General features: G+C 40.2%; 21 protein-coding genes and 1 pseudogene across 46 annotated transcripts; 15 read left to right on the forward strand and 7 right to left on the reverse strand.

Annotated features, from left to right (window-relative positions):
* Positions 1-23787: 23787 nt before the first annotated feature.
* On the reverse strand, positions 23788-284298 carry robo2 (roundabout, axon guidance receptor, homolog 2 (Drosophila)). 14 transcript variants are annotated; one of them, XM_051397361.1, is made up of 31 exons: positions 283859-284298; positions 168714-169040; positions 83769-83926; positions 83408-83528; positions 82850-82988; positions 73397-73533; positions 72239-72250; positions 68120-68244; positions 66310-66481; positions 63445-63650; positions 62348-62429; positions 62052-62217; positions 61749-61915; positions 60296-60417; positions 58248-58479; positions 55161-55285; positions 54895-55066; positions 53670-53858; positions 52700-52726; positions 49659-49701; positions 45440-45567; positions 44249-44521; positions 43166-43291; positions 38299-38458; positions 36017-36280; positions 34692-34906; positions 30486-30668; positions 29822-29980; positions 29362-29628; positions 27388-27527; positions 23788-26874 (listed from the first exon to the last, which is right to left on the reverse strand). In XM_051397361.1, exons 1-31 carry the CDS (start codon positions 283980-283982, stop codon positions 26854-26856), a joined length of 4782 nt encoding a protein of 1593 aa, XP_051253321.1. In that variant the 5' UTR covers positions 283983-284298; the 3' UTR covers positions 23788-26853. The 14 variants fall into 14 exon arrangements, with proteins under 14 accessions (XP_051253321.1, XP_051253318.1, XP_051253323.1 ...); XM_051397358.1 differs by having other exon boundaries at positions 27388-27582; positions 283859-284297; XM_051397363.1 differs by lacking the exon at positions 283859-284298 and adding an exon at positions 181684-182357 and having other exon boundaries at positions 27388-27582.
* A 53362-nt stretch (positions 284299-337660) lies between these two features.
* Positions 337661-345851, reverse strand: LOC127362864 (protein sel-1 homolog 3). The gene is made up of 23 exons (XM_051399110.1): positions 345686-345851; positions 345122-345596; positions 344245-344371; positions 344021-344142; positions 343803-343918; positions 343655-343716; positions 343435-343567; positions 343218-343353; positions 342960-343097; positions 342333-342538; positions 342061-342240; positions 341289-341408; positions 340963-341103; positions 340774-340836; positions 340478-340651; positions 340262-340389; positions 340089-340172; positions 339908-339998; positions 339738-339825; positions 339537-339646; positions 339311-339438; positions 339131-339233; positions 337661-338000 (listed from the first exon to the last, which is right to left on the reverse strand). Exons 1-23 carry the CDS (start codon positions 345767-345769, stop codon positions 337911-337913), a joined length of 3099 nt encoding a protein of 1032 aa, XP_051255070.1. The 5' UTR covers positions 345770-345851; the 3' UTR covers positions 337661-337910.
* Positions 345852-346113: 262 nt separating this feature from the next.
* stim1a (stromal interaction molecule 1a) lies at positions 346114-372781 on the reverse strand. 8 transcript variants are annotated; one of them, XM_051397110.1, is made up of 14 exons: positions 371835-371959; positions 371590-371722; positions 367977-368107; positions 364290-364404; positions 362745-362856; positions 362310-362425; positions 358656-358833; positions 353308-353485; positions 352526-352693; positions 352072-352172; positions 351456-351685; positions 350539-350619; positions 349477-349900; positions 346114-349072 (listed from the first exon to the last, which is right to left on the reverse strand). In XM_051397110.1, the coding sequence occupies exons 1-14, from the start codon at positions 371883-371885 to the stop codon at positions 348559-348561; spliced, it is 2532 nt and encodes an 843-aa protein (XP_051253070.1). In that variant the 5' UTR covers positions 371886-371959; the 3' UTR covers positions 346114-348558. The 8 variants fall into 8 exon arrangements, with proteins under 8 accessions (XP_051253070.1, XP_051253067.1, XP_051253064.1 ...); XM_051397107.1 differs by lacking the exons at positions 350539-350619; positions 371835-371959 and adding an exon at positions 372610-372781; XM_051397104.1 differs by lacking the exons at positions 350539-350619; positions 371835-371959 and adding an exon at positions 372537-372781.
* Positions 372782-374685: 1904 nt separating this feature from the next.
* LOC127362567 (post-GPI attachment to proteins factor 2-like) lies at positions 374686-376766 on the reverse strand. Its single transcript, XM_051398397.1, has 6 exons — positions 376619-376766; positions 376154-376327; positions 375828-376077; positions 375459-375565; positions 375260-375368; positions 374686-375177 (listed from the first exon to the last, which is right to left on the reverse strand). Exons 2-6 carry the CDS (start codon positions 376319-376321, stop codon positions 375047-375049), a joined length of 765 nt encoding a protein of 254 aa, XP_051254357.1. The 5' UTR covers positions 376322-376327; positions 376619-376766; the 3' UTR covers positions 374686-375046.
* On the forward strand, positions 376747-382183 carry chrna10a (cholinergic receptor, nicotinic, alpha 10a). The gene is made up of 6 exons (XM_051398392.1): positions 376747-376837; positions 377336-377464; positions 378431-378576; positions 378730-378884; positions 379432-379964; positions 380814-382183. The coding sequence occupies exons 2-6, from the start codon at positions 377404-377406 to the stop codon at positions 381491-381493; spliced, it is 1575 nt and encodes a 524-aa protein (XP_051254352.1). The 5' UTR covers positions 376747-376837; positions 377336-377403; the 3' UTR covers positions 381494-382183.
* Positions 382184-382569: 386 nt separating this feature from the next.
* Positions 382570-385893, reverse strand: LOC127362566 (olfactory receptor 5B12-like). 3 transcript variants are annotated; one of them, XM_051398395.1, is made up of 3 exons: positions 385797-385893; positions 385526-385589; positions 382570-385307 (listed from the first exon to the last, which is right to left on the reverse strand). In XM_051398395.1, the coding sequence occupies exons 2-3, from the start codon at positions 385570-385572 to the stop codon at positions 384350-384352; spliced, it is 1005 nt and encodes a 334-aa protein (XP_051254355.1). In that variant the 5' UTR covers positions 385573-385589; positions 385797-385893; the 3' UTR covers positions 382570-384349. The 3 variants fall into 3 exon arrangements, with proteins under 3 accessions (XP_051254355.1, XP_051254356.1, XP_051254353.1); XM_051398396.1 differs by lacking the exon at positions 385797-385893 and adding an exon at positions 385681-385790; XM_051398393.1 differs by lacking the exon at positions 385797-385893 and having other exon boundaries at positions 385526-385671.
* Positions 385894-389199: 3306 nt separating this feature from the next.
* On the forward strand, positions 389200-391103 carry LOC127362117 (olfactory receptor 52B2-like). Its single transcript, XM_051397480.1, has one exon. The coding sequence runs from the start codon at positions 389318-389320 to the stop codon at positions 390257-390259; it is 942 nt and encodes a 313-aa protein (XP_051253440.1). The 5' UTR covers positions 389200-389317; the 3' UTR covers positions 390260-391103.
* Positions 391104-392706: 1603 nt separating this feature from the next.
* LOC127362751 (putative gustatory receptor clone PTE03) lies at positions 392707-394400 on the forward strand. The gene is made up of 2 exons (XM_051398852.1): positions 392707-392781; positions 392880-394400. Exon 2 carries the CDS (start codon positions 392931-392933, stop codon positions 393861-393863), a length of 933 nt encoding a protein of 310 aa, XP_051254812.1. The 5' UTR covers positions 392707-392781; positions 392880-392930; the 3' UTR covers positions 393864-394400.
* LOC127362750 (putative gustatory receptor clone PTE03) lies at positions 394361-396066 on the forward strand. Its single transcript, XM_051398851.1, has 2 exons — positions 394361-394450; positions 394548-396066. Exon 2 carries the CDS (start codon positions 394597-394599, stop codon positions 395527-395529), a length of 933 nt encoding a protein of 310 aa, XP_051254811.1. The 5' UTR covers positions 394361-394450; positions 394548-394596; the 3' UTR covers positions 395530-396066.
* LOC127362752 (putative gustatory receptor clone PTE03) lies at positions 396027-399035 on the forward strand. The gene is made up of 2 exons (XM_051398853.1): positions 396027-396116; positions 396215-399035. Exon 2 carries the CDS (start codon positions 396264-396266, stop codon positions 397176-397178), a length of 915 nt encoding a protein of 304 aa, XP_051254813.1. The 5' UTR covers positions 396027-396116; positions 396215-396263; the 3' UTR covers positions 397179-399035.
* Positions 399036-400242: 1207 nt separating this feature from the next.
* LOC127362136 (putative gustatory receptor clone PTE03) lies at positions 400243-402391 on the forward strand. Its single transcript, XM_051397508.1, has 2 exons — positions 400243-400283; positions 400375-402391. Exon 2 carries the CDS (start codon positions 400417-400419, stop codon positions 401347-401349), a length of 933 nt encoding a protein of 310 aa, XP_051253468.1. The 5' UTR covers positions 400243-400283; positions 400375-400416; the 3' UTR covers positions 401350-402391.
* Positions 402392-403200: 809 nt separating this feature from the next.
* Positions 403201-405391, forward strand: LOC127362888 (olfactory receptor 52B2-like). The gene is made up of 2 exons (XM_051399146.1): positions 403201-403421; positions 403599-405391. Exon 2 carries the CDS (start codon positions 403617-403619, stop codon positions 404556-404558), a length of 942 nt encoding a protein of 313 aa, XP_051255106.1. The 5' UTR covers positions 403201-403421; positions 403599-403616; the 3' UTR covers positions 404559-405391.
* A 7874-nt stretch (positions 405392-413265) lies between these two features.
* LOC127362438 (olfactory receptor 4D11-like) lies at positions 413266-440699 on the reverse strand. 3 transcript variants are annotated; one of them, XM_051398129.1, is made up of 2 exons: positions 440489-440699; positions 413266-415264 (listed from the first exon to the last, which is right to left on the reverse strand). In XM_051398129.1, exons 1-2 carry the CDS (start codon positions 440583-440585, stop codon positions 414372-414374), a joined length of 990 nt encoding a protein of 329 aa, XP_051254089.1. In that variant the 5' UTR covers positions 440586-440699; the 3' UTR covers positions 413266-414371. The 3 variants fall into 3 exon arrangements, with proteins under 3 accessions (XP_051254089.1, XP_051254092.1, XP_051254091.1); XM_051398132.1 differs by lacking the exon at positions 440489-440699 and adding an exon at positions 440314-440470 and having other exon boundaries at positions 413266-415089; XM_051398131.1 differs by lacking the exon at positions 440489-440699 and adding an exon at positions 428140-428686 and having other exon boundaries at positions 413266-415089.
* Positions 421866-423469, forward strand: LOC127362442 (olfactory receptor 2AT4-like). The gene is made up of 2 exons (XM_051398136.1): positions 421866-421884; positions 422026-423469. The coding sequence occupies exon 2, from the start codon at positions 422051-422053 to the stop codon at positions 423023-423025; it is 975 nt and encodes a 324-aa protein (XP_051254096.1). The 5' UTR covers positions 421866-421884; positions 422026-422050; the 3' UTR covers positions 423026-423469.
* LOC127362440 (olfactory receptor 2AT4-like) lies at positions 434322-435451 on the forward strand. The gene has a single exon (XM_051398134.1). The coding sequence runs from the start codon at positions 434347-434349 to the stop codon at positions 435319-435321; it is 975 nt and encodes a 324-aa protein (XP_051254094.1). The 5' UTR covers positions 434322-434346; the 3' UTR covers positions 435322-435451.
* A 3145-nt stretch (positions 440700-443844) lies between the features above and the next one.
* On the forward strand, positions 443845-445873 carry LOC127362441 (olfactory receptor 2AT4-like). Its single transcript, XM_051398135.1, has one exon. It carries the CDS (start codon positions 443870-443872, stop codon positions 444842-444844), a length of 975 nt encoding a protein of 324 aa, XP_051254095.1. The 5' UTR covers positions 443845-443869; the 3' UTR covers positions 444845-445873.
* A 146-nt stretch (positions 445874-446019) lies between these two features.
* On the forward strand, positions 446020-447628 carry LOC127362443 (olfactory receptor 52E8-like). The gene has a single exon (XM_051398137.1). It carries the CDS (start codon positions 446262-446264, stop codon positions 447225-447227), a length of 966 nt encoding a protein of 321 aa, XP_051254097.1. The 5' UTR covers positions 446020-446261; the 3' UTR covers positions 447228-447628.
* An 11873-nt stretch (positions 447629-459501) lies between these two features.
* On the reverse strand, positions 459502-461024 carry LOC127362439 (olfactory receptor 4D11-like). The gene has a single exon (XM_051398133.1). It carries the CDS (start codon positions 460939-460941, stop codon positions 459952-459954), a length of 990 nt encoding a protein of 329 aa, XP_051254093.1. The 5' UTR covers positions 460942-461024; the 3' UTR covers positions 459502-459951.
* A 5522-nt stretch (positions 461025-466546) lies between these two features.
* On the forward strand, positions 466547-467501 carry LOC127362040 (olfactory receptor 2AT4-like; annotated as a pseudogene).
* A 2991-nt stretch (positions 467502-470492) lies between these two features.
* On the forward strand, positions 470493-473342 carry LOC127362886 (olfactory receptor 52E8-like). Its single transcript, XM_051399144.1, has 2 exons — positions 470493-471206; positions 471361-473342. The coding sequence occupies exon 2, from the start codon at positions 471413-471415 to the stop codon at positions 472376-472378; it is 966 nt and encodes a 321-aa protein (XP_051255104.1). The 5' UTR covers positions 470493-471206; positions 471361-471412; the 3' UTR covers positions 472379-473342.
* A 3496-nt stretch (positions 473343-476838) lies between these two features.
* On the forward strand, positions 476839-481021 carry LOC127362862 (olfactory receptor 52E8-like). Its single transcript, XM_051399109.1, has 2 exons — positions 476839-476891; positions 477040-481021. The coding sequence occupies exon 2, from the start codon at positions 477065-477067 to the stop codon at positions 478022-478024; it is 960 nt and encodes a 319-aa protein (XP_051255069.1). The 5' UTR covers positions 476839-476891; positions 477040-477064; the 3' UTR covers positions 478025-481021.
* On the forward strand, positions 481008-482702 carry LOC127362861 (olfactory receptor 52E8-like). 2 transcript variants are annotated; one of them, XM_051399107.1, is made up of 2 exons: positions 481008-481096; positions 481298-482702. In XM_051399107.1, exon 2 carries the CDS (start codon positions 481323-481325, stop codon positions 482283-482285), a length of 963 nt encoding a protein of 320 aa, XP_051255067.1. In that variant the 5' UTR covers positions 481008-481096; positions 481298-481322; the 3' UTR covers positions 482286-482702. The 2 variants fall into 2 exon arrangements, with proteins under 2 accessions (XP_051255067.1, XP_051255068.1); XM_051399108.1 differs by having other exon boundaries at positions 481035-481082.
* The last annotated feature ends 1002 nt before the right edge of the window (positions 482703-483704 follow it).

A 483704-nucleotide genomic window follows, 5' to 3' on the forward strand; every position in this document is an offset into this window, starting at 1 on the left:
AACACAGAAGTAGACTGACTGCAGCACGTCAGAGACGGGTCACATCTTTTCAATCAGTAGACAGCATAGTTATGTTATGTATTGGTTTATGGAGATAATGCGCAAAAATGTATAATCAAATATGTCAATACTATGTGATTTTTTTTTTTAGAAATGGCCAATTTTGACAGCATGAAATCATACTTATAAAAGCTGTTTATATGCATATTTCTGTGACTGGGTGCAGTCATACCATGAATGGATGTAGATACATCCTTAAATCACCTGCATATAAATTCATATGCCTGCTCTGGATTGCTTCAGACCTGTCAATGAAAACAACGACCAAAGAAGTACAAGTGCAATTTTACTGATTGTGTTGCATCGCTGAGGCGGCTGTCATTATGTGCAACCATTACACACACGCTACTATTTATAGGGCACATAATTAATTCCTCACGTGTACCTCTACCAGTGATATCACCACCGTTGATCATCTATAAAATAATTAATAATCTAGTTTATGTTGTTCAAATCGAAAGCGATTTATCAAAAAGATAAATGCCAATTTATATATGGGAAGCAGCTTATGCATGGTTCTTGTGCATGTGTATCATTTATACATCTGGCCCAATGACACCGAATAGGGTTTTGACTCAAAATAAACTACATGGGCACTGTTTTAATTTTAATGGTAATGAAGGAACATGTGTAACTGATGGAGAAATGAAGGGGTATATTTTATATCAGGCTTTGGCTACACAGGCAATATAGGATCAGTGCATCATTGATTTTAGTCTTTTCATGGGGATTATTAGTAAAAATATAGCAGCCTGACATGGAAAATGAAAATAACTAGCTTATGGTTATTAAGTGTGAAAGTACACAACACTAACATTTGTGGAAATATAAAAAAACTACTCATAAAAGTAATAAATGCGTTTTATTGACACATTTATTATAGCTATAATTGAAAAGCATCATAATAAAGCTCAATGTCACTGCATCCATTGCATTCTAATTTGAAATCATCTGAGCCGGCCTCACCCAAAAGGACACAATGTACTTCAACAACACAGTCAAGGAGGGAACCATCAATATCCTTGGCTCAGAGGCTAAACAGCTATTTCTGTTCTGTACAGTAGCTATTCAAATGTATTACCTAATGCCAATTCCATTAGTGGTCTCCATTACTCACAATATCAGCATCCCATGTCATTCAGTAAAGGCATTTGAAGCCATAGAGGGAAGCTAAAACCAATGGTGAAGGGATTATATTCAATTTGACAGGCCTAGATTGCTGCCAATTAGGCGTAAGGAGGCTTCAATGGGGTTACATAAGAGAGCAAATACAGTACTCATCTTATTTCTCATCACTCACGAACCAGTAGCTGCTGACGCGGCAAAACAAAATATCCATAAAATCAGAAGATGACACTGTCGCCACAGCGCGGCTCTAGACAGCGACTTATCCTAATTGGAGACCGAAATACATTTGTTCCAGTTTATTACATCTAACCTGCCTACTGCTTGTTCTCACACAGGCAATAACCTGGCCTATGGGAGTCTTTAATGTCAACTGCTGTCTGTCTGGCTTATTCAAACATCAGTGATGAAGAAAGAGAGATGGTTCCTCCCCTTTATACTCCCTCCTGAGCCTCAAAGACTTGGAATGGAAGTCCTGTTTTTACAAGCTAATGACTAGTGCTGCCCACCTCAACATCCTGGAGCCTCAAGAGACTGAGCAGTCCAAGTCCTCTGCTGAAAGCCATCAGAGCGATGAGAGATAGTCTCATTTACTGCAATGGTGGCCATATGAAGACATTTAATTTGTGTTTTGAGCACAGTTTTTAAATGTAAAAATACAGGACTGAACAGAAGTAATCTAAATAAATAGCATTTTTACGTTAAATATACATTATTGTTTTCTTAATAAATAAAATCTAATTTAGGTGAACATTGGATGCTTACAGAGACAAATCAACTATTAGAAATATATCAGTATTATTCTTTAATGTTTTTATAATGGTTTGCTATGACAACTGTGGGGTCTGAATTCCCACTCCCCTCCTCCTCCTCTGCCCCTCTCTCAGCTCTCTCAGCTTTTGTAGCTCCCTCCCCCCCTTCATTCCCCCAGGTGTTCTCTAATAAGCACCTTTCTAAACAAGTACAAATTTGGAACAGGGGAGAGCATCCCCTTATGCCTCCATCCATCATTTTAATGAGTGGAGGTGTGTCCAGGCCCCACAATGCGATGCAGGTGATTAAGGATATTAAGCGGATACAGGCTGCCAGGGTTATTCACCCCATAATGGCATGAATATGCACGATGAGGCAGGATGGTCTTTGGTCTGGTTTTTACAGTTACTCTACCTGTGTGCTTGGGGGGAAAGCTCAGAGGTGTAGTGGCAGCTACAACATTAAAACTGGGGGAAGGGGAATAATAATACGTGTGTGCATTTAATATTATATTCCCCGCCTCATTTAGAAGGTTTTCTCATATAATGAAAAAATACCTGCACTACTGTACCTACATATACACTTACAATGTCAACTGTAATGCTCAGCAAAGTATTGGTTGTATAAACAATTAGTTGATCAGTCAATTCACAGACCTGACCCGAGTAAATGAGAAATGCCAAACAATCTCTATTTCCAGCTTCCAAACTGTGAGGATTTGGTGCTTTTTATGTGATTGTACACAAGAATGTCTTTTATTTGGGTTTTGGACTATTGGTCCATCGTCGGCTCTGAGAAACAGTGACAGACATTTTTTAACTAATCTTTGACATTTTATAAACCAAACCATTAATTGATTAATTAAGAAGATAATCTGCAGATTAGTCAACCATGACAATAATTGTTATTTGCAGTCTCACTGGCTGCAAAAAACATGCAGTAGTACAGTTTGTGAAACACTTCACACAGATGCATAAATATTCTATATTATATAATCTTTGATGATAAATTAAGTCAAGCGGAAATAGATGACATAAAAAATGGAAGTTAAAACTGAAATTATGACTAATTATTATTATGACTAATTATTGTTGGGTCAGCAGGCTTTTGTTTTCAGGATAACGGGCTGTCGGACAAACAGGCTTTCGGTCATTTTCTGGACTACTGGCGTTTTTAAATAATGGGCTAAACAGTGTGCAGTCCCCCCCCCCACTGATTGCACTTAAGAGTCTAAAAAAAAAACATTTCTCCCTCAAATAATTATAGAAGGACCAAAAAGTATCACCTGCACAAATCAGTTACACTGTGTTCCCAGCCTTCAAATATGCACAAATATAAAATGCAAGTTTAGAATGAATGAATGAGTCTAATTTCTCAGAAGGAAGTACATTTATTGACAAAAGACACTCATCCGATTGAATACGCCAATGTCAGTATGGGGCATAATTACTCTGTATAGGAATATGCTAAACATGTACAAATCTGTAATGCACACTAAGCTCTCCTCCTCTTCCAGCTTCCTCTTTCTTTATGCTGTTGCTTTCAACTCTGTCCCAGCAGCCAGAAACTAATTTCTTTTGTGCACATTCAGGCTGTCTCCCATTTCTGATCGCCAAACTGCTTCATTAACCTCCTTCCCAAACTAGGAGGTAATTAAGTGAACAGCTGTGCACTGTCTGACAACTCATCCTACCCTCCGCGAGAACGCCAGCGAGGAAACCCGTCATCACAGGTGCACAGTGTTTAGACAGCTTACCAGCACCTCTCCACATCCATTTACACTACAGCTGCAGGTCAAATGCCACCTCTTCAGACAATCAATCAAAACTCATTTAGGTTTAATGATTTCAGCAACCAACTCATCACAATTTCATATCATTACAAAAAGTTGTTTTTAATCAATGTTAAACACTTAGGCTTGTTTCAACTTGTGAAAACTGTACTGAGATGAGTTATTGTAAAAGATAGCCGTCAGTGGTGAGAGTGCCAGACGTAATGAGAGAGGGAGTGTGAATGCCAGCCAAATCCAAGTTTTTTTTAATAACTGGGAAGTAATCTGGGTGATTTGTACATCCATTTGTCACTTAGCCAGTCATTCTAACCATCCTTATTTAGTGCCGATGGGGTCCGCACAATTAACCCAGAAGAATATAGCCTCCTCGTGCCTTCCCCTGGAATCTTCCCTCCCTCAGCTTTTCTCTGCTGTCCTCTTTGCATCTGTAAGCTGATCTCACCATCTAACATTTAATATCACCTATGAGTAATGGTCTTTATCAAAGTGCTTATGATAATTATGAATACTGTTATAAGTTCTTTGATTAGAAGATTCATTCACCAGATTCACAGCACTAATTATGTACATGGTGTAGAGGAAAAAACCTGATATGAAAGTTCAAATAATATATTGGACACCGAACAGAAATCAAAAGAGGCCACATCAGCTGTGGCTACACTGCAGCTGCATCAGTCAGAAAATAATGCAAAGGAAACAGTTTCACTTATCAACATACACATATATTCCGAACACAGTTACAGTCACATCAACAAAGTGGTTGAAAACTGAAACTAATAAGCATCTGATGATACTGTATAGTACAGCACATACTGCAGCAGGACAGAGTACAGCGATCACACACCAGAGTTATTTTGCAGTTCATCAATGAAAACAAGCATTTGGCTGCAGTTTGAAGTTGATATTGTATTAATTAGCTTTGCAAGATGAAGGTGAAGTATTATGTGACTACCACTTCACAAAACACATTTAACCGTGATGTTGGTCAGTAAATTACACTTTCATTTCATTATTCTCACACAGACAGCTTTAACATGATTCCAAAATGAAGGTCCAGTGTGTAACATTAAGGAGGGTCTAGTGGCAGAAATGGAATATAATATTCATAACTATGTTCTAATTTGTGTATAATCACCTAAATACAGTAATCATTATGTTTTTATTACCTTAGAATGAGCCGTTTTTATCTACATAATCCACCGGTCGTCTTCCGCGGAGCCTAGTTGAACCGCCATGTTTTTACAGAAGCCCAGAACAGACAATCCAAGCACTAGCTCTAGATAGGGGCCTTCACGATTGTTGCACCTTTTGTGGCCAACGTAGTTTCTCCTTCACACTCAATCTGCAACCACACTGCAAGATGCCACTAAATCCTATACCCTAGACCTTTAAATTGTGGACCCGAGGAAGAATAGCGGCCGCTTCAGCTGAAGCTAATGGGGATCCTAATAAATGAAATTAAATGTAATAAAAAGGCTGCACACTGTGACACACATTTATTCGTATTTCCTTATTCAGTCAGACCATCATCAACACCAGTTAGCTTAACTGCCAGTTATGTTTCATGTGGTATTTCAGTGGATTAAGGACAGCAGAGAAAGATTTGGCACACAGTGGACTGGGGTGACAGCCTGTAACTAGTGCCTCCTCGTCTATAAATTTAAATCCAAAATTGGTTTGAAAAAATATTCTGAATTGACATGGAGAATCCCAAACCTGCCACCTATGAAGAGGTGTTTGCAATGGTTACTTAGAGTTTAAATCTGTAATCAAGGTAATGTATTTTTATATTTCAATAATGATATATACAAACCTTTATCTCATAACATCTTGATTTGACTAGTTAATTAAATGTTTATAAAATGTAAAATACATTCATGTTTTCAAAACAGTGTTTTTCTCCAACCAACACTCAAGTTATAATTTCTTATCAAAATTGATGGTTATTAATTGTGTGATAAACTAATCAAATAGTCGATTAATCATCACTACCCTCGGGATTATCTACACTTTCTAGAAACTGAATTGAGAAACCATAGGAAAAAATAGATGGGAATGTCTGTGAAGGGGACTAATGCTAATCAAAGTACTTCATCACATTGATGTAAAAATTCGGTAAATACTTTTTTGCCATGAAACAGTCCAGCTCATTGATTTTCAACAATATTCAGCAATGGCCTAATAACCAGCGATGTTAAAGTGATAGACTGGTGGAGATTGTACTGCAATATCTACATCTATTACCTTACAGTAATGTATAGCCCTACATCAGAGTACTTTTAATTAAGTGTTTGTTATTTTGACTACTCCCTGTGGATTCGTAATCAGGCTCCTGTTCAATACAATATTTCTCACATTACAAATATGATTGATTTCTGCTAAATCACAAAACAGAAGACTAATTAAAAGCCCCTCCTCACACAGAGGGGAATATGGAGGTAGGTGTGTGAATCTGCCACCCACTCATTTCCATGTGAATTCAAGGAAACCCATTAGAAGGCTCTTGTATTAGTCAAACTGTTTCAGCATATCTATTATGACAGCATTGAAATAACCCTTGAACCCAGGTGACTGCTCCCCAAGGTTAGGAATGCCCAATGCAAACATACAATCACACCATTCACAAGAGACATGTTTTCATAACAGCTCAACAAAACACTGACACGACCAATCACAGAGGCTAAATGTAAATGATGAGAGACAAAAGACCCGGCGGTGCTTGATGTTCAGCGAGGGCACATAATGGGGATAAATTAGGGTGTTTTCTTAGTCAAATGACCTGGGGAGCGCTGGTGATTTGAATGGCTGGTGTCCTTCAGGCATTGATAGATGGAAGGTGAGGACATGGATGAGCGGGCTGTGGAGGCGTAAAAGGGAAGGGAGGATTGTGGTGGTGGGGTTTAAAGGGTGTGGGCACCTTCGGATTCATCCTCCACCCTCTTTTTCTTTCCATCTTTCCATTGCTGACAGGCTGCTGACTGACTGAGTGGGGAGATGAGACATGGGTTCATCACGCTTTGTGTGGCCTTGGGGCTTTTCACATAAGATGGCTGATGTGCTTGTGTTGCCATCTTAAGCTGTTGTTTTACAGCCTGGCCATTTTTCTCTTTTATGACCGTGACCTACTTGAGAGCAACAGCTACACCCTTTCACCTCCATTTATCTTTTCATTTGATATGTTTGTATTATAACCAGTGAATTTAAAGTAGATAAAGGGAGTGATTGCTAAAGACAGGGCGGCAGCATATGACTGGCTTAAGGTTGTATGTTATTTGACTGCAGCATAGTTCTAGATCATGTCCGGAGCTTGTTCTATCGATTATTATTTTTCTCCCCCTCAAAAAAGACTAATGAGCCCAGTGAATTCCACAAGAAAGGTTAATACAATATTGAAATGTCAGGAGATTAATGATATTGTTCTTTCTTCCTATGGTCCTGTAGGAGAGGGTGACAAATGTCTTGCCCTTTTCACTCCGTTCCTCCCTATTTGTGATCTTTTTCTTTCTCCTTCTCCTTCTCATTCTTTGTCCCTGTTTCTCTTTTATCCTCCATCTTCAGGTTTTTTTTCCCTCCATCCTTTTGTCTCTTTCTCGTTCTCCTCTGCTGACCATGCTCTCCAGATGCCAAGGACTTATCCCCACCACTGTGCGTAAATGCTATAGCTATATGCAGCGACACAACACAGGAGATGGGCTGTGCTGTACACTGTGTGCGGTTGTCAGTAAATGAATAGCATTGATCCATCTTCATTAGGGGGCGGTGAGATTTCAACGCGAGGAGTTCGCCTTCTGTCAAGAGCAGAAACTCTTCCTCATGCACCAGACCATCACGCTGTATATTGTTACTTTTCAGCTTCCTTGTAGAGAGTGAAACACTTCTGTCTTGCAAGACGCACAGAAACTCGTCATTATGGTGCAGATGTGGTCTTATGTGTTCAGTGCTTCTATGGTGCGCATCTTGACTCCCCCCTTGCTCCTGCAGCACCCTGGCATGGGGTCCAAGTTTTAATCAACTCTGCATAATTGGAGTGATTCCCTGTCTTGCTGTGTATTTCAATCCATCTGTATAATTACGGTGAATTAAAGTCTTTGTCAGAAGGAATGGGGAGGGAGAAGTCTCCCACAGACCCCCACCCCCCTCACTGTAGCTCACACAATTACACACCATCTTGAGAGAAAGAGGAAATTACCTCTTTTGTCATCTCATTTTTCACTGGTGGGGGCTAAGCGTGTATGAGCGTCAACAATAATTAATGCATCTCGACAACCTGTGCACAGAAGATCCCCTATATCTATTGCAGTATTACAGATTAACCAATTAGCTACACACTTTGACACAAAGTCGCTGTTGTTCTTAGAGGTATTTTCTGCTTTCGGACTGGCGGTAAGAGGAACAGTGGGGGATAGTGATCTTCCTCCTTGCTATGGGGGTTTTCGGCCAGCCATGCCTCAGTGCAGTAACTGCATCGATGAGAAGAAAAGCAGTGGCTTGCAGGCAAGCATGGGTCATCATTACTCTGCGTGAAGCTATCAGCCCTCAGGTAGGCCATTACTGCAGTGTGTCAATAGCTGATGCTGTTCTATGATAGAGGCCAAACGGTAGACCTCCCAGGGTAAAGTGACCACTTCCTACCTCCAGGTTAAAGGTTCAGGCAATTACAGGGATGCCAATTTATCTTCGACTAGGTGAATTGGTCAAATTAGATCTTGTGCTGCCAGCAAATGGAACAGAAATGGAGATGCGACCATTGCGTCTTTCCTCTACTCAACATTCTTGGCGTTGCTCCTTTGATACCGTCATTGGCATCCAAGTCTATGTCCCTCTCATTTCCTCAGCTCATTCATCCTGCAGCAGACAGCTACTATCTTTTCCTCTATATGGCAGAGTATGGCCAAATCACTTTAGTATCCCGCAGGGGGAAACAGTCCTCCAATAACTTCCACCACCATCCAGGAAGTCCTGCATTAACCATGAAGCTAGTTTGCCAAGTCATAAGGTTTCATTCATTTTATCAGACCTGCCAGATCCTTTGAATAATTACTATTCTACACTGTGGCTCTTTCCTTTATTGTTCTGAATTCATGCCAGTCATTGTTCAGCACTGAGGTTGCTGCAGTGTTTATGATGTGGTTCAAAGGAGATATGCTGTACAAGTGAAGCATATAAGGCACTAAAAACAATAACACGCTCATTATGAAAATGATAATGATCGCAGTTGTAGCTTTGTTGTTGACTGTACAGTAGATCTATTCCATAATAGAAATCTAATAACCATGCAATGAGTGACTTTCTCTTTCCGTAATTGAATCTAAGCCAGTTTTACCTTCATTTATTGTCCTGTCTCTGAAGGTCTATTGTTCTGAAACAGTCGGTTCCCAATCCTCAGCCCTTTATGAGACATTTAACGCTGACCTTGGCCTTCTCCCAATTTTCACCTCACTACCTCTTCCCTTTTGAACCTCGCCCCATCTTCCCCTCCCCTTCATCTCTCCATCATTGTCACTCCGCCTCCAACTTCCCAGCAATTGCAGCTTTTCCTCGCACAATGTTTCCGACAGCCAATTTATACAGTGGCAGGACACATCTATCTCCTGAAAGTCTGAGGAGTGATGCACTGTCTCTCCCTGACTCGCTCGCAGTCGTACGAGCAGCCTTGGGCTCTCTGTGACTCCATCTGAACGTTTTTGCCTCATGAGAGTTTGCTTTGAATCTGGCAGGTGTGAACTGAGTTGCGTAGAATGAAGCATGTCACAAACTAATTTCTAAAGAATATGTGACATGCTTCATACTGTTGATTCTAAATTACTGAAGCTAACATTTTGCCTACATAGTGTAATCTATGTAGGCGTGTGTTTAATCTTCTAAGGTTTATCTTGTTAAATATTATGAATAATATTGACTGTTTATTATCTAAGATAAGATAAAATAAAGTGGAATTACTTTAATTAAAAGCGAGATTCATTTAAAGTGAGATTGGGAAAATCTGTTTTTAATTCAGAAATGGCTGGCTAAATAATTGATTAATCCATTAAATTAATTAACACACCAATTTATTTATCATTTAAGTCACTTGCCAAACTTAATACCAAACTTTCTCTGGTTCCTTCCAAAATGTGAGGACTTACTACTTTTCTTTTTGGGTTTTGGACTTTTGGGCAGACAAAACAAGCAAGACAAAGATTTCTCCGTGGCTCTGGAAACTGCCATAAACCAAACACATTGGCAGCTAGAACCACCTGAGAACTTTTAATGTGCTCATCATAATACTTATATATATTATCTGTATATAAACCTCACATCAAGTCCCCTCTATCACACACTCAGCCTCTGTAGGTTGGACCTACCCCTCAGCTAGACTCAGCATTAAAAACAAAGCCATCATTGGATGTGACTCCAAGTTCACATGCATTAATGTTGTACTCGATGCTTCTGGTTCTCTCTTCAGTTACACCACGATCGGCCCTGACTTCCTCGCTCCGTGTCCTTTGTGAGTCCAGGCATGAGATTTGTGCAGCCAGCAGAAACAGAGAAACTGCAGTGAGCTTGTGCAGCAGCAATAAACAGCAAAACAAGCAGTAAGTGGAGTGCAGTTGTCAGTTTACGCTGGGTTATGGTGCCTTGAAAGTGCCTTAAAAGTCCTTTCAAACTAGTTCCAGGTCTTTGTAGATTTGCACAGCTCTTCAAAGCACTTCACTATATTTGATAACCTAATATTCTGTCTTTATCTTTGTATATCCTTTTAATCAGTCATGTAATGAACTACACTGCTACTACTGTTTAGATTAATTATACATCAAACCAATTAGACACAGTACATCATGCTACAGCGTTATCTGATTACAAGACCAATAGAAAGATCAAAAACTCTTCACATTTTACATAAGTAGGCCTTCCGTTTCTCAGAGCCGAGTTATCTCCTTGAGGACACAGAGTCGAAGTAAATTAGTGCAAATATTTTTCTTGGAAAGAGGACAAATCGCATGCTGTATTTTTTGTCACAAGTTGCGTTTTTCCAATTTGTGTTTGTAATTAGGGTGTGCAGCACCCAGACATCCAGCGGATAATCTGGCCTTTCTGTATTAGACGAGAAGTGGACCGTGAAAGTAATTGGTGAGTGTAGCACAAATTGGATCTAAGCGTGATGCGATTCTTATTCCTCTGAGGCAATATTTGCAAAGCGATTAGAACAATGCTGCTACTGCACATTTTCAAAAGCTTTATTACATATGTGTAACGTTTATGATCGAATGTTAACAGGTCTAGTAATCAATCCCAAGGTGGGAAGTAGTGCGTGAAGCTTACAGTCAAGTGGGAGGAAGGAAAAAAAACCTGTACTTTACAACCGTGGCTTTGGCTGCTTTAAATAGGGAATAAATAAATAATGAAAATAAAATCCAAATGGTTTTCATCACTCAACTGTTTCAAAAGCGTTCCAATTAGGTTTCCTATTAGATGCTTCAGAAATAAACTGCCAAATCAACCACAAAAAATATGGATTGCAGAGTTGTTTTCTGAGAAAAAAAAAATCCCAAAGAGAGACGTTTTATTTTTGTTCCTGTTGGGAGAACTGTAGCATGTTTTACTCTAAGTTGTGTGAGGCACTTAGAAATAACATGATTAGAGACAAATTCATTAGCAAGTAACACCACTTGGTAATGAGATCTTGAGCTTGAGCGGGTAACCACTAGGGGTTCAGTAAGCCAGCCAGAACCATACTGGTGTGACCCTGGCATCAAAAGCATATAGATTGGATATATCTGCAGTCTGCGGATGCTTCCAGCTGATAAACAGGGTTTTATCACGTTGGAAGAAAAACTGGCCAGTGTGCCTGGTTGAATGCTGAGCAGGACAACTGAGTGGCTGGGAGTTTTACTCTTGAGGACAAGGAGGGGAGAACGGATGTCATTAAAAGGCATATAGGTTTTGTGCCAACATAAACATGGATATGAGCTTCTTTGTAGATGTATAGACACATAGATCTTCAGGAATATACTGCAGGTCCTGGATCAACAAGTTGCAGGTAACAGGGGACTTGAAGTGAGCAATTATGAACAATTATCTTCATTATGTGTTTATTCTAACTAATTCATTTGATGACATATCAAATAAATATCACATTACATTTTCTTACAGCCCAAAGTGGCATCTTAAAACCGAGAACAGTCATAAATGTTAAGTTTACAATAGTATAAAACAGGAAAAAGCAGCAAACCTTCACACTTGAGAAGCGGGAACCAGGAAATGTTTCACATGCAATTTAAATTGCTGTGAATTAAGGACTAATTGTTATATTGAGTAATTTCAGCTCGACTTGAAATTAGAGCCTAGACGATACTGGAGGTCAATACAGACATCAATATTTGAGAAGAAAAAAGATAGTGACATATCAGCCAATTTTCCTATGAATTTGGTTATTAAAAAAGTGTTAAAAGCCATACTATATAATTACAACGTTGTTTTGTAAATGACCTGAGTTAAACAAATACTGCAACTTCAATTCAGTTGCCAGTTTATTAGGCACACCTCCCTGCAGTGTAATGCAACAGCTCTACAATACATTTCATAAAAGTGATACTGTTCAGTTCTTGTAAAATCTGCTTTAAAAGGAGGTACTAATTCAAGTTAATGGACAAGATGGAGAGTTTATTCTTGTGCCACGCTTGTGGCCAAGGGATTAGGCTGCCAGCCATCTACATTCCTGGTTCACATCTGGCTGAAACCTTTTGTTGCATTTCATTCACCATCTGTGTCTTTACTGAAAGGCCTAAAATGCCTAACTTTGTAAAGCAGCTGGACTTGTGATGTTAAAGAAATCACAAAATCAAGCCATAATCCCCCTTGCCAGGCTTCAACCTAGCCATTTGCAGCTAAACTATGTGGTACCAGACCAATCAGCTTCCTTTGAGGAAGTACTGGAGGCTACAGAGGAGGGTACATAGAGGTTAGCATATATCAGAATTATATCAGAACTGGAGATTATTTCTTCATTGAAAAAAGTGTAAAGAATGGCACTGAACGCTTTGGTACTGGTTTCAGTAAGAGTTTGACTGTGTTATATAGTTTGTTGATCTGACTGGTTGAAGTCTCTGATAGACAGATGGTTCTTCAAATCAGCAACAGAGAACTTTTTAAAAGTGCCCTTTTCCAAACAGTTTCAACAAAGTCCTTTTTATTAAGGTTAGGAATGAACTTTCAGCTCAATTCAAACATGGACAAGAACTCGTTAAAGTCAGAAAAATGGAAATTGCATGACAACTGGACGAACTCCATCTGCTGAGGAAGATCATGTGATATAATTGAAAGCTCCAAACCAGCTACTGAATTGGCGGCTATTGTTGTCTTTATGCTCATTTTGGTGGTTCTACATTTTGACACACAGTATTGCTTTATGCTGAGAGATGCTTCTAATATGATATGAATGGGGTGGACAACAAAGGATTATAAACTTCATGAAGGAAGGACTTATTGCAGGACTGTTGTATTAGACTGCATCAGTTTGAAACAGCAACTGAGCGTACAGCCTCTTCTACCAACCACTGATGTTTCCGTTGGGCTCTACTTGAAATATTTAAGTGTTTACATTATCAACACTTTGCTGAGATCACCTTTCTGTTTCCAACCTGCTAATCTAATTGGTAGGGTTAAAAACTGGTGCCGTTCCTCCCAGTTTGCACAGTGTGCCTGTGGCAGTAAACCCCCCCATCAATTATCTGCTACAGTCTGTTTCATGCTGAACACGAAGGAACGTGTCAACACCCCAAGATACTGCTCTGCACACACATGAAAGCCTGGCCATCTAAACAGAGGAAAACTCCTGACAGCATAAATTACTGGGCGGAAAAAGGTGAAGGCACTGTACATGTATCAAGCCTTGTTTGCTGTCAGAGGCGGGAGACAGGGAAACAAAGGAACGCACAGGAGCAGGAAGGAGGAAGCAGGATGGAAAATGAGCAGCAGAGAGAGGAGAAGACCAGAAAATTTAGATAAAGAGGGTGGATGGACAAGAAACTGGCCAGTCAACGGGCAGAAAAATCCTCCAGTAGTGTCTTCCAGGGGTCTGTCAGTTAACATATGAGCAACATGGTAAACAGGAAGCAAAAATAGCCTTCAGTTTTGTGTGGTGGCAACACAAACAACCGCCGGCACAATCCAGTGTGCTTATTGTGTAGTTTGTGGAAGAGGAGCCGTGGAACTATTTGATGAGGGATATGTCTGGGTGCCTCTGCTATTGTTCGGCACAGTTGAGAATCATTTATCACAATAGGAGCACCTGGTGTTCAGAAAAAGCTTCAACAGAGCAGAAGCTGGAACACCACAACCGGAGCGTCTCAGCTAACAAAGAGGGTGAAAATAGCAACATCTTTCTCCGCATCTATCGCTGTTCCCCTTCACATCTCTCCCTCTTCCCTCCATCTCAGCTTTTGCCTCCCTTTCTTTGCTGCTTTTTAACATGCCTCCATCTCCTCGTGTTAATTTGCTGCTTCAGTGACACGCATCATTGAGGGAGTCATTTCTAATAACCCCGCCAGCCCCTATACAAGTGCCTTTGAGTCATGCACAGAGATGTCATTCAAATTATTAAGCATAATGGTGACAATGATGCATTTCTAAAGCCTTGCTTGCTTCCTGACATGACTGCAGTTAGCTCAACACAGCCAACCAATCCTCCAACATTCTCCCTCACCCCTCCTCCTCCTCCTCCTCTTCACAAATGAACCCCATGTCCCCATCTCATCTTTTTGAGGAAGAGCACGTACTGAGCTGCTGGGGTGAATCATTTCATTTCCCTGAGCGTTTTGCCACAAGAAAAATCTTTTTATTTCTGAAGGATCTCGGCATGTCACAGTCTCCTCAGTGTCACTGTCTTATCACATGCCATGATGCAGGGCTTCCCATCTGAAAGGGTTTCAAGGTAAGAGGGTTAGAGGTTTCTATACCTTCTTTTTCCCTGACCTGAGTCAAAGTAGTGTAATTATTCATTCATGCGGGGCCGTCAGGGAAGATGCGCGGATGACATTTTCCCTCAGCTGCTTTGTTGCTGCAGATCCAAGGCAGAAAGGATTGTCAGAGCCTAACATCTGCTGTTGTCTCCCTCAGCCTCAGCTCAGTACAACACATCTCACCAGCTAAGAAAATAACTGAACAGAGCCACAGGGATTCTCCTTCTCTCATTTACAGACTGTCAGGTGTAAGCAACACATGTAAGGCAGGTGGCAAGATGAAAATATACCCACACAATAATATTTAATATTATTTTTCTGATGTTTTGTTTTGTATTGGAGCAATACAAACAGAGGTGTAAGCTGGTGGGCTGCTGTGGCTGGATCGTAACGAAGTCAACCATCTTCTGCTGAAGAAATACACAACTTACTGTAATTTACTGAGAGTTACAAGACTGTTGCTACTACAACCTGATAGTTTTTTCTGTTCATGTTTGTTTCACAAACTGCCTGCATGATGCCACAGTGTTCTGGATTTAAAAAAGCAGAAAGCAGATGCCTCGGTAATAAAGACAATTAAACCGGCAGCTGCACCATCTGCCATTGTCCGTGACCGAAGTAATGAGTGGAAAAAGGAGTCGAAGAGGAATTTTGAGAAGGTAGATGGTGTGCAGGTACATCTTTAGCTTTATCAACGACCTGCTGATCCACGAGAGCCAAGACTGGTCAAACTGTGCTCACATTATGCAACCTATGTAATATGCATGATACAGCCATTTCTTTTTTAGCAAACTTGACATTTAACTTGGAAAGACCCAAAACAGATTATAGATAATATAAAATATCTCTTTTACATAATCTCCTCCATTATCCGTTCATCCTCCTCCTCCTTCCCAGCTCCTTTCCTCCATCCTGTGTGGCCTTAGCTGAAGAAGATAAGTGGTTGGGCAGTGTGTGTCTACAGTGACCTTGTCCGTCTTGGGGTGATTAACTGATTATACCTCAAAGAGTGAGACATTCATGCATGGAGGCCAACAATTGTGCTCCTCACTGAACACATCACTTGATAGGAACATACAGCAGGTGAAGAAGAGAGAACATTATCAGGAAGAAAAGTCCAAGGCTTCCTCTTCACTGATGTGCAAATGTGGTAGGTTTTAAATGCTGCAGCAAGAAATCAATCTTGTAAAATGTTATAAAACAGCATACAGTGAATTAGCCCCAAGCCACTCCAACAACTCTGATTGGATTGAATCTGTTTTTTATTCTTAAATTTAAAGTTAATTTATTTTTAAAAATGAGTTTATTATGTGGCAGTGCCATTTAAAACGGCCACAGCCTTGTAACATTTAAAGGATGAGGGCAGATTTTTAGGGCAAGTCCTTGGCAAAGACTTCTCTCTACAAAGCTCTGCCCATCACACATGTTGAGTTTCACTGTGTGAAAAACACGAGCAAGCTTCCATAAAAGTTAGGCTTTAAAAATACATATCTGAGCCTCTACTTTATCCCTATGTGTGTGTGAGTGTGAGTGAAAGGCTGAAAAGGATAGTTTTGCATATTTCCGCCCCATTTCATACAAGAGAGAGACAAAAGCTGGCCTTGGCAAAGCTGCTTCTTTTTTCTTCGGTGTGGTTTTCAAGCAGAAGGCAGAGCGTGGGTTTAGAAATGCTTATTTTTCATGAACAAGACTTGAAGGACATGCAGAGGGACACGTGTAGTTTGGGCTCATAGTCAGAGAAGACATTTCTGAATTTATCTTTTTACTCTATGTACTCTCTGATTCCCTTAGACATATATAATCATATAGAAAAGAAAAGCTCTTGTTTCTGGTGATTTACAGAACATCCAAAACCCTCATCAAAAATCCACTGAAGGTAAGATTTGATACAACAGTCACACAGTTACAAGAAAAACATTAGTTAACTTGAAGATTTCTGTTTTTATTTCCATTACATTATACTGCATAATTATTGGAGCCAGCCTTTAATTAACAAGAGTCAGACAAGGTTTTGGGGTGTCTCCCACTGTGTTCGTTAACACACATCATTAATCAAGGAGGGGGTTCCATTATGCAGGTCACTCAGGATCATGCTAAACAATTAAGCTTTGATTAAGAGATTGTTCATCAAGCCATCCCACTAGCAGCCAATGGCAGGTTAAAAGCCCACAGGAACAGGATGCACCTAAAGCTCCATACTCGCAAACACTGCTACACTCAGTCAGTATATGACAAGTGTACTTAGCTTAAAACATCTAGTGGATATGTGTGCTGCTAACACGCAGACACACACATACTCACACAGAAATGTAAAAGCAAAGTACAATCATGCTCACAGTGGTTGCTTTTCAACAGCTTTTACCTTCACTGGATGCCATTACAATACACGACAATCAATTACTGTTTATTTCTGCCAGCAGAGTTTTCTTTTCTCTTGAATAAAATCTCTCAGCTTTCATGAACATCCGTGCTTTCAGCTTGTATGAATAGGCCCTTTTGAAAAGACTGCAAGGTGAAATGTAACTCCCCCTCCCACTCCACATCTATCTATCCATCTTTCTGGATAGTAAGTTTAATAATGTAAACTCAAGTAACTTGCAAACAAACTAAGGAAAGACAGAACTTACAACACAATTACAAAACGCTCCGACAAAGTTCCCATTAGGTTGACTGTCAATTTGCAGCATTAAAGAGGTCTAGTAATAAGCACTGTAATATTAAAGTTATAAAAGCAACATAAAACAATTAACAGGTCTCCAAAGAGGCCAAATCATCTTTACCTGAACTGCAGGTGCAGTTATTAAGTTATTTAATACGTCAAAAGCAACACTCTTAAAAAGATCATGATATGCTGATAAATAGATCCATCAGTCACAAGCTGATATTAAGCAGCAGGGATATGATATGAAAGACACACTCTTTAGTCCTCTGTCTGTGTCCACACAGGATGTGTTCAGGCACAGTATTGAGTTGTAGGACATCTGTGTTTTGGCAAAAAAAATAAAAAATACACTTTTTGATGCGTTTACTGTTCATAGTATAGTGCGAGTAAAGCTGATACGAACCCTGTGTAGGAAGTCAGATTGACTAAAATAGAAGTGCATTTCCTCCTTCAAACGTGTGTGAGATGGATGACAGAAAAACACGTCTGGAAGTGTAATGTAGTATAATGTTACGGAGCTTCAGATTTGCTTGGTGAAATGAAAATACAATGTTTTTTTCCAATATTTCCATGTGTACAAGGATGTTTTGAACTCTGACGTTGCATATAATAATGTATTTAGGTCAAGAAAAAAAGTTTCTAGTTTTTACTGTTATAAAGTTTTTACTGTCGTGTGTTGTGCAGGATGTAGAACGTACAGCATCTGTAAACAAACAGAATATTTAGGTAAGAGAAGCTTAGCACTAGAACAATTACGGAGCAGAAATGCAAAGCATTTGCTGTTTTGTATCATATCTTTGGGTTTGAAGACATCCTCTAGAACTCTGGGAAACCCCGATAGGCATCTGTCCCTATTTAAGACATTTAATAGTCAAAAGCATTAATCAATTAATAAAGGAAAATAACTGTCTGATTAATCATCAGATTGCCAACCTTGGCCTGGCAGACGTACTATTCTCAACATTAACCAGGAACATGGTCGATATAATTCCCCCACACTGTCATTAAGGACTCAGCAGCACAGGGATTGTAGTCTTATCAAAGAAGAGCTGCATGCAACCAGCAAGACTACTCTGTTCTGTGACGCAAAACTCAATATATGGAAAGTGTTGGTCAATAACGCCATGTTTTCATCTAAACAGGTGGAAAATTATGTGGGTTCTGCAGTCATTTATCAAATGTGAAGCTATGACGGAAATATATAGAGATATAAAGGCTGAGAGAGAGAGAGAGAGAGAGAGAGAGAGAGAGAGAGAGAGAGAGAGAGAGAGAGGAGAGGAGAGAGGAGAGGGAGGGAGGGGGAGAGGGATGAAATGCTAATTTTTGCCGCTTGTCCCCAGCAGCTGGTCTAGCTGTTTGACATGTGTGATGAATGGTGTTGCATTGGTACTGCTGCCCTCTCACCTCCACTCATTGTCACCAGTCCAGAAACAAAGGGGAGGAGAAGCAGGAGGAAAAAAAAATCCTGAAGCACGAGCAGTAGATGCTTCCTTTCATCAACACACACACACACACACACACACACACACACACACACACACACACACACACACACACACACACACACACACACACACACAGATATATGCAAGCACATACACAGCTCCTTCCTCTCAGTGCAAACACATTGCTAGACATCAAAGCACACACATATGCACACTCACTCACACCCTGATAACTTGTATCTTACTGCAGTATGTATTTGCTGAGCAAAGCTTATTTCCTTGTCTGGCTAACCAGCTTTTTTTTTTTCCTCTCTCCACAGACCATCTCCACCAACGTCTGATGCAACAATCACGCCGCCATATGAAAGCACGGTCGTTCTGAGAGTATGCAGACAAACGGAAATCACTGCAAAATGCATATTTGCTGCACATTCTGGTGGAGGTGAGAAATGAGGAAGAGGATGAGTGCACACCGGTAAACAGTTGGAAATAAAAGATGGGAGCAGAGAGGGAAAGTTGCTTTGTTGGCAAGGAGCGGAGCAGTCATTACTCGTCCTGCCCCCCAGGCACAGGCAGAGGAAGAGGTGTGAAATGGGAGCAGTTCCTGCCTAGTCTGCACTGATGGGTTTGTTTAAAGGGTCAGGATAGATCGCTGAACCTTTTCTATAAATACAAATGCAAAAACCTTCCAACCATTCCACAGAAATACCATGAAAATGAGTTATTCACACATCATTGTTTGACTAGTGGGGGCTGTTTTAAATTGTATACATTAATGGACCTATAATTAAAAAAAAATATCTAATTCCAAAGTTGTTCCCAATGGCTACGTTTACATGCACAAAATATTCAGTTTCTTTTCCTACAAAGCTGTTTACATGGCAACTGAAAATGAATGTTCCACTAATAGCCCTGTTTACTGTTAATGACGTACTGTACGTCCTACAGAGTTATTTTCCTCTCTCCTTTTCCCTCCTTTTCAAACTGCGGTCATGTTGCTCCCATGCTTAAAGTGGAACAGCTTGGATCATTTTGCCGCTTTGCATCAACCACTTTCTTGAAAAGGTTGGCGTTTGATCATATAAAAAAAAAAAAACCCAGTAAATATTTTATAATGTTTTAAAGCAGTTCTCCTTCTGACCATGTATCTTTACTCCATCCTTGCATACTGTTGGCTAGTTGGTTTGTTTACAACACACAGAGCTAACCGCGATAAAAGCCCCATATGAGACGCATCCAAATGTGTTTTTATTTCCAAAGAATGCTCCTAAAACGCCCAAAATATCACCATCTCCCACGTCTTAATTGGAAAACGCTACATTCAGAATAAAGCCTAGTTAGGAATTTCCAAACTTCCAAATATGCTCTTTACATGACCCTGATCAAAGGCAGAATATTGTCATATTCGGAATAATACTGGAATATTAGCGTGCATGTAAACGTAGTCTGCTGTAATCTGGTTTCCAAAACATCATGCATCAACATCATGAAAATCCTTTTTTAAATTGGAGTAAGGGATTAAGAGAGAGAGAGAGAGAGAGAGAGAGAGAGAGAGAGAGAGAGAGAGAGAGAGGGAACGCTTAACAGCTAGACAGCAAGACAAGAATGAGTTTTTGGCCATGTGAGTTATGATGGTTTCTCATGTGCACATGTGCATGACAAACACTTCAAACAGGGAGACTGTAGCTGTGACAGAGGTGCAAAGAAAGGTAAGAAACCAGTGCCATCGTGTATCTGATTTAAATTAAATCCAACTAAAATTAAATCTGACACCAACGTAAACAAGTAAAAATAAGCTGGTTTGCACAGATGAAAGGGAGGATATTTTTAAAATTCCGACATGAGCGCAGGAAGGGAAAACTCTACGACAACATGCTCTCCCCCTGCACCAGCAGTTCAAATGCTCTGATAGACAAACAAACAAACAAACAAACAAATGCATAAATATACTATTCTATGTCACCCAAATACACCCCAAAATGCCTCAAAAATAAAGACAGGAGTTAGGGAGAAATTGAATGGCTATGCTTTTTCAGATGGAGGAGGAGAGCCAAGAAGAGTACAGCTGCACGGAGAAAGTGAATCCACAAACAGAAAACTAAAATGAGTAATAGCTGACATTTATGACGCACTAATAAAACAGAAACTGTGCTTAATTGGTCAGCTTTACACATGTCATTATTCATTAAGGGCAACAGATTCTCCCGTTTAATAGATTCAAAACGACGGAGTAACCTTTAAAATCCTGATCACTCATCACAGAGAGAAATGACACCAAGTTAATGCCACCACAAAAGATATCACACATCAAGTTTCACAGGTCCTGAGGAGGACGTCGGCCATTTGTCAGTGTCCAAAACACAAATGAAGGTTATTAAAAAAAAAAAAAAAAAGCCCACGTTTATAAAATAATGAGAAGGAAATGAAAGGTTTATCCATGTGATATATGACCAAAGAGGTTAATATGTACCCATCATTTAACCCTATATGCTCCACATAAAGGACTGACCCCCCCATGGGACCTGGGGACAGTTGACACACCACCACCACCATCATCTCTCCACCCTACATATTCCATACTGTGGAATAACTGCAGGCAACAGAGCAGGTCCGTCTCCTCCTATGAAAGCACTACACAGTAAATGCATATTTAACTAGCTGCCACCATCACCAGAATGCTCATCTACTGAACACATAATAAAACTCATCTCCCATTTACAGACATAACAAGATATTCTGAGAATGCATTCAGGAATAACACAATATGCTGTAAAAAGATGGAATAACTTCTTTGTCTCTACATTTCATATGAAAAGACACATGTGATTCCAGCTAGTAGCATGGTAATAACCTTAACTACACCGATGAATAGCAGAGATTATATTATTATTATTATATTATATTATCCCGTTGCAGTTGAATGGACAGCACAGACAATAATCAACTCCAGCCCCCATCAGCCTCAGTATCAGCTGTGAAAATACTGAATCTGCCATGGAAAGTAACCATCATAAAAGTATCAAAAGATCTGTACCCGCTGTGTATACCAACATTTGACTCATAGTCTACCAATATGTGTATGTCTGTAATATCTAACAGGAGAAGACTGCAGCCTTGAGTCATTATGCATTTACATCAACCCCAGAACAATAAACAACAAACACATAAACCAGCCAATAACAAACATGTATGAGTGAACAGTCTTACCTTGTTCCAGGTGTTATCTCCTCCCCAGACTACGACACTTGATGTTAGGGAACATGTGTCATTTTCCACGCAGGACAAAAACTCAGAACCCTTCTTCAACGGTATACTGTTTTGAACTTGGGCAATACAGCGCTATAACAACGATTCACTTTTGTATTTTTTTGTACTTTTAGTATTTTTTGACTATTTGAGTGAGTCCCAGTTTATGCGCACAACCCCTCCCTCTGCTGCCAGGTAATCAGCGCAGGTGCTCCTGATTGACAGCGAGGCTTGATGGAATAGTCCATTAATCTGTTTGAGGGGGAGGGAGGAGAAGGCGATATAATTCATTCAGGGCAGTTTCTGTTAGTGTAGAATATGATGGACAAGATGTAATATAATATTGGTTATGGATAATAATATTTAAAAATGATTGTCTTTAACTATTAGAGAGCCTGTTAGTTAGGTGTCCCAGCAGATGCCTTGCCAAATGGCAAAGTCTAAAACTCTGGGGGCCTTCTGTGTCCTCCTGTTTTCTACCAAACATCATGGATGGGGCTGCAGCACAGATCTCTGATAAGAGGGCACTTTGCCATGAGGCCCATTAGGTAGCACCATGTGGAATGCAGACTACCCACTGGAGCTGGATTTCATCACTTCACATGAAGTGGCAGCACTCCTTATGCAATAAATTGACATCTTCTTCTGACTCTTTTTTTTTTGGCCTGTAAGCTTGTGAGACAGTCTTCCTCGCTATAACACTTCAAGGAGCTCAAGTAGCTCGTACTGCAGAGCTTCTAATACCAGGTCCAGATCCCAGAGTCAGCTTCATGGCTTCTGTACGGTAGAGTTAGAGGTCACAGCAACTCTATGCTATTCTCCTCATACAGACCATTTACAGTGTTCCTCAACGCCTTCAGCATTTCCTAAAGAAACTGGACAATTTCCTATGCTGTGCAGGAGAGAAGGTCCATCTACCCAGACCATAAAACACAAGGGGATTCAGGTACCAGCAGAGTCCAAACCACAGACTAACACAACCCCAGATCAGCATACAGTTCGTCTCTTTTCTTTCTATGTGGAGTGGAAAATGCTGATACCAACTCAGCACAGCAACGAGAGACACATGTCACTACTTGCTTGTAAATCAAGGAACCACAGCTGCCCATGAATGTGGTACATATGCAAAATGGGAAGACTGATTCCATAAGTAATATGGAAAATGTTTGATGACAGATAATGAAGATTAAGAGCAAGCTTCTTTCTAGTTAATGTATACTTGCACATAATGCTGATACAGAAGCTGCTCCCAGTTTTATATATCCAGTTTTGCATCATTTTTTTCACAAGTTATTTTACTGTGAGATCTGTGTAAGAGAGCTTGAAAGCCAGCAGCCTGTCTCAGTGATTTAGGAGATTTGGATTTGTGTTTGAAGCTGCTCCTCGAGAAGGATCAAGGTAGGGATTGGTTTGACATAAAAAGCACAGCTGAGTCAGGAGCTCTTTCACAAACACACACAGTAGGCTACACGTTTCTACTGCACGGCCACATGCACGCAGTACACAATACACAATACACACGTTGTTGCTGAGTCAAACACTATCAAGATATCAGAGGGTGCATGTTTTGGAGAAAGAGGGAAAAAATGCTATTTTTCACTTTGTATCTGCAGTATGAGGAAGTAGCCTACAAAAACTGAAATATTACATCTAAGAGACAATTGATGACTATGTATTCCTGCATTATTTCTTTTTTTACACCAAGTTTTGCACCAGTTAACTCCCCTGTACAGCAGTCTTTCTATGAAAGACAAACTTAAGGCGTTTTCATTTTTCAAAAATATTTTATTTGATAATGATCCAGGTACAAGGAAAAAAAAGAACATGGATTTATCTTACAGGACATGGGAATGAGACTGTAAAAGTTTATTTTCTTAATCCACTCTCTTCTTGGACAAGGACATGCAAGTGAATACAGAAGGTGGTTTACAGAAAAAAAAAAAAAAAAGCAGAATGTACTGTACTGTAGAAATGGCATTGGATCGGGGCATCACCTCACCCCATACTGTACAGAAAGACTTCACCCAACAACTTTCTCTTTTTGTCATTTTTAATCCTCTTTTTTTAGCAAAAAAAGGCAACACACAGATAGGCTACAAAGAGTCAACAATATTGAGAAAATGAACAAAAGAGAGGGAAAGCCAAAGTACTTTCATCCTTCCAAAAAGACGTTTTCTCTATTGTCTTGACAAGCAAATTGTGAGCATTTTTGCTCCTTGTGTTCAAAAAGGTTTTAAGTTTCTTTAGTTTTGACATGAGAGGAGCAGTGCGGTGAACATGCAGGACGAAGAGTGACTCAGACGACAACTGACCCGGCATTTCACCGTGCTGTGTGCACGGCGTGCCTATCATCTCCTTATGGCCTCGCTGCTCGGCTCTGACAGCAAACTTTACAAGGAACAAAAAACACGTTTTATATTCCACGAATCTTTATGCATATTTCACAATATACTTTTATTATCATTTTAATAAATACAAAACGACACTGTGATTTAAAAGAAAACAATGAGTATTAAAGAGACACTAAAACGCATTAGACATTAGAAATATCAATCTTAATTTGGTATGTTCTTTTACTGACATCTTGTCTTAAGGTGGTTGAACCAGCACATTATACTCAGAATCAAAATCCACAGAAGAAAAGAAAAGAGGGGACGACAGAATCGGACATGAGAGGGATATTTTTGTCAATGAAAATGGAATGGCATAATCAAGTGGAGATGCGTATGGATATATACACATATATACACATACATAAACACCACCAGAATGTAAAATAACCTGAGATACTCTTTGCACCTCATTTCCAGAACACTGGCCACTGGGTGGATGATATAAAATGACGATGGCATGACGACAACAGTACAACAGCATCTGACGGCCTTTAGTTTCCACCCCCCTTTTATCAACATTAGCAGTACAAAAAAAGACAAAACAAACAGTCATTGAACCACAAAAATCCTGAACATTAATATTGAAAACATTGTTGTAAGCAGCGTTTTGGAGTCCATAAAAGGCATACAAAGAAACAAGCTTTTTATTAAAAAAGGACAACCAATAAAAACATCGTCTGAAAAGACAAAATTGAGATTCAGAGGCTGAGAAGTCAAAAGCTGCAGATGATAAGTGTGTGTTTTGTGGCGGTCGGGCAGATAGAAAGTGTTCTGCTCCACACTGTGGCTGTAGACATGGAGGCAGTGGGACCTGCTTGTTAATATACAAGGCTTTTCTCCATTTATCACGGTTTGGGGATCAAACAGTGACTCAAAGCTACATTGTAAATCGTACACACCCATTTCTTCTCAAAATGATTGACACAAGTCTGTGCTGATCATCATGTATTGGTAACTGAGGCACCAACCTTAATAGACGAACTAATTTTAACAGCACTTCGCTGGACCGTACAGGTCAGTGTTTTCCTGGTTGATACTGTACCACTGATAATATAACAATAAAACAGTAAGTGCTCTAAAAAGCCAACAATAATAAAATGGTTGGAACTAAAGACATAAAATCTAAAACATAAAATATGTAAACAAATTATGTTGCTCCACGGGTATTTAAGGTAGGTTTGAGAGTATCATTGCTACTAATCACAAGAAATACTCCTTTGTCTGTGATGTCTGTTTACCTATTAAGGCAATAGAGGAATCATAAATCTGCCTCTGTAAGTGCTATGACTGAACTAAAGCATGTGGACAGATTTCACAGACTCCCCCTCCCCTTTTGACTGTTTTATGGTTAGCCATTATACTGAATGAGGAGTGTAAACTCAGTGTAGTAAAATTATTTAGGCAGTAAATCATAAAAACAAAACTTGAAATGCTTGGAGACGCTTGTATAAAAGTAAAAACAAAAACAAACTCCCTCGGTCTGTTTGTGAAAATGAGACAATGGACGGGAGTTGCCAAAAACATTGAGCACTAAATATTTCTGATATCAAACTATTGATTTAGGACAGTTAATTAGGAATTAAATAATCACCTCGGCCACTTACAGTAATACAGTATCCTCTGTGTACAATTCTTCCAGCCTCATATCTGCCCTTCAGACCCTCGGGAACCTTGTGTGTCTGCCACCCAATTAGTTTCACCTATGGAAACGGGTGCCTTATTTGTTGCTGTCTGTGAGCAAAGCCTTACTCTTTAATATCTCTCTGTACATTAGTATATAATTTTCTTCTCTTTACTTTACAGTACAGAAACTCCTCTTCACATATTCTTCCGGTTCTTCATGTCAGCAGGAGCTATGTTTTTGTGCTTATCACCAAAAATTGCAGTGCAAAAACAATAATTAATAATAATGATAATAATTAATGGTAACTATTAACAAACAATGGATTATAAAACAATTATTTTATGGCACAACAGCCACTCAATTCACATATAATACAAATAACCAGATAAAACCAACTGTTCCTGTATATGGAAATAAAAAGCTCAAACTGAATTAGGCTTGCATAGCAATGCAACAACAAGTTAAAGAATATATTTACAGGAAACAAAATCCCCCCCCCCCCTCCAGGACAGTTACCAGAAAATTTGTTATCTCATATAGATGTTTTCTTTTTTTTTTTACTTGCCTTTTTCTAACAAAAAGAAAATTACAGTAAGGTAGGAGGTGGAAAATATTTTCTTGAGGACGAAAACATAGTGAGATGTACAGTATGTCTGTGTCTATACATCACATTTACAGTTCTGTGACACTGCTTTTCTCTGTAGTGCCCTCTGCTGCACTCCTTCCCTCTGAGAACACACAGATAAGGACAAAGTTCGTTGCCCCAACTGGGAGGGCGTCATTCTTTTGAGGATAGACCGGGTTTAATCCAGTTCACATCCCAGGACGATCACTCTGTGGGAAACAAGGGAAAATAAAAGAAATTGAGAAATTTATTTAAAGAAGTATTGGTGATATATGTTTATTTGCTTTCTTTCCAATAATTAGATAAGAAGAGTGATATGAGTCATCTCTCTGCGTTACAGCGCTGGAGTTGATTTGCTTAGCTTAGCAGAAATCAGAATCAACTTTATTGGCCAACTGTGCTGACACAAGGAATTTAACTCCCGTTTACATTAGCTCTTATTATACTGAAAGACACATTTCGTGATAGACAGCTAAACAAAGATAATGTGTCAAGCTAAACAAACTATAGCTAAAGGCTAAAAGACAGTAAAACAGCTAGCCGGGCTCTCTCACTGGCTGTGAGGCCGCCAGCACTACACAGAACTACTGAATGGATGGATGGACTGTTGTTTGGGCAGAAGTAATTATGGTCAGAATTGTTGGACTGCAAAACTTTTTTTTACTATACATGCAGAGTCATATATAGTAAAACACTGCTGTAAAACATAGTGAATTACTCACATAACTCTCCCGAGTACTGCCCGTGTCCATTGGTCCCCAGGAATTCAGCGTGCTCTGTGGCGGTCCACTGTTGTGGTTGTCGTGGACCTTCAGTCTTCCGTGGCCCTGTCGAGCCCTTGGAGGAGGCTGTGCCAGATGAGCTATGGCCACCAGGGGAAGGGAAGGATGGTTTATTGTATGGCAGGCACCCCTCCTCTGAGAACACAAAGAGGAATCGAAAGGCGTACTTTGAGTTCGAAAAGTTGACTCAACGCGTGACTTTTATTGTTGCAGTGAAACACATGTAACATCTGATGCATGGAAACAAAGAGCACTTTGCAACCTCCCCCTCCTCCTGACATCTGCAGAGTGGTAGTGCCAACAGGCTATGCCAGGGCGTGCCACAGAGAGGACTCTCAGCCTCACACATGGCCTTGCAGCTACCAGCCTTATGAGGGGGTAAATACAATAACAGAGGGACCACTGGCTGCTGTGGCACCCCCTGCTGCAGGGCAGCATAACATTGACCCTCAGCAGTCTCCGTCGTTGCGTGAAATCTCATCAAACTGCTCCCCACTGTTCCACTAATGACTGTAATAGAGCTTGCCTCGACCTCAGTGGATTCTGCTGTGAATCAGTCAGCACTCTGACACATATGGGAATTCACCTATGGGGTTTTCTGTAAAGATGCTGATTGTGGCACCTGTCTTTGTCTCACAGTCTCAGATTAACTGTCTGAGAAAGTCCTGGCACAAAGAGGGCAGGGCGCACAGCATGGAGATCTCTAATGGTCACAAACACACTTATAGGCACGCGCATACACATGAACACAGACACACACAGATGGGGTGTCGAGTGGCTGCTGTTTGTGTGAGAAAAGAAAGCCGAAGCGATTAGAGTGCATTTCTGTTGCTCGGGCCTCCTGCCTTACTTGGAGAGATGCAGGCCCATATTGGCAACAGTTACAGGGGCATTGGGGAGGCTGAGGGAGGACTGAGGGGGGCATTCTGGAAACCAGAGCAAGTGGCAGACAGTGCAATCTGTTCATGGGAGCACAGTCTCAACGCGGCATGGAAGCTAACTTCAGCACAAGAACTTACAGAAAAATCCCCCAACTGCCAAGCCACAGCAGGAGCTATATAACGTTATAATGCAATGAATGGTGTCTTTATTAAAATAAACACTTGAACAGGAACATTTCCAATTGGTTAGACGTGAAGCATTGATGTAAGTAAAATAATTTTATAGATTTTGTTTGGTTGGGAAGTGGTGGACAACTGTATATATTATATATAAATACGGTAGGCCTTCATCTTTAGAAATAAATATGGTATGTGCTAATGTAAAGCCCGGAGAGCGCTACTCTAAAATATACATTACTGTAATCACATTATATTTGTCTGTAATGCAGTAATGTAACACATTACCGTTCCTAAATCAGGAATCACATTACAGTTACCTACTTGTGTTACACAATGATCTGCGTAATAAACATGCCCTTTAATAGATGTGCACAACAATCATCTGAGTGACCTGCTTGCTTTCGATGAGGAAGTTACAACTTCCTTCAACTCCGACACTGAAGTCATTGAATATTCATACCCAACACAGTGTTGGGCAGTGTTGTGCTGACTCTGAGGAGGAACATGTTGTCTGACAAACAATTTGAGAGACTCCTCGTCATGAGATGTAACAACTGCTTTAGTGATAAACACGTCCAATAAGCCGGACTAGTAGTCTACTATAAAGCCATAAAGCCATTGGTGAGCAAGCAACTCAAGTGAGTTTGTTTGAGGGTGTTTGGATCGTATCGCGAAAGTAATGGGCAACAATTACGTCCTACAGGGAATAATTAAGTGACGTAATGTGTAATACATTCATTTTAGTAACAACCACAACTCCATCCTTTAACTGTTGGATAGATTTCATGAATCTAACAATCATAATGCTGTAACTTTTTGCATTTGTGAGACTTCAGTCTTGTTTCAACTGTACCTGTTTTGTGTCCCCTGCGTCCATCATCAGCTCGGTCCATGGAGCCCAGCCTGTCTTGAGCCTGGCGATGATGTTCCAGAGAAGTGCGTGTCTGTCTGTCGATGGAGCTCTTCATGTCATCTGGCCCAGACAGGGCTACTGACATAGGCGGGCGCTCCAGAGATGAAGCCTTCCTCTCTGTAGGGGGTGCCATGCTGCTTACGCTTCGGGCCCCCTGAATACGACCCTGCCCCTGACAGGGAGGAGGCTCAGGGGGAGGAGGTAGGTCTGTGCCAAAGGGAAAACCCATAGAATTAATCAACTGAAGCCAAAAAAATTACTTTACTATGTTTGTTAAAAACTCCATCCAATATTATATGACATATTAACATACATTCTTCTTGTTTATAAAACAACAACAGATGTTTTAGGGAACTTTCTACATAAACAATTTAAAATGTTTGTTCAGTCGCTGCCTCACCGTCTGCACCAGCATCTCTCCGGTGGGGTGCTGTGCCCTGGCTTCGGGGTTTGCGTGTGGGCCTGGTGGCCCTCTGGTGGCCCAAGCTGTGTGTGCCGACTGTGCTGCCATCTGTTGAAAATGGACTGCTGGGCCGAGGCCTGTGGGACAAGCCTTTACCTGCAAGAGGGAAACAGGACCACAAGCCAGCTGGTTAATAAAGACATGAAGGAGCCAACACATAGGCAGTGGAGCTGAGGCTGTCATCAAGAAAGGTAGAGGTTATCAATCAAGATCCAAAAACCTATTAGAAAACAAAGGTTTTCATTAGAAGAGAAAGCACTCTTGTAGAAGCCCATAAAAGGTTGCAAGTATAACACATCACCCAGTTATTACTCAGTGAACCCAAGAAAGCCAAAGAGCAAAGCAAGATGAGTTATAGAGGAGCTGAGTTAAAGTTAAGGATAGGGAGCTATCCGCAGTCCAGCCATGTACAACAGGTGCCATGCACAACCTGGGCACAATGTCCACAAGCAGCAGAGAGGAAATCCTGAGCCAACATTGTGGAAGGGAAAACATCAGCCAATGGATGACAGGAGGAGTAATCAGAGCAGAAAGGAATAAATCATCTGCCACTGGTAGATGTTCCAGTCCAGCAGTGGGTAGCTGGTTTCCACACACCAACCTCTCTTGCTGAGGCTAGTGCCCTCCAGGCGGTAGCCAGCCTTGTCTGCAGCGGCCACCAGGGCCTGGGCAAAGCTGCAGTGGGTAAAGATGGAGCCATCAGAGGAACTGCCCAAACTGGACCTATGGCTCGAGAAATTACGGTCATCCTCCGAGGCTGAGCCCCACCCATTCACCATGGACCCTGTGGAACACCACAGCTTTCAGCAAATGCATATGTGAGTTTATTAGACTCTGCGCGTAAACACTCAAATTCAACCATATGAGGTTCATATTTTTCAGCTCAGTGGCCATATCCTTTCTGGATATATGATCTGACATTTTGAACATCTGTGCTGTGATTTTACATTTAGATTGATGTATGTATTGACTGATCTTATAAAAAAAGAGGTAATATTAAAGTCTTGCACTTAAATGATTTCAGATTTGCTGCAGGGCATTTCTGTCCTTGCAGGTGAGTGCGTTTATGTAGTCATTCTGTTCTGGCCTGTCCCCTTTCATCTAGTACAAACACATGCATAACATATATTGCACACACACACACACACACACACACACACACACACACACACACACACACACACACACACACAGGTGCACGCAAACACACACCAGAATGTACACAGTGGAACAGCAGGACCGGCATCAACTGCTTTTGCTTTTCTTTTGATAGAGAACAATGAGCACACCTGTGCGGAGCAGAGTTAGCTACAAAACTGCCTCAGGTGACACAGATGAAGCATCTCACAAAACAATGTATTGAATCAAACACCTGGTAGCATGCACACAGCTTTTTTTTTTACTCCTGCTTAAGAATTTACAGCTACTACTCTCTGAAAGGTGCTATAAGTTCAATAAAAGAAAAAAATATCTCACTGATGGTTAATGTACTACTCATGTATGTTATTTTAGATGAGATGCGTACACATATCGTAAGAGTTTGGACTTTTGGCTTATATATCTGTGTTACTGTAAGTATTTCTTCATGCTTGGATTGTTTTTTTTCTTCACATGAAAAGCTAGGCCAGCACTTAAAATATAAAATGTATCAGTCTGCCAATAAAAATATGCCACTTTGGCAAGCAAAAACACAGAGAACAGTCGGCTAATGTGACAGCTTTCAGTGGGACTGGTTTGGCAGACTTTGCTCAAGTGGCACAAACCCAAGTGCTCTGCTCACACACTCTATCCCTCCCTCACACAGAACACACGAGTGATGTGATCGAACAGACTGGTGTAACAGAGAACTAGGGAGGTGTGAGGGTAAAGGTTGTAGAGGGTGCAATGGGGACAAAAAGTTAGCAGCAGGATTTATTGAAAGGTCAGTATCATACAAAAGGTAATGTAATCCTGGCCAATATGTTTGGCAGAGTTCATAGATTAAAATGAATATAACTCACATATATATTAGCTGCAGTAATAAGATTGTTGTCTCTCACATGGTATTACTCTTTGCAATGCAATATGACATAAAACTTGATAATATGATTGTGGTTTATTCATCCAGATACACTGGGAAATCCCCTTCAAAGTGTTTTCCAACTTGCCCATCTGTGAGTCTCCTCATCTTTAACCATATGTCTCGAAGAGGTGGTTGCTCAGTCACTGGATGTGACTTCAGGGAATTGCACCTTCGACAGCTAAAGTTGCACCAGCTTTTCACTCCTATTGCAGTAAAATTCTCTCAGATTAATGAAAACTTCTATAAAATATAAGCTTGCATAAGGTAGAGAAGCCCTTACACAACCCATTTTTACAGCCCTAACTGAATTCCAAGGCAGTAACTACCTCGAGCCCTCCATCTTGCCGAGCTATTTTCTTTGAAATTCTTTTCTAAGAGTTTTTTCTCTAAGAAAGAAAGACAGCAATTCCGCTGGGTCCAATCCTCCCACAAAGAATAGAGCAGATATTGAAGTATAGGCAGTGCCAGCCAAAGCACTGAAGCTTCCAACTCCTCCGGCTCGGCGAAGGAACACTGCCTCAGCAAATCACATCACAGAATGACTTTTCAGTTGCACTAACTGCCACTTTCTACTGCTGAACCTCTGGAGCACTTCTATTCTCAAAAATAGCAGTCCAATCAAACTGTGATCATTGTAACATAATTTGATAAAAATTCAATCTAGTTTTCTTTTTACCCTAGAAATGTGGATTATTTTTTTTCCAAGTAACTCCATACCTAGGGTTGGCACTATGGCTCTGTCATTTTATCATGTCTTGAACCAGAGCAATGGGCCAAGCCGTGTACTCTAAAATCCACTGGCGGACACCTCCCGTACTCCACGCACTGATAGAGCAAGGCCAGTAAACGGAAGATGGTTGGGGGGCAGTAAAACCAAGCCCAGGTCCCTCCTGCCACTAAAACTGATTTATACAGACGGAAACCCTAATCTGCATGTCGTTAAGCAGGAAAATCATTCCCCCTGACGAGCAGGCGTCTCTACCTGCCGTCAGGAGACGTGACCCTGCTCCTCACAAACCTGGCAAGGTTTTATGGGAGAGTAATCGCCCAGAACATCCCAGCTTTTAGCTCATTGTAGGCGTAACAGCCTCACTGCTACCACATCTCAGCTTTACACGACCTACGCCGCCTACACACAAAGCCAGGTAATACCTATGTGTTTACTTCATCTCTCTGGCTCAAGAAAGACATGGCTCTCCAATACCCACCCCAACATCAGGATTTACATTTAGCTCCTAAAAAAATGTATTGTATTATCTCAGAGCACATAATAACACATTGGAAAGCCTGTGCAGACAATCTGCTGGTGAAAAGTGGTCCCTAAGCAGAGGGCTGGCGGTTTTTTGTGGGGTATCAGTGGAAATGTTTGATTTACTGGCCTTTGGTGTAACATTATGAAAACAGACCAATTTCCATATTATTAAACAATGACAAATCTATCAAGCGAGGCTCGACAGCAATCTTGCTCCCACCTTCCCCTATTTGTATAGCTTCAAAATGGTGGCCATAATAAATCCTAGCCGTTTCCTCCCTATCCTCCCTCTCTGCCTCCCGCTAACCCTGAAGCTGGGACCGTGTCTGTGTTGTCAAACGATGGGGTGTGAGGCAGACTTGCAGAGAGATAAGAAGAAATAGCGCTGTCTTCAGAGTAATACAGTGGAGGAGAGATGCAGTAGATTAGGGCCCAGTTGCTGCTTTATATTCCTCTAAATACATCAGCAGTAGCATGTGTCAGCGTTACCAAAACCACTGTTCCATCATCCCATGGAAAACTACTCTTTAGGGCTGCCACTGACAGGGTAGACCAACAAGCAGCGCTGTCAACCCTCTTATTCTCATGCTTCCTCTCTCAGCTGGCTTAGCTCCTCTACCTTCAGATACAGTATAGTTTCTGCTCTGCTCCCTGTTTCTTTCCACCCATAAATTCACAGATTTTATTGGAAGACTTGATGGATACACATTGTCACAGGGATACACTACACCAGAATTTTGGAACTTGTCCCTATAGTTCATGATAGCTAAATGCAGCATATCTTTGATAAATATTCCTCCAGTTTATGGATGGACAGTTTGGCCTGGTCAGTATGAGAGCAGCAGTCCAGAACCCAGCTCTACCGCTGCAATGTCATGCCCTTCATATGTCCCCCTGACAGACGGCTGTAAAAGTTTTCAGTGAGTTGTAAAAATGGAAATGGTGCCTCTAGTCTGGAATGGAATATGCTGCACGTGAAATTTATTTCAAATCTCCTCGGGAAGATATGGGTGGCGCTGGCTCCAGTGCTGTGTGTGAGTTAAATCACAGTCACTCTCCCCTGCTCGCCATGCCTCTCCCTCCTCTTAATTCTCCTCTCACTATCCTGTTTAAAATTCATGGACTTTCTTATCTCTTTTTGGAAACGATAATTATAATTCCCCGGAGTCTGCCAAAAGTGCTTAAAAAACTTGATTAAGGGACACTCAGTAAGCATGTTCACATAAAAATGTATGCACAGCAGACTGATTAAGAACATGTCATGAACAACAGTCAATTTACTGTAAGACAAGATGTAACAACAATAGGAAGTAAATGTTTTCAGAGTAATTAGAAAGTAGTCATTTTGATTTGAGCAAAAGTAAAAATTATATTGCAATTTATACATACATACTTTACAAAATAAATTAAAATAAATTACAATATGGTTAATAAATATGTACCTCAACAAAGAAGTGCCCCAGTAGCCACAATTCACCATCAAAGGGTCTTACCTGTTAAAGAGCTGTCCAGGTTGTCCATGCTAGACCCTGGTGTGTGCTCAATACCGCGGGGATGCCTGGCTCCATAGCCTTCATCCTCCTCTTCTTCCTCCTCCTCCTCGTCTTCATCAGGCAGGTCCGTCTCCAGGTCGGAAACCATTGTGCTCGACACGTAGCCCACTGGAGGAGCTGGAGCCTGGGGAGGAAGTGAGCCTACCTGCATGTGCCTGGGAAGAGAAAGAGATATTACTCTGCATATAGATCTTCTCTACTGGAATGAACTGGAATACAGCAGATATGAAGGAATGCAGAGGACTGATGAATACAGAGAGAATAAAGGGAATATTCAGGAGTTTCTATGCCACAGGATGGTGGAAAAAATATGGATGTATGTGGAAAGCTAATTTTAGAGAGCTTTCATACGTGAAGCTCTGAATAAATTTGGACAATTCCACTAATTCTACAGTGCTACTTGCATGCTAACACAATGACCCACTAATTGCTGCTGTAGATGGCACAAAGGCATGCTCTCCAGGTCTGTCGACACATGGCTGTCACCTCAGTGGCAGCCCGCAATGCTGACAGCCGCGTTTGTTTGAGGAGTGCAATGTCTTTGACGCATTTTGCAGTGGGAATTGGTTGTAATTACTGGCCCTCTGGTGTTGTCAGAGATGCTCTCTAACCAACATAGTCATTACTGGGTAACATGACATCTCCTTCCTGACAAGGCTTCCCTGTCTCCCCCCACTTCACTGTTATGAACGAATGCCAGTCTCTCATTCTCTCTGCGTTGCCGACAGAATGAAGCATGGCCTTCATCTGACTTGCATGAGAACAACAACAATGGAATGTGCCGTATGGGTGTGGGGGGAGTAAACAACCGTGGGTAAGAAATTGTGTCTCTTCAACTGAGCAAAATACAGTAGTTGCCTAAGTGGTAGCATGGGCCCATTAAAATGAAATGATTAATGGGTTTATCTCCACTGCACACACAGTTGACACGAAGAATACTGCAGGACCTAAATAAATCCTGTCAGCAATACACGCAGAACAGAATGTACAGTGAGCACTTTAAAATGACAACAATGCATACAATATCAACTATAACAATATATCATAGATAGCCATATAGATAGCCATATAGATAGATAGATAGATAGATAAATAGATAGATAGATAGATAGATAGATAGATACTGTATATACTGTAGATAGATAGATAGATAGATACATAGATTCTGTAGATAGACAGATAGATAGATAGATAGATAGATAGATAGATAGATAGATAGATAGATAGATAGATAGATAGATAGATAGATAGATAGAAATGTTTACCATGTCTGTTTTGCCATGTCCATTTGGTACGCTCTAGTCAGTTCATCCAAATGGGCCTGGAGCATGGGCTGCATCTCGTCCCGAGGAGAAGGGGTAAGGGTGGCTGTGGACTGCTGTCCAAAGGACACAGCGGCTGGGGAAGAGGCGACCCCTCGGATGGGCGGGGTTGGGACCCTCTCCTCCTCTTCCTCCAGCTCATCCTCCATGCCCTGGTGAAGATAGGTCTGCACAGGCATGGGTGGGCCCCAACCATCACTCTCATACCTGATGTAAGAAGAGATGGTTACAGTTTAAAAGGTCTCACAGTTGATGTGTGAGATTATGTATGACATTTTTAGTTGGATCTAGGGCTGCAATTAACAATTATTTTTCATTATTGATTAATCTACTAATTCTCAACCGTTTAATCAATCCTTTTGTCTAGAAAACCTCTGATGTCCAGTATAATTTTATAATGCCCAAGGCAGCGTTTTACCCGACAACAGTCCAAACCCAAAGACATTAAGTTGTACTTTCATTATATGACAACTGCTGAAGCTGACTGAATATTGGCTGATTCATTTTCTATCAATTGACTAATCAAATAATTGTTTCCATCCTAGTTTGACTGATATTTGTTACCATAGCATCAAAGATATCAAACACGTGTGTAAAAGCTATGCTTTATGAGAAAAGGAATTGGAAAATACATATGACAGAAACATAACTACAATATGGTGTGTGATATTATTAATGTCTACGTATAAATGTGAAAAGGCTACTGAAAAAGGAGGGAATAAAATGCTGCTTAAAAGTATAAATATTTAATGAGAAATTCTTATATTCTAAGATTAGAGCTTTGTGACCTTGTCCAACTTTCGTAAAAAAAAATTATACGACAGTCCTGAGTAGAATTATAGAGGTAGTCAGGCTTCACTTTCCTCAGAGCTGTGCTTATACATGCTGAAATAATACTAGCCATAAAGAAAATGTTCATTAAAGAAATTTGTCAGTGCACACTCCATAGGACATAACTGTTTTAATCTGCTGCCATTAACAGCAGCCTCAGATTTACAGTGCACAGGACTCTTCATTTGCCAGATAGCCCATTAAAGCAGATGACTCTCCCAGATTGGAAATGGGAGTAAGAGGACATAGCACCTATTGGACCAAAGAGAGATACACACACACACACCAACACTTAAATAAGCCTCTGGTACTTTGTACCTACAGTAGAGTATGTGTGCTACACAAAATGAAATGTTAAAAATGTGTCAGCTAATTTTAAAAAGTCATGTAATTAGTGTAACGATAAACTAAAGAAGTGATTGGTATTGTATCAAACATGCATAAGAACTCTGGCAGCTTTTTACATTTACTTCAGAAACAGAGGTGGATAACAATCTGCTGGTATAAATCCCCCACTCTGTCTGTCTTTCGCTCCTTATGAAACAATGCAATTATGATTTTTTTCCACTGTGGAATTCATCAAATAGATTAATCTGAAACCATCTGTGTGTCTACGAGCTAGTGGCAGCAGGAGACTGCTCGAACATTATTTTTCTTTTTTTTTTTCTTCATTTATTTTCCAGTCATGAAGTCATCCCATAGATTGAAGACGGGATCGGTAGATAGTTTGATCTGCAGCCATCTGTATATGAGTTTTGAGTGAGAACCTGTGTAAGTGACTGTGTGTGTGTATCAGGTTGCCTGTGGAGACTATACACACATTGATCCTTCACTTTTCTCCAGATTTACAGTAGTACAGTAATTAGCTGCAGAGAAAACAGAGCTAAACCCTGTTATTACACACAGAAATGTATGGTGTTGTTCACATTGGCAAGCATTGGCTTGTTCTTTCCAGCAAGAAAGACATTAGATTCTCTACTACTGAGGCAGTCAGAGGAGGAAACATATAAAAATACATACTCACAGGTTTATGTATAAGTTTAGCTGCCCACAAAATAATAACTGTTTTATAATATTTTAACCATTTATTCATAAAAGTTGTGTAACTGTTAATGACCTTGGTGGGAATAGGATTCTTTTGAGATGGTCCCTAACTTCAGCTTGCAGCTGCAGTGGTGCCTGGAAAAGTGGCTATACTCTTAATTTATGCTCCACTTTTTAAAGCAACTGGCAAAGGATAAACACCCCGTGTTATAAACAGTGGTGGGCTAGTGGTTTTTACACATTGTCACTTGTGACTTCAGGGAGTGGGGATCACTATGAAATTTAGAACACATTATCTGTTCATATCCAAATAGTTTATTATTTTTTATTTACATCCCTAGCAGACATACCCTCCTCCTTCATGATGCTCATTGGGATAATGGTCCATCTCAGTCCCAGGGAGAGGGTGAACAGGGGGAGGAGGAAGGGGAACATTGGCCCAGTTGGACCCATTGGCTTTACTGGGTTTGGAGCTAGCCTTGGTCTTCTTCTTCTTCCCTCCTTTTCCACCTACAAAAGAAATGGATGCATTTAAAAATCACAGTCATTGGAAATTAGATTGTGAAAGAAAATAAATTAAAACAAATATACAAGTAGGATAGCATTGCAAATTACAATAGTGGCTTTTGCCATGTGACAAATGTGTATTCTAAAGAAACTCAATTTAATCCAAACATGCTACTCAGGTTACAGATCCATTTGGGTACAGTTTCAGCATACCCTTTGAAAATTATACAAAATTTCAAACACAACATTTCAATGGGCTCCTGCCTGTCAGTGCTTGCATAGAAAAGCTCAAGGTTGCCTGATGAAAAGCACACTTCCATTGATTAATTGGCTGAAAAGCCTCAAATCTCCATAGAAACAGGAGAGAATGGCAGTAAACGAGGCTGAGGTAGACCTTTGTGCTCCACCCATCCCTCAGTGTCCCCTTTAACACCAGGCTTTGGGTTCCACAATGAAATATCTCACTTCACAGCATCATCATAATGAATGGCTTGTGTAGTGTCAGTGTGTCCCTAATGGAATTCACTGAGAGTCTATTACTACTTTCATTTCTTTTATTACACTGGAGAGCCGCTAACCCCATCCATTTCCACTCATATCCCTCCAACACCAGATTCTCCTCTGTCCCATCCATCTTTATAAATCTGCCAGCCAGGTCAATACTGGGTTTTATACGATTTGGTCACTGTGAAAGAAACCCTTTTTCTCTTTAAAACACATTTGACTTAAGTTGAGGTATATAAAGTAAGACATGCTGACGGAAAAGGAACTCTCACTAAGGTTAGATCATCATACAGTATAACTTTATTCAGGTGAAGCTTGTGAACAAAAACAAAAACTTAATTTACATTAACTACATTTCAGACCAGGTTTTTGTTCTTATCTACTGACAATTTATCAAATCTATCAAACTGTCTGCCTTGCTCAACTAATAGAAGATATTTAGTGTACTATTACAAAAGACAAAGTAAAGTAACATAACCTCATGAGTAAGAAGCTGGAACCAGGGGGTGTTCTGCATTTTTGTTTAAATTTTTTGTCCCAAACTTTTTTACTTTTATGTCAGCAGACTCATATAGATATAGACTTATAAGGAGTAAAAGCAAAAAAACAAATGGTAGATGCTGTAGTAGCTACATGAGGCACCATATTTTGAACATACTTACTGCTCTAGGTTCCTTCAGAATAACTGCTTTAGAAATGATGTCAATATCAGAACAGATAAGATTCATTAATATAGAAAGTAACACCTGTTTGACCAAACCACCCAACGTTTCTTTAACATTACTGAAAATGGTTAGTGGATCCATACATCAAGATAAGGCGGAGGTACAGTACATCAATTCAGTACAAATTAAATTAAAAATGTACACTTAGGTTCAGTTATTTGATTTATCACATCCCACACTGCCTCACAGTATCTATTAATTTTATCACACACCGCCTAGCATCTCCATGTTGTGAAATCCCATACTGTACCATTAATTTTTCAGCGTGGAGGTTCATTAATGTATAACTTTTTGCTCATGCTTCTTAGCCTGTCCATAGGGAAGGGATGCAGGGAGACATACTGTACAGTATTTGCATATAGAAATCAATTGGTGGCAGGCTGAAGTGCCTCTCTGCCAGTAAGCACCTTCAATCTCAATCCAGAAAATACCTCAGACTGACGTCACCATCCACACAGACTAGTAAAAGCCATCTTTGGGAAACTCTGTTGAACACATTTGTATCTGTCGTCTGTTGGTTAGCCTTCGCTGCCAAAGGCCTGTAATCACTTTGTGCCACAAAAAAGCTGCCAATACTGCATCTTGTGCAATGTAACATCATGCACTTTAATGTAATCTAATAATCTGACTTAACTCTGGCACAGTAAAAAGTAGATCACTGTCATCGAAAGAAATGTACAGAAGCAATGAGGTACATTTCTATTGATTTTCATGGAAGCCAGATGGCAGAGAAATAATGTCCAGAAATGTCAAATTATGTTACTATTACAAGTCCTTTACAAGCAAGAAAAAAAAGCACTTCAAAGATGAGCATAGTAAAATGCTTGGGCAGGGGAGGACATATCAGGCACGAGGAGATAGAAGAGGTGTCAGAATAAGATTAATAAAGAATGGAAGTAATAAAAGAAACAACTGTAAGCCCAAGGCAGGCGGCACCACAGTGTAAGTATAGTCTGAAAGTAATTGGGTTTCCTAATCGTACCTCTGGGCGACGCTTGACTTTTACCAATAAATGGTGAGCTGACGTGATTGTTCAATCATCCTTAGTCCCTCCACACAAGACCAACCATCAATATTGTAAATGAGCCTCTTCTAGGGAAGGATGGTCTGGCACTGGAACTGCAACAGCTCACCCCAAATATGAAAAATACAGAGAGAGGCTGTGGCTAGGAGCTATACAGGAATTACACAGCGAACCCATCTCCTCTGACAAAACTGGGCCTGTCTTCAAAGGGGAACTCATACTAAATATAGATTCAGCGTTGGGTATTTATACCCAAGGTTTGGGCGCTCCCAGCCTATAACTGTAGGGCTGCATAGCCTTGAGCTTGCTTTGTTTTCATTGGGTGCGTCAGTGCTGAGGGGGAAAGCCACAGAGCAGAGACTCTAGAAAGACTATGCAGCCAGATATAACTTATGAGTGGGAGAATCATTTCAGAAAGGGCATCAAAATAAAGTCATGTATCATCATTTGTTTTTGCTTAGTTTAGAAAAAAATACAACATGTTACATAATGAGGTTAGATGCAACATATATGGAGGGTGCAGGAGCACAGCAGGTCACACACAAGCATAGACTTCCCATAATCATATAGCTTCATAGAGTATGAAGGAAGTGTGGGAGTCTTTGGGGTTTCACACTGCTACAGAAAACACAGAAAACACCAGCTACCTCTTCTCCCCTACACTAAGAAAGGTTTTAATGAGCAGCTTCATGTCCCCAGCGGAGATCCATGCTGCCATGAAAGCTGCTCTATTTCTGTTCCTTTTCATCCTGCTCTCCTCCCTCAGACCTGACATTCATTATTCCTTCCGTCTCCTTAGAGGGAGCACAAGGCACTGTAACTTCAACTTTCCCCCCCTTCAAATGCTTTGGTTGAAGTCTGAATCAAATCTTTGCTTGTACTGATTGAAATTCCCATCACTGTTGTGAGATGCACAGCACAGGATAAAATATAAAGAAATTTATGTTAGTGCTTATCTCCTGTTCAATATAACAACAGGTCTAGTGAATATGACATCTTCTGTTAATTAATTGTCGTTTAAAGCATCATTAACACTTATTACGTTTCTCAGTCTTTTTTAGATATTTAACTTTTACCATTAAAGCTGTTCACCCAACTCCCTGAAATAAGTACTGGCCTACATTACAGTATACATCACTCTAATCGATGTGGGCTACTGTGGAAGGGTGGAAGGGTGTTGCCCAAGGTGAATTCTTGATTTGTATTTATTTTTATTGCCTTTAATCAATAGTGACAGCTGAAGAGTGACAGGAAATGGGGGGGGGCACTTGTCAGACTCAAACCCTGGACCGCTGCAGCAAGGACTCAGCCTTGGTACATAAGAATATCTATATTCTTTCCTTTTACTTAACACATTAAAGAAATAGTTTGAATTGTGTTACATTTGGACAGGGCCAGGATAGTTGTATCCAGTCTTTATGCTAACTGTGCTAATTATGCTGCTATCTGTAGCTCATTAAAGGTACAGAGGTGAGAGGTGAGTCTTTGCAAGAAAGCATATTTCCCAAAATGTGGAACTATTTAAAAAAATATCTGAGATATAATACCTTGCAGGAATCTTTTTGTCAATTATGTAGCTCTTCATCTCATGAAATCATAATACGGCATGTGCCAAGCCTAGTACAAGCCCTCAGTAACCTTCATGTCTATGGGAAGAATCTGCCTGTAAGGCATGGCCACTTCACATCCTTCTCTCTGGCCCACTGTGTGCCAGAGCATTGAATTAGAGACCAGTTAAGGCAGTGGCTTGTAACCAGATAAAAGAGGATAGTGGAGGGGAGGCAGGCAGAGGGCTGCCTTGGTGTCCTATAAATGACATTGTAATTCTCTGAACATGGGTTTTAGTGTAGTCAGCCACCATTAGGAGAAGAGGGAAAAAGGGAGGTATTTTTGCCACTTTATCCAGCCAAGCATCTCTAATGGCGTGTGTGTGTGTATATAGTCCACTCTGTCTGAAAGACTCCCTTTGCCCCTGTTCCCGTCTGCTCACTCACACAGTGAGAGACAAAGCCTTTACAAGGACCGGCTGTGATGGCAGAAACCCAGCATTAGCACTTGCAGCCATATTCTGTCAGTAGATCATAATACTATTGTTTCTCTCTGATTTAAATGTCCCGTTTCTTTATGCTCCAACAAGCTGTCAACTCCTATCCAATCTCACAACATGGCTAGATACAGTAGAAGCTATTGTACTCCCCATATGATAAAAAATAAATAAAAAAATACTTTACAGCATTCACATGTTATGAACTGTAAGCAGTGGGAGCTGAGTGAGCAAAGCGTGTCTGGTGAGGAGGAGGGAGCGTGTTCATAAAATCTGTCTTAGATGTCAGGTTAGTACATGCAAATAACAGATCAATAAAGCAATTAAGACATCAGTCAATCATATAGTCAAGCGGCAGAACTCCAGAGAGTGTCCCAGTCTGCTTTATACGATTCTCTGCTGCATAAACCAACCTGAGAGACTGCCGCTTCGCTCTGAGCTGTTGTGAGAGCTGGTGGTGCTGAAATCTTGTGATTGGTTGTGTGGTATTCTATTAGACAATCCTTCGGCCAATCGGTAGTCAGGAATGAAAAGGAGGGCTACAGTGGGGGTTAAAGGGCAAAAATCACAGTGGCATCAGGTGTTTGGCAGTTAGCACAAGCACATGCAAACATGCAGTTAGAGCATTAAGCAAGCAGGATATTCAGGATTCATACATTCAACAAGGAGCACCTGTTCAATCTTTCATTCACTCTTGATTTGTATGCAACAGCCAATATATTTGCTGGACACATTTGATTCGTTGTTGATTTGAAAAAAGTCTTTTCAATTAATGAAACTGAATAAATAAGTCAATATTGAAGATTTGAATTCAATATTTGTGCCCCTTCAGAGAGATAACTTAATAAAATGTGATCATACTTCAACTGATCATACACACTTAAAATAATGCCAGGGAGAATTAGAAACGTCGGTTTTCAAGATTCATGGCATTAAAGGGACTATGTAAAAACTATAATTAATCTGTTTTAGACTGAATACAGCCGTTGAGTACTTATTATACGTAAAGTATGAAACACCACTCGGCTTTAAAAAATCCTGCATCCAAAGTAATTAATTTGGATTATTTTCTTAAATATTAGTCAAGCTAAAATGGATTGGCAATTACTCCGAAACTGAAAGAGGAGTGGTACCATCATGAAAACCTACCAAGAAAATGGAGGGATGACTTAACCGCACGACTTATTCATGATATGTTTACCTAACCTTGGAGAGTAACCAAGATGATGTCTGCTGGGGAAAAATTACTCTGTTCAAGGCAAACTCCTCCCAACCACAGTGGGTTTGGAAAGGCTTCAAATACGTTTGGTGGGAAAGTTTAAATTCCAAATGGCCATCTTGTTGCAACTGTTAATTTGTAGCTGGTGATCTGGCTTAATTCACTTCACAGGATAAGAATAATCTCTTCGGGACACTATCATTTATACTCTAAAAACACTTGCTGAACCTCCCAGATGAGAGCAACAACATCCCCACTCATTTCTTGTGTAACTTACTGTTGTTGCAGGAGTTCTTGTCAGGCAGGGAGTAACCCAGGTTGGCCATCTCCTGCTTGGCCTGGAGCGAGGCCTTCCACTGGGCCTCGGGCAGGTCCACAGCCAGTTCGTGGATGCTGCTGGAGTGGAGAATCTGTGTGGTGGCATAGGGAGTTGCCTGGGATGTTTGGCCGGGGCTGTTGTAGTTGGCTTTGGTTGTGAAGTCTATGCTGCTGTAGATGGCTCCATCAGAGAGCATGGTGCCTGTCTTATCCCCTTGGCCAGTGGGGAGATCTGGAAAAGAGGAAGGGAGGGTGTTCACAAGATAGTTGTAACCTGTAACCCTGGAGAATTGAAATAAAGACTTTATCAGGTTTTTATGGCAGTTAAAGAGAAGAGGACTATCTTTAAACATCAGGCCTGGAATGACCTGAGATATGAGAGCATGATGTCCTGGAGTGGCATGAAATTACAGTCTCTATGCTTTCAGGTCAGCTAAAAATCTTAAGACACAAAACTTAACACGTTCAACTCCCATTCTAACACTCAGCCTTCCAGTCGAGGTGCCCCGTTTCCCCTCGACGTGTGGATATCTTACTTCCTTCCCTTAGCTGTTCATATATATGAGGGATAATGCTGCTGCTCTGCATGTGTGTGTGTGTGTGTGTGTGTGTGTGTGTGTGATGACAGACAAAGAGAGGGAGAGAGAAAGAGAGAGCTAGGGGAAGAGCAAGCAGACTCTCCCTGTAGTGCATGGTTTGCATGCCCAGTGAAGGGGAGATGATGTAGAGCCGTGGCGGAAGTGTCCGCATCTGCGCCAGTCAAGCTGCGCCTGTCCTTCACGACTGGCTGCTCAAGACCATCCTTTCAAACACCCATCCACCCCCTGCTCCTCTGCCTCCTCTGCCCATCTCTCCCCTCACATTCTCTTACTCTGAGGTATGGGCTATGACACCAAGCTGGACCATTTGCCATTACTCAGCCTGGTGACAGTGGAGGCCCTGCTGTTAATGCTCTAGCTGTCCTTTGATGTGATATATAAATATACACCCAAACACACATGAAATATGCATATATGCATATATCTTGCATGCATATATGTACATGATGAACAACTGGAGCTCCGGTAGAACAGAAAAGAAGACAGACCATCATCTTTCTTCTCTTACGGCCTTTTTCTTAAAGCACCAGGGACAGAACCAGGGCACTCACCTCCTCGGCCAAAGTTACTCAGGTCATTGGGTCCCCCGGAGCTGCTGTTGACGGGCAGGCTGGTGGCTGGCCAAGAGTCCGCTAACCAGGGGTAACCTGGGTCACTGGCATTAAGCAGGCCTGGCCGGCTAGGCAAAAAGAAAAAGATGAAACACAAGATTAACATAGGCTGTGAAATTACATTAATACCAGAGCTTCTTAAAAAAAAACATTATTATGCATGGTTTAATTCTGCATGTTACTGGATTCAGAAATAATGAATAAAAAACATGACAGCAATCAGCAGTGAGACAATGTGGAAACAGGAAAATCAAACATATGTTTAAATGTTAGTTTGTGCACAAGAATGTGTTTGTGTGAGATAAGCTTGCCATAAGCCACTGAAGCTAATGAAACACTTCTGAGATAGGGGGAATACTGTACGGATACATTTCTTCTCCCACAAAGTTAGAATTCCTTCAGGCAAACACAGCCCTTTATCTCTCTGTTTCTCCTGCTGTGTCTTTGTCACATTCCCCGAGTTATTAATGCAAATGCACACCGTGGAGACACTAATGCATGCGTTTGTTCTGTGCACACATGTGCAGCAGTGCACGCAGATACCCACATGTATACTGTTTCCTTATTCATTAATATCTTGTTCATTCTGCTGCGTTTTCCCATCAACCCCTTGTGGTGATGTCCAGACAGTCTAAATCTTATTTGATGAGACGTCAAACCTCGGCCCTAGACCCACCATGAGGCTCCGACCCACTTGTGGGATGCCTGCATATGGGAGAGGGCAGCTCCATTTAACAGGTGTTGTGTCCCTCCTGAGGGGGTGAGAACCATAAAAAGCAGCCATTAAGACTTTAACCTGTCATGGGTGACTGCTGGGAGGCCATTAGGGCCACTTTACTGTACAATCACGTCTAAGGCTCGTTACCACGGCTAACACAGATGGAGTTAAATGAGAATGAGAGATGGAGTTCAATGCCTTGTTTATGTGTCACTTCATTGATACCACACTTTTTTCAATGCATTAAAATCAATTAAAATGCAAGGAAAATTTAAGAATGAAATATAATCACGAGTTTACTTCAGTAAATGAAGGAAACAAAACAAACAAATTTTAAGCAGACAAAAGACCCTCAATAAAAATATTAGTGTACTATTATTTTGCTGAGGTTCTCCATTATCAATGTTTCCGTGGGAAATCGCAGCCTGCAGTGGTCAGACAAGCACCACATGTGATGAAGCTGATGGCACTGCCTTCTCAGAAACACAGCACACCCCGCTGTCAGTGCCCGGCAGTGCTGTATGTAGCAGACTACAGATACCATGTGGCTCTGAGAATCTGCGGAGCACAGTAGTTAGCAGCCAGGCAGCCTGATGGGTTTTTTTGTCTTAGATCCAGTGTGGTAATGTTTGGGCTCTGAGGGACTGGGAGTGAGTCAAGCCCCGAGGACAAGAGCAGGTAATGGGCGTGCTTCCGTCAGTCTCCCCCTCAGCCACAGGTTCTAATGAGAAGAACTGTTCCACAGAGGGGCGAGTCCAAATGAACTGCAGCCCTGGCAAGCTAAGAGCCCTTGCTGTGGTTTCTGAATGCCAAAACGGGCCCTCGGGGGAGACAAGTCATTCAAATTGATGGCTGTGCATCAGACAGATGCACTTTTATAGGGTAATACATCTTTCCGTGTCCTTCCTACCTCTGTTTCTAGCTGCCATTTTCCCCCACTGCCATCATTCTCTCTCACCATACCATCTTTCCCTAACCCTATTTTCCTTTATTTTCCCCTTATACACCTCCACCTCCTCTTTCTACCCTTCCTCCCTGCTGCTTGTGCGTTTAACATCTGTCAGACTAAAAATTCCAAGCAGCAAAAAAAGAAGAGGACATTGTTCTCTTTTGTTGACTCCAGCAAGATGGAACCACAAATGTATACCGTCTTAAGTAAAAGACCATGCCTTTGTCTCATTACTTGTCCTGTGTACTCAAGCGAGTCCTCCCCCAGCCCACTAGAGAAAGACCATTTGAAAGACAAGGAGCTGACAGTGGAAATGGCTGCATCGTCCTTGTATTTATCACACAGCAGTATTCCCGCTAAGGATAATTAGAATAAGACTGATTTGTACTGGGGATATTTATATATATATATATATATATATATATATGTGTGTGTGTGTTTGTTTGTGAGAGATGGTGGGGTAATGGGGATCTGGTGGGGGGTGGACACCGGGTTATACGTCTAATGAAAAGTCAACACCTAACTTTTAATCCCTGCCCAACCTAGGATGGATGGCAACCTTGGCAGATAAAATTTGATTTGGAGCGTTTCGTCTTCCTGTTAGACATTTCAGTTACTTGTGATGGGTAGGAAACCATAAATACTGCCTAAGATGCCTGACACTGAGCTTCCCATAAATAAGCCAAGTGAGAGATATTAATTCCAGAGCAACGTCATAAATCAGGTGTTTATGGTCCTACAGACTAGTGAATGGAACTTAGATTAAAAGTCTAGACATTAGCTAACACTTAGCGCAATGGGAAACACAGATTACTTTCTAGATTAACTCTCAGGGAACATGCTGTCATCTGGCATTCAGATCCTTGAATGTAAAATAATCTCCATAGCAACAGTATTAGAGAAACCTGTGCTCAGCCCATTCTTCCCGCCTATAGGAGTGAATCTGCTTTGCTAAAATATTGATCACTGCCGAGATAGGAAGTTATTACTACCTCCTAATTACCATCTCCCTATTGGCAGGGGGATAAGGAATGAGCTCTTATCGGCTTTTATCAATTTCAATTGAGCAACCAAAGTCAAATCGTCCAGGTCTACCAATCTGCAGCCTATTCATCTTCCATGAATCATTTATTTTGTGATCGATTAAGCGTAATTGTTCAGTCAGGGCAATCTGGCAGGAGCCAATGAGAAACTGGAAACAGACGTGCCTTCATTTGCTATTGTCTAATTAATGCAATAAACATCTCATGTAACAAATGAACACATTTTCCTCTGATACTCTGTTACACATTTTCACTCTAAGGGCAGATGGGCAAGTTGCAACATCTGGGATTTGATGGCACTAGAGTGACTAACGGATCAGAGGCTTGTGTTAGAATAAGAGTTCCAGACTGCATCCTATTCCAGTGTTGTGAAAACTGTGGCAGTTGCTGCTACTGACTAAAGATATGACAAATATAGAGCACCACAAATACAGACATTTCAAATCCCATTCGCTGGAGTGAGAATCAGAACCACTTATGTGGAAAATTGAAGGAAAAACACTACAGCAGAAAGTAGATGAGAAAAGGCATGGCAAGTGGCGTGGCTAATTCATAGAGAGCATGCTGGCAGCTCACAGAACAATATAAGCAAAATTGTCCATTGTGGCATCCAGTCATATGCACACAGCAAGGGGGGGGAAAGCATAAATATAAAAATGCTGCAACCAGATTGCAGAGCAGACACATTCCCAAAAGCCCAGAGACACACAGGGTCAGATTTAGGCAGCAATCTTTCTCTGAGTGTTTGAGATCTGGAGGCTTTACCTAGTCAGGTGTGATAAGCAGTAGATAGACAGAAGCCTGGGATTCTCAGGGGAGTCTTCTTGAATACCCACAAAGGCTCAGTAACTGGTGTCATTGAGATGTGCCCTATTCTCTGTAGCCACTGTCTCTTTCACCAATACGCACTGAAATGGAGCAGGCTGTATGGGGGTGCAAGCGGGGTACCTCCACACATCTCTCCCCTGGGTAATTATTTTTACATTATTACATGTGCTCAGATCCTAGCCGCCCACGCAAGGTGACAGGCAAATTTATCACTCCAGAGGGCTTCTGGGTTGCCTGTAGCCAGCAGCGGAAGATAAATGACAAAATAAAAGCACTCTCTGCTTAAATTGTTTCTGTTAATTCTGTTGAGGAGATTTATGAGTTCATCTATCGATGCATGAACAGAGATGTGGTAGAAATGTATATTTGCACGCCGGTTTGCATGGCAGGCACACAAACAGGTATTGGTTATCTATCAATCTATCAGTCATTTATCAGTGTTAGAATCAAAAGCAGCTTGCTGTAGACTTGATGCATGACTGTGGAGGAAAAGGTTGTGTTAAGACATGTAAAGCTTAGGACAGAGAGAATAAAAAACAAGTATAAGGAAGAAGGCGGGAATTTGCCTGTGCTATTGCACTTGAAAACATATTGTCGTTTTGTTTCTGGTGGGACACTCACCTTCCGTTGCTCATCAGACCACCATCAACTCTCTGAAATGTCACTAAAGTCAGAAAAGAAAGAAAGAGGAAAAAGATGGAAGGAGAAAAAAAGACAAAGCCAGATATTAAGTTTTTCTAGCAAAATACATAGTAAACAACCAGGATTTCTTCCCATAATTAAGAAAAGATACATTGTCTTTTTAGGACTGTCCAGTTTGCCCTTCAACAGCTATGTATTCATCTGTTCACTTTTCTTACACAGCTAGATAGTTGATGGATTCACTAAAGGATGCAGATGTCCCTCTGTGTCCAATGCCTTTCATGAAAATTAAAAAAAAAAAAAAAGTGCAATGATGAGGATTGCATATTGCTATGCTTTGCATAAGTGGAGACGTCATGTGTTCCTGAAGGACAAGATGCCTGATGAGAGGCAAAACTCATTTCATCTTTCTTATTTGGCTGCTGAGTTATTATCAGATTTGTGATTAAATCTCAGCCAAAAAATGATTAGAAAAGGCAGAGGGCTCATTAATCACGTTGAGTTTTCTATCTGCAAGCATGGAGGCTGAGTTACTGATCATTCAGCAAAGCAGGGCTCCCCAGAAGCCATACTTGTGGCCTGTTCCATAACAGTGATCTATAGATAACAAGGGCCGCTCTTTGTCAGTGGCTAGTAAAACTCCATGGTTCAAAGTGAGAGACGGCTGTGAAGGATCCATTTCATCTCTGTTCAACCACCATGATGACAAAGCAGCATCGAGTTCTAAGCATACAAGAACTTCAATGGATCACAGGAAACACAGAAAAGCAGCAAGAGTTTTGGAAATCACCACATACCGGTGAGGAGAAAAAAAAAAAAGAGGAGGGAAAAAAGAGAGCTGGTTTACTCAGGAGAGAGAAGGAGAGCTGTTAGTAATTTGGCTCATTTGTTGCACAGATGGAGATTAAAGAGAGAAGGAGGCTGAAAATTCCTCTTCTCTTTTCTGTTTCATTCAGGTTGATTCCACAACAAGCCTAGGCATGGGCGAGAGAGGGGGCTTTTCTGTGGGTGACGTAGTAACACAGATGACAGGGAGAGGAAACTCCCACAATAGATCACAAAGGCTGCTAACAGGACACTTTAATGCATCATCAACATTACCTAAACTTACTTAATCCAATTTCCTCTAATTGTAGGATTTTAAACAAGAGGAACACAGTTTAAAGTGTGTCTGGTATGCATGTCGGAACAGTTAATAGTTTATTTACTGCATTAAAGTTTAAGCAAGTAAATAGCAGCAAGCGGGAATTAAAATACTTACTGCTAACAAAAGTTTTACACAGATAAAACCTACATTCCAGGTCTGTCTGAATAAAATATAGCTTTGACAGCTCGAGACAGAGTTGGCATTCTTTATTCAGTCATAGCTAAAGCCATTTCTCTTTGTTCCACCACCAACAAACTTGCATTAGAGAATTTTCTGTCGTTTGAGAGAGGACTGACAGGAGAAGGAGGTGGAGGCGAGGGGAGTCTGTGCAGCGGAAAGGCCTCTGAAGTCCCTATCTGTGCTCAGGCACATTTCTGGGCTGCTGTGGAATACTTTTATGTTAGCCAGAGTGACACGGCGGCATAGCTGTGCTTCTCGCCTCCGTCTTCCAGATAAGCACTTTCTCCAATATGAATACAGATTAATCCCCTTTAATAAGCATTAAGGGGGGGTGGACATAATCAGCATATAAAAATTCCATCAAATCTCCTTCCTGCTGGCCGTGTGCCTCAACAGTGTAGTGATTTACCTCTCATGTACTGACAGCTTTAGGAGGCTGAGACAGGACACTCTCGATACATCAACTAATTGTCAATACAGAGAAGAGCAGCACTGTAAGACTCTTCAGCCACACTCTGGCTCATGTTCTAAATATCACCTCACTCTAACTCTATAATCTCTGCTATATTTGACCTTGTTTTGTGCTTCCCACTCAGAACTCTTTTAGTGAGATAACCTGCTTCCTCTCTGGCTTCTCTGAGGTGTGCTTCCAATTTAAAGCCAGACAAGTTTCACTAACATATTACTGTGTTCCATAATCTGTTGTTACAGCTTCTGTGAAAAGGCCAGAGTTAATTGGGTTTTTGACTGTAGCTCCACAGGGACCACATGGCTACAGGTATACTTGTCAGTAAATCCAGGAAATAGAGGGAAGGGCAGTGACCCTTGACTCATTGTACTACAGCTATCAGACACACTGATACTGTACAGTACAGAGGCATAAAGCCCTATTTTTCATACTAATCTGTGGTGTGTTTTTCAACTTTCTCTTTACATCCATCTACTTAGTGTCTTTGATAGGCCACCCTTCTCTCAGTCCACTCCATCCACAGACAGTTAAGATTAATCATTTGTAGAGTGTTGGGCTTAATTCAGCAGAGGACAGACGGTGACAGTATAACACTGTTCCACCCTCCAAAATGGCTTTGTTAAACAAATTTTGCCATGGCAACCAAATATGTATTGTCACAGTAGTGGAGGAAATTGTCACAAATAAAAAAACACCAAAACTAAATGGAAGGAAAAAGGGAAAAAGATACACATCAAATACACCAGCCAGCTGCCTAACTGACACCTATGGAGAACAGATATGTAAATTACAACACGATCCGGGTCTTGAAAAGAAAACAAAGATGAATAAGATTATTGGTGGAAGAGGGAAATGGACAGTCTTACCCTGCACCACAAGACTGCCACAAAAAATGATATACAAGATAGGATGAAACTTCATTCAAGACCAGGGAGCCACAACAGACATACACACAAATACAACACAATATGTAAATAAGGCTGTGGGTTTGGCAGTAATAAGGGCTTAAGTTTGCAGAGCTCTGGTCATGGCCAATAGCAAATCTAGATTTCTTTGACTTGTAAATTATCTTCTCTGGTTGGTATAATTGCCTTCGTGGTTATGAAGTTTGGATTTGTATTAGCCATGACCATCAGTCTGAAAATCTAAGCATATATACTATAAGCGGGCAGGAGATGAATCTGCGTTGAGGTGGGGTGAGGAGACGGGACAAATGAACAGTACCTGCAGGGGTGAAGGTGAAGGACTGAACTGCAAAACAAGAAGACAGAGAAGTTGTGTGTTAAAAGCCTGCAGAGATAAGCGGTGCTTTAGGGGTATCTGCACGCTGGGGACGCGGTCAAGCTGAGAGATGCTGAGGGTCAGAGAATGTAAGACCACACCGTCACCCAGTGTGCAGAGCGACAGCCAGGAAAGCAGCCAGCTCAGAGGCCACAGAGGTGCAGAGACGGTGGCACAAACCAAAGAAAACACACAAACACATAAATGTAACGAACAGAAATGACGAGCAAATTAACCAAACCAGCTCATAGTAGCTGCCACTGTGCATGCTCTTTTTGACTTGCTAAAAATAGTAAGAAAAAAACGGCTACATAAATGTGTTTCTGTTGAATTTCTACTTGTTAATAAGGAAAGAACTAATGTTAGAATACTGTGTTGCACTGACTGCAGAACTAATGTGTCAGTTCATTACCATTTCCTGCTCTCTAATTAAATCTTCGTACCCTTGGCAGTGTATGCAGACTTGGTGGTTGCTAGTATTGACTGGGGGTCATTCAGTAAGATGTCAGGGTCAGTGTGTGGGAGGAGAGCTGGACGAACTCCAGCTTCAGTGACCAGCAGAGAGTCCAGTCTGCCCACTCAGCTCGGCCACCCTGGGCTATTAACCAACACCGTGGGTGGATTTGTCAAAAACAATAGCCCTCTGGAAATGATTCACACTGACATCTGTCTCCCTGTTGAGCTTTAACACCGTAGCCAGCTCAACCTCACTGCTAGCAACTCCTACAATGTTTCATCAAAATTGTACTGATTAAGAGTGAAAGATTAAATTGTAGCTGTTAAACACCCTTGCTTTGACAGAGAAAAAAAATAATTATTTGTTAAATGGTAATAGAATTTTCTGTTGTTTGCAAAGACAGAGAAAGTCAATGTAAATTTGCATAGGTGACTATGAGACTATGACCAATCTAACCTGCGTAGTTGCTCAGGCCCTTTCTCTTCTTTCTCCGCCAGTAGAGCCAGATGCTGAAGCCCATGAGGATGACCCAGCAGGCCCCTCCAATACCGGCAATAAAAGCAGGCTGTTTTACCACATCAGTGATCTGTTCTGTGATGCTGTTGTTCCGGTTTCCATGTATAATCACGTCCCGGAACTCTTTGCCTGAGGGGATAAACAGGCAAAATGAATGTGATGCTGGATGGTTGGTTACTGGAGAGAAACAGGAAATAACAATGCTGTTGTGCATGATTTGCTGCTTCAAGGTGAAAGTTAACACAATGGCCCATGTGATACTGAAGGTCTTGAAAATGTTCCACTTTTTCACTGTGCAAAAAATAGCACCTATAGATACATCAAGGCAGGGTTAGGGCTAGATTAAGCTCAAAGAAAGTGGGTCTGGTGAATTATAGCTGGGATATTGACCAAGGGAGCAGGACATAGATCTAAAGGATGTGCAGTGAAATATAATGTACAGACTGAAAAAGACAAAGCCTAAAAGCTTATAACAAACCCCCAGGTGAGCAGGTTGTTTGCTTAGCTCAGCCCCTAATTCACTCCATTGTCGGTAAAACACACCATGTGAAATGAGAGGATCCTGGCTTGTATTGATCTCCAATTGCAAGTCGACCTGACTAGCCTGCTTGACACTATTTCTTGGAGCATGATAAGAGCAAAAACAAGTGTTCCCACACATTGACAGGAACAAATATGCACTCATAAAGATAAACACGCACATATTATACGTGCATGCATGCAAAGTGGCACAAATGTTGTTCATCTTTATATTACTCTGTAACCACATGAACACACACCCATTTGAACATCCACAGACACGCAAACACACAATATATTATAACTGCAAGCTTGGGGCTCTGCTCTCAGAGATGGATTATGTGAGTGACACTGGGGAAATAAGAACATGCTACAGGCCAAGCCATCAGTTATGGGTCAAATCAGGCACAATCTGCCTCAGCTCCACATAAATCAAATATGGTCAGGCCACATATCAAAATAGTGGTATTTTAACAATGTTATCAATTTGGCAATTCCTAGTATTTAATATAAACATTTACACCATTGGTTCTGACACTGAAATACTTTATCATTCTTACTTAACACAGATTTTAACATAGGGTAAAACAAAAAAAAGAATTTGAAACCTAAAAAGTTGTGAATGCTTTTTATCAATCCATCTTACCGATGATTATAGACTGAGGTTCACTCTTGACTCCAACCCCTGCACTTGTGCTGGCAGCCACTTCCACCCGGTACACCACTCCCACCTGCAGCCCACCCACCACCACTGAGCGTATGGCTGCATCCACCGTCTTATTTACATGGAAACGTGTCTCATTCCCTAGACACCAGATCTAAAGCAGAGAGGGAAACAAAATAAAGAGTCAGCTGACTCCAATTGGCTTCATATAAGTTAGTGAGAATCCATTATGACTCGCTGGGACTAACCTTGTATTCTTGGATGATGCCGTTCTGGTGGTCTGGTGGAGGGGGGTCCCAAGAGATGCTAATTGAAGTGCTGTTCTGGTTTCCCACAGTCAGGACTGTTACCTGCTGAGGAGGAGCACTGGGAGCTAAAAGAGGAAGCACAACCCCCCAAAAAACACAGGTCAACAATCAAATACTGTACACTATTCTGCAGTTCAGGCAGAAGTAGAATATTTCATCCTTAGAAGCAAGAATAATTGGATGCACAGCAGTATAGTACATCTGAATGTGTTTGAACAGGAGCTCATAAATATGTACGCAAAAAGTGCACATACACAAAAACAGACACTCATACACACACACACACACACACACACACATACTTTTCTTATGAATGTTATTCTTCTGGGATGGCACAGGTGGCTGAAGGCTGTCAAGATGTCTCATTAGAGGGGGATTTACATGAAGACCAGGGCAGGTCTGACATGCCTATAGCCTATCTTTAACATTTCACTATGATTTAATATCTCATCCTCTGCTCCAGCCTGGTGGATTTTCACAGAGAATATTGGTATTGATTTGTGGAATGACAGCCTGACACAGTCAGACAAGTACTTTCAGTCAAGCTAAAACTCCGACACTGACCGAACCAGGGTGGCATGCAGGTCAACGAGCTTACAGGATGAAGCGCAGATGAGAAGGAAATATGAAAAAAAAACTACATTTCAGGGTAAGGAAACAAGGTCTCAGTAAACATATTGATGGATTCTATCGATCAGCCAGATGAAACTAAAGCCAGTAGGTAAGGATCAGAGGGAAGCTCCAGAGCGAAGCACATCTAAATGAATCGGCTCTATCCACAGACAGGCAGAGAGTGGATAGAAACAAGACAAGTCCAAGCTTTCATAAACCTCACTCTGTTGTTATTCTGATGGCAACAATCTTCTGACCCCACAAGGGGTAACAGAGGAAAAATAAATAACAGTTGGCCCAACTGGAAATAACGTTTTAAAAATAATGTTTTCTCATTTCCGCAGTGGCTGGCAGGAGAGCGGCACCACAGCAGAATACTGACAGGTCAATTACTCCTGGGCTGCCTCTCCCTCACCTCGCCTCCATCCAAAATGGCACGTGTCACCCTGTAAATCTGTGCTCATCCCTCAGCGCGATTGGCCACACCGGCCCCCAGAGAGCCAGGAGGCCCTGGCATGGTGGAAGATGAATGGGTCCAATGATGAACCCAACACCTTGGCCAGATTAGAAACAATCTACCAAGGGAGCATCTGATCAACCATCATGCTCAGTGCTCTCCAACACTGCATTACATCCAGGTGACAAAGTGCTGGATTGGTGCGTGGCAGCCATCGGAGACAATGTCGTTCAAAGTTAATGTTATGAATGATTTAGCAGCTTATTATCATGCATATTTGCGCTAAACAATACACATTTTTCATTAGAGGCCTCTGAGGCTGTGCTAATAGAGCCATTAGCGGAGTGATGTATGGCAGGCAGGAATGTGACCCCTTGTCTCTCATGCATGCACAGTGCTGTGCTGCATGATGAAGGAATACAAACATAACATATCCATACAAAAAAAGAAGCCAATAGCTAATGTAAAGTAGAGGGCGGGGTAGGAGGAAACCCATGGACCTTCCCTAGAGATACCTATCAATGTAGATTAAGATTATAGTCCACTATGAATTAATATTCATACAAACATTACTGATTTCCCCTCCCTCTAAATAAGCATTTTTTTTGCATAAAAGATGGCCCTCCTTAGTACTTTCTTAGACAATCATTCAGTGGGAATCAGATGGCAACTGTGGATGAAGTTCATTTATCAGCCATGACATGACTGTCCAGATGGAGAGGGAGAGAATGTGTGAAAAAGGAGGAGGGAGACTACAAAGATGGACACAGCATTGGAGTGCTGAGCATACTGTAACCCTGCGTCCGTCTGGACCTGCTCTGGGGATTCTCTAATTGTGTTAGCTAATGGACACCCTAAGTTTTAATCACCCTCTGAACAAGACTTCTCTATCCATCTAGCTGGCCTTCTCAGTAGTCCCAGAGTCTCTGAGGAGCCTAGAGCCGTGTGTTTGATGGTGTATCAACTATGACCAGGCACAGCAGCGCGGTTGTGACAGAAATAGAAAGTGGTCAAGCTCTCTGAGGGACTGGGATGCAGATAGAGCAGAAGCAGGGAGAGTTATCAGCAGTGGTAATGGCTGGGACATGCAGGTTCTGGTGGCCTTAGGGAGAGGTGGTGTGCTGGCATGTATGTGCTTACTGTGTGTGTGAGAGAGTGTGTATTGGGGACAGCTGTAATGTGATGGCAGTTCCACTAGAGCAGTGCGTACACTGGCTGGCCACAAGAGATATGGTCCCTCTGAGAAAGGGAAAATAAATGGGCCTGTCAGACGGACAGGATGCGAACTGTCTCCTATACATGGAGGCCTAAATACGTTGTGGCAAGATGGGCTTTGTTTCCAGTATAAAGAGCTGTTTTTGTCTTTTTTGTGCTGTTGTACGCATATCTTTACTTCAGATCACATAATAATTTAATTTCAGTTATTAGACTCGAGGGTTGAAGCAAGGTTGGTGCAGTGCTGTTGGATGCATTTCTGTTTTGGCATAGGTCAAAACAGTAAATTCATCCAAACACAGACCTGTGTGTGTGTGTTTGTGTGTGATATTGTGCCACACTGCTCTGTAGCCTTGTCAGAGCCTGTATGAATCAAGCTTTGGGCGACAGATCATATTCGCAGGAGGAAGTGTGTGCTGTGTCCAATCACAGCTCAGGCCTGTGGCTGCTGGGTGATGGATTAGAAGAAGGTTGGCACTAACACCACCAATCATAAACAAAAAAGCACAGCAGGAAGGTCAGACAGACAGGCACAAACATGCAGACACACACACATGCATTCACACATATAGCCTCAGTTCTCAGTATCAAAGGGAGGGGCAGTGGCGCCTGTGATATTATGACAAAAACTAACATGAAAGCTGCCTACGGGGTCAAGTGTCACCCATCATCCCGCATTTGTGTGCATGGAATACAGTTTGACTCACTATGTTGTATTACACCTGACATGATCATCTTCATACCTTCCTCAGTCGTCCGTGCCGTTTTGGATTCGCTGTCCATGCCTTGAAACTCGTTGAAATAAGGACGGACCTTGATCTCATACACAATGCCCTTTTTAAGTGCAGAGAGGATGACACTGCGCTCAGAAGGAACCTTCACATCCTGGGTCTGCCATGGTCCTGGTGAAGGGAGACCTGATGTCTGCCTGTACAGAACTCTGTAACCCTGGATGAACTGGGACTGACGATCCACCTGAGAAAGTGAATGAAGACAAGATTACGGTTGTATTGCGGAGAGAAAAGAACTCTGCAGGGGAGATTGGTAGATGCTATCTCATGCCAGCCACTGGATAATATAAAAGGATGTTTTTCAGCAATGTATTTCGTCCTCACAGGATTGCATTCATGACACTTTAGAGGCTGTTACTTGTTTAATGGGCCTTTCATCACCAGCTATGACACACTTAGCTCAATTAACATGCTGACATTACCTCAGACACCCGACTCCCAGCCCCAAAATGTTCCCTCCTCTATTAAAAAGACTTTCCGTAATGCCACCTTAAAGGACATATGCATGTCTCACATGTATTACAAATACTAACTAGTGACACTGGAAAGCAGGTCCCATCACATCCAAGATGGGCTGTGAGCATGAGAATGTCATGCAGCAACAATTACAGACACCCTGGGGACATGAGGAGAATACACAGCAGAGGTGATAACAGCAGATCTGTCCCATAGAGAAGACAAAGAGACTGGAAGTGTGATAGCCCAATGCAACCCACAAAGGACCCCTCTCTTAAAACTTGGGCCCATTTAGCCAGACTGAAAAAGCTGAATTTATGCAGAGGAGAAGCGGGTGCATAACTCATTGTAATGGCTTGTTAACAGTAGAAGAAGTGAGCAGGGCTTTCAAGTGGGATATTAAGCAGCTGTTTTTTGCCAGTGTAGCCCAAGTAAATCAGCAAAATGGATGCGTGACTTTTATTAATGGAATGATTTGGGAATATAAAAGCTCTCCCAGAGTGGCCCCTCTGTTTACTGAAAGGGCCTCTGATTGATTAGGTAGCCATGTTTCGTGTTGATTGTACATTACAATCATAAAGCAATGCTTTAGCATTAAATTAGCTACCAAGTCTTGGGGTGAGACTTATTACAGGGGTCAATAAACATGTCACCAGGAAAACTGCTAATGTGGTTAATTTGAAAATGGAAACAGGCACACCATGCCACTAAGTGATGGGTTTATACTGTAAATACCTGCACCTGAGTGATATATAGCACCACAATCAAAATAAACTAGTACATATACTGTAGGAACATTTACCACCACCTTTGAATAACATAAATTGCCTTTTTATGCTCATTACTATACAATTAAATAAAAACCATTCAGCCAAGGCTGCAAAAATGTGCTATAGCTTTTGGAGAGGCAATCACTACAATATATGCATATGTATGGTGGAAGAGCAGGTGTGTATTAGTATAAGAATAAAACAAGATTAATGATCATCTCATGGCAGGAGGAACACAGGAAAACTTGTGTTCACAAAATACAGTTCAACCGCAACCATTAATTTGAATCTAGTTTTGTCACTGTGTTTTAAGAGGGAAGCAGCTGAATACATACAGAAGATTGATGAACAACCAGATGTCTCTGACATCTCTTTTGATGTTAAGTGTGGTTAAAAGAAACTATTTCTCAGCTATTTGATGTTCAGTTACTTTTAAGTCACCAATTACAATATTTCAAAGCTGCAGTCTTACGGAACAACCTGACAAAAATGTCCTGACATAAAACAAATGGTAGCCTCGAGGAGCACCTTTTTGGCTTCAAAGAGGGATCTTTCATATCAACTATCTAACTACCTATCTTGTCTTTGTGACTCAATTTTACAGAATCAAAGATGGAAAAAGAATGCACAGATATGAAAATACCACATACAAATCAAATAATTTTACTCATCTAAGCTCTTCCAGTGTACATACTTGAGCTGAACACTTGCTGAAACTGTAGCATTACTTAAATACAGTTTTATCTTGTATACCAAAAGACAAGCTGCACTTACCGTCCATGTGACCTGAATGGTTGTTGGACTCAGCACAACTGGGTTGTGTAGCCGAACTATGACCTCACCAAGCTCCTTCTGTACATGCCGGTGGTCGACACCCTGAGCTGGAGGACTTATATCTATGACAGATCAAGAAAGAAATATGAGGAAAAAAAAGAGCGAGAGGTGGCAAAATACAATGTTGCCCATTCTCCTCCACTTGGTTGTCACAGAGTTCACTCATTTCCTCACAATATAGCTTGCTATATCGCCGTCAGATGTGGAATAGGAAAAGAGTGACTGAATAGACCCATCGGTTTCAACAAAGAAGCGTACACTTGGTTATCAAGACTTCATTTGAAAAGGAGCAACTTCATCTGCATTAAAATGACTTCATTCCATTTTGTATAAGGGCACTTGTCTGGTTTGGAGAAAAGAAAGGAGAATTGGGCTGGCAAAGTTCTTTAGATGTGTGACTTGTCAGCACTTACTGGGGCCTGACTGAACAAGCACATCAACGAATGAACCCTGAATGCACAGCCCCCGACATATTGGATGGGAGATGAATGGACACTATGACACTATTTTCCAGCTCATTTTCCATTTGCACATGCATGTGTTTCAAGTTACAAGCAATAAAACAACTCCAGTGTATGAGATACTGAGTGTGGTTAAAGTGAGCCACATTTTGAGTTATTTAGTGAAAGGAAGCAAAAAAAAATTATATTTCAAAAAAGCATCATTCAGACAGCCCAACAGAGTCATGAATCACAGGCCACACTAATAGGGCAAGACGGGCCAAACACAGTTTAAAAGAAGTGAAAAATCAATTTGTCATCAATGCATGCCTTTGTCAATAAACACGCCTATATATCATCTCAAGACTGTCACCTCAGCATGAGAGAGATATGCTGCAATTCAAATGGACTTTTTTAAAAAAAACACACTCTTGGCTTTCATTTTACAGGGCTTAGCCAAAGCTTGCTGTTTTTATTTTTTTTGCTGGGGACTTATCGTATCAATGTAATCTGGAGACTGTGGTCTGTCCGGTACCGTAATCAAATCTTCTTTGGGTTTAGAGGCAGTCATTTTCTCCTGTTATGATCATTAACATAGCAGGGATAGCACTAACTCAGTTAGGCCATCCAAAAGTAGACATGCTTATTTTACATAATTGCTTAAGTGTAGCCTTAATGAGCTGGGCTGAGATGGAGAATTTGACCTCTGGAAAGTTCTGCAGTGCTTCAGTATAGCTATTCACTGCAGATTGCTGAGAGGGGTTGATAAGTATCACACTTTGAACGGGAGCACAGTGACCTTACTCTGTCAGTAGAAACAGAAATTATACTCAGCAAAAAAGAAAACCACAACAGTGAACCTGATTATGTCAGGTTCTGAAATAACTATGCACGTATTCAATAAACAGTGTCAATATAATGAATTCATTTCACATTCATTTTATGCAATGTACCTTGTGTTCTGACAGGATCAGACATGGGGCTTGGATCACTCAGGCCCTGGTTGTTGACTGCGCGGACCATAAACAGGTAGATGGTGTTGGGACGAAGACCTTTGACAGTAAACTGGGTGGTTTTGATATGATCTGCTACTGTTTGCCAGCTGTTGCTCACTGATTGACTGTAAGAGTAAGAGAAAAGAGGTGATTTTGTGTTACTCTTCAGTGTCTTTTCACATGGTACAATATAGCTGTAAACCATGGTGTACCAAGTCTACTAAATGGTGAGTGAGGGTTGATGTTACTGGTAAAACAAACCTGAATGCCTCAATAACAAAAGAGGAGACGGGTGATGCTCCAGCCATCCCAGGCTGCCAGGACAAAGACACACTGTTCTTGGTGACGTCAGTGACCTGAGGTTTGGATGGTGGGCCTGGAAGCTCATTCTCATCGTGGTTTTTAATGACAATCAGTCCACCTGATTCTGAATGGATGGAGAGAAGGAGACAGAAGAAAGGTCACTTTCTTCAATGAAAAATATAACTGACAAGTTGAAAAACATTTTTTTTTTTTTTAATAAATAAAATAAATTGAGTAATTACGCCATCTTTTACCTTTGACTTCCAAGAAAGCGCTCCATGATGTTTCACCACTGGAGCTGGTAGCCACACATGTGTAGACCCCAGAGTCTGAGAGCTGGTGTACCGTAGCATACACATGCATATATTAATAAAAACAAACACACAATAACAGCTTTGACACACAGAGCTGAATGAATCCACTAATAACACTTTTAGTTCAGGGTCCATTCTATTTAACACATCCTGAGAGAGACTGAATACATGTGATCTTCCCTATCGCTGAAATACTGAAAAGTGATGAGGCGACTTCAAGAGCTAGCCTTGTGCTGGCCAAATTGTGTGTCATTTGTGAGTGCCTCAAAGTGCTGACGCTAATTTCCTAATGAATTCCATTTTCTACTCACCACCCTTCCATCACTTTTCCACTCCCCCTCCTTATTTCCCCACTGTCCTGCCGACCACAACAAAGCCAGGCTAATTAATTTAGGGTGGGCTGCTGGAACCCCCTGGACCGTTGACAGCTGGCTTGTCTCTCCATCCCTCTTAGGAACTTTGGTTGTTTGTTGGTTTTTGTCCCTATGCCTTCCTTCCATTTATTAAATAACATGTCAGTGGTCGGCAGCTTTGTCAAGCGTAATAGATATTCCACTGAGGCCTCCGAGTGGGGAAAGGAAGATGTGAGCCTTTTAAATTTAATCTACTCTAAACGCGTGTATGTGTGTATACATGTGTGTATATGTTTGTAAGTGCATACGTGTTTCTATCTGCACAGCTGAGCCCAGTTGGAGCTGCCATGCCACTAAGTGATACTATCAAACAATTTAAAAAAAAATCAATGCTGCCTATTCATCTCTTTAAGGCATTACGGTACAATGCTCATCGAAGTTGTGCTTAAGCTATGTCCTACTCAATTCTACAAAAGCTTGTACCCTGCAGTGCTGCAGGCAGGACAGTACAAACACAACAATATAAACGTCTGACAACTTTGAGAAAATAGAGTGTGCAGCAATAAGGGGTGCTGACAACAGACAATCACAGTTATGGACAAAGCTATTGTGATATAGTACTGGCACAGCAGCACAAATTGTTTTTTTGCTCGTAACACCAATAAGAACAATGAAATCCTCTACCTTGATGTTTTTGATCTGCAGACTGCCCAGTTCCTGCAGGGACATGCGGGAGTCCTTTCCCAGCAGACTGAGCCCATCCTTCAGCCAGCTGATGGAGGGGATGGGGTCTCCTGATGCCTGGCACTTCAGCAGTGCCACGCTGTCCACCCCGAGTGTCTGATTGGAGGGGCCTTGGCGAATGATGGGTGGCGGCCTGTCTGTGAGCACTATGATACAAAGACAAAAATGTGAACATATTATATAATTCTGAAGTCCAGATGGATGATGATGTTCACATAAGGCGTCTGACTGTAAAAAAAAACTGAGCAACAGCATTGATCATAAAATGGACTGGGGGTGGATGTGGGTATCTATCATAAAGTAGACTATTTTCTCTGCAGGTCTTGTAATTGCACCACAGAACAATGACCATATCCTGTATTTCCAGGAAGCAGGGAAAGAACAGCTGAGTAGTGTTTTCTAGTTTCATTGATGTGGCAGAGGGATGCTAAGCAGTTTCCAGTTACTGCCTGGGTAGCCTTATTTTTATACACTACTCTAGACTTTGTGGTGCAGTTTAGCGGTGAGACTCTTGCCTATTGACTCAGTGTGGTTCAGATAAATACTTCATTATGTGCAGCGTGGGGCACAATAAAAGGTGAATTTAAAATACTAAATGTTACTAAAACCACCTCATGGTACTCATATGAGGCGTAAACAAAGTGAAGAATAGTATCTAAGTCTACTTATGAAATAATCAGAGACGACCCTTTTATATTTTGTTCTAGTTTCACTTTAGATTAATGCTAATGCTGTGATGAATTCCGTTTACTCGAGCAAATTCATTTGTTATAATGTGCTGAAAAAAAGCCTGTGGGTTCCTTCTATGAAATAGTGGGTATGTCAGAGGTGATCTCAGAGAGAGTTAGCACCCTAGCACACAGGCAGTTTATATATTTAGAGTTGAATAATGTGGAGTCCCCCTGGCATCACAGAACCCACATTAATTAGGAGGTATGGATTAATGATGTCAGACCTGGAGGGGCTAATTACCAAGTCTACCTCAGTAACCTTTCAACACATTATCACACCCTCGTTCCCACCCCTATTTTCTCTCTAGCAGCTACATCTGACAAAAGGAAGTGATTCCAAGTAATACACTTCTGCAACCCCACGCTTTGGGTCACCTAAGACAGAAAAGGAAAAAAAATGTGTAGAAACCCAATATATTAGTTACCACGAGCCAAATGTCGTAAATCAATTTCAATAATTATGTTTCACTTATTGTTTTAGTCTTTTGGAATGTTTATACTGGCCAAATGCAACTATATGAATCACAGGTGATAATGTAAATCAGAAACGTAGCCAAGAGACGATTCAAAGCACCTGCTACTAGCTAGAGACTCACTATGCTGTAGTTTATCTTATCTCATAAACACACCCGGGAAGTTTTCTGTCTGCCATTGCCTTCACCTAACGATTAACATCAACATTATAAGATAGAATAAAGCCTTTTGTTCCACAACCAAATAACCTGAATTGTGCTGTGCATCTATTATTGTTAATGGATGTTTTAAGGGAAGCTTATGACTCCAACACTTTCCTTATTAGGAGAGGACAGTAAGCTGTCACTAGTTTTGACCAAAGCAAGTGCATAAGAGCAAGTCATTGCTAGGTCCAGGGATTTGATGCACCTGATGTATGTGTTGATGGCATGTCGGAGTGACAGAGGGAGGAGGCAGGGCTCAACTTAGGCCTTGGGTCTCTGGATCAGGAATTTCTCATTACAGATCTCCTTGAACTCCACAGACTGTTGTTGGGCCTCAGGGGCAGTAAATCACATGAAGACCGCGGCAGGTGTGGCCATGACCTCACCCTGGCCCTCCTGTACTATTTCTTTTTCTCCCTCCTTTTCTTTTAGACCTGCTTAACACCCGTCCAGCAAACATGCCTTTTGTTGCACATTTAGGCAGAAAGAAACCTGAGACACAGCTAGATAACTGTTGATTATAACCTGAAAAATTTTATTATGTATTATTCCAGGAAATTGAAGGACATATTCATATATTTTATATGTGCAATAGAACCATTCCTTCTTCAAATGTTTAAAAAAGTGTTCCTGTACTGCTTTTAATCTTTCTGCTAGCAGGTACTTCAGCAGACATATGGATGGCCGTCTATCTTGCCATCACAACAGCTGAGCAGATTAGATGCTCCCACACCTCGCAGAACCACATAATTCATTCCACAGAAAACCACTGTCACTCACTCACTCAATCATGCACCCCCCCCTCCCTTTCTCTGTGTCTCTTTCTCTTGCTCCCTCCCTCACACATACTTGCACCTCACCCACTCACCCAAACACTGATCATTAAACTTGAAGGAACTCAAGGGCAATGCTTTATTTCCTTTTCAAAAGGAAAAGTAGAAAATTTTAATTAAATTGTGTCAGGAAAAAAATGAAACAAAGAGTATACTGCAAAAACACAGTAACTGAAGGTCGTGGACATACTGGCATTTCTCAAACTGAGCTGAATTTATTCCTGCGCAAGAAATAACAAACATGTAATAATTTGTGCTTGTGTACTTATACTTTAAAGGGTCTTAAAAATTATCATATAAACTCAGCAAGACAAGAAAGGCATTATAGTTAAACCAGTACAAAATAAAGTGAGATGTCATTGATGTCGGTACACATGTTCAGTTTGTTGTGGGGGTAAATGTCTAAATGCATGTGGGATAGAATCAAACATGCATACTGAAAATACATCTGTGTTTATATGCACATATGCACCGACTTCACCACATTTGCAGTGGAGCTAAGGCGTGTGCTAGTGTGCTGTAGTGTGCTGGCATGGAAGCAGTTACGCGTCAGTTTTCTCTCACCATCTGTGACCTCCAGTTGAGCCTTGGCGAGGATACTGCCTGCAACGGTCAGGGCCTGGCAGATATAGTAACCAGCATCTGCCCGCTGCACAGATGAGATGGTGAGGTCTCCGCTGGGTGACACCGAGAAGCGACTGTTGGGCTGCTGGGGTTGGTTGGGAAAGAGCAAGTTCTGCAGGAAGAGGAACAAACAGCCAATTAGTGAGAACATGGAACCAGTACAAACTGGAAAAATGACAAAACAGTCACACAGCACCAAACTCACATATATACTGTGCACACTCACATACACACAGATCAGACTGTTACAGCTACAGTATGAACAATTTCATCTATCACTTGGTTAACCAACCTCACAAACTGCCCAACATGTATACAGTCTGATGACTTGGTTTCATACTTATTCTTGGGCCAAGCCAGAGGCTCCACTGTGTTATGAAGGCAACTTTTGCTCGTTGGCTTTGTGACTACTTTCCTTTCTGCTTCAATTCCACAGCAGTTTTGAGCTGCTCTTCTACCCACAGAGACAACCCCGTATGAGTTGAACTTATACTGAATATAATACAAGCTATCTTTAGAATAGCTAAAGAAGAGAGGCTAATCACTGACATATGTCTGAGTAAATACACAGGATCAGACAGCTGATCAAGACAAACCATCATATCTACTTTTTTATTAGATATTCAGCCACTCTATCCAAGTTCTTTCTTTTTTGTATCCATTTTTTCTTGATCCCCAAAGGTAACCAGCAAATACATTAGCTGGATTTAATTACTCTTAATCATTCAATGTGACAAATTATGTTGTTTTTTTAAATTAGGCTCTACACATCTCCAGCACATGAGAGATGCACACTCCATTATCCTCAAGTGTGAGAAAAAAGGCCTTTCTGTCATTTAATTACTGTACTGAATTAGCTTTAATTTGTTCTCCCAACAAATACCTTCATACCTTTTATACGTCAGTGTGGGTGAGGTAGAGAAAGCATCGATAAACACAAGGACAGAGACAAGTACCGAGATGGCGAGGACGTGCAACTGCTTGTAAAAAAGTGTTTGTCGTGCATTCATTTCAAAAGGCTCATCTTTAATGACAATGTGAGACACACGCTGGATATAAATCAGCTCAAAGTTCACAAATTACTCAGTGTTACTGAGTCATATGCTTTAGGTCACACATTGGTAAGGGGTAAAGTGGGTGAGCATTACACCAAATGTTTGTGTGAAGCATGTGTCTCACTTCAGTTCGCTGTTTTAAGAGAACTTTACTGTAATTGTTGGCCCTGCAGGCTATGTATGTGTTTGTGTGTGTGAGTGAGTATGTGTTTGAACCTTAGCCAGAGCTGAATCATATCTCTGGCTCATCTACAAGCCCCAACAGGCTCCTAATTGGCACTGTTGTTGAGCGTTGTGAGGACACCCAGGTATTTGAATGGGTTATCTGCTTGAGTGAGGGATAGGATCGTTCTTATCAGTGCAGGGTCACAAGAAACCGATTAGCACTTTGCCAGGCACACTGTCGTTTGGTGGCTCCTGAGAACAAAGGTGTATCTGTGTCTGTAGTAAAGATACTGATGACAGATAGTGTAGTTTGAAACGCTCGGTGTATGTGTGAGTGTGTGTATGTGCAGGGCAGGTACTCAGCAATTGTGCATACAGCCAAGGGAACCCAAACAAAGTGCTGACTGACGCACAGTTGATGATACAAGCTGCCAACCAAGAGAGCAATATATTTTAACATGTAAGAAATAATGCAAAAAAGATAAAAATGTTATCTATACATTGGGTTGTGTGAGGTTGTCTGCTCTTACCTGACTCCCCTCCTTCTGCCAGAAGACAGCTGGCTGAGGGTTTCCTTTGGTTTCACATGGGAAGGTGGCAGTGCGGCCTTGGGCCACAATTTGGTCCCTTGGGCGGATGACAAACTGGGGTGCCGCTGAAGTCAAGGGGCAAAAAACACCAGTGTTAGTGGACCATTGGTACATAATGAGGCCAAACATCAGGGCTGGAGATTATCAGGGAATTTCAAGCAAAAACAAGCAATATACCACACGGTCAAATCAAAATGGGAGTGCCGTACAGAGCTTCCATGCAGCGTTATATCCGTCTTTCGCTCTCTAATGGCTTTGAACAGAGGAAGAACACCAATGACTATCATTTCCATGGCAACCAGGTTGGCCATTCATCCAGGTGAGGCTGAGGCTGAATGAATGACAGTCACATTGGCATTCACACAGGGAAGCGCCTTGGTCACAATGGCATTTAGATCTGAGACAACACAAAGGCACACCCATGCCCTGGAAACATCCAAAACTATGAACAGGTATAGACATATAAGGATTGACTTTCCATATGTGAGAGTTAGTCTGCATCTCATATCAAAGTCATGATCTGAAGTGGCTCAGTACTTCCGATCAATCAAAAGGGAGTGAGAAAAGACAGAAAAGACTATTTCTGTGTTTACCACACTTCAAGCTAACACCTCTTCATCAGAGAGAGAAGACACTTGAAACGCTATCAAACTTTGAAATTGTAGTGTGAGGATTTCTCAGTCAATATTCACGACTCCATCAGGAGCCAGACCAGTTGTCACACACTCGCAGCCGGAACTGAGTGAGATATTTCTGACTGACAACTTGACAGATGCAGTTCAATAATAAAGAGAGAGGAGTTTTTTAATTTGATGCAAGTTCTTTTGGTGTCCAGTGTTGCCTCTCTTCATTTCCTTCATCTCTTTACTCCTCATGGTGGGTTAGGGAGGCAGGATTTCACACCACCTTTTCCTCACATTCCCATCTTAAAGCATTTAACATTTATCATTGTTTTTCGCAAGACAGTTAACAAGCAAAGGATGATGAATCCGTGCTCATAGTTGAGCATTGGGATAGAATATAGTGTGTTTCCTTACTCGTGATGAACTCTATTACTTATTATTATTACACCAACAGAGATGTTTATATTTGAGAAATTATATTAACTACAGTGTCCTGCATATGGCTGACATTTTCATCCTTTATAGTCTATCTTTATAAAATACTGGACTCATACAGTTGCTATATGCTAATCATCAGTGCAACTGCAAAATATTACCACAAATATCTTAGCTGCAAAACCAGATCTCCAGAAATGTCGGAACCTTGACCTGAAGTAATTTACTGCATGACCCAAGACCTCCACTTGTTTATTCTTTGACTGTCATTGGGGGTCTTAGGCCCATGTTGACAAGTGCCATGTTTGCCAAGATAAGACCTAAATAACACGTTCCTTAGAGTAGGAAACACGGTTCTTGCAGAGATAATAGAAGTCAACAAAATTAAAAACTCAGGGTCCCTGCCATAACCTTGAGTAAGTGCAGACATTGGGTGGTAGAAACAATTTGCTTTAGAAAATAAAATGAACAAATAAAACATTTCGACAGATTGTTTTAAAAATTCTATAACAAAAAATCAGAATTGTTGCAATGCAACATCTTGCACCCTTTCTGTTTCTTTTGATTTCTTTGTAAGTCCTTTCACTGACAAGCCAGCTGGTTCCAGTAAGGCCAAACTCTTCCCATTTGGCTGATTTCTCCATGTAATCCCTTTTTGGGGGTGTGTATTTGTCAAAGATACACACAGTTGGGAATGGTACAGATGGCTACAGATTTACTGCCTTCCCGTTTGGCCTTCTGCAGCTTGGATATCTTGTGGCTCTCACAATGCTGGGCCTGATACAGAGCTCCTAAATCATGCTCTGGCAAAGAGTCAGTTCCCTCCCTTCACTTCCTCTGCTCTGCTCTATCCCACATACTGCATTACTAAAAATATGGTTTAACACCTTACAGACTTGTCCCCGTCACTGCACCGCTTGGCCTTGTCCTTTCTCAAACTCTCTTTATCAGTGCTTCCTTCTTTCTTGTTCTCATAGGCTTTTGTTGCAAACAAACTTATTTTAATTCCTATAAAATAGTTAACCCAACTTATTTATAATACTAAGTACTGTCAAACAGAATTAAGTTATGTCAATGTTTCATGGTTGTTTTTTTGCTTGTATGGATGATTGTTTGTACAAAAATTTGTTCAGCTAGATTTCATCAATGTGAATCACATTTATTGTAGTCAACAACTTGGAATCAGTGGAGGCTCAAATGTCTCCTATTGCACTTGACCGTTTGACCCTTTGGTAACAGGCCAAAACAAGCCTGTCCTGTTGGCCTAAGATTAATCGTAGGCTTATTCTATACCTGTGGCACAACTTTCAAAAAAGGAAAAGGAATAAAATATTCTTGAGAAATGTGAGGGGTAGGGACCTAAAAAAAGGAGAGGGAGGGCCACAGAGAAAAATAGATCAAAAACTGAGACAAATCAAGAGGAAGTCAGTGTGTGACAGTTTCACAGCTTGGCTCAGGGCTAATTCACACTGGCCCTGTTTTGATTCAGACACCCTTAATGACATGTGAGAGGCTCCTTCCTGTCCCCTCCTAAGGAAACACATGATCAGGTGTCCATATTTAATTCATGACAACTCACATCTGCCTGGTTTGGAGAGGGCTCAGCGTAAAACAGCAGTCAGGGTGAAATGAACAAATGGCCAGAGAGACAGACATCCATTCAGTAGACCCAGGCACACAAACTGAGAAGCATTTCTTCCTGCTTCAAAATCTCACGTTCAATCATATTTTATTCAAAAGTCGACAGCAATTACTGTCTCTTCCCACAGGCAGAGTGAATGTGTAATTTCCTCCATCTTCTTGAAAGCTGACAGTTTGACAATCGTAGAACAACCACTGCTGTTTTGGCAACCAAAGTCCTGCCACTGAGGCAGTGTCTGGGTTTTTCTGCCAGTCAAGCCTGTCTCGACACACACTTCTGCCATTATTTTCCTCTCCTTTCTTTGTCTTGTCGCATGTTTCTTCTTCCTGCTTTCCTCCTGATTCTCTTCTCAAAAAGCACACCTTTCTCTCCAGATATGATCCCATTTTCAGTCATATCCTCTACCAATTAAACATATTAAGTGTATCATATTTGGTTCTGCCATGACCTTTTCCCAATCTATAGGGAAATAAAATAAGATTCCCAGCTCTGTGTCATGGGGCTCAGAAGGAAAGGAGCTCATCCAAAACAAACAGATCTCAGCTTTGTGTTCCAAAAATCCACAGATGGCCTCAAGACTTGCAAGTTAAACACGTCCTGGACCATATGAGATGACAGTTTCTGAGACTATCAGACTGCCAGCTCACTCAGTCACTGTAAAGGACAGGGTTGGAATCTATAGAGGCTTCAGTTTAGGTAATGTAAACTTTGAATTACTGCTCTTGATACATCTCATTGAAACCTATACCAGTTCTATCAGCTGCTGGCTGAGATCCAGTATAAGTTATACAAATACAAACCTACACAATGGAATGAGCAGACAGTTATTTGGTATATTTTGTGGCTGCTGTTTACATTGTGAAATTTAAACATAGAAGGATGTACTAAGTGATGCTTAATTTACAGATGGAATACTGTCACAATAATGGCTTAAGTAAAGTAAATGTGAAGTAAATTGTACGTACTTTTTACATTAAGTTCAAAGCATATATAGTTATACTTGGAAGCCATATGAAAGAGCGTTGTCTCTAAGTTTCTCAAAAGTGTAGCTCGCTGCATTGATTAAGCTGGGTACGTACCATATTCTATTAACAGACAGACCTGATGTAATAGGCCTACACTAATAATTAGTGTTTTTCTTGTTAGTGATCCAGGTGAAGCTGTAAGAGCTGTATCTACACAGACTACATAACTATTTGCAAACAATAGTTCTGAGGGTACACAATGTGATGTAACACCTGTGTTAGTCAAATACAGTACTGTTAAAGCAATGGTAACTGATTGTCAAGCAGTCGAATGCAGTAGTGTGTATGGAGAGGGCATGCAGGATGGAATCAAATCAGAAGGATGGGTACTTACCGACAGGGCGAGCTGGAGACACAACAATGGAGGAGTGGATACACAAAAGGAACAAATTAAGACACACAAACATACAAAACAAGAGAAGAGGAACAAAAACATAATAAAATAAGACAAAAAGAAATCAAAGTCAGAATGAATGACATGTTGTGTTGGGGCCAACACATTTCTGGCACAGGGTGCAGGGCAGAGAGGATCCAGTAGTTTTTGTCCACTGGACAGCTGACAGTTGGCAGAATGATAAAGGCAGTCTGATATGATCGCCCCCTGGTGGTGAAAAATCTTTAATTGTATTCAAATACTTGCGGGGGCATCCAATTATATTCGTCAGAGACAAATATACTACTGGACCTTCCCTGTCTGCATTAATGAAATCTACAATTCTACGTGCTGATGGACAGAGCAGAAAAAAAGAGAGCAAGAGGAAAAGAGAGAGCATTTAAAAGACTAGATGAAGACAGAATGTAGGTTACAGGCAGAGACCAGAGCTTTTGAAACACTCCATCCAGAAGAGTTGCTGCAGGTAGTGGTTCCCCAGCGTTTCATCTGTGTTACTGTATGTGTCCTCACTGTCAGGTAAAACACTAAGATGCTACTTTCACAAATACAGCTTCCACAAAGGGTAAAAAAAAAAGTCAACCCAGACCTTGTTTTACCTCCCTCTGGCCCCCTGCGTCGCTTTAAAACGCTCCACAGAGACCTTAAACACTTGGGTTTAATGGGAAGAAGAGCGGTGAAAAGAGGGAAAATTATGGTTAGAATGTTTTTATTAACCTTGTAAACCCCAGGTGTGGGACTGGTGGTGTGCACCAGTAATCTGTGAAATGGCTTTGCTGACTGGGTGGTTACAGCCAGGAGGGTAGCGTGGCTAGCAGACCATCATGACGGGGGGGAAGTGTGTCGACCGTGCACTCGGAAATGTAAATAATTAAAGAGATTCATAGACTGTCTTGACTGCATCTCTCTTGGCTGTGGTAGTCAGCATTCTGGATTTCTATTTGTGTAAAGGGGAGCCTATGGAGTAAACTGCCAATCTAAACCTCATGTTGGTGTACGAGTACAATAACCTCAGTGGTCCATGACTGCGAAGTGTTGTTTTGTGCTAGCTAATGTGAAAAAAAGAAAAGAAGAACAAAAAACAAAAGTGTGTATTCGTACCTCTGACTGTGAGAGTGGCGGAGGCCTCCAGCTTGCCCACGCGGTTTTCTGCCACACAGGTGAACGTGCCCTCATCGTTAATGGAAGCCTTCTTCACCCTCAGCACATAGTCGTCCTTGTCATACTTGATCTCGTACCTGTCGACAAAGGTTAAAACAGCATTAAATTGAAGTTGCCTACTCAGCATTAAATGTAAAAAACGATAAATTCAGATAAAGCCTTACCCCCACGACAAATAAGACGTGTTTTAGTATGGAGTGGAAAGCGTATTTCCGCTTTAAGAGGTACAAAGAAGCACAACTGTTCATTCTGACAAATGGAGATTGCAAGGAGGATCAATTATTCAGCAATGACACACAGTACACAGAGAGGTGCACGTTCAGTCGGAACCTTCAAAACTCTTTCAATATTCATGAGATGTTTCTCTCTCTGTCTGTGTATATATGTTTAAACCATATTGAGAGCTTCAGAGCTTTGTGTGTGTGTAAATGTGCATAATTGTGCCATTGTGCATCTACTGAACGAGCATAAATGTACAGTTGCAATTAATCAATACAGAGCTACACATTCTTATCATAAAGCAGCTGACTGAATCAATATAGCAACTACCATAGGCAAAGTAAGCCCTAATTTCAATTCCTCTGCAGTAGTCAAATGTTTGTGTTTATGTGTGTTTGCAGATGGTTGTGTGTGTGCTTAGACCTGTATGAATTGTATGACAGTTGACAGGGGGATGATGCTGGTTTGTTTTGTTGCTCCAGTCTGTAATTGAAGAGGGCGCTGGCCTGGCAGTGTGTAAGTAGTGTGCTGGCGAGGGTGGTGGGGTTGTGTGATGGCGGTCTGTCAGCCTGACAACCTTCTGCTGTTCACAGTCTGTCACTCACAGACACTGAGAACAGAGTTGAGATGAACAGATAAAGGGCCACTCTATTTGAGCTCGACACTATGTTTGCCCCATTAAAGCCCCTGTTTATAACTTCTATATGATTATTAACATTGGAAAAATTGTCTGTGTGTTGCTTTCAGCCTTTACATATGTGCACTTTCTGTCAACCACAGTGTCTTTTTTGATACTACCACTTGGGAGTCCCTAAAGTCCGAATTTTTCAAATCCACATAGGAGCTTTAAAGGACAAGTCTGACGTTATATTATCCTTTTATTATAGCCTATTCCTCCGTTCCATAAAACTCCAAACTTGTACTCCAACGAGTATTAAAAACACATAAAAGAACCAAGAGCAGTGATGTCTGCCCAACATTGAGCTAACCCTTCAGAGACTGAAAATGCAGTCAGAGTTGTTTTAGAACAAACTACACTGGCCGAACTCATTGTAATGAAGAAATATGCCACCCAGTGCAACAGCATGACTCTTTTATGTGTCTTTAATAGCTTTTGGATGACAACAGACCTCTATGGCATGGAGGAAAAAGCTATACTAGGCTTTTCCTACACAGATGAGACTTGTTAGAGGGACAAATCCATTTGACTCTGGTCTCTTTATGGGGACTGTTAATAGTTAATACACAATTGTGTTCGGACTGGACAAAGCATCAGACAATTAGATATGGCTCATAGTGAAGGTTTCTGATGTGACTTTAGAGGGGGAAAAACCCCTCTGCTTGACCATCAGGTGTACTGATGGCTGCTTGCCACTGGCAGCTGCAAAACTAATCCGTCCTGTCTATCCATGTCTTATTTTTTTTTTTTCGTCTGCTGTTATGACATTTCCTGAGCAAGCATTCAAAGGCAGCTTTATGAAGCACATTCCTCAACTTTGACTGCCAGTTCCTCCTCTCCACACAGGTACTTAAGGAGCCATAATGATTATTTGACTGAGTCATGACTGAATGCTTTGTTCTAGTGAGAGGGGATGTACAGTTCAGGTAATGGTGGGGGACGTGAATAAAGCATTTATTGTTGAAACCGAGTGAGTTGCATCCAAAGGAATGAGAGAGCACCTTTTGGGACAAGCCTGTTGTCAGATGAAAAACAAACAAGCTAATGGAAACAGAATCCTCGCCTACTTTGCCCTGTGGCTATGATGAGTAGCTCAACATCAACTCCTGACTTCTTAGAGGAGGTGGAGGTGAGTAAAAAAGAGTGGCAGCGACAAGTTAGGGCTTAGGGAGAACATCATGACTCCCTAACAAACCATAATGAGAGCAAGTGAACAAAGAGGATATATTTTTCCCAGTACTCTCAATCAACATACCCTGACCAGCTCTTTGACAACACAGAGGGAAGGCAATGTTTCAACAAGTTGCTTACTTATTTCACCTTCAATCTAAGTGTACTGCTCAAAATATGCAGTGTAGTTTTCCTTGATTTTTCCCTCGAGTCTCAAGAGTTGCATTTTTCATGACATACGGAAGCGCCACACAGATTGTATACAGCAGCCTTTTCATTCAAATATTGTCAAAACCAGACCAAACATCTACAGACCTGCTAGTAGATGCTGTACTTAGGTACAGTGATTCTTTAAATGGTTTGCAAAGGTTTGCATGTTCACAGTTTACTAATTAGCGCTTGACACAAAGTATAGCTGAGGCTAATGGAAATAACTTCAACAATGATTTACTCATAGAAACAAAATATTGGGTAACCTTGAATTTCTTTGACCAGGTAGCAGTTAAAAAGTCTAGGATTTATCATTAGGATTCGTCCTCTCAAACCATGAATATCCATACAAAATTGTATGCTACTCAATAGCTGTGTATACATTTAATTCAAAATCAGATATGTCGACCTCATGGTGACAGTAGAGGAAAATCAAAAGAGCACCAAAGCAAACAAAATTAATCCTCTGGGGACCATGAATATGTAATTTTTTTTAATTTCATGGTAATCTGCCCAGTAGTTGTTGAGATATTTCAGTCAGGACCAAAGTGGTGGACTTTGCAATTCAAAGAAACGTGCTACTACCTTGGCTAAAAAGGATGTGTGAAATGACCAAGCTATTAAGCAAAATTTTCCTCCAACTGTGTCGAACATAGGTGATATTGTTATATAGCTAGATGCCAATGCAAAATAGCTAAAAGCAAACCTACGTAAACGTTAGCTGAATGGATATTCACAAAACATTACAACAGGGGAGGTTTTGAGTTTCTTTTCTACCTATGACAGCATGTATTTTGACGGTACAGTACAGCTTTCACCTTGATTTTGCTCTTTGCACTTTATGTTATGAACAGGCATGACAGCTACAGATAATGTAATCACTCATAGAAACACAAACAGTTCAACTGCTCATAAAGGTTTGTACGGCCTGACATCTGGATGACTGAGCCTTTGCCATGTGGATAACCCACGTATGCACCCACAGGACAAAATGCTTATTGTTCTTGCTCCCATCTCCATCAGTCTATCAAACAGAACCTCGGGCTGGCCCATGACTTATTAGTGGGAAACATGAGCCCAATCAATCTGTAATCAACTTCCTATTTCGAATCAGCCTAGATGACAAGATGAGTGGAAATACTCAGGGATAAGAGGTAGTTGTGGCCACACATACATGTAAGTACACACAGAGAGGGAACAGTAGCTCTTTATTGAGACTGGACTGGGGCAGAGCTCTGTTCTCTATTAGAGGAGGAATGTAATTGCACATGTAGAAGGGCTGTGGAAAGGATAGGAGAGCCAACCTCACCCTGCTGGACTCTCCCTCTTTTTCAACTAGAAAAGGCTCACTGTACACACACACACACACACACACACACACACACACACACACACACACACACACACACACACACACTCACACAAAGAACAAAGTATACAATCATCCAACACATATCCACACATGTGCAGAGTCATTCAGTCATGGAAGAGATGAGGAGTGATGGGAATGTAAGCAAACGGCAAGACAAAGCAGCATTTTTTCTGGGTTGTCAACTTGATGTGTTTGCTGCACGGAGTAGGCTGTGCAAAGATGAAAACTTTATTGGACGCACTTTAAAAGCATTTACATCTCAAAAACCCTCCAGATCATCTTAGGTGATTTGCCTTGAAACTGTCTGTCAGGAACACACTCACCCGTGTTCCACCGTCAGACTTGCCGTGCCAACTCACTCACATTAAGAGAACCGTGTGTCTTGCTTGTATGGACGACTGAATGTGTGAATGTACAGTTATCCACAAAATGACTCAACCTGAGGAGATCTTATCTGTCTCGCCTCGGTGTGTACATGTGAATCGGGCCAGTGGTAGGCAGAAGGGTTGTGTGCCAACTGTGAGCACATGAGTCAGACTTAAGATACAGCAGGGAACTAATTCCAGCCTGCTCTCTGGCCTGACTGCTCTGACACAAAGTCCCCTCTCTGCTCCATTTCATTCTGACACTGTGATCCAGTTTCACACCATCTGACTGCTACTTTACCTCATCCTGATCAAAGGAGCTGGAGTTTACCTGTCCAGGCCTTGTCACCCATGAGAGGGAATCAATTAACCGCTATCGCTTTTCATCCTTCTTCTGTAAGCCCCCTAGCCAAAGCTCCACTCCCTCTTGGCAACTCTCAAGCCTTAGCAGGGTCAGGACCTTCCCATCAGTTCCACTGACATCCATCACCTCATCCTACATTAATCAAAGATCAGTTTGCCAAGATTTGAACCCTCATGGTTAGGCTGGGGGTTTGTGGGAAGAAAATTGATCCTAAATTTGCAAAAGAGTTATTTCTTTTCAGTGCCACAGAAACAGTGGCAACAGCTCAGTCTTTACTTAGTGGAAGTGGTTTGTAGCAGACGCCATGGTTGTACTGTAAATGACCAATGCCTGGAAGTCATTCTTACTTGAGCGTGAGCATCTGTGTGTGGGTGTGTGTGTGTGTGTGAAGACCAAATGATGCACGAGAAGCATATGAATCAGACATATATCCTGACGTATTCATGTGTGTATTCTTAACAGTAGAAAAATATCTTTCTATCATTCATGAAGACAAATAAAAAGCACTGATACAAAATGAACTGTCAGCTGCACACCTTACCCTCATTAACGATATTAACTATATTTTCTGTATACTGAATTATAAAGAGTGAATTATTATTTTAGTCACCTTTTTTTTTGTTGTTGACACAATCAGTGTCAATAAACCTCAACGATAAAATATACTCGTGCTCATCCTACTGCCACTCCACTCCCCAACCCCCTCATAAATGCCAGACGTATCCACTTATATATCAGGGGAAGTAATGGAGACAGGAACCATAGCCTGCTGTATTTTCATTCTGCTGAGTTGCGAAGGTGAGAAATCACCGAAACTGGATGGTCAGCATAACACAGGCACTCCTGTCACACTGGCTTTAACAGCTCTCTCAAATAGAATGACCCACACACCTCTATCATACACAAACCCACACTCGCACACTCGCACACACACACACACACACACACACACACACACACGATGAAGGGATTGAGTCAGAAAGAAAGGCTTTTTCTGCTGAATGTTGCAGGGGCTGGTGCTGTTGAGGTCAACAGGGACAGGGGGCCTGAATACAGATAGACTTCAAGACCAAAGGGGCTCTGATAAGGCACAGGAGAGGGCACAGGGGCCCAGAGCAAATGAGGAGGCAGAGAGAAGTCAAAGGAGGGAAAGACGTAGGCCACACACTGAGCTGATAGGCAGTGGGAGATAACACACACTGACCAGATCTTTTCACTGGGATTCATAGACTATGGCAGAAACTCTTCCGTTTGGAGACACAAAGCTCTCTGATGTGAGAGCAGCTATTGTGTGCTTTCCCCACGATTCTGCAGAGATGCCTGACAGACGGATATTAAGCCGATGCTGATATTAATCCAAATGAAGACACTCTTACAAATAATAAATTGTCTTGCTTAAGCATAACCAAATGTGGAGGGTGTAAATGTATCCTCATTATACTAAGTCATTGCAGATACACTGTATATACACCTTAAATAAATTACAAATCTAGTTTTTCGTAGTATTTTCCGACAGATAAAATCCAGCTGCTTGACGACACATGCCAAAGTTCCCCTGGGAAGACACTACTCTACCATCTGAATCTAATCTTATGTATATTGGCAACATGAGTGAAACAGATTTATTTCACTAGGGGAGGTTGGATGATTTTAATATTTCATGTGCTGGTCAGTGATTTTAATTCCCGCCCGGAGCGTATATATGTGATTTTCTCCTCCTACCCTGGTAATAATTAAAGCCGCAACTAACTAATGTTTTTCAGCACACTTATTGGTCCTTCCATAATTTAATTCCTGTCCTGAGAGAGACCTTGTGTTTTAGAGTTTCATTAGCTCAGCACACAGTTTAGAGTTCTGTGTGACAATGGAAGAAGCAAAAACGTTTTTTTCTGACCTGATGGCAAAGTAAAAGTCTTATTTGGGAGCCCAGACAGTGAAGGAAAAAGAAAAGCCATTATAAGAATAAGAACCCCCAAGCTCAACAAATGGCCTGATCTAATTTCAGCTACAGGTAATTATTCTGTCTTGGCTAGTCTGCTTTCCTATAACTAATTTTATGTGTGGTGGACTAAATGTATTTAACACTATCACCTCACAGACTCCAGTCCTTTCCTTACTTTAAAAGTATAATAGAAATTCAGAAAGAAGTGCGATAATTTGAGATCTTTGTCTCTTAAAGAACCATTTAATGTAATTTGGATGAAATACAGTCCAGAAGGATGAGATTGCCACCTCCCTCTGGAACATTACTCATGTCCGAACAGGGTTTGAATTGTAGTGTACAGCGTATACCATAAATAAGGGTTTTAAGGTTAAGTAGTGAGTGATTAATTGGGCTGTGCTCCACAGTGTGCAAACAGAAAAGTACTAAATGACACAGGCCTTTAAGTAACTAATGTTAACCACTTGACCTTTTCCAAAGAAGAAAATATTTAGGTCAAGTGCCCATGCAAATGTTTTCGTAACACACAAAGAAAAATCTAAATTTCCAATCATAATTAATGCATCTGTAGTAATAATGCACCTGTTGGTCCCTGATATTTCAGAGTAAATCATTAGTTGAAGTTACTCATTTACTCTGACATGTAATTTGAATGGTTTCATAGAGATATGTATTTGGACTTATAACGTACTGCAAAATACTGAATTGACCTATTTTATTACATTGCAATACCAAGCCTTTTGGCCTGGAGTAGATAAGCTTGTTTGCTGATTTTAATTTAGTTTTTACTAACACAGTAAAACACCCCCACAGAGGTAAAAGAGCAGCACCATTGTCTTTGTCCTCTAATTGAAACCATTCTGGTGTTGTCTCTATCTCCTCTCCTATCCCACAGAGACTGAAGCCAGTGCCATCCTGGCGTGCTTTATGTCTATGTGCCAGTGTGTGCGTGTGTTTGCCTGGGAGGCTGCTGGAGTCACTGAGCATATTAAAGACCTGTTTACTCAGCTGAGGCTCCATTTCCCTTCTTCCTGGTATGAAAGTTGCACACATACAGAAAGACACAGGCATGCACAACGTGTGTAAAAGGACCAGCAAAGACAAGTTAAAGCTATTTGATGGTAAAGAAGGAGCGGTCTTACTAAGTCTCTCTCTTTATACAGCTTATCATAATAATAAGGACAGCGTAACCTTTTCGGATAAAGAGCAAACAAAGACCCCCTCCCCCAACTGAATATAAAAGTGTTTGATCTGAAGACGTTGTGTATTCCTATGGTGACGACCACTACTGATACAGCTTCAGACGGCAACAGTGTAATGGCATAATGGCTGTGCTACAGTAGCTGTTTTTATCTCTTCTTCAGAGCACTTGCCAGTTATCAAACTGGAAACTATTCTTTCGTGGGATTTTAAACAATTCTTCTGTCAGTCAGAGAGAAGCTGTGTTTGATGTTTATTAAGTGAGGATAAGCAGTGGAGAAAGCAGGAACACTTCGTCACTTAACAATATGAGGAGTCTGCTTGTTGGCACGCAACAAAGGCAGCAGAAAATGTCAGAATTAGAATATCGCAGTCTTCAAGCTTGCTTTCCGCTTCAAAGCTAAACTGGAGAATTAAATATAGCGAGGAAAACAAAAGCTCCCACATTGTAATTAGAAACACTGCAATATTTATTGCTGATTAATTTTGGCAGTGTTCTTTTCATGTTTTAGGTTCTTTTTACGATGTCCAAATAAGGCCAAACTTCAGTTAGTTACTGATACAGTTAGCAAGGACACTGGCACATGACACTCGTCCTGTTTCGTTATAAATCTGTTTATTAGTGTACAAAATGAACTCATTTCCAAAGCCAACTCCCTATCAAAGACATGAGTGAAATACTTTTATGTGTTTGTTTTGGCACAGCGCTCATGTCCCACTGCCCAGTGAACCAAATCCTTATCAGACACAAACAACCCGCCCACGCTCAGCTCGGCAGCTAGCCTTGAGAGATGTCAGGTCCACTGAGTGTATGTTTTATGAGGTGATCCAAGCAGTGTGTGACTGACTTGCTGGCTGCGGACAGCACGCTGGTCTCTTTGAAGTCCACTCCTGACCATGACACTGCTGTTGACTGTGAGCCCGGTGACTCACAGTGAAGCAACAGGCCAACGTGCAGGAACCAACAAGAACAGTATCACTATATCATCAGTGGCTTTTTACAGGAAGTGAGAGAGACTATAGCTGGCGGTGGGGCTCGCATTTCTCTGGAAATGACACACTTTTTTTCTTTCATCAGTATCTATTTATGCTTCTGTGAGTGAATGTATGTGTCAGTGAGGGTGCACAGTCTGAATGGGGTTAAATGTGTAAGGGAAGGACTGATTATCTTCCAGGTTTCCGAAGTGTCTGTGCCAAGATTTCACCTGAACAGCTGCACCTGTACACATACACTTGAGGGCCACGTCAGCTGATACTCTGTCTCTTCATATCTTCTGTCATTCTATCTGTCTCTCTCTCTCTCTCTACCTGTCTGCCAGATTTTTTTCTGCTTTTTCTAAATGTCTGCCATTCAGCCTACCTGCCCACTTACCTGTCACTCAGTTTTAATTGTCTATCTCAATATCTGTTTGTCTTCATGTGCTTCCTTGACATGAGACACCGTCTACCCCTGTTATGGCTATGTGAGCTGTCTTCTGGGGCACGCAAGGGTGGAGTCATTTTATCCTGAATGGGTAATGTGCATTGTGTACAGCCTGATAGAGCTATTTAATGCCCCATGGCAGCCAGGCCAGGTGAGAGCTGGCAGTGTGAGTTATCATTAGTCTGAAACAGTCACTCAGACTGACATCAGTGCCTCCACAGCTCCTATGCATTAAGTGCAGCCTGTCATACTACAGTACTACACATACACACACACACACACACACATACTTGTATGCAAAACACACACTCTCACAACTGTCTGCTCATATGCTGTAACAGAGAAAGGGTCAACTGTTTGCTCCTGTGAGCCATCATCTTGTCACTGTCTTATGGAACTTTTCTCCCTTAAAGTAAAACCTTTGCTGAGAATATTGTAGATTTACATACCTCCCACGAGGAACATCAACGTCATCTTTCCTCCAGCGTACATTTGGCTGGGGGTCTCCTTGTACCTGGCAGCGGAACTCCACCGTCTCCTCTTCCAGGACCACCTGGTTTATGGGTCTCCGAAGGAAGGTGGGTCGCTCTGCAGGACGGGCACGGAGGATAGAAACAGTCATTTTATAATGTAATGCAATGGGCTTATGTCAGTGTGTGAATATACAGTTCATATATTTTATCCACACAGTCGTATCTTCCTACAGAATAATCCCCTCTGTCCACTCTGTTTTTTCTCTTACAAATTCATCATGTGATCTCTTCCATGATCATTATATGGAAAAACAAATATTGTACTGACACTAAAAATGATTATCAGGAATTAAAATTCAACTGGGAAAACACTTCTCCTAAAAGTATTTACACTTCTGAGCCCTGGCGAACATTGGAGACACATCTCAGGTTAAGTTATACAGTGACAGAGGATATATAGTAACATGCATGGAAGTCACTCTGCTACAAAAGGGGAAACAAAAGTTTCAGGACAACTAGAGAAATAAAGCTTACCAAACACTGTGACTTGTGCTGTCTCGCTGTCCCTCTCTCCGACCATGTTGGTACCCACACAGATGTACATGCCAGCGTCGCTCTTTCTTGTGTTGGAGATCATCAGCTTCCCTCCTCGAATCTAAAGAAAAAAAAAACTGTTTTACCATGAATACACTGATAATACATTTAGAATTTTTTGTCTTCCCTATGCATTAATATTCTTCCTTCTCAAATAAGTGCAGCAACAAAGGACTGCGCCCTTACTAGCTTTGTTCCTATGTGCCCAACACAATAAAGTTAACAATATACATTAACAGTAGTTCTTCCTATTCAGTCCAGGTATTAAAACAGATGTTAAAACAGATGGTACAGCACTCACAGTGATCCTGTCATCCTTGTCGTCAATTCGCACTTTGTCTTTCTTCCAGTAGATGGTGGGTTCAGGATGGCCTCTGGGAGGAACACACTCAAGGATTGCTGGCTCTCCTGCTGCCACCACCACATCTGTAGGGTTTTGTCTAAAGTCATCTCGCAGCACTGAGGGGAAAAAGAAAGGACAGGTTTTAGGAAGAGTACAGTTGCATCCTGTGGAATTTAAATACCTAATAAATGTTTAAGTTCTCTATTTTTAAAATGTCTTCTTATGCATTAAGTTGTTGTGTGCACAACACAGCGTGAATGTGTGCAACTTTCATCGTGGCTATTTAAATGGGATGTGCAGCTTCATCTGACAAGGCAAGCACAAGTGAAAGCTAATTGGAGCTAATGGAGGTCCCTGTGGAGGTAGCAGAACAAACAGAGACAGAATGCCCTGAAGCCTGATGTCATTCACATGTGAGAGCTCACAGGGGTGCAACACTGCCTCACTTTTCTTAGCATGTAAACATACACACACTTACACACAACCAGATACGTGCTAACACATACACAAAAGAAAACACAGTGGGTGGTCTGATGAACAACTGTGGCCTTGTATCTAATCATCCTCAGGTAGGCCTTTCATCACAGAGATAGCCTCTCACCCTGCATAGTGTTTAGTAAAACACACAACATCAGTTCATTATCAAACCAGGAGAGCTGCTGTTGCACAAGAAACACACATATGAGCACTCAAATGAAAATGTAAAAGCACAAATGTACATAGACATACTGAACTGTAAGAAATTAAACCCTCAGTCAATTGTGTATTCAGAGCAGGATACATAATATACATAATACCTGATGTAGTAAAAGAAGGTTTAAACGTACAAACTGGAGGTCGCACTGGCTCGCTCATGCTTTGTGTACCCAAACAGATCTTTCTTCATTTGATCTACAATCAATCTAGTCCGTGGAGCAGCAGTTTAGGAATTTCAGCTTCAGCAGTGTCCATCCAGGGAGAGACACATGATTCCTCTGTAGGATAAAAGGACTGAGCTTGTTGGAGGATGTTTGAAGATGCTTGAGAAGGGCTAAATTAAGGGCAGCACCACAGGTCCTTATGTAAATTCCACATGGCACTGGGGACAATGGCAGGGAGGGCCAGGATTATAAGAGGGGATAACTGGTCCCTGCGCTCCAGGCTTCTCTCATCTCTTCATTCACTCTTCTTACCCTCTCTACAGAAAGCCACGCAGCCATTGTCTTCTTATTTATTTATTTAGACCAAGGGAAAGCGGAGCGAAGGAAGAGAGGAAGCTTTCAACCCAATTATCCTGGGGATGCACAAGGGTACAGAGTGGGACTTTTGTGTGACATGAATTCAAATGAAACCTTACACAGAGGTAATAGGAGAGGATATAGAAGAGGTAGAAGTAGAGGTTTTCTCTCTCTCATGCAGGGATGCCCTCTAATCTAAAGAGCTAAGGTAATTAGCCAGCTCCAGAGTGGTCGACCCCCTGGCCAGGGTGGGCATAACAGCCACCACCACTGGGCTCTCTGTATTTGCATTACAAACAGAAGTCCTGCTGTTTGAAATCATAGCCTAGGTTGGACCATACACTGCCTGTTGTTTTCAAGATCACGTTGGATTTAATTGCTCCTTTCCATTCATTGCTAGCACCCATGGGATTTTGTCAGAATCAATTTCCTTTGAAACAGAACAGTGACAAAAGAAACACACATTAGGTGCATCATTACGGTTCTTGTGCCACGCTGTGTAATCTAATCTAATACTGCACAGTGCGTCACAGTAAATGCATCCATACCCTGCAATCTAAATAAATACACAAAATGTAGAAGCAGAAAAATAAAAAACAGTGGCCACACACTCCAGCAAATAAAATACAATATACACACACTTGTTGAGGACAGGATAAATACAGGGTAACAAACAGCTACAAGCAAACAAACACATAACACATCACTGGTGAAAGGATTATGGCCTGTGTGTTGGTTCATGGCTTGTTAATAACAAGACAACACTCTGGACAGACACATTTACTAAATAAATGAAGGGAAGGGCCAATTCAAATATGCTTTAGTATGCTATCTAATCCTAACTGCAAGGCCACAGTCATCAAGGTCAGCCTTCTACAGCTAAAGCACACACACACAACTCAAATATTCATCCCCTCAGTGTAACGTTTACCTTGCTTTATTACAGTACGAGCATGTATCTCTCCTGTTGTTGCCTGCGGGCACCTCCATGGGCTGAACTACGCTACGTCGGGGATCATAAAGCAAGTGAATGCTTTTATATTAGAATCACAACATGACTGTTTTTCTCTGTTAATCTATGTGAGGTGCATCTGATATGTGTGTACCATTAAGTGGGTCTGTGTATTTACTGTCAGAAACTGAACTCCGGCTCAGAGTCTTGAGGCCCTGTAGGCATTCAGGCCCGAATCAGCCGACAGACGTAAGGTAATTGCCTTTCAATCCCCCTGAAACACTCAGCTCTTCTTCCACTGAAAACATCTCACCTCCCATGGAGTTACAGCAGGCCCCAAACTCTGCCTTCTTGCTTACTTGCTTATAAATATTTATATATTTTTACATTTACACCCCTCAGTTGGCAAGTGCTACATCTGTCAATCCAGCTTGAGGCTAAAAAAAACCCATATCTGAATAATATTAATCTGCCTTTGCCGCTCCTATTTTATTTATTTATTTATTTCCCAAATATCAGAGGAGTGGGCTGATTTGAATGAAAGAGCATCAGGCAGGGGGCAAAGCATGGCAAATTTGAAGCTCTTTCAGCTGGCACTGTTTCAACACCTCAAACTTAAAGGGGAGGGAGTCAGGTTACAACTCGCACTGTGAAACAGCCAAGGGGTTGAGAGTGGAGGTCTTTGCCAAAATAAAACACAAAGGAGACACCCACACAGTTACTTTGTAAACCGGATTGTCCTACATTGGTAGGGGAGGCCTGTGCCAGCAACCATTAGGGAGGTCCACCTGTGTGTGTGTGTGTGTGTGTGTGTGTGTGTGTGTGTGTATGTGTGGGTCCATAGCTAAGATAGACTCAGCACACAAGAAAATCATCCAGACACAGATACATGACAGCACAAACACCCGGCATCATAGCACAGAGGTGGCAGGGCAAGGACGGGATGAGGAGAGATATTTTGTACCGTGCACCCTCTTCTCCCACCCAAGATATTAGTCACTGGAGGGTGACACTGCTTGTCGGTAAGATTAGTAGGGAGCCTTGACTGAAGCGTCCAGCCTGCATACTGAGATAAGTGCTGACAAATGCATTCACCTACAGGAGCATACCTAGCTTCGGTTCACAAAGGTTGCGCTCACTGCCACAACACCACAGACTGATGTCTAAAACCCAATTTTTTCCCTCCGTTTTGACATTCACATCACTTTGATAGACATTCACCGCAAACACAAAAACCTATACACAAACCTGACAAACTGTGCAACATTTCTTAAAAGCTGCAGGGCTTGGTATCTTTTTGTAATAGTGCAAATGTGAATGTTTGTGTATGTTTGTGTGGTTGTTATTACTTTTCCCTCCCTATTTACTAGAGAAAAGACCCTCCATGCTTTCATAGATATTCTCCTGGGTCAGAGGCTAAGAAACACAGAGAGAGATTACAACAGCTAGAAGCCCGGGGGCCATACCCCGGCACCCAGACCCACCACCTTCTACCCACACTCTGATTAGAAAATAAACCATGCACACACACACACAAACTGGGAGAGCTGTAGAGAGGTAGCTCCAAGCTATAATATCATTTTGTTCGAGTGCTTTTTGCGCTTCATCCGGCAGAGTGCTATTACAATGCCGCCATTTTCAATTCCACCCTTAGAGAAGAGAGACAATATATATGTCACTTGACAAAACACACCGAACCCACTCTATGTGCTGTCATTGATGTTTTGTATTACTGTTGACGCTGAAGGCAGGAGAACGATAATGCCACACTATATAGTACAACACTGTGAAAGGAGATGTGCTCCATTTGTCTGGATGCAAGCTTTTTCTCAAGCTCTGACTCGCTTATTTGCCCTCCCACCGGCCAAAACTAACCTTTGCCCCCCATCCAGATGCAGAAATTAGCCCCTCAGCAGGCAGGCAAGCAGCAGGTTCGCACATATCCCCGATATTCCTCCACTGAGGGGTTGCAGGTCAGACCAGAGAAACAGCTGCAAAAATATGGCCGGCTGGCGGTGCCCAAGGCTGTACCTCCTCTGAGGACTGAGTAGAGACTCTCATCATTAGCACAACTCATCACCATCTCTCTCTGTCTGTCTTATTCTCTCCTATCACCATTGAGGGTCATTCTCTGTCTTTCTTTTTCTTCCGTCTTCTCAGTTCATCAATTTTTTCCAATCCCACAGCGTTGTCCCATGCGTTGCATCTTGCCCCCTCCACTCACTTCCACTGGCTTGTCAGGGCTTTCTCTGCACTGACTACAGATGAGGTTTTGCAGATGAAGCCATATACATGCACACCCGATCATTCTCCATAGAACAGACCACGGCCGAGCCCGATATGATCTCCACCACCATTCCCCCTATCTGCAAATCCCAAGCTAAGGGATTGTAAATAGCACTGTCACTTTCACAGATAAGATGCAGGAAATATGGAAAAGAGTGAAGGTAAAGAGAATCATATGGCCGGCAGTGATACCATAGGGGGAGGGGTGGGGGGGAAATCACAGGTGGTGATATCATATGAAATGTGCATCTTTAATACAGACAGAGACAGAGCACATATGTCTTAGTGAGAACACAGAGAAAAGAGGCTAGACATAACGCAACACAACAGGGGATGATGAGAGGATGCCTGAGCAAGGTCAAACTGAAGAGAGGAGTACAAAGGTGCTGAATAGATGGGGCTGACTGTAAACGAATGGAGCGCATTCCATCAAACTCATACCGCATACTGTGCCTCTACCTCTGATTCAGTAGATAAGCCTTTACAAATATTCTTATTTAAACAGCAGCCCTGCTCAAAGCTCATTTTTCAAACAGCACCCCTAATTTGGCCTAACAAGCCCCTGTGCAGCACAGTAATGACAGTAGGACCACAGTGGGCAATTCTGCTGGCCCATCCAGGAAAAATGTGTGGTGCTGCTCCCGAGAAACAATATAATTAACTCTTAATGAACCTCTTTCCTTTACAGCCTTTAACAATACCAACACACACACACACACTCTCTCTCTCTCTCTGTCTCTCTCTCTCTCTCTCTCTTACACACACACACACACACACACACACAATTCAATTTAGCCTAATCCATGCTTTATGGTAATGTATAGCTCATTAAAATGTTAGTTAAAAACTCATTAAAATTCACTTGAAGAAGTAATGGCTTCATTACAGTAATATGCTGAAAAGCAAAGAAAAAGACAAGTAAGGACAAGGAGAAGAAAGAGAGCAGAGAGCGACAGCTTTCTAATCACTTAATTGTGTCTAAAATGGAATACATTTGCATAATAAATAACGATGTGCTGTATCCTCCTTTCTATCTTTTTCTATTCTCATAGCACTCTGTAATTAACAGGCGCAACAATTAAAGATGCATTTTGCCCCAAAATGATTTTGGTGGCCACTCCAGTTTTCATTCTGTTGTCTTGTTTATGGTCATGAATGTGTTTGGGGTCTTGGCAGATGTAGACAGTGCGCTGAAACTGGAGCTGGCTGATACTGACGAACAATGTGCCCATGGGTCTTTGTGCCTGCTCTGATAAGGCATGATGTTGTGCTGATGCTTGTGCTCAGTCCAGAATGGACACTTACAGCCGGGAGGGGGAGTAAGATGTGAAGGAAGTAGAAGAAGGGGAGGGGAAGGGAGAAGGGGATGGGGTGGGGGGGGTTGTAGATGAGAGCGGGATTGATTTCCTGCCAATTCCAGCACAGAGACAGCACAGACAGAGGTAGTGAGGCATCATGATGGAGCAGGTGGGTCTGTTCCTGCATCGGGTATAGGAAGAGTGGAGAGAAAGTAAAGTGAGAAGAAGAGAAGGAGAGGAAGTAGTGCAGTCAGGCAGACAGGCAAGTGTCTCCTGTTAATGTCTTCTCTCTTAGGCTCCTATTGCATCAGTCCTATCCAAACATGATAGATAATACGGTGTGGTATAGTCGTAATAGTGTGGCTGAGAAGGCATATTGAGAGTTTAATAGTATGCCATATTTAGGAACATCTGAACATCCTGAAAGCAAACTTGCTCTCTATATCTTGTTGAGATTGGAGGTATTGATGCTTATCAAGAATAAAGTTATGTAAAACAAGTTAGCCATGTTTTCCTTTTTACTCAGGATGTAAATCTAACTCTAGAAGTCCCAGAGCTTCTTCCTCCTGGAGAGACTCAGGCAGATAAATCATTCTGAATCAGGATTGTGTAACACATTAGAAATAGGCTAAAAGCACTGGACACTTACTAACTCTGGCTTATGATTTACCAAATAATGCCCTCAGTATTAATTATGGCCTGGGGAACCCACAGGTCTTGGAATGGAAAATTGAAGCCATTCTTTTTTCAGACTTTTCCATCATTAGTAAAAACTTTATACAAACACCAACCTCTAATCTGCCATCTTGTCCTATATCACCTCAAACAATCTCTTAATATCTCATTATTTTTCATCCTCACCATCTCTCCCTCTCACCTGCAGTGTTATAGTTAATATGTACAACCTCCCACAGTTTTCTCATGTAGTTGTTCAAGTGTAACAGATGTCACACGTCCAGCTGTGACACACTGACGCACTACAGGAGTAATCTATTGAAAACACGAACAGTGAAAGAAATTTGCTGGATCTGACAAAAAATGTCTGAAATGCTGTTTTTGCTGTTAGTGTGTATGTATGTGTGTGTGTTCGTGTTTTCAGCATATTTGTGTGAGCTCTGGCCCTAATGACATTGAGGTAGTGACCTTCCACAGGGAAAGATAATCCCTGGGATGCTGTTGAACTGTGTCCAGGCTAAGCGAACAGGGCTGGATTTCCTCAGAGACCACACAAGCACACACACAAGTGCGCACACACGCAGACAGAAGCTGAGTCGCTTATCCGGTGTGGCATACTTACACAGGCATCTCTGGTGAAAATGAAACCCCTGCAGCCTCGTTCTGCAGTCCACTGTGCAAATCTTCATATAATCTTTAATAGCTTCCCCCTATTTTCCTTCATGCCAGCCTATTTGCTGTAGCTCCTTCCGTATCTATTTTATTGTTTTGGTCTATAATTGGATTGGCAGTAACGGGGAGCAGAGAACCGTTAGGAGCTTGTAAAAGGTGTCACTCTGTGATGGCAGCCCCGTTTTAATTAAGCTCTCGGCTGGAGTTGAGCAGCTTTTATCTAGGTTGGTCTGATGAGCCCCAAGTGCAAGTGTGCTCCACACTGTACCGCAGGACAGGCAGGAGGAGGAAAGGAGGTGTTTACAACAGCTGTAGATAGCCCAGTTTACTGTACTCAGCATCACTCCCTAGACGCCAATGTTCACGCCTGGACCAAGAAGATACTGGGAGATATCATAAACATTCAGTGTGCTGGTGTGTGTGTGTTTGTGCATGTGTGCCATGACAGTGTCTCCTTGTGCTCATTGTGACAGAGCCCCACCCATCAGTGGTGTGCAGTCATGTGTGTATTGGTGCAGATGCAGAGCCAGCCCCACAACATGGCGGCAGAAAATGGGCACAAACAAGAATCTAAACCAACACAACAGAAGACTGATCTTACGCTACTGCTGTAAATTCTAAACTAATCCTACTTCGCTCTCTGGCTGCTTGTGTGTGTGTGTGTGTGTGTAGGTGTGTGCTGATGCTGTAGGCAGTGCTGTACGTGGCATAATGATTAGAGAGGTGTTCATCACAGTCCTTCCTTGCCTGTTCCTCCCTCCCCAATCCTCCTAATGGCCTCCTCAGATCATCTTTCCTTCAATCAATACTGACTGAAAGGAAGAATCCCACACCTAAGGACACTTTGTTCTCTACTGTAGATCACAGGTGACACATTTCCCATATCAGGAATCATCCGGTGGTTCTGGATCAGAACCTTACAGAGGACTTTGAACCAGTTCTGATATCAATCAAATGTAAAGGTCTGGCCATTTTCTAGGTGGGTGGCTTGGGCGGAGGCTGATACAGTAAGATTTGTTAGCAGGGGAAGGTTGAGATCTGTCAGTGTGGCGAACAGAAAGCAGGCAGCAGATGTGGCGGGGTGTTAAATCACATGCAGCATAGATGCAGAGACATTTAAAGAGATTTATTGATCACTTTATAGATCTTAACTCATGAGGAAGAGCAAAAATTAAACTGGATACGGAGATGACCTTTACAACTGCCTCACCCATGGATAGGGATTTTTTTTTCACTGTCTCCATGTCCCAGTGTGTATATGTGAGCTGTTTATGATTGAGGGGGAAGTAGCGATCCACAATTTAGTCAAAATGTGCATCTGAAAATTCCCTTCTGTACAACCAGCACCACTATCATCCTGAAGATGTGCTATATACTTTATGTGCATCTGCTGAAGTGTGATTGAATGCTGCACATAACATCTAAATACTTGGAATAAATTGTAGAAGTGCTGCTGCCTGCTCAGCAAATCACTGCTACATTAGGCTCACCTAAGTACCACACACTCATACACACACAAATTACAATTTCAAGTGTCTGTGCTGCAGAGTCTGTCAGTTTGTATGGAACGCAGTTGCCCAGCACTTGGCAGAGAAATGCACCAGCAGCACTAATAACAAACTGATCACCCTATACTGCACTGAAGTAGCAGGAGTTACGCTCATATACAGTCCATTAGTCCCTGCTCAGATAAAGAAAAAAAATCCAAGAAGACAACAAACGCACCCAGGCAATTTACTGTATAGACGAGTCACATGTTTATGCATTTATATGCGATGCAAAGGACTTAAGCATGTGTGCTGAAATGCTCTGACATTAACTATCTAAGCAGAGCATTTAAATTATTTATTGAAGCCATAGCTACTCTGGCGTCATTCTGTGGAGGAGCACTACATCTTGAGAGAATCCGCATTACAGTCCGGTTGCTTATTTCACATTCCAATTCGTGTTAATTGCATTACAGAGTAGTAATTGTGTTAGTTCCATCTGTAATCAGCTTACTGCCTCAGTGCAGCTGGATATACCTGTACACCAGGCTTATGTAACCTGTGTGCTAATGGGGGGAATTTCATTCATTTCAGGGCATGGAGTAAAAACCCAGGATACTCACTCAGGTAATCTGGCCTGCTGGAACCGTCAGTCTGTATGTAATAACCCTGGTGTGTGTGTGCATGTGTCTGTGTGTGTGTGTGTGTGTGTGTTTGTGTGCGAGTCAATCCATGCTCATATTATCATGCAAATGGAAAACAATCTGAAACACACCACTGGCTGCCATGCTCAGGATCAGTGCAGAGCACTGTATCTAAACCATTCCTGTTCTGCCCCTCAGCCGTCCTTTTTTTTTTTTTTTTTTAAACCTCTCCATTTCTTTCCTCCTGGTTTTTCCAACCTCCCTTAAATTTTCTGAGACACCACATCAGAAATGCAGATCAAACAGTACTGTTTCATATTGCATTGGTACTACAAACTTGTCCAGTAGATCTCTGTTGGCTGGAGATGTGAGGTTAATCATTTAGGCGAAGGAACAAAGTTAATGAGGCAACTTCTAATCCGAAGCTATTCGGAGTTCTGTCAACAGTATTGACTGCACTGCAGATGGGATAAGATATCGTTGGAGGGCACTGATGACCTACATAGCAAGGACAAGACAGTGGCTCAACAGCAGCACAGCACAGTGATCCCGCAACTCTCCAGGGCACAGATTCTGCTGCAATAACACAACGCTAAAAAGACACTGGATGTGCGTAAGCTGTATGTGTGTGTGAGTGCATGGGCCAGCATTTCCACTGCCACCCACGCAATGTCCTTTATCCTTTCAGTCCCCAGCTTTCATATCACCCAGAAGCAGAATCCAGTTTGCAACCAGCTATATACTACTATTACCACTAGCTGCTGTGCAACACACAATCAATACTGATTTCACCTGGCAATTAGTTAATAATCCAATGAGTAAGAACTACTGAGCCAGAACTGCTAAAGATAGAGAGTGGGGAGGGGGTGGAGTGGGTATGGCTGTGGTCTGCCACATGTCTGCTGTGAATGATGTTCATGAGTGGTTGATAGTGAACCTTTGTGCATGTGTCTAGTAAGTAAAATCAAGTGATATTTTCTAGTGTTTCAACCAGAAAGAACACCCTCAGTGTTCAGTGTTAAGGGACATTAGTTCGCAATTGGAAACAAAGCTTTATTACACAACCATGATAGGGACGCAGACAAATTTCAGACATTAAGTTGTCATTGGGAATCTATAATTGAGGAAATATTGGTAAAACTGTAATTTACAGTAAGTAATTTGGGATTAATTGTAAACAAAATAGAGACAATTGATTCCAATTGTTTCCAATAATAAATGAATAATGAACTTATATTTACTTTGAAAGGTGTCTTTCTTTCAAGGAAATTGCTGTTTTACCTATACCATATTACATTATACCATACTATATTAACACAATACATATTTCTTCTCTCTCTATTTTATTTATCTTAAAAAACATACATACATAAAACATAAATGACGCCTACTATGCCAACCGATAATAACAGAAATCACAACCGCTTATGATTTGATGACACAAACCTTTTATAGTAAACGTAGCCTTTGCACCATCGGAAAATCAGTTCAATTCTGAAGACAACTCCATCTAATTCTTGGGTCAAAGGTGACTATTCTTGCCATTTAAGACACAAGGCACATTTTTTTTTTCTTTTGATTAATTTCAGGTCCTTGAAAGGTCACTGTGATACGATGACATTTGAAATCGTCATGTCTAACCCCAGAAAGCAGGACCTGGGGGAGCCATTAGGAGGGACTTCTGTAGTTGGGGTGGACATTTAGTGTGGCTGCAGACACCACTTGAGCTGTTTTTCTTGTCTTCACTGGAACTCCTGATTGCACACAGGCACTGCACTCTCTGATCAATGGGGGAGGTTGACACACACATCTATGATACAGGCAGACACATACAGACCCTAACTCACACACATACACACCCAAACCCACACACACTGATGCTGTAAACCCCCTGTATGTCTGAACACAGAAACAACCAGACGCACTGTCCCTTGGGTAATGAAAGAGCATTGTGAGCCTGTGGTTGCTGTAAAACCCAATTAGTGTGTGTGGTTTTATCAGTTCTTTCAGTTAGGGGTACACATACAGATAACAGCCTGCACAAGATTGGGTTTTGCATGTCTGGTGGTCTGCCCCCTGCTGGACACTCCCAACCAAGCAACTACATGTAGACTATTTAGGAGTATGGGTTATAAATTACTGTGATTATGCACGTTCTCCATAGGAGACTTAATCAAGAGTGTAAAATCAGTGTGTCTGTTTTGGCAAAGGCTAATTCATATTGATATACATGAAAACAGAGGCAAAGAGTTTCCACATAATCAACGACAAATAAAAACCACATATTGTATATGTATATATTTCAACATATTTTATCATGTGATTAGATCTGAATTGAAAATCGTCTCCCTCCGTATCACATGTAATTAAACAAAGATTATGGCTGTTTCCCGGTTTCTTCTCAGCATGTCTCAGAGCTGGATTTCTTGCTTTCAAATGACTGTAGCTGAAGAATGAAGCGGTGCCTGACAGCGTCACAACACCAGCCTTATCCCTGTCTTCAAACGCCTCCATCTCCCACAGCCACATAAAAGAGCAGAACAGAGTGGTGGCAATCGCAGCCGCCGTGCTGTGCAAGCCTCTGCTCCACCACAGCCGTAAAAAGAGCTACTTCTATATTCATGTGCCGCATCACTCTGGGCTCTTTGATGGCACAGATCACTGTCAAGATGCTGGGACTCTCACCAAACATACAGTATGACTGGAGAATAGTGTAAAAACATATAGGATTCTGCATTCTATGCGTCCATGTGGGGGTGTATTTGTGTGACACTGATTTAGACAATTTGATTAGTATAGATTAGCTAATCATTTTCAATTTGCATTAGCATTATTGAATATCAGACGTCATTTTAGTGACTTTTTTCCCAATACTATTGACTTCGCCTATACTGGAGATGCCCCTGCTCAATAGGAGTCAAGAACTAAGTAGCAATCCAGTCAAGAGACAGAGAAAGAGAGAGGCAAAAACAGAGTGAAGTGGTTTTTTTTTTTTACCATCTTTCATTATTCAGCCTCAAGCCATGAATAACTGAATAACTGAATCAATGATAGCAGGGATGGAGGCCTGTATTTTCATACAGCATGTATGAATGTGGGGGAAGCATAACAAGCCACAAGAAAGCATCCTCCTCCTCCAAAAGAGGTCTTTAAATGAAGAGCTAGGAGCTGCACTCATGCATGACTGCTTCCTCCATGTCCATTTCAGCATGGACCTCTGCACCCCCGCCCTTTTTACTGCATGCACTCAAAAAAATACATAATGATTCTTAAATTGTCTACTACTTCTAAGTCGTGTCTTACATTAATGAGCCATTGAAGATGGCTTGGTCAATGGGAGAACCATTGTTATTAAAGCTACTATTAAGACAGGGGCCCAAATGGTCAATCCCTGCTCTAGCCAAGCCTTACAGAGGTAGCCCACACACTGCTCCTGCTCCACGGACTGCTGAATTAAATATGAGAGCGGGAGGGGACAGGCGGAGAAATGGGAGGGGAAAAGAAGGAGGGAGATAAGAGGAGATGGGGCAAAGAGCTTCTGTTTAAATAGCAGAAAGGTGACATGTGAGCACTCTGCCGCAGAAAGGGACCCCTGACCTCACCGTGCCACAGTGACAACCAGCACTTAGCATTCTCCACAGGAGTCTGATCTCACCAGGTAATTGTTGCATGTTTTACATCAACATGACCCTGCAGCGTCGTGCTACTGACAAACATGCTGAAACAAATAACGCATGTGTATTTACTTTGTCATATTATAGTGCAGACTCCCATGCCCAGATAAAAACTGTCATTAACACAAATAATTCATGGGCACTCGTCCCTAGAGCACTCATATGATTGAAGTCGATCAACTCATTTGAGAAAAAAAAAATAGCAGTTTAAATTGCCTTTTCGAATTCATCTGCTGATTACCATAATCGCTTCATGGCTGACAATACAATGTAAATGTGTGTGCTATTAATGCCAACAATTATGGGGGCTAAATGCAAATGGCCTGCCAGTGAGGACGGCCCCGATCGATCTGAGAGGATAAAGCACAAACAAACCCAATCTTACGATTGCCACTGTATAGAGACCCTCCTGCTCACTTTAACATTATCCTCTATGAGTTTTGTCCAAGCAACTGAGGAGGGAAACTTTGCTCATGTTTCTACTCTACACGGCGAAAATGGGTCCTAGACCAATTTATAGAGGTAATTTTACTGTGAAAATGGATTCATTCTGAGTTCACAGTGAATGCCTTCTTGAAATGTAATGGCTGCTCTACTCTACACCACTCCAGCGTCTGCCTCTAGACTGTGCCTCAAGCTGTAGATCACTCTCCCGTGAGCCCTCACTTCACTGTCAGGCCAGCAAATTCCACCTTCATTAATAGCAGCCACTCATGTCTGACTTAAATTAACGTGCAGGCTATCAATTAGCTTGGGCAAGGCCAGGCATAGTGTACTCAAGGGGAAAGGAGAAAGGCTTCCTGGATAGATGCTGGACAGCGGAGACGGATGATATTGTATCCATTACTCTGCTGTTCTGCTTTATTTTCCCCTCATTATCTAAAACTGTTCACCTGTTCCAAAGTGGTTTGTTCCTTACTCTTAAGTAATTTATCTTAATTTTGACTGAAAGCAATCCTCTTTCTGTCAGGCCACCTTACTTACTAAATAATTCAAAACAATAGTGTTTAATGTTTACCATATACAGACGCAGTGGGAAGGAAAAAATATCCACACATACTGCATGGCTCTTCCCATTTGCATTTGCAGTGTTTGTTTTCCAACACCAGTATGTAACAGGTCAAGAGTAGGAGGTTCGTTTGTATGTCTGCTCAATCATGCATTCACACAAATGAAGAGCCTTCTCACCTCATGATACCTCACAAAATTATTTTATATACAACCCTAAAAAAATTTTCACTTGATTATTCATGTATCCATCCATCTTTCCACCCAGCCCCTTTTCTTGATGAGTTAATTTCTCTCCCATTGCCTGTTGTCTGAGTGACCCTGACGACCCAGGAGAATCTCCTAACAGGCTCCTCTTGCCCATCAGGATTGATCGCTCCACAGCACCCTGTCAGGCACGATCAATACATCATTCCTTCAGTAACGAGCCCTGCTCGCTTGCCGCCTCTTCCTTCCCTGCATCGCTGTACTTCCATTTTATTATTATTTCTCACAGCGGATCGATGCAGTGAAACAGGCCCACTGTAAACCACACCACAATTAGAGCAGTGTCTAATCTTCTTGTTGACTCCATCTCCTTCACAACAGCCAGCGAATAAAACACAAATGATAATGAAATCTAATGGGATTCTGTGGAATTAAATCACTTAAACAATGAAGATAACCCAACCACAGTTCTGAACCAATAAAGCTCCTGATAGAGGTATATACCAGTCAATATCTTATATGCACATAGGCCTAACGAGCCAGAAGAGCAGCTTCTCCTCACAAAGATGCATCATTTGGCCCAGGAGCTTTCAACAGGTAAAGGGTAAAACGATGCAAAAGTATCAAAAAGATCTAATTTAATAATACTAACTTTCACGAAAGTAAGCAGTTATATTGTATCTATTCACCTTTACATACCAACCCACATCTGAGAAAGTGATGACACACTTGAGAGAACGCAGTCGGAACTTTAGATACCATTAAGTGGATCTCTGCAGAATAAAATTACATTTCTAATATTGAGTGCAGAAAATGACATGCTTTGTGGTAAGATAATTTAATAATGAACTCTAGACTTAATTAGGTTAATTTTGTAAGGGGGAGCACTAATGACATACTTAATGTTGAGATGTCAGCATTTTTTTTTATCCAAGAACTATAATGACATCATATTTCTTTGTCTCTCTCTTTAACATGCAGGAGTTTCAAAAATTGAGGTTAAAACTGTCAGTGCGTCGGCAGACTGGATTTCTGCAATGTCATCACATTAGCAGCTGGTTTACGGAGAGACAAAAATAGACATAGAGCTAATTTGATCATTGAATTATAGATTTAACACGCCTGTGTAGTTTGGCTCGGGTCTGAGGATAAGCCTGTCTGAGACTAGCACTGGTGATGCGAGAAAAGCTGTCTGCTTGGTGCAGGCGGTGCACGGGGCAGCAGTGTGGAACTGCAGGAGTAATTAGCGAATTGGGCCCCCAGCTCCCTGTGAAGTCCAGCCTTTGAAGGAGGGAGCTCAGGCCGATCAGTGGCCCCTCTGATGTATGTTTGTGAATCTTTCAAGGGAGTGAGAGCTGCTAACGAGGCCTCATCTATTACCATTTGAGATGTAATTAGCGTTGTTGGAGGAATGGAGCAGGGCCAAGCAAGAGTGGCTCAATCTGGGCTCTGTGTGCCTCCGTGTCCCACAGGGCAGCAACAGCAGGAGGATGAAGTGAGCGAGTGGAAGGAGACTCCCTGGAGAGGAGTAAGGGCCTCAACAGCCCTGACACATAGGCCAACCAGACACATAGCCACCATACTGGAGCACAGTGGTGCATCAAGGCTGGCAGAACCAGACTCTTTGTTGGAGAAGAAAGGGGTCTCTAAAACAAACATATGCATATGTTTCTCAGTCCCAATTAATCTGTTGAAGTATCTGTTGCTGTGCTTACTGGGAAAACCAACAAAATCATCCCAGACAGTATAATAATAAAATATTATTTGATTGTTCACCTGTTTTGGGATTTTCTGTCTTTAAGTACAGTATATCAAGAGTTAGTATGGTACATCATATGTGAGACGGTGAAGTATTTCATCTTTGTCACAACACAGCCTGAACCTCCAGTTATACTTCACTCTATTCAAGGCAGCGATTCACTATAGTGTCCTCCAGTGTTCATGACCTTCTATTTAAGTGTGTGCTGGGCCAAAATGGGAGGGTCTTCAGTGACAGATTAGTGGTGGCCAATCTTTGCCTCTAAGGTTACAGTGGGGTCAGGTCAGGTGTGACTTTTGCTCTGTTAACTGCTTTAGTCGACCTTTACCCCTTAGGGTTCAGTTGCCTGAACCCCTCAGTGTCTGGAAGGGCTATAAGGGTCATGACTGTTTTCACTGAACATCAACTGTGATTTAGTGGAAGCTAATGCGCCATTAGTCTTCATCAGGTCTCACTCTACACACGTACCACCAACAAATTACAAACTGGTGGTATTAAATGCTGCATGGTGAAGACACCTGCTAAACACACCTCTTTGTTCTCGAGCCTTCTGTCTAAACACATAACTCTGAGATGACTAAGACTCACTGACAGCTGGTGAAAACTTAAGAGACCAAAACATGGACCATGCATAGTGCAGTCACCTCTCTGGAGAGTGGTGGTGTAACTGGAGTGGGAAGCGGCGAGGCTGCTCAGTAGAGACAGTAATCTGTGTCAGGCCAAGACATTTTTTGTCTCTCTCCCTCGCCCTCCCTCTTCCCACTAAGGTTGTTGAACTAGGGCATTAGGCATCAGTATGCAGCATGGAGACGGTGAATCAATGGAGCCTGGAAGACTTTCCACTCTCTTGCTGTCGCAGCCCCACTATTAATGAGCAGGAACCAGGGCCTGTCCACTCCCCTCGTGGCCACGAGCTAAATTACCAGCCGTGAATCAACACAGCATTTATGGCCAACCGCAAATTAAAGTGGCTAAATCTGCAAGGACAACCAGACCTTGTATAAACAAGAGGATCATAGTGTAGGCTGAGAATAGGACCTGAGGAATCCAATAACTGTATAAATTAACAGAGAAAAAAAGATATTGTATATAAGGGAAAAGTGGCTTCCTCCAGCTCTCAGTGGACATATTTGGTCTGGTGGTAGGATCAATGGTAGACTCGTATAAATGCCAGGCCAAGCACCTGGCTATGCACTCACTCACATCAGAGCACACAAACACAGTAAAAAAAAAACAAAAAAACAAGCTAGATATAAAACGAGTAAAAGGAGAGATAGAATAATATTACAACAGACAGTATAAATGAGAGGCATGGTAACATAATAAATAGGTAAACAAACAGTAAAGCTGAAGGGGAAAAGGCTTTTAAACATTTAAGCGCAGCGGCGGGAGATGCCGCAGGATGACCTGTAATGGGACAGAGGGGGAAGCGGAGGAGTGGTAAAAGCCTGATAAAATAAGAGACTGTAACCTCACTCCACTTAGCCGTCAGACAAAGAGATGCTTTAGGGAGTGCATGAGCAATATCACCATAAAGTCACAACATGCTGCACGTCTGCAGCTGTTTCTACGCCCCCCTGTCTGCTTTTCACTGAAATGAATGAGTAAAAAAAGAATAATAAATGTTTAATATGTTGGTTTGAGAGAGGAAAGGGAGTAAAAAAGTGAGTTGTATACTAGATGTCTAGAACATAAAAAGTGAATGGGGCAATGCCAACAGTGGGAGAAACAGTAAAGTATGAAGATTATCTCTACAGTAATTACCAAACCTTATTGAAAATGGAGAGGGCGGTCTTGAGATTAACCTTGACATTCATGTGCCAACACATGCACATACATGCATAACCCCCTTAATCACATCTCTGAAACCTAAGGATGTAGCACTATAAAGTCTTATTGGCTGATACAAATGTTTATCCAAAGCTTTTTCTAAAATTAATTCAAACCAAAATCAGAGAGTCTCTTTTTCCCTTACATAATGTACAATCCTTGAGGAGTGGATGGAGTCTGCCCCTGGCTCAAGGGTATGACACCTCACTCCAAAAATCATTGTATCTGAGTAACAAAAGGTATTGTCCCCACTGTGTCAGGCAATCAAATGAATTGGCTTACTGGAATTCGAGCAGCCAGTTTTTGAGTTGGTGCCAAATACAGGCGTTTAAATAAAATAGAGAGCCACTGCTTGCCTGATTTAATGGGTGTATGACTTTGAGTATATGGCCCTATGCTGTGGCTTTGCCATACCTTTTTGATCGAAAGTATGGCTGTTTGTAGGTCATACTGCTTTTGACAGTGTGTCAGTGTGTGTCAAACATTAAACGCTTCAAAATGGGCCTCCACTAAAAGTGCCTTGGGACCAGACCGCTCTCCCTCCTTCCATCTCAATAGTGACAGTCCACCACTAAGGGAGAGACAGTCTAATTTCGCTGCTGGCTGACATCCATTCAACTTGAGTGATGAGGGAGCAGGCCCTCATGCACACGTATGCTCACATGGTCAGAAATACACACCCTAGCACACGCACACACAGAAAATGACACTAAAACAGTAAACTCAAAGCAAGTTTGGCTGTGTTGACAGGCCCATTAGCTGGCCTCTGCCTGCCATTTCAGCCTTGTTTCACACCCTCCAATTCCAGGGAAATATACTGGCCTGCAAAGCCCTACTGTACGCTCCAGTGCACCGCGGACCCTCCAAAGTCATCGTTACCCAGTACGCTGTCCTCTGCTTGCACCCCATTCCCCCTCTTCATTATCATGCTGAAAACAAAACTGCTTCACCATAATGGGTTGCCATTGTACCTGCCATCAGGTGTTTCTCAAGGGATGGGGTGATGAGAATATGCATGGACCTCTCAGGGAAAGTTAGAGGCAGTGAGTGAGAAATGACCAGAGATGGGGGGCCCCTCTGGGGCTATGGAGGCCTCCACTGTGATAGACCCTGATGAAGACAAATGGACAGGACCAATATGGCCTCCATGTGGCGGGGTATCATCTAAAGAAAAAGGGGGGGGTCTAGAGTGGCTCGTTGGATGACGGACACACAGCCTAATTGGTGACCTGCAGGGTTAGAGGTGGGGTGGAGAGGCCTCTTCACTGACTGAGTGGCATGAGTGTCAATCTATCCTGAACAGGGGTCAGAGATCAAGTGATCTTCAGGGGGAGAGTTGAATCGTTGGGATGCGTGACTAAGACATAGTCTGTTTGCTACTCTCACAAACAGAGAAAGATAATCTTTCACCCTACAATCCAAAATTAGCACTAGAGCTCCCCCTTTGATGAACGAATCGTTGTGTAAAAGGAAAAACACTTCTGACAAGAGGCTTGTGTTTGGAGAGGGAAAACAAAGAGTATATAGTGATGATGACACAAGAGAAGATAATTCTTTGTGTGTGGTCTGTCTGGTTGGTTCAGCGGTGAATATTATACATTGTGCCCAGAGTAAAACAGAAAAAAAAAGATCTGTTGAACACTAATCCGAGTCAGGATTTGAACATTGCCCTCTGTGTTCAGTTCTTCTGCAGCAGCTGGAGGGAAATCGATCATACGCCTGAATTAATACTTAATCATAGCACCCCAGATGCTCTTAGCAGAGGCCTGTGTCCACTGCTGAGCAAACATGGGTGGCACAAAGGAGGAGGCTAGGGTATGGGCAAAAGGCTGAAGCAAAGTGCAAGTGACTATGTGCCTCTTTACTGCCAACCTGAACAAATACATAGACACGCATCCCCATGCATGAATGAACATATGCACGCATACTCAGATCACCATCACCAGCACTAGATACACATACAGTACATACATAGCTCAACAGAAACGGTCCAAACCAGTTACATTTGCCAGTGAGCTGACCAGACATTTCATCTCCTTGTCAGTAAAAGCCCATTTCCATCCAAGAGAATCATGTAGTGAGCCTCGGTGTATTATTATTTGCTGAGAATAATGTGCAGCTTAATGGACAGCACAAAGACTGACAATAATCCTGTGGAGAGGAATGTCAACATGTTTCCCCATACTACAATACTGAAGTGACACTACAAAAGAGGATGTGAATATGAATGGCTCCAGTGTCCAGGCTGCCACTGGAGAGCTTCCTCCCAAGTCTATTCAGACAGAAAACTGCAGCACCTTTGTGTATGAGCGGCTTTTGCCAGTGACTGACATGTCTAATCACACTGGTCTCTGATTGGAGAAGAATGAGACAGAGATGGCCATTAAGGGAATCCATGTGAGAAATCATTTTAAACCCTGTTATTTGCTACCAAGGCAACAGATGGAAACACATTTATTGTTGTGTCTCACTATAGACAAAAATAATGGTTGGCCAAGGACTGTCTCTGTCAATGAATCAAAAAAACCCAGTATGCAACACATGACAAAGCCGATGAATACTTTCCTTTTTGAAAACAACTGCTCTTAGACAGCTACTGCAAAATAGGGCCAGAATCAACAGTTAAATCCATTTATTTTTAACCTATTGACATATTTCTCTCTCTAAAATCCTCTCACTTAGTCTAAACCAAAAGTTAAGTACGGTTATTATTTTATTAATCTGAAACAGACAAAATGTTAGCTTTTATAACACTCAAAACAAAAAGTGTTATCTTTATTTGATAAATGACAAAAATAAAAAATAATACACATTCAAAATTACAACTAATTAATTCTCTACTGAGCATCTAATTGATTCATCATTTCCAGATCAGTTTTCACCAAAAAATATTCATGTTGAAATAACTTTGAATGGAAACTACAATTTTTTTTCATTTATTGCTATTGTAACTGACTGAGAGATGATGCATGCAGAAGTAACGAACAGGGCTTCACTCCGCTCCAGGAGGGGGGTATAAAATAGTACCACGTTTACTAGGAAGACAAAGAAACAAAAGAAAAATGAGACGGACAACAAACCCATGTGAATCAAAAAGGCTTTGGGGGCTTTATCTGGCAGTACCATGTGGGAATGATAATGACCATCTTGGATCCAAAAGGACAACCATTCATCTTAACCCTAGTCTGCCTGGCAAAACTCATAATCCCCCTAACACCCACGACCCACCACTAGACAGACAGCAGGAAAAAAATGGCACTTTGAAGGCACGGGATAAGACAAAACAATACCCATTTCTCCCCGTTCTCTTTAGACTCAGCATGATTATTTAACATTCCCTGGAATACGCTCCATCTGCCAGCCGGCATTAATTCCTTCTTTTACCAAATCTTCACCTTTACACCTCTGAGATTATGTCACTGCCTCTGCCCCCCCCCTCGTCCACCCCTCCCTCTCTTTTACTCTCTTTACTGGTCCTTCCATCAGACTAATACCTTTTCCCTAGTGATGAATCTTTTTATTCAGTCTTTCTTCTTTTATTCCCTGGCTCTGCAGCCATACTAGCATCAACTGCTCTTTTCTCTTTAAACATCCTCTATCCATCATAGCGGGAAGCCTGGCCCATGCTCCCACTGTCCTCCTCTCCTCTCCAATCCAGTTTCCTTCTCGTCCTCCTTCCTCCCTTGAACCAGCCATCAGGATGAAGGATGGTGAAGGTTAGATGGCTCCATTTTAACCCCCATCTTCTGACCCCCTCCCCGCTTGCCTCAGGTGACATCACTAAATACTGCTGTCTCAGGGGGAGTGAATGGTCTCTCCATTTATAAAAAAAAAAGACTTACTCCCCCTTGTTTTGCTGTTTTGGAGTGAAAGATCCCAATGTGTTTGAACATGTGTCAAGGTTTGTGTCTTTTTCTGCATTTGCAACACAAATTTAAACTGGATTTGTGTTGCAAAAGGGTTTTGTGGTATTTTATTTGGAAAGTATGTGTCATAAACCTGAAGCCTGTGAAATACATTCAAAACCACTCATTTCCTAAGGACACTGTAGTTCCTCTCATTTTAATCCCTAAAAAGTCATGCGATAACATTGGCAAAGTTGTATAAATATCTGTTACTATTTACAGTATGTGTGAACCCATGCCAGTCAGAAACAGGATTTTAGTTTCTGTGTTATTCTGAAAGGACTGACAGCCCCCAGGGTCACTGTTCGATGAGTCAACCTCTGGTCTTTCCAAAAAGGAATACAGAAGTTAGCTGAAAAAAGATCCTTAAGCATCTAATGGATCAAAGAGGACTGAATACATGACCCAAATTACACCACTCATAGTCAAAGAGTCACTAAGAGGAAAATGGTAAAAAACTTAAGACCATAACAAAGAAGAAACAAAAAAAGACGCTGAGAAAGATTGACAGTTCCAAATGAAAAAGCAGAACAAGCCTCAGAGAACAAAATAAAGACTGAAACAGTCCTAACTGCGTGGTAAATCTGATTAAGCGTCAGAGCGAGGATGACAAGCAAGGCTAAGTGACTGAGTAAGTGAATAAATAAAGGAGAAAAGATTGTGGTGGCCGCCTGCCACAGCACCACGTTATTTGAGCAGCCTCATGTGTACACAAGCCAGGTTGCTACGGGCTGAGTTTTCACACTCAGCGCAATTACTCTGGCTATGTTCTGTGCCGGTGAGCTAATTAGACCTTGGCGAGCTCGGGACTGGTAGACTAGAAGATGAGGTGAGTCACTGGGGGATGGAGATGGAGGCGATAGCCTCTGTTTTCCACCTGAAGCCCTCTCACTCCAAGGGGAAGTAACTCCCTGTTTACGCCACAGACTGTAAACGAGAAATGGCCCCGAAAGGAGAAAGAGTAAATGTGGCAGAGAAAATGGTTGAGCTGCGGCTGTTATTGCGGCTGTGCGTGCTGTCTATTTCTCTTTCTTTCTCTCTTCTTCTATGTTTCCCTCTTGGGGACACACATAAACGCATGCCTAGCCCCATCCTGTGCCACCAGAAACACCCAGCTGTCCGCTCTCTGCCCCCATGCTAATCCAGGCCCACCGAGTCTACTCCTACCCCCGCTGGAGTAACCCAATAACGCTGTGTGTACTTAAACAGCAGTGTTGGCAGGACTCCTCCAGTCCAAATCTCCTCTCATTGCCAACAAATACACAGAGCTCTCTTTCAACAGTCCTCTACCGAACTCAACTCCTTCTGAGAGTCGATGTTAAAACAAACACTCCCCACAATGCAGCTTACTGTGATGTTTCTTTAAAGGAAGAAGAAGAAAAAAAAAGAAAATAAGAACTGATGATTGCCCATCTCTCTCAAGGCATTATTAGGCAATATGTTATAATTAATGAAACTGTGGTCTTGTTGGTACATGAGGGTTCTTGGCTGCTGAGCTTTCTCATTAGCTAGGCAGATTCTGGCCCTAACCTAATGAACAATAATAATACTTGCTGGTTGAAATGTGTTACGGAGATGAAACCTGATGGCCTCTGCTGGTAATTGGGCTCCCTTCCACTCATTAAGGGAGGAAAGCAATAAAAAGCAATAACACTCTCAAAGTGCCATCGGAGGAGGAATGTGGCACTTTCTTTCTGACAATTCATCAAGAGTGAAGCCCTGCCTATTAGCTGAATGAGAGCCCAGGGCAGAATAAACATCTCCCACTCCGCACAGACTGTTTGATGGGTAAACAGTCTTTGATGTGTTCACTGCCAGATACTGACATTCTATGTGGACATGACCATCAGGGCAAAGAAGAGACCATGGGAGAACTACTAGTGTAGTTAACTATTACAGAAATAAGGCAATTGAAGGTCTGCAGTGTTTATTCAGAATACTTTGCTAATTCCACTTTGTGTGTTCTCCTAAGCCTGCAGGTTAGACTTTGTAAACAAAATGTGGAAGTGAGTCAGTAAGAAGATCAAGTTAAATCCTGGGGTCAGGGCATGATTGCATTTCCCTATAGGCAAGCGGGAGAAAAGCCTGTGTGCACAACTAAGTTCTACGAGCTGCAGGATTTTCTGCCAAGTTCTGCACATAGGGACTTTCAGCTCCATTTATCACCCAATTTCTCTCAACAGCGCTGCTCATCGTAATTTGTTTTCTGAGCAATTGACATGGGGAAGCTGTCTTGCACCGGAATATTCAAATAAACAATTACCGCTGACTGGCTCAGGCAACAATGTCAGGAATGTTACTCCCCGCATTGTGTGTTTCAGCTTGCCTCCTCACTAAGTCGTGGCTTTCAGGCAGCGAAGGGAGAGGATATAAGCCAAGAGTGACACACAAGTCATCCTCAGGTCTCATTCCACCAGAGTCCTCTGTCTGGTCCTGACAGGGTTAGCAAGCAGGCAGTTCAGAGTTCCACTGCAGCTTGGCTAGGGAGATAAAAGCTGTCTAAATCGTATAGCCTCTCCTGCCCTCTCCATCCGTTGAGTCAGAGAGGGATGCAGAATCAAAGCCAGAGGAAACATGCGATGTTCGGCTGGGAATTCAAAACTACTTTTGGAAAGTTTTTTGGTCTTATTCCAACAGTAAAAGTTGGCATGGACTGGCAGAAATGACAAACAAGTATAATGGCTGAGCTGCCGCATGTCACCTGAGAAGGAAACTTTTCAAGAATTAAGGAGTGGGGAGTGTAAGAAGGAGAAGCAATGAAAAAGAGGATGAGAAGGCCACTGCAGAGCCTGGTAATTAATTAATTTCCTCTGTGCTGCATACACATAATGTACGATAATAAATACACAGATGCACATATGCACATTAAGGTAAGACTGATGCATTTGTTTGCAAATATATATTCAATGCAGAGCTGGACAATATAGCACACACTGGAATGTAATGGAAAATTTGCAGATAAATTAACATATGTGTTATTATTAAATGACAACAGTAGTAGTATGGACAGTTTTGGTTGGTGGAGCATTCATTCCCTTTTCTTTAGCTCCTAATTCACTGTATCACAAACATGCAAATCAAGTCAGGGGCAATTTTCCAATTAGAATACCTGCAGTGTAATTTAAGTAGTGAGTGTGCATGTCTACTAGGCGAAACACGCTTTATGAAAAGCTGTTTAGTGAGTGATTTCACGCTGGAGCTGTTGTTTTAGCCAGTGTGGGTACAGCAGGACTCCTGATTGTCAATTGTTCAAAATGTATGCACGAATAAGTACACATGCAGTAAAAGTCTCTTGCCAATAATCCCAACTCTACAAATTAAATGCTACAATGCTACCCAAAGACACACATTCACAGTAACACACACACAGCAGAGTTTAATCTTTCAGATATTTAGGCTTGGAGAATCCCTCCTGGCAGACTTGGACAGCTTCTCTGAGATACAGGGTGTCAGCCTGTCCAGACAGGGTAAGAAAAAGAGGAGATGGCCATTAAAGATGTTCTACAGACAACCTCCTCTGCCTTCCCCAATAATCACAACAGAACAGATGAAACATGCCATGTTTATGCATGGTCATATCCTCTCTCTTTTTCTTACTCACTCTGGTTATGTCATCAAGTGCCTCCAGAGAGAACTCAGAGGGGCTATAGACAAACAGAATTGTTTGACTTTTATAGGTTTTATTTTACGCTGTTGTACCCTGCTGAGTAATTGCAGTTTTGGATGCTTTCCATGGTGTAGTCAATGTTTAGGGTCAACCAGCAGTCTTGAAACTGACAGTGATTCAGTGTCTTGTTCAAACACACCTGAGCTGGGCTGTCACTGTGGTTTGAACTTGAACTTTGCTAAAGAAGAAATTCCGAAGACATTTCCAAACTCATCAGCTCCACTAGCAGGCCCCTGCCTTCTTATCAGTAAACTGCCAGCATACAATCTGTGCTGGATTGAGATACTTATATCCTCCCCTGCAGACTTGAACCACCTGCTTTGGACTAATAATAATAAAGGTATGCAAAGTTAAATCAGTGAATCCGAGACAAGAGAGAACAGAGACAAAGAGCTCTCAATATGAAGGAGCATGCATTGATGTGTCTACAATTGTTCTAGTCCACAGAGATAAACACTATACAACACTACGCTACACTCTCATCATATTTTTTTGTCTGACGCTTTGTCTGCTCACCGTGTCTCTTCCTCTCTGATACAGAAGGTCATCCTAACAAAGGAGGCCCCTCACTAGCTGCTATCTGACTGTAGTCCAACAAGATGGAGTCTGTCTGGATCACCTCTCTTTCCCCCTGACAGTAACCTTGGGGAGATAACACCAAACTAGGAGGATGTTGTTTGCTGGTAAAAGAAAAAAATAAAATATTGAGACACAGAGGCAGCGAGGAGCGTGATATTCCACATGTGGACTAGACAGAGGAGACGTTTATTTCCCTCGCTACATAAAGTGGGAGTGAAATCACAATGTGAGTGAAATACAGGTGGAAGAAAGACAAACAAAGAGCAAGACATTAAGGTGAAACACAAAGAGTTTGCCCAAATAATTGCGTGGAGAGGGAGAATCTTCTAAAACTGTGTCCAGACTAATGGCAGAGGAGAAAATGGAGTGGAGGAACTTCTTCCTCTGTGGGAGTGTTGTATGTTTTATGGCTATAGAGGGGCTGTTGACCCTGCCCTTGGCCTCTTTGGGACCACGGATATGGGCTGAACCAGCTGTGAAGGGTGGGAGGACGACTGTAGATGAAAGTTTAACAGCCCTCCCAAGGCCTGTATACCTCCCCCCTGATGGAGCTACATGTACGAAAGGTGGGGCCTCTCCGCACAGGGCCTCACTGGGGCTCATCAAACTCCTCAGCTGCTCCTCACTCACGGAGCCCATCTGGTGCCAAGCAACCCGGAGGAAGGAACTGAGGCAACACTAGCAACTTGCTGCGGTGCCCTCCCACACATACACATACACAGTATTTGTACAAGTGCACCGTTCCAGATAACCTCACTCCACATCCGCTTCAATTTCTCCTGTGCTGTTTTAATTTAAGCCAATTAAGCTGATTTTCTAGATTTTATTTTCTCTTCAGCGTCCCGCTCTCGCTCCCTCTGCACTCACCAGGATCCCAGCTGGGCTTAAACACACACAGACGGGTCCTCAGAACAAATATTAACTGCTCAGCCTGGGAGGATTGGGTAGGATCCTTGTTTAAGTGTGTAATTTGGGGGGCATGAGAACTTATGCTGAAAATCCTGTTAAAGGCATTAGTTCTAAACCAAGTGATTGTGCTTCTTAGCCTCTTGCTAGCTGTCATGATCTCTGTATCTCTATCAACAGCTGTATCTTTTTTCTAGGTTCTGTCTGTGTTGCACAACAACAAAGTTTCTGCATGGGACTTTTATACTGTCAATAAATATGTTTATATATACTGTGTTTGAGTTTCACTTACCTATGGAAGGCATGGCCGTTGTTGAGAAGGATACATTAGAAGACAGATTGTCATGAACAGACATGGGGAAAAAAAGAAAACAAATGGTTAGACAGAAGCAAACAGAAAGCAACAGTAATCTTCAGTAAGAAAGAAAGCAATGTAAACCTTGCATTTCCTGAAGGTCTAAGAGGAACTACCAGTGACCTGGGGTTACTGTTAGAACCCAGTCTGAGACCACTATCATATTCCCTACCCTTCTTCTACATGCCCTCTACCTCTTCCCCCCTCCACCCCTGCATCACTCCATCCTCCCAGCTTTCCTTCTGACATCTGCTAATCCCTAGACCCCTGACCCCAGGAAATTTACTCTCTCAACCTTGACCGTTTTCTTTCTCTTTTCCTTCTTTATGCCTGCCGGATCACCATTATCCATTATCATTCCATTGTCTGAGGCCAAGAAAAACAATTTAAATTCCCGTGAACTGACATCTACTTGCAGGCTAAAGGCGGTGGGGGTATATAACTGAATGTGGGGCTAAAAGGTGTTGTGTCTGTGGTGTGATAGTCTGGCTGTGTGATTTATTTTTGTCAAACACAATAATAAGCTATGTATAGTGCCACTGGCCTACCAGAAAATTGTTATTTATTACATATTTTATGGCTGTCAAAGACATCTTCCACACTTCCAGTATACATTTGTGGCAATTACATTTTACTTACTACCTACAGACAGCAGAAATGTTCCAATGAATAATGCGCCCAGATAATGCTCATTCTGCATGTTAGCTTTGGCCAGACTGGGAGCAAGTAACCTGTGTAAAATCTGGTGAGACACCTGCTAAGAGCAAAATGTCTGGCTATTTCTGTCATTTTCCACTGACTGAAAGAACAACATGTATATTCTTTACCACATAATTCTCCACATTTAAGACTGAGGAATGTATCTATTTGTGGGTGTGCAGTTGAACACAGTATGAAAACCAAAAGGAGAGAGAAGGAAAGGGCAAGAGAGATTTGCGTTAAGCTTTTTCAATGTAAAAATGAGACAGCTGCCAATGGTCTAAAAATGTCAAGGGCAATCATAAAGGACACAAAAATAACAAATAACAAATAACAGCATTACACCTGCAGATAAAGCAATAATAACCTATTTTACTTTATTCTTCCCCTTAGCAATGAAATCTTGATCCATTAAATAACACTGATTGCTACATAAAAGGTTTGCCCTGTAAAATGGTAAGAACACAATCAAAGGTAGTCTTCTATGTCAAAAGACATGAATGCAAGGACGGGCAATAAATCAAACTTGCAAACACACTGGACTGTGTCAAGATAGCTTTAACAGTAAACTACACACCACAATGCAGTATGCTAACCAAAACATGATTTAAAACAGTAGCTTATGTCCATATTGGTTGCAAATGATTAGGATAAATTATGTTGTGATATTTCTACAATTTCTCATAATATATCAGATTTTCTCATAATTCACACTATACTATTCTGTATATCATGAGACTTTCAATTTTGCTTTTCTGGCTAAAAGGGCCATAGTCACAAGCAAGTACAAACTACATCGCAGAACATTTATACGCCCCAAAAATAAATATGATCGACAAAAGTACAATATCAGAACAAGATATTAATCAGATAATCAAAACAAGTAATATATTTCCCTTGTAATGACATGAAATTTTCAGTTACGTTAGTTTGAGCCTAAAAAGTCACCAATTTCACAAAAAAACAACTTATCATGGCAACTAGGATGAGATTTGCATCCCATCACTGCACTGAGCTTCACCCAACCCTCTACTCCCTCGAGCAGAAGACCCAGACACCTCCACGAAGGCCTAACCTGACCAGATCAGAGGAACATCAGGATGCTCCCGTTGTTGATCTGGGCTGTGTTGGCACCCTTCGAACTGTGTGGACTCTGACCCTGGGGCAGAGAGGCCCTCATACACCCCACTGTTCCTGCCCGCCCCAGGATCCTGGCACCACATGGCACACTCCCACATTTATTATTCTATTTCATTACCCACCACAGCTTTTTACCTTCACACTGTGACCCTGATGCTGTGACCCCGGAGGGGGGGCATAATGCTGCGTTTCAACAGGAAGGGGGTTAAGAAAGATGAAAAGGGAGCGGCACCACCCCAGTGTCATCTCCCTCATCTAATCTCTGTTTAAGCACAGAGAATTGACGTGAACGGGAGCCACGGACTGACGTCGAGTGCTGCAGAGAAGTGGATTTGTGTGGAAATTGCCAAGAGGACACTGGCCTCATCTATCTTAGGTCAGCATGCTAAACACTTCCAGAAACTCTGCCATCCCTAAGTAAGGATATCCAATCAATTCCTATAGCCCCCAGGGCAGTCACCATCCCAGGACCCCATGCAAGTGCTGTCTTTCTGTCTCCCAACGCCTGGAAGCAGACAGCTTATGTGTTGGGCTAAGCCCAGTTAATTGCTTGAGATATGACCCTGTGTGGTTTGTGGGAGAGTTTTTTAAGGGTTAGTTGTTGTGGTTGGAGAGAAATTCTCTGGCCCATAAACCAGAGATTAGCCTCACAATGGGAAGGTATACAGCACAACTTTCCTGTGGGACTAAGAAGATATGAGCCCTCCATTAGCACAGTAGGGGAAGCTGCGGATTTAGAGTCTGTTACTGATGTGCTATGTGTTTGTGTGTGTGTGTGTGTGTGTGTGTGTGTGTGTGTGTGTGTGTGTGTGTGTGTGTGTGTTCTGTGTGAGTGTTTACATGACACAATTTTCTGACTGGAGGTTAGGTAGAACTGGACTATGTGTTACTAACATATTTTTATAAAAAACATGTACATATATTTCTTCGCTGATATCTGAAATCCATTCAGTAAAGTCCTTAAATAGATCTATTCCATAATTCCCTTTTCTATATTCAACACTCCAACATCATATCAAGTATTTTAGGGACATACTGCCAACTCTCTTGGCTGAAAGAGTAGAATTATAACAAAATTAGAAAATTACAGACTTCAAAGGAAATATGATGCCAGTTTTTATAATTGCATTTATTTTTCTATCTTGATAATTTTTCCCCTTTTCTCATAAACCAACAAAGTGTGGTGTGCTTGTTTATTTTGGACACCATCATAATAATTCACTGTGAGCACTAACCCAGCCCCATAATGACTTCCCTTTTCTTTGCTGTTATTTCTGTGCCACTGGCCTGTGCCAGGACGCTACAAGGTTGGGATGACCACAGAGGAGTAACTCTGGCCTGGTTGTGGTTCTTGGACCAAGCCCTGGGTTCCAGGCTGGGAGTCCATTTCAAATACAGCCTTTTTTTCCCCTCCTTTCCACCCTTCATTTCATTGGGGCAACAAAAATTCCCCACGCCTTTGCACTGGGATTGTGGGGACTAGGCCACATTGTACTCCAACCTAATTTTCACAGTGAAGAAACCGGCCAACAAGCACACAGATGTATACATTCATGATTATTAGCACACACTTGAAATACATGTCCTAAAATAAGTAAGTCCATCTCTAAATGATCAAAGCCTCTCTGCTGTGGTTAAAACAAAGCAAACATCTAAGCAGAGCCCGCAGAAAGACACACAAAATGGGATGATCTCCCTTAAGCGAAAGACAGAGGGAGTGAGGCGGAGAGATGGAGAGCAAATAACTGCTTAGAATGAAAAAATAACTCTTGACTGTTAAAAAAACAAAACCAAAAAAAATTCCCACAGTGCCCATACATAGAGCCATAGAGATATCAAAGGTAATAATTTGAAGGCATTTATTACTGTTTGTACTCGCAAATAACTATTTTAGTTAATAAATCAGCCTCTTGAAGATTGCCTGATGGACTTAATACAATCTGGATGCCAATCTTCACCTTTTCTTACAATAGCAGAATGTATTTATCATAATAACACAGCCTAAATGCCTGCGGCTGTGTAAAGGTCATAGGTGAGGAAATGCATAAGGATGAGAGTAGGCCCCAAATAATTGCATAAATATACATTACTGCACAGCTAGTCAATATTTACACATTGTTAATAGATCGATGTACTCTAGGACTGCCATTGACTGGTGCAGAGGCAGCCAAATGAAGAGTGGGGGCATTAAAATGACCCATAGCTGCATATATCTCTCCTTGACAAATAAATTGATTACATCTTCTCACCTTCACATCTCTAACTATCCCACTATAACAATAATATAGCTTAACAGAGGGAATAGAGGGAAGATGTAATTTGATACACATTAGTGCTCATTTTACATTATACTGGCAATACAGCAAAAAATATTGTGTATAATTATACTCCCCAGGAAGCAGTGAGGTTTGGTTACTCAGGCGATCCTCAAACTCTATCCCAAAAAGATCTTATGTATTGCCCTCCTGTGGTGATAAACCTGAACTTGTTGTGTGCTACAATGGAAGTCCTTGCTAAAAACCCTTCAATTATCTCCCCAGCCCCCAGCGCCCCCAACAGGATATACGGCTTTCGAAGACCATCAAGTAGAGATGGGCCGATTAAAACCCTCAACGCGCAGTCACACTAGGTACAATTATAGACCACTACCCGCTTGTCTGCCCTCTCCGCCCCATGCACAAGTTACTACGAGCACAAGCAAGATTATCCATCTTGAAAAAGTGAGAAAAGAGAACACAACGCCCCTTTATTCACTGTGTTTGGGTTCTCTACAGCTGAACCCTTTTCCTTGGCTACAGAAAGAACCTCCAGCTGCGTCTTGTGCCACCATATGCATGAAAAGGGGCCATCAAAGAACATATTTCTTTCATTCCAGGCAATTTCCCTAATCCCTGATGAGCTGCAGGGGAGAGGAAAACATTATGGATGTGGGTTAGCAGGTGGTGGAGAAGGGATTTTGTGGGTAGTGCACGGGTGTGCATGTTTCACTGTTTGCATGTGTGAGTGTGAACATGAGTTTATCTGAATACATCTGCATTACTGCAAAGCCTTGTTTAGCGACTGAACCTTTGTATTTTGTATATCTGTTTATACTAGTTTGAGTTTGTGTGTGTGAGAATGTGCATATGTGTGGGTATTTGGATATTAGCCTGATACATAGGCCTCTGTCCCTCAGGAGAAGGGACTGAGGGGCCTTGAAGTAGCTCCCAAGGATTAGTTTATCCAATCTTCTGCTAATCGCAGATAAATTCTTTCCACTGGTGAGTCCTGCTCAAGATCCCATTCTCTCTTAAGGCTCCTCTCACTTCAGCTGGAGGAGGGAGGGCAGATGAAAAAAAGCTAAGACGCACGCTTCCTTTCTCAAACAAACTTTCAAATCCAAACACTGGCTACTGCTGCCTTTAGTTAAGGTGCAATTCCCATTGTTTCTCCGTGTACTACAGTAGGTGATGGTCCAATGACTAGTGGCCTTCCTCTCATATTTCAGGTCAGGGCACAGCAGGGGGGGAATGCCCTGTAGAAAGCAGTCAGTCCAATTTCCCCACGTCACCACCAGCTAGCTACTGACAGCTCTGAGATGTAGGCTGCAATAACGAGGAACAGCAGCAGCCCACAATGTCAGCAGTTTCTTCTTCGTGCTCTGACAAACCTCTGGGCTCTGGAAGGAGGCGGGGGCTGCGGGGGCAAAGATGGGGTGCCAAGGGCGGGCTTGTTACAATTTAATAAGTGTCATTGCGGGGCATTATGTCAACTGCACAAGCAGGCTGCAATTTCTGCACCATGCATCTTCTGTCCTTTCATGGTTAGTGTTTGGGAAGCAGGCTGGACATTTTTTTTTTTAATCCTTTACTTATGCAGGGATGGTCAATGGAGTATCATGTTTTTTCAGTACCTATTTGCTTTGCATTCAAACTGTCATGGAAAATACCCAGTCTTTTTGCCACCAAGAAGATGTACAGCTGGGAGTTAAAATCTCCATGGTGGTTGCTGAATATTTCTCTTTTACTCTCTCCACCCATATTTCCAGAAACACATGGGAATCAATCTAGGGACCTTGCTGACTTCCCTTCGGTACTCCTACTGGTTTTTGTCACAGATTTTTGACTACTTGTGTAGAAAAACATAGCAACCATATCTGGAATTCCACTGGGTCAATTCAAGGAGTTTTGGGATCACATGGGGAAGTGGACAGGTAAAGTGCAGCTCATACATTCAACACAAAATGGTCTTTTCAAAGGGTGTCAGACACACAGGAGAAATGTATTGACTCTATTGCAGCATACCATACGCACTGTACATGTAAGACAACAACAATCAAAAGTGGCCTTTCAACAAACCCGCTCTTCTACTCCACTATTGGAACGCTAGCTACAAGGGAGTTTCCATTACTTTCTGGCAAAAGATCTTGGCACTGACAATAAACGGGGGGAGGAGAAGCGGGAGTAAAAAAAAACTGTGAAATCTGACTGGCTGACTTCCAAGTCTCCTATTCTTCTTTTTATCTGAACCCTGCCCTCACACTCTGCCTGGCTGCTTGCCAGAGAGACTGTTTTATTATCCCTGCACTTTTTTCCACTTCTCTGCATACTCTCTTTCTCCTGTATTCTCTTTGATTCTTGTCTAATGCTCTTTGCTACTCTGTTCTCTGCAGCACTCTTCTATTCCCTTTAACACACCTCCCACAACAAGCGGTACTCCATTAGTCACTCAGTCTATGCATATGCACAGCATGCATCTTCCTACCTGCATGTGCTCGTATAACTATTAAACTAGTTAAAACAGAATGTGCCATTTCCCTATATGTAATAACAGAGACATTAAATATATGACAGGGGAAGGTTAAACAAATTGTACGCAGTTTGATGGATTGGTTCAATTTGCACTGCCTAAGTCGTCACTTCTGTATGAGGACGAGCCCAAGTCTAGGACAGCTGAGCAGCTGGGGGTGCTTAAAGAGTGCTTTTTCACTCCCTGCCAATTTCCCCTCTCACTGTACTACGGAGAAAGCCAATGATTTATGAAGCAAACAAATTTGAAAATGAGCACACACCACTTCAACATGCCACACCACAAACCTGCTGATCAGAGACAAAAAGAGCAGAACGTGCAGTGCATAGCCTGCTGGCTCAACTCACATACACTTCTGTCTCCGGGGGTCCAAAGCTTCTATGTACCATGTAATTCTCCATTAAGAAGATGAAGTTATTTCAAGCTTGAGACAAAGACTTCACCACCCCAGTCTGGCACAGGTGCCAAGACACAATGATCACTGAATGCAGGTGTTAAAATAAGAGATTATTTAAAGTGGTTCAGGTAATCAGACTTGCATATCACAGAAAGGATGATAGGAAGATGATTAACTGAAAGTGTAATGTCTGATGCATATATCATCCCAGTTCAGCAGGTTGAATTATCATGCATCTATTTATTTTTTTGTATTTCTTTGTATTTTGTCAAACACATCAAAAATCATGCTGGCATTCCAGCAGGAGGGGAATGAGTGAGGAGCAGAAGATTGACTGGTGGGTGGCGGTGATGGGTGGAGGGTGAGGGTGGAGTGGGGTGGCAAGAATATCAGTTCTGTTCTTCCCCTGAGGGGCCTAGATATGTGGAAGCGACGGGGAGGGGAGAGCAGGTGCATGGGAATTCAGAAATCATTGCATATGCATGCTACTCAGACTTATACAGCAAGCTATAGCTTGGGGAAAAATAATGCTCAAGAGGGATGGCAAGCAGTGGATACGAAGGATTTGAGCAGAGGCAAATTGTAGCCTTATTGACCCCAGCCGAGGCTTTGCAAATCCAGCCTGTCTCGCTCTCTTTAGAGTAACTAAGGTTTTCCTGAGACCAATATGACGGTACAGGCCACCCCAGTCCCCCTGAGTTGTCCCTAGTCAACACTGGAACTAATGTGCTTGAACAAGACATCTAATGGTTCCTGCGAGTATCAAAGGCCTGCCCCTGGAAAGGCCTGTTCCAACAGGGGCCCCCCCGGCAACAACATGAGGAGACAACAGGATTGGGGTGTGTTTAGATCATAGCACAATCACACAGGGAACACAATAGGCTCCTATCATGACAAGAGCCAAAATGAGACTACACAGACCCCACATTGAGATCAATGCAGGATATTGTAGAGTGCAGTTTTCCAGAGACTTCCAATAGAAAGACTTGTTTTAGACCGTAACAGCTAACACATTGATTTTTATGAGATGAGTGTAATATGTTTTGATTTTTTGGTATTTTCACTCACTGATCATTCCTCTCAGAAACTATATTGAACTATATACTCATCAAGCTCTAGACAGGATGGCTGGAGCGAGGAGAATATAGAGAGATTTATTATAAAAACCAAACAGCTGAAAAAAAGACAGAAAAAAAAATGAGAATGTCTTCTCTTCCCCACTAGGCAGTGTAATAACCTTTTAAATCATGTTTGACATTTTTAAGTTGGCACTGTGGAGATTCTGGCAATATCTGAGCAATACTGATATTAAAACCAGTTACTGGCGGTAATCTCATTGCTTTGTTTGATGATTTGCAATATGACACCCATCCCCCTCGTCCTCAGCCACCATATAGCCTCCTGCTTTCCCCCTGGAGACCATCCATTCCCGCCCAGATTTGCCCTTGCCCTGACACCGGTTGCTAATGGTGTCGCTGTCAAGGGAAGGCCAGTGGCAACAACGGAACGCAGAGAACCGTCTGTTGAGCTTCTTTTGGATATTCACATGCTTTATGGTCTGAATGGACAAGATGAGGCCTCTTTTTCTGTTTACATGACAGTACAGTGATTAAAGGGCTGTCCCTTTCGAACAGCTGCTAGACATGACTGTTGGAGTGACTGACTGTCCGTTTGAATGTCTAGTCAGAAACGTGCACTGTGCAATGATCGGTCACAGAGCTGTTTAATCAGCCACAGTTGGGATGAAAGCATACAGATGAAAATCTGATCAAAACAGTGTCTAACATCTGCGCAGCCATGTTTGACACACTTCCAGTCTGCACTGATTGAGTGTCACAGCATTTCTGATGTATTGTTGCTCTTGATGAAGGTGAAGTCAAATTAACTGTCAACACTTGGTTGGGGGAGTGTAGCCACAGTGTGAAGTCTACAATCTGGTAGCTGCTACAGTGCAAGGGCAAACGTCAGGCTATGGAGCAGGTGGAGACCACAGCCTGAACTTAAGCAGGGACATGAGAGAGAAGGAGCGAAGAGGTTGAGAGGCAACACAACAGGCTCGTTAATTAGTGTAGCACAAATGTCTTCATAATGAGGCCTAATCACCTGAGCATGGCAGCGACTATATGCCAACGGCCGTGCAGCCATACTGCCTGACGGGCCCACAGTGGAGAAGGTACCACACGGGAGAGAAAGAGGGGGAGAGAAACCGAGATGGAGGGCAGGTTGATAAGAATGCAAAATGGAGAGTTTCTGTGACTGAAATCTGTATGACAGCAGCCGGTCTGTGTTGTGCATGCGTCTAGTCTCTGGTGGCATAGTTAGGTGTTGTACCTTGGATTAGAGTCTGGTCTAATTGGCCCACTGGGCACCAGGGAAAGGGCTGAGAGGAGGGCTGCTGTGACAGCGTTTTGCTCAGCAAATAAATCATCTAGTCTCTTTCTTCAGCATACTGCTACATCTCAACACTTCTGTCATTAACGCCAAGCCTGCTCAGCTCAAGAGACATATTTACTGGCATTGATTTGATTATGGTTATTATAGATGGAACCACTCTGCAGCATCACCCCACATGGTACACAAATCTCCCAAGGTAGATGTTACTGCGTTCAGAGTGCTGTGTGGTTTGGCTGGTGTTTAATAATGAAAAGAGCAAAGAATAAATTAAGATCTATAAAGAATATATTTGCATTTATATCTGAGATTTTCAAAAATACACGGTACAGAGATATGTAGCTTGTCTCGCTTTCTGGTAAACACAATAACACAAGTCACATTGGCAGTTGCTATTACTCCCACAGGTGTGTGTGTGTGTTGCCATAGAGAGTCATTTGTGGTGAGCTAGTGAGAAGTGGGGACAGGAGGAGGCTTGTCCTCATCTGCCAGCATCCATTCTGTCTGTCCCTGAAAAGTGGCTATGGCAGAAGTAAGACCACAGGGATGTGCTGAGCTTCTCTCATCCCTAGACTGAACCCTCTCATCACTGCTAGGCAGATAGCTAAGCTTTAAAGAGAACATCCCCACTCCCTGCCACTTACTCATTTCCGGATTACGCAACTGTACAACCAGCAGCCCGATGCATGGAACACAAGAAGGAGGGTCAACACATCATGTCATCAGAGAAAAGCTGCCACGCACAGACGGAAACTGCAGTCCACAACCTACCACTTAGTGAAGAGGCACGCTGGGATTTAGATTGGATGGGTTCAAATTATACCCAAGAGCTGGCAGCTTAGTTAGAGGGAGGATTAACATCTACTTCATGTCAAGAGCTTTCTGGTTGTAACATCCACAAAAACATACAAACACACACATGCACACACACACACAGTTATCCTAAACACAATCAGTGCGGGACAAATGGCAAGCTGCCAACCATATTAAGACTAAAACCCATTTTGTAAACTCACTAAAAACATTTGGAATCCAGGCCACAACATCCCAGGACCCCTTAGGAGCCCAGTGGATGGTATGGAGAGCAGGTGAAGGTAGATGTACTGATTACCCTGTGACCTGAATTAAGAATCAATATTTGTCACAATAACAAACCAACAAGTTATATTATTTCAGATCAGGAATCAGTGAAGATGATGAAAGCTGAGCTAAAATAAGCTGGGTATACTCTGGTGGAGTCAAAATGAAAACCTAATCTCCTGATAGGGGTTAAAACAGTGTGCAGCAAAGCCTGGTAAACATCTTTGGCTTCTTCGCTAATCAGCCCTTACCCTACCCCACCTCCTCCCCTCTCTCTCTCTCAGAGGGGCTGCCACTGCCTGGGCCACCATATTGTCATTAAAGACCATGGCATAGCAAAGGGAGCACAGGAAACCCCAGAGCCACATCTCAGGAGGCCCAACTGCTCCGCTGAGGACGGCACTCAGTCCCAGCCACAGCACTGCTCACACAAAGGCACAAACAAACAAGCAGAAACACAGACTGTCAAGCAGACAGACATATGTGTGCACATTCATTATATGTATCTTCAAAAGTAAAGGGAAGAAAATCTTTTTTTAACGGTTTCTTTTTATCTCTTGAGACAGACCATGGAGTGGATCAGTATTCTATTTAGCTCTTCATAACACCTAAAACTGAATTCTCAGCTGTGCATTTTCTTGGAAAAAAAACAAAATGCCGGTTTCAACTAAAATCCCTCCTGCAGGCTTTTTACCAGGCAGGCTTGAGATTAATTGATTCCAAGCTGAATAGTCCGCTAAAAAGAGAAGGGTTTAAGCAGCAACAGAACAGAGCCCCTGTCTGCCTTGAACTATCAGTAGGATCTGTCTCCAGTGGATACTAAAAAAACTGGAGGCAGGGCCGTAAGACAGGGAGGACTATAATCATCTCCTGCATATGTGTGATGTGCAAGAGTGGGGAGATGGGGCGGCGGCAGTGTCTGGGTGGTCGAAAAGGAGGAGAGGGAAGATACTGGGAGGCTGAATCCAAACGAGGGGGCTTTTCTGTAGACTGAAAGCGCCTGTGTGTCTCTAGCAGATGGACTATTGTCTGCTGAGTCCTGGGGAGTGGGTGCTGAGAGTTTTTCCTTGTGCCCAGGGTGGCCCATTCTTTATCCCATACTTCACCTCTCTGTCTCCCCTCAGCCTTGGGCTTTGTTGCACTCTGTTTTGTTTGCTGTTGTTTTGTGCCTCACTATGTATCTCACTTTTGTTAACCTTTTCTCATACAAAACAGATAGATTATTTTCTTTTTTTTGGTGGGAGGGGGTCATTTTTCTCTGTTACTGGTTGTTTTGTGTTGTCTGAGGAACAAGTCGGAAGGCTGGTTGTGACAGGAGAAGAATGCTGAGTCGAGCTGTTCCAGCCTGTTCGGTGACTGTCCCTCCCCAAGGACTGAATGTAAAGACCACCACATAAATCACCAGCCACCCAAACAGGCAGGAAGGAAAACAGCCGTCAGACAATGCAGCTGATTACAGCATGAACCATCATCCATAGGCACTATCATCTCCCTTGCATATCTGACTATCTCAGCTACCTTGGAAAAATCTGCTACTGCGTGAGTAAACGTCTATAAAAAGGCAGGGAGAGACAGTGGGGGATTTTTTTAAACTACACAGAGACCAGACTATACTCCGGCAACATAAAATATAGCCTCCTCTTAACTGTTAACCTGAAAACTGCGTGTGTGTCGTTACTGTGTCCTATATTTTTTTTCATGGTGTTATAGAGAAATCTGTCTTTACTTCAGCCATATGGTAACATTTTCCTGGCCTTCTGTGGTTTTCTGTCTTGCTCTGTTAGAGTCATTAATTACATCACTATACTAAAGACAAGTATATCAGGATAATTCAGAGGGATCCCTTACCGCACTTAGAAACATTTCCAGGAACACCAAAGGCATATTAAGCCAACGTCTTTCAACCCCCCCAACCCCTGACTCAAACATCACAAAACTGGCAGGACTTGACAAGATGTTCTGACGTAATGTTGTGGGGTAACCCCACAAAATCCCCCATACCAGTCAGAAAAACTCAAAAACTCTTTGAGGTTGTCTGCATGAATGGGATGTTATGGGGTTGGATGAGGTGGGTGGCTTGAATAATAATCCCAGGTCTCCCCATGTTACCTCGAAACAAACCCAGAGCAGGCAGGGAAAGAGCAGAGCAGAGAAGTTAGCTTTATAAAAAGGGCCTGGCATTATTTATGACTCCCTATAAAAGCTGTAGTTAATTACAGTGTTTTGGACTTATAAATTACAGATTGTGGAGCTCCTGTTATAATTAGAGCGGTAGAGGCAGGGCCTGAGCTTGGTCTCTGGGTTAGGAGGTGGAGAGGATCTAGGAGGCAGGGCTACTGGATGAGGCCTCCTCTACTGATGTGGTGAAGCCAGGCCCAGAGCACATCCCCGAACAGGGCCCTGCCTGCTGCATGTGGCAACACTGGGCTGCTCTCTGCAAAAGGCTCTCTTGTGTTTATCCTCTCTGTCTTTTACCAAACGGGGACCACCACGGGGGCTGCTCTATAGCATACTGCAAATCCTACATGGCTGTGGCATTGCACAAATAGTTATTTTATTTGTAAGCAAAACACATGCTTTCTTTTACTCAAAGTGCCTCTTGTGGTGGATCAAATCAGTGGCTCTGTGTGACATATCTTGGACTATTGATTGCCTTTTTGCAGCAGCTCAGTGAGGCAGAGCCAGACAGGCAGATAGACAGTGGGATGCTAAAGAGGGTTAATCTTGGTCATCCCCTCACACTCATTAGCTGAATTATCAATGGCCTTTAGCAAAGCCATACTGCAACATGTGTGGACAGAGAGGGGCCTCAGTGTATCATGGGAGATCTCTCAACAGCCGGGGCATGCCCTGAGGATGTTTCTGATGTCAGAGGTCAAGTCAATGGCCTGCCGTAATGCACTACGTTTTCTAAACTATCATCATTTAAGGTATTGGGGAGATTTTGATGATCCTGCAGTGCTTACCACTGATAACAAAAAAAAGATTCACATCTGTTTAAGTTGTGTTTATTTTGCACTGTGTGTGTAGGAAAGTAGAGTGAGCATGTGTGGGTAGTGGACTCCAACTGAGTCCATCTGGGGCACAGGAGCCGGTGGGGAGGTCAGTCTTGCCATTTCTGGTTTGTACACATTAGGCTTGAGTGCCTGAGGTAGAGAAATAGGTGTGATGTTACACCAGTTCCTCACACTAATGCAGAGCTGAGAAGAAAGTCCCTCAGGTGGAGGTGAGTGTAGAGAAACTACTCAGGTCTACAGGGCATCTTTAGAGGCTTAGTATAAGACTCAACTAATCCCCGGGATTCTGCCTTGTTCGGAGCAAACATAAAAAAAATACCTTCACACAAACTGTTGATTGTCTGCATCTGTTTGAAATCAATAAACAACTACTGGTTAGAGCCAATGAATTATAAACATTAGAAGTCTCACCAGATCCTTGATTTTATTCATTTATACTTTTTCAATCTGAACACAGTTATCCAGCATGGGGTTGTTACAGCTGAATTCTGAATCAATAAGCAGCACAATTTAGCAGGGCTGAGACAGCGGGATGACATTGTGTGCCTGAGTGAAAAGGCTTCAATCCTCGAGTCTAACAGCCCTAATCAGTAGCCCTCTTCAACAGAGTAGAGGCGCCGCTTTCCTGTATCCACATCCTTCTGAACAGAGGAATTCAGGACGGGTGTTGTGAATTAGCCATGAGGGCAGTGTCACCAAAGACAGATGCCAGCCTCCGTCGCCTTGGACCCCCCCCCACTGCTTAGTGTGACCCCCAGCCCCCTTCCATATTCCTCTCCAATTCTTTACCCTGGCCCCGGGCTACAGGCCCTCTCTCATTAGGGGCGCTGACAGGGCCTGTCCTCACCCTGATCCCTCATCATTAGAGCATGTAAATCTCCCTGTCACACATACAGGTACACACACACACGTACACACATATGCTACAGACACACACATGTGCTGGGGGGGTGGGGGTTTCTAATCACATTCACCTGAGAAATAGGAGCCACTAACCCCAGGACCCAGCAGAAAGGTACGATTCATGCATATGATAAACATGAGTGAGAGAAGTATTAAGACAGGAAATACAATTATATGCAAGCTCAGCTGCGATCCTGTGCTGTTGATTGTAATGCAAACATGAGCACAGTTTCTTCTCAGAACAGACGTCCTTGTACTATAAATACTGTGGCCATTCTAAAATTATTAAATAGGGCCACACATAAAAACACACACAGACAATAGGAAAGACACAGATACAACAAGTGCATGTTAAGAGAGGCAAAGGAGACAAAAGCAGTGAATCTGGAGGGCAAGCATCTGGTGGGTCCCGACTGGATTGGTGCACTACTGCTGCTGCATGTATAATTTAGACTAGCCCGCTCCTCTCCTCTCCTCTCCTCTTCTCTCCTTTCTTTTCCTCCAGCCATGTAAACGAGCCCAGACATAACATATGGAGACAAGGATAGAGGGGAGGAGGAGAGAGAGAAAGAGGGAGCAAGGGAGACTTATGAGGGGGAAAATATGGGAACAAGGACAGGGAGGGGAAACGGGATGCTACAGGCAGGAGGAGTGATGGAAGAAGAGGAAAACGAGGAGGAGAGAACAGGTACCTGAGGTACATGAGCAAAGTTGGTAAAACAAGAAAGTGAAGTGGGTGTGGAGTGTGGGGGATGTTCTCCCCAAAAAGCTAGTCTCAATCCCATTTTGTTCATTTCACCGCCCGACAATTTCACAGCACAAAATGCAGGCTCCATGCTGAAAGTGTTCATTACTTTGCACTCTAAAGGGGCCTTCAAAGGAATATCACAGTTATTTCAGCCAGATCCCTTGGGACAATTCCAGTACCCATCAGCTTATTCAGAAAGCAGTTATGGGTGTAGGTGTGACTGAGGTGTGCATGTCTGCATGTTCACATACTGTATGTGTTTACATGTGTGTTACAATACATGTGCGGTGAAAGCTGAGGGACTGCATTTACACCTAGTTAGTATCATTCATAATGAACAGAGGAAAGAAAACCTTACTCAGCGGTGTCGCGTCATGTTATATAGAAATCACACGAGTCAGTTTTAAGTGTTTTTCTTTCTGGAATAGGGATGAATTGACTGAATAGGACTATAAAATGACTCACCTGAATGATGAGATTTGGGAAGGACGGCGTCATCAGGCAAGAGTGGCAGGAAGGAGAAAGAAGAGAAAAGAGGGAAACATTAGGCAGGAGTACTGGGGTTCATAAATATGAAACACAGTGTGTGAGTAAGCATTTTATGTTCACTCTAAAATATCTCTTCACCACTACAGTGGAAAAACTGGATTTACACATATTCTAAAATACTTAACAATGTTTCCTATTGGACTATACTGGCACAAAATGAAGGTGGGGAAAAATAAAGAAAATCCTAATCAGAACTTTCATCAGTGCATTTTGTTGCAACATAATAGCCTGTATAGCTATCTAAAGCAGTAATTGTTAGATTTACACATATAAAAGAGGCCATAGATTAGCAAAGATATAGAGTGCATGTGAAAAAAAAAAAGAGATACACAGAAAGGAGCAGAGGGACAAAGCGATAGAGGCTGAGAGAGGGAGAATGAGGAAGGCAGAGAAATCATTAATGCAAATGCACCCCAGAAGCCAGATAGACTGGAGTTATCGGAGGTTACTGCTGTTTTTGGAGGGTGTTAATTGTTATTCATGATGCTGTTGGCCTGAGCAGGGACTGGGGCTGGTTGTTTTTGAAGTCCTGGATCAGGCACAGATTTATTGACCATCGCTGCTGGGGGTACAGGCCCACAGAGGGATGTCAGTCAGGATGGAGGAGGACTTGAGGGGGGAAGGTGAAGCTGGTTAGGTCAAACCTCCAACCTCACACCTATTGTGTTTTCCTGTATGCCTGTAGCTGTGCAGAAAGACCACTAGTGTAAACCGCAGACAAAAAAAAGGGCATTTGTGTCTGCATCTGTTTTCGCCCCTCTTTTTTAGCCCTTGACTTGCATTCTTGTTATCACAAAGGACTCCAGAAGAAAGCAACAACAAAATAACAAAATCTTCAAAGGAATGGTGTTCGGTAAAAAAAAAAAAAAAAAAAAAAAGAAAATACTAATCTAAGGCACCTTAAAATAGTCGAGAAGTCTTTGTGTGACTAAAGAAGATTTACCAACATAAAATGTAAGCAAGGGAGCTATTGCCACAAATATTTATTATTGTTGATCATAAATGAGGGAAAACACAACTATTTTTGAAGGACAGCCTTGTGTGCCATCTCAACTCCAGGTTTGTGTGTCCGCTTCATGCGTGTGTGCCTTTGTGCACGCACACAAATGGTCTGCATGCCTGTACCGAGCACGCACTGGGGATATAAATACTTTTGTGTTTGTATGCTGCTAATTGCAGCCACGCGGCAATGTGTCCCATACATAAGGCCGGATGATGAGCGAGTGACAAAGCTGACCTGCGCCCCCCCTTTTCAAAACAGGCATACACATACACACATGTGGATAGAGTCTGTCGACAGACCTGTCAGAGCGGAGTAGCCCGGACAGCCACTCTTTCACCACCAGTGCCACTGCACAGCTCTAACAGCATTATCTGCATATTAGCATTGCTCTACACTACACTTTTTTTTACTACAGTCAAGAGATAGATAGCTAGATAGATATATAGAAAGATAAATAGATATATAGAAAGATATATATATAGATAGATAGATAGATAGATAGATAGATAGATAGATAGATAGATAGATAGATAGATAGATAGATAGATAGATGGATAGATAGATGAAGACAGTGCACAAGGGAGTCAGAGAGAATGACCTTTCCCCATCTATAAAATGACCTACTTCAAAGAAAACAGGGAGGGAGGACATGAGCTGAATCAGAAAAGATGGGTGGGTAAATAAATAAAGAGCCCTGCTGGATGATAACATGACAGTGGCCTTAGTGTCTTTTTAACCACTAAGCAAATATACATAAGGACAGGCAATGTGGGCCGGCAGGTAAGGCAGGGAAAAGTCCAGATAAGGAAGCTGAAGTAGATGGCATCAGGGAGCATGTTGCCTTGGCCTGTTACTAGCATTATGTCTGCTAATCTCAGTGATCCACTGGTCTTAACAGGGAATTTGGGCTTGTTCACTACATTGTGAACAAAGTCTTCACATTAAATCTTTTTTAAAATGTGTGTGTTTGACAGTTGAGGTATAAAGAGCATAATGCACTTGTGTTAAAAGGGGGTCTACTCTGTTTGCTTTTGAACAACAGGAGGCCAAACGTGCCAGCACAATGTCAACAGCTTGATCTGTGATGAAACCAGTGTATAGCGTAATGTTACTTTTTTTTTTTTTTTGTTTCCAGCCTATATCTGTCTCTTTGCTCTCTATCATTGTCTCTTACCCTCACTGTGCCCCTCTCTTAACATGACCTTGCCTAACCCACCATTGGCTTTTCCTCTGTCGGAAGGGCAGCCAGGCAGAATTTATCCGTCTGAGATCAAAAGGGGAAAGAAAATAAGCCAATGGGGGCTAGCTGGGGAAAGATTGCATATCCAGGCGTGAACCCCAGGACAGGCGCACAGGTCAACAGACTTCCAGCACTGACAGCTTTCATTCACGCACACCAACATCATAGACAGAGAGATCAGTCCTTTGCCCTTTTCATGGGCGGAAAAAAAAAAAAAAAAAAAAAAAAACAATATTGGGTAACAAGGAAAATCTACATATCATTTACTTCACATCCTCTGGTTTTTCTGTCACATGAATGCAAATACACACACCTACACACACACACACACACACACTCACACCTACACACACACACACACACACACACACACACTCACATACATACATACACACATATAGCACTCACTCCTATCTGTATGACACTGGTCTCGGGGGAATGCCAGTGAGGTGTGAAGAGTGTGATGGGATCATAGGGAGCCGTGGCCTCTCTTCACCAATTACTCAACAATCTGGCCTTGTCCTAATCTTCCTCTGAAAACACCCGGGTTGGAAATGATGCAGAAAACAGCAGGTTGCCCACCAGGCCACGCAAGCTAATCCGGGTGCACTGGAGTGTGTTCACTCTCTTGCTTTTATAAATACTAATACACTTCTGTGTCTCGTGGGTTCATGTACACATTCAGTGACACCTCTGGTCTTCTCAAAGGAGGCGTAGATTCTATCAGTAGCTTTGTCCGTAGCCGTGTAGTTGGTCCTAGACTGCTGGACTGATCTGTCCTCAGGCCACCTCTTTAATAGGTCAGACACAACATCTAACCTTTTAAAAGCACTTCATACACCATCTAGGACATTATGTATGAAGCCAAAAAGCTCTCACAAAGTGTTATGTATGAGGGAGATGCCATTACTAGAGATATGAGTCACTGAGCAACTACTGTGAAGCCCTTTTCACACCAGCACCGATCCCAGCAGCATTACTAAACACAAGGGCCTACAGTATGTAAAGTTTCCCTAGTCATAGAGCCTTTCTGAGTGTTAAAAAGTCAGCATATAGTGTATGTAAAAAAAAATCAATGAAAGATCCCATTGAACTTCAGTCAACGTCACCGTGCTTATGCATCAGTCATCGTCTACCCATCAGTAATCTAATGAGAATTAACACCTCAAAAATAGCTTGTGATTTCCATAAGTTAATCAGGATTGAAAATGACTGATGGCTTTAAAGGCAGCACTAAAAATACTGAGCAGCCCAGAGGCCTGCCTTTGATCCCAAAGCTCAAATTAAATTGATTCTAACTGTTTCAGACAGCTTCCTCTGTGTCCTTCAGATTCAAACAATGATTTCATCAGGCTCTCATCACACGGCGCTGCCTAAAGCTATCTGGATGGAACCCCTGTTTCTTGATCCTTCCTCTACCAGAAGGAGAGAAATGTCTCTGTCTCTCTGTATAAATAAGTGAAGAGTGAGGCTAGTCCATCTAAGAGCAGAGCAAATAAATGAATAATAACAGGAAAAGTGAATGTCAGTCAGAGTGAGTGTATTGTAACATTCAAGCTACTGTGTGATGGATTGTTTCAGATGGCTGCTGTGAACATGGTGTTGCTTGCTTGCTATTTGTGCTAGTCCAAATTCTAGTCTGGCCTGGTCCATCCCAGCCCAATCGGCCTCGCCATACCAGCCACAACAGGCGACCACCATGGCCACTGATCTTCACAGGCAAACATGTAGAGTATTTTTACCCAGGCCATACCATTCAGGCCAACCCCACAGCAGCTGTTCTTCATCCTGTGGCTGACACTCACATCTGGTGTCAAGGCTATGAACAGGCCAACAACAAAGGCCGTTCTCTTTGGAGCTGACAGTACACAGGGAGGGATAGGCAGCTTTCGGCATACAGTCATTTTAATATAGCCTAGGGGCCACAGTGACCTCCATCATTCTCTCAGCTGAGCACCTGTCCACAACGTAACGAAGGTGCACCCCCACAAGGTGAAATGGTATATGCTCTTTTTTATGATGAGGATTAAGAGCTCCTTCTCTCCCTGTCTTTTTCTCAACCACCACGCCTCCTGCACTAAATTACTCCACACAGCATCACCCTGGCTCCCATTAGCCTTTTCAATCTGCCTGCCTTCAGCATGACGAGCCCTGGAGCTATAGAGGATGGTAATGATCTGTGTACAATCCACATTGTACACCCCCCCCTCCCCCCATATCTCCATCACCTCTTTCTCAAACATCTACCCTCACGAGATATGTCCCACCTCAAAAGCCTTAGAGCTGTATTCAAGATTTGTCTCGGTATCTTTGGTAACCCGTTGCATGGACTAGATGTGCACCAAATTGAAGTGGGCTCCCTTTATCTGCTGCGGTGGTGGAGGGGGGTCGTCAAGAGGCAATCCTCCAGCCTATCTCAACGCCCCGCTCAGTCTCCGAACAGACACCCCCATCCATTAGTGACGGAGAGGGGTGGAGACCCTGTAAATTATAGACGAGTTCCACACAGTGAACAATGGTGCATCCACTCTGCATTCACCGCCACATCTGCATTCCTCTACAGACCAAGACACAACCACAACCTTTCAGACAGATTTTCCTATATATCAGAACCCAGCGGAGATATACATAAAAAATACATTACAATTTTGTCCTCTCTTTGCTCACAAAGGAGATCAATATTCGACATGACTATTGATTGACTGCAGGCGTAAGAACAAATCTATAAGTGTGTTATGCACTAAAAATAAAAACTGGATGTATTAACGTAAATTCTTATAAACAGCCATTTGTGGGCGACATTAACATGCAACAAGACAGATCTGCACTGTCGGCACACAAACACAGGTTATGAGAACAAGAAGTCTGAATCATCTTTGTTCCATTGGAACCATCGTCAGCTTTGTGCTCGGTGTAAAATGAATGGCGATAATTAACATTCCTCTCTCAGCACCCTTTCCATTAAACTTGCATTAATGAAAGCTCAAGATAAAGACTTGAAATATTCTCTGTCACCCTCATTCTCATTTCCAGAATGAGGCCATTCTAAAGCCACCATTAGCAATTATTCTTTGTGTCTCCAGCATAATATTTTATCTTGTATAATCCTCAAAATGATTTGAATCAGCTGAATGAGAGTGTTGGTATTTGGCACTGACTTTGAATGAGAGTGTGTCCAGTAGTACCTGTTTGGGATGGAGCTCATCCTCTGTGGCCTAAGCCATGCTGCTTTACTCCCAGACTGTGACCAATAGATTGTCTCCCAGAGAAAAGTGAATTTAGGATGAGGAAAAAGTGAGATTCAAAGGTAAACACAGCATGAAACCACTGCTACTGAGGGCTGAAACCTCCCTCCACCCTGACTTCTTCAGTTTCATACTTATGATTCAACACAGACACCTCATTTTAATCAACCCCCTTCTGTCTGAGCTTTTCACTGAAAAACACAATGTGTTTATTTCTATAGGCATCCCATTAGTCTTGATTATGCGTTGTGAACTCTTTGACCACCAGGTAAAAATGGTGGTGGTGACTTGATGTTGAAATGGGTAGAAATGAGATGCCTTTACTTTCCACAACCCCCCCTCTGCTTTCTTGGGTTATATTCCCCCTAGATGGGCTTTCGTCTAATCCTCAAACACTGTGTACGTGTGTATCCATTAGCAGTGTGGCCTGGAGGCCTTTCTACCGCCCCTAACCCACGATGTACCCCCATACTCTCCATGGACAGGATCAGGTTAATATTATATTGGTGAGGGAGACAACATTTCTTATTTATTGAAAGGCAGTCTAGCATGAAAGAGTGTTTGCAGGCAGGCCAGTGGATTACCTGACCCCACCCCCCCTTCTATCAGATCACATTGGACCCCAATAACTTCACATGCCATTGCTGTGTGAGGAGGACAAAGGATAGACAGCAGCTTTCTTAACCGCTCGTCCGCCTCATTGACCACTTTAAAACACTGCTGAATTTGTGACCAAGAAAATCAGGGCAGCTAACCTGACCATTTGAAGGTTTTATACATTTAAAAAGACTACTGACTACAAGACTAAGACGACAAAATGTTAAAGCTCTCCCTTGTTATCTTACTGTTGTCTTTCAAATGGATTCATATGTTTTATCAACCTCTGCAAAATACCTCTAAGGCAGCATTGTATTGGTTCAGTTGGCCACATCTTATCAGTTACAGCTTATTTACAGCATTTTTGCCACTTTAGTTATTTGCCACTAGTTCTCTTTTGACATTGTAAGAGAGGGCAGTGCCCTTGCTGTCCATGCTGCAGCTTTTAACATTTGAAAAAACATGTTTTTTCTTGCCAGTTTCAAGGGCCATTGTGGATGACGTACTGGAGATGCACAAAGACAAGAACTACTTAGTCTGACAATCCACTCATGATGGAGAAGAGTGAAATGATGAAGCGAATGAAGAGGGACAAAGGGGACATCAAGAAAGATAATGACAGGGCGGGCTGAGCTGGGGAAAAAAAGGAGAAAGAGGAGATGAAAAAGGTAATCTGGAAGTCTGTGACCTTGAAATGGGCAAAACTTCATTGGGCAAACCAGACTGAATGGGATAAGGTTGATGGTTGTGTGTGAATCAGGGTCACTGTCGAGTTGAATTTATGATGGGGTGTAAAACATGACATAAAGTCCTTGGAAAGTACAACATGGAAAAACCAAAGAAGCCTGTTCCCTGGGAAGAATAAACCACTCCAGAGAGCAGACACTTTATCTTATTAAAAGAACTAATCAGAGCCAGATTAACTTTAACAAACTCCAGGGACAAACAACTGAATCAGTCTATGTCGATGTACTGCTTCTTCAAATACTGTTGATGATACAGAGGAAAAAGGCCATATCTTCCTAACTATTCCAATGCAACCCTTCACAGCCCATGTGGATGGAAAAAGTCGAAGTGGCGCCAACACCAGGACTCTCTGAATGAGTGTTGGTGGTGCTCCTGGCACTATATATGACCCACAGTGGTTAAACCAGTACAAATGAGAGATTGCAATGAGATCTCAACTGTCAGTGGGCATTCAAAAAAGGGGGGGAGGAATCTGCTGGCTCTCATGTTACTATGTATTATGTAAAAGCACTTATTCTGTCTTTTCCACTTAATTCACAAGCACTGCTGGTTCCCCTCCCCTCCTCAAGTGTCCCCAGTTTCACAGCTAACCAGTAGACTTGACTTTGGTTTCTGCTCGACACGACTCTTTACCCGTACTGTAGGTCCTTGCTGATAGTCTCTTTGTTCAACAAAGCCAGTCAGTGGAGAACCAATGCTGAACACAGTGTCTGGAAAGACATGGCTCCGGGAACACTTTTTATATTAAACACCCCCTGCCAATTAGATACTGTTAAGAATTTGCATTTTGAATTTCAATGTGCAGAGCAGGACCGTAGGATACTAAGCTATCAAAGCAAAAGTCTGTAATGCTGACTACTGCAGTGCTACATGCCCTGGCTATATTTCAGCTGTTTGCAAGAATTCAATTTTGATGTTGATAGGAGCAAGGGCATTATCCACTTAGAGTTATTAATTTGGCTGTTCTCAGGAGGAGCTGGAGGGATGTTGATGCTTTCACACTGCAGATCCATAGATATTCATAGCCTCTAATTGATTTGGCCAGTGTGGCTTCTCAGCTGATAAGATATTGTGTTGCAGGCGAGGTACGCGTGGATAAGCAGCTGTGTGGTGTTTGTCCTAATGGCTGAGAGAGCAGAGACGGGGGTGGCCAAACACTTCTCACTCCTGACCCACATATTTACACCCCTTTTGACAGAGCCTCAGGCCGAATTCAATACCAGCCACTAGAATATTCAGATTGAAGATGGTGAAAGTGGAGCAATATTCTTAGTAAAATGATTTGTAAAATAGAAGGCATTGGTAAAAATAAGAAACAAAAAATGAATAAAATAAGATACACACTCCAAAACATGATGTCCTAAATAAACCTATTTTATTGCATTATTTCAATGCTGAATATTGTGCTGAATGCTGAAGATTTTTTAGGCTCTGTAGAAAAACAAAAGCTAAACCAAGCATATTCTGGGTAAAGATAAAACAAAGACCTAATGAACCGACTATGCCACTTCTCTCTGTGCCTCTGTACACAAGTAAGGAGGGGGCCCTCTCTCCAATTAAGCTTTTTTTTGTGCACTGTGGCGGGATGATTATCATGTATTTTTCATGTGCCCCCTCCGTCTTTACGCTTGGCCTGCAGGTCTAACATACAACAACACAACATCAGCATCCGCAGAGCCTCACTATGGCATGTGACACACACACACACACACACACACACACACACACACACACACACACACACACACACACAACCACTTGCACACAGTTTCACTCATTCACAGACGTCACATGCATGCAGGTATGCAAAAAACACACTTAGATACTGAGGGGTAAAACAATCATGGAGTCGCATCACATAATATCACTCGATTTTGATTCAGCTGTCTGAGGATTATTAACAATGAGTGTGTGGTGTACACACACATCCTAAAAACTAAATAAATAAATAAATTAGGCTGAGTGTGTTTTGACAGGGAGGGAGTAAGAGCACAGAAGCAAGAGGTACTCCTGAATATTTCAACAGAAAACAAAAAGGAGGAGTTGGAAACGTGCTGGCTAAGGCATGCCAGATGTCTGAGGATTTAATGGGGGGTAAATGGAAATCAATCCCTTTCACTGCTCAAGACGCCCAATCATAACACATTGTTTTAATGGTCCCACTGGATGGCATCCACATTATATGTGGAAGGAAGACAGCTCCACTGCTGACTATTATTATACCCAGTGGTTACAAGTATAGACGGACAAATAAATGAGGAGCACTATGGAACATACTTAGTGGATATCCATAAGACAGACTATGTGAAGGTTTAATGCAGGTCTCTTATTTTAAAAATAGGTCCGTTGTGTATAGTTCTCAGAGGAGACTGAATTATTTATTTCACAGATTTAGTGTTGTTCCTACTTTATCTTGTCTTTGTAATCCTGAAGTCAGACCAATTTACTCTGAGGGGAAAATAAAAAATACTGCAGTGCATGTTAAACAGTTGAGAGAAAATAAAAAATTTCACAAATGAGAAAATCCCACTGTGTAAATAAAGAGAATTCATTATCAAAACTCACTTCCATTATCTAATTTCACGTTGCCTCGGATCAGATGTGAATATGATCTGAAGTTGAGACTAGTATTGGAATACAGACTATGCAAAGTTGCTAATATACCAACATATGGAGTGTTGCGTGCCATATATGGCACAACATGCAAATATGCTCAAATTTCATTGTGCCTACCTGGGTTCTTTATTCCCTGTGTCTGAATAAAGGAGTCAGAACAGAGCATTTAATGGGAGCCGACACTATGGGGAACTTCATGTCACCAGAGACAACACAGCAAATTAGCTGATAATTAAATTTTTCTCCATTAGGGAAAGAGCAGAGTAATAACTCACACAGTAGGACTGCCAGCTCCATTATGTCTCTATTCTCCTCATGTGGGAGGATAAAGAAGCAAGACAGGGATGTCAACAGCTCAAAAGCACAGGGGAAGACGAGAGGAGATGGAGGAGGTCACATTCTCATACAACCTTAATGACTGTATGATCAGTGTGACAAAGAGGATCTTGTATGATCATTGTTTTGTTCATGGAGTGCACAGCATTGTAAAGAAAGAGCAAAGTAGTTGGCTGGCTGTGCCATTGATTATCACAGTACTGGCCACTTGTCTCTTCTCAGTACAGGTGAGGATAATTCTTGAGGACTGTGCTCATGCATGTGTGTGTGTGTGTGTGTGTGTGTGTGTGTGTGTGTGTGTGTGTGTGTGTGTGTGTGCGCTTTCGTGTGTATGTAATCACCCAGCTGTTGAAGGGGCTTTAGCCTCCAGCTGTTAGCCCGGTGATGACAGCGGTCCATGGCCCCACCTTCATGCTCACTGATCCGAGTAATTACCTCGTCCATCTGACCCCCTCCCCTTCAGACGCAACTGTGCTACCACCACACCACTCTGACCGAGCTGCCTGTCACAACACCAATGAGGACTGGTCTGAGAGAGAGCTATATGGATGATATGGTTACATGTAACACAGCTCTATTAAACCACCAACCTTGAGACCATCATCTTTGCATGTTTGTGTTGTAAAGGAAAAGCTAATGGCTAAAGGTAACGATTGGCAAACAATGCAATGCAAATTGCTCCTGATGCCGTGCATCGGTGTGTATGAATGAGTTAGTTTCTGTTTGATGGACTTTGCCATCGCTGCGTGAATGTGTGTGAAAGGGTAAATGGCACGTAGTGTAAAAGCGCTTTGAGTGGTCGGAAGACTAGAAAGGCAGTACAGGTCCATTTACCATCCATTTACCATTTACCATATTCATTTTGACTATCATTAAGCAATTTTCTGTGTAACAAAAGGACACAGACGTTTAAAGTGGAGTGACCCTCAGCGGGCCCCACTGTTAGTCTGGAGGTCAAGCTCACTGCCTCCATGTGGCCTTATGACAATCTCGGTGCCTGCCTTCATCAGAGGAGGATGACACACAATCAGCCTTGCCAAGATTGTCCTCAACAATTGATGACAGACAAGAGGAAGATGGCAGACAGGGAACACATGCTGAGTCCAATACCTTCCCATCCTATTCTCTGCTGCTCTCCAACAATCTCTATGGCTCTCTCTCTCTGTGAGCAGAAACAAGAAATACCCGGATGATCAGTAATTTCACAGCTGACAGACTTTCTTTTCCCTGATTTGATATCATTTGTAAAAAAGAAGGTAAATCTCCCTACTTTACGTCTCTCCCCAGTGGGATATAATGCATTCTGTTCGTCTCATTTTCTGGAATACTGAGAGTGTGCAACAGCAGGCCAATCTCAATTGGGCCAGCCAGGAGGGGTAAGGGAGAGCAAATCGAGGAAAAGTGGGGAATGAAATTAAGACAATAGCTGTGCATCAGCCCCCCTGGGCTCACTGGTGTGTGTATGTACAGTATGTGTGTTTATAATCTGTAATGGGGAGCAACTGTCTCTCAGCAGCCCATGTGAATGTAATTAAGGCTTTACTATCAGCAAACACCTGGACATCTGGCCCTCATTCTAAACATCCTATTCCTCACAGAATTTGGTTTCATCCAACACAGCATCTTGTGTTTATATGTGTCTGTGCGTATGGTTGTATTCAACTATATTTATATGTGTGTTTGTTTAAACATACAGTGTAGGGTGATTAGTATGCACAAGCAACGCTTCACATGTGTGTTTATCCTAGCTTTCCCACACTGTACTTGACTGGGTAGCCTGGCTATGTCCCAGTTCCCCCAGTGACCCCCCCGCATCCACCCTGGAGGGGCTGCGTCAGCTGGACTGGACTGGGGATCAATGCCTGGGAAACAGCCTCATAATGGCCTGGATTAATGATGAAAAATTTGGTGTCATCCAGTGAGCTCCTGGATATTTATCACTGGGAAAGGGTGGGTTGCCAATAGGAGCCTCTTAGCACCCTCCTGACCTGGGAGGCTGGTGGCAAGACAAGAGTGTAACTGTGGTTGCTACTGTCTCCAGCTGGAGCCCTAATGGAGGTGCTCTCTGGGGCATTTGCTCAGAGGAGGATGGATACTCTTAAATGGATACTAGAGCTGTTGCTGCTGTTTTTTTATAGGCCAGAGCTGCAGCCGCTGCTTCCATTGTTTCTATTTGAGAATGCAGCTCGCTTGAATGAACTGTCTGCAATCAATCTCATACACAGGAAATGCTTTGCATGCTTTAGGTTTTCGCTCCACCTTTTTTGTGTAATAATCCGTAGAGGACGGAAAAAAGAAATGAGACATTTGCAACAATTTGACGAAAACTAAATGCGTTCCAGTGCATTTATCAGGAAAGACAAATGCCCATTCAAGCCAACAGCCCCATCCTAGCTCTCCATTTTTATAAAGACAGATAATACACATAGACACAATCTCTTAAGGTCCAATCATGGTCTCCTGAGAGAGTTCTTTCACAAGGCCTTGAGAATGGATTGGGGCCAAGTCTACTGGTCTCCTGGTGACTGAGAGACAAGGCTATTACACGCCTGTCAAAGGAGGAGTGGGCCTGAGGAATCTACTACCACAGGACTTCAAATGGTTCTCCAATTACATCTCAACAACCCATAGTAATGTTGCTTTAGAAGGAAAGATCTAAAAAAAAAAGCCTACATGAAGTTCCTGCTTGTTGGTCTTGGGACACAACATATCTGTTGTAGTCTTATCTGTTGTCAAGCCAAAGACTGGACATCATGACTGTCTTCTGTCCTGGCTTTCACAACAGACAAAATAGGATACAAGGAGTCATGATGAAAGGAGGGAGGCTCAATCTGTTTCACAGTCCACACAGTTTCACAGTAGCAACATTTGCACTAGAACAAGGTGAGAGTTTTTAAACATAGCGTAATGGGACATATTCTGCAGCTGAGAACCTGGATCAAGCAAACAAAGATTTGGAAATCTAAAACTGTCTGGATCATTCCAAATCAGCTTAGCTGTGTGCAAACATAAAGCATGTGTTTGTATAAGCAAAGGGAAAGGCATGCATCAGAGTGAGCAAAGAGACCACTGCAACCCCTTGCGCATGTTTATGGCACGTGCATGAGGGCCCATTGTTCTATTTGCATCCACCTTGTTGTGACCCTCACTCTGGGACTGTCTGTCTGGCTCTGTGTGGACATCACTTCAATGCTCCTCCATGCCTTCTGTTTTTATTTGTTTTATGCTCTCTCTGCCTCATTGTTTTCCTCAGTGGTGTGCCAGCTTTGACCCTGAGCACTAGGGATCTGTCTGTCCTGAAAATCATAGGCAAATGTCACCATTTCAGCATATTCACCGCAAAGGAGAATAACACTGCCCCCTTCCTGGGTGCAAAAAAACAAGACCCTCCTCACCGGTTTACCAAGATGACAGCATCCCCTGCCCCACCAAATGTTGATTCCTAGCTTCCGTGGCAAAGCTATAAATCCCATGCAGCCATGGCACTAATGGACATAAGGCCTCTATCCAGGAATGTGAGGCATAAGCAGATATCAGGTCCTGAAGCAGGGGTGGGGGTGTGGAGGGGCAATTAAGTGTGTGGTGCAGGGAGGAGTGCAGGTGTGTGGACTGGTGATAAGGACAGTGGTGCTGCCATTACTCATCCCCCACCAACAACAGCAAATAGACTGCCAGCAGATGATGGGTCTGCTCTGGCAGCCTCCGAAAGCTTTTCCTCAGCCGGAGAGAAGAGTGTGTGGCGGAACAGAGTGGATAAGGGATAGATAGCAACGAAAAGCGCATTTCATCACGGCAGGAAAGACAGGGGGAAAAATGGTTGTATGCAATATTGTTGAGGTAAGAGTCGTTTAGAAAAACGAGGCCATTCTGCAGGCCAGCTTGTTTCAAAGCAATTAAGATTAATTAAGTGTTGCTTATGGCACTTCATATTTGAGATACTGGGTTTTATTATCACAAAAGTGCAGCATTAAAGAGCCATACAGAAACATATTGTGAAAAGAATTTATTTACAAAACTCTGTATCTAAATGTAAAAAAGACTGCACCATTAGCCTATAAATCAACCTTTTCAAGATAGTGCCTATGAAAAAGATACCCCATTTTCTCCCACAGTTAATGGATACCAGTCAAGGCTCTAACAGATTATTGTGGTTGTGATTATACGGAGGTAATAGTGGTATATTTTTTTCTGTGGAACTGAAAATGGAAAGCAACGTGATTGCCAACTAATAACAAAAATAAACCAATTCAGTTCTAATGAAAATTAAAAATAATAATTTTTATAATAGGGGTTCTTTTATTGCAAAGCTCTTTGCTCACACTTAACCCCAATAAATGCTTAATTAAGCAGGTACAGTTTGATATATCTTCAGTGGTTATGAATGAACTATTTGACTAACTATAATTAAAGCATACAGAATGTAGTTAGGATAGATGTAAGTGGCCTTTCATCAGGCTCAGCTTAAGAACTACCACAATCTTTACCCCCTCGGTGAACGTGCATTCCCATAAGACAGTAGATTGGCGAATTTCTAAATGAAGTCAGTTTGAATACACTGATGATATGCTGACAGAGCCTACGTTGTCAACTAGATGCAGTAGTTAATCCACAGACACAGCAGTGCATCAGTCTGCCCTGAGGATCTTGGTGGCCCCTTTCTCCCGGTCAGCAGATCCTGTGTTGTCTCACTGGCCTTGGGGCTAAGGACATCCTGTCTGCCTGTCTACTAGGACAGCCGCGGAGCACGACAAGCAGATGCACGCCATTTCATGTGTAGCAGCATGCATATGGATGTGCAGGTTTAACCACTTGACAAGGGATTGAGACCTGTGAAGAGAGCATCTCTGCTGAGGGACTGGGGAAAAGGGCATCTCTCAGCTGTGACATTTATCATTGTCTCCTTCATATCTGTGTGCCATCATTTCACTCCTCTGTTTAAGCAACATTGTGGGTGGCAAGGTGTCACGCCAAATAGATGCACGGGTAAAGATTTGTACCTCCTGCTAAAAATTCATAAGGAACACTGAACTCTGTGAGGGAGAAAACAGGGAAAAAAGATTGCAGCCAGTTCAATTTTTAAAGAAATAAATCTATAGGCAATTTTTTTTCACTGTGATCCTTTCCTTCTTACTAATATGGCGTTTGGATGCTGATGTCAGCAGTTCCTTATTCCCAGCCGCAGAGCCTTGAAATCCAGCACTCCTCCCTCTCGCTGGCCTCCGGCAGTCCAGTAGCGAGGGCGAAGCAAAATAAAAACTAGGTCTATTTAACCAAGAAGAAAACCAACTTGGCTCAGTAGACATATTTAAATATATATACTGAACTTCACTGTACAAACTCAAATTCATACAAGTTCAGTTATAATACGCAAATAAAGCATACTTAGACTATTTGTGCAAACTGTGGAAAATAGAGCACAGAGAACAAGAAAGAAGCCCTGGCTTCCAGACAGGGACCTATGCCACCTCACTGTTCCATCCCTCTGTCACCTGCTTGGCATCCTCTCTGTTTAATTAGCTGGTAGTAATCAAACGGTAGGAGATTAAGACCCCTAAAATACTGTAGGCAGATGATAAATCCTCAAGAGACAAGAAGGCCTTGCGGAGGAAAACAAAACACTGAAACTGTTTATTATGTTGAGTTAGAGGGAAGATTGAATGAGACAGAGGGCGAGGGAGGAGAGAAAGAGAGAGAGAGCAAGAGTGCTTATCTCAAATTTACCAAAAAAGCCGGTGGAGAAAAACAATGTGTAAATCACCTCACCAAGCAGAGGGCTCCAGTAATTAGACTAAACACACCCTGCACAAACACACAAAACAAAGCACAACAAATTCATTGCCTTTACTCTTTTTCCTTCAGACTACACAGAATTTATAGGAAATATTTTATTGTTATGTGGTACATTGTATGGCCATGACACCACCTGTGTAGTCAGAAAAGGGACTTGCTCAAAATGAATTTCTCACTCTGCAGATGTCAAGTTTTATTATGTCAAATCACGGTGGTTCAAAGTATGAGTAAAATGTATCTAAAGGGTTTCTACTGATCAAAACGGTGGCGGTTTTTGCTCCATGTTTTACAGAAGTGTGACTTCTGAGAGACACGCTTATCTAGAGGGGTGTAATAGCACTATGTCCACAGTTGTCAACCACATGTGTGCCTTGCAAATTCTTGTGGGTTGATCTGAACTGGGGCTGGTAGTCATTACCATGATAAGTTGCTAATGTGTGTGTCAATGACACCAAATGCGTAGCAGAAGCCTCCATTAATACAGTACATTTATGCCTTCAATAAAAGAATTTAAGTACTAACCGAATATCATTACAAAATTTGGGAAAAGAAGATGAATGAAATTCTGTGCATGTGTGAGTATGCATATTAATATGTGTGTGTGTGTGTGTGTGTGTGTGTGTGTGTGTGTGTGTGTGTGTGTGTGTGTGTGTGTGTGTGTGTGTGATTCTCTATTTCCGAGTCTTAGAACTGGATGGTGCTGTGGAACTGGGTCCCTGTCTCAGCAACCTATGTCGTCACCAGAGCTAGAACAGGTGTAGCTGTGTTCCTCTCTGTATGCTTACCACACACACCCCACGTGTACACAACTGAGTGCTCACACACAACCTTGACCTTTTCCCACAGAAATTGGAGGTGAAGCTTGGGGATCAAGGGGAGACGGGGGGCGGACAGCGATGGTAAGAGGAACGTGGGGTTGAATTTGAGAACAGTGTCAAAGAGGGACATCAGGAACCAGGTATCTTATAGAGAGCTAAAATGTGAACCTTAATAGAGGAAATGATGGTGATACTGAGGGGGCTGATGGAGGAAGGCTGTAAGGATAGAAAGACTTTCTGTATTCAAATTGGTTAAACTGAACTCTAGAATATTTATGCTCTTCTGCCACAAATTGTTACAGTCCTGACTTACAGTCGGCACTCTGGCTAAAGACAGAAAAAGACATAAAAAATGATATTGTGGTTTGTAGTGGTAACTGTGGTATGGTAATATGGAAAGAGAATTAAGTCGTGGTGTTTTTTGCTCTGCCTTTGTTTTAGCTAGGAGTCAGTGGGCGAGACAGGCCTTCCTGGCTTTGATGAGTGTAATTATGCTTTAAAGAGTGCCGCAGGAGTAAATTCATTACCCAGCCAGCTAGCTCTGGTTGCCCGCTCTCTCCGTCTCTGTCTCCCCCAGCTCTGTGCATACAGACAGGGCCTGCAGATACACACACACACACTAAGCTCCCCACAGACCAGCCACCGCTATAGGGCTACAGCTCTGCAGCTCTGCAGCCACAGCCCCCCCCCATCCTCATCAGGGCTCTGGAACTCTCCATGCAACCCCAATGATACTGGATGAATATGTGGAAACAAAATACAGCAGACACACACCAATAAAATAAAGCTATACACACGCGCTCTGAAACATCCACCCACATTGCTTTGGGCTGTAATCTCTGCTTCTTCCTGGAGGTTCGCTGTAAAAACAGTGGAATAACAATGACCCCAATTTCCTCCCACACACATCAACACACACAGAGCGTACGATGGTGATCCTCATGACCGTGGCAAAGGAAAAGCTCCATGACATACATAAACTACTGGCATGCAAATATCTAAATAAGCCCTTGCGTTTAAAATCTGAGCCTGTGTGCCCAAGTATTTACAGACTGTGCAGCTGGGGTCAATCCCAAAAATTGATGGGATTGATTCTCTGGACCAAACTGTCTATCACAATTGGAAAGGTAGATGTGAAATCGAGTGGAGGGTCTCAGCAGATTTGTCGGTGGCCAGTGGGAATTGACCATTACAGTCTTGGATTGCCGCGAGTGTGAAGAACCCTCAGCACTCTTACAATAAAGCAACGCTGGGCAGATATTTCTGAACTGCTTATTGCATTTGGGTGTGCGTGTGCATGTTTGTGTATGTTTAAGCTCTAAGCTATGTCTTATAACTGTGACCCCAGATTTATGGCTGAGATGGTGTTACCCCTCCTCTCCCTGTCACTTTTCTTCCACTCCAGGGAGCCTACCAATTTAAGACTTCACAGTGGGGGCATAGTGGGTATTAACAGTCCATCTATACAGGGCTATTTCAATATTCATTGTGTCTGTGTGTGAGTGAGAGTGTGTGTCAGAGAGGAAGAAAGCGAGGGAGACGTGTTTTTGAACAAATCTGTCATTAACTATGCTTCCTGCAGTCATGCAAATATTTCTCTTCACAATTATTCTGTTTCAATCTCTGATCCATTTATCAGTATGTCAGATTATGTGTCTCTATGAGATGCTGCAGCCATTTTATAAGACCTCGATTATGTCTGTCAGTCTGTCTGTCTTTGAGGAAAAATGTCTGCAGCCTCTCATCTCCTCCCCTTTCTCAGCATGTCGGCCTGTGTGTCTGTGAGGATTCATCATGCATCCTTAGGAGTCGATCAAGGGGAAAACGCCTCCCTCTTTCTCCCTGCTCTCCCTCCTCCAGCTCCTCTTGCCCTCATCTAACATTAATGGCTGTTGGTTTTTTAATGAGGAAGTGGGTGTCCCTGTGCAGCGTGTCCGTGGAGGGCTTGCAGAGGGGGGATCGCGCGGGAGGGGGGAGGGAGAGGAGATGTACTGGTGCAAAACACATCCCCCGGCTGTGAAGCTCAAACGCCAGCCTAGCAGGGTGGGACCGAGGGGGGTGGAGGGGGGGAGCACTCTCTCAGTAAATATTGCCATGCCCTCCTTCAGCCTTCAAAGAGCAAAACAAGCCAACTGCAGCATTCTGCCTCTCATGCCCTCCTCTCCACACTGGGAACAGGCAGTATGCATTATGATAATAGACATGCCTGTATAAAGCTGCTACCAAGTGTTGTGTGAATCAAAAAGGCCTTTGTAAGTAGTACATAATTACATACTCTCTTTTTTTTTGCTTCCCTTATTGTTGCAATGTGAGAGCTGTCTTGTCTAATTAGGATCAACACAAAAGACTGAGTAGAGACAACGTTTTAGAAATTAAAATAAATAACCTCAACGTTAGCTTTCAGCGCATCCATTTCTGTCAAAACAGTAAAAATGGTATGTCCATTTTTTTTTTTTTTTTTTTGATCAATATGCTGGATATGCAGTGAAAAAACCATAGCACAGAACATTTACAAAATAACAATTTGCCATTGTTCCATAACTGAAATCAGAGCATCAAAATTCAGATCAATATAGTAGGCCTATCTCCTACCGTGGGCGAATTAGCTTGTACTATCATGCCCACAGTGGGTTCTCAATCAGGCAAATCTGTTTGTACACATCATTAATGGGTAAAAATACCTTTAATCCTAACAATCCAGAATGTTGAATCAAAACACTGCATCAAAAAAATATCTGTGATTTCTGTTAGCTATATCACCATAAATATATTTTTATATGAGCATGTGGCTCTATTGGTTTGTCACCTGCATGTGGTAAACAAAAAAAAAAGTCTGTTACCAGCCAAGAAAAATCAACTATTTCCTGTGGTCTATAAACCAGTCTGAGTCAGTCTGTATTTCTGCATATAAATCTATTTGATCATGCCACAATTAACAAAAGTTACTTTAAAAGTGCAAATCAGCACATTAATTGTAAATATCTATTAAAAACAGGCACATGTTTAGAGTCATTCAAGTTAGCCCTTTGTGTTTATGTGAGAGTGGGTGTGCGTAGGCAGGGTCTTTACCCCTCAGTGACCCCTTCCACTGCCTATTTGTGGACTCAGCTAGGCGTTCACTGCAACATGTTTATCAAATACACTTACATATTTATAGCCTAATAGCGACCCACTCAACTGTAGACATAAAATGGACCTTCTCCCTTTTTGCTCACCTACCTTTTGATATTAATGGCTTTGAAAACAACTGCAGCCAAACGAAAGAAAAGATTGACAAGTGACAAGTAACAAGAAAAAGCAGCTGGAAGACTGCACAGACACATGAACATTTTTTTTTACCTTTATCAATATGGCATGCTCTAGTGTACACAGGTTTGATTCTTTCATTTGACACTGCAGACACTGGTTAATTCATGGTGCCACCCCACTACCAACCCAGCATCCGTTCCACTAGCCTCAGAACTATAACATATTTTCCTCAAAACAGTTTCTTTAATCTACTTGTTAGCACAATTTGAATATTTTACCATTTTAACAACTTTAAATAATTTTTCCGATGCAGCTTTATTAGTTAAAAATAGCTATTTGAGTAGCCGAATGCTCACCAAATGATTAATAAGGAAATCTACAATCGCAAATGAATTAAATAACTTGAGACAAACTGAATGCTGGTACATTTTGTGGAAATACTGCATGACAGAAATAGAGGTTTGTTTTCCCAATATTGTTCAGTCTATTAGGGATATACTATGAGCAGATACAAAAGACACTTGTTTGATGTGTCTCTAGAGCTCTCAGCCGTACCCTCATACTGCACTCTGCAAGCTAAAAGAGTGGAGCACACACATGCATATTGCCAGCGAGAGTCTGAAATCACATGCAACAAAGACACTGAGATACTGGCAGCCAATTAAATAAAGGAAATGGCCTTCATCATTGTATGATTAATGGAGCACACCATTAGTGAATAATGTTGCCCCCCCCTCCAAATCTCTACCTGTTTGAGTGTGTGGTACGTTCATACATGTGTGCATGTGTATGTGTGTAGAAGAGAAAGAGACAGGGAGGGGCGGGGGGTACCAGAGTCCCCAGGGTGTAGTAGCTGGAGGTATTCATCGCTCTCTCCTCCCTCTGAGTGATAATTCTGGTGTTATTCAGGCAGGAGTGGGATGGGCAGTGCTGGGCCCCGTGATGAAGCACCATGGCCTTTAGAAATTCATTTCCACCCAGCATTCATCTCATTCCCATTCAGCGCTGGTCTACACCCTGCACTCACACCCATGCACAGAGAGAGAGTCATTACAGAGCCATGATCCATACTCAGAAACCTGTCTCTATCCGCCAATTATACAAAATCTCCACCAAATATGAAAAACAGCTCCAAGCAAGCACCAGGGCTCTTCTCCTCTCGCTACAGGTGAAGTGTGGCTGTAGACAGATATATAGTGCACCAGGACGATGGAAAAGGAGTGATAGAGATGATGAAAGGAAGATATTTTCTAGACCTGATCTTGGCGTTTGTTTCCGCTATATCAGAGCATATATCCAGATCAAAAGCTGTCATGGATCTGACAGTTTTTCTGCCTTAATGAAAACTCCAATCTGTTATTGTTTTGCACCAGAGACCAGCATAGCACAGCAGACAGAAAGGCTAAGGGATGAAAGGAGTGCTATAATGCATTTCATCAATGCCTCATACTAATAGGCAGAAGTACAGTATATAAGGTGTTTGTTAAAAAAACAGAGCAAAGAATATGTCGAGTGTCTAGCCTCACCTTTAACATTTTTGCATGAGTAACCTCAGAAGAGCAGCAGGGTCAACAACACATGTCCTCTCTATAGTCCCCTGTCTGCCCTTCATTGACCATGTCACACCCCCTAGACAAACATACACCCCTAAAACATCTGCTCAGCAAGCAAATGTTCCATCCCCCATCTGTACAGAGTGCACCCTCAACCACTCTCACTTAGCAGCCACACCCCTACGCCATCCTCTCAACTTCCACTTAGTAGTCCATCCGCATCAACCCCCCCCCCAAGCAGACATTTGCACACACAGACAGACTGCGTGGGCCTGGCCCAGCTCGGCAACAAGCCCCGCCTGTCCGTCTGTGTGCTCACCCCCTGAGCCAGCGCATCAGGATAGCCTTCCCCGTGGGGGGAGGAGGGGCTGTTGTGTTGGCTCTGCCATAGTAACACAGAAGTTCCATAGTGCCTCCATTGGCAGGCAGACTGATGGGTCCCCAACCGCTGGCGCCTGCCAATTGGTGTGCCCCACTCCTACAATGACTAGACCCACAACCACAATTCAGCAAACTCTGGGAGATGTCATTAATATGTAAGTGTTAATAGGTGGAGCTACACACTAATTGCACACTGGAACTGGATCATGTTTAATATTAGAATCCATTACGCACCGGCTGTTGCAAGCGGAGGCAAATGAATTAAGACAACACATTATTTACTCGTGCACAGGGCAAATGGAGACTGACAGCACCGAGAAGGTTGACACTCAACATGGCAGCTGTTACTCACATCTGTTGGCTCCCGTATCTGCAGCGCTCAGCGGCCCTTTGATACGAGCTGCTCCCGTAATTAGTTGACTTTCCTCTGTTTCTCTGCTCAGCCAAATCTAGCTGCAGTGGGCAAGACAAAGACGCAACTCCACTGGAGAGTCCAAGGTTAATACCAGGCTCTTTTCAGTGGGAGAAGGAAGGCAGCTCTTAGCTGTGGCCTTTAAACGAGGTCAGCAATAAGGTAAACATGAAGGGAAGATCTGAAGAGTGGCAGTATGCAAACATGCATTTTACATACATACCGCATGTCCAAAATTAAGTGACCTATTGTGTATATATATATATATATATATATATATATATATATAAATATATATATATATATCAGGTCAGGTTCAGTTTTGGTAAATAATAAATGTTTTGTCTAAAATAAAACAGTTGCTGCTAATGAATGACATCTATATTCTCCAAAAGTATAGAAACAGAAAATAAATAAATAAATGACAAAATTAATAAAATATAGCAGTGACACATTTCTTTCTCCCCATTGCCTTCCTTTCACCAAGTCCCTAATGAGCATGTCGCTGGCAGAATTAATTTCTTATTGTTTAATTGATCCCCAAACAGCTCCCATCCATCATAGGGCCATTCAATATCTTACTCTTTTAATCTCTGTCTGCCCCTCATCATAATTCTATAGCACAGGCCATTACACATGGAGAGAGAGCTCACACTGGGCTGTGGGCATTTTTAACACTGCCCACACACAAATGCTGACACACCAACACACATACATACATATATATATATATATATATATATATATATATATATATTATATATAAGTATGTAGAATCAATTCTGTTTCTATTAAATATGCATCCAAACAAGCAGAGCAGTTGATGCTGCAGTGGTACAGACTACAGCGATGAGAGCTGGTGCACCAGGGAATGTGTCCAACATCTGTTTTACATTAATGATTCCTAGTGCAGCTCACAAGCTACTGTAATATTCACAAGGGCTGTGAGAAACCAGAGTAATTGGGATATGTTTAGGACGTCTTACTATGTAGTTCAATCTAAAAGCCAACAGCAGGGCTGCTTGCACTTTCTCATCTTAAGAATCCCCAAATATGTACTGTAGGCATTAAATCACCAAATACATGTTGAGAAAAAATTGCTTTTCTAGTTGAAAAATGAATTATCTCAAATGGCTTTAACAATATAGTGTAATGAATATTTAGTTGTGTAAAAGCAGTAAATAATATTTACTTAGCTGTGCAACTAAAATGAATAATGCTTACTTGGCTGGCTGTGTAACAACAAAGTAATGCTGATTTGGCCATGCAGAGTAATGCTTGCTTGGCTGTGCAACAGAGTAATGGCTGTGTCCTCTTTAGATGCAAGAGCGATTGTGAGAGCCTCGTCATGTATCAGCACCCAGTGACGTGCCCATCCCAGAGGCGACCACTGCACCATGTCCCGTCCCTGACACGCCAACATAATGAATGGCCTAGCTAATGAAGGCTTACTAATTGATTATGGAGAAAACAGAGTATTACTCACCCAATGATGGCAGCTCCAAGGGGTGCTGAGACACTTTGTCAATGCTCTGTTTTTCCACCCTGTCCAGCCCAGAGGGTCTTTATATCGACCTTCTGACCAGTGTGGACACCTGAAGTGTATTACTTTTATAATATTTCATTATCCCCTTACATGTTTTATAACACAGATCATTGCATATTTTTTTTGTTCATGCATCCATTAACATTAATTCAGCAAATTAATGTGTTGTACATCTTGCTGCAGGCATACACCAAACCCAACCAGGTGTGTCCGCCAGTGATGAGAGTGAACGGGGATTTCAAGGCTTTACACTCTGAGCTGTTGTTTAGTGAAGCATACAGAAGCTGCTAAGGTGGGAGGTGTATGTAGAAGGCCATTGTCTTTGATTAACTAATTAGCAGACATTATCAAGACTAAACAGAAGTCATTACCACTGGGCTTTAGTGAGGAGGCACTCATTTCCCCATGGACCTCCAACCGCGGTCTCATAAGCTCTGCCCAGTCCGCCACAGCCCAGGTCACTTATTAAATCTATAACAACTAATTTTGCTTTTTAAATGAAGCTCTAATTGACTTTCGTGTGAAGAAAGCAATGTGGATGATCCCGCTTGTATTATCTGAATCACTGATTGAATCACTGATTGAATGTGAATCAGTGATGTGGTATTGGGTTTCCAGACAATGGAAGCCAAGTTTCAGAGTTTGCTGACCCGACTGCTGATGCTCCTCTCTCTCACACATACACTCACCCATTATCATACACACAATAATTCATGCATCCGTAATATCGGCCAAGATTTCTTTCTTTGTTGGTCCTAATGTCCCCGTTTTCTCATCTTTCATCTACCTCTTTCATCTCACTCTTAGATAGATAGATACCTTTATAGGTACAAATCTGATGTTGAACCACAGATGAGGAGTTAAATATTTCTGCAAACACTGATCTGAATGAAAGAAAACTGTACCTGTACACTGCCATCATGTGTAACAACAACTACAGGGTACACTGAAGACAAACACAGCACAAGGTACAGCTTGTGTTTATGGCATCTTAAAAGGAAGTGTTTGACACTGCAGACCCAGTGGGTTGCACATGCTCCCCATTGCCATCTTCTGTTGAGCTCAGACAAGGAGTGTCCTGAGGCTCACAGGCAGGGGCCAAACCATAATCAAGAAATTATCATAATTCACTCTAATCATAGGTGAAGGAGGGCAAAATGACTGAAATTAAATTCTTACTACCTCCGACTGCAGGGGAGTTTCAGTAACTGCTATTTTCTGCCAGTGTTTTAAATATACGTTTACTGTACTTGTGCCACCAATTAAAACACTAACTCAAGGGGAGTGCCACAGGTTTACTAGGAAGCAACACACACGCATGCATACACACATTCTGGTGTGGATTTATGCTGTTGGTGTGCAATGAGAGGGGCAAAGGCTGAGTGATGTGATTGCTAAGAGTTCCGTATGGCCGGGCTCCCAGTCTGGGGCATTAGACAGCTCCACTGCAGTAGTAGGAGCATGCTGGGAGAAGGAAGGAAGCAAAATAAAGGCCTGGTCAGAAAGGGCCGTTCTGGTCTAATTGAGTCCTTTGGGTCGAGGCTCCACTGATCAGAGACTTGTTACAGGAATCCGGTTTCATGGTTTCCAAACAATGAGATTTCAAAGAAGGGATTTGTAGTCCTTTGGGATTCCACCCTAACCTTTCTGTGATTTTTGTGGTTCACTCTTGGTTGTCTGCTCCTGTGTTCCTCTGTTTTAAATCCGATTACTTTAACAATATGAAAACACTGAGGTTGAGCTCAGCAAGTGGTATTCACATATAAAACACTGCAGTGATCCTGCGCTGTGAATGTGAACACGCTGTGCGATGCCTACGGTGTGGATTCTTTGTTAGAACTGGTGTCTGTTTCTACATGAGTGGAGCATGTCTGGCTTCCATATGGATATTCAGCTCATGATGCTGACTCACTAGAGCAATCGCAGTTCCTCTGGCCATTGGAGAAGGCTGTAACACAGGTTGAAGGATCAAAGCTCAGAGTCTTTGTTCTGAGGTACTATAAATTCTAAGACCATTACTCGGACCTGCTGTCCAGATGATTAAATATTGATGGGGAATTTATAGGGCCGTACACACATATGGTGTTAGCAAAGTTTGATTTATAGCGCTAAGGAATGCTAAAAGGTGAGCAATTTAAAGATATTATATGCATCAATGCTAAATTTGTTCAGATTTTGTACCTAATGTTTTAAATTGTGAGAAACAAACAATGCACAGCTGTTGCTGAAGAGAAAAGTGAAGAGAAAACTCATCAGAGGCCCCTCAATGTAGACCAACAAAGGAAAGTACAGATTTCTGTACAATGGTCCAGATGAGAAACATTCACACCATCTACAATACGATTTCTTGCTTGCCTCACTCCCTTTCACTCTTTATCTCTCTTGCTGTCTTTTTCACTCTAAACAATCCCTGGGAGACAGAAAACAACAAAGACAAATGACTTTGGCCTTTTAAAAGAAGCGTCAAACCTCTCCCTCCAGTGTGCAGAGGATCCACAGAGGTGTCCATGTTTCTGCTCACCCCCTGCAGTGGCATTAACTAGTGGGGGCTCTAGATGAGCTTCCTGTGGAGCAGGAAAGGCCAGGACAAACACAGGCGCTGTGCTTGTTTTAATAGGCGCAAGGCCCACTCAAGTGTAGCAGTTCATAAATTAGAGAGGAGAGCAAAGAGAGTAAGATGGGAGACTGAGCAAATACAAGCAGCAAACACATGACAGAGAACTGCCTGCCCTCTGGATCATCACTCACTTCAGCATAATGTGACAGAAAATGAGAGGAAAGAAAGGCAAGATTGAACAAGGGAAGAGGATGGGGAATCTAATAAAATGACGGTTATTTGTCAAGGCTTCAGTGAAAATAGCTCAGGAGCCTACCAACCGCATTAGGCACAAATTCAAAGCTATCTAAGACTCAAGTATATGCTTTTCTTGTGGTCTAGAGAAGAGACGGATGGGGAGGAGGGAAATGGGGGACAGGCACAGCGCCTCGTCCACCTGATGCCACAATGCTGCCTCGCACGGCTTCCTTTTGTAGCCCAAAGTGCTGGGCAGAGGAGAAAAGCAGACACAAAGAACAGACAGGACTCTCTGCAGGACACGCTTTGTGCCATCCCCGCTCACAGGCGGCAGGACAAAGCCGTCAGCTGCCTGGACACCTCGTTAGCCCGCTCCCTGCAGCTCTCACATGGCACAGGGTTGACTGCGGCCCTCCTGCTGGGCCCAGCTCACCGCTACAGTGGAGCTTCAGCCATGAAGAAATACACACATGCACACACCCACACACAATGTGGGACTGCAGAGCATTAAAGACCAAAGGACAGATATAGTGCAATAAAACACACCTGTTCTACAGAAGGTTCAAGGCCCTCCCTTCACAACCCTTTTCATGGATATTTGCTTAGGTTGTTAAAGCTGATCTTTTCAGATGCAGTCCACCACAAAAGCGCCTCAAGCCAGGTGGAGGCTGGGGGGGAAAGGGATGAGGCTCTCTTTCCTTCTCATGCTCTTTTATCTTTTTACCCTTTGTCCATGTTGGATGAGATGTAGGGAGAATATAGATAAAGGGTTGGGTGTTCGGTTGACTATGTCAATGAGAGGTGCATGAAGACCTATGTGTATAGAGTCAACCTGACCAGAGCAGAGGAATGATCTGTCATATACATACAGTAGACTGTAGCACAAGGACTGTACACATTGTACATACACTGAAACACTCAGACCCAACAACTAATTTACAGTGAGACCACCCATTTATATCGAGCAATAAAACTGAATTCAGCAAACAAGCCGATGAATCCAGTTAATGGCCTCTACAATATTGTTGCAGTATCCATTATTGAGTGGATTATTTGCTCTAGGCATTTTAGCATGGCTTTCAGATATTAGCTTGCAACTAAATGACATAAAACAACAACAGCTGGAAGAGAAAATCCTAGCGCCTTAAATTGACGAATGCTTCCATGCTCATTTTTAAGGGAATAAATTATTTTGACATTCTGAGACAGATTTTTCCACTCACAAGCTTCCAAAGACTGTATGAGGCTGTTTTGCTATTAACAATAGGCTGTTCCTGTTAGTATGCCCTGGAATATTAAGTAGGGTTAGTGCTTAGCTTGCTTAGACCAAGCCAAATAAATATGCAGGAATTAGTTCCAGCTTCATACGCCGTCAAAATAGGATCCACCAGTCAATGCACCAAAACAACCCATTCACCACACTTCAACACATTCTGGCTACAAAGAAAAGCAAAGCAAATTTCATAGTGACAGAAATAAATAAATATATGCTGGGAGCGTTGTGTGCACAGTGACAGTGCTATACATGAATGCAAAGCAAAATAACAGGGATAAACATACAGTAGATGGCATCAACATACACAACCACATACTGTATTTATACCACAAATATTTATATCTACAGATCAATCATATCCATAACATTAATTTGATATTGCAGGATTTTATTTTCATAAATATATGCATTGATTATGATAAAATATATGTAAATATCAATCTACTTTATACATTTGTACATGTGTATATGGGGATTTTTTCTCCACATATACGTTCACCTGCACTTTTTACTGTGAAGGTCTTATTTATCTGCTTCACTGGTTAAGTACGAAAAAGGAACCATGGAATTCAACCAATCAGTCATTGAATTTAATAAGACAGATCCTAAGGCACCTCTCATACAATTATCAATTTCGTTATTAGACGACACCAAAGTTGCTCCCTTTTTTGGGAACTAACTTCTTCACTACTGTGCCAGAAGCAACATTACTTTCACTTTGTTAATCGTGTTGCTGCTGTACATAGTCATGGTGTAAATACTTAATATAACATGAAGCAGTATCTTTCATCAATTTTTATGCTGGTATTATGAAGTATATGATATGGCACACCCCAGATGTGTACCAAAACCAAACAATCAACCTTACCCACCACTCAATCATAGCATGCATAGTCTTTGCAAGGGATGATGTACCAGAAGGTAGCAATCAGTCAGCCTGGCTGTGGCCACCTCCCATGTATCAGTCTGTACATCCCTTCCTATTCAACAGCTGTGGACTCATATGTTACTGTCCCTATACCTGTCACTGTCCATCTACAACCACACCAACCACAGCACGCATCAATCAGCCCACCCCTGCTGCTTTTTAATCTGTTCCCACCCCCAAGGACCAAAAGTACGCTTCAAAATTACAGTGAAGAGAGGTCACCCCATCCAATTAGAACATCATCAGGGATGCACACAAGAGGGTCATTCCCTGAACCCTTGTAACACATCATAAATCGTACACAGCCCAAGAAGGAACACCCACTCTGGCAGGATTAAGAATGGCTACACTGGTAAATGATGTGCAAAGATACATCTTTCACTGTAATGGTGGAGACGACTGATATGAATTGTTGTTTGGACTGATATGGGGTGTAATGGCATGTGAAAGTCCCCCGATAGGTTTATTCCCTGAAGATGAACCGTGTTATCATCAGTCCATGTATTGACCCCGTCACGACCCTGGGGCCCAGATCAATCAGGTCTCCAATCAGGATTAGATCAAGATGCCCTCTGCATCCTTTCTCGTTTCTCTCATTCTAGTAGCCTGCTCCTTGCAAGATTTAACAGGACATACAAGTGGGCAGGGAAAGTGACAGGCCTGCTGGAACGAGAGAGAGATTTTGGATCAAACGGTCCAATGGAAAGAACCATGTGGAGGCTATTGTCTTAGCTTGGCAGAGGAACAAAAGCTAATGAGAGAGGGGTAGAGAGAGAGAGGCAGAGAAAGAGGGAGAGGGTGGGTCAGTGAGCTTGAGCCTCTCGTGGGCTGATCTAAGCCAATTAGAGACAAGTGACAGCTCAGCTACATGCTCATGACACAACTAGACCATGGCACCGCTCTCAGCCCCAGCACCCCACAGTACAAGCCTGACTTGGACCCCAACAAGCCCTTAACACTCCCCCCATGAAAGCCTAAATACCCCTCTGCCACAACGCTCATCACTCCAGACGCAAACCGAAGCCAAGGAAGAGGGAGAGAGTATGCTTAACAAAAATACTGTTCTCTCTTCCTCTGCCCTGCTTCCTCTGCTCTCCAGAAGGAAGTAGCCGGCCAAGCAGAGCTCTCTGCCTGCCTTCGTCATGGTCGGCCAACTCTCTCGACATCTGATGTTGTCAAGAGTTGCCGTGACGACCTGGCAAATCCACTGACCTTTGCCCCAGCGGTTCAAAACTTGTGAACCCGAGACGAGAGAAAGCCAAAAAGCTTGGTGGGGGATATGTGAAGTGAGGAGTTTCAATTGAAAAGGGGGGTTGGTTCAAATGACCACTGGCAGCTGTCATTGCTGTGTTGCCTTCTTCCTGTGAGCAGATAATGGTGCAGAGCTTTCCCAGTGTACATGAGGGGTGGTGGTAGGCCACCAGGTTGTGGGCTGTCAGGGCTCCAGCACAGGGCTTGTGATTAATGAGACAGGGCGTTGCACCACAGGGAGCTCGGCAGCACGTGCCACACTGGTGGTAACAACAAATACTCCTGACACTGTGTGGCAGTGGACTCTCCACACTTTTATAAAGAATCAGAGTCACAACAGTTCAATAGTTAGACAGTTATATAAATGTAGAAAATCCACCCACATCACCACACATACACATATAACACAAACAAAAATGTGCACATGAGCATCAACAATCATGTGGCACATTCATGACGGGGAAATTGGATATGCATCCTTTAAGGCATCCTCTCATTCACCCTTGACTGAGCATCAAGTGTATGATCTCTGTGGATGGCTGCTTGAGGGAGAAGAAGCAAGAAATGCAGAGATGGAGGATGACAGGAAGGAGTGATGGGGGTTGAGGGACACCCAGCAGGGGGTGGGACAGGACAGCCCTCCGCACGTCTAACGTCTGCCACTCAAGAAAGTTAATGATGCCACGTTCTTAGGCCAACCATCCCCCTGCTGCGTGTGAGAAAAGAGACAGACAGAGCGAGAGGACTGAAGGTGGTGTTGCTGGCACACAGACGCAGGCAGAAGAGGTGAGATGCTCTTGCGGGCTGAGCTGGGGGTGGGGCGTGTGGGTGAAAATTGAAGGTCCAAGAATATTTATGACAATCAACACCCCAGTTGGCACCGTTGAGGGATTTTGAGATGAACGATACAACCCCCTCTTTTTTCTTCCCAATCACATTGCTGTCTCCTGCCCTCATCAGCATCCTTTATCGAGTCAAGTTACTTATTAAGGTTTATGAGAAATTCTGCTAATTTTATTAGCAGTCAGTCACTAGGTTGCTATTTGGTTTTTCATAGCGAGAAGGGGGATGGGGATGGGCGTTTTGGCTGCTGGGCTGAAACTGTTATCATCCACAGCCAGTTAGGGAGCAGCAATTTAGGGGATAAGGGAGAAATGGAGGAGGGATGGGGATTGAAGGGTGGCAAGATTGTGAAGAGAGATAACAGTATCTGGTCTAGCAGTCAGCAAATGTAGAGGGACTGTGCAAGGTTTAGTTTCACAAAATGTCTTACAAAGCAGAAAAAGGCCTTTTGTACTGTAAAATGATAAAACATGGTAAATAAAGGGGGTAAAGGTCCATAAATGCCAGAATACCAATCTGGGCTCAATTTATCATAAAGTGGGTAATGAGTTGAATCCGGCAGTTTTGAGGTTACTGCAGTAACAACAGAACTTGAGTACTATAAGAATGAATAAGCTGACAGATGCTCATATCCCTTAGCCTGTAATTGCATTATCCGTGCTTTTCTTCCTCTGACACAGGAATAACCCTGCCTTCCCGGGCTATTTCTCCTTTCATACATCTCCCAATAACACTAGGGTAACTGTATTAGCAGCGTATGCTAGAGATGCTCTTCAGACTGCCAAATGGACCCGTACGCAGCTCTGTTTTCAAGCCATGGGGTCAGATGATGGTCAATCGATGGTCAGTCAGAGGTCACATCCAGAGGCGACTAAAGGTCAGCCTATCTGGACTCAAGAGGTATAACCGCTGTGAATGGAGCTAAATCATGTGGACAACTCCCTTCTGTTTGGAGTCTGAGACTCTGATGAGAAGATAAATTTACTTTATCCTCATATTTAACATTTTAAATAAGATCAGTCATCATGAAACAATTAACAATGTGTCCACAATATTTCTAAATTATAGTTCATTTTTAATGTTTAGGGTGTTTCTGAACGTGGTTGTGTGTGAGAGAGGATAAGTGAATTACCAAAAACAGGCAATTAAACTAACAACACATTAAGTGCATAAACCAGCAACTGACTAATTGCAGATTCCCACTCAACATGTTTTGAATAATATGCTTTTCCATAACCTCCTGCACAGCAACAGCGGCCAAATCGATATTCATGAAGTGTCAGAGTTGTAATTCATGTGTCTGTTCCACATGAACACCACAGGGACCTTTAAAAGAAAGATGGGATAAAAAGCTAACATGTAAATTTCACAGTTAATGCCTGGGCATGGCTTATGTTGGCCAATTAAGCTGTTCTTTTCAGCTCCATTACAACGCAGTGTCTTGGGGTTCATTTTTCCCTTACTGTGCCATTTAGGTTTCAAATGGGCAAATGTTCACTGTGCAAGTTGGACGACAAAGAGGGAGTTTGGAGTCTGTTACAAAGTGTGTGTGCGTCTGTGGGGGCACTGGCATGTGCATATGTGCTTATCTTGGGTTCCAAACATCTATGTGCTGCTGTGCCTGTGTGCCTTTGTGTGTGGAGGCCTAATTTGTGCATGAAACAGGAGAGCGTTAATGGCTTTTAAAGATCGGTGGAGTCAAATGAGCGTGCTCATCAGTTAGCCACACACCCCCTGGTGATCACTCAGTGTCGTTAGATTTCATTTCCTGTGGAATAAGAAGATCTCAGTGGATCCAAGACAAATCCCTGCAATTATAACCACACTTAAGATGATTCACTGCCTTCATTTCTGTCTCACTGGGTGGGTGGTGGGGGCTGTTGTGTATGGTGTTATTTAGTTTAGACTAATACATCAACAGTACACTAAGTATAAGATACATTTAGGTGGATATTACTTTCAAAATACTAACTAACTAACCCTTATGAATTCCTCATCAATGTAGCAAGAAAAGAGAAACATATAGACAATAGATATAGTGACAATACACCTATCTAAACACACACACACACACAATGAAACACACAGCAAACGGGGAGGCACCTGCATGTTCGTTAATAGCTTAGCCCAGGACAGTGTAGAGCATGAGGGCCAGCAGCAAGAGGCACTGAGATAAGATTCTGCTTAGCATTTGAATAGGATGTTCTGATTTCTATTCAGTTGGCCTTTGGCCATGGTAGTGCTTAAGTGGTCTGGGCGAGTCTGTCTGGTCTCTACTGTGCCAACCAATGTGCAGGCCCATATCTGGCAATGTGCAATGTCTGTCAGTGTCCCGGTCTGTCTGTCTGTCCGTTTGGCTGGATGAGTGTCTGGCTGGTTAATAATCAGCCTGGCTAGCTGCTAATCATCCTCCCAGCTGCAGAAGCAGGTGGCCACACATACCATAGCTCCCAGTCTCATTCACCATGTGATGTCATCTCACAGCACCTGGTCACACTGCATTACACACAACTGAGGTAGCCAGTTTCCCTCTATGAGATCACATGTCTTTGCGGGTCCTGAAGCTGAGAACCTGTGACGTTTGCTTCTCAATGGAGTGGATGCAACAGCTCCTGCAGTGAACTGGTGGCTGCTGAATGAACAACATCAAACCACTGTGTCCCAACCTTCACCTTGGCCAAGCCTGGGACTGATCCCAGAGCAGTCTAACAGGCAGAGGCAGCAGTTAGGACACACTCCACATTGAAATGGGAAGCCATTACCTCCGCAACACACAAGGTCACCTTCAACTAGACACAGCAGCCACCCAAACTTCCTCTGCTGATACGCCCAATGGATGTTGCAGCGCAGTCATGTAAAGGTCAGGCTGTAGAAAGGAATGGAACCACAGCTGTCTCACAAACCACTCTTAAACATTTGATCTGGTCTCCCTTCACTTTTAAAAGTGATCAAAACGCTTTGAGTATCACTTTCAAACAGCAGGAAAGGAAATGAGAGAGGGAGGGAGTGGAAAGGGGAAAAAGGAAAAGAGAGTGATAGAGAGCGAGAGACAGAGAGAGAGAGGGAGACAGCAGAAACTGGATGATCAAGTTTCAACTCTGGTCTGCAGCTGTTGAGGGCTCTGGTGGCTGATAGGTGTCCCTTACAGCAAATGTAATCCAAGCCAAACACAATATCTGTCTACGCCATCGAGAGATCACCAAGTCATAACACGTCCGGACCCACAATAACTCAGAGCCAAGCGAAGCCTAGTACCAGTTTAAGGACAGGAGTCAAAGCAAAAAAATATTATTATTAAATCAACACAAACCAGGTTATGTTGTCAGAAAGGAAGTCCTGATGATGTTTTTTCTCAAAGTCATAAGGCTGGCAAAAATGGTACACTATGAACTCTCAACTTCCTCGGCCCAGGCCTGGAAATTGCGCCCCATGTGTTCCCATCCTCCCTTCCCCCGGTTTCTTACTTCCTCTCCATCCACACAGTTCAGTTGAGAATCTAATGAAGCTGAAACATCTGTGTCTCTTATGTTCCCAAAGGGCTGCTTTAAGGAGTGAGTGTCCTAATGTTTGCACAACTAGAAAAACAGCCACAAAAGCCATTTACCTGAAGCATTTTTGTGTGTGCTTGTGCACCTATGTAAGTGTGTATGTGTACTTGTGTATAAGTGTGCACAACAGCTTCCAACAAGACATATCCATCAGAGTGCCAGTGTGTAGTGTGACAGTTGTAACCCAAAATAAACAGACTAAATCGTAGGTCTGGCTGAGTCCTGACCCTTCCACAAGATCAATCCCCAGCAGCATTGTGCACAAAGGCATGTATGCGTGTGAATGAATGTGTGTTTAAGGCTGTGTGTGAAAGTAACCAAGGAAATAATGGGCATTTGAACTAGGAACATCAGTGCAGAAATAACACACCATTCCACACACCAGAGGGTGAATCAATTTCAGCGACATTCGATTCAAGCCCATATCAGCTAGCGCCTGAACTTCAGCCCTCCACCCTGTCACCTCCTCCCAGCTCCGCATGATGGATTACCATCTCTGGCAGTCTCACAGGATCTCAGAGAGAGAGAGGAAGGTGGGTGGGGGAGGTCAGTCACTACAGGGACACATTCATCGGAGGGGAGCGCTGGGTTAAGGAATTATGGTTTGACAGAGATCTGGGGTAGATAGGAGAGGGCAGAGGGTTCTCCAGGGGTCAGAGGATCCAATCCTGGCTGGACTCAATGGCAAGCCACCCTCACAACGCAGTGGTCTACAGGGATTTCACTCAGGGTCACTTTTTTCGATTAATATTATTATCACTCACTTGTCCCTTCGCCCACTTGACAGCAAATAGAGTGGTATCAGACATATTCATCTAAATGCTGGCACATATCACACCTGTGCAACAGCATATAGTTAGAGTTAGGTGTAAGTGATCTACATGAAGAACAGGTTAATAGATTTATATATAGTATATTCTGGAAGATATTTTGACGATCATCAAAATAAATCTACTTACTAAAAACTGCAAGCTACACAGGGCTAGAATAAATTACAACCATAAGTCGATATTAAACCAGAAATCAAAGTGCAATCCACCCATGAAAGCAGGAGCTTCTGAGCCTCTCTGTGTTTTAAGGCTGATCAATAATCAGCCTGCAGACAGATTTCAATAATTTACAGCACAGTCAACATACAAAACTGAGAGTAAAAGAAGCGGCAAGGCAGGGTAAGTTTATTTTATTGAACGTGTTTGTCTGTAGGTGCTTACTTTTTACAGCAGTGCTGCCAAGCGTGTACAATTTAGGGACCCGATGTTAATGCAAAGATTTATTTTTCAGTCACTGCAGAGTGAGCACCCACAGTGTGAAACATGGGTGATGAGACACGTGGGGGGGGGAGCAAGGGGAACGAGTAGAGAGGAGGCAAAACACAGGCAGGCAGGAGAGACAAAGCTATAGCCCTGCATTGTCAGAGTGGAGAGGCCATCAATAACAGTGTCACTATAAAGAGAGAACGAGGGAGAGAGTGAAGGAGCGAGAGTAGGGTGTATAAAAGAAACACAACAAAACCCGGTGCGACGGGTGCTTCATCTTGCCGGGCACTAATGGGCGTGAGAAGCTCCCGGCTCAGCATTCTTTGCTTGACGGCTCACTCCTCTGCTGACGGGCCGTGGCATCCATGACGGAGCGCCACACACTTGTTTAATCCAGTTTATACACTCGAAGGTGACACAATGGTGAAAGTAGAGAGGTGGAGAGTGAGAAAAAGGGAGAGAAAGCAGAATGATAAAGGGCTGAGAAAGATGGTCAAAGGTCATCCCAAACTTGGATCTCATTAAGTGCTCCATCTCTTTGTCAGCTTCTTGCACCTTCTCACCACACTTTCCATCTTTGCCATCCATCTCTTGCTGCACTACTCCATTATTGCTGTCATTATTCAGTCATAGAGTGCCATGGTCGATGTGCGCTATATTTCCCATCTTCAGCACTACCCTCCTTAGGTAAGAAGGTAACACAGACAGTCTATTTCCCATGGTGGAGTTGGGGAGGTCAGAGCTGGGACACAAGGCCCGCTGAGGATTGTAAAAGTGCAGTCTCAGGACATATCATGTGCGTGTGAATGTGCTAGTTTGTGTGTGTGACAGTGAAAGGTCAGAGTGCTGGTAGTGACTGCGGTGTATTCCTATGATTTATCTCCCTGTGTGAGTTTTCCAAATTTCTGCTCCATTTCTGCAGGCCAGTCTCTTTTCCATGCATTGCACAAGAGTTGGGTTGTAGCGGTAACTCCTCATTTACTGTGGCCATCTGCAGCTGATAAATGAGAGAGCAATCTGCGTGCTGCTGTATGCGCCTGGTGATAACTGTGTGCGTGCATGTTTTTGTGTGTGTGTGGAAATTGGGCAAAGTAAATCCCAATAGATAACAACACCTTTTTACAGAGGTCAGCAAACTCCAGCAGCACGGACACAGAGCTGACACATTTAATCAGGGATTTTTCCTCCTCGCAGTTTATCAGGGGGAGATTTTTCTCACACCCTTGCACTCTCTCACCATCTCTCTTATCACAGGACAACACTCACCTTTTCTGCATCTATACTTTTTGCTTTTCCTCTGTCATATGACTACTTCTTTCTGCACTGAACTTGGCCACCTTCGGCCGAAAATATCAAGAGGGCTAGGTAATTAAACAACAGTCATTCGTTTGATTACTTTCTCTTGATATCAAAATCTAAAGAGGTGGTACTTTGTTAAGTATAGAGCAGAATTATAAGAGAAGTTTAACAATATAGCTCCATGATTTGTTCTCAGCTGTAACGAAAAAGCATTTTCATTCACTAACGCTTTGATTCATCCTCTGATTGCCCTCTTCTCCATGGCAACAGCGGTCAAGCCTCATGAGTATTGTAGTATTTAGACCCGTCTGTCATGCCAAACAAAGTTGATATAATTCAAACTGGTGGCTATAACATAACCATATGGGATAGTTGTTAAAACTGAGGATATAACCATTTCCATTAGAAAAATGGAAAATGCAAGCGGCCCCTCACACATAGCAACTTAATGAAAAGCGTCAAAACAAGTCGTAATTATTTCATACTGACCTTCATCTCTGTGCTCTGCACATCCCGCCACATAAAGACACAGACACACTGAGATGTACCACAAGAGTATAACATATCTAAAAACAAATTAAACCGTGCTCAGTTTTTTGAGCCTGTGTTTTATTTCCTAACTACAGCATACATCATTAATGTGGAGTAATGGTTGCATTGTTGCTGCTTCCTTCATTACCCTTCATTATTTCTCAAGGACTTCAGCGCAGATTATACCTCAGCCTACCAGGGTTTATATGAGCATAAGGGCAGGTGTTTGTGTACACTTTTCTGTGAGCGTCTGTCTGTTGGTTGTTTGTGTGCACTTGTCACTTCATTTTCTCATTTCTAAAATGGAATAATGAGTCCAGATGAGCTTGTGAAAGCCTCGGCAGTGCAGCTCAGCCTGACTCCCCACCTGGCCTGCTCCTCCTGGCCTGTCCCTTTATTAGCTTCCCTTCATGCTGGACACAACAGGAACAGCTTGGTACCCTCCTCCTCTCTTCGCCACTCACACCTCTCCCAACTCTATTTTCCTGCTAATTACCTTGTTGTACGAGCACCAAATGCTACCTAACGATTCACTTAATTGCAGAAGTGGTACATTAGATAATATCAAAGGACCTTTTTAAAAGTCATCCGATCCCATTCCAAGCGGCATTTAGAACCAACCCAAGACATCTGTTTCATTTCTGTGTCATTTGCATTTTTAAAGGTTACAAACTGAACAAAGCAGCAAAGGATACAGATCTACACCTCAAGATCCTGTGTCTTTATTCCTTTGCGATGCCTCTCCCCTGAGACGATAACACGCATTTAATACACACACAACCACATTCACGTCAGAGGGTCTGAGTAACATTCGACACTCAATTAAAAGTGCAACTGTTCACCTTACATGCTTGTATCTGGAACACTACGTGTGTGCTACACGTCCAGCTAAAAAGATGGGGCTAATTAACTTTTTCCTTGGGATCCTATCGCCCCAGGTGTGCCTTGTCACACTTACATATACACAGATATCCGCAGTGCTAGCAATTTATTCAGCAGTGGCTGCAGCTAGCATTTCTGACACAGGCTTCACAATGATTTATGAACCTGCTCATTGACCTAGTTTATTCTGAAAAGAGAAAAGGGGGCACATCGTATATGCCGCATATCCCATCCCATGGAGCTGGCCTGCAGTCAGTTTTGGAGAGCATGGGAGGAGGAATAAGATTACAAAGCAGACTGCTCACCCTCTAGGCAACATGTTAACAAGTTCTCTATCTTCTGAAGTACAGGACAGCTAGAACAACAGCTATAATGAAATCTCTTTCCAAATGTAGAAAAGTGATGTCTAAGCATTATCCTCACACTCTGCACATGCTTAGATAAAATTAGGCAGTTCATGCGCTTGTTCATCCATTTGTAAATAATGTGTGCTCAACATTCAACACTTAAAGGAGACATGTTTAAAAGACTGAGCCCAGTAACCGCACAAGTCCCCCCAATCTGGCCCACATTAATAATGCAGAGGCACCTCTGAGAGGCCTCTTCCCCATCTTCCTCTCCACTCCACCTTTCCTCCTCTAACAGAGAGTGGTGAGTGCTGCCCAGCTTGATGTCCAGCATGCAGCAGCGCTACTCTGCTCAGTGGACACTGAGTTCAATCTGTTTTAGAGCTGCAATTCAATTATCTCACCAGGGTCCTGCTCAACCACTCGTAAAGGGAAGGGGGGCAAAGGTGCGTTCAATATGAGGGAGGGAGAGAGGGAGGGAGGGGAGGTAGAAGACGGGGTGCAAGGCATATCATAAACACAAACCTAGTTCAACATGGATATAGATTTAAATGCTCCTTTTCCTTGTGCGATTAGCTTTGGCTTTACAATCACTAGACGGATGTCAGGACCTGATAAAGCTAATCACTGCAGTAAGCCAATGCAGCGGGATTAAGCACCCCACCCCCTTCTGCTCCCCAGAAGACCTCGCTGAAAGAGAAAGCCAAGACGGCCCAGGGCCCAAAACAAACTGGGCATGAACCCCACAAAACTCCCTCCTCTTTGGGATATTTTTTATTTAAGAATAAGAGAAATACACAGAGAAAATACGCTGCAAATGGGCATATTTTTATATGTCTCTGATGAAATTTTATATAATTGATCATTATTTTTGTGAACATGATTATTGTATTGTGTAACTTCATTTAAAACACAGACTAATACTAGTGTATATTTAAGAGAGATAGAGTAAGAGAGAGGGAAAATGAGGGTGTACTCAAAGGAAAAAAGCACCACAGCAAAACAACAATGGAATTACATTAGAAGAAAGCTGCACTGATTCTGTCCATTCTGGAGCCCTGGGCCAGACACTTGATTGGTTCAGACACCAATCCTGAATATTAGCTTTGGGACACTCCTACTCAATATTCCTTACTTGTCATTAAAGTTGCTCCAAGTCATTACTGTCTTAATATAATACTCTACCTGCATATTATTGCTTCCCCCTCCTCTCCATTGTCTCTGAAGTGCCTCAGAAGGCTTTGATCCGTTCATAATCAAATAATTTATATCAACAATATTCTACTTTAATAAAACTTCACTTGTGCTGTCACATCCTAATCAAGTAACTGCCCCTGTTGAACTGCACTTGACCAACCAGAACAACCATTTCCTACACCCACACTCCATCTCGGTCAGACCCACTCTGCTGTCATTGTCAAAGTATGACTGTCTTAGGTCGGGTCAGGTCAGGTCAGGTCAGGTCAGGCCAAAATTGTGTCAGGTAATGTAGTGCCATTGACGATTTACCTATAAATGGAATTGGAAGATCTGAAGACCCTTTTTACCATTAAATGTAGATGGGGAGTCATTTTAATTAATGGCAAGGGCACACTAGGCAACAACTTATTTCGTCTATTCCCAGATAGGGTCCTGGTTGGGCGTACTGCTGCGGAACACAGGTAGGAGATGAAAAATGAACCAGAAGGTTTATTAAATGCCAAGAGGCCACACGGTTGTTTATACCGACATCTTGCTGCATATAAACTGGCCATATACTTAGCCCAATGCAACAAGTTATGCACTACAATGTGTTTTTGTTTTTGTGTGTTGCCTGATGATGATGGTGTTTTGTCAAAATGGTTCTGTACTGTTAGACATAGTTCTGTATCCTTGTTTACCCAGACAGTAGCCCCAAGGCTTTGGCCTGAACCTCTCTCTCTCAAACCCAAACCCATCACTGGTAATACCCCTCATATGTGTGTTATTATTTCCTCACCTTCCTAGCTCTTCCTTATCCCTTCGTCTCCTGGCTTCCCGACCTCTCACCCCTCAACCTTTAAGCCATTCAAGCAGTCAGTGCCTCTATTCAACCCCCCCCCCCTCTGCTGCTCAACCCATATTACATGAGAGAAAGGGAGAAAAAAAATGAAAATAAAACAGTATGAGAAGGGAAAAATAAAATAATCTGGAGACTTCATCAATTTTTCATGAATTTTCATTTAGACTGGGAGAGCCCTCTTACAGCAATCAATAGATCAAGCTGCTGTCACGCAGTTAGCACCTGGGGGCTGCTGGAAGGCCCTCGGGAAAGCAGGGGACTGGATCAGAGGCGGAGACCAACCCCCTCCTCTCCACCACACAGGCCATTTCCCAAGGATCACAAACCAACTACTCTCCTATTACCACTGATCATTTTAATCACCTTAGAAATACGGTTACAGGTGCTTGTTATTACGTGGAAAATAGTATCGCTGCTATCTCTTCTTCAAAACATTTTCAAACAATTAATTTGCAAAAAGGTTTGCTTGATTTACATTCACTAAGGAGACTGAGAGCATAGCATTTTGCCAAATTGCTAGTTAATTACAGCTAACTCTGCAACGCCTTAAGTAAATGCTCTTCTGAAGTCTCCTCTCCATGCCAAATCACACAAATAAAATGAAGCAACCAAAAGAAATCTGTGAATACGACTGAAACACATAGTGGTGTCATGTCTCATCAACGTAGCACTATGTTCCTAAAATTACCACGAGTGAGAACAACATAAGGACGTGGAAACTTGACGTTCCACCCTATGGGTAGTTGACGTGCCTGGGGGACACTCCATAGGAAGCCCAGCATGAGCCTGCTGGAGGGGAGGCTCATCTTCAAAGGTAATTTCATCCACAGCTCAGGTTCTGCCTGTCAGTGTTCAACAGCACAGTCCAGGCAGCCTGTGTCAAATGTCCATCAGGACTTTGATCTGTGCCTGACGTTCAACCCCCACCCACCTGTGAGAGACCCATGTCTGCAATGCCATCATGTCCCTCTCATATAGTTTGACAGTAGCTTAACGTTCAACTTAAAGGACTGCAGACAACTTCAATAGAACCCCCTTGAAGTAAAAATATATGAAATTAATCTTAAATCCGTGGTTGAAAGACTCATTCTGTACAACTCATTATCCCACCAAACAATGACACACATAATGAGACCATATTGGAGCTTAAATGTCCCTTTTAGACCTACAGGAAATCATTACAGTGTTTGCAAACAGAGAACACCGAAAGCAAGATGAAATCAACTCTTAAAATAGTGTAATTACAGTTGCCTCAAATTAAACGCTGATTTGTTTACTGTTATTCCCTACAGTAAATACCATGCAATTTTCCATTATGTATAAATGGGAAAAACAAGATTGTATAGTTGTTGTTGACAGGAAATGTTCAAATATTATCTCTCATTTCTCGTGTTCTGAATGTAAATCCAGTCTTTCCTTCATCTGGAAGCAGCAGGAAAGATTTTTTTTCCATCCAGCCAAATGACTATGAGCAAAATCATTTGTGCAATGCAGCAAAAAGGAGAAATTAAGAAGAAAGAGGACACAGAGTCCTGACTCACATGCTACTTCCAAAGATGCGTTGCGGCTGACAGCTTCTCCCAGGTAGTTCCGGGCCACGCAGACATAGGCTCCCTCATCTGGTTTGCTCCGTCGTCCATGAACGATGCGAAGGAAGAAAAGTGAGCCGCTGGGCAGCAGCATGCGGTGCGAACGTGGGTCATCTTTGTCCGTTTCCACCCGCTCTCCATCCTTGTACCACTCCACTGTCGGGGTGGGCCGCCCCTCTGCTTTACAGTTGAGAGTGGCAGGCTCCCCTTTGGAGACAATCAGGTCAGAGGGGTGCTCCACAATCCGGGGTGGGGAGTCCTCCTGGCGCAGACGGGATCCTGAAGGAGAAAGAAGAGACGCAATTAATCACAGAAGACAGCATAAAGGCTTTTAGTATTGTTTCAGTTTGATATTTTTATATAACAAGCCTTCTCAAGTCAAATGCCTCGTATACGGCCATAATAGCCATGTACAATATTGGGAAAATATTAAATAAGTAGGGGTTTAATTAATAAAGACAACTAAAAGTAACAGATTAGATATTCAATCTAGCCTGAGAAGGCCTCGGGATACAACAGAAGGAGCTACAGGATGTGGCTCAGGTGCAGTTCTTTTTCTCTCCTTTTTTCCTACAACTACATAGCAATAAAATACAAAATAACTAAATACATAATAACATTTGTAAAGAAAAAACTAAAACACTATGAAGACTACGAGGTACTACTACCAGTAGTACTACCACAAGTTTTACTGATGCAACTACTAAGCAACATCTTGTACTTCATCTTGATGGACTAACATCATACTGTATAGTTACAATCCCAATAAAAATGAAACAATGCAAATGCAGGAACAAAACAGCTGATAGAAATCACAAAACTGCCAGCACTCTAAATTGTAAATAAAACTTTTATTAATTCAAAATCAGGTGCCAGAATCAACACTGCTAGGGAGAAAAACCCTTGAGCTATTTTCCTTAGCTTGCTGCCACCGCTACCCAGACCTGGATGAGCAGTGGAAAATGGATGGCTGACTCTAACTAATAGTTACCAAAGCTTGTCTTGGGTTAGACGCATCTAAAAAACATGTAGTGGACCCTTTAATCACCATTTCAGGCCAGTCAAATAGCAGCCATCTGCTCTTCTCAATCCTATATGCAAGGGCTTGTGGGTAATTGGACCCATGGGTGAAGAGTGAATGGAGGCATACAGTCAGCTTACATCTGAACTATACACACCCAAATTATATATTTTGCTTTCAGAGGGGTGCAAACAATTAAAATGGCTGATCCACTGTTGCAGAAGTATAAATGTGATGTGAATATGAATGCCGGGGTCCAGACTAATGTCAAAATGTAATCCTCTGTGGCTGAAAACCTTGGCCCACTCCTTTTTTATTAGGGATTGCAGTGGGTGAGCTCTGGGAGTCTGGCAGCTAAGATAATGCTCCCCAAGTCAGAGGGCTCTGTGTGTCTGTGACCAGGTCTTAACCACAGAGATAAGATGCTGTAGGCCACACACACACATTTACATCATAGAGGCCCTGGGAACCATGCAACAATCAAAGAGTTTGATCCAGCATCAAGCAATCAAAGACACAGTAAAGGGAATGGGGAATAAGGCAAAGTTTTCCAACAGCCCTTTCTTTATCCTCTTTCTTTTGAACCACATTCAATACCCCATCAATAACTCTGATTCAGCTGGCAGCCAAATGCTAACCAGTCAGTGTTGTATCAAGTAGAGTGCCGGGCTCTTTGTCTTAAAATTAGTCTTTGCAGGTGTGCATGTGATTGAGCTGAGTTGATGACTGTGCCCTTCCCCGGGGCAGTGCAGTGGGGTAATAGGACGATGCCTGCTGCACAGAAGAGCAGTGTACCACATACGGCATTGTGCTTATGTAAGGACTTATTTCAACATGGGATGGAGGCAAAACAGTGGTGGTTCCAGCTCTTTGTTTGCCTGGGTTTGCACATGTTCCACTACCCCTTATACTTGAATCTCCCTGGGGAAACCAGGACACGCTGTACCCTGGTCTTTCCTGTCCAGGAGCCTCCCGGCAAAAAGGACAGGCGCAGTTAGAAACCCACTGATCAGCACAAAAAACACTTCAAAGACTCTGACACTCTACACACACATATATGCAAATACACTGTAAATGTGTACTAGTCCACTATTTGTCTGAACAGGGATCAGGCATCAGATAGTGGCATATTGACCCCTGAACAGGAGGTAGTCTGTTCTCTCTTCTTCCTAATTTGGGCTAATTCCCTCCATTTCCCTGTCATTGATTAGTGATCAGGCCTAGTGTCTTGCTCTAAGTGGGGGCACAGACAGGGGTTTGTAGTAGAGGGTGGGGTGATATCCTGCTCCCAAAGAGCATGATCTAATCTCATTGGCATTATGTGGGAAACTGAAGATGTACTATTGGTGGTGGAACAAAATCCCACAGTATACTGCTGGCAGTTTTTTAACCCAACTTCTTTCCCCAGTGCTAGGTAATCTAGCAAGCAGTCAGTTTCCCTGTCAGAGCAGGGGCAGAGGGGCAAGTTTGTATTCTGGCAGTAAGTGACTAAATAAATGAAGCAGTAATTAACACTGTGACATTGATAAATGGAGGGCAAGATAAAGGACGGACATGGAGACCCCATCTCCCTCAGATGGAGTGTCAAACACACATTTATTCTTATCTCATTGGAGCATCTGCTTCCCACATAATCCACAGGCCCTGCGGTGGCTTTCCACTAAGGCCGATGCGCATGCACAGCACTAAACTGCGGTGACTCCATTCGATTTATATCAGTCTAATTTCTTTAAATCCAATTTGTATTCCAATCTACTGCCTTCTAATCACTTAAACCTTGAGTCTCCATCTGCTCTCCTCTTTCCGGTGGAAATGAACACAGCAGATGCCTCTACAATTGTCCTTTCACTGCCAGAAAAAGCTGAGCCGGGTGCACAGAAGGCCATACGTGACTGGTCAGTGTCCTTCCTGAGTGGAGGTAGTCAGGTGTAGCGGTAGAAAAGGTTAAAAGCACATCCATATGCCATGGAATATGTTTTAAAAGAGGTACATCAATCACAATAATGGATAACCTCAACATGTAAACGTCCGTGTTGCTGAGCAAGCTTCACTTTCAAAAAAACTAAAATGTTGTTACCTTCATATGTTTGTGTGTGATTTTTATTTTGCCTTGTGTCCTAGAGATGCTACCCAAGAAGATCAAACAAAAAAACCTCATGTATATCCCCTCTGCCCAACCATCAGACGAAGCTCCTAACAGAAGTGAAAGTCAATTTTCAGCTTCCTATTGGGCCCCCTTTCTCACTCTCTTTACGGTAAATGGGCTTTCTGTTGCCCTTTTAATGCGATCATTGGTGCTGTGCAATCAAGTGCTCTCCGAGCTGAGGCGAGTGCACTTCACTGGGTCTCAGGGCACACGCTCCAATCAAAATGCTGTGTTTCCCCCTGTCTGCAATAACACCACCATTACTTTTCACCACTGCTGTGCAGTCATCCACTCCTGGACGAAAGCAGGAACCAGAGAACAAACAAACAAGCACACAGACAGAGAATGAAATCAGAGAGGGATTACTGAACCAGAAGCTGATTCTTTTCTGCCTTTTCTTGCAGTCTACTTATGTCAGCTTCACTAAAATCACATGCAATTTTTGCAATGCTGCAATCGAAGAACACACTCCGTATTGTTTTTTTCTATCTTCCAAATAACATATTACACTTCAAATTTATCATTAACTAAAGGCATTTAAAGTTTAACAGATTAAACAAAGAAAAGTTAAACAAAAATATGCTGAGTTTGTTCCTGGGTAAAAACACCACTTTAACTAATAATAATAATAGCTTGTTCCCCCCTTATATTCCACTGACCACACACATAGAAGGAGTCTTTTCTATTATCTTTGTCACATATTTATTCATGTGTGCAACAGAAGGTCAGGCCTTTGATGATCTTTTTGTAATTATTTTTATTAGCTCCCAGGAGAAATTCTAGCCCACCAACCAAATCAATACCCACACCAGTCTCAGCCAGAGCATAAAAGGAAGGGTTCCCCAAAGAGATATTAGTTATTCTGCCAACAGACATGTGCGCTGATCACAGGTAACCAACGGCAACCTCAGACCAAGGCAAAAAGTTCCAGTCGCTGAGGCTCCATAAAACATCAAACATGAAAACCAAGGTCCAAGCCATGACGTGGTAACAGTGTAATGTGGATACTGACATGGAAGAGTCATTTCATACAACAAGTGCGGAAACTCGGCGAGCTGAGTAAAAATAAAATTGTACGAAAAAAAAACAATAAAACAACAACAAACAAAAAAACTTAAAAACCCCCTCAAAAAAACAAAAACCTCAAAGAAATTTCAGAAGGAATAAATTATGCATTAGTTCCATGTTGTCCATTCTGAAATATATTCTCCCCCTGCCTCCCACTTCTCCTCAACCTCCCACTCCATCTCCTTCCCTATATATATCTCTGCTTCTCCCTCCCCAATATCTTTCTGTCTCCTTCACTTGCTCCCTGTCCCGTTACATCCTACCCTCGCTGTGAGGGTGACAGAGTCATATCCGTCATGTCATCAAAAGGGAAATGTGAGAGAGCAGCAGGGGGAAACTAGGGGTGGCGATAGAATGATGTTACTGGCCGTCCTCGCCTCTGCACTGGCCTGCCGTGACAATTGCAAGCAGCCCGTTCTGCACCCAAGATTCATCTTCTTTACTGCGGGCTGTCAGTGGCGTCACAGCACATGAGCTCCACTACACCCCAATACCAGACATACGGCTGAGGTGTCACTAAAGACAACCTGCTGTATTGCCAGTCTACCCCCAACCCACTGCATACAGCCAGCCACTTGATACACCCTGGAATATACAGCCGAATCCTCAGAGTGAAGACAGAGAAAGTGAAATGAAGAGTGTTCGCAGGTGCAGAGCAGATTCTTTCCCTTCATCTTCTGTTGCAAGAGAGAGAGAGAGAGAGAGAGAGAGAGAGAGAGAGAGAGAGAGAGAGAGAGAGAGAGAGAGAGAGGGAGTTTGAGCTAGCTAGATAGCAAGCTCCCATGATGGGCTCTGTTCCACCTCAGTGCTCTGCTACTCTATTGCCCCCCTCCACCTCCCCCATCCCTCCTTTCTCCTGCTAAGATCTATACTCTGAAAGCAAACACAGGGGTAATTCTAGGAGCTGATCTCAACATCTCACTGCATCCATGCTTGCCTCCAACAAATATCAGATAGAATTCCACTCTGAGTGTATTTCGGGCAGTGGTGTGGTGGGGTCGTATTGACTCTGCATCTGTGTATTTGCCCTCTCTCCCCCATGCAGATGGAATATATAAATAGATTACTGTGGGAAACAGAATATCTGATTTTGCTGCAAAGGGCTGATTCACATAGCTTGAATTTCAAGCAGTTTCCACTTTGTTTTTTTTCTAAACTACTCCCATTCTCACTCTTCATTCTGCTATCAGTAGCCATGAACAGCAAGGGTGATGCTATCTTTTTTTTTTTCAGCAGATGGCCTGTCTCAGAAGAGAGACTTGAAACAAGAGACTAGAGGAGGGAAAGGAGGATGACATAAGGACAGTTTAGACCTCTTTATGGTGAAGTGCAACGTGATGATAAGTGTGCTGCTTGCTCTCTATGGGATGATTAGTGTAAAGAGTATAGCACCAGCTCTGTGGGACTGTCAGGCCACTGGTAGGGACACTAAACTGCATGATGCAGATTAAATGATTTCCGATGCCAGGGCCACTCAAGCATGTAGCTCGCTGCACCACCCCACCTTCTTCAGCCCTCTCTCTTTTCCTGCAGATCCTTCTGAGCAGCCTGTGCTCAGCCATTTTCTTGCCTGCCTCTGCTTTGCACTGTGGCCTTGATATTGAGGATGTGTGCTTGTGTGGGGAAAATCAGCGATTCAAAGCCAAGAACAAGTAGCAAAAATTAAAGAGGTGAATTGAATGATTAATAGTTTCCCCTTCTTCGTCGACAACTGTAGAGGAGCCCTTGACTTAAGTTAATGTCCACTTGCTCCAATCAAACAGTCTATGTGGTGTGGTGTGCATGTGAGCTGAGCGCACAATTTCGCATTACCAATTCTCTCCTTTCAGGCATTGGCTACTCTAAACAGTTCCTACTGAGGGAAGTGCAATGAAATGAATGGCATCAATTGATTCTCCCTCAAGCATTGTAATCTCTTTACCTGCATTGCTGAGCTGCCCCTGCAGATTGAATAGGGCAAAATAAATAAGTGCTTTATTGCTTTAGAAATGAAGGCGAAGGGGAGGGGAGGGTGGAGGAGAAGGCCTTCAGGTGTTCATGATACACTGTGTTGAGAGATGAGTGGATAATTGGAGGTGTGCCACGGGTGCTGACCTGTAGTGAACACATTGCGATGTCCCTGCATGTCAATGAGGGCAGTCACCACCTCCAGCAACTCCAGTGGTCTTGAGCCCCACGTGTGAGCCTGAGGAATAAGAGCTGTAACCACACACCCTCCAAGTGATGGACTCAAGAGAGCGGAGCGAGGTAATCAAATGGCCCTTATAGCTCACTGTTTGTGTTTTTTAAGGTACAGCATACCAAGTCGAGATGAGATTTATTAAATTTCTATTCCATAGGACACTTCATCTGGTCTGGCTTAGGTCGACAAGGTCAAGGGTGCTCGCAGTAAGTGGATGAAGGACTTATTCAATTTACTCAGCACCATAAATCCAAGCTAACACAAAAAAACAATGGGCTTTGATGGTTATTAATGGTGCTCACAAACACATTCACACACATTCACTCACTACATTTCATAATTCTACTACTGGCTGGGTGTTACCGGGCCTCTAAATGACAAATGCCTGCGAGCAGCTCCCCAGAAAAAACCATCACCATCCTCGAAGAGAAACTGGAGGGTTCAAACGTTCAAGGATGCGATTAAGGCTTTCTTCCTATCCGCCGCAATGGTTGTGACACTTGGCTCGTGCCACATTCCACACAGAGACTTCAACCACAAAGCCAGTCTCACCAGGAGCCATTATATACAGTAAATCAACTCACGCCTGGTCGTGGTGGCTCGATTTACAAAGCAGTGTGGTGCCGTGTTTTGGCAGCTGGGACAACAAGAGCAGATTCCCACATCACTGAAATACACTACAATTCTTATTATTTATCCAATTATTATGTATGTATAAATGTGATCAGCTTACGAATGTCGTATAATGAGAATGCTGTTAAATCAAGCTGTTTGGCCTACTGATCTGTTAACATAATTTAGCATATTACGGGATAAATTACCACATAGACACATTGATTACACAACAAGGATATTTAGAAATACATTGCCAGGGAACACTATGTCTTATAACCAAATAAGGGAAAATAATATAGCATTATACAGTATTAAACACCAACAATATTAACATATCAATTCTCACATGTTGGGCAGGGGAGCCTGCTATAAAGCTCTGTAAATGCTGAAATGCTCACACTGACATGCAGGGAGACTCTGTTCACAAGAGGTCAGGCCTCTCAGAAGACTTCCAGGTTTCTACAGTTTCCACACTGAAACACTTGTATGTGATGGTGTATAGTTTGGAGGCTGTGTACTTCTATAGGGTTAGATTCCCCAGTTAGTTATGGGAGAAAAGGTACCAAGCCGTCATGGCTGGGTGATCCATAGACCGAGCCCGGGATGGAGATGGTGGAACAAGACACTTATTCACTGGCTCCACCATTCTGAGCAGCATTACAGCTGCTCTGGACTACTGCTGTGTGTGACGGATGTGTGCTTGAGTGTCATGCTCTAGCTGTCCATCTTCACACGTCTCACACTGAGAGACAGCTCATGCATTTTTATCACCAGGCCTGACCTCATCTTCAAGGCACTGGTGAGACACTCAGCTCAGGTACAACTGTCACACAAATTCTTGACAATGAAGAACACAGAGGTATGTTACTGACTGGAAACACAAAAAAAAAAAAAAAAAGGAGGAGTGTGATGATGATTAGAAATATACCATAAACAGGTATAATCAATACACAGCGATGTGAATTAATACAGAATGTGTCATTCAATGCTCTTGCAAAATAAAGGCTTGGTGCAATCACAGTGCATGGCTGCCGGTATGCGTTTGTATGCTTCTCTGTGTGTTTACAGTGGGTATGTGGGCTTCAACCCATGAGTATATATAGTTATATAGTTGTATGTACTTCTATGAGTCATTCAACCTTGACATCTCTCCCTTCTATGTGCAGGTTGCTGTGAGACAGCCAACCAGAGGGAAGAGTCAGGGCAACAGGACAGAGTGTAATTAGACGCTTCCCCAAACACAACGTTTCAGTGTAGCATGCAACATAAAAACACTGATAAGGAAAACATGCTGTCTCTTCCAGAAAGTCTAAGGCATCACAGGCTTACGCCGCACCCTCTACTATCTGCATTTTGGCCTGCTCTTAAGATAATCAAGTTATGTGGAGATAAGAATGCTCATCACATCCACACTGCTACGGAGTAATCTGTCCTACACAGAGGCAGTTTGGATTGTAACCGCTAGCAGGGTATTTGCCATTGATCAATAAGGGTTCATTCACTATCATCTAATCATCAGGGATTATATAACAGTAATTACATCAACATTTTCTGTCAGTTGGACTGCTTAAAACCCTCAATCAGCTGTTGGCAAACAGAGGCAGTGGGAGAATAGAGCAGGGATTATATTTGTGTCTAGGGGCCCAGGAGGGTTAGCACAGGTGTGTATTCTATGAGTGCAGGTGTGGGAGACAGGTGAAGGCCCTGACCGCTTGCTTTACCTCATAGTCAGCATGCTCAATTTATCATATCACTCCTCCCCCCATCCCTACCTCCACACACACACCCACTATACTGCCATCGCAGGTGTACAACAACCCCCTCAATGTTTGAATTCCACCCTCATGGACAACGCCAACGAGTGATAGTTGTGTGTGTGTGTGTGTGTGTGTGTGTGTGTGTGTGTGTGTGTGTGTGTGTGTGTGTGTGTGTGTGAGTGAAACAGAGAGATAGCGGACGAGATGGGTCTGGGGAAATTTGGAAAGAAAAATCATATGAAGAAAGATTCTTATCCTTTACTGCCGCCTACCTGTTAGCGTTAAACCTCTATCCCTTCCAGTTGTAATCTCTCATCCTCTTTTTGTCTTTGTTTCTCTCGCCAAAAGCATCAAGGCTTTAGGCCTTCTTCTGCTCGGTAAATGTCAGGGGTATGCTTGGCTGGGACTTAATAAAGCGGAGGTAAAACCGGGAAAAGTGGTATTATGTCCGCTGCATTCTGCATGTCTTACAGCAAAATCAGCCATGTGCACTGTCTGACGCTGACATTTTCTCTCTCACTTTTACACAGTGAAAATGGAAAGGCATTAACCAGTATGTATCCAGAATTTAAAACAGCTGTGAATCCTTTTATTTTTGAGTGATCACAGATCAGCACTTTGGACTTAAAAGAAGTATGCAGAGTACAAAGTTGAATTTGTTCAATCCTGAACTTGTGGAGTTGATGGCTACTGAAACGCGACCCACAGAGTATCCAGACTTGGCTGTTAAAATATCATAAGAGTTGACAAGCCCGCGTCACTGGTCAAGTAACACTTATCACTCTCTCACACACACAAGGGCCTATAAGCCGATTTTTATTGGACAAGAGCTCACCTCATTCTTTGTTCTCTGTTCATTTATTTCCTCTTATGATCACCACCTCTGTCTTTTCTCTCCACTCATTTTTGATGTTAATCAGAGAATAAACAGTGGTGCTCTTTGATGCAGAGGAAGGCAGCTTCCTTGACAGTGATGAGACCGTGGGAGACAGTACAGAGGATCTTCCTGTAGATCTCAGATGAGGGTTCGTCATTACTGCAACCCCATTCGAGCAAATGAACTGCAATTACAATAACGCTGCCTAAATGCCGCCAACTCAAGCAGAACAATCACATTTGGGACGAGACATCGCAATGGCTCTTACACAATGACCTCAGCCTGCCTCATCATTCACCTAGACTACTTTAATCTGGGCTTACATTCCATTATAGGGCAGTACTTTAAACCTCTCTCATTCAATCATGGCCATCAACAGAGCTGTTAGTCTCCAGGGTGATTTGGTAATAAAGCCTCATCCTCGCTATTTCCCTTTAAAAGATTGTGTTGTTAAACAACTCTTGCCTCAATTTTTAGATTTGATTACTCTCATTTTGTGTATCGCTCCCCTCCTCCTTTCCCCGACACATTCACAACAACTCTCGGGGTTTAAGTTTCTCTTGACTCAGCAAAACTGAAACCACAACCCTGCTGGAGGATAGAGAGCTGTACACTGTCTAGGCCCTCAAAGACCCCATGTGGCCATCTCCATAGCCTCTTAGACAGATTTAAGTTGGACCATATTTCAGCACCTCTCATGTGTGTCACCTAGGATGGACGTGATGTCACCAGCTCCTACATCAGACACAAGCATGCAGGAGATCTCAGAATAGCACAAGGTCAGGAGTGCATGTCCACTATGCAAAGCATGTTCTAATCCAGCTTCAAAAGCAGCACGATGGAGTTTAAGAGATAACCAGGCAGCTGCTGACTGGTGTATTCCTGGAAATGTCTTCTACTGCAGTCCATCAGGTTCTTAAATAAGTGTGGCAACTATGTTTTCAGTTGCAGAATCTTCTCTCAGGTCTCAAAACAATCCCCTGTCTTCCAACCCTGGCAACAACACGCAACACACACTCTCCCCCGATTCTATCTCCATCTCACCTTTTCTGCCCTCTCCTACACACTAGCAGTATTAATCACAGCACACTAAACAGTGACTGACGCCATTCACAAGGCTTGGCTTTGTTGGCAATGCTGCCCAGTGAATACAACTCCAGACCTTTTTGTCTGCCTAAGTGGACTCTTAGAGGAAGCTCCACCCTCTCCAAGGACCCTCAGATTACCTCTGAAAAGGGCTGGGTGATGGGTGGGTTCTGCAGGGACGGAGGTGGGGAGCAAGGAAGGAAAGGGGGGAGGGGGAGGAGGGTGACAGGCAAATGATTGGGAAGATCCACTGCTTCCCGGGGAGTTGTGCACCCTCTCCCTCTGGACTGCTAGCAATGCCATCAGCCATTGCTTAGCAACCAGTGGGTTTGGCTGAGCAGAGTGAAAGACACCAAAAAAAGGTAAAAGAAAGAAAAAAGAAAAAATATTCAAATCCCAGCAGAAAGGGGAACTTGATTTGCTAACTACAGAAGGCATGAAGACTGCTTCAGAACCAAAACTCGCAGCTGTGAAGAACAAAAGCGGGAGCTGACAGGTGAAAGAAAAGAAAAATGGGGCCTTTCAGGCACTTGCATTCAGTGACAACAAAAACTCAGCTTTACATACTACTAAGTTGTGCAAACAATACAAAGCAAACACATGTGTGAATCATCGCTCACATCATAGTGCTGATATAATGTCCCAGTATGTGACTGGTCAGGAGCATTATTTCCTCATTCTATGATTATGAGCACCACACTGTGCAGGCGTGTGTGTGTGTGTGTGTGTGTGTGTGTGTGTGTGTGTGAGAAAGAGAGAGAGAGAGAGAGAGAGAGAGAGAGAGAGAGAGAGAGAGAGAGAGAACGAGAACTGTGAAAAGGTGTGCCCAATTCAAAAGTAGCACTAAAATTCAATCACACAAAGGTTTATGCCTTTTAAAAGTGATATGTCTTAATCCCACCCATCATTCCACCAGTCACAGGTTGGACCAATCCCAATCACGATTTCCGTCACCTAAGCCCTCCTATTTTGATGATTGATGTGAGTCATCACATTAACTCTGCAGTTGAGGCTGTTTTAATTCCTCCATTAAACCAGTTCTCTTGTAGGCCAGTGAATCCAAAGAAGCCTTGTAAAACTGTAATAAATAAATAAAAAGATGCTGACTTAGCACTCAGCAGCAGATTGGACGAAGAGGGCTGAAGCTTTTGGCTGTAGAAATTAAACAGTATCAATCTCATTTGCATCATTATTAAAGTTTAATCAAACAAATGGGAATAATAAAGTGGGCACTGTCCCAGCTTGGATTTAAGCCGGCTTACACTACAATCCACAATCGCAGCACTGAAATCCTAAAGCTATATGACCACAGCTCGTACCATCCACTACAGTGCAGAGGCAGGGCGTTCACTACATATTTGCCAAGCACCTGCAAGCCAGTCAACCCACCCACAGGTCTGGATTACTTTCTGTTTAGACCACATTTGTGCCATCTGAATACACACAAATATTCAGGATTTGTTTGCTATTATTCAAAAGTCATTTAAGGAAATTCTCACCACATCTGCACTACAAATATAACCTGTAGCCACTGTAAAATAACCTAGGGATCATTCATTTTCAGAGATCTTTGCTTTACACAGACTGAGTCTCGAAGAGAAAAACAAATATTGAAACACCATGTTCTACCTGGTCATTTCTGTCATTATCATTTAATATTATTTACTACTTAAACACACAGGCTGCATGCTGCTGCTTCTATCTGTTGCACTTGAAGAAATCAGCTCATCTCTGCCCTAATTTTAACCTTTTGAAAGGAGACCCTTAGCTGCACTGGACAGAAGAATAATCTGTTGAATTCAGTTGCTTGTTCGTGTATTACTTTAATGTGTGCTGTGTTTAATAATAAAAAATGTATACCTGTGTGGCGAAATACATTTAATTTCCAACAAGGTTAGCCTAGTTATCAACAGTATTACCTATTAACTGCTGCACAGTTGCCGACTTACCAGTTCCTTTAATAAACAAAATTCGTGAATTAATCAAATGTTTTCCCTGCAAACCAGAGTCCAACAACAAATGTGCAATATTGCTTACAAATCAAAGCTGGTTAAAAATGTAAAAAAGTGCGGTGCCATGGGCAGTGTCTGGCACAGTCCGTGCAATGCAGAACTGACTATTTTAATACATATGTGAAGTTTTACACAACACCACATGTCAGGCAACTTACCATCAACTTGAAAATACAGTAATCCACCAACAAGGATGAACGCTAGCGGACCCATACTAGCATATTAAACATCCACGGCGGGCGCGCAAATCCTCAAACTGACTGCAGAAAAATATGTCCAAAAAGACAGGCAAGTCTGCTCCGTGTTTCTGGGAGTTGTGGAGAGGTCCTAGTTACTGACAAAAGCCAGTTTCAGTGTCCAAAAACTGAGAGGATCCATTTCAGAGTAGGTCACCCGGAGCTGCTCGGGGTGTTCATATCCAGCAAACCTTGGAACCAAACTCTCGGGCTTTTGAGTGTTATCCCCGCTTGCGCTTGCCCCTTGAGTTCATCCGCAATTTGCTGCTTATTTCTCCAGGATGACCAACTGCACAAGCCGAAGCCCACACAGAATAAATGTTAAAAGTCCACGCTGGAAAACAAACGTATGCTGCGCACTTCTTCTCCGCAGGTCCTCGGTTCCTTCAGGACGCGCGTCTCTGGCACGTCTCTCAAAATCTTCAGCGATGTCTCCACAGTTCAACACATGGATCGGCTCTGACTGGAAACCAGCCTTCAACTCTCATGTATTCCCAAAAAGTTGTTTTATCGCAACGGGAACCAGCTCCCAAAAGACCCATGTGCTTTGCCTGGGCTAAAGCGCTGTAAATGTACAGTCATACTACAAGTCAGATCATCCTCCTTCTCTCTCTCTCTCTCTGCTTCTTCTTCTTTTTTTTTTTTTTTTTTTTTTTAGTGTCAACAGCCCTGCCGCTAGGAGCGCACGGTCTATGCGCACCCGGCACAGCCCGCAGACCACCACACTGAAAGCCTGACACACTTGCACGAAACACAGAGCGGTAGCAGCGAGAGGGGAAGAGAGTGGTAGACTGAGGGGAAGGAAAGGTGGAGGAGAGCTTGGGGATCTCAGTCCAAATCTGTCTGTAGTGAATGAAGAAATGAAGACTAGGCTAGTGACCCCCTCTTTCTACAGGTAAGATGATCTTAAACTGAGATGTACCGGAGTGGAGGATAAACCCACATACACTCTGTTTACACACATCTGGATGTTTACTCGAGTTCATGTATAGCTTTACATAAATGTTTAGTGGATAGATTCGTTGTTTGTACACAACACTGATGGGTATTGGAGAGCAAATCTCATCTAGAAATATTAGGATAGTTTAATCAACTCATTTCTAAAAAATAAAAACACTTTAAAAAAAAAAAAAAAAACCCAACAGGTTGCATATGTGATAACACAAGACTAGCTTTTTATAAGAAAGAAAAAATGGAAAAGGCGAATAATGCAGATTAAAAAGTCTAATTTTCAATTTCAGAATGTGGTCATATTACTAATCAATAGGCTACATAGCTATATGGGCAAGAAAGAAGATGCTGAATAGCACACGGATGTTAATGTATTGAGATATTGAAGTGGAATTGTAAATATGATCTCTGTCAGAAATCAATGACTGATTGACCGAGCCCCTGCACCAAGATGAGGAGAGAGGCGGCCTCTCTGCATACCAATTCTGTATACAATATACAGACATGCCTTTTTCAAGCCAAAAGTGTGCAGACAAAGACAGCACACAGGAAAATCAATCCGATTTTTAATTATGGACAAATTTGGGCACTATGATTGGACACAGGAGTCAGGACCCATGCTGAGGCTGAGAGATAGAGAGGGGGTCTTGTATGTGGTCTGCACTACACTGCCCAGCAACCTTCTTCACGTTGTCTCACCAGTCTCTTGTAGAGTGAGCTATGAGCTGTGAGCTCCCCCTACTGGTGTCATTTATAGCAACCATCCAAGTGGTGTGAAAAGAGGAGACAGCATTGGTATGTAGCCCCAGCAGAAATGTTTCCTATGGTGAAACATAAATGTGCCATGACATGCATTTTTGTCAGAGTGAAGCAGATTTGATAAACACAACATCAGAAGAGCTCCTTCAACACAAAGCAATTTAACTGGTGTATTTTGTAACTAGATCATGCTCAACAGCATCACTTCAAAGGGTAAAAGTAAAAAAAAAAAAAAGACTAGACTACTACTCTATATTTCTTTCCCATTTCCCCACAGAGCACTCCAAATGCAAACAGGTTTATTATTTTATCAATCAGCTGTATGCAACATTAAATGTAAGATTCAGTGTGCCACATTTAGGAGGCTCTGTTGGCAGAAATGGAATACAATATGCATAATTAAGTTTTCAGTAGTGTATAATCACCTGAATATTGGAATTATTATGTTTTTGTTACCATAGAATGAACCTTTTATATCAACAGATGCCACATGCCGCCTTCCAAGTTGTAAAGACATGTTTCTACAGTAGCCCCGAGGTGACAAACCAAACACTGGCTCTAGACTGAGGCGTTTGTGTTTTTCGCGCTTTGACAGGGAGGGTGAAGCGAGAGAGTTGAGATCTGAAACTACACCACTAGATGCCACTAAATATTACACAGTGGAACTTTAACATCTTTATAAATAAAAGAAAGCAAGTATGGCGACAGAAACATAGAGATATTTCAGATCAGTCTAACAAGTTGGCCCCTTTTGTTTGTACCCCAACAGACACAACACTAGCAGGAGCACAACCTAAAAGACTTGGATTTCCTATTTTATGACTTACATCAAAGTCAGCCAAAGAACAAAGCCATCAAACTCACAGTATGTGCCCTGGAGGTGTTTGTGAAAACCATACTCTCAATAAAAAATATAGAGACTAACACCATGACAGGATGGCATAGGAAACCACTTCCATTGCCTTTAATAATAGCTTTGACTGCTCAGGTTTTGTTTTTTCTGTTCTTCTTCCGTTTGTTTGTCAAGCTGCTTGTTCAAGCTTGCCCTATAAAGGCCGCGCTGGGAACATGTTGTAAGTTTGCTAGCTTGCTCCCATTGCAGGCAGCGCTGTCGGCTGGCCAGACACAGTGATTTGTCTTCATATTTTAATATGTTTGCGAGCTGCATGCAAATGCTGTCTTCTTAGTGCCCCCATAGTGTCCTAGATTCTACCACATGCGTGCATCCAACACACACACACACACACACACACACGCTCACACACAAGCAGCCAAACAGAAATTTATTGTGTCATCAGTGTTGCTGAAGGTTCAAGGCAAATAAAAGACAGAAAAAAAGGGAACTGGAGAAAGGTAATTTACTAAGAAGGAAAGCACACTTCAAACATAAACAATGGAGTGTATGGCTTCATTGATGGAAAAGTAAGTAGAGTGTAATTCTCCCTACAGCCCAGCCTTTTATTCGCCACTTTCAATCACTGTATCTGTAGTGGAGGCAATGATATTCTGCGCATTTCTAAATATCAGCTGAAACTGGATTTATTTTAATTAAACTGGAGGCTATGTTTACTCAGGGCAAGGCATGTTACATAAAAATGAGATGGTGGTACTAAGCCATGGACTGATAACTCATGGACGCTATAATATGAGCTTATGCTTCATTCCGCTGTTGGAATAACATCACAGATCTTTTATTAGGGTGACATTCATAATATTACTGGCAAACAGGGTTTGCTGGGTTGATTAATTCTTTCATTTCAAAAACTGAGAGCATGCAGATGAGGTGTAACCACACATAAATAAGTGTGACGTCACTGAGGGAAAAGCAAAGCAAAAGTGGTGGTTTAGAACGACTGCATCAATAACACAGATGAAACCAAAGATATTAAAACATGGAGAAAAACATAGTCTTGTGTGCAATTACAACCATCTTTTTTTTCCCCCATCCCCTGCAAAGACCATTTGAGTTCACCACCAGATGCTGAAATGGATCATTTGTTTTAACTTAAACTAATCATGCCACAATTACTGTCACATTTTTGTGCAATTATGTGTTTTTTTATTGAATATAAACTGATAATCAATTAGATAATTCCTCATTATTGTCCTCAGAACATCTGCTCATTGATGGATCCTGGGTGGAGCCATTCATTAGGGAGGTTGTTTGGCATGACCCACATCCGTCCTCGTCCACTCCTCAAGTGACATGAGTTTAATCGGTCAAGTTGGTCCCCAAAGTCCACTGACTTTTGAGGCAAAATTAAGTTAAATAAGTTCTTCTATTAATATACAACAGGAAAATAGCAGCTTACAAAAAAATAGAGAAACTTTAAACCGTTTATTATGCTTTGCTGCACCCTCTAATTTTTCCTGTAAATGATTAAAGATTTTTTATTCAGTGGCTCAGTTTCTTGTGAGGCAACATGAAAATAAAGTGCTGAAGTGTTGTTATTTTGTTGTAGATAAAAGCACAGTGGAGGATCAATAGGGGGTCCCCAAGTGGAGAGTGTGATATCTACGAGACAATCAGCAGTGTGTGTGCAACAGCGGCGCACACACTGGGGGTTTGGAGACACATTCCAACAGAAACATTTTCTGCATTTTAATTGCATGCAGCTAAGGTCCAATTCAAATGCAAACTATGACTCGAACGCAGACAGTGACAGAATGTGTCGTTTCAGCCGAGCTGCATCTGTCTGTATGTGTGTGTCTGGGGGAGAAAGGAGAGGAAAGTGTTTTTAATTGTGAGCCAGGTCAGAGGTTCAGGTAGCAGCATCACTCATGATCAGATCAGAGTGGTATTTGGGGAGCTCTTAGCTGGATATCTTTCATTGCTGAGTATCCCCTTACTGGGTATGGGTCTCTATGTGGGGATGATTAGGAGCTGGAGGTGGGGGGCGGTGGGGGGCGGTGGTGTGCGGAGTGGGGGGAGATGTGTGGAGGGGTGATTAATGTAGATGTCAGTAGCGGCCCTCCCTCCTGTGCTCCCTCCCCAGCATCCGTAATGACACCTGGGGAAGGCAGAATGGGCCTACCTGCAGCCCAGGCTCCCTCAGCAGGGCATGATTCTTCCCCATGATCCTCCTCTGTCAGCAGTCCTGTCACTGGGCTCGGATCAGGCCCTTATTAATGGGCCTCTATGTCAAACATAGATATTAAGCTGTGCTCTGCTCCGCACTATCCTCGGCAATAACACCCACATAGGCACACACACTGACACAATCATTTCGGTACAATACAGTGACAGACACAAACACACACACAGCAACGTACAGCACCCTCATAACTCATAAACACATCACGGCATGCGCGTTAACATTCACTGAAATATTACTTTCTTATTTAGCAACTTTTACAGATTCAGTTCCGGCATGACACAGGGTCCATAGATCTATTAGATATCTATGTTCCCTGCTCTCCTTCCACTCTTTAATAAACACCCAAATATCACATTATGCTGAAAACGTGACAAACCTCTCACTATGATGCATTGTCCAACAATGCAAATCACGCTGCTCTGCAGTGAATAAGATTCATGCAGCTACAAAATGCTATATGACTACTGAGTAAGGATTCAGTAAAGTCTCTGTCCAGAAATGTGGCAAGCTGAACGCGAATACATCCTGAATAATGGTGGAGCCTCAGCCACTCGGACTGCTTTTGCTATTTGGGCTTGTGGCTTTAATATGATATATAGAACAGGGAGACATTTACAAGAACCCAAGTTTTTTGGAGACTTAACACAGCAGATCTGGATCTATTCAGGGCAATAAAACATTTAATGGAAGTCAGTGCCACACATGTTAAATTCTGTACTCTCTGATACTCCCTCAGAGGGGTTTTAGGGAAGAGGGCGGACCGATGGAGGAAGTATGGAGGACACGACACCTGAGCTCGATGCGGAGAGAGCCTTCTATCAGCGGGACATAAACTCTGTATGTAATGCATCGCCCCATCTTGCTCTGCGTTCACTGAAAGGCACAGGAAGTGAGATAGGGGCAGACTATCAAATGTTGCATTACTGAGTATCACTGTATAGGAACTTCTGCTTTTCACATTGAGTTCAGCTCTGTCATTTCCTGTTCTTCTCTCTTACTTTCATGTCAAGCAAAGTACATAATAAACTAGCTATCAGAGTGCTATTTTGTTTGCAAATTCATGTGAACATGCAGCTACTACAAGGCATTTATACAGGACACAATAGACCACATTTATGTGTAGCCATGGTTACTAAGGAAACTTTGTAATAAGTTGAGAAAATAAATTTGATTTTTCATTTAGCCAGTCGTTTTTTTTTCCTCCAAACATTTTCATGTCAAGCACCCCCACAATACAGTAGATGTACATTATACCCTGGAACCTCCAATTTTAGAGAATTTTAGGTTTCAACATTATATGGTCTTCATAATAAATCAATGATCAAACTGGGATCACTATAATATACAATCAATAAAAACAGCCAACTCTATTTCTTCCCTTGTTGTTCCAACTTCCAAAAACTATTATAAAAGTTAAAATATTATATTGCTCCTGTTTCTGGGGATCCCCTATAACCCACTCAAGGACCCCTGTTGGTCCCTGGACACCAGATTGAAAACCACTGAATCATACATCTGAAAAAATTAAATATGATGCTGCAGCAAAGAAAATGCTGTGCTTATCAGTGCCGCACTAATGACTAATAAGAACAGTTATATTTAGTCCTGTACACAGGCCTACAAACTCACAAATGTCCAAAGAGAACCTATAAAATACGGTATGAGATAAGTTCAGTTGCAGAGAATCCAAAGTAAACTTTATAGGATGATCTGTCTCCTTCCTCCAATTTTTGTCTATTTTATGTCAACCCCTCTTTTCCTCCCACTCTTATTAGATATTCCAGCCCCACTTCTTCTACCACATTCCTGTCATTTATGGAATTTCCCTGTCTAGGTGAAAAACAGCCCACTCCCAGGGTCCTGAGAGCTGCAGCTAATTAGCTGGCCTACTTTTTCCTCAACATAGCCACTTTAATCTGCCTCTGTGGAAACTCATCTCAACTGTCATCCCCCACCTAGGGCAGAACTTGATAACAGGGTGTTAGTCATTGTCATGACAGGACAGGGTAAACAGTTTGCTCCAGTGAGCGATGGGCAGCAGCCGCTAATGAGTGAGAAGTGAATACTTGAGCTGTGACGAGTCAGAAGGGAGGGAATAAGAGGAAGGGAGGACAAGAGCTTCTCAAGTATCTCTCCAACCTCCTTATCAGTTAAGACATTGTCCTTCCTCTCCCCAGTCCTCCTCCTCAGACCCACAGCTACAGACATCATTAGCAAAGCTCTGAGCAGGCTGTGTTTCCTCTGGTTTGTAAATCCTTTGCACAACTGACCACACTATAAAGACCGATAGGACTGATTTCATATTTGGCGTGAGGAAACCCACTGTGTCAATCCTCTATACAATGGTCTCTTTTGGGTAGAAGCAAATAAGAAAATTGTAGCTATTTTTTATTACCCCTGCAGGAAATTTTGAAAGGGCCACAGTTGGTCTCGTAAACACCCAAGTAACCCAAACTAATGGATTTATTTAAGCTACCAACATCATTTATTCATGGTCATTGCCTTCCCTCTAATTAAAAACATTATTGCAAAGAATCACCAACTCTCCTCCCCAAGACTTGGCATTAACATCCCCAGTCAGGGCACAATAATTTACAACAAGTCTTGTTGGGGAGAATAAAACTTTACAAGACAGGAAGCACAACAAATTTAAATGTCTGAGATGCTGATTGTGTAATTATGAATACCATTGTTTTCTCACATGCTTTCATCCTTGTAACAGACAGTATATGCACTGTATAGTGTTTATTTTGTGTTGTTAATGAGAGGAGAATGAGATTATTTTGGAAAGTTTTTCAGATCAGTTGGTAGTGTTACTATGATTGGCAGAATTTTGCATCATGTCAGCATATGTGCTAGTATATCCACTGTGTACATTTTCTGTCCTATCTATAATTGGTTGTGCTGACACATTGAGTAAGTTGCATCTGCATTACTGCTCCCAAGCCTTGTTTGTTATTATAGCCTATACTGTACATATGAATTTGTCCATTACTAAAAAGGTTTTTTTACTTATTGAGCGCCATCAGCTATTCCTGTTTAATATCACTGAGAGATCTGCTTGTATTAGCTGCTGTAAATATTTCTCATTCTTTGTTATAGGAGGCTGAGTAGGTGCGAGGAGGAACTAAGAGTTTAATTAAACCTCCTTCTGTAGCGGTGGCATGTGATCAATAAACTATCTAAGGATTGCTAGAATATCCAGTGGTTGGAAGTCATGCAATTTATTTTCTGCTTTAACAGGTAGCAAAAGCACAGTGGAAATCACATTATACTGCAAGTTTCATAAAGGTAGTGTCTCTCTATCAAAGACAGTCTTTATTGTATTGAATTACATTATATATTGGATGGCATGGCATATTATAAAGGTGGTCATTTTTTCTGCCCGCCCTCTGCAAATTGGTATTGTAAAAATAACTTCTGGTTTGCAGAGACACTCAACCAGTCACGAAAAAAAAAAGACATGCTGATTGAAGTCTTCTGTACTTACTTTACAGGCAGCTGACAATCAGAGGTCTGTGATGGAGGACTGGGGTTCTAGTAAGATTTTGGGCTGCAATCTTACTCATATGGTTAAAAATAAGACATAAAAGTTTATCCTACAGTCACTCCATTTGTCAATGTCTCCTTCAGTCTATTTCCACTCTGATTTCTTACTACATTCAACAGCTTTGTCATCTGACTTTTTCAAAATGTGTCCATTTGCATGTATTAATGTACTATGTGTGTCTGTATTACTAATAACAAAAAATAAAGTATTATCTTTAATATAGTTTTAGCATTCAACCCAGTAGCTGGAGAGTAAATATTAATGCTGAACTTTATAATGTACTTTTTGCATCAAAAGCCCATTTTCAGGAAACACGAAATGTGTGTAAATGGTTCATAAAAATAAAACTCTTTAATCTGCTAAAAGGCAGTTTCTTTTCTGCACACAGTCAAGATTACACTCAAAATATGTACCCCATTACACTCTCAACTCTGCACTCACTTTTGGAACAGAGCCCAGAATTAAAACTGCTCCTCTCAACACTTCTCTCGTCCCTACTTAAACCTTTTCAATCGCCGAGTTCCCTCCGTACACTGTAAACTGGCTGTAATAGTGACTACAAAAACAATATTACCCCGTCTCGCCTGTCTGCTTTGCTCCTTACTTTCAGTCAGGTGTTAGGAGGGGGAAAACATTAATCTCAATATTAGGGTTTTGGTAACCCTGTGGCCTGGAACAATTTGAACATCTGTTGTCCCCTATTGCCAGAGACTTAAAAATGTTTTTCATGCTTTAGTCTGCAACGTTGTGTGTAGAGCATAGAGACGTGAAACTACCTAGGACGAGTTGCTGTGTTTGTGAAGAACAAATAATCACAGCAGTAGCAAACCCACTTGATTGCATAAATATAATGCATATCAGAATTTTAGACGTTTAGTCTCTCATGTATCGATACCTTTTGCACTGCCCGTGACCACTCACTGCATTGAATAAAAAACATCGACTCTAAAACTGAGGGGTATTCCACTTAAACAGACAGACCCGCCCCTGTATGTGTGTGAGTGCTATCGACAGAATCAATTGAAAGCAGTGGACATCAGAGGTTCAAACTTAATTGTCCCCCAAAATGGAAAGTGATTTAAAGCCTTAGGTCAGAGTCAATCCCAAATGACACATTAGGGCACCCTTTCCCCATGCTCAATCAGGGACACCATGACCCTTTTGGGGGCAGAAAAATATCCAGACACTGAAGGGAGGGGGGGGGAGCCCGGGCACCCCAACCGCCATAAATGCCTCAATGTCACCAATCTGGGCTGAGTTATAGTCCGACACAGATGATGCTGGACACGACTGTGCTAGCCTTTAATTATTTTTAGGCATGGACTCGCACACATACACACACAAACACAATAAATGCCTACAAGCAGCAGGTGGTGACATTTAAGAAGGAACTGGCTACTCTAGAGATAGAAGATAGATAGTCTTTTTTTGTAAATGACAGTTACATGACAAGAGGATGCTGCTCAGCTGTATCGCTCAGGCTAAGCCCTCCTCAAACCACTGATCTGGTAATAAAACAATGGAGGCATGTAAGTGGATTCCACAGGGTGTAAGTGGATTTCACAGCTAGCAAGTTTCCACAGCTACTACTAACCTGTGACCTCTTTCTGTGTTTGCTAACTGTCTCCCACAAATAATTCTAACCGCCCTCGGCAGAATGAATTACACAGACAGTATGGATCGTCATAGTCTCTTCAGGCCCTAATGAAACTGGGCTTGTGCCCCTGACATTTCCATCCACCCCCCAGGGCCAGGACTCACACGGCCGCAGCCTCGTACCCTGGCCTTGCCACTTCACACTCTAATTGCTGCCTCATAAGCAAGCACCACAGCAACAAATCCAGTTAACGACAGTGGCATATTGATCGGTGGCAGGCAGGCAGCACCCCTGTCCTTAGATATGGGAGGAGGGGCAGTGTGGTTTTTACAACCTGAGGGATGGCCTGCACCCAATAAAGAGCAGGTCCCTGTGACAAAATAAAAACCAAAAGAGGGTCAGAGTGATACAATTACCGCTCGGTGGCTCTGACCCTAACTGTAGGTGAACAATAGACTGCAGGATGATGGCGGGAGTGGGGGGCAGAGAAGAGGGGGCCCTCATTATAGAGGTAGGCCGAGAGACCTGTTCAATTTGCTCCATTAATGAGCGCTGAAGAAGCACTTTTACGCTGTCCCAACAGAGCCATTATAGGCATGGTCTGAGCACTGAAGAAGTCAGATTTCGTACCATGGCACAAATACTGCCGGCAGCACTGGGACATTAAGCCAAACAGACCTGAAAGCTATGAATACACAAAGGCTGTTCAAATAGCGTCCTATAAATCCATGATGTCATCAATCCAAAAATGCTGCATTGGTACTTAAAATGTTTTATGGTCACATGGCATGTTAATCATAATTTCATTTTATTTATGGTGTTTTATTGTAGTTTAAATATTGTAAACAACTCCTAGCATGTTATACAACGTATGCTGACTGGTATTGCAGAACTTTGTGTGTTTTATGCAGCATGCAGGACGCCTAATTGGAAAATGAAACAAAGCATATTAGTCAAACTACTCATTTACATACTAGAATGGCACGAAGAAAAGGCAATGCTGCGTTTTCCTCTAATTTATTTGTGCGGCAGGGCACAGAAGAAGGTGATAGAATGAGGCCAAACAATGAGAAGCTTAGTGAGACTGTGATTCTGCTTAAATCTAACATCCATCAAAGATGTTATTTTTTACTGATACTGTACATTGTACAATCACTGAAGCTGGTAAACATCAAAGTTGTAAGCAATCATCAAAGAGCATTTTTGCACATTCTATAATCTGTTTTAATGCAGCACTAAATTACTGTTCCCCGTTGCCTTTGTTGTCTAATCTGGCTTACTTTCAACCCACACTGTATCATACAGTTCCTTCCTCCAAGAATAGCTCTTTTTTTAGTTCTGAACAGTAACAAAAAGAGTAGATGTTGAATCCCTCTTTTATTCCAGGCACATTGCAAATTCCACTTCAAACATTTGTTTTACTTACTATAGTGACTGTGTATCCACCATTGTTAATGGACAGTTTTTGGATCCTTCTTCTCCAATTTGAAGTGTCCAACAAGTGTAGATTGAGTCTGTTCATAATGTAATGTTAAATATACATACATTACGATAATAAAATGGGTTAGTGGGTTTCATTTGAAATGGGTCAAGGGCTCACCTACTATAGATTGTGTGTGCAATGCAAAGTTAATTACTACTAGAGAAAGAGAGGAAAAGACATCTGGTTTTACCACAAAACTACAAGGAGGCCACATCTGGACGAATTAAATTAGATGCTGATTCCTCTGGATAACTCTCTGTTGTTACAACATAAACCAGACTCAGCACCATTTGGTTTTTGGCACCATCGCTGTGTAACAACTCCCGCCTCCCTTCACAGTGTTGATCCACACAGAGTCTCAACTGCTATGGTCCAAGCACTTCTGAACTGTCTGCTGATTTTTTGGCATGAAGAGATAATCATAAAAGTTTCAAATTTGATTTCAAATTAACTTTTGGCAGATGGTTGGTTACTGATTAGCAGCCACACTTTGGAAAAGCATGAAGTTGTCATCCTAATAAATTATTTCTACATAAATTATTTATTTGAAAATGTATTTACATATATTTAAGATGACTCAAAATAATTAAATACAGCATAAGGTTTTGTTGATGTTTACAATATCCTGTTCAGTGGTCTAATCAGTCGCATATACTACACTATGTGGGAATTTGGGAAAGGAACGGTTTGCTTCCGCTGCCTTTGCTTGCTATTGGACGACATTTCCCAGATTCCATCTCTGTAGCCTCTTTGTAGCATGTTGCATCTCCAGCCTGGTGGCTGATGGCTCTAGCCCTATGACAGATGCCCTGTAAGTACTTTAGTTCAAACAAAGATAAAGTCTAGTCTAAGTCTTGGATGTGCACTTTCAATTTGTATATACTTTATCAACACTGACTTGAAACATCAGACATAATCACCTTAATGTAAGGTTGGCATATGAGCGAGACAGACATTTTTAAATAAACAATTATACTGGGAAACCGGCTTTTGCTTCTCCTTCTTCTCAGTGTTATACCCTGCCCCCCACTGTTACAAGCCTTTCATTCTACTGTAAAGCCCCAAAAATACAGGATATAAACAGTGGCACACAAAAACTGTGGACAGTGTGTGTGGACAAAATCAATTTAGATGCTATATTAGGTGGGAAGCAGCAATTAAACATGATTTACTGAAGTTACACAAGAGTTATCAGCGCACTTTTAATTATGTAATACTGTTACGCCCTCGTTATGCTATAGGAAGATTGAATGCAGTCACACTGCCCATAATACGCAGATGCTGTATTTTGTTTATTCGCAGCGGCAACGTTTGCTGAAAGGTGAGTTTGCAGCTATGGTAATATGCCGTTCAGCCATAACATGATGACCATCTGGGCACCCTGGTGGTCATAATGGTATGCAGCCCCATTTTCTGACACCTTTCTATCAGAACCAGCATTAACCTTTTTCAGCAATTTGAGCTACAGCAGCTCGTCTGTTGGATTGGACCACACGGGCCAACCTTTGCTCCCCACGTGCATCAATGAGCTTTGTTCTCCCATGACCCTGTCTCTGGTTCACCACTTTCCTTCCTTTGACCACTTTTGATAGGTACTGACCACTGCAGACCGGGCACACCCCACAAGAGCTGCAGTTTTGGAGATGCTCTGACCCAGTCGTCAGTGCCCATTTTTCCTCCTTCTAACACATCGACTTTGAGGACAAAATGTTCACTTGCTGCCTAATATATATCCCACCCACCGACAGGTGCAATGATAACCAGATAATCAGTGTTTTTCACTTCACCTGTCAGTGATCATAATGTTACGGCTAATCAGTATATTTGTATTTATATCTGTTCATATATATATTTGTCATTGCATATATTTGCGTTTTGGTTTATTTGAATGTAATGTACTGTAAGGCACTGTAAGGCATCTCTTTCCTTGTTTTGATTTACAGTAAACACAAAACAAAACGGAAGAAAGAACATACAGTACACAGCTATAAATTATAAATGCATTCCCCGCAGGAGTGAATTATATTATTAACTGAGAATGGAAATAAAGCCAAACAAACAAAATCACAACGCAGTCAAATCGTAGTGAATACACTCTGCCTGACTCAAATAACCTACTTTCAAAAATGATAGAGAAATAAATTAGCTGCTTGAAAACTCGTGACTGGCCACGCTCACAGTGTTGCTACTGTTGGCGTGGTTGGTGTTGCGGCCTTCTCGGAGGTAAACAGAATGAGTGTGTGGGCATGTGGCCTTGGGTCAACAACGTTATTTGGATTTTACTACACTGTTGTGCATTGCTGCTGGCCTTGAGACTTTACTGTGTGCCATTACGGTCTGACACATAAAATCGAAAAGGTCATCTCTGCTCTAAAAGCGTGAGGTTGTTACCTTTACAACAGAAAGAGGGACAAAGATAGAAGAGCGAGAGAGAGAGACAGAGAGAGAGAGAGAGATAGAGAGGGAGAGAGAAGGTGATAGAAAACATCTATATTTGCTAACTTTAAAAACAAAAAGATGTAAGGTCAGGATCATCAAAGTAAACATTCGATCAAAATGAGTCTATTCATGTTGTTGTTTTTCTTCCTCTGGAAGTCTATTTTATTGATGTTGTTTGGAAAAGAGCCTATAGAATTTGTTTTGTGCACCTTAGAGTGTACTAGCTATAAACTGGAAATGTCTATACAGTCTCTGGTGTTACATCAGATTGTAATTGTACTCCCACTATCTTCAGGATCAAAAAACGGATATAAGAGAAAACAAGAGAGGATGTGTGGGTCAAAAGGGATTGCAACAATTTAAACGTGGTGAGCAGTTTGAGTTGAGCTTAATGATTTCTGTGAGACAGTGTCATCCAAACGCCTCATAGAAAAAGGACCTGTTTTAATAAGGCCCCTTGTTCTGAAACTACCTATTGATTTTCACTGTGGCGGGTTGTGGGGCAGTGACCTGCTCTGGTTCCTGGCTCCCACAAAAGCTAAATTGAGCCATTTAGAAGCTGGGTCTGTCTTTAGAGACTCCGGTTCAGCACTGACTCCCCCAGCCAATTTATTTCCATCAGGTGTAACTTTTTTTTTTTTTGGAGCTGCAGAATTTCACCACAATGGACCTGCTGCTGAAGATCTTGGCACACAATTTTCTACTTTCTTCCATCAGTCTCTACTGAGTTTGGGTCTCACCTCTTTGCTTTATTACAGTTCAACATTAGACTTATAGCTCGGACCCAACTGCACTGCTACAATGGGGCTGAGTTTTATTTTTTTTTCTTCTTCAAAATCACAATCAAGTATTGTGGCCAGCAAAAAGTTGGAGGAAAGTTGGTATTGCTGCCACCTCCACTCACAGAAGACTGTCAAATCTATCGGCCCTCTGCAGCTGAAATGCACTGACTGGCTGACTTGACAAACAATGCAGAGAGTGCAAAACAGCCAACGGCACGGAGGTAGCAATGTGACACGGACATGATGAAGGAATGCACATGCCACTCACACACAAGCCTGGTCACAAAGTATGCATGCACAAACACACGTCCCTTGCATGACACATATCAGTACTAATTAGGGATGGGTACTAATGACCAGTTTTTAATTGGTACAGCATCCTGATCGGTCAAAATGTTACAGTTGGTAGGCATTTTCAGTTTGCCCACCATTAAACTGATGTTTTCCCAACATGGAGCTATTCAGTAATGATGATGCATTCCTTGGCATTGCGATATTGTTGACAGTAGTTATAGGTGACAGGTTAAAATGATCTGCAGATTAGGCCCACTGAAAAGCAAACACAGCTAAGACTATGTATGTTTTTAGCAACTTTGTTGTGTAATGGGGGTAACACTGGAAACCTCCTTTGGATTTTCTGGGCGAACTTGCTGCTGCTCTGCTGCTCAACCGTCAAAGCAGCTGATCCACTTCCCTGCCTCAAGCCGAGCTCATGTCATGGCATCCCTCATCATCAGACAGAACAACATCAATTATTAACTTTTTGTAAAGTAACACGGTCAGTGTAGACAAAACGTTTAACCACTAATGTCAACTTTAGCTAGAACAGCTAGCTGTGGTCGTCTGACAATCTTCGGGCACACATGATCCTCAATCTGAAGCAGAAGGATGGTTTTCCCTGTACCAACCATGTGTAAGCTACAAAGTCAGTCATAGTCTAGATCTCATACACTAATTATTTCTTGCTCCTGCTGAACAACAATTAAAAGTGTGTTGTGATTACTTTGTTGAAAAAGAAAAATCAATGCAATGTCAATATAATCCTAATTATTGGCATTCCTTGAGATAACCACAGCTGTGGTCATTATATACCTCTGTAAAAAAGTAATCAGCCAGCTGTATCAGCAATCTTTTTTATTATCTACTAATAATGTTAAGAGGTGGATGAAGTGCAAGTAAAGCTTACACTACTATTTTAAAGAGCAACAATTTGTGTACAAGTAACCACACGTGTTATAGGAAGGTTACAACATTAGAAAGGGTTGTTCCATTATGAAAGGTTCATATTAGCTGTCTCTACATGCCAAATTCCATATCAACAAAGCGTAGGTTGTAGTGTGTGTGCTGTAAAAGAATTGCAGCAGCATACTATTGAAATCCTGGTCAGGGATCACATACAAGCACATAACGTACTTTCCATCTGAGTGAACTCTTGCTGAAGGAGCTAAAAAGATGAAAGGAAGCAGAGAAACCGTCACATAAATGATCTGAACCGGAGATCAAACAAGAACTGCTTTATGTCATTTCCTCGATCAAAGTTGGGAACAGATCCAAATATTTTTTCTCTTTTGAGAAGGCCTGAATAGAGAGTGTAATTCAGGTTAAGAGAATGTGAATACTGTGCCATAGGTCCCTCAAGTTACAGTGTACATGAGGATATCCGAAAAATCATGAAACAGTGCTTGAAGGCAGAATGAGAAAAGCTGATATGAAAGTAAGAGGGGGGGAACATTCAAGGTCACCCTCGTTCTTTTCCCCCACGGCTGAAAAACATTTCAGTGTACAGTGTTGCAGCACATTCATAGCTCAAACCAATTTTACCAGAGGAATCAATATGGCTGAAATATTGGGCTTTTATGAGTTGCTACATTCAGCTGGGGGCTGTGTGAGCGGAGTAATGTGTTCAGCTAGATTAGATTTAAACAGCCTAGACATTGAGAAGGGGTGAAACAAACTTACAAGGGAAGAACAAAGAGGAGCACAAAGGCTATGATTATTTTAATTATTGTTATTACTATTATTATTGATTGTGACATCTATACGGTCCTGGGGCTCATGAGCAGAACATTTAGTGGTGGCATAGTGTACACTGAGAAGGAACTTGTAGTTAAAACCTATTTGATGATACTGTGGGGGAATTGCTAATTATATGACTTTAAAGAGATGGATGCCTATTTTACAGTGGTGGTGCTTTAAGCCTATACGCAAAGCATAATTGATTGTTATTCATATTTTATGTTGTTTAATTAGATAAACACAGGGCCGATATTTCCTTCTGCTATTCATTATTTATTGAAGTCTTGTTTTGCATGTGTCAGCATATCGCTGCAAGGATTGCTGCTTAATGATTCGTGGAGTTTGCTATATTTCTTTACATGTACCTATTTGCCAACTTCTCTCTATTAGAAAGATATCAACAAGCCACACAACATAGCTGCATTTCGCATAAACTATAGTATTTGTATGCGTCTTTGGACAAATATATCTAATCAGCATTTACAACCTGCACTGTATCTCCAGCGTCTTTGGGCCATCATGTCTTTACAATGTGGTGCAGGTGGTTCTTGTGGTTTCTGACAGCAGCCTCTTTGAGACCATAAAGTCTCAGAGGTGTGGAAAAGAACATCTTGTCAGCCACGCTGCCACAGAGCCACTGCTCAGCCAGTGCCTGAAAAGAGCAGCTGAGGAACCCATTACATAGCCATAGTGCCAGGGAAAAGGGTGGGCCACTGGGGCCCCCTGGCAGTGTTACAGTCATTAATGCCCTCAATTTGCCTTAATGGCTTTCTCAATCCCAGCCCGCAATTCCATTCGTCCCCATGCCAGACTGTATTTCGTCTCCTCTCACTGCCTGTAATTAATCCATTCATCTCTAAAAGATCCGATCAATGCTGTCTGGAATGAGAGCTGCCATGCCATGGGAATAGTACAGGAGAAACATGCAGACCATGCTTCGGTCAAACAGTGTTTGCAACGCTATAACTGATTGAAAATCAAATTATTGACAAAACACATAGTAACTGCATATGGTACCACATTTACTATGCAACATTAATAAAATAAAACATGGAAATAAATGTTGTTCAAAGATGATATAAAAACCCTTCAACACTTGGATACATGTCCGAACTCCCACAGTGAGCTATTACAGAACTCAATAGGATCATACAGTGGGTATTCCTACTGGAGATGATTTTTCAATTCCAGTCTCATCATATTACTTTTCCGAGCTAAATGTCATGCACAGTATATATAAAAAAATCCATTTCCAATTTATGTATTTTAAGGAGACGAGATGCTGTGCCGCGGGAGTATACCATATGAAACCAGTTACCGTCATATCTATCATGATGTTTTTGTGAAAGGAAAGCTTGTTAGAAGTACATGTTTGGGTTGTAATTGATTCATTTTGTGTAAAAAATGAGAAGGCTCAACATGCGAATGAATGTGCATGTACTGGTGTGTATCTGTGTGAGTGTGTGTTTTTTATGATTCAGAAATGCTGGCTGGCAATCAGGCAACACAGGCCCTCCCACTGACCCCACTACTAAATCCCCCTCCTTGGTCTGGCCTGGGATCAATAAGTAATTTTTTGGAGCTGATTAGTTTGCAGCAGGAAGGTGGTCACTGTCTGATCTGTCCTAAGGATATAATCAAGCACTAAAAAATGGCATTATTGCCACTGCGATGTGAGCAGGGTTGGTGTAATGGTATGATGTGATTCATGTTTAATTTGAGCTGGCTATTATGGACCATGATGCAAAAAAAGAGCAGTTGAAGCTCTGTAGACCTGACTTGGAAAAAGAAGCATTACAGCCATTACAAGGATAAATAAATGCCTTTTGAAATTAAAAGAAGCCAGTAATAGCGAAGGATGCTTTTGATTGGATGTTGTTGCTTTGATTTGTAAACGGTATTATCAGTGGAACGCAAAGTGGAAAGCCTGTAAGACTACAGTAAGAGCTGCAGTAAATTCTGCTGTTTTTATCCCTGAGAGGCTGATCGTGATGAAAAGAAATGAGCATAGAAGGCATAAAAGAAATGTGGGGCTCAGATGAATTCCTCACTTCTCTTTGGATGGAGCGTGCCCATCATTTTTGTATAATAAGCCTCTTCCAGTAAAACTGCTTTATCACCGTTCAGAATTATGTGCTAACTAAGCTTATTCATCAAACAGGAGTTCCACAGTAGTAAGAGACTGGTGTTAAAATCTGCAGTATATGGAAGATCACAATATATTAACTAAAAGTAGGACACATGCTCCCATGCAGATAATTACATGCACACTTTTATGTTGTGGTCACCTAATTCAAACAAACATATTCAACAGTGCAGCCTTGAGACAAAAAATGTAAAAGAGTGAAAAGTGGGACATCCGTGTTCACGTTTGTATTTTTAACACACTTTGTGTGGTCTTCAAATGCTGCAATCAAATTAGTCGATCCAAATAAGACAATGAGGAAGTTCAGTCAGTGTTTACAGAACTGCCAAAAAAACAAGGTTGCAGAGAGGATTTACTTTAAGTTGGATATGAACAAAATATCTGATACAAAAAAGTTACTTTTCAAGATCTCACCAAATAAATAAAACTATTTTCCTCAGTTCAACTTTAAACAGGCCAGGCTCCGCCTAATTTTTTACAATATGATCCTGCCAAGACTCAGAATGCTTTTGGATATTCTTCATTTAGATACAAAATATACTTCAGACATGCTCCACATTACAAACTACTTCTCATTCAAGTTGGTATTTTTGGCAAAGAGTGTTTTTTTGTTGTTGAACTGTATCTGTTGCACTCTCTTCCTAACAGTAATGTATTCAAAAGCAGTGCTACATTTTATTACATAATCCTTGTTTTCCCCTGTTTTTATTGACTGTTCTCTTATGATCTGTGATCATGTACAATTTTTTTTCATTTAGGGGCTGTTATACTGAGATTGTTTTGTCCATGACAAATAGCAATACAGAAATTAGTGGGTAGAAAGTATAGTAGTTATATACAATTATTTACAAAAGTACTAATAAATGAAAACAATAAAACCATTTACAAAAGCAGAAAGATTCATAAGAAGATGAAGTTCTGAGCAGCATAAGCTGTGGTTTGGTATTTGCTTGAAATAGAGTGATGAATCAATCCATACATTCATGTTTCAAACCAAGCATATGGTACGGAAAGGTGTTTAATACATCTGTCCTTGCAAGCTGCTGCCATCTAGGAAGAGCTGCAACCCACACAAATATCCCTTTAAAAGGCCAGTGAATCTCCTCTAATGGGTGCCATGAACTCTGAGTACCATGATCTCCAAGTGACATTTCTCTTCTATGAAAAGCAACACAGTGATACTAAAAGAAACCAGACGCACAGCTTATTCAAGAGGCTTAAAACACATATATTCTGAGGATTTTAAAGTTCAGTACTCAAAACCAATCTCTGAGTTTCAAGTATTGAACCCCTAGGCCCTTGTGACTGGGATTGCTATACGTTTTCCCTCTTCTGTTGAGCTGCAATGCTGAGCTTTTTTCCCTAGAGTCTCATGATGGTGGTCATAAATTGAGGGTGTGTTTAACAGAGAGGTGGCCAAGGCTGTCGCTATGGTTCTCATATTTTAACTTAAATGCAGGTACACCCCAGATGAATTACAATCTAGCCATTAAAATTATGTTCAAGGAAAAGCTCTAAGTTTAAGAACATGGTGTTAGTCAACCAGTTAGGGAAACCTTTTAGTTTTCTTTCTGCTTTTTCTCACTTAACACACATGGCAAATGACTCATTATTTCAACTTAAATGATTTATTAGACCTAGCAGGGAAAAACTGAAAAACAAAAACAAAATAGTCTGAAAAATCAATCATTTCTGCAGCACGCGGAAATAAAAACAATGTTGGAAGGTTTAAAAATGCTTTTACTCAATGATGTCTGCTGTGTGAGTTCCATATCTTTTTTTATATTCAGTCACAGCAGAGAAGGAGAGGGAAGGAAGTGTGGTACATTTAAAAACAAAGTGATTTTAAAGACAAAAGCAACAAGCAAAATGTGCCCTCTACTGGATTCAGACAGTAATGTTTACAAAGGAGGCCAGAGAACACATTTTACTACTACAGACAGTAACAAATTATTATATTTTATTATCATTGTGTGAATACATAAATGATGCATTCAGGTTTAAGACATTCTGGATTTCTCTAACTGTACAAAATGTGTCCTGTGACAAAAAATGACCATACCTGAGACAAATGAATACAACTGTGGTAAAACAATAGAGACAGAAAGCGTCCAGGTTGCACCGCAATTGTTCCCTGAATGAAGACAAATGGCCAGCTATAATTTTTGACAAAACAATCCCAACCTAAAGAACAAAGAAAGGACTATTCAGGTAAGAGGAAAAGCTTAAATCTGTGTATACTGAGGCCAGGATTCAAAAGACTCCTGTTACATCACTTGTAAATCAATATATCAAATCAAATCAATAATCGAGTGAATGCATTTACAATTTATAGTGTTCATGTTGCTATATGCTACTTGGCTTCACATACATTAGAGGACACGAAACATCAATGTCCATCAATGAATGTATCATATGCACTTTACTTTCACTTTGTGTTTGCCCCCTTTAGGTTTGTGACAGACTCCTGCAGTTTATAAAAAGCATTTTCCAGATAAAAGAGACATATTGGTGCTCTGACTAATGGAGTATGTCATGTTGAAGAAAGAGTGTATTATCTTTCTCTAAACATGAGTCACTGCAGCTGCAGGAATATCAAAAAGCTTCATTTAGATAAAAAATATACTTCAGTCATGCTCCACATTAAAAACTACTTCCCATTCAAGTTGGTATTTTTGGCAAAGAGTGTTTTTTTGTTGTTGAACTGTATCTGTTGCACTCTCTTCCTAACAGTAGGTTATCTTTCATGTGTGACATTACATAGGCTCTGAGGATGTGTGTCAGCACTACAGGCTTTAAAACTCTCTACTATTCCTTACTACAGTGCTTAACAATCATCTCTCCACTTATATTCAAATGTATTCAAAAGCAGTGCTACATTTTATTACATAATCCTTGTTTTCCCCTGTTTTTATGGACTGTTCTGTTATGATCCGTAATCATGTACCAAATTTCTTTTTTAGGGGCTGTTATACTGAGATTGTTTTGTCCATGACAAATAGCAATACAGAAATTAGTGGGTAGAAAGTATAGTAGTTATATACAATTATTTACAAAAGTACTAATAAATGAAAACAATACAACCATTTACAAAAGCAGAAAGATTCATAAGAAGATGAAGTTCTGAGCAGCATAAGCTGTGGTCTGGTATTTGCTTGAAATAGAGTGATGAATCAATCCATACATTCATGTTTCAAACCAAGCATATGGTACGGAAAGGTATTTAATACATCTGTCCTTGCAAGCTGCTGCCATCTAGGAAGAGCTGCAACCCACACAAATATCTTGGAAATATCTTCCCACTTCCATTATGCCTAAACTGAATTTAAAGATAAAGCAGCATATTGTTTCCTGACTAAACTTTTCTTTATTGTGTCTACGACCAAAACTAAAACTGTCCCAAAACTGTCCTCATTTAATTTGATGATGGCTTGAAAAAGAAACCATGAATTTAAAAAAGTGAAATACATTGTCTACATGATATAGTACATTACAAGTAAGCAGTATCTGTGGGCTGTTTCTAATGGCTTTCTGAAACAGTAGGAGCTTGCAAAATCCTGAAATTTGCATTAGAAGAAACAATAACCATAGCGTTTTACTACTGACAATACATTACTGAGTTTAGGCATTTCAACGGCAATAACGATGATAGAAACAAGCTGAGTATTTCACCTTGAGCACTCTGCTAGCGTTGTGTGAATTCTCCACGCTTTACCAAATGAACTGTAACAAAAGCTACAAGGCTTGCAGCAAATTACAAGGGCAACATTTAAACACTCATTCAGAGCTGCAGTGTAGCTGTTGGCCATAAATTCAGGGCTGCAAGAGAGGTGTGGTGGGAATGCATTACACTAGAATTACATGCCTGTTGTACCACTTGCCCACTTGGCCAGTGCAGCACACAAAGCCATCTCCTCCAGTGTTTAATCTATTCTATGTCAAAGGATCAGCCCCCAAGAGACCCAGAATACAAGTTGTTTTATATGGTGAAATCACAAGACCAGCACACACACACACACACACACACACACACACACACACACACACACACACACACTCACTCAGGAGAACACATACATTCACGTTACTTCCATGAAAGACACAACAATAGAGCTGAGGTGAATTTTGTTTTGTGAAGAAGGAAAGCTTTTCTGACCCGTCTATCATGAATAATTTCAATTTAGTGCCTACATCAGTGGAGACGGTCTGAGGGGAAGCACTTCTTCCTGCTCACCTAGCCACAACAGTAAATAGGGGGGTTGGGAGGGATAGATGGGGTTTTCTTTGAAGTGAGGGGATGGTCTGAAGAGCACCATCACAGGTTTGGTTTTACAAGCGGGATCCAAATCAAAGCAATTAGACCATAATGTGCTCCATAAACCTGAAAGAGAGGGGCCACTGAGGGGGAAAATGGCAGAAATACATTTGCATGTCCATAGCTTTAAAGGGAGTTCAAGCTATATTAAAGAGAAAATGAAATTACTAGGCCATAGCTCGAACACTACACCCTAAACCCGTTCCTCTTACAGTGCAGCAGTACCCTGCATGTACACACACAAGCACACACACTCAGTCACACTATGCCTCACCTCTTACCCGTTGTCCCCTGATAGAAACCACAGGGGGTCTAAATGTGACGAAAAGGATTTCAAACAATCCAGACTGCCATTTAGGGAGGTTAATTGGTTGGTCTGGTGCCAAACACATCCAACGAAAGCTGAATCTGAGCCTGGACTATAAGACATACAAGTGATTTCTAAGAATGCCAAAACACTGCTGCTTAGCAATCAGACACTGGCAAATTTCCACAAGCCTGATCAAAACATACACTTCTTAAGTGGAAAAGGATGCAGGAGAAAGGTCAGCGCACTGAAGTGGTGCCGATGTCCGACCACATCAGAGATCTGTTACTGATAACTCGATGACTGATAGCAGAGCATTACTGTACCGTAGGAACTCTGAGGTTCAGTGCTGTAGCAAAGCTGTTACTTTTAACAAGCACTGAGTGATGGCCAAATAGAGATTGTTTCCTTTCTGTGACCTCACCTAGTCCACTGGCTAAATGCACCCATAAACAAGACAGACCTAATAATGATGACAGGGCCAATCAAAGACAGTCAGGCTTCTCGTTGCAAAGCCAGACTCCTGTGAGACTGTAAAATCCCAAAACAGCAACAATAAAATATATAAAAGCATGTCTTTATCCTCAGTCATGTTACAAAGTCATGTAGAAAGTGTTTTATTCTGTTTTTGCTCACTGCTCTGATGATTATACTGTAAAACTCCAACTCTACGACTCCAACTGTAGACACATACAGTATGTCCTCAACCCCGTCTACCATCACCCCAAGTTACTACAGCAGGTACATACGAAGCAAAACTCCTTCACAGAGGTATTACATTTCCCCTAACCTAATCGCTTGCCCACACAATAAGAACCATAACAGATAGGGGCCACATCTCATCCATGCCCCCATTCTGGACTGGACCTTATCTGCACGGAAACACATTTCAGCTGGGGCTTGTCCTTATGCAGGAGACTGGCCTGCTGACGGTGGGCTCTCAGGGCTTAACCTGGGCTTACTGCATCTTCTCTCCACCAACAGATACTCCCCATCTCTCCCAGCCCCCTACCCAGTACGAGATATAGCCCTTGCACCGGTCCCTACACAAGGCAAGACACTAGCTCTGCACAAAGGGGTATTTACAGAGCCTGTCAAGTTATTAAACTTTAATCCCACTAAGAAGAGCATATTCTGACAATGAATTATAGATGACACAGGTTAGAGTCTCCTATATGACCTCCATTCCACCAAACCCACCATGGTGGGTTTTAATAAACTGTATTATCAACTGAGTGAGGATGCTGCCTGCAACTAGATGGAGTTTCATATATATATATATATATATAATGGAAAAAATATGGAAGAAGCATGAGGGGAAATCTAATCCTGATGTGAATTACAGCTATGGGGGGTCAGGGTCTGGCTAAATCTGTGTGCGCAAGATGGCAGGGTGTATCGAGCGGAAACCTACAGCACATATTCTAGAGCAATTATGAAAAGGGTGGTGTTAATTCAGTCATAGGAGCTCGTCAGTGACCCCACTGCATTTCATTTGTTTAGTCTTTGGGGAGCTAAACAGAATTGCCACTTTCCCATCTGTCAAAAAATGGCAAAAGACGGTAAATGAGTTTTGAAATTCATTAGAGACCAATTGTCCTTCCTTGAAATTATTTTATCAGTTGCCCCCTGAGATGAGCAATACACACAGTCCTCCTGACACTGTGATTCACTTTTGGAAAGGTTACTTTGAAAATTACGTTTGTTGCAGGGATATGATGGTCTGTTTAAAACTGTTATGGTTATATAATCCACTGGTTTAGACCGCATCAGTTATTTGTGGATTATTTTACCATTAAATGAGTAAACGTAAACAAATCAATTGAAAATCCCCTTGAATTGATTTCAACTGCTATTTTTTAGCCAACAAATGATTATAGGGCTGAATGCCCTAAAAATACATATTTTTACAAAGACTTGCATACATTTTTCAAAAACCCAACACAAAAAAATAGAGTAGAGTCAGTTAGTGCTAAGTCTCAAAAACAGTATAAAAGAAAACCAACATTACTACAAACAGTAGACTGCAAAGCATAGCAGTGGGTTTAGGTGTAATGTCACTTATTAAACTACCTAAAATTAACTAATCATCAAAATGCAACCTTAAAAATCCTTTTTTAGCCACACTTGACTATGAGTATGATTATCATAGCTGCATCAGCAGGTCCCAGGTAAAAGATTCGGTAACTCAGACTCACATAATAAATCAAATGTTACAGACAGTGAGATTATCTTGAGATATGACCAGTGACCTACACTTGTCATGAATGATTTTAACCTTATATATTCTATTTGACATGATAATGTAAGGTCTGTATATCACTGAGACCTATGTCTGTGTCCACAAATATACACTTAATGGATGGACAGTATGTAGCTTTCATACTGAGGTCAGTGTGTTTGTAGTGTGACCGGGAGCCCGGGTGACTTCCTGTATCACGTGGCTATCCTGTGCAGTCCAGACCAGGGGCCTCTCATTACAGACTGGAATCCTGTGTCTAAATTGCAGGGCATAGATGTTGACTCCCTGATTCTGGAGTAATGGGATCCAGGGTCATCATTATCAAGTACACAGGACCTACATCATGGAAGTTTTTACGGTCTTCAAACAGCTGCTTTTTACCACCAAAAACCGCATTCCACTCCCATCCCCTTTCGTAGAACCTCCCTTCCCCACAGTGCTAATCCCGGTCAGTTGAGAAGCCTTGTATTTATGGAAAGGCCTGGAGTAAACATCTTGCAGCTGTAGCCATGCTGGGAAAAAGACTGGTCGTGAAGGCCATCTTTGTTCCTTTGACTGTAACGTCTACCTGATAGAACCAAATGGTAGAACAGACGCTCACAACCCCCACTGCTTCATTGACTCAATTTATAGGAATAAACATAAAAAGTAGAGAGACGTGCAGGTTGTACATAAACACGAGATGCAATACATGTTTGTCTCTTTATGGTGCTTTGGATTCAACAAACAGATAGACAATATTGGAGAGGCGCATATGGCACATAGCTGTAGAGCCTTTGGAGAACCAGCAGTAGCTGTCATCTTTGGACATGACTATCAGCATGGTGGAGACACAACAATGTGGAAGCAAACACAGTAATTACCTAGTCAGAGAATAGGATTGTGTTTGCGGGTAAATGGCAGGTGGTTATGATAAGTGGTGAGGCTATTGTGCCAGCAGGCCATGCCTAGCCCAGTTAAAGGTGGGAGTCACGCAGGAAAGAAGATTACTACTGCAACTCTGTCTCATGCCCCCTCTGTGTGTGGGCCTCATGGAAGAAAAAAGCTTGATAGCTTGATAGCTGCCATTATCTTTCTGCTATAGCGCATTTAGAGGCAAAACACACCTTAAGCAGTCTCCCCTCCCAACAGAAAAGAGAGAAGAAACTCAGCATCAGTAATTTCATTACCAAAAATGCATGTTTGACATAAAAAGTCTCAGTTCTCTCATCACAGTGGTAGTTTCACAGGGGTTATAATTGTATAATTTCCATTTAAATGAGGTTCACAGAAAACTGTTGGGGGCTAGAGTTGCTTGTGCTTTGACAGTGTAGTGCATATTAACAAAGCCAGAGGAAAAAAATGTAGCATTTGAAATACTACAGTAAAGTGAAAAAAAGGTAGACTCTAATGGTGTGACAAATACAAAGGGCAGTTTTTAATACTAATATTGCCTGGGGCTTTCTAGGGCGAGTTAGGATCTAATTCTTCCTTAATACTGTATCCCTGTAGACCGACAGCCTTGGCTCCTATAGAAAGGTAGCAGCAGGGTCGTAGCGGGGTTGCGAACAACCCTGCTCAGAACATGCTGTGTGTGTGTGTTTGTGTGTGTGTGTGTGAAGCCTGGGTAGTGGGCTGCTACAATTGGTTGTGATCTAAACCCCAAGGGGTCAAACCAAAGCGTGGTCCTTGGGTCACCGAGCTCTGCTCTCTGGTCTCTATTCTCTGCTGTGCTCCTTTCATCCAGCTCTCTCAACTAGTCATTACAACGGTTCCTCTTCCCCTAAGGTGGAGCTAGCCTTTATGTGGCCCCGTGCTGTATGCATGTCCAGTGTCACTGCCACTGCTGCGGCAAACTAGGAAGGCAGGCAAGCACACAGTGGATTAGGTGGGCTTGACTCAGGCAGTGCAGGAAAGTGGCTTATATCTAAGTGAAAGATTGTGGAGGCAGAGGAAGCTATATTGGCTTGACTTCCATATAAACAGCTTTTTATCCTCAAAAGCAAGAAAAAGCACAGCACTGCAAAGAACAAACTGAATATTACAAACGTAGTAACTGAACTAAACTCCAAAATATTAATTTCATGTCACATTAGTTGTATTCAACGGTACCTTTAAATTCTGAGGATTAACTGTCTGGGGATATGCATTTACATTTTATAGTCAATCAATCATGAAAATAGTGAGATGAATACAAATCTATTCACATACTGACAGCGTGGTGAGATTTTCTTTCAAATGCATGGCTCATTGAGGATATGTGCAAGAACAACAGCAATCTCCATCTGAACACACACAGCAACACTTTCACCACGTAGATTTATCACAGATCTTCACTACACAGTGTAATTGATGCTTTAAATTTACAAAGAGTCACAAAGGAATTTACAAGGTTGAGCATACTAACACAATAAAGGAGCTTTCTGGATTCATGAAGCTGTCACTCTGTTACAAATCTAATGACTATTAAACGTGAAAACGAGCACTCGCATTTTGCTGCTTTCAGCAGAACAGTCTGATGCAAAGGTTGGAATGTAAAGGGGACGTGATAGAGAAGGGATCTAAGAGACCAAATGGCCATATCGTTAGATTAGAGAGAATTATTATAGAGACATTAGATAGGTTATTTATCTCATTAATCATTAATCGTGACATCTACACAACCTAGGTGAGATGTGGAAAATGTCTGGCCTTTGTCAATATTCTTCTATCAGAAAGCAATAAGGCTGTGTTATCCCAACTCCCCAATGCTGGCCTCTGCTCTAATATTAAAACCTGTGGGGGTTTCATCAGAGCCCAGGGCCCAACAAGCAAGTGAGCATACGCCGTGGACCCCCGGTGCATTGCTTAGCCACATTAACCTGCATCCACCAACCCAAATTTCATTACTAACTCATTACTGAATCGAGCTCAGCCATGAGAGAGCAGCACTGAATCATAAAGCACTCATTTAGCACTAGATCCAGACACAGATTATCCTCTATATTGGCCTGGGCTGCACTGCAAAAAAAAAGAGTCATTGTTTCACTGATAATCCGGATAGGTATTAAACATCTTTCCTGTAAAGTGGCATGTGTGGTTTGTGTTTTATATGATTTCAATTTATGTATAACACAAGGGGTGAAACAATGTGTTCAAAAGTATCAAGTAGAGAACAATACGGATAACAAATCAATAACCTATGACTGGACAAGCCTAAAATTCTTAATTCTTCAATGATTACATTTTTTGTCAGCCTTATTAAAGATTTATTTACCCTACTGAATGTGTTAGGATGTGTTCCGACAATGAAGATGGGATAAACTTAGTGGAAAAAACAGGAATGATGTTTTGATTTTGTTTTTACAGTGTAAAGATGGCCAAAGAAGAAGATTAACCTATAGTGGCAGTCAGTCAGCAGCAACTCATTAGACTGAGAAAGAAATCAGTCCTCACAACCACAGGTCTTGCCCTCTTTCCATTGTGATTTGATCAATTGACGACACGCTTCCAATGTATCCTTTGGTTTATTACTCATATCAATAGTTGTCCCAGCAACGGATTACGATAAATGTAAATGTATTTTTGCACTTACCTATTCGGGGTAAGGTCCACAGAAGGAGTCATCAAGTGGCAAGAAAGAAAGACAAGAAAAGGAGAATGTGAATGTCAGTTATTAAGTTATATGCATTATACAACAACTGAATGATCAGTATTATATATTTGTGCGGGTATGATACTGTGCAATTCATTAGACGATAACAAATACATCCCTATGCTCATCCAGGAGGCTACTTTCTGTGATATAAAAAGATGTATGTAAAATGAAGGTATATTTTGAAAGCTTTAGAAGGTTTGTGCTGCTCTCCTCAAAATATGTTAAATATATGTTGCCGGATTCGCAACTGCAAAGTTGGCATGAATCAAAATGGCCACAGTTATGAGAATAACACTCCAATTAAATTTCCGTTTAAAGCATATCAATCTCAAATGATGACATTCAGAATACACTGATGTATTCAAATAAAATATCCACTTTGAATGTGGTGTGATTGATGTTTCTAGATCTCTGCATCTTTTCATACAATTCAGCATCTGGCATTTACACAGAATGGTGCAATAAATTAAACAAAGAAAACATTCAGCGGCTGCTCAATGGGAAAAAAACAAATAACTTCTCAATGTTATACCTCAGAGGAGAATGGCCAAAAATGCAAATCTTTTTTACATTGTTCCCGGAAAATGACAGCAATTTTATTTTATTACAATGGCAAACAACCTCGACGTAATACGAATGTTTAGGAAGAGGTACATGCTGTGAAGGCATGGCCAAAACATCTGTAAAAATGCATCATTTCATTGCGTCTATGTGGGCCAAACCACTTAACCTAACCTTAATCCAGCCTCAAACCAGTCAGTCTAGTATGAATGCAAAACAAGGCAGGTATCCGTAATAAAGCTGCCAGTGAGCATAGTAAAAAGAAAAAAAATGTGGTCAGATACATTGATAACAAAAAAATGAACAAGACACCTTTTGTCATCCTCAGAGGGGACATATTGACTTATTCAGCGAATGACATATCAGCAAAGAATGAAGAAACAATCCTCTTTTATGTTAGTGGCCATTTCCCATTTCCATTTTTATAGCCGGAAAAGAACTGTTTAAGAGCCGCTGTCTGTTCTAATGAGATGTCACTTGATTTAGGGTCAGGCCGCTTGAAGACTACAGTGTTTCACACAGGCCGCTCTGACGGTCAATAGAAATCAATACAGCCGATGCAATTATTAATACAGTCCTAGGCAGTTAGATGTGAATGAGACAGATGACATTAGGCCAGATTGATCTAGAGGGAAATGGATTTCATGAAGCACTCAATGCCTTCATTATATTCCACACAATGGAGAGTCTGGGGAAGCTCAAAAGCATGGGCGCTGCAATTCTATGCTTCCCAGTACACTAACATGAAGGGAAATTACACTGTTGAATCTAAATGTTGTATTGTAACACATTGTTGCAATACATTGTTACTCTTTGTTGTTAATCTCGTTTGTGTGACCTTAACAGTATTGCAGTAATTAAATATGTTATCACAATATCGTTTGCATTTGTACTACCATTTCTACAAAGCTACACAAGTGAATCATAAAAAATGTGAAATGTGTTGACGATAGATTGTGGATATTTCACTGAAACAATGCAGTCAATACTGTGCATCCATCACATCTCTAATGAAGAATGGGGATGTGCTCTGAGAAAAGCTTGTGAGTCTCAGGTGTCAGTCCCAAATGAATATTCACCCTGCAGACAAACCCTGCTCCCTGTGGGCCTGTGGCACTAAATAACAGAGCATTAACGCTGGTAAACAGAAACAGAGCTATGTGTTTGGTTTAAGGGGGTTTGTTTGAATAACCTCTAGCACTCCAGCTCAAGACATAGTACACCAATAAAGCCTGCTTATTGTCACCAAATCCCTGCAGTTTCATTAACAATAAGAAAAAAAGCAATATATATCTTATATCTTATCTTATTTTTTTTGTCCCATTAAGGTTCATCTGATTTAGTGAAATCTCAAGTCTTGTGAATAGCAAGGGTGAAACTCCCTATCACCATGCTTTTATGTACTACTACTACTATTTACTTTCTATGCCACTACTGATTAATACCACTGAGAACATAACATAGCATGGCATTATCAAACAGATGGCAGCATGTTGTGATGTCCAAACACAGAACAATTCAACTTTTCAAAGAGAATGTGTTAAGTCGTAACTTCCTTTATGTAAAAAGTTGTGCAAGCTTTATGTTTTTAAGATAAATGAACCACAGGTAAGCCTTTGCTAATCTAGTATTTTTATATAAACAATGTTACAGTTTGTATTATGTGGTTGGGATCACTTGACAACTGCACAGAGAATTATTAATTAACGTTACAACCCCATTTAGCCCACAGGCCCTTTGAGCCTTTTAGTCCACTTTGGATCATTGTTTTGGTTCTCCAGCCCACAACTCTGCTCCCAACAACCTCGTTTCCAGCAGCACCAGCAGCTTCTGACTAACAACACTAATAAATCCACTGTATAATACCTGCCCAGCATCACACAGCAAACAGGGTTAAAGACTAGCTGTCTTGTGTGTACATATATGCTTATGCTGCTCAGTGTCAGCTGAAAATAACATTTTGCTCATATGTTGTCCATAACATCTTAATAGGGTGGTAATATGTGCATTTAAGGTTTACAGTGACCAAGTAAATGATTAGTACAGTTAAAATATTCATTCAGAAACATATAACAGAACAATGTGTTTTAGTGTGGCTTGTTCAATTTAAGCCCTTAATTTGTATTACTGATAAAAACATGTTTTGTAAAGATCTTTCTTTATCTCTGGACATTCAAACCTTGAGTTCAGGACTGTTGTGGAAAAATTAAACCCCGGTATACTGAGTCCTTTTATTTTCATATTCAGTGATGTCACCCATGAGAGAGGTGAAAAGCCTGAGGAGGTGTATGGGCAGTGAAGGGTATAAACTGAGTGAGTCAGAGTGTGTCCTGAAATGTGACAGCAGCTGGTGTGTGAGCCAAGCAGCAACTCCTGCTTTGCCATGGCCACGCAAACAAGACAGCAAGGCTGCCCTTTCTCCACACAGGTACAGTAGTGACACAAGGTCACACCCACACATTCATGCACAAATGCATGCACACAAATACACACAAATTCAAAAACATTTTCAAAACATGTACGCATGCTTCCGTATCTGCACAACGTGTTTAAATGTTTGCATTCCTGGAAATTTCTGCAAGCTACTGGCATTTTCCCTGCACTAATCCAGCATTTACTCTGAGTAAATCCTGTGATGTTAAAGCACTTATAATGCTCAATGATCCCATTTCTGCTGACTTTATTTCCCTTAACCCTGTTCCTAAAATCTATCAACTCAGCCAGTCAACTCAAGCATTTAAATAATCAAATCAAAAAATATAATATGTATCACTATCTTTCTCCCCTAACTTTTGATTCAGGAGACATATTCTCTTTATCTATGAATCAATAGGTTTAATGTGTTTCTGTAGAGTTTACCATCTACCTCTAGTGTGACTGGCAATCTAATAGGTCAGCTTAAACAAAGGCAGTTTGTACTAAACTAATTTGGATCTGATGGTAGCAGTATTTAAATTAGATGTTTTAATGTCAGAAGAAGTCTAATTTAAATGATACCACAGCTGTGATTACATATCAGAGGCTCAGCTTCATAGATTAGAACAAAAAGGGCTGAACATAGTTTTTCATTTTAATCACCAGTGTCTGACTACATGTGGAACAGTGCTAATAATTCTTTAATTAACATGTTGACTACGAATAGCAGAGGGCACCATTTCTCCCCTCCCCCTGTTCAGGCTTATGCTCGCTCTGTCTCACATGCCCACACACACACACACACAACACACACACACACAACACACACACACACACACACACACACACAATCAGTTACATGCAATTTCTTTTCAAAGAATAAGTTTTAATTTAAACATAAACTGATTAAATAATAGTTTAATCTAACGTAGATTGAGCAGCACCGCAGCAGGTTATTTTTGTTCCTGTCCACATATTATCATAAGCATAGCTCACACTTTAACTGCATAATATGGCAGCTCCACACTTTCATCAGTATCATTATCACTTGTGTGTACAGTAGGAGTACTCTGCTTGGGTAAACATAAAAAATAGCTGGTATAGTGGAGAGAAGCTGACACAGAGGTTATACTGCAGCGCACTCAGCCATGCTGGGGCACACAGCAAAGGTAAGCCATAATTATTGGTTTGTAGTAAACACCCCTCCCTACCCCACCCCCCGGTTTCTATTGCCGTGGGACTTACAGTCACTGTGACTCGTTTTAAGGCCTTTTTTCAGGGTTAGCCCTGCGACGGCACCGTTGCACTGCATTTCAATCTCCTCCCCTGCTCCCTCTATAGATGGGAGCAGAGAGCAGCTGGAGAAAAGAGATAAAGTCATGTTCTGAGTGCTTCACCCTTCCAGTCTACCTTGCACTGCTCACCCGAGTGCTGGGGGGACAATGATAGAAGCAGGAGAGGCAGAAAGTAGATTAAAGAAAGCAGATGCTCTCACTCCTATTACTGTCCACACTTTGAACCAGTGAGGTTCCCAACCTCTGTGAGTTCAGTGGTTGAATCATATACACACATTTGATTTCACTCAGCCAGGTACTCTGTTTTGGTATGAGCGCCTGCAGAACTATGTATTGATCATCCTGTTCCTCTCTCTGAAACACTGATGAAGTCTATAATGATATAATGTAGGCTCAACTCTGAGGTGAATACAACCCATCCCCCATGTCTTAATGAAATTAGCTTTTGCCTCACTAGAAACATTGCCGGTGGCAAAGAGAGGTGACAAAGAAGATCATCTTCAAAGGTTACTCCCCACTTCTTTGTTCTTATTGCCTTTTCTCTCGCAATCAGTACAAGTTCATCTGTGTCCTAAAGCCATGATCAAAACAGTTGAGGGGGCTTAAATTACATCAATAAAACATTTTTATATAATTCCAGCACATGAAGTGAATATTGAGAATGGTATAATTTCTCAATAATCACTTTGCAGTATTAAATATTTCATGATTAGAAGCCATAAGAGATTTGTCACACCATCTAATGCCGCATTATTATTGCGCCGACAGACGTCGGGTCTCTTTAACTAGTTATGACATGAAGCCATGAAGTCTAGCGAGATGCAAAAAAGTGGATGAAATGGGTGCTGAATCAAAAAGATGCATGATGCAAAAAACAAGAGCATTATAAATCAGATTTACTGCTTCCTACCCATTTTATCAGTCAAACCAGCAAATCTGAGATTGCAATGTCACTAGTGATCTAAATATAAGCATCCACCTTTTTCAAAACAAGTCACAGACCGAAAATAAAAATGTTTTTAGTAATATTTTTAAATCAAAAAAGGCCTCAATAACACATTTAATTGAGCACAACTATACTATAACTGTAAATCTGCATTTAATTATAGTTTGACTTAAAGTTCCTGATGTGTCAGAATGTCTGAATCAGTGGTTCACTACCTAAACCTAAATTGGATAGGCTACATTTTTCTACTACAGAACCATGGTCTCAAATTTGAAGATAATAACAATAATCTGGACTGCTGCACAGTCTGATGAGGCCAAATGAAACAGCAGACAGCAACAAATAGCAGAAACATTACTGAACTTGACAATGTCCAGATGTCGGCTCAAATTTGTCTATGAACATCGCCAACAGGCAATTCAATCATCCAATCAACAAACCAACAAGCCAATCAATCAAAATATAATTAAATCATGGGCAAAATCAAAGTGATAGACATATTAGGACGACAACGCTGAAATACTCAACCTGATATCTCAGAACAGAGTACACATTTGTGAACATTCACTGAAGCGTAAGTATCTGTTTGTTACAACCCAGACCTGCAGAAAGCCCATTACTAACATAACTCAAGAAACCTAAAAGTGGTGAAGACCAAAGAGAACAGCAGGAGAGAAGAGGCATTTCCACTGAACAGCACAACCTATAATGTGATTTGTATTTCAGATTGATGTTTTGCCTATTATCCACCATTCCTTTCAGTTACAATAGCATTTTACTGTCTGGGGAAGCAGCCGCATCACTATAATTATTTATTCCGATAAAAACGAAGCAAAAATGCCCGCACAACTTCTGTATTGTAAGTACGGGTAAGGTCTGAAAAAGCAATGAATATTTGTACTCATTGTGTTAATAAAACAATGATTTTAAGGCTGCTGAAGTTCAGAACCTTGGCAGTGGAAGTGAGTCTGTTAACAAACATCTGGCCATAGCGCTGTCATGTTTGGACGCAGTGGACTCTAAACGACCCAGAGGGAGATGCTCTCCTAAATCTAGCCTGCTGTCTATTAGGGGTATCCAATCACTATAGCAATCATATCATGCATTTTAATTCTGAGGTGTTATTGGGGTTATCAATCTTGTCCTGGGTCCAGTGGTTTATGCGGTCACCTGCCGGCCAGTTGGCAGCTGTCCTGGATAGGGGAATGGCACTTGGTAGTCTGTTGGGGCAGCTCCTCTGCAGCCAAGGCAGCAGTTTAATTAAGCAGATGTTGGTAAACAAGCAGGTCATCGGTGAAATGAATCTACACCTCAGTATAAAGAAATAGTATCTTAAATGCTGCTCGTATGAGCACATAAATCTGGTGTAAGAAATGAGCACATATGGCAAAAGAGCCAACATGTGGCAAATGGGCAATTTATCTTCAATAGCCTCCGCTGTAGTGCCAGAATGAAGTGTTACCATGGCAACAAAGTAAGTATTAGGGGAAACAGTTCCCCAATCATTCAAATAACCAAATATTTTATCCAGAAGCATTGCCGTGTTTGGTAGAAATGTTCAATATATCAGGGCACCCTGGCAGCTCACCTGGTAGAGCGTGTGCCCCATGTACAAAAGGCTGAGTCCTGTGGCCTGAGTTCAATTCCAATCCGCTGCCCTTTGGTGAATGTCGACCCCTCTATCCCTCCCCACTTTCCTGTCACTCCCCAGCTGCTACTAGCTGAACATGGCACCCTGCTAACTGCTCACAAATTGATGACAAAAGCCAAAAAAAAACAACTCATGCAACCATAAAGAGAAATCATATCTAGTGCTTGTAGGTTTTTTCCCACAGTCCAAACACATGTAGGTTCACTTGTTCTGTTCATCTGTCTCCCATCCAAAGGTAAAGACTATGACTCTAAACTTAATCTGAAGGAAAAAGCTTTAATATCCCAAATATCTAGTTACTCTTCCAAGTAGTAATCTTGTATATTAAAAAACATTCATTTCAACTACAGTATCTATACAGGGATGCAAACATCAAATAATGGCAAATTTTTTGGTAACATACTTCAATTACTGTAAATATTAAAATGTATATAATACTCTAATATGCAACTACAGTATCAACTTGTATGATGCCCCAAGATGAAGAAGCATTTGGACTGACAGTGTTTGTTTTTTGTCCCTCACAAATGACACAGTCCCCGTCTCTTTCTCTAACCAGCTGTTTGTGTTAATTGCTTCTCCACTTGCTACTGTCAATCTAACATGGCACCCTCCTAACTGCTCATGAATTGATGACAATAATGGAAATCAGCAGAGACAATGGAGTGAGATTACACACTGAAAAGGCCAATTTCTACGCTATAACAGGGGCATAGAGAGGGATCAGAAAGGACTGTGTCTCTTAAAATAGACATAGCCTTTTCATTATATGTTTAACAAATGCAACAGCTGTAGAATTAATCCTAAACGGGGAATATAGCTTGCACTTAGACCATCTGGCAAGGTGGGGCATATTAAAATGAAAACCAGATTGCCTGACTGAAATTGATGTGCGCAGAGTAAGGATGATGCTTCCTCAGGGCTGCTGTTTGGGAGGATGGAGACATTGAGCAGAACTTGAATGCTGACTAATGGGGTTTTTTGCTGTGGCCATTTTCAAAAAGGTAACAATAGTGCCCTCTGTCTGGCCCACCCACACTGCACCATGCCTCTGCAACAATTGCTGGAAAAAGACAACTACAAACAACAACCGGGATGGATGCAAAGAAATGAATAAAGCAGTGACCAGGTTAGCTGTCTAGTTCAGTAGACGAGGCACAATACAGAAGATTAATCCGGAAAAAAAAACAAGAAAGTATGTACTATATATGACTGTGATTCATACGAAGGCTCTGGTTCAGTAATCTTTTAAAGTGTCACTCTTCAGACTGGTGTTTGACCTCTCTTGCGTCTCAGACAGAAAAATGTTGAGTTGAAGTAACCTTACAGCCAGGACTGTAAGTCTACTTCATAGGAAATGAATATTGCATACGATGTGCTTCCTCACACAATGTTTTGCTCTGTTCTCCACCCTGCCAGGCAGACACAAAGAAGCAGAAGATTGGGTTTGGCCCATCAAGGACATAATGGTGCTGGTGGAGGAATATTAGATCTCAGCTACAGCTGGGGTACAACGAGCATGTGGCTCCTCCACAGGGACTAACTCCTAGCACCTAATGCAATCAGCCCCACAAATCACACACACGTATATGTGTGTGTGAGTGTGTGCGAGTACACGCACATCCAGCACAGGACACAAAGACTTCTCAGCATGTCTTGCCGTAAGTCAAATCATCATCACTCAAATCTGATTTGGGTCCAGAGTGTTCTGACTGCAATTTCCTTTATTAAAACAGTCAGATACACATTGAGTCCTGTGCAGCGCTTCTGGGTCGCACAGCATTTTCCGGCTGAAGGGCAAGCTGAAGGGGGGCTGCTGGAGCTGATGGGGGTGAATGCAGGAGATGTGTAATTGGCAATCTGTTTAATGACAGTTTTGATGGTGACATACATAGCTCTGGAAAGCCACAGGTGCACACAATTCACTCTTTCTATTGGTAAAAAGGACAATAAATGTAAGAGTGCATCTGTCAGTTTGGAATTGGTGATGCAGTTACATATGATCTAACAACAAGAGTTAAACTGTCTTACTCTGATATCTGGCACCACGTTCACTGTAACATTTTAAATCATTAATGCTATTGGCAAGTGTCTCTGCATCAATTAAAGTAGTTAATAAGAGACTCTCTGCTAGTATGGACTACACAGAAAGAAGAGAAGAGAAGCAGATAATAAAGCACAGCCAACCACTGGGTGCATTTACTTCTTAATTTCTTCAGTGACCACTAACATTCAGCAACTGTCAATTTTTATACTCAAACAGACCTCCAGTTTTACCGAGGACAGTAGATCATTTTCAGGGTAAACAAAACAAAATGACCCCATCACTTTATAATCATACAAAGCACACAGCATCCCTTGAAAAGTGACAGCATTTCGCATGCATTCAATCCCATGTGACAGAATGCCCATCTGTTGTTGTACATTATGAATGAGCCATTAAATTTTTATCCACATTAAATGTCTTCCATTTTTTAATTATGAGACATTGGAGTATCTTGTGCTCAGAAATTTGATTTTTAATTTCTAATATGAAATGTGCAAAGTGCTGTACATGTCTTTGCCACGCTATAGGGGTCCATGGGTGCAGGAATTCAGATTCACTGCACTCCTGCTTATTCTGTACATAAATACTGCCACCTGGTGATATATCACAGGCACCCCATGTGCGTGCAGTAAAACTGCTTTGTAAATGTGTGGAGGCATCATACAAAAGATCCGATCCAAGCTTCAACGCCATTATCATCTCATGCAACATTTCCATTTTTAATTGGAATTCTGATCAGCTGAATACAGACTACAAAGGTCACAGCAATAAAGACCACTGTGGGTTTAAACACACACACAAACATACACACATACGCTCCATTCACTTTTGCTCTCGCATCAATCAAAATGGCTGCTTTGGGAGTTAGGGTTAATGGTATTATTTGTCATGCCAACCAAGGACGTGAGCATGTGTGCCCATTGGATATGATGTCTTTATTAGCAGAGATGACAGCAGCCAACTCACCAGTCTCCCTTTCATGTGGAGCAATGCCAACCAGTTAAACCCTCTGGGTTGTTTAACCAACACATAGTCTGTCTAAACAGTAACTGAGGGGGGCAATGGTGTCTTTCACAGTAAAATCCAAACTGGTAAAAACATTATCAATGCAAACTACTTTCTGCATTAAAAAATCATAATCTCATTGTGTTTTGTCACAGAATAATTTGTAGCTTCAAATTTACATTGTGGAATGGAGTTTGTATATGACAATTAAAATGCTCATTACTACAGTGGTCTGCATCATTAGATATAGATCACAAATCAAAAACAACACAGAAAAAAACTTTTTTCATTCCGGATTATACTAGCTGTGACACTAAAAAAGTAAATTATTTGACTCAATACAGAAGGTAAAGAAGACATGATGGCCTCTAATGGCATCTACGCATGCAAAGCTGGTGGTAACGTTTTGTTTAGCACGTGATGTTTTTGCGTACACCTAAATTACACAGTTGTGTGTAATGTCATGGCTGCAAAAGAATATGCTTGCACTAAGGTGGATGGTTGTGTTTATGCAGATCACATGGCACTGTGCAATTTTATTGTTTGTTTTGAAATTGCATTTGTAGTTGCTCCTGCACAGACTGCTTTATTGCACATAAGCACGAGGAACAATTTTGGTGGCTTTACAAGGTAAAGGCACAAACACAGATATATCTAAGGTTACAGAACAAATTTCAATGCCAATCAATTTCCAACTTAAGGTCAAATAGTGTGGGCAATTTAATTAATAGAACTTTCCTCTCAGGGCGCCAGTATGCCTGAACAACCTTTTGTGCTCCTCTACACAAAAAAATGGCAAAATGTTCCACAGAGATTCAAGGTTTATACAGAGCATTTGAAATAGCTGGTGTCAGCGGTGGCAGTAGCTCACCCTGTAGGGACTCGACTTGGGAACCGGAGGGTAGCAGGTTCAAGTTCAGCACAGACAATAAATATGCAGTGTGGACTGGTAGTTGGGGGAAGTGCCAGTTTACCTCCTAGGCACTGCTGAGGTGTCCTCAAGAAGGCACGGAAACCCCTAACTGCTTCATCGCTCCACCATCTCTCCACATTTGCATGTATGTAAGGCCTGTGTGAGTGACTGTATTTCAGACCTATGCATGTGAAAAAAAGAAATTCTACATTGGGCATTAATAATGTGAATCTTCTTCAAACATACTTTGGGCAGTTGAAGAAATGCACTTATGTGGAAGAACAACAAAAACAATATTTAGATTTGGCTCAGTGACAAATTAAAAATATGTTGTTTTGAGAGAAACGTATGACCGGGAGTATACACTCTGCAGGGATGATCTCCCTGTGATGCCTGGTGTATACAGGGGGTTTCAAATCACCTTTATGTTTCCACAAGTGTATAACATGTGTCTATAGCTGTTCATTATGTTGTTGTTCTTGCTCTTTGTTCATGAATATCATGTATAGGACTCCCATAGTCAAAATAATGTTTCAAAGACAAACAGGGGATGAAGAAGAATGTCTTATTAATACAAGGATGATGTAAAAGAGCCATGGATGGGATAGCTTCCTGAGATGGGAGTGAGATTACACTCCAGTTATTTACTATCCTGGGGGACTGTTTTATCAAGAGTGTGGACATCAATTTGTTTTCCACTGGAAAACCAAAACCAGGAACAAAGCTGATACGAATCTTGAAGAGCAGAAAAAACACACAATCTGTCATTTGCTTTTATGGCTAAAATAGCAAATAATAGATTTTTTCCATTCATGTAAACAGCACATTACCATAGAAATGGCCTCTTATATGCACATGTGAGGGCCAAAGTGGGCGAGTGGGGGATGGAGTTGTTAATCCTGTTAGTTTTCCAACACCCCTGAGCAGCTCCAGCCACCAGCTCCCATCCTGGGAGGACGGGCACAATAATAACCGAGAGATACTCAGTTATTTTCAGGAATACTCACTGCTGCAGGCTTAAAGTCAGGCTGCGAAACTTACATCTCATTCCTTCTTGTTAATGTGCAACTCTGTATTTTTACCTTCCACTTTTTAATGGTAGTCTAGCACAGTACAGCGAATACTGCTGATTGCTGGATCCTTGAGTGAGAGAAAACCTGAATACATATTGCAGAATTTCATATTGCTGTCAGGAAGAAAAAATGATTTCTGGCTATACACCTAGAGTGAGTCAACTTCTTATGTTACAATACGGCCCTCTGGAAACTTGAGGCTGTTTCTCAAACTCTTTATGTAGTTGCAATTTGAGCAAAGGTAGCAAGCCGCATTTGATTCAGCCAACATAAAAACTGAGACAGATTGTGAAGCTGCACAATTGTACGGAGCAGACGATGATTCCTGACATAGGTAAGTAAGTAAACTTAACTTAAACACGATTAATAATTACCTTCAGTCACATTTCAATCACTGATGTCAACAAACATGAACAATGTCTGACACTAGTATCGGATGAAGAAGAAATTGTAAGGAACCAATAAAACGCGTCACTCAGGAAAACTCCAGGGATTTATAATGTTGATTGATAAACTCGACTCCTGTCGAGACACACAGAGATACACACAAACCTTATTATGCTGCTCTTGTTTTGATGTCAGCTGTCTTTGTCATGTCACACAACTGGCAACTGTCTCAAAGCAAGTCTGAGCTTAAACGCAAGCTGTCCATCTTCGGCAACTACTTTATTTGTCTCTGTTCAATTTAAACAGCGTAGCAGAACCTTACCTATTTCATTAAAGGCATTCTTAAAGAACTGGCCCTTGCATTTGATGTTTCAAGATCCTTCCTTTGCCATGGATATATTTACACAGTTAGTAATGTTATTTATATCAGCATGCACATTTGCTGTGAGATGGATTGCAAAACCAAAGCCATTAGTTGATAATATGCTGTCTGTTTCTCGCTGTTACTCATCTCTAAATTGCATTAATGTGGCACGCTGATCGGGGAAACTGTTTGTCTTCCTGTCTACTGTGTGTGTGTGTGTGTGTGAGCGTGTGTGCGCCTGTCTCTGTGTGGGTTTGGGCATTGTTGAGCCCTTTTTGTTTTACCCTTGGGAAAGGCAGTGTTAATATGTCTCTCTTGTCAATTTTATGAAAGTTTATGTCAAACTGAAATTCCAGTTGAATATTAAAGATCTCAGCATGAGTCAAAGATTGAACTGCTTCCCAAACCCAGTGTTTATATTCACACCCCCATTACTCACCTACAATACAGCCTCAGGGCACGGTATAGCGCCCCCACGATGGCATATACTGCTAAACAAAAGGAATGCATATGGCTATCAAAATCTATTAAGTACTAATGCATGTCTTTTGGGTCTTATAATGCATGTCATTAATTTTGCCTATCTAAATTGTTCTCTTCTATGAAAATATTAAACAAAGGACTAAACCTTTATTCATTAAAAACAGTCCCTAAATCTGAACCCATAATTAGTAATAATATTAACTCTTAATTAAGGCAGATATTAAGGACAAAATACAGCTTCTTAAAACAAAGGTTAACAAATGTGATCTGTGTGTCCATTGGTACACAAACTGTGTGATGGATTAGTCAGTATTCCCATCTCCCCCCATGGCTGCTGTGCTGCAGAGTGAAGACATATGGCTGGTTATGAGTCCTCCTACCCCACCCTGTGGTCTGTCTTTGACATGCTCTTACTGTCTCGGCAGAAAGGAAGCCAGACAGAGAACGAAGAGGAGCAGAGAGAGAAAGGAGAAAATGGGCTGACCCTGATCACACCAGTGCCACATCCACTGTAATATGTGCCCACTTTGTGATTTATAAGGCACAAGAAGGTGAATATTTTATTGTAATACATCTAGGTTAATATTCCTTGGGTTCCAAAGCATTAAGGCAGGCATGAATCCACTGAGTTTGTATCGCCAGGTCCTAATCAATCAGGGCATTCAGTGGGTGGAATAGCTTAGAAAAGAGCTCTGTTCTCATTACACAGACAAATCATACATTGCATAGTATAAATTACACACCAACCCTGGGCTCCATTCTCCCTATCATCATTCGCTGAGAAAAAGAGGGAGCCTGTCGTAAATATTTGGTTTTATGTTAAAATGTGGGCAACAGGAATAGCTTAAAAGGGGCAAATTGTTGGTGGAATGCAATATGAAAATGTAGAGTACTCTTCATACCATTATTATGTCTTTATTATGAAAACATAAGGCTTTGAGACGAGACAGCCTCCAGAGGAAAACCAGCCTGGCACATAATATAAATGTTACAATATTGAGGGAATATAGAACGTCATGAATAGAATTACATTTTCACTTTTCAAATTTATTGCTTTGCACTGCCTCTGAAATCAGTTTGACAGGCAAACATAATTTTGCAGTCACATTCCTTCAAGCAATAATAATGATACCTTTGTTTTCTGAGAACCAATAAAAGTCCATCTTGTTTGCCTCTGTATTGGTAAGAAGCTTATGCATGTTAAATTTAGTCACTGACTGGAGAGGAAACAAAAAGGCTGGACCTGTCATAAGCTGAGGCTCATCCCATGTTCACATCATGTCTCAAAAGAGAGGAATTACTCACTTTCAGATTGTGCCTTCATTTGAAAAACAGCGAACAAAGAAACCTCTTGTTTTCGTTCTTTTCTTTTCCCTTTCGAAAAACTGGTCAAACTTGGATGTCCATGGGGTCCAAACTACATCACAAACTAAACCTGACAGAAGCCGACAGCAAACCAGTCAATAACTTTTACATAGTTTGAACAAAAGCTAATACCCTTTTGTAAAAGTACTCACCCACATCTTTCTCCCCCTGACACACCTGACACGTGCTATAATTGCACTCAGTGAAGTAATTTAGGTGGAACATCTAGTAGCAGTGTAGTACACCATACAATAGACATGTGACATATTTTGTCAGTTTTACTTTGCTGAGACTGACACACAGATCAGGTGAAAGCAAGCTGCACTCCACAGTCTCAGACGTCAGACTCAGCAGCTACTATTGTTTTACCACATCTTGCAGACAGCAAAAACAAAAACCACCACTGTGTGCTCATTCATTTAGGGGTCTACCCATCATTCCCACTGAGTAACCGAACCACAATAGTATTAAACTAGCTTAAACTGGCTCGTGCCACGTGACAGCATACAGGTAAAAAATATTAGCTGATATAGTGACTGTCCAACAGCTAACCAAACTTAACAAGCATAATCATCAAAGTCATAGGGCAGCTGGTTTCATATAAGATCATGTAATGCAAACTACTTACATGACATGTCATAAATTAAGCGCCTAATGCATTAAACTGTGTTGTGTTCATATGTTTGCTTAACAGTGACTTTATAATCCTCCCTCTCCACATCCCTACATTTACACTGGCACAGGAGTACAGACTCAGCAGTAAGGAACAGGGAATCGAGCCAGGGACAGGAGGGTAGACAAATGGCATTGATCAGCTGGTAACATGACATTAAGCTTCGTCAATCATTGCGTCTGCATACCTCAGCTTCTTTTTTTTCCCTATCATTTAGGTGAGAAAAAAACCCCCTCTTTTGGCAAACATTAGGGCTTGTACAAGTGTTGTTTGATATAAAAATGCAAAGCTTTGATGGAAAGTACATAAAACCACGTCTGCTTAAAGTGTATTTAAGTGTGTGTGGCAAAAGGCGCGTGCTCATGTGAATTCATGTGTGTGTCAATTCATGAGACTATTTTTTTTTTCTCCACAGTGCCAGTCAGGCAGTAGGAGCAGGAGGCAACTGTGGAGGAAGGGAGCTTGTCAGAGCTGTCTCACTGGGTGATGTTAATATGGCAATGCTAAGCTGGCACAGGACTTAAGCAGCTTACAAAGTACAGGGAAATAAACTTGATGATTCCACAGCAGTTTGCAAGACTTTTTAAATCCTAAAGAGTTTAAACACACATCCCACCTCATGCTGGCCACATGACAACTTGGCCGGTGCACACTTCGATGCAAATGCACAGTTCGCATCATTTATTACTAAAGACATGCAACCGTTTAGGATGTTGCAAGATGCATCAACGCTCTTTTTTTTTTCCATTGACTGCTTCAATGGCATACGAGACCTACTTGCCAATTGAAGTCTGGTTTCCATTCAGAATCAATATTCATCTGGGTCATGGCAAATCCCTCAATTAACTCAGGGAGCAAAGGAAAAATCAGCCCTGTATCAGTCTTTCTATGTAGTCTCTTTTATCTTATCTCCTGATGGAGGGTTGCCTCAAAATACAGGATCAAGGGCCAAGGACCTGATCAATAAGAATTGGCAAACACATCTAAACAACCAGCACTTCTACTCGCCAGCCAGTAAATCTCCTCAACGGACTCAGTCGTGCCAGGCCATAAGTTTTTCTCAGCACATAGCAGATCATCTGGCATGCCATGGATTCATACTGATTGCTATTAAAAGCTATCAATCACTCAAATGACCTCCATATTTCTTGTGAAAAGTAATTCCAAATGTTAGATACTATATGGAGAATACTATATGTCCATCATTGTTCAGTGATCTGATGTCATATTGGGCTGTAGGAGCTGATGTTTTATTGTTTAAGCGTTATGGTTTTATGGATTTTCTGTCAGTTTGTTGGATATCATTCAGTGACCTGGAGATCGACCTTGTCAGAACAGGGGTCCAATGATGGCAGTTCCCTCAGCCGACCACCGCCTCTGAATACTCACCCCCTCCCTTTCCCCGACACCCCACATTCCCTAACCATCTGCTCGCATCTGAGTGTCAGTAGTCTCCAGTTGCACCACACTTTCACCCAAATTTCTCCTGCAATGAGAATATCCTCAATAACAGGCCTAATCCCAGCACGCCGCGCTGCTCAATTACAGTCTTTAGGAGGATGGGATTAGGAGCAGATATGGCGGTAGGGGAGGGGAGGGTGCAGTGGGAGGATGGTGGAATGAGTTGAGCTGAAGGGTGAGGGGGGAAGAGAAGGGAGGAAAAGGATAAGGGGGAGGAGAGACTGCTTTTTACTGCCATGAAAGGCTGCAGATGAAGAGACAGGCACAGCAGCAGTGGGTAAATCCCAAATAGCCTGTCACCAGCCGACAGCGCACTGGAGCGTGTAGAGCACAGAACAGCACAGCAGACTGGCAGCCTGGGTTGAGCCAGGCTAGGGAGAGAGGGAGCAGGTTGTCTGGTGGGGCTGTAGGAGATGTTAAGGGTTGGCCAATTTTACTCTGGCATAGAGACAGGAGGTTGGAGAAAAATATATCAGGTGACGGAGACGTGGGACAGGGTGGCTCGGGTCACGATTTCAAGCTTGGCTCATAAACATTTCTCTCTGATTGTGGCGGAGGGACTGAGGAAGGGGAAGCGGAGTAGAAAGCTGACAGGGAGAGAATGAGAAGGAGCATGAAAGAGGGAGTCAGAGAGAGAGAGAGAGAGAGAGAGAGAGAGAGAGAGAGAGAGAGAGAGAGAGAGAGAGAAAGCAGAGAAAGTTGAGCTTAGAAATAAGGCACGGGGCTTATGTATCCACACTGCCATTTACAGAATCCAGGCCCAAATAAACATCCCTCTTCCTCATCCCTTTAGTTGTGGATGTTGATTGAGGGTGCTGGCAGGCAGATGAGCCATAATCAACTACCCATCACAACAGCAGCCATCTCGCACAGTGACACTGCCAGCCATGCAAGGGATCCTGCAGCCAAGTGACAAATCTGGGTTCGCAGAGCAGATTATATTTACACACACGCCAATGTTCACAGTGTTTCTGTAGTCAGAGCACGTCGGTAAACTTTCAAAAGGTAATCATCATTTGAATATGAAACGAGTAATGATCTTGTTTTACTAGACAGAGGCAGTCACAATGACATTTTATCCAATCCCTTAATAAGGACATAGATGGTAATGCCACTAGTTATAGTACAATGCAAACATATGACCAAGTTAGGAGTGACCTGTAGTATGTATTGGCAAGCTTATAAGCTCAGGCACAGTTTCCTTATCAGAATCAAGACTAACATCAACATTGTGCCCCCTGTATTAATCCAGTTTGATATGTGAATAATTCACTTGAGTGTTTATTCATTGCCTTATTAGGAAACATCTGTTTAAATATAATTAAAACTAGCCAATTTTCAAAGAATAACGTTTAACTTTCTCTGAATGACTAACACACTGTCTGGTGACTAAAAAGAGTAATTCCCCCTCTTATTATATTTGCAAACGATTGTTTTAACTTAATACTACAGTAAGTATGGATAATGTTAAAACGATCCAAGTGCTGTCGGGAGAAAAAAATGCAAAAACAAAGATGTTTATATGGCTAAATAAATGTTCGGCTCTTTGTCTGCCTCTGATCTGATTTCAAATCCATTTTCTTGTTTGTGTTCTTTTGTGCTCTCTTTCTCTATTGAGCAAGCTTACTGCTGCTGAGCTGTACAACGCTTCTTTATCTTCTGTTTATGAGATACTGCCATTAGTTGCAGCACACTCCACTCGCCATCACACAACACTGGCCTAAAAACAAAGTGAACCACAATAAAACCGATGCATAATGGATTTTAAATGCTCGGTTGTTGATCTTTTTGACAGGCCTGATGGTCTTTGGCAGCCAATAAAATCGTGTTTGTTGTCGGCCTTTTTAAGTGCTTTTTTAAGGGGCCCTTCCTCAACTTAGTCTTGCAATTCAATAAAGTTGGGGGGACTCACAAGAAACAGACTGAAAATACCAACTCAATGTGGAAGAAACCAATAAATACTTTTAGTCCATGATATGGTGGATGCTACAGTAACCCTGAATTCTACATATTAACAGATGAAGATATGAATAAGCTCACCCCAAAAGCACAAAATACATTATACAGATATTTTTTTTACAGTCTATACTGTGACAGATGAATGGATAATTGACTTTAACATGTGAAATGGTTGGGGCTCCCTTTTAAGTAAAAAGCTATGCTCAAGATTATATTTACTAAAGAGCACCAAGCACCAAATGTTCTTGTCCATCATGGCGACAACCAGAGTGGTAACAAATATCACAAAACCCAAATCATTTCATTATCCAAACAGTGTGAAATGTGATAGTTTAGCAATCCACTGCTCTGTATTTTGAGAGGCCATCTGCAACCATGCATCAGGACTCAACCGAGGTAAAACAAGATGTAACAGGGGATCAAACCAACACTGAATGAAATGTTTCCCCCACAGAGAAAGAGTCTTTTTCTGTCTAACCTCCTCCAGAGGGAACCTTCATGTTCTCTTGTCAAGTTCTGTTCCACTGATTCTCCCACTGATCCTGCACTGTCCTCATGTCAAGCCCAAAGTACACATACAGACAGACCCTGGTCAACAAAGCCGTGGCTACCAAAGCATGAAGTGAAAAAAGAAAACAACCCCCCCCTCCCTCACCCTCCCGACCCAACCCCGGTGAAACAGCACGGCACCTGATAAAGCTGATAAAGTGGCTTGATCAGCTACCAGTGATGGTCAGTGGTCCAGAGTAGCTACAGTGCTGTGGAGAGGGAACGTTTACTGAAGTAAATCCACACAACGGCAACGGCAGCTGGCAAAACAAATTATACAACTACTGGTGACATGAATTTACACAGTGGATAAACAGTAGGGCAATGTGTGTTATGTACTGAGCAGTTTTTAATTACCAGAGTAAACCTTCTCATCAGTGGTCTGAATTTTTATATACAATCTTGCTTGTGTATTCAGAAGTAGCTATTGCAATCATCACATAAGCTATTCGACAGTTTATTGTATATATTTATTTGTTTTCTCATTTGTTAATGTAAAGATGAATTTCTAATTATGTTTAGGTCTCCATAGATGTGTTTAAAAAATCTAAGGTGTTTTAGCTATTATGAGAGAACAAACAAAAAATGATATAAACACAGAATGACTCATCCTTATCTGACAATGAGAAGTTAATTGCATACAACAGTAATGTTCATGTACGTACTGTAATGTACATTTCGAATAGCCACTGTGGGGTAGTTTGTTGCTGAATTTTTGTGTTTCAATCAATTAAGAGCATTTAATCATCACAGACAAGTTATATTAGTAAAATGTTAATAAATATGAATTCATGTTTTTTCATATGTGTTCAAGATTATTTAATTCATCTCCTGGCATGTGAACATCTTGGTCCTCTGCACGCACAGGCAAACTATGTCAAGTGTATGATCTCAAACAGGGGCGCTCTTCGTGAAGTAAAGGCTTGTGTGTTTTGCTTAGTCGAAGCTGTCCACCACTGTTGGAGCAGCTGATAACTGCATAGGTTCCTCCCTATCTTTTTACATAGAAATAAAGGGGATAGTAGTACACTTATTTTTGGGGGACTTTTTTTTTTGCCTTTATCAGGCAACTTGTAGGGTATAAATTGTAGTTACATTTTACTCACACTTCTTTATATCTGTGATGTATTTATGAGGGATTTGTTAATCATTTAAGATGGACTTTAATTGAGAAGTAACATTTTTCTATTAGGGGATACTGAAATTAATTATAGAGTTCAGTAAGATTACAATGAGAAAAGTCTCAAAATAAAGGTTACCAATATAATTATGGGGAGTGATTATCATCTAAATTACATTACATTACATTACGTTTCTAAATTACAGGTCTTCAACACACTAACATACACTGCTAAAAAAAAATAAGTGGAACACTTAAATCATATTACATTGTATTATTTGTTGAGAACAAAATAACGTAACAACTGTCAATGACCTTCCCAGACCTGGATCAGGGCATCAGTGAGCTTCTGGACAGTCTGTGGCGGTACTTGGTGGCGTTGGATACACTGATATATCCCATAGGTGTTCAATAGGTTCAATAGGTCAAGGGAATTTGAGGGCCAGTCAATAGCATCAATGCCTTTGTCATCCAGGAACTGCTGGGCTGGGTTGACCCACCACCAAACCAGTCATGCTGGGTGATTTTACAGGCAGCATGACGTTCACTATGGCGTCTCCAGACTCTTTCACACCTGTCACATGTGCTCAGTGTGAACCTGCTCTCATCTGTGAAGAGAATAGAGCGGCAATTGTGGACCGGCCAATTCTGGTGTTCTCTGGCGAATGCCAATCGAGCAGCACGGTGCTGGACTGTGAGCACAGGTCCCGCTAAGGGACGTCGGGCCCTCATGCAACCCTCATGGAGTCAGAAACATGCTCATCAACAGCCTGCTGGAGGTCATTTTGTAGGGCTCTGACAGTGCTCCTCCTGACTGGAGTGAGCTGTACTACCTGTGCGAGATGATTGGGCCGCAGGTACAGCCTCTTGCTACTAGTGGTGACAAGAACACTAGCAAGAAGAACAGAACAGAGAAACAGAAAGCAACAGAAAAGTAAAGAAGAATCAGTCTCCTAATCTCAATTGTTTATGGCAACCACATGCAAAACAATTCCCTTTTTGGGGGTTGGCCTGCTTTTGTCTCTCCATTGCACCTGTTGTCACTTTTGTTTGCACCAAAAGCCGGTTAAATTGATTCACAATCACTTCCTAAATGGACACACTGATATGCCTGAAGTTTTACTGACTTGGTCTTATACTGTAATGATTAAGTGTTCCCTCTATTTCTTTGAGCAGTGTATTTATGAGGAGATGACACAAATTACAAGGGAAAATGTTGGCACTACCCTTTTGGATAAGATAATTCTAAGATTTAAGAAGTGGCTCATCGGCTCACTTTTGTGCTGATACTGATTCCAAGTGCAGAAAGTTTTTCGCTGTACCATGAAAAAATATTATATTGACTTTCTTTCAGGCTATCAAATGTAAGTGAGTCAGTTCAGGACAATTTCTCTACAGCCAGCAGCCCTTTCACAAGCTCAGAGGCGCTCTTTGAACTTTACAGAAACGAGATGTGGTTTGAACATTTGCTTCATTTCTTTTTCAAACCGATTCCACTTATTTACTTTAGCTGTTGTTCAAATAAACAACTGACTTGTAAACTGTCCTATTGCTACAGAGGAAGAGGGACCAATCCAATCAATGGCTAACAGTATAACCAGCGGCAAGAGTGGAGCCCACTGATAGAGGGTGATGGGAGAGGGTCAATTTGTAGCAGTCAGCCTAATTAATCTACAGATAGCTCTGATCATACGCAGTGGGGGGTCATGGGAAGTTACCATAGTGATGTCCTGGCCTTGATTATTTCCCAGCAGATTGCTCTCTCCCAGCAAAACAGCAAAGCATTAACAGTTTAGAGTGTTTGGAGCAACTGGTGCAGCATCTGGCTCCCACGTTTACATGCAAGGGGACAAGATTAATGGAGTGGATTAGCATATCTATGTAAGGACCTAAGAAGTGCACATTCTAATTACTTTCACAGCCAACACTGCCAAGCTAACTCCCGTTGTCTTCTGCTAAACCACGAGTGGAAGCAGGGATGGTGTCATCCTGACAGCCGATGAAGAGAGCTGGTCAATGACGTAAGCTGTCTGGCTTAGTTTCAGAGTGAGAACATCATGACAATTACCTCCAGAGACCAACAGGAACTTGAACACAGGCCCAGAGATCATCAACCCAATGATGACAGTATTATTCTTAACATTCATAACTCCCACAGAATGTGTTCCCCTGCTCGGCAGGACAGACATACAGAGAGACATCGCTAAAGATTTGTGAATACATCAATCTCACAATACTGTCTGAGCAACAAGCTTTGCAACAAGGACAAATGGTGTCACAGGTTCACTGACTGCAGAATTATGAAGGACAGACAGATGGATGTGTTGTCAGGGGGATCAAGGGTAAATTATGCAGCTTGTATCATTCAATAATTGCCTGTGTAGACTTGTGCGTGCAAAAACAAGATGGTGATGATAACCCATCTTAAAGCTGATAAACAGATTGTGAAAGGTATGGTTGTTCCTCATGAGACATTGCACCTGTTGCTGACACAAGAGAGTAAACATCTCTCCTTTAAGGCACACAAGACAAACAGCAATTCTCATTGGTTGTGAAAGAGCTGTATGGGTACACTGTGTGTGTGTGTGTGTGTGTGTGTGTGTGTGTGTGTGTGTGTGTGTGTGTGTGTGTGTGTGTGTGTGTGTGTCTGTGTGTGTGTGTGTGTGTGTGAAGATGGTGGGGGTTTCAATGCAGCAGTGTCTCTATATAGAACAGGCAGCAGCTTCTTCACATGTGAGGACATGGCTCATTACTGGGTGATCCAGCAGTCTAGGATGGGTCTAGACACTTAGTAGGGCACTTTACAGGAGAAAGCTGCCACAGTGAAATTAACAAGACTAGGTTGGAGCTTAGTATATGGCTGGAGCGTATATATGGTAAATGTGCTCCTAAGGAAATAACGGGGGACTGTCCACACTTCACTGTAATGGTGCACATACACAGAATCCGGCGAGGATACTTCTAAATGGACTAAACCACTACTTGGTTTTTTTAACAGCCTTTTTAAACATGGCAGCCAGGTCAAGAACTTTCACATATTACAGCTTAATAGCACATACAATTTTGCTCTGAAAACATTTGAGTTGAGAAATGGCCAGTGGAGTAACAGAATACTGATCAGCCTTGCCTAGTCTTACAGTTTGATCGGAGTTTTGTGCTGCGTTTCATTTGCATAAAGTTCAAGTCAAGTCGCGTTTAGGCAAATGCAGATGTGGCGAACAGTCAGTCAATTCATAATTTCCATCATGCACTGCATCTTCTACTTTCCACAGAAAATGAATAGGATCTGTGGATTTGACCTGACAGCGGATCCAGTTTGTCTGTCAAGGGTGTTTCAAGGGCGCCTGTTTACCAGCAACTCTTAACTACTCCCTAAATGCTTATGTTAGAGCATTAGCTGTAGATGCTCATTGTATTACCCCTGTTTTGAGATTTGGATTTGTCAATTGAAGTCATGAGTAGAGCACATTTAAAAATGTAGAACGAACGAAAGTTGAGAACTGCAATCTAATAAAAACACAGACATAACAGACATTTCTGTTTTATACATAGATAATAATATCAAAATGTACATGTTGATGTTTCTACAGTAGCCTAGAACCCAAACACTGGCTCTAGATAGAGCCACTGTAGATTCCCCAACATACTTGGAAGGTGAGTGGTATTCAGTTTATTGCAATCTGCAACTTTACTGCTAGCTGCCACTAAATCTTACACACTGGTCCTTTAAAGTGTAGGTTTAAATGCATAAAACCAATCATGGTAGGTAACGCAAATTAAATGCAAAAGTGCCAGAAATCTTAAACATGAGGAAATGCCAAATTGTTGTTTCCTGTCATTTCACCATAACCAACAACAACATACATTGACATGCCCTCACATACACATCTCTGTGTGTGCATCTTCAACACATACACACACACACACACACACACACACACACACACACACACACACACACACACACACACACACACACACACACACACAGAAATACACAGGTTTCCAAACCCGCAACAAACGCTGCTCGGTACAAGCTGTGCCCTTAACTTTCCCAACATTGTTGACAACCTCTGTGCTTGAATACTCGACTGAGCTTTCAAAGGGCTCCCTACATTATTGAATACCTTGGATTTTAAATGAAACGCTAAAGCATTGCTCATGGTTCTATCTTCCCCTGGTTATCCAACCACTTCCTTTACACAGTTCAGGTCTTCAATTATCCATCAATCATGAGCTCACTTGTATTACAATCCTGTAGCTACTCTTCAGCATATAGAAGCTAGAGAAGAACTGTGCAGTGTGAGTAATGCATACAATAATTTATCTAACATGAGAATCACATGGAAAGCTCAAGGCTTAGTTGAGCTGCAGAGCACACGTCACATGTCCGTGCATGTAGAGGTGTATGTGTCAGTGTGTGTCTACCTATTTGCATGCGTGGTGTCCATGTGTGGCCATTTACACCTCTATGTGTGTATGCACGCTTTGCAATGGAGAGCTAAATTGAAATAAATGATGCCTACGCTGCTGCCCCACCCTGTCCACATATGTAATGCTGCAAGAACCCAGTAACTGGGTCAGCAACATAAACATGCTTAAACACGAGCTGGATCCTGCATGTTGCTTCCACAGACAAGATGAAGAGTGACACTAGAGATACAACTCTGAAATATGGATGCATTGGGACACAGTCCATAATCCCAGTACCCAGAAATGGTGCGTATGTATGTGTGGGGGTGGGTATGCGTGGGGTTTTTTATAGCCATAGCTGGGATGATGGACAAGGGAGAAAGTACCAAGAGTAGGGGATGTTATCAGGAAAGAGAAAGTGGATCATGTGACTCACTTGGAGATAAAAGCATGGTGCACTCTAAAAACGAGGCAGTTCCCAAAAGGTTATTAGCATTTACTGTATAATTCATCTTGGATTCTTTTATAATTATGTTAAAGATTATGTTCTTTAAGTAACTTTTTGTTAAATATACAAAAAGAAAATGTCACATTGGACTTTAATTTAACAGCCCCATGTTCCCTCAAAACATTTTTAAGTGCTTGTAAGCCAGTTCTGTGTGGTAAGCATTTTGGAAATATATATATTTTCTATTATATAAATTTTACAGGAGGTCAATGATGTATCACAGTGCAATACATCCACGTCAGGTTGGTGGAAAGGCAAAAATCTAAGAAGAAGACAAAGAAGCGAGTGACCCTCTGTGCATATAAATAATACCAACTTATTTTACATAGAAATATCCTTTGCTTCCAGTCTGCCATTTTGTACCTCATTTGTAGTAAATGCCCGTGGTAATAGCATGATGGAACGATGTGCTAATGTTGTGTTTTCAGATTAACCTCTACCAGCAAGGATGGATATCAGTATTCAACCTTTGCTCTCTGTTTACAGTAGCATTGTCCTGTGGGTAAAATAATACCAACATGGGTTTAATATATAATAAATGTGTATAGTCATAAAATATAAACAGACAATTTAATTATATGCCAGTGCATTTTGATGAATAGCACTGGAGTCCATGCATCTAATCTCACATTTAACAATAAAATCAATACTTGCATTAATCAAGTTCCAGGGAGTCATTACTACACGGTGTGAGGTACAAATGATGAAAAAATGCAGACATGAGAGCATGATGCAGGCCAGATGTGGGATGGTAAACACAGCCACACGGGAAAAACCTGGCTGTCGCGCAACAGGGTGTAATCTAAGGGAGTGACAAGCTCAGTGTAACTTTGAATCAAGGCTTTAATTTGGACAGGGCAAGAGAGTAAATGGGACTAACTTGTTCGTAATGGGACTTAGTTTGCCTGCCGCTCTTAAGCAAAAATTGAATTTGTTAGGTCTCCTTCAGAGCAGAACATACACAAGACAAACAGTCTAGGCAGCAGAGACTGGAGCTAAACCGAACAGCAGGTGAAACAAAAGTCAGAAGTCTTCAGGAATATGGAGCATCGAGCAACTCCACTGAGCATGCACCATATTTCAATATCCTGCATGGTTATTGCCGAGGTTAAAATTGCTTTTAAGCATCTAAACAGTGTGAGTAAACTCGTTAACATCACTTCTCAACAAATCCATAATAATCATTCTCCCACTGCTATGGGAATGCAGAAGAAGGAGAGGAAATAATACCTCTATCATGAAATATCTCCCTAAATAGTCTGAGATTTATGAAATGTCAGATTAGCTCCAACAGCCTTCAAAGGGAGAAATAAATGCATGAGAAATATACAGTTTGTCTAAGGTATTTATACATCATTTTCTACACACACTCCACCCCTGTATAGCAGATTTACATTTTTATGAGCTTTAAACTAATCTGGAATAGCAGATGTTTAAGATTCCAAACAGGAGATGGAGGCCAGTTGTCCACATTTTAAATAATATGTAATATTAATGCTGACAGGGCTTTTACCTTTATATTCAGCAGGCTGGTGAGGTGGATATGTGTATTTGCTATTCTCATATGCAACATGCCCTCTCAACTTAGCATAAACACAGCGCTATATAACACTGCAACATTAATGAGGGCGTATGCTTTGTTTCTGAAATGTGAAAGTAATGTGGAAGGATATTGTCCACACTGTAGGTGGCACAGTGATGCATGGATCTACTGGAAGAAGTGTTTACTACACGCAACATTTGTCCATTTTAGCAGCGTGGGAACACTAACAAAAGAAGGATTTTGTCTTAGGAAAAGAAATAAGACAACTCTCACCCCATAACTAACCACATGTGGTGTAGGGCAACGGGAATGTTCAAAAGGTGCTTTCCAATTAGGCATTAATTCGTCACACAACCTCGCACTTTAATTAAATGTAGCACATCAAATGGAGATGTGAAATATGGGGTTATTAATGTGATGACCGATAATGGGTGTTGCCAAGCAGGGGCCTTCATACCCAGCATAAGCCTGCACCCTCTGAAGACTGGTGGCATCACAGCTTAGCCTTAATCCCTCTGCCCGTCAAAAAGACACATTTTCCTAATTGCCTTTTAACTTATATGAAATTAGCACCTACGTTAGTCAAATTATCATTGCATGATGTGGGTACTGGAGATTGGGGAGGGAGGTTTCTGCAGTGATAGGCTGGTTGAGCTCATTAATTATTGTGTTGCTGGGGACGGCACCGGGGAAAGGAGCGAGCACTGCAGTAGGGATGCTAGGATAGTGCCTCTCAAGGGGGTGATATGGGGGCATTAGCCCTCTCCACCAAGGATTATCCATGCAGTTTTCAAGGCACTGCCAAGGGAAAAGTATGCTGAAGAGGATTTTGGATCAGCTCCAGAGAAGGAGTAGGTGCCATGAGGAAGTCTACTCAACTTACATGACATTATGCAAATGGTCAAAATAAAAATAAAAATTGTTATGAAACTGCATCATTCTAACCAATCTCTTGTCTAAATACATGTTTTTTAATGAATGAAGATGACCCAGATGATTGTAACAGATTGAGATTAGGGTTTTTACATAATTTCGGATTATGATTTAAGAGGGATTTACCATAAAGACCTTATAATAGCCACTAAAATTAGTTAAAGTATAGCAATTGTCTTTTCATGCGAAACAGCCTCTATATTGTTCATCTTCTCATTGTTTACAGTACAGTACATACAGTATTCTTCCAGAAGTATTAGAGGGCAATTACATTTGCTTAATGTAATGTTTGAAAGTCGTTAAGATTGACCTAGATCAAGTGACTCATGTTCCTCACATCATATTTTTCAATGACAGATGGCAGAATTCCCAAAGCAATAGATCAGCTGGCCAACCAGAACTCATCAATGAATGGCAAATAATAAGAGCCCTGATTGGTTTTGAACGATCTGTCAGCCTGCTGTTTGATTTCCAAAAAGAGTATTGATTTTAATCTTACTCTTTAGTGCTTGTATTTAAATTTTAATATGTATTCTTTATATAATACTCCTGTGTTCAAGACTATTTGTATTTAGTCTGTAGTACTGGTAACCTATACTGTGATCATTATGTAAGAGGGGTCTATTTGTTTACCCTATCACATGATGACTAATGTTGCTAAGAAAAACCATGTGAGGCAAATAATACATATGAACAGTATTCAGATTAGCTTTGTTGTATACAGAGCAACAGAAACATCAGACTTCTGTCACTCCAGGCTTATCGTCCTCTCCACCGCCGTTTTCTTCATCCCCATGGCAACTACTCGTCTCCTTATCCTAATCACTACAAGTTAACCTTGATATGAAACAGTGCCCAAGGGACCACTCACACTTTTGTGCCAGCTTCTGAAGACAGACACCATTTCTAATAATAGCCATAAAAGACATCACTGTCTGAATATTATGGGAGTCTGGAGATAAATTATGAGCTTAGCAAAATGAGTTAAAAAACGACATGCAAAGAGCAAGTAAGTAGACAACACAGAGCTGAAGATTTGAAAAGGATGCACTTGGGGACAGAACTAACGATGGTTTCATCAAATATGTGCAGTCTTGAGAAAGAGAGTCATATTTTTCACTGCTAATGTTTGGTGAGGATGTTTATCAAAAGGTTAAACAGCCAGCCATAATGCTGGAACCTCACTGCCCTGATCCACTGACACTTGTCAACCTCAATTTTACGACATGTAAAACACATAATTATACCCTGCATTTGCCTCTTTGCATCTATTTGTCTAGCCAATTTATTTTGCAGAGCCCATAATCCCCCAGTATGACTGCTATAAATTAGAATTATTGCAGTTAAAAGAAGCTCTGCTCTAGCTTTTGTACAGGTCATCATTAAAGCCTTAATGATCACAAATACAAAACAAGACATCTCCAAAACACTTAACCTAATGCATCAAAGGTAAACTCATGAACCATAAAAGTTGTCACAGACAGTACTTTTGTTACATAACCCTCATTTGCTATTCCTCTAACAGAAGCCTGCTTTGACGCCATTAATTATTATTAGTTAGGTATGTGGGTTTTAAATAAAGATGAAAAGCATTGTACTTGTGTAATGAGGGGAATACGACTGCGCCTGGGTGACCCGTGTTCAGAAAGAGTCCGGAAGGTTTAAAGGAGAACAGGGCACACACAATTTTACATTGACGCCTTCATGCAGCTTCATGCATCAGTAGTTTTAGAAATATTCATAGAGTAAAAAGATAACATGACTGAGTCTTGACTGCCCAGGGACACTGCATGGTGTTTTATGGAAGCACTTGGTCGGGGGTCGCTGAACACATTTTAAACTAACGCAGGAAAAAGCTCGGCCAAGACGACTGGAGATTGAGATGACCTATCTCATTTTTATGGAGCCCCCAGGCTGCAGGCCGGCTAATTATAACTGACCCAAGGAACGTGTGGCTGTTGGTCACCTCTGGCCTTCAATGGCCTCTAGTGGTCCAGCCTCTTCCATTAAACAAGACCAGGATGGAACGGTTTATGAGACAGAGCGCAGACACATACAGTATAAAATACATAAAAGAGGCTGACCACAGGATGAGTATGGACAGCCTGTGTAACCTGGCAAACAATAGCATTCCAGACATATATTAAAAACTGCTGCAACTGATGATTATATTCATTATCGATTCATATGTTGATTATTTTTTCAATTAATCAATTAATCTGTTAAATATAAGACAATAGTTATGACATTAGGGATGCCCATTATTATTATTTGGCCAAGATTAAATCTGATACTATTAGTATTTATCTATATGTTGATTAAATTTGTATCTGACACACTGCAATCACAGCTGTCGTCTACTAAATCTGACACCATATTTTATGCACCCCCTACTGTTCCCTCCCCTCCAGTTGCTGCCTGATAATAACAACATCATTTGTTGTTATTAGTAGTAGTAGTAGTAGGAGAGGTGAGTGGTATGGTAATCCAATATTTTCAAATTAAAAAAAACTTTTGAACTCGATGCAACGTGATTGGCCAGAACCAGCCAACTTCTGCCTATACGTATGTAAAGCTGTAGCTGCGTGAGGACATAGGCATCTCTGCAACAGACACTGTGTGAATTTAGTCTGTTGCTTCACTGATTTGTAGTGGGCATGTTTTGTTTGTTTAAGCTGGTCTGTGCAGATGCATAGCTGTGTTTAATACATCCTACTCAAATTTGAAAATTACACATCCTACTTATTATACTCGTCAGCTCAAGAGAGATCACACACTTTGTTGAAATTGTAGAAATGTTACTTGGCTATTCCTTTCTTTTATTTTCATTACCGTTATATATCTATAAGGCTGTAGGCTACAGGCAACACATGTATCCTGCCACTGGTTCTGAGTGCCAGCCAAAAGCTGCTACTGGAATGTTCTGTACACTGCTCTTTACTGAAGGTACCAAATTGTTAGCAAATCCATTTATTTTGCCAACCTCTGTATCGAAACTCAGAGAGGATTAGAACTATGTAAAATATGTCTTTTCTTCAAAATATCACTTTTTGACGATTGATTATCCAAATTAATTAGCGATATAAATCATTCCATCTCCTAACCTACTTTTACCACTTGTAAAACCAATGGCCAAAAAATTACTATTTGACCATTGGTAAAACACACGCCAGTAGTACTTTAAAATATAACAAATGTAATGGATATTTTATTTTATTTACTATGAGAGAGAATCTTGTCTGATCAGCACATACTCTGATGTAGCCCAGCTGAACTGACAGTTGTGTTGTAGCTACAGAGTTATGTAGCCCATATAGACTTTACTGTAGCAGATGTTCACCTCTTTAAAAGTGCAACTACACATCGGGGCCATTGCAACTGTGCAGATATTACGAGAAGACTGCAAGAACTGTGATGTGTTGTGTTTTCTCATACAGGTTTTCTGATGCCAGTTGAGATAGTTTTTAGATAGTGTTGATAGTTACGACAACAATAAGCGAGTTGGAGAAAGTCTCAGTAATCTTCTCCTTTTCATTAAGACGCATCGAGCAAAGCCATTTCCGTTTCAAACCTCCTGCTTGCCGCTCTCTCTAACAGTGAGAGACAGTATAAACATGATTACTTCGGCTATTGATTGCACGGCAATAGTCTCCTTTTCAAGGCCTGACAAGGCAAACGTTTCCATCACCACTCTACAACACAAAGTGAATAAAAGACTGTAAACACTACAGTCTTTCACTTTGTGTGGTCATCACATCTGTTTGGTGATGGCATCGATGGGTGAAATCTATTGTTCATTCAAAAATCAAAACTCTCTCTCTAAAAAACTCAACATAACCAATCACGTTAAGTATAAATCCAGAGTACTAATCAACATGCAGGACATATGTCAAGTACATACATATCAAAGGTAATGTCAAGTTCATGCAACCATGACAAAATCAAATTGTCTCTGATTGAGAAGTAAGACTTATACTAGTTTAAGAGTGTATTTTACTTGTTTGAATAGGACACATTTCAGTGCAGTATTCATCTCCATGATCACTGGGTATGATAATACAATGGGCTGACCCGGCCTGCTAATTCTGGGAAACACAATTACCCTGAACAGTAATGGCTCACGCAGGACGTGATGGTATCATTTAGCGCCATTACATCCACAATTCACAGGCACATAAAAAGAGTCAAATCTTTTTCTCGCTGGAAAAATACAAGACAATGAACACTTAATCACCACATTAATGAGATCAAACACCCACGACTGTCTTCTCTGAGACAGAAAGAGCAATATGACTGGGACAAAAATGCTCTGCCTCAATGTTTATAAACTCTGCGACCATTCTTCTGAACCCACAAATTATAATTAATTCACCATAAATGTGTGGGTGTTACATGTAGTATAATACAGTAGGTTAATGCACCGCTCTAAAAACATAGAATACACACAGGGGTCAGTGTTGTGTATCTGAGGTGTTTACTATGTATTTGACCTAAAAACATAATTTTCAGCAACCACATTTTGTCCATGCTAATTGCACCCACAGCACAGACCCCTGTGTACAACCAGGCTGAAAATAATCATCCACTAGGCTAGAATTTTACCCCAGAGTGAAACACTGAATAAATGTTTGTAGCAAAACATCCCTTTTTGATTCAGCAAATTATACCTTGAAGCAACTTAACAGAAGTGAATAGAAGTGGTGTGTTTCCAAGGCAAATCGTTATCGCTGTTCTTCAAAGAGGAGAAAAATAACTCTAGAGGAGGGAGGAAAGAAAAAACAGTGTAGGGGGGTATTAAGATTGAGAGGAAAGAAACGGTAAGACATAGAGAGAGGGCGAGAGTGTGTGTGTGTGTGTGTGTGTGTAATAGAGTAGATGTAGTAGTGAGAAGTGGCTCTCCATGAGGCCATAAGGTAAACTCTATGGGAACTGTGACTCCAAGCCAGAGGTATTGGAAAGGCAGGCGATAGCAGTAATGAAAGAAATGCAATAATAATGCAATAAAGCTGGTTGGGTGAGTCAGCTGGGCCTCCGGCATTGTGCAGTAGATGACCTGGTTTCTCTCCTGTTCCGTTCCTCCACTGCAAACATAGGGCCAAGGTGCAAGCCATCAATAATAAATACACACAGTTACTGTTGCCACAAGCCCCTGAGCTGCACAGGGCTGAGATGGAGGCTTATTAAAGTCCCTCCCTTCTGTTATTGTTTAGCCCTGCAGAAAGTGTTATTATGAAAAATAGGACAACAAAGAAGAGCATGCTTTGGCACAGTGTCAGAAACAGGGACTACTAAATTGCCATTGTCCTTGGATTGAAAATTAAGGCTGGGTTGGGCTGGCTGTATCTGTCCTGCTGCATTTTTCTTGTTGCCATGGCGCGGAGGAAGTGCGGCCACAGCAAGCAAGTTGCCTTTTGTGGTCACTTACTCACTCAGGGACGCTGAGGCGAGGGACGGTGTGTGAGAGCGCTGTGCAGAGAAGAATCAAGCCTGTGTCTCTATGAGGACTCCGTACCACACCTCAGAACTTTACCTGTACTAACCACAATGCGTCATTAGCACAAAGAATTCAAATCTGTCAAATACCTGCCATTGAAAATAAGGTAAGTTTGTCTGTAGTTTGTGTGGGCAAAGTTCTTGTATAGCTGCTTATGTTCAGAAATATTTAGGCAGTTTTGCTATCTCTGTTAAAAGAAAATTAATTGATTTGCTGTAAAGTTGTTTCAATACTCAAAATAAGGTATTTTAAATCATATTGTTTTGGCATGAGCACCAAAACGCGTAACAGCACCTGTACTGAAAAATATCAAGTGGAAAAAACTAACAACACACTAGCAAAACTACTCTGTTCTGAATCTGGCACTTTTCCAGGCAGGAAGAGAAATTTCCCTGCTTTTCTCCACTACTTCCATGCCACTATGGAACATTTTACTTTGGCGCCCTCCAAAGATCAGTCCCTAACCACGGATCTGACTCAGGGACACTCTCAGTGAGCAAAGACCACATTATGTGCTGATGAAGACTATGAGATGAGATTTATTAAAGGTTTGTTATTCCCTGTTAAAGAATTTACCATTAATAGGGAACATACACAAATATATTCATATGTTGAAATAAAATAAAACATGTCATATTTTTGCTTTTTAATCTGGCTTTACCGCATATATTTTGCTTGACTGATCTGGGAAAGAGCCATGGTCTTAAACAGGCCCACCAACGTCTCCTGTCTGAACAGGTTTTGTGCTTGTTAACGAGTCCCTGGTAGAGTGAAGCAGTAGAACTTGGTCAAGGTCTGATGGACTGTGGCTTTAGCACGTCGTCACATCAGGGACAGACAAGGTCCTATAGCAGACCTGACAAATGTAACTTTTCCTGATCACTTCCTCCCCCTACCTGCTTCGTGTCCTGACTGTCCCGATGGTGACTCGGTGTGCTGTGGAAGGTTAAAATCTAGTTTGTGTGTGTGTGTGTGCGTGTGTGTGTGTGTGTGTGTGTGTGTGTGTGTGTGTGTGTGTGTGCGTGTGTTTTATATGGCTGATGGGGATCTCTGGGGGAGCTGTTTGTCCATGCATCCGCTCTGTAATCACTGCCATAAAAGAAACAAGAGGCAACGGGAGACAAGCAACTGGCAATAAATGACACGTCCTCCCAGCGGTGTAATAACTTCCCCATCCATCAGTCAACCTATGTTCACGCATCTCTCTCGCTCTCTACCATTCGACTTCTTGCTCCTGCCCTGGCTCGCTACAGCTTTCCTCTCTGGGGAAGAATTACTTGGACGGACAAAGGGATTGATTGAGCTCGGCCACCATTTGATGTTTATTTCAGCTCAAATGAAACTGTCTTGTCCCCTCAATAAACCTCTGGCACAGACATGCGGGCAGCAGACTATAGCCTCATGATGAATTACAATATGATATCACACCTTCATACGTTCTCACTGTTTCAGACAGGCCATGTGTTTCACCCAAAAAGACCTTGAAATTAATCTGCAGCCCTCCCTCCCAAATTTACTGTTGCAGCAGGGTACTCCATGAGATCGATTTCACACCGAATTCCTCAAAATGATTGCTGGCATGTCAAAATCCCAAGCTCCCTGCTGAGAGAGGGGGCAAAACAAAGACAACCAGAGGTGGGAGAGGAACAGGGTGGGAAAGGGTAGGAGGGTACATGGTATTAAAAGACAGAGGGGAAAAAAAACGGTGTAAAAATGTGTGGAGAATGAAAGAAAAGAAATGAAGAAAGCAAGTTGGGAAGACCAACAGAGAGCTGCGAGCTGTTTGAGAAGACGAAAAAATAAATAAATAAAAAAGAGCGGGAGCTAAATCTGTTCTTTCACAAACATGCAGGGGTGAGGTGATGTGGGCCTCAGAGCAGCGCTTATTTATCTGCGGGGAAAGTCGTGTGTCACCCTTCTCCCTGCCAGCGACCGAGAGGTCATAAATTACCTGTCTGTAAACCATCAATCTGTGCCGGGGGCGACAGCTAACCACAAGCTTACACTCAATCTCACACACAAACACACGTGTGCAAATATGTACAGTACACACAGGCACACTCGCACATTCACAGGACCAATCTACCACATGGACCCGACTGTGCTCCGCTGACAGTTTGCCATTTCACCGGCGCTCTATGCACAAACTTTCCTCACTTACAGACAAACATTCCTCGGTTTCACAAACACCAATAGAAATAGCTTTTATGAAATCGCTGCAGCAGAGAAGAGAAATGAGCCTCACTTTCTGCAGAATTGAGTTTAAAAATTCATTTTGATGCATTTAGTTCATTTCACGTACACTTTCATCCTGGGAAAAAAGCAACTAGCAAATAGAAAAAAGAAAAAGAAAGATGGCTTAGATTTGTGCTATTTTTACACTATGCAACACAGGATGGGACTCAAATAAAGATTCAAATGTCCTATCATTTCATGAGGCAGTGATGTGAGAACACACATACACACACTGGCACTTTGATGAATTTTCGTTTTTCTTCAGCAGGATCGCCAGCAGAAACTTCCAATCACATCCAGTTAGATCCCTTCAGCATTAATAATGCACAAGCCTTTATCTTCCTTCTCTGACCTCTTAAATCACTATCACAAAGCTGCTGGTCATGGAGTTAAGACCCCCTCCCACTTCCCTCTGCTTTGCTTCAATCCATTCCTCTTCATTACCTATAATCTTATCTACCCTCTATTTTTTCCAGAGGAACCATGAGAATCACCAGGATTATTCACAGACAGAGTATCTATTATCTCAGTAGCCAAGTAGCCCAAGTGGCAAATGCCTCGTCTAACACCATTAGTTAGAACCAGCAAGGATGTGATGGATTTGTGTAAGAAACTAAACCTCCAGAAGTGGATACGCAGGAACATGAAACCGAACAAAACAGCCCTGGTGACCAAGATGCAGTGTCATGCTATTGTGTGGAAGATTTTTTTTTTAAGTGTATGTGTTTAGTTTATACATGTGTATGTGTGTGCTTATGTGTGTGTGTGTGTGTGTGTGTGTGTGTGTGTGTGTGACAGCAAATGAGAAAGAGAGGGAGAAAATCTGATGAATTGTCTCATATATGGAAACCATCAGCGGTCCAGTGATTTATGGGGTTAATAACGGAGTCTATTCACAAGCCTGCAGTCCTGTTGTTTTTCTGTTTGTGGAGGGATGACAGAAATACTACAGCCAAACCACCCATTTGCTCTATCCTATCCTCGTTCAAAAACCCATAAACCCAGCCCTCGCTCGCCTCTGTACCATTTGGCACTGTGGCCAGAACCACGTGTACCTATGTGCACACATGCATTAAAATTTTGCACTCACATTTTCTAAGCAAAACAAACACAATTACAAACCTAATTATTCCCTAAGTGCAATGCTCGAGATGTGCTAGACTGGGGACCAACAGACAGGGAATTTAAAAAATGGACTGAGGAGTCATTTTACACATCGGGGCATGAGTGTAAAAAACAGTAAAAGTTACAAGTGCAAGGACTGCAAACCTTCCCAATGTAATGCTGACACATGGACTGTGCTCTGGCTTTTGTAATGTTAGTGTTTTTTCTCCTGTGATCGCTCAAATCGGTTAAACCTTCAGTCAGGCAAAATGTGCATACAGTATATTTCAAATCTTGTTTGAAATGATGCAGCAATAGCAGACAAACCAGGACTGAAGGACTGACACAGGACTGACACTTTTGCTATAGTATTGCATGGTGATCCATGGTGACCTCCAGGCTACATCCTATAACAGATACTATACCCTCTATGTGCACCACCAAGTCTTACTGATTACACATAATTCAGATATTATGGTAAACACTGCAAAGAGCTTTGCTCGCTCAAAAAAGAAAACAGCATTTATTTTTGTCTCAGAAGCTACAGTAGTGTGCGAACATGTTGTACATTGTATGTTTGATGAACCACGTTTAGAAGCAAATGCCATCAGAGAGTATGCAATTTTATTCGTAAATATCACGTTTGACAGTCAATAACTCATTTCAAATGAAAAAAAAAAAGAAAATGACCATGTTATCAAAAAGACATCAACTGTAATGTACAATAGATGCACCTGTTTCAGTGCTGTCTGGGGTAATGTAATTGTATACATCGTCTTGAGTTTTATAATGGGGGCAGTCATTATACATGCACAGTAATGAAAAGATAATTATGAATCCCCCAACCGTGTTCTGTCATTTGGCAGGCTCTTTAACACAAAGCATACGTTCCAATGAGCCTCAGCTAATCTTCACAAGAGACGAGGAAATTGGCTCTCTTCAACCGACTCCATTCCACTTTTCATCTGTGGACTTGCCAGTTTTGAAATCAACATGAAAGATTGGAGTACGAGGGCAGAACAAGAACAGGAGAGCACATGAAAGCAGAAAAGTAAGCGAGAGCAAGGGACAGAGCAGAGGAGAGAGACGTGGAGCCAAACAGAAATGAGGTGTGGGCCACTGTAAAGAAATGAAAGGGGGAGGAGAGAGCACAGCAGCGGTGCTAATATGTTTACCTACTTAATGCTGCTGTAGTGATGATTGCTTTATCAAGCCAGCGAGCCTGGTTATGAGATGAAAGAATTGTAAGCAGGCAGATCGATGAGACTGGTATGCAAGAAGTAATGTAAGAAGAATATCTGCAAGATGTGTTGAGGTAGCCATCGACATGTTTGCTGAACACTGTAGCTGTCACAGCAGGCAACAGGTTACAGTATGTGATTGTGGCAACTGGCCTGAGCTGGCAAGAGTTAATAGGAAGCTGCAACCTCCACAGCTCTCTAATTGCTGTATTAAGTGGTGGGTAGGAAGATAAAAGGGAAAGGTGTGGGGCTAAATGTGTGAGGACTCATAATGTTTGAGGTGCAGAGTGAGACAAATTAGCCTGTTGATAAAGGCAGCCATGGAGGGAATGATGGTGTGTTTGGAACAGTGTCGCAGGTTGATTGATCACCTTGCCACAGCCCTGTGTGCGCGCGTACGTGTGTGTCTGCGTGAGCCTACTTGTGTGTTATAGATGTACTCACAAAAGGGGTGTGTGATTAATTACTTCTAGCATCACTCTACCCTGGTTATCAGGATGCAATTAGAACTGAAAAGGAATCAGCCGCAAACATTGTCAGAGTTGTACAGTTGCAAAAATGTGTTTTCTTAGAATTCTGCTATATTGAGGACACGCTCACTAAATCACAACCAGGCACTATCAGCGGGTACCTGAATACGCATCCATCAAAAAATGTGCCCAAAAGAAACAGGCAATTCAAATAGGCACGCAAAATATGTTTTGTCAGTTTTGAAAAATAAAAGAGAACAAGAAAGGTGTTTGCATACAATTTGTAAAAAGTGCTAGCTTGGATTTGATAAAAAGATTCTTTATTCTAGTGACTATGCTTTCAACAAGCCTTGAATGTCTGTTGTCATACTAATGCAATTTCTTTTGACAGAGACTCTTTTAGCCTAAAATAGATCCATCAGCATTCTCAATATATTCAGTGCACACAAACACATTTCCCTCTCACACACCCGTGCATACACACTTGCACACATTAAAAAACCATCCACCATGAAGTTAAACTGCAATAACTATAGGCACGCACTGTAGAGAGAGCATAAACACACACACAGGGTCACACACACACACATTCTTAGGCTTATAAAGAATCTGCAGCTCAAGCTAGAGGCCTTGATATGACAAAGACACAGCTCAAGGATAGAAAAGCACTTTTCCCTCACCAAGGCCGATTGCTGTGAAATGGAATGGAAACAATGATACCTATAGCGAACAACAAGCAGGCAGACAGACAAACAGAGGGAGCGAGCTAACATCACATCAGTGCCGCTGCCACAGCCTCGTTTCATCGACAGTCAAAGCCATTTAGAAAGAAGCTGTTAGATGGCCAGAACCCAGGGCTGCTGCAGCCACTCTCTCCCCAACGACTTCAGAGCCATATTTATCTGCATTAGGGATTAAAGTGCTGGGGACAATCAGATTGGAGATGGCTAATTCCACAGCTGTCTACCCGCAACACAACAGTTGATTATTCCTTAGACTTATCTCTCTGTGTGGGTTTAGATGAAAGAGCTTGTTGTCTTTTTTTTTCCTCTTTCCCCTTGTGTTTTTCCTTTGCTTGTTTATCACCCAACCTTCGTAACGCATCCCAAGTCGAAGTGGCTGGGTTCAAACAAAATGCCTTCCCGCTAATTATCTGCAATTCCTCATCTTCATAAGACCACTCTTCCCCCCACTTTTGCAATTGAATGAATTTGAATAATAATGACTACTTGGCTCGGTGCTGTGTAAATAACTGGCTGGTGCAGGCTAGTTGTCCTATTTTCAGTACTTGTTAGGAGACAGGTTAGGCTCCTTAGGGAGTTGGTGAAACTGATGCCAGATGGTGTGAAAAAGACCAGATTCAAACCAAGGCTGTAACTTCTGATTTGTTGTCATAATCTATGAATCTGTTGATTTTTTTTAGATTAATCAATTGTTTGGCCCATGAGATTTCAGAAAATTATGTAAAATGCCCATCACAGTTTCCCAGAGCCAGAGATGACATCTGAAGAGTTCAAATGCAAAACAGTCCCACTCAGAGAGCGCAAACCTCCGCCATGGTCCTCTGTCCTCCTCCCTCTGCTGCTGTTATGATTCACTGCCTGCAACTAAGATAAACAGATATGCAGGCAGCTTTAGTTTCAGCTTGTTCATAATAATTTGCTATTAGGTTAACAAATGTGCTGTGGTTCTAACAACTGCAGACAAAGCAGGTGGAAATATCAGTTTTCTACTTTTTACTGGAGTTGTTATCATCTTGAGTAAAGGGTTACTTCACTGGACTGTGTCGACCATGGTCTCTATCTGCTATCTGTTGTGTGTGTGTGTGGGGGGGGGGCTGAGCCCCACCCTCAGTCAGACAGAGGAGAGAACACAGAAGCTAGTGTGACCATAAATGCATTTGCATTTGTGTCTATAGTGATGTCTGAGGTGGCACCACTCACGTGCATGCGTGTTGAATTCACTTTATTTTGCCCTAGAAAAGTAAAAAATCCTTTCTGCATCTGCCCTGTGATGCAGAGCCACTCCACAATTTGATGAGTTGTTCCTTGGGCCAATGCGACATCCTTCCACCCAGTTTCATGATAATCAGGATAGCAGTTTTTTTCTGTGATCCTGCTGACAGACAAACTGTACTTGTTGGCAGTGGTAATGATATAAAGCAGAGCAAAACAGCACTACAGAACAATGGCAACTGGTGCTAAAATGATTAGTCACTTAATCAATTACACCAATGCCAACAATTAATTGCCAACAGTTCTTATAGTTCATTTAACAGAAGCAGTAATTAATTAAGAAAAAATAATCTCCATTTCTGATGGCCAGAGGAATTAAGCAATCTCCAGACCTTGGGGTTTTTATTTTCACTAACTCAGACATTTAAAGTAAAAAGTTAATCATTGAATAGAAATAATCACCACAGTAATCAGTAATGTAAATGGTTGTTGCAAAGCAGCCATAATGGATCTAGGCTTGCATTTGCAGTAGAATGGAGTAACATTATACATTAGATCCATCAGTGAATGCCTCTTTTTACAATTGTATTCCTGGTTATTCATCAACCACCAGCTCTACACCCCTCCAAGTACATATTCAAGGAAATTGTTCAACAAAATTCTTGCCCACGCACTTCACCCTAATGTTCACAGCGCCACACTTTTCTGTTACTCAGTATTGACCCTCACACCTGCTACCAAGAAAAATAAAACATTTAGAACTGCTTTCCACCCACTTATCTAGCTTACACTGTTGGAGTGCCTTCTTATTGACAGATCCCCTGATGATTCTCAGTATGCAGTGACATAACAGACAGGTATAAACAGACTGTGCATTTTTACTGGGTTTAATGTGCTGGTGACATGAGGGTACCGCAGGCATGCAAATACCAGCCCCTCCCAGTCCTGTTATTTATGAACCTGACTCTTATTAATGAGTGCAAAGAAGACTGATGGACTCATTCACCCATAAATACATACGCGCGTGCACACGCGCACACACACACACACACACACACACACAAGCACTCACACACACACACACAAACACAAGCACACACAGAACGAGCAGAACACAGAAGATTGATGTATTTACCATTTTGAAAGTTCACCCAAATGTAAATAATGTTGGTAAGGTTTTTTTTTTCTTCCTGACTGACATTAACGCTGTAAGAAGCAGAGGATGTGAAGGTACAACTAGTCTTTTCCAATACATGCAACGGTGGATTTGTGACAGGAGAGAAAATAATGATATACTGTAAACTGATTATTGATTTCTGCCCACAAGAGATCTCCACAAATAAGTATTATAGTTTTTGCTCGTTGTCACACATTCTTGTGGTGTTTAAAGCCATTTTGATTTATGTGTCTTATAATCCTGCTTTGGAACAAAATGATGATAAGATCATCACATATGTTGTAATCATACTTCTAGTAGCCAAATGGAATATTTGAAAACTCATCACATTAATAATGTCACATTAAATAGACCTATTATAACAAGATGAAACACTAGCTTTAATAAAACTCCCATTAGTGTGAATAGGAGAGGAGAGGACAGGGAGAGGAGAGGAGAGGAGAGGAAGATCTTTTTTAAAACACTGACACTGAAATAATTTTCATTGTATGAGCTCTTGAAGTTAGGTGCTTCAATACATCTCAATATGGCACTGTAAAGCTGGTTTAAGGAGACAAAATTGAGAAACACACTGACAGGTCAGTAAAACTTTTGACAAAGCTACACTGACATGAAGGCAAATTTGCCTCCTCCATGAGTGTGGCAGCTTTCAGAGGGAACACAGATGATAAATTGGTCTGCTCTGGCACCAGCAGGGACACCACAAACTCAGGAGGCTGCCGAGCTCTCACTCTTCCTTCAAGGGAATCCTTTATTAGCCCCAAAGCTCCATCTCAATAGCAGAAGATTTAAGCCTATCCCTTTTTGGATTTCAAGCCCCACATCTCTGTATTATTCCTCTATCCCTGCTGGCCCTGATGAGAGCTGTCCACCCTCCCCAGGCGCCCGAAGCCCCATCTCACCACTGTATCACCTCCCACCCAGCCCCACTCTGCACAGTCCCTCCTCTGCTCTAATCTGTGATTCAAGCTCCACTGTGGGTTAATGCCATTGGACACACTCCCACCCGAGTCCAAATCTCACCTCTGGAAACACATGAAGAGCATGTAAGATGGGTGGGGTAATGTGCAAGAGAGAGGAAGAGTAGGATGGATCTAGCTGTACACTACAACTCCACAGCCATCGAGGCAGCAGTGTGCAGGCTCTACGGAGGAGTAAATCAGGATTACTCTGGGGAAAACACCCTCTCCCAGTGATATGGCAGCACTGGGGATGAACACTCCACACGGCCCACGCAAGCTTTGTGAGAAACAGAGAACAGGTGACTGATCACAGCGGTGCAGCGGGATGGGGGAGAGTCTAATGGAGTCCTCTTGAGATTAACTCTTGCAGGCTAGAGTGTGATAAAGGAAGCGGCCACCTCATGTGAGTTAAATCAAAAACACTTCAATTGCAAATTGCCTCTTCAAAAGGAGTCTATGGGACCAACTGATGCAATATGTTTGAAATAGCCCATAATGCAGCAGGCTCAGGTACCACACCTGGACCACCCAGGGGCTCGTAGCATTGAGGCTCAAGTCTAGCTCCCAGCCTGAGCTACAAGAAGAGACAGTTTCAGCTGAAATGCCCTACGAATAAAGTTAAAATATGAAAACCCAGACAGATACACACATCAATCACTGCAGGTGAGCAACAAGCAACATAGCAGAACGCTGGCAAGGCTCAAGGCAACTTGCAGAGGGATCTCACTTTTGGTTGTTGTTGTTGTTGTTCACTTTGGTGTGAGCGAGTGGGAGTTTTGCCCAGAGGGAATGCTTCCTACCTCAGTTGGGGACTGTAAATCTCACATAAATCTGCTTAAAACTGGGACACCTCTGTTCGGAATATAGGACCATCAACAACACATATGGTATGCTATCTAAAGTACAATAGAGGCATTAAAGGGAAAGTCTGGTGAAAAGACCAAAACAGGTATTGCTTGTGCGTCCAAATCCTGATGGAGCTTATTCATTGTGCCATAAACCTCCATTGTTGACAGAAAACTATTAAGAACACATAAATGAGTGACGTGTTGCTTTATTACAATGGCACTGTTTATTTTGAGTCAGTCCCAAATACACTGCCCTGCTGACATAAATACTCGCTAGCACACCAAACCTGCAGGTGAAAATTGTCCCAAACAAAGGCATTATTTACTCCTGTTTGAGTAATGTGAACTAAAAACTACAGTACCCAGCTGTTTTAGTAAATTATTTTCTTATTATTCATCCAGAGACAGGCTGGGGAAGTCAAAATGTACTGTAAAACAGACAAACTCACTTTTTTATGGGACTTTATGAGATTGGTTGACAATAAGAAAAACAAAGAATATCATCAGCCATATCCCGTAAGAGTAAAGAATGGTTAGCACTCAATCCTCATATCTTGAGTTCTCATACAAGGTGAAAATAGTTTTATTTCATTGGATTTTATGCCACATTGTATTGTTGTAAATGCAATGTGCTCTATATAACGTCCTCAATTATCAAAGGGCATCTTGTTCCGATCAATAATCAGACAGGTTTCACAATCTCTGCCTTTACAAAGGCTAAGATGAAAACCAAGATAGAGAAGGAGAGCCAGTAGGACGATGGAAAGATACATGCAAATGGGTTAGGTGGTATGAGGATCAGTCACTGCTCTCATCGTAATTGCACATGACATTTAATTGTGAGAGTGGCGTGTTGTTTAATCAGATGTATCCTCGAGCATCTAATTAGTCTTCGCCAAGAAAAAGAAAGAAAATTCAAGAGCAAACAAGCCCCCATTTGTTTTGTGGTGTTTAAACACAGTTCATCGGCATGTATTTGATGTGGAGTAATCGTTTACAGGGTGGTTTACTCCACTTAATGTGACTGAATTGATGTCGCCTTGTCTGCATTCCTATATGACACGGAGGAAAGGTGTGTGTGTGTGTGTGTGTGTGTGTGTGTGTGTGTGTGTGTGTGTGCCTGTGGTAAATGCCATCACAAGAGCTTTTTATTGACATCTCAACCTTGCAAATAGAAAACTTTTGGCTGACTCCTGTCCACATTCATTACCAACCCTCTCCATATTTAACTCAACCTCATAAAATGACACTCTTGAGGTTAAAAAAAAGATTTTCAGTGCTTGAGAAAGGCAATTAATGTCAAGTGTAAAATTTCCAACGTCGTTGCAGCCTGGGAGGTATGGCTAATATCCCTCATTAGTATGATAAAGGTTTTCACTCTCCTTCAATCTCCATCAGGGCTCACTTGCTCTTCAATGGGCATAATGTATATGATCCAAGACTTTTTTCTCATGAACTATTCAAGTCAATCATGTGGTATTTCCAGTAAATCTCAGACAAAAGTACATCAAACTGTTGATGCAATTTGAAGCTATTGAGTATAATACAACTGCCAGCTTGTTACAAGGCTATGTGATGTTACATCCACCATATGCTACATAGGAAAGCCACAACCTTTTTCAGTTCTCTAGCATTTTCACCGTCTAGGACTGGAGTCCCACTTCAGCCATGTCTCTCCTACATTAACATGCAGCTCAGTATAGAAAGTGCAGAAGCCCATACCTAATGAGTCATGTTCCTTGTCCTCCCTCTAGCAGGCTGATGTTCCCAATGAGCTGTGGCTCCATTCCCATTCCTTTCTCCCACTCCCACTCTAAGGACCGCAGCCCCTCTCCTCCACTGACAGCCTTCATCCCCGCTGCTCACCTGGAGCCGCTCACATCAGCACCACCATAATGGAGTGTGAAGTGTGAAAACATTTAACTGAGAGGCAGGTTCATTTGAGCTGCATCATTTCCAACCCGTCCAGACAGGAGACATGTGGCTTTCATTATACTTAATGTCCAAACAGACATGGGCAGCATGCAGGTGCTGAGTGCCATTTGCAGTTTTCCATTTATGTTTTCCCTTCAGATAAATAAGAGCCAGGGGGCTCAACGACTACAGGCATTGTGTATTCATTGCTTGGTTTGATAGGTCTTCAACATCCTGCCGTCAAATCGCCTGTATTAAGTTTCACGTGTTCACTGTTTCCCCACCTTATCAAAAATGACCTCTTGAACCTCAGGGTGTTTATTTAACTACCTTGCAGCTCCACTGCATGATGACTTCTGCTATTTCTTAATTCTTGTGATGGCGTGTGATCAGAGCCTGATGCTGCAGTGTAGCATTACAGTACTTGGCTGGTGATTGTTTACCTTCCCTTATCCTCTGGGAAAACCTTTATTGTACATTGCTGACCGCAGGGACATTTTCACTGAGCGTAGCAACCTGGTGTCCTACTTGCTTTTTAACAAACAGCATGATCAGCGTTGTCATAAGGACTTCACAAGAGCCCTTTGATTATGGAATCCCCAAAGTCTACAGTCAGCACCCTTTCAATTTTCACCCCTTTTCGATGATGTCACAAGGTGGGTTCCCGTCTTCTCCCCCCTCTTCTGTCATTGTGGCCAAGTTCCATTGCTGCACTCAAGAGAGCCCTTCTGTCTAATCACTGCTGCCCTGCAGAGTCTCATCTCTGCCCCCAATCCCATCCGTATGTCCTGCTCCTAAATTACCCTGCCTAAGCACCCTCTCCCACTCCACTCAGGGCCATTACGCTGCCTGCCCCTCCCTTTTTGACTGCCAGAGTTTCAATACTGTGTACGCTGTGAGGGTTGCCTGACAAGCCAGAGGTCAGACAGCCAGCACCTCCTCTTCCTCAAATTACAGCTCCCTGCCAACACAGGCCTCATCACAGGCCCGGCAGTGTAGCATCAGCAGCACACTGAGGCTCTTTGAAGAGGATGGCTCTCCTCCACTTTTACCGTTGCTAAGTCTTGGAAAATGTTGCGAACAAAGAAAACATCAAAAAGCAAATGTAGTAGTTGGAGGAGTAGCCAAAATTTACAAAGAGATGGAAGTTCGACAAGTAGGAGGGAGAGGCTGCTACGGTTGTTTTTAATCAGGTACACAGTGCCGTGTGATGTGTCTTTTTATTGTCACACTGCCCATGGCACCCTAAATCTAGTGGCCATTTCAAGTCTGCCTGTCAGCCATGGTGCAGACCAGCCTGATGGTTTATAACTGCTTTAATATTTCAGTCCCTCATGGAGAGATACTGGCCCTCCCTTCTGGCCTTCCAAGCAATGGGTGAGGGATTAGACTTGGTGGGATTCTGGGCCCTAAGCGAGCTTCTCTTTTATGCCTGCCTTCCTGCAAGCTGTTCCTGGACTTTTGCAAAGCCCACTGTTTTTCCTCTCGCTGTGCTAATTTATCTAAAAACATAGCACCCTGACAGCCAGAACCCCAAGCTGCCTTTATGGGTTAGGAGGGTGATTCTTATCCAAAGCCACTTGGCCCATCCATCTGCTTGGCCCTGGAACCCAGGCATCTGCTCACTGCTATTGTTAGGCTTTGTCAGATGACAGGCCAAGACCCTCATGGGGAACCTTGGTCAACTCTCATGCACAGTTATGTGTGTATGCACACGTACACAAGTGCACATGTGTTTGTGATTGCCTTCAAGGGCCAGAGAGAGAGGCCAAGTGCTGGCTCAGGCCACAGTCTTTGTTATGGTGGCCGGCGGTAGAAGCAGCAGTGGCCAGAAAACATGCTGGGAGCCCTTGTGCCATCCCAACAGACCTGCCTGGGTGACCTCCAGCCACAGTAACAACTCCTTCGTTGGGTAGCGGTTTACAGAGTCACTGTCAGACTACAGAAGATTTCAGAGGTGCAGGTCAGTGCTTTGTTCCGCTTTTACCCTCAGATGGACCTTCAGAATACATAAACATGAAACCTATTTATATGCACAACACAGTAGAGCAGAATGCATTCACTGTTTGTTTCAACAAACACAATGTATATATTCACAAATACAGAGAAAGAGCATACACAGCATTAGCATGACCTAGTAACAAGCATAGAAGGGGTTGTCTTTGTTGAAATAGGAATGGATTAAAATGTGGCCTTTTATCTTTTGCAATCATTTAAAGGATTAAATGAACTCATTGTAATTCTCACTTACTGGGGGATAAACAACTGTATGTCAGAATACAGGAAATAATTCGACACTCTGCATAAAGGTTAATTTCAATTGTACATATGATGCTGGAGAAACAGGAAGGATCAAATCAGAAAAACACCATGGATAACTACCACATTCTGCACTCCACTATAATCCACTTACTGTAACTTGAGTTTTACTTTGATCCAACACGATTGCCAAATTAAACCCTCTGTCTGTCCCCACCGGTCTAGGTTCCCAGCAGGTCTGCTGTTACAGGTCAAAGATCTCTTCTGCACCACTTAGGCAATTCTGTTCCTCTGCCCTGCATTAACTTTTTATCAGGTAATTAAACCCAGTTTTCTTCCCTGACGCACATTTTTTGACTGAACGATGAGAGGAGTTGAGAGAGAGAAACCTTGACTTCACCGCCTCCATGTACATTTTGTTTTGCTCATTCCCATATTCATCTGTTCTGCCTTTTCCACATTTAACTTTTCATACATTTTGCAGTTTTGAATAATTAAGAATGTTGATTCCCAAATCATGAAAGATTAATGTGTGAAGGATGCATAATTAAGTACTTTAATTCTAGGCTTTCTTATGCATTCCTCGTTTAATTATCATTTTGGGGGAAGGGTTGAATATAATGGGAGGAGACAGACACATTTCATCTGAGCAATTTGATGATCTAAAAAATACAGCACTCATGAGAAGAAAATGTGAGGATTATCTCATGAGTAATGTGTGTGGGGTCTGACAAATACCTCCCATTCAATAGTGCACAAAATGCCAATGCATAGATATATGTTATTGTTAAAGTGCTAAAATAAAAAAATAAATAAAAAGCTATATTTCGTAACAAAAGTTTGCCTTTTTTACAGAAATTAACTACTGGACAAAGACTTTTTCAGAAAAAGCCTTAAAGCCAAACACGAGGTTCCAGCAGCTAATTTACCTCATGTTTTGAATGATGAATGGAATCCATTATGCAATGAATAATAGGAGTCAAGAGGATTTATTACTCACAGCATGGTAAAGCTTCAATAATGCATCTAGCACTTGCTATACACAAACATAAGGGAACAACTTCTTTTATAAGTGGCTGCATTCTTTATGTTCTATATATTCTTTACGGAAGCCGCCATGGTCTAAAAAAGTTCTTGCATAATTCTTATTAAGAGTGATTAAATGTTTTTATATCTGCTATAAATAATAGTTAGCACTGTGACCTCAAACGTGTGAAAAATCTTAGTTTGTCTGAATGTCCATATATTGTGCACTCATGAGAATTTATGCATTCAATGACACACATTCACACAGATACTATGCATGCACAGACTGTACACACATCTATCTATAAAGATGATTAAATTAACTATACTACTGATTCAATGCAGTGCACATGCTATAGCCTAATATCAGTGTAAGAAATCAAGGTCATTGTGTTAGTCTAAGTGAGCTTGTTTACTTACTCTATAATGGGGGTTCAATGTTTGCATTTAAAATGTAAATTATGTGGCTTCCTGGGGTCACAATATAGGTCAGTTAATAAAACAACACTGAGGCTGGAACAGGCTGTTGATTATGAACATATTTGCTCTGTCTATGACTGCTATGTGCTTATATAAATCAGTGTTACTGTGCATGTCTTATGTTCTTAGTCAAAATAACTATTTTTCTACATGGTCATTCAATTGTGGAACAAGCACTGTCAGTATCCACAGTTAAATGTTGGTTTGTCACATTTCTGCTCTATTAAAGGGAGTAAATAAACCAGCTTTGGATGTGTGTTAAGCTGAAACACACTTCTGGATAGTCACGACTCAGCATTAGCAGCTAGGCTAGTGAATGTGAGCCAGCCTACACCCTAACTCAATCTACTGCCCCCTCCAAGCAAACTCATTCTCAAGCAATAAGGAGCAGTCTGTGCTCTATGCCAATGTTACTCTTAGATAGTGAATCCCAAAACTGCTACAACAATCTGTGACATAAATATGAATTATACAAAATATGAATATCTGGTATTAACTACAGTGATTATTTTGTGAATTCAGTTTAAATTACATTCTGTAAGATCCCAGAAAAAAGGTGGTTTCCTATTCTAGCTGAATAAGAACTGAATTGGACCAGAGATAGGATGTGAACACTGAAGTATAAAGTTTGTCAGGAAGAGAGTCGGAGTGGTTTTCACTATTCCCTTATGGAGGCACATGGTTTACCTAAGCATTTGGTAAATTATAATTTGAACAGTGAATGTGTCAGCTTGTGTATGTGAGTGGGACGTATGTGAGATCAAAACTAAAGTGAGTAAGAAGGCGAGCTGAAATCCATGAGTGAACATCAGTGTCTATGTGTGTGTGTCTCTCTCTCTCTGTGTGTGTGTGTGTGTGTGTGTGTGTGTGTGTGTTCAGGTGGTTTCAAAAGTAGCATCTTCTGTCCTGGGAGGAGCCATGGAGACACAGGGATGCTGCTATAGCGTGGCTGCTGGTTAACTTCTCAGCCTCCTCCACACATTAATTAGCACCCAGAGGAAAAAGGGAGGGGGAACTGGGACAGAGGAATGGTGAGAAGGATGACTGGGGGGTTACAACGAGTATCCCCTAATGACAGGTAGAGCACAGTACATCCTCTAGACGACACCACTGGAACATAGATGAAGTTCTTCCTCTAAAATATCATGTTATCGTTACTGTTTCTGCTCCGACACCATCCGGCTGGTGCTTTTTATTATGTACAAATACTTGCAGCCATACAGTAAACAAGACAAGTTTGTTTCACAGAGTTATGCTGTTGATATGATAACAACAGAACATAACATAATAATAATAATAATAATATAATCTTCACAGGTCTCCTCACAAGAATGAATCAATGACAAATAAAGTTTTCACCCAAACAAGTCAGGTTCAGTTCTCAGATTAATGTACTCAGAACTCTTAGAACTTTTACTTACTTAATTTACTTTACTTACTACTTATTTAATGTATTAGTTATCTCTGCTGCTATACAAAACTTTAAAGTGAACTAGAGCCTGGATGCTCTTCTGAGAGTACAAACAAAGCTTTTTGAAGCAGTTTTTAGTTTCAGTGCAGCACATATCTGCAGCAAATGTCCTTAAGATCCGTTCTGTTCTTCTTTATTAAAGCTAAAACCCTTCCCGTTGTCACAACCTTTTATTAAATTTGGGGCTATTTATTTCTGTAATTTCACTAAGATGGCACTATACTTTTCATGCTCAGTCAACCCATGGATAACCCAGGAGTTATTCATAATCACAAACACTGACTGAACTAAAACAAACAATGAGCCTGACAACTCTTTTGACAAACACTTTTTTTTTGTGCTGCAGCATTGTATTACTGTATTTTCTGTTCACATGCTAATACTAATCGTCACTTCATCCACAATAACAAAGACCTGAATGTCATGTTGCCTTAAAACTGTTCTGCAAAAACACATTCTTGTTTTTCAGTTTGAATTTAAATCTTGATCGCAATTTGCAAAACAAACAAATTCCAGTGTTTATACAGTGTTTTAATTTGGAGTAATGTTAGCCTTAGCTTGATTAGTCTTTACATTATTTTTTTCCCTGGTGGTTATTTTATTGTTTCCTATTGACTTTTATTTATTTTATTATAAAAGGTCATGTTGACATTCACAAGTGAATGTGCCACAGTGAAACTAAACAGTGTTTCTAACAGGGAAATCTTAACAAGGTTAGGAAGATGTACTGTTTATATAATATGTATCATTTTAGTACAAATATATTACCTATTAAATTTATTACAAATTCTTATGGTTTTCTTTGCAAAAAGTTGTTTTTAGCTCTGTTGGTGACATTTAACATCAGAAAATAAAGGCTAAATCATTGGTAAAATTTCATAAATAACATAAAATCCAAAGACAAAAACTTTCTTTGATAATCAGGAACATTTCATATTGAATAGGTTTCTTCTTCAAACAATATAGATGTTTGAGAGTAGCCAAATAAAGTTAATTGCAAATACGAGGGCTTATTGCCAGCTGTTACCAGTTTACATGCATATACTCATCAAATGCTTCACAACAACTTTGATCATGAGTCAAACAGAGATGCTGCTCAAAACAATCCACACTTTGGTGCCAATCTTGGAGACCTCAAAAGTGTATAATTCAAACCACCAACATAATCTGAGGCACATTATTGTATGGAACAAACATTAAAAACTCTTCACATCACATGCCAAGACATGATCAATGTTTTACTTCCCCTATGATTTCATAAATAGGGAGAATACAGTATGCTTGTGTGAATGTGTTTGTATTAGTCTTTTGCATACGGGGGGGGTTTACAAAACGAGTTGATACACTTAATAACAAACTGTCACACTTCACACGTCAAAATAAAGATTGCTCGTGTTAAAGTGATAATCAGAGAGAACATCCTGACACAGATAATTCTCAATGGGCCAATGTTGTTTAATATCAGAACGCTAACAAATGCTGAATTACAGCCATTAAAGACTATAGGAATCTAGATAAGGCTTAGATGAAATGCTGGAGTTGAAATCATCAGTCGCCCAAAGGCAACATTTCTTTTTCAAAGAATAATTAAGCCTTACATTATTAGGACCAAGGGTGTATCCCCAGTAATTATCACCCCTCAGTATTACACTCAGCGAGACTGCATGAAAGCATCTTGCCTAATGCGCTCGTGTTTTAATATTCTGCTGCTTTAAAAGACACCCAAATGGCGAGATGAGCCTAATCCTGTCATGCAAAATTGACACCCTCGTATGCCATCTGTTTAAATACAGTAAATCTGGTTTAACATAACCGGCTCATAATGAAAAGATAGTAATCCTGTAAATTGGGGCAATGAGAGAGACCAATATCTTTAAATGAAAACTCTGGCTCAGCCTCAGTGCTCCAAATTTCCATCTTGGCAGATAGAATGCCAGGGTAGCCTAATGATGCTTAGGATAATTTTCCATTTGTTTGATGTGTTTCATGGATTCAGGTACAGTTTGCTATTAAAGTGGGTCACTCAACATGCAACTGAATACTGGATATGCTGACAGTCGGGCAAATAAGAGCGGTGGCAATGAAGCAGATTATTAGCTACCTGCTGCCAATGAGTAACCATAAGCACCAGAGATGTAGGTGAAAGGAGAGGATGGGAGTGTTGGGGGACTTTGCAATTTATTATCCTCTGGCAATTAGCCAGGAAATGCTACAGGCTCTTTGATTGTGGGATGTTTAAAAATGGAAGAGATAAGAGAGAGCCACAAATGTAGCAGCCCTTTCCTTGTGGTAGACACTGGCTGCAGGCGCAAGAGATAGCAGAAGCTCTGATAGTCTCCTAGTCAGACGGAAAGGCCTAGATAGGCAGCACTGAACTGATCCACTGGTGATAACTCCTGTCAATCAGGCCTTGGGCTTGATTAATACATGCCGCTCATGGGAAAATTAGGCCAAATGGGAGGTTTGATGTGAAGGGTTACAGAGAATTGAGTTATGGAGGATGAGCAGAGGAGGTGCAGTATGGCAGTGTCTCGGCTAATGATAAAAAGTGAAAGAGAAACATGCCAGTTAGGTCAGCTCTTCAAGGGAGCTGAGAGCTCGTCATGGGTGAGGCATTTTGACTGGCTCACCCCGGTCATGTCAGCTCGGGTCAAGGTCACAGTGAATCTGTCACTGTCTTATGGTTTCAATCAAAATTCTGATGAGAGACTTGGTACTGTCCATAACCCCTGCCCTTCACTGTCATTTTGAAGTCCATCTTTTTGGACCCTGGCCGCAGGGACACATACTGGACTGGCTTTTTCATCACATTTAAATGGTGAGTGACTGTTAGATTGAAACCAGGGCAATCAATTATGTGAGAACTGACAAGAATGAGAACATTATTAAACATAGCCTACACTCTAAAATAGGTGCATTTTTAACGCACTCTTAAGGTTTACACCCATTTACAAACCTTTTATAGTATAGCGACACAGACCCCATTTCCAGCTGGTATTAAAATGTGGTCTGTGTCGGGGGGTGCTTTATCTCGATAATGACATTGGATCATGGGTCTTGCTTTTACTAAGTGTCCTCGTTATCGCCTTTCTGCCTACATTATGATCAGATCTCAATATGCACATTAGTTAGACAGAACTGGTGGATTTGGTGGTCAAGGGCAGTGAAACAATTTACTTCTATTAAGCATCACATTTCCTCCTTCCGCCTTAAATGGCCTAAATCCAATTTAAACAACTTCAACTTAACTTCAAATAAGATATAGTAGTTACCACCGGTAGCTTTTTGGCAGATTTGCAGAACTAAGTGACCTTTCAACTTTTTGGGCATGATTTTTATGTTGAGAAGATGGCCGGACTGTACAGATTATCTGGCCAAGATCAAATCACCCAGACCTCCCTCATATGTGGTCTCAACAGTTCGATCACATTTGTCCTGTGGGCATTTATACTGGCATTTACTAGAATTTTTCCTTATCCAGACAATACAGAACATGAATTTTGTGTATATCACAAAGGTAACAAATGCATTTGATGCTAGGTTAAAACAGACGTGTACACTGTTAGTTCTATCACAGCTGATTCTATTCACGTTCTCCATATTCTCAACAAGCTTAACATGCCCCAAGCACTTCTATTTACTGAACCAGTTTTGCCATTGGTTACGGTAGATATGTATTGTTATGTATTGCATTAGTTAGATGCCAAGACAATAACAGGAATATCTCTGAGCTCTGGAAAAGAATGAATGTTAAAGGATGTTGACACATCTAAGAAGAGAGCCTTGTTCACCCACACAATCGGCAGTGAGGATTTCAGTAAAGCAAACTTTCCAACTTATGAAATTGACATTGGATAATAACAAAACAAAACGTATTATACAGTAGGCATTCCTCAGGAGCGCCTTGACATCAGAAGCAAAACATAGCTGCTGCTAAGCATCATATTGATTATTTTCATGCTTATCCCACCGTGTTTTACTAGGTGTATTCAATTCACAACTGTCCTTGAAGCCTTGTACTTCAAGTCAAAACACACTGAGACAAATCTCTCCTACATCCCATCCCTTCTTTACAGTCTTAACCCTAATGACCCTAGTCAGAGAAAAGCGAGAAAAAACTAATTCTGTGTAACTTTTTAATGTCTGCTGCTGATTAAGATAAAGCCAGCCTGTCTCGTCTTGTGATTCTTCTTCCCACTCCCCTCTGGAGCCAATTTTGTTTGGTTGGGAACAGTGGTAGATAAAGCTGAGAGCTGGCGAGTTCTCTAATCTGAGGAGCAGTGTTGGAGCAGTTGGGGTGACGTGGGGGAGTAGTGTGCTCTCAGAGCATGGACAGATTAAAAAAAAGGCTATGATTGGGATCAGGAGTTTGATGTTGGGTGTTAGATAACAAAGACAGCTCGTCATCCCAATGGGATGAGGTTGTGAATAAAACCGCCCCCTTTGCCTCTTCTGGTTTTACTGAATCGGGCGCTTAAGCCAACAAAAGTATTGGGAAGGAAATGTGAATTCGCTACAAAAGGTGAGCTTTTTCTCTTCTCAAAAAATGCTCTATTCAGATAGTTATTGAGAAAGATGTGTATGCAAAATGTACCGACATTTTCTCTAATTGAGATGAGCAGCTGTGAACTTTTCAGGTGTTCAATTTGCTTTGCTTCCACCTGAGGACCTTTATGTTCTCAGAAGAGGCATATGTGTCGATAAAGGGGCATGCCACTTAGGCTTCTAATTACCTCAAACTAGGTGCAACAACAGCCACAGAACTGGGATGCAAGAGCACGAGAGTGTGTGCTCGACTACTCTTAATTCTGGTGACCAGAGATGTCAACCGTAGCAGGCAGAAGTGCAATTTCCTGATGCAACCAGTACAAACATTGCTGCTCCACCCACCCCTGCACAAGCACGACCCGTTGGCACTGCAAAATGACCAAACAACTACAAATGCAAACAAACAGCATTCGCCAACAACATGTTCAACAGCAAACAAACATATTTGTGCCCAACATAAATGGCACACTGCATGTGTTTATGCTATTATGCAACTGTAAATCCGTTTAAAAGGGGTTTAAAATGCATTAAAGATGCATTCAACCACAGGCTCATATGCTCAGCGAGGCTTTATCAAACTGCTGACAAAAGGTAACTTAATTTTGAAATGTGTTTATAAAGACACAAGAACAAAAGACTAGGCACAACAAAGGAGTTTAAAAAACAAAACAATCCATGTACTAATGGGACAAACATTCTAATTGTTAGTAGCCATTATCCACAGTTAATAGTTATATAAACATGGGGGCCAGATAATCATTATTTTAATTATTAATAATTATTTACAAAGGATAAACCTTTAGAGTAGCTTTGTTTGCTGTATACCAGGAAGTCCAGTTTAAAAAAAACGCTCTTCCCTCGAGGCTCACTGAAGTAACCCATTACAGCACATACAATAAAATATTCATACGTGATCATGATGGCCTATTTACAGTAGCACCACACCTTCTTCATTCGAGCCAATGTACAGTACAGCTAAGTAGAATGAGAACATGTGGGCCTCATCTACCACAATAAGCCACTCTATTACCATCTGGTTGGAAATCTGCAGTTCGTTTAAGCTGCAGTAGGTGCTCAGTTACAGTACCAGTATGATAAATGTATACTGTGCCCCTGCATCTGCTCGGTTTGCTTGTGAAGAGCAAAAACTAAAAGTACGAGGCTAGGATATTTATTAAATACTCTTTTAAGTAATAGATCCATGTTTATCTCGTTAAAAAAAAGTACTTTATAGTATTTTACAATGAACATTCATATTATTATAATATAGTAAAAAAAAAAAAGTAGCTGATAAACATATATACAATAAAGGAATACATTGTCGGAAATGAAGCCCTTATAATTTTAGGTTGTAAGTAGGTTGTTTTTCCATAATATCCCCATCATTAGATTCACCTGTGGTCGCAAACTGTCAACTCACATCTGCTCATTCATCTGTTAGAGTCAAAGTCTATCCTCTCAGCTGGGGCTGTAGGCTGCCACCGAGCACAGATTTGGGGCATGTGTGGGCATGGATGAAATTATCTTCATTAATTGGAACACTGCTCCAATATGCTAATGGCGTCTTCTTAATCACAAACGCATGTTGACTGCACAAAGATTTTGTTGGTATCGACAAAGTGAATAACTACCTCTCACTGTCCAAGCTGTCCAACTAAGTACTGGAACCATTTCAAGCATTATTAGCAACAAAAGTGAGACCATTAGTTATTTTGTGGTGAACAATATGTGCGGCGAACAATCACAGTCAGCAGCTACTTGAGTAACAGAGAGATTGAACCTGCTTGTCAAATTGCAGCTCTGCAGTTTTACTTCTCGGCTCTTTGCAGTGTAACACCTCTCCTGAGCTCCCGTTTATAAGCAGTGACACTTTCCACCAGCTTTTCATGCCTCCTTGGAGACCCTTATTTGCTATGCAAGTGTAGCAGAGCAGCAAGTTCAGCCTCCAATGATTTTGCACGATATGAAGTGAGGTGCCCTCCTTTCTTTTGTATGAGGTGTTATTCAAACTAAGACTAGCTTGTCAGGACTTAAAAAAAAGATGACAATCGGTGTTGACAGAGTACTGGATAACAACTGGCTATTTATAGACCAGACAATGTTATTCAGACCATCAACAACAGAAGAAAGAAACACAAAAAACTTTAATCTCTACCAAAGGGTCCAGTTATGTTCAGCAGACAGCGAACAAACATTTATTCCACTGCACAAATGTAAGAGTTTGTCCAAACAACACCTTATAGCACATTAAAATCTTCCAGCTCTATTCAGCACTTGAAGCTAGAGCAAAGGATTAGAGCTTCTCGGGGAGCCAGACAGCCATTCTTCTCATGAATTTGCATATCGTACTGAGACAAGCCTGGCTTCAGATTCAAAAGGACAGAAAAAGAAACAAACACATACAAAAGCAAGCTCATTCACCAAGCTTTTGTATTTGAATAATCCAAGGCTCTCTGTCTCAAATATTTTGCCAAGGCAATGCATGTAGGCATTTAATGTACAGAAATATTTAATGGCTGGTATGGCTGATATTGTGAATGAATGGGGGGATTAAGACACGGCAATTGTAGTCAAATACTCTAGGACTGCAGCATCTTGGCTGGTTCTGGTCTAATTGAAAAAAAAAATTGAGCCAAGAGGTATTTCTGCTGACTGATTCATTCCTAGGCTCTAATGCTCTTAAAAGAGCTTGCAGAGTTGCATGTTGTTGCTATCATGGCAGTGATGCACTGGTGCTGATCCCTAAATAAGATTTCATCCCCTACTCCATGGATTAGAGCGGTGAAAAGATTCAGCTGTAACATATTATCTTCTCCACATGTGGAAAAAAATGGAGAGGAAGCCATGGCTTTGAGACTGTGATATGTCTGTTACAGTCTTACACTGCTCGTCACACAGTCTCTCAAATTCCAAGGTCTGTTGTAACAAATGAAACCACCTGGGGAAAAGAGTCAAGAGCAATGACACACAGGACTTACTTACTTCAGTCAAGTTTTGAAACTGAGTAAGCTTGCTTCCATGGTCTCTGCTTTCTCACACTGCCAACTGGAGCTGACAGAACAAAACAGTATAGTGGCACCTGATATCCCACCACACACTGTTCCTCAGCTCCTTCTAATAATAGTATGCATTGGAGATGGCCACCTGACCTGTATTCTGCACAGTCATCTCATTTTCTGCACTTTGGAGAGAAATAGGCTATAATTTCACATAAGAAATTCATCACCTTCCGTTTTTTTTGTGTCCTTATTTCCTTGTATTTACCATGCTTTCTTGTACCAGTGAAGACATGTCTGAAATCAATCAGATCTATGTAAAGAAAGAAAGTCAGGTTAACACATATATAGATCATTATTAGTCATTATTAGAGTAGAGATTAATACATTTTATATAGGTTAAAGAAACAGAATATCCTTATATAACCACAATAATGATCAGACCCTCACTATTATTATTATTATTATTATTATTATTATTGATTATTAAAACTATTGTGAATACCCGACAAAACACTTTAAATTAGAGCATATAGGTATTCAATGTGCACTGTTGGGAATGATAAAATAAGAAGCAGAATTCTCTTACAAATGATGAAAGTGAATAAGTGATTCAGTGAGAGAAGCCATAGTGAGCTTCCTTATTGTCAACGACGTCGTTAATTCAATATTCAACAAAAAAAATTCAAAAGAAGTTTCAAGACACCACTCCTCTTTCTTGATATCATAACTTTTAAATTGCTGCTGTTCTTAAACAGTGACACCACTCACTCTTTCAATGGACATCGGGTCCAAACTGTTGTTAAAATACCAACATCATATGACAACATCATACCTATTTTTTGTCTTATAATTGTCACATTGACATCACATGGAACATGAACTTGAACAGTTCAAATTATGTTTTCATGTATTCATCAATACTGGCCAACTGAGTTCAATAAAATGGTTTCTGACCCACTGTCCATTCTAATGGACAGCGATATTTGAAAAAATCCTGTGTAAGAACTGAAACATGTGATATTACACTTCTATTCATACATTCCATCTTTCAATATTATATCAAAACTATGAAATCTTGGCACAAATATCTATAAATGTGAGTAAAACTGTTGAAAATGATCCTTATGTCGACGTGTGGGGTGAAGCCCTGCCATGCCTCTCTTCCGTGTGGTGGATTTTTTTCATACATCAACAAGCAAAGCTATACTGCCGTTTGATTGGTTGTTAAACGTTCAATTCAATGGACTTGAGGGTTAAAGTGGTGTTAAATATTGCAAAAAGTAAAAAAGAAGCCCCTGTCATGTGACGTCCATTGTAATGGACACAGGGTCTGAAGGGGTTAATGGTATTATATAGTGGAGATGCTGGCACAGCACTGAAAGAAAGTGATGCTTAGGCTACTCTGTGACATGCTGAAGATAGTGCTAAAAGATGGCCCTCATCTCACATCATGCACTGGACAGAGTAGTTTTTAACTATTACTTTTTATTAGTGCCTGTTCAGAACATGGTGGTTTATTGGGTTAACTGTTATTTTTGTGCCTGTTTTATAGTTTTAACCATTAGTGAGATGGCTGTTACATTTCATGACCACAGCTGGATTTTACAACAGTGTTTTCTGAATGACAATAAAGAGTTGCCATAAAAGATGTCAGTTTCTCAATTCCCGTCACATAGCAGAATATTGACAGTTCATAAAAACATGTATATGCAATTTAAATCTGCACGTGGATCGGTGTTGTCAGTCCGATATCCGATGAGTGAATTACGGCACCCAATACGATATTGGAAAGTCACCCATGTCTTAACAACCAAACACCATTATTTTAACACATGAAGCCAGCAAGCTTATGTATTCCACGTTTGTAAAAGACTTAAGCGTGAGCCTGAAGTAAAGTGTGCGGCCGTGCTATTCATTTTCACACCTTCTAGGGCATTGCATGTAGGTAATGGTGGGGTGGTTCATTAAGCAGAGCCAGTGGTGTAGCTGTAACGTTTCCTCAGCTGAGTAGTCCGGGTGGAGGGCTCTGATGGCTTCCCACACTGCACAGCTGCAGGCGAGTGGTCAGGCAAGGGAATTTTCAACAGTCTTGTGCTCTCAGTTGCCTGACCTGTCATCTGAGCAGAAACAGGTGAAGCAATTTTTTGCCGCACCTCTACACCTCCTCAAGTGTGCTAAACTGCAGTTATATGGGTATCGCAGTGGTTCTCAGTCACAGAGGTGAGGTCAATAGTGTGAGAAAAGAATTTGCAATGGAATTAGTGGTGGGTACTTTGAGATCAAATTAATGTACTGGGGTACCAGCATTCATTTACAGGAGGAAGGAGCAGATGAAATTTACATGATGGTGGTTTTACGGTCTTTTCACTTCACCGCAAACCGTTTATCTACAGAAATGTACAGGCCAGCTACGAGGTAAAGATTTCCTCACTGATATAAGCTAACTCCAATAACTCCAATAAGAATGTCAGTGGGATCTCTATTTCCAGCTCACTCAAGCCTCTGGACCTGCCCTGCCTTTCTCCACAAATTAGCTTTTCACCTTTAATTATCCAGTCTCTGGCATGGCATAGACTCAAGACAATGTTGCACACACCCATTAACACAAAAAACCTGTTTGGAGAAAACAAATGCTTTCTGCTTCCCTTTTTGAAGTTCGTTTAACAATGTCCTCGAGCCACCATTTTCCAATGTGTGAGGAAGTGCCGGCAAACAAGACATCCATCAAATTGACAGACAAAACAAATTACAAGGCAAACAGAACCTTAATGTGTCACCAGAGCTAATGGTGTCAAGGCTGGTTGGCAGTAGACCCAGACACTTGCATGCTGCTGCTGTCACACTCATACGGCCTTGCTCTTCAACTCACAAAACGCGCAACTGAAGAGGAGAGAGGGATGACTTTTGGATAACACTCAGGTATTAACACCCTACACACTATTAACAATGCATCAAACTTAGATTCATAAAAGTCCATTAAACCGTAGCGAGTCAGAACAAGAGGCTTTCATGCAGGTATGATCTATCTTTACTGTGGCTTGTGCTCACAAGTGAGATTATTCTTTAAATGAATGATGCAGTCTCCCTAAAGCCAATAAAAGTGTAATTACATGCCTTGGGCCTTGGTGACAAAGCCTGTGCTGGTGACAGCTATCTGGAAATGAGGAAGAAAGGATTACCTTCACTTTTCATCTGGCTTTGGCATGATCATCTCTCCACAGGGGTCACCTTGGACGAAATGCCACAATTTTACCAGTCATTAAACTCTTAATCCAGCCTCAGTGTGCAGACTTCCATCTCATCTTTCAAAGCATCCATGGCCTTATATCACTTCATGCTGCCATTGCATCATAGCCACCCATTACGACAGAAAGCAAAGGTGAAAAACCTTTGCTAGAACAGTTACAACACAGAAGAAACCATAGATTGAAGTTCACAGTGATTCAACATTTTCTCATTTCATACATTTTATAGACTTAAGCGGAAAATGATCCTTGGCAGGTAAAGCAAGGTCCTAAGAATTACTTTGTTTTACGCTCATTGCCTTCAGGTTAATATTCTACAAGTTATTTTGGTCTCTGCAGGAAATCGTGCTCTCGAACCTTTGCAGGGCATCAGCTGGAAGATTGCAGAGATCACTTGTTAATATTCATCTGGCTGTATTTGCAAAGCATAGCCATTACATATTCCGAGATAGGGAGACATTTTTCATGGCAGGCAAACTGAACATGATAAATTGGACAATAAACACTCTAATCCAGCCACACAAAAGTGCACAGAGGCATAATGCTGCACTAAATATGACTTTACAAACCTGCAAAGCAACACCGCCAGTCACAGGAGCACAGCACTCACTAAGAATATCGTGGTCACACTCCCACGCAGGTGTTTATTATACAATCACTTGTTTTTATAATTGAAACTTATTTGGCGTAACAGCTGAGTATAAACCCAAACAGTTCTTACTGTGACGAACATAATGAAAGACTTTCTTTTACCCAACCTGCCATTAGCCATTTCGCTCCCTGTAAAGGTCCAGTGTGTAATATTTGGGGGGCTCTATTGGCAGGCAGAAATGGGATATAATATTTATAGGTACGTTTTCATTTGTGTCTAATCACCTGAAAATAAGACTCTTTATATCTGAGCGAGTGGTTTTCAGTTGATTGCATCCTATTAAAATGTTTTGAAGTTTGCAGTGTCAGTTGAGGTACAATTAAAAGGCAGGAAGAACAATTTCCATCCAAAAAAACCTAATTACACTGCCAAAGGTTGACCTCAACAGTACCTACCTAAAAACACCTACAACTTTAAAAGCTAGTTATCAGGACCAAAACCCACATCTTTAATCTCTATTCAGTCGAACTACAAAAAACTCCATTGGTCGTATTCCAGAATTGTAGCCTATTTTAGGATATTTTGCCTAATTTTGCCCAAGCTTTGTCAGTGCAGAAACTGAAACGTGAGACATAATTTTCAGCAATTGTGTGATTCTTTAGCAGATACTGTTTGTCCTCATCAAACAGCATGACAGTCTTTGGATTTTTAATGACACTTAATCCCTCAACATGACATGACCTATTATATTCTCATTTCAAATAAACTGTATTAAATCATTTATTTTAGGGATTATATCTAAACAAACAAGCAATTTCAAGCCTGAACATTGACCTAAAGACATACAATCTGCAATTAATTTGACTTGTTCTACTTTTACTTCTCAAATGTTTTGAATGTTTTTAAACAAACTAAACAAACTTTTTAATACAAATGTATATGTAGAAAAATGGAACTACAAGTAAGTCTGATTTGAAACAGCAACTCAGAACTTGGTGGCTTTCATGCTAATACTTTCAAAACGGCTTCATGTGTCTGCTCTTTCAGGATGAGGGACAGGAATACTCAAGGCAACTGAATATTGTGCTGCTGGAGTTCACTGCTGGTGGTAACTCAATAATGGCAACTCACTGATAATATGGTCATATTTAAACATGACCGATAACGCAGCTGTGATTTTAATCAATCAATCTTAGTAATGAGAACAGGAAGTTAATCCATTGTTATGCATTATTCGTCAGTAAATTAAGGTCTTTGGGGTTAATTAACTAGTGGGCTAAGGACAATGTTAATAATGCAGCACTAATATAGGGCAGGTAATAACACACTTGAGAATGTCCTTCTCAACTCCAGCTTTCAGTTCTTCTCCAAGTAGAATAGCAGATATATTCTGACAGTTCAGTTCTTCTGCAATGTCTTCTTCACAAAAACAGGCATTAGCACTGCTTTAGGTTGATCTGCCTAAGTGAACGTTGTTGGGATGGCACTCCGTTCTTTGCTTTGATAGAAAACCGCAATTACCGACTTATGACAGAAACTACCTCCTTCATCCTGAAATAAACAGAATAGCTGTTTACACTTTCTTTAAATGTAATGAATGACAGCCCCCTCTGATTATCAGATTTAAGCTTAATCACCCAAAACACATTTCCCAAAACCACTGACTGATTAATTTCCTCATCATTGTCCGGGTGGGCAAATTATTTTTAGTTTGAAATGAGTTAAGGATGACAAGATAATTAGTCATCAGTGAGATTACTTTACTGATGACTATGAAAGCAAAAAGGCAAGGCAATTAAGTTATTCCAAATGTTTAAATTCCTACTGTGAAGTTCAGTTTCTACAAATACATTTTATTTTAAGATTTGGCCTAGGAGGATGTTTCTGTGGCCCTGTTGAACTGTTCATGTCTAACTTGACCTAATGGGTCTGACCCAAAAACAAGTCTGAGAACGAATTTTCCTGAGAGGCCATAAACAAGGTATGATCTTACAACTGTAATTATCTTTACAACTGCAGAAGGATGGAGTTTAACCACAACAAATATCACGAATGCTCAGATAATGAGGAGCTCGCTCTCATTTTCACATTACATTTCACATTATTACTGACATCTGCAAACAACTGCCTTCTTCTCAGCGACTGTTTCAAAAATAAAAAATCAACTGCATCTAACAAGGGATGCACATTTTAAGCAATTTTAAAATTTCAAAGATAATGTGTTGTTAATTTACTTCACTTTTCCCCTAACCTTAAGCAAATGTTTTAGTCACTTAATCCTCACAACACATGGGACACAGGACAGAAGTCTACAGTGTCGAAGTCATGTAAATTGTACATTGCCTGACCATCAACCCTGACCTCTTTCTATTGATCTTGCCAACAAACAAGCACAATTACGTTATGTTAAGTTGAGGGAATTACAGCTTCAATTTCATAAATGGCACTAGAACCCACTCAGGAGACTGAGTAAAAATAACTAGGAACAGTATCTGGCATTTGGGTGACGTCTTTGTAAGGGCAAGCGAGTGGATCTGAATAAGACACACGCTAATGCAAAATGTAAAGAGGGCCTTTGTAGACACCTTTATCTGGCAGTGAAAATCCCTTGCTTCATATAAATACTGCACTGACATATTTCCCAGAAAGCCAGAGCTTCTTTCTCCATCTCCTGGGGTCCAAAATGACATTCAGCATCTGGTTGGACATACTTTCTGCTGCACGGGCGAGAAGAAAAATGTAGCCCCCTTTACTTAGCATGGGCCCACATCTAACCTCACAGACTGCCCACAGATTCTTCAAAGAACCATACTGGTGTATTTCTGACTATCTCTGGAGGTAATTCATGTGTTTAACACAATTTGTGTGCATATTTGTACACAGCGTATGCTTTGGGGATCACATTTTTTGGTCTTAGTCCCTATCCTAGTCTTTTTAGCATGTGCCAATACAAAAAAGATTTAAAAACACTACATTAAAATTACTAAAGCATTGATATATGTTTCACAACTAAATAGCTCTATATTTGTCCAAAGGGTTCTGTTATAGCTGTTAAGTTTAGTCAGGATTTAGATAACCCCTAACCTAGTCATGAATTAAATACTCTAAGCTCAAATGCAGTTCATGTCTATGTCACATATGTCGACAAACTGTCCTGTTGTCAGATCCTGAATATTCCAAAGAATAGTGACTATGGCAACTCCCCGTATGCGGTGACATCGCCTTGATCTGTATAGAGGTGTATCCTCTTCATTTTTATACACCAACTCAATCTATGCATCCTATTTTTTCGCTTCCTTGAATGAAGGGAATGAAATGTTCAAGTCAAGTTAACTCTTGACCTTGGAAACAATATGTTGACAAAAGAATTCTTAACTCAAGGTCCAATGGAGAGAGAAAGAGATTTGTTTACCAGTCGGCTGTGACAGGTGCTAATGCAGTAGTCACGCTGAACACTGTCAGCAGAACAAAATACAAACTGGATATTATGTTACTATCTGACTTGAGCAGAGCTGGGGGGTTTTTTATCGACCGATTGTGTAAGTTTAACGCCATCTGACTAGAGGGCATTGTCTATTAAAGACAGGGACAATGTCTGTTAATGACAGGAAGTCAGAATAACACCAGTATGTTCCTTTAAGCTATGTCCCTGCATCAGACTGTTCCCGTTTTTTTAAAGTGCACCTCCAGCACAGGCGGCCTTATCTGCATCCCTGCTCTGTGCTGGCGCAGGAAGAGGCTGTTGCTTGACACACAATATTGGACAAGACAGTAACATGGAACATTTAGAGGAGGATGGAGAGGGTACCGTCGCACCAGGCTTGCCAGCTGTGATAATGATGTATAATTTAATTGAAGGCTGTGCTTCTATCCTCCATAGAACTCAAACTGCTCTTCTCTTGTCAATGCATTATTCAGGCTAATGGTGACCCTGAAATAGAAAAAAGCTTCTTATCTCTTTAAAGTTTTATTGCAGAGAGCAAAGAGAGGTAAGGAGGTATATAGAAAGAAAGTGAGTTAGAGTGAGGCAGCGAGTCACAGATAAGGCAAAAAAGCTTACTGAGATATAGTTCTATCTACTGACATGCTTTGTGAAGGATTTCTGACCATGACAGCGTCATCTTCCTGGCAACAGTATAAAAATTCAATTGGACAGAGACTCTATGATGTTACTCTATCCTTAGCTGCTGACACTTTTAAGGAAATAAGATTTTAATAAAAGAAAGAAGATTTTCCCAAGTGCAAGCTTTACACACACTCCTCTGCAGACTGCCTCAGTTCTATTGCTGCAGAGCAAATATTCAAATCAAATATTTAAACAACATAACTTGTGTTCCGTCACAATCATCATCAGCATGACCATCATCATCATCATCATCATCTCTGGTGAGAAAATAAAAAAAGAGAAGCAAGATGGAAAGATACGGAGTGCAATAAGGCACCCATGCATACACTATTACAAGTGTGATAAAGCGGATACTCTGCAACTTGGATGTAGCCAAGTCAAGGAATGACAGGGTGAAAGGGTCCTAGGCAGTAAAACGCAGCACCTTCTATCCATCATGTTAAGTTGTCATATTTACAGTCTGAAATTCAGCCATAAAACACTGTTATTGTAAAGTGTAATTTCCACTGCAATTAGAAATCAGCTTCATTAGAGGACGGGTGACTGGAATGTGGCAATTAAGCTGCGCTGTATGGCAAGTGGGTTGGGGGAGGAGGAGGAAGTGCAATACCCAGTGATGGCACTTTACCAATTTATTGAATCTGTTATTTCACTGTGCCCAGTCTATTATTGTCCACAATAACTATTCTTTCTTCAGATGGATCTAATATGCAACTATTTTTTACTTCATGATAAATCCTTCATTTAAAAATATTAGGAACGCTGGGATTATTTATAAATTTACATACATAAACTGTTAATAGTGTTGAATTACTTGTATTATTATGACTGGTAACTGAAGATCTTGAAGGTTAAATACGTTTTGGCTTTATAGAACAATCCAAATGTAATCAGTAAAATCAAAATCAACTACAAAACGTAGCTCGTATAAGAGTGTTAATTTTTCTGCTCAGCTGGAGCTTATATGTACTTGCATGTGATTGAAAATTGTTGTATTAACTGTTGCCTAATCAAGTGAACACACACCTAGAACTGCATTACAGTTTAGGTTTTTACTAGTACTAGAAATATATGTTGTTCGTGTGGAAGCAGAATACCTTTTTTTTAAAAGTTAATTAATGATATGTTAATGTTATGGTAATTATGTTTTCAGAATTCTCATCATTTGTATGCGTGAGTCTATTTTACACAGATGTATGTTGCATATTATGATTTTTTTTCACCTTCAATACCTTATGCTATTAAAGAATCTCAATTATTATCTTCTTAGCATTGGATTTGATTTGATAAGAGCCTTCTGCTGCTCTAAATTGGGTAGCAACAACATTTACCTAATGTTGACTCAATCCTGTTACCACTGTATCTGTAATCTCGCCCACACTTTTCAGCTTGTACACATTACATTCATTTCTAACAAGGCAAAGGCGTACAAAATTAAGGCAAGTACATTTCAGAAACTGATTCTTCTAACTTGCAGTCGCACAAAGCTTAATGATCTAATTGGATTGAACGAGGAACAGCAGGCGTATTTTCTGCCTTTCTAGCCTTTTTCATCATGATTGAGTAATTACGAGGGAGCAAAGTCTGCTTCATTATAGATGTACTTGCTGGCTGTCTTGTAAACATTTTGTTTATGACATCAAGTGTTCGGCAGAACTGAAAGTTTGGCCTACATTTTTTACATTAACATACATGGGATAATGGAAACGGCTCTCTGAGTTTTCACCAGCAGTGAAACCAAACTGAGTCACGGTATGTCAGCAAAACGTCACAGGAACAGATACTGAGTGATTTCCCCCTTGCTCTATGACAGCCATCACTGTGTTCCCTGCCCCAAGACACAAGTCAAACCATATTAATTGAAAGTAATGACAGAGATTTAATTTTTCTGTCAGGCTGTTGCCTAATTTCCCCCCCATTATTTTGTATAATATTTCTATCCCTGCAGTTAGTTCTGCCTTCCTGCCAGGGCCAGGGCATGAGTGGCACATTTGGGGACTGGGGGCGATAACCATTAATAGCAATTCTACATAAAGAGAAGACTGGTTCATAAAACAATGAACTTAAATCTTGTGAAAATATGCAAACCATGTTGTGGTACTAAAGCTCCCAGAATAAAAGACAATGACACGCTGTAGGCGTCATTTTATTCCACCAGCTCACAGAAAACAAGAAAAAGTCTTGAGTCACTTATTGTATAATTCACTACAACATGTAAAACAAACACTACATCAAAATCTTTACTCAGCCGCCAAAATAAATAAATATATACTTTAGTCTAATAAAAAGCTGCTAGAGTACTGATCAAATTAAGTGAAAACATGACACGTGTTGGCGGTATGTACACAGCAGTCTAGATACCAGCTATGAATATGAAGATTTAAAGAATAACAGTTATATTATCTAGTGCATAACACAGGACAACACTGTACATGAACTACAACAAATAAAGTAGGTCAAAAGTGAACCAGAAAGTTGTTCTGTAAACTATGATGGATAATGACAACACACAACAACACATATTTGTTTTCTCATCCAAATAAACTTTGCTTACTTTTAAACTTTTGTCTTACTTTGGTAAGTGTAACTTAAAGGAATTATCCTTTAATAATATAAGCCCCTCAAAGTTAGGCTGGCCACTATTTAAATAGTGAGGTTATGGCTGCACATATAGCACATTTACACATTTCACATTCACATCAACCACAAGCATGCGCCCCTCTTGTAGGTGCAAGCACCTCGTTTTGTCTTGGCAGTCATTCTCCTGTTCAGAATTACTCCATTCTCAGGGGCGGATCTTGACAGGTGGCAGCTAAAAAATGCCATCCCAATTGTCATCAAATTTAACACATAATTTAAATAAATAAAACAGAAATGAACACATATAATATAATGACATTTTATGGCTATATTTTCTATGAAAAAGAATGAAAAATAAACCATTTTATTGATTTTAATGCCACGTTTAGATGCCAACTATTCAGTGTTTTACTAATTGGCGGCTTGGGAGCCAAGATGTCAAATCGAGTTGTGTACAGAGAAGCAAGTCACACCGAGAGCAGGTACTCTGCTTTCTGGATCCCACCTGAACACAAAATTAGAAGCACAGATGATCAGACCTGCTACAGCCATCACAGTGCCACATGCTGGATATACCTACTGGGCTGCTTATGCATCATATGCTTAAAAGCAGGCTGATCCCTAAGTTACTCGTAGGGTATTCATCCTGTGTCAATCTCCTGCTGTGCTCTGTCACCTGCAGAAGTCTATAGAACACCTCTCTATGACCTGAGAATCAACCAGAAGGTTTATGTCAACCAGATTGTTCCCTTCCCACGAATATCTCTCTAGATCCCTGTCCGTGTCATATTCACTCTCCTCCATGTTTGCATGTATGCAAATTTATTGCCTGCATCCGTACAAAACAACGCACAGCGCCATCCAAATAACAAAAATGCCAGTGTGATTTGCAACACATCGAAATAAGCAATGGACGTTTTTCTACCATCACACAATATATATGTCATCATATCACACAGCCTTGAATGAGTTCATCATGACATTGTGATTTTACTTTTAAACCACTTAGAATGAGAGCTGCAAATTCAATTAGAATAGAGGGAATACACGTTGTTAATGTTGTTGAGGAACATTTCCAGTCTACGGTAGATGGCTGTTTTATTCTTTCTTGTGGTCTGATAAGCCCTGGATAGCACTCACTAATTGCACAGTTATGGAGCATGTGCAGATACTGTGATGAAGTAAGCAATTTGGGCTGTTGATCTGTTGTAGGCTACACTATTCCTGTGTGAGTAGGGAGTGGTAATATTAATTCCTGCTCCCCTCTCCTGGTCTATAAATCTGATACTCTCTCACTCCCATCCCAGATGGTCAGATATACACAGTTGTGGGGGACAGAGGAGTGTGAGCAGTATTTCTGTAATAGGTGTTGGTCACTTCTCTTTACCATTACTCTTTCACTGACTGCCTCTGCAAGCCCCTGTTTAGTAAATCAGTTGTTGAGAACATTACAAAAAATGACCCTTTTTCTAAACCTGGGCGAGTCCACATATCGTTTGTCTTCAGAATTCTTTGTGAACAGGAGCCAGGCTTCTCTCCACCTGGTACTGTCTTCACATTAACATTTATTGTAGTCTGGTGGGTTTGTAATACATCCAATTGGATCCCCCCCTCTTGCTAGGCTGACTTCAATCTCTGCTGCCCCTGATCTAGGCGCCTGTGTGATATTAGTTATGGAGGCTCTCTCTGCAGGGTGGTATGAGAATATAAAGGAACAGTAATTTGCTGGATTCTGAGCGATGTCAGACATCATGCATATGAAGTAAGTGGGTTGCTTCTGGATCACAAGACTTTCAGAACTAGTGCTCCACTCTCTAAAGATGGGATGACAATAAATAATGTTCTGTTTCAACCTTCACCATACCACAGCTGGTACACCTGGTGCTAATCCACTGACTACCCACAGTCAGCATACATCAGGTTGTGCAAGTATGACTGGAAGTCAAAACACAGTTTGGTCACACAGAATCACAAGGACTTTATCTATAAAATATGTTTCAATATGTTAGTTTTACATTGTCCCATGGTGTAACTCCGTCATCTCCGTGGTCATTTTGGGAACATCTTTATAGTATCTCATTCTTTTCTGTATCTTACTGAACATTCCTAGTATGTTTGTATGCAAGGTTTGTACGTCTATGTTTGTTGGTCTAGACAATAATTGCTTTTTTCTCAGATCAGAAACATTAACACATTAAATTATTACTGCTTTTTGAGGGGGGCAATAGCACAGCACAAGAATCAGTCTATTAAGAGTGCAGAAGTGGTTTGATATATTTCTGAGAACATTTTGCTCATTTTCCCATTAGGTCCACTTTTCACCACTGGAATCTGCTGTGACTGACAAATTCAGGATGACCCAATCCACTGTCCTTTGTGTGAGCACAAAATGCTCTCAGCCACCTTTAAAACATACAGCAGGTGAGTGTTGATATTCAAAAGATTTGGGGCGGATGGTCACTTTAATGCATGGTTCAGGATTTCTGGGAAATCTGTTTGTGATTAGATTCTATTCCTGGTCGAGCTCAGACATATAATTTCTCATGTCTCAATAAGACAGCTATGCATTCTGTTTGCACACCTCCGGTGTGTTCTTAGCAATACGTATAGTAATAGTAGGGAAAATATTGATAATTTAGCTAACGCTGTGCAGTTATAAATGACACAAGCATGAAATCTTGCTGTTAAATGTGATAATGAATGTCAATCTACAGTCAAACTACTGCTTGTGAGAGAAATCCGATGACATTATGCTGGCACAGAAATGAAATGTTATTCCTACCCGATATCTTCTTGGGTAATGACCGGACATTCATAGATACTCGTCATCCCTGATTATGGAAAATAGTCTTTCCAAAACGTGTCACAAAACTTTAATTAAACAAGCAAGGGTACAATTCAGATTATGGCTGTGGAATGATTTGTTCAACTGTGTGCACAGATAGAGATGGAGTCCATGGCCTAATTACACCAAGGGAGTTCACTGCCCTCCATTTCACACGAGGCCAGTGATAGCTGGGATTTGGATTTCATACTGTATATGCTTTTACCCTTGGTTTACAGATTGCTGATTCATATTTCCACAAAGCACATCAAATTCTAGCCTTGAACACATTTGACCAATCTTTTCATGTGATCAACAAAATTGGGCTGAAAATGTTTTTGGGGTTTTTTGAAAGCTGTGGCAGAATCCAACTTCATTCTCTCTATCGTTCTATCTGCCCAATTTCCTTCTATCATGCAGAAGGTTGTTTAAAAAAAAGATAAAATTAAAGTAAAAGAAGAAATTGACATTAAAAGAGACATTCTTTCATTATCTAATATTTTAGAGTGTGGAATATTAATTTTGAGAGCGTGGTCCAAGTCATTAAGTTAGAACTTCTGTGTGGTAATGATGCATGTCGGTGAGAAGTGCGTGGACACGCTACAAAGAGGGTGTAAAAGAGATCCATTTGAAGAAATGTAAAGTAGAGAACGGGTGAGGCAGAGCAAGAGCAAAAGCAAAGTGGCAAGGAATCATTAAATAGATCACGGTGGTGACACTGCCTCTTTGAAGACACACACATCCCACAGAGCGTGAGCCTCGAGTGCTAACAATGCCGATAGGCTGCAGGGAGCATCTCTCAGCTTTCTCACTGAGCACTAGCACTAAGATTAGAGGTTCCTTTAATCCGACAAAGGGGATTAAATGCTACAAGAGAGGCGAGAGGACCGCTCCCATGGAGGGGCTGAGATGAATTATTAACACCTCTCCTCAAGACTGGTGATCTAAGTCTTTAAACCAAATATCACAGCTCTAAGACACTAGTGGCATGTCCTGCCAACCAAACATTCCAGGGTGCACAGATAAATGAGATCTCCCGCCACATACTCCGCTACACAGAGAAAGAAAGGTGTGTGTATGAGGATGTGTGCAGAAAGTGGAGGGGTTTTAAAATAGACCATTAAAACAGTAAAAGATAGCAGTAGGATGGTAGAAGTGTGATAACAACCGTAAAACTATTAAACGTTAACTTCAGTGTTCATTGTTGGACAGGCTATACATTGGCTAGCAGTGAAAGGTTAGACCAAACCATTAGTAAGTAGTCATCACTTCCTCCTAAGCTCAACTTCCTTTGAACACACCTCAGCTGCCATAGTGAGTACACAATTGTAAAAACAAAAGTGGACCAGAGGATGAACAATATGTGTAGGTACAGACTTTTCCCTACACATCTAAATCCAAAAAGGTAAGGTCAGTTTGTGATGAGAACATGTCATCCAATTTTTAACACTGTCCCGCCCAAGATCACCTGAAAATCACATTTTCGGTTCATTTAAAAACATACAGATACAGTGCAGCTCAGCATCTCAAACCCAAAGTGAATATCACGCACATCAGTCATTATTTGCCGGTCATCACTTACCCCCCTTGTTCCATCTGCCTTTAGTTCTTGCCTGATAGGTGAGTTCGGGACAGCCAGACAGCACCAAGAGAAAAAAAACAAGTTCAAACACAGAAAGAAATCCAGACTTTGCCCTGGAAAACATGTCCAAGAGTTGCTGGCAGCCGAGTCACTTTCACATGGCTGTGTTTCCTCCTAGAGCGGCGCGGCTGTGGCGCATGGTAACCCACGCGTGGGCTGTCATCATCAGTCACGCTGGTGTCAGCAGTGGGTCTCTAGTCCTACCATGCTGCTCTGTGATGCACCGGCTGGGTGCTGGTCTTTCACTGATGCTGGAGCTCCGAGTGAAGCCACATTTCTCCCTTCTGTAAGCTCTGCCTCACCAGAGCGCACGGGAACCAAACGGGAACACACAGCTTGCCACGCGACGGCACAGCTCAGCTACGCTCGGCACAGTGCATAGGAACTCGCTCTCACTCAAGCTCACACACTCACACACACTCCCTCTCTCTCCGTCTCTCACGCTCACTGCTGCCACCGCTGTTGATGCTGATGCTGCTGCTGGAGCTGCTGCTGAATTATTTCCTGCCCTCCTCACTCTGAATTTCAGAGGGAATTCATTCCTCTGCGCTCTGTCTTTTGCTCGGAGCTTAACGTTGTGGAGGAGAGGAGAGGTGGTGGCACAGTCCACCTTCTGTACTCTAGAAAGAATTCTTCAGAGGTGTGTTGAACTGAGGCTGTCTGGGAGTGTAGACCAACAAACAGGCAAGTAAGAATAACAGGTAGTTTGGTCAAGGCAAAAGGGGGCAGAGGAATGACATGGTCCACATTTTTGTAGAGCTGCTCTTTCTCAGCAAGACATGTGCATGGGAATTGCGTCACTCTTGCCAAAGTAAGGAGCGAGGCTTCACTAGGGGCAATGGAGCAAGGAGAGAAGAAGAAAGAGAGAGCAGGAGATCAGAAAGGAGCACTCTGGTGGGGAAATTGTAGGGTTCTTGCCATAAGACACATTCCCCCTCTCTGCTGCGACAGCTCACGGTCAAAAAATAAAAAAAAATATCGCTGGACCCGTACAGACAAAATCAAACAAAATCATTGTGGGTTTCCTGGAGCATGTATTTAAAATTTTTTACACATTTTAAAATTAGCATTTATTTATACAGTACTTAGTATATAAGTATAATCTACAATTTAAAAATGTGCAAAAACAATACAATAAATCCAATGTACTCCAACATGCACTCCTTTAATAAAAAAATAATTTAACATTTAAAAAAACAATGGTGGCATGTAGCCTTCAAGTAATAAATAAAATAATATAATAAATAAATAATTTGCTTTCCGCTCTTTAGTTGATCTGCCAATGAATATAAGCCTGCATGAGTCTAATCTTTTTTTACCTCCTGTTTTAATGCCTTTCTTCCTCATCTTTGATGTGAATATCATCTGTGATGAGCATCATTCAGTTATAAGTGCACCATGACGCGTCTCTCCTGTCAGGAAAGCAGACTGGAATCACACCGCCCTCTGTTTCTATCACAGTTATAGTTTTGTGGTCATTTTGTGACACGGCTTGTACTGATGTCAACACATAAACATCATTATGGATGAGTCCTCCTCCTCCTCTCTTCCTCCGCACAACCCCCCGCCTAAACCAAGCAAAGTATTTCCAACATGCAAGAACACGTCTGACACTATATTTTTCCATGTTGGCAGCCAGTCTTTTTTATATGACATTTAACGGCTGACGATAATACTTCTAGGTGTAGATGCTGCCCCCATCAGATGCAGAAGAATTGCATTCCCTATGCTACTGTCACGTCTTCTGAATTCTTCCATCAGCTTGGTACCGAAATATCAGTTCTTGTGACATCCTTACCCACAACCATACCATTCAACAGAAGGTCAAGCTGTTGTGATCAGTTTAAATGGTAATGACATCATGCTACCCCCTGAGCCCTGCAATCAATGGTTATCTTTATTAATCTGCCAATTTATTGTTTGGTAAATACAAAGTCAAAAACGAAAAGAATATAAAACATAAAAGCATAATCAATTAATGGAATAATCGATGAATTGTATCAGCTCTATAGTCCACAGAGAAAAGAGCTATCACATATCCCATCATCGAACTACTCTAGCTATGTTATAACACAACCTCCTCAACCTCACTCCACCAAATTAGCGCCTGTGGCATACGGCTGTGTATTATACAGGGGTTATGATTCAGTATATTGCTGTATATATCTCAAAACTGTAAGCAGAGCAATATTTTTGTACTTTTAGAAAAAACTGTCACACTACAAAGAACACACCACAATGCATGACATTGGAGAAAAAAAAGGTTACTTTTGTGACCAGAAACTCTTTCATGATGTAACCCAATATCGATACAGTGTTTTTGAGAATATCACAAAACAAAATATATATATATTTTTCTTACACCCCTACTGTGGCAATGCGGCAATACGAAACTGTTAAAAACTTCTCCAACATAATAACACATTAAAAACATCCGTATTGTGACTGATTACTGGATATAGCCAAAATTTTCGAAGAGCCTGTTTTTTTGGATGCGCTGCCAACTCTTCATCAAGATACCAGCCACATTTCTCCCACAGAGCTCCAAGGTCGTTATGCTCCCAAGTTCATAAAACAGGTACTTCACAAGCAGGGAGTATGAACAGGCTGTCTCATACACACGCCATGGCTTTAATGTCCTAATTACAGCTTCTGTGGAAACCCATGATCAAGTCCATAATTTTTTATACACAGTGCAAATTAATATCTTGAATCCACACATAATCTTCACTGGTTTCCTACCTGCATCCCCCCCCCCCCTTCTCCTTTTCCTTCACGCTATCTCGCTTTCCCTTCATAACAACCTGCAACAACACCAGAAACTATAATTAAGATTTCTGCAAATGAGGAGAGAGATGTGTATTTTCTCTAAGACACCAGCAGGAGCATCTGTTGGCAATACACATTTCTGATGACAGATAAACAAGCGCAATGTTTGCTTCTCTCTGGGCTATTACACCATAGCTGAAGTACATAATTCTAAAGAATGACAGTCCCCTGTTAATTGAGTTATAAAATTACAAACCAAATCTGCACCAGACAAGGTAAATTCAAACCCTAATGCTACAATATATCTTGCTGCATGTCTACACCTCTAAGTAGGAGTTTTTCCAACAGTAGCCTGGAGCTCTTTGTGTTAAACAGTAATACTCAGAGATTATTCTTCTTGCATATAAAGAGCTGGGTGTGATACCTTGGGCTCCAAATTTAAATGACGCTGGCAAGGCTAAGCACCAAATAGCTTAGATGTAAGAAGTTAGTGGAGGACGACCTGAAAATACATGGAGCATGTGGTGCAGCTTGTGCTAAATAGTAAGTGGTCTACAGTGACAGCTTGTTACAGTCTGTGTCACATGGCTGTGTTCCTTCATAAGCCACGACTGTAGAGCAAGAACCTTGAAAATAACAATCATTGCTATAATGACAGCATCATTGTTGCACCGACTGCACCGTGTTCATTTACACCTTAAAAGGTAAAACTCTTATTCTCACAGTGAGCACTAAATTCATCACAGTTCGACATCAAAGAGCTGAGAGATTTACATTTAACCAACCAAAGTTAATCTAAAAGCTAGTGAGCATCAGAGTCCTTCTAATAAGCAGCCAAATGACACGACAACACATGAATCTGCAGACATATTAACAATTATATGGAAAAAATTCTGAATACAAAGTTTAGAAATAGAAAAAGAGCACAGATGTTCCAAAAACAAACTCTGTGTGTGTCATCAGTGGATAAAAGGGACAGACTTTGATGTCTGCTGCCTCTTGTGTAAAATTAGTTCACACAGACATAAATCTGGTGAAGTGTAGCTGGAATTAGCATTCAGTGTCTTTGTCTAAGGTCCCTTTGAGCCCATTACACTCACCATTCAAAGTTGCTTGCTTCAAAATACATTCTGCCTCTCTAATACAGTACTAAGAAACAGAAGAGGGAAGGAGAGGGAATAGGAGGGATAAGAAGGGAACCTGTGTAGTGTGTGATAGTCAAGGCAAATGTATAGAAAAATATGCGCAGCACTGTTGAGCAGGGTACTGTCAATGAGACAGTCACTACTACTGTGGAAGGAGTAAAGCGGAGTAGAGTGGAGTGAAGTGGAGGGGATGTGGGAACCCCTACATCCATACTGGTAAGTCTGACAGCTTATCACCCCCAGACAAGAGCCCCTTGGATAAATGTGGTCAAGCAGGAGAGGAGCCCAGCTTCAGCAGTGATGGGGTGCAGGACAGCGATAAGGATGAAGCTCTACTGGGCAGAATGGGGGAGTGAGGCAAGGGGCCCCGGGCTGAGAAACTCAGCCAACAGCAACGCTCATTCCAGCTCTTGCTGGCTAAACCTCTTAAAAAATTTACACATAGGCATTCACCATACTCAGCAAATATAGGTTACAGCATGCGTGTGTCTTAAGTGTAACTGTGCATGTGTGCGAGAGAAGACAGAGCACGTCTTACAACTGAACCCAAAAATGGAGAGTAAGTGAGTGCAGAGAGGAAAGAGCTGAAGAGTAGACGAGAAAAAAAAGAGGAGAGTAGGAAGAAGAGAGCCAGAAAGAGAGAGAGAACGTATTCTTGATGTTTTTCCGACAGTGGGCTCTTTAAAACACACCATGAAATTTGCTTTTTCACAGGAAGTGACAGAGCGAGCACCATGAATTGATCCCCTGATGGAGATCTGGCTCTTTGTGTAGTCGTTTTCTCCTCTGCGCATCTGCCTGCCCAGATACTGGATAATCTACTCGCTCCCGGCATTCCTAATCCAACCATCCATCCCCATTCACTCCGCCCATGTGTGTCCCAGCACAGGACAAGGGTGTAGTTTGGAAGTCTATAATGGAATAGATTTGGTTGTTTGTCTCTCTTGAAATGACTGCTGTGCAGCAGTGAAATGATTATTTCTCCTGCAATGCTAATCTCTGGGTAATGATTAACGTTCTAATTATAATTTACCAGAATCCGAGCCCAGCAACTTTCAACCAAATAATCAGTGGTGGAACCTTTCTTTCTAGCAGCTGAATTTTTACACTAATATTATATTATATAGTATATCAAATCTATGAAAACTAGAACATACATGCAAGTCTGTTTGTTTTTTTCCCAAAATGTTTTATAGATTGTGGTTGACAAAGCAACGTACTTAAATAGAGCACTCCACCCAATATGGCTCCTGGCAACCAAATGTTAAAGATCATAAGCAGATTATGGCTCTTTCAGCCAATTCAAATAAGTAAACAAGCCAGACCAGAAAAGAGCAGCGCTTGTAGAAAACAATTAGTAAATACGATTGTAAATATGTGCCTTTCTGGTCTGTCAGATGGATGCTCACTGAGAAAATTAGAAATCATAACTGCCTGTAAAGCAGCATTCATTAAGAAATATACTGCAGTGTGATTTTGAATAGTGGCAATTTCTATTGCCAATTTTTTATTACAAAATTACTTAAAACAACTATCTCTATACAATGAACTGGTATATAATTTCCTATTAAATCAGTAATAAATCAACCATTACCCTATTTGTAAAAAGCAAATGTATCTGCTGCCTTCAAAATGCAATGTGGATGATCTAATTTCATAAACTAATCAAAAATGTATAGTGTTCTGCACCTCGATAACATGCTGTACTAAACAGCTCGTCAATCACACTGCTGGGACAGGTATCCATATGTAAATTGTATATGTAACCACTCAGAAACAGGCTGGGCTTGTTATAATGTACATGAAAACAGCAATTGAAGTCAAAAGTGTGGCACAAGCTGAAGGTGCAATTACATCAGGAATAAATCCCTTTACAATCAATCCTTTATACCGCATAAACTTGTGCACAGAATGTGTCTGTGAATAGTCCCGCTAGTCAAAGAACAGAGAGGTAATAAGAATCAGAATGAGTTAGTGATGGCTGTCATAAAATATGGCAGGGGCTTCTATTTACAACCTGTAATAAAACTGCCTCTGCCGCGATTTATGGAGATGCTTGCCCCACAGAGCTAAACCCTTTTTGCCAAGGGCATGTTAATAACCTCCATAGTGCATTCTGAATATATTGGCAGATGGACATTTTGTCTAATAGAGCATTGCAAACTGGAAAGCAGGTGCTAAAAAAAGCAACAGTGTCATGCTTATATGGTATTCTGATGGCAGCGTGGCTCCAGCCCGAGGCTTTCCTCCATCTCTGAGACCCACCCAAACTGCTACTGTGTGCTGAGCTTTTCTTTTGTCTCTGTGCTCATCAATCCCTTGTCCTTTACACCAAACAACTTTTTCGCCCTCAACAGCCAACAGGCAATAGTAAGACCTCATTAATGGGATCACTCTCTTAAATTATGGACAAAAATGTTACGTAAAATATGTAATTAATATCGTGTGGGTATGAACAGATTCTAATTGTTTGCTTCGAGCTCCAGTTGTTCACCATTGTTTTCATTTAGATTATTTAGAACACATTTGATTTTTATGATTGTTATTGAGACCACTGGCATCTCATTAAACATCATTATTAATCATGAATAAGCTCATTAAAATTAAAACTATAGTGAAACAGCACTTTAGAAGTTCCTCTCCAGACACGTTTTGAGGTAAACAATACTCTGCTATGATTAATATTTTGTTTAACATGATTTCCCACATAAAAAGTTTAAAAAACGGTTTTGAATGTGGTACCAAATCAAGCTTGCCCGTGGTATGTCTGAATCTCAGATTTTATGGAATATTTGCAGAAATCTCCCCCTTCGGTAGAGGGCTAATGACAAACTTTGTACAGATACAAGTCAGTAAAGTCAAGGTATGACATTTTAGGAGACATAAACATAAGAAAAACAAATTGTTTGAGTGAAGGAGACCTTTAAACAAAGTTAATGTTGTCAAATATACATAGAATTTCACAGAACTCAATTTCTATACAGTTTTTTATCCATAGTTATTTATTTCAGATACCAAAAATATCAATTCATTCATCATGTTGGCATTGCACTAAATGTCTGAGATTTACAATATTTTGGTAACAGAACACTTAGAAAAAGTCTTTCAACAGGTAGTATGAGAATGGAATTATACACAGGCACCATAATGCTAACTAATGGGGTATTAGTATGATTGATTATAACATAATTGTAAAGGTGTGATCAAGAAAATACAGCATAGCATAAGCTATATGTATTACATTTCAAGCCATCTGCTGTGTTGGCAAACAACAGGGTTTAACCACAAATTTGACCAGACCTACAAGATAAAATCCCATGAAAAAAAAAGCAGATGAAACATTATAGTTCAGGCGAGCCGTGACAACCAGAGCAGATATGCGATGCAGACATTAACGGAAATAATACACGTACACGTGAGCCATTACAGCATGAACAGTGTTTGTTTCCAATCACAATGCACAGGCTGTGCTGCAATTGAAGTGCATTATGAAACTGTAATGAGAAAAATCAATTTATTGCTACTCTAGTCTCCATTAGTGGGGTGGAGGGGAACGGTACATGGACAGATGTGGACAGTGCTCCTATCCCCATTTTGGCTGAGGAGTTTCACCTGATCGCTGGTGTCACCGGTGAAGGTCACCAGCTCTTCAGGCCAACAGCACTGTACGCTCTATATCACACACTCAATTAAATAACAGGTTTCAACAGTCCCAGCTCTCAACTCTCACTCCTCCTCTACGTCTGTGTCTCTCTCAAAACACTATAAAATCTCAATTACACACTCAGCTGTGGTCTGCAGAACTAAATTTCTGCTGTCTGACGAGTAGAATGTAGCAACACTAGTTAGTAATTATTCACTTGTTCATCACAAGGTCTTGCAAGATAATGCTAAATTGATGCTATCAAAATGCCAGTGACATACAGGCAGCTTTTGTCACCTTTTACACATTATTGTCTTCATGACGGTATTACAGATTACATTTAGTAGCTACATTTAATGTAGAATTTAATTGTACAATGACGTTGCAGTGTATTAATCCCACGATTTGAAAGTTGAGGAAAAGGAAAGGGGAATTAGAAATGCTAAAGAAAGTTTTAGAAGCATTTCAACTTGAAAGCTGACTGCAGCAAAATAGAACAGACAAAATATGCTATATTTAGTTCACTGTAATGCAAATGATGTGCTTGGGTATTTTACCTGCCGAGATATAGCAGCAGATGTTTGTGAACACACTGTTGGTTTCAACTGATTCGACCACTGTACTAGTAATGGCAATATCCCCAGACTCCCTTACAAAAATCACACCATTTTGGGAGTTATAGAGTGACGAGAAACTTTATAAACTTTGTGAAACATTATTTACAACATATTGTTAATTATTTGGGGCTTTTCATAAATTCAGGAAAGGTTACTCATTAAGTTATTTCTTACGAAGTTATTGTCCAGCTTGTTGGCTAGACGGTGTGTTGAGTCTCTTCCTTCGTCCACTAGGAGTGATTCTCAGGCTGACAGCCTGTAAGTAGCTCTGCGTCAGGACAGACGCTTCGTGGTGGGAGCACTTGCTCTGACATTAATGTCTTTCTTCGTCATCTCTGAAGTGAAAACATAAGATTTGCACACAGTTGAAAGACCAAAAGTGCATGTCCTGCTCATAAAGTCCAGTTATAAAATCCCACAGTGCAGCAACGTCTTTCCTGCAGGGCTGCTGACAGCGCAGGTAAAAGCAAAGGACAGTAATAATGGGCAATGACTGACTGATTTCTTTTAGTAGGGTACAGTCCTATAGAGTGGGGAAGTGAGATCCAATTACAAGTGGTCACTCGAGACGCATGTGGAAAAGCATTCTAATGCCAGGTGTAAACTCACATACTTAAAGCTGTCCACTTGTGATCGGATCACCCAAGACGCATTCTAATACCAGGTATAAACAGACTAGTAAGTAACACATGGCATTATCAAAGATAAAGATATCTCTCTATCAGCCTCTACATTATACAGTTAACTTCTCAGTCTCCATTTTGGCTGCTGAGCTAACATTTTACGGACCGATAGAAACAGAGCTAGTAAGATTTGTTTAATTTTACTGGCAAAGGCTGATCACATTTTTTGGTGAAATTTGCCAAATTAGAAGATGGTTTCCATGTAAAAAAATTAAGCTTGGGTGGCCTGATAGCTCACCTGGTAGAGCAGCACAGCATGTGCTATGGCTGAGTCGTTACCGAAGCAGCCCAGGTTCCATTTCGACCTTTGACGGTATATATAATGGACAGAGCTTCCGGGTCTGTGATGTGAAACCAACACGGAAGTGTCTTAAACCTGCATTCTGCAGGGGAAGCTCCTATGGCTGTGTTACGGCAGCTGTCAACACCCACCCCACACATTACTATCTTGCATGCACAATGGATTCTGTGGTCTCCGGTGCCCAATTGGCTGTTATGGAAACGGTGTATCAACCCCAGCCCTCTACTACCTCTCAAGAGCCCATGGTCCATGATTGGAGCAACTAACTCAGGATCTCCAATCAAGACAACGCACCTGGGAGAAAGCCCATAAGAGCCTGCTCTGACCAACATTCAGGGCAGATGGTTGTACTGCCAGATGCCATATGCTTCAACACTGCTGTGTAGAAAATGGTTGTGAATTCTGTGTGAGGATTGTGAGGTACTCGTTTGTCACATTGGCCTGCGCTAGTTATTGAACCATTGATGACCAGATTCGTTAAGGTGCATGTGTATAGATACACTAGTGTACAGGTGCTGTTTTGGTTGTATTTTGGTTTGGTTAGTGTTCATAGTGTGTCTTTAATTAGATTTTTTCCTTTATTTTAGATAGATTTAGCTCTTTGAGCCCTCTTTTGGTTTTAATTTGTTTCTTCAATGTTAAACAGCCCCTGTCCGCCCTCTGTGGTTTTGCCTCACCTTCTTCATTTTATGTAAAATCTCCAAATTCTGTAAAATAAAATAACTTTGACTTTTACCATTTAACATATGGTTATGTTACTTTGTGTTACTCTTTTTCGAGCTAACATGCAATACCATGCATTCTTATGGAAAAATTACCTGATTTCTTACTTGATTTATTAGCTAATAAATCATTATTATTAGTAAACAGTTTCCTGATGAATTTATCGTCTCAATCCCTAGTTTTGAGTATGCTACATTACACTTAGCTTTAACTATGACTGACTTTCTTTGTATTATACAGATATTTTACTTTATGCAGAAACTGTCAAAGTCATTTGAAATATTTGTATTTTCAAGTTGTCAATACTTGATGTCAGCCCTACATAAGCTATACTATTTTCTTTTTTACCCTCAGTCATTTAAAAGGGTAACAATTATGTTCTAAATTGTATTATTTTACTGCATACTGGTATACGACACAGTACATCTATTCTACCCATCATAAACTGGTGCATCAAGTAGAAAAGAAATAGGCAATGTTATGGAAAGGTGAGAAATGGGCTGTACTTATCTGTAGTCGATGTGCCACTAGACATAAATCATTACCTCAGTTTAGCTTCAGGCTGTTGCACAGTCTCATTCATTTGAATACTGTACATTTGCAAACTACTAGACTGTTGGCCAATCGATCATCAGCTGTATACAGTCTGGAGGCTTGTTTGTTCTAAGAATATAAAGTAACTTTACTGGGGTTATTTATTATCGAACACAAAATAACTGTGGCAGAAATGCCAAAAGGTGGTCTGGGATCAGCACAAGAAGCTCTCATTATAAAAACACACACTCAAAGTATTGTGGGAGTGTTATTTAGTCAGATGGATGGAGTGAAACACCAAGTCTCTGAGACAAACTTTCTGGGAGTGTTTACAAAATGAGATCCCCGGCTACAGGCAGAGGAGTAGGAGAGACTGCCGGTGGATTGAAAGCTATACACATCCATTACCCCATATCATCAGCAACAATCACATCATCTCCTAGACACTTCCAGGTAGACTTGAGCCCCCTCAGGGTTTATTGAAGCTGCCGGCCCAGCATCTATACATTCACCCAAGCCTACAGCTCATTCTTCCATTTCAGTAACACTTTTGATCACTGCAAATTGAATGAGTATAATAAGCCAGTCAATATGAAATCTACCCCCTTATATCCAGTTCAAAATATGACTACGCAGAAATAACAGCAGGAGAGAAATGCACTCAGACTGAAGTCAGGTGTTTCCATAATGATATTCTTTTTTCCCCCGTACTCTTTTGCTCTCTTACAGAAAATAGGATCACTTTTCATATGGGGAACAAAATGTAGCCTACTACCCTTCACTTATTCACACATACAGGGGGCATATTGGAAATGTGTCTGCTTTCACCACACTGGTTCGAGAGAAAATGTTTATGTCTTCCTGATAAATATCAGTAACTTGATATTGTACATCCATATTTTGCAACTGAAAAATGTTGATCGGCTGTCAGGTAGCTCTTGTGCTGATTGACAATCCTGCCACCTGCCAGTACTGGCAGTGATTTATTTCTAACCGTGCTTGTATTCCCATGCATCTAAATCAACAGCATTAAGGTCAGTAGTAACACATTTTCCTTAGTCTTGCACAGGCTGATTTAAATCAACAGAAAGCTTCCACACTGTCTCTCACAAAAACATCATGATATTTGCTGCAATCTAAATCATGTGTGTCTGGTGGAGAGAATGACAGCACACACAAAGTTAAGGACTCAGTAATGAGGTGCATAATATAGAGTAGGGCTGCAACTAACCATTATTTCCATAATTATTTTTTGATGATCAATCAATCATTTGGTCCATATAAAATGTCAAAAAATAGGGAAAAAACGTCTTTGTCTTCCTAAATCCCAAATATTCTTTTTACACAAATGAAAGAAAGTCAGCGTTTATCAAACGTTTTGTTAAGTTTTTTTGATTGATTGACTAATCCATTACTCAATTCATTATTCCAGCACTAATGTGGAGCATAGCATTAGTTTATGCAGAGAATTTAAGTTGCGATTTCTTCAGCTATTTAGCATCAGCTGCTTCATTTATGCTTTACTATAGCTCGTTCATCCCTCAGCTGCTTGGGTAATCAGCTGACTAGTAACATCCAATCGTACTCACAGAAGTATACATGGTGACCTTTATGAATTGGCAGTTATATAAGACCTTATACTATTAAGTGATGGGAATACACGATACCATTACTATAGTGGAGGCAAGCGTGTTTATTAAAACCTAGTCTTGGGTCCTGTGTAGCAGTGGCAAACAAATTCCTAACACATAATTCCTATTCAGATCCCTTCAACAGGAAGCATAGAGGTCAAATTACTGACCTATAGAAACATTCTGGAGGGAATTCAAGGTTCAGCTCCACAATACCCCCACCTGGGTCCCTTCAAAGAGACAGAGAGAGAGAGATGGAGCGAGATAGAGAGAAATACACCCTTTGATGTGCTTGGGTGGGGCCACTGCTCTCGGGAGTAGTGTTGGACATTAAATCTGCCTGGCGATGAGAAAGAGTGGCAGCCACTCAGCTAGGGGGCCTCAAAACACATTTTAAATTTTGTTGAGATGACATGTCTCGTCCACCCCTCAGACTATGCTGACAGGGGTGACAGTTAGCCAGCTTTTATGAGTCCAACTCGAAGGCAGCAGAAAGTCAGTTGAAACTCACCTGCAAATGTGGGATTTTTTACATTTGTGTTCCTTGTTGGACTTTTATTTAAAAAAATATTTCAATTAAAAAGCTTACTGTATATAAAAACTTTATTCTAAACAAACAGCTATGACTTATTCCATGCACATTAAGAAACTGCCAGACACAAAGCTGACCACAGTGCATTCATCACATGGACCGCAGTGATGATACAAGGCTGAATATGAATGTTTTGGAGATAAATTGCTTGTCACCTGCTCATAGCTGGCCGCAAGCCGAAGCTCATCATGAGTCTGTGTTGTGTGTTTGTCCCTGGCTGAACCTCAACTTACTGTACAGAGATGTCAACATGTTTGCAGTATTTGAAGACAACCTATTGTTTGTCTTTCTCCTGCAACACAATATCAATGCATTATGCTACAGGGGGTGGCAGCAAGGACGAGTGAAACAGAAGGGGGTGTCTGATAAAACACACATCTAAATCCAAGGACCAGTGTCATACTGTAATGTATTGATTAGTAATGATTGATTTTTGTGAATCAATTTTGTATTAAGAATTTATGTTGTCATGTGTTATCAAGCCCCACGGACACAGATATCTCTATTAACTGTAATGATTGAACTACACCGTCAGCTAACAGGGGACGGCATTCAGGAGGGGTCTTCAAGTGCTACAGGAAGTGGACAGGTGTTCAGGACCCCAGCCTTGTCCAGAGTTGAGGGGTCACAGCAGTTAAAAAGATTGATTAAATCTTGTGGAAATGAGTATAGTGTAACAGAGTGGAAAGATCATTATAGGGAAATAGTAGTAGTAGAGTCCAACCATGCCAGAAAATCACCATTAACTGATCAGTGCTCAGACAATTTCCTGGTGCTACACAATGAGCCACAGAAGAAAACTCCACTTAGTATTTCACAACATTCAGCATGCTGTATTCAGCCTAGATAATAACAGTAGCAATGTACATAATCAGAAATATTTCGAAGGTGAAATGAAAAGAAAATAAGCGCAAAAGCATTGCACTGCATTGCAGCATTGGAAATTCATTCTTTCGCCATTGCACAAAAGTATTTCACAATACTGAAAACACAAGAAAAGAACAGAAACTACAGGCACAAGAAGTGAATGTAAGGGAATGCGTGTGTCTTGTGTGTTTGTGTGACATTTTAGTTAGTCAGGAGCCGGAGTCAGAGTCAGGACTTCAAAGATGAACAACGGCTCTGCGACATCATGGAGGCTACATCCATATTCAATTGTACAGTCTACAGTTTGTTTCGAACTAGTGACCAGTGTTGAGAGGATTACTTTGCAATGTAATAAGATCAGATTACTAGTTATCCTGTTTAAAATGTAATTACTTTATCAAAGGAATTTAACTTATTACATTTGATTTGTTTTCATTAATTTTCATGCAAATATTTTAAACTGGGCAATAAAGCTGAAAAGTGGCCATATGGAAACCAAACAGGAAAATAGTAGCAGATCAGCTGAATGCTTTTCCTTGCATGTGTTCATTGAAAGAACTTTCCTTGAAGGTTAGCCAAATTATTAACAGAAATGTACTGGTGCATTGATGGACAGAGGCATAACATTTAACAATGGTACTTCTTTTGATTAACGAGACAACCAGAAGTGAGTAAGACGCTTCTGATTGTGCTGTCAGTCTTCCAAATGGACAAGACCTCAGTGCTCACCTCTCTGCCATTCCAGTCCAAATGGCTGGGTGTGGAGATGTGTCTCCACATTTCCAGCACTCACTCATTTAAAAGACCCCTTCGCTCATCACTAAATCTTCCTTGGCCCATCTGGAGATAGGGTTTTATACGGGACAGAAAGTCCACTCAGGCTAGCCATCACCTTTACTGTCTTCACTGATACAGCACGCCATTAGCATTAACACCAGACTACAAGCCGAGAAATCAAAGATGAGCTTGAGATTCGGTGATAGGAGAGGTGGAACACTCTGTATTTGACAGAGTGCATCTTAGTGAAAATAGTACAATAAAGAGAATAATATACTTTTTGATCATTTCTGTTGCAACAGTCTTCAAACATTTCTTCTTCCCAGTAAGATCTGTTATTCTCAAGTGACTTCCGGCTGAACTGTTTTCTAATTCTTCCCACGCAGATAGATTAAATAAGTCAGCACATGCGATACATGAAAACGTGTGTCAGAAATATTATTTGAATAATTTCTGACTATAATCTTGCATTCTATTGTGCTTGAGAGGGAATGCTTCATTTGAAAAAGTTTCTTCCAGAATCAACTGGTACTGACAGGTTAGTCAATGAATTACTTTCTCAAGCAGATGTGTGGTTTGAGTAAATACTTGACGATCAATTGTGTCAATGTATAAATGCATTTGTGTTTTGCATAGATGTACTTTAAAGTGTAATTAAAGTGTGTGTAAAACATGTAACCAGTGTTTTTTGTTCTTTTTTTTTTTTTACTATTGTGTGACTTATTACACAGTGTTGGCACCATTAATTATTCTCATGCTGTTGTTATTTGAACTTTAATACCCGAAGCAGATTTTGTTGATAAATGACATGTCCATATGTTATTTGTTCACATACAAACTCTGCAGAAGAGCAATCATTAATCAAATTAAGCTGAAAAAGCTGTGCTGATTAATTATTATGACATGTTTGGTAAGAAAAACAAATAAAAAAACACAGAGACCAAACTGAGACCATACCAAATTTAATGTGATGTTTTTGTAAAGTAATGTTTTTCATATAATAAAATAAACCATTTAATATTGCGTAACATTGTGTGGTGTCGTACCACACGTCCATCAGTAACTTTTAGAATTGCTGGTCAGTGGTCTGTTTTGTTCAATATTATTAACGATGTCTTATTGTGGATTATGTGATGCTGGCATTACTCAACACTTCTATCACCATGTCTGTCTGACTAAATAATTTCAACAGCAGCACCCCAACTGGCTATAGAAAGGGGAAAAAAACACTGATAAATGATTGCCAACTAGGGAAATTAAACGCAAATAGACTCAGACAGCAACTAGGCAATTTTTACTGTCAAACCCTGACTTACAGTCCTGTAATAATGTTGCAGTTAAAATTCTGTATGAATATCTGAATATATAACTAACTATATAAATGATGACACCACTAGGGGATCAAAGAAAGAAATGCAAATCTGAAAGTACTGAGACCTAAAATACTTTTGGCTGACATGTTATCAAAAAATTACCTACTTCCAGTATACACAGACAATATTTCAACCATCCTTTATGAGACAGATGAGACATTATTTACCAAACACTAATTGACTTTAGCTGTCTGCCCTTTTTGAGATGGCTAGTAGAGCTGAAAAAAAAAAAAAAAAGAATGATCTGATATTGATTCATAAAATCCCCGTTTCAGCCGGCCTTTTGTTAGCCTTTCCTGCTCAGCTTCCAGGCCATAGTTGGGAAGGACAGGGGAAAGGTTTGTTTTGCTCCAGGGCAAATATACATTTTTACTTCGGGGCTAACCTTCTTTGTTTTTCCAGCAGTTAGGACACAACAGACAAGACTTTACTAGGTCTTGAGAAGCTGCAGCGTTGACTGACACACTGTAACCTACACTGTACATTCACTGTCAGACTGACATCACTTCATTGCAAACATTTTCCTCTAGTCTGCCCACATTCACTGTCCCTTTCTTTAGAGATGCACCGTATTGTGTTGACTGCTACAGTGTGTTCGTCAGGTTAAATAAAAAGTACATTAATGTAATTGCTTTGGGGTCAATTCCTAATGTAAACATTAACATTTCAATAATGCACCAGGCTAGAGTTTATTGTCATAGCTTGACTTGAACAGCTGCCTATGGTTTTAAATGGGGTTGTCGTCGTTGAGAATGATGATACACGACCATACATACTGTACCATGCACATCTGGGTACGAGTTGGAAATCCAGAACAATGAGCTGAACTCTCAGTGGGTTTGGTACTATGCATCTAAACAACCCTTTCATTTTACACAATCATTTAATTGAGAACATAATTTACAGTAATCCATGTTTTTGACAGGTTCAAGCAATACTCTTGGTCCAAATTATGGAATTATGAATTTGTCTCATGGAGCAACAGAGTCTATTTTACATTTGGCTCCATAGTTATAGTGTACTGTATTGTAATTGTGTCTATAGGCTTTTTTTATTTTCTATCTAATGTGCACCAAACGTAGTACATAGCTAAAGGCACTTCAAATACACTTCAAAGCTGTTTTTTAGAAAAATCTAACGGCATGGCAGCAAATTGTGAAAAACATTTGCAACGGGCATGGCTGATTAGAAAACTCTTGTCCAAGATGAAAGAATATTGAGCAAGCCTGCAGTGGTTTTTTTTAAATCGACAAATTACTAAAGAAAAGTTCACATACAAGTGAGCTATAAGCCAATAATGAATTTGAGACTGGGTGTAACCTATAACGTTAATGGTCATGAACTGACTACCAACTTATTTTCTTATAACATGTTCTTGCCCACATTACTGCTCCCCTTTAATATAATTTGTGTGTGTAATGATGCATATAAACCAACTATTGTACTGCTTATTGATGACTGTTTAGTAAACAGTCCCCTAATTTCTGCTGAGACAGAAGCCAGTGTAAACATCCTGTGTGATAAGATTGCTAACCTACTGTAAAACTAGAGATATAACCATTTAGAGCAGCAGGAAACGAGGGGTGTGTCCTGGAATAAAGGGGAGTTAAGGATACAGACAGGACAGATAAATACTGTAGGAGGGTCTGATGTGTTGGAAAGACAAGTGCCCTAGCCAAGCAGCAACATGATTAACCCTGTACTGGTGATAGAAGTCAGTGAGTCAGTGATAAGGTGAAGGAGAGGAGAAAGAGTGACAGCAGAGGAGTAGAGGAGAGGGACAGAGGAAGTGTCAGCGTTGCTTTAGAAGGCAAACAGAAACACAGCCTGACAGGTGAACCCGTGAGGATTGACCGGCCTACATCCAGCTGTCAGTGAGAGCTCATCTGGCACCAGCAGAGCTTATGTGTCAAACAGGAGAAAGGACAGGAGGATCCCTGCATACGCCCGCGCCATGTACAGCTGTGGCCCGGCCCCACACTAAGCAGCTTTAATGAGCAACATGTAACAACAACAGAGGACACAAGGACACAAGCGTGATTATCATCTCACACACGGTGGTTTTCAAGTGGTTGCTATGCCTGCACAGTAAATCCTTTTTGAGAATGGCTACTGCTTGAAGTCTGCATGCAATTACAATTAACTGCAACGGAAATTAGAAAAAGGCATTTGGAAGGTGTGTGAACAAAGAATATCGATTTAAAAAGTCCAAATATACTTTTAGGAAAGGTGGACAGATGAGGGGGGAATGGAAATCTGGCTCTAAAAATAAGGTTAATGATCTCTTTCAGCTAAGGTAACACTTTTGAACATAATTGTTCTGACACGGTTATGGGGTTAACAGAAGCAATGGATTCATAGGGATGGGAAGTTCACACATTTGCATGTTACTCTGCAGCCTTTTATGTCCTGTCACAATAGTATTCTTTAACAAGTGGTATGGAAAAATCTTAGAAAAAGCTGACTTTGTTCAAGAAGCTGTTTAGCCTCACGCTCGACAGCTCCCGGCTGAGTGTGCACCTATGTCTTGCTGACTCTCAAATTTGGTTATATTTGCATTAGTGGTCTCACAGAATGGCACTTCATTTCACTGTTTATTACTTATGCGCTGATCATAATATGTAGGTTTTTGACAAAGATATGAAATGAGAGAGGGGTAGGGGTAGGTATCTTTGGGAATCAGAAGCTCTATTTTTTGTCTGAGTTCAGTGCAGTGTGTATTTAGTCCACTAATCTGCTATAATAAGATAGAACTACTAGTTAAGCTAACTGGTCTGAATGAAGGTCACTGACTGAACATATAAAGCAGAGAAGAATGTGTGGGAGTGTGCAGCTTCAATCATTTGTAAACATGTTATAGTCTGTGTTTCTATAAAAATAATGAAATGATGTGAATAACAATGAGAAATACATCGCTTTGAGATGACAATACAGCAGGAAAAAATCTAATGAAGCTCAGAATAAGTTCAATCAGGAAGACCTAATTACGCCTCATTAATTCTCTCACTCTTTTCTAATCAGCTGACAATGGGTGTTTACTATTTAATTTAAACCAATCAGACTTAGCCGCAATCTCCTCCAGCCAATCACGTTGCCGCTGTCAAACTTGAAATCTGATTTCCTCGATGCTGTTATTTCAGTGCAAAATCTTTGTGACCCTCGTCTATCCCATTCACCTCCAGTTCATCATCATAACCAGTGCCCAGGTTGAGCTCATCAGAAGGTCCACTCCTCATCACATCCAGATCTTCGGCATTCCCTTCATTCCCTCATCATCACCAATATCTGGACTCCTATACTAATCACGGCTTCACCAACCCCTTTCAAATACGATGACATCACGATGGGGTCTAATCGTCTAAAACTTTTCAAATTTCTCATTTTCATTGTGCACATATCTATTAAATATACACTGAACAAAATTATAAATGCAACACTTTTGTTTTTGCCCCCATTCATCATGAGCTGAACTCAAAGATCTAAGACTTTCTCTATGTACACAAAGGGCCTGTTTCTCTCAAATATTACACAATAAAAGGCCACTCGACAATATGCAGTTCCATCACACAACAAAGTTTTGAGGGAGCGCGCAATTGGCATGCTGACTGCAGGAATGTCCACCAGAGCTGTTGCCCGTGAATTGAATGTTCATTTCTATACCATAAGCCGTCTCCAAAGGCATTTCAGAGAATTTGGCAGTACATCCAACCGGCCTTACAACCGCAGACCACGTGTAACCACACCAGCCCAGGACCTCCACATCCAGCATCTTCACCTTCAAGATCGTCTGAGACCAGCCACCCAGACAGCTGCTGCAACAATCGGTTTGCATAACCAAAGAATTTCTGCACAAACTGTCAGGAACCATCTCAGGGAAGTTCATCTGCATGCTCGTCATCCTCATCGGAGTCTCGACCTTACTGCAGTTCGTCGTCGTAACCGACTTGAGTGGGCAAATGCTCACATTCAATGGCGTCTAGCACTTTGGAGAGGTGTTCTCTTCACGGAAGAATCCCGGTTTTCACTGTACAGGGCAGATGGCACGCTGTATGGCGTCGTGTGGGTGAGCGGTTTGCTGATGTCAACGGATCGAGTGGCGCATGGTGGTGGTGGGGTTATGGTATGGGCAGGCGTGTGTTATGGAAATCGAACACAGGTGCATTTTATTGACGGCATTTTGAACGCACAGAGATACCGTAACGAGATCCTGAGGCCCATTGTTGTGCCATTCATCCACGACCATCACATCATGTTGCAGCATGATAATGCACGGCCCCATGTTACAATTCCTGGAAGCTGAAAACATCCCAGTTCTTGCACGGCCAGCATACTCACCGGACATGTCACCCATTGAGCATGTTTGGGATGCTCTGGATTGGCGTATACGACAGCGTGTCCCAGGTCCTGCCAATATCCAGCAACTTCGCACAGCCATTGAAGAGGAGTGGACCAACATTCCACAGGCCACAATCAACAATTTTTTTTTTTTTGGTTGTTTTACCAAATAGTGGTTTTTTTTGTTCCCCCCCCCCCCCCCCCCACAAAATAAAATTAAATTTTTCTTTTGGTTTTTTTTTTTTGGCGGCCCAAGGGACCCCCTTTGTATTACCATTCTTTTTTGTTAAGCAAAGGAGAAGTGCTCACTAACACAGATTTTGACAGATTAGAGAAAGTATAGCATTTTGTGTACATAGAGAAAGTCTTAGATCTTTGAGTTCAGCTCATGATGAATGGGGGCAAAAACAAAAGTGTTAGTGTATAATTTTGTTCAGTGTATTTGTTTAGTCAAAAAAATAAGTCTCTCCTGATGGAAATAAACTAAAAACAAGAGCTGCACCATTTAGCTGGTAATGTTCTGCAATCTAAACAGGGAAGAACTGTGTTACCTTTAGCTGAAAAAATGACATCCCCTTTTGACTGCAATGTTTAGATGCTTTTGTAGCAATAGAAGTTGGTCCATATGCCCTGGATTGCTTTCCTGTACTATCACTGTGTCCACAGAAGTTATGCAATGCTATTTGAGGGGTTTGTCCAAGAGAGAGAGTTGGATGGCTTTCTCTGTTGCTACTAGATTTAGGTTTTACCTCAGTGAATGTCTTACTCATTAAATCCCCCAACGAAAAATACTTTTTCTTTTTGGGGCATGTCCTTAATCTGAGTCCTCAATCACCTCCTGCGGCAGTGTGGAAGACAGATACCAAAAAAACAGACAGATTTTTCTTTACAGATTTATTCTAAATGTCTTTATTAAAGTTCTTTTGCCTCGGATAAAATCGAACATTAACACACATCTTTGAAATGAATTGACATGGTTTCTTTGGCACATGTGGTTTTCCTATTACCTGTTTACAATATAAATTGTGTACTTTTGTTGTCAAAGTATACAATTACCCCAAGTGATGCAGCCTCACTAAACACATTGGAGTGTATGTCCAGTTATTAATCTTAGGAGAAAAAACTCACTGCCCTTAACCATAAGTTTCAGAAAGATGCTGTGTGGACAACAGGCATCTCATCCACAGTGGTGTATCTCTTAGCCAACTCTATATGCATTGCCTATTTGAATTCCCGAACAATTATCGTGTCAGCACCACCAAAGCCTGTTTCTATGCCGTGAAACACTAGAGCAATCATTGACAACGGAATTGTCCTGTCCTCGGACAAGATGATGGCCACTGCTTTCAGTGGCTTGAGAGCCTTCCTATCGCATGCTTTTGAGATGTCCATTTGAGTCAGTGTGCAAATGTCAAATGCACTTTTCCTCACCTGAGAAGAGAGGAGGCAACTGCAGTAGCCTTTGTTTTTCTCCAGGGCATGATTAGTTGCGGTGATTCGCCTAACCTTTCCAAGCAAAAGCGGCTGCAGAACTCGCTGAGCTGCTAGATTGAGAATATGTGCAAAACACTTGACGTGTTTGAAGTGGACCAGCTGAGCGGCCTATAGTATGTTAGCAGCGTTATCAGTGGCAATTACCAGATCCTTGGTTGTAAGGTGTCACTCATCTGCAACAGCGTGAAATAGCTCTTTCACTCATGCAACTTTGTAGCTATTATAGTTTGTAGAACACAAAACTAAAGCTGTCAGTCATCTATCAACAAGCGAAGGTGACAAAAAATGAGTTGCTCATGATGTCCATGCATCACAGGTGACTGCTACTCTGGTGGCTCTCCTCAAGGCTTCCCAGATTTTTTCCACGTCTCCAAGTATAGCTGTGCCACGGTCTAACCCATATGCACACTAAACCCTTATATGTCGTCTAGAAGTGTAGTTGCAATGTTGTTCCATATGGGAGGGTAACACACTACAGCGCCATACACTGTTTGCATCATGATTGGTAGATAGCGCTACGTGCAGTATTCACGTCACATCTCCCAGAGATCTATTCTTCCTGAAACGTTCACTGCTGTGAACTGTAAACAATTGCTGGTATTTAAAGCAACACAATAGTCTTGAAACTTTGATTACATCCATGTATGCATGCTAATAAGCTCCTCCTTCATCAGAGTCTCAACTGTGAACGCGAGAGGGACAGCTTCTGTCAAGTTATTAGTGTTGAAGCCCAGAACAACTGTGGACAGTCGGGACACGATGAGGTCTGCCACACGACCAGCTACAGAGGACGTCGGACTAGTTCCCCCCATTCAGGAACAAAAAAGAATACATGCACTATTACACACATAAAAGGACCATGAATTGAACTCTGAACTCAACTCTTAACTCTTACTCCTTAACGTAAAGGAGCATTTGAGCTGACTGCTCAAATTATTATTGAAAGTGCTCTATTTCTTTCCAGTTCATCAGGTACACCCTGGTAAAAAGTCCGACACAACAGCCCTGCAGTAAATCTGACTTTCATGAAGGGTATGATGTTCAGTTTTTGCTAAATTTATGGAAGTTTTGGAGGTTGTGGTTTTTGTGCTGTTGAATTGTACTGTTTTACAGTGAGAGGTGTTTCTGATAAACCAACAGTGCCAATAATAACAACACACTCACTTGACACTATATACTCTATAGAGTTGAATGGGCTAATGCTGGCAGGTTCATAACATTGTTGTGACAAAGGATTAATAGGTTGTTTTCAGACACCAGCTGGGAGACTTGCCCTCATGGTCAGTATGCCATCATTTGAAACAAAGACAGTTGGTAAGTAATTAGGCAATTAATGAGCAATGAAAATTGATGCTTCTGTTAGCATTTATACAATGTTAAGGTGCCCACAGGTCAGAGAGAATCAGTTTGCAAAGCTTGACAGGCAAAATGTATGTTTCAGCTGTCCATCTATGATGGGACGACTAGTTTGCGTTGTGTTAGGGAAATAAAACCTACAATAAACAATGTCATTAAAACAGCAAAAAACAACCCTAGCTCTGAGTAGACCTCCACACAGTTATATCTTGATACATTAAAGGTAATGGGATTAAGGATTTACCAATTGTTACGATATTTCAGTTATGTTTGTTGTTGTTTGTGTTTTGCTGAAAGGTTCTAACAATAAGGAGCTGAAACACAGTTGGGGCAGGTGTAAACCCAAGCACAACTTTAGTGACCATTGGTGAGAACAGTGTCTGGGGCCAGCCTGAATTGCACTGCATCCATACAAACTTCTAAAGATAAGCCTCTGTAAGTAAATATATGGCTAAAAATGTTTCCCATGGAGATCTAGAGCAGTGTGACAGTCTGGAACACACTGAGAAAACATAGAGGAGGAGTGGATCATGCTGAAGGAGTGGTTTAAGATATGGCCATTCTGGTAGTTTTCTCTTTTGCTGTGAAAAACTGACTGCACTGGCTGTTCTCCCTCAATGAGAAAACTTTAAACTTGAAATGTATCTGCAATTGTACAGGGAATAGGTATTTCCCAGCTATTATGATTGTAGCATAATATACTTCCACATTATACATTACATAACACATCATTATGCCAATTTTGGTTTCTCTTAAAATGTTTTGAAATTCAGTTCAAAAAGTGTCATTGAGGGCAACCAGATCTCCGTCTGGGGATATTGCAGTTTTCCTACAAATAATGTGTTCATCCTGTCTCTTTCCCAGTTTGCACCATGCTACGCCACGGTTTACAACCATGTATGTTTAAGAAAACAAAATTGAGTTGGTCATACCCACAAGCACCTGGTTTCACAAAGTTAGAGGCCATTGCTTTAGCATATGGAGGGGCTGGATGGTAGAATCCAAATGTACTGTATTCAGACCAACTTTAAACCTTGACTAAGATTTACCTAAGCAAACATTAAACTACTGTACAGCCAGTCACTTAAGACTTCCTGTGGCAGATAAATAGGGGGAAACCTGGTTTAATTACTTTTTAGGTGATTGGCTGATATGAATGCCATCGTTGGCATCACCTTTTAGAACATATATTTACAGGTCCGTCCGTTTTACTTAATTTCCATCATCCACTACTTCAGTTTTATTCCTCTCATCATATTTTAACCCTCCTTATTGCATAACATTATTATATTGTTGTTCCTCCTTGTTTAAAAACATACTGTGACTTTCAAAAATACTAAATAAATTGTTAGACAATTACTCACAAGCACATAATTATATTTTACTATAAAATCTTGACAGCCCTACTAAAAAAGGCCTGTCTCTGCTCTCACTGAATGACAGGGGGACACTGTGAAACTGTTTGTCTGTGCACTGAACAAAAATTTTGCAGAATAGAAACTGCACTGAACATTGCTTCTTGTCATCTTCTGTGTCAACTTTCTCTTCATATGCCTGGCTTCCCAAAACCTCTTTATAAACACACAGCCATCAGACATGAGCTGATAATGCCAGCACATTATCACACATTTCACTTACTGTAAGACAACACGACTGGCCATGTACTACAGACAATCAATGGGAAAGGCTGAAGAATTTGACATTTTAAAAATTACATAAAAGTAAATAGTGAGCGTATAGTGGAACTTGCCTCCTTATGGTGTGTCTACACCGATTTCAATCATCTGTTTCACGTGTGTCTGACAGAACAGATTTTCTTCTATTTTGAACAACAGCGATTGTGTATTGGGTTACACAGCTGCCTTACACCTACTACTGTGCCTATGGTATCTGGTATAGACAGAGACGTGGCAATGAAACTGTTGCTGCTGCTCTGGTGACATGCTGCTCACACTATACCTCCTGTGAAGACTCAGTGTTAGGCTTAGGATATCTTTATTTACTGACACATTATAGACATTCAAGCTATAACTGCTACGGATCAAACACCGTATAATACACGTAATTGTTCATAAGTTTAATATCATGACAAATCCCACCTCCTTTAATGCAGGTTAACATCCATGACATGGATCAAATACACAATTTCTTTCCTGCCAGCTGTGTCTCAGTGGGCCCCACACCAGGATAACACAATCAGACTCAGCAAATCTGTTTACCCAGGTGAATCCACCATCTGGCAAATATATGTGTGCCAGCAGGTAGTTCATGCTAACTTGTTAACTCATGCCTTACATTAAACCATCAGTTCCAAAATATATGCGTCTATCAAGTGTATCAAGTCAGATCCTCACAGACAAGGGGTTTGGCAATCTCAGTGCTACAAGGACTTCTGTCCAGTTGCCAGTTGCTGAGTGACACCAAAAGGCAAAATGCTGAAAAACTGGCTGAGATATTGCAAACACTATATCTCCACTAAGGATGGGGATCATTCATTCTTATTGATATTGATGCCATTTCCGAGGCTTCCTAACAACCTGAGTCTTTATCCATACCACTATTGATACTTTTCTAGAATTTGATGGTAAGACGAGACAACAATAAATTCTTGGTAAAGTGGTATTGCTTTCATTTCTTAATTGCAATTGGCAGATAATTCAGTTGAATTCAAAAACTTTATTACACAATCGATGCATGTGCGTCAATGATTTGATTTAAATTACATGACTCGTTTCACAAGACTAAGGCTGAAGCTATTGATTAATTATTATTTTTTAAATAATTAATCAAGTCTTCTATCAATTAATCCATTAATAAATCAAGTTATTGGATTAGAAATAATTTTGCTTTATCAAAGCCATAGTAGAAATAGAGCCATAGTAAATATACAAAAAAGAAAATAAGATATTTTACATTCATCTCAGAGTTTCCTTTAGGATCTTTTCAGCAGCAGAGGAAAGACTGCTGTTGTACCCCCACTGTACTGGTAGTGGTGTATTTTCAAACTGTGGTATTAGTACTTGCACATAAGTAAAGCATCTGATTCTTCCTCCACCCACAGCCTGTTACCAGCCTGTTACCAGCCAAGCCTTCCCCTTTACTTTTTTCTCTTCCCCAACACTGCTTTCTCTCAGCCATTTTGGTTGGAACTCACTCTGAGAGTCTTTCAAAGTCACTGGAGGGTAGTACCAGTCCAGGACGTATTTAAAAGTCTTCTATACTATATTAACAATACTTTGACTTAGATTTAAACTTACACGCAATACATTTTTTAATTTAAATAATTTTTCTTCTGCCATTTACAAAACACTCAAAGTTTCAAGATCTGTTTGCAATAGTTGTGGTACAACTGTGCTCTTAAATGAATGTTGCACTCATATAAATGATTGAAGAGTAAGGGTGATATTTTTCACTTTTCTTATTGTAACCAAATCCTCTGAAAAGACCAAAGTCAACAGTGGATTAAACAAATATTGTCTGTGAAGCCAAAACCTTATATAGGTTATTTCTCTGTGGAATAGACCTCCATTGTGTACAGAAATGATTAAAAACACATGAGTGAGTGACACTGCAGTTCTCATGTTCTTCATTACTATAAAGACTAGCACTGTTTTAATTCTTACTGGAGCACCAAAACTGCATTAATCTCTTATTATATTAATCTATCTAATTCCGCCCCAAGTAGTTACGAAGTTACTTGGCTTTTAAAAAAACGGAAGAGCACTCAACTTGGGGTTGAACTTTGGGTTGAGTGCTAGAGAAGGGGTAGGGAAGTCAGAAAGTATTGAGAGACGGAATAACACATTGTGGGTTTTGTTTTGTTCATAGGATTTGTTAACAATAAGAAAAATACGTAATAACACCAGCCATATCCTTTAGTTTGATTTCATTGACTGTGAAATTTGCCTTGATTGGCCCATGTCCCAGTCCTGTGGACCAGTTCTGGATGTCCCGAGTTTCTAGTCCTACTTTCAGTTTGGGACCTACGAGATTGCAAAAACAATCTGAGTTGTTATGCTGCTGATGCTGCTGAGTTACGGGACTGATTCTGCTCTCATTGCTACAAGATTATATAGTGGGCTTGGGAGCAATGAGAGAAAGGTGTCATAGGGGAAATAAGCTGCAAAAGTGAGCTATGCCTGAAGTCAACTTAACAAGGAGCTGTACAGAATTTTCTTCCTACGAATTTATGAGCAGAGCAGACAGAATCTTCTATTACCTCCCAGAATCTGATCTTTCAAACAGCAGTGTTTTCAGTGTCCATGACAGTAGATTTGTAGCACCCATCTTATAAGAAAATAACAGTTTTTTATATAATTTGGAGGGGTTTTATTGCCTTTAATCTATAGTGACAGCTGTAGAGTGACAGGAAAGGGTTAGAGAGTGGGGTCAAAACCATGATCGCTGCAACAAGGACTTTACACCTCTACCAGGTCTACCAGATGCCCCGAAAAGAGTCGTGTTAATATTAATAATAATAATATTAATTTTTTTTTAATCTGACAAAACAATGCATATATCCAGAGATGGTTAAGACTCATATTGTCTGATATTGTCATTCTTATATGACTGTTGATTTTAAAGGCTAACAGTTAAAATCCAATTCTTCAGAATGTTGTATTTCTTGCCATACCTAATTTAATCATATATTTGCCCTTCCTGCCTTTAGTTGGCCCTGAATTCCAATGGAATATCCATAATACCCATCATGAACCACATGGCTAAAATGGAGTCCAAAAGTATTGTTTAATTACAAAGACTGTAAAAATTTTATTAGGATTTCTAATTTCACCAGCCGGGTGCAAAGAAAGTTAAAGCTTGGCATATTTTCACTAATACAAACTAAGTATGACACAGATGGACAGTATTTGTTAGGTTAGTCAGAATAAACAACATTAACACAACTTTAGTGACAAACTGCTGCTACTTCTTTGCATTTGACCAGGTAGCTCAAGTAAGATTAAAAACATACAATAGAGACCCAATAAGAACAACAAAGTTGCGACATGACAAATGGACAGTAAATGTTCCAAACAGAACAACACTGGACACAATTTCAATATTCCTGCTTTCATTCCAACAGGCGTAGATGGTTGGAGAGGCTCTTAGGGTATAGGAACTGCAGCCCCAGAAATGGCACTATAATCAATAGCTTCCCAGGCCACTTGTTAAAAATGCCATTTCCATCTCTAAGTCGCTGAGAGGGCCCTTTACCAGGAAAGAACCACATATCATTCTCTCCAGACAACTGGCGGGATGAAAAATGGGGGACCACTGTCACTGACCAATATTGATTATGAGTGAAAATGTGATCATTCCGTATTAACTCGCCCCTAGGAGCCCTGTTCTGTCAGGTTTGCTGGTGAGAATTAATGCTTTCATATCATGCTTAACAAAAATATGGGTCGTTTCTCATTTTAGCCTCCAGACAAAGAGGTATATGCCAATCACAAGAATTTAATAGCTTCCACAAGAGAACATGATGACATGAATTAGATTAAAGCCATTATTTAACACATTTGTTCCTACTTTAAAGATATTTATTATTGCCCCTGACACCGCTTTAATGAAGCTCCAGACTTGGCATTTAAAGTATCAATTTCTGATGATTAGAGTTGTCATTGTTAAAAAGGGGAAATGTGAAAGAGGGAGGGGCTTTGTTATCCAATTGTAAAATCATACTTGAATACTCACTTACATACTTGTGAAACAACGTGTAAACCTGTGACACTGAGTACTGAAATCCAAAAATCAAGAGGAGAACCTCTGTATCATTTCATTAGTGTATAATCACCTTAAAATAAGAATTGTGTTTTCGTTACCTTAGAATGAGCTGTTTTTATTTACAGAGGGCGTAGTCTGTTTAGGTTGGTAACTCTATTCGACTACTAAATCCAACAGGTGATTGTAAACTGTGAAGGAGGTGACCTTATAGGTGATCTGGATAAGCAGCACATATATTTATTTTTTAATTTCCCCATATGGGTCCATGCAGCGCTAATGATGTAGGAGGATAGTTGTGAAAATGGTCAAATCATTTTTTATTTTTATAGTCCACAAGACTTTTTGTTTATTCCTCTTGGTCCAAGCCAGCATGAACATAATCTAGACCAGAACCAAACAGTAACAATGTATGATTTTCTTTATTAATATTGGTCAAATTAATCCAACTACAGGTGTGAAAGCTACTCTAAACGTGTTATAAAGACAATCAATGTGGCAGATATATGAATTATGTTCACACTGAAAGTGCTCCCACCCCCATACATGTGAAACACACATATTATGTACACCAAAGGAACATGTCAGAATTTTCTTTCCAACCACAGCATATGTAAATTATTCTGCAATAAAAAGAAAATGAAAAGAAAGACTGAAAATAACTGTGTCAGCATGACAGGAGAAGAAAGGCGGCACCAAAGTCATTTTGGTGACTGGCCCTCTCTCAGCCCCTTCTTAGCAGGGTGATGGGGGTACATAATTACAACATAGCCTACAGACAAATGCACAAACCTGTGCCACTCAGTTCTTATTGAGGGCGCATTTCCACAAAAGTCATAAATACTGCCCTATAGGAAAATAGCCCATGGTGTTTTATTAGTTTGAGTGTTTTTGTCCCTTTTCCTATTGAAAATTCAATAAATACAGGTACCAATTCTCTCACGCCGTCACACTCAAACTGCCTTGTGCAGCTTATCCTTGCAGGCATTTTGTCACAATCTCAGAGACTGGCTAGTCAAGCGATGGCTACAGCAGTGATATTACACTCTGTGCCACATATCGCAGACCTTATCAGGCCTCATAAGCACTTATATTCAAGAAGTAATGCATTAAACATAGGAAAAAAAAGTAATATCTTTTGTTTGTTTCATAGCAGAATCCATATGAAAAATGTAATATATGGTCAGACTGAAATATTGTGTATACCAGTCAACAAAAGCACAAATTAATTAAAATGGAAGCTGATGTTAACATTTTCCATCATTTTTCTCACTATCTCCTTTGGAAAGAAAGTGTGCATGTTCACTGAGTGCAGGCTTGAACACAGTGTGAAATGATGAAAAAGGAATCAATTGTAAATAAAGCCAGGAAAAAGGAGAAGAATGTTAATATTTTGAGAGTTCAATCAGTCTTCTTCAGTCTGTGATGGCTTGCTGACATTGTGTTGAAGTGTGCGTGGGTGGAGGTGCCAGCTCTGACAATAGTCAGGTATATCAACTGCACAGTCATAATCCCTTCTCAGGCTGCTGGGGAGCCACTGCAGTTGTCAGGATGCTGCTCCATACAAATGCACTGGATTACCCAGAGTACCCAGCAACAGCAAACAGATGTCACAGAACACTGCACTGTCAATTTCTCAAGACAGGTGGGAATCGCTCTTCAGTCAGTGGTACTGCAAATCAGGTGTGCTCGTGAATTAAAGTTTATTGAGACAAGCCTGTAGGGAACATCTACTGTCTTTTCATATTATAATGTTTAGTGGAGTGTTAGAAGACATCAGAACAACTTGACACAAAGTTGAAATACACATTCTAGTTCAAACTTTTAAGTTTGCTGAATATCAAAAAGCAAGTGCAATGCATTAGCAGCTCTAACCTATGATATGGTTGGTATGTTCCCACATCGCATCCCACTCTTGTTGTTTGCGGTTTAGTTGGGCAGACCTATCCCTGGACTCTTCCAATTGGACAACAGAAATAAAGACATGGTGATACAGAGTTTTTATCTACTCAGTTTACCCTTTTTTAACTCAAACATGATGTTCTCTGAACAACTGAAGTTGTTGAGAGACATAGCATGGCCAATGAAATATGACTTTACTTTAAAACAACAGGTATCCAGAGGACCTAAACATTGTGTTAAAGCTTCACACCCACTGGAATCAATTATAAAAAGACACCTTTCACTTCCAGTGTGACTACCATCCAATAATGTTGTTGGTTGTACAGAACTCATCCAGAGTACATTCGACATCACTGCAACAATGTGAATTCTTCAACTATTGAAGGTAAAAAACAACAACTTTCAGCTGATGTTGAGTTACCTTTTTTAAAAGCCCTGAACAGACAGTGAACACTGTTTTCATTTGTCACTTTTCAATCATTATCAACTTTAATGTATATCATTTCATAAAAACTGAGGAAAACTCATATTTCGCATGGTTCATGGATGTCAGGGCAAAAGTGCCCAATCATACCAGAGCATCCAGTCAAGCCTGAAGCCTTATTGACCTGAGATATTATATTGAGCAGGTTCTCTATCACTCCCCACCTGGTGTAATATAGGCACCGTTCAGTGACAGCGAACTTAGATGAACTCATAATGATAAGCTAGGTCATCTTACCCCAAAATGAAATCAGCGAAGCTCTAAGATCTAATATCTGCTTTGATAGACTCTGGTAATACCAAAGAATGACACTGAGGTTGTTGAGAGACATAGCATGGCCAATGAAATACTGAATATGACTTTACTTTAAAGTTTAAAATAAATAAATAATACAATTAAATTTAAAAACTGTGATTGTTTGTGTGCAAAGTCTTAGCTTTGAACAGAAGTGCAAACTCTACAATGACAACACTATCAGCAACTCACCAGAATCTCATGAGCCCATCACAATCTGTGACAATGAGTTCTGGCCAAGAATGTCAGGCTTTTTTCCTCAATCCCCTTTTCTTCTTTTTTCATTTGGCTTGGCATGCCATGAAGTAAAGTCTAATTAAACAATCAAGCCCATGCAGTCCCATTCCCCCTCTGTCCTACTGACTTTGTCACAGCACTCATCCTCTCCCCAGTATAAACTCCCATGTCTAATGCCAGCCAGGGAGAATGGCTGTTGTCACACACTGTTTGTCCCCCTATCTCTCTTCGTCTCTGTGAGCACAGAGTCAGCATCAAAGCAGCAGGCGTACTGAGCACTGAGAGAGCAAACCAAAGCTTTGAGTGTTGAGTTTAAGCTAAACTGCTGAGCACAAATGTGACTGAAGTTGTATTGCGGACTTGCATCTCTAAAAGTGTCTTTAAATGACTTTCTCTTGATGTAGTGGATGCAAGAAATTAACCATTTGACACAGCACTTACTCAGTACAAGGTGCAAGGATACATAAGACCTTATGTGAAGAAAAAGTACATAGCTATTCAATAACAATGTCACCCACAGTAAATATAATTATATAAAGTTATATAAAGTTGTATATGTTGGACCAGGAACTTTTCTTAAACGGCCTCTTGATTTTTGTGAAATTAATGTATAACTACTAAAAAGGTATGTGGTATTAACCAAACTAAATAATATGTCACTTTGAAATGAAGAAGTGACAAAGGTGCAAATGGCTGGGGTGGATAGGCTCAAAACAAACCAGTCGGTACCACATTTTGACAGCAGTCATGAACGTTGAAAGACACGATATTCATTCCATTATAATAATAAGGTGTGTAAAGAATGAAAAAAAGAGCTGGAGAAAGAAAACCCTGCCTACTTTCTATTAGGGTTGGGCGTTATGTAACCAAAACAACCAAACAAACAGCAATTGGTGATATATTTGCGCAGAGGTGTGTGCGGGAGTCCCCACTCCCCACACTAGCAATGAGAAGACAAGTTAAAATAACCCGGTTCATTTTGTTCACCTGCCAATAGCGAACCGACTCATGAATGATTCTTTTGGTTCTGTATTTCTTTAATACATCCCCCTTCAGCCATGCAATATTCCACCAGCTCTGCTGGCTATAAATAAATAAAATAAGATCACAAAGTCAAGATAGGAAATATTCTTAGTAGGGATGTCCCGATCCGATCTCAACGACTGGTATCGGTGCCAATCAAGGCATTTTTTAACTGGTCGGTATTGGCTATGTTGAGCTTTAGTGTACAATCTTTTGGGGGTTTGTTACGTCAGCTTTCATACAGCTGTTTTTACTCACAAAACTTTCATGCACAGTGCAGCCATTGTCAACTCTCTCGCTGTTTCCTTCCTCCACTCTGCTCTGTGTGTGAGAGAGAGCAGGACTGCCTGTGCTCGGAGGAGAGAGCGGTAGATATTTGACACTCAAGCAAGTGTAACAAAACTCCCATGAAAAAAAAAAGCCAATAAGAGTAATTCATTCATGTAATCCACGCAAAAGATGTAGAGACAAAAGAAATAAATGCTCAACAGAATATAGACAGCTCATTCTGATAACTCAGGCAAAGGCTGCACCAAACACTGAGAGAAACTCTCTCCAGACAGTGACAAGACCAAAAGATTACACAGGGTTTGTTATTTTATACTTTATTATGTGAAAAAAAAAAACCCCAAAAAATCCACAATGCATTAATGCAATGAAGAGCTAATTAACCTTGATAGGGACATCCCTAATTCAGAATTAGGGGTCTGGAGGCCACCCGAGTTCCTCCACACCAAACTTGTTTAAACATGTCTTAATGGAGCTCGCTTTGTGCACAGGGGCACAGTCATGGTGGAAACAGCTTTCTCCAAACTGTTGCCACAAAGTTAGAAGCAGCCAGTTGGCTAAATTGTGTCCTGTAGCATTACAAAGTCTCTTCACTGGAACTAAGGGGCCTAACCGAAACCCTGAAAAACTGTCCCAAACCATTATCCTCCATAAAACTTTGCAGTATAGGCACTATGCATTCCGGTCGGTAGCATTTTCTTGGCATCCACCAAACCCAGATTCATCAGACTGCCAGATAGTGAAACATGATTCATCACTCTAAAGAACATGTTTCCACTGCTCTATAGTCCAGTTGTGTGGCATGTTATACACCACTCCAGCTGGCACTTGGCATTTCACATGGTGATGTGAGGCTTGTGTGCAGCTGCTCGGCGTGGAAACCCATTTCATGAAGCTCCCAATGTACAGTTCATGTGCTGATGTTGGTTCCAGAGGCAGTTTGGAACTCTGTAGTAGATGATGCAACAGATGATAGGTGATTTATTTTTACGCGCTACACGCTTCAGCACTCATTGGCCCACTCAGAGTTTGCCTGGTCCAATACTTTGTTGCTGAGCTATTGTTGCTCCTTGGCACTTCCACTTCACTTATAGAGTAGCACTTAGAGTTGACTGCAGCAGATCTAGTACCAATGGTTTGGGTTGCCAAAGAGTTTGTATTTGACAACCTGGGTATGTGGTAAATTATCTTTCTGAAGAATGACACACCCCACCTTTAAATCCTCAATTGTAGACTGATGCTGCATAAGACTGCAAAAGACTAACCAGCTAACCCAACTAACCAAGCTAACAGCTATAAAAGGAAAATAGGTGTAAGACCCCATCCAACATCAGTACCTGACCTCACAAATACTCTTTTGGCTGAATGGGTACAATTTCCCACTGACACTCAAAAATCTTGTGGAAAGCCTTCACAGAAGAGTGTCGACTGTTATGGCTACAAAGGGCGTCCAACTCCATATCAATGGGATGATTTTGGAATGGCGTGTTTAACAAGCCGATACAGCTGTGATGGTTAAGTGTTCATTGACTTTTGGCCACATAGTTATTGTGTCAAAAAAATGTTTTCAGGTTGTTTTGGTGAAGATCTAAACTCCCACACTGCTGACTGAGACATCCATCAAATCTTAATTTTATATAATGAAGTCCTCTGACGAAACAAAATAAATAAACAGAGTTTAATGACAGCTGTACTGTGTGCTCAATAAAATTCAGAGAGAAATGATCAGTGTACATCATGGCACATAATGAGCACATATCAGAGCAATGCTGGATTTCCACTGTGAAAATTCATAAGGTATAAGCTCTGAATAAAGAGATGTCATTCCCCAAACCATCACCCAGACCCTCCCTACAGGCAGCAGTTAACATTTCCAAGACAAAAGGCTACCAGTGTGAATGCGCTCTCTCTTTGTGTCTGATGGTGTCAATGAACATGCATCAAATATTTTTCTGACTTTTGCATCAGATTTCAGGACACCAACCATAGTCTATATGGTTGAGAGTGGAACTCTGCAGTCAGTCACAATCTGGGGGTGACCACGCACCAATTCAAGAAATGCAACAGCACAGATTACAGTCAGAATACAGAAAGCACAGTCAAATACAGTAACACATACAATCACAGCAACACACTGTCAGTAAAAATAAAAACCTCTGCATGTAGCTTATACATCAGTGGCTTATAATGTGCTTTTAATTTCCTAGTAAATTGATCAGTCCTGATTGTTTCACACCGATCATGAAACTGCCGAGAGGAGAGGAGGGGAGAGGCAGCTGTCTCTCCCCCTCTACACCCTCCTATTGCAAGCAGGACAGTCGAGCTTTAATAAACTAGTGAAGCAACAGTATATAACAATGTTAAACCACAGTCACAGGGTTTCTTATGTGCTTTTTTTAAGCGTATCGGCTACATGATGGTGCAGAAAGTGTACGGTTCAATCTCAGTGCAGCGTGATGTGACATCACATGTCAAGCCACAATGCTATAGTGTGTTGCAAAGCTGTGTGTAAGGTGAGCGCCCCCTACTGACATTATACTGTAAGACATGCCATGCTGAGGCACAAATGCGCTGCAACAGCGGCAAAAGTGCGCCATTCTCGCAGTATGGTGGGATACTATGTGCTACTTCTGTACAAGAGCAGTAATCCAGGTGTGGTTAGTTTTGTTTACGTAACATGTTCATGATTACTACATTTCCATGTCAGCTGTCACAGTTTCTGCTACAGCACACAGCGGTTGCAGACCACACCCTGTTTCTCTCAGCAGTGGCATTGAGTATGCACACGTGCCAGCCCTGGGCATCAGCAGAGAGATGGCGTAGAGGGCTGAGAACACTCAGTCGTACTACTCAGGATGGATGTTTCCCATCATGCAGCTCAATCAGCCGCCCAATGATTCATTTCACAGACACTTGGGTAATTATAGGAGTCTGCTCTTCACCTCTGGGGATGAAACTGCATGAGCGCAGCCAGGGTGGGGAGTGGGGGTGGGTGGGGGTTGGCGGAGGAAGCAAAGACAGAATGAGAAGTGAGTGAGTGAAAACAAAGAGACACAAATGACGAGGTGAAGATGGAGTAGAAGATGTAGTGAAATTCATTTAACTGTTGTCAACGGTTTTGTTCAGGAAAAGCCATATTTTCAGTGACTCAACAATGAAGCAAACTAATCACTGCTGTGTGAGACCTGCAAACCATTGACAACTAATGTGACAAGACAAACAAAAGCAATGAAAATATACAGCATATGACCTTTTAGGGTGGGGAGTAAAAAAAAGGCTGTAAAAGGGGCTATATGGTGGGGCATGAATAAAGATGCATGATGAAAGAGTGTGAGAGGAACACAGGTGATGGCAAGTGTGCAAGCTCCCCCTATTGGTGTAACTGAAAAAGCATTTTTACACCACATACCTCAGTACCAGTCATAGATGGACATACAATAGCATTTTAGGCTCAAACATCCATTCAGTGAAACTATATAAAGAATGTTTCTTAGTCAAGCAACAACTAAACAAAGAGGGGGAGATCGAGGGAAAATGGAGTTTCCAAGATTTTCATGAACTCAATAGTCTTTAGTGAGTTCAATGGAGTGTACAGAATATTGACTTGGATGACAATAATTGTATGGAAAGGGTGCAGGAAAACAAAAAGGTTTGTGGGAGTTGTTTCAATCGCTAAGCAGTGCAAAGGCTGTAATGGGAGGCCATTGATTCAGTTGTGTTTGTTTCTAAATGTGAAATATTCATAGTGGATGTGTATTTAAGCGTATCAGATTGAGGTGGCTGGCTAATTCTGCTCAGTGGACTGTTGAGAGCTGTTAATAGCCAAGGATTTCACTTCCACGTGAATCATGTGAAGCCATGAAACTGTATGTAGTAGTCTGTATACCAACTGTAATATTCACTCATCAACAGCCAAAAGTCACACTGAAGTGTCATGAGGAAGACACTAAAATATTGTCCCCCCATTCAGTGTGAGAATTATGGATGTCACTTTTTATTCAAAATTAAAAAAATAATTTGAATGTGGTTCATTTTCAAAAGTGTAATGTCTATAAATGCATCAGACTGTTTAAAGTAGTTTGCCTTCTGATCCAGCAGAGGGCCCTCAACTATCACCTTGACCCATGGCATGCTCTGTTGACCTGTCAGTAAACTAAGCCAGAAATGTTAAGTTGTTTACTACGAAAATGGTGGACAACTAGCGTGCAAAGAAAAGTTGCGACACCAAAGCTTCTGAGAAGCAATGTGCTTCTGTCAACTTCGCACAAAGCGCTTGTCTAACTCTACAGCGACAACAAATCTGCGGACTCACTTGCTAACATTAGTTTGCCACCCAAGTGAGGCAGCGGAGCAGAGGCACCATAGACGAGCAGAGCTTCTGGACCCTTGCCAGAAGCCATCACCAATAAGAGAGCAAGATTTATATGCCGGATATATGGCCCATTGTGTGGTAAGAGGTTTTATCCTATCCTTATGTTTTTCTGAGTGGTGTCATACATCTGTACTATGTGTTTCTAGATAGTTTATTCAAATTCATTTAAAAGAATTGCGTGTTATTAGAAATTTGTCATTTTTGGAAACTGTGAAGGCCTTAGTAAGATTAAAAGAGTCAGTTATAATACATTATTGATAATAAAATAATAATCTAGAGCAACAATATTGGTTACTAGGGTACTAAAATGACTTACTGCACAGCAGCTTTGCAAGCACACACAAAATTGAGCGTGTAATATAGAAGTTAACAGAGCTATTTCAATATTGAATATGTATATAGAAATAATAGAAATAATAGTTTGTTAAGTTAACAAACAAGACATTTTTATGTCTGCATGTTCTTGTTATATTAAGTCACTTTATTAGACGCCTTTACAATCAGATGTAATTTAATGCAATAGTTCTGCAATAAATTCTACCTAATGAGGTTTATAATCAGTTTTTGTTGACATTGTTAGAACTTTTTAAAATAATGTGTTTTTTTACTGAGGTTATTGCTATAGGTGGTGTTGTAGTGGACTACATTAGAAGTGTTTCTAATATTTTGTCCTCTCTATTTACATACATGACGGTCAGAATATTAGAAACACCATCATTACAGGTGTACCTAATAAAGTGGCCACTGAGTGTATATCCAAGGACATTTTCTGTACTCAAAGGGTCATTATAAGACCTTTCTTTACAGTTCTTTAATCTGTACCTCTACTTTTTTCATCAATGCTAATCTCAAAATAATTACATTTTTGGAGAGCAGGTGTTTGCATGAGGTATGGTATACAATGTAAAGCAACAACTAGGACGATATACCTCTCTTTCCTGTTTCTACCCCTCCTCCTCCCTAGTCCACCCCCACCCACCCCACCACAGCTTCCTGAAGCATTTTCTATCCATGTTGTGACTCTATTTTTTTATAGCCCCAAGTGCTGTGTTCAGAAATGTGATGCTTTGTTAGAAATTCCAAGGCTATGGAGAGCAGGTGCAGGGCCATTGTGACAAGCACAATTTATCGGCTGCTCCCAAGCAAGGGAACACATTCAATAATGTGCTGGGAAGATTAATCCATCCCCCACACGGGGCTGGGCTCACAGGGTGCGGCGACAGAGGTAATTTACACATGCAGGTAGCCCAACTCAGCAGTTAAGGCCGTTGGAGTTGTAAAATACCTGTATATTAGCAGTTCCAATCCATTTAATTACACTTTAAACTTTACAGTCTGACACCGTCATAAATTAAAACTACAAGGCTGCCACACAGAGCATACATTATGACTTTTGAACATTTAAAAAAAGATATTGTTTGTTCTGGGACATTCCACAGATGACTCCTCAAACATGTGCCTTCTGTCCCAGCATAGTTCATTAATATGAGGTATGTGTTTGTGTGTGTATGAACAAAGACCAGGAGAAAGATGGATGGCTTTACAAGTGAGTATAGTGCTCCGGATAGTGGGGATGTTTTACCAAACCGGTACTTTATGCAGAGATAAATGACAAACTGCTCAACCACATCATATTGCTTAAGTCTGGGGGTAAACCATGGGAGCCCTTCTTGCTGAAGGCGACAGTGCCACTTTCTTTTCTTTTTTTCCATGGAAGGATAGGATATAGGAGGGTGGATCATTGACAGGCAGGGAGAGCAGCAGGCAGTTAGACAGACATGATGTACAGCCCTGCATAATCAGCTCTCAGCCCCATTAATCTGGGCAGACTGCAACACTTGATGAGACTGTGATGCATTTGGTGAAAGGTCCCTCCCTCAGATGTCATTTTGAAGAACAGTGTCAGTGCTACTGCCAAAGCAGGAGCCCAGTCATGCAGCCACACCCCTTACCACAACACCATCACGCTCAGAGGACAAATACTCTAACACTCCAAGGACATCTGGATTCTTCCCACTCCGGCAGCACAGCTAAATTTATAATCACACTGGTGAGCACAAAAAAAAACCTCACATGCATAGTCAGCATCACCTGGTGCAAGCACAGGCACTGGGTCTCATTTCAAAAATCAAACAGATCTCCTTAATGATCGTCTCTGCAAGGGCATGCAGTGATATGCCTAAATCCTGAGTCCACAGCTATTATAGCCACAGGATCACAATGGGAGAATGCCATCTGGGCTCCTCTCAAGGGAGAAAGGGCATTACACAAGAGTACACAATGCAGGGGTCATTGTGTAGGATGACAAGGTCCACTGGACCTGTTTCTCTGCAGCATCCCTCAAGGCAGGTCAGTGCATAGTAACATGTTCAGGTAAGTGTTTATTTATTTTAATCAAATGAAATCTTAGCTGCAGACTGTTCTGCTGTTCTGATCTAGTTTTCCTTACCAGGGGTATGTGACTGACTTTCATTTGGATGCCATGACAGATGACAGTGGAAAAACCACATTTGGTCCAAGTATATCTAAATGCATCTAAAACAAAAACAAAAAAATAGAATTAACAAACTTGATGAAGTGAAGAACAGCGACTAAATGGAGCATGTGGTTATTAGACAGTGAAAGAGTGAACTTTCAATCCCAAAGAGCACTTATCCCAACATGGACAGGAAGTCCGTACATACAATTTAGTATTGGAATTACACAAAGTTGGGAGGTGTGTAATAGACATGTTAATTGGAAAAAAAGAAATGGTCAAAACTGAAGAAGCAGAGGCTGTACTTTAAAAACTGTATTCTACATTTCCCATAATGCAACTCACTAAATCAAACTTTTCCTGCCTGGTAAATGCCAAGTCTTTAAAACTCCCTGTAACTCAGGTTCTTTTTTCTTTTTGGTGGAACAGCAGAAATGTGTCGCTACATCTCTACTGACGTGTAACACAGATGTTTGCATGATTGCAGCAGAAACCTAGACAGACATCGTGTAGAAAGCTCCAAATAGAAGTAAGCTGCTTTCGATTTGATTCGCTCAAGTCACAATAGGTACGGTGGATAGTGAGGGTCAAATTAGTCTCAGCTGGTACACATAAATAAACACAGCGATGTAAACCTGGCCCTACATTGTGATTCCAAATTATTTACCGGCCACCTGGCTGGTGACCTCAATTTATTTTTACAGCAAACCAAAAATCTGCCTGTATTTAGCGTGTAGCAGGTATTCATTTTGTACCCTGCATCAGGATTATTTTCCTCTGACTTCACAAAACTGCCACCAGAGCCACAGAAGAAATTATCCAACTCTTTTCACAGGGTGAGTAGTACATGACAACTGGGGAAACTTAACATTGTGTGATACAATTGAAAGCTCCAGCACAGTTACTAAATGGACCTTGTGATGAGATTGTTTTGTTAACTAAGTTATTTCAGAAGTAGGAGCTGTATATCCAGTCTCAACAAAATATTGTTTGTCTCTCCACCCTTGAACGTCTGACTACTGTTTACCTGTGAAGCCAATGATCCAGTAACTGAGGCTTTTTGTCTGTTGCCCTCCCTGCAAGTTGCTCTGGGTAAAAGCTAAAAAACAAACATGAGTTCAATTGCAATTTTTTTGCTACTCCCTCTGCAGAGAGACTATTTAAAGGGCACAATGTCATAATACAAACTCAGTGTATGTCACGTTTATATCATTTTTCTCCTGTAAAATTGAATAAACATTATTATCACAGTGATTTTACTTGAAAAAGAGGTGCTGCTAGTGGGAAGCGTAAAGCAAGATAGTTAGAATTAATGGGCCTTGGTGTGTGTAGGGAGTCAGAGGCTGTGACTGTGACATAGTCCGCTGGGACTTTACTCCCCTATTCTGTACTGGGCGGTAGATGTGCCATGCCTTTTATGGCTCTCTGTAATATTTCATGACCCTATACATTGGTAAATCAAAGCGAAGTAGATGAAAAGCACAGCAGCAACAGCCATAGTCTCTTCTAAAATAAACACTGCCACAAAAACTCTTCCAGCGTGATGTCTTTTGGCTCAGTGACATTAAGGTCATGAAAATAAGTGTGCAACCAGGCATCCTAAATGAACTCCCTAAATGGTGGTTTTTGAAAAGATGGCTTTCTGAAGTCATTTGTGTCGTAATGGGGCTGTTCCCTGCTGCGTTGTAGGCTTTTTTCAATTGACTACAACAACCATGTTTGGGCTAATGAATCTTAGATGACTTTGACTACACACTTTCATTAAAAAAGAGACACTAAAGCCCCACAGGTCTGGAAAACACAAATCCACCCCACCCTAAACAAGAAATGTTGTCTCTACATAATAGGAATGTTTTGTTCTAAAATCCTATCAACATAATTCAAGTTATAAAAGGGATTTTAAAAAGTAAAATATACAAAGCCTATCCTTGGCACAGATACAAATAAAAAAAACCTGAGCTAATGTGAATACAAAAGCAAAGCCAGGAACAGCTTTAATCAATGAAAGACTATTGTAGTCACTTCATAGTAATTATCAATTAATTCAAGCCTATGTCTTCTCGACACTGTTCCGACCCTAAAAAGTAGGGTGAATTACTGCTTTCAAACAAAGCAATACTGCCATCTAGTGTGATGAGGAATTTCTACATCTCCTACCTGGCTCAGCCTATACCCAAAAGATTACATCTTAAATATTAATATAAATGTTATATTATTTAAGAAGAGAGAATGGGTGACTATGTCTAATGTTATGAATATGTTTTCTTTCAAATCAAGAATACCATACTGCCCAATATGTGTTTTGCAGCAGTGGAAAGAAGACTAAAATAGCAGGCTGGAGGATACTTAGGAAAACTACAAGCTAGAGAATGGCAGTTGAAACACCAAGTCTTCCTTCATTAATCTTAGGTCTTGTAATAATTGTAATCTCAGTGGGCAACGCCTGCAGATCTTTCTATTGTTTATTTAAAACTTCACTTTCAGCATGTTGCATCTTGGAAAGGTAATGCATACCAAAAACTGCAGTAAGATGCTGAGCACAGAAAGAAAAAGGAGAAAGGGAAACTTATGTTGCACACATGGATCCATATGAATTCAACTTTATTAGATAATTTCTAATGATAATGCCTATGCCTGCATAAACTGCCCTAATAACAGCTTCTTGTCCACATAATTAGAGGTATATTAATAACATGTTCATGCAGAAAAAATTTAATAGTGTCATATTTTACAGTTTTTGCCTTAAGTAAAGAAAAATATACAACAGGGAGTCAGGCATGCAAGAAACTAACGTATTAAAACTCATGCTTTTTGTATTTTGTCATTTATGATCTGCCCCAGAATGTGGTGCCTTCGGGTCATGCCAATGAGCCAGGACACCCACTCATTTATTACAAACATTCTTTCAGCAAGGCTGCAGTACAGTTTACTCTGTGCCACCACACTTGCACTTTGAATGTCTGCCATGCTCTCTCAAGGTTTTGAATGTTGGCTCAGGTGTCAGGATCAACCAAATGCCTGCAGTGACAAACGGCATGATAGTCGTAGTCGTATCCTGCCTCTGTCTGAGCCCTCTGGTATGTTTGCTAGATATCAGCAAGCAGACAGTGAACTGTCAGGAATGTGTTATGGCAAGCCATCACAGCACTCTCCAAGCATTATAGTTACAGAAAGCAAAATGATATTTACAATACTTTTTATGCAAAATGGCTACTGTGATTCTGAACAATAATTGTGCTGGTGACTGTTACATAGCATCATAATGCATGTAGCAGCTCTTACGATGCTCTTTCTGTAAGATAGTTGGATTGGATTAAAATAAAGTGACACAGTTTACTGTTAATTTAAAACTGAAATAGAGCATGACAAATGAAATAGTACTTACAGAAGGAGTTGAAAAAATATAACCATTGCCAGTGTAATGAGTCTCTCAATGTTCCTAGTTGTAGGTTTGGGCACTTTTCATTGTGTTAATGTAAAACACTACACCTAATAGAATCAGCTTAGCTGTCAAACTGTACTTTCCCACACTGGACTTAAATACATTAGTGTCTTCATTGCCAGGTCACTCTGTTACTCACAGATTCAATATCCATTTATTCTTGGTAATAAAAAAATCAATCTGCAAGGTGGTTGGCAGGCTTCCACCACTGCTGATAAAGCAGAGTTGTCTTTTGGCACATTACAAGCAGCTGACGTGCCTCCAGTGCTGTACCCAGGGCTGTCCAGTGTATCTGAGAAATTACTTGCATATCATTCACATTGATTGTTTACTTGAAGATCGTGACTTGGCAGAATTACCATAAACAGATGTATGAGAGTTGTTTGTACTTCCACAAGAACAGTATAAACAGCACACTTTCTTTGTAGGCATTTACATAATGATCTTGACCAGAACAACCACCATCCCCCCCCCCAATGCCTGCTCCCATAAAACCAACATCCTGACTCTGCAGACTGTGGCCTGCTATGTAGCCATAGTGACATTTCCCAACAGACACCGGAGAGTGAGCTTCGCTGAGTCACTAGCTTAGCTAACGTTACAACACAGGTACCACAAAGAAACATTTACTGTGCTTCTAGTGACAACGCCTCAAAGCCATACCCCCTATATGATTCACCTGTGCAATCCTTTGCTGCAACTTTTAAAATCTGCTGGGAGGGAAGGACCTATAAGAATTTATGGGTTTAGTTACACTTTGACAGGCCACCAATTTGTTTCAAGAACACAGGGGAGGAGGCCTTCTAACAGCCACTTCTGTGCAATTTCATGATGAATTTATGAGATGAGTTACAGCTTGGACAGACATTTTGTTCTCCTACTAACATAACAAAAATAACAAAGTATCTGTTTGACTGACTGTATCTACAGAAATGTAACAAACATTATTATTGCTGTTTATGTCAAAATAAAAATGTCACTTAACACTCAAATAATGACAGTTATGTAATGTTTGTTGCTCACTACTGTATATAAAAAGTTATTTATCTCTGCCACCAATGTTTCATTATTCGCATTTGGCTTGCCAACCATAAGCCTACGGGAAAAGCTCTCTCTCCTGCCTGTGTCTCTGCAGCAGATAGTTCACCTTGACAAGAATACCATATCCTCAGCAGAAGTCATAGAAGCATGGGTAGCTGAAAAACTAACAACCAGATGTTGGCCAAAAAGAAACTCATATGCAGTGCAGTAAAAATAAATAAAACCTTCTAAGCATAGGTTTATACTCAAATTTAAATTCAACTAGTGGTATTTAAAGTGTAAGCACATTACTCTACTGGAGTGTAAAGTGTTTCCTCATTGTTAGTGTGCTTCATTACAGAGAGACTGAGTTGGAAATGATTGACCTACCGTCCAAGCATTGTCAAGTAATAATGTAAGAGGGGATTTTTTTGCTGAATCCTGGCTGCCAAAAATTACCACACCAATTCCTTCTCTCTAAAGTATTACTGACAAATAAGTTAAAAGATTTACCATCCATTAACATTCACATTATTAATCTTTACAAAGCTTGTGTTAACCTTGTGATTTGCAATTCTCAGACAATTAAACAAACCAATTACGTTTCAGGTTTGAAGGTCAATAGTTTTGGGAGTAGCTGTCAATACTTCTCTAACAGGAACAGCAGCTGAGAGAATATTTTCAAAAATCACACTCAAACTGTAAACTCATAATTCCAAATGCCAGGTAAATGTTTAATATTTGTTTCTAAGGATGGCTCTAATCTTCTCTTGGTCTGGCACGTGTCCTCTCCTGTCCTCCCACACGATTCACTGGCATATGCCACAGCGGAGGCCCATTAATCAGAGCTCATTTTATAAGGGCTGGATACACTACTCCCAATTCTCGTGCATTAACCTTGTTGCTGCCCCTTACCACCCCTGAAAGTTGGTACTAGTGTGCTGCACGTGTGTTGTGTGTGAGTGTGTGCACGTGTGTGCATGCATCTTGAGCCCTTGTCACTTGTTAGTGTAGCAATTCCTGCCAGCTATAAATAAAACCAGTCACAGGGAGGGATGGAAGCCAGTGGAGTGCTTTGACAGCAGAGGGCATAGTGGCCTTGTCTCCCTAGGATATGAGGATTAAATCTGGTCTACAAACTGATAGCTTACTACATACCTTACATACTGTACCTTTGCACATTATACACCTGGATACAATTATTTATGAACTATTTTACTCAAACTCACACTCTGTATCATGTATGCATTGTATTCCTGTTTCACACATTGTACACAGGCTGTAATTTATTCAGTTGTATTTATCTGTTTAAACATTGTTTTCATGAGCTTTGTAGTGTGGCAGCAATAAAGAACACTATGTTCCTATAGTATTTATCTAGTGGTATTCTAGTGGTGGTCTGTTGTTATCTGTCATCAAACTAATGGCAACCTTACATACAATCTGAACAAAAAAAAGGCTAAGACTGTGATCCTCAATCAGTACCAAGACTAGGAATTGCATTATTGGTTCATCTGTCTGTTAAACTGATACAGCCCTACCCAAAACCAACATTTCATAAATACCTATCCGTTAAAATAATTGTTCTAGCACCACAGTGCAAAAGGGAAAACAAATACATGCAATACATATACAATAAAATATAAATACATGTGACAATGTACTAACTGTGGCCACAAGTTGTGGGGAAAACATAACCATGGCCCTATGCATGCTCTCTGTCTTGAATCAGACTGAGAAGAACACAGCAGAAAACATTCTTACCTTGACCGTGGGCATCCAGTAAGCGGCTAAAGAGAATAAGAAGGAGCTGGAAAGTGGAAGGATGCATACCCACTCGGAGCACACCACTCTGGCTCCTTGCAGCCATGGCACCATCGGACACTGGGGAAAAAAGACGTATCTAGTGAGAAAATAGCTATTAAGATATTGACAAGCATTTCCATTTTAGTTGCACATTTCTTAATATAGTTGGGGAAAATGGCCATTAAACACATGACCAAAAAAAAGAACATATGAGACTTCTGGGCTCATCTGGCAGATATTTAATTCACCAAATGTTCAGCACTAAATATTAGCCTACAGCCAAAGTACCACAGCTATTAATACAAAAAGCATTCACTGACCAACAGTTCATCAGATTCTAACAACACATCTGTAAACATGCAGACAAGAAGAAAATGTATTGCATTGCCATTATATTTAAAAGTATTTTTTCTTACAACATTCAAGCAAATACACAGTAAAGCAACTAGAAATATTGTATCACAATAGTTTAGGTTAATCCCAGTAACAAGTGAGGTTTTACACACACATATATATATACACAGTATATATACTGTATGTATACTATATTAGCCTTGTCACACTTGGCCCATGATTGAGGGTAGCTTGGCCAAGAATTAAAACCAACCACATGAAGATTAAATCTGAAGTCACAACTAAAGTTAGTTGAGGAGCTGCACAGTGTTCATTAAGAATGGTAAACTTAATTAACGTATTCTGTAAGATTTGGTCCCCATTCTTAGAATATATTGGCACTAGACTAGCAGCCATTGTGTTGAAGGGTCAGGTGGATCACAGTTAGTTAAAAACAAAGTAATGTTCTTACTATGATTTGCTATGGGCTTGCATTAATTGCAATATATGTTTAATGTAAGGGTTACACTTACTAAGACTTGGATGCTGTCTCCAATGGGGGTGACCACTCCTCCTTCCATTTATTTACATTATGTTATTTTATTTGATCACTTTTTTTGCTTAGCTGTAAACGGATCATAGAAAAACTAAATTCTACTAAATTCACAAATCAAAAACAAAAAACAGCATGAAAAAATATATAAAATAAATTAAAAAAAAGTCAAACAAAATCTTCTCTGGTGTACTACTTTGACGCAATTTTTATTATTTTTATTATTAACAAGACATTTTAGCAGGACAGATAAATAAATTAATCTCTAATCTCTTTCATACCGCTGTCTTTACAGAGAAAACAACTGACATAAAATGTGGTCAAATCTCCATCCTGTCACTCTAATAACTGATGCAGACTGCGTGGCAAAGTTTACTAAGTGCTATCATTCACCCTGACATTTCACAACAAGCTTCCAAACAAAGAATGAAATCAATAGGCCCACACTTTTTACGCACTGATTTATATTCACATCTTGACACCCAAGAAAGAACTTAATTATTTGGCACCATTGCATCGTTGGACACGTAAACAAAACCAATTTGGTGCGCTCCCGAATACAAAAAAAAACACCATGCAAACAACAGGCATTATGTTTGATCACCAACCATTACATATCATCCACAAATTCTTACTCTACAGTCTAGCAGCATACTACTTTTGCCACCATTCAACAATGGTAAATAAATAAGTATTGAGTACTTAATGGTATTAAAACCTCAAATCGATAACTACAATTATCAGACACTGCATTCTAAACATCGAAGCCTGTCTGAAATTGTGATTATGTCTGAGTGCTGCAATAAAAGTGGTACTTTTCTTACACCGAACCTAAGTTTTGGGCAAATAAACAGGAAAACGCAATGTGGCCTGATTCCAGACCCCTAAATGAAAGCCCACATATATTCCTCAGTTAGAAAACAACAGAGTCAGTAAGATCTTTATGGGCAAGAAAAAGACTGGGAACATCACCTTCCTTTCCTAGAGCCAAAAAACAGCAACAGAGATCGAAACAGTTTGTTGTAAGAAGACTATACATGAATAATAACTCTTAAAATGTCTAATGTCTTCGACCGATGTGGAAATAATAAACGTCGCTTTGTTGGATGTCAGCGGAATTTCACTTGCTAGTGATTGGTAGGGAAAAAACAAAATCCCTCCACCCCCAATATTTATCTTACAGCTGAAAAAATAGATTGCAATATCAAATAAATATTGTAACTGGCTTCCAAACGAGGTGAATGGAGTGTGACCAGAGTCACTTCAATCCCTATTACTTCAAGTAACTCTCGATGCCACTATCAAGCTACGGCTTGTCTGAGCATGAGGCATTTCAGCCGTGTCTTTCAGTCATCCGTCTCACATGTTACTGGCGGAAAAGATATGCTCATATTGTAATTAACTGAGAACATATAGTACATTTAGCATCATGTAATCATCATCTACTGCATATCATTTCTAATAAAATAAATGGTTTACTCTACAGATCTCCCCTTCAGCAGGCAATTTGGATTATGTATGAGCTATACAGTCCCAGCTAAACATTAACCAGAGCTGAAAAACCATTCAGCCACTCAGCTTACAAAATGAAAATTCAGAGGAAAAAACGCTGGTCAACACATCTTTAAGCACAAACATGTAATTCCTGTGCTGATTAAACTTAATACAGGCATATAAAGATTTAACATGAAGCAATAAAGAGAGCTAACAAACACTTTTATATTCTTATGAAGTTTGTAACTAACTTTTGAAATATGTAAAAAATAAGTGAGTCGCAGAAAAGGACAGTCTGTATAAATATACTGCAGGTTTTCATTTTTCTAAAAAATACATCATTAAGAACTCATAATCTAGAGCTACAGATTGTAATTTACACCCCCATCCCATAAACGCCCACACACACACACACGTAGTACCTGTACTGTATCTGCACCTCCGTGTTGTGTTTCTTCTGTATATCCCACGAACGAGTCCGGCTCCCACTGCTGCCTGAATGAGTTTCTTCTCTTTGCCTCCGCTGTACACACACAACTGGCACAGCTCTCTTCCCTTTCTCCGGCCAAATAGCCCATCTGCAAAGACAGAGGGAGGGAAAAAGAGGGGAAAGGGAAAAAAGAGAAAAGAAGAGGAAAACCAATGGATGGGAATGAGAAGAAAAGGAAAAGAGACAGATTGCTTTGATAATGTAGATTGTCAGGAGCTGCTTTCAGCCAATGTGCACGGAGTAAAAATCGCGGAGTTAAACTAATTTGATTTCACATTCCCTCAGTGCTGCTGTTTCCTTTTCTATTCATTTCTTCGCATTTCAGCTTTTGAGCTCCAAATCACAAGCCTGGCTGCTGCGCACTTAAATCACAATCTATGTGGGATCTTATTGAAGCACTAGACAGCGTACCCTATAGCCCTTTTCAATGCACAAAGTAATACAAACATCTGAAACTCACAATAAAATGCAGGAAAACAAACGTTTTATAGAAAAACTGCTTCTCTTTATCAAAGGATGAGAGCTGGATAGATGTCATATGCCGCTGCCTTAAATCAATAAAAGACAGTAAAACAGTGGTAACAACACAGGGCAGGAAAAACTGGAGATAGCTCAAGCCAAACGATATATTTTGGCATATGTGTTGGCCAATAAGCAACAAGAGGTTATTAGTTAGTTTGAGGTTATTAGGAACATTGTCACCATTACATCATTTGTAATTATTTGTAATCAAACATCAATATCTTCCTAAAAAATAAAGCATTTGTTGGGCTATAAAAAAACACTTTTGGCCAAATCATGAAGTTTTTACATTATTTCCACAACCCTCTGTAACAACATCACTGCCCTTGATGACAGGAAGGTCAGAACAGAGAGGAGCTCAGCTAGATACCCTCGAGATTGTAAGAATTTAGCAACTTCCACAAAAACATAAGCTGACTCACGGACTTGAACCCGGGGCTGAAGGACGCTCCCTGCTGACTGCACCTCGCTGCCGAGAAGGTACATTAGTCATATGCCACCATTACCTTTGAATTCACTCAAAACAGGAAGCATCAACACCATTTTTAAACTCTACTTCTAATTATAATCAGTGTACATTAGGGCCTGAATTAAACATTAAATAATAACGCTGAGTGACATTAGGGAACCCATAATGTGACCTCTCTCATTACTGTTCACTAAATAATTGCTGCACCTAAATAGGTGCCTTAATTCTCACCTATTGTTCACATAATCATGTACAATGTTATAGTATGAATGGAACAGGACAAATCTAATACTCTAAGCAACACTGGTGAGTTATGCCTTTTGCTGGTCAACTACTGTACCTGGCGACAGTTTACACCCTGTCTTTCTGCTTTGTTTTCTGCAGAATCCAATCTAGGTTGTAGTAAACATGAAATTGGGTTGCTTATCACCTACAGTAGCCTACCATATGCACTATTTTCTATCATTAGAAAAGAAACATACAGTATTTCTTCCTACCTCTCAATTTAAGTTTGCAAAAAAGGCAGGTGAAATGACGGGAACAGATGATTGATGAATGTGAAAACTGACTCCTTGAACTGCAATCTAAGACACTGCTGGAAACCATAGTTCATTATCGGCTCGGCTTTTTGCTAACACAAGAAGGCAGGATCATATCAGCCCTGCCTTAGGCTCTCTTCACTGGTTACCAGTTATAGAATGGATTTTAAGATTTTATGTCTCACATATAAAGCACTTCACAGTTTAGCTCCTAACTACATTGCTGAATTGCTGCATCCCTATGAGCCGGGACGCAGCCTCAGATCCTCGGGCATGGCTCTGCTGGCTGTTCCTGAGTCCAGGCTCAGGGTTAAAGGTGACTTTTGGGGCTTTTGCAGCCTGCTTTCGAACTCCTTGCCCTCAGTGAGGGTCTAAGGCTTGCTGAGTCAGGACATCCTTTAAATCACTTCTTAAAACATATCTCTTTAAAAAAAAGCCTTTTATTTATTGTAGCACGCTGCTTAATGTCTCATATTTTACCAGTATTAATGTTCTTATCATGTATAAGCTATCGTTTATTAATTCTTTAATTTGTATATTTTCAACTGTTGACATTATTTGCACCAGTGGGGTAAATGTTTCAAATGTTTTATCTGCTTCATTGTTAGTATTTTATTCTCTTTTATTCTAACTTACCTCACTATAGGATTTTAATTGTTCGGATTATATCTTTTGCCTAGTGCCTCCTGAAGCCATATAAGGCACTTTGTAGCTTTGTAACGTTAGTGAAGTCTAACGTTACATCTCTCAGTATCGTTACGTCCAACCTGCTTCCAGTAATATCATTAATGACATTAATTAGTGTTAAGTTACAGTCTCCAAACCTGTCACGCTAAAAATGCTAGTCAAAAGTAAACCCATACAGCTAGATACAATGTAGCTACAATGTAACGTTATGCTGTATTTTTAAGGCATAATGTTAGTTAAACCTGTTAGCTCAAATGGAGAGGTCTCCGCCGTTTCCACTACACTTAGCAACTTAGCAAAGTTCATTGTTAAGTTAATAGTTAATGCTTATGTTTGCTTTAATATGTACATTATAGTATGTTCACTTACTTTTCAACTTTTCTGCCTCTGGGCTGAAACACATTGAGAGGCGACTGAGTTTTGTTTCGAGTTAAATTAAAGGTAAATAAAAAGTAAAAAAGTAAAGCCATTTGAATTGAATTGAAAATTAAAGGTAACCACTAATTGTTGGCAGTTGGGTTAGTTACCTCATCTCTCTCGCCAGGTGTTTATTGGTCACGTCATGCGCACTCCGTACGTAGCCACGACGTAATCGTGAGTGATTGCCATGGTGACTACCCAAACACTCCATCCTCGCTCAGAAACGGGAATATCGCATCCATAAAGCCACTGTTTGTTTAATTTAGCAAGGACTGTGAGTCTATCCAAGTTATAAAAATAAATTAAAAACAATTACAAAAGCTTACTTCTTTTGTTTAGTCAGTTATTTTACTTGTATTTTGTTTCTTTTTCGCTTTATTATACCACACGTCCTGCTCCTGTTGCCATGTTGAATGCATTGTCCTGTTGAAAGTGGAGCCATGCATGTTATGTCATGTTATCATGTTATGAGAACGATTTCTACAAAAGGTCTGTCCTAGTGAATGCAGCTGCTCTGTTTCAGTTAATTTTATTTCATACTGCAATTAATACAATGTCTTTGGAAAACATCCTCAACTATGAATTTATTTATTTATTGCAAAATGTAATCAAATTAAAATATTTTGGTTCCAAAAATACTGGAAACTGAGACAGAGTGAAAGGACCATTGTTAGGAAACAAAACTGTTATATAATACTGTTATCTTACAATCTTATAAGACTGAAGTAATAATATTACAAGATAGAAGTCACAGTAATACAATAAGAAAAAGGCTGTGATATTCTGAGAACAAAATGTTGTATGTTATGATTTGACTGGATATACTTGTGTTTTATGTGCATGTTTGTAACATTTCCTGACAGTCCATATGTACTGTAGCTACTATTAAATTGACTTTATTCTCAAAACATTGTTACTCCACAGACAGTAGCTTTGCCATAGGAATCAAATTACAAAAACACACAATGCATTATGTTTTTTAATTGTAGAATGTAAACTCCTCAGGTTGCATCCCCCAGAAAATTACAGAGAAAATGCTGAGGACGTGACCTTGGTGTTCTCAGTGGTAGCCACAGTCACACGATGCCAGGTGAAGCGTGTCTGGGAAATGATTGTCAGGAACAAAAACATGGTCAGGATGGACAGGATCTAAGCTAAAATTATGGAACCACAGTCCCTCTGTAAGGTTATTAATAAAAGGGCCTGTTTTTCTAAGGAGGTGTAATACATTTGAAGTGTTTGTGAGGATATTAGGCCCAGAGTGTGCACCCATCTGCCATGTGCATTTCTTGATTAAGATCATTTGAACCTCATGAAATGTATTGTATTGTATTTCTGCATTGAAAAGTGATTGAAATTACAAATGTCAGAGCATTTTAATCCCACTGTTACCATCATAACCGCCAAACAAATTCTGAATAATTCCTAGAAACAGAAGCAAAGCAATTAAACTTGTCTGCCGGTGTTAATGAGATGTTGAGAGTTGAGTGGATTTGGTCTCATGAGAAGTGTCTGTAATTGCTTGCTTGATTTTGGTTGGTGAAATATGAATTGCAAGAAATTCTCTGGCATACTTGTTTTCCAAACTTGATGAGCAGCAGCGTGTTATGTGGAAATAATACACAAGATTGATTTTTTAAGCAATCATTTTATTTTGTTTTGTGACAAATACACACAGACAGAGACAGCTCCAACAATATGCAAAGGCCACAAGAACTAAACATCCGACTTCCAGATGATGTTCCTAAACTAAATCTCTGATATTACATAAGGAAATCTCCCTCATAAACTGCGATATTTCTACCCATGTTGTTGTATCTATTGTAAGATTGAAGTCATTATTCATATGGCGTAGATATTCTGAAGTCATGTTACATGTGAGATCCGTCATGGCAAGGCAAATTTATTTATATAGCACGTCATACCCAAGGCACAAAGAAACAAATGATAAAAACAATAAAAGCAAGCAAGTCTGACAGTCAACGAAGTAACATCTCTGAATTAAGCTATTATTTTTTACTGTTCTGTCCTAATTTTGCTATAATATCGATTTTGACCTTTTAAACTGTGGGAGATCTGTCCACACAAAACAGAAAACAGGAAAACAATATATAAGACCCAAGGTAGAGTCCAGATGACCTGTTAGGTGTTTAGTAAGCACTTTGAAGTATAACGTGGTGGTGGAGGTGAGGCTACACCTGGACATTCATTACCTGAATTTCTGTAAAACCGCCACGGGGTGAAGGAATCATTACACTGGGAGACAAAAGGAAATACAAGAACAACATCTTTGATCTACCAATCTTGAAAAAGACTGCAAGTCACATGGCTCTTATTCAGACTCTTTATTTTCCAACCAAGTTATTCTTTTCATTAAAAAGAATCTCAGTAAAAGATAAAAAAACTTACAAACCAACAACATTTCAGACATGTACTAAAAAAAAACAATATTCATTTATTCTTTACAGTGATCCAATAGTAAACATACAGTATGTAAACTAGCACAAAATATTGCCACGTCGTTGGCCAGCAGGTTGACTTTGCTGTTGTTTGTTGCACTGACGATCCTGATGAGAATCTCTAGTTTAGGGAGGGGACGGGCCTCCTGAGCACACCGAGGACGATTAAGAATATCGCTGGAGCTGCAACCACGGCAACAGCAGTGGAGAACTGTGGGAAATAACATGACTGAAATGTCAGCACAGATCACAATAAAGTGCTGAGTGGGATATTCCCGCTGACCTGCAACTGTACTTTGGTCAGTGGCGGAAAGTCACTTTTTACATTTACTCAAGCACCGTACTGAAGTACAGTGCAGAGGTACTCTTCATTTACTAGTATTTCCATTTGATGCTACTTTATAATTCTACTCTATTACATTTCATAGGGAAATATTGTATTACATTATCTGACAGCAATAGTGACTAATTAAGTAATTAATCAGTTTTATCTTCAATTATTATTTTTCATATGATTATCTTATACAATATGATGCATTATAATGAATGAAAGTGCTCAACAACACATTTCAGAATAGAAAATATAATTGTTTGTGACCGGCTATAAAATAAATTATACATACTGCATGTGCTTCAACCAAATGTTGAGCAGATAAATGTTACAGATTCATACGTCCGCATTTGCAGTGGATGAGTAACAGAAACCAAGAACAGCCGTGCTTGCAAATTCATGAGATTAAGATCATGAGTTAATTATTTTGTTCTCTTGAGAAAATGAGATAATCAACCCCTTATTCATCTTATTAATTAAAATGTTACACAGAGATCAGGAGTGCCATGCCAGCATGCATAGATGGTGTATTATACATGTAACATTGGTTCAACGTAATGGAGAATGCATGGCAGAATGACGTGCAGCGTGCCAGTTAATATTCATTTTCATACTGACCCACATGATCCAGCAGCCTGGAAAAAGTGCATAAATCTCATAAATCCTTAATAAATCTTCTCCTTATATAATTTGTCAGTGTTGCGTCACATTACCAGGACATTAATAGCTTAAATCAACTCTCAGATGTACATTCTGGTAAAATCGTTTCATTTCAGTTATGAATCCTCCCCAGCAGTCATGACCTTATGATGTTAAAGGCTAAAATCAGGTGGGATCAAGCAAAACCAGACGCATGTAAGCATGTGCATGTGCAACACCCAACCACCTAAAGACCAAAACTAAAATGCTTCTTAAATTTTAATTTACAAATAATAATAATACATTGCCATAACTGAAATAATGTAATACTTTTGCTTCATACAAATGTAGCTTAAGCATATTACACTAACCTTAATAGCAGCACTATAGTCCTTATGGAAAGACTGAAGATACACACTGAAGAGGGCAAGGCTGCAAGGCAGATACGAATCTGTATCTTCTGAGTCTCTGCATCTTTTGGAAGAAAATATAGAATTATTTTTCTTACAGATTTATGTTGAAAACAATCTACTGCACGTACACAAACACACCTTTTGTACAAAGCACTTAGAAGCAAACTCTTGTCAGCCAGGTACAGCTCTGAAAGGCCGAGTTCAGTCAATACTGACAGTGGCAGCCTGTAACCCTCTTCAGAAAGGAGGCCAAGGTTGTACCATCCCTGTGGAAGAACAGTATGGCTTACACACATGTACACACACGCACAATTAGGAATAAACACAAACCTGAAGCAAGAAAATCAATTTAAAAGAAGCAGACCTGTGGCTCGTTCCTTAGAGCAGCCAGCATGTACATCTCTGCTGCAGAAAAACAGTCTTTCTGCCTGTCACTATGCCCCTCATACAACAGGTCACCCATCTTTATCAAGGCTGGAGAGGCAATAAAAGTAAAAAGGTTTTAGTTGTGGATGTTTACACACTATTTTTTCAAATACTGGCATCTTAAAGGATAGTTATTTACCATAGGTGTCAGGATTTTGACTTTGGATTGTAAGGTTGTAATATCTCCACGTACAGTCTGATGCAAAAGCAGGATCCAGAAATCCAAACTATGAACATACAGAGTAAAGAAGAATGAATAAAAAACAGTAATAATAATATAACACTACAGCTAATATACAGATAACTCACCGTATTTTGTTCACAGAGATATGCCACATTGAACTGGGCGGCAGCGTACCCGCACTCAGCAGCCATCATGTAATATAACAGTGAGCTGAACCTGTTGAAATGCTACAATGTTAATTTGCTGCAACTGCAGCCCAGTGGCCTGATCAGAATCATGGCAAGTGTGAATAGAAAAAAAGATTACATGTCATTCTTGAGATATGAGTCCAAGGCTTTCCGCAAGACGCTGCCCAGGTATCCATTGTGCTCAGCTGTCCACTTTACCCACCTGCAGTCAGTTACAGAGACATTTCAATCATGACAGAAGGGGAAGTCATATGTCTGAAGTAAAGGAAATAAAAAGGGTAAGTAGCTAACAAAACTGCATCTGATGGACGCCTGTTGACGTGGCCGGGTATCCCAGTGGTCCACATCTCAGCCAGTTGAACTGCTCCCCTGATGTGCCCTCTCTCTGCAGACTTCAGATAGTACCGATAGGCCATAAACTGTCAGAAAGACAAATGATTTACTTCTAGGCACTCAAGACTAGTCTATTAGTAGATGACAACAGAAGGAATTTATATTTGAGCTAACCTGGTCAGCAGCTTTTCCTGGATACAGACCCTGTGAGTACACCACACCAAGATTCAAAGCAGCATCTGGACAATTGAGGAGATCAGCCTGCTCCCACAGCTGCACTGCCTGCTTGTAGTCCTGCTCAAACCGCTCATAGTACCAGGCGAGGGCATTGATTGCAGGAACAAAACCCTGTGGGGCAGAATATTATAAGAAAATATAATATAAACTTTGAATTCTGCAGAAAAAGGACTCCTAATGTAAGTCTAGATAACACATGATGAAGGACAAATGAACGTTTAACAATACAAAACCTGGTCCATTGCTTTCTTCAGGAAAGTGACAGCTTTTGGAATGTCCTTTTTAACCCCGTGCCCCTACAGAGACACCAATTAATATTTAATAATAGGAGATAACAAAGATAACAAAAGAAGGAATACTCATTTAGTAGATTCAGATATAAATGCTCATGTTTCTCATTGTGCATCAGACGTAATTCTGACCTCCAGTAGGACTATGCCGTAGTCATACATTGACACCGGGTCTTCCCACTGGACAGCTCCCCTTTCGTAGTGTCTCACAGCCTTCTGGATGTCTGGAGTCACTCCCTGCTGACCCCAGAACAGCATGCGACCAATCGCTTGCTGCAAAACATTTGCTGAATTATTACTCAAAAATGACATGATAAATTATTTTCTTTTACCCCGAAATTAGTACTTTAAAGACAAATTGTATTTCTTGAAATGTGTTATGTACTTGTTTCTATCTGACTTTCCGTATTTTTGCACATGCTTGCAACTTAAAAAGCAGACATGACAGAACAGGGTACCTCAGCTTCAGTTGCGCCCCGGCGTGCCTGCAGTTTAAGCCACTGGAAAATATGATGGTCTTCATTGGTCTGGACATTCAACACTTCATCATTGTTCAGGTAAATAGCCTCAACAAAGGTCTACAAAAAGAAAGGAAAGAGAAGATATTTTCTTTTGTGTCCTACCTTCCTAAAACAGTTGCATATAGTCCAGAAACACAGCTCCGTGCTTTGTATTAAACCACTTTTGAGCACTGTAATATTACCAGATTTATCATACTCTTATCTTTCTTCATATGGAAAGCAGTGACAACACATCAATAAGTGACTTATTAATGATGGATATCTGAAAACAATAGCCACAGTAAGGGGAGCAGAAAATGTATTACCATATCACATATCAGCTCATATGTTGTTATAAAGCCACAGCTACATATGAGAGTTTCCTCCCAGCCTCTGCATTACAATTACTATACATCTGACACTGCTTGTTCTGACAAAATATAATGTACAAATACTATTCTCTGATATTTTGTGTTATATTATTCATATATATGTGTAAGATCATTTAAACCATGCCATTTATCACAATGTATATTGCATGAAAGGGTTAATACTGACTTATATAAACATAGATTTAGAAACAGATAACGATGTACAAAAGGAAGCCACAAAGTCCTACCCAAATGATGAGCTTTTGGTACAACATAAAGTAGCACTGTATCACTTTTAGATATGCAACGATGTGCAAAATCAGCAGAACAAAGCCTCCAGTTTCAAATGCATACATTACCTGCTGCGGTGTGGGATTAAGACGGTCTAGAGTTGTCTGCTTAGCAATGTTTGCATAATATGCATAGGCCAGGTCTGGGTCTGTGGGGAGGCCATGGAGACCCTGGTGGTGCAGGTGCCCAAGATGCAGAAGGGCTAATCGATCATCCTTCTGGGCTCCCAGCAGGGCCAGGAGCCAAGCCTGTACCACACACAAGGGCATGAGAGAATATAAAAAATTAGACATGTTCACCACTGGAATAGTTTCACTACAGATGACCCAGTAGAACACACCTTATTGGGCTGTTTCTTGACGCCCAGGCCAGTGCTGTAGAGCATAGATGACATGTGCAGAGCTCGGTTATCAGCTAAGCAGCCAGCTTGGAGCAGCAGTGGTAATATTCTGCTGACCACTTCAGTGCTGCTTGCTCTGCCCAGCTTATGAAGTGATAAGGAGTACAGTGCTCTGCCCACAGCTGGCAGGCTAACTCTTCTTTTACCTGCAAGTCAGGAAGTGAACTGATTTCAGCACTTCATGTTAGATAACACGTGGATATCATCAATGAATAATCAGTAGAATAATATAAGTATAATGAGTATTTCCTCAACAAAAGTTAGTCATTAGTCATACCAAAGACATGTGACCTTGGGGAAATTTAGGATAAAAAGCTTTGATTTTGTACTGGAACAAGCTGATACACAATCTACTGTATATACAGTAATACTGACACCGGGTTGGATTCCATTGTATTTCCCTTGAAATCAATAGAACGAGGCAGTGGAAACACTGGGGCTGCCAGGATCAACAAAAAATTAAAATGCCTTGTAGGGGCTTTAAGCGAACATATTTATTGTTATTTTCCACCTCTGGAAATGTTGTATCAGTGCTACATGAATTCATTTGTGCGGTGTATCTCTCACCATATTTAAAAGCCAAAAACTTGGCCAGTTTTGCAGCTTGTCTTCTGTGAGGGACAATCGCCTCCCACAGCCCGCACTGTGACTTTGATGGCAGTCTGTCTTTTACCATCCACTCATGGAAAGCATCAAAACAGGTCTCTGAAAAAAAAACAAAAAAAACAGTTACTTTGTTCTTTCAGTTGCTATGCAGAGGGGTTCTTGAGAATCTTTCAGTTACAGTCATTTTGGCACCATCTAGTGGAGATATAAGCCTACTACCAGACTCTGTCCTCTGTTTGGCCTTGAGAGAATAGCCACTGATTTTGACAGTCATATCAAGATGAAACGCCTGGCAGGTCTGCAGCCATCCGGTCAGGTTCACACTCCTAATAACATCTGGGATCACGACTTCAGACTGCAGAAGGGGAAAGCGATCAGACTCAAATGTAGCGAATGGTCGACACTGACAGTAACAGTGGGCAGGTGCGGTATTTACCGGGCTGTGAGGTGATATTCTGTTGCGGTAGTAAACCAGTGGTCCGTAGTAACCTTCCACACCTCGTATGTATTTCCCTCCCCCAATCACAAAATACCCCTCTGTGTCATCCAGCATGATAGTATGCCTCAACCTGTAAGACGCAGAACACTTGAAGTCATATTTTTATTCCTGATGTTAATATAGTTTCATCACTTTGTCCTGTCAAAAGCAGACTTACATGTGTTCTATAGAATAAACCGTTCTCTGCTCTTTGTCCATGCACACCATGGAGACAGTCACCTGAGATGCAGTGACATTGACCACTTCATTATGACCATTATTTACACACTTAGGAGGATATCTTCAGTCAACGAGAGAGAACTCACCATTCTACCGTGCAACGTCACACTGATTTGGCACCACTCGCTTAAAGGCACCTTGAACGGAGAGAGAAATGCAGAGGCTTCCTCAGACTCTGCACTGACCTGGACGTGTAGCTGACCTGTACATGGTGAAAAAGATAATGTCAGTCCAGATAAAAATATGTCTGTGTCATCACATAATAAAACTATCTGAGAGGTTAGAGAGAAATCTTAATTTTTACCTGAATTTGTGAGGAACAGTGTTGGTGTGATGTAGTTATTATGGGGGTCTATGTGGTAAAACAAGCCACACATTCTCTTCTGGCAGTGACTGGTCACAAATACCCATATGGAGAACATACACCTGGCAAAAATACAAAGCAAACCTGGTTAACTAACCCTAAATCATTTCTGCAATAACATATTAAAAGCTCAGTTATAGCCAGTGGGACTTTGGTGGTCTTACCATGGAAAAGAGATGGCTTTAAGACGCAGATACTCCAGAAGCTCACTGCTATAAGGGTCTAGTGTCTTTGTGATACCAAAGCCTTCTCCAGTAGAAGCATATATGGAAGACAGCAAAAGCACGGTTTCTGAATGAAATAGAGATTGTTATTTTGGTTTTTTTATTCCATAACAATCATCTTAAAACATGATCATCCTTTACAGATCAATAGAAAATGACATTTAAATTTCTTGCTCATCCTAAAATCATTCCATGTATTTGGGTTTCTGAGAAGTTCTGTTTTCTCGTTCTGAAATATAGACAGAAGAAATTTCGGATTCTTCACAGCTTCACTTTTTTTGTGAGAAAACGTTTTTCTGGTTATCCATTTTCTAGGTCCGATCTAAATTGTTTTTGGCCCTGTGCTTATGACTTCAGGAAAGTAGAATAAATAGGTTTTTCCAGGTGATTCTTTTGTGGAGTGTTTTCGTTCTATTCGTGTTCTCTTCAAGGTGAGTTTTAATTGCACCGTGCACTCTAGCACATTAACATTGGTGTCACGTCTTTCTTTTGGCTAGAAACGTTTTTTAATCAGTGCTGAGAGAAATTAAACCTTACCTGGAAGAAAACAGGACATGCTTATAGTAATTTTCAGAACATGGAGTAGTGGTGCACTTCAGCCTCTTCTGACCAAAACGAGTATAACAATTAACACTTGAAAATAAAATCTTGTTTTCACCTGCCATAACCTTTTTTCTCCCATCTGTTCTTAAGTCATAAACATAGGAAAGAAAACCATTTAGATCAGACTTATGTGTCACCAGTATTGTCTCACTTGTCTCCTGTGGGCTTCCGTACATTTGTCCACATGTGCAGTGTTAAACTTCTCTGACCTTACCTTGCTCCAGAGGGCATTGTTTCTTTGAAAACTGTTGAGTTAATTGAAGCATTTGTGTGCTCCAGGCAATGCACAGTGGATGTTGTTTTACAGGTCGATTAAAAAAAGGCCTAGGTTGCAAAGTTGCCACATCCTGAGCTGCGACAGACCTCTCAGTGTCATCAAATCCACTGTGTCTGACTGACGCCATCAGGATACAACTCAGCACCCACTGGGAGTCTGGAACAATCCCATCAGCTTGATACACCAACCAATCCGGCAGATTCAGCTCCAGGGTCCTTATTTTAGGGTCATCTGGGAGGCAGCTCCACTGTCTTAACAGGAGTGTGGAAGTGATGCCGGTATCAAAAGATACTATACAGTCCAGCTGTACTGTAGCAGGTTGATCACAGGAGTAAAGTATTTCCAAGAGATGGTCTGACACAGGCTCCTCTGGAGGATTCAGAAGTGTCACCTGGTCTAAACCCCAGACTATCTGTATGAGAAAGAAGACATGCACATAGTTGCTAATGACACCTGAAGGGACCAGAGTATTACAGATTATGAAGGGAAACCTGCTCCTACCTGCACACTGAGACAAAACACACAGACGTATCTGTAGTGTGTGGAAATCCACGGTTCACACTGTGTTCTCATTAATCTCGCCATTAAAGATTTTCCAAGTTGCAAAGAAACAAGAAGCCTCAAGATCCGGACCTCATCCTGCTCCACCTCAGTTACACTGAAGCATAGGTCAATATTGAACAGCACATAGCCCCACCCAATTACTGTATACACAGTGCAGTTAGGGTGGAGCGTTGTGAACCGGGTAACATACCAATACTTAACATACAATGGAGATTCAACAGTTACATTTAAATTACTTTGTTCTGGGGCAAATCTATTAAGTATGCTGAAGTAACATTATGAGTGTTACTACATATGAGAGGGGCAATAATGCATTGCAACCTGTGTACATGTGTGGTGTAAAATGTACGACAAATCAGCTCACCTTTCATTCAAAATAGTTTATTGCTATCATGCAGGAGTGCCATAAAAGTCTAGACCATCACAGAAGATGCAAAATTATCATTTTCTCTGTACAAATATACTGTTTGTATTCATAAATAGAAGCCCGAAATAAAGAGAAAGAAAAAGGAGGGTGGGGGAGTAAAGAGCTTAAGCTGATCCACTCTTCTAACCCAATATAGGTTTTGTTACAGCAGTTGACATGCATCAACATTACAGTGCATTATACTGGGAGCAGACGACACACACGCACTCGCACACATTCAGATGGCATAATCCATTTACAGCTCTGTCGTGCAAAAGAGGTACAAATGACACTTTAAAAAACTACCAGTAGGAAATTGATATATTATTATTTTTTTTAAACTGGTTTCTAAAGTAAAATATTTAAACATGTCTTAAACATCCAAACCACCTGTTACATTATGAGGCTGGGGGAGGCCGACTGTGTCTTTTGCAGCACTTTTTGGTTGTTCATTGGTCAGGAACGCCCTAAGTGTCCCTACTACTCATAATCTAATCACCTACAACTACTGATGCATAGTTCTGTGCTCGTATGAAGCTGTCAATATTAAAACTGGCACAATGTTCTTTGTTGTAGTAATCATCTGTAACAAATGTAAACATACTGTACTGAGGATACGGTTACAGAAACGATACCCTTGGACATTCAGTGTTTAAACTCAGGATATATATATATATATATATATATATATATATATATATATATATATATATATATATATATCGGGGTTTTGAGTTCTGTGTAACAGGGGCTCAAAGGACCGAACACACTACAAATACAAAGGCCTCTGACAGAAATTGGGATTTGGCACTTTGACATTGCTCTTCAGCTTCCAGAACTTTTAGAGCTAAATCTTCCATAAAAACGTGGATTACAAAGCGGTTACAACTTGAAAATTTCTATCTTATACAGAGCAAATGAGTTTGCCTTGTAACTATAGCCCTTACCAGCACCCATGCCTCGCTGACAAACTGCTGTGAAGTTTTCATTGTCCACCTAAATAATCAGTCAAACAGAAACGGTAAGACGGAGGATAGCAAGACCCAAAATCCAAGTTAAACTCGCACCCCATTCATCAAATATACAATTAGTGGAAAATGCTGGATTTTACTTATCCAACATCCCATTTATTATGAGTATAATCTACAAAAACAAAACATAGTCGTGTCCTTTTTTTTTTTTTTAAATAGCTGTGAATAAAAATGTGCTTTGTGTTAACGTCTTTGATAAATATGTTGTTTTTCATTGTATATACTGTAAACTTAATCCAAAGAATACTCTTTAAATTTAATACACAGATTAAAAGCTCATTCTCACACAGTTACTCTGGTATTTTCAGACTGTTATGTTTAACATTTTGGTAAATATGTGTTTGATAACATTTCTGCCTAATAATGAAAGGATACGTACATTAGCCAGGGTCTTAAAAAGACTTGTTCGACTTGTTGGTGTTGTTTAAAAGCTGCACATTTCAGCAAAGCACTGCTCTCACACTCTCTCATGCTCACATGCACTCAACCTTAAATACTAAAAATAAAGCAAAAGGTCTAAAGCCGCACTGTGATGGGTCACTGTGTCATTTTGTGAGGATATTTTCCTCTTGTCCAACTGTCTTTTGTATACAAGTTAATATCATTCAGGTTGCAAATGATTGTTAAGCCTTTGCAATCCATTATTCTTTTTCACTTCTACATCTCAGTACCTACTATTGCTGTGCTGTGTTCAAACGACACATTTCTTTAACAGCCAAAAGGGAATTTTGAGTCACAAATATAGTCCGAGTTTCCTACTAAGACTCTTCTGTTTGAGGATCCTCTGACTGTGTCATTTGCTCTGCCAAGAAGAAGACAACAAAAGAAAGAAAAAAACTTGTAACCATCAATAAAAACACAAAGTACTTGGTGGAAAAAAGGAGTGCGCATTCACTTTGGATTTGTAGGCTAGGTGGTTAGGTAGTAAGAAAAGAAACATCAAGTGTTGTCTAAGCAGGTTAACGACGGGAACCAAGCAAACACTAAGAGCATTCGAGTATCAGTCGGACAAAAGTGAAGACATGCAAAATGTTATAGATTGTAGAACAAGAAAGAAAAACCAACTGGGAGACACGTTTCCCTTTGAGACTGGCACAATTTCCTGCAGAATAAATAATACTTTACATTCCAATATACAAACCTACCCATTTCCCCATATATTCAACATTGACCCAATAAGCAGATAAAACTGAACAGCTGGTTGTTCCCACAGTCCAGTTACTCAGAGTAGGTGTTGTACCTACAAAAAAGCGAAACGGCAACAACTTGTGCCATCATCTGACAATTAATGAACACCAAAAACTTTTCTTTTTCGAAAACAGACCAGAGGAATACAGTCAAACAGCTTTGACAGCCTGTAGTTCATGTAGCCCTTATTTCCTCTGTTTCTTGAAGATCTTGAAGGTATGTTTCTTGCGGCTGGCAGTGGAATCTGTGTCTTCTCCTGTAGAGCCACTGTCCTCCTCCAGCGGGCTCTTCTTGGAGGACAGCTGCGGGATGCGGGTGCTGCCCTTTGCCCCCACGACCCCTGGTTGCCCTCCTCCCGTTGGTGACGGTGTGTCAGGTTCAGTGGAATTGGGGCTGAGGGAGCGGGAGGACTCTGACAGGCTGTTGATCTCTCCCAGGCTGGGCGACTTCTCCATGCCGTACACCGTCTTCATGAGTATGGGGCTGTCGGGGATGGGCTCTGCTGGATTGACCTCATGAATACGGTTACCTCCATTGGGGGTTTGAGCATGCAGTGAGATGATGTCATCTGCACGACCGGACAGGCCGTGCATGAGAGTGGTGGGCTTGATTAGGTGCGCTTTGGAGCTGTATGCAGATAGCCGATCACCAACTTGGGAGAGGGACAGGGAGGAGTCGGAGTCGGAGCGATTTAGGTCCCTGTGGGGGAAAAAAAACTTAAGTTAGATGAAATGAGAAAAAAAAACCTAGTTTCAAGTTGAAGCTTTGCATGCTGGGGTTTTATCTACACTACGCCTGCAAACCCAGTGGACACGTTGGGCACAGCCTGGATACTGGAACTCCACACTTGTTAGTTGAGCAGGCAAAGAACACCAGGAACACTGAGAGAGGTTGAGAAAGTGAATGCATAGATTCTGTAATGCCTCATCAGCTGCAATGACGTGAAAGCAAAAGGAATAAAAGAAATGAAAAGTAAAGAAAGCATGACAGAATAAAATGGACTCAAACACGGCGCACAGAAGAAGGTACCTACGCTACGATACACGTGTAAAAAACACCCACGCACATGCGATGTGTGTGGAGAATTGGAAAAAGACGGGTACCCAAAGCTGCCGCTGCACGAGGAGTGCGCTTTGGAGACATCTGAGAAGGTGAAATCAGGAATGGGGTCCATGGGCTGGAAGGAAGCATGGTATATGTGGGAGGAATGAGGGGCTACACTGCCACCCACAGAGCTGGGTAAGCAGGAGGAAGAGGCGGACAAGGAGGACGGGGGCTGAGGGTTTAGGCTGGAGGTAAATACGATGGAAGGGTGAGACACAGCTGAGGAAAGAGGAGGTAGAGGGAGACATTCGAGCTGCCCAAACGACTGGCTGCGTGACTGTCTGAGGGTAGCCCTAGACCTGGATGGGTATGGGGTTCCCTCTCCCTGCTGCCCCGCCAACAGGCAGCTCTCTACCAACCTCTGGGAGCCCATGGCCAGCTGGGGGTCAATGTGGCGTTGGCGCAGGGACATCATACTGGGAGCTGTGGGCACAAAACAACAGCATTATGAACAACCACTCATGAAATAAAAGTGTGACGCACAAGGGGAGACCAGTTGGGAGATTAGTGGAAAGATACTCAGGTGCTGGGATGCATTTCTCTTGACCTTAACAGACTTAAAATGTGAAAAATGATTAAGTCTCAAGGAAAAATCCCATTTACTAATTTAGCCTTTATACTGCACACCATTATTACATTACAACAAAATCCCAAAGCTCTTGTTTTATCTCTCCTCCTTTGAAGGAAAAGTATTAAATCAAACAAAAGGAGAAAATATTAACTATGATATATTGTTTAAATCAATAAAATAAAACCTATTAAACAATAATTTGCCCATTTACAATAAAAGTAAGTGACTAATCACTATGGGGAAAAGCAGGGGTGCACTGGGTGGTGACAAGATTTAGAGGAGGGAGTAAATGTGGCAAGCAAGCAACTAAGGCAAGGTCAGGGGTGTTTTTAGATGAACGCAGCATGGAGTGGTTTTTCCCTTTCAGCTGTGTCCATCGGTAGCACACTGTCCAATTAAAAAGTATTATAGCTCTGTGTGGCTTTGAGTCAAGGGGAGAGACGGGGATGTCAAACTGAGGACTGAACTGGGGCATGAATAAATGGCCAACCAGGATATTTCCACATGGGCTGACAGTCTGAACCGACGGACCACAGGTCACTGGCTCGCCGTTCCAACAGTCGGGTGCCATCTGTAGTTAGGCCATTGAGACAGCAGTGGAAGCCAAATGCCAGAGAGGTTGTGGGAGGGAAAGAGGGGAGTGAGATAGGGAGTGTAATTAATGTTGATTAAAAGACTTACTCACTATTGCTGTCGGATTCTGTAGTACAACTTTCACCTGCAGTTAGTCAAACTCAAACCTAACGTCCCTACAAATCGTTTTGATAATGGTTTGCTCTATGAGATGAAGATATGTGACATGTGTTTACCCATGAATTCTTCAATAAAAATAATTTTTTGTACAAAATAAGTTCAGAAAAATGGACAGTTGTGTGTATTTTTGTGTCTAATACTCAACCTAATTATAAATTTAAATTTATGGTATATAACATGTTTCCTCTGGCTGCAGCTGTTTGACCAAAAACAGATTCAAGAAGGTCCGTAGCAAATATCAGGACACAAAAAACTGTTCTCATTAAGAAGTATATTTTTCTTGACAATTCATTTTCCAAAGGAAAGTCACAGGAATCTTCAGTCTCAATAATCGACTGAAAGTCAAGTAAACACTTTTATCCAAAATGAGAACAATCAACAAAAGGCATTCAACTGGAATTGTGTGTAAAAGAACAAGACAATTAAGTGAATTTACATGATACAACTTATACAAATGTAAAACACTCATTCAAAGACAGACATGTGTGACCCTCACTACCTACATCACCAGGTAGGCCACAAGGACAAATTCAGGTAAATGTAGCATTAAAGGTCCAAATTCTCATGTGAACTGATTTGTGGATTTCCCCAGCTGGGCCTTGGAGTGTTTAGGGGTGCGTTTGCTACTCCCCAAAGATTCGGATGAACTCTTACATTGCAGAGTTCCAGGCACGATATCCTCGTCCATGTCGTCCATGTCGTCAGACATGATGAAGTGCTGAGGTGTAGCTCTGCCACCCATGTAGGTGGGATCAAGGTTGAGGGATGAGGCCAGAGATGGGAGGCCTGGGTTGTTGACGATGGTAAATCCGGTGAGGATCTCTATCTGCTGCCAGCGATGAAGCCTCTCCCGCAGAGCAGCTGTCACCTCGCCCAGGGCTTGTCTGAGACAGATGAGAAGGAGAAATCAGTAAAGAGGAAACGTAACTTATTATTAACACTGACAATATGTCCAAAAGTCCGAAGCCCCATTCAGACTGAATTTATTTCTCTGGGGGAAGTGGGTTAACATTGTGCTGGTCAGTGATTTTAATGCAATCCAAAGGACATATGTAGGTAATTCTTCATCTCCACCCCAGTAATAATTACACCTGTAATTACCTACTGTTTTTCATCCAACTCACTGGTCCTCCTGTAGTTTAATACAAATTACTGAGGAGCACAGTGAATATTTTATTCCCCACCACCCCATGTGATGTCCATCCTGTCCGAATGCGGCCAAACACAAAATGTTACACGAAATGTATTCCACCATTACAATCGGACTTACTTTGCTGCCAGTATCTTGTGGTCAACATCATCCAGAGAGGAGCTATGCGCCACATGGAAAGTCCCAAAGAGAGTGTTCCTCTTTTTCTTTATCTTCTCTGCCTGTGAAAACAAATGACCCAACATTTATCTCTGCTAATATTCACTTTATCCACTCACTATGTTCAAGAGGAATCTTGCTCCCAGGTACAACAGTCTGATGAGCATTCAAGATTGCATCAATAGCTGTTTCATAATAATCAGAAATACGTCAACTGAAATATACATCCAGTTTCTCTCAATCAAGCTCAGGTTCCGATATTATGGACAAGCTAGTCTCAAATTTTAGGTATGGCTTTGTGAAATAGTTGCTTTGGAATTCACAGATTTTATATAGACTGTCCTATGATCAAAGTAATAACAAGAACTCTTGAACTGCATGTATGGCATTCCCCTTTAAGTTTTTACATGCTTACCCCTTCTTTGGCCAGCAGGAGCTGCCGTTCAGCATTTTGCTTCTTGATGTTGTAGTACTGCACTTCCACCTCGTGGGTGAGCTGCAGCCACTTCTGGAGAGACTCTGGTGGAGACCAGCCACTCCGTGACTCCAACTCCTTTTCTGCTTTCTTCAATGCCATGCGCACCTGCGACACATTTCACACGTTAGCTGACAAATGAACACATAAAATCTACACACCCATAAAATCTATATTATCTAGCAACACATTCTTGGCAATGTGTATTTCATTTTTTAGCATTTTCTGTTTGTTTTTTTTCAGTAGGACAACTGCAAAAACTGTGTGCCAAACATGTTCTACATACTACAAAGCTCATATACAACTTAAAACCATGGTAATATTTAAGGACTGATGGATCTGGACACTTGCCTCCTGAATATAAGTAAGTGGTGACTGGCTGTGACTACTGAACATTAAACTCAAAGCGTCTTGCAGCCACACTGAATCTGAAAGCCTTGCAGGTTTCCAATTTATCTCTTGAAAAAAGTGTCTGAATTAGAGCACTGTGATAGTCCTTTAAACAAATACTGCTGTGTGTTTTGCTCGCTTGTGTGGGCTGTGCTGTTCCTGCCAAATTCCTAATGGACAAAGACTTCAGTGGGTGTATTTATACTATAGCCAGTGTGAATCCGAAAGACCTAAACATACTGTGCAGTTGTCACCTTGGAAGTTCATAAAAACACTCACTCAGTTTTACTCCAAACACTATGTTTAAATCACATGTGTCACTTTGCAGGTACCTGTACCAGCTCTTCTTCAGCGTACTTTTGCCGACTCAGTTCGTTCTCTGTGCCCTCCCGCAGCTCCCTCAGTCGATGGGCCTCCTGCTTGGCTGCATTGATCTCATCCCTCAGCTTCTGCTCCAGGTTCACCTTCTCCACTTCCACTGTACGGTGCTCCTCCTGGGCGATCTGCAGCCTGAGAACAAGGATTATTTTTAAGTTTAGTTTTTCTTACAAACGAGACATCAGTGGCTGTGTCATAGCAGTAAGGTGGCAGACTCCATGGAAGGAGACCCCTTTAGTCTGTAGATAAAATCTAAGGTAATGGAGACACAACAATTCCTATATTCATGTGATTATACACTAATGAAAACATACCTGAATGAATGAATATTATATTACATTTCTGCCAATAGCTCCTCCTAAATGTTACGCATGGACCTTTGTCCACCTATCAGTGTCATTTTCTGTGGCCAGGCATGACGTGTAAGCATGCGAGTGTCATGTATGTGTGGAATGACGGCCTTGCATCAGCCAAGCATGACCGGAAACAATGGCTAACATGTAGAAAGTAAAGAGCCATGGTCAGCTGCTAGGCAGCTCACAATAAAGGGGGAAGAGCCAAGAATGGGAGCAGCTGCCAGCATGTAACTTTAGAACAGTACAGTGCGGCACCCAATGCTGCTGTAGTGTCCAGAATATATGTGTTGGTTTGTACGTGGGATATTTTTAGACTAGCCTTTTAAACAAAGTCTACTTTTAAAAGGGGGGCTTGTCATCCATGACATAATTATTTGTGCCATTTGAACATATAGTGAAGTGTAAAAAATACCTAATCCACTGTAATTAACAAGTATGTATAATTATAATATGCCCTTCTAAACCAAGAAATAAACTGTTTAATTTGATCTCTGATGTGAGGTTAGGCTCTCAGGTGATAATACTTTGCCTGTTGTCTGGCTAAGCAATTATAACAATGGAATTCCCACCCCCTAAAAATATAATACCTAGGCTTATGAGACAACAAAAAAACTAGTTTTTTAGTCTCCAGACACTGAAGGGCAGGAAGCAGTACTATATTTCAGTCACTAGGGAGAGGCACTGACCTCCTGTCAGGCTAAACACAACAGCAGAAGGAGCAGAGAAATGAAAGGTGATCCAGGGAGACAGCTATGGAAAATGTGGGTGGTGGGCAGTCCTGCTAATGCTTTCGACCCTGACCTCTGCCATTCTCTAGCTAAGATTCAAAAGCACTGGCAGAGCTACAATGCTCAGAGAGAAGACGCCAAACGTTTCAACTGACCTGCATTGCAGGGCTCACAGGATGCAGGCACAATGTCTCTGCAGACTTGGAGGGAGAAGGTAAATACCCCAGAGGCTTTAAGACACTAATACTACATTTGTATTTATCTTACTCCACTAAACAACATTTCAAGAAAAGTTCTTAACGCCAATCACATGCTGTTGTTACAGTGCTGTTGTTCTTGTCGCTAGTCCTTCTCCAGGAAGTCTGTCTGCACACCACACCCCAATCCAAATGTGGGTGAATTAGCAGTAGAGCTGACATGTTAAGCAGTCATGCTTAACACTATCTCCCACCGGTGAGGCAGAGGCTGGGTCAAACAGCCTCCTCCCACTGTCCCCCAACAGGGAAGCTGTGGCTGGCTACTTGACACCACCAAGGGATCTGCTTGAAGGTATGGAAAGAGAGCAGCTGGCAGCAGGGATCAGGAAGAAAAGCACGGCTACAGACAGAGGACATACCTCTCTCGCTCAGCTCCAAAAACAAGTACTGTATGAGATGAAAGTATCCTCTTGCTAGTCACAGTGACCTACAATATAATACAATAACCCTTCCCACAGTGCCTGGCTGTCCAGGATGCAACACATTTCGGGAGAATCTGATTTAAGAACAGTTTAATGCTTAACAAATGAAATGTCTGATCATAATCAACTGTGTCTGGCAGTAGATACATAAGCTAGCTGGACTGTTTCTGCTTAACATTTTCTTTTGATTATGAATACACAAGATTAATACACAATCCGTAAAATGAATAGTCATTTTAAAATGATATTCTACTTTATGAGAAACAGACAAGACAATAAGTTTGCTTGTTTTTTTTCTCCGAGCTCTTACACACCAGATTAGATTTAAATGCGGTTTCACGACACTATTAAGTTGTAGCAGATACATTATACTATATTGCTGAATGAATATAAACTTCAAACTTGGCAGTGGCATTTCTGTTGATCAAGTTGATCAAAGTGTAAAGTCACAGAGGCAACACAGACACAGTGACCTGGCAGTCTATCGGAGGAACAGAGTTTGACCTCAGTGATTCGTTCCGGCTGGTGCAGTCAATGGATCTTTTGGTTGGTATTCAGCAGGCAAATCACACAAAAATACTTTACACTCCCTTATTGGACTGCTCCAGAACAGAAACACACCTCATATATATATATATATATTATATAAATATGGGTACACATGGAATGAGGGAGATACTACAGTGCAATAAGAATAGGTGTTACTGTACATAAAATTAAGAATCCAAGGCTGAGACAAACATCAAGTAACCAACTCTTGTCTATTTGATACTCATCAGACAATATCGTCTCATGTTTCAAAAAACTGTTTTCTCCTAAACAGCCAGCTGATACAAAGAGCAGCTCATGTGGGTAATGCGGGTAGAAAGATCAACTGAAAGTTCTGAGGCCTACAACAGCTAATCTCTCCCTTTTCAATGTCACCAATCATCAAGATGGGAAGGTTATGCAGTCACGTGACAATGTCTGTCACTGTTCCTCAGTCTGGCCAGTGAATGGGACTGAGCATATCCCTGTTTTTAATCTAACATAACATGGCATCCCCAGAGGTTAAACACTTTCCATCTTGGCCACTCTATGAGCTTTCCATTACGAGCAACCTCAGGTCAAATTCAACTCTCTAAACAATGTATCAACCACCAGCAGGTGTACATAAAAATCTGAATCAATATACGAACACATGTTCTCTCAGACAGCCTTTCAATTAGAGAAAAGCTGCAACTTCAGATGTCAAAATGCAATGTATTGCAATGCATTTGTGGCCGAGAGCAACGTAACTATAGTCACTCTTCATGTTAAGTTCTGCCCAATAACATAGAAAGAAAAATCAGTAGCAAAACATCAAATGTCATTTCACTGTGACTTTATCAGTGTACCTTGCTAATGCCTTATCCTTTTAAATATAACCTGACCTGAGATGAAACTGTTTGGAGTATCCTTTAAAGGAATAAGAGGAGACAGTGCATGCTTAAAAGCACATTCTGAGCATTCCTTGAGGTATTAACAGGACCAAAATAGTTAGATTTATCTTATAACCTTTAGTTAGTCTTCATGATAATACCATTTGCTATTATGCATTTAGCTTTATTTGGGGTGCTTTACTAATAAAACACCTAATTTCAAAACGTCATCATTCAGGCCATAATAACCTGGTGAATCATAGACCAGAATACACCAGAAGTCAGAATGAAGTATCCTGTGTCAGAACAGAACCGCAAGGTTCACAGGGGTTCATTCGTTCAATTTCTTGGGAAAAATATTCAAAAGATTCATAAGAGAGCATTGTTTCATTTCCTACAGTGAAAACAAGCTAGATGCCCAAGAGGAAGAGTACCAAGTATTGAGCTGCTGCTCAACACAAGAAATCACTGAGCTCCACACTGTATCATACAGACTGAGGCAAACTTTATGCAAACCCTACTGTATGATCGCAGGTTAGGACTGGGGAAAAAAAAATTGGACTCTGAACTGGGAACTAAGGTATCTCTTCACCACCACAGACTCTGTATTACTGCAGCAAATGTTACCTACAATAGTCAGTGTTATATACAAGTGTTAAATGCACAATTAATTTAAGAAGGCTAACTGCATGTCTTGATCATACCTCTCTGCAGCCTCAACGCAGGAGATAACCACACCGTCTAGTGATTTTATGGTCATGCATGGGAGCTGGCCAAACCCTCATGGTCTCCCCACTCAACTGAGCTGTGATATGCAGCAGGATTTGTTACTGAGCTTAATGCATGTCTGCTATTGTTTAGTAAAAATTGGTCTAATGAATGGAAAAGCACTCATTCCATCAATGACTTTGATCAAAGGTGTATAAAGCAAAGGGAGCCGCTTTTATCCCAACAGGAAGGCAGTAATAGATTAGTCACCAACACAAAATGCATTTGTGCTTCTGTGTTGTTTTTGTCCTTTCAAAAGCCTGTGTGGTGATTCATTTTAAAGTGCATAGTGACTGAAAAGTGTGGAAAACATTGCACTTGGCAGTTAGATTGTGAAAGCAAAGCTGTGTTGCAGCCGACTCATAAGTCTTATGTTGAAGCTTCCAAATAAAACATGGCCCACTGAGCTAAAACTGACAGCCAATGATTGCCACGTTGTACAGCGTTGTCAAACTGGCTTAAATTCCAGCTGTTCAAATAGCAGACCTAAACTTACTGATGTTTCCTTGAAACACTCATGTATCTAAATTATATACATTTGGTCATCAAGATTTTCATGTAATGTAATTGTTAGATTTAATTTAAATGTGTTTAAATGTTTAAGTCAATTAGAGTCATTTGTGTAAAGGCCTGTCCAACGATTCATAGTGAGAGTCTGGAGAAGCTGCACTAACAGTTTTTCACTTCCTATTTCAGAACAATGTGGCTGTGTACATGCAATCCCGTGAAAGTTATAACTTATGAATGAGTTATGACTGTGCAAATACATACAGGATTCAGAACCACTACATAGAAATTCTTAACGTTTAAGAACATCTTCTTTGCATAGTAAAATTATTGAGACTGACAGGATTTCCTCCAGGCTTCCTGCTTGTGCCAACACCGGGGGAAAAAACACACTTTTGTGAAATAAAATATTGACTTCAAGGGAAGTAGGGGCGGTATTTCACACACCAAATGCTTTATAACTAATGGGTAAGGGCTGTTGTTCAGACCGTCATCTAGTTGTTAAACTAGACTGTTAGTCTGTCAGAACTATTTTAGTTGATAGTGTTGAGTTGTACACCTTTAAATTCACAGCATAAGGGAAAGTCAATGAGATAGAGATGTGCGAGGAATAACTCACAGCACATGGAAGACATGTAAGGAGAATTCTCAGTTCATCACTGGCTGATGCTAGTTTTAAAGGGTGGTAATTATTATTTATCAAAATACTCTTAAAGTTAGTTTGAAGTCTATAGTGTACACATGAGTATAAATACATTTGTTTGAGTGTTTTATGTGGAAATGGAGAACTAATGGTATGTATGCACAATACAGTACTTGTAGAGTATAACAGTTTGTTGTGTGGGTGGTGGGAAAAACCCTCACTTCTGTTGCAGGTCATGCAGACTCTGTTCAGCTCTCTGTAGGCCCTCCAGGTCTTTCATCATCTTCTTCATGTGGTCCTTAGAGTAGCGGTTCTGGATGTAGGCAAACCAGCAGCCACCCATGCCTATGACTATTGACACTACCAGCATGAAGTCCTTCAAGTGGTTATGTCTATTCACTGAAGAGAAAGAGGAAAATAAAGAAGACAAGTTACATTCTAGCCAAGTAATAAACTTCAAAATCACAAGATAAATCAATAGAAGAGGAGGTGTATTTCAGCCAGGCAATATATTAAGATCATTAGATGAAGCTGTCTAACAATGAGCAAGCTTCACAAGGATGTGGTGTGAAGCTTGTGCTTGCAGTCATTCTGCAACACAAACTGTGACACAAATAGGAGAGTCAGTAGCACAAGTTTAGGCTGCGGTGAGAGGGGCCTACTGCAAAAGACCACGATAAAGCCAGCTTAACACAGCATATTTCAGTCTGGTAACTAATGCTAATAAACATGAACAGAAAACCCAAACAATGGCAACTATAACTTTTTCGTACATGAGGGGCTATGAATCAAATCCTAGCTGCCATTCCTCTGAATAACTGAGTGCAAGTATGCTGTCAGAGTCAGATTTGTCATCAATTGAGGAAATTAGTTTTAATGGTCTGCACAAAAGAATTACCTTCAAAAACAAAAACAATACAAAACAAGTCTACTGTAGTGTAGCTGAGGGCACAAAGCATGTTTTTTCAAGAGTGGTTGTCCTCAGCCAGAGGGGGGGGGGTGAAGCATGGGTTGAGGGGGTGGCAGGTGTTGTGTGCTATGGTCAGTGCTCTGCGAGCGGTAGCAGTGTCAGTGAGGGCTGGCGGGTTGGGAGAGGAGAGACCAATTATTTTGGAAGATATGTTAGTGATTTTCAGGAGCTTGTTTCTAGTGCTGACTGAGCATGGTGAAAAAGCAGGTGGTGCAGTACAAGAGAATGGGTTCAATATTACTTCCGTATAGAAGAAGCAGGAGGTGGTGGTGGTGGGGGGGTTTACAGTATGCAAACGGAAGAGTTATGTTGTCATTGTAAGGGATTCAAAGCTATTAAAAATAGACAGCAGCAAGGAAGCAGCTAACAGACTTCTAAAAAGCCTCAGATTAGATTCAGATAAACTTCAAGCGAGGAGAAAAGATTTACAAAAGGTCATCTTAAAATTTTGGTTTAAGTCCATTTGTCATCTGATGAGTCAGAAGAGCACTGTCATGCAGCAACTGACAAACAGCCTGAATTTCAGCCTTGCAAGCTACACGATGAGACAAGTTTTTCTTGCAAAACCTGCAAAGGGGTGTGCAGGAAAGTGATGTCAAAAACATGACTTCCTGGAGTGAGACACAAAGGAAGTAAAATTAGGAGAAAAGGACAATACAGGCTTGTTTCTCTTTAGATACGATCAGGAGCACATGACACCTAAATACATGGTTTGTTACAAATATGTCCCTATACCACTGGCTGCTACTGACAGAGAAAAGTCAAATAACACCATGAATCCAAACAACTTCAACCCACAGCACACATCTTCCTTCACATGAACCCTCAGCACATCACCAAGTATCTAGCTTGTGTTAAATGGGCCTTCAGGAGGGCTGTGTATATCCCTGTAGACTTGCTTATAGAGTCCAGAACAAACACAGGTTCATCAGAGTCAAGGAACTTGGACCAGCTGCGCCTGCTATTGTGTCAAAGTATGTGCCAGAACTGAGAAACAGAAAATCTACAGGACAACTGTAAACCTCTGCTCCCATCTCTTAATTCTACTGAAGTAGTAAGAACAATAACTAGGCTTCAGATGCATTTGATAGGCTGGTATATACAGATCATTACCTCTTAACCACAGAGAGCACAACTCCCAAAAATGAGGTCACGATATAAACTGAATGCAAGTGTGCTAAATCTGTCTCGGCTCTGCATTGTGACTGAGCACAGAAGCTTAAGAGGAAATGTTGTGCATTATCTCGGAGATGATATAAAATAATTTCCTAATGCCACACTGTTCTCTTGGTTCTATTTACTGCTCTTTACAACACCATCTGTCCGAAACAGGAAACACAGTTTGCCTTCTTCTTCATCACGCAACTCTAGTGTATGTAAATTGCTACTTACACATAGTAAACACCACATTCACTGCCTTTCTGAAATACCACCAAGAGAGCATAAAGTGACACTTAATTAACCACAAAACTGGAAATAACTGGACCCAAATGTGCTCGGGTTAATTATTACACAACTGTCCATTAGATTAGGACCAACCCATTGTGAGATGTGTCTTAAAATGCTGCTGCTGTATCAGTCTGACTATTAGTGGGACCCCCTGGCTTTGAGAGGCTGTCAAAGCCAGACAGTGCTCGCTAATGTCTTCCTACGGGTGTGACTAACAAAACACATCCACAATGACACATGCCAGACACAGGCCACTACACGTTTGTTTCTAATGAAGGTTCATTAAAATTTCTCGTGCCTTGCTGATGATTACACATAAATCTCTCTTCCAAATATGCACCCTTCCACAAAAACAATTAAACTTCAAGGACTCTATAGATTAATATTTATCACTTTTCACAGACTTTCTAAGCTCTGTGATGCAAAATTTCAGTATTCAGCTGACACAACGTAACTAAGCTTTAATGAAACATACATGTTTTTCTTTAAATAAAGTAGAAGAACTTTGGCAGTCATCCTGGGAATGTGTCGACAGATATTATGTAAAAAAAAATAAAAATATATAGTACTGCCAAGAGGTATGACAGCTGAGACAAACCTCATTCAGAGGAACCTGAATGATTACTATCAGTAGTTACAGAACTGGAGCAGAGAGCTGGAGAAGGAGAGGATGAGTGGTGTGTTTATTTGTCTCAGTACGCAGAGGGGTGTGTCTGGAATACAGAGCAGTGTGGTCCAACTCTCAGCTCACTTCCTCAATCCCTGAAACTGATACAGGTGGTAAGAGGATTACCCCGACATACGAAAGATGAGCCGACTAAAGTGAGTAAACAAGCAAGTCAGTGGGTAGATGAAGTGACTAAATAAAGAAAGAAAGAAAGCAAATAAAACCCAACCGCAACATATCACAGAGACAAAGTTCTGATGAAAAATGAGAGCAGCAGTGTTCAGGATGTCGGTAATGGTGGTAGGCTGTTAATAAGAACTCAGAAACTTCCTACAGATGTTTTACAGTAATATATTTCCAATTCAAAAGAATCAATTCTCTTTTATGCCTCTCTAAAGACCAAAAGTAGGGGCTTGCTTTTTGAACAACTACAAAGCCTTTTGGGTGCTGTCAAGGATGCGTAATCTTCCAAATTTGTTTTGATCAAGAGTGTGTGTCTACATTTTAACTGCATCTAGATCAGTATCTCAATGAGAATACCATCAATACCATACGGTAGGTGATTATATCAGTCTGGTAGCAATATTAAAAAAAAAAAAATACAATCTTGGCCCATCAACCAACCTTTCACAAAATTTTACTGAATTTTGTTGACAAGACCCTCAAAGAGGTAATGAAACAGAACCCCCTTCTCATCCCTAGTCAGGGTTTTGAAGTATCTGGATCTGTGATTTAGACAGATGTTTTATGAATGAGTACAGGGATTAAAAAAAGAAAAACATCACATACTCAGAGGAGCTCCAAACAATACAGTGTCCAAAGCCTTGAGCTGTAACTTCTGCACATGGCTGCGATCCAGGATCTTCAGAATAGAGAGTGTCAGAGTGGTGTTCTTTACAGCAAGCCTAAGAGGGAACAGACACACAGTCATTTTGCAAGAACGAAGGAAGATCAAAGGGTATAATCTATCCTTAACAAATCTTCTTCACCCAACCAATCAGATACAAAACACACAAATTAAAATAAATGTAATAAAACCGACATTGGTCGATCAGAATAGTCAATTATTTATCACTTTTATTGAAGTATTCAATTTTTACTTCTGAAAACAAAAGCCTTATATGAACAACAACATACCTGTGGTCAAGCCAAAGCAGCATATTTTTCAAAGGTCTAGTACAGTTTATATTTTACAGAAGTTGATACAGCCATGATATCCCTTACCTTGGCATGGCACTTCCATTAAAATTCATCTTGCGAAATGCATCTACATATTGTGGCAGTTCCACATAGGTGATGAGCCATTCCACCACCTCATCCACTGTCCAATTATACACTGAGGGAAAGAGGAAAAAATAAAACATAGTTACAGCGCTCATCGTTTCTCATTCATTCACACAGCTACAATTGGTTTCCATCATACAAGGTGCAGTCAGAAAGTATTAGTAATGTGTTTTTCATTGTTTTCTTCTCTTCAAACGAATCTGTTTTGAAATGACTAAAAAGGTTAAACCATTGGCTTTTATCTGAGTTTGAGGGTGTACACATCTTTATTGAATGAACAATGTACTTGCAGACCTGTAGCTTTTTCATTTCAGAACAATGCAATAGAAAACTGATCCTAAACAAATAGAAAAATTCTTTCTTGGGGCCAAGCAGCTGACCTCAGCTAAAAGGATCACGTGTTTAATTTGCTACAGACTGGATGCAAAAAGTCCCAAAAACCAGCAAGGGCATCACACGGGAAAATAAAAGTACTGGCGTCTGTGGATCATAGACTTCAGCAGTCAGTGATTACAAAAACAATTGCAACCAAATATTAAAAATGATGAATGTAGTATAGGTTGTGTGAACTTGTTTAAATAATGTTTGTCCTGTAATGTCCCCCTGTTTACCTACTACATTGTTTGATTTTAAACCCAAAATACAGAGCCAGAACAACATGAAATATAACACTTTTTAACTGCACAGTATATACAGCTTGACACACAAGTACATCATAGGACCATGTGCATCCAAACTCTGAATAATCTATAGAAAAAGGTATCCTATGACATAACATACACTGGCTTCCCCATAACTGGGGAAGGAAAATCCACTCCCCAGCTCCTGGCAGACAGTCAATAATGTGGGCTGTCTGTGTTAATGTGTTGCTCCCCTGAACAAAAAACCCAGTTTCCTGGCTCTAAATCTCCAGAGCACTGTCAAGAAACTGCAATGCAGTGTAAGTCAGTACCACGAGCGAAAAAGGGGACAAAGGCAGCCAGGGGAAAGGGTGTGAAGGGTGCGAGTGCCAGATACAGCACAGCATATGAAAAGGGCTCTCAAAGAGTACAAGATAACTCAGCCAAAAAGATAGGCAGAAGGAAGTAAGAGTGAATTTTGTGCTGACAGATTCAATGATGTCCACTCTGCCACTGGCTGGAGCTGATAACTAGGCTGTTCTTTGCTTGACAAGCCGTCTGATCAACTGCTTTGCTCCTTTGTTGAGTGAGTGAGAAGGTCAAGCATGGGTAATATATGTCAGTCAAAGGGAAATACAAACTGCCATTAACACGCTAATGCCCGGACCAACAATCAAACAAACTCACAAGAAATGTTTCATTAAAAATAACAGCCATTAGCAGCTCAATATCAAACATGGTGTACAACACAAGATTCACAGTCTACAACTCGACTCATAAACACAAAAAAGATCTGGGGGAAAAAAGGCATGTTTGTGGAGTCCCAGCTGGCCTTATAGGGAAAAACCATGTCTCAAAGCAGTACCTTCAGAAATCTTCCATGCGTTCCACAAGTCCTCCACACTGATGAACTGGTCATCCCCATGGAAGCTGTTATGCTTGGCTTTGGGGTCATGGTAGTTCAGATCTTCTCTCAGGAACTGCAGTATGACAAGGATGTTTGCAGTGGTTACAAAGATTATCTTGCACTTGCAAGTGTTAACTCACAAGTACTTATACATGAAAGCTGCAAAACTGAATTATTGACACAATCTCAGGATACATAACTTTAGTTAACTTAGTTTGACAAGTGATGCATTGTAGAAGTTCTCCTTCACCTAATCCATCAATTAAATATCATCAGATCATTGTAAATACGCACATCCTACACAACACAGACAGTATGTCTGAGTGGGGGTTGATTGAATAAAATGCATGAATAACTGGAGGACAAAGAGCACATTTTGTGTTGGAAATTTGCTGCTGAGGGCTTCTAATTTATTGTGAGCACTGTACTGTGACCCGTTTCACTACTGTGGTCTTTATGACCTCCATAAAAGAGGAAACACAATTCTTGTGGCTTATGTGTGTATTTGCTTCACTGACTGTGAAAGAGACATAAAACACCATAAATATCTCAACCATATACGACCTAAAAGTTACTGAGATTTTTCACTAACTATACTACACTACAAGGGTAGCCTAGATCTTCCTCCTCATCTGTGTTAACAGTTATTCTACATTACAACTTAAGTGTGTTGATCACCGGTGCAATTGGTGGGACAATCTCACACTATTATCACAAATTAGGGAAGGGGCCGTTCCGATCCGGTATAGGGACCGATACCAGCGTAATTCACGGATCGACATTTCCAGATCCAACCTGCGCCTGAGCCATGTCTGCGCTTTAACGTTGTCTGCTAAATGACCCACAAGTGATTCCTGCCGGCCAGTCTGCTAGCTGGCTGCAAACTGTGGAATGGATTTCCTGAAAGGAGGCGCGGCTCAAAGAGACAGAGTTATGAGACATGCCCCGACTTAGGAAATCCATTCCGCAGTTTGCAGCCAGCTTATTGCACTTTTCTTATATTTCAAATATTTGACATTTTGGGAATTGAATAAATATTGACATGACAATCAATTTGAAACCCTTACAGTCGCATATTTGTTTTCAGAATGGGATTTTTCCTGTTAACAGGATTTCCTGTTTTTCTGACTTCCTTTTCTGACCTTACACTTACCTCAAGTTGCCTTTTGGGACATACATGCATACATACATAGCATACTTGCCAGTTGAGGAGTTTATTTCAGCCTCATATAAAATTAACAATAATGATAATAACAATATTAAAGCAAACAGAACTCTGGTATCGGAATAGTATCGGGTATCGGCAGATTTCCAAATTCAGGTATCGGGATCGGATTGGAAGTGAAAAAAATGTGGATCGGTGCATCCCTATCACAAATCATATCCATAATGTTAATTACTGTTATGGAGTGCAGAACAAAGTTTTGGTGAGCAGGCATATTGAGAATGGAAATGTGGTGTGTCTGATCGGCAAGCTGGTTTGTAATTAAGGACTTAAAGTTCACTCTTTATTTGTAATGAACGGGCTGAACGCGTGGACATGCCGCCCTACCAGAAACATTTCAAATGCACAGTAGGGCGCAGATTTCAGAGATTATTTTAGTAACCTAGTTCTAATAGTAAGTTAGTTAAAATTGTCTTAATAGCATCGAAGGAAAAACCAGTCGGTGCTTTACGATCCAATCGGCAATCAAAAAAGTTTAACTTTACCTTAATTATATATTTATATATAATATACCTAAGATATATATACTATAATATATATACCCTAACCCTGTCAAAGATATGAAATATCTAGAGCCGTCCCCTTATAGTCGACTAAACTGTTAGTCGATGAAAAGAGTCTCAGTCAACTATAATGTATATGTGTGTGTATATATTTGTTTATATGTTTGTTTTAGTGAAGTTGGAAGTTATTTACTCCGTCTTTTGAACAACAAGACTTGTGTGATGTTGTACTGTGTTGAATTGAAATTGAAGTGAAATGTTCAGTCTCCTTGCTTGTTGTTCTGACACAAAGAATCATTGCCATTTTTTCTGTTATCATTTACAGGCGGCTGTTAATATGAATATTTAAATAATCAAATTAATATCATAACGTTTGACGACTAATTGACTATTGGCTTTAACTAACAACTACTATTCAACTTGTAACATCTTTAGTTGGGGACAGCCCTAGAAATGCCCTAAAATAATAGAAATTTCTAACCGTTCAGGGTAACAAAACAAACCCAAAAGACTTTTTGCTATCTCTGTTTGAAAATAAGAACCCTGCATCCTGTACACGAGACACCATGGCACATTAAATGGCAAAGAGCACCAAGATTTATGGCACACAATTACATTCTCACCCCCATTGGAGTGGTATTGCTCACCGACTACCGAATGGAACCACACTACTGGTTGCCCACTAATGGAACCACACTACTGGTTGCCCACTATATTGTAGGCTTGCTCAGTCACCAGGTTTTTAAAAACAACTTGCACTCCCACTGCAACTCATGCAACATGGGTGGAAGACAGTTATAAGTCATGATTCCTTTCTTTCTTGATAGATTTGTGTGGGAGGATTTCACTACAGGGTAGAGAGATGGTCTGTACTGCAGGTGAAATAACACAAAATATGTTCATTGGAAAATTAGCAGGACCTGTATAATGTAGTAAAGGCCTGAAGCTTATTCTTAAAAGGCAGATGCAGACTTTGATCTTGGTCATAGAGAAAGCAACTATCTTCTTTGTTTAATCACTGTATGATAACAGGAAGCCGGACTACTGTCTTGAAGTGCTCTTAATCGTTTTGAGCTCTCCATTTCTCAACTCAAAGCCACTACAGATGTGAGCGTTCACTGTACTGCACTTGATTCTTTGCCTTCGGGGTATTTGCATGCCAAGTGCCTCTTCTCAAAGCAGAGAGGGCTGCAGTGATGACGCTGCCTCTGCTTTGGTCTGGCCTCAACTACAGGCCAGACAGAATCAAACCGAAATAAGGCTCCAAAGGAGGCCTCCTTAAGTCCACAACATGTAGTTTAGACTAGAACTCAGGATGTAAGCTAAGTGGACTAAAGGCAGTGTCTTTAAGGCACCAGCAACAGACCCGACCTCTGATGAGCATTAAACAGCTGTCAACGGACATAAGCTGTAACGGAACTGTTTATAATGAGCTTTCATTGCAATTCACTGTATTGAAAAGAAAAAACTATTCTTCTTGCATTTTAAAAATACAAACCACATAGTCTGATTAAAAGGTACACCCTTACAATTTTGTACAGTTTCACAATGTGTTTGTACAAATGTAGCAACATCAGTGTCTACAACATGCATGCCAGCTACAACCAGACTTAACGTGAATTAGGTTAATTATTGAACAGAAACAGATTAAAAACATTTTTAAAAGCACCGGAGCGTAAACAGAACTTAGTGTAAATCCAGTTACTCAGTGAAAGTTATGGTCATTACAGGGCTATGATTAACTGACCATCTTAGCAGCAAATCCTATGACAAGTCAGATGTCAGAGGATTACAATAATGATACCTGTGAGCCTCTTCAGACTGAACGAAGCCAATTCTGTGACCATGCAAACCAGAATGCCCCCCTCAACAGAGCATCAGCTCCGGTTGATGGTGACTTTTTAGGCTGGTACTTACGCCGTCTGTCTCTGCCACATCTACATTGCCGTTTGCGTCATCATCCATCTGCTTGTGGATACTACGGATAGCTTCGTAGCTGAGAAAGGCGTTCTCATCCTTGCATAGTGGCTCATCGATGCGACAAAAATCTGGTGGAGAAACAAAGCCATATTAAGATGGTGTTATGGGGCAGCTTTAAAACTCGCGTCTCACCACAGATTCATCAAATTATAGTCACACTTTTGGTATTACTATCACTACTACTACAATTATTATGCATGTCTAAACAAAATGCCTTTACAGAACATTTTGGTTTAACTTTGGTTATCAGTCATCATCCTTCCTGTTGCTATGTAATAAGTAAAACTCAATGTGTTGATCTATGATAAATTCATGTTTTTATAATATAATAAATTAAGAATTAAATTAAAAATAGAAACAGCCAGCTGTGTGAGAACAGGTCATCTAAAAATACATAGACACAATGTAAATCAAGCATTGAAATGATCAAGTTACTGAAGTACTCATATTAGCTCAATACTACAATAGCTCTCTTAACTTCAGCTAATCCTGGTTTTTCAACCTCTTGTGCTTTTTGTGCAGAAAAGTCAGAATTCAAGGTCCCCAGATGGACCACCCTCTTGCTCTTGTAAAGATCAGTAAACTGCTAAATTCTCTGGCTAAAAACAAAGCCTTGTTTATGTAAGGCCTTTCACTCAATGTGGGGATGTTACCAAGAAGCTAGATACCATAACTGTCAGACCTTCTGTATTGACCCAAAACAGGCCATGCCACAAGGCGAATTGGCCTTTAATAATTATGGGCTCCCTTTTATTTTTAAATCTATCCTCAATGTGGATTTCACAGTGCTGTTTTATTATCAGAAAACTTGGGTTTGTTAGTTGTTGTTGATGTTGTTTATGTTCAACTGTATTCGGCATTTTGACACTCAGGCATCAGTAACAGTGTGTAGGGCTCTACAATTAATTGTAGATAAATCAAAAATGGACGTTTCCGTGATAAATTATCATGTAATTTAGCAATTTGTACATTATCTAGTGAAGCCTGTCTGTCCTCTGTGTACCCTGTCCTTCCTGAGGGATTCGAAATCCTCTGCCACAGATCAGAGATAATGCCGCCACTCCCACAAAGAGGAAACCTTGTTTGGCATGTACTGCAGCCACAGAGGAGCTGTGTGAAAGGCCACGGCATGCTACCTGCATTACCAGTGGGTTTAAATGTGAATTTGAATTTAAAGCAGCAAAGTAGTTTAAGTGGATTCACAAGAATACTGCCCTGAAACCTTTAGAAGTGCATATTTTATTTAATTAATTTCAAGTCTGTCTTATATAACCTCTCTGTTCTATGTGCTGCTGGTCCCTCAATCTCAGGGAGGCCCTTTCCTGGTTATATAAGTTATATAAGACTCATGTCACGGTATGCTTTATTGTGTATTTCATTTAATTATAACTTCATAAGAGGAAGGTGACAGTGAGGGGGATTTTGGCCTGGCTCACCAAAAAAGTGGCTTGCCCTTCCTAAGCTTACAATAATGTGCAATTACATAAAAATCTGGACTGAACTTTTTAAATCACAAATGCTTCAGTTTTATCGAATAAGAGAAATGCATTTTTGTGTTACCTGCGTTACCCTCACAACAAAATGGTGTAGCAGTACGCAAAAATCTAATTCACTTCCCCTTTTGTAAATAGCCACGCTCAAAGTCCATATATCTCAATTGACACTGCTTCATCATTAATTACTGTCACCCACACAATGGTGTATAGTCAGAAAGCTGCAAGCATTTGGTTTGTGTTGTCCTGGCATTTACAGTGTAATACCCCCTCCCACTGTTAAACTGATCATACCAATCCACATTTCCTTAACTCCCAGAACCACATGTTATGACAGGTCGACTTCAGTGGTTAGAGAGACAAAACAGATACTAAACCATGTCACAGATTAATCTCTGCAACAGTCACTGTGTCCATGAATGTGAGTCTATGAATGGTGTTGTAGTTACCACACCGTGCCTTATACATTTCTCTACATGAAAACACTAAACCAGAACTAGGAAGCCTGGATGCACAACGCTAACTTCCGCATAGCGAAAAGTGAATTTTTGAGCCACAGTATGCAAGCATTCAGCTTCAGAGAACCTGCAAAGCCACATACCAAAAAGGCAATTACTCTCTCACACTCACACTCGTTCACACTCAGCATGTTAAACAAAGAATGACAGTTACCCTTGTGAAAGCCTACCACCTGCAACACTCTCATACACCCAACCTGGCCCTCTTTCTCATTTGGCTTGCAAACCTCCGGAGACACAAGATAAGATATTTACATACCAGTCAGCCTTTTTTTTTTTTTTTTTTTTTTTAAGAGCTCATGTTACGCAAGTCATTCTGTGTGCCTGCATGTAGATGAAGGACACACTCCATAACTTTGTCACTTCATAACTCAACAGTTATTATATCTTGTCACTATTCAGAATAATTGTCAAGCTTTTAAGATTACCGTCAAGAATAAACTCTTAAACATCTTGGGGTTGTTGGGACATATGGGGACACATCAGTAAAAATGTGCTTCGAATGCAAAATGCGTCTGAGCAACTTGGACAATGTTGCAACAGTTCCTGCTAAACCACCCTGTTCAGCTGTGCTAACAAAAGATCGCAAGTGAGCACATTTGAAGTGGTGGGTGCCAAGTTATTGCTAAAGGTATAGTGAATAAAGTGAAGTTAAATATTTAGAAACGTTAATCTGTGCCGTGCATTTGGTAAAGAGGTAGACATTCGTACGCTAGTACTCTTACAAAAAAAATATGTCACAATATGACACAACTGGCTCATACTTATCCTGAGCAGAGTCGGGTTTCATAGTTTACGGTCTGTTTTCTAGTCTTAAGATACACTCGACAGATGCAACCACTGTCATCACTCACGTGAAATCTCTACATGGATTGAGGCAAGATATGACTTCAGTGATAAAGGACCTCATTTAACAATCTTTGTTTCTTTTAAACTAAATATAGTGCCATAAGTCACTGCAGCAGTAAGCTCTTATGAGAGGCTTTCAAATGAATCCTACCCATTGCTTTACGTAGAAAAATGTTGGTGACACCCATGTTTAGAAGTGCAAATACAGGACGGGAGTGTCTACAATAACTTATAAAAACTTGCGCTACGTCAACTATTTTAATTTGCACAATTAAAGTTTAATGGCGAATAACAAATGATGTTGTATTGTAAGTACTGTAAGTATTGTACAGCCAAATGTTGAAAATATATAAACAATGTATTGATCCTAGATCCTAGATTATTACCAAACGCTTCAGAAACTACTTAAACCTCTGCTGACTCACTCCACTAACCATTAGGTCAATTACCTCCTGTTAGAGTAGCTACCTTGATCTTTGTTGGAGGAGAGGGCTTATTGGAGAATACCAGCTGGACTATTCTCAGCATGGCTACATATAGTGTCTGCACAATCACCAAGACATGGCACGGACAGTGATACTCCAAACTATAGTGTGTGTGTGTGTGTGTCTGCTTAGTTTAACAGGTGGATATACAAATAGCCTATTAAGAATTTAAAAAAACAAATGAATGCCCTGATTGATTACTCACCTGACACCCCATTTTCAACAATCTGACTGTCCGGTGTAGGTGAACTTAGTTTCTCAGTCCAACTTTCTCCAATGAGACACAGGAAAAGTATCCACAAGGTCACCAATTTGTTGAACTCCATGACTGGTGTATGCTGGAAAGAAGACACAATGAGATTAAGTCTAGCATTACGAATTTCCATTATTTCCGCCAGAGTTATTAATCCATTAAATTTCAGTCATAATTAATAAAAACAATGCGGCTACTTTGTCTCTCAGAACACGTGTGGCATCTTTATCAAGGGAATGAAACAGCATTAATCGGCTTAACCAAGAAAGACATAAAGCTTCGCTGCAGCAACTACATAACACATGCTATCACTTTCTCTCTTCTACCTTAATGAATGAATGTAACTCACTCGTTAGCCTGCTAATACCTGGCTTCAGCTAAAGGGGAAGCCTTTTTAAAAAAAAAAAAAAAAAAAACAAAAACAATTTTATTTGCTATTTTTAGCTGTGGCTTCTCGGTTCACGGCGGCATGTTTGCAAACACATGTCACTCAAAGAGCAAAAATAATACGAATATTATAATAATAATAATAATTTAAAAATAAAAAGCCTTGGTGGCTTGGTGTCTGACAAGCACCGACTAGCAAGCTAAACACCCCAGCTAACTAGGAAATGAAGTGAAATATCCGAGAAAAGGGGGAGTAACATTTACAACCGACGCTTCCGTCTTTTTCTTTCTTTTTTTTTTTTTTGTCGGTTTTAACGTGTCGCTGTCGACCGTTGGTGCATTTCGTACACACGCACACGTTAGCAGCCGTTGACGTTTCGCTATAGCTAGCCACCCAGACACAAGGGGGGGGCGGTTAATAAAAGAGCAACTGTAGTGTTTTTAAAAAGCCAGACTAACTAACCACAGGGGGCATCGCTGTTAATGCTCGAATAACTACAATATAAAGTTACCTTGTCATGCAGCTGGAGCCAGCAGATGTGTAGTTTCAGCCGTGTGTTAACATTGCGGCAGATTCCTGCTCACCTGGAGTTTGAAAGCACGGCGAACTCCACCTCCTGTGTACGAAGAAGAAGAAGAAGGAAAAAAAAAAAAAAAAAACAGAAACCCCACAGGTCTCGGTCTTTTCCCCCGACCGACCGAGACTGAACCCAAAAAGCCGCAGAATGTGGCACAGACAGTGGGCTTGTCTTCCTCTACTGCCGTGGTTATCGTCGGCAAGTGTCGCCCCCTATCGTCTGGAGTGTGTACTGTACCAGCAGGTTGTGTTAATGTCCACAAATCTGATGAAGGTTGCCATCTAGTGGATTGTTTAAGGCATCACATTGGGACACTCGGCTTTGTCTCCGAGCACCGACTTAAAGGCAGGCTTTGGGAGTAACGGATTACATGTAACTGAGTAATCAGGATACAAAAAAATAATCAGATTACATTTTTTAAGTATCCCTCGCAACCATGCTTAAAGATTTGACACCTCTACTCCCCACAATGGACATAAATTACACACTATGAACTCAAGTTTATATATCTCTAATGAAAATAGGTCAAAATGTAAAATATAACGATATCTGAATTTGTATAGTGGTAATAAACATACCAATAAACAAAAAAAATAATAGTTTTCATCATTATGGGCTGATGTGAACATGTTTGTACACAGATATGTGTCTGCATGTGTGTAGATGGGTATACAGTATTTGTATACATATATGAGTGGGCAGTGTGTATATGTATATGTAGACTTTGTTGTTTTTAATCTTAGAGATGGATCCTCCCATGGTTTTTTTTATAATAAAAAGTAAAAAATAAAAGTAAATAACATAAAAACATCAGAAACTAGGAAAATCACAGGTTGTTGAATTACATTTAGCTGCCTCAGTTTCAGGGTCTTGGTATTGCACACGCTGGCTCTGTGTCACACTGTCATGGCTTATTGGGACACTTGAACGCAACACAGCCAATGTTAACGTTATTAGTAACACTTGTGCTTTTCCCACAATCACAGGTTAAAGTCTCTGCTGTGAAAAATGCCGATCAAATATGTTGTTGATTGACTTTTTGAAGCATAATCTTGTGATAATATGGTCATACTGAGATATTACCTAATTCTGCTGTCCGCATGTGTATAGGCGAGTATACAGTATTTGTATAGATGTATGAATCGGCATGTACAGTATGTGTGTGCGTATGTATATGTAGACTTTGTTGATTTTATCTTAGAGATGAATCCTCCCATGGTTGTTTATATCTAAATTAAAAGAAATAAATAAAAGTAAATATGATGCCGATCAAATATGTTGTTGATTTACTTTTTTTGTGGCATAATCTTGTGATAATATGGTCATACTGAGATATTAAGATTTAAGATTTAAGATTTACTTTATTTATCCCCTATTGGATAAATTATTTTCAACATAATTCTGCTGTCAATTATAATCCAAAAGCTATTGAAGGTTTTGACATATTTGAAGAGTTTTGTCTGATGTGAAATGATCAAATTGATGTTAAGGCAATTCACTTTGTTCCAGTGTTGTGTTTTACATGTGATTTTCTATCATTTGGAATATTGCTATATATACTGATATCAGGAAACTGTTCTAAGTAATAATGCAAATACGTCAACCATCCCTATTTGCCTTCCTTTGTCTGTGCTCTCTGTATGTTGGATTAGTCTGATTCACCGTCTTGCGACAAAAATGAGACCTCCAGTTCTTGGCCAGTACTTGCATCATCAGTGTCGGTTCAGGGGTGGGGTGGGGGGATGAAACTCATATCTAAACATCGTATTTAGAGTGGATTTACATTACTATCTCATAAGGATGGAGATACTGCACAGTGGTGCATAAAATAACAGTGTAATAATGTATATGCTGTAAGTACTGTGTTAACCAAAGAAACATTACAGTGATTTTCTGTTTATACATGGCCACTGGGTTTTTATCTAGCAGCATTAACCTTTGGGTCACATAACCAAAGTGTGATCATAATACCTGCATCAGAGCCACATGTAGTACAGATGTTGGATAGTATTGTAATATAAATGAATATCTTAATCTATGAGTCTTTTCACAACAGTTTTTGATTTCAAAATGAAAGATGAGATGACTTGAACTGTCACTTTACTTTGGCACACATACAGTATAACCACACTTTTTTTTTTTTTAATTGTACAAAAGTTGAAATTTCACATTACAGAAATACATTACTGTATGTAGGTGAAGGCATCCATGAATGTGACAAAGAGGCAGAAAAAATGCACTTACAGCTAACTGAATAGACCATACAGTAGCACATGTGCATATCTTTTGTTCAGACTTGTCTGACATCTACGCCCTCTAAGGACTCATATTGGAAATATATGAAAAAGGCCTTCATCCCATTGTTCCTCTTGAGCAGGATCAAGGCTGCTGTCATCAAGTGGTTGAGTGGTTGTACATTTAGCACTTAGTCCTTGAGTTTCTAGTCAGAAGTCTTTATCTTCAGAGGATGAAATGATCATGACCTCTCGGCTCTTGAAGTCCCACACTGCTGTGAGATGGAAGGCCATGTTGGAGAAGACCACTAGATACTCAAACAGGGCAAAGAGTGTGTAACCTGTGGAAAGAAGAAACAGGGGCAAATGATAAGCACACCATTGCATATTAAACCAAAACGATCCAACTGATTTAATACTTACTCCCCGATTCACAGTACATATTGTGTTTCACATAAAAGAAGCCAGCAAAAACACAGAAGGATACGTTGAGAAGTAAGAAACGCACTTTCCAATGGTAAGACTTGGCATCCTATTAGGGAGAAAAAGAAACAGTAATAGTGAATCGAACTGACATACATGAGGGATTTCAGTCTGCTGTGTGTGATTTGGCATTTCTTACCTCAGGACTTAATGAATACTTCTTAATAGCCTTCCATAAGCGGCAGGTTATCAGCATGTGGATGATGGAACTGAAAATGAAGAGGACAAAACCTTCCTTGTGTACAACTGAGGAGCAAAAATACAAAGAGAGAGGGAAATTTGGCCATTAAAGGACAGTAATTGTAATAATGAACTGCCAAATGAGAGTTAAACTTTAAATCTGTATTGTACTTGAAAGGATTGAATGTATAATACTTTGCTGTTCCTCTTTTATTACTTATTTAAAGTAAGGTTCCTTATTTTACTAAACAGATGAGGGAGAGTGTAGGCTTGATTTGTAGCTTTCATAAACCATAAAAACCCATTTAAAAGCAACTTCACTACTCACAGTATGTCTCACTGGATGATACATATGTGAGGAGCAAGAGGCCGAGGTTCTCAGTAATAGAAAAGGCCAGGTTCAAGCAGCTGAGCGGACTCTCAGGGAACCTCGAGGCAAAACGCGTCTTGTAAAATCTGAAGTAGGTGAACGCCACCAGGAACCTCGGTGCTGAGTGCAGTCCGATGCAGAACCGCCATATGTGGCACTCAGGACTTAGGCTTATCGAGGCACTGATAGATGGCAGGTAATTAGGAACCTGGAAACGCACAGTAATTTGATTTAGTCGAGTTCATAAATTGCCAGAGGAAAAACATGGGAAATCAGGACATTACCTGGCAGTGTGTACCGGTAGAGTCGTCAAAGTGAAAAACAAAGGATATGAAGACACAAGTTATTAGTCCGAGCAGTGGCAGGCACACAGTAACCAGAACACAGGTGGTGAATGATGCCCTGATGACCAGGGGTCTCTCATGCCCCAATATATTTGAGCCTTGTAGCATCTTGGTCTGAAACAGTGAAAAAGTCCAATTTAAGAAAATGATCTTGCAAAGGTGATCACACACAGGTAATAACTTTGTAATAAGTCAACATATAAACCTATAACAAGCTACATATGGATATGAATAGAACTATTGGTAATTATTTGGGGACATTTTGATACATATGCATGCATTAACTGATCATCTCAAGTGACCTACCTCCACTAGGTCTACTGTATATACAATTATTTCTACACACACTTGGCTATTTAAATAACATGAATCATATGAGGCTGCAGGATGGACCCGAATACATACAAGGTGCAGTGTTTAAAAAAAAACAGCAGGGGATCATCCAGCCATTTCATAGGCTATTCCTGCGACATTTCTGCATCCACTATATTTCAGCTGAATGCGCCCAGAAGATGACAATAGGCCCGCGGATGCAACATCTTCCTTGTGCGACAGCCATCAGGAGGAAGATACATGAAAAACGCCCGCACCCGGAAGAGAAAGTGAGCGGAGGAGACTGCTGAGGTAACAGCGTTTGGGCGGAGCCGCCTATTACAAATAGCCCAATGTACAGATCACAGAGCATATGGCAAAAAAAAAGAGATATATGTATAGAAACATGTCTTACAATAACAATAACAATAATAATAATAATAATAATAATAATAATAATAATAATAATAATAATAATTAGCCACAATTTAAAAACTAAAACAGCAAAATTAGGGGTTTCTTCAGTGTTATTATAGGATTAAGCTGAGGGCTCTCCGTGGTGCTGTAGGCTAAAAAAGGATCGACTTTAATTGTCGTTTTTTATTATTATTTTCCCATAAACATATCCTATTAAAAACACTGCAGGCTGTGTGTGTGCGTGTGTGTGATGTGCGTACGGGGCTAACGTGTGGCGGCTGCCCCGCCTCTCTCTCCGTTTTGAGTATTATCGGTGCACTTGCTCCAGTACAAATACTCAGTACAGCTGCATCCGCTATCAGACTGACTATACTTTCTGTTTCTGGTTTTTAGAGAACCAAATTTGCTGTGCACAGAGCAGCTCCAATGGTCTTTGGATCGACATCATTTGTTTCAGCAAGATGAAACTATGGAGAATCCAAACTTTATTTTTCTTGCTTCTGTGTGTCAGTGTTTTGCCAAGTAAGTTTCCATTCATTTTTATTTTTCAGTTTACCTCATGTGATCGAAGATGCTGATTGATGTTGGCTATTTTCTCTTTCAACACTGTGCCAGAAAAGATGATGGGATGTTGAGAATATTTGCATAAAATATTGTTATATTGGTTGTATTTCATTTTTATTAACATCATCATTGTTTGAATCTTTTTTGGGTCTGAGATTTCCTCTCAGATTTCCACTCCTCTCCCATGCAAGCTGTTACCCAGAATTCACCAACTTGGAGCCAGTTGTTGAGGGATTTGCTATCATCATAATCCCATAGACCGTCTTTGTGTCAGAGGCTTTATTGAAACAGTGTTTCAGGGTTAACATCTGGCTATCCCAAATCCATTGTTGACACTGGAAACAAGCTCCAGTCAGAATATGAAGGATAGCGTTTCCATTTTAAAAAGTAATCACAGCCTACATCTCCTCTCAGGTTTCCTGGTAACTTTGGATTGAATGTAGAAGTGGGATGAATAATTTCCTTATAAAACATGAACAACCATATCAATAAAAGCTCTTTTGTTGAATTATTATTAGCATTGCTGTTTTCACAGCACAAGATGTTTAATCTCCCTGTTCAGGCTCAATTTTATTTCCATGGATTAAGCGTTCAATCAACACATGCTAAACTCCACATACACTGAACTGATCTCTGAACAGAGATAGATGCTGCTAGTACATTATGACAGATTTGCCTGATCTCTTTCTAGAGCTTTATAGAAGGGCAATCCACCCTGACATCCCCTTTGTCCCCTTACACCATCTGCCATGCATTCACATTTTCTCTCATCTTTACCATTTCTTCCCACCTCAGCATCCACATCACTGAGTTCGCTCTGAATATCACTGGAAAATGTATAGCTCAAAAATGATCACATCAGAATGTCCCTTTAACCAAATGTTTAATTTTGCCATAATGATATGACTTCTCTCCCTGTCTTAGCCTGTTGGTGTGCTCATGGGAAATACGCTCAGAAGCTACTGAATGATTTATTCACCAACTATACTAGTGCGCTGAGGCCTGTGGAGGACACAAACAACATACTGAATGTGACCCTGCAGGTTACACTGTCACAAATTATCGACATGGTAAAACAACACAGTGCATAAATCACGGAAAGATTGTATGTGTGAAAATAATCTGTGCAGATACCCACGCAATAGCATCACATATGTCTGTTTTACTTGTGATATGTCCCCTGTTGTTGTCAGTTATTTTCTATAATTTCCAATGTTTTACAGGATGAGCGAAACCAAATTTTGACAGCATATTTATGGATACGGCAAGTGTGGGTTGATGCATACCTCAAATGGAATAAAGATGATTACGATGGACTCGATACCATCCGCATACCTAGTAGTTATGTATGGAGACCTGATATAGTCCTATATAACAAGTAGGTCGGACTGGTATTGGGTTAATCATGCAGTTATTATTGGGTCAGTATAAAAGGCACAAGCTGAACATTCCTTGAAACCATTATTTATGGGAGTGTCCAGGCCTTTGTCTGCTTTTTATAAATCAGTAATATAACTTATAAGAATCCAGACACAATAACACATATTGACATTTTACAGTTAAAATCAGAAGCTGGAAGTATCACCTGAGTTGATGTGAGGCCAGAGAGCAAGAGATGCCACTGATTACATTCCACTGATTACGAAAACCTGAAAACAGCTCATACTATGTATACCCAAACATATTCGAACACAAACACTTTTACTGAAAAGATATAAAATGCAGACATAACCCTGAGGAATGAGTACAATTCTCCTAAATGTGTTGACTCTTCCTTCAGTGGGTGTACTTGTGCCTTTGTATCCTGATCAAGTCTCAAACAATTCTCCTGCAAATGACAGCTGCTCTTCAGTGTTTCTTTTAAAGGTATCCAAAGCACTGCTGCTCTCATTTCTTTTTCCAAACCAGTTTTATTTGTCTTTCAGTGCTGATGACCATTTCACTGGCCCCATGGACACCAATGTGGTGATCCGACATGACGGCCAGATAATGTGGGATTCCCCAGCTATCACCAAGAGCTCCTGCAAAGTGGACGTGTCCTTCTTCCCCTTCGATGCTCAGCAGTGCAGGTTCACGTACGGCTCCTGGACCTACAACGGTAACCAGCTGGACATCCTGAACGCCATGGAGAGCGCTGACCTGGCTGACCTGGTGGACAATGTGGAGTGGGAGGTGCTGGGTATGCCAGCTAAGAAGAACATTATTCAGTATGGCTGCTGCGCTGACCCTTACCCTGATGTGACCTACACACTGAAACTGAAGAGAAGAGCTTCCTTTTATGTCTTCAACCTGCTCATACCATGTGTGATGATCTCTTTCCTGGCTCCGTTGGGCTTCTACCTGCCTGCTGACTCTGGAGAGAAGGTGTCTTTGGGTGTCACTGTGATGCTGGCACTCACGGTCTTTCAGCTGTTAGTTGCAGAGATTATGCCACCTTCTGAGAATGTGCCGCTTATTGGTGAGGGCAATGAAATGGGGTCAAATCCCAACATATCTCACAGGTTGTATGTGGAAGCAGCTTATTATGACCCATATTTATGTTTATGTTAGACTGCGACTGCGACTGCGACTGCGACTAGTGGCTGTAGTAATTATGGCAGGAGCAAAGGTTGAAGTCAGGTGACATAGTATAAAAACTCCATCTAGGAAGGAAGTAAGGGTGGATGGATGGGTCAATATTTGTGTCCCATGTGAAACCAAAAGTCAACACTAACTTATGTAAATTAATTTACCATGGGTGGAGGGGGGGGGTTGGTTTCTGGGGCTCCAGCCATGAATATTTTCTCAAAAAACGTAAAGCTTTTTAAAATAACCTAAACTTTGATTCATTTGCCCTCAGTCTCTCTGACGGGAACTTCTATTTCCTCAAATGGCTTGAAAAACAGTTCATATAGCTGTTGTAAATGGGGAGGTTTCCTAGGTTTGGCTTAAACCATGTATGTCTCTGGCACTGCCCCTGTAACTTATATAACATATTTAACTTAAGTCACGTATGTGTAATTTAACTTATATAACTAACTTAGTTATTATAACCCAAACCACGATCCTTTCCTGAATCTAACCAAGTAGTTTTGTTGCCTAACCTAACCAAGTAGTTTTGTTGCCTAAAGCTAACCAAACTGCAACCATTAAACATCGTTAACCATGTGACGACGAAGGTGCGGTAGGCCTGTCGCTGGTACTCTCCAACGATCATATATGTCACTTTGGGAATGGTCATATATGTGATTTTGGGAGTCATTGGCAATAAACCTATTCAGTTGTTAAGGTATGAGGACCTGTTGTGATTTCTTAATTTCTTCCACAGGAAAATATTACATTGCGACGATGACAATGATCACAGCTTCCACTGCCCTGACCATCTTTATCATGAACATACACCACTGTGGCCCGGATGCCAAGCCTGTTCCCAAGTGGGCTAAGACAGTCATTCTGCAGCACATGGCCAGAATGTGTTTTGTTTATGAAGTTGGAGAGAACTGCATGTCGCCACAGTCGGAGAAACAGGAACCTCAACTTCCGAAGAACACCACCTGTACCATGAATGGTCAGGCAGGACCATGCAGGGAAATGGAGAGAGGACAAGACACAGTTGGCTCCATGACTGCAGAGGAAAGGGAGGACATTGATCAGATGATGAGTCCGATAGGCTCGATGGGGAAGAACCCTACCAACCAATACAGTACTTGGAAGAATGGCATGTTCATGAGCATGGACTGTGGAGATTCAGGGAGTCAGAGGAGATGCAGGAAGGGAGGTGTGAGTGATGGAGAGAGAAAAGACAGAGGGATCTGCACCCAAAGCAATGACAAGCAGCTGCTGCGTAACATCGAGTACATAGCCAACTGTTACAGAGATCAGAGGGCCACTCAGAAAAGAACAGGGGAGTGGAAGAAAGTCGCCAAAGTTTTAGACCGCTTCTTCATGTGGATATTTTTTATAATGGTGTTTCTCATGAGCCTTCTCATCATGGGCAAAGTCATCTAATTGCATAACTGAGAAGTGAATTTTAAGTGTTAATTTGTGTATATAAGAGAGAGATTATTACAGTTTAGCACAGGATTCATGAAGCACTATATTTTCCCCATAATTAACATTAAGATTTTTTCCAAACCTCATAGAAATGGTCCTTTCTGGAGGTCATGTCATCACTGACCCATCTATAAGTAGAAGTTTATATTCGATCAAGTTCTTGCCTATAGGCTTTGTTGTTGACAACTTGCATTCCCCAACTTTTGTCCTAGTGCTGTGTGAAAGTTACAAAGCTCAGCTGACAGATAGCTAGACTATTGGCAAATCAATACATTTTTCTACTGATGGCATTTCCACAATTTTGTGCTTTTATTTTAAATAAATGAAATAATGAGTTGTTTGCAACATTTATTTCTTTGTATCTTAAAGAGTGCAGGACGAGAGGAGGTGGAGTCTGTGTTTATGATGATGATGCTTGGTGCTCAAACGCAGTCAAAGTGGATGGACACTGTTTGTTTTTATGTGAAGATGAAACCATTGTATCATCACAATTGTGTTGCTGCTGTTTATGTTCCCCAAGACGCAAACTGAAACAATGCACTGCAGAATTATTTCCTGGTTGTGTACGTGTATGTATGTATAAATAATTGTATATAGTTTATTTTTATTTATTAGTTTATTTATTAAACTATGTTATTCTATGAATTAATTGTCCTTTTATATGTGTGTAGCATGAAGGAACTGTAAACTTTGTTTTACAACCTTATTTTTTTAAAAAAAAAAAGTCTTTGATTTCTTGAAAAAATAATAAGGGATTATAAAAGCAATATAAAATAAGTGACAAATAAATATGATATCCATTGCTGCTTCATAAATTTCAAACATAATATATTTTCTTTATCTGTTACGGATATTGTGTCTCAGAACCAGAGTAAAAGGTGCCCAGCCCTGAAACCAGTTAATTATTTTACTGGAACGGTAACAGTGATGAAACAAACAACAAGACAGACAACTGTTGTTCTGATGGTGCCCTGAGGAACACTGGGTGGGTTCCAGATACTGTATTTCCAGAAGAAAAATGGAAATGTGGCTTAATTTTACAAATTTAATACATAATACAATAGACAATAAATACACAAATAATTCAGTTTGAGCATGAGGTAATAATAACTGCAATTTATGTGTAGTCTGGTGGTGAAAAATGTGAATATCAAGAGCAGGCATGTGTTCTGTACATAAAATCAGATCAAGAGAAAATAACATCTCAGTGTAACTCACTGGATTATCTGTTAATCCCCTAGATCACCACCATTTGCTTGGCTCTTGATGTGTATTATCCCTGGTCTTTATGCTGCAAAATGGGCCATGACTTTTTAATCCGAACCCATAGGAAAACAGGATGCTTCATCATCACAACTGTGAATCAGTCTTGATTTTGGGAAAAAAAAATATTTGAGAAATATCTACTGTCATGTTCAGAGAAGTAGACAATTGCTTTTCAGACAGAATTAAACTGAGGTGCAACTTAATCAGACCACAAGAGCAAGAACACCCAAGTCCCTGAGGGCCTACATGAGTGCATTACAGCAAACACAGAGGAAAGACAAGGACAGTATTTCTGGTAATATTCAGTAAATGTCTGAATATATTCAGCCTAATCTTGTGAAATTCTAGTACTCAGTATTACATACTTGTATGTCATTTTGAGATCCTGTTATTTAATGAAAAGAGTAAAATTATCTTATCTTTTCATTGAATGACAAATTCATAAAAGTAAAGTTGATATACACGACTTATACATATTAAAAGGTCAAAAACAAACAATTTAAAAAATAGTTATATTTAGGATATTTTAAATAGATAGAAATACATCCTTTGGACTCAAGAACATATGTATATTGGGTATTGTTACAAGCTTATATAATTTAATGCACAATATTATACATACATACAACAAGTAGAGGTTTTTATACTGTATTGCTGCACTATTGACAGTTTATTCTGCCTATAAGTTCAAGTCTTAAAGTAATAAGATGTTTATAATTAATATGCTACATAAAATATTACCATAATCCATGTAACTCAGTGAAAACAAATACATTAACTCTAATTGCTCATTACATTATTATAGGAGTGGAAATTGTAAATTTAGTGATTTTCACAAACTTTGCAATAATCAAAATTAATGAGACACAAAACAAGGTCCTTGAAGCTATTCTAGGATTAAGACGCAAGGTGTTGGTAGAGAGCTTGTTATTGGGGTCTAGCACACAGGTGGCCAGGGGAATTAGTATAGATGCTCATTCTACCGGCTTCACACTTTATGATGATAATCTGCTGCTGAGTTTAAACATTTGACTAATCAGGAGAAATACCAATTTATCCATAAACAACATGCAATTTGGTAACAGAAAACAAAAAACATGCCTGTTTATAATTATTATTATTATTATTATTATTATTATTATTATTATTATTATTATTATTATTATTATATACTTACAAAATATGAATATCCCATTCTTACAAGAGTATGCAGAAGGAACTGCAAGTTACATTATTGTTTGAATTGAAACAGGCATCTGTATATAAAATATCTTTGTGTTCCAGGGTTCCAGGGAGAAAAATCTGGTATCTGTGGCAGTCAGGCCTGTGTTAAAGCCCATTTGACTGTTTACCTGTGCGCTCTCTGCTTGTGCACTCATTGCACATGAAAATGTTTTTTGGAAAACTGGCTTTAGAAGCAGGCCTGAAGGGGGTGGGTGGGATTTTTTTTGGTTAGATACTTTCAAAATCTAGCTGTCTCTTGCTACTTTCTCCATCATCACCTACCCTAGCTTTAAGCAAAGTATGAACAAAAGACAGAAGGAATTAGTTTGCAGTCACTTTTCTTTTAAGTATTTGGAAAATTTTATCCCGTAAAGACCTTGTTTGCATTCCATAAATGAGTGGATTTAAATTAGCAGGAACCACATGAAATAAAATATATGCAATCTTCCTTAAATCTGGGTAATCTGGGAAACGATGCAATATGATTGTTAAAAACCCCGACCAAAGCATGATGAGGTAAAGAACAAGGTGGCTTGCACAGGTTTGCAGCGCTTTGCTATTCAGCTCTTTGTTTTTCTTGATCCAGCAGTTGAGAGCTATTCGGAAATAGGTGACAGCAATGCCTCCAATTGAGCAACTAAACAGCAGCACAGTGAAAAAGAGTCCATAGATATTGTTTATGGACACATTGTCACAAGAAAGCTTGAACAGTGATGCGTTGTCACAATAAGCATTTTGTATAACTGATCTACAACGGGACAGCCTCACTGTGAGACCTATGAGAACAGACACAAGCAGTAATGACACCCCCCATGCAGTTGCTGACAACCACATCACAGTTTTAGTGGTCATGATTGAGCTGTACCTTAAGGGGTGACATATGGCCACATATCTGTCAATTGCCATAATGATGAGAATCATATGTGAAGCTGATCCGAACGTGTGGCTGTAAAAGGCTTGAACCGCACACTGGTTGTAGGTGATAAACCGCTCTGTTGAGATGATGTGAGCCATTAGCCGAGGCAATAGGACTGTGTTACCTATTAGATCATTCACAGACAGATTACAAAACAGAATATACATCGGCTGGTGCAAACTCTTCTCAGTGATGATGAGGATAAGAACTCCAATGTTAGAAAAAAGCAGGGTAAAGTAGAAAAACAGCAGTAAGAAAAACAGAGGGTATGTGAACTCTGGAGATATGTCAAAGCCTTGGATCTCTAGGATATCTAATGAAACTGTCATGTTGCTTTCCATTTCCATTAATTTGATGAAAAACCTAAAAGAGAAAAATGTTAGAAAATGTAAAGGCAGTGAAGGGTGAAGAAATGTCTACATTGAATCATGTCAAATTGTAATTATTTATAATAATAACAAAACATTTAAATTAGCGTATTGGGTCCCATTCTGTTATTTATTTTGCATTTCATTCTTTAGCCCAAAAATACATAAATTGTACATGAACTAAAATGATTTGTGTGTAAAGACAATACTTACTTTTTTGAATATTCAGTCTCCTTCTCTTGTACAAATATTTTAATCATCTGAGCACAAATGTCTTCTGTAATGGCAGGGACAATAGCATTATAAACACAGATGAGGCAAAATGGTTGCTTTATGTACATTAAATGTTACACCACAATAATGCCTACCTTTATCCTAAACATGTGTACAATAAAGGCTCAACAAAACCTACAACTAGGCATAGCCACAGTTTTTTTATGTTGGAATAACACAAGAGCATTTGTTGTCTCACAGATGACAGTACCTTGCCGGTGGATGTGGGAATCCCGACTCAGCAGCTAGATCTTGATCTCTTTTATCTTCAGCGTGAGGACATTTGACATCGATTTACTGCCCTCCCCATTTGCGATCCAGTGTTTTACTTAACACAAGTTAGGCTCCTTGTAGTGTACCTTGTACCTTTAATTTAGCTCGTTTAGACACATATTGAAGAGTCTTGGGCAAGGTCAAAAGGTCAGAGGTCAGATGCTCCATTTTTGTGACTAAAGTCAACCTCTCTTCCAGTATTTCTCTCAATACCTCTCACGCCTAAAACCCAACAAGTAATGTAAATTAAAAAAATGTAAAACATGTCAACAAAACGGTCAGGGATTAAAATGAATGGTTTGTCAGCCTTAATTCAAATCAGTGTGCGTCACAGTTCTTTTTGATGAACAAGGCGACATTGACAATTTGATTACTGGTGGATTCACATTAAATAAAATTGCGAGTACGAAATGTCCCAAAACCCTGCAGGAGTGTGAACATCAGAATTGTGAGGCTTCACACATGATATGTTAAATATTACAGGGTGCAATGGTCTATGGAGGACACATAAATATACACTGAGTAAACAATAACACATCTAACTCTCGCTACCTGAAAAAGTAATCGTCATACACACTCACACACTGGGCCCTTAGGCCTTTCTCCAATTATAACACCTAACAAAATAAACTGCGCAACCACTGTAGGGGCCAGTCACATCAAATTTTATGGAAACAAAATGAACACTAAATGACAGAAATGTCACATAAAGAGGTTACAAGTTTCTAACTTGATTCTTATGTATAAGTGGACTTATGGGACAAATTGGAGGTTAAAACTCGCATTACCTGTGTTTGGGTTGGGAATAAAGAACCAAAAGAACAGGTATGCTCAACAAAGAGAGTCCGCAGAGAGCAGATTCGGACCATACACTTTGCTTTTCTTCAATTGCTGTACAAAAAGACCACAGAAAGTAATTAGAGGGACAAATCAATTATCAGATATATTACAAGATACTCAAGGGTCCATCTTGTCCATTTCTCTTGGGTGAGATGATTAGTCTTTCCTAATGTCCTAATGTCCTAATGTCCTAATGTCCTAACTGCCCTTTTGTGTTTATGAACAAGGTCCTCGTTCCCAAAGGCCTGCTGTGACCACTTCAGTGCTGTTTCAATTAATATTTTTCTTCTGGGAAATACAAACAAATAGAAAAAGGCTGAACAGTACAATTCTAATTTGTTATACATTTTTAATTGATTGAGAAATTTTACTTATTAATTTAAAACCGCATTTATTTTATAAAACATTGCAGATGAATGGAGGGAAAACAAACAAAACAAAGCAAACACTATGTTCTGGTACTTCAACTGTGAACTTAATCTGTTCAAATGTTTTACATGTTAACATACTTAATATTATTAAAGTTAAAGAATCGAATGTTTACAAGTTGTAATGTCACAGGTTACAGCCTCCCCTGGGTGTTATTAAGCACTCATCCTTAGCAGATAACAAGGAATCTCATTATCAACCGGAGGTCTACTAATTGTCCAGGGATTAATTTACAATGTGAGACAGTTAATAACACGTCATTTAATTATATCTCAAAGGAGCTCATTAATAAATTGTTTTGACAAAGCAATGACACATCTAGCTGATGTAACTCTGCAAATTTGTAGTGTATCTAGTTACATAATATTGTTGCAGTAGCCCTGGGATAAGACAAAAGTTGGAGAAGATCATTTTGAGTATTGATGTTGCTCTTTGATTTAGGGCTACACCGTTAATTAAAATATTATTGAAATAGTCAGAAGCTGTAATTTTTTTGAGAAAGGTCAAACAGCGTGAGTTTGATAGTTTTGTTTAGTGAAAATGGAAATTGTGATACAAAAATTATTGTTCCCACTAATCATGAAACATATTACAATCATAATATTTGTCAAAATAATTGCAATATGACTTTTTTCCCTAACCATATCTTGCAACCCTAGTGTGACATAAATGCACCAAAGTAATGGAAACTAAAGAAGAGTTAATAAGTTTGCAGCTCCAGCAAGGCGTTTGCTAGGGGTGGGAAAAATGACCCCAGTTTCAAATGCTAACCCATTAATTTTGATTAATTTAAAGGACCAGTGTGTAGGATTTAGTGGCATCAAGCTGTAAGATTTCAGATTACAACCAACTGAACACTGCTGGCATCTGTATTTGATGACCTCGGAATGAAATCTGTAGGAGAAATAGTTCCTCCTTTAAAAATATAACTTGATGATCTGTTATGGTCAGATTTTAAAAGGGAAGTTCAAGTTCAAATTTCAATGAAAAAAGAGAATGTGCTTAGACTTGGAAGTAAAACAATTCCTTGATTTCTAATGTCACCTTTATATATTGTATTATATAATGTCACCTTGATATTTCTATTCAACGCTTTACTAATGCGCCACAATAATGTAATGTTTAATTGATTGATATATGATTTAAAATATCTTCATTTGGGGGCTTTTTCAAAGCAAATGTTTCTGCCAAGTGTCACGCTACCCTCTTGTCACCCTATGAATATTTCTGTAGCCCCTGGCCTTTGTAGAAGTACTGTAATCCAATAGCTTTGATATTAGATTTGATAGTCTGTCATTAAATCGACATCCAACTCTCGCTGGATTTACAACATTCAAACTCTGAAACAGGTTAAAGTGACTATAAATCTATAAAAAATATAAAAAGCCCAGCCTCCTTTGATTGATTGTCCCACAATGTAGAGACCAAGGTATATTCAGTAAATTTGGTAATTAAGAATAAACCCACGTTTATACCTAAGGACCTATAATAAATAGGCCACTGACATTTGGTACCATCATTTCTTTAGAATGTAAGATGAAACCTAACTTCACTTTCTCTCATTCCTTTTAATAAAAGATGCTTAAAAAGTTGTTAATGATTGACAGTACTAGTCTACATCATGTGTATCATTAGTTGCATACTGAAACAGAAAACATTTGTATATAATTAATATCAAATAAATAAATAAATAAATAAAGCTATATTTGATTGAATATGTATCTACTGATCCTCTCTGTATGGCTACATTTGGTCATCAAATCAGTTAGTTGGTTAAATTAATTCATTAATTTGAAAGTAAACCCATTACATTAATTTGCGCATAATATTTCTTTATGTAACCCTAATGTAATTTGAGTTTACTTTTTTTTGTTACTTTAATACCTGTTGCACTCCATATGTTTGTTTTTTCTTTATAAACGGATCTCTTTTTTACTTCTTCTTTTACTTCTGCTGATATTATTTATCTTTGCAAAGCCACTGACAATCCCAGAGGGAAAAGGTGACGTCACAAAGTTATGGCTATGCTAACAATAAATAAAGGTGATCATTGTGGTTCTCTATACTTCATGCAGCACTACTTTGAGTGACATGTTGTATGAATTGCGACTGCTTTAGACTTGCCAATAATGTAATGTCATTGCTGTTTTTCTTCTTACTAATCTAACTAGTCTTACTAATACAGTAAAAATGGAAAACAAATCTTTTGGGTTCAACTCTGTGTTAACCCTGGACCCCTTTGTTATTCCACCTGGAGGAAAGTATCCCATATTTTTTCTTGGTATTACAATTTATTTCTTTGGCATTTTTTGCAACCTGACCTTGCTGACTTTGATCACTCTGAGGAGGAACCTTCACAAGCCCATGTATTTTATCCTGTTTAGTCTTCCACTCAATGATCTGATTGGCATAACTGCAATGCTACCAAAAGTACTTTCAGACATCCTTACAGAGACAAATAAGGTTTACTATCCTCTGTGTGTTTTACAAGCATTCTTGCTTCACATGTACGGTGGTGGAGTTCTGTTCATTCTTGCAGCAATGTCTTTTGATCGTTACGCTGCCATCTGCATGCCGTTACGCTACAGCTCTATTATGACCCCCAGAGTTGTCATCTGTATCATCTCTCTTGTTTGGGGTCTTGACTTTGTCTTGATTGTATCATTGTTCTCTTTGCAGACAAGAATTCCGAGGTGCAAATCTGTTATTATGAATGTGTTCTGTGATAACCCATCTCTACTGAAGCTCACATGTGGAAACACGACGGTCAATAATATCATAGGATTATTTAATACAGCTCTCATGCAAATTGTCAGTGTGTCTGTCCAGACATTTTCCTATGTGAAGATACTCATCACGTGTGTGGTTTCAAGGAGGTCTGATGCAAAGATGAAAGCTGTCAACACGTGTGTTGCGCAGTTGGTTATAATAATCATATTTGAGATTGTGGGAACTTTCACAATTTTATCGCATAGGTTCAAAAATGTCTCAGCTGACTTGCAAAAGATAATGGGCATGCTGATATTTCTTTTACCTCCGCTTCTCAATCCAATTGTATATGGGCTGTATACTAGTGAAATACGAAACACTCTGCTGAGAGTCTTAAAAACGAGAAGAAGAATATCTGTCTGAACTTCACTCATCATCATCATCATTTGTACAGTACATACAATACAATATGCAATATCATGAACATGAACTTGAACACAAACTTGAATTACTTTTGCTCATTGTGGAAATCCTTCATTCTATATGGAAATATTGTTTTCTAGTGTAGGACAGGTAATTTTAGTCTGCATTTGAGAAACCTTTATTTTTGTTGATATAGTTTTTCATCAATGATAATAATAATAATAATGATAATAATAACAATTCACTTTTGTAAATATATTTATCCCAGTCACTTCTAAGAGTTTTTGGACTTGAGTGTTGTGTTGAAAATTCATAATGATGAAGTGAAACTGAGTGAAACTGTGAATCTTACTGCAATAATCAACATATGTCACCTGACTATGTAAGGATGTTTGCCTACAATTTAAAAAAGTAAAAATAAAACAAAATAGCTTTTATTGTGAGTGGTTCTTTTGTGTTTATTTTGATGTGTGATGTTTGAGTGCTTTACCATTAAGTAATTGTGTATAATTCTAGATGGAGCTATAGGTGTCATACTAGTCTAATATGTAATACTTGAACATTATATTTATAAAGTCTTATGTAAAACATCTTGGATATGAAGCATGTTCTTTGCGTTTTCTTATCCTCACATTTGATTGTATGTTTAGATATTGTTTTCTGAAGAAGAGCGAACTTTCTAATCTGTCTTTCAAAGTGTTCATATTTTCATTTACTGACTATGCACTGCATGCATCATGGCTACCTGGTGTCTAAAGTGCAAACAACCTATGTACAATGTATACAAGATCTGCTGATGTTTGCTGTGTGGTTCTTTAATAAAATCCAGATATTTTGAGAACAATTTCATCTTGTTTAGTCATTTAATGAAAACAAATAATGAAAGAGCACAAAATTAATTTCATTTTCATAGTATCACATATTAAACTCAGTAGGATGAAAACGGCATACATATCAGCGTCAATGACAAAAAAAGGCTTCTAAAAAGTTCCTTTCAAAAGGATGTAGGCCTAATGTATGTTTGTGTGTGTGTGAGTCTTTTAACAAGATTAATTTGTTTAATAACTTTTTAAGAGTTTAAATTAATTTATTTCTTACTTCATCACCCAAAAAATATTCCAAATATTTATAAATATAAATATATTTTCCTAGTATTGATTTTAAATTACCTTTATTTTCTTTTTTGCAAGATATGCTTCTCTTGCAGCTGGATCATATTTCATTTGCTCCCTGTGTCATGCTGATTATTTCTTGATAGTGGAATCTAAATGTATCTGGCAAAAAAGAATTACATTTAAAAGACTGGAAACCTGGAAAAATATTATTGGGCAGCCCAGCTCAGATCACTTTATTTTAAATTACTGATCTGATCTCTGGAAAATATATAAATATCCATCTGAGTAAAGGGGAAAGACAACTGCTTCATCCAAATCAGAATCAGGTTTATTGCCAAGTAGGTTTTCACATATAAGGAATTTGTCTTGATAAGTTGAAGCATAACAATTAAGCATAGAAAAATATAAATAAAGATGAAAGTACAGACAATAGAAGGAGCCAATATATACAAATATAAAAAGAGAGCTAAAAAGTATAACGTGGCCGGATACTTAAATAAATGAGTGAAGAACTATACAGAAATGTGCAAAAACTTTAGCAGTGTGACATATAATGATAGTAGCAATGTGCAAAGATAAAATCAGAGGAAAGTACATTAATGTAACCCGGTCAGTGGGGGTCCCGGGCCTTGTTGATGAGACCAGCTGCAGATAGGGAAAAAACTGTTCTTGTGTGGAGGTTTTGGTCCTGATGGGCCTTAGCCTCCTGCCAGAGGTAAATGTCTGAAAGAGTTTGTGTCCAGGGTGGAGGGGTCAGCCAGAATCATGTTATTGTTTTCATTCTTCATACTGGAGATAACATGAGTCCACTGGACGTATTCAAGTCATGTTTGATAATAATGTGAGACTGCTGTAAGAGGTTAATCCTCAGTTGCCACATATATGGCAATGGTTGTTATGTGCACTGTATAACCACAGTATTACATAAACTTTGCATTGCATTAGTGCCAAATAAACCAGTACTCTCTCTCTCTCTTTTTTAGAGTTGGTATTTATTTATAGGACATAGATATTTAAATAGCTCTAAATAACAAATTTGATGCTTATAGTCGAATGTTTCTTCTTTCTCATGACCTCTATCTCAATTAGACTACCTGATTAAATAAAGTTAATAAAGACCAGCACTAAAATATACAGCATGGGTGGACGGATAACTAAAAGAGTGACAAAAGGACTGGCAGAGATCCAACAAGTAAACTTTTCATGCTTACTAAACGAAAGGCAACTATTTTGTAAATGCATGACTTCATACATGTTTTTCCCGCTACTGTATGTCAGTCTGTTCCAACAACTTTCTGGACTGTTCTCTTGGGTATTATGTGCTTAAATGCTGATAGGAGGCATGGTATTTTACATTATGTCTTACAACACGTTTTAACTGCTGGTGAGAATAAGATATTGCCAGAGGTAAGACATCAGAGGCACAGCTGAATTATTCCATAGCACTTAATCTAAGATTGTCTGTTAAAAAATGTTTGTAATGTTTTTCACTTGTTTTTCAACAGAAGAAGCAGCAGTTACAACAGCAACACTATAGTGTACAGTACTGGACAATTATGTACACAAATGGATCTTCTGCAGTTTCACTGACACTGGAAACACTGCACATATCTAATGCATATATTTACCCAGCATTTTTGTTTGGGACTTTAACATATCTGTGTATTATGTTTTTCAACTTGTTGGTATTAACAACTATTGCCTGTAGTAAAAAGCTACACAAGCCCATGTTTATCCTGCTGTTAAACCTGCCCCTTAGTGACATGTTGGGTGCTACAGCCTTTTTCCCTCACCTTGTGTTCAGCATTGTGACAGAAAACAGACAGATTTCACATTCTGCATGTGTTTCTCAGGCTTTCCTGCTTCATTTTTATGGTGGAGGTAACTTGCTGATCTTGAGTGCCATGGCATATGACAGATATATTGCTATATGTTGTCCTTTGAGGTATAATGCAATCATGACACCACATACCTTAGTAAGAATAATTTTTTTAATATGGTTCATTGATTTGTCAGCAATGGTAATCATGTTTTTGTTGCTTTTACGGTTCAGAATTTGCAGGACTAATATAGTGGATTTGTACTGTAACAATCCATCATTAGTGAAACTGGCCTGTGAGGACACCAGAGTGAACAACTACTACGGACTGTTTTCTATAGCCTTCTTCCAAGGTGGACCACTGTTAATAATAATGTACACGTATGCACAGATTTTGCGTACATGCGTTATGACTAATCAGACCGATGCGAGGCGAAAAGCCATTCAAACATGTGGCTCACATTTAGCAGTTTTCATAATCCTAGAATTGAATACTTTCTTTACACTCATCGCTCATCGCCTTGAGAGTGTGTCCCCTTTTCTGAGAAGGGCTCTTGGTGTGTCAGTTTTAATTTTCCCTCCTTTTTTGGACCCAATTATATATGGACTGAAAACCAAAGAACTCAAGAAGAGCATAACAATGTTGCTAAAAAGAAATGTAGGTTCATAAAGACTGCAACTGCAAGTTTTCAGTTTTGGGTTTCATATGAAATATTTTACATTCATGGGTGAAATTAAATCTTTATTTTATGTACAGCCTAAAATAATGATGATGTCCAAATCCAGTATAATTGAATTTTCTGAATAAAATGGTCTCCATACAAAAATATATGTCATATGTTCTTTAATTATGGATTATGAATACAGAAATTTAGATATTTATTCATCTGACGACATGACCAGGTAAGCCCAGCTGGTCATAATACTATGGGTGATCGGTGTATATGTTTGATTGGGGCATCCCTGTTATTCATGTTTGCTTTGTACATTGGACGCATTACTAAAAGAGCGACAGAAGACAGTAATAAAACTGTTTAAACGTCTCAGTCTGTCTCTCATATATTAAACAGAAGGCAACTTTTTGAAACTGTATTACATCATATATGTTGACCTGCTTCTGTGTGTCAGTCTTATTGTAAAACTTTCTGCACTGTTCTCTTAGGAAATGTCATTACATGCCAATAAAAGGCAGAGCCTTTTACATTATGTCTTATAACACGTGTCAACTGCTTGTGAGAACAGGACAAGGTGACATAGGTAAGATATCACAGGCAAAGCTGAATTATTCCATAACACTAAATCTAAAATTGTCTGTTAATAAAGATAATGTTTCTGATGCGATTTTCTTTTTCAGTTGTTTTTCAACCGAAGAAGCAACAATAACAACATTATCGTTTGCAGTTATGTACACAAATGCATCTTCTGCAGTTTTACTGACACTGGAAACACTGCACATATCTAATGCATATATTTACCCAGCATTTTTGTTTGGGACTTTAACATATCTGTGTATTATGTTTTTCAACTTGTTGGTATTAACAACTATTGCTTGTAGTAAAAAGCTACACAAGCCCATGTTTATCCTGCTGTTAAACCTGCCCCTTAGTGACATGTTGGGTGCTACGGCCTTTTTCCCTCATCTTGTGTTCAGCATTGTGACAGAAAACAGACAGATTTCCTATTCTGCATGTGTTACTCAGGCTTTTCTGATTCATTTTTATGGTGGAGGTAACTTGTTCATCTTGAGTGCCATGGCATATGACAGATATATTGCTATATGTTGTCCTTTGAGGTATAATGCAATCATGACTCCACATACCTTAGTAAAATTAATTTTTGTTATATGGTTCATGAACTTGTCAATAGTAGCCACACTGATTTTGTTGCTTTTACGGACTACAGTTTGCAGGACTAATATAGTGGATTTGTTCTGTAACAATCCATCATTAGTGAAACTGGCCTGTGAGGACACCAGAGTGAACAACTACTACGGACTGTGTTCTATAGTCTTATTTCAAGGCGGACCACTGTTAATAATAATGTACACGTATGCACAGATTTTGCGTACATGCGTTATGAATAATCAGACCGATGCGAGGCGAAAAGCCATTCAAACATGTGGCTCGCATTTAGCAGTTTTCATAATCCTAGAATTGAATACTTTGTTTACACTCATCGCTCATCGCCTTGAGAGTGTGTCCCCTTTTCTAAGAAGGGCTCTTGGTGTGTCAGTTTTAATTTTCCCTCCTTTTTTGGACCCAATTATATATGGACTGAAAACCAAAAAACTCAAGAAGAGCATAACAATGTTGCTAAAAAGAAATGTAGGTTCATAAAGACTGCAACTGCAAGTTTTCAGTTTTGGGTTTCATATGAAATATTTTACATTCATGGGTGAAATTAAATCTTTATTTTATGTACAGCCTAAGATAATGATGATGTCCAAATCCAGTATAATTGAATTTTCTGAATAAAATGGTCTCCATACAAAAATATATGTCATATGTTCTTTAATTATGGATTATGAATACAGAAATTTAGATATTTATTCATATGACGACATGACCAGGTAAGCCCAGCTGGTCACAATACTATGGGTGATTGGTGTATATGTTTGATTGGGGCATTCCTGTTATTCATGTTTGCTTTGTACATTGGACGCATTACTAAAAGAGCGACAGAAGACAGTAATAAAACTGTTTAAACGTCTCAGTCTGTCTCTGATATATTAAACAGAAGGCAACTTTTTGAAACTGTATTACATCATATATGTTGACCTGCTTCTGTGTGTCAGTCTTATTGTAAAACTTTCTGCACTGTTCTCTTAGGAAATGTCATTACATGCCAATAAAAGGCAGAGCCTTTTACATTATGTCTTATAACACATGTCAACTGCTTGTGAGAACAGGACAAGGTGACATAGGTAAGATATCACAGGCAAAGCTGAATTATTCCATAACACTAAATCTAAAATTGTCTGTTAATAAAGATAATGTTTCTGATGTGATTTTCTTTTTTCAGTTGTTTTTCAACCGAAGAAGCAACAATAACAACATTATCGTGTGCAGTTATGTACACAAATGCATCTTCTGCAGTTTTACTGACACTGGAAACACTGCACATATCTAATGCATATATTTACCCAGCATTTTTGTTTGGGACTTTAACATATCTGTGTATTATGTTTTTCAACTTGTTGGTATTAACAACTATTGCCTGTAGTAAAAAGCTACACAAGCCCATGTTTATCCTGCTGTTAAACCTGCCCCTTAGTGACATGTTGGGTGCTACGGCCTTTTTCCCTCATCTTGTGTTCAGCATTGTGACAGAAAACAGACAGATTTCCTATTCTGCATGTGTTTCTCAGGCTTTTCTGATTCATTTTTATGGTGGAGGTAACTTGTTCATCTTGAGTGCCATGGCATATGACAGATATATTGCTATATGTTGTCCTTTGAGGTATAATGCAGTCATGACTCCACATACCTTAGTAAAATTAATTTTTGTTATATGGTTTATGAACTTTTCAATAGTAGCCACACTGATTTTGTTGCTTTTACGGACTACAGTTTGCAGGACTAATATAGTGGATATGTTCTGTAACAATCCATCATTAGTGAAACTGGCCTGTGAGGACACCAGAGTGAACAACTACTACGGACTGTTTTCTATAGTCTTATGTCAAGGCGGACCACTGTTAATAATAATGTACACGTATGCACAGATTTTGCGTACATGCGTTATGACTAATCAGACCGATGCGAGGCGAAAAGCCATTCAAACATGTGGCTCGCATTTAGTTGTTTATTTAATGCTAGAGATTAATACTTTGTTTACACTCATTGCTCATCGCCTTGAGAGTGTGTCCCCTTTTCTGAGAAGGGCTCTTGGTATGTCAGTTTTAATTTTTCCCCCTTTTTTTGATCCGATTATATATGGACTAAAAACCAAAGAACTGAAGCAGGGCATAAAAATGTTCCTATGAAACAATTTAAATTCATGTGGGAAATTAAACCTTTATTTTTTCAAATATATGTATATGTATATCCTAAAATAATGATGACTTCCAAATCCAGAGTAAGTTATTCCTTTTAAAAATAGTCCACCTTCAAACATATTTATTACGGTATGTGTTCTTTCATTAGGGTTGATGGTCTTAACTGTTCAATACAGACTTGTGATGTTGTTTTAAGTTCCTAGACAAGACAAAACAGCTTAACAAAGTAATGGACACTGGAGTCTTATGTGTTTCCTCCTTTCTTCAGTCTTTGGGTTGCAAAATCAGAATTTAACTGCTTGTTCTTTTTTAAACACAAGAAAAGCACAGACTCAGGATTTTGACTGTTCTCTGCTCAAGCAGATGATTTTTATTTATGACATTCTATATGTTTAATGAATGTCAAGGAAAGAGAGGGGATGACATTCAAGAAAGGGCCGCAGGTATTTGCCCCCTTCCTGATTTCTTTTCTTTCTTTTTTTTTTCTTTTTTTGCATATTTGTCATACTTAAATGTTTCAGATCAACAAACAAATTTTAATGTTAGACAAAGATAACCTAAGGAAATACAAAATGCAGTTTTGAATGAGGATTTCATTTATTAATGGAAAAAAGCTATCCAAACCTTCCTGGCCCTATGTGAAAAAGTAATTGGCCCCTAACCCTAATAGCTGGTTGTGCCACCCTCTTTATATTTGTCTAATATTACATTTGTTTTGCTCTGAAACATTTAAGTGTGACAAATATGCAAAAAAAAAAAAAAAAAGAAAGAAAAGAAATCAGGAAGGGGGCAAATACTTCTTCACAGCACTGTATTTATTGAAAGTTACAATGACATAACAATAAATTAAATACAATCTTTTTAGTATGCACTGTGAGAAACGTCTGTAATTTTCTGACAAATCAATGGTAAATGTGATATGAAAGGTTATTTGATATTTTCTGATACTGTATGCACACTAGAAGAGGAATAAACAATGTTGAAATGAAACACTAAAATTTTTAAATATGTGCATCACAATACCAAGTCATTGACAATGGTATAAATGTAAATTCAGGGGTATGACATGTAACAAAGGTTGCTAAATCGAAGATGTTGCAGCATAACCATTAAGCTACCAAGGTGCTCCGGCACTGTTAAGTGTATTTTTTTTTTTTCTTTTAGAGTTTGTTAAGAGTTGTTTTTTTTACTCCTCATCTCATGGTTAATTGTTTGTTTTAAAGTATGTTTACATCATACATCAGCAAATGTGTTGATGATGTGGTGATTAAAATCATTCCCCAACCAGAAAGTATGAAGGGCCATACAAGCCATAATTCATTCTGGCCCTCTTACATATGTATATTCTCCTTTCACATGCATATATTTCACAATTTATTTTCATTCATACATCCACCCATTTCTGTTCTCATATCTATATGTTTTAACTCACACATTCATGTAATTATGTATTTGAACTCACACACATTCATACATTTTGCTCTCATGCATATGAAATCAATGTATACAATTCATGTTATAGATAATATATGTATGTCTGAAGACAATATAAGTAAGTAAGCAGAATGTATGCACGTGGAAAAGTAAGGCAGGATCATGTTTAGGTCATGATCAATGTGGAAGGGGGAGATGAGATGAGAGTATTGCAACAAGTCACTGGGATATTAAGGTCTTGCTTTATAGTTTTCAAAGTCTATTCAACTTATTGATCTTTTCTTTATCATTGACCCTAATGTACCGACTGCTTCTCTGTTTCTTGAATCTTCAAAATCTTGAGATTGGCAGATATCCAGATAAGATTTGAATGTGGTCAAAAAGTTCTCCATAAAGCCTCTCATGAACAAATTAATCTGTGTCTTTTCTTTGCATGTGTTCAATACATTCTAACAAAAAAATGTCTTTTCATTTGCATTGCTACTTACTCCCAAAATAAAAAAAGGCACCAGGACCCAGGACCTAACATAATCTCCGAGACAGTTGGTGCTAGTTGACAGTGACAGGGAATACAGTACCATGGCGGCATGGTCAGTCAGGTTAGGTGCACGGCTGACCGAACTAACAGCAGTTGGTGGTTTGCTGCTTCGAAATCTTTCCATAACGAAACTCTGTAAGTGACCTCAGTGCCATAACGTTTTTCCCTGTAAATCTCGGAGGCTTTGGTCGATCTCGGCTGGCTGGGCCCGGTTCTGTTGCCCGCTAATAGCAGATACAATTAGCAGCATTTAATTAGCAGTTATCTCCTTTAGCAAGTAGTTAAAGCTACCTGTCCAGCAGGGAAATCTTTAAATCACAGAGAGTTGCAGCTGGGCACCTGGAGGATATCAGACGGAAAAAACGGAAAATATTTTCTCCATAAAATATAATCCAGTTTCACCAAAATCAGTGAATAAAGTTGTGCTTTTGTACAGAATTCAGTGAGGCCTGACCATATGTCAGTAATACATTGACCCTCAGAAACACTCCACTGTGACAACATCAGAAGCGAGAAAGCATTCCATTGGAAACAAAATTAGTATATGTCCCAGAGTGAATGATGAGTCATCAACAACTTTTTATAGTTTTTAACCCTACTTGAAAATATCATTAAGAATACCTGAAAATATGGCATATAGGTGACTCATAGCACAATAGATATAACACTTAAAACATCAATTTTAACCTCATAGGGACTAAATACACAACAAATACTTTTTACAGTAGCAATGGCATGTCAAATTTATAACACATAATATAAAATTTGAACATATAGAAAGAAACATGAATATATAACATATGGGTTGAAAAACTTTAATGATTTCGTCATCTAGGCCAATGTTTCTCCTAGACCCTGTTTCAAATAGACTGCTTAAAGAGGTTTTACACTTAGTTAGAAATTCTTTATATGATCTGTCATTATAATCGGGCTATGTACCGATTAAGTAAATTACATCATATATGTTTTCCTTGCTATGTGTCAGTCTTGTTATGAAAACCTTATGTTCTCTTGGGAAATATCCCTGGTTACCCTTTTGCTTAAATACCAATGAGAGGCAGACATTTTGTCATTAAACACATTTGAACCGCAGGTGAGAATAGGCTAACACATTTCCACAGGTAAGATATCAGGTACAGCTGCATTATTCCACTGCACTTCATCCAAGACTGTTACTATAGCTAATGCTTATAATGATTTTCTCCTTTTCAGAAGAAGCAACAGTGACATTACAGTCTGCAGTACTGGACAATTATGTACACAAATGCATCTTCTGCAATTTTACTGACATTGGAAACACTGGACATGTCTAATGCATATATTTACCCAGCATTTTTGTTTGGGACTTTAACATATCTGTGTATTATGTTTTTCAACTTGTTGGTATTAACAACTATTGCTTGTAGTAAAAAGCTACACAATCCCATGTTTATCCTGCTGTTAAACCTGCCCATTAGTGACATGGTGGGTGCTACAGCTTTTTTCCCTCATCTTGTGTTGAGCATTGTGACAGAAAACAGACAGATTTCCTATTCTGCATGTATTACTCAGGCTTTTCTAATTCATTTGTATGGTGGAGGAAACTTGTTCATCTTGACTGCCATGGCATATGACAGATATATTGCTATATGTTGTCCTTTGAGTTATAATGCAATCATGACTCCACATACCTTAGTAAAAATGATTTTTATTTTGTGGTTCATGAATTTCTCAATAGTAGCCACACTGATTTTTTTGCTTTTACGGTTCAGAATCTGCAGGACTAATATAGTGGATTTGTTCTGTAACAATCCATCATTAGTGAAACTGGCCTGTGAGGACACCAGTGCGAACAACTACTATGGATTTTTTGCTATAGTCGCACTCCAAGGCTTACCACTGTTGATAATAATGTACACGTATGCACAGATTTTGAGAACATGCATTATGAATAATCAGACCGATGCAAGGCGAAAAGCCATTCAAACATGTGGCTCACACTTAGTCGTTTTCTTGTTGTTAGAACTCAATTCTGCGTTTACACTTCTTGCTCATCGCTTTGCGAGTGCGTCCCCTTTTCTGAGAAGGGCTTTTGGGGTGTCAGTTTTAATTTTCCCTCCCTTTTTGGACCCGATTATATATGGACTGAAAACCAAAGAACTCAAGAAGAGGATAAAAAATGTCCTAAAAAGAAATTTTGCTTCATAAAAGTTATAACCAGTTGGGGTGCCCGGATAGCTCAGTGGGTAGAGCTGGCGACCCATGTACCGAGGCTGAGTCCTTGCTGCAGCAGCCCAGGGTTCAAATCTGACCTGTGGCCCTTTGCTGCGTGTCATCCCCTCTCTCTGCCCCGCTTTCCTGTCTGTCTTCAGCTGATAGCAAGCTAATAAAGGAAATAAAAAGTTATAACCAGTTTTCCGGTTTGGCTTTCCTATAAAACATTTTATATTCATATGGGAAACTAAACTCATGTCAACTTCCAAATCCAGTATAATTAAATCCTTTGAGCTAAAATAGTCTTTTTACAAACATATTTGTTACACGTTTTTTCACTACGGTAAATAAATAGCAAATTACACATTTATTAATTTGATGATATATATTTTGTGATATCTAAAAATGATGTAATGTTCAAATTTATGTTAAAATATGTCTAGAATGAAATTGGAATTACAATATTGAGCCTTGGTAGACAAATGTCACAACTGTCCCTGGTTCGATTCTAGCTGGTGGCCCCTCTCCCTCCCTTTCCTGTCTGGCTCTTCACCTCTCACTATCAAAATAAATAAGTAAATAAATACTACACATCACATGAAATAGAGTAATTTTAAGAAATGGTAAGGTGTATTATGACAGGAACTAATCTGAAAGAAAGACTGTGGGAATTAGTCACAATAATGACAGGCCTTAAATCAACAAAATCATTGCTGCAAACAAAAGAAAGTTACAAGAGGTGCACATAATTAAAAATCGAATAAAAAAGAATATACTTTGTGAAACTTTGTAATGTAATGCTAGGATGTCTACATATATATATAATGTGGTCTATAATATCTGCTATTGATGTGGAAATGAAAAAAAACACGGATTTATTTTCCTTTACAATGGAAATTATATGGAAATCTAAATACTGTATATTTATTTTACTTTACTTTACTTTAAATTAAATACAAGCTTTCTAGTATGTATCTATGGTAAAATGTCTGTAATTTCCTTATAAATTAAATAAATTTATTGGCAAGTGTGAAAATGTCTGATGTTGTTCTTGTGCGAATCCATTTTTCACACATGACTGCAAACACTTAAGACTAAGTCAGCGTAAATGACTTTGGGTTCCCCACATTTGCTGAATTGCAGCATGTGGGTTCTGGATCTGTCTGCGGGGACCTTGCAGGTGTCATAGAGGCAGTACTATTTCTTACTGTATATGTTGGCCCATTAGAACCCTTGTTATGGTGAACTCCAAGAGACCACCTCTCACAGAGCTCTTTGCCCCACAACTTCATCTCACTCACTGCTATCCAAGCCCTCTGCAGCATCCTCTTACAAAGTTGTATGTTTTCAAACATAGAGCCCCTTAGTCATCCAGTAGGACATGGTCTCCTCCTCCCATAAGCTGACACTGTTTCGCCACCCATGAAAGCACTGGTCAGACGTCAGCATATGCCCACTATCGGAGTGGCAGTCATGACTGACCACAGCATCCATTTCTCTCTCTGCTGTACTCTAAAGTTTGGCCACACAGTAAGGCTCATTAGTAAACAAGCATAATTTATGTTTACTAAAGTAACAGAAAGTACTCAGAATTTGCTAATCTGACTGTGTGAAATCACTCATTATTACCTTAAGTTAAAGTATGGGTGGTGTTGGGGTGTCAACTACTTCATTTCATATTCTTCCAAAGCCCCCTTCTGAGACACTGCTTATGTGACTGTCATAACAATCTAAAGATAAACTTCATGGTAAACCAGAAGACTCCTGGGAGCTGTCTGGTGTTCAGCAACAATCACTCCTATAAAACTGCTAATCCTTCTGAACATCTTACCAGTATTGCTAGCACTGATTATCCAGTACATGTCTTATTGCAATATTTATTCAGCTTGTCTTCTGTCTGTCCTCTCTGTGTATTTTGTTGCTGGACTTTCAGTGCAAAACTGTAAATCCAAAAGACTATAAACTTGTTATTTAGGTACAGGATATAATATATGATGTATCATGTTTAACTGAAATTTATGTGGACTTAAAGTTAAGTGGCGTGGACGCATTCAGGCTTTAATTTGGTAAGTTCTGTCCTCAGCAGTGAAATTACCTGATTATAAAAATAACACCACTATCTCTTTATATTATTTGTTTTCCTTATGATGTCCTCTCATATTTTTGCTAAATTGTTCTTGTGTATGAAATAGTTATGCTTCATTATAATGAAATTATTAATTATCTTTTTTCGATTTTCAAAGGAGGAAGAGCATAAAAAAATGGACCACCTGTACAACACATCATCTTTGTTAGTGCTAAATCGCTTTAACCTACCCCCTGAAACTGTTTTTCCTGCATTTCTTTTCGCAACTCTCAGCTACATGATCATACTTTTCTGCAACTCTATTCTAATCCTCACTATTGTACTGAACAAATCTCTGCATCAGCCCATGTATTTAATTCTGCTGAACCTTCCTATCAATGACCTTATAGGCGGCTCAGCACTCTTCCTTCAGGTCATTCATGAAATACTGACAAACAGCAGGACAATTCAGCACTCAGCCTGTGTTACCCAGGCTTTTTTTATCCACATCTATGCAGCAGGTTCAGTGTTCATTCTGACTGCTATGGCATATGATAGATACATTGCCATCTGTTGTCCTTTGAAATACAACACGATTATGACTAATGCTCACATCATGAAAATAATAACAGTTGTGTGGATGAGTAGTTTTGTTATAATAGCTGTGCTTTTTGTTCTGCTGTTGCGTTTACCCCGCTGTCGATCTGAATTGACGCATCCCTACTGTGATAATCCAACTTTGCTGTCTCTGGTCTGTGCTGGTGTTGACACAAGCATCAATAACATTTATGGGCTTTTTTTAGTTGCTCTTACACAAGTGATAGCCAATGGGACGATTTTGTATACATATCTCCAGATCCTTGTTACATGCTTCAGTTCAAAACGATCAGACACAAAAGCCAAAGCTCTGCAGACATGTGCTACACATCTGATAGTTTTTCTCCTGTTGGAGTGTCTGGGACTTTTCACCATCATATCATACCGAATAAAGAACCTTTCACCTAATTTAAGGAAATTCATAGGGATGACAACATTAGTTTTCCCCCCAACATTGAATCCAATCATCTACGGACTGAAAACAAAAGAAATACGAGAAAAAGTAGTATACTTCTTTAAGAATAAAATCTTTCCATCTTAATTCAGTGTCAGTGCCTTTATGCAGCAAGCAAAAACTTGATTTGCTTCTCTCACAGGCAGTGTTTTATTTGTCTTGCTACCTTATAAATACATTCTTTGTTAGTGAGACCACATACTTTGGCTTTATGTTCATGATCATACAATTTTCAAATAATGCATATGAAAAAAATGCAGTATGTGTAACAGTAATTAACATTTCACTAATCATTTTTGTACAAATTTCAAATTAATAATAATTTTTAACCCATTCTGAGCACATAATCTATTAATGTTTTATTACTGCAAAATGACCTCTATAATGCTCTATAATAATATTTCTCCAACAGTTAATAAACCACCAGTGTTTGTCAGTTATGTGCTTTTAGGACTTGTATTTAGAGTTCATCTACTGTTGCTTCAAAAATAAAGTGTTTAGCTAATTAAATGATGTGTGTTTACACAATTCCTATATGTTGACAAGAATAAGTTAACAGTACAACTACACATCATGACTGTTTGGCAGCTGATATACAGTTAATAATATAATTGCATTCTTTTGCACATGCAAAATAGTTTAACTTAACCTAATAGGTTAACAGTTAAGTTTGCTGTCAGCATGTTGATGTATGTTATTGTCACAAGGTTGTTTTACTGTCAAGGCATGAAATAAGAAGTCTGTGAGGCACGGAGTCATCTGAAATAAATAAGACATGAGAATACTTCTTACAACCTGAATTTTTTCTTGAGATAGTAGTTGTTTAATGGTGACCAAGATGAGATCAAAGTTTACATAATCTAAGTGTACTGTTTGTAGTAATACTGTTTGTATGAAAAATAAAGGAAATTCTAAACTTATTCCACTCAAGCATTAACAAGGTTAACTGATTAAAGACTATAATAGATAGGAAACTCTATTTAGTTGGCTACAGGTCATGCACAGTATCTTGTATGCAGCTGATTATATGTTAACTAACCCATATTATGCATCTTATTCTCAGCTCTCTCCAATTTAAATCAGAATCATCATAACATTTTAAAATGTTTAATGTAATGTGCAATAGCAAATAGAAAGCAGGCTCTGAGTCACGTCACTGGCAGCCTGATCCATTGTGCAATATTTATTTTTGTCCAAATATGAAAAACAGGTAATAGTCATTATGACACAAACTTCCATACCAAATTACAGCCACTACTTCACATACATCTGTTGCATTTTGTGTGATTTGCTGCCCTCTTGTGTCTTTTGAGGTGGGTAGCCAATGGAGGCCAGTCTTGAACCACATCAGGCAATTTATCAGGTCAGTTATGTCTTCAAAGCACACAATAGTAAGAGTGAACTAAAACCAGCAATGAAAAAAGCATGAAAAAAAATGGTCAAAGAAAGCCACAAACTTAAGGAAAGGAAATTCCTTATAGCACCATAATGAGGGTAAAGAATATTTTTTTATAAATAGGTTTAGATCAACTACCCATCACCCTTGTTCTGTGTTAGTACATTAAGAGCAACTGGAAACCAAACTGGCTAATAAAGCTGATTCTAATAATACTAATATTTTCCTTTAAATCGATGCTTGTATGTTGTTATATATTGTAAAGTTGAGGTTTTCAAATAAGTCTAAATTATAAAATGTATATTTCAGCTTGACTGTTGGGCTGCAGCCTTAAAGGTCCAGTGTGTAACATTTATGAGGATCTATTGGCTGAAATTGAATATAATACCACCTGAAAATAAGAATTGTGTTTTAGAATGAGACTTAAGGACTTGGCACACCTAGTCTTTGGGTTGTTTGCCTAAAATTGTAACACATTTACAAATAAATACAACCTCACATTCTGTCAATCATGTTTACACACTGACTCAAAATGTTGGTCCATCAGAGGATGAGGACAGAACGATAGACAGGAGGAAGAGCGACAGTGTGGACACAGAGAGGAACAGCAGCTCAGCCTCATGTAGCCACGCTGCCAAATGTAAGATGTGGACAGAGAGTGGAGACAGCCTGTAGAGCAAGGGAGGGAATGAGACAGAGTGAGAGAGAGATATACAGAAAGCAGGCTCTGATGGTTGTCAGTCATCCATGTCACTGTCAATATATATATATGTCTTTTTGTCCAAAAACAGGTTACAATTATTACACAAACTTCCATAACAAATTATAGTCAGTCCTTCACATTACTGTGTGTATTCACAATATGAATACAGCAGAGGGCGCCATCAGCACACACTGAACTCATTCATACCAACAAATACACAGAGAGCACATGGATTTGCTCTCAGGTTGTATGATTCTGTTGCATTTTGTGTGATTTGCTGCCCTCTTGTGGTAGGTAAACAGTGGAGTCTTGAACCACATCAGGCAATTTCTTCAAAGCACACTCAAAGAGTGAACTAAAACCAGCAATGAAAACTGAGCATGAAAAGAAGAAGAAGAAGAATTCAGTTTAGTAAGGTCAAAGAAAGCCACAAATTTAAGTAAAGGACATTCTATAATTTGCAGCTCCAAATATAACTAAAATCACATAAATCCGAACTTGTGCTGTTTTAAAATAGCACACTTAGCCTTCCAGCACCATAATGAGGATACAAAAATAATTAGTTATTTGTTATAAAGAGGTTTAGATCAACTACCCATCACCCAATGTGCATCTAAAGAACCCTGATTACTTAATAAATAAAAATAAATAATAATAAACTACATACATAAATACATAAAAACAGATGTATTTATGTTTGTTGTGATGACCCCTCCCCCTGTCTGGTTGGTCTGGGTCTTTTTCCCTTCTTCACAGGAGACAGAGTGGCAGAGGGTGTGTCCATTAGATGGGCTACACCTGGTGTGTCCATTAAATGGGCTACACCTGGTGTGTCCTGATTGCTGGTCTTTATAAATGGCTGATTTGTCATCATTCTCCCTCTTCTCTGCTTCCAGTCAGCAGGTTCTTGGTTTGTTGCTGTCTTTGGTTTTTTATTTACTGACCACACTGACACACATATACATATTATAATTTGTGATCGTGAATATTGTTTAATTAAACTTCTTTTTGTTTAAAACCTTTAAATTCTCTGTGTGGTCTCCCTCCATTGTCATAATCCTAGAGCAGGTTCATGACATTTGCTTATCTTTGTTTAGCCTTGTTCTGTGTTAGTACATTGACAGCAACTGGAAACCAAAGTCAGATTCATTAAACATAACTGGCCAATAAAGCTGATTCTAATAATACTATTTAAATATTTTCCATTAAATCAAAGATCTATTGGCTGAAATGAAATATAATATCACCTGAAAATAAGATTTATGTGTTTTTGAATGAGATGTTTTTTTGTTTTTTTCTACTTAGTGTCATTTCTGTTTACATTGATGCTCCAAAACTAAACTAAAAATGTCCACCACTATTAAAGCAACCGCAACCACACTGCAAGCATGCTTAATGTGGAAATAGTGGCAAGATGAACCTATATGATGCTATGAGAGTTTAACAATGATGACTTTAGACTTAAGGTAGGAGGAAATGGAAATGAGAAGATCCCAACTATAATTTATAATATGGGCCACAGTTTAGTTTACCACCTGAAAAACATCTAATTACTCTTCTGATAATCATTCTTACAGACCTACCTTGACAAAAATATACTTTGTCTCAACACTGTGATGAAATGTGTTATTACGCACCTCAATTGTATGACCACGTAGACACCTCACAATTTATCTACATAGTTAATCTCAAACCTACAGAATAATAATACAATTTTATTGTATCCATTTGGCTTTTTTTTGTACAATATTGATTACTGTTCTGTTGAAGAAGAAGCCAATGATGTAATCATTTACATACTGTATTCTGGCAATTTATCATTTATCATATTTGCACTGCACACGGATTTACTGTATTTAATCAATCAAATTAATTATGAATTCATTTTTTCAGTTCTTACATTTTATTGCAAAACTATTGCAACAATAACAACTTATTAGTGTGGTTTACAGTTTCAATAATATTTTTATTACTGTATATGTTTATAAAATGTTTCATAATGTATCACTATCATGTAAATTAATAAACACTGCAGCTTCTCAAGACCAAGGAACATCTCTCTGTTGCTTCCCAACTGCTGGAAAGGTGAGAGAGGTTAGCCCTAGCAAACGCCTGTCACAAAGCCCTGAGCTTCAGACTATAATCTGAAAGCTAAGCAGGAAAAGGCAGTAATTCAATTTTGAAGGACAAGTCTGTCGGACTTAGTGGCATCTGGGAGTAAAGTTTCAGATTACAACTAATTAAAGTGTGTAGGAGCATAAAATATGAAGCTGAATCTCATAGCATTAATGAACTGACCTGTGGAGATATCAGGAACATTAAGCACTGACTGTTGACCATCAAATGCCCACCACCACTGAATTTTCCTACAGAAAGCCCTGCTACTAATTTGTTTCATATTAATGTCTATAGATACATTTCCAAAGCTGTAAATTAGGTCAATTACGACATAAATGGCAAACATAGATAATCATGAATAATCTATGATGATCTGATCATTTTAACAGGGTTTTTGGGGTGTTGTTTTTTATTATCTGCTCTACCTTTTCTGACTTTTGTACACAGATACGGTAATCATAGTGGTCCAAAAGTCTTTCAGACCTAAGGAAAACACTCCAATGCGCATGAATACTGCAGCTGAAAAGAATTCTAAGGGAAACACATATAAGAGAAACTTGCCCCTTGCCATAGCAGTTTTAGGTTATGGTTTGCAGAAAAGGGTGGCATTGCTAGTAAATTGTTCTGATTGGCTGGAATAAAACAGTTTTTTGAAATGTAGTGCTTTCTCAAATTCCTCAAATTACACGAGAATGCCTTATATTATCCGTATTATTTCTAAAATGTCCTTGCTGTTTTATGTCTCCTTATACACACTCTATATTGTCTTGTTTTGTAGAAGAATATGCGGCTGATGTAAGCCAGATTCTCAGAAATGTAACACAAAGCTGTTTACTTGTTATATAATTCATGAACCTTGGAACTAATCCAGATTCACTTCTATCAATGTTTACCAGGATCTGATTAGTTGGCTGTGAGTATGTTGTCACACATCAGAGAAACTCTTCTTCCACTGAACTTTGTTACTAAGTGAGGCACAACACTTCACTGTGTCGTGGCTACCAACGCTTGGTTACTGTTTCTGTCTTTAACTTTGCTCATTAGGTTAATGACTTCTTTGTTTACGAAGTGTTGATAGATGTGTCACACTCAGCCCTCCGGAGTGATTTCTTCTCAGCTCCGGTAATGAACCTCCAAGGGTTTGGTGACACAATGCAGTAAACAGCAACAGTTTTGTTTTGCAACATTTTCAACATTGACAGACAAGTGAGCTTGTAAAAGTTAAAGAGTGGATGCAAAAATATGTATAATTTAATATATAATGAATACATTTGCTAGATAAATTAGCTAAATTACTGTAACTACAGTACTTTCACTTCCTTTCCAATAGCTTTATTAACATCTAAGTTGTAATTACAGTTGAACAGTATGAAGATTACAGAGTACTTTGACACACTTCTGCAGTTTATAGTTTGATTTAATATCTGTCTGAATTAGGCCACTGTATGGATATTTGTTGTTATGCTTTATGGCAATATCAATTTTATTTTACATTATTATCCTTTATTATTATGGGAGTTGAGCGAGCCCGGTACTATAACCCGCATGCATCCTGCTGTAAACATATGCCTGAATTTCCTATATAATGTAGTGGAATTATACATGACTTTCTTTGTTTTGATATCAGTCAACAGCCCTGCTTCCCTGCTCTCTAAACATCACCATCAGCCATTGAAAAACCCATAACAGTCAACCACTATTTATTACTGTTTATTATTTTATTCAAGTAACCAATCTTTTAATTTTATTGTCATTTAGCTTAGTTCATTTAAGAGATGAGACAGAGCAATTTAATAAAAACACTTCGTAATAAAATTACAGAATTAGCCAAAAGCCTATTTGACTGATATTGACTGACAAAATTCTAAGTAGGGTAATAAAACAACATACAGTAAAACAAACAATAAACTCAATAAAAAGTGATATATGCATGTATACCAAACACAATTCACATAATTTATTAGGTCACTCCATATTAAAATCTGATATTTTTTAGAATTGGAAAGTGCTTTGATTTTGCATCTAGTGTTCTGATGTTCTTGTTTTGCTCGGTGATTCAAGTGGTTTCAGCGTATGGCTGGACTGCGACCAGTTTGTTAAACAGTAACTCAGATGAGTGAAAATCATCACATTTTTCAACTTGAAAAACTGCTTAAAAACATCCAAAACAGTTAAACATTCTTCAGTTTCAAGACTTATTAAAGCGACAGGAAATAATATTCATACATATAATTTGTGTGCATCAGAGTGTTTGTTTTTCACCTGGCATTTCCTCACTGGGAGTCTGATAGTCATCATGAAGCCTTAAATAACTGGAGTTTCTTCCACCTGACAAATGCAGGTCTTTATTTTGATATTTTCTCCACGCATTCACATCACCTGCTTTCCTACATTGCATGAAGTGTTGATATAATTTATAATTGTTAAAACTGGGAAGTGGTGGAGAAAGTAAGTAAGATCCTTACTTAAGTAAAAGAAGCAACACTAGAATTTTAAAAATACTCCATAACATGTAATTATGCTGTATTGATAGTATTATTAGCAAAATGTACATTATGTATTATGTATTGTACAATGTTGGTTTATTATTGCTGATGCATTTACGTGCATGTAGCATTCTACAGTTGTGCTGGAGCTATTTATAACTCATTCATGTTCTGTTATTTTAATCTCATTAATTAACTGTTCATATGAACTATAAGCCAGCAATAATAATATGTGAGTTTGAAATCTCACCACATTTCAACCTTTTATTTCTGACATTCTTAACCATGTCAAAGTTAAAAGTTGAACCATGGCTACATACTACTAACCTTCAGTCTCCGATAAACATCCTCATCTTGCATTAGAAAAGTATGCAATTAAAATAAAAAGACCAAAACACCACATTTTTCAAAAAAGAAGCCTATTAAGTAAGAATTATTATTAAAAAACTTAAAATTATATTATACAGACAGATAATTGTATAAAAAGTTCCTAAACTTCTGGAAGTTAAGTTCACTATTGGGGTTCATTGTAAAGTATTGTTATGCTTTGAATATAATATGAAATATCCATAAAATATGTCAGTTAGTCAGGTGTTTACTAACTAAGAGGGGATTCTGAAAGACAAAGGTTGGGAACCACTGCACTAGGCTAACCCTGAGCTTATGAGGTAGGTTAGCCCACCTTGTCTCACATACTCCTGACAAATGAGGGACCTGCCGCTGCTCCACGCTTGGTGACTGCTATGATTCTGGTTAATTTATGATAGCCTACTGATTAATTGTATGTAACTGAGTGCAAATATACTCCAAGGTAGATGCCTACCTTAAGAGCAGCTTATGATATTAAGCTTAAACTATTCTGTTAGTGTTAACCTTTTTTTTTGGTACACAAAGACATGTGAAAGTGAACTTTGCGCTTCAGTCCCACTATTCCCTTCACTATGGCTGTCAAGTACATGTAGTGCGGTAAAATATACACAAACATACAAATGCAGATACAAAGAGTATGTTTTTGTGAGACAATGTGGGACACATTAACCATTCTGAGAGGTGGGCTAGTATAACATTGTTATATAATGTCTATTTAACATAAAAAATAAACATTTCTGTTCTGCCCTTTAGCTTGTAACATCACATAAGTAGCACACAATAGTTTAACAGGTTAGGCCTTTAGCATGTGAAGGACTTTAATAACTCCTATGCTAAGTTGGCTACACAGTATAAAAGGTAGCTAACCTTCAAAGTACTTATGGTCTTATATGACAGTAGTTTCCAAGTCTTTGCTGTAGCTGAATATCATTTTCTTTGTGGTAGTTACCATTAAATTCCACCTAATTCTGCCTAATTTGTGACTTGCAATTTACCCCATTGGGCGTAGTGTTGTAAAAGGCTGCACATAATTCAATTGGACTGTTCCTTTTACTTGTGAAATAAGTACTTCTTCTACCACCACTACCATACACTAGTTATCCATTTGTAACTCTTCTTCCTTTCTCTCACTTTTGCTGCTCTCATGTTGTTTCTAGTTTTACTGCCTTTTTCTGATGCTGCCATTCATTACTTGTCCACCAGGTATCCTCAGTACACTCCCTTATGCTGCACACCTGTGAGCAATAGTTTAATCAGCCCTGATCTGCTGCTTGTCTTTGCAGTCAACAACAGTGGTTGAGGAAACTATACAGCAGGCTTTTATTAAATGATTTCAACAATTGCTTAAACAGCCCAAGTTATATTTCATGTGCCCCAGCTGCAAGAGTTAGTCATTTTTACTCACCAATCAGACATTATTATTACCAGCATAATAACATGTGATCATCAGTATTTGTTCAGTATGTGCTTTCATTCACACACGTAATATGTCTGTCACAGCGGGTGAGTCCTACAGTATCTGTAATACTTTGCCCTATTTGTTCTGCCTGTCAGTGCTTTTCCAATGATGAATTTTATTTAACATTATCTGCTTGTGTCCCTTTTAGCAAAAAACTGAATACATTAATTTCTTCTTCTTGCAGTGTGGAATTACAGTAGTGTGTATAATGGAAATGAGGCACAGATCGTGTTTTCATTATTCCAAAATAAACCAGACATGCCTTTCAATAGTATATATTTATTTACACAAACATATATATATATATATATATACATATGAACATATGGGCTGCTACTTCTCAAACAAAATAAACAATTTAAAAACCCAGTGGATTATCTGAAAACTGTCTAAAAGCTGAAAACAGGAGTAGTTGTTATTGGAGATGTTTCTTTTATTTTTTTAAAGGACAGTGACATAATGTTGCTATTGTTGATACTCATCAAATCTTTTTGCTCTTTTGTAATTTTTTGTTTTTTAATTTGTGCAACATTGATTGTGTGGTGAGACATAACTTGCATGTGGCTTATTCTTATCAGACAACTTGCAGCTGGTTTGTGTCTGAATAACAACAACTGCCTTTCAAAAGGCACTGGTTTTCCAGACCTCATCCAAGACACAAGTGTTTTATAGATGAACGCTAACACATGGCTTTAAATCCTGAAAAAAATATGTAAACACAGCTAATATTATACAAAGATAATCCTGATACAAGGCTACATAAAGGCTGCTGACAATGCTAAATAATGTGTATATTGTAATATCCTAATGTGGAAAATATTTTATGATTTGGTCCATAAAGAAAATATAATAATGAAAACTGCATACAGAGGTGACTTCAAATGTATTATTTCATCTTACCAATATAGCATTGTACCCAAACCCACTGACATGTACATAAAAGGGAAGTGTGATAGACTTGTGTGACCACCTGTTGGTCTGTGTGTATAGTGTGTATTAGTTGTACTGTTTTCTTCAGCTTATTTGCAATTAAACTCATTCAAATCAACAAGTCCTGGTCTCCATCACAATGGCAACAGTTCAAAGATATTTAGTTTACTATCTAATCCTTGCAGCTCTAAGATGTTTCTGAGACTTGCATCTGTTGTACATATGAATTTTCTTTGTATGACATGATAATCCAATGTCACATTTGTTGATTATGTCAACTTCAACTTCAAATGTTTCACTTTATACAATGGCATACAGTTTACTGACAATGAGAACAACATTGAACAATTTAGAAAATGCATAGATGAATGCATGCATTTTAGCATAATACTTAGACCATAAACTTGTATATGAAAGTAAATTCACAGCTCACAACAATCTACTGAGATGTTTGAACTTTTTTGAATATCTGAAAGATCTTATATCTCATTTCTTTTGTCCTAAGACAGTAAATGAAAGGATTTACAAGAGATGGGCCAAGGATTGACCCGATCATTAAGCCATTCCACTCGTCAAGACTTAATACCACACCTAACCTGGTCAAGATAATGCGGATAAATAATGGACAGTAATAACATATTACTACGATAAAATGACTGAGACAAGTGCTGCCCATTTTTCTTTTGTCACTATTTGAGGATAATTTCACAAAAACTATGATCCAAAAGTATGACAGGCAAATGAAAATGAAAGTGAAAAACAGAAGAAAAAATGATATGATTGAAATCATATTAAAGTAATAAGTGGGGTCAGCACAAGTAGTTCTTATAATGGCAGCATAGTCACAGTAAATGTACTTCAGCTTTGAGGAGCAGTGAGGGAGAGGAAGCACAGTTGCCGGCATTACAGCCACAAAACTACAGGCAACAATCCACACGAGATATATCAATAGAAGAGTGCGAACATTTGTTAAATAACTTTGGTACTGAAAAGGATAGCTAACAGCAAGCAATCGATCAAATGCCATAACCGCTAAAGCAAACATCTCCATCACTGCTGCCAAATGCAAACTAAACATTTGCATTAGGCACGGTACATAGGATATAGTATTAACACCAACAAGTAGAACCCCAATTATTGTTGGACTGGTACTGGAGGTGTTCAGTATATCAACAACAGCAAGGTTGCAAATTAGAAGATACATTGGTTTGTGTAATCTCTTGTCACAAATAATGAGGACAATGTTTACTATATTGGCTAGGGTAGCTATTAAATAAGTAATCAATATAACCACACCGACTCCCATAGGTCTTCCGATTGTGTCAAAACCACCTATAAGAAACTCTGTAACTTCAATTGAAGAATTCTGAAAAGACATATTCAACACAATATGAAGATAAAAAAAATCTAATCAACGCCCCGGCTCCAGTGTCAGAAGCATCCACCTCCAAATCTCAACGCAAAAGGTCATTCAACGTGTAAATCAGCCATAATCATTTTACAAAAATAACTGCGCTCAATCAAACAACTTTCACTACAACTAACAATGGAGTTTACCACACAGCTGTTAGGGTTTTTAAGCTCACCAGAGCAGTAGCATTTCAATGGGTAGACCCATCGTCCAATCACATTGGATTTGGATTTCAGTTCATATAATTACATAACATTATGACATCCAAAATACCAGATACAATGTGTTAGTGTAATTAGGCAGCTTTAAAGGCCAAGTGTGTAACCTTTAGGTTGATCTATTGGCAGAAAGAGTATATCTCCTGAATATAGGAATATATAGGAATGTTTTTTGTTACATTAGAATGAGCTGTTCTTATCTACAGAGGGAGCGGGAGACTGTCTCCACAGAGACTGAGAAAATCAGGTTCCTCTGGCGCCTCCTAGTGCTTCTAATGGAATTTGCAAAATTACAGTTTTCATTAAGGCGTAGTAGACTTTTTAGGATATTTTTAGGTTATCTGTCTCTGTACTGTTTCAGCAAAGTTATTTTCATAAAAGTTACCTACTGCATATTTAATTGGCAATATTCAATTCAATTCAATTTTATTTGTATAGCGCCAATTCATAACAGAAGTTATCTCAGGACACTTTTCAAATAGAGCAGGTCTAGACCGAACTCTTTAACATTAATTACAGAGACCCAACAGTACCACCATGAGCAAGCACTTGGCGACAAGGGCAAGGAAAAACTGCCTGTTAAAAGGCAGAAACCTAGGACAGATCCTCCGGCTCTAGGTGGGTGGTCGTCTGTCTCGACCAGTTGGGGTGAGAGAGAGAGAGAGAGAGAGAGAGAGAGAGAGAGAGAGAGAGAGCGACAGACAGACAGACAGGTGCACAGCAACAACAGTATTGGCAATGGCAGTCAAGCAGGACCATGGCAGGAGGCTCCACCAGGATCCATGAGAACCTGCGAGACGAGAAAGCACAAGAACTCCGGGGAAGAAGTGGAGTTAGTAACATGCATTAAAGGGACATGAATGAGTTCAGAAAGAGAGAGGAAGAGAGTAGCTCAGTGCACCATGGGAAATCCCCCCGATAGTCTAGGCCTATAGCAGCATAACTAAGGGATGGTTCAGGACTCAGCTGATCCAGCCCTAACTATAAGCTTTATCAAAGAGGAATGTCTTAAGCCTACTCTTGAATGTGGTGAGGGTGTCTGCCTCCCGAACCACAACTGGAAGCTGGTTCCACAGGAGAGGAGCTTGGTAACTGAAGGCTCTGGCTCCTGTTCTACTTTTAGAGACTATAGGAACCACAAGTAGCCCAGCATTCAGAGAACGTAGTGTTCTAGTGGGGTAATAGGGTACTATGAGCTCTTTAAGATATGAAGGGGCCTGACCATGAAGAGCTTTATAGGTGAGGAGGAGGATTTTAAATTCAATTCTACATTTTATAGGGAGCCAATGCAGAGTAGCTGGTACAGGAGAGATGTGATCTCTTTTTCTAGATCCTGTCAGTACTCGTGCTGCAGCGTTCTGAATTAATTGGAGTGTTTTAATGGACTTATTGGGGCAACCTGATAATAAAGAGTTGCAGTAATCCAGCCTTGAAGTAACAAATGCATGGATTAGTTTTTCTGCATCTGTCTGTGATAGTATGTGTCTAATTTTTCTAATATTACGTAAATGAAAGAAGGCAGTCCTAGAGGTCTGCTTTATGTGGGAGTTAAATGACAAATCCTGATCAAAGATAACTCCAAGATTCCTGACAGTGGTGCTAGAGGCCAAGTTAATGCCATCTAGAGTGACTATATCTTTAGACAATGAGTCTAAGGTTTTTGGGGCCAAGAACAAGAATTTCGTTTTTTTTTCTGAGTTTAACATCAGAAAATTGCAGGTCATCCAGGATTTTATGTCCTTAAGACATGTTTGTAATTTAGATAATTGATTAATTTCATTGGGTTTGATTGATAGATATAACTGCGTATCATCTGCATAACAGTGAAAGTTAATGGAGTGATTCCTAATAATGTTGCCTAGAGGGAGCATATATAAAGTAAATAGTATTGGTCCAAGTACAGAACCTTGTGGAACTCCATGACTAACTTTAGTATTTATGGAGGATTCATCGTTAACATGTACAAACTGAGAACGATCAATTTCAGTTGACCTAAGGGGTCTCAAACTCCAATTTGCTCTTTGTTGTTTGTAGCTGAACATTAAATGACGGCCTGAAACCTGCTCTCTTCTTATGAACCGTTGACCTTTTCCATTATTTTGTGCCACATGAAATACATTTTTTAAAATAGAACTGTGTTTTTTTTTCTGTAAATGAAGGGGTCGTTTAAATTGATATGAAACAACTATAAGAAATAATAATCAAAAATAATTATATATTATATATATTAAATATATATATTATATTTGGACATCAGATCACAGGCTGGAGGGAGGGGGATGAAGGGCTGGAAATGTAGCAGTTTGATATCCCTGACCTAAACTGAATGTCTTTTAACTAATGCGGTAATCCAGATCATCCAGAGAACATCCATGCAAACTACACAAAGAAAGTTCTGAGTACTGACCACTGCTTCATCTCATTTTTCATATGAATATGGACTCAACATGTAGGTCAGTTGCTCCAAAACTAAAATCTACTCCAACAAACCTATACAATTTTAGTAGTCTAGACTATATAATGTATCTATCTATTGATGTTGTGTTCAGTACAACAGTTTACCATGAAAAAGTTTTGTCTTGGAGGCAGAATGACATGTTTTGTTTTTTGGTCGATGATACTCAAGCAACAACACAAATGAGTTCCAAGAGGAAGCTAATTAGTGTCTGATGTCAATAATGCTCTGTCTCAAGTGTGTGATTAAAGTGTTTAGTGTGAGTGTAGGCCTGTGTGTGTGTATGCTTGTACCCTAGTGAATTCTCATCTCAAAACAGTCTTATGTAATGTTGTTGTCTCCAGAATCGCATATTTCTCTATATTCGAAACACTGTGTTTTACATACCCAATACTTTCCTCTAACTTTCTCTGGGAAGAGCAACTCTTTAAGGTGTTGTTAACACATGGATTGATATCTTAGTTCAAGGTCCAGTGTGTAACATTTAGGAGGATCTATTGGCCGAAATGGACTATACCATTCATAGGATTTCATTTGTGTATAATTACCTTAAAATAACAATCGTTGTGTTTCTGTTGTCATAGAATGAGCACCACCATGTTTCTAAAGTAGCCCAGAGTGGACAAACTAAAAACTGTCTCTAGACAGGGCATTTCACATTTTTTGCGAGTTTCACAGCCAACATAGTTTCTCCTACATGTTTGGAAGGCAAGTGGTATTCAGTTGCAATCTGCAACTTCACTGCTAGATGCCACTAAATTCTACACCAGTCCATTAAGTTCAATAAAATTGGGAAACACAAAATGTTAGTGCTACATACATGGGGCCTACAGCCTTGCTGGCAATGTATGGTTCTGAACTGCCTGAGAGTCTTCCACGTTAAAAATGGAGTATATGGATCTCCAGTTACTACTCTAATTATTAAGTTTGGCAGACATAAATACGTTAAAGTAAAATTAAGTTATACTAAAAAACTAAACAAATGTCTAAACAAGTGGGTCCTGATCTGCTATTTAAAGGTGTCCATACATCATAAGTCATAACAGGAGAGAGTTGCAATGTCTCCTTTTGTCAGCGCACTGCACCTTAAGAAAACACATTCAAATTCAAACAAGTAAAGAAGAAAAAAATCTCTTTACAATCTTGAGTCTTGTGCTTTTCAGATGAAGCTTCTGTACACCACAAATCACTCTGCTACAAACTTACCATTACATAACATTACATAACCATTACTTATACTAAAACTACAAATAACTACAGTAATAATGACAACCTCATGCAGATATTGTCCAACAACCAGAGGTGTAAAACCCAAAAGGCTTCATATTTCATGTTTTTCATTGACTTGTAACCTTGAGGGTTATGCTGTAAAGCTAACCCACACAGATCAAACTGTGCTGAGAGACCACCATTAAACACTGGGGATATTAAAACTCCTTCCTCAGTGTTAATTTAGGTACACACTGGGGTTTTGTTAAAGTGCAGATGTTTAGTCCTATGGGATTTATAATCCATTAGCATGATTAAATTAATGGTTATTTTAATTAGCCATCACAAGGTGGGTGTTCTTGTGCTGCACAGCATATACAGTATTTCCCCACTGGGCAATTAAATGTTAATTACTATTTTATAATTATTATTTATTATTACAGGAGTTATTGTCAGAAAAGTAGGATATTAACACCTATTGAGAAAGACTAATGCTGTAAAACAAAGATGACTCAATATAATGTAATGTTTCGATTACCAAATGATACACAAGCAATGGCTTTCACTGGTTTACTGTACTTTTTGTGTATCTTGAGAGTATGGATGTCTTTCTGGTTGATGAAAAAACATCAATTATTGTGGCTACGAGAGATGAATTTACTCATTGTTATTGATCGACAGAGAATAACAAAGGGTGGATCCTGTACGGCCATCAGAAAGCAGGCTTTGAGAAGTGTTTTTAAGAGGTGAATCAGCAGGTGAAGCATATGCAGCCATACTGTTTGAGAAAGTGTAAAAGCTTGAGTGATATAGCCATGAACCTTATAATGAGAGTTACTCACGTCAGATGAAAACCATATACCAAGTATTGCTACTGTTTAAATGTTTGAGACATGTTTAATCACTGCCCCTATATTTCCTTTTTAGTGTGTCTGGAAATTCATGCCAGCGGGAAATCATAGTATTGTGACTGAATTCGTCCTTACTGGATTCCCTGGACTTCATCCAGAGTATCAAGGCATCACCTCAGCTGTATTGTTCCTCGTTTATTTCTTTACTTTGACAGGCAACTGTTATGTTAAACAGAGGAACCCAAAAGCAGATCACAAACTCGGTTGTTACGATTCCAAAAGACAGGCTTTATTGGAAATCCGGGGAATGAAATGGGGAGGTGTAGCCTCCCTAGGCAGAGTGGAACTGGAATCTTACGGTAGCATGGCAGGCAGGCAGGAAGCAGTGGGCAGTTAGCTACAGCAAAGCGTATGATCCTGAGACACGGGGAACAACAAGGTTAGAGTTTGTAGCAAAAAGCACTTCTCTTAAATACTCCTACTTACTACTGACTATAACAGTACCCCCCCTCAATGAGAGCCTCCAGGCGAGCCACCAGGCTTGTCTGGATGGTCCTGATGAAACTGAAACCTCTGGACCGTATCCTTCCCAGTCCACCAAATAATGAAGACCCCTACCACGACGCCGCACATCCAGCAGGCACTGAACAGTGTAGGCTGGATGAGCTGGGTGGGAGGTGGGGGGTCGGCCGGAGGACACAGAGGACTGCTGCCTCTAGCCAGTGTCTCCACTCCTCCAAGGCTAATTTAACTGCCAACAATTCCCTGTTACCAACATCATAGTTCTGCTCGGCCGGATTCAGACGACGAGAGAAAAAGGCACAGGGATGCAGGTTTTGGTCTGGAATAGAGCGCTGGGACAACACCGCCCCGGCTCCAGTGTCAGAAGCATCCACCTCCAAAATGAACTGACGATTGGGGTCAGGCTGAACCAAAATAGGGGCCGAAGTGAATCTGTGCTTTAGCTCTGTGAATGCAGCCTCAGCTTCAGGGGTCCAAGAGTAGGGGGAGGAAGGTGAGGTGAGCTGGGTGAGTGGTACAGCTACCCGACTGTAGTCTCTGATGAAACGGCGGTAGAAGTTCGCGAAGCCAAGAAACCGTTGTAGTTGTTTCAGGTTAGTTGGTCTTGGCCACTCTATAACTGCCTTGATTTTCTCAGGGTCTGTCCTCACCTGCCCGCTCTCCACAATGAAGCCTAGGAAACTCCCTGAGTTGGTGTGGAACTCACACTTCTCCGCCTTGGCAAACAGTTTGCTCTCCAGGAGCCTTTGCAGCACTTGCTGGACATGGAGAGTGTGTTCCTGGAGGTTCTGGGAGAAGATGAGAATGTCGTCTAGGTAGACAAACACAAAACGGTTAAGGAAGTCTCTGAGAACATCATTCACCAATGCCTGAAACACTGCACGGGCATTGGCTAGGCCTAACCAAGTATTCAAAATGTCCTAACGGGGTGTTGAATTCTATCTTCCATTCATCCCCCTTCCTAATCCTAACCAAGTGGTATGCATTCCTCAGGTCCAGTATCCCCACATCTACTGATGAGTGTGTTCCAATTACAAAATTATACACAGTCAATGACTTTCACTGGTCTACTGTACTTTTGTTTATGTTGAGAGTATGGATGTCTTTCTGGTCGATGAAAAAACGTTCATTATTGTGGCTTAGAGAGATGGATTTACTCATTATGAGTGATCCACAGAGAATAAAAAGGGTGGATCCTGTATGGCCATCAGAAAGCAGGCTTTGAGAAGTGTTTTTAAGAGGTGAATCAGTGGGTGAAGAGTATGCAGCCATACTGTTTGAGAAAGGTAAGTGTAAAAGCTTGAGTGATATAGCCATGAACCTTATAATGAGAGTTACTCACGTCAGATGAAAACCATATACCAAGTATTGCTACTGTTTAAATGTTTGAGACATGTTTAATCACTGCCGCTATATTTCCTTTTTAGTGTGCCTGGAAATTCCTACTCAATCATGCCAGAGGGAAATCATAGCATTGTGACTGAATTCGTCCTTACTGGATTCCCTGGACTTCATCCAGAGTATCAAGGCATTGCCTCTGTTGTATTGTTCATCGTTTATTTCTTAACTTTGACAGGCAACTCTATGATTATTTTTTTATTTGCAATTGACCACAGCCTTCATAAGCCTATTTATTATATAATTCTAAATCTGTGTGCATGTGACCTTTTCTTTAGCACAACCACTTTACCTAAAATCATCAGTAAATATTGGTTTCAATCAGGGACTATTTCATTCACTGCTTGCTTTGTCCAAATGTACTTTGTTCACTATCTTGGCACAGTGAATTCCTATATTCTCTTCCTAATGGCTTTAGATAGGTATTTGGCTATCTGTCATCCTCTCAGATATCCACTTCTTCTTAAAAACTCCACAATCTACATTCTCAGTATTTCTGCGTGGATTGTTGCCCAGGCAGGTCCTTTAATGTTAGTTATTAGAGCGTACCCTCTTCCTTACTGTGCCTCAAACATAATCAACCACTGCTACTGTGATCATATTGGTATAACCATGCTGGCATGCACTGACAGGGCACCTTATGGTTTTCCTGCTTTTGTGTTAGCGATGGTTACACTGCTGGGACCTCTGGCGTTTATAGTTTTCTCTTATTGCTCTATAATTATATCAGTACTGAAGATAGCAAATGTACAAGGTCGACTCAAATTGCTGTCCACTTGTAGTACTCAACTGATTATAATCGCACTCTATTATTTACCCAGATGTTTTGTATATTTAGCCAGCAATGTTGGTATTACATTTAGTGCTGATGCGCGAATAGTAATTATTATGCTGTATAGCCTTTGCCCTCCCATGATCAATCCACTTATATACTGCTTAAGAGCTAAAGACATGAGAGAAAGCTTGTGGAAGCAATTCAGCAGAAAGCCCATTCCACAAAAAGCACAAGTTTCAGCTATTAGTAACTGATAAACTAATTCATTATTCAGTGTTTTTGCTTTCTTCTTATTGGCCATCTCGCTTTGTGAGGACTGGAAAGAATAAAAGTATTGATTATGGATAAACTGAAAGCCAAAGCTATCACCAAAGTTAAACATTTAATTTTAAACCATGTTTTAATTTAAAGTACATTCTTAGAGAGAGGCAAAAAGACTTTCTTTGTCTGGGTTATCAGCATTTATTGAATGAAACAGCCCCTTATGTTTGTTCTGTAAAACAAATAATGTCATTATTACGGCAATGTATGATCTCTGTCGACCTGCCAAGTTGTTATGAAAATTGTGTCATGTATTTTACTGTCAGAGTACAAGGTGAGCTCAAAATAGATACACAGAATGAAGGTATATTTCAAACCTATGTCTTGTATGTTTATCACAAAATGTAATCAATAAAATATATATAAATGATGAATAATGACAGTCTTTTAAATATCCTGGGACGTGAACTGAACTGTTTATGAGATTGTTAACTTCTGTCCTGGACTTTACCTCCGATCTTTCAGTGTCTCACACAGGTTTCTGGTCTCACCAGGCCAAAAACAGCTTCCTGGAAGTGGGAGCATAGTAGTAGTAATACAATACTAAATCCAAATTATCCTTGCTTGCTCATTCTTAAAAGAGTTACATTATTTGTCGACCTCCAGCAAAGAAATGTTGGTTTTCTCCATAAGAAAAACCTCCTAGTAGAAGAAATGTATACAATCTGTCAAATAAATACTGCTTACCAAAAGTCTATGAGGTATGTTGGGATCCCTTTAAATATGAACTTGTTCATTTGAAGTGTTTAACTGAAACACAAAGGGACATGTAGGAATTTGACCATGTGCTCAGAAACTCTTGAGGCCTGTATGTAAAAGTAAAGGGATTGTAGTAGTCTTTTAGACAAAGGAAACACGCCCACCAGATAACAGACCCCTCTATGGGGGGGTCCCGGTATGCGGCCAGGGTGTGTCTTAAAGGCAATAAAACGGCCAAACACCGGCCGGTCATTGGTCAAGATTCGCTCTGACACCAGACCTGTCATCAAGGCTATTTAAGCCAGAGAGACGCTCTCCTCTTCCTCTTCTCATCTACCTTCGCTCCTGCTCCTGGCTAAACAAGGACGTGATGTTGATTTGATTAACTGAGGTTACTGTAGTAACTGCAGTCTTTGAGACAGTGCTAAGGTGATGTTAGTTTAATGCTTCACACAGACATCGTCTTTGCATACAATTACTCCCTTTCTAAGGCACCGTTAATCTAAAAATCACACACATATTCGGTCTAGGTACATACACGTGGAAAGGGATTCAAAACCTCCTGCCTCTCATTCTCTCTGCCTCTCACCAGCACGTGTTTCATACCCTGAAACATCTGGTCGGAGGACACAGGACCTAAGCCTTTTATGACCCCCCATAAACACACACACACACACACACACACACACACACACACACACACACACACACACACACACACACACACACACACACACACCCTTTAGTTATTTTAAGTTAGATTGTATATTGGGGTTAATACATGTTTGTGTTTACATATGCTGGCCTATTTAATTTCGTACAAGAGTGAGTGATACCAACCTCTTCTATGTAGAACTCCAAAGCTCCCGCTCTAGCCATTATTAATGATTTATGATCCTCTTTTTTTAAAGAAGAAAATAATGGACTGTATTGGACTGTAATCAATGATAAAATCATTGTAGTGGATGTATGAAAATATTGAAAACTAGAGTAAAGAAGAGTGAAAACAACATTTTTAAATTCTAGGATAGAGTGTATATATAGCTATAATCAGGTGGTGACACCATGACACAGACAACTCTATTCAGACACTAAGAGCATTTTAATTGTATTTGTCTGAGCAATGATGGTAGACACCATATGTCTACAGTAGCCCAGGCGGACAAACTAAACACTGCTCCAGACAGGGCCTTTCATGTTTATGTGAGTTTCACAGCCACCGCAGTTTCTCCTACATGTTTGGAAGGCAAGTGGTAATATTCATATGTAATCTGCAACTTCACTGCTAGATGCCACTAAATTGTACACACTGGTCCATTAAGTTCCATAAATTTGGGAAACCCAAATATAAATGCTACAAAAAAGTGAAATCTGTGATTTATTTATATAAAACTTTTTTAAGACAGAGTTACAAAGTGCTTTACAAACAACAAAAATAAAAAACACACAAACATACATATGGGCCTATATATATGCATATATACATATAAATATGTACATGCACAACCATACCCAATCAAACATACATAGGGAGCATGTAAATATAAACATAAGAAGATAAAATAAGAGGGGAATTATAAATTAAAAGAGAGATGACAGATGAGAAAACAAACAAGAAGGAGATCTATGAAAAGGCTAGCCTGTAGAGGTGGGTTTTGAGGAGCCGCTTAAAACAGTCCACAAATTCAGCAAGTCTGAGTGATTCGGGAATAGTATTCCACAATGTTAGGGCTAAAATAGCAAAGGCACGGTTGTTACACTTGATTACACTGGCTTGTGGCCAGTTAACTGCTGTGATACACCTATGTTCTGTGCCTCGGTGAGAGGACATCAATCAGAAGTCTGTATTCATAATCCAAAATCCTTAAAAGAGCAACAAACAAAAGCAGCCACTTCCTCACACTGTACATATGTTTAAATACAAATTGACCTGCATTAAAATCGGCTGCTCAACGTTTCTTTTTTGTTTTTAATTTTACATTTAACAATGCTTGACAGCAAGCATTTTGTCATTTGTCTGGTTCTGCTTTAATGGCAAGTAACATGCACTTCACATTTGTTCTAACATAATACATTTAGCTAATGAATTGCATTTTCTGAAGTTAGTCATTACTGGAGAGATGCTGTATTTTGTTTTACTCTGCCTAGTTTTACTGCCTTTTTCTGATGCTGCCATTCATTACTTGTCCACCAGGTATCCTCAGTACGCTCCCTTATGCTGCACACCTGTGAGCAATAGTTTAATCAGCCCTGATCTGCTGCTTGTCTTTGCAGTCAACAACAGTGGTTGAGGAAACTATACAGCAGGCTTTTATTAAATGATTTCAACAATTGCTTAAACAGCCCAAGTTATATTTCATGTGCCCCAGCTGCAAGAGTTTGTCATTTTTACTCACCAATCAAACATTATTGTTACCAGCATAATAACATGTGATCATCAGTATTTGTTCAGTATGTGCTTTCATTCACACACGTAATATGTCTGTCACAGCGGGTGAGTCCTACACCTGCATTTTATTTAACATTATCTGCTTGTGTCCCTTTTAGCAAAAAACTGAATACATTCATTTCTTCTTCTTGCAGTGTGGAATTACAGTAGTGTGTATGATGGAAATGAAGTACAGATCGTGTTTTCATTATTCCAAAATAAACCAGACATGCCTTTCACTAGTATATATTTATTTACACAAACATATTTTAAATTTAAAAACCCAGTGGATTATCTGAAAACTGTCTAAAAGCTGAAAACAGGAGTAGTTGTTGGAGATGTTTCTTTTCTTTTTTTTTACAGGACAGTGACATAATGTTGCTATTGTTGATACTCATCAAATCTTTTTGCTCTTTTGTAATTTTTTGTTTTTTAATTTGTGCAACATTGATTGTGTGGTGAGACATAACTTGCATGTGGCTTATTCTTATCAGACAACTTGCAGCTGGTTTGTGTCTGAATAACAACAACTGCCTTTCAAAAGGCACTGGTTTTCCAGACCTCATCCAAGACACAAGTGTTTTATAGATGAACGCTAACACATGGCTTTAAATCCTAAAAAAAATATGTAAACACAGCTAATATTATACAAAGATAATCCTGATACAAGGCTACATAAAGGCTGCTGACAATGCTAAATAATGTGTATATTGTAATATGCTAATGTGGAAAACATTTTATGATTTGGTCCATAAAGAAAATATAATAATGAAAACTGCATACAGAGGTGACTTCAAATGTATTATTTCATCTTACCAATATAGCATTGTACCCAAACCCACTGACATGTACATAAAAGGGAAGTGTGATAGACTTGTTTGACCACCTGTTGGTCTGTGTGTATAGTGTGTATTAGTTGTACTGTTTTCTTCAGCTTATTTGCAAATAAACTCATTCAAATCAACAATTAATTTTTATTTTTATATAATTTTCTTTTATAATGATAATCCAATGTCACATTTGTTGATTCTCTTCAACTTGAACTTCAAATGTTTATATATCACTTTATACAATGGCATACAGTTTACTGACAATGAGAACAACATTGAACAATTTAGAAAATGCATAGATGAATGCATGCATTTTAGCATAATACTTAGACCATAAACTTGTATATGAAAGTAAATTCACAGCTCACAACAATCTACTGAGATGTCTGAACTTTTTGAATATCTGAAAGATCTTATATCTCATTTCTTTTGTCCTAAGACAGTAAATGAAAGGATTTACAAGAGATGGGCCAAGGATTGACCCGATCATTAAGCCATTCCACTCATCAATTGTTAATACCACACCTAACCTGGTCAAGATAATGCGGATAAATAATGGACAGTAATAACATGTTACTACGATAAAATGACTTAGATAAGTGCTGCCCATTTTTCTTTTGTCACTATTTGAGGATAATTTCACAAAAACTATGATCCAAAAGTATGACAGGCAAATGAAAATGAAAGTGAAAAACAGAAGAAAAAATGATATGATTGAAATCATATTAAAGTAATAAGTGGGGTCAGCACAAGTAGTTCTTATAATGGCAGCATAGTCACAGTAAATGTACCTCATCTTTGAGGAGCAGTGAGGGAGAGGAAGCACAGTTGCCGGCATTACAGCCACAAAACTACAGGCACAATCCACACGAGATATATCAATAGAAGAGTGCGAACATTTGTCAAATAACTTTGGTACTGAAAAGGATAGCTAACAGCAAGCAATCGATCAAATGCCATAACCGCTAAAGCAAACATCTCCATCACTGCTGCCAAATGGAAAATAAACATTTGCATTAGGCACGGTACATAGGATATAGTATTAACACCAACAAGTAGAACCCCAATTATTGTTGGACTGGCACTGGAGGTGTTCAGTATATCAACAACAGCAAGGTTGCAAATCAGAAGATACATTGGTTTGTGTAATCTCTTGTCACAAATAATGAGGACAATGTTTACTATATTGGCTAGGGTAGCTATTAAATAAGTAATCAATATAACCACACCGACTACCATAGGTCTTCCGATTGTGTCAAAACCACCTATAAGAAACTCTGTAACTTCAATTGAAGAATTCTGAAAAGACATATTCAACACAATATGAAGATAAAAAAATCTAATCTCAAAGCAAAAGGTCATTCAACGTGTAAATCAGCCATAATCATTTTACAAAAATAACTGCGCTCAATCAAACAACTTTCACTACAACTAACAATGGAGTTTACCACACAGCTGTTAGGGTTTTTAAGCTCACCAGAGCAGTAGCATTTCAATGGGTAGACCCATTGTCCAATCACGCTGGATTTGGATTTCAGTTCATATAATTACATAACATTATGACATCCAAAATACCAGATACAATGTGTTAGTGTAATTAGGCACCTTTAAAGGCCAAGTGTGTAACCTTTAGGTTGATCTATTGGCAGAAAGAGTATATCTCCTGAATATAGGAATATATAGGAATGTTTTTTGTTACATTAGAATGAGCTGTTTTTATCTACAGAGGGAGCGGGAGACTGTCTCCACAGAGACTGAGAAAATCAGGTTCCTCTGGCGCCTCCTAGTGCTTCTAATGGAATTTGCAAAATTACAGTTTTCATTAAGGCGTAGTAGACTTTTTAGGATATTTTTAGGTTATCTGTCTCTGTACTGTTTCAGCAAAGTTATTTTCATAAAAGTTACCTACTGCATCTTTAATTGGCAATATCAATTTCAGTTGACCTAAGGGGTCTCAAACTCCAATTTGCTCTTTGTTGTTTGTAGCTGAACATTAAATGACGGCCTGAAACCTGCTCTCTTCTTATGAACCGTTGACCTTTTCCATTATTTTGTGCCACATGAAATACATTTTTTAAAATAGAATTGTGTTTTTTTCTGTAAATGAAGGGGTCGTTTAAATTGATATGAAACAACTATAAGAAATAATAATCAAAAATAATTATATATTATATATATTAAATATATATATTATATTTGGACATCAGATCACAGGCTGGAGGGAGGGGAATGAAGGGCTGGAAATGTAGCAGTTTGATATCCCTGACCTAAACTGAATGTCTTTTAACTAATGCGGTAATCCAGATCATCCAGAGAACATCCATGCAAACTACACAAAGAAAGTTCTGAGTACTGACCACTGCTTCATCTCATTTTTCATATGAATATGGACTCAACAAGTAGGTCAGTTGCTCCAAAACTAACATCTACTCCAACAAACCTATACAATTTTAGTAGTCTAGACTATATAATGTATCTATCTATTGATGTTGTGTTCAGTACAACAGTTTACCATGAAAAAGTTTTGTCTTGGAGGCAGAATGACATGTTTTGTTTTTGGTCGATGATACTCAAGCAACAACACAAATGAGTTCCAAGAGGAAGCTAATTAGTGTCTGATGTCAATAATGCTCTGTCTCAAGTGTGTGATTAAAGTGTTTAGTGTGAGTGTAGGCCTGTGTGTGTGTATGCTTGTACCCTAGTGAATTCTCATCTCAAAACAGTCTTATGTAATGTTGTTGTCTCCAGAATCGCATATTTCTCTATATTCGAAACACTGTGTTTTACATACCCAATACTTTCCTCTAACTTTCTCTGGGAAGAGCAACTCTTTAAGGTGTTGTTAACACATGGATTGATATCTTAGTTCAAGGTCCAGTGTGTAACATTTAGGAGGATCTATTGGCCGAAATGGACTATACCATTCATAGGATTTCATTTGTGTATAATTACCTTAAAATAACAATCGTTGTGTTTCTGTTGTCATAGAATGAGCACCACCATGTTTCTAAAGTAGCCCAGAGTGGACAAACTAAAAACTGTCTCTAGACAGGGCATTTCACATTTTTTGCGAGTTTCACAGCCAACATAGTTTCTCCTACATGATTGGAAGGCGAGTGGTATTCAGTTGCAATCTGCAACTTCACTGCTAGATGCCACTAAATTCTACACCAGTCCATTAAGTTCCATAAAATTGGGAAACACAAAATGTTAGTGCTACATACATGGGGCCTACAGCCTTGCTGGCAATGTATGGTTCTGAACTGCCTGAGAGTCTTCCACGTTAAAAATGGAGTATATGGATCTCCAGTTACTACTCTAATTATTAAGTTTGGCAGACATAAATACGTTAAAGTAAAATTAAGTTATACTAAAAACTAAACAAATGTCTAAACAAGTGGGTCCTGATCTGCTATTTAAAGGTGTCCATACATCATAAGTCATAACAGGAGAGAGTTGCAATGTCTCCTTTTGTCAGCGCACTGCACCTTAAGAAAACACATTCAAATTCAAACAAGTAAAGAAGAAAAAAATCTCTTTACAATCTTGAGTCTTGTGCTTTTCAGATGAAGCTTCTGTACACCACAAATCACTCTGCTACAAACTTACCATTACATAACATTACATAACCATTACTTATACTAAAACTACAAATAACTACAGTAATAATGACAACCTCATGCAGATATTGTCCAACAACCAGAGGTGTAAAACCCAAAAGGCTTTATATTTCATGTTTTTCATTGACTTGTAACCTTGAGGGTTATGCTGTAAAGCTAACCCACACAGATCAAACTGTGCTGAGAGACCACCATTAAACACTGGGGATATTAAAACTCCTTCCTCAGTGTTAATTTAGGTACACACTGGGGTTTTGTTAAAGTGCAGATGTTTAGTCCTATGGGATTTATAATCCATTAGCATGATTAAATTAATGGTTATTTTAATTAGCCATCACAAGGTGGGTGTTCTTGTGCTGCACAGCATATACAGTATTTCCCCACTGGGCAATTAAATGTTAATTACTATTTTATAATTATTATTTATTATTACAGGAGTTATTGTCAGAAAAGTAGGATATTAACACCTATTGAGAAAGACTAATGCTGTAAAACAAAGATGACTCAATATAATGTAATGTTTCGATTACCAAATGATACACAAGCAATGGCTTTCACTGGTTTACTGTACTTTTTGTGTATCTTGAGAGTATGGATGTCTTTCTGGTTGATGAAAAAACATCAATTATTGTGGCTACGAGAGATGAATTTACTCATTGTTATTGATCGACAGAGAATAACAAAGGGTGGATCCTGTACGGCCATCAGAAAGCAGGCTTTGAGAAGTGTTTTTAAGAGGTGAATCAGCAGGTGAAGCATATGCAGCCATACTGTTTGAGAAAGTGTAAAAGCTTGAGTGATATAGCCATGAACCTTATAATGAGAGTTACTCACGTCAGATGAAAACCATATACCAAGTATTGCTACTGTTTAAATGTTTGAGACATGTTTAATCACTGCCCCTATATTTCCTTTTTAGTGTGTCTGGAAATTCATGCCAGCGGGAAATCATAGTATTGTGACTGAATTCGTCCTTACTGGATTCCCTGGACTTCATCCAGAGTATCAAGGCATCACCTCAGCTGTATTGTTCCTCGTTTATTTCTTTACTTTGACAGGCAACTGTTATGTTAAACAGAGGAACCCAAAAGCAGATCACAAACTCGGTTGTTACGATTCCAAAAGACAGGCTTTATTGGAAATCCGGGGAATGAAATGGGGAGGTGTAGCCTCCCTAGGCAGAGTGGAACTGGAATCTTACGGTAGCATGGCAGGCAGGCAGGAAGCAGTGGGCAGTTAGCTACAGCAAAGCGTATGATCCTGAGACACGGGGAACAACAAGGTTAGAGTTTGTAGCAAAAAGCACTTCTCTTAAATACTCCTACTTACTACTGACTATAACAGTACCCCCCCCTCAATGAGAGCCTCCAGGCGAGCCACCAGGCTTGTCTGGATGGTCCTGATGAAACTGAAACCTCTGGACCGTATCCTTCCCAGTCCACCAAATAATGAAGACCCCTACCACGACGCCGCACATCCAGCAGGCACCGAACAGTGTAGGCTGGATGAGCTGGGTGGGAGGTGGGGGGTCGGCCGGAGGACACAGAGGACTGCTGCCTCTAGCCAGTGTCTCCACTCCTCCAAGGCTAATTTAACTGCCAACAATTCCCTGTTACCAACATCATAGTTCTGCTCGGCCGGATTCAGACGACGAGAGAAAAAGGCACAGGGATGCAGGTTTTGGTCTGGAATAGAGCGCTGGGACAACACCGCCCCGGCTCCAGTGTCAGAAGCATCCACCTCCAAAATGAACTGACGATTGGGGTCAGGCTGAACCAAAATAGGGGCCGAAGTGAATCTGTGCTTTAGCTCTGTGAATGCAGCCTCAGCTTCAGGGGTCCAAGAGTAGGGGGAGGAAGGTGAGGTGAGCTGGGTGAGTGGTACAGCTACCCGACTGTAGTCTCTGATGAAACGGCGGTAGAAGTTCGCGAAGCCAAGAAACCGTTGTAGTTGTTTCAGGTTAGTTGGTCTTGGCCACTCTATAACTGCCTTGATTTTCTCAGGGTCTGTCCTCACCTGCCCGCTCTCCACAATGAAGCCTAGGAAACTCCCTGAGTTGGTGTGGAACTCACACTTCTCTGCCTTGGCAAACAGTTTGCTCTCCAGGAGCCTTTGCAGCACTTGCTGGACATGGAGAGTGTGTTCCTGGAGGTTCTGGGAGAAGATGAGAATGTCGTCTAGGTAGACAAACACAAAACGGTTAAGGAAGTCTCTGAGAACATCATTCACCAATGCCTGAAACACTGCACGGGCATTGGCTAGGCCTAACCAAGTATTCAAAATGTCCTAACGGGGTGTTGAATGCTATCTTCCATTCATCCCCCTCCCTAATCCTAACCAAGTGGTATGCATTCCTCAGGTCCAGCTTTGAGAAGACAGTGGCACCGTGAAGAGGTTCAAAAGCTGAACTTATAAGTGGCAGAGGGTACTTGTTTTTGACAGTTATGTTATTCAGGCCCCGGTAATCAATGCATAGACGAAGGGTCTTGTCTTTCTTGGATACAAAGAAGAACCCGGCACCAACAGGAGAGGAAGAGGGATGGATGATACCTGCAGCAACAGAGTTGTTGATGTACTTCTCCATTGCCTCCCTTTCAGGACGAGACAGGTTGTATAACTGGCTGGTAGGTAGAGGGGATCCAGGAAGGAGGTCAATGGCGCAGTCATAGGGGTGATGTGGTGGCATGGACAGAGCCTTCTCCTTGCTGAAGACCTCCCCCAAATCATGATACTCAGGTGGGACAGAGGACAAATCTGGCGGCTCAGAGACTGGTTGGATGGTAGCTGCCTCTGGTGGAGGGAGAGCAGATTGCAAACAAGAGTTATGGCAAGATGTATTCCAACTCATCACCTTACCAGTAGTCCAGTCCAGATGAGGATTGTGTTTGATTAACCAGGGATGTCCAAGAATCAGAGGTACATTGGCTGATGGTAGGACGTAGAACTGAATATGTTCACGGTGGTTTCCAGAGAGATACAGGGGCACAGGAGCCATTTGGTGGGTTACTTGAGCCAAAAGCTTTCCATCAAGAGCATTGGCTGTCAGGGGGGAGGTGAGTGCAGTCATCTGAATGCCTGCCTAGAGAGCAAATTCCCGGTCCATAAAGTTCTCATCTGCTCCAGAATCCACAAAAGCTGACAGAGACAAAGAGTCATTATTCCAAAGAAGAGTGGCAGGCAATTGCATATGAGGTCGGGGGGCAGACGAAGTTTGGCTCACCAGTATCCCCACATCTACTGATGAGTGTGTTTCAATTACAAAATTATACACAGTCAATGACTTTCACTGGTCTACTGTACTTTTTGTTTATGTTGAGAGTATGGATGTCTTTCTGGTCGATGAAAAAACGTTCATTATTGTGGCTTAGAGAGATGGATTTACTCATTATTAGTGATCCACAGAGAATAAAAAGGGTGGATCCTGTATGGCCATCAGAAAGCAGGCTTTGAGAAGTGTTTTTAAGAGGTGAATCAGTGGGTGAAGAGTATGCAGCCATACTGTTTGAGAAAGGTAAGTGTAAAAGCTTGAGTGATATAGCCATGAACCTTATAATGAGAGTTACTCATGTCAGATGAAAACCATATACCAAGTATTGCTACTGTTTAAATGTTTGAGACATGTTTAATCACTGCCGCTATATTTCCTTTTTAGTGTGCCTGGAAATTCCTACTCAATCATGCCAGAGGGAAATCATAGCATTGTGACTGAATTCGTCCTTACTGGATTCCCTGGACTCCATCCAGAGTATCAAGGCATTGCCTCTGTTGTATTGTTCATCGTTTATTTCTTAACTTTGACAGGCAACTCTATGATTATTATTTTATTTGCAATTGACCACAGCCTTCATAAGCCTATTTATTATATAATTCTAAATCTGTGTGCATGTGACCTTTTCTTTAGCACAACCACTTTACCTAAAATCATCAGTAAATATTGGTTTCAATCAGGGACTATTTCATTCACTGCTTGCTTTGTCCAAATGTACTTTGTTCACTATCTTGGCACAGTGAATTCCTATATTCTCTTCCTAATGGCTTTAGATAGGTATTTGGCTATCTGTCATCCTCTCAGATATCCACTTCTTCTTAAAAACTCCACAATCTACATTCTCAGTATTGCTGCGTGGATTGTTGCCCAGGCAGGTCCTTTAATGTTAGTTATTAGAGCGTACCCTCTTCCTTACTGTGCCTCAAACATAATCAACCACTGCTACTGTGATCATATTGGTATAACCATGCTGGCATGCACTGACAGGGCACCTTATGGTTTTCCTGCTTTTGTGTTAGCGATGGTTACACTGCTGGGACCTCTGGCGTTTATAGTTTTCTCATATTGCTCTATAATTATATCAGTACTGAAGATAGCAAATGTACAAGGTCGACTCAAATTGCTGTCCACTTGTAGTACTCAACTGATTATAATCGCACTCTATTATTTACCCAGATGTTTTGTATATTTAGCCAGCAATGTTGGTATTACATTTAGTGCTGATGCGCGAATAGTAATTATTATGCTGTATAGCCTTTGCCCTCCCATGATCAATCCACTTATATACTGCTTAAGAGCTAAAGACATGAGAGAAAGCTTGTGGAAGCAATTCAGCAGAAGACCCATTCCACAAAAAGCACAAGTTTCAGCTATTAGTAACTGATAAACTAATTCATTATTCAGTGTTTTTGCTTTCTTCTTATTGGCCATCTCGCTTTGTGAGGACTGGAAAGAATAAAAGTATTGATTATGGATAAACTGAAAGCCAAAGCTATCACCAAAGTTAAACATTTCATTTTAAACCATGTTTTAATGTAAAGTACATGGGGGAAAAGACTCTTTGTCTGGGTTATCAGCATTTATTGAATGCAACAGCCCCTTATGTTTGTTCTGTAAAACAAATAATGTCATTATTACGGCAATGTATGATCTCTGTCGACCTGCCAAGTTGTTATGAAAATTGTGTCATGTATTTTACTGTCAGAGTACAAGGTGAGCTCAAAATAGATACACAGAATGAAGGTATATTTCAAACCTATGTCTTGTATGTTTATCACAAAATTTAATCAATAAAATATATATAAATGATGAATAATGACAGTCTTTTAAATATCCTGGGACCTGAACTGAACTGTTTATGAGATTGTTAACTTCTGTCCTGCACTTTACCTCCGATCTTTCAGTGTCTCACACAGGTTTCTGGTCTCACCAGGCCAAAAACAGCTTCCTGGAAGTGGGAGCATAGTAGTAGTAATACAATACTAAATCCAAATTATCCTTGCTTGCTCATTCTTAAAAGAGTTACATTATTTGTCGACCTCCAGCAAAGAAATGTTGGTTTTCTCCATAAGAAAAACCTCCTAGTAGAAAAGTCTATGAGGCATGTTGGGATCCAAGGATACCTTTAAATATGAACTTGTTCATTTGAAGTGTTCAAACAAAAAGGGACATGTAGGAATTTGACCATGTGCTCAGAAACTCTTGAGGCCTGTATGTAAAAGTAAAGGGATTGTAGTAGTCTTTTAGACAAAGGAAACACGCCCACCAGATAACAGACCCCTCTATGGGGGGGTCCCGGTATGCGGCCAGGGTGTGTCTTAAAGGCAATAAAACGGCCAAACACCGGCCGGTCATTGGTCAAGATTCGCTCTGACACCAGACCTGTCATCAAGGCTATTTAAGCCAGAGAGACGCTCTCCTCTTCCTCTTCTCATCTACCTTCGCTCCTGCTCCTGGCTAAACAAGGACTGTTTAATGATTGTTAATGTTGCTGATGTGTTAATCAGGTTACTGTGGTATTGTGATGTTGATTTGATTAACTGAGGTTACACAGACATCGTCTTTGCATACACTTACTCCCTTTCTAAGGCACCGTTAATCTAAAAATCACACACATATTCGGTCTAGGTACATACACATGGATAGGGATTCAAAACCTCCTGCCTCTCATTCTCTCTGCCTCTCACCAGCACGTGTTTCACACCCTGAAACATCTGGTCGGAGGACACAGGACCTAAGCCTTTTATGACCCCCATAAACACACACACACACACACACACACACACACACACACACTCCTTTAGTTATTTTAAGTTAGATTGTATATTGTGGTTAATACATGTTTGTGTTTACATATGCTGGCCTATTTAATTTCGTACAAGAGTGAGTGATACCAACCTCTTCTATGTAGAACTCCAAAGCTCCCACTCTAGCTATTATTAATGATTTATGATCCTCTTTTTTTAAAGAAGAAAATAATGGACTGTATTGGACTGTAATCAATGATAAAATCATTGTAGTGGATGTATGAAAATATTGAAAACTAGAGTAAAGAAGACTGAAAACAACATTTTTAAATTCTAGGATAGAGTGTATATATAGGTATAATCAGGTTGTGACACCATGACACAGACAGCTCTATTCAGACACTAAAAGCATTTTAATTGTATTTGTCTGAGCAATGATGGTAGACACCATATGTCTACAGTAGCCCAGACGGACAAACTAAACACTGCTCCAGACAGGGCCTTTCATGTTTATGTGAGTTTCACAGCCACCGTAGTTTCTCCTACATGTTTGGAAGGCAAGTGGTAATATTCATATGTAATCTGCAACTTCACTGCTAGATGCCACTAAATTCTACAGACTGGTCCATTAAGTTCCATAAATTTGGGAAACCCAAATATAAATGCTACAAAAAAGTGAAATCTGTGATTTATTTATATAAAACTTTTTTAAGACAGAGTTACAAAGTGCTTTACAAACAACAAAAATAAAAAACACACAAACATACATATGGGCCTATATATATGCATATATACATATAAATATGTACATGCACAACCATACCCAATCAAACATACATAGGGAGCATGTAAATATAAACATAAGGAAGATAAAATAAGAGGGAATGATAAATTAAAAGAGAGATGACAGATGAGAAAACAAACAAGAAGGAGATCTATGAAAAGGCTAGCCTGTAGAGGTGGGTTTTGAGGAGCCGCTTAAAACAGTCCACGAATTCAGCAAGTCTGAGTGATTCGGGAATAGTATTCCACAATGTTAGGGCTAAAATAGCAAAGGCACGGTTGTTACACTTGATTACACTGGCTTGTGGCCAGTTAACTGCTGTGATACACCTATGTTCTGTGCCTCGGTGAGAGGACATCAATCAGAAGTCTGTATTCATAATCCAAAATCCTTAAAAGAGCAACAAACAAAAGCAGCCACTTCCTCACACTGTACATATGTTTAAATACAAATTGACCTGCATTAAAATCGGCTGCTCAACGTTTCTTTTTGTTTTTAATTTTACATTTAACAATGCTTGACAGCAAGCATTTTGTCATTTGTCTGGTTCTGCTTTAATGGCAAGTAACATGCACTTCACATTTGTTCTAACATAATACATTTAGCTAATGAATTGCATTTTCTGAAGTTAGTCATTACTGGAGAGATGCTGTATTTTGTTTTACTCTGCCTAGTTTTACTGCCTTTTTCTGATGCTGCCATTCATTACTTGTCCACCAGGTATCCTCAGTATGCTCCCTTATGCTGCACACCTGTGAGCAATAGTTTAATCAGCCCTGATCTGCTGCTTGTCTTTGCAGTCAACAACAGTGGTTGAGGAAACTATACAGCAGGCTTTTATTAAATGATTTCAACAATTGCTTAAACAGCCCAAGTTATATTTTATGTGCCCCAGATGCAAGAGTTTGTCATTTTTACTCACCAATCAAACATTATTGTTACCAGCATAATAACATATGATCATCAGTATTTGTTCAGTATGTGCTTTCATTCACACACGTAATATGTCTGTCACAGCGGGTGAGTCCTACACCTGCATTTTATTTAACATTATCTGCTTGTGTCCCTTTTAGCAAAAAACTGAATACATTCATTTCTTCTTCTTGCAGTGTGGAATTACAGTAGTGTGTATGATGGAAATGAAGTACAGATCGTGTTTTCATTATTCCAAAATAAACCAGACATGCCTTTCACTAGTATATATTTATTTACACAAACATATTTTAAATTTAAAAACCCAGTGGATTATCTGAAAACTGTCTAAAAGCTGAAAACAGGAGTAGTTGTTGGAGATGTTTCTTTTCTTTTTTTTTTTACAGGACAGTGACATAATGTTGCTATTGTTGATACTCATCCAATCGTTTTGCTCTTTTGTAATTTTTTGTTTTTTAATTTGTGCAACATTGATTGTGTGGTGAGACATAACTTGCATGTGGCTTATTCTTATCAGACAACTTGCAGCTGATTTGTGTCTGAATAACAACAACTGCCTTTCAAAAGGCACTGGTTTTCCAGACCTCATCCAAGACACAAGTGTTTTATAGATGAACACTAACACATGGCTTTAAATCCTAAAAAAAATATGTAAACACAGCTAATATTATACAAAGATAATCCTGATACAAGGCTACATCAAGGCTGCTGACAATGCTAAATAATGTGTATATTGTAATATGCTAATGTGGAAAACATTTTATGATTTGGTCCATAAAGAAAATATAATAATGAAAACTGCATACAGAGGTGACTTCAAATGTATTATTCCATCTTACCAATATAGCATTGTACCCAAACCCACTGACATGTACATAAAAGGGAAGTGTGATAGACTTGTTTGACCACCTGTTGGTCTGTGTGTATAGTGTGTATTAGTTGTACTGTTTTCTTCAGCTTATTTGCAAATAAACTCATTCAAATCAACAAATGATAATCCAATGTCACATTTGTTGATTCTCTTCAACTTGAACTTCAAATGTTTATATATCACTTTATACAATGGCATACAGTTTACTGACAATGAGAACAACATTGAACAATTTAGAAAATGCATAGATGAATGCATGCATTTTAGCATAATACTTAGACCATAAACTTGTATATGAAAGTAAATTCACAGCTCACAACAATCTACTGAGATGTCTGAACTTTTTTGAATATCTGAAAGATCTTATATCTCATTTCTTTTGTCCTAAGACAGTAAATGAAAGGATTTACAAGAGATGGGCCAAGGATTGACCCGATCATTAAGCCATTCCACTCATCAATTGTTAATACCACACCTAACCTGGTCAAGATAATGCGGATAAATAATGGACAGTAATAACATGTTACTACGATAAAATGACTTAGACAAGTGCTGCCCATTTTTCTTTTGTCACTATTTGAGGATAATTTCACAAAAACTATGATCCAAAAGTATGACAGGCAAATGAAAATGAAAGTGAAAAACAGAAGAAAAAATGATATGATTGAAATCATATTAAAGTAATAAGTGGGGTCAACACAAGTAGTTCTTATAATGGCAGCATAGTCACAGTAAATGTACCTCATCTTTGAGGAGCAGTGAGGGAGAGGAAGCACAGTTGCCGGCATTACAGCCACAAAACTACAGGCAACAATCCACACGAGATATATCAATAGAAGAGTGCGAACATTTGTTAAATAACTTTGGTACTGAAAAGGATAGCTAACAGCAAGCAATCGATCAAATGCCATAACCGCTAAAGCAAACATCTCCATCACTGCTGCCAAATGGAAAATAAACATTTGCATTAGGCACGGTACATAGGATATAGTATTAACACCAACAAGTAGAACCCCAATTATTGTTGGACTGGCACTGGAGGTGTTCAGTATATCAACAACAGCAAGGTTGCAAATCAGAAGATACATTGGTTTGTGTAATCTCTTGTCACAAATAATGAGGACAATGTTTACTATATTGGCTAGGGTAGCTATTAAATAAATAATCAATATAACCACACCGACTACCATAGGTATTTTGATTGTGTCAAAACCACCTATAAGAAACTCTGTAACTTCAATTGAAGAATTCTGAAAAGACATATTCAACACAATATGAAGATAAAAAAATCTAATCTCAAAGCAAAAGGTCATTCAACGTGTAAATCAGCCATAATCATTTTACAAAAATAACTGCGCTCAATCAAACAACTTTCACTACAACTAACAATGGAGTTTACCACACAGCTGTTAGGGTTTTTAAGCTCACCAGAGCAGTAGCATTTCAATGGGTAGACCCATTGTCCAATCACACTGGATTTGGATTTCAGTTCATATAATTACATAACATTATGACATCCAAAATACCAGATACAATGTGTTAGTGTAACTAGGCAGCTTTAAAGGCCAAGTGTGTAACCTTTAGGATTGATCTATTGGCAGAAAGAGTATATCTCCTGAATATAGGAATATATAGGAATGTTTTTTGTCACATTAGAATGAACTGTTTTTATCTACAGAGGGAGCGGGTCCTCTTCCACAGAGACTGTCATGTTTTACAGTAGCTCAGTTCTCTAACTGTTTGGAGCCTTTTAGCGAGTGGTGGGGTACAACCTGTACAGGTCACAGTCTATCACATGGATAACAACATTCACATTAAAGCTGCAGCAGGTAACTTTTATTAAAATAACTTTTTGTCAGTTTTGCTGAAACTTTCACTATATCCTGACTGTGGTACATGAAACAGATAACCTGTGTTAAAATCCAGTTCTTCTGGCTCCTCCTAGTGCTTCTAATGGAATTTGCAAAATTACAGTTTTCATTAAGGCGTAGTAGACTTTTTAGGATATTTTTAGGTTATCTGTCTCTGTACTGTTTCAGCAAAGTTATTTTCATAAAAGTTACCTACTGCACCTTTAATTGGAAATAGCAATTTCAGTTAACCTAAGGGGTCTCAAACTCCAATTTGCTCTGTGTTGTTTGTAGCCAAACATTAAATGACTGCCTGAAACCTGCTCTCTTCTTATGAACCGTTGGCACACATTTGCAGGCACCTTTGATTTTTTCCATTATTTTGTGCCACATGAAATATATTTTTTATAACAGAATTGTGTTTTTATTTTGATTGTACACGAAGGGGTTGTTTAAATTGATATGAAACAACTATAAGAAATAATAATTAAAAAAAAACAAAAAAACAGACCGGAAGGAGGAGGATGAAGGGCTGGAAATGTAGCAGTTTGATATCCCTGACCTAAACTGAATGTCTTTTAACTAATGCGGTAATCCAGATCATCCAGAGAACATCCATACAAACTACACAAATAAAGTTCTGAGTACTGACCACTGCTTCATCTTATTTTTCATATGAATATGGACTCAACATGTAGGTCAGTTGCTCCAAAACAACATCTACTCCAACAAACCTATACAATTTTAGTAGTCTAGACTATATAATGTACAATCTATCTATCTATTGATGTTGTGTTCAGTACAACAGTTTACCATGACAAAGTTTTGTCTTGGAGGCAGAATGACATGTTTGTTTTTGGTCGATGATACTCAAGCAACAACACAAATGAGTTTCACATGTGCTCACATACCCAATTCTTTCCTCTAACTTTCTCTGGGAAGATCAACTCTTTAATGTGTTGTTTACACATGGATTTATATCTTAGTTCAAGGTCCAGTGTGTAACATTTAGGAGGATCTATTGGCCGAAATGGACTATACCATTCATAGGATTTCATTTGTGTATAATTACCTTAAAGTAAGAATTGTTGTGTTTATGTTATCTTAAAATTACCATGTTTCTAAAGTAGCCCAGAGCGGACAAACTAAACACTGGCTACAGACAGGGTCTATCACGTTTTTTGCGGGTTTCACAGCCACTGTAGTTTCTCCTATATCTTTGGATGGCAAGTGGTATTCAGGTGCCATCTGCAACTTCACTGCTAGATGCCACTAAATTTTACACCAGTCTATTAAGTTCCATAAAATTGGGAAACACAAAATATGAGTGCTACAAAAAAGTAAAATCTGTGAAGCTAGGAGGAGCAGCCTGTAAGACAGTGATACATGGGGCCTACAGCCTTGCTGTATGGTTCTGAACTGCCTGAGAGGCTTCCACATTAAAAATGGAGGATATGGATCTACAGCTATTACTCTAATTATTAAGTTTGGCAGACATAAATACATTGAAAACATAAAAAGTGAAGTAAAATTAAGTTATACTAAAAACTAAACAAATGTCTAAACAAGTGGGTCCTGATCTGCTATTTAAATGTGTCCATACATCATAAGTCAAAACAGGAGAGAGTTGCAATGTCTCCTTTTGTCAGCGCACTGCACCTTAAGAAAACACATTCAAATTCAAACAAAACACAAGTAAAGAAGAAAGATATCTCTTTACAGTCTTGAGTCTTATGCTTTTTAGATGAAGCTTCTGTACACCACAAATCATTCTGCTACAAACTTACCATTACATGAATTTACATAACCATTACTTATACTAATACTACAAATAACTACAGTAATAATGACAACCTCATGCAGATATTGTCCAACAACCAGAGGTGTAAAACCCAAAAGGCTTCATATTTCATGTTTTTCATTGACTTGTAACCTTGAGGGTTATGCTGTAAAGCTAACCCACACAGATCAAACTGTGCTGAGAGACCACCATTAAACACTGGGGATATTAAAACTCCTTCCTCAGTGTTAATTTAGGTACACACTGGGGTTTTGTTAAAGTGCAGATGTTTACTCCTATGGGATTTATAATCCATTAGCATGATTAAATTAATGGTTATTTTAATTAGCCATCACAAGGTGGATGTTCTTGTGCTGCACAGCATATACAGTATTTCCCCACTGGGCAATTAAATGTTAATTACTATTTTATAATTATTATATATTATTACAGGAGTTATTGTCAGAAAAGTAGGATATTAACACCTATTCAGAAAGACTAATGCTGTAAAACAAAAATGACTCAATATAATGTAATGTTTTGATTACCAAATGATACACAAGCAATGACTTTCACTGGTTTACTGTACTTTTTGTGTATGTTGAGAGTATGGATGTCTTTCTGGTTGATGAAAAAACATCCATTATTGTGGCTTAGAGGGATGAATTTACTCATTGTTAGTGACCCACAGAGAATAACAAAGGGTGGATCCTGTATGGCCATCAGAAAGCAGGCTTTGAGAAGTGTTTTTAAGAGGCGAATCAGTGGGTGAATCGTATGCAGCCATACTGTTTGAGAAAGGTAAGTGTAAAAGCTTGAGTGATATAGCCATGAACCTTATAATGAGAGTTACTCACGTCAGATGAAAACCATATACCAAGTATTGCTACTGTTTAAATGTTTGAGACATGTTTAATCACTGCCCCTATATTTCCTTTTTAGTGTGTCTGGAAATTCGTACTCCATCATGCCAGCGGGAAATCATAGCATTGTGACTGAATTCGTCCTTACTGGATTCCCTGGACTTCATCCAGAGTATCAAGGCATTGCCTCTGCTGTATTGTTCATCGTTTATTTCTTAACTTTGACAGGCAACTCTATGATTATTTTTTTATTTGCAACCGACCACAGCCTTCATAAGCCTATTTATTATATAATTCTTAATCTATGTGCATGTGACATTCTCTTTAGCACAACCACTTTACCTAAAATCATCAGTAAATATTGGTTTCAATCAGGGACTATTTCATTCACTGCTTGCTTTGTCCAAATGTACTTTGTTCACTATCTTGGCTCAGTGAATTCCTATATTCTCTTCCTAATGGCTTTAGATAGGTATTTGGCTATCTGTCATCCTCTCAGATATCCACTTCTTCTTAAAAACTCCACAATCTACATTCTCAGTATTTCTGCGTGGATTGTTGCCCAGGCAGCTCCTTTAATGTTAGTTATTAGAGCGTACCCTCTTCCTTACTGTGCCTCAAACATAATCAACCACTGCTACTGTGATCATATTGGTATAACCATGCTGGCATGCACTGACAGGGCACCTTATGGTTTTCCTGCTTTTGTGTTAGCGATGGTTACACTGCTGGGACCTCTGGCGTTTATAGTTTTCTCTTATTGCTCTATAATTATATCAGTACTGAAGATAGCAAATGTACAAGGTCGACTCAAATTGCTGTCCACTTGTAGTACTCAACTGATTATAATCGCACTCTATTATTTACCCAGATGTTTTGTATATTTAGCCAGCAATGTTGGTATTACATTTAGTGCTGATGCGCGAATAGTAATTATTATGCTGTATAGCCTTTGCCCTCCCATGATCAATCCACTTATATACTGCTTAAGAGCTAAAGACATGAGAGAAAGCTTGTGGAAGCAATTCAGCAGAAAACTCATTCCACAAAAAGCACAAGTTTCAGCTATTAGTAACTGATAAACTAATTCATTATTCAGTGTTTTTGCTTTCTTCTTATTGGCCATCTCGCTTTGTGAGGACTGGAAAGAATAAAAGTATTGATTATGGATAAATTGAAAGCCAAAGCTATCACCAAAGTTAAACATTTCATTTTAAACCATGTTTTAATGTAAAGTACATTCTTAGAGAGAGACAAAAAGACTTTCTTTGTCTGGGTTATCAGCATTTATTGAATGAAACAGCCCCTTATGTTTGTTCTGTAAAACAAATAATGTCATTATTACAGCAATGTATAATCTCTGATGCAGGTACAGAGGAAAACAAATGGGTTCGCAAACCTTTCTGTCGACCTGCCAAGTTGTTATGAAAATTGTGTCATGTATTTTACTGTCAGAGTACAAGGTGAGCTCAAAATAGATACACAGAATGAAGGTATATTTCAAACCTATGTCTTGTATGTTTATCACAAAATATAATCAATAAAATATATATAAATGATGAATAATGACAGTCTTTTAAATATCCTGGGACGTGAACTGAACTGTTTATGAGATTGTTAACTTCTGTCCTGCACTTTACCTCCGATCTTTCAGTGTCTCACACAGGTTTCTGGTGTCACCAGGCCAAAAACAGCTTCCTGGAAGTGGGAGCATAGTAGTAGTAATACAATGCTAAATCCAAATTATCCTTGCTTGCTCATTCTTAAAAGAGTTACATTATTTGTCGACCTCCAGCAAAGAAATGTTGGTTTTCTTGCTGCTTTGAATACAACTGACCTGCATTAAAGTCGGCTGCTCAACTTTTTTTTCTTGTTTTTAATTTTAGATTTAACAGTGCTTGACAGCACGTATTTTGTCATTTGTCTGGTTCTGTTTATGACGCTTTAATGGCAAGTAACATGCACTTCACATTTGTTCTAACATAATACATTTAGCTAATAAATTGCATCTTCTGAAGTAAGTCATTACTGGAGAGATGCAGTATTTTGTTTTACTCTTACTTGAATAATTACTTTAATGAGTACCTTTACTTCTACCTGAGTCAATATGATATATAAAGTAACAATACTTGTATTTGAGCACCATTTTTTATTTACTCTACCCACCACTGCATATCAAGACATAGGCACTGCATAGTGCACACAGATGATCCCACCTCAAACATATAATTACATCATTCTTTAGGTAGTATATATAAGATGCTGTGTACATGCAGAAGTCAGTTGGGATCTTCGGGATGCACTGCAACCTTGATTCTCAGGGTTGGAATTTCCCTCTAAGCTCTAACTACAAAACAGTACTTCAGAGGCAACGGAAAAACAGCAAGATCATAAAGACTACCTATGGATTTATGTCTGAAAGATGACTGATGACCAATTACAATCTGGCAAATTTCAAATGCAAAATTTAGAGAGCATTTTAACACATTAGTGATAATGATTTATACAAACATAACAACAATCGAGGACTTCGTAATACTTGGATTTCCAGGACTTGACCCAGCATATTATGGACCTGTGTCTGCACTTCTTTTCTTCATCTACTTGCTTATCCTCGTTGGAAACATTTTTATTTTAGTTTTTGTTGGGGTTGAGAGGCGTCTTTATAAACCAACATATTTGATCTTCTGTCATCTGGCAATTAATGATATGTTATTTGGGACAGTGACCTTACCAAAAATGATAGCCAGATATTGGCAGGATGACAAGATAATATCTTTTGGTTCCTGCTTCACTCAGATGTATTTTGTTCATTCATTGGGAGCTATTCATTCTCTCCTTCTGCTGATAATGGCCCTTGATCGTTTTGTTGCAGTCTTTCTTCCTTTAAAATATCCTGTTCTGATTACAAACAACAATATTTCTATTGCTTGTGGGTTGTCGTGGATTGGGACATTTCTTAGGATGATGGCAGTTGTATTTCATGCCCTAACCTTGCCTTACTGTAATTCTAACATCATTGTGCAATGTTATTGTGACCACATTTCAATTACAAACCTGGCATGTGGTGAAAATGTAAAGTATGTTCAGGCTGTTGCTGTTGGTCTTGCAATGTTTAGTCTCTTGCTTCCACTTTCATTTATAATTTTTTCCTTTATTTCAATCTTTGCAATAGTTTTGAGAATAAGAAACACAGAGGGACGATACAAAACCTTATCAACTTGTACACCACAATTATTAATTTGTTGCCTATATTACTTCCCAAGGTGTTTTGTTTATCTAGCTCATGCTATAGGATTTTCTTTCAGTTTGGACATCCGCATTTTATTGATATTGTTGTACAGTATTGTTCCTTGTGCTGTTAATCCAATAATATATTGCTTCAAAACCAAGGATATCAAAGATATTTTGATGAAGAGATTGCAAAATGCTAAAGTTGGAATTAAGCAAGTTTCAAAGTAATACATTGGAATATATTAAATTCTTACCTTTGTATCTGTATATCAAATGCAAAATGTTTATCCATCTCAACCAGTTCTATTCTTGAGTACCTTAGATGGCAAGATTGTGCTACATGTACTTTATCGCGCTAAGGCTTTATTGTTTTATGAATGTACATATTTTGCTTTTATGCTAAATACACTAAAAAGCTGTTATTTTATTTTTCTGTAAAAGACCTTAACTAATTTCTGCACAGCAATTTCTGTGGAATTCAGATAAAAAAAAGAGATATATGATATATTTCTATAAGTCTGGTTAAAATGTGTAACAAAAGTTGTACTTTATTGTACCTTGCTATTTACAATACTGTGATGTCCGATCAAGCCAACTGAGCTCTATTAAAGTCCCTCTCCACTCAAAAATATGTTTCTTTTCATGTTCCTACAGTTGGATGTTTGAGCTTCACTGTACAGAATGATGTATGTGCAAAGTTTGAGACTAGAAGGATGTTATTCAAATTCATCTGGTAAAAGTGAAAAGTTTCTCCTAGTCCAGAATGCAACTTATACAAGTGTGATGTGGAAACTTGAAGCCACCATACACTAAAAAATGACAGTGACAATTTACAGTGAAATAGAAGACATCTTGTGTCCAGCAAAGAAAGAAAAACATTTTTATATTCATAGTTTATGGAAATTTTAATAAGGTACAAGGAGTTGCATATGTCTTAATACATGTCAGGGGGGATCTTTGAAGGGCACAACTAAGGGACTTCGGTGAATAAGACAGATTCAGATATAGGCCTCGTGTGGCCTGTGTCTGACGAAGGGAAGACAATAAAAATACATTACCTTCCCTGCAACATCATTAATCAACCTCAACCATCAATCTATTCTAATGTCAGACATCAAACCCTGAAAACATTTTGGATACCACCTTTCTTCTCTTAACCTACCTGGGTTTTGTTAGTGGAGATCTGTTTTAGTTTTATCTTAATACATCAGGGTCCCCTGGATAGCTCACCTGGAGTCCTTGCTGCAGCAGCCATGGGTTTGACTTCAACCTGTGGCCCTTTGTTGCATGTCACTTATCAATTAAAGGCAATAAAAAAGACCCCCCAAAAAAGAACACTTACTGCACCATTTTGAGCCTTTTGATAGCATTAGCCAGCTGCAGCTTGGGGTTTTATTTTATCCTCTTTTTTTCCCAACAAAACATAATGAATGATTTAAATATGAACACAATATTACATACATTTAGTGTAAAATGTTCTTTCCCATAAGCTGGGCCTATTTGTTAGAATTAAATTAAAAGATGTATGCCTTGAAATAAATGACATTTTTATTTAACTGCTCATTACAGAAACATCTGTGGCTTTGCCACTGTGCATTTGAGTAATTTAAATAAAGGCATGCACTTTGTAAACACTGTGCAAAATTTACAGTCTTAAGAAAAAAATTATTTAAAATTATATGTATCTTACTGCTCCCAAGTCAGTAACATTTCACACAACTGAAACATAGAATATGCATCTACTACTTGGAAAATATTTTGTAAAATCAAAGTAAATAAAGTTATAAATAAAAAACGGAGAAATGCACTTTTAAATTAGACAATAAAAAAACAATTTGAATATTATAATATAGATCAACCTCACTTATCTCAAGTACACAACAATAACACTTGATATGTGGCTTGACCACATATCAGTAGTGGTAGCAAAAAACTGCACCGTTTTAAGCTCCGGGGCGACTTTCTCTTTGCACTTTTTGTACAGCTCCGGTATGGCAGTCTGACTGAAGTATGTACGGGAGGGTATACTGTACCGTTTATCAAGCGTATTTATCAATGCCATGAAGCCAGGCTTGGTCACCGTGCTGAGAGGCATCATATCTTTGGCTATGAACTCGGTTATTGCCTAAGTGATTTCCCCGTGCCGTTTTGAATTACGTTCATATGGAGTGACACTTTCAAACATTTCAGTCAGTGATCCCTGTCTTGAGGTATTTGGCTTGTCTGGCGCACTGGTGCTCGGCATTTTGGCCATACAACTGTCATACATTGATTTGTGGTAATTTTTTAAGTCCTGGAACATGTTTGTAGTGTTACCCCGTGAAGTAGCAACGGGAGCACGGCATGCTCTGCACAACACCTGACGCTGCGCAGCATCTTCTTTTTTGAAACCAAAATAGTTCCACACCACCGACGCGCTGTTCCTCTTTGAGACTAAAGTCTCAGCTGTGTCAGTTTCTGACTGTTCCGTCGGGCAGCATGAAAAGTTGATGCAGCCGAGTTCTCCACTCTTTCGCTTGCGTCACGTGACCACCTTGTAATCGCGCAAGTTGTGGTTAGAAAATCGAAAATTTTATCATATCGTGATATTATCACAAATGCAATTAATCGTTCAGCCCTACCGCCAATCACCACGCTTCAGACATACTGTAGTAATGAGCCATGTTTTCTGGCAGAGCTTAAGACACTGGGCAAAGGGAGGGCATCTATAGTGGTGGCATAGAGACACCTAGCTCTGACATTCCAGATAGGGTCAGGGCTGTCTACTTTCGGCCAATATCTGCTGAGGGGTCAGTTGGGCCATCACTCAGCACCATACCTGCCAACTTTTCAAAAAACCTTGGAGTGAGATTTTGTCAGGGGTGACCAAAATTATGCTGCACACACAGCCACACAAGTTGGTGGTTCAGATATCAGATAATTGGAATTCATTTGATGTTGTACCCATGTTGTACCCTGCATTCTGGTGGTTTGTGGGGAGGCCCAAAGCCGTTGATAGGGGCAGCCTACTGGAGATGGACAATATTGGTTACAAAGCGTGAGAGCTGGCAGCTCTGCGGCACCATCCAGGCAAAGTTTCAGCTGAGGAAGAAGCAGAAATAAACTCTGCGTAGCGTCATTCCCAGACGTGATGTGAAATCCTAGCTGCACGCGAGCGTTCAGCAGCCTGCAATAGAATCTTCTCCCTCTGAGAGCAATGCTGGCCATGAGTTTGAGCTCCCAGCCAATGAGGCTACAATCACTCGGAGCAAGTTTCCGCCACCAGGTCAAACCACATTCCTGCTGGCTCTGGGATGGAGTAGAGAGGGGCTCAGCTGCAGGGAAACACTGCTGCCCCTCATCCTTTGCCTCCCAAAATGTTCCATGCTTGTCAGGCTAACACAGTCAGCAAATGTTTTTATTTAAAAAAGGAACAATGTACATTAATTAACAAGATGACTTAAGTCCATTATGTAAATATGCTAGATTTTGCCATACGGGCACATTTTTATCTGGTGTCCCCGAAAAAATTTTAATTGTTTATGAATTCAGTTTCATTGTCATTAACTGATACATTTTCTCTTTTTTTTCTTTAAGGTGCAGTGTGTAGGATTTAATGCGCACAAAACGCAAATGCCCCTACTGAGTTACTGTAGAAACATGGCAATTCAAAATGGTTATCAAAGTTTATAATTATCAAAAGACAATAGAAAATGACTTTAATTAATATTAAAGATCCTTGGGGCACCACCCTTAAATAAGGGAAACAATAGCCAATAATTGATTGATTAGTCTCATAGATAACTTAATTCAGAAATTGGATTAATGATTAAATGAATAACTACCAAAATCATTATCAATAGTTAAAGTGGAAGGCTTTGGAGTTCTGCATAGAAGAGGTTGGTATCACCCACTCTTATACGAAATTAAAAAGGCCAGCATTTATAAACACAAACATTTATTATTGAGATAATAAACACAAACAAAGGAAAATACACAATGTGCACTCTAACTTAAAGGAACTAAGTTAGAGGAAAAAGTGTGTGCCAGTGTGTGTGCGCGCATTGGTGGTTGCGATCAAGAAAAGGTGTGTGTCCTTTTCCCTCTGACCAGATGTTTCTATGTATGAAACACATGTTGGTCAGAGACAAAGAGTATGGAGGAGCGAGAGGGTTTGAGTTCCCTCTGTTTGTGTGTATGCTGAGGTTTAGGCCGAGTACATGTGTGTGTGACCGTAGATTAACGGTGCCATTAAGAAGAAGTTAGTTACATGCAAAGACGGTGTCTATGTGAAGCATAACATTAAACTAACATCACCTTAGCACGGTCTGAAAGACTACAGTTACTACAGTAACCTGCGTTAATCAGAACAACAACACAATACAATAACCACAATAACCTGAATAAAACACATCAGTAACATTAACAGTAATTAAACAGTCTTTGCTTAGCCGTTAACTCTGTTAAGTTATCTGTCTATGCCCATTATGTTACGGAAAGGCGTTTTGCTCGTTGCTCTGCAGAGTTAACGACTCAGCGTTAACGCCACGTTGCTCCGGTAAAGTCAGCTGACAGACTTTCTCTTTAAAGCTGCAGATGTTGACTCCCGTTAGCGGTGCGCTGGCCAGGGATCGCAGGAAAAAGCAGGCTCTTGCGGCGGGTCAGGCCACACCGAGGTCCAAACTTATCACCCAGTGTGGGTGAGTGAGGTGAGCGAGAAGAGCGAAGAGCGAAGGGAGGAGGGAAGAGAGTCTCTCGGGCTTAAATACCCGGGATGATGGGTCTGGGGTTCGAGGGAATCTGACCAATGAAGGGCCAGTGTTTGGGCGTTTATAGCTTTTATACCACACCTTGACCGCATTCTTGGCCCCCCCACTGAGGGGTCTGTGATCTGGCGGGCCCTTTTTCTTTGTCTTCAGTCACTACGAGCAGGCTTTATTGCTTACATAAGAGCCTCACTGTACTAATGACCATTTCTTTGTTTAAGCACATGGCCAGATCTCAACATCCCCCCTTTGATCTCAGGAGTACACCAGATGTTTGATCCTGGGATCAAGAGCGTATAGTCCATAGCTGAAAGAGTTAATTTGTCAGTTCATTCAAGTTTAGTAACAACTGACAGTTCATTGATAACTATCTATATTGGCTAAGCAGGGACAACAAAAAAGTTACAAAACAAAACCATATAAACATGACAAGAACATTACTATGGCTAACATACATAACCAGTGTTACTCAGTGACTCTGTGGTTAATGAGAAAAGAAAGTGACACTTATAATGAAATCATCTGTGGAGTGTTTTGGATAAGGACATGTGTATGACTGCGTGTCATAATGAATGTGTCTTAAGCTAGTGTTTGCATCAGTGATCTTATGAAAAATACTACCAAGGAGTTGATCCAGGTGTATTTGAAAACAGTGGTGTCAAATCCAAATTTGGTTTGTTTTTCAGCTAATAGTAGGTTGTTTGATTATTACTGAGTTTAAAAATACTGTACTGAGTTTATTGCGGTTGCTAACAATTCTAAGTTTGCCTATAGAACTGCAGGAAAAAGTAAGGTACGCTGGGTTAGCTTACTGTCAGTACAGGGATGGACTGTGTCGTCATGATCATGAGAAGTGAACTCTTTTGTGCTTATGTCCAAAGTTTTTACTAACTCGTGGCTCAGGGCTGTAATGCTCCTGGTAGCCAGAGGCAGAGAGACATTCAGAGTCACTATCTGACTAGATATGACCATGTTCTGAACTGTGATTAGAGATGTTGTGGTCATCATCTGGAAAGTCCACTGTCTGGTCATAATGTTGGGGCTGCACATCTGAGTGTGGCTTTCTACAGCTTCTGCTTTCAGAATGCCTATCTCGATGCAGTTGGTGGACACGGCTGTTACGTTCAGTGTCCATATAATACTGTTTGTCACTCCCCTTCGAGCTGTTGTGTGGGTGATGTTTTGGGGCAGTAGATTTGGGTGGTGCTTTAACATTTAAGCTTGCCGATTCATTTGTTGTGTTGCGTGTTCTGCAAGCGACAACAGTTTCCCAAACCACCTGTGTTATCTTCCTAATGTCTGGCATTGAGGGTTTATCATGCTGTGTCCAGAGGTGTCTGTGATCTGGCGGGCCCTTTTTCTTTGTCTTCAGTCACTACGAGCAGGCTTTATTGCTTACATAAGGGTCTCACTGTAGTAATGACCATTTCTTTGTCTAAGCACATGGCCAGATCCCAACAACGGCAAACGTTGGACAAAGAGTATGTATGTGTGAGACAATGTGGGACACATTAAACCATTCTGAGAGGTGGGCTAGTAAAACATTTTTATATAATGTCTATTTAACATAAAAAATAAACATTTCTGTTCTGCCCTTTAGCTTGTAACATCACAGCACACAATAGATTTACAGGTTAGGCCTTTAGTATGTGAAGGACTTAACAAATATTTTTATTTAATGCAACTTTAATAACTCCTATGCTAAGTTGGCTATACAGTATAAAAGGTAGCTAACCTTTAAACTACTTAAGGTCTTATGTGACAGTTTCCAAGTCTTTGCTGTAGCTGCATATCATTTTCTTTGTGGTAGTTACCATTAAATTCCACCTAATTCTGCCTACTTTGTGACTTGCAATTTACCCCATTGGGCGTAGTGTTGTAAAAGGCTGCACAGAATTAAATTGGACTGTTCCTTTTACTCGTGAAATAAGTACTTCTTCTACCACCACTACCATACACTCAGAAATATCCATTTGTAACTCTTCTTCCTTTCTCTCACTTTTGCTGCTCTCATGCTGTTTCTAGTTTTACTGCCTTTTTCTGATGCTGCCATTCATTACTTGTCCACCAGGTATCCTCAGTACACTCCCTTATGGTGCACACCTGTGAGCAATAGTTTAATCAGCCCTGATCTGCTGCTTGTCTTTGCAGTCAACAACAGTGGTTGAGGAAACTATACAGCAGGCCTTTTGGAGACCAAGCTTTTATTAAATGATTTCAGTATCAGGGAATGAATGATGAATAAAGAAGGACAATTGCTTAAACAGCCCAAGTTATATTTTATGTGCCCCAGCTGCAAGAGTTTGTCATTTTTACTCACCAATCAAACATTATTGTTACCAGCATAATAACATGTGATCATCAGTATTTGTTCAGTATGTGCTTTCATTCACATACGTAATATGTCTGTCACAGCGGGTGAGTCCTACAGTATCTGTAATCCTTTCCCTATTTGTTCTGACTGGCAGTGCTTTTCCAATGATACATTTTATTTAACATTATCTGCTTGTGTCCCTTTTAGCAAAAAACTGAATACATTCATTTCTTCTTCTCCTTTCAATAGTATATATTTATTTACACAAACATATGTACACATACATGTACATATGGACTGCTACTTCTCAAACTAAATAAACAATTTAAAAACCCAGTGGATTATCTGAAAACTGTCTAAAAGCTGAAAACAGGAGTAGTTGTTGTTGTTGTGGGAGATGTTTCTTTTCTTTTTATACAGGACACTGATACTCATCCAATCTTTTAGCTCTTTTGTAATTTTTTGTTTTTTGATTTGTGAAACATTGATTGTGTGGTGAGACATAACTTGCATGTGGCTTATTCTCATCAGACAACTTGCAGCTGGTTTGTGTCTGAATAACAACAACTGCCTTTCAAAAGGCACTGGTTTTCCAGACCTCATCCAAGACACAAGTGTTTATAAGCTAACACATGGCTTTAAATCCTAAAAAAATATGTAATATGTAAACAAAGCTAATATTATACAAAGATAATAAAAGACATAAGGGCACAACAAATAATGTGTATATTAATACTAAAAAATTTATGATTGGTCCATAAAGAAAAAAAACTGCATACAGAGGTGACTTCAAATGTATTATTTCATCTTACCAATATAGCATGTACCCAAACCCAGATTCTCCAGTCAAAAGTAAAAAATTAGGAGGCTGATGGCAGACTGGGGGTGACCTCAGCAGCACTAAGAGAGGAGAAATGGGAAATAAATGGTTCCCAAACCAGGCAAAACTTTTGTTTTTATCATCCCTCAAATACTTCAAGGTGAATGTAGCTCATCATGTCATAAACCTAGTTAATATGAGCAGGTGGATGCTCAGATCTCGGGTTTAGAAGAACCAGTCGTCTAGCTATTAAAGTAAAGAAGGCGAGGGCGCTCTTTTGCAGATTTGAGAGTTTTGTGTTTTTTGGCAATAGGCCAAAAAGTGAAACAAGCGGGCACAGGCTGATTGTTGAGCCCAATGCAAACGACAGGGAATTAAAAATAGATTTCCAGAAAGTGATTAGTCTTGGACAAAGCCAGAACATATGGAAGAGTGATGCAGGAGCTTGCCTACATCTATCACAAGTAGGGTCCATATCTGGTTTACCCTTTGCTATAGTCTGACCTTAGTCCAATAAATGCAATGTCTAAATTTGAACTGTATGAGGTTATGACGAGCGCATATAGAAGAGGATTTAATCCTACTTAGAACTTCTTTCCACTGCTCATCTTTAAACTTATGATCAAAATCGTCCTCCCAGTTTTGTCCTATGGCTATAACAGAAGAGGGAGAGAGTCCAGTAATGAGGTCATAAAGTGCAGACACAGCTCCCTTGCCCAGCAGAGGAGCACCTTCAGCAGAAGACTCCTCTTACCCAGATGCACCACAGAGCGCCACAGGAAATCATTCCTGCCTGTGGTCATTAAACTATACAGCACCTCCCTCAGAGAGTCAGACACCCCCTCTCTGTAATCTGACTCAAACATAGACAATAATTTTTTGCACTTTTTGCACATTATTACTGTACATTTGATCTTGATTCTAGAATAGTGTCTAGGGGCATTTGGGGCAGGAGTCTTGGGAAGTGTGAAGATGTTTTCCTGACAAAGTCTCAAATCTGAAAAAACCTAAAAAGGTGGGTCTTAACTGTGAGAAGGAGGCAAACACTCCATAAACATACAGATCCTAAATTTTTCTAATTCCCTTCTTAGACCAGAGCCCAAAGACATTGTCATTCAATGATGGGGGAAATGTTGGGTTTCTATTACAAGAAGTGGACAACTGGGATGATTGAGGCCCAAAGTGGGATCTGAACTGTCTCTGAACCCTATCTTTTTGTTTGTTCTTTAATGTGCTCAATGTTATGTTGTGTATTAAAGATTGACCAAGACTTCACAATGCTCTTTGGTGAGGAAGTGTCAGGTAAATTCATTGCAAAATGGCCAACATTCTTCAAACCAAGGATCATCGTAGATTGCCAAAAAAAAATCTCAAAGTGCGCATGTGGATGACCTTCTTCTGTCTGCCCAACAGGAGTCTGATGATGGTGGTAAGTTTACATTCTTCAAGGGCATTCACTGTATTGCCCACATTTCCTGTGATGGCATTTGACTATACCAGTGTTGCAAATCACTATTACTGCTGACCATTTCCAAAATCACTTAGTTTTTCTATTCATTATTTATATCCTACATTACAGACATCTGGATTCCATTTATTTCAGTGACATGAGAATCTACTTTCAGGTTTGAAACTTGCATAAGGATGATACAATGTTACTAATGTTCTGACTACATATCTACATTAAAGGGTTGCCTATCTGAAGAAATTGTTGTTAATTGTTATGTCTGGAATTAAATTTTCACCCTATACTGAAAGAAATTATTAATTGTAATTAATTAAATTGGTGGCTATCTTGGAGGAAAAATAATTAATCAATTAAAAAACAACATTGTGATATGGAAAATAGCTGGAAATAGATGTAATTTGCAATCAATAAATATATGTGGTCCTTTTAAGTTAAAGGAATTGCTATGGTGTTCATTGTCATTATTTAGTGTGGGACTGTGAGGTGGCTGCAATCCTTTTGCTTCTTCACCTGCTACCCCCGACATCCAAGGGCAGGAAGTCCTGCCTTTGATGAGCTCTTCAAGGCACATTTTGCTTTTGCTGTGTCCTATGATGAAACTTCTACACATTCATCCAGACGACCATGTATGGCATCGATGTTGGCAGTGTGAGGGAGAGTCCTCGGGTCAAAGAAATCAGAGCAAGAATTCTTCACAGTGCAGTTTGAAGAGGAGGATATCTTTGACTGGAAATAATGTTCACATGTTACATTTGCAGGGTACACCACACAAGTTGTTCAGTGTTATTCAGACATTTAAAGTTTCAGCATGGTTTGTACCCAGGAAGGACTTTGCGTTTGAACTGTGGAGAACCTGGATGCTCATTTGTTTTCTGCACATACTCTGGTTACAAGCGACACTTATCTCGAGCACATGGAGACTGTGTTGATTCAGGTGTCATCAACAATGTTAAGTCCGAGCCTGTAACTAATGTTGGAACCTCTGTTTCACAGCCAGTAGATGTGAATCCTCCCATGACTGTCACTGCACACATTCCTATTGAAACAAGGCAAATACTTGACATGTGCAGCTCTTTTATTGCTCAAGTGCAAGCCTCTGGAGTCCCCGAAAGTACTGTGCAATCTTTAGTTGGTTCAATGGAGGAACTGGTTAATGACATCCATGCTCATGCAAAACAAGCTGTTGTTGAATGTTCGTCATCTGATGCATCAAAAGAAACCATAGAGAAAGTTTGAAAATCCATTCTCATGTCTTAACACAGAATCTAAAAGGATGAAGCATTTTGAGGAAAAGTCGAAAATAGTTGAACCTGTAGCGCATATTCTTGGTGTGTGTTTTGACGTACTCAGAAATAGAACAACAGGCACCTACAGACAAGTTCCTGTCAATGATAAGTTCATGTATATGGCCATCATGGGGTCTCTTCCATCTATGTTTTGGAATAGTGAACTCTGTAATAGTTTCCAAAAAGCAAAGCGACACGAGGAGGGTTTTTATAGAGATTTAAATGATACTTACTTCAGGAATCACAATTTATTCTCACAACACGAACATGCACTTCAAATTAAGCTCTACTACGATGATTTTGAAACGACTAATCCATTAGGCTCAAAAAAGGGAGTGCACAAATTGGGCAGTATTTATTTCATTTTGAGAAACCTGCCACCGAAGCTTAATTCTGTGTTGATGAACATTCATCTTGTAGCCCTCTTTCACTCAGAGGAAAGAAAGACCTTCATTCAGCACATTGCCGTGCCATTCAATAAAATCGTGCTTTGGCCTCAACATTTGGTGTGAAAAGAACTTGTCTGCTCAATACCCTCCAGCTGTTCCATACTTTGGACAACTACGCAGTCGATATAATGCACGATTTGCTTGAAGGAGTGGTGTATTATTATTATTTCCACAACTTCCTGGTTCAAAAACTATGGCACGGAGTATCAGGTTGGGATGTACATCTGCTCTGGTGTTGAAAATGAGATGCCTTTGTTCAACAGGATCGTCAGTATAATTGTTGGAAATGACAGAGCTTATCTTCTAACTTGTAAAGTCTCAACTATGTATTTTGATGATTACTTGAATGCGTTTAGTATTCAGGAGGAATCTGATTTCTTCACACTGATCTGTGTAGATGACCTGATGTACTACAGACCTTATGATAGGCCATTTTCGTACGACACTGATGGAATGTACATTGTCCTATACTGTAATTTTGTAAAACTGTGCTGAACTGTTCAGTTATTTGCTGTGTATCTGCTATATTAATACACAGTATTTTTGTGCAAGTTGTTGTCTTGTATTTTTGTAATTTATAGGTATATGAGATAGGTCAATTGTAGTTAATTGTGTTACACCTGTCATGGCTCTGCTCCCCTCCTGCTCCCTTTGCTCCTCCTCCTTCCCTGTGTGTCTGATGAGGGTGCGGCCTCCATTCTCCTCACCTGTTGTCTGCTGTCTCACCTGCTCTCAATCATTCATCATGCCTCAGTCTTCAAGAACCCCGGTCTTCCTCCCATTCATCGCTAGATTGTTTCAGCCTATGTGGTGGTAACTCTCGTGGCCCCTTTCAGTATTTAGTTAGGCAACTTCAAGCTCTTTTGTGATTTTCCCTGTGCCTGTCCCCGAGTTAACCATTTCTCTCCCGTGCCCCAGGGTCCCTTTGTGCAGTTTGGCTTCCTGTGTCTGCTCACCTGTGCCTCTGTGTCTCCGGTCTCTTTCGCCATTTCACCCGCCCGTTCCTGCTGTGGCCGCCCCTCATCCCCCCTGTGTGTGTGTGTGTGTGTGCGTGTGGAATAAAACCCCTTTTAAACCTTCCATACTGTCTGGGTGTCTGCTCCTGGGTCCGGTCCTAACACCAGCCGTGACACAACTTGCAGCTGGTTTGTGTCTGAAAAAAAACAACTGCCTTTCAAAAGGCACTGGTTTTCCAGACCTCATCCAAGAGTGTTTTATAGATGAACGCTAACACATGGCTTTAAATCCTAAAAAAAATATGTAAACACAGCTAATATTATTCAAAGATAATCCTGATACAAGGCTACATCAAGGCTGCTGACAATGCTAAATAATGTGTATATTGTAATATCCTAATGTGGAAAATATTTTATGATTTGGTCCATAAAGAAAATATAATAATGAAAACTGCATACAGAGGTGACTTCAAATGTATTATTTCATCTTACCAATATAGCATTGTACCCAAACCCACTGACATGTACATAAAAGGGAAGTGTGATAGACTTGTTTGACCACCTGTTGATCTGTGTGTATAGTGTGTATTAGTTGTACTGTTTTCTTCAGCTTATTTGCAAATAGACTCATTCAAATCAACAAGTCCTGGTCTTCATCACAATGGCAACAGTTTAAAGATATTTAGTTTACTATCTAATCCTTGCAGCTCTAAGATGTTTCTGAGACTTGCATCTGTTGTACATATGAATTTTCTTTGTATGACATGATAATCCAATGTTACATTTGTTGATTATGTCAACTTCAAATGTTTATATATCACTTTATACAATGGCATACAGTTTACTGACAATGAGAACAATAATACTTAGACTATAAACTTGTATATGAAAGTAAATTCAAAGCTCACAACAATCTACTGAGATGTTTGAACTTTTTTGAATATCTGAAAGATCTTATATCTCATTTCTTTTGTCCTAAGACAGTAAATGAAAGGATTTACAAGAGATGGGCCAAGGATTGTCCAGATCATTAATCCATTCCACTCGTCAAGAGTTAATACCACACCTAACCTGGTCAAGATAATGCGGATAAATAACAGACTGTAATAACATGTTACTACGATAAAATGACTTAGACAAGTGCTGCCCATTTTTCTTTTATCACTATTTGAGGATAATTTCACAAAAACTATGATCCAAAAGTATGACAGGCAAATGAAAATGAAAGTGAAAAACAGAAGAAAAGATGATATGATTGAAATCATATTAAAGTAATAAGTGGGGTCAACACAAGTAGTTCTTATAATGGCAGCATAGTCACAGTAAATGTACTTCAGCTTTGAGGAGCAGTGAGGGAGAGGAAGCACAGTTGCCGGCATTACAGCCACAAAACTACAGGCAACAATCCACACGAGATATATCAATAGAAGAGTGCGAACATTTGTTAAATAACTTTGGTACTGAAAAGGATAGCTAACAGCAAGCAATCGATCAAATGCCATAACCGCTAAAGCAAACATCTCCATCACTGCTGCCAAATGGAAAATAAACATTTGCATTAGGCACGGTACATAGGATATAGTATTAACACCAACAAGTAGAACCCCAATTATTGTTGGACTAGCACTGGAGGTGTTCAGTATATCAACAACAGCAAGGTTGCAAATCAGAAGATACATTGGTTTGTGTAATCTCTTGTCACAAAGAATGAAGACAATGTTTACTATATTGGCTAGGGTAGCTATTAAATAAGTAATCAATATAACCACAGCGACTACCATAGGTCTTCCGATTGTTTCAAAACCACCTATAAGAAATTCTGTAACTTCAATTGAAGAATTCTGAAAAGACATTTTCAACACAATATGAAGATAAAAAAATCTAATCTCAAAGCAAAAGGTCATTCAACGTGTAAATCAGCCATAATCATTTTACAAAAATAACTGCGCTCAATCAAACAACTTTCACCACAACTAACAATGGAGTTTACCACACAGCTGTTTTTAAGCTCACCAGAGCAGTAACATTTCAATGGGTAGACCCATTATCCAATCACACTGGATTTTGATTTCAGTTCATATAATTACATAACATTATGACATCCAAAATACCAGATACAATGTGTTAGTGTAATTAGGCAGCTTTAAAGGCCAAGTGTGTAACCTTTAGGTTGATCTATTGGCAGAAAGAGTATCTCCTGAATATAGGAATATATAGGAATGTTTTTTGTCACATTAGAATGAACTGTTTTTATCTACAGAGGGAGAGGGTCCTCTTCCACAGAGACTGTCATGTTTTACAGTAGCTCAGTTCTATAACTGTTTGGAGCCTTTTAGCGAGTGGTGGGGTACAACCTGTACAGGTCACAGTCTATCACATGGATAACAACATTCACATTAAAGCTGCAGTAGGTAACTTTTATTAAAATAACCTTTTGTCAGTTTTGCTGAAATCTTCACTATATTCTGTGGTACATGAAACAGATAATCTGTGTTAAAATCCAGTTCCTCTGGCTCCTTCTAGTGCTCCTAATGGAATTTGCAAAAATACAGTTTTCATTTAGTCATGGTGGACTTTTTAGGATATTTTTAGGGGCCAGTTGTTTGCTATTCAGGATCAGGTAATCCGTTTTTAAGAACAGGTCCTCATTGGTCTGCACTTCTATGCATCTGGGACTTTCTACCAAGTTGTTGGTGACAATATAGGAGTGGACAAATCAACTGAGAGTGATGTAGTGAAAGCTGTGACAATTGCATTGGCCAGCCTGGTCAATCAGTTTGTTTCACTTCCAAAGGAAGACCAGATTGCCCAGACCAAGCACAAGTTTTTTTTCTTTTGGGGAACATGCCCAATACTGTTGGGGTTATTGACTGCACTCATGTGCATATCCAAGCACCTCATGACAGCATCAACATCCAACTTGTGGGCGACGATGACCTCACCATCACAAACTGTGTCGTGAAGTGGCCTGGGTCTGTTCATGATGCACGTATCCTGAGAGAGAGTGCTTTATACAGAGAGCTCAAAACCAACCGACCGGATGGCATAATATAAGGAGGCAGTGCCTATCCACTCCTACCATGGCTGACGACTCCTTTTCTTGCAGCAACCACACCTGTGCAGGCACGCTTCAACACTGCTCATTGCAAAACAAGATGTGCAATTGAGCGTTTAAATGGAGTTCTGAAGAGACGCTTTGCATGCCTTGAACTACTTGCGAGTGGAACCACAGGGACCATGCAACATAATACTTGCGTGTATTGTCCTGCACAACATCACTACCAGGCGTAATGTCCCTCTCTGTGATGAAGTTTATGATGCACCTGAGCCTGTTGAAGAACCAGACCAACCTCTGGCGTTCTGTCAAAATGGGGGACTGACTGGACGTGTAGTAAGGGATGCATTTGTTTTTGACAGGTTCATCTCTGATGATTGTTTCTTTTAAATTAATATGCAGTGATGAATGACAGAAAAATTCAATATATTGTTTTTGTTTGTTATTGAAATCTGTTTGGGGGATTATTTCATGGGGACATTTTTATTTTTACTTTACTATACTGAAAGGCCTAATTGGTAGCCTATGTCTACTTAATTTACTTTATCATTGTAACGGTTAAACAAGTCAAGTGCAAAATATAAATAAAAGTGTATATACACTAAATGATACAAATGTATTATTTGACCAATTTTAAAGTTTTACTACATTTTCTTCCTGGAATCCATCTTGAAATCCTACCCCCTGTTGGGATCAGGATAATCCTGTTTTTTTGGATCAAAGATATCCAAATCCTACTGACAAGTTTTGAACAACACAAACTGAAGGTTTGATTCAGATTAAAACTAGGATTGGGTTCCGTGATCTAATCTGATTTCAGATTCCTTCTTTCCCTTTTGAACAACCCATTTTCAAGATTTCTTCCGATAACCAAAATCCGATCAGCTTACCTTTGAACAACTGGCCCTAGGTTATCCGTCTCATCTACTGTTTCAGCAAAGTTATTTTCATAAAAGTTACCTACTGCCCCTTTAATTGGCCATAGCAATTTCAATTGATCTAAGGGGTCTCAAACTCCAATTTGCTCTTTGTTGTTTGTAGCCAAACATTAAATGACGGCCTGAAACCTGCTCTGTTCTTATGAACTGTTGGCACACATTTGCAGGCACCTTTGACTTTTTCCATTATTTTGTGCCACATGAAATACATTTTTTATAATAGAATTATGTTTTTATTTGGACTGTCAATGAAGGGGTTGTTTAAATTGATATGAAACAACTATAAGAAATAATAATAAAAACTAATTATATATTACATATATTAAATATATATATATTATATTTGGACATCATATCACAGGCCGGAGGGAGGGGGATGAAGGGCTGGAAATGTAGCAGTTTGATATCCCTGACCTAAACTGAATGTATTTTAACTAATGCGGTAATCCAGATCATCCAGAGAACATCCATGCAAACTACACAAAGAGTCAACATGTAGCTCAGTCGCTCCAAAACTAATGTAATGCCCATTAGTTACACACAGTGTAATCCCCATTTTTTACAGTTTAACAATGTGTAGAGATATACAGCCTAGTAGATTTCAGATGTAGTTGCTTAGTTGTTGCCAGCAGGGGTGTGCATTCATCCCACGCAAACGCTGGTAGCGCCCCTAATTTCCTTGTTTTTTTTCTCAGTTCTCGTTTTTTTTTTTCTTGCCAAACCTGACAGTGTGGATATTGATATTTATCGAGTGAAAAACTCTGGTTGTTTTTTTTGTATGAGTGGATTCTGATGGCGAGCCAGAGCCTAGACCGGTGGATCGTGGAGCGCAGGCCTACACGCGTGGAGGGTGTGACGTCAGCGGGAGTTTCACTGTGCATTGGAAAGAACATCTCCTCATACAGATAAGACCTAAAACATAAAATCACACTACCCGGGTAGATGAACAATTACACAACACACTGAAAGTGAACTTTTACATAAACACACTGAAGGACAAACTGTGAATATTGACTAAATTCAGACTTGACTTTTTTTTTGGGACTGATTTTGGACTCTTTTGACTTATTCATTCTTGTTTGTTTATTATTTTGGGCCCATATTTCATAACTCAAACTGTGAAGTGTTTTGCTGTTCTACTAAGCGTTATTCAGTATAATTTTCTGAGTTGTTAACTTCTGATTCAAGAAAGGAATTCAGTCATATCTGAAATATTTTATGTTTTGCACTTAAAGGTGGCTGTTGCCAATAAAGCTATTTTTGTTACTACTCTTTCCAAACCGTTGTCCTGTTCCATCAATCCTCCTTGAGCGTATCAATTTCTTCTGATAGGCCTAAATTGAGAGTACATGACAATAATTTTATTATATGTAGATTAGACAGTGTTACACTAACATCTAACCCCAACAAACCTATACAACTTTAGTAGTCTAGACTATATAATGTACAATCTATCTATTGATGTTGTGTTCAGTACAACAGTTTACCATGAAAAAGTTTTGTCTTGGAGGCAGAATGACATGTTTTGTTTTTGGTCGATGATACTCAAGCAACAACACAAATGAGTTCCAAGAGGAAACTAATTAGTGTCTGATGTCAATAATGCTCTGTCTCAAGTGTGTGATTAAAGTGTTTAGTGTGAGTGTAGGCCTCTGTGTGTGTCTATGCTTGTACCCTAGTGAATTCTCATCTCAAAACAGTCTTATGTAATGTTGTTGTCTCCAGAATCGCATATTTCTCTATAATCGAAACACTGTGTTTTACATACCCAATACTTTCCTCTAACTTTCTCTGGGAAGAGCAACTCTTTAAGGTGTTGTTTACACATGGATTGATATCTTAGTTCAAGGTCCAGTGTGTAACATTTAGGAGGATCTATTGGCCGAAATGGACAATACCATTCATAGGATTTCATTTGTGTATAATTACCTTAAAATAACAATCGTTGTGTTTCTGTTGTCATAGAATGAGCACCACCATCTTTCTAAAGTAGCCCAGAGTGGACAAACTAAAAACTGTCTCTAGACAGGGCCTTTCACATTTTTTGTGAGTCATAGCCAACATAGTTTCTCCTACATGTTTGGAAGGCAAGTGGTATTCAGTTGCTATCTGCAACTTCACTGATAGATGCCACTAAATTCTACACCAGTCTATTAAGTTCCATAAAATTGGGAAACACAAAATATCAACGCTACAAAGAAGTGAAATCTGTGACGCCAGGAGGAGCAGCCTGTAAGACAGTGATACATGGGGCCTACAGCCTTGCTGTATGGTTCTGAACTGCCTGAGAGTCTTCCACATTAAAAATGGAGTATATGGATCTACAGCTATTACTCTAATTATTAAGTTTGGCAGACATAAATACGTTAAAGTAAAATGAAAGTAAAATTAAGTTATACTAAAAACTAAACAAATGTCTAAACAAGTGGGTCCTGATCTGCTATTTAAAGGTGTCCATACATCATAAGTCATAACAGGAGAGAGTTGCAATGTCTCCTTTTGTCAGCGCACTGCACCTTAAGAAAACACATTCAAATTCAAACAAAACAGAAGTAAAGAAGAAAAAAATCTCTTGTGCTTTTTAGATGAAGCTTCTGTACACCACAAATCATTCTGCTACAAACTTACCATTACATAACATCACATAACCATTACTTATACTAAAACTACAAATAACTACAGTAATAATGACAACCTCATGCAGATATTGTCCAACAACCAGAGGTGTAAAACCCAAAAGGCTTCATATTTCATGTTTTTCATTGACTTGTAACCTTGAGGGTTATGCTGTAAAGCTAACCCACACAGATCAAACTGTGCTGAGAGACCACCATTAAACACTGGGGATATTAAAACTCCTTCCTCAGTGTTAATTTAGATACACACTGGGGTTTTGTTAAAGTGCAGATGTTTACTCCTATGGGATTTATAAACCATTAGCATGATTAAGTTAATGGTTCTTTTAATTAGCCATCACAAGGTGGGTGTTCCTTGTGCTGCACAGCATATACAGTATTTCCCCACTGGGCAATTAAATGTTAATTACTATTTTATAATTATTATTACAGGAGTTATTGTCAGAAAAGTAAGATTAACACCTATTGAGAGAGACTAATGCTGTAAAACAAAGATGACTCAATATAATGTAATGTTTCGATTACCAAATGATACACAAGCAATGGCTTTCACTGGTTTACTGTACTTTTTGTGCATCTTGAGTGTATGGATGTCTTTCTGGTTGATGAAAAAACATCCATTATTGTGGCTACAAGAGATGAATTTACTCATTGTTATTGATCGACAGAATAACAAAGGGTGGATCCTGTACGGCCATCAGAAAGCAGGCTTTGAGAAGTGTTTTCAAGAGGTGAATCAGCAGGTGAATCGTATGCAGTCATACTGTAAAAGCTTGAGTGATATAGCCATGAACCTTATAATGAGAGTGACTCACGTCAGATGAAAACCATATACCAATTATTGCTACTGTTTAAATCTTTGAGACATGTTTAATCACTGCCAGCGGGAAATCAAAGCATTGTGACTGAATTCGTCCTTACTGGATTCCCTGGACTTCATCCAGAGTATCAAGGCATTGCCTCTGTTGTATTGTTCATCGTTTATTTCTTAACTTTGACAGGCAACTCTACAATTATTTTTTTATTTGCCATTGACCACAGCCTTCATAAGCCTATTTATTATACAATATGACCTTCTCTTTAGCACAACCACTTTACCTAAAATCATCAGTATATATTGGTTTCAGTCAGGGACTATTTCATTCACTGCTTGCTTTGTCCAAATGTACTTTGTTCACTATCTTGGCTCAGTGAATTCCTTTATTCTCTTCCTAATGGCTTTAGATAGGTATAGGTATATCTGTCATCCTCTCAGATATCCACTTCTTCTTAAAAACTCCACAATCTACATTCTCAGTATTTCTGTGTGGATTGGTGCCCAGGCAGGTCCTTTAATGTTAGTTATTAGAGCGTACCCTCTTCCTTACTGTGCCTCAAACATAATCAACCACTGCTACTGTGATCATATTGGTATAACCATGCTGGCATGCACTGACAGGGCACCTTATGGTTTTCTTGCTTTTGTGTTAGCGATGGTTACACTGCTGGGACCTCTGGCGTTTATAGTTTTCTCTTATTGCTCTATAATTATATCAGTACTGAAGATAGCAAATGTACAAGGTCGACTCAAATTGCTGTCCACTTGTAGTACTCAACTGATTATAATCGCACTCTATTATTTACCCAGATGTTTTGTATATTTAGCCAGCAATGTTGGTATTACATTTAGTGTTGATGTGCGAATAGTAATTATTATGCTGTATAGCCTTTGCGCTCCCATGATCAATCCACTTATATACTGCTTAAGAGCTAAAGACATGAGAGAAAGCCTGTGGAAGCAATTCAGCAGAAAACTCATTCCGCAAAAAGCACAAGTTTCAGCTATAAATAACTGATAAATAGCCCCCAAAAATATTATCCAAAAAAAATAATGAATAAATCATATCAGTCTTTTAAATATCCTGGTACCTGAACTGTTGAATTCTGTATTGCACTTTACCTTAGATCTTTCAATGTCTCACACAGGTTTCTGGTGTCGTCAGGCCAAAAACAGCTTCCTGGAAGTGGGAGCATTGTAGTAGTAATACAATGCTAAATCCAAATTATTCTTGCTTGTGTCACGACCGAACTATGGACTAGAACCCAATTGCACAACTCAGACAAAAGTATCACAATAAAGTTTTATTAACAAAACAACACTCTTGCGAGGTAATACTAAAAACAGAAAAATCACTCTTGCAAGGAAATGCTATGGCTAAGAAAACAAACAGAAGATCACGAGCAATAAAACAACAAGACCTGACAATTGGACATGGATTGATAAAGCGCTGGTTCTCTGGTGCATGGGACAAGACGAACTGGCACCACACACGCACTCCCAGGAGCGGGAAAAGAGACAAAGGGAGAAAGTAAAGCTGGTGACAAGAGACAGACAGGAAGTAGAACCAAAATAAAACAGGAAATTACAAGACAACATAGACGTGTGAAAAAACAGAATAAATAAACTTAACAAAGTTTCCTGGACATGACAGCTCGCTCCTTTTTAAAATAATTATTGCCTATCTGTCGACATCCAGCTAAGAAATTTTGGTTTTCTCCACAACAAAACCTCCTTGTAGAAGAAATGTATACAACCGGTCAAATAAATACAGCTTATCAAATGTCTATGTTTATTATTCTGTTTACATTGTATAATATATTATTTAGTCCAGAAGACGAAAGAAGAAACAATGGACTGTAATCAAGGGTAAACTCATTGTAGTGGATGTCTGTAGGAAAGTATTGAAAATTAAAGTAATATCTAGTAAAATCTGATTCCATAAACGATATCAGAGGACCTTCATGCTGTAGTAAAAATATTGTTGATAACAAAGAGGACAACTTCAGACAATAAAAAACACCAATAAAAGTTTTGCTTTGCCTTATGTCAACTCTTATTTCTTTTCTGAAAAAGTTGCACTTGAACACACAGCAAAAACCTATGAATGGACAGTTAACTGCTGCCATTCATCTATATTCTGTGTCTGTATTCTTAATACAAAAACCTTAAAAGGTAAGAGCAACAAACTACTTTCTCACACTGTGAATATGTTTGTAACAGTCTTGCAAAATGCTATAAGTATAAATTGGGAATGTGTTATAAAAAGCTTTTTGGTTTTGATTTGCACTTTATTGGCAGCCCAAGGTGATTTTTCTAGTGGAAGAAGAGAAGGGAAGATTAAAAACAATGAAAAGGCTCTGCTTTTTATGTCACATTTTATCTTGTGTAAACATGTTCCACTTGATTACACTGGCTTGTGGCCAGTTAACTGCTGTGATACACCTATGTTCTGTGCCTTGGTGAGAGGACATCAATAAGAAGTCTGTATTCATAATCCAAAAACCATAAAAGAGCAACAAACAAAAGCAGCCACTTCCTCACACTGTAAATATGTTTTGAAATCTTGTGAATCGGTTTACACATGGTCTTGCTGCTTTGAATACAAATCGACCTGCACTAAAGTCGGCTGCTCAACTTTTTTTTCTTGTTTTTAATTTTAGATTTAACAGTGCTTGACAGCACGTATTTTGTCATTTGTCTGGTTCTGTTTATGACGCTTTAATGGCAAGTAACATGCACTTCACATTTGTTCTAACATAATACATTTAGCTAATAAATTGCATCTTCTGAAGTTAGTCATTACTGGAGAGATGCAGTATTTTGTTTTACTCTTACTTGAATAATTACTTTAATGAGTACCTTTACTTCTACCTGAGTCAATATGATATATAAAGTAACAATACTTTTATTTGAGCACCATTTTTATTTACTCTACCCACCACTGCATATCAAGACATAAGCACTGCACAGTGCACACAGATGATCCCACCTCAAACATATAATTACATCATTCTTTAGGTAGTATATATAAGATGCTGTGTACATGCAGAAGTCAGTTGGGATCTTCGGGATGCACTGCAACCTTGATTCTCAGGGTTGGGATTTCCCTCTAAGCTCTAACTACAAAACAGTACTTCAGAGGCAACAGAAAAACAGCAAGATCAGCAAGACTACCTTTAGATTTATGTCTGAATGATGACTGATGACCAATTACAATCTTGCAAATTTCAAATGCAAATTTTGTGTTATTTTAACACATTAATGATAATGATTTATACAAACATAACAACAATGAAGGACTTCATAATACTTGGATTTCCAGGACTTGACCCAGTATATTATGGACCTGTGTCCAGGATATGTACCACAGTCCTTTAAAGTAGCTGTAATTAAACCCCTTCTTAAAAAGCCAACTCTTGACCCAGGGGTTTTAGCCAACTATAGACCAATCTCTAACTTCCCCTTCCTCTCTAAGATTCTGGAGAAAGTAGTTGCCAAAGAGTTGTGTGACTTTCTACATAACAATAGTTTATTTGAGGATTTTCAGTCAGGATTTAGAGTTCATCATAGCACAGAGACAGCTCTGATTAAAGTTAATAATGACCTTCTGATTGCTTCTGACAATGGACTTGTCTCTGTACTTATCTGTCTCTGTACTGATCTTAGTGCTGCATTTGACACCATTGACCATGATATTCTTTTACAGAGACTTGAGTCTCAGTTTGTACATGTTAACGATGAATCTTCAATAAATACTACAGTTAGTCATGGAGTTCCACAAGGTTCTGTACTTGGACCAATACTATTTACTTTATATATGTTCCCTTTAGGCAACATTAATAGGAATCACTCCATTAACTTTCACTGTTATGCAGATGATACGCAGTTATATCTATCGATCAAGCCCAGTGAAATTAATCTAAATTACAAACATGTCTTAAGGACATAAAATCCTGGATGAGCTGCAATTTTCTGATGTTAAACTGAGAAAAAAACTAAATTCTTGTTCTTGGCCCCAAAAACCTTAGAGACTCACTGTCTAAAGATATAGTTACTCTAGATGGCATTACCTTAGCCTCTAGCACCACTGTCAGGAATCTTGGAGTTGTCTTTGATCAGGATTTGTCTTTTAACTCCCACATGAAGCAGACCTCTAGGACTGCCTTCTTTCATTTATGTAATATTACAAAAATTTGACACATACTATCACAGACAGATGCAGAAAAACTAATCCATGCATTTGTTACTTCAAGGCTGGATTACTGCAACTCTTTATTATCAGGTTGCCCCAATAAGTCCCATTAAAACACTCCAATTAATTCAGAACGCTGCAGCACGAGTACTGACAGGAACTAGGAAAAGAGATCCCATCTCTTCTGTACTAGCTTCTCTGCACTGGCTCCCTGTAAAATGTAGAATAGAATTTAAAATCCTCCTCCTCACCTATAAAGCTCTTCATGGTCAGATTAATATTGATTTTAGTTTCACCCAAGATTTCTAAAAAGTAAAAAATTACAAGTTAGTGTCTGTATTGATTTTGTGCTGTTTTGATGTGTTCCTCAAGTTCAACTCATCATTGGAAAGATACAAACAGCACATGACTCTTTGATTCACATTATGATCCTTTGAGGATTTGTTATATAAACTTAATAAAAGGCTGATATTATCCTGCAGACATACATTGCAATGGGTTTTTGGATCCTGTGCATCAATCTGGAAAGTACGTAAGCCATATATTCAGACTGACTGATATACTGTAGAGTATCATTTAAATGAATAGTTGGGTTTTGGATAATTATTAAATTATCTCATATGTTGGAAGTATATTCTGCAATTAATATTTCAAAGGTCTAATCATTGTTTCTACCTTGCAGGTCTTTATTTCATATCTTAGTTCTGCTAGACTTTTTTTTGTACAACCAAATTATGATTGCCAATTTTACAAGGATGAAAAGCTTCTCCATCCTTGGATTTCCTGGACTTTCACCACAGTATTATGGACCCGTGTCAGCTCTGCTTTTTGTCATCTACCTAGCGATTGCAGTCGGAAATACTTTCATTTTAGCGTTTGTTGTCTATGAGAGGTCCTTGCAAAAACCAACGTATCTGGTCTTTTGTCACCTGGCATTGAATGACTTAACATTTGGCACTGTGACTCTCCCAAAGATAATATCAAAATATTGGTTTGATGATAGTGTTGCTTCATTTTATGGGTGCTTTACACAGATGTTCTTTGTTCATTATTTAGGATCAGTGACTTCTTTCATGTTGTTGGTAATGGCTCTTGATCGATTTATTGCAATATGTATTCCACTGCGTTATCCTGTCCTTATCACAAACAACATCATATCTGTGCTCTGTGGGTTTGCTTGGTTCATACCTCTGCCTTTGATGGTAGCTGTCGTACTCCATGTCCTTACTTTACCTTTCTGTAAATCAAATGTCATTGCTCAGTGCTACTGTGACCACATTTCTATAACAAGTCAGGCATGTGGTGAGGATGTTAAAATAGTTGCAGTCACTTCTCTTTGTGTTGCCATGTTTTGTCTTTTGCTTCCTCTTGCATTCATCTTGTTTTCGTACATTTCCATTATTGTGGTTATTTTGAAAATGTCCAATGCTGCAGGACGCAAAAAAACCCTTTCAACTTGTACCCCACAAATATTCATCACATGTCTTTTTTACCTTCCCAGGTGTTTTGTTTATGTAGCAAATACTGTTGGATTTTCATTCAGTTTAGATATTCGCATTTTATTGATATTGTTGTACAGTCTTTTTCCTCCTGCTGTTAATCCAATCATATATTGTTTCAAGACTCAAGACATTAAGAAGATGTTGATGAAGAGGCTAAAGAAAACTAAAATTGGAATAGAGATAAAACTTTCGTATTGATGTGCAGCTGTAAACGATAAGCCTACAGTAGGAATTATCAGCCCTAGTATGTAACATTAAAGACAAACCTCACTTTCACAACTCTGACTTCACACTTAGCTGCCAACTTTAATTGTTGCTTTCCCTCATACATTTCCCTTTCCCTAACATTTCTCAAAATTTCCTTGTGACTTTTTGTTTCATTTCCGCACCTTTTATGTACAGGAAACAGTAACGGCAAAGTGCTATCTAATGTCAACTTCCATCTAGTGTACTGAAAAGTGTCTCCTCTCAGGCAGGGTTTTTTTGGACAAAATATGTGATTTAAAATATATTTACCCATTTTGTACAGTTAAATGTATACTATGTTGATACCTTGAGTTCATAAATGAAAATAATCTGTTCTAATCAAAAATTTGAGTATGGCTTAGCCTCTTTTGGGAATCTTTTGTCTCTTGTTTTCTTACATTTCCATTAAATGTCCAATGCTGCAGGGTGCACAAAACCTTTCAACTTGTACCCCACAAATATTCATCACATTTCTTTTTTACCTTCTGAGATGTTTTGTTTATTAAGCTAATACTGTTGGATTTTCTTTCAGTTTAAATGTTTGGATTGTATTGATATTGTTGTAGTCTTTTCCCTCCTGCTGTTAATCCAATCATATATTGTTTCAAGACTCAAGACATTAAGCAGATGTTGATGTAAAAGGCTGCAGAAAACTAAAATTGGAATAGAGGTAAAACTTTAATTCTAATAACAAACTGATGATAAAACTTTGGCTTACAAGAAATGTGACTGTATAACAGAAAATAATTTTTGTGTAATGTGTGTTTCATGAATGGTAATTTCAGGTGTCATTGCTGTTCAAATACTGCACTATATGTCATACAATGGAAGTGGTGAGCTAATAATACTGTACATTTTCTGCATTATGATAGATGCCTCAAAGTAAAAGTAAAGTCTTGTTTTTACTCTCACACAAGGGTTTATTTTTCATTCATTTTGGGAATTACTATGGAGCAGTACACAAGTATGTGTTTCCCCTACATTCAAAATTAGTGTCACCTCTAAAATTTCAGACACTTAATATCAATGGCTATTATTGATTTTTACTCACACATTGTGTGAGTAACCTGGTAGATGAGGAAAGGACCAAAACATATTTGTCATGTTTGCTTGTGACATGAGTCTGCAACACTGGAATATTTGGGAAAATATGGAGTTGGTAAAATAGATGTGATGGACAATCTTTTTATCAGATTGAGCCTCGAAGTAGACATACTGTAATTTACTCAAATTAATGAACCATTCAAGTCATCATCATCTATAACTTTGAAATCCACACAAGTTCATATTCCCAATCCTTCTTGATTTTATTAAGAGAGGCCTCTGTGAGATGGGAGATTAACATGTCAGTTTTGGAGATGGGGCCTATCTGATTCTTGGGTATGTCCAAAAGTGAGTCTATTACTGGGCTAGGAGGAATATTGGGAAAAAAGGGACTGTTAAGTTTAACAAAGTTACGAACCTGGAAGTATGGAAATAGATTAGATTTTGGGCGGTTAAATTTTGCACATAGTTCACTGAAGCTACAGAAGACATTGTCAATGTACAGGTCCCTTAATCTGGCAAGGCCTGACTCCTGACATATAGAAAAGGCTGCATCAGTACTGGGAGGGAAAAGAGATGGTTATTGCAAATGGGACTGTGGTCAGACAATCCCTAGGGGCCAAAAGCAAGTCTAAATTGTGACCAGATTCCTAAAGTGGAAACAACAATCGGGTTACATGAAAATAGGGTTGGTCAAAAAAGAAAACTCCTTTTTATTAATATTAAGAAAACACCAAGGGTCCATACTTCCTATTTAGTTCACAAATGATGAAACTGCCTTTTTAGAAGGGATAGAAGATTTATCTAACAATAGGTCCATTGCACCACTAAGGTCACTGCCCAAAATTAAATGGTGGGAGGTTAAATCAGGTAATTCCTGTCTAATAAATACTTCCCAATTTGGGTGCATAGAGATTGACAAGAAGAACAGCAACATTGTAAATGGAGCCTGAAACTATTACAAAAACGTGAGGCTTGAAGCCTTGAGGGTCAGCTATGACATTAGTTGGGCTAAACTGTATTTTCTTTTTATGTATTTAGATAGCTGTACCCCTTACTTTGAAATTGGAATGAATGGCCAACCCAAGGCGCCTTTAACTTCTGATGATCTCTGATGGTCAGATAAGTCTCTTGTAAAAAGGCAATTTCAGTTTGAAGGTGTTTTAAGTGGGCTGTTGATCCCTTTGACATTCCAAGTGTAACCAAGGAAAGGTCTTATGCGAGTTTACCAGATTTTATGATGGGTACCGACAATTCCACCTTAGGACTTTCACCTAAAGAATATGAAGTTCAGTCAGCCAACTCACATTTGGAATGTTTATTAAGCAGTACAGCCTATTCAGATTTTGGCGTCTAGGCTCCGACCTCATCACTCCCCGCAGATATGTTACATAGAAATATTGGGGAGTGATACGCAAATACCTTAACCCCCAGTCAGAGCCTGCAGGTGGATGCTGGGGTGGTGGTGGGGCTTACAGCGCAGCAGGCAGCAATAGCTTACAGAGCAGCAGCAGCAACAGCAATACGGATGCAGGGCAACAGCGGCATTGACAGAGCAGAGGGAGAGCTGGGAAATTGTGCTTCTACAAGAGGGTTTCCCTTTAAATAAACATACACAGGTAAGTCCACAAACGAATACGGAGGTTGATGTATAAATATATATCAACAGTCTTTATTCTTAACAAAGTTAAGTTAAACACTTTTTATTAAATATTATAAAATATATAGATAAATATATATAGTTGAATACTAATGTATACAAAAATGTAATGTTTAATCAGGGATTTTACCAAGTTCATCTATAATCAGTGATTTCACCAAGTTGACAGAGATTAAAGATCCAATAATCAAGTGACAGATAAAACTTAACTTAGGGGAGGGGCTGCAGCTAAAAGCAGCCGGGGTAATTTGTCTGTAAGCCCTCAAATAAAAAGACAACAAAAAAACAACTAAACTATTGACAAACAACCGAAAGCACACAAGGGGAGTGACAGGAGAGTTCGCAAGAGAAAAATATACACACTTGCAGTTCAATAGGCCCTGGACAAACACCGCTGCACCCACCCGTTACAATACTGCACACTGTTACTAAGCAAGACACCCAAGCAGTAACAACTATCCCTAGCAGCTATCTTGAAATAAAATGAACAAAATAACAAAAACCCAAATTAGGACAAATGTTGATTTGATTAAAGCAAAACCAATTTAAAGGCTAAGGGCAAACTAAAGTACAGCTAGCCAACAGCAGAGCAGGCTAACAAGCAGACCTATCCTTTGTCTGGCTGCCATCTCCAAATAAGCCTTTGCAGAGTCAAAGGCTATGTGCAGGCACTTCCGATGCGCTGCCACCCAACCACAGAACTTCCCTGCTGTTGGCTCTTGGTGATGGCCAAGCAGGAAATCCACAGGCAAGTATGGTTCTTGGCCAAACATAAGAAAGTGAGGGGGTTCACCCATCGACTGATGAGCGATTGTGCTATAATTTAGTACCAACTGGGGGAGATGTTCAGGCCAGTGGCTCTTCTGGACCAGAGGGAGTGTGCGCAGCAGGTTATGCAATGTCAGGTTAAATCTTTCACATTGGCCATTAACCTGAGTGGTTAGAGTCTTCTGTACTCCATACAGTTCACACAACTGCTGAACCAAGGCACTCTCAAAACTTCTTCCTTCGTCAGAATGGATGCGGGCAGGGACCCCACAGTGGTAAAACCACTCTCTGACACAGTGGAGGCCTTCTGATCCCGGATGGGGATGCTTTGGATGAACTTAGAGAAGACGTCCATCATCACCAACACAAGCTCAGAGCAGGGAGCAGTGGACTCACTCTATTTCTGTTTTGTTGAAAACGCTGGGACCCATCACCTCCATTAGCAGATCAGGACCAGGAGTTTGATGAAGAGTTGATATATTTGACTGGAGGCCAAGGTTCACATCCAGGCTTCTCGCCAAGAGTCTCGGATAGCTTTAGGCAATCAAAGCACTTAGGTGAGCAAATTTAACCAAAATTGATTTTTTTTATCAAAAGAGAAAAGATTTTTCTGTTTGGTGCCAGAAAACCTATTTGAGCCGTAGAGTGCTATTTTCTTACAGCCGATCAAAACATACCTATAAGCCAAACACTACAGTACCATAACCAAGAGTTTAAAGTGCCTAAACATAAACGTAAAAATGTTAAATGGGCTTTTGTTGGTACGAGCAGATATCATAAGGAAACAAGGGAAATACTTCAGTGAACATTTATTTTTCATGGCCATAAGCCTTAAAACCAGGTAGAACTGGTAGGAATCTTCTGAGAGCATGACCCTCTGGGATCCACTTGTTTATTGTTAAATACTATCAACCAGGATGTTCAACATACATTAGGTGACACTGCAGTGAGGTGTTGCAGTGCGCTCATGGAAGCAGATTCAGTTTTTACAAGGTAAGATTTACACTTAAGATCCTCCACAGAATACATGGCATCATCAGTGGCTTATGCTTTGTTTGTCTTTTGTCTTTATTTGATATTTTCTTGAACTTCTAATCACATCTAATAACTGTGTCAATCTTGTGTGTTTTCTATTTGATAGGTTGTGACTGTGAATTCAAGTGACTATGTTCTACACTAATGTAACAAGGATAAAACATTTCTTCATCCTCGGATTTCCTGAACTGTCACTAGAGTATTATGGACCTGTGTCAGCCCTGCTTTTTGTGCTTTTCATGTCTATAGCTGTAGGAAATATTTTCATTTTAGTGTTTGTTAAATGTGAAAGGTCTCTTCACAAACCTACATATCTGATCTTTTGTCACTTGGCATTAACTGACTTAGCATTTGGGACTGTTACTCTGCCAAAGATTATATCAAAGTACTGGTTTGGTGACAGCATTATTTCATTTTATGGATGCTTTGCACAAATGTATTTTGTTCATTTTCTAGGGGCAGCTCATTCTTTCATCCTGATGGTGATGGCCCTTGATCGTTTTATTGCAATTTGTGCTCCACTGCGTTACACAGTTCTTTTCACAAATACCACTGTGTCTGTGCTTTGTGGAATATCATGGCTTATGCCAATATCATGGATGGTGGGTGTAGTTATTGATGCTCTTACATTGCCTTTCTGTAATTCAAACATTATTGTACAGTGCTATTGTGACCATATAGCAATAACAGCGCTTGGATGTGAGAACGTACGAGAGGTTCAGATAGTAGCATTTGGTCTTGCCATGTTCAGTTTGTTGTTGCCTCTGAGTTTTATTGTCTTGTCATATTTTGTCATTGTGCTGGCTGTTATGAGAATATCCAGCTCTGAGGGCCGCATCAAGACCCTGTCAACCTGCATGCCACAGCTTCTCATCACATTTCTGTATTACATGCCAAGATGTTTTGTGTATCTGGCAAATAATTTGGGATTCACTTTCAGTGTTCCAGTTCGCATTGTTGTTGTAATGATGTACAGTCTTCTACCTGCTGCTGTCAACCCAATAATATATTGTTTCAAAACCAAGGATATCAAAGAAAGCTTGAAGAAGAAATTCCTTATTAGAAAAATTAACATCAGCACAAAAACTTGATAAAATACAATACAATTTTTTTTTTTTTTTTTTTTTTTTATTATTGTCAACTTTATTTTCTTGTGTTCTTAGCTCATGTTTTGACATATTTTCATTCTTTCTCTCCACATTACTCTGTTGTTTTATTGAACTGTAAGTACTTTATAACTTTGTTTAAGTACATAAATAAAATGTATACAGTTTCTCATTATAAACAGATTTCATATCAGCATTCTCTGTTCAAAAACTTTGACAAATGCTAAAAGCAGGGAAACAGCTAACCCAGCTTTGTCCAAAGGCCTTACAGCACCTGTAAAGGTCACAAAGTAGCCTGTTATCCTGTTTAATCCATTTTGTTTTATGGGGTCCAGGTGTCTGGCTGCAGTCTTTTTGAGGTAGCAAGGAAACAGAACATGAGTGCGGAGAGGAGCAGCAAAAATGTCCCCTCCTTGCTCACAGAGCTGTTCATTTCCTTTGCTCCTGTTCAAAGCCACTCAGGGCTGCTCCGATCAATCAACTATTACAAAACGGCCTTGTGTGTCAGCTATCTCATTAGTTGGACTAATACCTGTACGCCTTGCTTTGCTACTGACCCAAGGTGCCTTAAACTTCTGATGATCTCTGATGGTCACACAAGTCTCTTGTAAGGAGACTATTTCAGTTTTAAGGTGTTTTAAGTGGAAAAATATGCCACCTCTCTTAACTGGGCCTTTGATTCCTTTGACAAGAAACTTAGACATGCTTCTCCATTTTGTGTTAAATTACCCATAATCAATCATTAGGGTGTATGCAAAGACAAGTAACATAGTGCCTTGTTAAAGTAAGTAGAAAATAGAGAAAAACAAATAATAATGATTAAAAAAAACAGCCTTGTAGGACCTAAAGCACAAATACCCAAAAAGAAAACTCTCAGAACAGAGACCCAATGATCACACCAAAACATTCCTAAGCTTGTTCAAAGCACTAGAACTATTAGCAGGATCTTATAAACCTTTGACTTACATATGACCTAAACCTGTTACCTCCTTAACACACCTGAGCAGGCAAGGCTCCTGTAACTGCAAATACACCGATCAGCCATAACATTATGACCACTGACAGGTGAAATGAATAACACTGTTTATCTCTTTATCATGGCACCTGTCAGTGGGTGGGATATATATCAGGCGGCAAGTGAACATTTTGTCCTCAAAGTTGATGTGTTAGAAGCAGGAAAAATGGTCAGCGTGAGGATTTGAGTGACTTTGACAAGGGCCAAATAAATCTGCAGCTCTTGTGGGGTGTGCCCAGTCTGCAGTGGTCAGTACCTATCAAAAGTGGTCGAAGGAAGGAAAAGTGGTGAACCAGAGACAGAGTCATGGGAGAACAAAGCTCATTGATGCACGTGGTGAGCGAAAGCTGCCCGTTTGGTCCGGTCCAACAGACAAGCTACTGTGGCTCAAATTGCTGAAAAGGTTTATGCTGGTTCTGATAGAAAGGTGTCAGAACAGACAATACATCCCAGTTTGTTGTGTATGGGGCTACATAACATTATGACCACCAGGATGCCCAGGTGGTGATAATGTTATGCCTGATAGGTGTTTGTCTATAACTTAAAACAGAGTAACTTAATAAAGGGAATTAGTGGAGGGTAACACCCATAGCAAAAAGGTAACCCCTGACAACCAAGTCTTACCATTAGCAAACAGACAAAAGTAACAATGGTAAAGTTTTAAGAAACAATAGAGAGAAAAAGTAGATTACAATGCCACTGCTTAGTGCCAAATGCCTCCATACCTGACTGTCCACACCAGGTTATTTAGCAGCAAACAAACTTGGAGAAATTACAAGGGCCATCGACTTTCGGGGTCACCTTTTCCAGAATGGTCCATTTATGAATGACCATTGGCATTAACATGCATTTAGTGCAGATGAGGCTTTCGTGTCCCTTGAACCGGCTTAGTATCCACTAACCAGTGGGAGTGACCCACTGGTTCCAGAATTCCTGAGCTTTTTGTGGTGAGTCTAAATAGTAGTTATCGCTCCGAAATGAAACCTGGAGACAAGCAAGATGCAGCAGGTGGAATTTCATTCCTTTCAGGTTAAAAGAGTTTCTAACGGCATTGAATGCAGCTCGTTTTTTAGCCCGAGTGGTGCTGATGTCCAGGGATACTCTCAACTTGGAGCCTGTGTTGCCTGGACCATCTTAAAACGTTCTTTGTCCTGAAAACAGAGGAATTTGATCATGAAAGCTCTTGGTTTCACCACGCCAGCATCTCCTAGTCTGGGTGTGAGGGAGTGGTGGGCTCGCTTTATCTCCGGAGGATGTTGAGAACGCTGGGACAGGGGCACCTCCATTAGTAGATACAACCTTTGTCGGATCCTGGTCCTTCTCGCTTCCTTTGGGTATGTTAATTACCATCAGACTAAAACGCCTGGACCTTTTTTTGAGGTCATCCACCATTTCCAGCAGTACCGTGGCTTGAGATTGTAGAGATTCAACAACACCTTCCATCTTGGTGAGTTTTTCAAAGTTTCCACTCATCAAACCTTTCATCAGACCTTTACTTTTAGTAAGACGGTTGTTGAATGCTGACATTTGTTGCCCCAGTATGTCCACTGACTGCTTCAGGGATTCTGCTTGCTCCGGCTTGTTTGCTGTTTTACCAGGAGTTTGATGAAGGGTTGATGTATTTTGAGTGTTCAGTGGTAACTGGAGGCCTAGGTTCACATCCAGACTTCTCTCCCTGAGTCTCGGATAGCTTTAGGCAACCAAAGCACTTTGATTTAAGCAGGGGTCAGCAAACAAATTGGCCTTATAATGCCAATTTCTCACAAACGATCAAACATACCTGTAAGCCAACCGCATTGGTGGTGCAAGCAAATTAAGCCACTGTTTGGAAACCATAAACTATTTTATTGAACATGTCCTGTCTCATGTCAACACTGACCCAAGTTGAACTGGTGGAAATCTTTTGGGAGTATGACCTCTGGGAACCACCTGTTTTTGTTAAATACTATCAAACAAGATGTTCAACATACATACATTAGGTGACACTGCAGTGAGGTGTTGCAGTGCGCTCATGGAAGCAGATCCACTGTAAGTTTTACAAGGTAAGATTAACACTTAAGATCCTCCACAGAAAACATGGAATCATACTACAGTGGCTTGTGCTTTGTTTGTCTTTGTTTACATCCTTTTAAGACTCGAAGAAGTTAGGTCAATTGTTAATGTCTCCATTTTATTTGATATTTTCTTGAACTTCTAATCACATTTAATAACTGCGTCATTCTTCTGTGTTTTCTTTTTGATAGGTTGTGACTGTGAATTCAAGTGACTATGTTCTACACTAATGTAACAAGGATAAAAAATTTCTTCATCCTAGGATTTCCTGAACTGTCACTAGAGTATTATGGACCTGTGTCAGCCCTGCTTTTTGTGCTTTTCATGTCTATAGCTGTAGGAAATATTTTCATTTTAGTGTTTGTTAAATGTGAAAGGTCTCTTCACAAACCTACATATCTGATCTTTTGTCACTTGGCATTAACTGACTTAGCATTTGGGACTGTTACTCTGCCAAAGATTATATCAAAATACTGGTTTGGTGACAGCATTATTTCATTTTATGGATGCTTTGCACAAATGTATTTTGTTCATTGTCTGGGGGCAGCTCATTCTTTCATCCTGATGGTGATGGCCCTTGATCGTTTTATTGCAATTTGTGCTCCACTGCGTTACACAGTTCTTTTCACAAATACCACTGTGTCTGTGCTTTGTGGAATATCATGGCTTGTGCCAATATTATGGATGGTGGGTGTAGTTATAGATGGTCTTGCATTGCCATTCTGTAATTCAAACATTATTGTACACTGTTATTGTGACCATATAGCAATAACATCACTTGGATGTGAGAACGTACGAGAGGTTCAGGTAGTTGCATTTGGTTTTGCCATGTTCTGTTTGTTGTTGCCTCTGGGTTTTATTGTCTTGTCATATTTTGTCATCATTTTGGCTGTCACGAGAATATCCAGCTCTGAGGGCCGCATCAAGACCCTGTCAACCTGCATGCCACAGCTTCTCATCACATTTCTGTTTTACATGCCAAGATGTTTTGTGTATCTGGCAAATAATGTGGGATTCACTTTCAGTGTTCCAGTTCGCATTGTTGTTGTAATGATGTACAGTCTTCTACCTGCTGCTGTCAACCCTGTAATATATTGTTTCAAAACCAAGGATATCAAAGAAAACTTGAAAAAGAAATTCTTTATTAGGAAAATTAACATCAGCATAAAACCTGGATAAAATACATTAAAGTAAGTGCAATTAATAAAACGATATAATTATTCATAAAATCAAGTGATGTGTTTTCCTTTGCTGTTTCAAATGTGTTCCATCTCTGTGTAGAAACAATTTTAATATTTTGCTATCAGGCATTGCATGGTCAGTCTCATAATTACAATTGAGAAAATCCTCTATGAGTCACATTTTAAGGTCTGGTATAAAGTGAATTCTGATTTGGTTCCTTACTCAGGCAAGGAGATCCAGGGTCGAGAGACCCAAAAAGAGAAGACTCAGTCATCACTACCAACATATTTCTATTCTGTGTCTCCACATTACTCTGTGTCTCCACATTACTCTGTTGTTTTATTGTACTGTAAAAACTTTATAACTTTGTTTAAGCACATAAATACAATTTATACAATTTCTCATTATTATAAACACATTTCATATTAGCGTTTTCTGTTCAAAAACTTTGACAAATGCTAGAAACAGGGAAACAGCTAACCCAGCTTTGTCCAAAGGCCTAACAGTACCTCTAAAGGTCACGAAGTAGCCCATTTTTTTCATAAACTGTTAATGTTGCTTTATAGGGTCCAGGTGTCTTCCTGGTTGCAAAGAAACAGAACAGTGCCTTCCTCACGGAGCTGTTCATTCCCTTTGCTCTCCTGTTCAAAGCCGCTCGGGGCTCAATATCACTCAATGCTCACATTTCGCCCTGCTCCACTAAAATTGCTCACATCTTGCTCAAAGGCTGCTGGACAGTTTGAAGTTTTGATTGTCTCAGTCTGTATTTAAGTGACAGACAATGTTTAAAAAACATTTAATATGAAAAAATAACAATGATAATAATATTAACAATAATAAAAATAACAACAAGTTATGTGTCCATGGCTTTGATGTAGACTGATTAATGGTCGCTTTCCATGTCCACTTTGATTTTCTAGTTGGTATATATACTTAGTTGAAAAATCTGCTGCTAATTTTATTCTTCTGTTATATAATTCTATAGACGATATTGATTATTTATTTCAATTGATTAACATGTATATTTAAGTTTTATTTTAAAAGATTTACTTTAGTTAAGAGAATTGTCCATTCAAGAGTTTTACCATTAAAATTACATTTAGACTATAACATATTTCTCATAGAGAATATATATATAAATGATGAATAGATATCTGTCTTGCATTAAAATAGTGAATTCCACTGTATACAGAATTTTGCAATTGTGCAGGGTTGGCTTGGCCTGTGGTGATGGGGCCTAATATGATATCTTTTCACGGGGCCCACAATCTGGCAGTGCTTGAAAGAATCTTTTAACACGGTGATTTTAGAATGAATATAATTCTTTTATATTACTAGCCAGTGGCGTGCACACACTTTTTGAAGGGCAGGGGCAGAAAAAAGAAAAAGGGCACATATAGCGCGTCCTCACCACCA

The sequence above is a fragment of the Dicentrarchus labrax genome, unplaced genomic scaffold, assembly GCF_905237075.1.
Source record: "Dicentrarchus labrax unplaced genomic scaffold, dlabrax2021, whole genome shotgun sequence".
Taxonomy (NCBI): domain Eukaryota; kingdom Metazoa; phylum Chordata; class Actinopteri; family Moronidae; genus Dicentrarchus; species Dicentrarchus labrax.

Bases quoted from the DNA above. Each gene is read 5' to 3' on its own strand.
- robo2 (XM_051397358.1), bottom strand. From the start codon at position 283,982: ATGTTTTCCAGGGCAAAGTCTGGATTTCTTTCTGTGTTTGAACTTGTT. The intron at 169,041-283,858 runs GTAAGTGATGAC...TTTCTCCTTCAG, and splicing joins AGGCAGATGGAACAAGGGGG to GATCCCGTCTGCGCCAGGAG. The intron at 29,981-30,485 runs GTTGGTGTGTGG...TCCCTCTTGCAG, and splicing joins CACTAGCCTCAGCAAGAGAG to GTAAAGGCTTGTCCCACAGG.
- LOC127362864 (XM_051399110.1), bottom strand. From the start codon at position 345,769: ATGGCGAGATTAATGAGAACACAGTGTGAACCGTGGATTTCCACACAC. The intron at 344,372-345,121 runs GTAAGGTCAGAG...TATTTCATTCAG, and splicing joins ACAATGCCCTCTGGAGCAAG to AAACCGTGCTTTTGCTGTCT. The intron at 340,390-340,477 runs GTTAGCTCAAAT...TCTTTCTGACAG, and splicing joins CAGGAAAAGCTGCTGACCAG to TTTATGGCCTATCGGTACTA.
- stim1a (XM_051397110.1), bottom strand. From the start codon at position 371,885: ATGCTGTTTCATTCCCTTGATAAAGATGCCACACGTGTTCTGAGAGAC. The intron at 351,686-352,071 runs GTAAGTCCGATT...CATCTGTCTCAG, and splicing joins CACAAGATACTGGCAGCAAA to ACAAGCCCTGGGCGAGGTGA. The intron at 349,901-350,538 runs GTTGGCCATTTA...TTGTGCCCACAG, and splicing joins GCCCATGTGGAAATATCCTG to CTCCCAGTATGATGTCCCTG.
- LOC127362567 (XM_051398397.1), bottom strand. From the start codon at position 376,321: ATGCTACAAGGCTCAAATATATTGGGGCATGAGAGACCCCTGGTCATC. The intron at 375,566-375,827 runs GTGAGTAGTGAA...TTTGCTCCTCAG, and splicing joins ATCATCCAGTGAGACATACT to TTGTACACAAGGAAGGTTTT. The intron at 375,369-375,458 runs GTAAGAAATGCC...TCTCCCTAATAG, and splicing joins AGTATTCATTAAGTCCTGAG to GATGCCAAGTCTTACCATTG.
- chrna10a (XM_051398392.1), top strand. From the start codon at position 377,404: ATGAAACTATGGAGAATCCAAACTTTATTTTTCTTGCTTCTGTGTGTC. The intron at 378,577-378,729 runs GTAAAACAACAC...AATGTTTTACAG, and splicing joins TGTCACAAATTATCGACATG to GATGAGCGAAACCAAATTTT. The intron at 379,965-380,813 runs GTGAGGGCAATG...TTTCTTCCACAG, and splicing joins TGAGAATGTGCCGCTTATTG to GAAAATATTACATTGCGACG.
- LOC127362566 (XM_051398393.1), bottom strand. From the start codon at position 385,653: ATGTACATAAAGCAACCATTTTGCCTCATCTGTGTTTATAATGCTATT. The intron at 385,308-385,525 runs GTAAGTATTGTC...TTTCTCTTTTAG, and splicing joins GAGACTGAATATTCAAAAAA to GTTTTTCATCAAATTAATGG.
- LOC127362117 (XM_051397480.1), top strand. From the start codon at position 389,318: ATGGAAAACAAATCTTTTGGGTTCAACTCTGTGTTAACCCTGGACCCC.
- LOC127362751 (XM_051398852.1), top strand. From the start codon at position 392,931: ATGTACACAAATGGATCTTCTGCAGTTTCACTGACACTGGAAACACTG.
- LOC127362750 (XM_051398851.1), top strand. From the start codon at position 394,597: ATGTACACAAATGCATCTTCTGCAGTTTTACTGACACTGGAAACACTG.
- LOC127362752 (XM_051398853.1), top strand. From the start codon at position 396,264: ATGTACACAAATGCATCTTCTGCAGTTTTACTGACACTGGAAACACTG.
- LOC127362136 (XM_051397508.1), top strand. From the start codon at position 400,417: ATGTACACAAATGCATCTTCTGCAATTTTACTGACATTGGAAACACTG.
- LOC127362888 (XM_051399146.1), top strand. From the start codon at position 403,617: ATGGACCACCTGTACAACACATCATCTTTGTTAGTGCTAAATCGCTTT.
- LOC127362442 (XM_051398136.1), top strand. From the start codon at position 422,051: ATGCCAGAGGGAAATCATAGCATTGTGACTGAATTCGTCCTTACTGGA.
- LOC127362440 (XM_051398134.1), top strand. From the start codon at position 434,347: ATGCCAGAGGGAAATCATAGCATTGTGACTGAATTCGTCCTTACTGGA.
- LOC127362438 (XM_051398129.1), bottom strand. From the start codon at position 440,585: ATGACCTTTTGCTTTGAGATTAGATTTTTTTATCTTCATATTGTGTTG. The intron at 415,265-440,488 runs GTGGTTTTGACA...AGTTTCTTATAG, and splicing joins AGTTACAGAGTTTCTTATAG to GTGGTTTTGACACAATCGGA.
- LOC127362441 (XM_051398135.1), top strand. From the start codon at position 443,870: ATGCCAGCGGGAAATCATAGCATTGTGACTGAATTCGTCCTTACTGGA.
- LOC127362443 (XM_051398137.1), top strand. From the start codon at position 446,262: ATGATTTATACAAACATAACAACAATCGAGGACTTCGTAATACTTGGA.
- LOC127362439 (XM_051398133.1), bottom strand. From the start codon at position 460,941: ATGACCTTTTGCTTTGAGATTAGATTTTTTTATCTTCATATTGTGTTG.
- LOC127362886 (XM_051399144.1), top strand. From the start codon at position 471,413: ATGATTGCCAATTTTACAAGGATGAAAAGCTTCTCCATCCTTGGATTT.
- LOC127362862 (XM_051399109.1), top strand. From the start codon at position 477,065: ATGTTCTACACTAATGTAACAAGGATAAAACATTTCTTCATCCTCGGA.
- LOC127362861 (XM_051399107.1), top strand. From the start codon at position 481,323: ATGTTCTACACTAATGTAACAAGGATAAAAAATTTCTTCATCCTAGGA.